The sequence below is a fragment of the Leucopleurus acutus genome, assembly GCF_964270905.1.
Source record: "Leucopleurus acutus genome assembly, chromosome: 4".
Taxonomy (NCBI): Eukaryota; Metazoa; Chordata; class Mammalia; order Artiodactyla; family Delphinidae; genus Leucopleurus; species Leucopleurus acutus.
Genome location: NC_139146.1, coordinates 126872090 through 127319575, shown reverse-complemented (window position 1 = coordinate 127319575; position 447486 = coordinate 126872090). Strand labels below are relative to the sequence as shown.

The 447486-nt window shown below is 42.0% G+C and overlaps 2 protein-coding genes across 3 annotated transcripts; one reads left to right on the top strand and one right to left on the bottom strand.

Annotated features, from left to right (window-relative positions):
* The first annotated feature begins 86075 nt into the window (after positions 1–86075).
* On the top strand, positions 86076–356294 carry FHIP1A (FHF complex subunit HOOK interacting protein 1A). Its single transcript, XM_082838676.1, has 13 exons — positions 86076–86371; positions 164496–164622; positions 252387–252618; positions 263448–264074; positions 275369–275527; positions 277675–277761; positions 319983–320150; positions 325606–325685; positions 336200–336390; positions 340007–341149; positions 347845–348023; positions 348280–348418; positions 354191–356294. The coding sequence occupies exons 3-13, from the start codon at positions 252514–252516 to the stop codon at positions 354448–354450; spliced, it is 3138 nt and encodes a 1045-aa protein (XP_082694802.1). The 5' UTR covers positions 86076–86371; positions 164496–164622; positions 252387–252513; the 3' UTR covers positions 354451–356294.
* A 5457-nt stretch (positions 356295–361751) lies between these two features.
* Positions 361752–437396, bottom strand: GATB (glutamyl-tRNA amidotransferase subunit B). Of its 2 annotated transcripts, XM_082838673.1 has the most exons (13): positions 437217–437396; positions 435121–435271; positions 406239–406352; positions 403677–403875; positions 403143–403265; positions 394451–394564; positions 392111–392195; positions 391359–391403; positions 389188–389377; positions 377460–377593; positions 370306–370384; positions 363674–363808; positions 361752–362318 (listed from the first exon to the last, which is right to left on the bottom strand). In XM_082838673.1, exons 1-13 carry the CDS (start codon positions 437390–437392, stop codon positions 362190–362192), a joined length of 1674 nt encoding a protein of 557 aa, XP_082694799.1. In that variant the 5' UTR covers positions 437393–437396; the 3' UTR covers positions 361752–362189. The 2 variants fall into 2 exon arrangements, with proteins under 2 accessions (XP_082694799.1, XP_082694800.1); XM_082838674.1 differs by lacking the exon at positions 391359–391403.
* Between the last annotated feature and the right edge of the window lie 10090 nt (positions 437397–447486).

Here is a 447486-nt window from a genome sequence, read left to right as displayed (position 1 = left end):
TACGCATTTGTCCATTCCCACAGAATGTACAACAGGGAGGGTGAACCCTAATGTAAACCAAAGACTTTGGGTGATTATGATGTGTCCGTGTAAATTCATCAGTTGTAACAAATGTATCACTCTGTGGGGGGGGGGTGTTGATAATGGGGAAGGCTGTGTAGGGGTGGGGACAGGAAGACATGGAAAATCTCAATCTTCAGCTCAGTTTGGCTGTGAACTGGAAGTGCTCCAAAATATAAAGTCTAATTTAAAAAAAGTACATCTTCTTCCTTAAGAGCCCGGGACCTGATTATTTACAGAAAGGCAATTTGGTGAAGTGACAGAGCAGTGGCTCTGGAGTCAGAAGCTGTCACTTGAAGCACTTCCCTAAAGCCGAAAAGATTGGGGTAAGAAAGTTATTCTGTGTCTCTGTATAGTACACATCTTCGGTTCGCACTCGCACGTACACATTTTCGCACAGAGAGGGGCAGATTCTCACATCTCGGAAAAAGATATCCAAGATGCAGGCAGAGACGTTGCCCGGACATGACTCCGTAGGACACTCCCCGATGGAATGAACAGGCCTTTATCTTCAGCCTCTTGCTCTATTTTTGAAAGCTTGTGAGAGCTCCTAATGTTCAGCATGTAAGAGAGAAAAAGAGAGGGAGAAACGGGTCACTGAAAATAGAATCGCCAGCCACGCCTGAGCGCTGTCTCTTTACCTTTTTAATAGTGCTTGTTGCTGCCAGAGAAAATCTTTCTGCTTTTAGGCAGAAAAGAACCACGATCGATTTTGTGGAATTGTAGTCAAATTCACAAGTGAAACTTTACTGCATAAGCAGTTAAATAAGTAGACATCCGGACCACTTGAAGTTAAACTAGAAAGAAAAAAAGGTTCTGGACCTTTAGGGTTGTTTTCAGTGTTTGGGTATTTGTCACTTACCTTAGAGGATAAGTCATTTGGAAGCCCCTACCCTGACAGCAGCCCAATTTCACAAAGCTGTCATTCTCCACTATTCAGTTTCTCAGTTTGAAAAGGGCCGAAAGTGTTCTGAATGTCCATCCAATCAGAGCTTTAGGAACCCATGCCCTTTCGAGGTGTAGGCTCAAGCTGACTTTCCATTCAACAAACACTTATGTAACTATTGTATGACAAATACCACAATAAGTGCTGTGGGGAGATTCAAAAGAAGGAAAGAAATATTTACTCTGGGGCCCTATGGTAAGTGCTTTTCACATAGGTTTTCTCATTTTCAATGAACAAAACATATTTCCTGTCCTCCCCTGACAGAGGGGGGCCGATCCAGTTTACCACAAAACAAGACAAAATTTGGTAAATTCTACAATAAATGTATAACCTTAGACAAGAGTGCCAAGATAATTCAATAGAGAAAGAACTATCTTTGCAAAAGAGAAAATCTGAACCCCACTTTATACTGTATAAAAGAATTAACTCGGGCTTCCCTGGTGGCGCAGTGGTTGAGAGTCCGCCTGCCGATGCAGGGGACACGGGTTCATGCCCCGGTCCAGGAAGATCCCACATGCCGCGGAGCGGCTGGGCCCGTGGGCCATGGCCGCTGAGCCTGTGCATCTGGAGCCTGTGCACCGCAACGGGAGAGGCCACAACAGTGAGAGGCCCGCGTACCGCAAAAATAAATAAATAAATAAAAGAATTAACTCAAAATGGATCATAGATCTAAATGTAAGCGCTAGAATTATAAAGCTCTTCAAAGAAAACTTCAAAGTAAATTAAATTTAAAAGGTTTAATCCTTAAATAGGACTAAACTCTTATGACCTTGTGTTAGGCAATAGTTTCTTAGAGTGTCGCTTATACCAAAATTTATAAGTGACAAAAGAAAAAATAAATTGGGCCTCACCAAAATCAAGAACTTTTGTGCTTCACAGGACATCATCAAGAAAGTAAAAAGACGACTCTCAGAATGTGAAAAAATATTCGTAAATCATATATCTGGTAAGGGACTTGTATGCTGAATATATAAAGAACTTAAAACTCAAAAAAAAAATTAGCCTAATTTTTAAAAGAACATTCCCCAAAGAAGATATACAAATGGCCGATATGAACAAGAAAACATGTTCAACCTTATTAGTCATTAGGGACATGTAGATTAAAACCTCAGTGTGATACCACTTAACACATACCAGGATGACTAAGGTAAAAAAGATAGACGATAATGTGTTACAAGGATATGGAGAAATTTCAGCCCTCATACACGGCTGGTGAGAATGTAACATGACACAGGCACTTTGGGAAACAGTTTGGCAGTCCTCAGAAGGTTAACCGTAGAGCTACCCTATAACACAACACTTCTACTCATAGGTATATACTCAGGAGAAATGAAAACATGTCCACACAAAAACTTGTACCTGAATGCTCACAGTGGCATTATTTATAATAGGCAAAAAGTAGATATAACCAAATACTCACCAATTGGTGAATGGATAATCAAAATGTGGCATTATCCATACAATGGAATATTATTTAGTCATAAAAATGAAGTACTGATATATGCTGCAACATGGATGAACCTTGAAAGCATTATACAAAGCTTAAAAAACCAGAGATATATGGCCCTGTTTATATGAAATGTTCAGAATGGGTTAATCCATGGAGAAAGGAAGTCATGTAGGGGTTTCCAGGGACAGAGGAGAATGGGGAGTCACAGTTAATAGGTATATTATTTCTCTTTGATGTGTTGAAAATATTATAAAATCAGATAGTGGTGATGGTTGCACAACTCTAAATATACTAAAGGATGAATTTTATGGTATGTAATTATATTCCAATAAAGCTTTTTTTTTTTAACATCTCTATTGGAGTATAATGCTTTGCAATGGTGTGTTAGTTTCTGCTGTATAACAAAGTGAATCAGCTATATGTTTACACATATCCCCATACCTCCTCCCTTTTGCATCTCCCTCCCACCCTCCCTATCCCACCCCTCTAGGTGGTCACAAAGCACCGATCTGATCTCCCTGTGTTATGCGGCTGCTTCCCACTAGCTATCGATTTTACATTTGGTAGTGTATATATGTCCATGCCACTCTCACTTCATCCCAAAGCTGTTATTTTTTAAGAAAGGTATAACCCACTCACCGTGAAAGCAAGAAAACAAGGACCAGGGAGTGGACTGCACTCCGAAGTCATCATATTGAACTAGAGAAACCAGATAGGAGTTACAGGCAATAACTGCTTAAACATATGAAAGAAAAGGAAAGGTGTGGCCAACTGGCAACTCAATAAATCTGTCAAAACACCCCACCCACCCCAGTGACACAGCAAGAGCCAAACCCATAGAAGGAAAATATTAATGAAAATCCACAGCTAAGAGTAGAACAAGATTTGCCCTCAAAGCTTTAAGGTATTAAGAAAAAATTTTGTAAGAGATATTGAAAAACAGCCCGCATTACAGAGGAAAATGTTCTTTGCTTCTCACTTTGGATATACAGCCTGAAACAAAATGGTGTGAGAATAGAACACTACAAAAAATGAGAATATACTATATAAATACATATGTAGTACAATACTTGGCAAATAGAAGGCACAATAAATATTTGTTTAATGACTGAGTGAATATAATTCCTTTTTGTTGTTTTTTTCCTGCCGAATGATCAGAAGACATGGGTCTCAAGGCCTTCAACTTAAATAAAAAGTAAGTACCTGAAATTAAAAATTCACAGTTGAAGACCTCAAAAAAGAAAAAGCAAGGATGGGCAGGAGTATACAGTGGATATTAAAAGTATAATATCTTCATAGTTTTGTTTCTTAAAATATCTGTACCAAATATGACAGAATTTTAAGATTTGTTAAAGTAGGATGGTGGGTTCATGAGTGTTTCTTATGTTACATTATTCTCCATATTGCCTGTGTACCTTTAAAGTTTCATTATTTTTTAGAAAAAAAATGGAAAAGATCAATGAAACTAAAAGCTGGTTCTATGAAAAGATAAACAAAATTGATAAACCTTTAGCCAGACTCATCAAGAAAAACAGGGAGAAGACTCAAATCAATAAAATCAGAAATGAAAAAGGAGAAGTTACAACCAACACCACAGAAACACAAAGGACCATATGAGACTATGAGCAACTACATGCCAACAAAATGGACAACCTAAAAGAAATGGACAAATTCTTAGAAAGGTACAATCTCCTAAGACTGAACCAGGAAGAAATAGAAAAGATGAACAGACCACTTACAAGTACTGAATTTGAATCTGTAATTTTAAAAACTCCAACAAAGAAAAGTCCAGGATCACATGGCTTCACAGGTGAATTCTACCAAACATTCAGAGAAGAGTTAACAGCTATCCTGAAACTATTCCAAAATAATACAGAGGAACACTTCTGAACTCATTCTATGAGGCCAGCATCACCCTGATACCAAAACCAGACAAAGAGATCACAAAAAAAGAAAACTACGGGCCAATATCACTGATGAACATAGATGCAAAAATCCTTAACAAAATATTAGTAAACTGAATCCAAGAGTACTTTAAAACAGCAGTCCCCAACCTTTTTGGCACCAGGGATTTTTTTCTTGGAAGACAATTTTTCCACAGACCCAGGGGGGTTGGTTTCAGGATGATTCAGGCGCATTACATTTATTGTGAATTTTATTTCTATTATTATTATATTGTAATATATAATGAAATAATTCTACAACTCACCATAATGCAGAATCAGTGGGAGCCCTGAGCTTGTTTTCCTGCAACTAGGTGGTCCCATCTGGGGGTCACGGGAGACAGTGACACCCGAAGTGTGTTGCTATATTCAGTCTACTCTGTAATCTCGTTTTGGTGGCTGTCACGCAGAAAACCCTGCTTCACAAAGATAGGATGTTGGAAATGGAAGCAGGCTTTTCAAAGCTTTTGTGGCAGTCTCAGGATATTCCACCTCGACTTTAATCCAGAATATATGGAGATTTGAAGCGGTCTCAAACATACTTTTAAGGCCACCATCATTTGTGATCTCAAGTAGTTGATCCTCTTCTAGCACGGACAAAGTCGATTCACCTGGCTTATTCACAAATGGGTCGCGGATCCATTCCTTCCCAGTTCGGGGGTCTTTTGTGGTTGGGAAGTAATGCTCAAACTCTTTTGAAAGTTGATATAGGTGGTGATGCACCAGCTGGGAGAAAGAAGGCCCTGGCTCAGTCTCTTTCAAAATCTCTGCTAATGTTTGAAACATGTCAAAAATCCCAATGTTCACTCGTTGGCCCATAATTCCAGTTTGGCTTTGAATGCAGCCACTTTATCTGCCGACTTGAACACAGTTGTTGTTCTCCCCTGAAGTGACACACTGAGTTCGTTGAGCAGGTTGAATATGTCACACAAGTAAGCAAGTTTTGCGACCCATTCTGTGTCACTGAAATGTGCTGCCAGTGGTGACTGTTTTTCTAAAAGAAATCTCTGGAGTGTCTCTCTTAACTCAAAAACTCTGGCCAGTGATCTACCTTTAGAAAGCCATCTCACTCTGTGTGTAAGAGAAGACGTGTGTGCTCTGTGTCCATCTCCTCACAGAGCTGCATGAACAGACATGAGTTAAGGGCACGTACTTTAATATGGTTGATAATTTTAATTACATCCTGCAAAATGTTGTTAAGTTCAGGTGACATTTTTCGGCTAGCCAGCATTTCTCTATGGATGACACAGTGTGTAGACTCCCATTCAGAAGCGACCTCTTTGACCCAAGTAGTGAGACCAGAAAGCCGTCCAGTCATGGCAGCTGCTCCGTCCATATATACACTGACACAAAATGACCAATTCAGTTTTCCTGATATGTAATCATTCAAAGACTTGAATAGTTCTGCAGCTGTGGTGTTGGCTGGCAACAAAAGTGCACATAACATATCCTCATGCACATCCTCCTGAAAAATATATGGCACAAAAACAAGCATTGTTGCCTTGTTGTCAACATCGGTAGACTCATCAACCTGGATTGTGTACCACAGTGACTCATTAATCCTCTAACAATTGTGCCTCAATATCCCCTGCTATTTCATCAATTCGTCTAGTTATGGTGCTAGCCGAAAGAGCAACACCTGCCACCTTTTGAACTGCAGCAACTCCTAAAAGTTCATGACAGGGCTTCCCTGGTGGCGCAGTGGTTGAGAGTCCGCCTGTCGATGCAGGGGACACAGGTTCGTGCCCTGGTCCAGGAAGATCTCACATGCCGCGGAGCAGCTGAGCCCATGAGCCATGGCTGCTGAGCCTGCGCGTCCGGAGCCTGTGCTCCGCAAGGGGAGAGGCCACAACAGTGAGAGGCCCGCGTACAGAAAAAAAACAAAAACAACAACAACAACAACAAAAGAAACATTACTGTAACAAATTCAATAAAGACTTAAAAAATGGTCCCCATCAAAAAAATATAAATAAATCAATAAAATAGGAATAATAATAATATCTCACAAGGGAGCTGTGAATATTAAAATGAGTTAATATATTATGTTGATTTGTTGGGGCTGCTGTAACAAAGTACGATAAACTGAGTGGCTTAAACAACAGAAATCTATTGTCTCACAGTTCTGGAGGCTGGAAGTCCAAAATCAATGTGTTGGGAGAGCCAGGCTCCCTCTGAAAGCTCTAGGGACGGATCTGTTCCAGGCCTCTCTCCTTGTTTCAGGTAGTTCCTTGGCTTGTGCAGAATAACTCCAATCTTCACATGGAGTTCTTCCTGTGTGCCTATCTCTGTGTCCAAATTTCCCTCCCCCTCTTTTTTTTTTTGTGGCAAGCGAGCCTCTCACTGTCGTGGCCTCTCCCGTTGCAGAGCACAGGCTCCGGACGCGCAGGCTCAGCGGCCATGGCTCACGGGCCCAGCCACTCTGCGGCACGCGAGATCCTCCCGGACCGGGGCACGAACCCGTGTCCCCTGCATCAGCAGGCAGACTCTCAACCACTGCGCCACCAGGGAAGCCCCAAATTTCCCCTTTTTATAAGAACACCAGTCATATTGGATTAGAGGCTCATCCTACTCCAGTTGACCTGATCTTAACTAAATACATCTGCAGCTACTCTATTTCCAAATAAGGTCACATTCTTAGGTACTGGGACTTTAACATAGGAAGTGGGGGCAGAGGCCATAATTCAACTCATAACATATATGTAAAGCACTTAGCACAGTTCCTGACACATAAAAAGCACTATGTAAGTATTTGCTATTATTGATTGCCTACCATGTGTGGAGCACTGTGATAGGTACTGAGAATGTAACTGTGAATCGGGTGCAGGTCTGTCCCTCAGGGAGCTCATAGTGTGATAAGATGCATGGTAGAGGTGACGTAGAGTGACTATTGTCCCAGTGTGCTTGCCCATGCCTGGGGGCTGAGGGGTGGGAGGATGTCCCTGGGACATAGGGACTTTCAGCGCAAACACCAGGCAAGTTTGGGGCAAACCAGGCCAAATCAGTCACCCTAGAGGTAAGCAAGATGGGAAGATACAGGAGCCAAGAGGGAGCATAGGAGAAATAGAAACTACCTGTTTCCCCCAATATCTGTTATCTCCTTGGTATTTGGTGGTCAAGAATAAAGACTACTTTCTCCAGTGTCCCACGGCACTAGGCATGGCCACGTGACCAGATTCTGGCCAATGGGAAACGGTGTGTACAACTTTAAAGAAATGTATTAAAGGGAAGGGACATGCCCTTCTTCACCCCTTGCCTCTGTTGACTAGAATTTGGATGTAATGGCTGGAACTGCAGTAGCCATCTTTAACCACAGATATTAAGGAACTAGAAACATGTCCCTGTAGTGATCATGGAGAAGGCATACCTATCAGACGTCATACATCTAGACTTCATTTATGTCAGAAATAAACTTCTACTTTTTAAAGCTATGATCATTTTGGGTTTTCTGTCACACAGTTAGTGTGGTTCCAACTGTTACAGATATTAAACTCTGTCTTAAACGGTCATGAAAGGAGGTAAGAGGGAAGGAAAGTGCTCTGAACAGAAGAAAGATTATATATAAAGGTTTGCAAGCAAAAGAGAGTCTAAAATAACTTCTCTTTTCACAATGGAGTGAACTAAATAATCAGGAAAAGACCTTTCTATTACAAAATATCGCTACAATTCTGCTCCCAATTCCAACGTGTGAGGGTTTTTCCCACATCGCCAAGCAATTCTCAGACACCACCATGTGTCTTACAGTTCAACTCAATTCTGACACTGTCCACCTGGAGACAGCAGCAGATTGGAAATGCTAACCTCCCCCCACTTCCTCCGACCACCCCCTGAGTTTGCTAGAGTGGCCCATAGAACTCAGAGAAATATTATACTTAGTAGATTACCGGTTTATTATAAAAGGATACAACTCAGGAACAGTCAGATGGAAGAGATGCATAGAGCAGGATATAGGGAAAGGACGTGGAGCTTCCAGGCCCTCTCTGATTTTGCCACTCTCCCCAAATGTCCATGTGTTCACCAATCTGGAAGATGTCTGAAGCCAGTCTTTCTGGGTTTTCATGGAGGCTTCATTGCAAAGGCATGGTTGATTAAATCACCAGCCATTGGTGATTGAACTCAATCTCCAGGTCCTCTTTCCTCCCTGGAGGTCAGAGGTGGGACTGAAAGTTCCAGCCCTCTGACCACATGGTTGGCTCCACTGACAACGAGACCCCATCTTTTGATGGGGTCCAAAAGATACCTCACTAACATAACAAAAGACACTTTTTATCACTTTCATCACAGGAAATTCTAAGGATTTTAGGAGCTCCTGATAGAAGTTGGACAAAGACCAAATATATATTTCTTATTATAAATCACAGTATCACTCCCCGAATAAATTAAGGGAAATCTACAAGGGCTAAAAATGAATAAGGAGCTATAACCAGGGTGTTATAATAGCTGTCACACATATGGTACTATTTAAAGTGTTTTAAATATCTTAACTTATTTAATTCTAACAACAACCCTATGAGGTAGATACTATTTGTATTCTTATTTAATTAGTAAGGAAGCTAAGTCACATAAAGGTTATAGAAGATATAATGACAAGGTTCGATGGGTGTCCAACTAGAATTCTAGAAAGGAAAAGCGAAAAGAATTAAGGAAGGACAACATTTGAAAATGACTGAAAATTATCCAGAATTAATAAAAATCATGACTCTTCAGATTAATAAATTACACCAAATTCCAAGTAGGTCTCTAAAACAATACTAATGCAAAAAATAATAGCTAACATTTATTGAGAACTCAAGAGTTTGGCACTATTCTAAGTGCATTATATAAATTATATCATTTAACCTTCACAACAACCTTAGGAGATAGTTCCTACTATTATCCCCAATTTACAGATAGGGAAACTGAGACACAGAGAGGTCAGGTAGCCCTCTTAGGAGGGAAAAGCCTGCAAATGGTGGAGCCAGGATTGAAACTCAGACAATTTGTTTCCGAAGAATGCATTTTTTACATCACTCCTTTGTGAAATCTCTGGGGAAAGCAATGAGTCTAGGATATTTAAGTGGAGTGGACCAGATGGCAGTGAAAGGGGTTGGTCTTTTCCATGTCCAGAAGAACTTGCTCTGATGATAGCAATGCTCTATGTTGTCCAAGGTGGTAGTCATGGGTAACACTGGCTATTGGACACTTGAAATGTGTGCCACCGAGGAACTAAAATCTAAATGTTATGTAATTTTTTAAAGTTAATTAATTAATTAATTAATTTTTGGCTGCATTGGGTCTTCGTTGCTGTGTGCGGGCTTTTTCTAGTGCGGCGAGTGGGGGTTACTTTTTGTTGCAGTGCGCAGGCTTCTCATTGTGGTGGCTTCTCTTGTTCCGGAGCACGGGCTCTAGGCGCACAGGCTTCAGTAGTTGTGGCTTGCGGGCTCAGTAGTTATGGCTTGCGGGCTCTAGAGCACAGGCTCAGTAGTTGTGGTGCATAGGCTTAGTTGCTCCATGGCATGTGTGATCTTCCTGGACCAGGGCTTGAAACTGTGTCCCCTGCATTGGCAGGTGGATTCTTAACCACTGTGCCACCAGAGAAGTCCCTAAATGTTATGTAATTTTAACTAATTAAAATTTAAATTTAAATCCCCACTCGTGGCTAATGGCTTCTATATAGGACAGCAGAGGTTCAGAGCTAAAGAAGAGATCCGATGTGAAGACAGGGTAATTCACTAATCCTCTTGACCTCATACCAAAATGTCTGGGTGACTCTCAATTTTAGATGAGAAAAACGGATAGAGTGAAGTTGTTTCTTGAGCAGGGGATAGTCAAAATTACCCTTGAATACCTTTTAACTGCCTATGAAGGACTATTGCATTTTGTTTAAACCACCCTGCAGGGTAGGGTAATATGTATGTGTAACGTATTTAGGAAAATCTACAGTTAAGGAAGAAGAAGAGAAACCCGAAAAAGACTGAAAAGAAGTGTCTAGTAAACTGGGAGGTGAACCTAAAAGGAGGTTGTTCAGTAGGCTACATGAAAAATGTGTTGCAAGAAGAGAGTGCAACTCTGTCAGATGTTGCTAATGGCTTTTTGAGGGCAATAACCAAGAGGGGTTGTTGCCCACACTATTTAAATTATTTTTTTCTCTTTTTTCCTCCAGTACATACAGTAGACTACATGCAAGCTAAATGCACATATTATGTGGATACATTATAAATATATGTGTGTATGGGTACATATATATTGCAAACTTCTTTGACATATAAAATGTCATATTAGTTTTCCACTGCTGCACAACACATTACAACAAATTTAGAAGCTTAATACAACAGCCGTTTAATAGCTCACAGTTCTGTATGCCAGAAGTCAATGCAGGCTCAACTGGGTTTTATGGTTGGGGTCTTCCAGAGCCCAAATCGAGGTGTGGGGCTAGGAAGGGCTCTTATCTGAAGGCTCTGGAGAGGAATCTGCTTCTAAGATGATTCAAGTTGTTGACAGAATTCATTTCCTTGTGGTTGTAGGACTGAAGTCACCACTTTCTTGCTGGCTCTCAGCTCCTGGAAGTCACTCTCAGGTCCCCTCTATCTTCAAGCCACTAATGGGACATCAAATCCTAGCTTCTTCTTTTGCAACCAGCCAAAGAAAACTCTGCTTTTAAAGGATTCATGCAATAATGTTAGATCCTTGAAAATCTCCTTTTTGCCATATAACATAGCATGACCATAGAAGTGATATCTCATTATAGTCACAGTTCCCACCCACACTCAAAGGGGTAAGGGTCATTGGGGGTCATCTTAGAATTCTGTCTACCATAAATACTATCTCATCTACCTTTAAAATGATATAAGATAGAAAATACTTATGGGTTGAGAAACCTAAAAAGTTCCCTAAATAGAGTACTTTTAAAATCCACAATGTCTTGAAAATTAGTGAAATAAGATTATACAAAATCTGTATTTACAATTAAGTCAACATGTGTTGATCCTCTATTATGGCTTAGGAGCTCTCTTGGGCAGTGGGAATACAGAAGTAATCGAGGCAGACACAGCTCCTCGTGTATGGCTCCTCTTCACTACTCTATCTCTGTCTTTATCCCCCCTCCTTTGCCTTTGTCCCCCATATTCAATCAGACTGCAGCCTCAGATTCCTCCCAAGGATCAAGTAGGTGATATAAATGAGGAAGACAACATAGACTGGGAAGATAGAGGTGAATGGGAGACTTCATGTCCATCTAACAGGGGACAACAGGAACTCAGCTCCAGCAGGAATATGGGAACAGTCTTGCCATGTGTTCTGGTTATGAGAGCAGAACCCAACTGAGTACCCAAAACAACAGTTCACAAAAAGGGATCTTAGGGCCAATGCAGAGAAGTCTATTACCAGATATCCTGTCAAACGCATAGCCATGCCAGTTCAGTTTCCACTTCATAGGGCCAAGGGAGGTATAGTCAGTGGCCAGAGGAGCTGAAAAACAGCGATACCTGAACTAGACAACAGACAAAGCCCTGAGCAGTAAGTCCAAGTATTGTGTGCTATGCATGCAGAGAAAACAAGTAAAAAGAAAGGTCAGAGTCTTTGGGTCCAGTCTTAGGAATGCTGGGGCTGGCCTTGATGGGGGTGGTTTTCATCAGGCAAGGCTTCCTCTGGACCTCCTTACCAGCCTTATCCTTCCTGCTTCCCTGCACGGAAGAGCTACTGAAGAGAACAAGTAGCTGGTCTCTGGACGAGCCCTGAGCTGACCCTTGAAAACACCAATGCCAGTGCTCAACCTGGAGCACCATCCTGCCCTCTCCAGCAGCAGACATCCTCCACATCTTCCTGGCTCAATTAGAGACACTACCTCCCTTGGGAAGCACCTCTTGAACCCCCTCCCCTCCCCAGTCTTCATGATGTTTCTTCTCTATATGGCTCCCAGACCACTTTCTACTTCCTCTTGGGAACATTTTATATTTATAAATGCATCTCATTCACCCATTTATTCTTACCATGTGCTCTATACCCCAAAGAGAAAATTTTAATATTACTCTATGCCTTATATTTTAATATTACGTCTTACATCTTAATAGTCTACGTCCTTGCTACGAATTATGGTCCACGGACTGGCGGCATCAGCATGACAGCACATTTAAATACAGAATATCAGCTCCACCCTAGATCTACTGTATCAGAACCTGTATTTTAATAAACTCCCCAGGTGATTCACATGTGAAGTTTAAGAAGCACTGTTCTATGCACTCACAAGCCCAATCTTCTTGCAATATAGTAATAAAAATGTCTAACTTAACCCTTTGATGCAATTGTTTATAAATTTTGGTATTATTAATTAGACTATAAATTCCATCAGGGTGGGGATTGTGTCTGTCTGGATTATGACTATATTCTTAGTACCTGACACCAAGCTGGGCAATAGCAGATCCTCAATAACCAGTTTGGTTAAATAAGTAAACAAGTATTGGCAGAAAACAGATTTTTTTTTATGGGAACAAGAAAATATGGTTAAAATGACCTCCATTGGTTTGCTTTCATTTAAGTCATACTTTAAAAATATATCAGATTAGTAGGTATTGGTAATGTTCTTCAATTGTTCTGAATTGAAAGTCAATGCTAATATTTTTTCTATTATATTAAAATCAATGCCAAATACATTAAAAATAGCTAGGCAGAAATTAATTTTCATTTTCTCCCCAGAAGAGAAAAATTCAGCTCTGATGCTTTCAAGCGTATAATAGTGATCAAAGGTAAATTTTCTACTTATTTCTATTCCTCAAATAAAGAAGCCGTTGGATGATAAAAGGAAATGCCCCCACAAGTTAGCATTCTTGTCACCTAGGGGGGAAAGCAGATGGGTCTTCTGTAAAGACTTGGACTCAGTCAATTTAAATTCCATTTCCTGAAGCTTCTCTTCAAATTGGTGTTTATTTGCAAAACTTGTTACGTATGGAATCTTGATTTACTGTGCTTCCCTCTAATTTTGCTTTCGGAAGTCAAACGTTTTTGCTTATCTTTGCTTATGTAGTGTCTCAATAGCAATTGTCAGAACTCTCCCTCAGCAACAAACCCACCACACTGACCTCAGCAAGACCAAAAATGTCTTACACAGAGCTTGTCTTATTCCGTGCACTCCAAACGGAATGTTCAGCTTCAGCAGTTCTCAGAGCTAAATAGCATGAGCAAATGAGCGGGTTGGGAGCATTTTACGAACTTCAGTACTTGGGAGTCCTTCATAGCCTGACTGACCAGCCCCACTGCTCACTGCTCCTGTCCTCACCCTCTGTGCTCCAGTCACTCTCAACTTGGCACTGTCCCCAACACACCCTTCTCTTTAATGTCTCTACCTTGGGACATGATGTCACTTCTGCCAGGATCACCGAGACAAGAAGAATATAGAGGGCACATGGACTTGGGGCAAGCCCACACTCACTTCCTTCTTCTGTGATTTTGAGCAAGTTAATTAATTACTTTGAACTATTTATTGATCAGAAAAACAAGAGATAGCAATATACAGGGGTTAGGGCTGTTGTAAGGACTAAGTGAAATAATAATAGTCAGCATTTTATGAGCACTTATTATGTGGCATTATTGTGACAAGTGCCTACATTATCTGAATTACTACTTATATCAGCAGGATACCTACCCTTTTAGTAACCCTTTTCATACTGTGAAGTGATGAATTTTTTTAATATACCTGTCATACACTGAACTCTTAGTTCCTCGAGGACTAGGAAATTATCTTCTTATTGCTCTCGGAATCAAACACTGTGCCCGACACAAAGCAGGGACCAATGAATGTTTATTTAATGGACAGATAGTAGGCATTGTTGATACTTTGACTACTTCTGCACTGTCACCTTCCCTCTCCAAGTCTCAGGTGTTCATCTACCAAAATAATACTTAGCTTGCAGAGTTGTTTTGAAGATTAAAAATAATAATGTGCCACAAAAAGACAGAGAGGAAACTTAAATGCATATTGCTAAGTGAAAGAAGCCAGTGTGAAAAGCCTATCTCCTGTATGATTCCAACTCTATGACATTCTGGAAAAGAAAAAATTATGGAGACAGTAAAAAGATCAGTGGTTTCTAGGGGTTTGAGGGAGGGAGGGAGGATGAGTAGGTGGAACACAGTGGATTTTTAGGGGAGTGAAACCATAATGTATGATACAAATGTAACTACTTGTCACAACCCTTAGACTATACAATATTTTACATTTGTCAAAACCTATAGGCTGTACAACATGCAATGTGAGCCCTAATGTAAACTGTAGATTTTAGCTAATGATAATGTGTCAATATTGGCTCATCAAGTGTAACAAATATACCTCATTACTGCAAGATGTTAATTACAGGAGAAACTGGGTGGGGCAAGAGGGGGAATATAGGAACTCTGTACTTTCTGCTCGATTTTCCTGCAAACCTAAAACAGCTCTAAAAAATTAAGCATGTTAATTATTTTTATTTTTATTTATTTATTTATTTTTGCGGTATGCGGGCCTCTCGCTGTTGTGGCCTCTCCCATTGCGGAGCACAGGCTCCGGATGCGCAGGCTCAGCGGCCATGGCTCACGGGCCCAGCCGCTCCGCGGCATGTGGGATCTTCCCGTACCAGGACACGAACCCGTGTCCCCTGCATCGGCAGGCGGACTCTCAACCACTGCGCCACCAGGGAAGCCCTGTTAATTATTTTTAAAAGAAAAAAATAATGTGAACATAATTTCAATATGATAGGCTTTATAAGAATTACATTCATCAAATATTTATTTGACTGCTTACTCTATACTAGACCCAGGGCTAGGTACTGGAGTTGCAGAGATGGAAGACCTTGGCCCTATCTTCAAGGGATTTAATGTAATGAAAGGCACAGAGAGATAAATACAGAATTTTCAGTACAGTGTGACATGCACAGAGGAAGCACATCTAACCCAGTCCAGGGAAGAGCGGTTGCTAGGGTAGTGGAGCTTTACTGGAGGAAGTTATGTCTGAACTGGGTCTTGAAAATACCTAGGTATTAACCAGGCAAAGAAGAAGGGAGGGTGTAAGAAGAGACTTCTAAGCTTGACCAAAGTATTGGGTTGTCCAAAAAATTTGTTTGGGTTTTTTGTAAGATGTTATGAAAAACCCGAATGAACTTTTTGGCCAACCCGATAGTTGTGAACACAGTAGCCAGGGAATTAGATGAATATTGCTGTGGACAAGAGAAAAATGCTATAAGGGACCATCACAGGTGAAGCTGGCAAGGTAGGGAAAAGTGAAATGAAAACCCTTTGTGTGCCATCCATTGATGGGGTGATAGGGATCATGGGAGGAATTTAAGCAGCAGAGTGACCTGGTAACCAGGAGCAAGGTTGAGAGGGCCCGGTATTTTGGACTCAGCTCTGTCTCCTTATCACACCCTTAGTCTCTCTGCAACATTGCTGCTACCACTTAGGTATTTTCTTTTGTTTTGTTTTGCTTTGTTTTTTCCTCGAAAGGGTCTAGTACTGGCAGCAGGGGAAGATTTGGAATTGGAGATTTTAGCAGCCAAATGGAGATGATGTGGGACATGAAATGGAAGCAGAGAAGATGGATGCTTTCTCAGCTATTCAGGTCCTTTGAGGCTGCTTTTCTGCAACACAAACTCTTTCCACTTCTATCCACTACTCATTGGCTCAATCCTCAGGATTTCATTTCCAAAGTCCCAGGTGAGGGAAGTCATCAAAATAAATAAGGAATACCACTATCAAACATCTGTTTTTCCTCAAATATTTTATCAACCACCATATGTGGTTAATATAAAACTGAGCAGCAAGCAGAAACCCAGGTGTGTAAGAAAAAGCACAGGAAGGCTCTGTTAGATGATCTCCAAGAAGATAAGCTAAAGAGAATTTCTAGCCCATAATCTGGCTTCAGCATCTATGAAAATGTATAACAGCCATTTCTGGAGAAATCAGTGGATAAGGTCATGAGTGAGACTTGGGAAACATAGGACTTATTACAGTCGGGACCATTGGCAGGTGGTTTGGGTGCAGGACATCTGGCAAGACTATGGTGGAGGAGAGGATTGCTCTGCATTTTCTAAATTCACCAAAACCCATCTCCAGTTCTGGAGTAGGTCCATGCAGAAAACTTCTGTGAGGTTTAATGAGCTTTCTCAGTTTACGCAGGCAGTAGGTCATAGTGTGGAGGAGGGGGAGGGCAGGCGGGCAGGAGAACAGAAACTCTGTGAAAACATGGGTAAGGAAATACCAAAAACAACCTGGATTATGCTTATTCAGGCATTCCATCTTCAGATTTTAAAAAGTAATAGCAGTTGACATCTTAGTGATAACCTGCCTCGATGTGTCTTCTCTCCTGAGTCACATCACCCCTATGTGTACTTGTTGCCCTCTAAACCTGGTACACACCTCTTACACCACCATCATCCTGAGGACTCACTTCACCTATTTCCTTACGTGGATTTTCTGTTTCTCTAGAATCCACACCTTCACACCTTCTTCTTCCTTGGTTTACTCCCTTTCTCTCTCTCTCTCTTTCTGATTTAACACGTCTTGAGAAAGGGTGCATGGAAAGTAAGCTTTTTGGGAATTTATGTATATTCTACTTTTATTTTTGATGGACAGTTTGTCTGGGTATAGAATTTTAGGTAGGAAATCATTTTCTTTCAGAATTTTGGAGGCATTGCTCTACTGTCCTCAGAGTTCAGGGCTCAGGGTGGTTGTTGACAAGTCTGATGCCATTCTGATTCCTACTCATTTGTATATGTGCTTTTTCTCTTTAGAAGTATAGAGAATGTTGTCTCTGTGTCTGGTGTTCTAGAATTTCATGATAATATGCTTGATATGTTTCCATTCATTGAGTTGGGTAATTGTGGGCTTTTTAATCTGGCAATTTAGGTCCTTTGGTTATCTTTCCTATTAAGATTTCCTCTGATGTTTGGTAATCCTAGTTGCCTGCTTATATTTAAAGGGTGGGATAGCAAAAAGCTGATGAGAAGCTCTATGCTTTCGGGAAGACTTATTGACCATAAATTTTACTGAAGGATGATATGAGTAAGCTCTTTGTTAGGGAATTCCACCCCTCACCCCATCCCACTCCGTATCACTATCTTTAGGGATTTTTTTTTCACTTGGGCTAGTCATATTCCTTAGAGAAGTCTTCTCCAATCTTCTGTCTGGAGGGTAAGGGTTGATTTCTAACCCATCAGGAATTGGGAGAAGATCTGAGCATTTGGTGTGCTTATATTAATTAATCCCTGTTTTCTTGCTAGAGTCCCTAAGCCCCTTCAGCTTTGGGGAAAAAAAAGTGAATAAACCTCCACTTCTGTTAGAGTAGGAGAGGGGAGTCACCCAGTGGAAAAAAGTGGGGGAGAAGGTAGGGTATAAAAGTAGCTACCTCTCAAGTAACTTCCAACCTCCAACCAGTTCTCTTATTTCAGCCCTCCTGCATCTTCACTCCACATCCAGAGGGTTTTGCAATGCCACTAACTTAGCATTTGGTTTTCTCAGGTCTGCCAGGTCCTTTATCATTGCTTTCTAGCCTCCAAAATTATGTTGTTATTGCTTCTTCTCCCTCTCCCCCATCCTTATGAGTTTTAGTGGGGGTTCTGGAGGGAGTCAGATTAGAAACATTTGCTTAATCCTTCATTTCTACCTGGAACCAACTGTCAAACATTCTAAAAAGCTGAGATTCATTTGTCTAATAAGTATTGAGTATCTATGATATTTTGGGCACTTTAATAAATGCTGGAGATGAACTATGATTTATCTGCCATCATGATGATTGATGCTCTAGGTAATGGTTTGAAAGGAAAAAGTTCCTTTCCTTGCTACCACCCCGATGTCAGAAATTTATTTTCTAGGGATTGCTCTACGCTGGGGTTTACTTGGGCAGCTTCATAACTGATCCTGATTTGAAACTACATGTTGAAGCCTTGGATCATTTTGAATGTCACTCACCCACTCCCTTAACCTGGCTGTGTTTCTGAGTCTGTAGGTTAATTGGCCTAATACCTAATTCCAAGACTGTATGCGGTGTCAGGGCTGATTTGCCTTAAATACTGTCCATTCTAAATATTGCAGAAGCAAAGATCAGATGCCTCAGGCACTGACTGAAGGAGGGATGTGTGGTCATCTTAACAGAGTCCTGACATGCCCCTCATATGTCTCTGTTCCCAGAGACCCTTTATTCTATATCTTGTCTTCAATGTTTGGCAATAAGACTTCAATGATTACAATGGTAGAAAGAGGCTTGGAGGGAGGTATGACATTCATTCATTCATTCTTATTTTATGGGATTATAGTTGACGTACAATATTATATCAGTTTCAGCTGTATTACATAGTGATTTGACATTTTCATACATTATAAAATGGTCACCATGGTAAGTCTAGTAAACATATTCCACTGTACGTATATACCATGCCTTCTTTATCCATTCATCTGTTGATGGACACTTAGGTTGTTTCCATGTCTTAGCTATTGTAAATAATGCTGCAATGAACATGAGGGTGCAGATGTCTTTTTGAATTAGTGCTTTTATAGTCTTTGGATAAATACCCAGAAGTGGGATACCTGGATCATGTGGTAGTTCTATTCTTATTTTCTTGAGGAACCTCCATACTGTTTTCCATAGTGGCTGCACCAGTTTACATTCCCACCAACAGTGCACGAGAGGTCCTTTTTCTCCACACCCTTCCCAATACTTGCTATTTGTTGCCTTTTTGATGATTGCCATTCTGAGAGGTGTGAGGTGGTATCTCATGGTGCTTTTGATTTGCATTTCTCTGATGACTAGTAATGTTGAACATTTTTTTTTATGTGCTTGTTGGCCATCTGTATGACTTTGGAAAAATATCTGTTCAGATCCTCTCCCAATTTTTTAATCAGATTTTTTTTGATGTTGAGTTGCAGGAGTTCTTTGCATATTTTGGATATTAGCCCCTTATTAGATAGATCATTTGCAAATATCTTCTCCTATTCAGTAGGCTAACTTTTTGTGTTGTTCATAGTTTCCTTGCTGTGTAAAAGCTTTTTTAGTTTGATGTTGTCCCATATGGTTATGTTTGTTTTTCCTTCCCTTGCCTGAGGAGATATACGCAAAAAAAAAAAAAAAAAAATTGCTAAGACTAATGTCTAAGAGCATACTGCTTATATTTTCTTCCAGAAGTTTTATGGTTTCAGGTCTTACACTTAAGTCTTTAATCCATTTTAAATTTATTTTTTTGCACAGCATGAGAAAGCTGTCCAGTTTGATTCTTTTGCATGTAGCTGTCCAGTTTCCCAGCACCACTTATTGAAGAGACTATCTTTTCCCCATTGTGTATTCTTACCCCTTTTATCATAGATTAACTGCTCATATAGGTGTAGGTTTATTTCTGGGGTCTCTATTCTGTTCCATTGATCTATGTACCTGTTTTTGTGCCAGTACCATATTGTTTTGATTACTGCAGCTTTGTAGTGTAGTTTGAAATCAGGGGGCACGATCCTTCCAGCTTTGCTCCTCTTTCTGGAGATTGCTTGGGCTATTTGGGATCTTCTGCATTTCCATACCAATTTTATAATTATTTGTTCTAGTTCTGTGAAAAATGCCTTCAGTATTTTGATAGCGATTACATTGAATATGTAGATTACCTTGGGTTGTATGGTCATTTTAACAATAGTAGTGCTTCCAATTCATAAGCATGGAATATGTTTCCATTTGTTTGTGTCATCTTCAATTTCCTTCATCAGTGTCTTATAGTTTTCAGAATACACATCTTTTACCCCTTTGGTTAGGTTTATTCTTAGATAGTTTATTCTTTGTGATGCACTTGTAAATGAGATCATTTTCTTAATTTCTCTTTTATTAGTGTATAGAAATGGAACAGATTTCTGCATATATTAATTTTGTATCCTTCAACTTTACTGAATTCATTTATTAGTTCTAACAGTTTTTTAATGTCATCTTTAGGATTTCTATACATAGTACCATGTCATCTGCAAACAATGACAGTTTTATTGTTTTCTTTTGAATGTGGATGCCTTTTATTTCCTTTTCTTGTTTGATTGCTGTGGCTAGGACATTCAATACTATGTTGAATAAAAGCAAGAGTATGCATCCTTGTTTTTGTTCTTTATCTTTTATACAGCAGGTTCTTATTAGTTATCTATTTTATACATATTAGTATATATATATATGTCAATCCCAATCTCCCAGTTCATGCCACCCCCCCTCCCCACTTTCCCCCTTCGTAGCCATATGTTTTTTCTCTACATCTGTGTCTTTATTTCTGCCTTGCAAACAGGTTCATCTGTACCATTTTTCTAGATTCCACATATATGTGTTAATATACGATATTTGTTTTTCTCTTTCTGAATTACTTCACGCTGTATGACAGTCTCTAGCTCCATCCACAGCTCTACAAATGACCCAATTTCATTCCTTTTTATGGCTGAGTAATATTCCATTGTATATATGTACCACATCTTCTTTATCCATTCATATGTTGATGGACACTTAGGTTGCTTCCATGTCCTGACTATTGTAAATAGTGCTGCAGTGAACACTGTTGACTGACTCTTTTTGACTTATGACTCTTTTTGAATTATTCTGAATTATTTTGAATTATTCTCTGGGTATATGCCTAGTAGTGGAATTGCTGGGTCATATGGTAATTCTATTTTTAGTTTTTTAAGGAACCTCCATACTGTTCTCCACAGTGGCTGTATCAATTTACATTCCCACCAACAGTGCAACAGGGCTCCCTTTTCTCCACACCCTCTCCAACATTTGTTGTTTGTAGATTTTCTGATGACGCCCATTTAACCAGTGTGAGGTGATAACTCATTGTACTTTTGATTTTCATTTCTCTAATAACTAGTGATGTTGAGCACCTTTTAATGGGCCTCTTGGCCATCTGTATGTCTTCTTTGGAGAAATGTCTATTTAGGTCTTCTGCCCATTTTTTGATTGGGTTGTTTGTTTTATTAATATTGAGACGCATGAGCTGTTCATATATTCGGGAGACTAATCCTTTGTCTGTTGATTCATTTGTAAATATCTTCTCCCATTCTGAGGGTTGTATTTTTGTCTTGTTTATAGTTTCCTTTGCTGTGCAAAAGCTTTTAATTTCATTAGGTGCCATTTGTTTATTTTTGTTTTTATTTCCATTACTCTAGGAGGTGGGTCAAAAAAGATCTTTCTGTGATTTATGTCAAAGAGTGTCCTTCCTATGTTTTCCTCTAAGAGTTTTATAGTGTCTGGCCTTACATTTAGGTCTTTTTGTTTTTTTGCGGTACGTGGGCCTCTCACTGTTGTGACCTCTCCCATTGCGGAGCACAGGCTATGGATGCACAGGCTCAGCGGCCATGGCTCACAGTCCCAGCTGCTCTGCGGCATGTGGGATCCTCCAGGACGAGGGCACAAATCCATGTCCCCTGCATCGGCAGGCAGACTCTCAACCACTGTGCCACCAGGGAAGCCCCACATTTAGGTCTTTAATCCATTTTGAGTTTATTGTTGTATATGGTGTTAGGGAGTGTTATAATTTCCTTCTTTTATATGTAGCTGTCCAGTCTTCCCAGCATCATTTACTGAAGAGACTGTCTTTTGTCCACTGTATATCTTGCCTCCTTTGTCATAGATTAGTTGACCATACGTGCGTGGGTTTATCTCTGGGCTTTCTATCCTGTTCCATTGATCTATATTTCTGTTTTTGTGCCAGTACCATATTGTCTTGATTACTGTAGCTTTGTAGTGTAGTCTGAAGTCAAGGAGCCTGATTCCTCCAACTCCGTTTTTTTCCCTTAAGACTGCTGTGGCTATTCAGAGTCTTTTGTGTCTCCAAACAAATTTTAAGATTTTTTGTTCTAGTTCTGTAAAAAAGGCCCCTGGTAATTTGATAGGGATTGCATTGACTCTGTAGATTGCTTTGGGTAGTATAGTCATTTTCACAATATTGATTCTTCCAATCCAAGAACATGGTATATCTCTCCCTCTGTTTGTATCATCTTTGATTCCTTTTTTCAGTGGCTTACAGTTTTCTTAGTACAGGTCTTTTACCTTCTTAGGTAGGTTTATTCCTAGGTATTTTATTCTTTTTGTTGCAATGGTGAATGGGATTGTTTCCTTAATTTCTCCTTCTGATCTTTCATTGTTAGTGTATAGGAATGCAAGAGATTTCTGTGCATTAATTTTGTATCCTGCAATTTCACCAAATTCATTGATTAGCTCTAGTAGTTTTCCGGTGGCATCTTTAGGATTCTCTATGTATAGCATCATGTCAGCTGCAAATAGTGACAGCTTTACTTCTTCTTTTCCAATTTGTTTTCCTTTTATTTCTTTTTCTTCTCTGATTGCTGTGTCTAGGACTTCCAACACTGTGTTGAATAATAGCGGCGAGAGTGGGCATCCTTGTCTTGTTCCTGATCTTAGAGGAAATGCTTTCAGTTTTTCACCATTGAGAATGACGTTTGCTGTGGGTTTGTCATATATGGCCTTTATGATGTTGAGGTAGGTTCCCTCTATGGTCACTTTCTGGAGAGTTTTTATCATAAATGGGTGTTGAATTTTGTCAAAAGCTTTTTTTGCATCTATTGAGATGATCATATAGTTTTTATTTTTCAATTTGTTAATATGGTGCATCACATTGATTTGTGTATACTGAAGCATACTTGCATCCCTGGTTTAAATCCCACTTGATCATGGTGTATGATCCTTTTAATGTGTTTTTCGATTCTGTTTGCTAGTATTTTGTTGAGGATTTTTGCATCTATATTCATCAGTGATATTGGTCTGTAATTTTCTTTTTTTTGTAGTATCTCTGTCTGGTTTTGGTATCAGGTGGCCTTGTAGAATGTGTTTGGGAGTGTTCCTTCTTCTGCAATATTTTGGAAGAGTTTGAGAAGGATGGGTGTTAGCTCTTCTCTGAATGTTTGATAGAATTCACCTGTGAAGCCATCTGGTCCTAGACTTTTGTTTGTTGGAAGATTTTTAATCACAGTTTCAATGTCATTACTTGTGATTGGTCTGTTCATATTTTCTATTTCTTCCTGGTTCAGCCTTCAAAGGTTATATATACCTTTCTAAGAATTTGTCCACGTCTTCCAGGTTGTCCATTTGATTGACATGGATTTGTTTGTAGTAGTCTCTCATGATGCTTTGTATTTCTGTGGTGCCCATTGTGACTTCTCCTTTTTCATTTCTAATTTTATTGATTTGAGTCCTCTCCCTCTTTTTCTTGATGAGTCTGGCTAAAGTTTTATCAATTTTGTTTATCTTCTCAAAGAACCAGCTTTTAGTTTTATTGATCTTTGTTATTATTTTCTTTGTTTCTATTTCATTTATTTCTGCTCTGATCTTTATGATTTCTTTCCTTCTGCTAACTTTGGGTTTTGTTTGTTCTTCTTTCTCTAGTTCCTTTAGGTGTAAGGTTAGATTGTTTACTTGAGATTTTTCTTGTTTCTTGAGGTAGGATTGTATTGCTATAAACTTCCCTCTTAAAACTGCTTTTGTTGCATCCCATAGGTTTTGGATCATCATGTTTTCATGTTATTTGTGTCTAGAAAAATCTTGAGATTTTTCTTGTTTCTTGAGGTAGGATTGTATTGCTTTAAACTTCCCTCTTAAAACTGCTTTTGGGCTTCCCTGGTGGCGCAGTGGTTGGGAGTCCGCCTACTGATGCAGGGGACATGTGTTTGTGCCCCAGTCCGGGAGGATCCCACATGCTGCAGAGCGGCTGGGCCCGTGAGCCATGGCCGCTGAGCCTGCGCGTCCAGAGCCTGTGCTCCGCAATGGGAGAGGCCACAAGAGTGAGAGGCCCATGTACTGCAAAAAAAAACAAACAAAAAAAACTGCTTTTGTTGCATTCCATAGGTTTTTTTTTTTTTAACATCTTTATTGGGGTATAATTGCTTTACAATGGTGTGTTAGTTTCTGCTTTATAACAAAGTGAATCAGTCATACATAAACATATGTTCCCATATGTCTTCCCTGTCATTCCATAGGTTTTTGATCGTCGTGTTTTCATTGTCATTTGTGTCTAGGTATTTTTTGATTTCCTCTTTGAGTTCTTCAGTGATCTCTTGGTTATTTAGTAGTGTATTGTTTAGCCTCCACGTGTTTGTGTTTTTTATGTTTTTTTCCCTGTAATTGATTTCTAATCTTATAGCATTGTGGTCGGAAAAGAGGTTTGATATGATTTCAATTTTCTTAAATTTACCAAGTCTTGATTTGCGGCCCAAGATGTGATCTATTCTGGTGAGCGTTCCGTGTGCACTTGGGAAGAAAATGTTCTCTGCTGTTTTTGGATGGAATGTCCTATAAATATCAATTAACTCTATCTGGTCTATTGTGTCATTTAAAGCTTGTGTTTCCTTATTAATTTTCTGTTTGGATGACCTGTCCATTGGTGTAAGTGAGGTGTTAAAAGTCCCCCACTATTGTTGTGTTACTGCCAATTTCCTCTTTTATAGCTGTTAACAGTTGCCTTATGTATAGAAGCGCTCCTCTGTTTGGTGCATATATATTTATAATTGTTATATCTTCTTCTTAGATTGATCCCTTGATCATTAGGCAGTGTCTTTCCTTGTCTCTTGTAACATTCTTTATTTTAAAGTCTATTTTATCTGATATGAGTATTGCTATTCCCCTTTCTTTTGATTTCCATTTGTGTGGAATATCTTTTTCCATCCCCTCACTTTCAGTCTGTATGTGTCCCTATGTTGGAAGTGGGTTTCTTGTAGACAGCATATATGAGGGTCTTGTTTTTGTATCCATTCAGTGAGCCTGTGTCTTTTGTTTGGAGCATTTAATCCATTCACATTTAAGGTAATTATCAATATGTATGTTCCTATGACCATTTTCTTAATTGTTATGTGTTTGTTTTTGTAGGTCTTTTTCTTCTCTTGTGTTTCCCACTTAGAGAAGATCCTTTAGCATTTGTTGTAGAGCTGGTTTGGTGGTGCTGAATTCTCTTAGCTTTTTTTTTTTTTTTTTAATATGCGGGCCTCTCACTCTTGTGGTCTCTCCCGTTGAGGAGTGCAGGCTCCGGATGCACAGGCTCAGTGGCCATGGCTCACGGGCCCAGCCGCTCCGTGGCATGTGGGATCTTCCTGGACCAGGGCACAAACCTGTGTCCCCTGCATCGGCAGGCGGACTCTCAACCACTGCGCCACCAGGGAAGCCCTCTCTTAGCTTTTGCTAGTCTGTAAAGCTTTTGATTTCTCCATCGAATCTGAATGAGATCCTTGCCGGGTAAAGTAATCTTTGTTGTGGGTTCTTCCGTTTCATCACTTTAAATATATCATGCTACTCCTTTCTGGCTTGTAGAGTTTTTGCTGAGAAATCAGCCGTTAACCTTATGGGAGTTCCCTTATATGTTATTTGTCATTTTTCCCTTGTTGCTTTCAATAACTTTTCTTTGTCTTTAATTTTTGTCAATTTTATTGCTATGTGTCTCGGCATGTTTCTCCTTGGGTTTATCCTGCCTGGGACTCTCTGTGCCTCCTGGACTTGGGTGGTTATTTCCTTTCCCACGTTAGGGAAGTTTTTGATTATAATCTCTTCAAATATCTTCTCATGTCCTTTCTCTCTCTCTTCTTCTGGGACCCCTATAATGAGAATGTTGCTGCATTTAATGTTGTCTCAGAGGTCTCTTAGGCTGTCTTCATTTCTTTTCATTCTTTTTTCTTTATTCTGTTCCATGGCAGTGAATTCCACCATTCTGTCTTCCAGGTCACTTCTCCATTTTTGTGCCTCAGTTAGTGTGCTATTGATTCCTTCTAAGGTATTTTTCATTTCAGTTATTGTATTGTTCATCTCTGTTTGTTTGTTCTTTAATTCTTCTAGGTCTTCGTTAAACATTTCTTGCATCTCCTCGATCTTTGCCTCCATTCTTTTTCTGAGCTCCTGGATGATCTTCACTATCATTATTTTGAATCCTTTCCTGGAAAGTTGATTATCTCCACTTCATTTAATTGTTTCTGTGGGGTTTTATCTTGTTCCTTCATCTGGTACATAGTCCTCTGCCTTTTCATTTTGTCTATCTTTCTGTGAATGTGGTTTTCGTTCCACAGTGCAACTCATTTAATTTAATGTAATTCCATAAGAAATTCATAAGCATGGCAAAATTCTTTTGGAACAATGCAAATAATTCAAGAATTTGTCATTCCATCTTCAATCTCCTGCTCATTCAGACTTTGTACTCCTGTTCTACATTTCCGTATTCTATTGTACAAAATCTCTTGAAGTCAAACAGACATATTTACACAAATCACATGCATATGAGGGTGTGTTCTCAGATGCACTGATTACCTTAGTCCACCTTGTCTTTATATTTCCAAGAGATGAACTTCATACATCTAGTAGCACAACCCAGCTGCTGTGATTTTTGGTTTGGGGTGCCTGTGGAACAGGATGAGTCTAGGCAGGCTCCCATCAGGACTAGCCTCCATTTTTGTCTGAAATGCCAGTGTCCACTGATGATAGGATTTTTCTTTGGGAAAACTTTCTTTTGGACTCCAAATTTTGTTCAGACATTAAAAGCATGCACAGCCTTGTTTGAATGAATTGTGTCATTTGAAATTTCTGGGCTGGCTATTGATCAAGTCTAGGATGAATTGGAAAAAAGAGAAAATTATCTCTGCTTGTTACTGGTATCTTACACTGATAAGGAACAGAAAGACCTCTGGAGTTTTTTATCTTGTACATTGAGTCAGGAAAATCACATGTTTAGGACAGCTACAAGTAATAATTGTGTCAAAAATAACATCTTACTTTTGCATAGTACTCAGAGGTTACAAAGCATAGTTACACACACTAATGCCTCTAAATAGCCTTGAACTTGGTTTTCTTTGATTTACTACTGTGTGATTCAAAGATTGCTTAACAATTTATTAATAACATACAATAAACATGCTTTATCAGCTAGCAATATCCTAACCTCAGTTTAAAGGTATGGTTTATATTGAAAATTCCCCCTCCTACCCCGCACTTTGCACTAATAGCACCTGAAAAAAATCAGTAGCACAAGGAAGTGTGGGAACCAGCTGCTTGAAGTTTGAAGCAGTAACTTAAGACAGAATCATAAAATCTCAGTGAGGGAAGAATGTTAAAGGTCAGCTAGTTCAAACCTCTGTCTAATCCTGTTCTACATTCAGATATCCTCCCCAAGGGGAAGGCTCTGCACTCTCCTGAAAACATTTTGCGTTTCCTAGATAGCAGATTGCTCCACATCGTCAGATGGCAAATTACCACAGGAGGTAGGGGAATAGGGTCAGTGGATAAGAAGTTGGAGGAGGAGAGGAATGGAGAGAAATGGGAACTGCCCATGAGAGAATAGAGTTCATTTTTTCAAGAGACACTGACCCCTCATCATGGGCCTAGTACAGTTGGTGCTATGCTAGGGGAGAAAACGCACCTTCGTGGAGTTTACAGCCTAGTGAAGGAGGAGAAGTTTTCATATAAAGCAGTTAAATGTGGAGTGTGCCAGTGAATCACCCCTTGAACTCTAGAATTTGATTAATAAAATAAAGGCACAGGGACTTTAAAGAAACTGAACTGGTCACAGGCCAGGTGTGTGATTTGTTTAGAGAAGAACTGGAGATTTCACTTATCTAAACAAATACTATATTAAGCAATTGGGAGGGGTTGCAAATTAAGACCAAAAAAAGTATGTCTGAGCGGGCCTTGGACTCGTAATCCCATTCTGAGGAAAGACCCAAATTCAGCCTCCAGAGTTCTTAGTTAGGGACAGAGCGTCACAGGGGCCTAGAAGAGCCATACCCAGGATGGCCTACCACATTTTACTGTGAGTCCACTCTTTTTTTTTTTAATTAATTTTTATTGGAGTATGGTTGCTTTACATTGTTGTGTTAGCCTGCACTGCACAACAAAATGACTCAGCCATACACATACAGACATCCCCTCCCTTTTGGACTTCCCTCCCATTTAGGACACCACAGTGTATTAGGTAGAGTTCCCTGTGCTATACAGTATGTTCCCATCAGTTGTCTATTTTATATATAGTATCAATAATGTATATGTGTCAATCCCAGTTTCCTAATTCCTCCCACCCCACCTATTTCCCCCTTGGTATCCATACATTTGTTCTCTATGTCTGTGTCTCTATTTCTGCCTTGCAAATAACATCATCTATACCATTTTTCTAGATTCCACATATATGAGTTATTACGATATTTGCTTTTCTCTTTCTGACTTACTTCACTCTGTATGACACTCTCTAGATCCATCAACGTCTCTACAAGTGACCCAATTTCATTCCTTTTTATGGCGGAGTAATGTGAGTCCACTCTTAACAACAACCTTCTAGATGATACTTGGTTTTGAAGGTACATTTCCTCTGTGAAATTTTCCTGAACATGGTCTCCCACCTCCCAGGGAGAGTTACCCACTCCCTCTTCTGTCTCCACATTTACTGTGTACTTACCTCTTCTATGTACCAAATATACCACACAGTATTTGTAGTGCTCAGTTTACACATCTGTCTCTCCTATTATATTGGACATTTGGTGTTCTTGGTGCCTCTGCACAGCAGCGAGCAACCAACAGATGCTCAGTGAATATTTGAGTGACAGGATGAATGAGTGAATAAGTGAATGAATGGATACATGACTGAATAAATGAAAAGGTACATGAAGAGTTAATATGAGAAAAAACTTCATGTCAACTGCGTATACCCAGGGAACGATGGCAAGAACCACCCGCATGAAGCATATTTAGAAAGAGCCAAAAGAAAATGGATTAATAGAGTTAGGCTAGATAATGGAGAGCCTTGAGTGCCAAGAAACTTTCCTTTGTTTATTCATTCAGTCAACAAAAAATTTATTGTAAATTCCTTTAGGTTGTGTAGATAATATAAAGCTATAGTCTCTAGCCTGAGAGCACACAGTCAAGGAGGAGAGGGTGCACTCACAAGAGCTACACGAAAAGCAGGGGTCACCAGAGAGGCACAATCAAGGAGCCCTAGGAGTTCAAGGATCAATAAGTCACATTTCTGGTTGTACCAGTAGAAAAAGCATCTGAGCTGGCCTTTAAGGGTAAGAGGACCAGCAGAAGGCATGTCAGCAAGGAAGCAGAGATGGGACCACGCAAGGCATGGATGGGACGCTGAGAGTAGTTCCCCAAGGCTGAAGCAAATCAGGAAACAGGGGGGGTGAGGTAGAAGTTAAGATATAAGAAGAGGCTGGGTGAGGTTGCAAAGGGTATTTCTCAGGTTAAGGCGTTTACACTCTATTCCAGGGGAGTTAGGGAACTTGGTGACTTGCTGCATGTTAGTGTAGGGATAATAACCATAAGCCCAGAGAACTGTCAGCCCAGGCTTGGTTAAAAAGTGAGGAAAATATTTCTGACAGGCCCACCTGAGGTTTTGAAATTTTTTTACTCTATAATTAAGCTTCAAATGCTGAGATAGTTTCTGAGGTTTCTACATGGTAACTCATTCTTCATGTGCTGCTCTTTCATTGCACCAGGTCCTGTCATTATCATTGCTAAGTGTCCTAAGGCAGACCTCAGCTGAGACAGACTGGGACCATGGGAGGTTATCCCCCGCCTAGTTATTATATACTTGTTCACGGGTTCAGCAAAGTGCTAGCAAAAGTACCACGGAAACTTCCAGTTTGAGTTAACAGTGCCCGGCACTTATTAAACCCTCAGTTACTGTTAGCCATGTATAGCTATATTCAATTATGGTAAAAATATTTCATTTTCTATAGTCTTAGAACAGAATCCAAGTGTATTTTTCAGGATTCTATTGGTTGTAAGTAACAGAATGCCAAACCCAGCTTAGTTTCAACGTTAGATTTATTGGATAGGTACTGAGGTAGCTCACAGAGCTGAGAGGAAAGCCAGAACCAACAGAGGATTCTGGGAAGATGACAGAGTGGGGAGAACCAGGAATCCACCTCTCCACCTGGACAATAATTACACTGGTAGGATCTATCTGATGTAGATATTTCGGAACTCTGGAGTCTACTGCAGGCTTGCAACTTTCAGGGGAAGTTTGGATGGTAAAACTGTGGTCAATTTCAGCTCTTAGCTACCCATCCCCCACTTCCAGTCCCATGGCAAGCAGCTGCACACGTGTTCTTGGAACTGCTTGCACACAGCTTTGGGAGCCAGGGTGGGCAAGAAGGACCTTGTCCTCCAAATCTCAAGGATCTGTGCTCTAATTGCATATGCTCCTTCTCATCACAAAGTGGTCAGTGGCCATTGTTGTTGCATCTCCCCCCATTGTTGCAAGTCTCTCTCCCTCCAACTGGAGACTTCTAGGGAACTTACAGCGCCCCTTCATTTTTCTCTTTTTTCCTTTTTAGGCTCCAGATATTAAAGGTTAGGGCATTCAGAATCAATTGCTTATATTAGGGAAATTAGAGTCACCACACATGACCAGGGAAAGGTGTAGGCTCACAAAAGACCTGAGAAGACCTTATGTTTTCACCTCAGGCTGCTCCAGGGCACAGAGATAGCCTACACTAATTTAAAAACAGAAATAAAAGCAAAAACCCCAGCAAACCCGGGGGAAGGAGGATAATCTAATTTCCAGATTTAGCACATTATTAGATTCAAATGTCCAATTTCCAACAACAATAACAAAATCATGAGACCTACAAAGAAACAGGAAAGTATGGCCTATTTATTTTTTAATTTTTATTATTATTTTTTAACATCTTTATTGGAGTATAATTGCTTTACAATGGTGTGTTAGTTTATGCTTTATAACAAAGTGAATCAACTATACATATACATATATCCCCATATCTCCTCCCTCTTGAGTCTCCCTCCCACCCTCCCTGTCCCACCCCTCTAGGTAGTCACATAGCACTGAGCTGATCTCCCTGTGCTATGCAGCTGATTCCCATTAGCTATCTGTTTTACATATGGTAGTGTATATATGTCCATGCCACTCTCCCACTTCGTCCCAGCTTACCCTTCCCACTCCCTGTGTCCTGAAGTCCTTTCTCTATGTCTGAGTTTTTATTCCTGTCCTGCCCCTTAGGTTCTTCAGAACCACTTTTTTTTTTTTAGATTCCATATATATGTGTTAGCATACAGTATTTGTTTTTCTCTTTCTGACTTACTTCACTCTGTATGACTTCACTCTAGGTCCATCCACCTCACTACAAATGACTCAATTTCATTTCTTTTTATGGCTGAGTAATATTCCATTGTATATATGTGCCACATCTTCTTTATCCATTCATCTGTTGATGGACACTAAGGTTGCTTCCAAGTCCTGGCTATTGTAAATACAGCTGCAATGAACATTGTGGTACATAAGCCTTTTTGAATTATGGTTTTCTCAGGGTATATGCCCAGCAGTGGGATTGCTGGGTTGTATGGTAGTTCTATTCTTAGTTTTTTAAGGAACCTCCATACTGTACTCCATAGTGGCTGCATCAATTTACATTCCCACCAACCATGCAAGAGAGCTACCCCCTCTCCACACCCTCTTCAGCATTCATTGTTTGCAGACTTCTTGATGATGGCCATTCTGACTGGTGTGAGGTAGTATGGCCTATTTAAAGTAAAAAAATAAATCAACAGAAACTGTCCTAGAAAAAGACCTTATGATGGATCTCTTAGACAAAGACTTTAAAACAACTGTCTTAAAGGTGTGGAGAAAGTCAGGAAAAAGATGTATGAACAAAATGGAAATAAAATAAAGAGATAGAAGATCTAAAAAGAAACCAAAAGTAAGTTTTGCAATGGAAAAATACAAGAATCGAAATTAAAAAATTCACTAGAAGGATTCAAAGGCATATTGGACCAGCCAGAAGAAAGAATCAGTGAACTTGAGGAGAGTACAATGGAAGTTATTGAATCTGAGGAACAGAAAGAAAAAAGATTGAAGAAAAGTGAGTAGAGCATAAGGGACCTATGAGTCACCATTAAGTAGACCAACACACACATTGAGAGAATCTTAGAAGGAGAAGGGAAAGAGAAAGGAGCAGAGATAATATTGGAAGAAATAATGACTGAAAACTTCCCAAATTTGATGAATACAGACATCCAAGAAGTTCAATGAACTCCAAGACAAACTCAAAGAGATTCACACCGAGACACATTAGAATCGAACTTTCCAAACACAGAGACAGAATCTTGAAAGCAGCAAGAGAGAACCTACTCCCATACAAGAGATCTTCAATAAGACCATCAGCAGATTTCTCTTCAGAAATTTTGGAGGCCAGAAGGCAATGAGCTGATATAGTCAAAGTGCTAAAAGAAAAAGAGCTGTCAACCAAGAATCCTACATCTGGCAAAACTGTCGTTCAAAAATGATAGAGAAATTAAGACATTCCCTGATAAACAAAAACCTAGGGAATTAATTGACATTAATTTGCCTTGAAACAGATGCTAAATGGAGTCCTGTAGGTTGAAATGAAAGGACGTTAGACAGCAACTTGAAACCATATGAAGATATATAGATGTCAGTAAAGGTAAATACATGGGCAATTATAAAAGCTAGTATTACTGTAACATCAGTTTGTAATTTCACTTTTTATTTTCTATATGATGTAAGAGACTAACACATTAACAAAAATAATGGTTAGTCTAAAAGCTAGTATTATTGTAATTTTGGTTTGTAACACCACATTTTGTTTTCCACATAATTTGATACTAATGCACTTAAAAGAATTATTAATTTATGTTTTGCATATACAATAGATAAAGACACAGTTTTATGACATCAGTAACTAAAAGGGGTGGGGATGGAGCTGTAGAAGAGCAGAGTATTATATGTTGCTGAAAGTAAGCTAGTATAAATTCAAGTTAGAGTGTTACAAGTTTAGTATGTTCAGTATAATCTCCATGGTTACCACAAAGATAATAGATATAGAATATACACAAAAGGAAATAAAAAGTGTAAATGTTTCATTATAAAAAAATAAACTAAGCATAAAAGAAGACAGTAATGTAGGAAATGAGGGACAAAAGATAAATGACATATGGAAAACAAATAGCAAGATGACATAAGTAAGTCTCTCCTTGCCAGTAATTAATTTAAATGTAAATAGATTAAATTCTCCAGTTAAAAAAGAGAAATGGGCAGAATGGATTTAAAAATTGACACAACTTTATGCTGTCTACAAGATATTTGCTTTAGGAGAAAATATTTTCAAATCATGTTGCTGATAAAGGATTAATATCCAGAATATATAAAGAACTCCTACAACTCAAGAAACAAAAAAATAATCTGATTCAAAAATGAGCAAAGGACTTGAATAGACATTTCTCCAAAGAAGATATAAAAGTGGCCAATAAGCACATGAAAAGACGCTCAACATCACTAATCATTCGGGAAATGAAAATCAAACTACAGTGAGATTCTACCTCACACCTTTTAGGATGCCTACTATTAAAACAACAACAACAACACCAAAACAGAAACAAGTGTTTAGAAGGATGTGGGAAAATCGGAGCCCTTGTGCTCGGGAATGTAGGAATGAAAAATGGTGTAACCACTATGGAAAACAGTATGGTGGTTCCTCCAAAAATCAAAAATAGAATTACCATATGACCTGACAATTCCACTTCTGAATATATGCTCAAAAGTATTGAAAGCAGGGTCTCAGAGAAATATTTGTACCCCATGGTCATAGTGGCGTTATTCACAACAGCCAAAAAGCGGAAGCAACCTAAATGTTCATTGGTGCATGAATGGATAAGCAAAATGTGGAATATACATGTAATGGAATATTATTAAGCTTTTAAAAGGAGGGAAATTCTGACATATGCTACAACATGGATGAACCTTGAGGACATTATATTAAGTGAAATAAACCAGTCACAAAAAGATAAATACTGTATATTTCCACTTATAGAGTATATGCAGTTGTCATATAGTCTATAGAGAGTACATAGATTAGTCCAAATCATAGAGACAGAAGGCAGAATGGTGGTTTCCACTGTCTGGGAGGAAAGAATGAATGGGGAGTGATTGTTTAATGGGTATAGAATTTCAGTTTTACAAGATGAAAAGTGTTCTGGAAGTGGATGGTGGTGATGGTAGCAGAACATTATGAATGTATTTAATAATAGTGAACTGTACACTTAAAAATAGTTAAGATGATAACATTTATGTTATATGTACTTTATCACAATAGAAAAAGTTTGGGGAAAAAAGGAATGAAGTACTGACACATGCTACAACACAGTGGAACCTTCAAAACATTATGCTAAGTGAAATAAGCCTGTCACAAAAGGACAAATATTGTAGGATTCCACTTGTTTGAGGTCCCTAGAGTCGTCACATTCATAGAGACAGAAAGTAGAAAAGAGACTGCCAAGAGGAGCAGGGGAACAGGGCGGGGGAGAAGGGGAGTTACTGTTTAATGTGTACAGAGTTTCAGTAGGAAGATGAAAATGTTCTGGAGATGGAAAGTAGTTAAGGTTGCACAAAAATGTGAATGTACTTAATATCACTCAACTGTATACTTTATTATTCATTTATTCATTTATTTATTTTTGGCTGTGTTGGGTCTTCGTTTCTGTGCGAGGGCTTTCTCTAGTTGCGGTGTGCGGGGGCCACTCTTCATCACCGTGCGCGTGCCTCTCATCACCGCGACCTCTGCTGTTGTGGAGCACAGGCTCCAAATGCGCAGGCTCAGCAGTTGTGGCTCACAGGGCCCAGTTGCTCCGCAGCACGTGGGATCCTCCCAGACCAGGGCTCGAACCCGTGTCCCCTGAACTGGCAGGCAGACTCTCAACCACTGCGCCACCAGGGAAGCCTCCTCAACTGTATACTTTGAAATGGCTAAAATTGGAACATTTTTGTTGTGTCTATTTCACTACACACACCAAAAAAGTTCATCACCCTCTAGGTATGAGTCCACTAGAAGCTCCGAGCTAAGAGACAAACTTAGGTCATCTGCCCAAATTATGGGACAGAGGGGAGGGCCCCCCACTAGGGTATCTTCTTTCCCTGAGTGCCTGTCAGGTATCCCTAGCTCCCTCCACAGTCCCTGCCTTGGCTGGGGAGGCAGACCCCAAAACAATTTTAAACCAGTGTGAGAGTAGAGTGAAACTGTCCAGAAAAGGAAAAATTCACAGAGCCAGTAGCAGACTGGTGGTTGCCGGGGACTGGGGGAGGGGTAATGCGAAGTGAGTGCTAACAGGCAGGAGGTTTCTTTTTGTGGTGATGAAAGTGTTCTAACGTTAAATGGTGAAAGTTGCACAACCTTGGGAATATACTAAAAACCATTGAACTGTACACTTTAAATGAGCAAAATTAATGGTGTGTGAATTATATCTCAGTAAAGCTATTATTAAAAAAAATTTTTTTTAATTAAAAAAAGGAAAGCCAGAGCAAGACAACTCTGGATTCTTGGAGATTATAACTGGGCACTCTATTTTTTTGGCCACGCAACGTGGCTTGTGGGATCTTAGTTACCTACCAGGGACTGAACCCGGGCCTGGCAGTGAAAGTGCATAGTCATAACCACTGGACCACCAGGGAATTCCCTGGGCTCTCTGTTGAGCCTTCACTTCATTGCCCGTGCTGGTGGTGACAGCACCAGATTCACGTCCTCCTCAAATTGCTACCCAGCAGGCAAGAGTGAGCTTCCTTCCCACAGCTCCACTGGAAAATTCTGGATAAGGGCTTGAAACGATTTGGTTTGATTCGTGTGTGCATCCGGGCTGAATACTGCAACGGGTTGGGTGGTGGGGATGGAGCTAGACTAACTCAGTGTGGGTTACACGGACTCCCCTGTGGGCAGGGGGCTGAGGCTGTCACCGGAAGGATTGAGGGAGGACACTGAACAAAGACAACAGTTGCTTTGCAAAAGCAAAATGTCTCCTGTAGATGCTCAGGTGACTTTGGCTAGAACTCCTCTTCTGATTCAAGATCCAAGGGCTCCAATTTTTGATTGGGTTCCACTCTTCTGAGTGTGAATTAACCCTGTCCCTTCAGTGTGCCTTAATTATGTCTTAATTACTTCTGAGTCACTGACACATAGTCCTTCAAACAGTTTGATTTCTAAGGTGTCCCTTTGTACCTCTAATATCTGTTTTATCTTGAAAGACATCTATTTTTTTTAACTTCCATAGCTCAGAATAGAAATTTTAATATATAAGAGCTAAGCTTATGCTTTAAAAGACACCCACAGTAGCTTTTGTGAGGTTTTTCCCTGGAGATGACGCAGTAGCGTAATGGCAACTCCCTGGCTGCCGCTCGGTAGCAGCCCCTCCAGTGTCTGAACCTGGAGTGGGAGCGTTGGTGTCACTCCTGCTGGGTCAGAGATGAAGAGGGAACAGAGGTGGAGGGTTTTATTACTCATTCTTAAGCATCCAGTGTTCCTTGGCTCCTTTTATGGGTTAAGTTGTCTCTCTCCAAAATTCATATGTTGAAGTCCTAACACCCGATATCTCAGAATATGATCTCTCTCGGAGAGAGGGTTTTTTTTAGTGGTAGTTAAGTCAAAATGAAATCTTAGGGTGGACCCTAATCCAATATGATTGGTGTCCTTGTAAAGAGGAAATTTGGAGACAGACATACACACAGGCAGAACATCACACGAAGATGAAGTAGGAGTTCGGGGTGATGGTTCTACAAGCCAGGAAATCCCAAAGATTGGCAACAAACCACCAGAAGCTGAGGGACAGGCGCAGAACAGATTCTTCCTTGTGGTCCCGAGGAGGAACCAACTCTGCCGACACCTTGATCTTGGACTTCGTGTCTCCAAAATTGTGAGAAAATAAATTTCCATTGTTTAAGCCACCCAGTCTGTGGTACTTTGTTATGGCAGCCCTAGCAAACTAATACAGATGTTTGAGACAATAGTACAAACTTAACTAACATCCCCAGTTGGAGGCACACTTTTTCCCTTGCCTCTTGCCCTATTAGCATGTCTCTCTCTGCCCAGTTTGGGCCACACATCTTTACCTCCCCCCAGCCTTATTCTCCTCCTACCTCACCTTCCAACCCTTACCTCCCTTTGCCTACCCTGTGATCACATCATTCCCAACCTCTCTGACATCTGTTCTGGATCCTCCCCTATCACCTATCTCCATAGCAGCTCATCCTGTATCACCTCCTCATGGATCAAAATCTGACTTGGAAGTTATCCTGTTCCTGGTGTGGGCTGAACCCAGGTGTCTGAATGCACTTTCAGTAGGCACTTAGAAGAAGAGCTCCTCAAAGGAGCAGTGATGGGGTGACATTCCCATGGCCACAGTGGGCAAGAGTCAACCGTGAGTGAGAGACGATTTTATGTCACAGCCATCATCACTCCTTTGCATCAACCACAGTGAGGCCACCAAAGCAATCTCTCTGGGATTTTGGATAATTTATTTCTTCTCCTGGCTTTGGTTCCCTTAATATGGCAGTAAACAAATGGTTAAAACAGGATTTAAGGCCAGAAATATCTGGGTTCTAGACATAGCTTGGACATGCTGTGGTTGTGTGACCTTGTGGAAGCTCCTCCACTTCTCTGACCTCATCTGCAAAATAAGGATAATAACTTATAACTTAAAGAGTTGTTATGAGGATTAAATAAGATGATAGTAACTATTCAGTTATTAAAAGCTAACATTTATGTACCAGATACTATGTTGCATGAACCGCTTCATTAAAAAATGTTTTTCAAGCACTTAGGACAGGATCTGTGTATACAGTAAAAACTTGCAGTGGGGCAGAAGAGGAGAGATGCGCAATCTACAGAAACATTTTTCTCACTTATTCAGATGTTTTGAATAAAAGCCTAGTATGTCAAATATACTTGATTAAGAACAACAAATTGCAACAAAATTTAAGGGCCCATTCAATTTTTTAATACTCTAACTATGCTGTATTTTATATTTCTTGAGATAAAAATGACTCTCGGGGAGGAGATATGGGGATATATGTATACGTATAGCTGATTCACTTTGTTATAAAAACAGAAACTAACACAACATTGTAAAGCAGTTATACTCCAATAAAGGTGTTTAAGAAAAATGACTCTCAGTTAGAAATATTTCAGTTCTAGTGAATTTTTTTTTTTTTTTTTTTTTTTTTTGCGTGGTACACGGACCTCTCACTGCTGTGGGCTCTCCTGTTGCAGAGCACAGGCTCCGGACGTGCAAGCTCAGCGGTCGTGGCTCACGGGCCCAGCCGCTCTGCGGCACGTGGGACCTTCCCGGACCGGGGCACGAACCCGCGTCCCCTGCATCGGCAGGCGGACTCTCAACCACTGCGCCACCAGGGAAGCCCAGTTTTAGTGAATTTTATATGGCTGTACTTTGTCGTGGATGTGTGTATGCATGTATAGCCCATCAAGACCTTAATTCAAGTAATTCACTCAACATTACTCTATACCAGTGCTTCTTAGACAGGGACAGTTTTCCCCGCCAGGGAAACATTTGGCAATGTCTGGAGACATTTTGGTTGTCATGACAGGACAGTCCCCAAAACAAAGAATTATCCAGCCCAAAATGTTAACAGTGCTGAGGCTGAGAAGCCCTTCTCTCTGTTTCTCTGTCTCTGCCTCTCTTTGTATATATATATGTATTTGTTATATATATATATATATATACATATTTTTATACATATTTATATAAATATACATATATTTGTTTTATATATAAAACAAAATTTAAAATCTTTATATATAATATATGACATATATATTATATATAAATATATATGACATGCAAAGGTACAATCATCATAGAAACAGAATGAAAGCGAGCTACCTAGTAAAAAAAAACCTTTCTAAGGAAAATTACTGATGCGGAGAGGAGGTGGTAAGATTCAGATTCAACTGGGTGTCAGGAGAGTCTGCCCATGGGGGCTGGAGATGACCAGGATGTCAGGTTTCTGAGCAAGTCGGCCAACTTTCCAGTCCATCTGCCAAGAGTGCAGTCCAGTTCGGCCGCAGCCGAGTGACCCATCTGTGAGCCTTGGCTGGTGGAGAGAACAGTGTTGCTATCTCCTCGTAGAACTGGGCACAATTGCAGAGCAATGCACACTAGCATTTTTGTTTGCAGTTGGCAAGTTCACAACTAGCGCGATTGTTTCAGAAAGTGTGCGAGTGCACGATTGCTTCATGTCGTTAATGTCTGCAGTGTGCTGAGCATAAAGGGATGGCTGGGGGAGGGGGCTCAGAAGTTTGAATTATTCAAATACATGCAGAATTACACAGCCTTAAAGACTCCATTTCTGAGGCTCCTTCCTGCATCGACACAATGTGTTAGATTCTGCCGAGGACTCAAAATAACTCCCTTGCTTCAAGTTAGGAATTGAAAAGAGGTCCATTAATTGTTTCAGGCTACCAGGTGATCATTTTTGTTGTGGGCAAAAGAAAAAAAAAAGTCAGAAACAACACAAGACTGGATTGGCTAAAAGTCCCTCAGGCACCCCGCTACCTCTTTTTTTAACATTGCAGCAGCTCAGAGGTCGTCAGTCTTTCATTGTAAGTCCTACAGTTTATACAGTCATGTTTATCAATGGTTGTTATCATTGCTTTTCCTTCTAATATTTTTAAGTAAAATAAATATTTGGAGTCCTATCATTCCAGTATCAAAAGACTCACTCTATGGGCTTCCCTGGTGGCGCAGTGGTTAAGAATCCGCCTGCCAAGGCAAGGGACACGGGTTTGAGGCCTGGTCCGGGAAGATCCCACATGCCGCGGAGCCACAACTGAGAGCCACAACTACGGAGCCTGCGCTCTAGAGCCAGCCAGCCACAACTACTGAACCCATATGCCTAGAGCCCGTGCTCTGCAACAAGAGAAGCCAATGCAATGAGAAGCCCGTGCACCGCAACGAAGAGTAGCCCCCGCTCGCCGCAACTAGAGAAAGCCCGCAGGCAGCAAAGACCCAACACAGCCAAAAAAAAAAAGACTCACTCTGTGACAAATTAAATCCTTATATTTCCAGAGAATGGTATCAAGGTCAGGCCACCAAGATGCTGTTTTGTGTTGGGCTTCCAGGTCGAGGAGTGGATCAGAGTAGACTGCTGCTCGGTCCACGTGATCAATCAACAAACATTTGAAGTGACCCCGGGACTCACCATGGAGCTAGGTGTTTTGAGATATACAAACCTATATTAAAGATCTATAAATAAAAAAGTAAGTATAAATATACAAAGGAAAATATCAGATAGTTTTACTTTAGTGGGTTCAGAGGCAGTATCTGTGGTGTAAGGGCATTTGGTAGGGAGTGGATCAAAAGACTGTAGCGGCCAATAAACAGAATTTCAGGCTTTCAGGGTATCATAATCTAGTTAGGGAGACAAATTACACTGATAGGAGAGAAACAATGATTGCTAAGTAGTTTGATCTAAATTATTAGTGAAATGTAAATTTATAAAAGGAGAAACCAGATTGGCTTGAGTAAAGGGTTTACTTTGTGAAGCAGCTGAAAATAACATGGGATAAATAATTCATATTATGAAGAACTAGTCCAGCTAAGAAGTCTGGAACTGATCTCTCTCTCTCTCTCTCTCTCTCTCACACACACACACACACACACACACACACACACACACAAACACTGAGGCAACTCCCCTGAGCAAGGGAAGGACCATCAGTCAATAGCCATAACTGTGCCAGACACGGTGCCAGGTGCTGGGAGCACCAAGATGCCCAGTGTGCAGTACTTGCTCTGATGGAGCTCACAAAGAGGCGTTTTAGGAGCCTGATTCAGCTGCCATCCACAGGACAGACAGGAGTGAGGAAGGTCCAGAGCTAAAGAGACCAGCCGTGAGGATGGGCAGAGGGACGATGAGGGCCTGGGCTGGTGTGTGGGTATCAGGAGAGCAGAGAAAAAGTGTCTGAAAGGCACTGAAGTATTTGAAGCCTGGAAAAAGGGATTGAAAGAGAGGGAAGCAAGAAGGGCAGGAACATGGGGACAATGGCATGGCCACCAATTGCACTGGGGCACTTGTAAAGGCAGCCAATTGGAATGCAGGAGACTATGACGTTTTTGGAGATATTGAAAGTGAGTTAGTGGCAGGACATATGTGTTGAAATAAATATGCAATAAAGATGGAATTATGGACTGATGCAAGGTAGATGAGAATGGGTGACTTGTACAGGAACTTGGGGTGCGGGGAAGAGAAGGAACTAGAGATCATAGGAGTTGGGAGGGGAGAGGGGAATCAAAAGTCGTTGAACAGGTCAAGAAGAAGTAGGGAAATGTAGTGTCGCTGGATCTAAGAGAGGAAAGAATTTGAAGGAGTGGATTGTCAGGGTGGTTAAATGCCACAGAGAGGCCAAAGAGAATGAAAACCAAGATAAAGCCATTCGCTGTGTAAGACTGTGCTCTATAAAACAGCATGTGGTTTTTTTGTTTTAAAATTAAAAGTATCAGATATTAATAAACTCTGAAATCAAACATTTATGCAAATGAGCAATGTCAAAGTTTTAGTGACCTGCAGGGCTGAGATAACAGTATCTTATAATCACATGGCATTTTTGTTTTCAAAGCCTTTTCAAATGTATGATTTCAACTGGTCATTTACAACATTCCCGGGATGATTGTAGCCTAAAAGGAATCAAATTTCCTTTTTTTTCATCTTTTACTTGCTCGGTTACAGTTTGCATTTGTACAGCTATCAGTACTACTAACAATAAGTAACTTTCCAGCAACGTTTTAATCTTATTTTATTTTAAAATTTTTCTCAGCTGTGCCGCATGGCTTGCGGGATCTTAATTCCCAGACCAGGGATTCAACCGAGCCCCCTGCAGTGGAAGCTCAGAGTCCTAACCACTGCATCGCTGGAGAATTCCCTCTCCAGCAACTTTGCTGACAGAAAATGAAATATGATGATAATGAGGATGAAACCTGTAAGAATAATACCCAACATTTATACAGCATAAGGTGATTTCACATGTTATTTCGTTTTACCTTCAACAGTTCTGCGAGGTAAGTTTCATTATCTCCATTTTGTTCATGTGGGCAGCTTTTAAAAGCCCATGCCAAAACCAAATACATTGAACAGGGCTAAACTAGGCCAAGTAAATGGGCTTTTTCATGTTTAATAAACTTAAGCTCTGCTAAAAACAGTGAAGGAAATCTTATCAAAAAACAAGGAAAAAACCCCAAAACCTCAGCATATCAGGACACGTCAATTAACGTACCCCTTTCCTATAAGCAGACAGAATATAAAGTTGCTTATCTCATTTGAAAGTCTCATAAATTTCTGTTAGAAATTTCGTGCTTGCAAATGACAAAATCCACCTCAAACTCATTTAGGGAAAAATGTGGCAGGGGATTAATTTGCTCAGTAATTGGGAAGTTTAAGGGTAGACGTTCAGTCTAAAGGTTCAGATGTGGCTGAATCCATGTGCAATTCAAGTTGAAAAAGAAGCAAATTCAGAGCTTGGATGGGCTGTGTGTGCAAGTACCACCTACGAGCGCCCATGTATGTGTGTGCTGGGAATCAGTGGGGGTGGGGGCAAGGATGAGAATCAGCCCTACCTCAACTGCAGGGACTTAGAGCAGGGAAGGGGTGGTTCTCCAGAGGAAAATCGAGGGGCTCCTAGCAGCAGCAGAAGAATGGATACTGGGTAGGCAAAACCAACAGATTTTCCAAATTACTCCTGTCTTCAAATAGTGTTCCACCAGCTTACTTGAAATTCTCACTGTTTTTGCTCACTGTTGAAGACTGGGACTCAGGAGTTTCTTACAATGATACAGATACTCCGGGGCATTAAAATCACGGGGTGGCCAAAAAATGTTTTTAGAAATGCATGCCTGGGCTTCCCTGGTGATGCAGTGGTTGAGAGTCCGCCTGCCGATGCAGGGAACACGGGTTCGTGCCCCGGTCCGGGAAGATCCCACATGCCGCGAAGCGGCTGGGCCCGTTGAGCCTGCGCGTCCGGAGACTGTGCTCCGCAACGGGAGAGGCCGCGGCGGTGAGAGGCCCGCGTACCGCAAAAAAAAAAAAAAAAAAAAAAAAAAAAAAAAAATGCATGCCTGAGCCTAACCTCTCAAGTGAGGTGCAAACATTGGACCTCAACACCTCAAGCTTTGTCCACGCCGTAGGCGTTTGAAAGGAATAACAAATTGTGCAGTTAATAGCAGGAGGTATCAGTTTGTCATCTCAGAGCTTTTCTCGCCTCCCTGCTCCCCTCCCATGCTGTCCGAGAGGACTCTTGGACAGGGTAGGTGTCCCATCAAGATTGGCAGAACTGAATCCAGTGGAAATGAATGGAGAGAATATACTATGTTGTCCATGTTCATGTGCTTTCCTCCTTTGAACATACTAGATTCCTACTCTCTGTGATTTACCGTCTCCAAGGCGAGAAAAGTGGTGGACAAAAGGAGGAAGAGTCACGTGTGTGCTCAAGGACCCTCCAGTCCAATAGGGGAGAGAGAGGTGAGTTTACAGGGAGCCCCGAACACCAATCAACCATCAACCTCATCTGATGGAATCAGAAGGAGCCTAAGTCTTAAGGAGATTTAGAAGTCAGGCGGGGGTAGGGGTGTGAGGTTGCTTAGCTCGTGTAAATTCCAGTAAAAGCAAAACGAAGCCTGGACCATTAGGAAACTTGTAAGTAGTTCTTTAGAGCTAGGGGATAGTGCCTAAGGGCAGAGTGACCCGACTGAAGCTGGAGAAACAAGCAGGGGACAGAAGGGCTAAGTTTATTCTCATTCAAGAGCTCTAAAGAAATGTTCTAAAGAACAATTACAGGGCTCTTAAAAAATGTTTATTACAGACCAAAATCCCACGCATTCTATCATTTTGAGCTTGTGCGTTTTCTGTTGCTTAGCTGAAAAAAAAATTACAGTTTTAAATTGGATTTTAAAAATCAGTCCAAAAAATAACCCAAATGCCTCCCGAAAACCGCTAGGCTCTGGTGCTCCTGTGCTGCAGTGTCGCAGCTGGGCCACAGGGGTGCAGTGCAGCTCAGCGGACGGCGGAAACCGGCGCTGCCCGACGAAGGGTCTGGGGGCGGGGTCCCAGGAAATCCCTCCCCAGAGCAGCAAAGGCGGTTCTTCCTGAACTAGGTGGGAGTGCCCCAACTTCTACCCCTCCACCCTTTCTTCCTCTACCATCCATCGACCTTCCCCGCCCAAAACAAAACCCAAACTCTATCATAAATAGTGTGTGTGGAGTACAGAAATGTTTGTAAATTGATGTTCCCTACAGGACTTACTTGTACGTCCCCATGTCCCAGTAAACAGTGGACTTGCCTTGTAAAAAAATTGGAAGTAACCGAAGTGTTCAATCATCAGGGGCTGACTAAACGACTTCTGGTATGTTCATACAAAGAAATAGAATGCACCCTTTTAAAGGTAGGATACATGATAACGAAAAAATGTTATGTGAAAAAAAAAAGCAAAATCCAAACAATATATAGTGATATCTTAGTTTTATTAAAGTGTTTATAATATATATATTTACATAGAATTAAAATCTTGGAAGTTACCAGTGATAATCTTTGATGATAGAATTACTGTTGATTTTTGTTTTCTTCTTTATATTGTTTTATATTTATAAAATAATGAATATGATACTTTTATGCTTAGAAGAAAATTAATAAGGGAAATCCCAAAACAAATAAGCAAATATTCATCCCCAAAGAAGAACAATTTTATGATTTTATCACGGTTACATGAGGCTATGTTGGCTCATGGGACTGACTCCATGTGTGCTTATTAACATTAATGGATCTTGTGCTGATACAGGCCAGGGATTGAGAAACACACTCACAAGTCCTTGAAAGGATAATGAGACTTGAGAACATATTAGTAGTGATTATAGATAATTGTTTATTTTCTTCTGAATACATTTCTGTGTTTTTCAAATTTTTCTAGAGAAAGCATGTACAGATTTTATTTTAAAATACAAAAAATAATAACAGGTACAGACTGACTTCCAGATGAAAAACATAGTTAAATGAGTAGGAAGGGAGAAACATATCTTCCAGTCACTGAGAGAGAGATCTTCCTTCTCCAGTTTGAAACAGGATCTTAAATTGTCAGGTGTCATTTGAGATAGCCATCATTTTTTTAATGCTAAAAATGACTATTTTGATAAATATATCTTTCCAATCATAAAACTTCAAAAAGTCTAAACTTTAAAAGCTTTTTCAAAATCACAAAAGCATTATGCAGTTTTTGTGAAAAATAACTGGTAATTTCTTCACTTAGAACTGTAAATATTTTGTTATATACTCTTCCAGATATATAAACAAACTTTTTTTTAACAAAGTAGGAACTATTGTTTTGTGACCTGCTAAATTCATATAACTGTATATACTGGGCTTTTCCCCATGTCATTTAATACATGATTTTTGATGTCTGGGCTGCATATTTATTTTAACATAAGTGTATATCATAATTTATTTAACCGGTTTCCTTTTGTTAAACATCTGTTTATTTTCTTTTTAGCCACTAAGAATAATGATGATTTTAATATTTTTGTTCTTGTGTGTGTTTGACTATTTTTCAGTAAAAGTTGCTAGAACTGAACTACTGAGTCAAAGACTTTTCAGGTCTTTGCCAATTGACACATAGAAAGGGTGCTCCAATCTACACTTCGCTTGGTAGTATCTATTTTGAATATTATAGCGTTATAAGTCTTAAAATCAGATAGCGTTAGTCATTCAGCTTTGTTCTTCTTTTTCAAAGCTCTTTTGCATTTTAGGTCCTTTGCATTTCCATATAGATTTTAGAAACATTTGTTAATTTCCACCAAAATAAAAAAATCTGCCGGGATTTTGATTGGGATGCCATTGAATCTAGAAATCAATTCAGGAAGAATTGACATAATTTACTTAATTGTAAATTTATATGTTAGTTTTTAAAAATTAATAGTTTTTTTTTAGAACTCTGTTAGTTTTGTAGGAAAATTGATCAGAAAGTACAGAGAATTCCCACATACTCTCCCCACTCCCCAGTTTCCCATATTATTTACATTGTGAATTATTGTGGTATATTTGTTGTAATTGATGAACCAATATTGATACATTATTATTAACTGAAGTTTGTAGCTTATGTTACATAGGATTCACTCTTTGTGTTGTACATTCTGTAAGTTTTAACAAATATATAATGACGTCTATCCGCTATTACAGTATCATAGAGATTAGTTTCACACTATTGATTTTTGTATATTGATCTTGTATCCTACAACCTTGCTAAAATCACTTGTTAGTTCTAGTGACTCTTTTGTAGATTCTATTGGATTTTCTGCATAGATGATCATATTGTCTGATAATAAGAGTAGTTTCACATCTTCCTTTCCAGAACCTGTAGTACAATGTTGAAAAGGCGTGTTGGTTCATCCCTGGCTCCTGATCTTAGGGAGTAATGCATTCAGTCTGTCACAGTTAAGTAAGATGTTAGCTATAGATTTTTCATGGATGCCCTTTATGAGGCCGAGGAAGTTTCCTAGTTTGCTGAGAAAATGGATGTTGGATTTTGTCAAATGCCTTTCTGCATCTGCTCAGATGATCTTATGATTTTTCTTTTTCAGTTTAAGATGGTGAATTACACTGATTAATTTTCTGATGTTAAGCTAATTATGCATTCCTGGGGTAAATGCCACTTGGTCATGATGATGTATTATCATTTTTAATGTTCAATTTTGTTTAGATTTTTTTTCTTGCATCTATATTAAAGGGTGATATTGATCTACAGTTTTCTTGTAACATGTTTGTCTTGTTTTGGTGTTAAGGGAATGCTGGCCTCAGAAATTAAATTTAAAATTTCTGGAAAGTTTGTTTACAATCGGTATTATTTCTTCCTTAAACATAGTATTCACCAGTAAAGCCACCTGAACCTGGAGTTTTCTCTTTTGGGAAGGCTCTTAACTACATATTCAGTTTTGGAAATAGATATATAAGGCTTTTTTTTTTTTTTTTTGGCTGTACTGTGTCTTCGTTGCCGCACGCGGGCTTTCTCTAGTTGAGGCGAGCGGGGGCTACTCTTCGTTGCGGTGCGCGGGCTTCTCACTGCGGTGGCTTCTCTTGTTGCTGAGCACGGGCTCTAGGTGCACGGGCTTTAGTAGTTGTGGCTCACAGGCTCAGTAGTTGTGGCACACAGGCTTAGTTGCCCCGCGGCATGTGGGATCTTCCTGGACCAGGGCTCGAACCCATGTTCCCTGCATTGGCAGGTGGATCTTAACCCCGGGACCACCAGGAAAGTCCATAAGGATTTTTAAGTTGCCTAATTCTTCTTGAGTGAGCTTTGGTAGTTTGTGCCTTTCAAATAATTTTTTCCTCTCAGTGTTGTGTTTTCCTCACATGCATGCACTAATCAATACTCTGCTGGAAACTTAAGTGGGCCCTCTGTATATCTCCAGAGTTCTCTCTTCGTGCAGGTCTTTGTTCTCTGGTACTCTGGCCCGTGAACGCTAACCATCTTGATTTTCTTGGACCCTCAGCTCCATCTCAACTCTGGGAATCTGTTGGGCTGTGCCCGATCTCCCCACACAGCAGCCTGGAACCTATCCCGAAGCTGTACACTGCAGCGAGAGTGGGCTTCCCCTTCCTTGTTTTCCACGTTCCAGGTATCATTTTACTTCATTGCCTGATGTCCATTGCCTTGGAAACTCTTGTTAAATTTTGTCTCTTTCTTTCTTTTGGGAGCTTTCAGGCAGGAGAATAAATCTGGTCCATGTTGCTCCATGTTGTATGTTGACAGAAGTCCCTTATGTGTTTTTATATCTTCATAGCAAAGTTTGCCCTTTTAATAGCCCAAAATTCTTAGTTTACATTTGACAGAGGCTATGTACCTTTGAACAACAATGAATTCTTCAAGAACTGTTGTTTTTTTAAAACTCTGTGAGAATTCCTCATAAGTCCTTATTACTTACTCTGTGAAAGACCTATAAACTGTAAAGCTCTATACAGTTATTAAGTATTATCACTGTTACGTATTCCATGGTGTACAAAGCTTATATATATTTTAGGCTTATATTGTTCTGCTTTCACACAAGATTTAGAGGCAACTGAATAATGAAATTCAGGAAAATAATATTATGAAATGCTTAATTTTGGTAACTTAACCAATTATATTTAATAAGTTAAAATTTCTAGCTTAATGATGAGTCATTACACCTGAGGATCCTGGATAGGACTATTTTAAAAGTTTATACTGGGGAAAGCTTTCTCTTAATATCTTGCCTTTACAAGTTCTAGAACTTTAGGGAATGTTTAAATGAAAGGAAAGGTAGCAAAAATTATAGTAATTAATGAATATTAAGGACAAAAATTAAAATACCCATTCAGAGCTGCAAATGTAAAGCTGTATCTCTTATCATGGTTTGAATTGAATATGCTCTAGTGAACACTGAAACCTATCAAGTTCAATTATTTTAGAAATGATAAAATAATTAGAAGTTTCCAAAAATGATGGCAGGAATCTCAGTAAGTGCTTTTGGAGCATTAACCTCAGTTGTTTTTTTTTTTTTTTTGGTAACTGGTAATAGCTTAGTGAATAGTTTAGCAAACTCTTAAAACTTTTTTTCACCCATGGTGGCTATTTTAAATGTATCATATGATTGGAAAGAAGAATAAACCTAAGAGAGCCTTAAGATAAGGTTAAGCCAGTGAGAAGAATTTCCCTTTCCAAAGAAATGCATTTGCCCATTCTGCCACTGTTCGGCAGACTAATAACAACAGCCAACCAATCAGCCAACAAAATTAACAACCAACTCTTATAAGACCACCTCATTAGTATTCACAGGTAACCGTTTCCAAGGCTTTAGAGATACATGAATTAACTCTGAATCCTTACTTGAGAAAAATTCTATTCTCTTCATGATGAAAGAGGAAATGAAACTAGCCCTTTGATGGGTGAGCATTAATACAATGCATGTTTTAAAAGTGTAACTTGCAAGTTGTCATAAAGTCAGTCTGAGGAACTGAGATTCTAAATCAAACCCTATTCTGTATTTTGAGTCATCCAGTTTTGATTCCTACAGATACCACGTCCTATCAAATACAGAAACCAGTGAGCAGGATAAGTTGGACACGGACAGCTTTCTAGTTAAGTAGCTGCGGACTCTTACACCGCAACTATCAGGAAATTTCTACTTGACTTGACTAGAACCACAAGACTGAAGTTTCTTGTATGAAAAAATGATTACTGACTATTCTATCAATTTGAGACTTCTGGGTTCACTAGGAACAAGCACGGTATCTTTCCTCCATGGGAAATGCATCACATCAGGCATAGAGTTTATTCTAATCTTCTGCTTCTTCCAGATAAATATGTCCTGCCGCAACTACGAGATGCTGGCCAATGTGAATTAGTTGGGTCTTTGTTGCTGCGTGCAGGCTTTTCTCTAGTTGCGGTGAGTGGGGGCTACTCTTCATTGCAGTGTGGGTGCTTCTCATTCTGGTGGCTTCTCTTGTTGCGGAGCACAGGCTCTAGGCATGTGGACTCAGTAGTTGTGGCATGTGGACTCAGTAGTTGTGGCTCGCGGGCTCTAGAGTGCAGGCTCAGTAGTTGTGGCCCACGGGCTTAGTTGCTCCGTGGCATGTGGGATCTTCCCAGACCAGGGATTGAACCCATATCCCCTGCATTGGCAGGCGGATTCTTAACCACTGTGCCACCAGGGAAGTCCTAGGAGGGAAACTTTAATCCTTTCCTTTAAAAAAATCAGTCCTGGTAGCTCTGTCATATCCTACAGCATGGATGAATCTGGAAGACATTATCCTGAGTGAAATAAGCCAGACGCTAAAGGACAGATATTGTGGGATTGCACTTATATGAGGTCCTTAGAGAAGTAAAATTCATAGAGACTGAAAGTAGAAGAGAGGTTGCCAGGGACTGGCAGCAGGTGGGAATGTTTTATTTTTAAACTAATATAGAGTTTAATTTTGCAAGATGAGAAGAGTTCTGGTGATTGGTTGCACAACAGTGTGAATAGATTTAACCCTATTGAGCTGTACGTGTAGAAATAGTTAAGATGGAAAATTTTATGTCATGTGTACTTTACCACAATTTAAAATTAAACAAGCAAACCTCCAGTTGCTTCCCATTGCTGATAACAATAATTCCCAGTATTTTTTTTTCATCAAGGCACACATAGAAATGATGACTAAGCACACTTGGGTGAACAAGCCAAGTCGTTCATGGTCAGAGGTGACCAGCTGGGGTTTCTGGCCATCTCGGGCTCCGTTTGTTTGCCCAAAAGTCTGAAAGGATCAACCGCTTGGCACTTCAGTGACCCATTCACAGACCCCTGGTTAGGAATATTTTTAAACAAAAAAAGCAGTGTATTGATTTATATATCCAGGTATTGACTTACATATCCCATAGGCAAGGATGTTTTGAGGGGTGCAAACAATTTTGTTGGACTTGTGCTCATCTCCCCTTTGACTCTGCATCTCACTAGATGTCAGCTCCATTTTTTCAGAAATGCTCTCTCAAAGCTACTGATTTTCAGTCAGAAGTAGAGCTGCTTTGCAAACTATTTAGCATCTCTAGTCTAAACATGTGTGTACCTGCCTCCTGATATACGTAGGAAGAGTTTCTCTAGGGAAATGGTTCTCAGCTGGTGGTCCTACTCTGTTTCTCAAGCTTTGATGTGTTTACAAAGCACCGGAGAGCCTGTCCAAATGCAGTTTCAGATTCCCTAGGTTTGGAGTGGGCCCCACCTTTTGCCCTTTTTCATCTCTAACAATATCTGTAACATTGAAGCTGCTGGTCCAAGGGCCACACTTTGAGTATCAAGGCATTAGAGGATGTTCAGGCATGTGCAGGAACATTTTTGGTTGTCACGTGACTGGGAACACTCCTGGCTACACTCTCTGGTGGGGAGCAGAGATGTTAAACTTCTTGCAATGTGCAGGAGAGTTCTACATAATGAAGAATTATCCCACTCAAGATACCAATAGCTCGCCCTTTAAAGGGGGGAAGCCGTGCTCACAGGCCTGATAGGATGCAAGCCTAAATAGTTTAGGATAAAAGTCACAAAAGTTTTCATAACACATCAGAATAGAATATGACACTCAAAAAAAGTTAAAAACCACAGAAACAGTTTAAAAGTCATTATTTAAGTTTTTTTCTTTTGGGGGGGGTTAAAAAATACCATTAAGGTTTTAGCATCTACTTTTCACGTGCTTAGATCAGAATTCAACCTGATTTCAAATCCTGGTTTTAATCTAAAAAAAGTGTTGAGAAGCCAGACACTTCCTCCATATTTTATGTGGTGGTTCACACTTTAGTGCTATAAGTATAAATGCCTGTATATATGACTGGAGCAGGTGCTGTGAGGTATTTTAGTTAAGATGTGAAGTCTCTGCTTGGTGGAAGCATGCCAAGTAGGTTAGATTTCATCTTCACTGCATCCTTTTCTCTCATTCTCACATCGATTTTTGTTAGATGTTTGGCTACATCAGCCATTATACTGGGTTCTGAACATTAAGCCAAAATGATATGGTCTATGTTTCTGAGAGTATATGTAATGTTAAGGAAACAGGCTCTGGTCCTAGACAGACTGGATTCAAATCCTGGCTCATTGTGTGACCAGGAAATGCTTCGTTGTATGACCTTAAACAAATTACTTAACTACTTAGATTCTCAGCTGTGAAATTGGATAATACTGGCACCTACTTCCTGGGTTTTTATGAGTAATTAATAGATGAAAAACATTTAGAATAATGCCACGCACATGGTCAGCATTCAATAGATGTTTATTACTACTAAATTATCCATTTGAGTTTGTAAAAGGGTATATTTTATGGTATAGTGTGGGAAGACAAAGGAGCCTCATAGTACAGAGAATGTTGTGTTTCATAATAAATGTGAAAGGGCTCCAAGATAAATTAATTGGGGTGTTTCTATACAACTGAATACTATTCAGTAGTTTAGACCAGCGGTTCTCACTTTGCTGTGCATCAGAATCACCTGGAGTATTTGTTAAGCCATAGGTGCTGGGCTCTCCCCTCTAAGTTTTTGATTCACTGGGTGAGGGGCAGAGTCCTAGAATTTGCAAATTCGAGCAAATTCCCACGTGATGTTCATGCTGCTCATCAAGGACCACACTTTGAGAATCACTGGTTTAGATTAGGGTTTCTCAACCTTGGCCCTACTGACATGCCAGACCAGGTAATTTTTTGCTGTGGGCCTGTCCTGTGTACTGCAGGATGTCTAGCAGCATCCCTGGCTTCTACCCACGTGATGCCAGCAACCCCTCCTCCTCCCCCATTGTGACAACCAAAAACACGTCCCCAGATGTCCCTCGGGGAGGCAAAATTGCCTCCTGTTGAGAACCACTGGTTAGGAAGAATGAACTAGTAAAAATTTGTCTATAGTAGGCTGCAAAAAAAGACTTCCAGATGGTATGCATCCATTCATGTAAAATTTAGAAACACACAAAACATTTTCATAAATACAAAAGTATGCATTAAAAGTATCAAAACTATGGAATTGAAGGAGACACAGCAAAATCATAAAAACAGTCTCTGCAGGGAGAGAGGAAAGAAAATAGGCCTGGGGCTGGGTGTTCTGTCTGTAGTGGTTGAGTGTTTTTTTGTTTGTTTGATTTTTGTTTTTGCGGTACGTGGGCCTCTCACTGTTGTGGCCTCTCCCGTTGTGGAGCACGGGCTACAGACGCACAGGCTCAGCGGTCATGGTTCACTGGCCCAGCCGCTCCGCGGCATGTGGGATCTTCCCGGACCGGAGCACGAACCCGTGTCCCCTGCATTGGCAGGCGGACTCTCAACAACTGCGCCACCAGGGAAGCCAGTGGTTGAGTGTTTTATGACTTAAATGTTTTTAAAAATCAGGAACTCATTTGAGACCTGACCATTTCCGTTAATTGTGAGCCATAGGTATGTGCATATTTATGATACTATTCTCTGTATTTTCCTATATTTAGAACATTATTTCCAAATAAACACACACACACACATATTTAGTAAGGAAAGGAGGGCTTCCCTGGTGGCGTAGTGGTTGGAAGTCCGCCTGCCGATGCAGCGGACACGGGTTCGTGCCCTGGTCCGGGAAGATCCCACATGCTGCGGAGCGGCTGGGCCCATGAGCCATGGCCGCTGAGCCTGCGCGTCCGGAGCCTATGCTCCGCAACGGGAGAGGCCACAACAGTGAGAGGCCCGCGTACCGCAAAAACAAACAACAACAACAACAAAAAACCCAAAACAAAAAATAAAAATTGTAAATCAACTGTATTTCAATAAAAAATAAATTAATAATAACAAAAGACAGCACCAGTTCATATCAGGAGGGGCTAAGAGCAGGGAACCTTTAAAAAATATTCATGGACTCACCAGTCATCTTCCCTCAATGAGAGAGGACAGGACAGGACTTTCTGGCTGTCACATAAGAATTGTGACCGTAAAACAATGAGATATTTCACAAATCGCACATAAAAACCAATCTTAAGACTCCTCCTTGTGAGAACACCAGAATCACAACTAGCTGCTGGACAGTCATCCACAGGAAGACACTGGAGCTCACCAAAAAAGACACCCCACATCCAAAGACAAAGGAGATGGTAGGAGGGGTGCAATCACAATAAAATCAAATCCCATAACTGCTGTGTGGGTGACTCACAAACTGGAGAACACTTATACCACAGAAGTCCACTCATTGGAGTGAAGGTTCTGAGCCCCACGACAGGTTTCCCAACCTGGGGGTCCGGCAACGGGAGGAGGAATTCCTAGAGAATCAGACTTTGAAGCCTAGTGGGATTTGATTGCAGGACTTCGACAGGACTGGGGGAAAAAGAGACTCCACTCCTGGAGGGCATACACAAAGTAGTGTGTGCATCAGGACCCAGGGGAAGGAGCAGTGACCCCAGGGGAGACTGAATGAAACCTACCTGCTAGTGTTGGAGGGTCTCCTGCAGAGGCAGGGGGTGGGGGGCTGTGGCTCACCATGGGGACAAGGACACTGGCAGCAGAAGTTCTGGGAAGTACTACTTGGCATGAGCCCTCCCAGAGTCTGTCATCAGCCCCACCAAAGAGCCCAGGTAGGCTCCAGTGTTGGGTTGCCTCAGGCCAAACAAGCAACAGGGAGGGAACCCAGCCCCACCCATCAGCATCAAGTTTTATTGATTAAAGTTTTACTGAGCTCTGCCCACCAGAGCAACACCCAGCTCTACCCACCACCAGTCCCTCCCATCAGGAAACTTACACAAGCCTCTTAGATAACCTCATACACCAGAGGGCAGATAGCAGAAGCAAGAACTACAATCCTGCAGCCTGTGGAACAAAAACCACATTCACAGAAAGATAGACAAGATGAAAAGGCAGAGAGCTATGTACCAGATGAAGGAACAAGATAAAACCCCAGAAAAACAACTAAATGAAGTGGAGATAGGCAACCTTCCAGAAAAAGAATTCAGAATAATGATAGTGAAGATGATCCAGGACCTCGGAAAACGAATGGAGGCAAAGATGGAGAAGATGCAAGAAAAGTTTAACAAAGACCTAGAAGAATTAAAGAACAAACAAACAGAGATGAACAATATAATAACTGAAATGAAAACTACACTAGAAGGAATCAATAGCAGAATAACTGAGGCAGAAGAACGGATAAGTGACCTGGAAGACAGAATGGTGGAATTCACTGCTGCAGAAGAGAATAAAGAAAAAAGAATGAAAAGAAGTGTAGACAGCCTAACAGATGTCTGGGACAACATTAAATGCAACAACATTCTCATTATGGGGGTCCCAGAAGGAGAAGAGAGAGAGAAAGGACCAGAGAAAATATTTGAAGAGATTAGAATCAAAGCTTCTTTAACATGGGAAAGGAAATAGCCAGCCAAGTCCAGGAAGTGCAGCGAGTCCCATACAGGATAAACCGAAGGAGAAACACACTGAGACACATAATAATCAAATTGGGAAAAATTAAAGACAAAGAAAAATTATTGAAAGCAGCAAGGGATAAACGAAAAATAACATACAAGGGAACTCCCATAATGGTAACAGCTGATTTCTCAGCAGAAACTCTACAAACCTGAGCCTGCGCGTCTGGAGCCTGTGCTCCACAACGGGAGAGGCCACCGCAGTAAGAGGCCAAAAAAAAAAAAAAAAAAAAAATCTTCCAGCAAACAAAAGTCCAGGACCAGATGGCTTCACAGGTGAATTCTATCAAACATTTAAAGGAGAGCTAACACCCATCCTCCTCAGCTCTTCCAAAAAATTGCAGAAGGAATACTCCCAAACTCATTCTTCAACGCCACCATCACCCTGATAACAAAACCAGGCAAAGATACTAGAAACAAAGAAAATTACAGACCAATATCACTGATGAATATAGATGCAAAAATTCTCAACAAAATACTAGCAAACAGAATGCAACAACACATTAAAAGGATCATACACCATGATCAAGTGGGATTTATCCCAGGGATGCAAGGATTCTTCAATATACACATATCAATCAATGTGATACACCATATTAACAAACTGAAGAATAAAAACCATATGATCATCTCAATAGATGCAGAAAAAGCTTTAGACAAAATTCAACACCGATTTATGATAGAAACTCTCCAGAAAGTGGGCATAGAGGGAACCTACCTCAACATCATAAAGACCATATATGACAAACCCACAGCAAACATCATTCTCAATGGTGAAAAACTGAAAGCATTTCCTCTAAGATCAGGAGCGAGACAAGGATGTCCACTCTCACCACTATTATTCAACATACTTTTGGAAGTCCTAGCCACTTCAATCAGAGAAGAAAAAGAAATAAAAGGAATACAAATTGGAAAAGAAGAAGTAAAACTGTCACTGTTTGCAGATGACATGATACTATACAGAGAATCCTAAAAATGCCACCAGAAAACTACTAGAGCTAATCAATGAATTTGGTAAAGTTGCAGGATACAAAATTAATGCACAGAAATCTCTTGCTTGCCTATACACTAATGATGAAAAATCTGAAAGAGAAATTAAGGAAACACTCCCATTTACCATTGCAACAAAAGAATAAAATACCCAGGAATAAACCTACCTAGGGCGAAAACTATAAGACACTGATGAAAGAAATTAAAGGTGATACCAACAGATGGATAGATATACCATGTTCTTGGATTGGAAGAATCAATATTGTGAAAATGACTATACTACCCAAAGCAATCTACAGATTCAATGCAATCCCTATCAAATAACCAATGCCATTTTTTACGGAACCAGAACAAAAAATCTTAAAATTTGTGTGGAGACACAGAAGACCCCGAATAGCTTAAGCAGTGTTGAGGGAAAAAAATGGAGCTGAAGGAATCAGACTCCCTGACTTCAGACTATACTACAAAGCTACAGTAATCAAGACAATATGGTACTGGCACAAAAACAGAAACATAGATCAATGGAACAAGATACAAAGCCCAGAGATAAACCAACGAACCTATGGTCAACTAATCTATGACAAAGGAGGCAAGGATATACAATGGAGAAAAGACAGTCTCTTCAATAACTGGTGCTGGGAAAACTGCACAGCTACATGTAAAAGAATGAAATTAGAACACTCCCTAACACCATACACTAAAAGAAACTCAAGATTGATTAGAGACCTAAATGTAAGACTGGACACTATAAAACTCTTAGAGGAAAACAAGGCAGAACACTCTCTGACATAAATCACAGCAAGATCTTTTTTGATACACCTCCAAGAGTAATGGAAATAAAAAGAAAAATAAACAAATGGGACCTAATGAACTTCAAAGCTTTTGCACAGCAAAGAAAACCATAAAAAAGACAAAAAGACAACCCTCAGAATGAGAGAAATATTTGCAAATGAATCAATGGACAAAGGATTAATCTCCATAATATATAAATAGCTCATGCAGCTCAATATTAAAGAAACAAACAACCCTATCCAAAAATGGGCAGAAGACCTAAATAGACATTTCTCCAAAGAAGACATACAGATGGCCAGGAAGCACACGAAAAGCTGATCAATTTTACTAATTATTAGAGAAATGCAAATCAAAACTACAATGAGGTATCACCTCACACCAGTTAGAATGGGCATCATCAGAAAATCTACAAACAATAAATGCTGGAGAGGGTGTGGAGAAAAGGGAACTGTCTTGCACTGTTGCTGGGAATGTAAATTGATATAGCCACTATGGAGAACAGTTTGGACGTTCCTTAAAAAACTAAAAATAGAATTACCATATGATCCAGCAATCCCACTGCTGGGTGTATACCCAGAGAAAACCATAATTCAAAAAGACACATGCACCCCAATGTTCATTGCAGCACTATTTACAATAGCCCGGTCATGGAAGCAACCTAAATGCCCATCAACAGATGGATGGATAAAGAAGTTGTGGATCATATATACAATGGAATATTACTCAGCCATAAAAAGGAATGAAATTAGGTCATTAGTAGAGACGTGGATGGGTCTAGAGACTGTCATACCGAGTGAAGTAAGTTAGAAAGAGAAAAGCAAATATCGTATATTAACGCATGTATGTGGAACCTAGAAAAGTGGTACAGATGAACTGGTTTGCAGGGCACAAGTTGAGACACAGATGTAGAGAACAAATGTATGGACACCAAGGGGGGAAAGCCTCGGGGGTGGTGGGGGTGGTGGGGATGGGGGCGTGGTGAATTGAGCGATTGGGATTGACAATGTATACACTGATGTGTATAAAATTGATGACTAATATGAACCTGCTGTTTAAAAAATAAATAAAATAAAATTCAAAAAAAAGAAAAAAAACAACCTTAAGAGTTTAGAGATTTACATATATCCAGACCAGAGCATTGAGATAATACCACATATGTAGCTGGCCATTCCTAGTCTACATGAATTCTTACAAAGCTGTTTGGTTTTACTCATTTTTCATCCAGCTGGGCTATCTCACATCCCTTGAATATAGATATATAACTCCATATCATAGTTGAAATCTTTTTAAATTTAATTTTATTTTTTAAACATCTTTATTCGAGTATAATTGCTTTACAATGATGTGTTAGTTTCTGCTGTATAACAAAGTGAATCAGCTATATATATATATATATATATATATATATATATATATATATATCCCCATATCTCCTCCATCTTGAGTTTCCCTCCCACCCTTCTTCTCCCACCCCTCTAGGTGGACACAAAGCACCGAGCTGATCTCCCTGTGCTATGCGGCTGCTTCCCACTAGCTATCTATTTTACCTTTGGTGGTGTGTATATGTACATGCCAATCTCTCACTTCGTCCCAGCTTACCCTTTCCCCTCTGCGTGTCCTCAAGTCCATTCTCTATGTCTGCATCTTTATTCCTGTCCTGCCCCTAGTTTCTTCAGAACCTCTTTTTTCTTTTTTAGATTCCATATACATGTGTTAGTATATGGTATTTTTTTTTCACTTTCTGACTTACTTCACTCTGTATGACAGACTCTAGGTCCATTCAACTCACTACAAATAACTCAATTTCGTTTCTTTTTATGGCTGAGGAATATTCCATTGAATATATGTGCCACATCTTCTTTATCCATACATCTGTCGATGGACACTTAGGTTGCTTCCATGTCCTGGCTATTGTCAATAGAGCTGCAATGAACATTGTGGTACATGACTCTTTTTCAATTATGGTTTTCTCAGGGTATATGCCCAGTAGTAAGATTGCTGGGTCATATGGTAGTTCTATTTTTAGATTTTTAAGGAACCTCCATACTGTTCTCCATAGTGGCTGTATTAATTTATATTCCCACAAACAGTGCAAGAGAGTTCCCTTTTCTCCACATCCTCTCCAACATTTATTGTTTGTAGATTTCTTGATGATGGCCATTCTGACTGGTGTGAGGTGATGCTTCATGGTAGTTTTGATTTGCATTTCTCTGATAATTAGTGATGTTGAGCATCCTTTCATGTGTTTGCTGGCTATCTGTATGTCTTCTCTGGAGTAATGTCTATTTAGGTCTTCTGCCCATTTTTGGATTGGGTTGTTTGTTTTCTTGATAATGAGCTACATGAGCTGCTGCTTGTATATTTTGGAGAGTATTCCTTTGTCAGTTGCTTTGTTTGCAAATATATTCTCCCATTCTAAGGTTGTCTTTTTGTCTTGTTTATGGTTTCCTTAGCTCTTCAAAAGCTTTTAAGTTTCATTAGGTCCCATTTGTTTACTTTTATTTCCATTTCTCTAGGAGGTGTCAAAAAGAATCTTGCTGTGATTTATGTCATGGAGTGTTCTGCCTATGTTTTCCTCTAAGAGTTTTATAGCGTCTGGCCTTACATTTAGGTCTTTAATTCATTTTGAGTTTATTTTTGTGTATGGTGTTAGGGAGTGTTCTAATTTCATACTTTTACATGTACCTGTCCAGTTTTCCCTGCACCACTTACTGAAAAGGCTGTCGTTTCTCCACTGTATATTCTTGCCTCCTTTATCAAAGATAAGGTGACCATATGTGTGTGGGATTATCTCTGGGCTTTCTATCCTGTTCCATTGATCTATATTTCTGTTTTTGTGCCAGTATCATACTGTCTTGATTACTGTAGCTTTGTAGTATAGTTTGAAGTCAGGGAGCCTGATTCCTCCAGCTCCACTTTTAGTTCTCAAGATTGCTTTGGCTCTTCGGGGTCTTTTGTGTTTCCATACAAATTGTGAAATTTTTTGTTCTAGTTCTGTGAAAAATGCCAGTTTTAGTTTGATAGGGATTGCATTGAATCTGTGGATTGCTTTGGGTAGTAGACCCATTTTCACAATGTTGATTCTTCCAATGCAAGAATATGGTATATCTATTTGTATCATCTTTAATTTCTTTCATCAGTGTCTTATAATTTTCTGCATACAGGTCTTTTGTCTCCTTAGGTAGGTTTCTTCCTAGGTAGTTTATTCTTTTTGTTACAGTGGTAAATGGGAGTGTTTCCTTAATTTCTCTTTCAGATTTTTCATCATTACTGTATAGGAATGCAAGAGATTTCTGTGCATTAACTTTGTATCCTGCTACTTTACCAAATTCATTGATTAGCTCTAGTGGTTTTTCTGCTAGTGTCTTTAGGATTCCCCATGTATAATATCATGTCATCTGCAAACAGTGACAACTTTACTTCTTCTTTTCTGATTTGTATTCCTTTTATTTCTTTTTCTTCTCTGATTGCTGTGGCTAAAACTTCCAAAACTATGTCAAATAATAGTGGTGAAAGTGGGCAACCTTGTCTTGTTCCTGATCTTAGTGGAAATGCTTTCAGTTTTTCACCATTGAGAAAGATGTTTGCTGTGGGTTTGTCATATATGGCCTTTAATATGTTGAGGTAAGTTCCCTCTATGCCTACTTTCTGGAGAGTTTTTATCATAAATGGGTGTTGAATTTTGTCAAAAGCTTTTTCTGCATCTATTGAGATGATCATAAGGTTTTCTCCTTCAATGTGTTAATATGGTGTGTCACATTGATTGATTTGCATATATTGAAGAATCCATGCATTCCTGGAATAAACCTCACTAGATCATGGTGTATGATTCTTTTAATGTGTTGTTGGATTCTGTTTGCTAGTATTTTGTTGAGGAGTTTTGCATCTATGTTCACCAGTGATATTGGCGTGTATTTTTCTTTCTTTGTGACATCTTTGTCTGGTTTTGGTATCAGCGTGATGGTGGCCTTGTAGAATGAGTTTAAGTGTGTTCCACCCTTTGCTATATTTTGGAAGAGTTTGAGAAGGATGGGTGTTATCTCCTCTCTAAAGTTTGATAGAATTCACCTGTGAAGCCGTCTGGTCCTGGGCTTTTGTTTGTTGGAAGATTTTTAATCACAGTTTCAATTTCAGTGCTTGTGATTGGTCTGTTTATATTTTCTATTTCTTCCTGGTTCAGTCTCAGAAGGTTGTGCTTTTCTAAGAATTTGTCCATTATTTCCGGGTGTCCATTTTACTGGCATATAGTTCCTTGTTGTAATCTCTCATGATCCTTTGTATTTCTGCAGTGTCAGTCGTTACTTCTCCTTTTTCATTTCTAATTCTATTGATGTGAGTCTTCTCCCTTTTTTTCTTGATGAGTCTGGCTACTGTTTTATCAATTTTGTTTATCTTCTCAAAGAACCAGTTGTACTGATCTTTGCTATTGTTTCCTTCATTTCTTTTTCATTTATTTCTGATCTGATCTTTATGATTTCTTTCCTTCTGCTAACTTTGGGGTTTTTTTTGTTCTTGTTTCTCTAAATGCTTTAGGTGTAAGGTTAGGTTGTTTATTTGAGATGTTTCTTGTTTCTTAAGGTAGGATTGTATTGCTATAAACTTCCCTCTTAGAATTGCTTTTGCTGCATCCCATAGGTTTTGGGTCTTCGTGTTTTCATTTGTTTCTAGGTATTTTTTGATTTCCTCTTTGATTTCTTCGGTGATCTCTGGTTATTAAGTAGTATATTGTTTAGGCTCTGTGTGTTTGTATTTTTTACAGATTTTTTCCTGTAATTGGTATCTAGTCTCATAGCACTGTGGTTGGAAAAGATACTTAATATGATTTCAATTTTCTTAAATTTACAAAGGCTTGATTTGTGACCCAAGATATGATCTATCCTACAGAATGTACCATGAGCACTTGAGAAGAAAGTGTATTCTGTTGTTTTTGGATGGAATTTCCTACAAGTAATAATTAAGTGTATCTTGTTTAATGTATCATGTAAAGCTTGTGTTTCCTTAATAATTTTCATTTTGGATGATCTGTCCATTGGTGAAAGTGTGGTGTTTAAGTCCCCTACTATGATTGTGTTACTGTCGATTTCCTGTTTTATGGCTGTTAACATTTGCCTTATATATTGAGGTGCTCCTATGTTGGGTGCATAAATATTTACAATTGTTATATCTTCTTTTTGGATTGGTCCCTTGACCATTATGTAGTGTCCTTCTTTGTCCCTTGTAATAGCCTTTGTTTTAAAGTCTATTTTGTCTGATATGAGAATTGCTACTCCAGCTTTCTTTTGATTTCCCTTTGCATGGAATATCTTTTTCCATCCCCTCACTTTCAGTCTGTATGTGTCCCTCGGTCTGAAGTGGGTCTCTTGTAGACAGCATATATCCAGGACTTGTTTTTGTATCTATTCAGCCAGTCTGTGTCTTGGTTGGAGCATTTAATCCATTTACATTTAAGGTAGTTACCGATATGTATGTTCCTATTACCATTTTCTTAATTGTTTTGGGTTTGTTATTGTAAGTGTTTTCCTCCTCTTGTGTATCCTACCTAGAGACGTTCCTTTATTATTTGTTGTAAAGCTGGTTTGGTGGTGCTGAATTCTCTTAGCATTTGCTTGTCTGTAAATGTTTTAATTCCTTTGTCGAATCTGAATGAGATCCTTGTTGGGTAGAGTAACCTTGGTTGTAGGTTTTTCCCTTTCATCACTTTAAATATGTCCTGCCACTCCCTTCTGGCTTGCAGAGTTTCTGCTGAAAGATCAGCTGTTAACATTATGGAGATTCCCTTGTATGTTACTTGTTGCTTTTCCCTTGCTGCTTTTAATATTTTTTCTTTGTATTTAATTTTTGATAGTTTGATTAGTATGTGTCTTGGCGTGTTTCTCCTTCGATTTATCCTGTATGGGACTCTCTATGCTTCCTGGACTTGACTATTTCCTTACCCATATATAGGAAGTTTTTGACTATAATCTCTGCAAATATTTTCTCAGTCCCTTTTTTTTTCCTATTCTTCTTCTGGGACCCCTATAATTCAAATGTTGGTGCATTTAATGTTGTCCTAGAGGTCTCTGAGATTGTCCTCAATTGTTTTCATTCTTTTTTCTTTATTTGCTCTGTGGTGGTTATTTCCACTCTTTTATCTTCCCGGTCATTTATCTGTTCTTCTGCCTCAGTTATTCTGCTGTTGATTCCTTCTAGACAATTTTTAATTTCATTTTTTGTGCTGTTCATCATTGTCTGTTTGCTCTTTAGTTCTTCTAGGTCCTCGTTAATGTTTCTTGTATTTTCTCCATTCTATTTCCAAGAATTGGGATCATCTTTACTATCATTAGTCTGAATTCTTTTTCAGGTAGACTGCCTATTTCCTCTTCATTTGTTTGACCTGGTGGGTTTTTTCCTTGCCCCTTCATCTGCTGAGTGTTTCTCTGTCTTCTCATTTTGCTTAACTTACTGCGTTTGGGGTCTCCTTTTCGCAAGCTGCAGGTTCATAGTTCCCATTGTTTTTGGTGTCTGCTCCCAGTGGCTAAGATTGGTTTAGTGGGTTGTGTAGGCTTCCTGGTTGAGGGGACTAGTGCCTGTGTTCTGGTGGATGAGGCTGGATCTTGTCTTTCTGGTGGGCAGGACCATGTCCTGTGGTGTGTTTTGGGGTGTCTGTGACCTTATTCTGATTTTAGGCAGGCTCTCTGCTAATGGATGGGGTTGTGTTCCTGTCTTGGTAGTTGTTTGGCATAGGGTGTCCAGCACTGTAGCTTGCTGGTCGTTGAGTGAAGCTGGGTCTTAGCCTTGAGATGGAGATCTCTGGGAGAGCTTTTGCTGTTTGATATTATGTGGGACCAGGAGGTCTCTGGTGGATCAATGTCCTTAACTTGGCTCTCCCACCTCAGAGGCTCAGACCTGACACCAGGCCTGAGCACCAAACCCTGCCAGCCACATGGCTAGGTATGTGGGGAGTTTCTTGCCTTTTGCGAAGCCTGAGGTCTTCTGCCAGCGTTCCGTAGGTGTTCTGTAGGAGCTGTTCCACCTCTGGATGTAGTTTTGTTTTGTTTTGTTTTTTGCGGTACGCAGGCCTCTCACTGTTGTGGCCTCTCCCGTTGCGGAGCACAGGCTCCGGACGCGCAGGCTCAGCGGCCATGGCTCACGGGCCCAGCCGCTCCGCGGCATGTGGGATCTTCCTGGACTGGGGCACGAACCCGTGTCCCCTGCATCAGCAGGCGGAGTCTCAACCACTGCGCCACCAGTGAAGCCCTGGATGTAGTTTTGATGTATTTGTGAGGAGGAAGGTAATCTCCACGTCTTACTCCTCCACCATCTTGAAGGTGCTTCGCTATCCTTTTTCATAGGAAATATTTTCTTTACCAATCTTGACCTATTGAAAATTTAAAAACTCCATCAAAGCTTTGGTCAAATACCATTCTTTTATTTTTTTATAAAAGTTGACGTATAATTGACGTAACATCATATTAGTTTCAGATATGCAGCATAATGATTCAGTATTTGTATTTTTCATGAAACAATCACAAATGTATATTTAACATTCACCACCATATGCAGTAACAAAACTTTTCTTGTGATGAGAACTTTAAAGACCTACTCTCTTAGCAACTTTCAAATATGCAATACAGTATTGTTGAATATAGTCACCATGCTGTGAATTATATTCCCAGGACTTATTTATTTTATAAGTGGGAGTTTGTACCTTTTGACCCCTTTGACCCATTTCTCCCACCCACAGCCCTTGCCTCTTGGCAATTACCGATTTGTTCACTTATCTATGAGCTCAGGATTTTTTTGTTTTTGCTTTATATATTCCTCATATAAGTGAAAATCATACAGTATGTATCTTTCTTTGACTTATTTCCCTTAGCATAATGCCCTCAAGGTAACTTCATATTGTTGCAAATAGCAAAATTTGATTTTTTATAGCTGAATATTATTCCACTGTGTATATATACACACCAGATTTTCTGTATTCATTCATCCATTGATGGACACTAAGGGTGTTTCTATGTCTTGGCTATTGTAAATAATGCTGCAGTGAACTTGGGAGTGCATATATCTTTGAGTTACTGTTTTAATTTCCTTTAGATAAATACCTAGAAGTGGAATTGCTAGATCACATGGTAGTTCTATTATTAATTATTTTGAGGACCCTACATACTCTTTTCTATATTGGTTCAACCAATTTACATTTCAACTGACAGTGCTCAAGGGTTCCCTTTTCTCCACATCCTCTTCGACACTTATTATTTCTTGTCGGTTGATAGCCGTTCTAACAGGTGTGAAGTGGTGCCTCATTGAGGTTTTAATTTGCATTTCTCTGATGATAAGTGATGTTGAGCATCTTTTCTTGTACATGTTGGCCATTTGTAGGTCTTCATTGGAAAACTGTCTGTTCAGATCCTTTGCCCATTTTAAAAATCAGGTTGTTTTCTTTTTTTGCTATTGAGTTGTGTGAGTTCTTTATATATTTTGGATATTAACCTCTTATTAGATATTTGATGTACAGGTATTTTCTCATATTTGGTAAGTTGCCTTTTCATTCTGTTGAAGCTTTCCTTTGCTACGCAGAAGCCTTTTAGTTTGATGTAGTCCTACTTGTTTCTTTTTGCTTTTGTAGCCTTTGATTTTGGTGTCAAATCTACAAAATCATTGACAAGACTGATGCCTATATTTACTTCTAGGAGTTTCATGGTTTCAGGTTTTACATTCAAGTCTTTGATCCATTTTAATTTGCTCAATATTTGTGTATGGTGTAAGATAGTTCTTTTGCACGTGGCTGTCCAGTTTTCCCAGCACCATTTATTGAAGAGACTGTCCTTTACCCATTGTATATTCTTGGCTTCTTTGTCATAAATTAATTGAAGATATTTGTATGGGTTTTTCTCTGGGCTCTCTGTTCCATTGATCTATGTGGTCTGTTTTTATGCTAATGCCATATTGTTTTGATTGCTATAGTTTTGTAATATATTTTGAAAACAGGAAGCATGATGCCTCCAGTTTTGTTCTTCTTCAAGGTTGTGTTGACTGTTCAGGATCTTTTGTGATTTCATTTGAATTTTCAGCTTATTTGTTCTATTTCTCTAAAAAAATGCCATTGGAATTTTGATAGGGATTGCATTGAACCTATATTAGATTGCTTTGGTAGTATGGACATTTTAATATTAATACTTCTAATCCAGGAGCACAGAATATCTTTCTATTCATTCATTTGTATCATCTTGGATTTCTTTCATCTATGTCTTATACTTTTCCATGTACAGGTCTTTCACCTTCTTAAATTTATTCTTAAGTATTTTATTCTTTTTGATGCAATTGAAAATGGGATTGTTTTCTTTTTCTTCTTTTTTTAAAATTTTATTTTTTTTACAGCAGGTCCTTATTAGTCATCAATTTTATACACATCAGTGTATACATGTCAATCCCAATTGCCCAATTCATCCCACCACCACCCCAACCTCCACCACTTTTCCCCCTTGAGGTCCATATGTTTGTTCTCTACATCTGTGTCTCAATTTCTGCCCTTCATACTGGTTCATCTGTACCATTTTTCTAGGTTCCACATACATGCGTTAATATACGATATTTGTTTTTCTTTCTGACTTACTTCACTCTGTATGACAGTCTGTAGATCCATCCACGTCTCAACAAATGACCCAATTTCGTTCCTTTTTATGGCTGAGTAATATTCCATTGTATATATGTACCACATCTTCTTTATCCATTCATCTGTTGATGGGCATTTAGGTTGCTTCCATGACCTGGCTATTGTATATAGCGCTGCAGTGAACACTGGGGTGCGTGTGTCTTTTTGAATTATGGTTTTCTCTGGGTATATGCCCAGTAGTGGGATTGCTGGATCATATGGTAATTCTATTTTTAGTTTTTTAAAGAACCTCCATACTGTTCTATGTAGTGGCTCTATCAATTTACATTCCCACCCACAGTGCAAGAGGGTTCCCTTCTCTCCACACCCTCTCCAGCATTTGTTGTTTGTAGATTTTCTGATGATGCACATTCTAACTGGTGTGAGATGATACCTCATTGTAATTTTTTTTTTTTTTTTTTTTTGCAGTACGCAGGCCTCTCACTGTTGTGGCCTCTCCCGTTGCAGAGCACAGGCTCGGGACACGCAGGCTCAGCAGCCATGATTCACGGGCCCAGCTGCTCCGCGGCATGTGTGATCCACCCAGACCGGGGCACGAACCCATGTCCCCTGCATCGGCAGGTGGACTCTCAACCACTGCACCACCAGGGAAGCCCCCTCATTGTAGTTTTGATTTTCATTTCTCTAATAATTAGTAATGCTGAACAGCTTTTCATGTGCTTCTTGGCCATCTGTATGTCTTCTTTGGAAAAATGTCTATTTAAGTCTTCTGCCCATTTTATGATTGGGTTGTTTGCTTTTTTAATATTGAGCTGCATGAGCTGTTTATATATTTTAGAGATTAATCCTTTGTCTGTTGATTTGTTTGCAAATTTTTTTTTCCCATTCTGAGGGCTGTCTTTTCATCTTGTTTGTAGTTTCTTTGCTTTGCAAAAGCTTTTAAGTTTTATTAGGTCCCATTTGTTTATTTTTGTTTTTATTTCTATTACTCTAGGAGGTGGATCAAGAAAGATCTTGCTGTGATTTGTCAAAGAGTGTTCTTCCTATGTTTTCGTCTAAGAGTTTTATAGTGTCTGGTCTTACATTTAGGTCTCGAATCCATTTTGAGTTTATTTTTGTGTATGGTGTTAAGGAGTGTTCTAATTTCATTCTTTTACATGTAGCTGTCCAGTTTTCCCAGGACCACTTATTGAAGAGACTCTCTTTTCTCTGTTGTATACCCTTGCCTCCTTTGTCATAGATTAGTTGACCATAGGTGCGTGGGTTTATCTCTGGGCTTTGTATCTTGTTCCATTGATCTATGTTTCTGTTTTTGTGCCAGTACCATATTGTCTTGATTACTGTAGCTTTGTAGTATAGTCTGAAGTCAGGGAGTCTGATTCCTCCAGCTCCGTTTGTTTTCCTGGTCTTGAGATTTTTTTTTTTTCTTTTGATTTGTTGACCCATTTGTGGTTTGGCACCATGTTGTTGAATCTCCACATATTTGTGAATCTTCTACTTTTCTTCCTGTAATCGATTTCTTTATAACTTTTTTTTTAAGTTAAAAAAATTTTATTTATTTATTTTTGGCTACATTGGATCTTCATTGCTGCACGTGGGCTTTCTGTAGTGGCAGTGAGCAGGGGCTACACTTTGTTGTGGTGCACAGGCTTCTCATTGCAGTGGCTTGTCTTGCTGCAGAGCACAGGCTCTAGGTGCGCGGGCTTTAGTATTTGTTGCTCGCGTCCTCTAGAGCTCAGGCTCGGTAGTTGTGGTGCATGGGCTTAGCTCCTCCGCGACATGTGGGGTCTTCCTGGACTGGGGCACGAACCTGTGTCCCCTGCATCGGCAGGTGGACTCTCAACCACTGCACCACCAGGGAAGCCATTGTAATTGATTTCTAGTTTCATAACATTGTGGTTGGAAAAGATGCTTGATATGATTTCAGTCTTCTTACATTTATTAAGTCTTGTTTTGTGGCCTAACTTATGATGTATTCTGGAGAATGTTCCATGTGGATTTGAAAAGTATGTGTACTCAATTAGGTAAATAAACAAGGACCTACTATATAGCACAGGGAACTATATTCAATATCTTGTAATAGTCTATAATGGAAAAGAAAAAGAATCTGAAAAACTATATAAATATATATACATTTATAAATAAATATAAATGTATATAAAAAGAAAAGTATATGTATTCTGTTGCTTTTGTATGGAATGTTTTATGCATCTGTTAAGTCCATCTGTCTAATGTGTTGTTTAAGGTTGATGTTTCTTTCTTTATTTTATTTTTAAAAGTTTTCATTGAAGTATAGTTGATTTAATTTTTAAAATATTTATTTATTTGGTTGTTTCAGGTGCTAGTTGTGGCTCACGGGCTCCTTAGTTGTGGCTCACGGGCTCCTTAGTTGTGGCAGGAGAGCTCCTTAGTTGCGGCACGCATGTGGGATCTAGTTCCAAGATGTGGGGTTGAAACTGGGCCCCCTGCATTGGGAGCATGGAGTCTTAACCACTGCGCCACCAGGGAACTCCCAGTTGATTTACAGTATTGTGTTAGTTTTAGGTATACAGCAAAGTGATTCAGTTATCCATATATAACTTTTTCAGACTCTTTTCCATTATAGATTATTAGAAGATACTGAATACAGTTCCCTGTGCCATACAGTAGGTCCTTGTTGTTTATCTATTTTATATATAGTGATGTGTATCAGTTAATCCCAAGCTCCTAATTTATCCCCACTGACATCCCTTGCTTAACCCTTTGGTAACCGTTTCTTTCCTATGTCTGTGAGTCTATTTCTGTTTTGTAAATAAGGTCATTTGCACCATTTTTTAAGATTCCACATACAATGATATCATATGATATTTGTCTTTCTCTGTCTGACTTACTTCACTTAGTATGATAACCTGTAGGTCCATCCATGTTGCAGCAAATGGCATTATTTCATTCTTATTTATGACTAGTATTCTATTGTATATATATACCACATCTTCTTTATCAATTCATCTGTCAATGGACATTTAGGTTGCTCCTATGTATTCTGTATTGTAAATAGTACTGCTATGAACATTGGGGTGCATGTATCTTTTTGAATTATAGTTTTTCCTGGATATATGCACAGGTGTAGGATTGCTGGATCATATGGCAACTCTATTTTTACATTATTAAGGAACCTCCATACTGTTCTCCATAGTGGCTGAACCAATTTACATTCTCACCAACAACGTAGGAGGGTTCCCTTTCCTCTATAACCTCCCCAGCATTTATTATTTGTAGACTTTTTAATTTTTTTTTGCGGTACACAGGCCTCTAACTGTCGCGGCCTCTCCCATTGTGGAGCACAGGCTCCGGATGCGCAGGCCCAGCGGCCATGGTTCACGGACCCAGCCACTCCGCGGCATGCGGGATCCTCCCGGACCGGGGCACGAACCTGTGTCCCCTGCATCGGCAGGCAGATTCTCAACCACTGTGCCACCAGGGAAGCCCATTGAGTTTATATTTGTATATGGTGGTAGATAATGTTCTAATTTCATTCTTTTGCATGTATCTGTCCAGTTTTTCCAGCACTACTTATTGAAGAGACTGTCTCTTCTCCATTGTATATTCTTGCCACCTTTGTCATAGATTAATTGACAGTAAGTGCATGGATATATTTCTGGGCTTTCTATCTTGTTTCATTGATTTATGTGTCTGTTTTTGTGCTAGTATCATATTTTGATTACTGTAGCTTTGCAGTATAGTCTGAAGTCAGGAAGCGTGATTCCAGCTTTGTTTTCCTTTCTCAAGTTTGCTTTGCTTACTGTGGTCTTTTGTGTTTCCATACAAACTAAAAAATTTTTTGTTTTATTTCTGTGAAAAATGCCATTGGTAATTTGATAGGGATTGCATTTAATCTGTTGCCTTGGGAAGTATGGTGATTTTAACAATATTGATTCTTCCAATCCAAGAACATGGTATATCTTTCCATGTGATTGTGTTGTCTTCAGTTTCTTTCATCAGCATCTTATAGTTTTTGGAGTACAGGCCTTTTGCCTGCTTAAGTAGGTTTATTCCTAGATATTTTATTCCTTTTGATGCAACAGTAAATGGAATTGTTTCCTTAATTACTCTTTCTGGTATTTTGTTGTTAGTGTACAGATTTCTGTATATTAATTTTGTATCCTGCAATGTTATGTATTCATTGATGAGCTCTAGCGCTTTTCTGGCAGTGTCTTTAGGATTTTCTGTGTATAGTATCATATCATCTGCAAACAGTGACAGTTTTATTTCTTTTCAAGTTTGGATCCCTTTTGTTTCTTTTTCCTCTATGATTGCTCTGGCTAGGACTTCCAAAACTATGCTGAATAAAAGTGGTGAGAGTGGGTATCTTTGTCTTGTTACTGATCTCAGAGGGAATGCTTTCAGATTTTCAACACTAAGTATAATGTTAGCTGTGGGTTTGTCATATACAGCCTTCATTATGTTGAGGATGTTCCCTCTATGCCTACTTTCTGGAGAGTTTTCTTAATCATAACTAGATATTGAATTTTATCAAAAGCTTTTTCAGCATCTATTGAGATGATCATATGATTTTTATTCTTCAATTTGTTAATGTAGTGTATTATATTGATTGATTTACAGATTTTGAAAATCCTTGCATACCTGGGATAAATCCCACTTGATCATAGTGTATCATCCTTTTAATGTACTGTTGGATTAGGTTTGCAAGTATTTTGTTGAGGATTTTTGCGGCTATGTTCATCAGTGATATTGGCCTGTTATTATATATTTTTTTGGTAATCTCTTTGTCCGATTTTGGTATCAGGGTGATGCTGGCCTCATAGAATGAGTTCATAAGTGTTTCTTTCTCTGCAAGGTTTTGGAATAGTTTCAGAAGGATAGGTGTAGTGGGGCTTGGTCATGAGGTGGCTGGTTGCAGAGCCCTAGTGGGTCCCGGGGCTAGTTCTGGCTCACTGTGTGTAGAGTCAGGGTCCCAAAGACTCTTGAACTTTTGCCCACCCACTGGCAGGTGAAGACCAATTCTGGGGTTAGTGCCAGACTACTGGCAGGCAGAGCTGGTTCCTGTAGTCTGGCTGCAGGGCCCGGGGATCCCAGAGTTCATTTCAGATCATTGGTTGGGGTGGGGGCTGACACAGTTGGGTATGGGATTTACAGTGTTCCAAAGGTTGTGTTGGCCTGCTAATGGGCAGGGCCAGGGCCCAGCTGGTTCCAGGGAAGGGTCTGGCCTCCTGCATTGTTGGACTTGTTCTGCAGGCTGTGGGATGGTAGTTTTCTTGCTTCTGGTGTGTGCCTCCTGGTGAGTGAAGCTGGTCTAGAGGCTTGTGCAGGCTTGCTGGTGGGAGGGGCAGGTGCCTGCCCACTGGTAGGTGTAGCTGGGTCTTGGCCCTCTGGTGGGCAGATCTGTGTCTAGGGGGGTGTCTAGAGGTGGTTGTAGGCTCAGGAAATCTTTAGGTAGCCTTTCTGCTGATGGGTGGGGCTGTGTCATTCCCAGTTAGTTGTTTGCCCTGAGGAGTCCCAGCACTGGCACCTGGAGGCTGTTGGGTAGTGCCAGGTCTTGGCACTAATGATCCAAGATGTCAGCTGCCAGCAGCAGCAATGTATTGAATACATGTGGTTGAATGTTCCCAATTATGTCTGCCACCAGTGAGCTGCAGCTGCCCCCCTGCCTCTCCAGGAGATTCTCCAAGACCAGCAGGTAGGTCTGGCCCATGCTCCTATCAAATTACTGCTTTTGCCCATGTCCCAGTAGGTGTGAGATTTTGTGTGTGCCCTTTAAGAGTGAAATCTCTATTTCTCCTAGTCCTATGGAGCTCCTGCAATGAAGCCCCACTGGCCTTTAAAGCCAGATGCTCTGGGGGCTCATCTTCCTGGTGCCAGAATCCCTGGCTCTGGGAAGCCTGACATTTGTCTTAGAACTCTTACTCCTGTGGGAGAACCTTTGCAATATAATTATTCTTCAGTCTGTGGGTTGCCCAGCTGGGGGTTATGGGATTTTATTATATCACGAGTCCGCCCCTCCTACCCATCTCATTGTGGTTTCTTCTTTATGTCTTTAGTTGTAGAAAACCTTTTCTACTAGGTTTCAGTCTTTTTCACTGATGGTTGTTCTGTAGATACTTGTGGTTTTGGTGCGCTCATGAGAGGAGGTGAGCTCAGGGTCTTGCTACTCCATCATCTTGACCCACTCGTCCTTATTTATTTTCTATTGGATGATCTATCCATTGATGAAAGTGGGGTATTAAAGTCCCCTACTATTATTGTATTGCTGTCTATTTCTCCCTTTAGGGCTGTTTATATTTACTTTATATATTTAGGTGCTCCTAGCTTGGGTACATAAACATTTACAAATTGAACATTCTCTTTTGGATTGATCCCTTTATCATGATGTAATGCCCTTCTTTGTTTCTTATTACTGTTTTTGTTTTAAGGTCTATTTATCTGATATAAATATATTTGCTCCACTTTCTTTTGGTTTTCATTTGCATGGAATATCTTTTTACATCCCTTTTCTTTCAGTCTGTGTGTGCTTACATCTGAAGTGAATCTCCTGTAGGCAATGTGTAGGTGAGTCTTGTTTTATCCATCCATTCAGCCACCCTATGTCTTCTGATTGGAGAACTTAGTCCATTTACCTTTGAAGTAATTTTTGATAGGTATATACTTACTCCCATTTTGATAATTATTTTCTGGCTCTTTTGTTGTTCCTCTGTCCTTTTTCTCTTGCTCTCGTTTGTGATTTGATGGTTTTCTGTAGTGGTATACTTAGATTCCTTTCTCTTTTCTTTCTTTTTTTTTAAAAATAAATTTATTTATTTATTTTTGGCTGCATTGGGTCTTTGTTGCTGTGCATGGGCTTTCTCTAGTTGTGGCAAGCAGGGGCTACTCTTTATTGCGGTGTGCAGGCTTCTCTTTGAGGTGGCCCCTCTTGTTGTGGAGCACAGGCTCTAGGCACATGGGCTTCAGTAGTTGCAGCACGCAGGCTCAGTAGTTGTGGCTCACGGGCTTAGTTGTTCTGCAGCATGTGGGATCTTCCCGGACCAGGGATCGAACCCATGTCCTCTGCATTGGCAAGCAAATTCTTAACCACTGCACCACCAGAGAAGTCCCCCTTTCTCTTTTCTTTTGTGTATCTACTATAGTTTTTTGCTTTGTGGTTAACGTGAGGCTTACAAATGATGACTTATATTTATAACAGTCTATTTTAAATTGATAACAACTTAAGTTTGAATTCATTCTAATACTCTGCACTTTTACTCCCCACCCTGCCCACATTTTATGTATTTAATGTCACATTTATCTTGTTTATCCCTTAACTAATTATTGTAGTTACAATTATTTTGACTACTTTTGTCTTTTAACTTTCATACTGGCTTATAAGTGATTGGTCCACCACCTTTTCAACACTAGATTATTCTGAATTATACTATATATTCACCTTTACCAGTGAGATTTACACTTTCATGTGTTTTTTTGTCAAACATTTAAGTGCTCTGTCATTTCAGCTTGAAGAAGTACTTTTATCATTTCTTATAAGGCTGGTCTAGTGGTGATGAATTCCTTTAACATTTTCTGTCTGGAAAACTTTATCTCTACTTCAATTCTTTTTTTTTTTTTTTGTGGTACGCGGGCCGCTCACTGTTGTGGCCTCTCCCGTTGTGGAGCACAGGCTCCAGATGTGCAGGCTCAGCAGCCATGGCTCACGGGCCTAGCCGCTCCACGACATGTGGGATCTTCCCGGACCGGGGCACGAACCTGTGTCCCCTGCATCGGCAGACGGACTCTCAACCACTGCGCCACCAGGGAAGTCCCCTCTACTTCAATTCTGAATGATAACTTGGCTGGGTAGAGTATTCTTCATTGGAAGTTTTTTCCTTTCAGCACTTGAATATGTTGTACTACTCCTTCTGGCTTACAAAGTTTCTGTTGAAAAATCTAATAGACGTATGGGGGTTCCCTTGAATGTGATAAGTTGTTTTTCTATTGCTGCTTTTAAGACATTTTTTGACATTTTAATTATCATATATCTTGTTGTAGGTCTCTTTGGGTTCATCTTTTTTGGAACTCTATGGGCTTCCTGGATCTGGATGTCTGTTTTATTCCCCAGGTTAGGGAAGGTTTTAGTCATTATTTACTCAAATAAGTTTTCTGCCTCTTTCTCTCTCTCCTCCTTCTGGGACCCCTATAATATGAATGTTGGTCTGCTTGATGTTGTCCCACAAGTACATTAAGCTATCTTCATTTTTTTTTTCATTCTTTTTTCTTTTTGCTGCTCTGATTGGGTGAGTTACACCGCTCTGTGGATCTCTTTCTTTCCTCCATCGGGTTGGCTGTTTAATGCGTTCAGTGTATTTTTCAGTTCAGTTACTGTGGTCTTCAGCTCTTTGACTTCTATTTGGTGCTTTACTACATTTCCCATCTCTTCTTTGTTTTAGTGCTCACTGTGTTCATCCACTCTTTTCCCAAGTTCAGTGAACATCTTTATGATCATTAAAAAAACCCTCTTTATCAGGTAAATCACTTATCTCCATTTCATTAAGGACTTTTTCTGAGATTATATCTTGTTCTTTCATTTGGAACATATACCTCTGCTTTCTTTATTTTTCTTGACTCACTGTGTTGGTTTCTATGTATTAGATAAAACAGACACCTCTTTAGTCTTGAAGGAGTGACCTTATGTGGGACATGAACCTTACTGTTCAACACTGCCCTAACTCTTGGTTGTCTCTCAAACATTTGTGATTGTCCATGCAGCCTATTTTAGGGCTCCCAGTAGTTGAGGATGTGCCAAGACCTGTCAGTGTCCCAAAGGAGACCTTCTCGGTCAACACCTAGGTTCAAGCTGATTGGAAGCCAGACTCTCAGGTAGCAGCTTTTAAAGTATGCAAATATATACATTCCTGTGGGACCACAAGTGTAAGTCCTGCTGACCACCAGAGCCAGGTGATATGGAGGTGTCCCCTGGTGGCAGCTACAAAATTTGGGGCACCAGAGGAGGGTACAGTCTCATTTCTGGGAGATACTGGTGAGCTGGAGTGTGGCAGAGGGAGAGCAACAAAGATGGCACTAACCAGCCTCTGTCTCTGGAGAGTACCCCAGTAGGTCCCTAGATGAATGTTAAATTAGATGCCTGCCCCTTGGTCCAGTGCTCTGTGTTTTAAACAAACCTCTTTTAAAAAAACTTTTATTTGTTTATTTGGCTGCATCAGGTCTTAGTTGTGGCATGTGGGATCTTTTGTTGCAGTGCCCGGGCTTCTCTTTAGCTGTGATGTGGGCTCCAGGGTGCACAGCTCAGTAGTTGTGGTGTGCAGGCTCTCTAGTTGTGCCACGCAGGCTCCAGAGCACATGGGCTCAGTAGTTGTGACATGCAGGCTCTCTAGGTGTGGTGCTCAGGCTCTAGAGGGCACAGGCTCAGTTGCCCCATGACATGTGGAATCTTAGTTCCCCAACCAGGGATCGAACCCAGGTCCCCTGCATTGGAAGGTGGATTCTTAACCACTGGACCACCAGGGAAGTCCCCCAGTGCTTTAATATAATCAAATGAGCTTCTTTCATGTAAAATCTGGACACCTTACAATTGGCTGCCTCTCTGCTCCCTGAGGTGGGTGATCTGAATGCACTAGGCCTTTAAGAGTTGTTTCTCATTTCACTGTACCTTGGCAGGTCCCATGGGTGTGAGCCCCCTTGGTTTTCAAAGCTCATCTGTGTCTCAGATACAGGTGTTAAAATTTGGGGTGCCTGATGTGGGGTTAAAACCCTTTGCTCCTCAGGGAGAAGCTCTGAAGTTTGAGTCCCCTCCTGATTGTAGGTTACCACACCAGGGTTGGTTTTAAGCCTCTCCTACCCACTTTTTTCTAATTTTCCTGATGTGTAGGAGTTGCTTGCTAGTTCCCCCCAAACCCCAGGAAGTTGTTCATATGTAGCTGCAGATTTAGTGTGTCTGAGGTAGGAGGTGAGTTAATTTTCAAATACCTGTCTTTAAGACCTTCCCAGAGCCCCATCTAAAATTACTACCCTCTAAAAAAATATCCTGTAACTCTAATCATGTTATACTTGTTTACAGGGATTAGGACAGACAGTTTATTTTCCTTTCTGGATTACAGTGGTGAAGATGGTATCGTGTTCATTTTTATGGCTCCTTCAAGCACTAGTGGAATGTTTGGAATTTGGTGGGTTCTTGAAATGTGTGTAAAATACTGAAAGGAAGGAAAAAAATAAATGTATCTGTACACACACACATATGGTATCTTCCTTATCCCTAAGGTATGTATTTATACTTAGTGAAATATATTTGCATCAATGTTTGATGCATTAAACCGGGGACTTCTGGTGCTAGATAAGATGGTGAGCTAAGAATGGCTGCTGGATCTTTCTCATGCACACCAATTCTGGAGATGCCAGAAGGGAGATCTCCACCTCTGGAATAGAAGGGAAAAATTTCAACCTAATGAAGGACATCAACCAAAAATCTACAGCAAATATCACATTTAACAGGAACTTTAGATGCGATATTATCTAGGCATGTGTTGGCTGTATGTAAATGAAACCTAAACAACAGTGGTATAAACATACAGGGATTGGCTTTTCCTTATAACAGACAGGAAGTCCAGAGGTGGGCAGTACAGCCTTGTACACGGCTTCACCAAGCTTCAGTATCCTAGGCCCCTTCTAGCTCTCTGTTCCTTCATCCCGCACATTCAGCTTTTGTTCTCATCTTCTCAAGGTTGTTTCTGCCTCTCCAGGTGATCATGATCCAGGCAGGAAGAAGAGGATGGAGAGAAGGGTAAAGAGATGTGGACCAAGCCAGCTGGGGTTTCTGAAAGCTCATGCAGGCACGTCCTTCTAACATACCATGGGCTTGGACTGTGTTACACAACCACCTTCAGTTGCAAAGGCAGCTGCATTTTGCTTTGTGTATACAAAATTGGTTCCTGGTAGAAAGGAAAAAATAGAGACTTGAAATTGGTTTGACAACTGGTAGTGTCTGCTTTGTATTCACTTTAACTTGAGAAAAGCACAGTGATCCCCACCATGACCACTACCTTTCAAATTAGTACTTGATGTCTTGGCCATTGCAAAAGGACAAACATAAATGTGACATATAACTCTGTCAGAGTTCTGCCACAAACTTCAGCGACTCTATCTAGTTGGTTTAAAAGAAAATAACTTATTAAGCAATGCTAGGTAGCTTACTGAGTTTATAAAGTTGACCACAGATACAAATTTGGAGCCTATGTAACTAGAAACTATACCCAAATCATACTGCAGGTCTGTTCCACTAGACATACCACTGTTACCATTATTTGGCAAAGACACTGCAGTGGATACCGACAATTCCACCAATCTGGGCACGGGGTATTACTGCAAGAATCTCTGCCACAACCCAATTGCTCTCTCAGAATGACTCCTCATAGTGCTTTATTCTTTCCTTCATCAATTTCTCTTTCAAAATCAGTGTTCTAGCTGTACAGGAGTCTGAAAAAAGCAAGTTTCTGTCTTTCATCATAGGAGCTGGGGACTTACAAGTAGAGAAACCTCTTTGAATATCTAGGAAGGATATTCAAACATGCTAGGTGGCTGGAAAGAGTGATAAGCATCTGTTATTACACAGAAGGATGGGAAAGAAAGGGGTAAAATTCTCATTTTCAGATGTTGATCATTTATATAAATACGTCTTCAAATTCAACCTATCTTTAGAACTAAAAAGAGAGTTCAATAAGACAGCCAGACATGTGATCAATATATAAAAATTAACTCCTCCTTACCAATAATAACCAGTTAGAAATTTTAATAGAAAATATTTTAATAGCAACAAAACCATATAATATACAGAAATTAAACTAAAAAAGAATATAAAAATAATTATGGAAAAATTGTATGACTCTATTAAAGGATATTAAAAACACCTGAATAAATGAAGCAAAATACCATGCTAAAAGGTGAGATGATTTAACATTTTAAAGATTTAATTCCTGCAAAATTAATCTACAAATGCAGTGTAATTCGAAAAACAATTCCAGAAGGATTTTTGGAGGTAAATCAATAAAATGATTCTCAAGTGTATTTGGTGAATATTTAAAGGCAATTTTGAAAAATAAGCCAAAGCAATTGAAACAGTATCACAGGATCAAATCTTTAAGCCAAGAGGGCAGGGTAGAAAGTCAAGAAACAGACCTGTGTATATATGAGAATTTGTTATATGATAGAGAAATAAAATCAGAGAAGAAACGATGGAGTATTTAGTAAATGGTGCCGAGGAAATTTTCTCACTGCAAGGAGAAAAATACATTCAGATCCCTATATTATGTAAAAGTAAACTCCAAATGTATTTTTAAAAGTCTAGAGATCAAATATAAAATGAAAGAAGAAAATATAAGAGAGTATCAGGAAAGGAAAGGATTTCTTTAATAAGAGTTGCAGGTTGGTTCCTCTGGGAAACAGACTCTAAGATAGAGATTTGGGTACTTCCCTGGCAGTCCAGTGGTTAGGACTCCTGCTTGCCAAGGGGTGCGTTCAAAAAAAAAAAAAAGATTTGCATGCAGGAAGTTTATTGGGGTGTGCTCTCAGGCTCAATACAAGATGGAGGAGTGAAGGAAGCAGAATCCCATTGATGGAGAAGTTGAACAGGGGCAGTCTCAGCCTGATTGCATGAGGAACTCTGGAGCTGGGGGAGCCCTTCTGATTTGGACTGAGTAGCCCCAACCTTTACTCTTTGCATAGGCCAGCTGTTGGATGCAGGCTGTCCGCAAGAAGCGGGCATGGCCCTGGGGGAGGCAGCTAGTCAAGGGCAATGCCCAAGTTTCCCACCTCCTCCTCTTGGCTTTTGGATATAATGTTGCTAAGAACATGGGTGTGCAAATATCTCTTCCAGATCCTGCTTTCAATTCTTTTAGATATACACTCAGAAGTGGAATTGCTGAATCGTATGGTCATTCTATTTTTAATATTTTGAGGAACTGCCTTACTATTTTCCATGGTGGCTACACCATTTTATATCCCTTTATAGCACAAAGGTTCTAATTTCTCCACATCCTCTCCAACACTTGTTATATTCTATTTTTTTTACTAGTAGTGTCCTAATGGATATGAGGTGGTATCTTAGTTTTGATTTGCCTTTTAAAATCCAACTTGTTTTTTAAAAGAAAAATTTTTGTCTTATAAAAGCAATGCATATTCATTATAGAAAATTTGGAAGGGACTTCCCTGGTGGCGCAGTGGTTAAGAATCCACTTGCCAATGCAGGGGACACGGGTTTGAGCCCTGGTCTGGGAAGATCCCACATGCCACCGAGCAGCTAAGCCCATGGGCCACAACTACCAAGCCTGCACTCTAGAGCTTGCGAGCCACAACTACTGAACCCGCATGCCACAGCTACTGAAGCCCACGCACCTAGAGCCTGTGCTCCACAGCAAGAGAAGTCACCGCAATGAGAAGCCCATGTACCGCAATGAAGAGTAACCCCTGCTCGCTGCAACTAGAGAAAGCCCGCACGCAGCAACAAAGACCCAATGCAGCCAAAAATAAATAAACTTATTTATTTATTTATTGAAAAAAAAAGAAAAATTGGAAAACATAGAAAATCATAGTGAAAAAAAAAATCTCAGAATCCTATTACTTTAAAATAATCAGTGTTAATACCTTGGTTTGTGTCTTTCCAGTCTTTTTTCTGTCCATATTTCCAGATGGCTGGTGCTAATCCATAATGCCCCTTTGAGCAATTCAAAAAAAGGCATCCTGTTCTCTAGGTAAATGCAACCCTAGAGATGGTTGCATGGTTTTTGACAAGCAGAGCACAGCTAGATTTCAGATCTCACTTGCCCCTAGGGCAGGTACCTTGTGCAGTGAAGAACTTCTACAACTATATGTTGTAGTTCTGAATGTACCAAGGGATTTATTTTATAGTTTTATATACAGTTTTATTTATTTTATTTATTTAGTTTTGGCTGCTTTGGTTCTTCATTGCTGTGTGCGGCTTTCTCTAGTAGTGCAGGGGCTACTCTTTGGTGTGGTGTGTGGGCTTCTCATTGCGGTGGCTTCTCTTGTTGCAGAGCATGGGCTCTAGGCACGTGGGCTTCAGTAGTTGTGACACGCGGGCTAGTAGTTGTGGCTCACCGGCTCTAGAGCGCAGGCTCAGTAGTTGTGGTGCATGGGCTTAGTTGCTTCACGGCATGTGGGATCTTGGGATCTTCCTGGGTCAGGGCTCAAACCTGTGTCGCCTGCATTGAGAGGCGGATTCTTAACCACTGCGCCACCAGGGAAGCCCTATTTTATAGTATTTATAAAACTGAGATCATACTATTTGGTAAACTATGTTTGGATAGAATATAATTTATTTTAGTTCATCCCTATTTGTCAGTTAAATTGTTTCCAAAGTTTTGATATTATAACATCTTGCTGGTATGACAATACTTGTACATAAATCTTCATGTTTAGAATTATTTCTTTATGATAAAGTTCCTAGAAATTGCCTTGAAAACTAAATTAATGAGTGTTTATTATGTGCCGTAGACTGTGCTTAGAAAAATATAAAGAGATAGAGATATACAATCCTCATTACAAACGAATGATGTAGGTACCATGATGGTTATTTTTAGAGAGAAAGCTGAGGCACAACAAGAAATGAGTAAGAATACTTAGTTATTTGATCCAGGTCACATAGCTGGAAAGCAGTAGAGCTGGATTTTGAACACGTCTGTCAGGTGCATCTGCTCCAGAGCCTGGGCCCTTAACATGCTATGGTGATTCACTTTAAAAGAGAAGACAGATGGATTTGAGAAGAGTTTTAATAATAAATAAGCCTCACATCATCAGTGCAGTAGACCCTGACCACTTGACAATTTCTATAGGAGACAAGACCATTCAAAAGCAACGGGTTTTTGTTAAGGTATTTGCTAGAAAAAAGAATTTGATGGGATAATTAATATTCTAATAGGATATACATTGTTCATTTCTGAGCTCTTTCTAAGAAAAGAAACTTTAGAAGCTAATTTAAATTTAATTTGATTACAAATGATAATGTCTTCATGCTATTTTTAGTTTAGATTCCAAGGTATCTGGGTCAATGAAGGGATCGTTTTGATGTCCTCATCTCAGACTGCTCTCTTCCCTATGCTACACCTTAACTTCTGTTTTTTGTTAAACAGAGGGTGATACCCTTTGTCCGTTTCCTCAAAGAGATATGGACTATGGTCTTATGAGCTCTGTGAAAGAAGAAGTGTGTGTAAGTATGCGTGTGTTAGTAAGATATTGCTCTCCTTTTTCATATAAGCATGGATTTTTGGTATCTTAAATATTTAATAGTTTGAGAAATGTATAGTACAATTTAAGACATAATTACATTTTTAAGTGGGACTAAAGGAGGTAAGAAAAAGAAGGAAATCTTGTCTGGCTTCTGCACTAAAGAAATCTAATTTTAGTTCTTTAACGTAGGGTATATAACACACTTAAAGAGGGTAAAAATAAAATGAGATAAATTAATGAAAAGTACAAGTTAGAAATGGTTGATATTGTTACTAACATAGGCATTCACAACTGATGTGCTTGTTTCTAACTTCTTAATTAATTATTGTAACTTCTAAAGCAGTAGGGTTCAAATCAATGGCTGTTTACTGGACGCATGCTGTTAAAAATGCATCTTCAAAAAAAAAATGCATCTTCAAACCAGAACTCATACATTGCCAGTGGGAGTGTAAATTGGTATAACTAGTTTGGAAAACTGTTTGACAGTATTAACTAAATCTGACTGATATATACAGCCTGTCATCCAGCAATTCCACTCCTAAGAGAACAGGATACCTGCTTATGCCAGAACACTTAGAAATAGAGAAAAGCACAAAGAGAATAAAAATAAACTGTCATCCTAGTATGGAGATAACAGTTATTAACATTTTAAAGGAGAACCATATTTTACATACTGTTTTGTGGCAAGCTTATTTTATACATTAATGTATTGTGAACATATTCCATTTAATAGGTATTCAACAATGTTTTAAAAAATCTGCCTATAATATTCTAACATGGCTAAACCATAACATATTGTGCTTACGCTTACCACAATTTTGTCTTGTTAGATACTTGGGATATTTCTAATTTTTTCACTACATTTAAATAACATTGTAATGGACATTCTTACATGTAAATTTTTAGCAAATATTTGAATATTAGCATAAATTCTTAGAAGTTAAATTTCTGGTTCAAAAAGTATATACATTTTAATGATTTAGACATCAATTGCTAAAAATTATTGTAATTTATACTCCATTCAGCATGGTATGATATTGTCCAATATTCACAATAGGCATAATTATTTTTTCTAATCTTTGTCAAATTTATAAATAAAAAAGAATTGCCTCTCATTCTAGCTTTACTTAATATGGTTGGACTTTTTATAGAATATTGGCTTTTTTTTAGAATTCTCTGTTCATCTCCCTTGACTATTTTTCTGTTCTTCTGTCTTTCTTATTTGTTTGTAAGAATGCTTTATAAGGAGTAGCAACTGAAATTCTTTGTTTATGTTGTGGGCATTTTTTTCTGCTTTATTACCAACTTTTCATATTTCAAACTCCTTTCCCAAACTAGCAAACTCTAATACTTTAGTGCGTCCCCTTGAGGAAGCAGAATTTAGGAGAAACTATCATGAGACAATTTGCATTAGGCACCTTTGTTGGACTTTATTTCTTCTGCTTTCATTTCCTGTCCTTTCTCTCCTGTTTTCTTTCCCTTTCCTTTACTTCTGGGGCATAATGGATGTATATGAATTCATATTTGCAGAGAGGGAACATTCTTAAGTGGCTGCCAGGTGTCAGGTACTGTGCTGGGCGCTTCACTACATTAATTCATGTCATCCTTAAAACAATCCTAAGAAAGTAGGTATTCTTTCATTCATTTTATAAGCTGAGGAAATCGAAGGTCATTCAAATCACGTGGGCTTTCTTTCTGGTCTTCCCTTTGGCCTTCTTGATTGTACCCCCAACCTTCTCCTATTGAAGCCTTCTCCATCTTTGTTATGGCAGGTCCAACCTTCCAAGCTGCTCAGGCCAAAACCCTCAGAGTCCTCCTTGCTTTCTTTCCTTCACATCCAGTCTGTGAGGAATCCCTGACAGCTCATCACCGCTACCCCTATCTCCCTGGTCTCCCTGGTCCAATCACTCTCCTCTTGCTCCTGGATTATTTCTTTTTTATTTTTTATAAATTTATTTATTTTTGGGTGTGTTGGGTCTTCGTTTCTGTGCCAGGGCTTTCTCTAGTTGTGGCAAGCGGGGGCCACTGTTCATTGCGGTGCGCAGGCCTCTCACTGTCGCGGCCTCTCTTGTTGCGGAGCACAGGCTCTAGACGTGCAGGCTCAGTAGTTGTGGCCCACGGGGCTAGTTGCTCCGCGGCATGTGGGATCCTCCCAGACCAGGCCTCAAACCCGTGTCCCCTGCATTGGCAGGCAGACTCTCAACCACTGCGCCACCAGGGAAGCCCGCTCCTGGATTATTTCAATAGCCTTCTCATTGGTCTCTGCTTCAGCCCTTACCCCTTATTGTCTATTGTCAACCCAGCAGTCAAAGTGGTCCTATCACAGTGTGTCAGAAGATGACACTTTTCTACACAAAACCCTCCAGTGGCTTCCAACTCACGCAGAGTAAGGGCCTCATTTGGCCTGTCACCCCTACTTCTTCTCTGACTTCCCCATTCTGCCACTCTGGCTTCTTGGTTGCTCCCAGAGCACTCAGGCATATTCCTGCCTCAGGGCTTTTGTACTTGCTGTGCGTTCTGCTTCAAAAGTTGTCTGCCCAGATATCTTGTTTCCCAACTTCCTTCAGACCTTTGCTTAAATACCTCCAGAGGTTTTCTTTGATCACCTACTTAAAAGAACACCCCTCAAACTCCTTATGTCCCACCCCTGCCTAATATTTCTCCATAGCATTACTTTTTTTTTTTTAACATTTTTACTGGAGTATAAGTGCTTTACAACGTTGTTTTAGTTTCTGCTGTATAACAAAGTGAGTCAGCTGTACGAATACATATATCCCCACATCCCCTCCCTCTTGCGTCTCCCTCCCACCCTCCCATCCCACCCCTCTAGATGGTCACAAAGCATGGAGCTGATCTCCCTGTGCTACTCCATAGCATTTCTAATCATATTGCAGGCACATATTTTCTTTATCATCTGTCTCTCCCACCTGGAAGGTAAGGTCCATGATGGCTAGGATTTTTATGTTTTTGTTCTCTGCTGTGTCCCCAACCCCTAGAAGAATGTCTAGCATGCAAAAAGCACTCAATCGATATTGGTTGAATAAATGATTGCCCCACATCCCAGTTGTTAGAACAGGCCCAGGTGACCTGCTGGGCAGAACTTCCCCGCTCCTTCTCATCTATCTCCCTGTCCTTCCCCAGTTTTTACTTAGGAGCCACCTGTCTTGCATTTGTTATAGGTGGAAGGCTGGTGAATGCTGAGAGTTATTCGCAGCAGGTGCATTCCTGCTGCCGTCATCAAGTATAGCAGTGGTGGTAGAGCAGGAAGTGTGAAGTTTGCATCCTCTGATTGCCATGGTTGCAAAAGAGAACCTGAAACTAGGTAAATTTGATTTCGGTTGTTTTCGGATGCCATTCATCGAGAATGGAGGGAGGAAGATACTTCCTCCAAAGGAGAATTTGGTGAGGCCCCAGAAGGAGGCTGCTGCGGTAGGAAAAGCTCCACACCCGCCACACCCGCTCAGACTGCGGCTCACCTCAAGTTTCAGCCACACCAACCACAGGGCTCTGAAACTGCCAAGAGAGCCTCTAACCAAGAATTTGATTCCCCCTCCTGGATTTAAAGTTCAGAAAGCAGATCCTTGACTTTACCACCCAAGCACGCAAGAGGTGTGGAAGGCGGAGAAATGCGGACATTGAGATGGTAATACCAGCTTGGCAATGTGCGAGGTCTCTGATGGAGGGCAGCCGGCAAACGCGGGGCCGGACCGGCCGGGGTCCGAGGTCTGGGCTCTGGGAAGGACGGCGAAACACGAGGCAGAGCCAAGGGCCACCGCCATACTCGGGGTGGTAGGGAAACGGATTCCCAACCTGCTCTCCCATTTCCCGGGGAGAGTTGGGGAAATTTCTTTTGGCTGTATAACTGTCCAATTAAAGAGTCCTCATTTTCAGGGGGAAAGTTACCAGTGAATTGTGACATGTACACCTATTCTCGCAAGGTGCGTGCCGCGTGGAGATGTCTGACTTTCTCCACTCAGCAGAACTCAAGAAATGAGCCTTTTGGCAGGACCAACGTGGGGTGTGTGTGTGTGTGTGTGTGTGTGTGTGTGTGTGTGTGTGTGTGTGTGTGTGTGTGTGTGTGTGTGTGTTCGTGAAGGGGTGTAGTTCCAGCGACAGGCGAGTCCCCAGGGGCGAGGTGTCCTCCATTCCGCGGGGTTTAAGTTTCGGTGGAAAATTTTCCTCAGAGGCCCCGCCTCCTTCACCTTGGCAACGGGCGCCGGGGCGGCCTCGCAGCTGAGCCCGACCCCCGCGCACCTGACGGCCGCCCCTCCGGGGGAGGGGCGAGGCTAGCGGCGAGGGCAGGGGCGGGGCCGGACGCGAGCTCCCCTGGGCCGGCCAGGCAGGTCGGGCCCCGCCTCGGGCCCCGCCCGCGCTCCCCCGAGGGCGCGGGTTGGGGGGCGGGGGAGCCCAGGAGCGGCGCGGCTCCGCCACCGGCTGACGCACCGTCGGAAAGTTGCGCTCCGACCTTCTGCCACCTCGTACTTTCTTCCCGGGGCGCCGCTGTAGACTTGGAGCTGGGTGGGGAGGACCCGGGCCGAGGCGTGAGAGCGGCCGCCGGCCGGGGCGCAGAGCGGACTGTCCCGGTCCCGGCGAGGAGCCCGCTCCCCCTTCCTCGCGGTGCCCACCGCGGTGGTGGCACAAACTTTCTGGACTGTCCTCGGACAGTCGTGGCGAGTCCCGCACCGGGCCGGGAGGAGGAGCCGCGGCCGCTGACAGGTACGTGGCGTGCGGATCTGAGATTTGCGCTTGAGGGATTATTTTATTTTAGGGGTTATGGGAAGGCGGAAAGCAGAAGTATCCCTTGCCTGCGTTCTCCGACTTGGCGGGAGGAGCAGGAATTGTGAGGGGGGGCCCCCGCTGGGACTATCCCAAACAAGATTGCTGTGTCGGGCCGAGGCACGGCGGGGAGGAGGGGGCTCCCAGAGGTGCTGGACCGGGCGTGACTCGGTGACTGATCCCGGGGGAGAAGGAGCCAGCTTGTTTTGACGGAGGAGGATGGCACCTGGGCTCTCCACCCTTTTTTTGGTTCTTGGGGCCGGAGAGCCGGATCCTACCGGAGGAACAGGCGAAGGCGAAGAGATCTGGGGCTCAGTTTTCCTCTCCCGACCTCCTCGCTTTCACAGAAGAGGCAGAGGCGGTGCCACTCTGAGGATTGCAGCGCTTTCCTGGTGTTAGGACTCACTTGTTGGGTGGCTCTTGCTCGGTTTCGTCAAATTCTCTAATGAAACTGCGTTCAAGTCGTGGTTGTTATTGATGATGATGATGGTATGTGTGTGCGTGCGTGCGTGTGTGTGTGTGTGTGTGTCCTACTCCGACCTTAACAAAGGTCCCTTGTTAATTCCACTTCTGGTAGGGAGTGGAACTAACTGCTGTCCTATCTCAAGTCCAGCCAGAGAGAGGTGTTGGTGGCAGCGGTAGCCTTGTTTGCTTGGGACTTTGGGAATCACGTGGGCAGTTCTGATGAATTAACCCAGGTCTGTCCCACCCACTTGGATCCATCCATTCTTAATAGACCCGGTTTATGTTAATCCCAGACTCCTAATTTATTCGGGTTTATTAAGAATGGGTGGATCCAAGTGGGTGGGACAGAGCTGGACTAATACACACTGCTATCTGTAAAATAGATATTCAACAAGGACTGTATAGCACAGGGAACTCGACTCAATATTCTGTAATAACCGAAATGGGAAAAGAATCTGAAAAAGAATGGATGTATGTATTTGTATAACTGAATCACACTGCTGCACACCTGAAACTAACATTGTAAATCAACTATACTCCAATATAAAATAAAAATTAAAAAAAAAAAATAGACCCGGCTTCCACCATTCAGCAGGTGCTGCAGCCTTAGGCATCCCAGGGTGGGGAGTATTCCCCGTGGAAGGAAGGAGCCCAAAACAGAGGAGAGACAGCCCTGGGGAGGAGTAGTAAACAGTGCGCACCATTTGTTGCTTCCCTGTGGATTGGGCCCACTCCCTGCCTTCTCTGGCAGGGCCCTGCTATCAAATTCATCTCATTAGAAAGTCAGCTGCTCTCTGCTAATAGCCACAGCAGCCCTGATGAAATTATGTAGGTCATTGAAAAAATAATTCCTGCTTAATCACCTTTATCCTGTTGATTAGCGAGAGAAAAGATTTCCTCTCCTTAATGTACCATGCCTGGTCAGCAGGGTCACCTGCCTGACCTCAAGTTCACTTGCACACCTGGCACTAGACAGGATGTTTTCCCTGAAACTGCCCAAATGTAGCGTGCCACAGCCCAAGACCACATCTGGAGAAGTTTAGTGGTCTTCTCTGGGCAGAAATGGAGCAGGAGATTCAGTCCATAAATTTACTTTTTAGTGCAGCATATTTGTTGGCTTTAGATAACTTTTCAGATAATTAAAGGCTGGTTTCTTTTAGTTCCAGTTAACCCCTTTCCGCACAGCTCATAGAATTGTTTCCATGCTTGTCTTGAAATAAGTTAAGTTTGGGGTCCCATTTGTCATTTGACCTGTAGCTTTAGGAACAGGATTAAACTATGTGGGGCATGTGGAAAAGACAAGAGAAACTGAGTATCACTGAACTAGATTCAGAGAGAGATTTAGAGTGGTCTCATAATCTAGATCTATCTGCCCAGCTAGCTTCCTACTTGCCTCTAAATAGAGACACTATGGTTGTATCACTTTCAATGTAGGCCTCTGAAGACCAGAAATGAGAGGACTGTTTTACTGTAGTGTCGGTAATGCATTGCTGGACAGTTCTTCATGATAACTTCCCAAATTTGGTCCAAAACACTTTCTCTGCAAAGTTCTTTCTGTTGTAATAGGAAGCCAATAGATTATGTCTGCAAATCAAAAAGCAGATGTACAAATTATTTTGAAATATAGAGGTACATACTAGAAGAAGCCTGAGGAGTGACTTTTGAAATTATGTTCTTGTATTTTATTTTTATTTATTTAAAAAAATATTTACTTATTTGGCGGCATCAGGTCTTGGTTGCAGCATGTGAGATTTTTCATTGCGGCATGCGGGCTTCTCTCTAGTTGTGGTGCATGGGCTCTAGAGCGCGTGGGCTCAGTAGTTGTGGTGCATGGGCTTAGTTGCTCCGCAGCATGTGGGATCTCAAACTCCGGTCCCCTGCGTTGGAAGGTGGATTCTAAACTACTGGACCACCAGGGAAGTCCCCTTGTATTACTTTTATAAAGAAAATTTGGTAAGGAAGCTCTCTCTCTCTGCAAATATAAAACAATTGCTTTCTCTGATCCCTGCTGAGATGCTCAATCTTTGTTCTGTGTGCATTTGTCTCATAGGGCAATACATAGACCCTTTGAAGAGCTGGACCCTCAGATTCTGGCCTTGGAACATGATTTACATCTATTTCACTCTTATTCTCAGTGACTTCTGACTCTTAGTTTTTAGCCTACATAGGAGAACAGTGACCAGTAACTTCAGGTACTTCGTTTATAGGGATCTCTTAGTGAAGACAGTAACGGAAAGTAACATTTTTATAGTGCTTTATGAGTAACAAAGTGCTTTCACAGGTATACCGTATTTGTGCTTCGTGATTTAACCATTTTGTAGTTGGTGTATTATATTCAGCTTACACAGGAGGAAAATAGATGAGATTCAGAGAAAATAAGGAATTTTCAGGTGCATACTTTGTTCCTGTATGTGGTGGACTCAGGCCCGAATGCAGGGCTTTTCTGATTTAGAGGCCAGGCTTTTAATTTTTTCTCTGCTACATTTTGTGCAGTGTTTAGATGTGCAGTGTTTAGAATGGGACCTTATTTCTCATTGATCAAAATGAGTGCTCACTGGGGACAGGACTATATAGAAACACGTTCTTATACATGTGTGTACATGCGTATAATCTTTATATCCTTTGCATCTCAACAGTGTAGCTGCACCCCAGGAGGTGGGACAGGTGATAAATGCCCCAATAGTTGCCATAAGGAACTTTTGGTAGGGTCTAAAGTTGAGAAAAATCAGAAAATAGTCATCTAAATGTGTGATTTACAAATATGGAAGTAATTACTAGAAGAAACATCTAAAAGAATTGAAGGGGCTTCTTTTGGAGAGTGGAACTCAAGGTTGGGGAGGAGCCAGGCAGGCATCTGCTGTTTTTGGCCGTGTACCTTATAACCTTATACCTTACATTTTATGCTATGTACATGTGTGTGTGTATATATATATGTATATGTATATATATATATATATTTAAGATATCCTTTGGCAAGGAAAGAGTAAAGCTTTGTTTTCAGAATTTTAGAGCCGAAAGGGACCACAGAGATTGTTTATTCTCCGTCCTTTGATTTTGCAGGTGAGGAAATTGTGGTAGAGGAGTTTAATTGTTTTGCCAAGGTCACATGAGTGTGGAGACACCCCTCTCCAAGCACAGGTTCACACCCTTCCCCAGGCAGGTGGAAATTTCCCCCATGCTTGTGATTCCTCAGTTACCTTTCCAGGCACTGTTCTCTTGTCCTTTCCATCTAGTTTTTACAATGTTTGAATAGGTTACAGGGCTGTGGATTCAAAAGTAGGTAGCTATCTCTAATTCCTCGTATTTCCATCATGAAAATGCTTCAAATAGTTTCAGAGTCTGCAGAATCCTTTTTTTTCTTCTTTTTTTTTTGGTTAATTCTGAAATAACTTAGAGACACCTTTGCAGTTTGTTTGCAACTGTTCAGGAACTGACAGTGTTGAATTTGATAAATACTGGAGTTTGGCCTAAACTTTTATCCCTATAAGCTATTACTAACGGGAGATGGTAAGGGGCCCTTCCAATGTCTATGTATGTTGTTCAGTTTTGAAATTCTGAGAATAAGGAAACAGCTGTCTTCCAAAAGAGAGGTAGAGGCAGATAATATTGTAGAGAATATTGTAGAGCTAAAATAGAAAAGTTTTTAACACCCTAAGATTTCCCTTTTCTTTTTTTTTTTTTGCGGTATGCAGGCCTCTCACTGTTGTGGCCTCTCCCGTTGCGGAGCACAGGCTCCGGACGCGCGGGCTCAGCGGCCATGGCTCACGGGCCCAGCCGCTCCGCGGCACGTGGGATCTTCCCGGACCGGGGCACGAACCCGTGTCCCCTGCATCGGCAGGCGGACTCTCAACCACTGTGCCACCAGGGAAGCCCCTTCCCTTTTCTTTATACATAAAATTTTTTCCTACTTCCCCTCCAATTATATCACTAACTTAAAATAAAACTTTATTTTTTCTGATTATACACACAATGCATATTATTCAACATTCAAACATCACAGAAATATGTAATGTTGAAAGATAAAGTGCACTGTGATCTTGTATTCTAGAGAAACTTCCCCAAAATTTCCCTGTATTAAAATATATTTATTATTGTGATTGTTAATAACAAGCGGGGTAATATAAAACAACTTTCAACTTCGTTTTTATTTTTAACTTAATTGGTGTTGAAAATGTTCCCATGAACATACATACAGATCATACTGTATAGTATTGCATGACAGGTTATTTTAACAGTTTCCTGTTGTTGGAAATTTGGGTTGTTTCCCGTTTTTCTATAGTAAGACTAGTGCTTTAGAGAACATCCTTTAAAGTCTATCTTTGTACACTTGTGTAGGAAAGGTTTGTGAAAGAGTCAGAGGTATGAAAATGCTAAATTCCTCTAATTTACACTTCCTCTAATAGTGTCCCTACATTTTAAATTATATTAATAGCTTTCTTTTTTGAATGTATTGGACTGAAGATAGAAATTATTATTACATGACCCGACTGTGAAACAAAAGGTCGTAGTAGCAGAAGGCGCTGAGCTTTTAGGTAAGGCTTACCTCATTTCTTCACATGTCAGGTTCTTTTTGGTTTTAATGTTTTCCCCAAGAGAACATAGTAATCGATAACAGCTATAAAAATACTCTGCAGTTGTCGGATGAGCTGCTAATTATTTTTTATGGAGCATAGTTAAAAAAAAATTTTTTTTAAGAACATTATTCTAGGACATGCTACTAAGGAGTTCAGAGAATCCACCAGGTTTTGCAGAATGCAGAGTGAGTGTATTTTAGCTCCTCTTCTTGTATGAAAATTTACCTCTGTTGAAATATTGGTCATGGGTCAATTTTAAGATCTTTAGGCCTATAGAAAGTCCCAGGAACTGATTTCACTCGTCTGTGTGTGGCAAATGTGAAATATGATACTTTGGCTAAATTTCATGACCCAGGCTCATTGAAGGAGGAACATTTCAGAAATTCCTGTGGCGAAGTTTTTATTGACCATCTTAGAGAGTCGATTAATATTTTCATCGAGTCCAAGCTTTGTTCATAAGCATTCAATTAGATTATGTTGCATTCCTCAAGATGAGTATCTTCTGCTTTGTGTGTGTTCATGGGACTTGTACTTGGAGTTCATTCATGATTTTCTTTGTAATGTATCAGAATGAGTATAAAAGTTATCTTAACAAATATAAGTATCTGTACAATATAAACATATACACACCTTATGTGTATATATATATGACATATATATACATGTGTGTATTTATGCATAAGTGATATAAGCTATACTGTAAAAATATGATCATCAGGACTTCCCTGGTGGTTGAGTGGTTAGGACTCTGCACTTCCACTGCAGGGGGCACGGGTTCAGTCCCTGGTCGGGGAACTAAGATCCTGCATGCAGCATGGCGCAGCCAAAAAAAAGATCGTCAGTAGGTCATTTAGCATGAAACTTTGTGCATCCTCAAAATGAAGATGCTGCTGCCCATATTTATTGTATTAGGAAAAATGTTTCTTGATATTTTTTTTTCTTGATATTTTTTGTATGAAAAATTCATAAAAAAAGAATTTCTTAGAATACAAGAGAAACTTCATCGTTTGTATATAGTTCTTTTGATTTTTTTTTCGTGGGAAGATGCAACATACCTTATGTATTAGTCTTGGTTACTGCCTGTTCTCTAACATTTTTTGGTAAGTTGAATATTTAAAATCTCTCCTGTTTGTGTATATTGCAGACTGTTTACACTTTGGCTTATTTTTATTTATTTATTTATTTTTCACTTTGGCTTATTTTAAGCAAGATGCAGTAATTTAAATGCTTATGAAAAATGTGACAGTAGGACTTCCATTGACCTTGATTTGCTTCAGGAAATACCAGATAGCCTGCAATTTACCTGAGTTGTGTTAGAAACTTAATGGTTAATGCTAATCTCTTATCAGCTTGATGAAGTTTGACCTTCTCTCAATTTCCTCCTTGTTCTTCTCCACTGGGTTCCTGTTGAAGACTTTGTGTGTCTGATTTGGAAAGTGGACCCTGCAGTTGCTCTTGATGAATCAGCTTGTAAGTTGTGTTTAGGTGTTGCAGTCTGGTTGTGTTGCCTCCTGCCTTTTTTTCCTCTAAAGTAATCCCACCTCTTGATCATGTTTTAGGATTAGTTTGCCACCTAGGAGTGGTCATTCCTCCCCAGTGAATCACAAAAACGAGTTGGTCTGATGAGGCTTCCTGACTCAAGACTGACTGATTCAACCTGCTGTCCTGCGGGCTTCTGTCAGGATGGGCACGCCAGAAGCAAACTGTCAATTCGGCTCCCTTCCCTATATGGGTAATCCCTAAATCCGCATCCTCATTGCTGACCTTTGGAATCCTAGGCTTGCTTCTCCAGTCCTGCTGCATAGGTCTCCATTTCGATCCTGACATCAAATTAAACTGTAGGGTGACACGAGTAGCTCATCTTAATCACCTAGCAGAGTACCTCATCTTGAATAGAATCCTGTACGTGTTTGTCGTTGATGGTCTGCCTCTTATTATCACATGGGCAATTATAATATTTTTTTATCTTGTTTTTGCTTCCAGTTTTTCTTTCTGTAATCCATTTTCATGCCACAGTCAGTTTGATTTTATAAAGTATAGCTTTGCTCATGTCTCTGATCACGGTCCTTGTTGCCTACTGGATAATGACTCAGTTCAAGCTGTGATGGTTAAATTTAGGTACCAACGTGACTGGGCTACAGGGTGCCCAGAGATTTGGTTAAACATTATTGTGGGTGTGTCTGTGAGGGTGTTTCTGGATGATATTAACACTGGAATTGGTAGACTGAGTAAAGCAGATGGCCTTTCCATTGTCGGTGGGCGTCATTCAATCCATTGAAGACCTGAATTGAACAGAAAGGCTGAGTAAGGGAGAATTTGCTCACTCTGCCTGTTTTTGAGCTAGGGCATCCATCTTCTGTGCCTTTGGCCTCAAACTTGGACTTGAACTATATTATCAGCTGTCCTACTTCTCTGGCTTGCCGAGTGCAGACCTTGGGACTTCTCAGCCTTCATAATTGCATGAGCCAATTCCTTATAATAAACCTTTCTATCTGTCTCTATATATACACACACACATCTCCTTTATATATACGTCTCCTGTTGGTTCTCTTGTCTCTGGAGATCCCTGACTAATACTCAAGGCATCTATGATCTGGTGCCCTGTTTAGATCCTCTGCTCTGGCTGCCGTGCTGATCTGTTCCTCATTCCTGAGCACACCTGCCTATTCCTTACTTGCCATCTTGCTGGGACCAGTCCTTCCTCTTTCCAGTTATTTCAGTGATGTGAATTCTTCAAAGCCCAGTTCAGAGCCTGTGTCCTCCTTTAAGCCTTTCTTGGCTATCTTTTCCTGTAGCAATTTCCTGGCATCTGAATCTCTGTACTGAAATTTTAGGAATTTAGTCATTTGATGCTTTCTAGTGTTATCTTTTGTGTAATTATTCTTCTTCCAAATTATATTATAAACTCCATTAGGACTTGGATCAAGCTCTACACTCCAAATCCTCCACTGTTCTTGGTTTTGCTTCACATTGTACGTGGCCAGTGAGTGTTTACTGCTTTTTTTTTTAAAAAGCGCTAAGCTCTACCAAGGAAGGAAAGGCAAGTGTAGGGCATGTGTGCGCAGTCCCCCATCCTGAGCTCTTGGAAGAAATGTTCATTGCCCACAGGACCCAGAACTCTTTATCAATGCAGGGATCCAGAAGGACTTTGCCAGCTGTTTGGGGTTGTTACTAGAAATGAAACTTATATATCATCCTTGACCTAGAGCCAACTATTCCTAAGAAAAAATTGTCATATTTAAAGTCCTGTTGAATTAGCCCTTTCCTGAGGTACTGCTTTGCACCTGTTTTTGCTCTCATCTGCTTTGCCCTTGTCTCTTTTAATTCCCTTTGCTCTGCCTCTGGCTAAGTTGTTTCATATCTTCCTCTGTAAATATGTTATGTAGCCTGTTGGTGTCAATAATTTTGAACAAGGGTGAAGAAGATGAAATATGGAAAATGAGCTGTATGTTCCTAGGCAATTTGGATTTGTCAACTTTTATGCACGTTTCATTCAAGCTCTGTTTGATTTTCCTCATTTCTCCTGCAATTGAATGTAGTTTTTTAAAAAAAGTTATTTATTTATCTTTGGTTGCGTTGGGTCTTCATTGCTGCGTGTGGGCTTTCTCTAGTTGCGGTGAGCGGGGGCCACTGTTCGTTGTGGTGTGCGGGCTTCTCAGTGTGGTGGCTTCTCTTGTTGCGGAGCATGGGCTCTAGGCGCACAGGTTTCAGTAGTTGTGGCTTGAGGGCTCAGTTGTTGTGGCTTGCGGGCTCCAAAGCACAGGCTCAGTAGTTGTGGTGCCTGGGCTTAGTTGCTCCATGGCATGTGGGATCTTCCTGGACCGGGGATCAAACCCATGTCCCCTGGATTGGCAGGCAGATTCTTAACCACTGCGTCACCAGGGAAGTCCCTTGAATGTAGTTTTTGAGGAACATCATTGGAAATCTGACTCATTATGCTCTTTGGCATGCCTTTTAATCTGAGAGTATTGCAAACCCTCTGCACTTTCCATCCCCCTTCCCCTGCTCTCCTGCACTTATCTTCTAACATACTACAATTTACTTATTTATTATGTGTATTGTTTATCAGCTGTCTCCCCGAATAAGAACATAAAGCGCCACGAAGGGCAGGGATCTTGGCTGAATTAGTTTTGACTGTCTTTGGCTCTGTGTCCCAAGACGTAGACCAGTGCCTGCCATCCAGTAAGTGTTTGTTGAACTGAGTGGGCGTTTGCTAACTTGAAACTTTCCACCACCACATCCCCTTTGTTGTCTAGGCTTTCTGTTGAATCCTCTGGGCTCTTTCTTTTTTCCTCCTTCTATTCGGACCTAGTTAGTTCTTTCAAACCATACGCCTACCTATTCCCCAGGTCTTTGCCTTTGTAACAGCCACATCACTAGCAGGGGTAATTTAGAGTCACAAAGCACTATCATACATACGATCTCATCTGAAGTATTTTTGAGTCTGTGATGGCAATGAATTCTTTAGGGCCTGTCTTTGACCAGAGTATGCAAGTTAGCAAAGTCTCGTCCCATCAGGGGATGCAGCCATTCTTCAGTGAGTGCTAGGCATACCCTCCCCTTGGCTGTGCTGTTGCCAAATTATAAATAAGGAGCATGCCTCTTTGATAGCAGCTTCTGGCCTTCTAGGAACAATCATTATATTTCCCAGAAGAGTGTGTATATGGTATAAGGCCCTCAAGTAAAGTGGTAAAAATGAGAAAGGAAAAAAGAGAAACAGATAACCACCAACAAGTTTATGGGACACTTTTCAATGGAAAGTACTTGGCTAGATGCTGAAAAACTATTATTGCCCCAAAGTTAATTTGATAGCGGGAGTTCCATGTTGATGTGTCAGCAGGAATTGGAGACACAAGCATGGAATTGAAAACGTTGGCCTGAAGGATGCAGCTCATGTAGAGATGAGAGCCGGTGGCTTTTAGGTTCTCTACCAGTAAATTGCTGTTCCTGTCCTCCTGGCCCCTGTCATTGCTGAGCTAAGAAGACGGAGCCATGTTCTTCCTGAAGGGCTTCTGTTCTTGCCTCCGAGCCATGGGAGTGCTCAATAACATTAGTGTCTAATGATGACATAGGAATATTCCTGTGAGCAGTTGCAGAGCTGAAGGCATGTTACACATTGACAGGTGCTCACAAATCTCCTTTTGCTGTTTTGAAATATCACTGCCAGGGGAGTTGTATACATCTTGTTCTGGCAGAGTGGTCTTAAATAAATATTCATTCCTTTTGCCTGTTACTCTAAGAGAAATGCTGGGATTTCATCATCAGGCTGCCAGAAGCAATTTTGGAGAAATTGTATTATAACTTTTTCAAGATACTTATTTTCATATAGCGTATTTATTTATACATTCATATATTAATGTTATTCTTAATGATGAAGGGACCTGCACTTTGAGGTTAGTGGAAAATCAGGGGTTAAATGGAGGTCTTTGATCAATTACCGTCTCTGGTAAATTAATTAGCAAGTTTCTATCATTGTTGGAGGCAACATGGGTGAGGTGGGAAGAGGATGCAATTCAGATGCAAATCTGGTTCAAATCCCTGCTTTACTATTTAGTAAATGTGTGTCTTTGCACCAGTTACTTTCCTATGATGAACCTCAGCTTCTTTGTCTCTAAGTGGAAATAATAACGCCCAACCCAGGAGGTTTCCGTGAGGGTTAAATAGGATAACTCCTGTGAAGTGCTTACCATGGAAGTAATATTCAATACATGATAATTGTTATTTATTACTGAAGCTCTATTAGCACTGTTCTAGGGATTGTTTGGGGGTCTTTCAAAAGGTATGTAAGATATATGTCTGCAAGGCCACAAAAGATAGTGACAGATATGTATTTGACACACAAAAAAATCAGGACAGCATGTGATGAAGTGTTATTTGTATAGAAAGTAAGTGCAAGAAACCAGGAAGGTAGAGGTCATGGTGGTCATAGGCTTCAAGAGTCATGGTGGGGGTCATATTAGGATTCCTTTGGTTGTAAATTTTAGAAATTTAAACTGTACAGAAAGGGAATTTATTGGTTCATATGGTCAAAGGTATGGGAGAAGTGAAGGTGGTCTTGGAAACCAAAACTGAAAACTCGTGTACCACCAAGACTCTCTGTGTCTTATCCCTACTTCTCTCTGAGTCAGTTTCCTCCACGTGGCTGGGGGCATGACTGCCAGAAAGGCAAGGATCACCCAGAAAGAGGGCCTGACTTTCTTTTAGTCTACATCTCAGAATCCCAGGAATGCCTCTGGTCGACTTCACTTGGGTGACACCCTTTTCCCTGTGGCCAGGGGCCCAAATTATTTGGTAATTGGCAGCCCCATCTAGAAATACATATCCATAGTTAGGACGCAGAGAAAGAACAGTCTCCTGAAAGGATTGTGCCATTCATAAAAGAAAGGAGGGTGCTGGATGGAGGAGCAGGAGGCGTGTTTACTTTCATTGTTGTGGGCTCTCTCATTGTTGTGGCCTCTCCCGTTGCGGAGCACAGGCTCCGGACGCGCAGGCTCAGCGGCCATGGTTCACGGGCCCAGCTGCTCCGCGGCATGTGGGATCTTCCCGGACCGGGGCACGAATCCGCGTCCGCTGCATCGGCAGGCGGACTCTCAACCACTGCGCCACCAGGGAAGCCCCGCGTGTTTACTTTTGAGGGGGATGAGGACAGCTTGAGCTGGTTGCAGGGTTAGAGGCAGGTGTGCAGAGCACTGAACCAAAGGCACAGAGTCCAGAATGAGAAGATGGGTTGTATTAGTGAAACAGGATCAGGTAGACTCAGGGTGAGTGGTTTGAAGGGGTTGGTTGAGGAGTTTGGGCTGATCTGATGGGCATAAATCCTAAGAATCGACATCAAATTGACATAGACATGTTGGATCCTGGCTTTTATTCTTTAAAAATAGGTTTCATATTCTTTTGTTTCACTTTCATCTATGTATGCATATTACATATGTGTGTGTGTTTGTTGGACTGTGATGTAAAATGTACTTTTTAGATCAGAAAAGTTTTCAGGCCATTGTAGTTAAATTATACTGGCAAATAAAAGCACAAATAAATCTCAAAAAAAAACAGGTTTCATATTGTAGGCTGAGTATTTGAATTGGTAACTTGAGGACTAAGTTGCGTACACTGGAGAAGTTACATTCATTGAGTGCAGACAAGGTAGTCTTTGTAGTCAAGAGGCGGATGTCCGTCCTGGCACTACCTTAAAAATTAGATGTTGTCAAGCATTTATCTTACTTTTCCTGTTTTAAAAAAAACAAACAAAAACCCTGTATTTCAGAGTAACCAAATAGATTGTTTGAACAAAAATCTTATTTTTAGAAGAATTCCAGCTAGTAAATGCAGAAGGAATGATATAAAGAAAATAGTATCATTTCATTACCCCTAATGAAATAACAGATCTAGGGAGTGGTCATCTGTGACTGTGAAAACTATTAGGTCAAAGGCTGATTGGGAACTTTATAATTGATGGATCAGGCTGATAATCCCAGGACCCACTGATCAATCTTAATATTACAAAAAGAGAAAGACGTGAATACGTGCCCCCTAATTTGATGCAATAGGGAATATATAGAACCATCTCTGAAGTTTCTTGCCAAAAAGCTGAATGTGATTCTGATCAAGACTTTAGATCTGACTACTAGTTTATAAGAAGCATAGGAAAAAGAGGACCTTGTCAAAAAGTACCATGGAGATGTGACCAGCCAAATCCAGAATGCAGAAATTTCTGTAGGACAGGTTATTCAGTTTGTTCAGGAAATAAGTGGCAAGAAAAACAAGGAAGAGGAACTATTATTTTTTCTCCCAAAGTCAGTGTCAGATAAGTGTTTTTATTTATTATTTTTTAAAAAGTGGCATTGAGACTTAAGAGACATAACCATGTTTGGATCTTGGTTTGGCTAAATCAACGTAAAGTTATAAATTATAAATATAAAATTATGAGACAATTTGGGAAATTTAAACTCTGGATATTAGACAAATTAAAGGACTCTTAAAAAGGGAATGATATATTATTATTAAAAAAGAGTCTATTTCTTAAAGATACATACTGAAATGTTTTTCAGATTACGTGATATTGTATTAGTTTCCTATGACTGCGGTAACAAATTAACACAGACTGGGTGGATTAAACAACAGAACTTTATTCTCTCTTAGTTCTGGAGGCTAGAAGTCTAAAATCAAGGTGTAGGCAAGCCCATGCTCCCTCTGAGATTCTAGGGGAGAATTCTTACCTCTTCCAGGTTTGGAAGCTGTCCTTGGCTTGTGGCTGCATCTCTCTGCACCGTCTCATGGCCTTCTCCTCTTGGTATGTCTGTGTCTCATCTCCCTCTGCCTGTCTCCTATAAAGATTCATGTGATTGCATTTAGGGCTTACTTGGATAATCCAAGATAAATTCCTCCTTAAGATCCAAAGTTACAGTCACAGTTTTTTGCCATGTAAAGTAATATTCACAGCTTCTGGGGATTAGGAAGTGATACGTTTTTGCAGACCACTTTTTCTGCTTATTTCAGATACGATATATGAAGTTTGCGTTAAAACAGTCCAGCAGAGGAAAGGAGTGGGAATGGGGGATTATAAACAGCTATACATTGTTAATTCTTGAGCTGAGTGATGGCAGTTCATCATACTACTCTCTCAACTTTGTATGTACTGAAAATTTCCATAATAAAAAGTGAAAACCAGAAAAGGTAAACCAAAATGCCTCAGTAATCAGGTCCTCTCAGATTCTGGAACATACCATATTAAGCCCTGATAAATACAAACCTCCATTTTTTTCTGTTCATAAAAATTAGATATGAGACATCTAACATCCTCGTTAATCCTTCAAGCTTTTGCTGCCTTTGCAGACATACTTCTTGGTGCTTCTCAAGAAAAGTAAAGGGTGAATGACTATCCCTTCACTTGGAATTCAGAAATTGTAAGACCTGAGACTTAGATAAGAACCCCTTTTGCTGTTCCTCACTGAAATACTGGTGAGTGTGTGAAGGGGCATGGTCCACTTAGGAACCTCACGTGCCAAGTGACATCATGACATCTTTGTCAAGCGGATGAAATCATGAAAGGGTCAACATCTTTACTATAGGGCCCATCTTTCAACTGTGTGTGTGTGGTTTTGTTTGTTTTTGTTTTTTTAAAAAATATTATTTATTTATTTTTGGCCACGTTGGGTCTTCGTTGCTGCGCACGGGCTTTCTCTAGTTGCGGCGAGCGGGGGCTACTCTTCATAGCGGTGCACGGGTTTCTCGTGTGGTGGCTACTCTTGCTGCAGAGCCCGGGCTCTAGGCGCACAGGCTTCAGTAGTTGTGGCTTGTGTGCTCTAGAATGCAGGCTCAGTAGTTGTGGTGCACAGGCTTAGTTGCTTCGCGGCATGTGGGACCTTCCCGGACCAGGGCTCGAACCGGTGTCGCCTGCATTGGCAGGTGGATTCTTAACCACTGCGCCACCGGGGAAGTCCCCAGAATTTTTATTTCTTAAAATACCACTATATGCCCAATTCAGGCTTAAATGTATGTGTTACAGAGGATAATGACTGTCAAGACAGTGTTTTAGGCAATTCAAGTTACTTCACATATACTTTAGTTGCTTAATGATTTTTTTTTTTTTTTTTTGCGGTACTTGGGCCTCTCACTGTTGTGGCCTCTCCCGTTGCGGAGCACAGGCTCTGGACGCGCAGGCTCAGCGGCCATGGCTCACGGGCCCAGCTGCTCCGCGGCATGTGGGATCTTCCCGGACCGGGGCACGAAGCTGTGTCCCCTGCATTGGCAGGCGGACTCTCAACCGCTGCGCCACCAGGGAACCCGCTTAATGATTTTTTTAAAGGAAAGAAAACAAATTCATATGCAGAGTCTCCGATCAAGTAATGCCTGGGTTGTGACTTAAGTCGCCAAAAGCAGCATGTTTAAATATGCATTTATCCTTTAGAAGTCAGTTTATTAACATGCCGTGGTTTTCTTTCCTCAATGGTTTTCATACTGAATTTGTTTCTTTCCAAGTTAAAACCTGCATTTTGAAGGGGTGGTATAGACTCTAGTTGCAGTCTCAAAATTAGACTTTTCTTAGCTCATGGAATTAGAATTTAGCTGGTACATTTGTTGTTGATATGAGACTGCTGAAACCCAGTTTCCTCCTTTATGTTTGTTCTGAGTGTGGTGCAAATTGGCCTGTATACATCAGACACAAGAACATGTGGCCAATTCAGTACAAAATTCAACTTTTTGTGGTATATGTGTATTCATAGCGTTTACAAGGCTGACTACCTTTTGAACTTCTTACTACATTGCTATGACATGGTAACCCAGGCCTACTGGAGAGCTGTGTCTTTTGGAGGGTGTGGACTACAAGTGCATATCATAGTAATATAGGTATAAAAATGACCTTTCCATGTGGGTGAAGTCATTGGTGGAAGAATAGTTTTAAATCCTTGCAGGTCTCTTGGGCATTCTAGTTGCTTACTAAATGGTTTATTATAAAACTTGATGGTGATTATTAAATCTCTCAGCCATTCCCTCCTTTTAGAGTTGTAAAATCACCTGATTTATGTACCTTATAATAAAGGAGAAATGATGTATGGAAATAATTGAGATAATGGTTTACGTTTCACTTGATATAGTATCAGGATAATCTGTTCTGCATTTTTTAGTGTGTTTTTGTGCAAGGAAGAAATATTTACTCAGTAATAAGATATAGGTTCTTTTATTACCCAGGTGTAGCTCAGTTTTTCAGGAACACACAGTTTTACATAAAATGAGGTACTTACTAAGTTTTGTTTTTCTCTTTGTTACTTTTTCTTCTTTATCTAAAAGAAGATAAAATTGATGCAGAACTCTGAAAAGGAACTCTGACATTTGCATGACGTTTTTTTGTTTGCAAATAATTAACAAATAAGGAATTCTTAGGCAAAACCAAAGCATTTTCTTTGAGTAAATAACAAATATAGAATACCATCCAAACCTTTAGTGCTCTTACATCCTTAGTGTCTCAAATCCATTCATTTCTCTCATCTGTGATAGCTCCACCCTCTCTTCTAGATTTTTACAATAGATTCTTTTTTAAAAAAAATAAATTTATTTATTTATTTTTGGTTGCGTTGGGTCTTTGTTGCTGTGTGCGGGCTCTCTCTAGTTGCGGCGAGCGGGGGGCTACTCTTCGTTGTGGTGTGCAGGCTTCTCATTGCAGTGGCTTCTCTTGTTGTGGAGCATGGGCTCTAGGCATGGGCTTCAGTAATTGTGGCACACAGGCTTCAGTAGTTGTGGCTCATGGGCTCAGTAGTTGTGGCTTGAGGGTTCTAGAGTGCAGCCTCAGTAGTTGTGGCACACGGGATTAATTGCTCCGTAGCATGTGGGATATTCTCGGACCAGAGCTCGAACCTGTGTCCCCTGCATTGTCAGGAGATTCTTAACCACTGTGCCACCAGGGAAGTCCCCTCTTTCATTTCTTTTTCTTTTTGGCCACATGATGCAGCATGTGGGATCCTAGCTCCCTGACCAGGGATTGAACCCATGCCTCCTGCATTGGGAGCACGAAGTCTTAACCACTGGACTGCCAGGGAAGTCCCTCTTTCACCTCTTAATGTACCCACAGTCTTTTAAAAAGCCACAGAGCCTTTGCACATGCTGTTCACAATACTTGGAACATCATTCTCCTCCACCCCCACTGTCTCCATACCTCTCCCCACATAGTCCCCTTTGCTTTTATTAGCTAACTCCTATTTATCTTCAGCTCAAACTAATACATCTCCTCAGGGAAGCCTCTTTACACTAGCTGGATCTCACTATTATATGCTTGTTGAAATAACTTTCTAGGCCCCAGATGCAGCCGCTTCTGCCCAGGTGCCACCTCAGCAAACTGACACTTAGATGATTCTGGTGTCCCTGAAACCGCTCTGCTTGACCAGGAACGCACTGAGCATAGCTAGTCAGCCATTCTGCAAGGGCCAAGCCAGCTCTGGGCCTTCTCACTCCAGACAAGGGTGACTGTGCGGCCCTAGTTGATCACCGATGTTTTCTATTTTTCTTTTCCTTGTTCTATTAATTAATTAATTTATGCATGCTGCATTGGGTCTTAGTGCGGCGTGTGGGATCAGTTGCGGCATGTGGGATCTAGTTCCCTGACCAGGGATTGAACCCAGTTCCCCTACGTTGGGACCTTGGAGTCCTAGCCACTGGACCACCAGGGAAGTCCCTCTCTTCCTTGCTTTTTATTCTTTATCCTATGAAGGCTTCCAGCTGTCCACCCCATTTTGCAGTTCTCCGCAAGGAGGTTGTCCGCTTCATAAAGTGTTAAATAAAGTTTGTTTGTATCACCTCATTGTCTTCTTTAATCATTTCTTAATAGGTTTTTGCATCACCATATGTCTTTACAACTGGACTGACTTATGGGTTATAATTTGTGTGCTTATGTAAATCGTCTTCACGAGGACAGGTAGTGGGCCTGCTCACCATCATCTTGCTAGGATTTAACACAGTACTTGGCACGTATTAGGTGCACCATAAATATTTGTTGAATGAATGAATAATGTGGAAAAGTGGAATCAGATTTAGCTGGTCCCTAATTAAGTGCACGTGCAATGCCAATACCAAAGACATCCTAAAAAGCAAAAGGTGCCCTTCAAAGAGGTCATCTAGGGAGGCTGCCTGCTTATTCCATAGCTGCTGCTCTTAGAAAGGGAGTTTGGAATAGTTTTAAAGAATTGTCTTTGGAAGTATTAGTTTACAAGCCGCATAAGGAAAGTACTTGTCCTTTTGATTAAAAATAAAATCCAGCCTGATGATTCCCTTTATTTTCTCAATGTATTTCCAACTTACAGATATCAAATTCCACTTTCAAAGACCCAAATTTGTCACAGTTGAAGATTTCAAAAGAATGTTATATACGTGAAGGCAGCCTTAAAAGATTTGTTCCTAAGATGTCTTGAGCATTGGCGGGCATTTTTGTAACGAGTGTGTAGTCTTTGAAGGGGCTCATACTCCTGTGGATGTGTGGGCTCTGCTGTTTCTGTGAAAATCTTTGATGAAGTCGCTCTTCATGCCATAGGATGTCTCACTTTTGCTTCTGGCCATGAGGCAGAGGGATGCATTTTACTCTCAAGTCATTCATTTCATCTTGGTGCTTCCCATCCTCCATGGGCAAAATACATTTTGCAAAATTTGTGGGTTTTTTTTTTTTTAACCAGGAAGGAATGTAATAGGGAATTGAATTAACTATTATCAAGTGTTTTAAATTCCTTAGATGTTGAGTTCTGTGTTTAGGAAAAGTCCCTGTTAGTGTGAAAGATCACAGAACTGGGACCACATTCTTACACTGAAAAGTATTAGGGATTCTTGCCAAGTTCTGCTATTCAAGATTATTTATTCAATATTTTTGTTGATTTTTTTTGTAGCCACTGTCACTTAACCTCTTTTGTGGTAGGTATTGCTCCTTTACCTCCTGATTTTGGAAGTAAGTTGCTTTGCCTACTCCCTCTCTCCAACACCTTAAATCAGCATGGATTTTAAGTGGGAGTAACTGAATTTAAAATAACACATCTGGGCTTCCCTGGTGGCACAGTGGTTAAGAATCTGCCTACCAATGCAGGGGATGGGTTCAAGCCCTGGGCTGGGAAGATCCCACATGCCGCGGAACAACTAAGCCCGTTCGCCACAGCTACTGAGCCTGTGCTCTAGAGCCCGTGAGCCACAACTACTGAAGCCCGCGTGCCACAACTACTGAAGCCCGCGCGTCTAGAGCCTGTGCTCCATTAACAAGAGAAGCCACCACAATGAGAAGCCTGCGCACCATAACAAAGAGTAGCCCCTGCTCACCACAACTAGAGAAAGCCTGCGTGCAGCAATGAAGACCCAATGCAGCCAAAAATAAATAAATAAATTTAAAAAATAAAATAAAATAAAATAGCACAGCTACGCCTGTGCCTTTTAATCTCTGGGAACGCTTTTGGTGGTACTGAACCAATAACTGCCGCTATTGAAGATTATCTTCAAGCAGGACATTTGTCACAGCTTCATTCAGGTCACCATTAGCACTGTGCTTTTCGCTTGTTGACTTTTGAGAAAATGCATTCAGACACTCAACATGGTGTAGACGCTCTCAGAATAGTGGACAGCTCTGTCAGCTCACAAGGTGGCCAGCCTTAGCTATTTGGCCAACAAAAGTTCTATTGACCTTTTATTCTCAAGTGTTCTTCTTTTCACATGAGCAACAGAGATTTGGCTTTCAGTTGCTTTTTGTTTGGTTTACTACTTGACAGTAAAGTCTTACATTTTCATATTGCTTCCATGCTGACAGTATTTACTTATGCAAAAAATATTTTTGTGCCTCCTTATGCAAATATTTTCTGTGCCAGGCAGTAATATCAAGATTTGTGAGAGAATGATCTTTTGAATTCTGTCTTTTAAAGATTGGTTCTATGCTATTATCTTCCTTGGCAGGTCGCTGCTTTTTGTTAAATAAGGCTTTTAGAAAAAGACCTCTTAATGTTTGTGCAGAAGACTCACTGTGTTCTCCGCCCATCTGCGTGAACCTCAGTGAATCCTGCCTGTGACTGAGTCATAACCTCATACCTGATCAGTGACATTCGTCTGTGTGAGTCCTGGCTAAGCACTCCCTACGTCCTAACGGAATTGTCCTCCAGAGGGATTTGAATGCATTTTGATCGAGATGCACTTACATTAGCATTAAGCCCTTTATTATTATTTAAAAAAATAAATCGTCCCATCCTAAGCCAGGGTCATGTCACTGTGTAATGTATTTGATGGGTCTAGTTCTTGTACCCATCACTTATCGATTGTTGTGCTGTTTCCTGTGTGGGAAAGAGAATTGCCCTTCTGTGTGAGGTAGTGCCACCTTGGGCCACTATGTTGCTGTGACTCCAGAAAGTCTTAGGAATGATGGCAGTCATGTGCTCAAGTCACCTGTGCATTCTGGATGAGTGCTGAAGGGCTGTAAGGTCATGAAAAGTTAATGGAGAATTAATGCCTTGTAAACATAATCCACTACTATTTTAAATAATGACCCACTCAGGTTCAGGCAACATATATTAAAATAGTCTAACATGAGTTAGAACGATTTAAGGCTGGTAAAGAAGGGGTAATAAAGGATTTAGGACTGGCTGTTCATTTAGCTGTGAAGTAAATAGACTGCTCTGCCTGGGAGATCCTCCTAATCTTCTTCTAAGGAGGAAGCTGAAGGGAGGTTAAATAGTGTGCTCAAAGTCACACACCTGAGCAGTGCCAGAGCTGGGACCCGAACCCAGACCTCTCTGACAGCACCGCTGGTAATCTTCACTCTGCAGTGCTGCCTTCCCCCTGGGAGGGAGGCATCCTGTGTCATAAGAAGTAATACAGATTCCTCTTTATTGACGAGATGAGACAAATTCAGATTTAGAAGATAAAAGCTCGAGTAAGGTATTAATTTATTGAACTACCTGTTCAATTTAATAGAAATCAATCAAGGACCTCCTATGGATAAAGCACTACGCTAGGTACCAGAGTAGGATATCAAGATCACTAACTGTTAGAGCTTGTAAAATGTGTATAAAAATAACTTTTACACAAGACAAGATTCATTCAGCAGACTTTTTATTTTTTTGGCACTATGGCGTGCCAGGACTGGGCTAGACAGTGAGAATCATGCATCAATTTATCAATTCATCCTATGCTTTTGATCACCTAGTATGTGTCAGGCACTGTTTTAGATGCTGGGAAAATAGTGGAGATCAAAGCAAGCAAAGTCTGTGTTCTCACTGAGTGGACATTCTCGTGGGAGAGACACAAGAAATAAGCAAGAAAAGACCCGTTCTGCAGGGAATTAAACTCGGATGGTGTGCGGAGAGCTGACTACGTTAGATTGCAGAGATAAATAAGATTTGATCCTTGCCCTGGAGGAGGTAGACGTGTAAACAGCGAACTACAGTAGAATCAATGTGTGCAGTGATTCACGTATGAACAAAGTGCTGTGGAGGGAACCTGAGGGGTGACGGTGAGCTGTGTGCTGCCAGGACCGAGTGTGTATTTAGGATGGCGATTGTGGAGCGGTCTCAAGCATAGGCTAGACAGCAAGAGGCTGACGGTAGGATATGGTCATTCCTCTGGGATTACAGCCCTAGACAAGTGCAGGGGGGAGACGGCAGGAGGAAGTGGTACTTCTTACAGAGAGAATTATGGAAGGCTTCCTGAATGAGGTGGCATTTAAACTTGGTCTTTAAATATGTAGAGGTGAAGGGGAGGGCATCTCAGGGCCATACTACTGTGAACAAGAGGAAAGATCGAGCTTACTTTGGGAGTGCCTAGACTTATGAGTTTATGGACTGGCTGGAGCATAGGGTGTGTAAGAGAGAAAGCCACTGGGGGCTTAGGTAGACTGGTTTGCTTCAGGTAAGCAGAGGGAACCTGCTACAGGTTTTTTTTTAGTAGACTGACATAGTCACAACCTTAGAAATATTATTCTTGCAGTAGTGTATATGAGAAATTGGAGTGGGGAGAGAGAATACAGTAATTCAGGAGGCTATTGTGATGGCCCTGAGGTACTGGGGATCTGATCCAGGAAGGTGGCCCTGGGGCTGGAGTAGAGAATGTGGGCCAGTCGTACAGGGAGAACAGTAAGGCAGACTGTTGATCAGAAGGGGGCAGTTTTGGAGAGGAAGGAAAAAAAATGATTCCAAGGATGTTAGCCCAGGTGACTGAGAGGATAGGATTTCTATGACAAACTGAGGATGGCAGAAGGAAAAATGTGTTTGAGAGGACAGATAACTTAGATTAGTTTGGGACTTGTGGAGTTAATGGTGCTGGTAGGACCTTGAGGTATAAGTGTCAGATACGTACATGAAAAGGAGACTTTAGCTCTGGGTTAGAAGACGTAGATTGGGGAGATAGTTAAGTGGTTTCAGTTGTGGAATAGATGACACTGGTCAGGGACTTACTCGTTCCAAGAGAGAAAGGCGGTAAGGATGGAAACTTAGAAGCATCATAATTTTGGCTGTTTATTTTAACTTTTGTTCTTGCACTTTAGTGCTAATAATCTCTTAAACTACACTGTTGGACTTCCAGCTCTTTATTCTCAGCTCAGTCCACCATGTTGCTTGAAAAATTGGGCGCCTTGGCCATATTATCTTGACTCCATTGTAGAATTCAGTTTTAATCTGGGACAACATAAAAAAACCAGCTTTGTGACCTTATTTGCCATTGAAATGCTATTGGGAAATTTTTCCATCACATCTTTCAGAGTCTCCTAGAGCAGCTCTTTCACAGTAAGTGATAAGAAACAGCTTTGCTTCCTGAAGGAGTGTAGATGTTTGTTCCTCATAGAAAATCATATAACTAATCACATTGACATTTTCACCTTGGCTGTTAGGAAAGACAGACTCGAATTCTCTGCTTAACTGTAGTAACTGTGTAGGACTCAAATAGGTCTCCAAATTTGAGTTCTATTCCAATATCTCTTATACCAGCCACAGTCTTCATTTTCTTCTCTAATTTATGATTTTTTTCCTTGGTCATGATTTTTTAAAAATATGCAGTGGTTCACGAATTTGCATGGCATCCCTGTGCAGGGGCCAGGCTAATCTTCTCTCTATCATTCCAGTTTTAGTGTGTGTGTAGCCCAAGTGAGCACTCCTTGGTCATGATTATTAATTTCCTTCCTTAATACATGCATTTCTCATAAGCTATCTCAGATTCCTTGTAGAATGAGATGAGGGCTAAATAAATAATGCCACTATGGTGTTCACTATATGAATGAGATGTATTGAATACTTAGAATGTTACAGATCAGTACATAAATAGGACTCATCACATTTAAAATTTATGTTCTTTGTTTTCTATGAACTATGAGTTTTTAGGCAAATGGTACATATAATCACAGACTGTAAAACTAAATGAAAAATGATGCAATGTAGGAGCCAAGTTCATGAGTAAATATTTGCACACTGACCCCACCCACTCTGCCTCTTGATGAGTTATTCATTTCCAGGTGTATGAATCTTTGCAAAAGAATTGGAATTTTTTTGTCAGTCATTCATAAATTTTAATAGTTGGTCCATTTGGAAACCTGGAGTTGATGTCATTAATGGCCTGGGACTAATCACTGGAATTTGAGCTGATATGATCGAGTAATGCTTTTATTTCCAATCAATGTATGCAAACCCTGCCTCAGAAGACTGTGTAGTGTTCACTGTTGAGCAATGAGCAGGTCACTGGTTAGGGAAAAAGAATTGACCTCTTTCCACCAATCATTCTTAGATTCTGTCGTCTAAAGAAATTTCTTTTTTAGGAGGAAACTTTTGCTTTCAGTGATTGGATGAAGAACTAGATTCCTTTATAACAAAAGTCTTTTAAATTAAGATCGCCAAATAATTAAGGGGATATCTGTGATTATCTTATTTGCCCTGTGTAGCCTCCAGCAGAAATTCTACCCCAATTTTAAACTTGACAAAGTGTCATCCTTCCCTCAAACGATCCTGTCAGTTCTTATAAAGTGGGAAAACTGTGAACCTATGCTGGTATAAATTTTTAAAAAATTTATTTATTTATTTTTGGTTACGTTGGATCTTTGTTGCCTCATGCGGGCTTTCTCTGGTTGCGGTGAGCGGGGGCTACTCTTCATCGCGGTGTGTAGGCTTCTCATTGCGGTGGCTTCTCTTGTTGCGGAGCACGCGCTCTAGGTGCGCAGGCTTCAGTAGTTGTGGCACACGGGCTCAGTAGTTGTGGCTCGCGGGCTCTAGAGTGCAGGCTTAGTAGCTGTGGCACACAGGCTTAGTTGCTCCTTGGCATGTGGGATCTTCCCGGCCCAGGGCTTGAACCCATGTCCCCTGCATTGGCAGGTGGATTCTTAACCAGTGCGCCCCCAGGGAAGCCCGCTGATATAAATTTAAGTGGTACAAAAAACTTTGTAGAATCAAGTGCATATTAGATGAGATATTTTTAGGAACTTTGTTTTAAAAATAGTAATTCTGGGCTTCCCTGGTGGCGCAGTGGTTGAGAGTCCGCCTGCCGATGCAGGAGACACGGGTTCGTGTCCCGGTCCGGGAGGATCCCACATGCTGCGGAGCGGCTGGGCCTGTGAGCCATGGCCGCTGAGCCTGCGCGTCTGGAGCCTGTGCTCCGCAACGGGAGAGGCCACAACAGTGAGAGGCCCAAATACTGCAAAAAAAAAAAAAAAAAAAAAGTAATTCTTAGATATGTCACTTTTGTCTGTTTCAACTGATGACCTACTTTCTATTTACATGAAATGTCAAATGTTGAAATCAAAATGTCTTTGTGATTCTGTTTGTATAAGGATAAATGAATTCAGTTAAATAACACAGTGGTTTTTACTATTTAGACCCCATCTCATTCCACCCAGAGAAATGCAGTTATTCTCAATGTCAGTCATGCTTCACGATCTTCTGCACGTGTGGAGTTTGCAGTCATGGTAGAGCTGAGGCCTGCTCTTCTGCCTCTTGTCATTGTTAGATTTCTTGGTTTTCATTAGAGCTTCTCAGCCCTCTTCAAACTTACCCTTGTTTATTGTAAAAAAAATATCCTTAGGATTTTTATTACATTTAACAGAACCTTCTCTTAGAAACCATCGGTTGAATTGCTTTCTGATCTCAGTAGCAAAAATAGTTGTTCTTTCTCTGAGCAACCGGTTTATTTTTACCCCAGGGACACTGAATCTTATAACAGATCATGTTTCCCTCTACATGTTGGCTGCAGCAAAGCTCAGAGTCCCTCCTCCCCCTTAAACGTCTACAACACCTCAATTCTGGCTCTCATTCTACCTTGTGGCTACAGTGACTGGTACAGTTATCTAATCCTACTAGTTTTAAAAGCTGTTTGAAGACAAGGATTCTACTACTTTTGTTTATATTCTTTACAGTGCCGTCACAGTGTCTTGCACCCATTTGGCACTCAGGTAATAGCTGTGACTAGGCCATTCAAAAATAGCTTCATGTTGGGCCCTCTGTGGTGGTAAGGATAAGGAGAAAGAAATATGTAGTATGCCAGTGGAGGTTTTGAAATATGCTGAGGGTCAGAGGAATTGTATGTTTAAAAATATGGCACAATGAAGTGGGATGCTCCTAAGGATGAGAAAAGAATGTTGAATATAGGAGCCAACATATGCTGTTTTCCTCTTTGTGTCTTAGCTGAATATATGATGCATGAAAGTTGGGAGCCTGGCCTCTCCAACCTTGCTCCAGTAAGGAAGATTAATTCTCTTCTCTCACAGAAAAAAGACAAGGAGTTTGTTAGGAGAGGGACAATTTTACCAGTGAAGGTTTAGAAGTTGCTTTGAGATCCATGCATACAAACAGTATAGACATACCTACTGTGTAATGCAGATTACATCATCTCTAAAATGGTTGTGAGCTGTAGCCAACGATCCATGTATTCAACTGTTATTCTATATGATGAAATTCCAGTACCACTAAAGAATGTGGACAGATCCGTGGAGTGAATTGTAATTGTATGTGACATATAGTCAAAACTCTTTAATAGGAAAGTCCATTGAAATGAAAATGAACCTAGTGAACTGAAGGCAAAAAGATCATCAACTTTAGATACATAGTAACACTTTATTTTATAATTGAATTTACACAATCTATATTTGGTGTGTTGAGAAAGGGAAACTTTTTAAAAAATTTATTGTATTTTATTATGTTATCATATGTTACTGGTAAGCCTCATGATTCTGATTTTTCTAAAATCTAATCTAAAATTTTAAATGCTTAGACAAATACTAGGGGAAAGAACTTTTTTTCATTGTATTTCTCTCTCCCTTTCCCTTCTGTGAAAATCAAAGCATAAGGTTTGTTCAAGTGAAACATAAAAAAAGATCTGCCTTACTAGAATTTCATTTTTTAAAAACTTTACTTAGGGTCTTGAAATAGTGTCTTTCTCTGAAGACTGTTTAGTTGAAAACATACCTTTGAGGACCCTTTATTGAATTACCGAAATACCATTTTTTTTTAGCATAATACTGATTATATAGTTTCAAATTTCCTTTACTTCTAAAACATGTTTACTTCAAATGAAGCTTAAATGGTTGCATTTTTGATATACAAATATCTAATTCTGCCAAGTCCAGATGAAGAATCTAGACCTCAGTTTCCTAATTAGTGATAAGGATTATGCTCTGTGAAGGTATGCATAAATAATTGAAGGGGTGGCGTGGCATTAAAACCACTCACTCTGAAGTCTTACTGCCTCACAGGGTTGTTGTGAGGATTAAGTGAGTTTCTTACTCATGACAAGGATTTAGAAGAGTGCCTGGCACAAGTAAGTTCTCTATTAAGTGTTTGCTCTTTTTATTATTGCCATTATATGGCTAAACTATTTATGTAATAAAAACATTTTTCATTGCCTCCAAGAGGGTTTGAAGTACTTTTGAAGTGACTGAAAGGGCTTCTGCTCTTAAAAGTTACAAGAAGCTAGAGAGTTCTGGAACTCCCATCTGCCCCTAGTTCTCTTGTGCTCTAAGGTGATCTTACTTAAATTCTGTGGTCCTCCATTTTCTCATCTGTAAGAGGACAGTTCCCTGGTGATGGGTCTCTGTTATTTCTTTAAGTCACAACAATAATGTGATGCTTTGATAGTACCTTCTGCTTAAACAAGAAGGTTGAGGTTATATGTGTCAAATTCCTTGATTTGGAGTGGTAGAGTTTTAGAAGTGGAAAGGGCATTAATCAGGTAGTCTACTCCCTGGGGAACTCATCTCTTCTCTTAGCTTCAATTAGTATTTGAGTTCTTTTCTTTTTTAGATTTTTCTTTTTCTTTTTATCTTACTTCTTTTTTTCCAAAGCACTTTTTACATACTTGTAGATATTGTATTTATTGTTTCTTGTTTGTATTGTATCCCTACTTGAATGTAAGCTTCACAAGGGCAGGGATCTTTTTTTTTTTTTTTTTGCGGTACGTGGCCCTCTCACTGTTGTGGCCTCTCCCATTGCGGAGCACAGGCTCCGGACGCGCAGGCTCAGCGGCCATGGCTCACGGGCCCAGCCGCTCCGCGGCATGTGGGATCTTCCCAGACCGGGGCACGAACCTGTGTCCCCTGCATCAGTAGGCGGACTCTCAACCACTGCGCCACCAGGGAAGCCCTAGGGGCAGGGATCTTTATCTTTTTTTGTTCAAGTGTCTGGCACACAGTAGGTAGCCAGATATGGGCTCAATAAATATTGTCAGATAATGAATGAATCTTCAGTTGCCTAGTGGACATTTCTATTAATTGATCACTTCTGAAACAGCACTCTTTCATGATTTTCTTATTTCCACCAATGAATACTTTCATATTACCAAGAGCAAAATCCTAGAGGAGTTGGCAGCCGTACCCAAGACAGAGCAAATTACATGATTTTCAGGGGTATTAAGGCAGTCACTGCCCACAAGGGTCTAGGTGCAGAAACAGTGACAGTGCATTTTCACACAAGATAGGTGGGCCTGAATCTTCTCAAATGGAACCTTTTGAGCCAGAACTAGAGGTAACTGCTTAACTGCCCAGGAAATTACTAAAGTTACCAAAACTTACTGCTAAAATCATAGCTTCTGTTGGGTTAATGTTGCCATATGCTTCCTTTGTCATCTAGTTCCATTGGAGATTCCTTGTTGCTTCTAAACAAAGTCCCGGGTCTGCAGCCTGCAGTCCAGTGAGCTCCCCAAGAACTTTCTAGTTCTAGATCACACAGGTGCCCCTTGTCTGTTCTCCCCTCTGCTGAGCCTCTTCCTTAGCATCCCCTAAAGCATTCCCGTTCCTGCTTTAATGTCCCTCTGTTCATACCATACTGTGTTCATCACGCGCTTGGTTTTCCTCTTTCTTTATCTATCCAAATCTGTCTTCCTTTAATCAACAGGGGACGCTTTTCAGCCCTTACATATGTGAAGCCATCTGTATCATGTTTGGGGCTCCTAAATGTTGCATTTTTTTTGCTGAATGCGGGCCTCTCACTGTTGTGGCCTCTCCCGTTGCGGAGCACAGGCTCCGGACGCGCAGGCTCAGCGGCCATGGCTCATGGGCCCAGCCGCTCCGCGGCATGTGGGATCCTCCCGGACCGGGACACGAACCCGTGTCCCCTGCATCGTCAGGCGGACTCTTAACCACTGTGCCACCAGGGAAGCCCAATTCTTAAATGTTCCATTTGCCTATTTATTGCTTTTGAGGAAAGGGACTAACGGAATAATGGAGTTGGGGGTTAGGGAATGAATCACAAATCACAGCTAAAGCAACACCTGCTAAGCTGCAACAAAATTGACTTAGTTTAAGTGAATTTTCTAGCCTGTTCTGTTTTCAAAGGCTTTAGAAAATGCTAAGATCAAGTCCTTCCTACTTTTTTGGCATTAAAATATCTTTTTAAAAAATTAAATGATGTAATTACTTCTAGTAATAGCAATGAACTCAAGTGAATTATCTTTATTTGGAAATATAGAAAATTGGCAGTTGAATTGGCTCTGCTTGTGTGTGTGTGTATGTGTATGTAATTTTACTGGTTTGTGAAACCAGAAACTAGGAAAGACAAGTCTGGCTGGTAGTCATACATACTCCATCCCTTGACCCTTCACCTGGTGGCCATTTTCTTCCCTGCTCAGTTGCGCAGTACAGATCTTCCTCAACTTACGATGGAGTTACATCCCTATAAACCCATTGTATTGTTCAATACAGTAAGTTCAAAATATTGTAAGTTGAAAACACGTTTAATACGCCTCACCTGCTGAACATCATAGCTTAGCCCAGCCTTCCTTAAATGTGTTCAGAACACTTATATTATCTTACAGTTGGGAAAAATCATCTAACACAAAACACTATTTTATAATAAGGTGTTGACTATCTCATGTAAGGTATTGAATGCTGTACTGATAATGAAAAACAGAATGATTGTATGGGAGTGAATGGTAGTAAGTGTATTGATTGTTTATCCTTTTGATCGTGTGCCTCACTGGGAGCTGCCCAGCATCACTATGAGAGAGTATGTACTGCCTAGCACTAGCATGGGACAAGATCAAAATTCAAAATTCCACATACAGTTTCTACTGAATGTGTATGGCTCCTATACCATCGTAAAGTAGAAAAATCGTAAGTCTAACTATTGTAAGTTGGGGGACCATCTGTATCCATTTTTCAAGGTCTCAGACATCGGCTTAAGATTCTCATGCTGTGGTTTGACTCTGGTTATTCAGCCAGGGAATGCATGAAAGTTACCTTCCAAATATGCAAAAGAGTTTCCTTCTATTGCTTGAACTTCAAAGAATATTTTTTTTCTTGTTCAGCTCAGATTAGTCTAGAGAATGGCATTTTGTGCCCTAAGTAAATCAGCTTTATTCATGTCATTGAAAGAGAATTTTTGCTTGGCTTTCTAATTTTTCAGGCTGATTGAAAAACTCAGTGGGCATACAAAAGACATTAATTTGTTCTTTTTCTTCCAAATCTTGCACGATTTGTTCTCTTGTTCCATATTGTAAGTCAAGTTAACATTCTCCTCCTTTTCCAGTTGTTCCACAGTTTCAAGTTTTCATTGAATACACTGTATGTTTACTTCTGGATTCTGACATTTTAATTATCAGGCGTATTTGATCACATGTAACTGTAATGATGTTCAACAGTCCCGCCTGGCTCCCATTTGTGCGTAGTGCTGACAGGATGACAGGCCGTGGGAGCCCATGTTGTGTTCTGATTCGATACAGGGAGAGGCAGGGTGCCCCGCGGTACAGCAGACAGGGTGGTGTCTCCTGGTTACTGTGCAGCTCCAGACAGCAGATGCCTGCTGTTTTAGTCGGAGTTTATTGGTTGGAAAGAACAGAGGCCCTCTCGAATTAACTTAAATAAAATAGAAAAAAACTTAAAGATGTAGGACTTAACAGCCCATCTTGATGACACCAGTGGACCCATCAAGGACTGTGGAACAGGCTAAAAAGTCAGGAGTCGTGATCATATAGCCTCTTCTCTCGTTCTGCCTTTCCTGCACCTATTTCCTTCTGTTTTGCGTGGGCCAACATATTGATACCTGCCAGCATTGACGTGAGATTTTGGTTTTAGGCCATGTTAGAGCCTATATTTTTCCAAAGTCAGAGTCTCAAAAGAGACAATTTTTTTTTTTTTTTTTTGGTGGTACGCGGGCCTCTCACTGCTGCGGCCTCTCCCGTTGTGGAGCACAGGCCCCGGACACGCAGGCCCAGTGGCCATGGCTCACAGGCCCAGCCGCTCCGCGGCATGTGGGATCCTCCCGGACTGGGGCACAAACCCGTGTCCCCTGCATCGGCAGGCGGACTCTCAACCACTGCGCCACCAGGGAAGCCCTCAGTGTCAGTTTTTTACCCCTAAGCTTACTGATTTTCCTTGTAGGACTGGTTGCCTCTTCATAATTAAGGATGAAGGACTGGGGAAAGTTTACTACCTTGAAAACATCTATATGTAGAGCCCGCCCGCCCACCCGCCCCCCAGCCCCCCAGCCCCCCAGCCCCTCCCTCCCTTGAGCAGGAATTCTAAGCAGAGCTCAGTGTGTATGTGTGTGTGGGAGTGGGGGGCAGGGCTACTGAGCGGTCCACTGACCAGCTTTGCTTCACCCCGAAAATGCCCCGATGAGGAGGATTTACTCTGAGGAACCAAGATTCACATCGGAAACCTCCACAAGCTATCTCTCATGCCCTGCTGCCACGATTGGTTCTATTCCTTTAGAGATGAACCCCCAGATGTTTGTCTTTATACTTGGCCATGCTGCCTGAAGGCTCTGTTAGAGGGTGGGGAGGCGGGGGGGGGGCGTGCTAACCGTCATCACTTTATCCCCCTGTTTGCTGCCCGGTGTCATCCTCCCCGCTCTGTGATACCTGTTGACTGAGCCTGAAGCCTCCCTGGGCTTCTCTTGAGCAGATTGTCTCCTTGGTGGCCCATGGGTGGCAGCTCTCCCCTCACTGTTTCATCTGTCACCACATTCCCATCTCCTGTTTCGTTTTCCAGAATTTTGTTGCAATCTCTTGTGCATTTAAAATTCTCTTCCAGCAAACTCTTTTTCTTTTCTTTTCTTTTTTTTTTTTTATGTTTATTGGAGTAGAGTTGATTTACAATCTTGGGTTAGTTTCAGGTGTACAGCAAAGTATCGGTTATACATATACATATATCCACTCTCTTTTTAGATTCTTTTCCCATATAGGCTATTACGGAGTATTGAGTAGAGTTTCCTGTGCTATACAGTAGGTTCTTACTAATTATCTATTTTATATACAGTAGTGTGTATATGTCACACCCTTCTGCTTTTTAAACTCATGACTTTGTTGATCAGAAACCTCTTGGTGGCTTTGTAAAATTTTGTGTGTGTATATATATATATATATATATATAGTGCATTAATAAGAAATGTTTTGGGGTATAGTTGTTTTACAATATTGTGTTAGTTTCTACTGTACAGCAAACTGAATCAGCCATATGTATACATATATCCCCTCTGTTTTGGATTTCCTTCCCATTTAGGTCACCACAGAGCATTGAGTAGAGTTCCCTGTGCTATACAGCAGGTTCTCATTAGTTATTTATTTTATACATATTAGTGTGTATAAGTCAATCCCAATCCCAATCTCCCAATTCATCCCTCCCACCTTCCCTTTCCCCCCTTGGTGTCCGTACGTTTGTTCTCTAGGTCCGTGTCCAGTCAACTCTTTTTAATCTTACAGAATTCTTCTATTTTATTTTTTGGTGCTTTCACTTCATTAGGGATTCAGGTGGGAGAACCAGGCTATCAACCATCTTGAAACTGAAACCTCAAAGTTGTTCTTTTAAAAAATAGCATTTGGCTTTTATTTTGCTTTTTTAAATGAGAGATACATCATACCCATAGAATGTATGTATAATTTAAAGAAAAGTGATAAAATGAACACTGGTACCTACTACATAGCTTAAGAAGTGGCATGTCACGTTTTCGGTACCCTTAGAAAACCCTGGGTACCCTTCCTTGATTGCATCTTCTTCACCCTCTCTGCCTCCTGTGGTTACCATCATCCTTCATTTTCAAAGTCATTCCCTTGTCTTATGTATGTTTATCTCCAAACAATAAATTGTTTAATTTTAGCTGCTTTGGCTCTTTGAATAAATAGAATCATATAACTTGTATTCTTCTGTACCTTGCTGTTTTACTCAAGATTGTTTTTGAGATTCATCCATGTTTATTCATGAAGCTATATTTTATTTACTTTACCGCTGTATAGCATTGCATTGTAAGAATATGCCACATTTAATTATCTTTTCTGCTGCTGATGGACACTTGTGTTGTTTGTCTAACTTCTCACAATCGTGAGGAAGACTGGTATGAACGTAGTTCCTGTTGTATGTATGCTAGAGTTTCTCTAAATGTATAAACCTAGGAGTGGAATAGCTGGGTCATAGAGTATATGCATATTTAATTTTACTAGGTGATGACACGTCTTTGCCAGAGTGGCTGTACCAGGATAGACTACACTGGTGTGTGCAGTTGCCCTTGGCTTGATGACCTTAGTGTGATCAGATTTCAAATATTTTTGCCTATTTGGTGGGTGTGCAATCGTATCTTACTGTGTGTTTTTAAAATTGAGATGTAATTTATGTTTAGTATAATTTACCTTACTGTGATTTTAATTTTCATTTTCCTGATTATTAATGAGGTTAAAGATATATTATCATATGGCTATTAACCTTTCATGCTTTCTCTTCTATGAAAGTTTGCCATGTTTTCCCCGTTTTCTCTTATTGACTGGTGGGTGTTCCTTGTATATCCTGAATATATAAGAGTGTGTGTGTATGTGTATCTATAGTATGTGATGGAATTTATTTTTTTGTGGGCAGGATCCATTGCATCAGGAGGAAAAGGCAGTATTCATGTCCAGCAGTCAGTTTTCCTGCAGCCATGATTATAACATTCTCTCTTTTTCTCTATTTATTTGTGGTTAATCTTTGACAAATTGAAAAGTAAGTTTTGGCACTTAAAAACTTTTAGAGTCTTTTTTCCATCCCTCCTCTTAATCTCCCTCTATTGTGAAACAATTCTGGTTGAAAATATATCCTTGACATTCAGTAACTCAGAATGTTTTCTTTGGAAGTGTGTACTATTTAAGTTGGAGTACAGTGCTCATGATGCTTGATGCTAAGAGATCTAAGTGCTTCAATGGTGTCAGACCACAGGGTGGCCAGTACTTGGGGAACAGAGGAGTTGGGAGGTGGATGCTGACCCAGATCGCTAATGTATTTTTAACCCAGATCTCTAAAGGTATTTTTCTTGACTCCCCGGTTTACACATTTCTGAAATTTAATGGAAAAGTAAGTTGGCTTTATAAAAAGAGAGCATTAATTACTAGCCATTCTCTTCTCCATTTAACAATGTATCCTGACTTAAGGGACATTTTCTTTTAAGTGGTGATATTTCTATAAATAAAAACTGTAGAAATGGTTAAAATGGTAAATTTTATGTTATGTATATTTCACTACAATAATATTGTTTAAAAAACCCAAGGCTGAAAAAAAAACTTTTTGGAACATTTAGGGCTCTAACGAAGTGCAAAGATGGACACTGAAGTAGTGTATATTTTTCAGTACAGAGAAGTCTTTCAGAGGTAAATAGCAATACCTCTTTTTTTTTTTTTTTTTTTTTTTTTTGCGGTACGCGGGCCTCTCACTGTTGTGGCCTCTTCCATTGTGGAGCACAGGCTCCGGACGCGCAGGCTCAGCGGTCATGGCTCACGGGCCCAGCCGCTCCGCGGCATGTGGGATCTTCCCGGACCGGGGCATGAACCCGTGTCCCCTGCATCGGCAGGCGGACTCTCAACCACTGCGCCACCAGGGAAGCCCAATACCTCTTTTACATAAGTTGCTTATTCTTTGTTGTGACTGTTCTTTTAAGAAGGTTTACTTTTTTTGAGTTTTTGTAAATTTCGGAATGAATTTTCAAGGATTGTGTTTTCATTTACCTTCTGTTTGTAATCCTAGCGATCACTGCCCCCTTTGCTGCAGCCTCAGGGCCTTCTTTCATTTCCTCTAATCGCATCCTTTTCCTTCCTCAGGGCCCTCCCTCGGATTGTTCTTTTCCCTTTGCCTGCTCTCATTTATTTCATTGTATTATTATTTTAAAAGGGTGGTAAAATATACACCTTACGGGCTGAATCGCTTCCCGCTGCTGCTAAGTTCATATGTTGAAACCCGAACTTCCAGTACCCCAGAATGTGACTGTATTTGAAGATAGGGTCTTTAATGATGTAAGTTAAAATGAGGTCATTTTAGGATGGGCCCTAATCCAGTACGATTGGTGTCCTGATAAGAAGAGGAAATCAAGGCACAGACAGTTACAGCGCGGAGACCATGTGGAGGCACAGCTAGAAGACAGTATTGATAACCAAAGAGAAAGTTCTCAGAAGAAACCAATCCTGCTCACACCTTGATCTCACACTTCTAGCTTCCGGAATTATCAGAAAATAAATTTCTGTTGTTTAAGACACCCAATCTATGAAACTTTGTTATGATAGCCCTAACAAACTATAATAATACATAACATAAAATTTACCATGTAACCATTTTTAAGTGTAAAGTTCAGTGGCATTCAGTATATTCACATTGTTGTGCAATCATCCTTACCACCCATCTCTAGAACTTTTGTCTTCTTGCGAAACTGAAACTCTGTACCCTATTCTCCCTCCCTCCCCAGCCCCTGGCAACCAACTTTTTGCTTTCTGTCTCTATGAATTTGAATACTGTAGGTCCCTCATATATGTGAAATCATACAATATTTATTCTGTTTGTGATGGGCTTATTTCACTTGGCATAATGTCTCAAGACTCATTCATGTGGTAGCATGTGTCAGAATTTCCTTTGTATGACTAATATTCCATTGTGTGTATCACATTTATTTATACCACATTTTATTTATTGAATGGTCATTTGGGTTGCCTTCACCTTTTGGCTATGGTGAATAATGGTGTTATGAACACGGGTATACAAATATCTCTTTGAGATTCTGCTTTCTTTTGGGTATATGTCTATAAGTGGAATTGCTGTATCACGTGGTATTTCTAAAAATTAATTTTTAAAAATATTTATTTATTTTTGGCTGCACTGGGTCTTCGTTGCTGCGCGTAGGCTTTCTCTAGCTGCGGTGAGCTACCTAGCTGCGGTGAAGCTACCCTTCGTTGTGGTGCGCGGGATTCTCATTGCGGTGGCTTCTCTCGTTGCGGAGCACGGGCTCTTGGTGAGTGGGCTCCGTAGTTGTGGCTTGCGGGCTCCGTAGTTGTGGCTCGCGGGCTCCGTAGTTGTGGCTTGCGGGCTCCGTAGTTGTGGCTCGCGGGCTCTAGAGCGTAGGCTCAGTAGTTGTGGTGCACTGGTATAGTTGCTCCACGGCGTGTGGGATCTTCCCAGACCAGGACTCGAACCCGTGTCCTCTGCATTGGCAGGCAGATTCTTAACCACTGCACCACCAGGGAAGTCCCCTTAATTTTTTGAGGAACTACCACATTGTTTTCCATAGCAACCGCGCCATTTTACATTCCTATCATTAGTGCACAGGGTTCCAGTTTATCCACATCCTTATCAAAATTTGTTATTTTCTGTTTTTTTGTTGTGGGAAGGAGGTGATAAAATATGGCTTTTTAAATATCACTGGGTTAAGTCAAAGAGAGTTGATTCTTAAAGGGTTGTGATGTTGCATTCATCTGCCTCTTGATTCAGGTGTAACACCTTGGCGGCTCACCAGGAAGCATTGGAGTTATTAGTGTGAGAGACTGGCAGCCATTTTTTTTCCCATTTGGTCCAGGAACTTTGTTTCTGTAATAACTTTGGGTCTGCTTGTGTGACATGGGACAAGCTGTTACAAAATACAGGCATTTCTTATGACAAAGACTCTGTGAAATAGCTCTTTTGCAGAACTAAAGAGGCTAGCAAGTTTGTTACGTTTCTCCCCAGGGCAAATTTTCATTTTCCTGTGTTTACAGCTGTGTTTGTTTAAAACACTCAGTGTACCTAACAATTACAGTCCTGTGAAGAAAACAGCAAGTTAGGCAAATTAGGCTTAAAAAAATCTCAAGCAGAGGTTGTAGTAAAACACAGGAAGCCTAAGAGATGCACAGGGGCTTCCTCGGGGCATTTTTGAAATCACGGAAGCGTTACATGTTTGACTGTAAATGTTGCATTACAACCACCTGAAAGATTATACTCAAAGAGGTAATGAATATTTATAAATACATCCCTTAAGTTTGTTTGTGTAAATGAAAGTTTTTTGTGGGTTTATTTTTTTCGTTCCTTGTCCACTTTTGTGGACATCACTTAACTCCAACAGCCATTCTTGGCTTCCAGAGGTAAAACAAAAATCATTCTTTACTGTGGTTTGGGACAGACAGAGCGACCCAGCCTCTTTGGGAGATCAAATCCCAGTCTCCACCCGCCCCTGCACTTGGCCATTCTAAATGGCAGTTTGTATAGATGATAATTTGACTCAGAAGCAGCTCAGTTTAATAATCACAAGCACTAGATTAACAGTAGCATCACAGTACCCAATACAATTAATTTTACACATACAACTTACATTTTTCTCTGTCCAGTTTGTACACCCACTGGTTTGAGAATTCACAGTAAATATAATTAAAGCTATTGAAGCTAAAGAATGTAATGGTGTTTCCTCTATTATTCGACAGTCCTCAGCGTCACTGTAATAATAGCACTTTGTCTAAGAACCCTGAAAACTCTGCCAGTGCTTCATAGGCTGTGTAAACTGAGATAAGCACTGCTGTCATTAAAGGCGGCAGGTCATGACCCAGCAGGGATCAGCTACTCCTGCCTCCCACTGTTTGCTGATTTAGTTCTCTTTGGAATAGTAAAGCTGGATTAGGAGCCCACAGCTAACCTCACATGCCCTTGCATGGGAATGATACAAGCAGTAGGAGTTGACTGCATTGCTTTCTTGAGATGTGCCCCCCGCCCCCGCCCCCGAGGTCTGTTCCCCTTACTTTGGAAGTTCAGAGCTGACTCAGAGAGAAACAGCTTCTTCCCTTGGTGCTTTGGGTGTTTCCTGAAAGCCTTCCCATCAGTAGTTCTGATCTGGGTCAGTGGGACCGCTCCTCAGTCTTCCTTACGACACATAATAGCACGCTGTCTTTAAAGGCCAAGAAGCAGAGCACTGGATTTACTTTACTGTTAATTAATTGGTTAACGAGTTATTTCATTTATGTTTAACAAATAGATAGCCAGAGCCTGCTGTGTGTTGAGAGAGCTGTGCTAAGCTCTGTCGAGGTCCATAGAACAAATGTAAAACAGTTTCCATTGCAAGGAGTCCAGGGTGTAAGGTAGAGCATTGAGCCCTGGAGAACATGCCCAGGGCGGCCGAGAGGTCAGCGCTGTGCGGCCAGAGCGTCAGTGCTCAGGAACTCTGGGCAGTAGAAGCTGGTCATTAAGCCTCCCAGGAGATCAGGTGAAGACAGAACAAATGAGGAACACCTTGGACAGAGCTACTTTTGACTCCCGACTCCTTCAGGAACTGGGTCCTTTAGAAAATATACCCTGATCCTCTAATTGTAGTTAGGTACAGGATTATTAAAATATATAAATAACATTTTTCATCTGATACTGAAAGTAATAACCTTTTTTGTAGAGCAAAAGACTTGGAAAACACGCATATAATACCACACAGAAGGAAAATAAATCGCCTGTAATCTGGCTACCTAGAAATAGTCACTGTTAACAGTGTGGAATATGACCTGTTTTTTCTATGTAATTGACTATATATTTATTTGGATTCTCACACCAGAGGGTGTACGGATTCCATAAAGAATAACTATGAGTTGGATCACCTGATACTATCACAACATTGTTAATCAACTATACTACAATGTAAAATAAAAAGTTTAAAAAAAACCCCTTAAAATCTGAAGAAAAAAAAAAGAATTTACCTGTCAAGCTTTTCAGGAATCCAGCTGACCTTTTGGTCTGATGAATAAGTAAACACTATAGCCTTTTTAAAAAACATGGTATTTTTAACAACTACCTTATTGCTACAAAAACATATATATACATATAGAAGCTATAGGAAAACAAAAATAAGAGAAAACATATTTTCACTACCCAGAGTTTACCTCATTATACATATATCTCTCTGTTATTACCTCGTATATGCTTCTAGATCTTTTTGTCTTTGTGTCTTCATGCATGTATTATCAAAGTGAAGTTGTCCGGTACATAGGATTTGTAACCAGCTTTTTTTTTTTTTTCAGTTATGATGTCTACCTTTCCTGGTTAATAAATTTTCATTTCATTAAAAAAAAGAATAAATATGAGTTGGGTTTATACAAGATCATTGTGTTGGTTATTGCAATGATAATTTTGACCTTGCCTACCTTTTATTTTATAGTTGTTTTGAAATTTTTTTGTAAACCTTGAAAAAAGCCCACTTGATTTCATTTTAGAGTATTTTAAAGGAAATGACCTTATTTTAAAGAGAATGTTTTCAGTGGACCCACTTTTGGGAATGATAGAAGGAAATGGAGATTTTTCTAATAAAGAGAATTATGGTTGTTTAATTTTATGATAGTAATAAATCTCTGTAATAGGTAAATATCTTTGTATTCTTATAGTGTTTAGTTTTTTTTGTCCTTTTTATAGTGGTATTCTTTTCCAGAAATGATGTATGCTATTAAGAAGGTGTGTGTTTCTTAATTATTAGTTATATCTTTTCATCAGTCACGGAAAATTTATGTGGGTTTAGGAAGAAAAGAAAAATACTAAGTGTCAGACAACTTAATTTTTTAATATGTGCAAAGCTACTGACAGCCGACAGGAACATTTGGAACAAGAAATTGCCTGGGCAGTGTGGCCTTCACACTTAGGGAAGAGCCGGGCTTTGGGGGTATGTTTTCCGATCTGCCCTTATTATATTTGCTCTGTCCATTTTGTGCCACACCTGGAAAGCTAACAGTGGGATTCTGTGTATTATAAGAACCTCACAAATTCTCCATGTTTTGGAAGTTGTTACTGACTATAATACTACAGAGTAGAGTTTATTCCTTTTTCTCCCTACCTGTCACATATGTGCCTTTTGACTGGTTGAAACGTCTTAATCTTCTTGGAAATTGGTGTGTCTTTGCTGTGGTTTTTAAAAAGACATTGCTTTTAGTATAATGTCTGGCTGTCCTATTCCTCTAATGTCTTTATTAAAAAATTCCTTGTAGTTCTGAGACCTTTTGCTTGAGGGGAAAGGGTGTCACAAACTTAGGGGCCAGACAGCTGTATAATGAGCACGTAAGAGTCGAAAGAATACTACTCAGCCATAAAAAAGAATGAAATAATGCCATTTGCAGCAACAAGGATGCAACTAGAAATTATCATCCTAAGTGAAATAAGTCAGGAAGAGAAAGACAAATACCACATGATATCACTTATATGTGGAATCTAAAATATGACACAAATGAACCTATCTACAAAAACAGAAACAGACTCATAGCCTTAGAGTCTGTGGTTGCCAAGGGGGAGGTGGGGAGGGAGAGGGATGGACTGGGAGTTTGGGGTTACATTTAGGATGGATAACAAGGTCCTACTGTATAACACAGGGAACTATATCCAAGCTCCTGGGATAAACCATAATGGAAGAGAATATTAAGAATATATTTATGTGTATAACTGAGTCACTTTGCTGTACAGCAGAAATTAGCACAACATTGTAAATCAACTAGACTTCAGTAAAGACAAAAAGATTCTAAGGAGGAGTGTGGGGACTGTGACTGGTGGGAGGATGCTCACCTCTCCAAAGGCGTTAACGTAAAAAGAAAACACAGACTACACTGTGGTGGCCAAACAGAAAGTCCAAATTTGGCTAGAAGCCTGCTTATGCCAGTTACTGCTGTAGTAACAGCATAGTGGAGTAGAGTATAATGGTAATAAAAATAGCTAACATTTTTTGAGAGCTTACTCTGCGGGGTACATGCATTATCTTGTCCTGTCTTCATAATAAAGGTAAATACTATTACTATCCTCATCTCAGAGATAAAACTGAGGCTTTTTGCCTGTGTCACAGAGGTAGTAAGTAGTAGAGAACCAAGACAGGTTTGTCTGCCTCTGGGTCTTGAGCTCTGTGATGTGTTTTGATTTTAGGCCGCAGAACTTTGAATTGCATTCATTGGATAGGAAAAAAGTTGTCAGTCAGTGGCCAGGCTATTCACAGTGTTGGCAGTGGCCAGCTCTGAGGCCTTGGAGGAAGCAGCCGGGCATTGGAGAACGGGCAGTGTCCTTGGCCCTGAAAGAGAAGGAGACAGCAGGATCAGGTGTGCTGTGGTGTGGACAGGCTCTAGACATCTTCCTCAGGTGCCCAGGGAGGTGAGGCCTTGGTAGGGGGTAAAGAAAGTACTAGTTCCTGTGAGGTGCAGAAGATGCGTGTGGTGTGTGGGCAACATGTAGGAGGGGAAAATCTGACTGCATGAGGCTTGGTCCGAGCTTTGGCAGATGTGAGTAAACTCTACTGGATATTTCGTACCTTTGGCTTCCTAACTGTGAATGAGGGAATAGCTAGAGCTGTGGAATAAAGAACTAAAACGTATGGCTTGAGATTTAATCCAGGGCTTCCTGTCACAATGCACTTTAAAACCAAGTGAGGTTTTCCACGGGTGGAGGGCACTGACTTCTCTCTCTGTCTTTTGTCTGACTATCTCAAAAGCTCTACTCACGCTGTTGAGTAGCTTTTCTGGAGCCAAGTGGATCTCTATTGGGACCACTGGCATTTCCCGTGGTATTTAGTGGAAAGAAAGTATCCTCACAAACCTTTGGTTGTTGAGTCAACCAAAAAGTAAAGGTGTGTTAACACAGCACATTTTAAGAGACATGTCACTGACTTATTGCACACTGTAGCTGTCAAAGCCTGTCTGTCTAAGTGCCTTTAACTCAAGGAAGTGAAAAGTAGAGCCCAGCTATTCCTACCTGGCTGCCCGTGACCATGAACCCTGGGAAACACAGTGGCCTCTGTGAAAGGTCTGTCTGCATAAACCTCACAGAGCCCTAAAGAGAAATTTTTAAGAGTACACACACACACACACACACCACACACACACACACACACACACACACACACACACACACACACACGGAAAAATTAAAGGGCTGCATCTTGACGTTTTTTCCTGAACGATGTGAATATACTACAAAAATACATGAGAAGGTAAGACTGATTAATAGAGCATGCGTTCTGTAGCCTAAAGACTTTTTAAAATAGATACTGAAGGAGAAGGAAGCAAACTCAGTGGCAGGAAACCTAATACTGTTCAGAGAAGGGGGGCAGGGGTGGGGCGAAAAATGGAGCATGAACAGGTCTTAGGGAAGCCCTTCTGTTGAATTGCTTGATGGCCTTAAAATGATCGCTTTCCTAGAAGCAACAAGAAAAACTGGTCCAGTTTGTTTTCAGGGATGGAAGAAAAGACTTATGTAAGCAACTCCTGGCTTTGCAGTGTTTCCATTTGGAACATCATTTACGAATCTGGCCAGATCTCAAGTGATTTATGTTTAGTAAATAAGATTATCTTCAGCTTTCTGTGGTTGAAGAGCAAATGGTTTGGGGTTTAGTTGCTGCTTTTCAGCCCCTTTTAATTGCTTGTTCAAGGTAATACTGCATTAATCTCTGTTATTTACCTCTAGAGTCGGGTTTTGTATACACTTGAAATTCAGCTTTTTACGTTTTTCTGTATTACTGGACACATGCTCTTAATTTTATGGAACAATTGAAACAAAGGGAATCTTGTGTCAGCTGTTTTGAATGCTTATGGTTTTTCATATTTTAAGAGTTCTCTCCCCTGCCCACCCCCCCGCCCCACCATGGGAGGACATTTCTTATTGAAATTGTGGATATCTATTGAAAGATGACATTTCTTTTTGGTGTTAGAGAATACATTATTATGAAAATGTGAATGCTGACATACTGTTTTTCAAATGTGGAAACAATTTTAATGTTTTAAATTAGGTTGTTTCTATAGGTCCCATGTTAAATTCTCCTAATTTATTAGGTTTATATATTTGCGTGAGAGGTAAGCATTTTAGCAAAGAAATGGTCATTTTATTCTGCAAAACAAAAAATTTTTGAAGTGTTTCTGAGCATAAAATTTAGGAAAACGGTACATTATATATTTCATGTTCGCTGTGGATAAAAATAGTTGCATCTAGTTAGTAAGTATTCTGCTCTAGTAACCTCCCCCAGCACCTCTTCCTAAATCTCGAATTGAAGGTCTCTTCTTCAACTGGTACCTTAATATTTTGAGTTTTGTATCTTGCACACAGTGCAAACCAAGCAAAAGATATCATGTATGGAGGTCACTCTGCCTTTCAGATTCTATCAGCTATTTTGAATCTAATTCTTAAACTGTTCATGGTACTCTGGCAACAAGCTATGTGCTTGTCATTTTATCTCATTACTGTTAAGTCTAGTCCTGTCAAGAATAGGTTTAGTCTTTTTTAATTGCCTGCTTAAAATTTTTCCATGCCAAAATCAGCTGAAGAATTTAAGACGGTGGTTAAGTGTGGACTAAGGGTCATGTAAAAGTTCTGAGCGGATCAGGAACTCACGGAAGGAGGGAAATGCACACATGAACAGTTTAAGGCTGGTGCGGAGCATTTGTATCCCGAAGAATGGAATGGGGCTTAAATGTATGTGATGTTGACTAGTATAAATAGTTTTCTTTTGTGCGTTTTTGCAATTAAACGTGCCACCTATTCTTCCGGGGAACTGGAGGCTAAGAATTAGACTATTAGAAGGTTGAGGAAGAACAGATGAAGATGAGCTGTAATCTGGAGGGGACAAAAGAGAGAGGGATGTCCACCCTAAAAGCTAAAAATAATAACATGAAGGAGGGGAAACCATGGGCCCTGCTCAGGGGCAACACCCGGAGAATCTACAGCGACAAAGAGGAAAGAAGGCTAAAAAAAACCCAGGTGAAGTGGAGAGAGGTTGAGGAAGAGGTAGGAAGAGAGTTCTTTGTTTCCTGAGAAAACATTGTTGTTGACTGGAATAATGTATACATGCCCCTGTGGGAGTAGGAGAGGGCCAGGTTTCCCAGCAAACGTTCAGGCTTACTTTGTTGACGCTGCTCAGCAGAGTCTGAGGTGTGGTGGTGGGACACTCGTTTTAATGACCATGTGGGAACAGAAATGTAGGGACTGTGTTTGTCTCCAGGGAAGTGTTTGGAGCCAGAGTGGTGTGTGTGACCTTGAAGGGAATGGAAGACAGTGGCAGTTGAGACTCATGTAATCCATTGGGTGGGCAGTCTAGTTGAGTCAAATCAGAGTAGCCTAGCAGGGATGGCCATCTCTTTTCCTTGCATCATCCCTTACCTGGCAGACCTTGGGGATGGGGGTTACTTCGTAGTGTATTGAGGGCAGGACTGACTTTGTGTCATTAGACTCCCCCTCCTGCTCCCCCAGTCTTCTTCCTGGGGTGCAGCATGGTATCACATTGTTCCCTGACAGGGCCCAATTTGCTGGGAATGCATTTCATATTCTGGATCTTTCCTGATTTTCTTTCCGTCTACCAAACTTTATGTTCATTCTCTCATGTCTCTTGTCTCCCCAGATAACTGGAGCTAATTTAATAAAAACATTCATTCTCCTGTGTAGGGTTAATATATAACCCATTCCCTGTTACATGTTTGAATTCAAAAGAAGGATTCTCAGTATGTTGACTCAAAGAAATGGTGGCATTTTGGGCAAGTCTTTGGGTAAATATTAAGGTGGTAATATTATAGTGGTGTCATATTATATGCATCTTTTACTCATGGGAAGTAAACTTGAACAAAAGGAAAAAAAAGGGGAAGAAATGACAATTGAAATATGATGAGCAGGGCTTCCCCGGTGGCGCAGTGGTTGAGAATCCAACTGCCAACGCAGGGGACACGGGTTCGAGCCCTGGTCCAGGAAGATCCCACATACCTTGGAGCAACTAAGCCCGTGCACCACAACTACTGAGCCTGTGCTCTAGAGCCCGTGAGCCACAGCTGCTGAGCCCACGCACCACAACTACTGAAGCCCGTGTGCCTCAGCCTGTGCTCTGCAACAAGAGAAGCCACCACAATGAGAAGCCTACGCTCCGCAACGAAGAGTAGCCCCTGCTCGCCGCAACTAGAGAAAGCCTGCACACAGCAACAAAGACCCAACGCAGCCAAAAAAAAAAAAAACATATATATATATATATGATGAGCATGGTCCTAGACCGAACATGAGATGGGAGATATGAGCCTGCAGTTTGTAGGGAGATTTCATTTCCTCGAAGATTGTGAGTATTTGGGTTTAACTGACTCACAAAATCCAAGCCAAACATGTCATCTGGTGTTGACCTGAAGAGATAATAGTCTTTCCTAAAGGTCAGGAAAAAACTGGTCATCTTGGACTTAGTGAGGAACAGCATAGTGTTGTGTTTTATGAGGAGTTTCAGGGGATTTTCAAGGGTGGTTTTGACTATTTGTAATTGCTGCCTTGAGTTTGACTTTGGATTCTAACCCAGTTCCCTGTGCCAATGGGTATGACTTAACAGTATTGTTTGCTGAGGGTAGGTCTTTCAGGGCCCCTGTGAGCGTCTTGAGATTTGGGACTGTATGTCATTCATCACTGGCAAAGAAGCTCAGAAAACACTTTCTGTTAAATGAAATAGTGAATACAGAACACCCTCTGCCTGATGCCTTCCCCCCACTGCCCGCCCCCCCCATCCCTAGAACAATGGGGATTTGTTGAAAGTAGGAAGATGATGTGTGTACGAAGATCCTCTTACTACCTTTTTTAAAAAAATACTGAACCCGTATCTTCCAGTCCCCGACAGGGCACGAATGGATGGCCCCCCCACTTAGAAGCTTCCATTTCCTCATTTGCCCCTCAAAGCTAGTTTTGAAACACTGGAATTGTGGGTGACTTACAAGTGAAAGCATAATAGAAGATATCTCCTCCCCCAAACCCCCTTTCCCACCTCTCCCCCCATGCTTCATTCTGTCTTTCCAGCTGTGGTCCAGTCGTGGACTGCGGCAGTGATCCTAGTACTTTATGAGCAGCTTGCCTGGAAGATTACAAATATGTGTCATAGGTTTAGCCAGTTGAGTAGGTGGCCTTGTTGATGACAATTCTGAGCACGTGGCTTCTTGCTCTCTGACAGCAGCGCCCCAGCACTTACTGAAAAGACCCTGGTTTCAGCAAGGTGTCTGCTTGACCGGGGAAGTTTAAGTTGAGATAATCACCACTGGAGTTTGCGTGTTTTTTATATTCCATTTACAGAGGTTTAGTTGCTGCCCTCAGTGCGTTTGGAAGCTCCTCTGTGTGAATCTCGATCTTCACACCGGACTTAAATGTGATCTGACTGCTGAGCACTCATTTGGATGCTATTTTTAGCTTTGTGTCAGCCTCCTGGGCTGGTTTGGTATTTTTATTTTTGTAATGTGCCACTCAGTCTTTGTTGTGTTATAATAGAACCACAGAAATGGAGGGACTCTCAGAGGTAATTAAATCTAGTGTACTTTAAACTTTTCCTTCCTTCAAATGGACGGTAAAACCACTAATTTATGCCTATATATAAATGAGAGAAAGGCTGAATTTCTAGTTCAGAGAGGGATGGAAATGGGAGGCCGAAAGCCTCTATCGTTTCTCTGCGCCCTTCCCAACCCCAGTCCTGGAGGTACTGGGATATAACATCTGGGCCTCTGTGGAGCTCAATTTGAAAACCACAACTCTGGAGTAATGGGTGTTTTGCTAAGTCTTAAATGAATCTTCCTGGCACCAATTTGCTGTTTATTGCTTCCTGAGGGCAAAATTCAAAAACAGAGCAGCTCAGAGTTCCTCTGCATGTATCTTACTGAGAATTACCTGTAGACACTCAGCAGTCATAAAGAAGATTATTGTGTGTTGTGAACCTTCAACCCAGCCGGTGTGCACCATTAGGTAACACAGGTAAGAAGCTGACCTGAAGGATGGCTGGCACTTTTTTTTTTTTTAAGTTGATGGCGAGTATGGCATCTGGATGAGACTATGAATATGCTTACGAAGTTGGGATGTCCTTCACGGGAAGGGCTCTGATGGTGTAGATCGGTGATTCTCAAATCGTGGTCCCCTGAGCAGCAGCCCCTAGACCTTGTTAGAATGCAGATTCTTGGCCTCTACCCAGACCTGCTGAATCCGGAACTTTGAGGGTGGAGCCCAGAGACTTGTGTTTAACAAGGCACGTTAGCGTTTGAGAACCACTGGCGTCGAAGGGCACAGCAGTGGTGCCAGGGTTGGCTTGGGGGGGTTGTGGTGCTGCTTCCCCCCCTGCCCTCCCCTTCCTATAAGCACTCTTCCTGCTTTGCTATGGAAATTTGATGTTTTCTCAATCTTACGTGAAGTCCTAAACAACTTCATCTTAAAGCAAACACCCTAGCTCTGACTTCTCACTAGGTTACCACTCCTTGGTCCCTTTTACGTGGAAGTTCTGAAGCAGCCATTGGATGTACGTGAACACGATATTTTAGGTGTTAGTTGGAAGCTTGCTTGTTTGGGAAAGGAAGTGATTTTCTGCTTGACCAGCCAGGGCCTCATTTGTCTGAATACTGCTGAGGTGACTCCGAATCGCAGCCCTTTCAACTTCTTGTCTTCAGTGAGGGTCTGATGGAGGATTTCCTAAGTGCAGCACTTGGGTAGCCATGATCATCTTATGTGCGCTGGCTGTAGAAACCTCTTCCTTTTCTCTTGTGCCTCACTGATTCACTAGGCAGTCAACAGCCTGAGGCTGGGGATTCCTCATCTGAGATCCAAGAACCGACCCTCATATCAGACCAATAAGCTTTGCTTGTGTGTATGGATCTGACTTTTTGTGGGTCCCTTGTTTCCATCAGATTCTGGAAAGGATCTGTGTGCCCTCCCCCCTCCCCAGAAACTGATTAACTATTATTTTAGCTGTTTTTGGATAAAAGTTGTAAGAACTCATAAGATTTGCAGCCATTTGGAAGACCTTTTGTGGGACTGGCAGTCATACTTCAGCCTGCCATGTGGGCTCCTCAGGTATACTGTATACATATAAGTACAGTAAGACTGGTTCTGCTTATCCAGTACTTTCAGGTATAGTTTCTTTAAAAAATTCAACCCTGTGAGATATACAGAGTGGGAGGGATATTATCCCTGTTTACACTGATGACGGTGAGGCTGAGACAAAAGCACGAGACAATATCACTAGGTTTACCATCATGTGAAAGCATTGGACACCCCCGCTAGGCTCATACTCTGGTAACTTCTAAATATACTTGGACGATGCCTGGAGACGTGTCAGAAATTCATTGTGGATAAAGGGCTGATCATCATCATTTCCTTTCCAGAGGGAATGGATCATGTTAAAGCTGTGGATTTCTTTTTGGCTGTTCCTCATTTTAGCAATTTTGAAACATAATTTTATGGATATAATCTTCCCACTTCACAGTCAAATAAAAGCTGGCCCCAGCCCCTCTTCTGTTCTCCTCCACGAGGATCATAGAAAATCCTACCCGATCATATTTTTTCAGCATGCTGGGTCAGGAGGGGGTAAATCATTGGCGGCTGGTAGCATCACCTCAGTTTTTTCATTAGATTGTTCTTTGGGTTTCAAAGACTAGTGCCCTTGTAGCTTACATTATTCAGCCTTAAAATTACACATAAAAATTTGCTGTGGAAGAGTAGCAATGTAAGATAAATTGAGAAGGTTAAGGGAAAAACGGTGCTAAGAGCTTCTCATAAATGAATTCTCATCATAAAAGCACACCGATTTCTCCAAGTGACAAATTAACTTGAGACCGTGCTTTGCATTTTTAAGTAATGTGTGGTAGGGTAATTCCATTTATGTTCAAGCCAGAGGTCAGTGCCTCCTCACTTATTCCACTTGTGCTTTTTGTCTAATAGTGTAGAAAAGAGAGCTATGTGGGTATTTAATTTACTTTGATATTGCAAATGCATTGTGTCATGATTCAGGCAGTACCGAGATTCTAGGGGTTAAGGCAGGCTGGCTTATAAAAGGTGTCTGTGCTGAGGGCTTGGGGCCAGTACATTTTCCGAAAGGAATATTTGTGCTTAGAACAATTCTTATAAAGATTGTTGTTCTGATTTGAATTATGTTTTCATTTCAGTGGGGTCACTGAAAAGGACATCAAGATGTCAGTCATTTATTTCACTTCCCGGGCATTAGGTAGGTAGACAAGGCATTCGTGAGTGGGATGGTGGTTCTTTCTGTCAACAAGTCAGAGGTTGGATTATGAAAATTAACTTTGAGCAAGTGACTCTGTGTTTCTATCAAGAATATGCATATTGGGACTTCCCTGGTGGCACAGTGGTTAAGAATCTGCCTGCCAATGCAGGGGACATGGGTTTGAGCCCTGGTCCAGGAAGATCCCACATGCTGAGGAGCAGCTAAGCCTGTGTGCCACAACTACTGAGCCCGCGAGCCACAACTACTGAGCCCGCGTGCCACAGCTACTGAAGCCTGCGCTCCTAGAGCCTATGCTCTGCAACAAGAGAAGCCACAGCAATGAGAAGCCCGTGCACCACAATGAAGAGTAGCCCCTACTTGCCGCAACTAGAGAAAGCCCGCGCACAACCATGGAGACCCAACACAGCCAAAACTAAATTTAAAACAAAACAAAACAAAACAAACAAAAAAAGAATATGTATATTAATGTCATTTAGACTCTTTTGGGGGAAATATTAAATATCTCTATTAATTTTAGCATTTGTACATCTGTGATTTCTTGAACAGTAATGGTAATAAAGAGAAAAGGGTTCCTCCCCTGCCTTCTTACAATCTATTTAGTGAAACCTGATGAATCATGTGAAAGCTCTTAATTCTTCAAGCCATTGGTGTCTGAATTAGGAGTTTATTTTATTTTTTTTACAAGAGTCCTTGTATGTTATTTATTCTTTTCTTTTTTGCTTTATTGAAGGATAGTTGACTTATTGTATTAGTTTCAGGTGTACAACATACTGATTCAGTATTCTTATAAATTATACACCATACAAAAAGGCTTAATTTCTAACCCAAATAAGAAATAATGCACTCCTAATTTATCCCTCACCCGTCTTTCCCCTTTGGTAACCATAAGTTTGTTTTCTGTGTCTGTGAGTCTATTTCTATTTTGTAAATAAGTTCATTCGTATCATTTTTTAGATTCCACATAAAAGTGATATCATATGATATTTGTGTTTCTCTGTCTGACTTACTGCACTTAGTATGATAATCTCTAGGTACATCCATGTTGCTGCAAATGGCATTATTTCATTCTTTTTGATGGCTAATATTCCATTGTATATGTATACTACATCTTCTTTATCCATTTATCTGTCCATGGACATTTAGGTTGTTTCCATGTCTTGGCTATTGTAAATAGTGCTGCTATGAACATTGGGGTGCATGTATCTTTTTGAATTGGAGTTTTCTCCTGATATATGCCCAGGAATGGTATTGCTGGTTCATATGGTAGCTCTATTTTTGTTTTTTAAAGAACCTCTATACTGTTCTCCATAGTGGCTGCACCAATTTACATTCCTACCAACAGTGTAGGAGGGTTCCCTTTTCTCCACACTCTCTCCAACATTTATTATTTGTAGACTTCTTGATGACAGGCATTCTGACCCATGTGAGGTGATACCTCATTGTGGTTTTGATTTGCATTTCTCTGATAATTAGTGATGTTGAGCATCTTTTCACGTGCCTGTTGGTCATCTGCATGGCTTCTTTGGAGAAATGTCTATTTAAGTCTTCTGCCCATTTTTTGATTGGGTTGTATTTTTGTTGTTGTTGTCGAGTTGTATGAGCTATAGTTTGGAAATTAAGCCCTTGTCCATGACATTGTTTGCAAATATTTTCTCCCATTCTGTAGGTTGTCTTTTCATTTTGTTTATGGTTTCCTTTGCTGTGCAAAAGCTTTTAAGTTTAATTAGGTCCCATTTGTTTATTTTTGGTTTTGTTCCCATTACTCTAGGAGTTGGATCCAAAAACATATTGCTGTGATTTATGTCAAAGAGTGTTCTGCCTGTTTCCCTCTAGCAGTTTTATAGTATCTGGTCTTACATTTAGGTCTTTTATCTTTTTTTTTTTTTAGATTTTTTTTGATGTGGACCATTTTAAAAGTCTTTATTGAATGTGTTACAATATTGCTTCTGTTTTATGTTTTGGTTTTCTCGGCCGCGGGGCAGGTGGGATCTTAGCTCAGCCAGGGATCAAACTTAGCTCAGCCAGGGATCAAACCCACACCCTCTGCATTGGAAGGTGAAGTCTTAACCACTGGACCACCAGGGAAGTCCCTTTAGTCCATTTTGAGTTTAGTTTTGTATATGGTGTTAGAGAATGTTCTAATTTCATTCTTTTACGTGTGCATGTCCAGTTTTCCCAGCACCACTTTTTTTCTCAATTGTATATTCTTACCTCCTTTGTCATAGATTAATCGACCATAAGTGGGTGGGTTTATTTCTGGGCTTTCTATCCTGTTCCATTGAACTATGTGCTTTTTTTTTTGGTACCAGTACCTTACTGTTTTGATAACCGTAGATTTGTAGTATAGTCTTAAGTCAAGGAGTGTGGTTCCTCCAGCTCTGTTCTTCTTTCTCAAGATTGTTTTGGCTATTTGGAGTCTTTGTGTTTCCATACAAATTAAAAAAAATTTTGTTTCCATCTGTGAAAAATGCCACTGGTAATTTGATAAGGGATTGCATTGAATCTGTAGATTGCCTTGGGTAGTATAGTCATTTTAACAATATTGATTCTTCCAGTCCAAGAATACAGTGTATCTTTCCATCTGTTTGTGTGGCCTTCTTTCATCAGTGTCTTCTAGTTTTCAGAGTACGTACAGGTCTTTTACCTCCTTAGGTAGGCTTATTCCTGGGTATTTTATTCTTTATGATGTGATGGTAAATGAGATTGTTTCCTGAACTTCTCTTTCTGATATTAATTGTTAGTTTATAGAAATGCAACAGATTTCTGTGTCTTAATTTTGTAGCCTGCAACTTTACCAGATTCATTGGTGAGCTCTAGTAGTTTTCTGGTAGCATCTTTAGGATTTTCTGTGTATAGTATCATGTCATCTGCAAACAGTGACAGTTTAACTTTTTCTTTTCCAATTTGGATTCCTTTATTTCTTTTTCTTCTCTGATTGCTGTAGCTACGAATTCCAAAACTATGTTGAATAATAGTGGTGAGAGTGGACATCCTTGTCTTGTTCCTGATCTTAGAGGAAATGCTCTTAGCTTTTCACCACTGAGTATGATGCTAGCTGTAGGTTTTTGTATATGGCCTTTATTATGTTGAGGTAGCTTCCCTCTCTGCCCACTTTCTGGAGAGTTTTTATCATAAGTGGGTGTTGAATTTTGTCAAAAGCTTTTTCTGCATCTATTGGGATGATCATATGGTTTTTATTCTTCAGTTTGTTGATGTGGTGTATCACACTGATTGATTCGTGGATATTGAAAAATCCTTGCATCCCTGGGGTAAATCCCACTTGATCATGGTGTATGATCCTTTTAATGTACTGTTGGGTTCAAATTGCTAGTATTTTGTTGAGGATTTTTGTGTCTCTGTTCATCAGTGATATTGGCCTGTAATTTTCTTTTTTAGTGGTTATCTTTGTCTGATTTTGGTATCAGGGTGATGGTGGCCTCATAGAATGAGTTTGGGAGTTTTCCTTCCTCTGCAATTGTTTGGAACAGTTTCAGAAGGATAGGTGTTAGCTCTTCTCTAAATGTTTGGTAGAATTTGCCTGTGAAGCCATCAGTTCCTAGACTTTTGTTTGTTGGGAGTTTTAAAATTAGTTTCAATTTCAGTGCTTGTGATTGGTCTGTTCATCTTTTCTAATTCTTCCTGGTTCAGTCTTGGGAGACTACCTTTCTAAGAATTTGCCCATTTCTTCCAGGTTGTCCATTTTATTGGCATACAGTTGCATATAGTAGTCTCTTATGATCCTTTGTATTTCTGTAGTGTCAACTGTAACTTTTCCTTTTTCATTTCTAATTTTATTGATTTGTGTCCTCTCCCCTTTTTTCTTGATGAGTCTGGCTAAAGGTTTATCAATTTTGTTTATCTTCTCAAAGAACCAGCTTTTAGTTTCATTGATCTTTTCTATTGTTTTTTTAGTCTCTATTTCTTTTCTTTCTGCTCTGATCTTTATGCTTTCTTTCCTTCTACTAACTTTGGGTTTTGTCGTCTTCTTTCTCTAGTTGCTTTAGGTGTAAAGTTAGGTTGTTTATTTGAGATTTTTCTTGTTTCCTAGGGTGAGCTTGTATCACTGTAAACTTCCCTCTTAGAACTGCTTTTGCTGGATAAAATTAGGAGTTTTGACTGGGTAATTAATGATAATATCTTTGTCCCCTGCACTGTTGTATTGAAGTTTTCATTTTCTTCTTAGGTCTGTGGCCACATTGCTTTGCTCCAGGATTTAAATTTGTGGGGCAAAGACAGTGGGCATGATGTTAGCTAATTGCCTCAAATGCTGGCTGGTGTGTACTTGACCTTTCAAAGTCAGAGTGCAAGGCCAAAGATCACAATTTTGCTTGTTGTTTTTGTTGTTTTCATTTCAGGGGAATCAGTGGGTGCAGGTGCAGAGGAGATTTAGGGAGATTAGGGGCAGGTGCTTGGTCAGGAGCTCTAGGGCCATGTACCAGTCAGTCCTCCAACTCATGGTGGTGGTCTTTACATTTCCTGTAAGAAGCACAATAGATTCAAATACCTGAGGCTAAGATGGAGCCTGAGGCAAAGCAGGCCTCCACATATTTCCCCGAAGTTCAAGTTTCTTTTAACTCTGAATATCTCTCCGTATTGTTTTTTTAAAAAACACTGTAGCGTATTTTTTCCCATAAGGAATAAAACCCCAGCACTCTGAATCCATGCTTCCTATGAAGGAACCTAGTATTATAGAATCTGTTTGCTTTTAAAGAAAGAAGGTAAATAAGTTTCAACAGCATGTCAATCAGCTGTCCCAGAAACCACACATAAGTTAATGGGTGTTTTGAGGTTGTGTATTCACCTGTCTGGACAGTTGAGGACTCTGGACATATTTCAGGTTAGGAAATACCTGTGTGATTACACAGCTTATTGTTTATCGTAAAACATATTACCCTTATGTTAGAGTCCAGTGACTCATGATCTGACTTTAAAATACTTTTGTCTTAGTAATTTTAAAAAGCCCTTTTCCTGCCATTTGGCTTTTAACATGTGTTCAGGCCATGGTTTTCTTTTGGTACCTTTTTAATTGAGATGAAATTTACATAACACAAATGCTGTGAATATTTTTTGTCAAGAGAATTTACGAAAGGTTAATTGACTCAACACTTGGTTCATTTATTTGAATTCAGTGGCTGACAGGCCATAATGATATAAAGCCAGGTCCTTGCCTTGAAGGAGATCACGGTCTCCTAGGGGGATAACAGATATTAATAGAGACATGTACAAGGTGCCCTGTGACTGCAAAGGACGTTGACTGCACTTTCCTTTTTGAGTCCACCACTGAAAATGGTGGATTTTTTCCTCTTGCTCTATGTTTTTGTAGCAACATGTCTTACTTCCTTGTCTTAGTGTTTTCTGTTAGAGATTTCATATGAAAGTTAGAATTTTGTCAGCTACTTCATGCTTCTCAATATTTCTTGTTTCTAAGATTCAAAGATGGAAATGTAAGTGGTGATGCCTGATGTTAGTCTATTTGTTAGAATTATAAATCATGCACTTGATATAAAAAGGTATTTTCGAATGTTGGATTTTAAACTGGGATTCTTGCCTGCATCTCTGTGGCAAGACTGTTGGCCAATAAATTCCAGGTCTGTTTGCTTACTTAAGCCTGAACTATACGGCATACGTTTTCATGTTTATTGTATGTTTCACCCCATGTCTTAATAAAAAACCCAAGCCAAAAAAAATGTACTTCCTGTATTCTTCACTTTGAAGTATCCTGAAACTTCATATCTCTTCTTCTTTTTTTTTTTGTTTCTTAAATCTCTTGCATGTTTGCAAATGATAATAGCTATGCCTTTTCCTTTTATACTGGTAAACGAAGGATTAAATGGACAATATTTACAGAGATCTCTAGGATTCTTAGAGAAAGGACTAAATAAAATGAAACAGTATTATGTAAAATGAATAAATTATTTTCTTATGTTAAGCTGAGTTTTATTAAGGTGAATTTTTCTCAATACTAATCTTTTTATTAAATTTAAAGACTTTAGTCTCCTTTTTATTTTTTAAATTTAATTTATTTATTTTTATTATATATATATATTTATACATCTTTATACATCTTTATTTATACATCTTATTGGAGAATAATTGCTTCATAATGCTGTGTTAGTTTCTGTGATTCACAACAAAGTGAATCAGCCATATGCGTACACATATCCCCATACCCCTTCCCTCTTGGTCTTCCTCTCCCCATTCCTATCCCACCCCTCTAGGTGGTCACAAAGCACCGAGCTGATCTCCCTGAGCTATGCGGCTGCTTCCAGCTAGCTATCTATTTCACATTTGGTAGTATATATATATATATATATATCGATGCTTCTCTTACTTCGCCCCAGCGTCCTCCTTCCCCCACCGCCCCACCCTGTGTCCTCAAGTCCATTCTCTATGTCTGCATATTTATTCCTGCCCTCCCTCTAGGTTCATCAGTACCATTTTTTTTTTTTTTTTAGATTCCATATATATGCATTAGCATACGGCATTAGTCTCCTTTTTAAATAGTTATGCTGTTTAGACTCACTTACTTCCCTATTTTAAGGCATTACTGAACTGGTACAATTGTCATTTTCTTCTTAATTTTATAACGTATGGTATCTCTGAAATGTTACTTAAAAAAAAATCCTTCTTTAAAGTCTCTTGCTTGGCCCATGAAATTTAAGAATTGACTTCAGTTGACTTCACTTTAATAATCTTATTTTATTAAAATCTTGCAACATGTTGGTCAAGTGCTACAATATTTTTAAAAAATTTTTTTAAATTTATTTTTTCACACACACACACTGTATTTTATTTTTACAAGAGATAAATAAACTGACACCAAGCATTGTAAATGGATGACCACAACAAAAGCAACAATGATAGCAATTACCAAACACGAAACACACTCATACTATGTCATAATATTGACATTCAGTCCAGTAATCCTCCACTGTAACAGCTCCTTCACTTTGCAGTGAAAATTGATTTGTATATTTTTAGCCTCTGAGTGCTTTTGGGATTTTTTTTTTTTATTCAAACAGAAAGTCAGAAAAATTATAATCATCCTCATCAGTTCACTCAGTCCGGTGTAATTAATTTTTATTTCATCTTGATCTTTTGTTAGCACTTTTATGAATTCATCAGTTTTCCATTGGAGTTCTGAAAATGCTTATTCATTCAGTTGAGCAGTATAGTCAGTTACCAGAAACCTGTACTTGTCAGAGTCTTTTCCATGAATTCCTTGAAGATAAAACTCTTCTATAGGAACATTTTTGCAAAAGCAAAATGTTCAGAGTACACCCAGAACTGTCTGTAAATGACAAAAGACTTAAAAATAACCATGGGTAAAGATTTGATGAAAGTTCATAATAATGCAATTGACAAGGAAATTTAGTTATTTCTGAGATATACATTTTAAAGTAATAACTAGAATTATGACTTATAACATTATACCAGAACATATAAGATTTTTAGAAATCTCATGTCATGTTGAAACATTTATATTAACATATTTCCATACAAATAACCCAAAGAAAGTTTAGTATTAGTTGTTTTGTTTGTTTGTTTCTTTATATTGTCGGTTCCTATTAGTCATCAATTTTATACACATCAGTGTATACATGTCAATCCCAATCGCCCAGTTCAGCACACCACCATCCCCACCATGGTTTTCCCCCCATGGTGTCCATACTTTTGTTCTCTACATCTGTGTCTCAGCTTCTGCCCTGCAAACCCGTTCATCTATACAATTTTTCTAGGTTCCACATACATGCGTTAATATATGATATTTGCTTTTCTCTTTCTGACTTACTTCACTCTGTATGACAGTCACTAGATCCATCCACGTCTCAACAAATGACTCAATTTCGTTCCTTCTTATGGCTGAGTAATATTCCATTGTATATATGTACCACATCTTCTTTATCCATTCGTCTGTCGATGGGCATTTAGGTTGCTTCCATGACCTGGCTATTGAAATAGTGCTGCAATGAACATTGGGTGCATGTGTCTTTTTTTTTTTTTTTTTTTTTGTGGTACGCGGGCCTCTCACTGCTGTGGCCCCTCCCGCCGCGGAGCACAGGCGCCGGACGCGCAGGCTCAGCGGCCACGGCCCACGAGCCCAGCCGCTCCGCGGCACACGGCACCCCCCCAGACCGGGGCACCAACCCGCGCCCCCCGCATCTGCAGGCGGACTCCCAACCACTGCGCCACCAGGGAAGCCCCATGTGTCTTTTTGAATTATGTTTTTCTCTGGGTATATTCCCAGTAGTGGGATTGCTGGATCATATGGTAACTCTATTTTTAGTTTTTTAAGGAACCTCCATACTGTTCTCCATAGTGGCTCTATCAATTTACATTCCCACCAATAGTGCAAGAGGGTTCCCTTTTCTCCACACCCACTCCAGCATTTGTTGTTTGTAGATTTTCTGATGATGCCCATTGTAATTGGTATGGGGTGATACCTCATTGTAGTTTTGATTTGCATTTCTCTAATAATTAGTGATGTTGAGCAGCTTTTCGTGTGCTTCTTGGCCACCTGTATGTCTTTTTTGGGGAAATGTCTATTTCAGTCTTCTGCCCATTTTTGGATTGGGTTGTTTGTTTCTTTTTTTTTCCCGGTACGCGGGCCTCTCACTGTTGTGGCCTCTCCCGTTGCGGAGCACAGGCTCCAGACGAGCAGGCTCAGCGGCCATGGCTCACGGGCCCAGCTGCTCCGTGGCATGTGGGATCTTCCCGGACTGGGGCACGAACCCATGTCCCCTGCATGGGCAGGGGGACTCTCAACCACTGCACCACGAGGGAAGCCCCTGTTTCTAATATTGAGCTGCATGAGCTGTTTATATATTTTGGAGACTAATCCTTTGTCTGTTAATTCGTTTGCAAGTATTTTCTCGCATTCTGAGGGTTGTCTTTTCGCCTTGTTTATGGTTTCCTTTGCTGTGCAAAAGCTTTGAAGTTTCATTAGGTCCCATTTGTTTATTTTTGTTTTTATTTCCATTACTGTAGGAGGTGGATCAAAAAAGATCTTGCTGTGATTTATGTCAAAGAGTGTTCTTCCTATATTTTCCTCTAAGAGTTGTATAGTGTCTGGTCTTACGTTTAGGTCTCTAATCCATTTTGAGTTTATTTTTGTATATGGTGTTAGGGAGTGTTCTAATTTCATTCTTTTACATTTAACTGTGCAGTTTTCCCAGCACCACTTATTGAAGAGACTGTCTTTTCTCCATTGTATATCTTTGCCTCCTTTGTCATAGATTAGTTAACCATAGGTGTGTGGGTTTATCTCTGGGCTTTCTATCTTGTTCTGTTGATCTGTGTTTCTGTTTTTGTTGCAGTACCATGTTGTCTTGATTACTGTAGCTTTGTAGTATAGTCTGAAGTCAGAGAGTCTGATTCCTCCAGCTCCGTTTTTTTCCCTCAACACTGCTTTGGCTATTTGGGGTCTTTTGTGTCTCCATACAAATTTTAAGATTTTTTTTGTTCTAGTTCCGTAAAAAAATGGCATTGGTAATTTGATAGAGATTGCACTGAATCTGTAGATTGCTTTGGGTAGTACAGTCATTTTCACAATATTGATTCTTCCAATCCAAGAACATGGTATATCTCTCCATCTGTTGGTATCATCTTTAATTTCTTTCATCAGTGTCTTATAGTTTTCTGCATACAGGTCTTTTGTCTCCCTAGGTAGGTTTATTCCTAGGTATTTTATTCTTTTTGTTGCAATGGTAAATGGGAGTGTTTCCTTAATTTCCCTTTCAGATTTTTCATCATTAGTGTATAGGAATGCAAGAGATTTCTGTGCATTAATTTTGTATCCTGCTACTTTACCAAATTCATTGATTAGCTCTAGTAGTTTTCTGGTGGCATTTTTAGGATTCTCTATGTATAGTATCATGTCATCTGCAAACAGTGACAATTTTACTTCTTCTGTTACAATTTGTATTCCTTTTATTTCTTTTTCTTCTCTAATTGCCGTGGCTAGGACTTCCAAAAATATGTTGAATAATAGTGGTGAGAGTGGACATCCTTGTCTCATTCCTGATCTTAGAGGAAAAGCTTTCAGTTTTTCACCATTGAGAATGATGTTTGCTGTGGGTTTGTCGTATATGGCCTTTATGATGTTGAGGTAGGTTCCCTCTAAGCCCACTTTCTGGAGAGTTTTTATCATAAATGGGTGTTGAATTTCGTCAAAAGCTTTTTCTGCATCTATTGAGATGATCATATGGTTTTTATTCTTCAATTTGTTAATATGTTGTATCACATTGATTGATTTGCGTATATTGAAGAATCCTTGCATCCCTTGGATAAATCCCACTTGATCGTGGTGTATGATCCTTTAAATATGTTGTTGGGTTCTATTTGCTAGTATTTTGTTGAGGATTTTTGCATCTATATTCATCAGTGATATTGGCCCGTAATTTTCTTCTTTGTAGTATCTTTGGCTTTGGTATCAGGGTGATGGTGTCTTCATAGAATGAGTTTGGGAGTGTTCCTTCCTCTGCAATTTTTTGGAAGAGTTTGAGAAGGATGGGTCTTAGCTCTTCTCTACATGTTTGATAGAATTCACTTGTGAAGCCATCTGGTCCTGGACTTTTGTTTGTTGGAAAATTTTTAATCACAGTTTCAATGTCATTACTTGTGATTGGTCTGTTCATATTTTCTATTTCTTCCTTGTTCTGTCTTGGGAGGTTATGTCTTTCTAAGAATTTGTCCATTTCTTCCAGGTTGTTCATTTTATTGGCATAGAGTTGCTTGTAGTAGTCTCTTAGGATGCTTTGTATTTCTGTGGTGTCTGTTGTAACTTATCCTTCTTCATTTCTAATGTTATTGATTGAGTCCTCTCACTGTTTTTCTTGATGAGTCTGGCTAATGGTTTATCAATTTTGTTTATCTTCTCAAAGAACCAGCTTTTAGTTTTATTGATCTTTGCTATTGTTTTCTTTGTTTCTATTTCATTTATTTCCTCTCTGATCTTTATGTTTCCTTCCTTCTGCTAACTTTGGGTTTTGTTTGTTCTTCTTTCTCTAGTTCCTTTAGGTGTAAGGTTAGATTGTTTACTTGATTTTTCTTGTTTCCTGAGGTAGGTTTGTATAGCTATAAACTTCCCTCTCAGAACTGCTTTTGCTGCATCCCATAGGTTTTGGATCATCGTGTTTTCATTGTCATTTGTCTCTAGGTATTTCTTGATTTCCTCTTTGATTTCTTCAGTGATCTCTTGGTTACTTAGTAACGTATTGTTTAGCCTCCATGTGTTTGTGTTTTTTACGCTTTTTTCCCTGCGATTCATTTCTAATCTCATAGCGTTGTGGCTCAAAAAGATGCTTGATATGATTTCAATTTTCTTAAATTTAATGAGGCTTGATTGTGACCGAAGATGTGATCTGTCCTGGAGAATGTTCTGTGCACACTTGAGAAGAAAGTGTAATCTGCTCTTTTAGGATGGAACGTCCTGTAAATAACAATGAAATCTATCTGGTCTATTGTGTCATTTAAATCTTCTACTTCCTTATTTATTTTCATTTTGGATGATCTGTCCATTGGTGTAAGTGAGGTGTTAAAGTCCCCCACTATTGTTGTGTTACTGTCGATTTCCCCTTTTATTGCTGTTAGCACATTGCCTTATGTATTGAAGTGCTGCTATGTTGGGTGCATATATATTTCTAATTGTTATGTATTCTTCTTGGATTGATCCCTTGATCATCATGTAGTGTCTTTCCTTTTATCTTGTAACCTTTATTTTAACATCTATTTTATCTAATATGAGTATTGGTACTCCAGCATTCTTTTGATTTCCATTTACATGGGATACATTTTTCCATCCCCTCACTCTCAGTCTGTAGGTGTTCTAGGTTTGAAGTGGGTCTCTTGTAGACAGCATATATATTGGTCTTGTTTTTGTATCCATTCAGCAAGCCTGTGTCTTTTGGCTGGAGCATTTTATCCATTCACATTTAAGGTAATTATCGATATGTATGCTCCTGTGACCATTTTCTTAATTGTTTTGCGTTTGTTTTTGTAGGTCCTTTTTTTCACTTGTGTTTCCCACTTAGAGAAGTTCCTTTAGCATTTGTTGTAAAGCTGTTTGGTGGTGCTGAATTCTCTTAGCTTTTGCTTGTCTGTAAAGGTTTTCATTTCTCCATAGAATCTGAATGAGATCCCTGCCAGGTAGAGTAATCTTTGTTGTAGGTTCTTCCCTTTCATCACTTTAAGTATATCATGCCACTCCCTTCTGGCTTGTAGAGTTTCTGCTGAGAAATCAGCTGTTAACCTTATGGGAGTTCCCTTGTATGTTATTTGTCATTTTTCCCTTGCTGCTTTCAGTAATTTTTCTTTGCCTTTAATTTTTGCCAATTTGATTACTGTGAGTCTCGGCGTGTTTCTCCTTGCGTTTATCCTGTATGGGACTCGCTGCGCTTCCTGAACTTGGGTGGCTATTTCCTTTCCCATGTTAGGGAAGTTTTTGACTATAATCTCTTCAAATATTTTCTAGGGTCCTTTCTCTCTCTCTTCTCCTTCTGGAACCCCTATAGTATGAATATTGTTGCGGTTAATGTTGTCCCAGAGGTCTCTTAGGCTGTCTTCATTTCTTTTCATTCTTTTTTCTTCAGTCTGTTCTGCAGCAGTGAATTCCACCATTCTATCTTCCAAGGTCACTTATCCATTATTCTGCCTCAGTTATTCTGCTATTGGTTCCTTATCGTGTAGTTTTCATTTCAGTTGTTGTATTGTTGTTTATCTCTGTTTGTTTGTTCTTTAATTCTTCTAGGTCTTTGTTAAACATTTCTTGCATCTTCTCGATCTTTGCCTCCATTCTTTTTCCGAGGTCCTGGATCATCTTCACTATCATTATTCTGAATTCTTTTTCCGGAAGGTTGCCTATCTCCACTTCATTTAGTTGTTTTTCTGGGGTTTTATCTTGTTCCTTCATCTGGTACATTGTCCTCTGCCTTTTCATCTTGTCTATCTTTCTGTGAATGTGGTTTTTGTTCCACAGGCTGCAGGATTGTAGTTATTCCTGCTTCTGCTGTCTGCACTCTGGTGGATGAGGCTATCTAAGAGGTTTGATGGGAGGGACTGGTGGTGGGTAGAGCTGGCTGTTGCTGTGGTGGGCAGAGCTCAGTAAAACATTAATCCACTTGACTGTTGATGGGTGGGGCTGGGTTCCCTCCCTGTTGGTTGTTTGGCCTGAGGTAACCCAACACTGGAGCCTACCTGGACTCTTTGGTGGGGCTAATGACAGACTCTGGGAGGGCTCAGGCCAAGGAGTACTTCCCAGAACTTCTACTGCCAGTGTCCTTGTCCCCATGGTGAAACAGAGCCACCCCCCGCCTCTGCAGGAGACCCTCCAACACTAGCAGGTAGGTCTGGTTCAGTCTACCCTGGGGTCACTCCTCCTTCCCCTGGGTCCCGATGGGCACACTAGTTTGCGTGTGCCCTCCAAGAGTGGAGTCTGTTTCCTCCAGTCCTGTCGAAGTCCTGCAATCAACTCTCACTAGCCTTCAAAATCTGATTCTCTAGGAATTCCTCCTCCTGTTGCCGGACCCCCAGGTTGCGAAGCCTGACGTGGGGCTAAGAACCTCCACTCCAGAGGGTACACTTCTGTGGTATAAGTGTTCGCCAGTCTGTGAGTCACCCACCCACCAGTTATGGGATTTAATTTTACTGTGATTGCACCCCTCCTACTGTCTCATTGTGGCTTCTCCTTTGTCTTTGGATGTGGGTTATCTTTTTTGGTGAGTTCCAGTGTCTTCCTGTTGATGGTTGTCCAGCAGCTAGTTGTGATTCTGGTGTCCCTGCAAGAGGGAGTGAGAGCACGTCCTTCTCAGCCACCTTGTTCTCGACCTATAATATAATTTTTATAGCTAAATTTTAAACCTTCACTGGAGTTTTATTTTACCTTTCTATGTGTGAATTGCTTAGGGCACACTTATATGGTTACACTTTACAGTTATACAGAAAGGTCCTTTTCCTCCCTTCACTATCTTGACAGCTGAGAAAGTCAAGGGAACTGTCAACAGATGTTTTAAGAGTGGGAATTTGTTCCGTGCACTGGAATTTGCTTCCTGCCTGGTGTGAGAGCTTGTATTTGTGGCATACAAAGTCAGGTTGTGTAAAAATGTGAAGGACAGGTGTTTACCCTGGCCTTGACCAAGGTGAGAGTTTGAGATGGGAGGGTTGGGCTCTGTATAGGAGGGGACTGGGAACTTGACTGGTTTGTCAGTTTTGTTACCTGTCAATTGAAATCAGAGACTAAGCAAAGGAGATATAATTTCACAACTCATAATACAGCCTTAAAATCTTTTTTCTTTTGGTTGATGTATTTTAAGCAGTTGAATACATTTTCCATAAATTTTACTGCCTTCCATTTACCTTTGAATAGAAGCCAGCTGAGAAATATTTAGAAGGTATGAGCAGCAATAAAATGAACTGTTAGAAAGGTCCTTTTGTGGCATTCCTCAAGTGTGTGCTGGTAGAAAAATTACTGTAATTTGATAGTGAAATGTTGGAAAGTGATTTTATTTACTATTTAGAAATAATATAAATGAGCCTTGCTTTTTCAGTTCACAGGTTCAGAACATTTAGTTATGCCTCACTAGCTCAGATCTTTGCTCATTACATTTTATACTGATGGAATTAAATGTGCCACATTGCAAAGCTGGATCAGCCCCACAGTTTTAAAATACAGGGTTTGATTGAATTTTGAAGAAAAGTTAAAGGTACTGTTTAATGTTAGAAATGATTTGTGAAATTTTGTTTTTAGCCTATAGTTGGTTCAGGAAAGTATCTCAATGATAGAAGAGGGAAAGGCTGTGAAGAATATGTAATTGTAAATGGCCCTTTTGAAACCAGAAAAGAGGCTTAGGCATTGAAGAAGCAAATAATTTTTCAAAACCAGGTCCCTGGTGGCCATACTGGCCATAATATGGCTAGTCCCTGGGGGAGTTTGCTTCTAGTACTCGTGTCTGCCAGAACTGGTAGTAAATACATGTTTAATGGCCATTTGTTCTTGAAGCATCCAGTTTTTGTTTTGTTTTGTTTTGTTTTGTTTTGCCGTACGTGGGCCTCTCACTGTTGTGGCCTCTCCCATTGCGGAGCACAGGCTCCAGATGCGCAGGCTCAGTGGCCATGGCTCACGGACCCAGGTGCTCCGTGGCATGTGGGATCTTCCCAGACCGGGGCACGAACCCGTGTCCCCTGCATCGGCAGGCAGACTCTCAACCACTGCGCCACCAGGGAAGCCCGAAGCATCCAGTTTTATCTTCTGGATACCCAAGGACACATGTGGATGAAGGTTAGAGCTTCATGATGCTTGCTGTAGGCTAATGGGTATTGAGAGAGGAGACCTGCCTTAATATAATGCCTATATTTTCCAGGGAATTCTTTGGAGGCCATCTTCTTTTTTAAAAAAAATTTTAATAATGTATTTTATTTAACTGAGTCTATCCAAAATGTTCAATATGAACATACTGTTAATGAGATCTTTTACATTCTCTTTTTGTACTCAGTCTTCGAACTCTGGTGAGGATTTTATGTTTGCAGCACCTCTCCATGTGGATGCCCACTTTTCACCAGAAATGCTTGATCTCTGTTGAGGTTGCATAAAATGTACAGTTGAAAAGGTAGAGAGAATGGTTCAAGATGGCGGAGTAGAAGGACGTGCTGTCACTCCCTCTTGCGAGAGCACCGGGGTCATGGCTAACTGCTGAACAGTCATCGACAGGAGGACACTGGAACACACCAAAAAGGACACCCCACATCCAAAGACAATGGAGAAGCCACAGTGTGACGGTAGGAGGGGCGCAATCACAATAAAATCAAATCCCATAAATGCTGGGTGGGTGACTCACAAACTGGAGAACAGTTATACCACAGAAGTCCACCCACTGGAGTGAAGGTTCTGAGCCCCACATCAGGCTTCCCAACCTGGGGGTCTGACAATGGGAGGAGGAATTCCTAGAGTATCAGACTTTGAAGGCTAGCAGGAATTGATTGCAGGACTTTGACAGGACTGGGGGAAACAGAGAACTCCACTCTTGGAGGGCACGCACAGAGTAGTGTGTGCACTGGGGCCCAGGGGAAGGAGCAGTGACCTGCTAGTGTTGGAGGGTCTCCTGCGGAGGCAGGGGTGGCTGTGTCTCACTGTGAGGAAGAGGAAACTGGCAGAGGAAGTTCTGGGAAGTACTCCTTTGCGTGAGCCCTCCGAGAGTCCACCATTAGCCCCACCAAAGAGCCCAGGTAGGCTCCAGTGTTGGGTTGACTCAGGCCAAACAACCAACAGGGAGGGAAGCCAGCCCCACCCATCAGCAGGCAAGCGGATTAAAGTTTTACTGAGCTCTTCCCACCAGAGCAACAGTCAGCTCTACTCACCACCAGTCCCTCCCATCAGGAAAATTGCTCAAGCCTCTTAGACAGCCTCATTCACCAGAGGGCAGACAGCAGTAACAAGAAGAACTACAATCCTGCAGCCTGTGGAACAAAAACCACATTCACAGAAAGATAGACAAGATGAAAAGGCAGAGGTCTATGTCCCAGATGAAGGAACAAGATAAAACCCTAGAAAAACAACTAAATGTAGCAGGGACAGGCAACCATCCAGAAAAAGAATTCAGAATAATGATAGTGAAGATGATCCAGGACCTCGGAAAAAGAATGGAGGCAAAGATCGAGAAGATGCAAGAAATGTTTAACAAAGACCTAGAAGAATTAAAGAACAAAGAAACAGAGATAAACAACAATACAACAACTGAAATGAAAACTACACTAGACGGAACCAATAGCAGAATAACTGAGGCAGAAGAACGGATAAGTGACCTGGAAGACAGAATGGTGAAATTCACTGCTGTGGAGCAGAAGAAAGAAAAAAGAATGAAAAGAAATGAAGGCAGCCTAAGAGACCTCTGGGACAGCATTAAATGTAACAACATTCACATGATAGTGGTCCCAGAAGGAGAAGAGAGAGCGGAAGGACCCGAGAAAATATTTGAAGAGATTATAGTCGAAAACTTCCTTAACATGGGAAAGGAAATAGCTACCCAAGTCCAGGAAGTGCAGAGAGTCCCATGCAGGTTAAACCCAAGGAGAAACACGCTGAGACACATAGTAATCAACTTGGCAAAAATTAAGGACAAAGAAATATTATTGAAAGCAGCAAGGGAAAAACTTTTGTCAGACAGCGTACAAGGGAACTCCCATAAGGTTAACAGCTGATTTCTCAGCAGAAACTCTATATGCCAGAAGGGAGTGGCATGACATATTTAAAATGATGAAAGGGAGGAACCTACAACCAAGATTACTCGGCAAGGATCTCATTCAGATTCTATGGAGAAATGAAAACCTTTACAGACAAGCAAAAGCTAAGAGAATTCAGCACCACCCAACCAGCTTTACAACAAATGCTAAAGGAACTTCTCTAAGTGGGAAACACAAGAGAAGAAAAGGACCTACAAAAGAAACCCAAAACAATTAAGAAATGGAAATAGGAACATACATATTGATAATTACCTTAAATGTTAATGGATTAAATGCTCTAGCCAAAAGACACAGGCTTGCTGAATGGATACAAAAACAAGACCCATATATATGCTGTCTACAAGAGACCCACTTCAGACCTAGGAACACATACATACTGAGAGTGAGGGGATGGAAAAAGATATTCCATGCAAATGGAAATCAAAAGAAAGCTGGAGTAGCAATACTCATATCAGATGAAGTAGACTTTAAAATAATGAATGTCACAATAGACAAGGAAGAAAACTACATAATGATCAAGGGATCAATCCAAGAAGAAGATATAACAATTAGAAAAATATATGCACCCAACATAGGAGCACCTGAATACATAAGGCAACTGCTAACAGCTGTAAAAGAGGAAATCGACAGTAACACAGTAATAGCGGGGGAATTTAACACCTCACTTACACCAATGGACAGATCATCCAAATAGAAAATTAATAAGGAAACACAAGCTTTAAATGACACAATACACTAGATGGATTTAATTGATATCTATAGGACATTCCATGCGAAAACAGCAGATTACACTTTTCTTCTCAAGTGTGCACAGAGCATTCTCCAGGATAGATCACATCTTCGGTCACAAATCAAGCCTCAGTAAATTTAAGAAATTTGAAATCATATCAAGTATCTTTTCTGACCACAATGCTATGAGAATAGAAATCAGTTACAGGGAAAAAGACATAAAAAACACAAACAAATGGAGGCTAAACAATACGTTACTACGTAACCAAGAGATCACTGAAGAAATCAAAGATGAAATCAAGAAATACCTAGAGACAAATGACAATGAAAACACGACGATCCAAAACCTATGGGATGCAGCAAAAGCAGTTCTAAGAGGGAAGTTTATAGCAATACAAGCCTACCTTATGAAACAAGAAAAATTTTAAATAAACAATCTAACCTTACACCTAAAGGAACTAGAGGAAGAAGAACAAACAAAACCCAAAGTTAGCAGAAGGAAAGAAATCATAAAGATCAGAGCAGAAATAAATGAAATAGAAACAAAGAAAACAATAGCAAAGATCAATAGAACTAAAAGCTCATTCTCTGAGAAGATAAACAAAATTGATAAACCATTAGCCAGATTCATGAAGAAAAAAAGGGAGAGGACTCAATCAATAACATTAGAAATGAAGAAGGATAAGTTACAACAGACACCACAGAAATACAAAGCATCCTAAGAGACTACTACAAGCAACTCTATGCCAATAAAATGAACAACCTGGAAGAAATGGACAAATTCTTAGAAAGACATACCTCCCAAGACAGAACAAGGAAGAAATAGAAAATATGAACAGACCAATCACAAGTAATGACATTGAAACTGTGATTAAAAATTTTCCAACAAACAAAAGTCCAGGACCAGATGGCTTCACAAGTGAATTCTATCAAACATGTAGAGAAGAGCTAAGACCCATCCTTCTCAAACTCTTCCAAAAAATTGCAGAGGAAGGAACACTCCCAAACTCATTCTATGAAGACATCATCACCCTGATACCAAAGCCAAAGATACTACAAAGAAGAAAATTACGGGCCAATATCACTGATGAATATAGATGCAAAAATCCTCAACAAAATACTAGCAAATAGAACCCAACAACATATTTAAAGGATCATACACCACGATCAAGTGGGATTTATCCAAGGGATGCAAGGATTCTTCAATATACGCAAATCAATCAATGTGATACAACATATTAACAAATTGAAGAATAAAAACCATATGATCATCTCAATAGATGCAGAAAAAGCTTTTGACGAAATTCAACACCCATTTATGATAAAAACTCTCCAGAAAGTGGGCTTAGAGGGAACCTACCTCAACATCATAAAAGCCACATACGACAAACCGACCACAAACATCATTCTCAATGGTGAAAAACTGAAAGCATTTCCTCTAAGATCAGGAAGAAGATAAGGATGTCAACTCTCACCGCTATTATTCAACATATTTTCGGAAGTCCTAGCCACGGCAATTAGAGAAGAAAAAGAAATAAAAGGAATACAAATTGTAACAGAAGAAGTAAAACTGTCACTGTTTGCAGATGATGTGATACTATACATAGAGAATCCTAAAGATGCCACCAGAAAACTACGAGAGGTAATCAATGAATTTGGTAAAGTAGCAGGATACAAAATTAATGCGCAGAAATCTCTTGCATTCCTATACACTAATGATGAAAATCTGAAAGGGAAATTAAGGAAACACTCCCATTTACCACTGTAACAGAAAGAATAAAATACCTAGGAATAAACCTACCTAGGGAAACAAAAGACCTGTATGCAGAAAATTATAAGACACTGATGAAAGAAATTAAAGATGATACCAAGAGATGGAAATATATACCATGTTCTTGGATTGGAAGAATCAATATTGTGAAAATGACTGTACTACCCAAAGCAATCTATAGATTCAATGCAATCCCTATCTAATTACCAATGCCATTTTTTATGGAACTAGAACAAAAAATCTTAAAATTTGTATGGAGACACAAAAGACTCCGAATAGCCAAAGCAGTGTTGAGGGCAAAAAGTGGAGCTGGAGGAATCAGACTCCCTGACTTAAGACTATACTACAAAACTACAGTAATCAAGACAATATGGTACTGGCACAAAATCTGAAATGTAGATCAATGGAACAAGATAGGAAGTCCAGAGATAAACCCACACACCTATGGTCAACTGATCTATGACAAAGGGGGCAAGGATATACAGTGGAGAGAAGACAGTCTCTTCAATAAGTGGTGCTGGGAAAACTGGACAGCTATATGTAAAAGAATGAAATTAGAATTCTCCTTCACAGCATACATAAAAATAATCTCCAAATGGATTTGAAACCTAAATGTAATACCGGACACTATACAACTCTTAGAAGAAAATATAGGAAGAACACTCTTTGACATAAATCACAGAAAGATCTTTTTGACCCACCTCCTAGAGTAATGGAAATAAAAACAAAAATAAACAAATGAGACCTAATGAAACTTAAAAGCCTTTGCAAAGCAAAGGAAACTACAAAGAAGAAAAAATTCAACCCTCAGTTTGAGAGAAAATATTTGCAAACGAATTAACGGACAAAGATTAATCTCCAAAATATATAAATAGCTCATGCAGCTCAATATTAAAAATCCAAACAATCCAGTCCAAAAATGGGCAGAAGGCATAAATAGACATTTCTCCAAAGAAGACATACAGATGGCCAAGAAGCACTTGAAAAGCTGCTCAACATCACTAATTATTAGCGAAATGCAAATCAAAACTACAATGAGGTATCACCTCACACCAGTTCGAATGGGCATCATCAGAAAATCTACAAACAGCAAATGCTGGAGAGGGTGTGGAGAAAGGGAACCCTCTTGCACTGTTGGTGGGAATGTAAATTGATACAGCCACTATGGAGAACAGTATCTCAGTTCCTTACAAAACTAAGAATAGAATTACCATATGACCCAGCAATCCCTACTGGGCATATAGCCAGAGAAGACCGTAATTCAAAAAGACACTTGCACTCCAATGTTCACTGCAGCACTATTTACAATAGCCAGGTCATGAAGGCAACCTAAATGCTCATCTACAGACGAATGGATAAAGAAGATGTGGCACATATATATAATGGAATATTACTCAGCCATAAAAAGTAATGAAATTGGGTCATTTGTAGACATGGATGAATCTAGAGACTTCCTACAGACTGAAATAAGTCAGAAAGAGAAAAACAAATAGTTTATATTAATGCATGTATGTGGAACTGAGAAAAATGGTACGGATGAACTGGTTTGCCGGGCAGAAATTGAGACACAGATGTAGAGAACAAATGTATGGACACCAAGGGGGGAAGCGGCGGGGGTTGGGGATGGTGGTGTGATGAATTGGGAGATTGGGATTGACATGTATACACTGATGTGTATAAAATGGATGACTAATAAGGACCTGCTGTATAAAAATATAAAATAAAATTCAAAAATTAAAAAAAATTAGATTCACCATAATCTTTTATGGCTTTTTCCCCCCCACATTATGTTAGTGAGAATCAAAGGAATTGTTGAATGTAGTTGTAGGTCATTCATCTTCATTGCTGTAGGGTATTCCATTGTATAAATATACCATTATTTATCCATTCTACCGCTGATGGATATTTGGGTTGTTTTGTATTTTGTACTATTAAAAATATTACCGCCATGAAAAAAAAAAGAAAGAAAAAGTGGGTTCCCACTAGTATCAGTTTGTAGATTTAAAATAATTAAAATGAAATAAAATTAAACTTTCAGTTCCGTAGTCGCTGACACCACATCCCAAGTTCCAGTAACCATGCATGGCTAGTGGTGACTGTGTTGGACAAGTGTAGGGCTGGAGATTATCTCTTTAGGCTCCAAAGCCAGTCTATGGGCGCCATCTTCTGATTCTTTTGCTTACCTTGTAAAGGGACATCTACTTTCAATGAAGTCACTAACTTGCACTTTCGTATTCATAAGATATATGAGCATTTTCTGTGGCCTAAAATCACCTGTCATTTGTTTTAAGGGTTAGGGGTAGGGAATTGGAAGTTTGACTTGGGTTTCAGTCCCAGCTCTGCCAGTGAATGATTTTACTTCATCTCTTTAAGCTTCAGCTTTCTTGTCTATAAAATGGGTGTTCATTCATTTATTCATTTGTTCATTCCCTCATTCAACAAATATTAAGTAGTTTCTGTGTGCCAGGCCTAGCAGATGAAACTCCTGCTCTTAATGGAGATGAAACTCCTTCTCTTAATGGAGCTTACATTCTACTGGGGGAGATGGAATGTAAATTAATAGAAGTGAAATATAATATATGCTAGATGGTGACAGTTGCTACAAACAGAAATAGAACAGGGTCAGGGAATGAGTGACAAGATCGGAAGGTGTTTCCTGTCTGTTTTACATGGGGTAGACAGTAGACAGGGAGGGCCTTTGTGTGGAGGTGCTGTGTCGGCAGAGGCGTACATGGAGAGAGGAAGGATAGAGGAGGCTATCTGGGGATGGAGGATCTCCGGGAACAGCAGGTCTGGCAGGAGCGGCACAGTCCTGGAGGGGGAGCAGTGAGGAGAGCGGGAGTACAGTGGGTGAGGGCCCGTGCAGCCATGGTGCCAAAACATACCTTGCGGGGCTGCTTAGAGGATGGAGTGAATTGACGTTTGTGTGCTTTGTACACATTAAAAGAATAATACGCCATAACAAGTGAGGATTGTTTTAGGAATGCAGGAGGGTTCAGTAGTATGAAATTTATTAAAGATATTCATCATCTTGTTAAATGTAAATAGAAAAAATCATGTGATCATTTTTATAGAAAAGACATCTGATAAAATTCAGTATCATTATTGATTTTTTAAAAAAACCGTCAAAATATAGTAGGAAAGTATTCTTAGTAAAATATGTCTTTCTCAATCTAAAAACCATCTCAGGCTTAATAGGAAATTTGAGACCATTAAAGCCAGAAACAAAATAAGGATGTCCACTATTTTCACTCTTTATTAATGGTGTTTTGGAATCACAAGTTAATGTAGGTGGACAACAGAAAGAAAATAAAGTTATAAAGGTATAAACGCTAGTCATATATTCCTATCATTTCCAAATAAATGATAGGAATATATGACTAGAATACCCAAGAGAATCAAGTGAAAAACTAATTATAAAGAATAAGACAATTTATAAGATAATTTATAAATGTGCCTGGATACCAAAGTAATATGTCGGCATTCATAGCTTTCATATATACTAACAACTAGTTTGAATGTAGTGGAAGAAAAAAGTTACCATAAAAAGGATAAAATACCTAAGAATAAACTTTAAAAATATGTATGATGTGTGTGAAGGAGTTTAAAAATGCTCCTTAGGGATACAAAATGATATGAAAAGGCCTGTCGTATTCTTGGATATAAAGATGCCAGTTCTCCTTAAATTAATGTGTATGTTTAATGTAATTCCAATAAAAATAACAACAGGACTTTGGGGGAGCTAAACAACCTTATTCTATGCTCACATGGAAAAATAAGTAAGCATGAATAGGTAGGCCAATTCTGAAAAAGAGATTAAAACATACTATAAGGCTACAATAATTGAAACATTTGTGTTACCAAATATCAAGTTAATTGGGGAAAGATGCTGTGTTTAGTAAACAGTGGTGGGATAAGCCATCTGGACGGGGGAAAGAAAAAGCTATTTAGAGCAATATCTTAAGTGTTAAGCCAAAATTGATCTATATTAAACAGAAATTTTAAAAATAAAGTATATTGTAGAAGAAAACATGGGAAAGTTATTTTATAATCTTGGAGTGTATATGGCCTTTCTAAGTAAGACAGAAAAGAGAGAAGCCGTAAGAGATTGATAAACTTGATTACATTAAAAAACTAACAGAAAAAATCCTGCATAAGGGAAGACAAAGAACAAGAAAATGGGGAAAAAATTTTGCTTCTCATATCACAAAGGGACTGATTTCCCTAATAAAGAGCTTCTACAAATCTATAAGAAAAAGTCCAACAACCCAGTAGAAAAGTGGACAAAGGATATAGTCTACAGAAAGAGAGATAAGTGTCTTTTAAACATATGAAGAAGATGCTTAACTCTGCTCATTATAAGAGATAGTCACATTAGAACTAAACCGAGGTACCGTTCATCACTATTAGATGGGCAAAGATTAAGAAGTTCTGTAACCTACTCTGTAGAGATAATGAGTGCAAAACAATAGTCTCTTTAGTGGGCAGTTTGGCAAAATCTGTAGTATGAAAAATCTCATACCTTTGACTAGGAGCTCCAGTTCTAGAAATTTATCCTAGGTACAAATATTGAGTACATTCCTCTAGATATACATACATTCATATATACTATGAATGTGTCCTACATATACGTACATATTACATTCATGAGAAAATGATTTATGTACAGAGATACTTACGTAGTAATGTTTATAAAATGACTAAAGATTGGAAACAACCAAAATGTTCATCCATGGGAGACTGAATTAGTACATTGTGTTACTGTACTGCTGTACATTAGAAAACTGTGCAGTCATATAAAGATACCAGTGAATCTCTTTATGTGTCATTTTGGAAACATTGCCAATATATGTTGTTTGGTGAAAAATGCAAGGTACAGAACAGTGTATATGATATGTTTATTTGTTAAAAAATGTTTTCTTGTTTATGAATAGATACAGGCTCTGGGGAGTATAATTTGAATTTGAATACATCCTACCCCTTCTCAAAAAAAAATTGTAGTTAGCACAGTGCCTTGCACTTAGCACTTATTACTTGGTGGTGGTGGTTGTTATTTTCATTGTAATCACAGGGGTCCTTTACCTCAAGAGTTGATTTTTTTTTTTTAATTTATTATTTATTTATTTTTTAGGCTGTGTCGGGTCTTAGTTGCAGTACGCGGGATCTTTGTTGCGGTGCGGGATCTTTCGTTGTGGTGAGCGGGTTTCTCTCTAGTTGTGGCGTGTGGGTTTTCTCTTCTCTATTTGTGGGATACAGGCTCCAGGGCGTGTGGGCTCTCTAGTTTACAGCACGCAGGCTCTAGTTGAGGCGCATGAGCTCAGGAGTTGTGGTGAACGGGTTTAGTTGCCCTGTGGCATGTGGGATCTTAGTTCCCTGACCAGGGATCTAACCCTGTGTCCCCCGCATTGCAAGGCAGATCCTTTACAACTGGACCACCAGGGAAGTCCCAAGAGTTGATTTTAACAGTTGGGTCTGGAAGAGGAAGCCAATCTCACTATAAATGCTGCTGAATGGATGCCATGTTATTCATCAAAAATGCTATATGTGCTTCCTGAAGGATGCTTCTTGGAGGATGTCAGTACAGGTTCTGCAAACAAAAGATGTCAAATAAGATTGGGAAACGTTGTATATATTAAAACTAAGTGGGCTTCTTTCCTGTAGGCCTTCTTCGAGCCTTTATACACATGATGCGCTTTGTGAATGTTCAAGAGGGATATTTTAGAATGTTGCATTTTCCAAATCTGCTTGATTACACAACCTTAAACAACAATGACCACTACATTTTTTTCTTTAAGAAATATCTTAGGAATAGTTGTTACATTGGGAAATATCACTTAATACTTAGATTTTGTTAATCTTCGTTATTCTTTTTTTTTTTTTTTTTTAAACGCGGGCCTCTCACTGTTGTGGCCTCTCCCGTTGCAGAGCACAGGCTCCGGACGCGCAGGCTCAGCGGCCATGGCTCACGGGCCCAGCCGCTCCGGAGCATGTGGGATCTTCCCAGACGGGGGGCACGAACCCGCGTCCCCTGCATTGGCAGGCGGACTCTCAACCACTGTGCCACCAGGGAAGCCCCGTTATTTATTTTGATCAGTCAGTATCCTTGATTCATTTCTGAGATGCCTGTAGTCTGTCTCTGTCTACTCTTCCTCCTCGGTGATGTGCTGTAGCTCACTCATTTGTTTCATGGTTGGGACCTTCCCAAGGTCATCCAAATTACACTGTGTTTCTTGGGTGAAGAAGAGAATCTATATAATTAATGTAAAATCTCAGGGATTGATTGGATGGAAACTGGAGATTGAAGCTTCATTTGGTTCCACTTTTCCCAAAGCTTTAAAAGCTTTGCTGTTTGAGGGAAATGAAATAGGCTTAATGGGTAGATAGTTGAGGAATTGTGAGTTTAATGTGGAGAAGATCGCATCACTGTGGGTTGGAAGATACGGGTTCTACCTCTGTCTTCCCTAAAGTCACTTAGCTTCCCTGTGCTTTATTTATATCATCTATAAAATTCAGGGACTGAGTTTAGATCCAACCATTTTAAGACTCTTGAGTTATTATTAATATTCTTTTTTAAAAATTAATTATTTTTTATATTATTTATTTTTGGCTGTGTTGGGTCTTTGTTGCCACACGCAGGCTTGGGCTTTCTCTAGTTGCAGTGAGAGGGGGCTATTCTTCATTTGCAGTGTGTGGGCTTCTCATTGTTGTGTAGCACGCACTCTAGGCACGTGGGCTTTAGTAGTTGTGGCACGTGGGCTCAGTAGTTGTGGCTCATGTGCTTAGTTGCTCTGTGGCATGTGGGATCTTCCCGGACCAGGGCTCAAACCTGTGTCCCCTGCATCGGCAGGCGGATTCTTAACCACTGCGCCACCAGGGAAGTCCCTTATTAATATTAAGTGGAATAGTGAAGACTGTGGGCCTTGGTAGAACATTTTATTCTTCTCTGCAAGCTTCCACATAACCTGTCACAGTTCGGCTCTTTTGGAGAATGAAATTATTCAATAATTAACTCATCGTCAACTCCACGTATTTGAAAACTTGTAGTTGATTGATTGATTTGTTAATTACTCTCCAGGAAAGCACTTGATTATAACACGGGTCAGTTAATCCAGTGCTATGGAAAAATCCACACCTCCTGTAAAAACGCCCCTCTGCATTCATTTCGTCGATACAGAGAGAAATCTGTGATGTGGGTATTAATTCTCTCTGCCCACAACACACAGTGTTCATTTGGCGGTTTGCTGTGCTTTTTGTGCACTCTTTGCCTGTTAACAGATTTATGCACTCAGCACAGTAAAGGTCTGAATTCACTGAATTTATGCCATCTGGAAATGAGGTTTAAATTTTGTTCCTCTGTTGAATTTAGGGATGTGACATAGCCACTGCCCAGAAGGATTCTGAGGCTGGATTTGGTTTTGCTGTGTGGAGATAGCACGTTTTGTTAGAAGGAAAGCACTTACCTGGGCAGAGATTTGGGTGTGACTGAATTGTTAACTGCCAACTTCCCCACATTTTAGCAGGAGACATATTTTGTTTTTAAATGAGGTGATAATGAGAGAATTACCAAGACCCAGTGAATTTTAAGAGAGTCCTTTCCGTTTACTTGAGTTTTGTTTAACCTTGCTTTTGATGTCATTCTGTGCATTACTGTCAGGGGACTCAGCCTCCTTTGAAGTCTCAAAGTGTGGCTGCTAGTGGAATCACGATGGTAAAATATGAGTGGTTCTCAGTAAAGCCCTGACTGATACACAGGGAGGCATTATTACCTAACTAAAAGCATACGTGTGTGAGTGCCTACAATGTAGTGGAAGGGGAGAATGTATGTTAATGGACACTGAAGTGGGAGCAGTATTTCTCATGAATTAGAGATGCCCTTTCGTAATTCAAGAGTCACAGAATGAGAAAAGGCTTGAAATCACCTGAAAAGCATCTGGAAGCAATCTGTAATTCTTAAGAGGCGGTAGGAGAGCCTGTCTCTCTCCAGGACACGATGATAAAACAGTTCATATGGTATTATGGAAGAAGTAGAATTCTCTTGCTTGTAAGCCATTGTAAAACGGCTTGCAAATAAATGCCCGGAGATTTGATTATGAATTATACTGCAAGGTCCCAGGTGCTTTATAATTTTTTTTTTTTTTTTTTTTTTTTGTGGTACGCGGGACTCTCACTGTTGTGGCCTCTCCCATTGCGGAGCACAGGCTCTGGACGCGCAGGCTCAGTGGCTATGGCTCACAGGCCCAGCCGCTCCGCAGCATGTGGGATCTTCCCAGACCGGGGCACAAACCCGTGTCCCCTGCATCGGCAGGCAGACTTTCAACCACTGCACCACCAGGGAAGCCCCCAGGTGCTTTATAATTGAGTAGAGTGAAGAGGGTGGATTTGAAGGTATTGACAAAATTTTAATAAGAAGAATTTGTTTATTTGCTTGTCAAATGTTATCCTTTGCTTCTCATGCCCCATACGCACTCTTTGGTGCCCAGGCATTACAACTGTGCCTAGTTTTGAAGCTTTAGGTCAAGTTGAGGTCCCTTCCTCCATTTTTTTCCCTTTCACAAAACATTTGTTATAAGAAAAGGTATTGCATTCCAAGTCTTTGAGACATCTATAGGTCAAACACACACACACACACAAAACCTCTTACAGTGACTTATAGGGAACCATCCTTTAATATACAGGGCTGTTCCAGAAAAATTATTATGTTAGTGAGTGGTGCATCCTTGCTACGCAGAGATTTTGAAAAGACCTATTTGTTGTACTAGACTCTGACTTGAATTGCTCACCTTAACCCATCTAAAGTCGGGGAAATTTCACTTATAAATACTTCTAACTATATCAGAACAAGTTGCCTCTTGTTTCTTGCTTTGTGTAAGTGATTGTGATCATATGTAATTACAACATTGTACTCTGTTTTTTCTTTCTTCTTTATGTGATAAATGGCGTTTTCTCACTTTATTAAAACTCAAAATTTTCTGACAGCTAACAAAATCGTGGTTAACTAAATTATGTCTTTTTGTCACATTTACCTAACTCTTCTTCCCCAGTTATTGGGCATTTAAATGGTTCCCATGCTTTAACTAAGTATAGTCTTTATTGTTTTCTTAAAAATTGTTTTTTCTTGGTCATTGTCTCTAGCTTGCACCTGTTCTGATCTAGAATAGCGGCTTCTCATGGGGTCTGTTCAGCATTTGCATTAGCTTCTGCCTTTCATGCTCTAACCGCTTGGGGTTAGTCTCAGTGCTGTCCTTTCCGGGACACCTCTTCTCTGCACTGTTTATCTTAGGTGGGATAATTTCCCAGCCTTCTTTAAGCTTATGTTTTTCTGCCTGTACAGTAGGGATTAAGCCATGCATTTGTATTGTGAAACTTATCTTCCCAGTTAGGCCTGATGATATGAAATGTGTGTCTAAGACCAAAGTAAACTTTACCCATGGGATGGCAGAAACTAAACTTTCAACTCTCAGTGTTTGGATAGGTCAGAGGTACCAGGGAATATTTGGGGAGTATCACACTTTTAAAAAAGCAGGTTACGAAAGTTATTTGTGATCCTCTCCTTGCTATTTTATATTTTGTTGTCCTTATACTATGATGCTGCTGATGCATGGATATGGATTTATTTAGTTTCACATTTTTTTCTCTTCTAAAAGAAGTATATAATTATTTACCATCTCTTGGAGGACAGAAGAATCCTTCTCTACTTTCTGCTACCCAGTGGGAGTCTTTCATTTCTGGCTAGCATTCAGAATTCTAAGTAAAGATTTGATTTTTGCATATAACTTAAAAAATATAAAAAATATATATTTATTTATTTATTGGTCTGGCTGTGCTGGGTCTCAGCTGTGGCACGCAGGATCTTCGTTGCCCCTTGCGGGATCCTCATTGTAGCATGCGGGATCTTTAGTTGCGGCATGCAGGCTCCTAGCTGGGGCACCCGGGATCCAGCTCCCCGACCAGGGGTCAAACCCTGCCACCTCCCCACTCCCCCACGCCCCCTGCCACTGGGAGTGCAGACCCTCAACCGCTGGACTACCAGGGAGGTCCCTTGTTTATAACTTTTTTTTAATAATAAGTGCAATCTGAGGAGAACGCACTCAGTGCACAACAAATGGTGGTAAATATGGGGGAGAAAAACTGGAGAAATTTAGATTGGGTTTTTTTTGTGGTGTATCAATGATTCTGGGGCTTTTTTTAAAAATTCCTTTCTGTAGATTTTGGAAGTCTTCTTCTGGGAGTTGCCAGCAGTGCCAAGTGTTGGAGAAATCTTTTCTGCCCCTCTGATAGAGTGAAGTGAGCCAACGCAACCTAGCAGAAGGCTCGTGAAGAGAGCAGTCACAGGTAATGTCGTCTTTTCTTATTACTATTGAGATGTGTTCAGTAATGTTCAGTAATAAACTTTAAAAAAAGTAAGCCTACTTGAATTTACACATCCAAGTGTTGACAGAAGAAAAATGCACAACCTGGAAGTTTCGAGTTAAGTTTTATTCGGGGACCTTACTGAGGACTATAGGCCAGGAGACAGCCTCTCAGATACCTCTGAGGAGCTGCTCCAGAGAGTTTAGGGAGGAGCCAGGATGCATAGGCATATTGGGCTGGAACAAAAATGTAGTTGAACATCAAAAGATAACTGCTAATCACAAAAACAGACATTGCAAGTTAATGATTTTAATGCTTTTCTATGTATGGGGAGATGTAAGAATCTGGGCTGAATGAAATTATTCCTTAGATATGCATCTTAACTATCTAGGGCCAGTATCCAAAGCACAAAATGTTTTTCTAATGCTTCCTGTTTTTCTCTATCCTGAATTCCCCTCAGGGCGTACCATCAGTGGTGGTGGGGTGGGATGCTGCAGCAGCTGATGGCTTGGTCCTTGTTTACTAGAATGGCAGCAACATTCTTTGTTTACTGGAATGGCAGGCAACAGTTGCCTGTCCACAGAGGTGAACATTATCTTGTTCAAAGCAGTGTTTCTGAGAGGCTACACTCTCTCCTCTTCTCAAAACATTTAAACATTTTTTCTTTGGGAACTGCATCTTGATCCTCTGGTAGCATTCTTTTAAACATCCTATTATCTTTCTTTTTTTTTTAAAAAAATTAATTTTTGGCTGTGTTGGGTCTTCGTTGCTGCACACGGGCTTTCTCTAGTTGCGGTGAGTGGGGACTACTCTTCATTGTGGTGCACGGGCTTCTCATTGCGGTGGCTTCTCTTGTTGTGGAGCAGGGGCTCTAGGCACGCGGGCTCAGTAGTTGTGGCTCGCGGGCTCTAGAGCGCAGGATCAGTAGTTGTGGCGCATGGGCTTAGTTGCCCCGCGGCATGTGGGATCTTCCCGGACCAGGGCTCGAACCCGTGTCTGCTGCATTGGCAGGCGGATTCTTAACCACTGTGCCACCAGGGAAGCCCCTATTTTCTTTCTTTTTAAACTACATTGGAGTATAGCCGATTAACAATGTTGTGATAGTTTCAGGTGCACAGCAAAGCGACTTGGCCATACATAAACATGTATCTAAACATCCTATTTTCTGTGGTGGCAAATCTCAACCCTGTGAGGGTGTATTTGGGAAGTAATCTAAATGTCTTCAGAGCTACGGAATCTGGGGGGTTCTAATTTTGATCAGGAGCAATAACGTAATGAAACCAGGTTTCTCTTTTTATAATTGTATATGTGTTTGAAGGCTTATACACTGTATTGAAAGTTAATTCTCGAAAGAGGTGACTCTAAGTTTCAAGCAATGGTAGTCTTGTTAAAATAAGTGATTAGACTTGTATTTTACAGAGAAGCATATGCTATTTATTTGTATGTAAATGTTGGTATGCTTTCTTATTAAAATTGATCAATCAGTCTATCTGTCAGTATTGTAGAAAGGATTCCTGTGTTTATCAGGTTGAATAAGATGAGATTTAACTTCCTCGTAAGGTATACCTCTAAGGCACTGTAATTAGCATCTTATTAGAGGTGTGTTTTGCATTGTTTCTCAAAGCCTTGTTAGAGTGCTTGTTAAAAAGCACATTGAAAATACAAATTAGTAGGCCACCATCTAGTGTATCAGAATCTGAATCAGAGTGCTAGGGGGAAGGGTTTGGGAATCTGCGTTTTACAAGTAAATACCACCCAAGATTGACACCCCCAATGCAATAAAAGCATACTTGTACCTAATCTTTGTATTTTTGGTTTTAAAGGTGTTGTAATCACCTTAATTTTTGCTTTGAATAAAACAGTGCCAGTACTTTTAGTATACTATTGTGACACAGGGTTATGTTCTCAAATAGCTTATTATTAGATCAAATTAAGAATGTACCCAATCCAAAAATGGGCAGAAGACCTAAATAGACATTTCTCCAAAGAAGATATACAGAGTGCCAACAAACACATGAAAGAATGCTCAACATCACTAATCATGAGAGAAATGCAAATCAAAACTACAATGAGATATCATCTCACACCAGTCAGAATGGCCATCATCAAAAAATCTAGAAACAATAAATGCTGGAGAGGGTGTGGAGAAAAGGGAACCCTCTTACACTGTTGGTGGGAATGTAAATTGATACAGTCACTGTGGAGAACAGTATGGAGGTTCCTTAAAAAGCTACAAATAGAACTACCATATGACCCAGCAATCCCACTACTGGGCATATACCCTGAGAAAACCATAATTCAAAAAGAGTCATGTACCAAAATGTTCATTGCAGCTCTATTTACAATAGCCCAGAGATGGAAACAACCTAAGTGTCCATCATCGGATGAATGGATAAAGAAGATGTGGCACATATATACAATGGAATATTACTCAGCCATAAAAAGAGACGAAATTGAGCTATTTGTAATGAGGTGGATAGACCTAGAGTCTGTCATACAGAGTGAAGTAAGTCAGAAAGAGAGAGACAAATACCGTATGCTAACACATATATATGGAATTTAAAAAAAAAATGTCATGAAAAACCTAGGGGTGAAACAGGAATAAAGACATAGACTTACTAGAGAATGGACTTGAGGCTATGGGGAGGGGGAAGGGTAAATGGTGACAAAGCGATAAAGAGGCATGGACATATATACACTACCAAACGTAAGGTAGATAGCTAGTGGGAAGCAGCCGCATAGCACAGGGAGATCAGCTCGGTGCTTTGTGACCGCCTGGAGGGGTGGGATGGGGAGGGTGGGAGGGAGGGAGACGCAGGCGGGAGGAGATATGGGAATATATGTATATGTATAACTGATTCATTTTGTTGTGAAGCTGAAACTAACATACCATTGTAAAGCAATTATACTCCAATAAAGATGTTAAAAAAAAAAAAGAATGTAACTGAATAAAGCTATACTTTGAACTTTATGTCTAAATTCAAAATGGATATATTTTTCATTGGATGCAAATAGATAAATCTGTTTTTTAACCTCTAGATGCTGAATACTAAGTTTTTTGAAATATCTTTATGAAATATCTTCTTAATTTGCCAGTAAGTCGTACGTCAGATATCTTATTCAGATGGAGGGTAAAGAGTAACAGGGTAGTGTCGTGGTCCGAACGCGGGTTGGAAAAGAATTTGCAGACACAAGGCAGAATGTAAAGAAGATAGAATTTATTAGAGAGAAGGGTCACTGCCAGAACAGCGGGCTGACTTCCTAGTAGTCTGGGAGAGTCGAGCCCAAACATGTGCTATTGATCAGTTTTTATAGGCAGAAAATAAAAGAACGGTCCAAGGTGAAAATTTCGTTTACTGATTGGTTGAGGCACATATACCTTCCTTCTATAGGGTGGGAGTGGGACAGGGCAGATGCCTTTCCTTATTTGGGACAAGTCCCGTCGCCCAGGTGGGCTCAGGAATTTCGTAACCACCGCAACTTGGTGGGGAGGGCGATTAAGAGTCCGGTAGTGGGTGTGACGTTGAAACTTTTTCAGGCAGAGTCGTCCTTTGTCCTTGAAGCACCATTGTCCTTGGAGCACCAAAGGTAGGTATTAGAGGCCCCTGGAGTCTGTACTATGCTACTCTAGCATCCAGTCAAGCATTTTTCAGTAAACATTGTGATGAAAGCTTTGCTGTGCAATTTATGGTTCAGACAGGTGAAATCCTTTCTTTATAGTGCTCTGAGATTTTATGAAGCTCTTTGAATACCCTACATGAAATGGAGTATTAACATCAAGTACTAGACTTTGATGCCATGTTATTTTCATTATCATGTGCATTCTTTAGTAACCCTTCCTATAAAGTTATTAATTTTACAGAATGTAAGCTTTGTGTATAAAATGTGTTTTTTTAGATATTTTCAATTCTACAGATTATACCTTTACTTTCAAAGACATATATAATATTATAGTATTCTGTGCATGTTACTATTAAGAGATAATATACTTTATGTAAGATAAAAATGTGACTATAGATTTATAAGTTAAGTCTATTACAAGAAAATATTTCATTAAGTTTATACTTAAAAAATTGTGTTAAAATACACAACACAAAATTTACCATTTTAACCATTTTTAAGTGTATAGTTCCAGTATTGTTAAGTATATTCACATTATTGTGCAACCAATTTCCAGAATGTTTTCATCTTGCAAAACTGAAATTCTCTACCTATTAAACAACTCCCCATTCTTCCCTCCCCCAGCGCCTGGCAACCACCATTCTACTTTCTGTCTCTATGAATTTAACTCTTCTAGATACCTCATGGAAGTGGATTCATACAGTGTTTGTCTTCCTGTGACAGGCTTATTTCACTTAGAGTAATGTCCTCAGGGTTCATCCATGTTGTAGAATGTGTTAGGATTTCCTTCCTTTTTAAGGCTGAATAATATTCCATTATACCCACATGCATGCACACACATACATACACATAAATACACATACACACTACATTTTGTGCATCCATTCATTCATTGATGGACATTTGGGTTGCTTTAACCTTTTGGCTATTATGAATAATGCTGCTTGTACATGGGTATATAAATATTTGTTTGAATTCCTGCTTTCAGCTATTTTGGGTATATATCTAGAACTGGAATAGCTGGATCATATGGTAATTCTATTTTTAATTTTTTGAAGAACCACCATAATGTTTTCCACAGCAGCTACACCATTTTGTATTCCTACCAATACTACACAAGCATTCCAGTTTCTCCATATCCTCACCAACACTGTTTTTTGTTTTGTTTTGTTTTTTGATAGTAGCCATCCTGATATCTCATGGTTTTGATTTGCATTTCCATAATGATTAGTAATGTTAAACATCTTTTCATATGCTTGTTAGCATATCTTCTTTGGAAAAATGTTTAGTCAGTGTCCTTTGCCCATGTTCTAATCGGGTCATTTGTCTTTTTGAGTTGTAGGAGTTCTTTACATATTCTGGATATTAACCCTTTATCAGATATATGGTTTACAAATATTTCCTCCCATTCTGTAGGCTGCCCTTTTACTCTGTTAATTATGTCCTTTGATGCACAGAAGTTTTAAATTTTGATGTAGTCCAATTTGTCTGTTTTCACTTTTGTTGTCTCTGCTTTTGGTGTCTTATGCAGGAAATCATTACCAAGTCTAGTATCATGAAGCATTTCCCCTATGTTTTCTTCTAAGAGTTTCATAGTTTTAAGTCTTATTTTAGGTCTTTGATTCATTTTGAGTTACTTTTTGTATATGGTGTAGAGTAAAGGTCCAAATTCATTCCTTTGCATGTGCATATCTGGTTTTCCCAACACTACTTATGGCAGTGAAGTTTGTATTTTTAAAGACAGTTTAGGATAAGGAAAGGACAAACAGACAGTCATAATGTCACTGTTGGATCTATGTAGCAATTCCCATTAAGTCTCTTGCTTCTAATTAAGAATATATTTCAGAAACAAAACAGTATTGCATAGATTTGAAGCTCACCTTAGACTGAGATTTAATAATTGTAGGTAAGCATAGAGCCTGTGTTTAAGTTTTATGTTAGTTATTTGGTGGGCAATGACTTATTAATATTTGGAATTTGATGATGGTAAACTCTGAGTTTTGGTCTTCAGGTAGGGGTGTGTGTGTGTGTGTGTGTGTGTGTGTCTTTCTGTTTGTGTCTGTGTCCTTTTATAGGGCTTGGCCAATGAGAGATCCCCTAATGTCTTAGGAAGCTTTAGTTTCAAGGCCAGAAGCAGAATCGACATTCTTATAATGAAGAATAGCCTGTAATGAATCCTGGGAAAAACCTAAGCCAGCTTGAACCATTCACCTGTCTGGGTAGCGGAAGTTACTTAGATCCTGTTTTTGCCTCTTAGCTCTAAATAGCAGTATATGTGTTGACAGAATGATATTTACACTGACTTTGAAAAGGTCAAAACCCAGATATTGTGCCTTTGGAAGTCAGGTTATTTTGGGGAAGACAGGAGGGTGTTGGGAGTTGGGTGGGGAGAGTACAAAAGCAAATATATGTAACAAAGAGGAAAGCCTGGGCAAGGATACTTAGAAGGTAGAGGGAGAGCTTAGCTGGATGTAGGAGTAAAATGGATAACGAAAGGATCTAACACTTAGGTGTATTTCTTTGGAGGAAATGACAGCGGATACTAGAGGTAGCACAGTAAGAACCACAAGTGGAAAATGGGTTTGAAAAGAGGTGAAGACAATATGATGTAATATGTGCATGACAGTCCTGAGGAGATGCTGTCAGTGGAATTCATCGTTACGGATTTTGGATGTGTTCTCAGAACAGTGAGACAAATAGCAGGTAGACAGAGGCAATTACAGATATTCTGAGCTGTTGAGAGAATTCTGTATTTGAATGTAGTGTTTCAGGGCTAAGGGCTGTCTATATGAGAAAAGAGGAGCAGTTAGAGTAGCCTTGGAATGCTGTTCTTTCTAATGTAATACCAGAATGTCTGAGTCATGCAGAATTGAGGTGGTGAGTGAGGAATGTTTCTCCGTGGCTTCCCTGGCTTTGTGTGGGACCAGTGGGAAACCATTTTCAAAAGTTGTTTTGAGTTAAAATTTAGCCTCAAGACTGTTTTGGGATGTTCTGAGTAAATAACACAAAAAAGAGACTTAAAAACGACTTCTCACAGTCAAATAATCAAACCAGCTGCCTAATGCTGTCATTCTGAAATTTGTTCATTCTGCACATACCTTTTCATAATTTTACGGATTTTAAAATCATGACCTGTCTCTACCTTGTTTTGTGAATTTAGTCTTTTTATTTATTCAGTCATTTTGGTCTCTTCTCATGTTCCCTGACCCTTATAATTTCACTCTAGCTTAGTCTGGGTCTTTTCCAGCTTTCTATGACTCTTCCAATTGACCAGAAGGGCTTAGAATACATGTATGAAATTTATATTTTGTCATGTTTTTCTATTTCACTTTCAGCCTCATTCCTGAAATACCCTGCCTTTTCTTTAAGGGTACAGGCTGCATTGAGTTGATGTACTCAGAGAAGAGTCTCTAATGACTGGTCCAGACCAGAGGTTTGCAAAGTGTGGTCCCCAGGTGAGCAGCAGCAGCCTCACCTGGACACTTGTTAGAAATGTGAATTCTTGGGCTGAATCAGAAACGCTGAGAGTAGAGCTCAAAAATTTGTATTAAACAAGCTCTCTGGATGATTCTGATGCGTTTTAGAGTTTGAGAACTGCTCTAGATGCTCTCGTTAGCTGTGTGCTGTTGTCCAAGCCATTCATTTTCTTTAGCCCTTGGTCTCCTGCTCAGGCAGATCAGGGCTTCCCAAATGTTGGTGTGCACGTGAATTGTCTGGTAAGCTTGTTTAAAAATTGTCAGAAAGTGGTACATTTTTCCTAACCTCGTACCCTGAGATTCTGACTCAGTGGTCTTGGATGACTCAGTTATCTGCTTTTCAGCAAGATTTCCAGAATAGTTCCCATATCTACGATCTGGACCAATGACTATCTCTGTTTCCTCCAAGCCCCAAAGTGATGTGATTTAAAGTGGCTTTTTTGTGTTCAGTAACTGAAGGCTTCGGGGCCAGAACTTTATTTTCAAAATGCAGTTTGCATTATTTTTCAGTGAAGCCATTATGTTCTGCTTTCTTTCCTCGAAAACTGTGATTCTCTCTTGGCTACTCAGATTACTGTAGGAGATTTTTCGCAGGCTTATCCTCATTGGTAAGGCAGTCCGCTCACTAAAAGAGCTCTCTGCGTCTTATAAACTTGGAGATTTCACTATGTGGTTCTTCTAGGTAATTTATAAAAAAAAAATTAGTAAACTGTAAATGCTGGTTCTTAGGGAATACTATTTTTTATTGAGATCTTTTTGTCCCTACCCTTGATTTCCAATCTCTAAGCTGATTCCCTGTGCACTGTGGTATGTCGCCCTTATCTCAATGTCATTCATGTTTTTGTTTCTTTAGTTTTTACGGTACAGCTTTATTAGAATTATTTTTTGTGAGTCTTCCTCTTGTCTCTGTGACTGCTCCTTCCCAGTCTGTTTCCCTCTGTCTATCCTTTGAATGTCGGTGTTCCCTAGGGACTGCCCGAGTTCTTTTCTCCACATCTCACTAGGTGCTGTCCCCTTGGGGCCTGCTTCTTCGTGTCTGCCAGGTCCTTGCTCAGATGTCTCCTTAGCACCACCCTTTATAAAGTAGCATCTGACACTCACAACTCTCCTCGGAGCTGTAGCCCCATGTCATCGGCTGCCTCCTGGATGTCCTGCAGGCAGATTAGGTTAACATTATCCGAGCTTGAACTCATCATTCTTCTCCCCTGGAATCTGCACTTCCTCTCGTGTTCTCCATCTTGGCGAATGGCATCACCATCACCCTTTACATGACTAATACTTATCCAGCATCTTCTACATGCCAGGTCCTGTTCTGAGAACTTCCATGTAACTCCTCACAAAATCCTTTGAGATAGACTTTACTGTTATTCCCACTATACGGATGCAGAAACTGAAGCAAATGGAGTTGAAGTAACTTTCCCAAGGTCACAAAACCATTATCTGGTAGAGATGGAATCCCAGAGCGAGGAATCTTTTTTTTTTTTTTTTTTTTTTGCGGTACACGGGCCTCTCACTGTTGTGGCCTCTCCCGTTGCGGAGCACAGGCTCCGGACACGCAGGCTCAGCGGCCATGGCTCACGGGCCCAGCCGCTCCGCGGCATGTGGGATCCTCCCGGACCGGGGCACGAACCCGTGTCCCCTGCATCGGCAGGCGGACTCTCAACCACTGCACCACCAGGGAAGCCGCAGAGCGAGGAATCTTAATCATTATGCTCTGCTGCCTTCCTTTCTCAGTAGCCCAAGCTAGACATCTAGGATTACCCTTCCCCTTTACCTGGATGTCTGCTCAGTCCTCTCCAGTCCACCTACTTAGTCTCTCTTCAAAGCACACTTCCATTTCTCTGCATTCCATCGTAGGTATTCTCGACCGGACCTCCTTCATTGGTTGCCCCCGCTGTTATAACGGTGTCCTCTTTCCATCCATTTCTTTATATTACTGCCAGAGTGTTATTCTTCCTAGCAGTAAATCTCATCATGACACTTGCCTGCATCTGCCAGACTCACCCTCCTCGACCGGTCCTCCAGTGTTGGGCAAACCCCCTATTATCTACTTCATTGTTGAGCAAGCCCCACCAATTTGGAGGAACAGGACAATTCCACCATTTGAAGAATCTCGCCACAAGGAAGAGAGCTGGGAAGAGTCTCTGCCTCTTTTGGTCCTTAGTTTCTATTTATTTTAATAAAAGAACAATACAAAAAAGTCCAGAGTCTAGTCTGGCCAGAGAGGGAGGACTTCTGTAATTTTGGAGCCCCTAAGAAGAGTGCTCTCCCACTCCAGTTCTGTGCTCCAGCCATAGTAAACGACTTGCACTCCCTGTAATATGTCACGTTCTCTGTACTTCCTCTGGGCCTTTGCATACGCTCTTCCCTCTTCCTGGGGTACTCTTCCCTCACTGCCCCGTTTGCCTGGCTAACACCTTCATCTCCATGTTCAGGACTCAGCTTAGATTTCATTTCACCTGGAAAGGCTTGTCTGATCCATTTGCCTTCCAACCAACAGGTTGGGTTAAATGCTTCTTCTTATATGATGTCATAGCGTGCCATTCTTTCCCTACCGTATGACTCACCAAACTTTGTTTTAATTGTCTGTTTCGGTTGCTTCTTTTTGAGTGGTAACTAGAAGCTGCTACACAGCTTAGGATGATTTCCTCTGGTCACAGACAGTTTTAGTAAGTAATTTGCAGAACAGTATGTCAGCACTTAAAGAAATGTATATATATAAAATGTGGATTTGAAAGGAGTCTTACCGCTTTTTGTTTCTAGCCACTTTACATAAAATTAGCAACTTTTTTGGGTGTTTTAGGAGATTTAATTACAAGCATCTAAAAAACCTAAATAATTACTTTCATGAATCATTATTGAAATACATTTTCAAGGTATTTGCACTTGTTGATTTAAGAGTATACCTTCTTAAAGGCTCATTGAGATGTACCCTAGAATCTGCTGGTGCGAGTGTAAATTGCTGGAACATTGGCAATGATATTAAGAAATCTAAAATCTAAGTTTTATAAATTAGATTATTTTTAGAATTTAATGACTGGGGAAAATGCTCAGGATGTAAAATTAAATGGAAGGAGACGGAATCAAGATTTACTTTCAAGTCATTAAATTCTTAAAAAAAATCCAATTTTAATAGTTGTCCTTCATTCCATTATAGGGATGTCCCGTTATGTATTTAATCCTTCTCTTATTATTGAACACTTTGCTTGTACCCGTTTTTCACGCTTAGAAATAATCTTCAATGAAAGACTCAGTACATTTTTACATAACTTTGTTTAGATTTCTGTTTTTATTTTATTTTACTTCTATTTATTTATTTTCTGGCCATGCCACGTAGCATGTGGGATCTTAGTTCCCCTACCAGGGATCGAACCCACGCCGCCTGTAATGGAAGTGCGGATTCTTAACCACTGGACCACCAGGGAAGTCCCTAGATTTCTGGGTTTTTATGATAGATTTATAAAAGAATGAGCGAAAGACATTAAAAATATAGATCTCTTATTTGTTGAAACCTTTTGCCAAGTGTGTGTATAAACACACATATATTATGCTTCCGACTTAGTAAGATTTATGAAATTATTAGAAAGTATAGAAAATAGACTAGGAAGAAATATATTAAAGCTTTAAAAATAGTTTATCTCGTGGTGGTGCTTTGAGTGATTTTTACTATCTTTATATTTTCTCTCTCTATATATATTGTTGGTTATATATTGCAATGGCTCTATATACCGCAATGGCTATATATTGTTTTTATGATTTGAAAATAAATTAATTCAAAAATAAAGAATATGCCTTCTGGGAATTCCCCTGTGGTCCAGTGGTCAGGATTCCACGCTTTCACTGCTGATGGCACGGATTCGATCCCTGGTCGGGGAACTAAGATCCTGAAAACTGTGCAGTGCGGCCAAAAAAAAAAAAGAATATGGTAAGCTTCTGCTTTGCTAGTTACAGTGTCAGCATCAAAGGAGAATTAAAAAAAAATTTTTTTTGGCCACACCACTCAGCTTGTTGGATGTTAGTTCCCCGCCAGGGATTGAACCCATGCCCCCTGCAGTGAAAGCACCAAGTTCTAACCATTGGACTGCCAGGGAGCTCCCAAAGGAGACTTTTTTTTTTTTTTTTTTTTTGCGGTACGCGGGACTCTCACTGTTGTGGCCTCTCCTCTCCGGTTGCGGAGCACAGGCTCTGGACGCGCAGGCTCAGCGGCCGTGGCTCACGGGCCCGGCTGCTCCACGGCATGTGGGACCTACCCGGACCGGGGCATGAACCCGTGTCCCCTGCATCGGCAGGCGGACTCTCAACCACTGCGCCACCAGGGAAGCCCCCAAAGGAGACATTTTAATGTTGATGTTTTATCAAAGACGAATAAGCACATGGCAGATATATCCTATGAGGTTAGACATGTTTTACTGCATTTGTTCAGAGATATTTTCTCCATTTTTCCTAGTAATTTAGACCTTGCCTAATGGAATCTAGTGAATTGAAATATATAAGGTTCTGGGTCTTTTTTTTCTTCTCAGTTGTATTTGTTGTAACTGTTAAAAACAAGAGTACCACATAGCTTAAATTCTCACATTCAGTAGCTGGATTGTAGTATAACCTTTAGATAGTCCTAGGGTCATTTTTAGCATGTCATCATTTCCAGGGTAATCCTGTTAATATATGAGGACATATTTGTTTCTAGAGGCAAAAGCTGAGAGGATTGTGGCACATGGGGGTTAATGTAACTGACCCTTAAGCAAGATAAGGTGTTCCAGTGACCTACTTCATATTCATAGACTCTGTAGCCTGGGATAGATTAATTTTAGAGATGCATTCCAGAATGTTAGATGAAGAGAGAGAGTATGAAAAAACATGTTAAACAGAAACCAAAGTAGTGTCAGTTAAAAAACACCAACAAAAACAAACTCCTAAATCAATGCTATGTAGTTGGGGATCTGAAGACCAAGGGATGGAAATGCAAGGTTTGGTCTGTGTTTAGAGCGGAAAGGGCAGATTTGCGGGAGCATTTTGAGCAGTTTTCCCCAGGCTATTGTGAATTCGCTTACTTTTCTAATGTAAAAACGTACGTGGGGCTTCCCTGGTGGCGCAGCGGTTGAGAGTCCGCCTGCCGATGCAGGAGACACGGGTTCGTGCCCTGGTCCGGGAGGATCCCACATGCCGCGGAGCGGCTGGGCCCGTGAGCCATGGCCGCTGAGCCTGCGCGTCCGGAGCCTGTGCTCCACGACGGGAGAGGCCACAACAGTGAGAGGCCCGCATACCGCAAAAAAAAAAAAAAAAAAAATGTGGACTGCCGCAAGATTTTGCCTCTAATTCTGTTCTTTCTCCTTTGAGAAAATAATATTGATAGAAAGTTACCAAGACCCAAATCATAGTTTAAGTAAATCTGTATTTTGTTGAATATAATAGTATATGTATACTGTCTATATCTACTTGGAAAGTGGTAGTCTGAGGTAGAGCTTGGCAACCAATGACCAAATCTGGCCTGCTGCATTTTTTTATGATCTACCAGCTAAGAATAGTTTATATATTTTTAAATGGTTGAAAAAAGACAAAGAAGAATATGTATATGTATTCTTCGAAGCCGAAAACATTTACTGTCTGGCCCTTTACAGAAAAAGTTTGCTAATCCTTGGTCTAAAGCAGTGGTTTCAATGTCTCAAGACATTTTTGATTGTCACAACCTGGGGGCGGGAGGGGGTGGAGGGGGTTGGAGGTGCTACTGGCAATCAGTAGGTAGAGGCCAGAGATGCTGCTAAAACATCCTCAGATGCACAGAATGGCCTCTCAAGACAAAGATTTAACTGATCCAAGATGTTGCCAAAGACTCTTTCCTTCCCAAACTTTAGTTGGGCGCCTCCAAACCTTCTTGTTTAGGCCTCACTCAGCCTTGGCCCCCCATCCTGTCTTTGGCCTGCCTAGCCCAGTTTTAGCAAGAATTCTGCTGAGTCAGTTTAGTGAGCCCCAGCACCGCTAGCTTTCCATACCAGCTCACCCTTGTTATCTGATCAAATTCCTTATCCCCCACCCTTGATGTCTGATCACCCTGGCCTGTGTTCAGCAAGACTCCTGTTAGGTCAGTTTGGTAAGAATCCCCCTACCCTTGATGTCTTGTCTTAGTAATTTTCCATCTCTTGACCCCCTCACTCTGATTGTTAGTATAAGTTCCCAGCTGTCTTTGCAGTGTTTAGAGTTGAACCTGATCGCTCTCCCCTATTGCAACAGTCGACAGCCATTGCGATAATCCTGAATAAATTCTTCCTTACTGGTTTAGCGAGTGTCAGAATATTTTTTCTTTAACAATATCAGTAGTGTAGAGGTTGAGAAACCCTGAGCTAAAATAGTATTTGGTAACATTTGGTACGTGTATGAATTCAGGGACCACCTCTGCAAATGACTCTGCAGCAGTCCCCTTCCCTTGTGTTTGGTACTGGCTCTGTTCCCTGGGTATCCTTAAGAGTGAAATAAGATTGACTCTGTATAGGGGGATTTCATTATCAACCTCCCTTCCTCCCTAATATTTTTTAAATTGAATTATAATTGACATGCAATGTTAGTTTCAGGTGTACAACATAGTGGTTTGATATTTTTATATATTATGGAATGGTCACCAGGATAAGTCTAGTTACCATCTGTCACATACAGAGTTATTACAATATTATTGACTATATTCCCTGTGCTGTACCTTACATTCCTGTGACTCCCCAATGTTTTTCTATCTGTTAGAATCTTCATTAAAATATGAAACCTTGCAATCTTCAAAGTAAGAAGCTAAAAGGCAAATGTATGAATTTGTTAAAATAGTTCAGGCCACACTGTAACTGCTCTCCAAGCCATAGCTATTAATAATAGTGTTTATTTTTCTTGGAGTTAATGACCTAATCTAGCCAAATATATTTTTAGGGAATTCAAGGAAATATGTTCAGACATTTCCAGAAAGAAAAGTGTAATTCTTTGAAATACCTTAAATCACAGAAGGATAAATGAAATAGCCGGCAGTGTTAAATTATATATTTTTCAAATACGTTACCCACCATAGCCACACTAGCATATCCCTTTATGTTTAAGGTATTTTTAGCTGACAAAAGTTGCCGAGGCACTGAAAAGGACTGCTGTTGCCCGGGTACCTATCAGGGATGTTGGATAAATGGCACTTGGTTAAATACGTTTCACTGTGAAAATAATTTGCTGAGGAGCATGAGGACGAAGCTCCCTATGGGGTTTGGTTTTGGAGAGGACAGCAGAATACATGGAGTTTGAATTTTGGTGATACTAGCAGTACTAAAGGCAATACAAACACCCAAATTTAGGTTAGTTGGCAGAATAATTTGGCCATTTATTTGGCCTATAAATAAGGGGCAGTTTTCCTTCATTTTGTTCAATAGATATGAGTTCGGGAGATTAGACATTTTTATAAGTATAGTTATGCTATTTAGATGCACAGAAACATTTCCAAATGAAATTTGCTTTACTAAAATGTCAAAGGAAATTTCTAAAGCCTTATCTTCCTATTTTATTGGCACTAACCTAAATTTTTTATATGTGCGTTTCTGATCAAGTCACCTGTGTTAATGTGTGTGTACACATATATAAAAGAATGTAATTATGGCATAGAAAACACATTGAGGAAAGAGATTATGGATTTCTTTTTCCAAATAAAAGTATAGCTCCTTTGTCTGAAAATAGTTTTCTTTAGGCATACCAGAAAATCTGAGCAGCATTCTGCCAGTAGCTTTTTTAAGGGATGAAACAGATGCTCCATTGATCCCTGATATGGTTATTTATGTGGCTGGTTTTCTACATGAAGGGAAAAAAGTTTGATTAATTACCATTAACTGTGACATATCCTGGGGGTAATGAATTTTGTTTGTGTGTGTCTATTTTCTCCCCTTTTCGAATAAATTGGTGGCTGTGTAATAGGTTCCGGTAAAGCAGTCTGCCAGAACACTTAGTGGAAAATAAATGCAGCCTCTACAGAAACATAGGATGGCAGTGTTGTCATGTACTTAGGTGGTGCCTGAGAGATGTGGTGTCCTGCCACTGTCTGCAGGATCTGCATCTTCAAGTCATTTTCTTGGGAGCGTGTGTTGGTCCTGGTGGTTGTCTGTGCATCCTGGAGGTGGCTACTTAGACTTGGAGCTACAGTCTGTTGCCATGAATACCAGTGGGAATTTGAAGCCCATCCAAGATTAAACCTGTGGCTTTGATTTCAGTAACTCCCACTCTTGACTCTTGTCGCTCAGGGTATCATTGCTGTGATTCATTAAATTAGTGCTTCCTAGTTTGGAGTAACGATGTAATTTGATGTGCTTCTGCACATTTTTTTCTTATTTGATTTCTTCAGTACTATACAGTAGGTAGGCAGGTGTCAGTTATGATAAAGTAAGTTTTAGTGACTTGTCCAAGGCCACTAAATAGTATGTGACAACCTGAAGCTCAAACCCAGGCCTTCTGTACCACATGCTTTTTTATACATTGTTGGATTTGATTTCCTAATATTTTGTTTAGGATTTTTGTGTCTATGTTCATGAGAGATATTGGGCTATAGCTTTCCTTTCTTACAATGTCTTTGTCTGGTTTTAATATTAGGGTAATGCTGGCCTCATAGAACAAGTTAGGAAATATTCTCTCTGCTTCTGTCTTCTGGAAGAGAGTATAGAGAGTTGGTATAATTTCCTCCTTAAATGTTTGGTAGAATCTACCAGTGAACCCATCTGGGCCTGGTGTTTGTGTTTTGGAAGGTACTTAATTATTGATTCAATTTCTTTAATGGATATAGGCCATTGATCTATTTTTCCTTGTATGAGTTTTGGTAGATTGTGTCTTTCAAGATATTGGTCCCTTTTACCTAGGTTATCAAATCTGTGGGCCTAGGGTTCTCCGTAATATTCCTTTATTATCCTTTTAATGTCCATGGGATCAGTAGTGATGACCGCTTTTTCATTTCTGATATTAATAATTTGTGTCTTCTGTCTTTTTTTCTTAATCTGGCTAAGAGTTCCTCAATTTTAGAGATATTTTCAAAGACAGCTTTTGGTTTCATTGATTTTGTCTATTGATTTTTTGTTTTCAATTTCATTGATTTTTACTCTAATTTTTATTATTTTTTTCCTTCTACTTACTTTGGATTTAAGTTGCTCTTCTTTTTCTAGTTTCCTAAGGTGCAAGCTTGTATTACTGATTTTAGATCTTTCTTCTTTTCTAATATGTGCATTCAATGCTGTAAATTTTTCTCTAAGCACTGCTTTCTCTGCATCTCACAAATTTTGTTAAGTTCTATTTTTATTTTCATTTAGTATTTTAAGTTTTCTCTTGAGATTTCTTCTTTGACTCATGTGTTACTTAGAAGTGTTTAATCTATCATATTCTTTTTTGTTCATAAGCACTGTTGTACAGTTTTCAAGGTACTAGTAGAGAGGATTGTGCCCACTGATAAAAACTGTATACATTGGGCTTCTAATGGTGAAGGAAGGTGGAAGGGGAGAAAGGAAGGAAGCACTGACTATTGAGTTATTCTTTCATTTTCATTCTTTGGTTAACTTTGCTTATTTTCAAAATGGATTTGAAACTGACAATAAAACATACACACACACACACACACACACACACACACACATATATGTATATATATATATATATTTGAACCATTATTACAAGGATAAAAATATATGATAAAATGAAGGAAACAGTTGCACCAGAGACTAGTCCTCTCAAGTATTAGTAATTTTCCCTGGTCTAAGAAAGGGACTGGACAGTAGATAACTTTAAATTAAGGTTTTTTACAAGTGCCATAATTTCAAATCATTGATTGAAAACTGAGCTGATAATTCTGTAATGAAAGGTAAAGAATTTATCTTAAATATTAGTACCTGAATGGTGGGTCACCTCATCACTGCACAGGTGGATGGCAGTTATATTTGTAGGCAGGTTGTTTATTTTCCATACAGATTGGTAACGTGACACATACTTTTATTTTCCTGTTATTTATATTCCATCTTGTCCTAAAAAAAGATTGAGTGGTTAATAGAAATACAGGTAAAAAAAGAAAGATAAAATTGTGAAGGTGAAAATAAAGGCATGCAATAAGTTAAAGGCTGCAGAAATGTGTTAACAAGGTTTGCCTGCCCCTGTTATTGAATGTGGACCATAAATTTGCATCTGAGCTTCAGCCTCAAATTAAGGGGAGCCACAAGTTGAAACATCACGCTGATCTAAGAGCAGGTCTCCTGGGGGAGGCTGAGCCTCCATGAAGCTGGAGTTGGGGTCTGGGTTCATGGTGTTTGCAGACCTCAGCTGCAGGGGTTTTAAGACCTTTACTGAGGTCTTCTGCCATCAGTGTGACTTAGTTTTGTTTACTTTTTCTTATTTCTCTCTTCTTCTCCCAGCTCAAGTACTTGAGAAGGTCTACAGACTTGCTGCCCACTCTGGAGATTTGGGAAAAGGTGGTGTGAGTGGAACAGGTTCCCCTAAACAACTCAGTGCAATCATTTCAAGTTACGCAGCGTCTTTAAGGTTTAAAAAGATACTGTTTATCCAGGAACATTTTTAGGAAGTGAGGCCTGAGAGGAATTACTCCTATGGGTCCTTGTGAAGTGGGCACTGGGTGACAGGGAAATCAGCCTGCTTTCAACAACAGCCGTGTGATAGCTACAGTAATAGTTTTCATTTGGCTGATACTTGTAATGCCTCTCAGTTCAAGCCAAGTACAGGATGCCAAGTACATGATGCCAAGTACTAAGAATACAATTTAGTAGAAGTGATTCTTCCAGGAGATAAAGCAGTGAAGTTGAAGCTCTGAGACTTAGGGTTGATTTAGAGGCATAATTTAAGCCACAGAAGTTATTTTCTTTTTTAAATTGAGGTGAAATTCACACAACATGCAGTTAACCATTTTAAAATGTACAATTCAGTGGCATTTAGAATATTCACAATGTGGGCAATTACCATCTCTTTATAGTTTCAAAAAATTTTTTATCACTCCAGAAAACCTCATACCCATTAAGTAATCACTCCCCATTCCCCTCTTCTCCCCTTCCGCTGGCAACCATAAATCTGCTTTCTGTTGTGGATTTGCCTCTTCTGCCTATTTCACATAAAAACCATACAATAAGTAACTTTTTGTGTCTTGCTTCTTTTACTTAGCAAAATGTTTTTGAAGTGCATTCAAATTATCAGTACTTCATTCCTTCTCATGGTTGAATAATCATCCATTGTATGTACGTAGCACAATTTGTTCATCCTTTGATCTGTTGATAGTCATTTAGATTGTTAGCTTTTGGCTATTGGGAATCATGCTGCTATAAAGATTTGTGAACAAGTATTTATTTGTTTTCAGTTCTTTTGGGTATGTACCTAATAGTGAAATTGCTGGGTTATATGGTAATTCCATGTATAACTTTTTGAGGAACCACAAGGTTTTTTCACAGTGGCTATATCATTTAACATTTCCAGTGGAATATATGAGGATTCCTATTTCTCCAGATGTTATTTTCCTTCTTTTTTGTAATTTATTTATTTATTTTTATTATAACCATCCTAGTGGGTAGAGAGTGGTATCTCACTGTGGTTTCCATTTGTATTTCCTTGATAACCAATGATGCTGGACATGTTTTCCACATGCTTGTTAGCCAGTTGAATACCTACTTTGAAGAATGTCTATTCAACATTCTTTGCCCATTTTACAAAATTGGGTTGTTTATTTTGTTGTTGAAGTGTAAGGCTTCTTTATATTTTCTGAATATGAAACCCTTATCAGAATGTTCAGTTCTCAAAAAAAAAAAGTTACAAAACGTACAAAGAAACAGGAAAGTCTGACCCATTGATAAAGAAGAAATTGGTAGGAGCCATCCGTGAGGAAGCCCAGACATTAGACTTAGTAGACAAAGACTGTACATTAACTCCCTTAAATATGCTGAAAGAGCTAAAGGAAACCATGAATAAACAACAAAAGGTAATCAGGAGAATAGTGTATGATCAAGTAGGGGGTATCAATATAGAGATAGGAATTGTAAAAAGGAACCAAATAGAAATTCTGGAGCTGAAAGTTACAATAGCTGAAATTAAAAACAAGCAAACAAGTGAAAAACTAAGGGGCTTCAACAGGAGATTTGAGCAGGCAGAAGAAAGAATCAACAAATGGGAAGATAGGAAAATTGAAATTACCCAGTCTGAGGAGAAGAAAGCAAAAAGAATGAAGAAAAAGGAGCAGAGCCTAAGAGACCTATAGGATCCATCAAGCTTAGCAATATATGCAATATGGGAGTCCCAGAAGGATAAGAGAGAAAGAAAGGGGCAGAAAAATTATTTGAAGAAATAAGTCTGTAATTTTCCAAATTTTATGGAAAACATTAATATACACATCCAAGAAGTCTAAGAGCGTCAAAGTAAGATAAACCCAAAGACATCCACACCTAGATGCATTATAATAAAACTGTTGACAGCCAAAGAGAGAACTTTGTAAGTAGCAAGAGAGAATCAACTTGTCATATACAAGGGCTTCTCAGTAAGATGAACTGCCCATTTCTCATCAAGACCATGGAGGCCAGAAGGCAGTGGGATGATATATTTAAAGTGCTGAAAGAAAAGAATTGTCAACCAAGACTTCTGTGTTGGCAAAACTGTCCTTCAAAAATGAACGGGAATGGGCTTCCCTGGTGGCGCAGTGGTTGGGAGTCCGCCTGCCGATGCAGGGGATGCGGGTTCGTGCCCCGGTCCAGGAAGATCCCACATGCCGCGGAGCGGCTGGACCCGTGAGCCATGGCCGCTAAGCCTGCGCATCCGGAGCCTGTGCTCCACAATGGGAGAGGCCACAACAGTGAGAGGCCCGCATACCGCAAAAAAAAAAAAAAAAAAAAAAAAAGAACGGGAAATTAAGACATTCTCAGATAAATGAAAGCTAAAAGAGTTCATTGCTAAGACCTGCCTTGCAACAAATGCTAAAGAGAGTCCTTCAGGCTGAAACAAAAGGACACTAGACGGTAACTCAAAGCCATATGAAGAAATAAAGATCACTGAAATAAATTATCACTAAATAGATAAATATATCTATTTATATAGATAAATATAAAACCAGTATCATTGTAATTTTGGTTTGTAATTCCTCTGTCTTTCCTGTATGATTTAAAAGACAAATGTCTAAAACAATAATTATAAATCTATGTTAATGGGCACATGATGTATAAAATGTAATGTGTGACAAAAACAACATAAAATGGGGATACAGAGCTAGATAGGAACAGATTTAATGCATGCTGTTGAAGCTAAGTTGGTATCATTTCAAACTAGTTTGTTATAAACTTTGGATATTAACTGTAATCTCTATGGTAACCACTAAGAAAATCAATTTAATATACCACATTAATAGAACAAAGGGTCAAAAATCCACATGATCATCTCAATAGATGCTGAAAGAACATTTGATAAAATTCAACACCCTTCATAGCAAAAAGACTCAGAAGACGAGGAGTAGAAGGGAGCTTCCTTAACATGACAAAAGGCATTTATAACATAACTAACATACATACTCAGTGGTAAAAGACTGCAAGCTTTCTCTCCAAGATCAGGAACAAAACAAGGATGTCCGCTTCCACCATCACTATACAACATTATACTGAAAGTCCTATCCAGAGCAATTAGGCTAGGAAGAGAAATGAAAGGCATCTAAATTGGAAAGGAAGAAGTAAAACTATATCTATTTGCAGATGACATAATTCTGTATGTTAAAAATCCCAAAGAATGCATACACACAAAAACTACTAGAGCTAATTAAACAAATTCAGCAAAGTTGCAGGGTACAAGATCAAAGCACAAAAAATCAGCTGTGTTTCTATAAACTAGTAATGGACAATCCTAAAAGAAAATTAAGAAAGCATCCAGAGAAATAAAATATCTAGGAATACATTTAAGGATGTGAAAGACTTATACACTGAAAACGACAAAATACTGCTGAATGAAATTAAACAAGACCTAAGTAAATGGATAGACATCTGTGTTCATTGATTGGAAGACTTAATATTGTTAAAATGGTTATTTCCCAAAGTGATTTACAGATTCAATGCAATACCTATTCAATTTCTAGTGGCTTCCCCAACCCCCACCCCAGAAATGGAAAAACCAATCCTCAATTTCATGTAGAATTGCAAGAGGCCCTGATTAGTTAAAACAATTTTGGAAAAGAAGAACAAAGTTTGAGGACTTATACGTTCTGATTTTAAAAGTTACTGCAAAGCCACAGTAATCAAAACAGTGTGGTACTGACATAAGGATAGGAGTATAGACTGATGGAATAGAGTTGAAGAACCAGAAATAAACCCAAACATCTCTGGCCAACTGATTTTCAACAAGGGTCAAAAGACCATTTAAGGGGAAAGAAAAGTCTCTTCAACAAGTGATGCTGAGACAACTGGATAACCACATGCAAAGAATAAATATTGAGCTTAGTCTACAAAAATTAACTCAAAAGGGATAGGACCTAAAGATAAGAGTTAAAACTATAAACTTACTAGAAAAAGCCATAGGGGTAAATCTTCATGATCTTGGGTTTTGCAATGGCTTTTTAGATTTGACACAAAAAAGCATGAGCAACAAAAGGAGAAAATAAATTAGACTTCATAAAAATTAAAAAAAAATTGTCTCAAAGGACATTATTGAGAAAGTGAAAATACAACTTACAGAATGGGAGAAAATATTTGCAAGTTATATGCCTGATAAGATACACATTTACAAGTTTTCTTAATTGACCTTCATTTCACGAAATTTCTTGATTAATCCAGCTTCCATTTTCTCTGCAAAGCATTGTGACTACTGTTCACAGTGTGCTGAGTTGTAGTAGCAGCTAGTGGCTACTTAAATAGCCTGTGCACGTGTGCTTCTTCCAGTTGAATTTTATGTTTATCTTCTGTCAGATATGTGTATGTTTGTGCAAATTTTACTTAATATTGTAGTTAAATATGAGCAAAATGATATTTCTAAGAAAATAAATTTTAGTGCTTTGGAAAAACTTGAGAATGAATCAACAGATTGCTTTTAAATTTGGTGTAGGTGAGACTACTGTAAACTATTGTGAAAAAAATTATAAAAACTCTAAGGATTCTGCATTCAGATTGCTTAGCAAGTATCTTTATTCACCTACATTAAAGAAACCAAAACTAGAAAAGTATGACAATGCATTATGGAGGTGGTTTATATATGAAACAAGGTTTGTAATACCAGTCAGCAGAGTCCCATACACAAAGAAAATGCCTTGGTCTTACATCAAAAGATTGGTGAATGGATGTATATTTATATGTTTGCTTAAAAATAAAATAATGTTTATATGGTTTTAATGAGTCCATTTGTTAGCCAACTCTTTCATAATTAACTGTCCAATTTGGGTATTCTGGGTAAAGAGAAAGGTTTTTTTAAATAAATTTATTTATTTTATTTATTTATTTTCGGCTGCGTTGGGTCTTTGTTGCTGCGCGTGGACTTCCTCTAGTTGCGGAGAGCGGGGGCTACTCTTTGTTGAGGTATGCGGGCTTCTCATTGTGGTGGCTTCTCTTGTTGCAGAGCACGGGCTCTAGGCACACGGGCTTCAGTAGTTGTGCTATGCGGGCTCTAGAGCACAGGCTTAGTAGTTGTGGCGCACAGGCTTAGGTGCTGTGTGGTGTGTGGGATCTTCCCGGACCAGGACTCGAACCTGTGTACCCTGCATTGGCAGGCAGATTCTTAACCACTGCACTGCCAGGGAAGCCTGGAAAAGAGAAGTTTTTGCTCTGTCTTTTACTCTGAAGACAGAACACTCCAACACTAAATCAGTTTAACTGCAAGGCATTTTGTTGTATTTCTGTGATAGACTCTTTTTTATCATAATAGATATTTCTATGATAGATTTCAGGACTAGCTGACTTTGGTAGCTCTACAGTGTCATCAGTAAGCCCTCTCGCTTTTCCACCATCTTCAGTGTGTTTGTCTTTAGACTTGCCCCTCTCCACATTTCAGGGTGGCTGCAGTATTGTCCAGAAGTAGAAAGAGTTCCAGCCATTCTTCTTTCTTCTTTATAGTGGCAGGGAAGCTGAACCTCCAAACCAGAACCTCCAAAGCAGACTCCGCACATGTCTCACTGGCTAGAGATGGGTCACCTGTCTGCCCTTAAACCAGCGTTAGCAACGAGCATGGGATCATCATCACTGGCTTAGAATTTAACTCATCAGACCTTGACCCTGAGGGAGTGTTAGCCCTGAGACACATAGAGCCAGGGGAGATACCCAAACAAAATAAAGTTCTGCCAACACAAAACACGATGGGCAAAGTGGCTGTTGGAAAGGTAACCAGTAGTTATAGAGGACAGCGAATCCTTCATGTAATCTTCCTTGAATATTATTTCCTAAAACTAAGCTTTTGATAAGAACCAAGCAGCAGAGAATTCAAGGTTATTCTCTTTGTGATTATCCAGAGTTCAGCTGTTCAAAATTATTGATCGAGAATATATCCAACATGTCATCTGAGTGGGTGGCAGATTGCTCTCCCTTTCTCAAAATTTGTAAAAAGTCTGGGAATCACACCTGAATAGATGACAACCGCATCTTTGCATGAAAGAGGTCAGTGGTAGACTCTACTAGCTAACGATATGGCTGCCCTGGATGTTTTTCTTTCATTTTGGTAATAACAGTCCCTTCCATTTGGACACTTCTGTCCCATTTCATGTGATTTTGGTAAGGACAATAATCATGTTGATCTATAACCTCCCTATTCCCTACTTCCTGTTCCTAGCCACAGAAGTAAGCATGTGATTGAGGCCTAGTTAGAGATCCCTGTCTCCTAGGCTGCCCCATCTTCTAGGCTATGGTGATGTGTTCAGGGGAAGGCATAGATATAACCAGACAAATGAGGACTTTTACGATACAGCTGATGGGCAAGACATTCACGTTTTTGAGATATAAGTGCAGGACAGATGATAGCCTGGAGTTTGTTTCCTGGGTCACCTGGAAGACTCACATGTAGTAGAGAGAGGGAAGCAAAGAGACACAGATAAGCAGAGACTTAGGAAGGTGGGTGGTGGGCGAGAGCAAATGAGTTTCCTGACAGTGTTGAGTCTTGACTCCAGTTTTCTTCTTAGTGCTATCTATCTAAATGAGCTAATATATTTTTTGTTTTGCCTAAGCAGTTTTGAGTTGGGTTTCTGTCACCTATAACTTCAAACATACTGATTAATAATACACTGTTTGAGGAAGTATCTAAGGATAGAGCCATGCTTTTTAACAAATGTTCACTTTAATACCTTGCTCAATGAACCACTGAGGCCCCAGTGTTCCACGCTGAAGGACACACTCACGTTAAATCTAACCCAGCTTTGGAAAAGATTACTAATTGCCAATCATGACCATAGTGGGGGAAAAAAAAATCTCACTTTGGAAGTGGTCACTGGCCAATTTTATTTTATTTTATTTTTTTTAACATCTTTATTGGAGTATAATTGCTTTACAATGGTGTTTTAGTTTCTGCTTTATAACAAAGTGAATCAGTTATACATATACATATATCCCCATATCTCTTCCCTCTTGCGTTTCCCTCCCTCACACCCTCCCTATCCCACCCCTCTAGGTGGTCATAAAGCACTGAGCTGATCCCCCTGTGCTATGCAGCTGCTTCCCACTAGCTATCTATTTTACGTTTGGTAGTGTATATATGTCTATGCCACTCTCTCAGTTTGTCCCAGCTTCCCCTTCCCCCTCCCCATATCCTCAAGTCCATTCTCTAGTAGGTCTGCGTCTTTATTCCCGTCTTGTGGCCAATATTAAATAACTGTAGCTCGTTCCTTATAAGTGTTTTAGAATAAGTGAGTTGCAAAGATTTTCCCTAAGAGATCTTTTTCCGATTAAATGTGGGAAGATATATACTTCAAAAATATTGCGGGAGAAGCACTGAGCTAAACAGAATAGTCTTAGAATAGTTGATCTTGAGTTGCTTTTGGTGAGGCTAATTTGATATCAGAAGTTGTGTCTTTCATTTGTTCATAGTTTGTAAAAACATAACCGTATGACCAGTATGGGGAGTCCTTACCTTTAGGTTCTCTAGAGTTGGGATTCATGCACCCAGGGGACATTCTTATTGTTTTGCCTTCAAAGCAAACCTGAATAGAATTCTAATTAGTAAGGATAGGGGATGGGAACTGAATTGATTGGAAATCTGAGGACAAAGGGTATGAGGTTAGGATCTGCCCAAAGGTAGTCCATGTTGTGGGGAAAGTCAGGTGTTGTCACAATAAGACAGTTAGGCCTTTGGAACATAGTGTGTCCTGATACACTTGGGGAGAAGCACTGAACTAAATGGAGCCTGGAAACATTAATGATGGTAGTAGAATCTAGCATTTTTCTATCTGTGGGATTGCAGTAGGGTTCTTACTTTTATTTCCTCAAAGACAAATAAGGGACATGTATAGAGAAACAAAATGGGCACAGTCCAATTTCAGAACAAGGAATTGAAGGTAATGGAGTAAAACAAATATTTCAGTGTAGCAGTCATTTAAATTCTTTAACTGCATTGAACACATGGGCTGATTCCATCCTTGTAATAACTGCAGGAGACAGGGAAATGACACAACTCCAGCACTGCCCATTATGCACCCAGTACAGTGTTTTTTTAGTTGTCCTAGTGTGCTGTGACTGACAACAAAACTGTTTGTTGTTCAAGACCATTAACAATAAACTGAGTGGCCACAAAAAAATCTTCTTTTGTACTTAATGGTTACCTAGCACTGAATAATTTGGGGTTTCTAAAAATGTAAAACAGTTTAATAAACTTCTGAGCTCTGGACCATCTGCAAACCACTTTCATTTACCAAGAGCTAGATATTGAGAGCATCAGTAGTCAAACTTGAAGAAGCTTTCATAATAAAGTAGGGCAGATTAAGCTATACCCAAGCGACGGATAGTCTGCCAATATTTGGTCAGTGACTTTTATTTAAAGGTGTTTTGCCATATGGCTTTCTCAGAAAGTCAATGATCAGGTCTCAGATTCTAGCACTTTTGCATTAATAAATCATGTTCTTGAACTAGGGAAGGTACAACCTATATTTTTGGGGTAGAATTCGAATGGGGTTATGGGAAATGGGGGAAAAGGACTGACCTGGGCAGTGAATAGGTAGAGAGGGGTGATTTTTTTGGACAGGATAGTTAATAAAATATTTACTGTGACTGCAGGGCTCTTCTGAGTTTTCTATGACCTTTGCCAAGGAAGTATTTCCACTAAATTAAAAAAAGACAACCTTAAAAGAGTGCTGAATTTCAGAACATAAAAATATGAAGCCAGTTATGCAATATGGAAGAGATTTAGAACTGTGATAGTTATTTCTTAAATTTATTTACAAACCAACTTTGTTACCTGGGACAGAGGACATATCCCTCCATTTCTCTAAAAGAGAAACCAAATATGACATTTCATGGCAAAAATGAGACTTTCATAATCTCCAAAAGGAAGTACTTGTTTCTAGCTGAGACTTCCTATACCGAGAGGAGCACTGCTTAATTCAGTGCCTTGTACCACTGTCTCTGTTTATGCTGTGATAGCTGTATCTCATTTTTAAAAGGAAGGCAGTAAGGAGTGAGATAGAAACCAGAAGATGAGAAGCAAGAAGTTTTTTAAAAGAAGCTAAAACATGTTAAATATTATTTTTAACCCAAATTCTCCACTTATTGCTCCCTTCTAGTCAATATCTGTATTCTTTAATATTCGATAATTAAGGGGTTATCTAATGTATTTTTATTTTCATATCATTATACATTGTTAAATGGCATGGCAGATGATCTTTGATCCATGTTATATTTTGTAGGAAATGTTTTCTTGGACTTAAATGAACAGGGGGCATCTGTGATCTTTTTATTATTTATTTTCAAAGCTATAAAGACCTAGAGAAAAGGCCCCCTTGCTCTCTCCATCCCTCCCCCACCCCGCATGAATTTAAACACCTTGAGAGCCACAGTTTAATCTGAGAGAGGGATAGAGGTGATCAGGAAAAGGACGGTGTATAGTGCTTACCAGAGAGATCGTGTTATATATTATTTAAACAGTGAAGGCAAATGTTGCTTCTGGAAGCAGAAGCAGTACTGAAATTAGAGTCTCTTTCCTGAGGCATTTCGAGTCTGAAAGATTCAGGAGGAGAAGACAGAGAATATAGAATGAAAGCCGAAGGGGCCGTTTCAGGGAGAAGACAAGAGGAGGTACCAGAGGAAGGCTGAGCAGTCAGGCAGGCCTTAACAGGCAGGTTTATGAACAGGTTTGGAAGAGGCACAGAGAGGCAACTAGGAAGAGAGAGTAGGGATTATATAACAGGACTGCATAATTTTACGTGGCTCTGTGCTTTTGAGTAACTCAGTGTTTATTTAATCTTTGTCGCAGAAGGTGCAACATTTACAGTGAAAAACATCCTCTTGGGAACTTAAGATCTAGGAAAGACCAAGGCAGGCATAGTAATTTAGGGGAGAAAGACTCTGGGGACCTGCCTTCCTGCACAGTATGGTAACATTAAGTGTGCTGAGGTCTAATCACTGGCCAGCATTGTCTCCTTAGGTTGCTGGCTTGGGAATTGTTAGCCTTTTGCCTTGGGTGGGATCTGGCCCATCTGAAGGCTCCTCATCAGAGCACAGGAACCGAAAATAAAGTGAATGACTGTGGCCCCAGCTGGAGCTACGGGTGGAAGGATGAGGGGTGAGATAGAGAGGGCCGTCTTCTACTTGCCCTCTAGGTTAACAGCAGCACGCCACTGATCCACGGTCATTGGTTGAACCAAAACATCAGCTGTGTACTTGCATAAAAAGACTCTCAGGATCAAGGTTTGACTTTATTATTCTTGCAAATCTTAGAATTTGGGGGCTAGGGAGTTCCCTGATAGCCTAGTGGTTAGGATTCTGGGCTTTCACTGCCATGGCCTGAGTTCAGTCTCTGGTCAGGGAACTGAGAAACTGAGAGCCCACAAGCTGCATGGTGTGGCCAAAAAAAAAAAAAAAGAAAGAATTTGGGGGCTAAACAAAAGTTGGGTCATTTGGAATTGGAAACCTACTTTGAGTCTTGAAACCATGGGGCACTGCCCTGTCGGGCTTGTCTGGACCTTGGCAGAGACAGAGCAGAATAAACAGGTAGCTCCAAAGTTGGAAAAACCCATTTCCCCACCAGTCAGTTCTTATATACTTTTCCCTTTCCCAGCCAGCCTTCCTTAAAAACTACTTGTAACTTTGAAGGAACACTTGTTCCAAAACTTCTGCCCCAAGATAAACCAAGGAAACCCTTCAAGCAACAGATTTTCCTCCTTTTGGATTTAGATGAAATTCCTCCCTGCAGAATTTAGGCATTCTTTGGGAGAAGATACAAATAGCACCTAACATGGGGCTACCCTTGTACAAATAAATATTTAATAAGTATTCCTTGAGAGAGTAAATGAGATGGGAAGCAAATTCTCTCAGCCGTTGGCACCACTGAAAGCATTTATTAAGCGCTTTACCTGCGTGGGGCGCTGAGCCAGGGATAGTACAAAATATATTGGGAGATGTGACTTCTGCCCTTGGAGACCGAGAGCACCGTGTGTGAGCTTATTCTTTTTGAAATTTACCTCTGTTGTCATTCTCAGCTGACAAACAAGTAAACAGTGGTTGGGGCAAGGAATAAATAAGGGTGGCCAATAGAAGGCCAGCACCGAGACTGCACCCAGGGCTCCGCCTTTGTTCACTCCACACTTCTTTACCATTGAGCTGTTGGAAGTGCTTTTTAAATACTGTACTCGGTACAGTTACTCCTAATGTTTTGTGTAGGTATAAATACATTTAAAGAGATATTTTCCTACCTATTTTACCTCTCTGTCTTGACATGTTGTGATCTGGATTGGACCTCAGTTTGGTCAAGGATTGATTTATCTTTCTTTTTTGGGCAGGTACCTTTTGGGAGGCCCAAATATTTCTCTTACTACTGAAAGTTTGAAAGCGTGGCTGGTCCTCGACAAGGTTGGGAACCAGAAGGAGGGTTTCCTTTTCTGTGCCCTGCATGCTTCCTGCTTCCTTAGCTGCCCCACTCAACGTGTTGCAATCCACCCCCCCAGCCCCCGTCAATATTTTATTTATTTTGAAATAAGTTTAGATTTACAGAAACGCTGCAGAAATAATATGGAGTGTTCCCCTATGCCCTTCATCCAGCCTCCCCTAATGTTAATGTCTTACTTAACTGATCAGCCAATTGAGTCATGATTTCTACTGAGCACATTTTTTGAACCTCTCCTGTCCTAGGGACCTTGCTATCCTCAGGATCCAGTCATGGCCTAATCCCTTTCTCTTACCTTCAAGGAGTTGGCAATCTATGAATGGGTTTTAGTGACTTAAAATTTTATCTTCTTGTAAGAATTTTTACATTCTAAGACATTTTCCTGTTAACAGTAGTAGTGAATCCAAAGGTAACAGTTTCTGGTGATCACATTTCAGAGATAGTAGAATCTGGGTGAAGGAGGTTTTTTTTTGAATTGAGGCACTCTTGAAATTGCTGTTTGCTCATTTATTGATTCTTCCGTTCACTTAGCATTTATTGACTGTCCCATATGTGCTAAATATTGTACTGATCTCTGGAGATACTTGAACTTCAAGATGTAGCTCTTGCCTTTAAGGAATTAATGGTCTAGTGGAAAAATATGCAGTTGCAAAACAGTATGAAGATGCTCTGGTAGAGATACATACAGGGTGCCTGGAAACACATGGAAAGAGACCCCAAAACTCACCCTGATCTGACAAATTCTCATTAGTCTGCCCCAACTAGAAAGAGCACTCCCTGGAGACTATGAAATACATACGTGCTATTCAGTTCAAAATTATAAATAAGATGGCCTAGGTAAATCTGGGGAACTTGTCAATGCTTTGTTTTTTTGCAAATGGGTAATACATTGACCCTCTGTGAAGTAGAGTTAAAATGTAGTTATTCAATGCACTGATATGTTAATTGTGGTTATCTTCCCAGCCCTTTTTCTGTGCATATGTTTACCTTTTAAAAAACTAGAATGCAATCATTTTATAGATGCTATTTTATATCTTGCTATTTATAATTAACTATATGTATATATATTTGTGTGTGTTTATAGGTATGTATTGGGTTGGCCAAAAAGTTCGTTTGGGTTTTTCCATAACATCTTATGGAAAAACTGGAACGAATTTTTTGGCCAACCCAATATATACACACGTAATCTTTCCATGTTAATAAATATACTTTTCACACCACGTTTTTCAACATTTTATTGTGAAAAATTTTATCACGAAAAATTGCAAACATAGCATAGCTGAAGGAATTTAACAGTTAGAACCTATACATATCACCCAGGTTCTACTGTTAACATTATTCTATACTTCCTTAATCACATATCGATCTCTTTACCATTCTCTCTGTTCATTAATCCATCTTAACTATTTGATACATTTCAAAGTAAATTGCTCATATCAGTATATTTACTCTACATATTTCAGAATGCTTATCATTAACTGGAATTCAATACTTTTTTACAGGTTTCCTTTTGATGAGAATTTGTACTCAGTGAGATGCATACATCTTCAATGTATATTTTCTGAGTTTTGACAAACACATATACCTGTATAACTCAAATTCTATCATGACATGGATTATACAACATCATTATCACCCTAGAAATTTCCGTCATGACCCTTCCAGTTATTCCCCACCCCCTACCCTTCCAGAGGCAATCAATGTGTTTTCACCACATATTAGTTCTGCCTGTTCTGTGATTTCATATAAATTGAATTATACAATATACATTTGACCCTTGAACGATATGGGGGTTAGGTGTGTTGACCCTTTATGTAGTCTAAAATCCAGGTATAACTTTTGACTTCTCCAAAACTTGACTACTAATAGCCGACTGGAAGCCTTACCGATAACATAGTCAATTAACACATATTCTGTATGTGTATTATACACTGTATTCTTACAATGAAGTAAGCTGGAGAAAAAAAACGTTACGAAGAGAAAATACATTTACAATACACATACGTATTTATTGAAAAAAATCCTCATAAAAGTGGACCTGTGCAGTTCAAACCTGCGTTGTTCAAGGGTCAGCTGTAGACTTTTTTTTGGTGTGGTCTTTCTTTCACTCAGCATAATGTTTTTGAGATTTATCCAGGTTCCTGTATGTTTCAGTAGTTTCATTCCTTTCTACTGCTGAGCAGTATTCCACTGTATTAGTATACCATAGTTTCCGCATTCTCCTATTTATTGGTGGACACCTGGAGTATTTCTGTTTTTTAGCTATTATGAAAAAGCTGCTGTGAACATTCTTCTACAAGTCTTTTTGTGGATATATGTATGTGTATATTTACATATAGGTATAGGTATATACGTGTGTGTATTCATGTGCATCTGTATATATATATATACATATATATATATGTGTGTATATATATATATATATATATATATATATATTCCTGTTTCTTTTGGGTAAATGCCTAGAGTAGGATGGCTTGATCATAGGGTAGGTATGTGTTTCCCTTATAAGAAACTGACAAACCTGTTTCCAAAGTGGTTGTACTCTTTGACATTTTCACCAATAATATATGAAAGTTCCTGTTGCTCAACATCCTTGAGTCTTTTTAATTTTGGTCATTCTGGTTGATGTGTAGTAGTATAATGCTATTGAGCACCTTTCATGTGCTTATTGGCCAATTACTTCTTTTGTGAAGTGTCTGTTTAAGTATTTTGTCCATTTAAGAAATTGGATTGTCTGTCTTTTTATTATTGAGTTTTTGGAGTTTTTTATATATCTGAGTCCTAGTCCTTTGTTACATATGTTTTGTGGATTTTTACTCCCAGTGTGTGACTTGCCTGTTCATTTTCTTAACTGTGTTTTTGATGAGAATTTCTGTTTCAACAGTTGTATTTATTACTATTTAAAAAATATTATTGCTTTCTGTGACCTGAGTGTTCCCACCCCCAAATTATGATGATAGTCTATATTTCCCTCTAACAGCTTTATAATTTTAGCTTTTATGCGTATATCTATATTATATCTCAAGTCAGTTTGTGTGAGTGATGTAAGGGTCACAGTTAATTTTTTTCCATATAGATACCCAGTTATTCCAGCACCATTTGTTGAAAAGATTTTTCTTCACTTATTGGATTGTTTTGATGCATTTGTTGAAAATCATGACTGTATATGTGGGGGACTATTTCTGGGGCCCTCGATTCTGTTCCATTAATCTACTTGATTACTCTTGTCTTGAACCATTTTTTAAAAAATAAATTTTATTTATTTATTTATTTATTTATTTATTTATTTATGGCTGTGTTGGGTCTTCGTTGCTGCACACGGGCTTCCTCTAGTTGCAGCGAGCAGGGGCTACTCTTCGTTGTGGTATGTGGGCTTCTCATTGCGGGGGCTTCTCTTGTTGCAGAGCACAGGCTCTAGGCGTGCGGGCTTCAGTAGTTGTGGCACGTGGGCTCAGTAGTTGTGGCTTGCAGGCTCTAGAGCACAGGCTCAGTAGTTGTGGCACACAGGCTTCGTTGCTTCGTGGTATGTGGGATCTTCCCGGACCAGGGATTGAACGCGTGTCCCTGCATTGGCAGGTGGATTCTTAACCACTGTGCCACCAGGGAAGTCCCTCTTGCACCATTTTTAATAGTTGTATATTGTATGGATGTCCATAATCATATAGAATTACTCGGCCATTGTTGGGCATTTTGAAGTTTATAATTTTTTTCTATTAAAAACAATATTGTTGCTAAGTGAAATAAGTCAGACAAAGACAAATACTATATGACACCCCTTATATGTGGAATCTAAAAAATACAACAAACTAGTAAATATAACAAAAAGGAAACGGACTCACAGATATGGAGAACAAACTAGTGGTTACCAGTGGGGAAAGGGAAGAGGGGCAGAACAATATAGGAGTAGGGGATTAAGAGGTTCAAACTATTTGGGACTTCCCTGATGGTGCAGTGGTTAAGACTCCATGCTCCCAATGCAGGGGGCCCGTGTTCCATCCCTGGTCAGGGAACTAGATCCCATGTGCATGCCGCAACTAAGAGTTCTCATGCCACAACTAAGGAGCCCGTGAGCCGCAACTGAGGAGCTGGTGAGCCGCAACTAAGGAGACTGTGTGCCGCAACTAAGACCTGGTGCAACCTTAAAAAAAAAAAAAAGAGGTACAAACTATTACATATAAAATAAGCTACAAGGATATATTGTACAACACAGGGAGTATAGCCAATATTTTATAACTATAACTGGAGTATAACCTTTAAAAATGATGAATCATTATATTGTACACATCAACTACACTTCAGTTAAAACAATATGATGCATATTACTTCTGTTGTTTAATCTTTGATTATTTAGATTATAAGTGGCAGAAATAATTTATAAACAAAACTCAAGGCAAATATGTACGAGTGTAATGTTATTGTTTAACTTTACATAGTATATTCTGATTTTTAGTTCTGGGACAAGCGAGAGTGTCTGCTCTTGGCCAGAAGGTAGAGTGAATACCGTGACCAACAGCTATGAAGTCCTCATTAGCTGGCAGAAGAGAATTCACTTTGCTTCTAAATGTCATTTACAGGTCGCTTCTATTATATTGTCAACCCAAATTATTAGAGTAGAAAAGTAGAAAGACTAAAAACTTTAAAAGGACTTTCTTAGAACATACTGTTCTCAATGGGTCCCATAACATGTTGTAAGCATGTATTTGTATGCATGTCACGTTATTGAAAATGAGGCGCAGATATTTGACCAGTTGTCGAAAGGCATTCACTCAATTATGGAAACAGAACAGCAGTCATAATTCATGTGTACTGTCGGATGTGAGAGGTTATCTGTCTTAAGCTATTTTGTATGGTAATCAGCAAAGCATTTAGTTGTGTAAATGATCCCTGAGGCACATGTTCTTATCTTATGTGGGTATATAAATAAAATTGTACCACTGCGTGAAGTGTTTCTAAATTCTTTGCTTCTTTACTTGATAATTTATCTCCTTACAGGAGCAATTTGTGGTGAATAGGCCACCCTAGACATCATTTTAGGTATTTGTGATGCTTTTCTTGGGAAGATAGATTTTTAAGGGAAAAACAGTTATTTGGGGTGAATATTTGTTTTTTTTCCATGTTTTCAAAGTTTTGGTTTTTTCCCCAAATGGACAGAGAAATAATTGTGCATCACAATCTTTTAAGAGGTTTTCTTGTGTTTACGACAATAAAAATTAATATCTGTGGTGGAAAGACCACTGTACTGGAAAACTACAGTTTTCACAAATTATTAAGTCATCTCTGCAGTCTGTAATCAAAGTTTGATAGCTGCAGTGTGTGGCAAGCTAGATTTTGGCAAAGCAGACAGAGGACTATATCTAGAAGAGTAGTACAGGAATTCTGTATACAAATGGGTTCTTCAAACTTTGATATAGGCTTTTACATATGTCAGTTATTAGAGATTCCCTTCCTGGATCATGTCAGTTATTTTTAGCCAAATATAAACTCTTGTCTGTGTGAAGTTTTCATTATCAGACTATGGTCTAATATAAATAAGTTAGAATCTTTTAGAGGGCTGTCCCCTTTTTCTGTCTTTCCTCCTCTTTCCGAGGGGGTGACAGGAAAGAGCGCAACAAAGTGAGTCAAAGAGCCATTTATCCTCTTTTCCAGCCTCAAAGCTGATTCCAGCTCTCAATGGCGATCCTGTTACTAGGTCATTGTGGATGCAAGGCACAGGGGCCACCCTAACCCAGCCCCTATCTGGATTAAACCCACCAGATGGTTTAAGATAGAATTGTTGGGTGTGGTTGTATTGACCTTAAGGTTTCGCCCTGTGTCCCAGTATGAATTGTAGGGGTCCTGCATGAACTCAATCTCGTATTATTCTTGATGACTCTCTCCTTTCCCAGAGAACCAGATGGATGTCCTCAGTTTTCTATTCAGGAATCTCCCCGGGGGAAGTCGGTGGAGATTTCACCAGGTTGAGTGAGAGGATGGTCACAGCTGGCTGTCAGCTGCTGTACACTCCCTTCAGCGTCCAATTTTCCAGTCTCCTGCCTGTTCTCCTAATGAGAAATAAGCCAGAAACTGGGACAGAACAAAAACCAAAACCAGAACCATAAAACAAGTTTAAGATGAATTTCATCCTTTGCCTTTCTGATCTTCTGATCTAATCATCTTGCTTTCAGCAACTTTTGATAATGTGTGTTATAGGTATAAAGTCATTTTTTGTGTTTCCCTTCTTTAAAAAAATAAGAACTGGGAGATTTGTGTGCTCATATCATTCTAAACTGGAAGCTGAAATTTAAGAACATTTAGTTCTCCCTCCTTCCCTTTGCACTGTGATCTCTGACACCATCGTCCAGCTGTGTGTGTATGTGTGTTTCGTTTGTGTGCATGTCTGGTATTTATGGTTTTCCCAGAGCTGACTCTTGCTGCTAATGAGCATGATCATTTATATAGTGTCACTGTAGTGTAGCCATGTTAAATAGATCGGGCCATGGCAGGTAGAGAACGGCAAGGGTAATCCCTTTGTTGCTATGGTAATACATTTGGTTTAAGGGAACTGTTTGTCGTTTGGATGCACGGATCTGGTGCATGTGACATAATTGCCCGTGGTTGAGGCATTTGGAGGGGAAAACCAACTTAAGAGGAAGTGGCATTTTGAAACAAATTAATATATACAGTTGTCCCTTTGTATCCACGGGGGACTGGTTCCAGGACTCATGCGGATACCAAAACCTGCAGATGCTTCAGTCCCTTTTATAAAATGGCCATAGTACAGTCCACCTTCCAAACCAGGGGTCCGGCATCCACAGATTCGACCAACTGTGAACTGATGATGCAGAGAGCTACCTGTGTATCAGAGAGAGTTGGGCTTACCACTGTGGAGGGACTTACTCTTTTTTTATTAAAAGGATCATTCTTGGCTAATACATCAGCATAGAGAATGAGGCTAGTGACAGATTTGTTTACTTGCTAACGTGGTGGGATTTGATCATTTATTGTATAAAATGGTTGTTGTGTGAGGTTTGCCTTCTTCTCTCTATTATCCCTAGGAGGGCTCCCTTTAAGTGAAGTTGATGCCATAGTTATTAGGGATCCTGAAGGGAAAGGACAACGTATTCTCTCTCTCTTTTAGTCTCCATTAAAAAAATCTGAAGTTCTTAAAAGTAGGGGCTATATTTATGTATTCTTTCAACAGAAATTTATTGAGTGTTCAGCTAGGTGCTCTTAGGGTTTGGGAGTGCACTATGAGCAAAGCAGCTGTGGTCCTGGACCTTAGATATTAGACGCAGTGGACCACGTCCACTTACCGTTGGGTTCCGCCTTTAGCACTATCCTTTGCCTTACAGACACCTTTCTCAATAAGTGTTTGATAGATTTTTAGAGTAGTTCCTTTCTTCCTCCTTCCCAGTACAATCTCTTAATATGTGTTTTTTCCTAAAAGTTTGTTAATACCATTTGCCACTAACGGTCACAAAAGGAGGTGAAAAATTAAGTGACATAAGCGCGTGTCCTTCCTTTGATCCCTGTCCTTCTTCTTCTTCATGGCTTAGCTCAGGTTCTACCTCTGCCAGGATGCTAGCCAAGCCAATTGCAATCTCCTGGGTATTCTATGCAGTTAATATGACATAGTTTATCCTGTTTTCATATGTTATTATGTAACTTTTCTTGTGTTCTTGTCACATCTCTTAGATGTGTTGAGGCAGAAAAAAAGCTAAAAGCCAGTGGTCAAGTCCCAGCATCTTTATTTTATAGGGAAGGAATCCGGCCTACAGAAATTAAAAGACGATGGTTAATAGAAGAATCATGACCGGTATCCAGGTGTCCAGACTCTGGGATCCCTTCTCTTTACTCATTTCCAAGAGGAAGCACCAGCAAGTGCTGTGCTCTCAACTTGGAGTGGGCGTCTTGTGACCATGGGATGACAAACACAGGAGCCGACTCTAGGACTGGCTGTGAGTTTAGGCATAATGGGTTATGACAGTGGTTAGGTAATGCAGAACTAATAGATGCAACACTTTATCGGGTATTTTAATTTGACATGTCAGGCAGTTGGAAGCCACTGTAGGCTTTTGAGAGGAAGCTTAACGTGAGCAAATTAACACTAAGGGAAGATGCAAGAGATCCTGGCTGCTGCTGTGTGTCAGTACGGTCGGGGACAGGGAGGACAGCAAGAAATGACCTTGGAAGGGAAGTGTTACCCATTTGACACATAGAAACTTGAGGCTCTTTGATTTTGAACTGAGATGCTATAATAAATACATGACAGAAGTAGGAATCAGATTCTCAAATGGCATGTCAGCACCATCTTTTTTGATCAAAGTCGGTTTTCTGATTCAGAATTTTGATGATTATCTTAATTTTATTTTCACTTGCTGAAGGATCATTCTAGTATTACTTAACCTTCATACCATGCTTATGCTGCTCTAGCCCTAGCCCTGATTGAACTAGGTTGAAATTAAGAGAAACCTCTACTAGATTAAATAAAAAGGGAAATTTATCAATAGGATTCTGGTATCTGTAAGGGACTTAGGCTCAGCCTGCCCTCAGACCAGGAACTGGAACGCCAGCTCGGCACTCATTTTCTTTCCTTCTATCACTGAACTAGTTTTCATTCCGCGTAGCCAAACTGGGCTGCTTTTTACCTCGTGGGTTTGTGTCCCAGTGATTGAAGCAACTGGAGAAACTCATTTAGCGTTTTCCAATCCTGATTTAAATTTCTAGGGGAGAAAATTTGATGGGCTCAGTCTAGTCAGCAAAGGTGGGAGACAGGGCAGCCGGCTCATGTAACACCAGAATGGCTGCAGTTCCCACCCTTGAACTGTAGGTGTTGGGGGCAGAGAAGAGGGCCTAGGCAGATACTCCCAACAAATTGAAAATCCCCACTTAAAGTTACCCAAATTCCTAAAAAGTTATGTGCCATTTGTTGCATAAGTGTTTTGAAATTTCTTTGTGGCATAATGAGGCATTAGATCTATTCAGCCCATTTTATCAACTTCATCATATAAAAATAATTCAGAACCTCAGCTTTTCCTTGCAGCTGGTGTTTCGCTGCTCACCTCTATTACTTTCCAAACCCTGTTGGAAAATGAGCTTTTTGGGGGTAACACAGGGAGTGAGAAGTTAAAGGTCTGCAATACTTTAGCATAACGTCCCTGACAATTAAAATGGGAATTTTCACACATTAAGAAATTTTGTTCATCATAAACCACGTTTCTTTTGATTGTGTTTTTATCCTTCCCAGAGAAGTTTAGAAATGAATAACCTTGGGATGTTCAGACCTCAGAAGGTTTGCTAGCTTCACAGATTCTGATTTTATTTATAGGCTTCAAGAAGACACTCGGTGAAGTTTGTTGTGATTCACTGCTCATCACCTTGAGCTATTGCCACTCAGTGCCAGGAAGGCATTGAATCTTGTGCACTGAGAGAACAGAATAAAAACCGTGTAGCTCGAAACAGAAGCCTAAGTGTTATCTCAGGGATTTCTTATAACATATCAGATGGACGCAGGCCAGTGGCTTCAGAGCTGAATTTTTCTGTTCACTCCCACCCGTGAGAAGTCAATACTTTGTCAAAACAGCAGCTGCTTTGAGCCTTTTTCGTTTGGCGGCTGAAAGAAAAGCTAACAGGAACAACAATTTTCAAGCTCAGCTGAGTAGTGGTCTGAGGAAAAGTAAATCTAGGTAAATTACACCTTGGCCTGTTAGTATACCCCTGTCTCCCTCCCCAGGTTAGATTTGTGCAGAAGTGCTTGTCTGCTGCCTCTTTTAAATATATAGCAAACAAATTTGCTATGTTACATGCAGATTGGAGAGAGGCACTGAAGCAGGTAGCTGTGAAATGTACATCAAGCGTGTCCCCGAAGCCCGTTGTTCATTCTGTTGAAATATACAACTCACATATTTAAACCAGAAACAGGAAGTGGAACAAGTTGTCTTGCAAGCCAGATAATAAAATAAATGATAAATGGAATGGGGCCCCACAGCTGCTCCAGAAGGGCTGGCATGGGATTGGAGGCCAGGCTGGAGGAGGTGGGTGTTGGGAAAGGCTTTGTGTAGTGGCTCCTGCGTGATTGATGCGGCTGGTTATTTTGACTGTCATTTTCTAAATTATGTATTTGTGTGGGGAGAGGAGGGAGGCTTTGCCTTAAGGTTTTTTTATTTTGTTTTGTTTTTTGTTTTGAGGGGGCTTGGGCTTGGATAGACTACTTTGGTTTTGTTTTTTTTTTTCATTCCTTAATGAAAATTTACCCCAAAGAGAAAACCAGCAACATTGGTCTTCATTTCAATCTCAAGAAGGGTTAGAGTATTATTTTCCCCCTCAGAGGAGGCTCTCAGTGGTGGCAAAGGTACTAGGGCTTTGGAACGTGACTTGGTGTTTGTTTCCCTTCAAGGAACTTCTTGAAGAGATCAAATACCTATCATAACGGGGATCCCCTCCCCTGGGTTGTTTTCTTGGCTAGCCTGGATCTCTGAAAGGCATCTTGAGCCTTTCTTTGCCAGATGGATCGTGTCCTGTCTCCCAGTCTGTTCAGCGAGGTCCTACAAAAAAGTCTGGTGAATGATTCTCTGCCCTCTGCCTCTCTCACAGATGGGTGGAGGCTCCTTACCTGTTACCTCTGCTTCCAAGGGACCTCAGGTCATAGGAAGTTTATTGTTAGATCCTAGGAAAAGAGAACAGCCCGGCTTCAGGAAGGGCAGGGAATTGGAAACCTGGAGGCTGGAATTAGAAGGTGTTTGGATCCCAGCTGGTTCTGGGAGCCTCAGCTGAGGGGCTGTGAAGTGTCGTTCTGGGCATCGACCTCACTGTTAACCCTGCTACTCTCCAAGTTGCTGTTCTGTTTTGGGGCCTATCTGCTTCACTCTGTGCTGACCACTAGCTTTACTTCCTAATTCAACCCTCCAGTAGATTTTGAGTGGCTGAACTAATTAGCCATCACTTCTGAGATTAAACCATGGTTGATGGACAGCCTAGGGATTAGTTGCTTTTAGATCAGGTTCCCACCCCTGTCAGATTCTCAGATTCTGTCAGATTCTCAGATTCTGTTCTATATGATTAGCGGGTTGACGGTATGTGTGTGTGTGCGTGTGTGTGTGTGTGTGTGTGTGTGCGTGCGCGTGCGTGTACAGAAAATCATTGCCAAGTGCTGCCCTCAAACATTGATTGGCAATATTACCAATTTCCTTTAGAAGGGGCTATGGGCAGGGCAGGCACCCCATTGGGGTGAAAAGTCCACCCTCACGTAATGCCCACAAGATACCAGTAAGATGGAGGTTATTATCCCTGTTTTGAAACTGAGGAAATTGGGGCCAAAAGAGGTTAAGTACTGTGCTTAAAGTTAACGACTTAGTTGGCGGCCGCGCTGGGATCTGAAGCTAGATTAATTTGACTCCACTAGGCCGTGACATGTTTTTTACTTTTGAGTTCTTCAAAAATAAGGCAAGGCCGTGTTGAAACTTGGTGAATAGTGCTGGCCCTTTCTTATTCTCGGAGGGGCTGGGGCCGTGAGTTTTTTCCTAGTGCCTGATAACCAGGATACCTTCTCATTTTCCCCTCGCAAGGAAAAGAGCTTCTAAGAAAGATTGTGAGTTTTCTGTTATTGAAAGGAAATAGTTCAAACTCAGTCTTTTGACAGTGGTACTGTTCTCGCTATAATACAGCTGAGCTAGGGGCTGTGTTGGAAGGGCTCTCACACTGAGCAGTCTTCATCTGAGTTAGCAACCCTGGAGGCAAATGTTCCAGGAGAAGATCCCATCAGTCCTGCTCGATTCCCCTTCACAGGGTCTGTGTACAGGTTCTCATCCTCATTTAGGGATTTGTCATTTCTCTCTAGCACATGGAGCCTAGAGACCATAACCAGGGCAGTAGCTTGGCGACTGGCGCACAGTAGGCATATGGTCCTGGACAACTTGTCTCCACTGCCTGTCCTCAGGGAGCGACCCTCTTTTTTTTTTTTAAATAAATGCAGTGCTAATTTTTTTTAAAAAATATTTATTTATTTTTGGCTGTGCCGGCTCTTAGTTGCATTATGCCGACTCTTAGTTGTGGCATGCGGGCTTCTTAGCTGTGGCATGTGGGATCTAATTCTCCAACCAGGGATCGAACCCAGGCCCCCTGCATTGGGAGCGCAGTGTCTTATCCACTGGACCACCAAACAAGTTCCAGGGAGGGACTCTCTTGATGAATCACTTTTTCCTCATGCCACGGCCTCACCATTTCTCTTTGTTCAAATTTTACTAGCCTTGGGCAAGAAGGTGGGTTTTCTGTTACCTGTTTGGGGAATTCTTTGGAATTCTGTTTGGGCTTCTCTAGTGGTTCAGCATTCAACTTCTATGGCTCTAATGATTTTTAATCTTGTAAACTGTGCTTTGCCAGCTCCTTCTCTTTCCCCCTCCCTTCCTTTGATGCTACCTCTTTGGTGGCAGCATAGTGATGAACGGTATGAATTTTGGAGCCAGGCAGATCTGGGTTCAGTTCCCTAGTCTGACACGTCCTGGCTGGGTGACCTTTGGCAAGTTACTCAGTCTCTCTGAGCTCGGGGCATGTAACAAAGCACCTAGTACAGGCGTGGCACACAGTAATGACTCAAGAAAATTTAGGTGCTGCTAATATTATTATAATGATAATCATGATAATCATGCGTTTTCTTCTGGGGACTGTTAATGCTCGTTTTTCCCAAAGGGGGGAGCTCTTAACTTTGAGCTGCAGCAACACAGTCATGGACAGAAGCCTTATTAATCTGCCGTCTTTTTGTTTATATTCCGTTGTCATGCTAGGATTTGAAGCATTTCAAGTGTTGTAAAGCAAATTTCGTATGAAGATAATTATCATGTTTCTAATGTAGTTGGGAACTGAGGTGTTTTAATTACTGATGTGCCAGAAACCCTTCCAATAAGGTGAAGTGTGATTTTTTTAAGGCCTTCACCTACTTGGTCATAATTAGGGACATTTGGAACGCTCAGGCATAATATCTGCTGATTTGTACACTTTCATTAAGCAATCAGGATTGAATAACCCAGTGACCAGACTTTCAGGGGGTCAGGTTCCATTTTCTGAGGAGGAGCCAGTTATGCTTTCTCTGCTTCTCTTGCTGCTTGTTTTCCCCCTGTTACCTTTACTCACATTCTGTGTTCATCTAAAACAGAGCTAGCTGCTCTACATTTTTTTGAGGCCTTGATTTTTATAGAATCCCTCTTCTCCATTTTCCTCCTTCTTGCCTTGTGAACCAATCTGGCTAAATCCCCGTGTTAGAGCATAAAATTTTTGTGTGGCACTGTTATGGAAGCATTAAAGGTGATTAATAGTGGAATGAAAAAGTTGAAGTTAGTTCCTTGAGAATCAGAAGAAAGAGGGAAAAGAGTAAGGACAAAACCGTGAGAACTTAAACGGATTGTTGATTTCATAGCTTAAGCCTCGTCTTTAAAGACTCTGAGCTCCTTAAGAACAGGACCAGTGTTTGACTTTGTTCCGTGTTGTATGCCTCGTACTTCGCACTGAACCTGGTGCAGAGTAGAATTTGTTGAATACATTAATGGAAAAACAGAGGCCCACTGATACTTATATAAATTACATTGATATCTACAGGGACAGAGCTTGGGCCAGAATCTGGATCACCAGGGCCCAGTGAGAGATGTATCAAAAAGGGAATGAAAAAAAAAAAAAAAAAGGGAGTGAAGTAAAAAAGGCAAGAATTAAAAAATAAAGTAAAATATAACAGCATAGGAATATATTTAGGAATGTATAAGAAAGTTACAAAATAGAAAACGTAAATTTCACTTGGTGGTAATTCACATGGAAAGAACATAGAGTATTGTGGATGTGTGACATTGCGTAATTCCCTGCTGGTATTTGATTGTTTTTCAAAAAGCAGAGGTTGAGCAGCTGCATAATAATTTTGGTATTGTTTGGTCTGTGTCTTTTTTTGGCTTTTGTCCTTTTATTGCTTAAACTAGGATGACTTTGCAAGCTCAGAGTCTCATTATTGATTCCCTTTTCCACCTTGGGTTTATGGTTGCTGTGTTGAATTTCCATTAATTTCAAGACTTGTTCTTGCTATTAATGCAGATTATGTAATTTAAAACCCATTTTCATTTTTCTGATTCTTTATACATCAAGCGGATCAAAAGCTAGTACGACAGATATCTTCATTCAACAGGATTTTGAGTTTTAAGCCAGTTCTCCAAACATGCCCTCTGTTGTGCACGTTGCATGGGCCAGGTACTGTTCCTTTCCCTACTCCCCTGGCTGCCCCCGCTGCAGGCACACAGAGGGGCCACAGGCGTCTCCTGGAGGAAGATGGGTAAATGCTCCTTCAACACTCGGGCGCAGGGATTTCCCTGGCGGTCCAGGGGTTAAGACTCCATGCTTCCAATGGGGGGCGTGGGTTCCATCCCTGGTCAGGGAACTAAGATCCCACACGCTGTGCCATGCAGCAGGGCTGAAAACAAAACAAAAGAAAACAAACAAACCAAAAATAAACACTTGGGCGCGTTCAGGCAGCATAATGGGTAGATTCTCCCATCGTCACATCCTGAAGCTAGGTAAGGATTCTAAGTCCTGAATCAGGTCAGAGAGGAGGCTGGTGGTGGTGGCTTTCCTGGATAGGGGCGGAGTGTGTGTGTGTGTTGGGGTTGAGGAGTAGGAGAGCGCAGGTTGACTGTCAGCCTCCTCCCATCCTTCCCTTTTCAGCTCAGCAGCATGTGCTGACGATTGTGATGTGTGGTGGGTGGAGGTTCCTTAGAAGACAGAGGCCAGAACCACCCCTCTTGCCTTGTTATTAGAAAGCACCTGTCTGTGTTTTACCTGGTGATGTTTTCCTGGGTGAATGCGACACTGCTGACTGTCAGGTAATAATTGTGGCCCCGAAGGGGTAGGGAGAGATCAGTACAAGCCCCTCACTGTAGGGCAGGAGTGCCTATAAGAGGGAACCAGAGTCTGGAGTGCATATAAGGGCTGTTTTTGGTGGCATGTAGGATGTAGTTCCTTTAGCTCACTGGAACACACACCACGACTTCCAATTATGTAGGCGTCTAGAAAAATTAGTTTTGAAAATCCCTAAAGTATGCCCACAGACCTATTTACCAATCGATCTGTAATTATTTATTGATCATGTGCCATGTGACCAGACCTGGCCAGCCCCTGCTCAGACAGAATAGTAAAATTTGGTCCAGGGTTTTTGGACTGTCATTCTGTTTGTGATTTAGGTTTTTAGGCAAAACCCACTTACCCTGAAATCAAGACAGATAGCCTCTGGGAGTTCTGAGTAGAAATTCATCTGTTTCCTCTGTCATTTTAGAGAAGGTGCTGCACTTGTACTTTCAGCGGTGGGATTTGCGCAATCAGCGGTGATGAGTGTATGAGCATTTTTAATTAGTCTTCATGCCCTCTGTCTAATGTAATCAGAAACCCTCCATCAGCATAGAGATTTATCATCAATCATTCATCATCTTCTGAGGTGGGTATAAACCCATTTGCTTTTAGCCTGCAACTTAAAATACCTGCTTTAGAGAATTATTATTTAACCAGGCAGATATCTATAAGCCAAGTATATTCTGAACATGTAGACTTAAATCTCAAATTGCAGATTGCTCTGATTAAGTGTAAGTGTGTGAATTAAGGTGTTTGTAGCCTTCACTAGAGAAAACCTACCAACAGACAAAATAGTTTTAGAGAAAGAGTATCAGACTGGCGTCAAGGAGGCCTGAGTGCTACACCTAGCCTTGCGAACCCCAGTTTCTTCATCTGTAAAAATAAAAGAGGATCGAAATAGCTGGAATCTAAGTCCTCATTATGTCATGCTGAAGGTGAGTTACTTATAATAGAACACTAATAGTAAACATTTTTGAACCATTTAATATGTGATGGGCAGTAATAGCATTGTGCCTTAAGCAGGTGCATGAACCTGCATGATCTCATTTATTCCCACGTTGCCCCATGAGGTAGTTACTATGAAATGGCCACCTCTGTCTTAGCTTGGGAGTTCTTGGTGGGGAGGCTGATCTCTGTAGGGTAAAGGTTTGGGGATGTCAGATAAGAATTCACAGTGATTATCTAAATAAAGATCATTGAATTGAATACAGAGTTCTACAGAGATGATCTTTGGTTTGCCTTAGTGGGTCTGACAAAATTCTGCAATTAAAGTGAAGTTGACAGAGTAAAATTTCTAATTTAACTGGCAGCCAGGTAATCCCTCTGTTTTGATCTGCTATTAAAATGATTTTTTTTTTCCCCAAAAGTGAAATTCTAGAGAATCCAAGAACAAGTTAATTCTCATGTTGGTCAGCAGCATTAGTGAGCATGTATTGATAGAAACCGGATCACTTTCCTTCCCGTACTGATTGTTGTAAGTTGGTACAGCTCTTTGGGAGCCCACTTACATCAATAGCTTTCAGGTGTGCATACCCTGCCTCTCATACCCTTTGAGCCAGAATGTCCTCTTCTGGGATTTCAGCTGGAGGACAAAATCAAGGAAATGCTCAAATGTTCAGTTAAAAGAATGTTCATTGTCAACTGTTTGTAACTCTGAAACCTGGAAGCAAACTAAATATCCAACCATTAGCAGATTGGTTAAATAAACATATTTAATGTTAAAATATATCATTAAAACGGCATATGTTGCTAAGCAAAAAAAAACCCTACCCAGTTTAAACAGCAGTATGTGCTGTGTGAGACCATTTTAGTGTAACTACATGAACTAGCAAATATGCACACATAGATATTAGTTTAAAGTAGTATATCTGGAGCTTAAAATAGTTGTTTTTTTCTGGTTGAGTGATACTACATTTTATTGGACATCTGTATTTAAAATATTTTTCTGTAAAGAATCTGCATTGTTTTAAGAAATTAGCAAAAGCAAACAGTACAAACTTCCTGAAATAGAAACCCCAGCTCAATCCAAGGGCTAGAAATTGCTTACAAACCTGAATTTGTAAGGAAATGCAACTTTTACAAATAGGCCCAATTCTTATCCTGAGGTAATCCAGTTTGGTTAATTTGCCTTTATTCACATTGATAATTGAAGAGGTCTTTGAGTTCTTTGAATCAGGATTTAGAAAAATTTAGAAAAATTGATTGTGCCTTATTAGAAATCAAAAGAAACTAAAAAGAGAAAAAAAAAGGCACTCTCTGGGGACCCGCCTTTTTCCTCCCAGTAATAAAATTAATATCAGTGAAACTTGTTAATTGTAGAAATTTAGAATACATAGATGTGCAAAACAAATAAAATTAAATAAAACACATACACACAATCCTACTTGCCGGAAATCACCACTATTGACATTTTGGCTATATCCTTCCAGAATTTATATTATATATTTATATTATATATAGATAAAAATGTGCATATGTAAAATATGTGCATATGTATGTGCGTGTGTATTTGTAATCACCTACAGAGATACGTGTATAGCGTTTTGTCAACTGTTTACTTACCAGTAGAGGACAGTCCATCAGACTGTATAGTTGAGCTCAGGGACCATGCCTTGTTGGTTGTGTGAGAGTTCCCAGTCAACAGCAGTGCCTGGCACATAGCAGGAATTGAGTAAATATCCGTAGAACATCTGCATCTATCTTGCCTATCTTTCCAGGTCAGCTGTTTTACTCCCAAAGATTATTTTGCTGACTTGATAGAATCTCCTGTTGTGGACGTACCACGTTCAGTTGTCTCTAGTCTTTAACTATTAAAAAAGCACTGCTGAAATTAAGTACTCTCGTAACTAAATGTTTGACACATCATAAATTATTCATTACAATTAATAGCCTAAAAACGGAATTGTTGGATCAAAGGATATATATGTTTTTCACTTTTGATGGCGTTGCCAGATGTTCCCCAGAAAGGTAGTGCCATTTTATATTCCTAGTGAAAGAACACAGTGCCTGATTTCACCTGCACACTTGGGAGCATGGAGTTTTTCTTTTTAATTGAAATTTTATTGAGATCATTGTAAGAAATAATAGAGACATTCCTTGTACGCCTTACCCATTTTCCCCCAAAGGAAGCATTTTTGCAGAAGTATAGTATCATAACCAGGATGTTGACATTGATACAGTCCTCAGATCCCCGGTTTTACTTGTACTCATTTGTGTGTACCTGTATTACTATATTAAGTTCTATTCAGGTTTACCACTGGAGTGGGTTTGTGGGTCTACCACCACAGCCAAGACACTGAGCAGTTCCAACACCACAAGGGTCCCTCCTATTGCCCTTTTATAATCATGCCACTTCTCTCCTGTGCTCCCAGCCCCCATCTTCCCATACCTAACCCCTGGCAACTAATTTGTCTTCCATTCATAAAATTTTGTCCTTTCAGTGTGACCAAGAAGGGCTTAATTTCCAAAATATACAAACAACTCATACAACTCAATAATGAAAAAAACCCAAACAATCCAATCAAAAAATGGGCAGGAGGCCTAAATAGACATTTTTCCAAAGAAGACATGCAGATGGCCAACAGGCACATGAAAAGATGCTCAACATCGCTAATTATTAGAGAAACACAAATCAAAACTACAATGAGGTATCACCTCACACCGGTCAGAATGACCATCATCAAAAAGTCTACAAATAATAAATGTTGGAGGGAATGTGGAGAAAAGGGAATGCTTGTACACTGTTGGTGGGAATGTAAATTGGTGCAGCCACTATGGAGAACAGTATGGAGGTTCCTCAAAAAACTAAAAATAGAGCTGTCATATGAACCAGCAATCGCACTCCTAGGCATATATCCGGAGGAAACTTTAACCCGAAAAGATACATGCACCCCAGTGTTCATAGCAGCACTATTTACAATAGCCAGACATGGAAGCAACCTGACTATCCATTGACAGAGGAATGGATAAAGAAGACGTGGTATATATATATATATATATATATATATATATATATATATATATATATATATATATATATACACAATGGAATATTAGTCATAAAAAAGAACGAAATAATGTCATTTGCAGCAACATGGATGGACTAGAGACTATCATACTAGGTGAAGTAAGTCAAAAAGAGAAAGACAGATACCATATGATATTACCTATATGTGGAATCTAAAATATGACACAAATGAACCTATGTACGAAACAGAAACAGACTCACAGACATAGAGAACAGACTTGTGGTTGCCAAGGGGTGGGAGGGATGGGGGAGAGATGGATTGGGAGTTTGGGATTAGCACATGCAAACTATTATATATAGAACGGATAAACAGCAGGGTCCTACTATATAGCACAGGGAACTATGACCAACATCCTGTGATTAAACCATAATGGAAAAGAATATGAAAACTAATGTCTATATATGTATAACTGAATCACTTTGCTGTACAGCAATTAGCACAACATTGTAAATCAACTATATTTCCATAAAATAAATTAATAAATAAATAAAATTTTATCATTTCAAAAATGTTATGTAGAAGAAATCATGCAGTATATAACCATTTGGAACTGGCTTTTTTCACTCAGTGTAATTCCCTGGTCATTTATCCGAGTTGTTGTTGGTATCGGTAGTTTGTTCCTTTTTATTGCCAAGTGATACTTCATGGTATGGATGGGCCACAACTTGTTTACCCATTTGCGTATTGAAGGAAATCTGGGCTGATTTCAGTTTTTGGCTGTTACAGGTAAAGCTGCTGTGAGCATTTGTGTACAAGTTTTTGTGTGAACGGGAGTTTCATTTCTCTGAGACGAATCCCCAGTAGGTCGGTTGCTGGGTTGTATGGTAATTGCATGTGTAGTTTTCAAAGAAACTGCCAAACCGTTTTCCAGAGTGGCAGCACCGTTTCACATTCTCACCAGCAGTGTATGGATGATCCAGTTTCTCTGCGTCCTCATCAACATTTAGCATTGTTACTGTTTAGCTTATTCTGATAGGTGTGTAGTGATGCATCCTTGTGGTTTTAATTTGTCTTTCCCTAATAACTAATGATGTTGAACATCTTTTCGTGTGCTTATTTGCCTTTCGTATATTCTCTTTGGTGAAATGTCTGCTCATGTCTTTTGCCCATTTTCTAATTGAATTATTTGGGTTTTTTTACTGTTGAGTTTTTGAGAGTTCTTTACTATTCTAGACACTGGTCCTTTGTCAGATATGTGGTTTGTGGATATTTTTTGCCAGTCTTTAGTTTGTCTTTTAATCTTCTTCATGTAGCCTTCTATAGAGCAAAAGTTTTCTTAATTTTGATGAGGTTCAGTTTGTCAATTTTTCCTTTTATGGTTTGTGCCTTTGGTGTCAAGTCTCAGAACTGTTGGCCTATAGCCAGCATGGACTTTAGACTTGTTCCTCAGAGACCCTCTCATCCTGGCTCTTCCCCTTACTAGCTGAGTAAGCAGAGGCATGTTTGTTAATCTCTCTCTTCTTCAGTTTTCTCATTCATAAAATGGGGATAAGAATACTATTTACCTCATAGGGTTGTTCCAAGGGTTAAGCCATTATGTGTAAAGTGCTTGGAGCAGGGCCTGGTAAGCACTTACGATTGTTGCTAATGTTTTTATTATTACACCTCTCACATCAGTATCACCTTGGGTGCTTGTTGAAATGCAGATTCCTGGATCTCCACTCCTAGACCTACTGAATCAGAATCTGAAGGGTTAGGGCTCCAGGAATCTGCAGTTCAGCAAGGTTCCCACATGGTTCTTACAAAGGCTACGGTTTTTGAACAGTTGCTTAAGCTGACAATCATTTCTGTTTCTCCGTGGGAAGAGAACCCCCTGGTGTCTGTTTATTGGCGTGGCTGGGTGCCTCTGCCGAGGCGAATGCCTTCTTGCTGCGAGCCCGCCTAGTGTTGCCAGAGACTAACCAAAGTTTCTGTAGGGTCGAGTTTTGGTGGGACTCTGTTGCACCACTGGGGTGAGGCAGATGTGAGACCATAGGGAGTGCTGGAGTCTGTGGTAAACTGGAGCATAAATACCTAAAGGCGTCCAAATGAAAACAGTAGTAATAAAAAAAAACCAGTCTGTGGACTGGATTCAGCATTCTGGCTGCCAGCTTTAATGGTCTTGCACAGGTATGGAGTCCTGTCTTTTGTGGAGGTGGGGGGCAGTGTGGGAGACTGTTTGCTAATCTGTGTGTCAGATTTCTTGTAAACGGGCTGCTCAAGGCCAGCAGTTTTTCTACCGGCTTGTCTATTACAGATTATCATCCAGTGTAAATAATGGAAATTAAAGACCAGAGATAACCTCAGGCTATATAGATAGCAGTACATACTTCCTTTCTCACAAAGAATGACTCTGTAGGACTTTTCCCACGAGGGATGTCGCAGAAGTACATAGCAGTTCTTCCCAGGGAGACTTCACTGACATCTCCCCTGAACAAGTCATAACATTAGTTGCCTGGAGATACTGTTTTAAGCTAGAAGAAGCTAGCTCTTGAAAGCGCAACTGGCTTCTTTTTATAATACAACAGGAGTTCTCTTCACCAGTCTAAGTGGGCCCCTGGATTGCCAGTTCTTTCTCTTCTCTCTGGAGAGCACACTGGTTTCTGTCCACACCCTGCTGAGTGCTCTGTCTGGTTGGCTAATTCCTGGGCGCTCTGGAGGGCCAGACTTTTCCTCCCACTGCTGAGTTGTGTGCATTGTTACAGTAATTATATACTTTCATCAAGTAACATACAATCTGATGAAATGTGTGTGTGTGAAAAGAAGGGTTTGTTTCTCTGAAGTTGAATTCTTTGCAAAGACTAAATAAAGGCAAATTGCTGTAAGACATTGCTGTCAAATTGGATGTGGAAGAGATAGCTAAAAGATTGGGAAGATGTTTAAAATATAGAATGATTCTGCACTTAGATTGATTCACATTGAGATTTTTCTCAGCTTCAAGTAGACAAACTGGAAATCGTATATTATACATTATGAGGATGGTTTGTGCAAGAAGGACAGCTTTGAACTTCAATCAGTAGACCTGTACTTGAAGAAATAGCTTTGGCCTGTGTGAAAATATTGGCAAATAAATTTGCCTTTTTACGGTTCATGATGAAATAAGGTATTTAAAATGTGTGTATATGTCATTTTTAGTGATTCCCTGCCATAAATGACATTGTCTATTAATCTACCAACCACCACCTTGTTGCAGCAGGATTTCTGCCGTCGTCGGTCCTGCAGGGCTACATGCTGACGACTGAGTAGCTGACAATTGACTGAGACTAGTCTGTAGTCAAGGGGTTGGGGAGGTTCTCTTTTCAGAGAAAACAATGCTCCCAAAGCAGAGTAATTATAAATACCTTTAAAAAAATTCTTACTGAAATTTAAAGTTTGACTCTTTTATACCATAGCTCTATCTAGTTTCAGCTTGTCAAATACTTAATTATCAGTAATTATACATTTGATAAAATCAACATTTTTGTTTTCTCTTCCTGTGAAAAACTTTTCATATAAATGATGCTCATGATTTGATATAAGGTGATACAAAGTGATTCATTTTTCAAGTTCAGGGGTACTCAGATTACTCTGTGGCAGTGAAATCGGGTATAATAAATCATCTTTACTTCAGAAGTGAACTGATACATTGTTTTATATAGGATCTTAGGGATAAAAATAAGAGGTCTAGAAAATACCAAATATCAACCATCTGCTTGTAAGCCCGACTCTGTTCTACTCCCCCTGTGCCCTCCGGGTGTGTCCTGCTTTCCCACGCCGGGCAAGGCTGCTCAGATGCTCAGGTCAGCTCACCTGACCCATGGCTCTAGGAGTGTCAGCTTCTGTGGCTCTCTGGACCAGGGATCCTTCTAAGCGGTGATGTTGAAGGTAGAAGAGGCAAGGCAATTTGAATAAACAGTTACTCACGTTTTTCCTTACAGTGACTTGGGTCTGAGTCCATGAGAGAGACGCTGTTGAACGACACCCCGCCGAAGAAGAAAGTTTGCCTTTTGGATACATATGTACCCCCTAATGGGAACCAATGAGGCAGCTGCCCTTGTGATCTGCAGACTATTAGATGAAGCTAGTGTTGTCCCTTTTCTATTCTCTAGGCTGTTCGTCTCTAACCTTTAAGGGTTTTTCGTGCACCAAACTGGTATTTAGAATCTCTCTTGCCTTAGCAGCAAAAGACTAGACAGAGATAATCACTTATTACCTGTGCATGGTAAGGGCCCAAGAATATTTGTTGAATAAATGGATGACTTTGCCAGTCTCAACAGACATGGCTTGTAGTTGCTGATAACCCCAAGTGAAGACAGGCATTGTCAATGAGGCTATTAAAGCATTAAGCTGAGAGTGGGAATGTTAATGCAGGTGTAACGTGGTCCAATTGCCTGGCCTGAGCGGGTAATTGGACTTTTGCCACAGCACATACATTTGTGCAGTCCTTTGTGATCCTTCCTCTTTTCCACCATGAGAGCTGATTCTTTTGAGGCTCATGTCTGTGTCATCACCATCCAGTAATATTCATTAAGCTCCTACAAGCTGAGTACTGCTGGCTTCATCCCTTTTAATGAGCGTGAACATTTAAGTTGAAGGATAGGCTTTTATGTGACACTGCTTTGTCCTGGAAGGGCCAATCTGTGAGTACATATGATTTTGGCACGTTGTTTCCTCAGTTCAGTAAGCTAATTAGATTAATCACATATTTTTGTTGGCAAGCTCCGGCTGCCACTTTAAAACAAGGGATAAATCAGCCTGTCTTTGTGCTGGGAGATGTTATCAGACTTGGGCTCTTTGTCAGTATTAGCCATTAGTGGGCTCTTTATCTTGATTTTCTAAATAGCCACTTCCTTTACACAAAAGATGTTATGCTCTATGATTTCTTGCTAATCACTTTTGTCACTTACTGCAATACACCTTTTCAGTCAGCGTTGCTTGCATAGAGTACAGTGTTGTGTGATGCTTTTTATCGTGCTACTTAGTTTTTTTTTTTAATGCTTTACAAATATGTAAGTAAATGCACTAAACATTTTACAAAACTTATAGAAATCAAAATAAAAGGAAACATTTCTTGTCCAGCCCTCAGTGGCTTGTGAGATATGATGTTTCTCTCTTTTTTTGCTCCCAGTATTGTGTTTCTGAGTTCTCTTAATTTTCCCTTCAAAGCGTTGTTTTGATTCGCCAGCTCTGTCTCTCTGTGCTGTCACCTGGCCCAGTCCCTCACCAGCGCACCACTGCTTTGTCTATAACTGCTCTCTCTCTGTCAACAGCCTCCTTGTGCTTCATTCCCTGTTTATCTGCCGCACTTATTTCCTTACATCCCTCTTTTGTCCTGTAACCACTTTGCTCAGAAATCTTTCTCTCAGTTGCCCAATGCAATGGAGCTTGGCTCCCTGTCTGGCTTCATTTTCCGGTTGCACGCCCTCTGTTGATGGTAGTTCCTGTGATCTTTCGAAGTAGTCATCTGTCTGCCCGAGGTAAGCTTGTTTACTGCTCCCTACAGGACGGTGCCATGGTTAAGAGCATGGGCACTGGGGTCAGATTAGCTTGGGATCAGGTACTGGTTCAGCCACTTGCCTTGGGCCATGAACCTCTCTGTGCCTCAGATTTCTTATCTATAAATTGGGCATAGTGATGGTCCTTCCTACCTAGAAGTGCAAAGTGTGAGTTGTGTGTGTGTCTGACACATAGTTAGAATTCAGCAAAAGGGTGAACTACTAATGTATTATGCTCATGTAGTCTAAAATGCCCTTTTGATAATTATGCTAGTACTTATATAATGCTTACTATGTGTCAGGCACTGTCCTAAAGCCCTTACTTATGTGAATTTGTTTAATCCTCACAAGAACTCTTTGAAGTAAGAACTGATACCAGTCCCATCTTATAGATGAGAAAACTGAGGCTGAGAGAGTTTGAGTGACTTGCTTAAACTCGCACAATTGGTAAGTGGCAGGGCTAGGATTTGAACCTGGGAAATCTAGCTCTAGAATCAGTGCTCTTAAGCACTATTCTATAAACCTAAATTCTACTTGTGAACCCCCTCCAGGAATCTCTTCTGCTGCACAGCTTGTAGTGACGCCTCTCTCTCTGAATTCCTAATGCATGTATCCAGCAGAATAAACTCATAATTGCTTAAATCCTCATTGTTTTATATTTTTCAGTCCTGTATATGTACGAAAAATTCCTTTGATTACAAAGTTATTACATGCTAAAATGGAGAATCTGGACTATGGAAACATCAAAGAAGGAAATAAAATACACCTGGAGATAACTACTATTCACATGTTATCTGTCCTTATAAATAGTGTTATTTATAAATATTATACACATGACAATATTGGACATAAATACATATTATATATAATTATGGTTATGCCATGTATATAATTTTTGTATCCCACTTTTCTTGCTTCACATTATAGTGTAAGCATTTGCCTGTGTCATTAAATTTTATTCTAAGTCAACATTTTAATGAGTTCAAATAACTTAATTGTTGAGTTAACTTGTCTATGGTGGACATATTGTTTACTTCCAATTTTCATTATTTATTTATTTTTTATCTTTTGTTAGCACTTTTATGAATTCATCAGTTTTCCATTAGAGTTCTGAAAATGCTTATTCATTCAGTTGAGCAGTATAGTCAGTTACCAGAAACATGTACTTGTCAGAGTCTTTTCCATGAATTCCTTGAAGATTAAACCCTTTTATAGGAACATTTTTGCAAAAGCATCAGAGTACACCCAGAATTGTCTGTAAATGACAAAAGACTTAAAAATGACCACGGGTAAAGATTTGATGAAAGTTCATAATAATGCAATTGACAAGGAAATTTAGTTATTTATGAGATATACATTTTAAAGATATACATTTTAATAACTAGAATTATGAGTTATAACATTATGCCAGAACATGTAAGATTTTTAGAAATTTCATGTCATGTTGAAACATTTATATTAACATATTTCCATACAAATAACCCAAAGAAAGTTTAGTATTAGTTGTTTCTTTGTTTGTTTGTTTGTTTTTATATACTGCCAGTTCTTACTAGTCATCAGTTTTATACACATCAGTGTATAAATGTCAATCCCAATCGCCCAATTCATCACACCACCATCCCCACCCCACCGTGGTTTTCCCCCCTTGGTGTCCATACGTTTGTTCTCTACATCTGTGTCTCAACTTCTGCCCTGCAAACCAGTTCATCTGTACCATTTTTCTAGGTTCCACATACATGTGTTAATATACGATATTTGTTTTTCTCTTTCTGACTTACTTCACTCTGTATGACAGTCTTTAGATCCATCCACGTCTCAAGAAATGACTCAATTTCGTTCCTTTTTACAGCTGAGTCATATTCCATTGTATATATGTACCACAACTTCTTTATCCATTCATCTGTTGATGTGCACTTAGGTTGCTTCCTGACCTGGCTATCGTAAATAGTGCTGCAATGAACATTGAGGTACATATGTCTTTTTGAATTATGTTTTTTTCTGGGTATATGCCCAGTAGTGGGCTTGCTGGATCATATGGTAATTCTGTTTTTAGTTTTTGTTTTTTGTTTGTTTGTTTGTTTTGTGGTATGTATGTGGGCCTCTCACTGCTGTGGCCTCCCGCAGAGCACAGGCTCCAGACACGCAGGCCCAGTGGCCAGGGCTCACGGGCCCAGCTGCTCCACGGCATGTGGGATCCTCCCTGACCGGGGCACGAACCCGCGTCCCCTGCATCGGCAGGCGGACCGTCAACCACTGCGCCACCAGGGAAGCCCCTATTTTTAGTTTTTTAAGGAACCTCCATACTGTTCTCCATAGTGGCTGTATCAATTTACGTTCCTACCAACAGTATAAGAGGGTTCACTTTTCTCCACACCCTCTCCAGCATTTGTTGTTTGTAGATTTTCTGATGATGCCCATTCTAAATGGTGTGAGGTGATACCTCACTCTTATTTTTGATTTGCATTTCTCTAATAGTGATGTTGAGCAGCTTTTCATGTGCTTCTTGGCCATCTGTATGTCTTCTTTGTACTTCCAATTTTTAAATGACTAAAACATTTCTACAATTAGATGGGTCATAGGTCATGGCTTTTTTTAAAAATTAATTTATTTACTTTTGGCTGCATTGGGTTTTCATTAGGTTGTGTGGGCTTCTCATTGCAGTGGCTTCTCTTGTTTCAGAGCACGGGCTCTAGGCTCGAGGGCTTTAGTAGTTGTGGCTCTCAGGCTCTAGAGCACAGGCTCAGTTGTAGCACACGGGCTTAGTTGCTCCCCGGAATGTGGGATCTTCCCGGATCAGGACTCGAATCCGTGTTGCCCGCATTGGCAGGTGGATTCTTAACCACTGTGCCACCTGGGAAGCCTGGTCATGGCTTTAAACAAAAGATTTCTGGTCTGTATGCAAAATTGCCTTTCCAAGATTGCACCCATTTATTACTTCCACTGTAATAAAACAGTGTTTTATTGAAACTCCACGTGTTTCACTGTCCTTGTTGACTGCTTGTTCACTGTTCTTATTACCAATAATGTTTTGATTAGTTATTGCTCATGTGATAGATGCTCTAGGGCAAGGGTTATGGTTCAAGTTGCAGTGAACACTTTTAGTAACTTTTAGTAACAATCACACTTTTAGTAACAAGTAGCACTTTTAGTAACAATCACATGGTGTTCCATGAATATCTACTTGGTTTTTCAGTGGGGATGTGATGGGCTTTGTAGAACTCTAGGATTTAGGAACTGGAGGACACTGTCCATTTAATATAGCCCCGTGTTTTGAAGATAAAGAAGGTGAGACACAGAGAGGTCAAGTAACCTGTCTAAGTTCTTACAACTGGTTAGGAGCAGAACGAGTATTAGATTTCTGGTTTTCAAACTCATTGATTTTTCACTGTGTCACACAGTTTTTCATTTACCTTAATTATTCATCGAACATCCCTCCATCTGGCTTCCCTGACATGGCTGACCAAATCAGGGGGTAGTGCTTGTGACCACAGAACAAAGTAATCAATACTTGCCACTCTTTGGGAGTAAGGTAAAGGATTCTGATTAACCTCTCAGGCGGTCCAGCTTTGTCACCATTTAATTCCTCCTTTCCCCACTTAGAGCTTCTTAGGTGCTGATGTTTAACTCAGATAAAATGGGAGGGATGTGAAGATAGGGACCTGAAATGTGGCCTCTCCCTGACAGACAGAGGCCTCAGACTCCATGAGGTTGTTTAGAGTGCTTTGTGCCTGGAAACAGGTTTCCTTAAGGGTTATGGGCTGTGTGGTAGTTGCAATGTCTGGCTGCGAGGCCTTTCTTTTCTTCCATGGTGTGGAGAAAAGCTACGGTGCAGAGCTAACCCACAGAAGCTGGCTCAGCCTGACCGCACCTTGCCTTGGAAAACGGTCCTGGGAGCCTTCATCTTAATGCAGCTTTTGTCCTCACTCTTTTTGCATTTATCTTAAGAGCACTTAGTTTCCCAGGAAGGTCTGGATAGTGTGTATTACTCTCTTTGTATATCGATATAGCGGGATGAAAAGTAAATGCAATGAAGTTTTGCAGTTCAAATCCTTTTTTTTATTTGATATTGTGATGATTAAGCTATAAAAAGGTTAGCAGCTTCAAGGCTGGAAACACATGTTAAATACTTTATTGCCAATAAGATTGACTAAAATTACCAAGGCAAAATGTTTTCTTTCTTAGAAATTCTCAGAATAACCTCCCTTTATCACCCTGTCCTTAACAAAGAACAAAGGATGTTATCAACACATTACAAGAATTATCTTGACAGATTCTAATTTTCCCATAAAAGTAATCAAAAAAGAAACCTGCTTTGAAAGCCTCTCGCCTCTGGGGAAAGGTCTTAATGCTATTTGATGTGCTTTTGGATGAGAAGCTCAGAAAAGGAACTTTTAAAAGATGACCATGTCCTGTTTATGTTTTAGAGATATGTTGTGTTTTTTTTAAACATCATGGAAGTGACAGTAAAAGTGGGCTTAAATTTTTGGCACAATCCACCTTCCTCCGTTTTACTTGTTAATTCACTTACTCATTAGTTAATTCACTCAACAAAGATTTCTTACAGGCCTGCTGTGTGACATGTACAGTGTAAGGCATTGGGGATATAGCAATGAACAAAATGTAGACTTTGCTTTCACGGAATTTATAAGCGCCTTGTGGGCAAAAAGTCAAGTCTTTCTGAGAAGACTTACTGGTAGTGAAGCCATGTAAGCCGAGACCCGAGGAGTGAGAGGAAATCTGAAGATGGTGCCTACTATGGATAGATCTGGAGGTGCCTTGGGAAGGTGAAGCTATGTGTACAATATGTTGAAGAAGGGGGCCGTGGAAATATTCAGGTTTAATTACAGAGTCTTCATCTCAGAAGCAAAAACCGTTTGCTGTTATTTTTAGAACTTAAACATTGTTTCTCCACTGTGACCAGGCCTCATTAGTGGGGGTGGGGGGGTGGCGGGGGGGAGATTCGAAGGTTTGGGTTACAATCGCAAAGACATTCTTTTTGGTTCCCTCTGCATCCGCTCTGGCAGCTCCAGCTCCTCTGTGCCTTGCCAGTTGTTCCTGTAGTTTGAAAACTGCGTGGAGATTCTTTCCCCTAGGTTGGCAGTTCTGATTAGATGGATTCTTCTGACTCAGAAACCAGGCGAAAATAATCATGACATGCTTTTGTGCAGTGGTGCCATAGGTTGTCTATATCTTGTCCCCTGGAGTGTTGTCATAAGGGCCTGAAGGCCATTGGATGCATCGTACATTGTGTGAGAAGTGGCAGAAGTACCTGCAGACCCAGTGCTGGAAACGTATTAGAAAGAAGGGCTGCTGAAACAGGATGCACTTCTCTACTTTTGTGTTAAAATAGCCCGTTGGAGAAAAGCCGCCCGTTGGAGCAGAGCATGGACTCACAGAAAGAAAAGCTAAAGTTCAAGGTCACCTAGTCAATGTTCTTTGAACTTTCTTAGACACTTTTTTTTTTCTCCCAACAAAATCTTCTATGGAAATCTAGAATATAAATCTGATAAAAGCAATGAATTGACACCTTAGAGAGTTTTAATATTCATTATTTTTAAATGCCTGAAGCAATGCTTTTCTCTAAAGCTCTTGGGTTCTGACAGGCACAGCCTGAAAAAGAGCTAATAGTAATAGCTCACTTTTATTAGTGTTTGCAATGAGAGACACTGTGCTGAGCCCTGCTTGCAGCTTCGCATCTAATCTCTCCCACAGCCCTGTGAGGCAGGCACGGTGTTGATCATCTCTGTATTACAGATGAGGCTTTAGGTTTAGAGAGGCTTAATCTCCTGCCAAAGGTCACATGGCTAGTAAGCGATGGGAGTTGGATTTGAACCCAGGTGTCCGTGACTGAGCAGCCAAAGCCCTGAATCATTGATCTAGTGGGACATTGGCACTGAACGGCACAATATGTGGTCATGATCTTACTGAAATCACATTTGTGGTCAGTGCCAGCACTGGGATTGGGACCCAGGAATTCTGACCCCTGGTCCAGTGGTCTTTGTGTATATCATAGTGACAACTGCTCTGGAAACATCAGAGTGATAGTTAATAGATGAGCTAGTTTCTTGGAAACACAGTTCCCTTAAAACAAAATATAGTTAACAGGACACACGTCCTTCTTTTCATGTAGCTTGAGAATAGTTTTTTTTTAAAAGGGAGATGAACATGTGTTAAAGTAGAAGGGGAAGAAATCTCTCCTCTCTCCTCCCTTGCTCTTTTTACTTTAATTAGACAACTTGAAAAATCTTTCAAAAGGGTTTATTTTTGAAATGAAAAAGTTAGTAGCTAGGTTAATTTCTTTTTCTTATTCAGGCTGTTGGTATGTGTGTATGTGTGTATGTATGTATGTCTTTAAAATTACCTAGATTACCTACCACCTAACATAAGGGATAAATGTTTTTAAAATGGTAATCTAAGCACTTAGAGTAAAAGCCACTTTTTGTGTTAATTCTTTTTTTTTTTTTTTTTGCGGTATGTGGGCCTCTCACTGTTGTGGCCTCTCCCATTGCGGAGCATAGGCTCCGGACGCGCAGGCTCAGCGGCCATGGCTCACGGGCCTTAGCCGCTCCGCGGCATGTGGGATCTTCCCGGACCGGGGCACGAACCTGTGTCCCCTGCATCGGCAGGCGGACTCTCAACCACTGCGCCACCAGGGAAGCCCTGTGTTAATTCTTAATATTGGTTTGGGAATCATTTAGAACTATAAAAGGCTGAATATTGGAAAATGTTGATTTAAATAACCGAAGCAGACTTGGTATTGTTTTTGCTAGTTTACCTATCAAAAGTGATGTCCGTTCTCTGTTTGAAGCCTTGTAACATTTTAAAGAATCTTTATTTTGTAAAAATCTTTTTGTCCAAGTGTCTTTGTTGTAGTTGACTGATGGTGGTGGTGTGCGCTGCAGGTCCTCCTGGGATGCAGTCTCGGAGATGGAGGAGTGTGTTGGGGTGTGCTCTTTGAATCTACACCCTGGGGAGAGAAGGAGGCAGCTCTGGGCAGAGAGAGGGGTGGCAGAAGGGAGGGTGTTGTGAAGTCTCCACAAAGGCCTGGGCTCACCCTACAGAGCTGTCCTGATTTGGGAGCAAGGGAGTTGCACCCTCTCTTAGTCCAGGCATGGATGTGGGCTGCCTTCAAGGGGAGGGTTTAATCTTGGCAAAGTGGCTGTCTTCAGCAGAGGACGATTTCTGGAGAGGCCTGACAGCCAGCGGCCCTCCTAGCAGCTGGGAGAACACATCTCTCCATCCTGGAGAGACTGGTGGATGTCACAGCATCCAGTACAGTGCCGTTAACTCTTCAAATTCAGTAAAAGGGTAGGGGAAGCTGGAGAGAAGCTCATCAGATCATCTTTGTGTGATGAATATGGTTTTAAGGTAGATGGGTAGTTGTACAAGATGTAATCTGTTAGCAAATCCAGTTTTCCCTTCTCTGTGTGTGTGTGTGTAAGAAAGTTTGATACATAAGCCTGTAAAAATAGAACCACTTTAAAAATACAATTTACCTTATTCATGATGTGATTTATTCTAGTATTAAATCCCCAATCTGGCTAAGTCACAGATCCTTAAAGTGCTCACAGAGGAATGTGCTTTGTGTTATGATTGTCGGAGGGAAAGGCTGGGACCATGCTGCATGGGGAAGGTGAGCACAGTCTACAGAAGTTTTATAAAACCAGGAGCCAAATTGAAGAGTCTGATTCACAGGGGGGATTTCATGTAAGGATTAATGAGCAGAATTTTCATTGAAAATATTGCATGGTTTTATATTTCATAAACAATTATGGAAAAACACATGCAGTTACATTTTAATTTGCTAATTTAAATTGTATACAAAAAGTTACCATAGATATCCAACTGAATTTATGAGCTGTTCCTTGCAATATTGATCAATATATACCATGTGAAAAGGAAAACACAAAACGTATTTGGAATCAGCATTTTGGGTAATGCATCTTTCAATAGCTGTTAACATATCCTCTCTCTTAGAACTAAAGTGATGAATCTGGATATATTAAATGGCTCACGTTTAGTGGTTTTTCTTTCTTTTTACTGGTAGGATAATCAGTTTTTCTAACAGGCATTAGAATTACTAACCAGTGGGACTTTGTTTGCATAGCTAGACCTTGTGTAAGCAGGGAAATGTCACAGCATCTCCAGTGACTGAAACCCCAAGTTTTCTGGACTCTTAGATACACTGCAGTGGTAGCCATGACTAGCTGACTAGTGGTTTCAGCTTCTTCAAGCCATCGTTTTGCCTCGTCCCAAACTTTTAACCTCCCTAAAGGTTGGATTTGTGATAGGTACAAGTTCCATGACACTGTTCTGTGGACGTTATGGTAAAACAAATAAGCAAATGGCGATATTTCATTAGGGGCTGGAATGCAGGGAATCACATCATATTTTTAAAATCCACACCACACTTTCTTATTTGCTTAGGTGACTTCCTTCCTCGTGTCACCTCAGATATATTCCTATACTATCATGATATCAGCGAAGGAGCCCATCCTTGGTGAAGCCCTTCCTCATTCCCTCTCCTGAGCACCGCTGCAAGTGGACTCTTCCTCTCTCCCATCCAGTCTCCCCAACCCTCCTGACTCTGCCTCTCATTAACGTCACTATTCACTTTTCTCTAAGCTTCAGTTTCTTCATCTGTAAGAAATGAGTATGACAGTCCCTACCTCATGGGGTGGTGGTGAGAATTAAATAGTTTAATGTGGTGCCCGGCACAGAGTAAGTGCCCAATAGATGGCACCCCTTGCCACTGGCTATTGCCGTTACTTGCCAAGACAAACATCACCCCACAGTGAGCTTATTCCCTGAGGCCTGGGACTGGATTGTATTCACATGCTCTACACTGCACATCTTGAGCAGTGGATGAATACTTCTTGAATCACCCGTGAATGACATCAGATGCCATCTCTACCCTCAAGGAGACCAGAGTCTGGTTCTGAAATAACTGCAACACAAAGCAGAAACGACATCACCATAGGGAGATATAATTAAACTAAGAGGTTTAGAGAGGTAAGATGTGAATAGGCCAGGTTTAAGGCAGGTGCTTAGTAGGTGTTCAGCATAATGTTTTTGATCCTGGCAACCAAAGGTTTTGGGATGCTGAAAGTTTTTGCTAGATTATACTGGGCATGTTATATTTCTGCTCTGAATTCTACCCCTCAATTTTTAATGACAGCTTGTTCTTTGAACTGTACATGTGACAGGGATGGACAGAGTGCTTTTTTTTTTAAGCCCAAGCAGGTGGAATTAGATCTGAGGGCATCTGTTCAATGCATCCAGGTCTTTTTGACACTTTTGCAACCATTTACTCTATGTATCTGTCATTGTTTACGCTGGGTGTGCTGTTATGCTGAGCATATGCTAATTTCATATGCTTGGTTGTAGTTAGTGTGTAGGTAATTTGAACATGTTGCTTTTTTTAAAAAATTTTCATTATGTAGTTATTCTATTTAATGGCTTTGAAAGGATTCTTTCTCCAGAGAGAGAGCCAAACTAGAATTAATTATTTTTAATCACATTTTTTGGCGCCGGCATGTTCTGTCTTCCCCCACCTTAGTCATATCAGCTAGATTTAGGAGAGAAATCACAGGGGGGCTCTGTTCAGACAGTTACTTGTTTGATTCTCCCAGCGGTTCTGGTTCTTTGATCTTCTACCAGCACAGCTCCTCTGATCTTTTATTCTGTGAGGTGTTTGTTTCTGTATGATGGATGTTTCACTGACCCACGTAAATGGAAGAAAATTTTCTCCAGCCTTTAAATGTATTGCTTTCCTTGTTCTTTCAAAAAACACACTTTTCTTAAGTGGAAGAACATTTTAGAGGTGTTTGGCATCAAATCAACGGAACTGTGGCCTTTAATGGAATCTGAAGCACTGACAGGTGGTTTGATTGGTGAGAATCCATTTTTCTTTCTTTCCCCTTGACCTTACTCCTGTCACACAAGAAGGAAACACCCTCCTCCTTCTCCTCTTATTTCTTTGAAACAAGAGTATCTGATTTCATTGAATTTTGGACTTTGGTTCTTATTGTCACTTTCCTTTTTCCCTTGAAGGAGAGGAAAAACTCTGAACTTTGTACAGAGTAAATTAAATTATGAGGAAAATAGTCTGGAGTTAAACAAGATGAACTGAGCTTTTGGAACTGAATCTAAGTATTGCCATGATGTCGTAGATAGTCTAACCATGACTCACAAGCACATTAGTCATTTTGATACACCGTTGATTTGACTAATTACCCTGAAGGCTGGCTGGCAGGCAGACTGAATTGCTCAAGTCAGCTAGTAATTTTGATCAAATCAACGAGTAATTATAGTTTTGTGCCGGCAACAAATATAGAATCCTGATTGTGTTAGACCGAAGAAGATGTTATTGTGATATAATCATATACAGTGTATTTAATTCTAGCATTAGAGCGGTCCTTTACCATTTTTCTGGCGTCAGGGCTTAAGTTCTCAGAACACTTGATAGAAAAATGTTGTGGAAACTTTTTAGAGAGACTGATTTTATTCTCTCAATAATCACTACATAAACATGGGGAAGATTCTCTGGTGCTAAGGTAAATACATATATTCTAAATGTGCTTTAATTTTTATAAGCCCTCAGAACTAAATATGGTCAGATTTAAACCTCAAAATTCTCACAGAAAGAACCTAGACATGAGCAATTCGTATGGCAGAGCCAGAAGTTAGTGCTACTAATTTCCCTATCAGTTCATTAGAGGAATACTAATATTTACATGACCAGGTCCACCTGAAACCGAAATCCTCATATCTGTCTGGTTTCCATTGGATCATCATCCTTTGCCTCGCTTTTGAGAAATCTTTCTCCAGAGTATGATGTTGATTACCGAATGGCCAATTGGCAATGTTTGTATGCTATATTTATGGGTGTAAATCTAAAATATTTTAGAAACCTATGTTTCTTAATGGAAAAAAAAATCTGTCTTTAATTTACTTGAGTTGTCTCCTGGATGGTTTACCTGTATTAGATTCCTTTTCTATGAAAACAGGAAATACAATTTACCTGGAAGTTAGTGCAGATTTGCTGTGTAATTAATGTTTGTGAAGCTCCTCCAGGGTAGTTATTCTGAAGAAGGCGCCAGTGTTGTGTGGTAACTTCATCTACTGTATATATCCTTGACCCTCCCTCCCCCCAAAAAAGTCAGAAATAGAAAGAGAGGACAGTAATTTAAAAGGTTTGGATACTTCTGAGTTTATTCTTGGGGAACTGTAGCTGTGTATACCTGCTGGTTCCTTGCTTGGTCCCAGTTTCTACCTGCCTCTCATGGTGTGAGTTATCACACTGTGCCAAAAGTAATTCTTACAATCGAAGGTACACATTATTGTTTGTACAACCTGGCCCCAAATGCCTGCTGCTTTGTTGGATATTCAACTATTTCTCCAATTTAATGAGAAAAAGTATGTTGATGTCCAACAAGCACCTTGCTAAGGGGTGTTCAGGAGTAATTTTGAGTATTTTTATGTCTTGCTTTATATACTGACATTAGAACCTAATCTCCAGATAGGTTCTATTCCAATAGTATAGAGTCAGATTATCAAGTTTTGGTAATCCTGCAGGGCATAGAATGGGAGTGAATTATTATGCATATATATTAATAATATATAACATTATTCTTGCCAAAAAAAGGAACTGACAAAATTTCCTCTTTTGCTTTCATACCCTCTTCACAACTCCTTTGATTTTAAGTGGTTAATTAGCTCTAAAGTGCAGGATGCTTTTCAGGGGAAAGTAGGAACCCTTGTCTACTCTCCTTGCTCCAGGTTTTCTACCGGAAGCACCAACTCTAGGGAGAAATAGTGCCAAATGCAGAATTTACCTGAAGGAAAACTCATTTTAAAATACTGCCTTCAATTTTCTTTTCTTGCTTTTGCTTTCTCTTTCTTTCCTCTCCATACAAAATACATGGATACCCCCATGTTAATTTAGTGGAGAAGAGTTTTAATTAAAGAAGTATAGATAGCCTGAAACCATTCAAGTCTGTGCCAGTCACTCTAGAGGCAAGTGTATGTAAATTGAAGCAGAGTGTGGCAGAGTTGCGATCTACTCAGTTACTTCTGGAGGCCTATAGATAAATTAATGCCTCCCTCTCCATGAAGACAGCCTCTCTGCAAGTCTGCTCACGAGACTGGCAGCCATCCAGTCAATAAGCCACCCTTGTTGCAACAGAGGAACTGCTTAATATAAGGTGTTGCGGTTTTTACTTGTATTTCTTGGAAAGGCATCCCAGTAAGCCGAAATGCTGGACCTCCAAGCAGAAATTAGAGCCTTCGTTACCCTCTGTTAATTGCAAATGACACATGGCTTTTCTATTGTGGAGTCTCTCAAAAGGTAGCAACTAATGATTAGCATTTACATCTGTGTGCAGAGCTAGATGTGTGTGTGCGTGCACGCGCACATTGCCCACACATGGACATGTGCGAAACTCCGTGCATGAGAGGGAGAGAGAGGTGAAGCAGTGCTTCATTCAGGGGTAACCGGTCTCTTACCAGGTTCTATTTCAGTATTCCACAAAATGATGCTTGTGGCAAAATGAGGCTTCAGAACAGTGAGATCTGCTGTTAATGAGTACAGCATTTTTAAAGAGAAAGAGAAAGTTTAAGCAACTTATTTACAGGTGCATAATGATCTTTGATTTTTAGGGCAAATGATAGTTTGAAAGGCTTTGTATAAGTAGAAAGAAATCCTATAAAAAAGCCAAATAATTTTAAAAGTTTGTAGTGAATAGTGGTGACACTGCTCAAGTGTAACTACAGCAAATTGCAGTGCTGAAGGTTTCTTGGGTATGAGAAATCTTCATAGTGAGCTATATTTACTTTGACTGATTTTGTTTTTCTTAAAAAGAGGTTCTGAAAAATTATTGAGAAACTTGCAGACCCCTGGAAAGGGCCTCGTGGAACCCTAGGGTTCCTCTGACTACTTTTGGAGTATTATTGCACACTAATAATTAAAATAAGCATTTAAAAAAATAGTGGTCCTTAAAAATAAGAATTCTTACACTGAGTTCTTTACGCTTCCGTAACATGTCATTTTCATCCGTGTTTATTCCGCTGGAAGTTAACAGTTTATATGCTACAAATCGAGTTGGGTTTCCTTTGTGTGTTTTCTGTTTAATACTTTTCAGATATTTTGTGGTCATTGTAATTGATTCAAATAGCATAGTACATTAATGTACTCTTTTATCCCTACTCATATCCACTAGGCTATATAATCATTGTGCAGGCTTCTTTCTTTCCCAGAGAGTTGGAGACTTCAAGTTCACTGTAATTGCTACACTTAAGCTGGACTTAGGTACTTTCCTTTTGTTCGGATGTTCTTTTGCTTTTATTTTGTTAATTAGAAAATGTTTTCACTAAGTAGTACATAATCATGGTACCAAATTAAAAAAGTGAAGAAGGGCACACAGTGAAAAGCAAGTCTCCCTCCCTCCCTGTCCCAGCCATCCAGTGTCCCTGTGCTGAGGCAGCCACCTCAGAGTCCTTGGGTATCTTCACAGAGAAGGGATATGCATTTACCAGCATATACAGTAACACATGCCTTTTTTTTTTTCTTACACACATGATGGCATAATATACTTGCTGTTCTGTACATATCCTGGTAGCCTTTCCATATCAGTACATTCAGAGCTGCAACCTTTTTAAAAAAAATTAAAACAATTTTAAAATTGAACTATACTTGATGTTCAACATTATATAAGTTACAGGTGTACAATATAGTGATCCACAATTTTAAAAGGTTATATTCCATTTATAGTTACTATAAAATATTGGCTATATTCCCCATGTTGTACAATGTATCTTTGTAGCTTATTTTATACTTAATAGTTTATACCTCTTAATCCTCTGCCCCATATTGCGCCCTCCTACCCCCTGCCCTGATTCTCTCTCCCTACTGGCAATGAAATTAGGCCAGTTTGTTCTCTATATCTGTGAGTCTGCTTCCTTTTTGTTACATTCATTAGTTTGCTGTATTTTTTTTAGATTCCACATGTAAGTGATATAATACAGTATTAGGCTTTCTCTATCTGACTTATTTCATTCAGCATAATACTTTCCAAGTCCATCCATGTTGCTGCAAATGGCAAAATTTCATTCTTTTTAATGGCTGAGTAGTATTCCATTGTATATACATACCACATCTTCTTTATCCATTCACATGTTGATGGACACTTAGGTTCCTTCCCTACTTTGGCAGTTTTGTAGTTGTTGAGTTATATGAACTGTTTATATATTTTGGATGTTAACCCCTTATCAGTCATAACATTTCCATATGTTTTCTCTCATTCAGTAGGTTGTCTTTTCGTTTTGTTGCTGGTTTTCTTTGCTGTGCAAAAGCTTTTAAGCTTAATTAGGTCCCATTTGTTTATTTTTGCTTTTATTTCCTTTGCTTTAGGAGACAGATCCCCAAAAATATTGCTATGGTTTATGTCAAAGAGTGTTCTGCCTCTGTTTTCCTCTAGGAGTTTTATGGTTTACAGTCTTACATTTAGGTCTCTAATCCACTTTGAGTTTATTTTTGTATATGGTATTAGAGAATGTTCTAATTTCATCCTTTTACATGTAGCTGTCCAGTGTTCCCGGCACCACTTGTTGAAGAGACTGTATTCTTGCCTACTGTGTCATAGATTAATTGACCATAAGTGCGTGGGTTTATTTCTGGGCTTTCTATCCTGTTTCATTGATCTATGTGTCGGTTTTTGTGCCAGTACACATACTGTTTTGATTATTGTAGTTTTGTAGTATAGTTTTGAATTCAGGGATCAGGGAGTGTGATTCCTCCAGCTCCATTCTTCTTTCTCAAGATTGTTTTGGCTATTTGGGATCTTTTGTATTTACACAAAAATTGTAAAATTATTTGTTCTAGTTCTGTGAAAAATGCTGCCGGTATTTTAATAGGGATTGCATTGAATTTGTAGATTGCCTTAAGTACTCTGGTCAATTTTTTTGAATTTTTTAAAATTAATTTTTTTATACAACAGATTCTTATTAGTTATCCATTGTATACATATTAGTGTATATATGTCAATCCCAATATCCCAACTCATCACACCACCACCACCTCCCAGCCCCCCACCACATTCCCCCCTTGGTGTCCATACATTTGCTCTCTACATCTGTGTCTCAATTTCTGCCCTGCAAACCAGTTCATCTGTACCATTTTTCTAGGTTCCACATATATGCGTTAATATACAATATTTGTTTTTCTCTTTCTGACTTACTTCACTCTGTATGACAGTCTCTAGATTCATCCACGTCTCTGCAAATGACCAAATTTCTTTCCTTTTTATGGCTGAGTAATATTCCACTGCATATAGGTACCACATCTTCTTTATCCATTCGTCTGTTGATGGGCATTTAGGTTGCTTCCATGACCTGGCTTTTGTAACTAGTGCTGCAGTGAACATTGGGGTGCATATGTCTTTTTGAATTATGTTTTTTTCTGGGTATATGCCCAGTAGTGGGATTGCTGGGTCATATGGTAATTTTATTTTTAGTTTTTTTAAGGAACCTCCATACTGTTCTCCATAGTGGCTGTATCAATTTACATTCCCACCAACAGTGCAAGAGGGTTCGCTTTTCTCCGCACCCTCTCCAGCATTTGTTGTTTGCAGATTTTCTGATGATGCCCATTCGAACTGGTGTGAGGTGATACCTCATTGTAGTTTTGATTTGCATTTCTCTAATAATTAGTGATGTTGAGCAGCTTTTCATGTTCTTCTTGGCCATCTGTATGTCTTCTTTGGAGAAATATCTATTTCGGTCTTCTGCCCATTTTTTAATTGGGTTGTTTGTTCTTTTAATATTGAGCTGCATAAGCTGTTTATATATTTTGGAGACTAATCCTTTGTCCGTTGATTCATTTGCAAATATTTTCTCCCATTCTGAGGGATATCTTTCTGTCTTGTTTGTAGTTTCCTTTGCTTTGCAAAAGCTTTTAAGTTTCAGTAGGTCCCATTTGTTTATTTTTGTTTTTATTTCTTTTACTCTAGGAGGTGGGTCAAAAAAGATCTTGCTGTGATTTATGTCAAAGAGTGTTCTTCCTATGTTTTACTCTAAGAGTTTTATAGTGTCTGGTCTTACATTTAGGTTTCGAATTCATTTTGAGTTTATTTTTGTGTACGGTGTTAGGGAGTATTCTAATTTCATTCTTTTACATGTAGGTGTCCAGTTTCCCAGCAGCACTTATTGAAGAGGCTGTCTTTTCTCCATTGTATATCCTTGCCTCCTTTGTCATAGATAAGTTGACCATAGGTGCGTGGGTTTATCTCTGGGCTTTCTATCCTGTTCCATTGATCTATATCTCTGTTTTTGTGCCAGTACCATATTGTGTTGATTACTGTAGCTTTGTAGTATAGTCTGAAGTCAAGGAGTCTGTTTCCTCCAGCTTCATTTTTTTCCCTCAACACTGCTTTGGCTATTTGGGGTCTTTTGTTCTCCATACAAATTTTAAGATATTTTGTTCTAGTTCTGTAAAGAAATGCCATTGGTAATTTGGTAGGGATTGCATTGAATCTGTAGATTGCTTTGGGTAGTAGAGTCATTTTCACAATATTGATTCTTCCAATCCAAGAATATGGTATATCTCTCCATCTGTTTGTATCATCTTTAATTTCTTTCCTCAGTGTCTTATTGTTTTCTGCATACAGGTCTTTTGTCTCCCTAAGTAGGTTTATTCCTAGGTATTTTATTCTTTTTGTTGCAATGGTAAACGGGAGTGTTTCCTTAATTTCTCTTTCAGATTTTTCATCATTAGTGTATAGGAATGCAAGAGATTTCTGTGAATTAATTCTGTATTCTGTAACTTTACCAAATTCATTGATTAGCTCTAGTAGTTTCTGGTGGCATCCTTAGGATTCTCTATGTATAGTGTCATGTCATCTGCAAACAGTGACAGTTTTACTTCTTCTTTTCCAATTTGTATTCCTTTTATTCCTTTTTCTTCTCTGATTGCCGTGGCTAGGACTTCCAAAACTGTGTTGAATAACAGTGGTGAGAGTGGACATCCTTGTCTTGTTCCTGATCTGAGAGGAAAGGCTTTCAGTTTTTCACCATTGAGAATGACGTTTGCTGTGGGTTTGTCATATGTGGCCTTCATTATGTTGAGGTAGGTTCCCTCTATGCCCACTTTCCAGAGAGTTTTTATCATAAATGGGTGTTGAATTTTGTCAGAAGCATCTATTAAGATGATCATATGGATCATATGGTTCTTCTTCTTCAATTTGTTAATATGGTGTATCACATTGATTGATTTGCATATATTGAGGAATCCTGGGATCCCTGGGATAAATCCCACTTGATCATGGTGTATGATCCTTTTAATGTGCTGTTGGATTCTGTTTGCTAGTATTTTGTGGAGGATTTTTGCATCTATATTCATCAGTGATATTAGTCTGTAATTTTATTTTTTTGTAGTATCTTTGTCTGGTTTTGGTACCTGGGTGATGGTGGCCTCATAGAATGAGTTTGTGGGAGTGTTCCTTCCTCTGCAATTTTTGGAAGAGTTTGAGAAGGATGAGTGTTAGCTCTTCTCTAAATGTTTGATAGAATTCACCTGTGAAGCCATCTGGTCCTGGACTTTTGTTTGTTGGAAGATTTTTAATCACAGTTTCAATGTCGTTACTTGTGATTGTTCTGTTCATATTTTCTGTTTCTTCCTTGTTCCGTCTTGGGAGGTTATGTCTTTCTAAGAATTTGTCCATTTCTTCCAGGTTGTTTATTTTATTGGCATAGAGTTGCTTGTAGTAGTCTCTTAGGATGCTTTGTCTGTTGTAACTTCTCCTTTTTCATTTCTAATTTTATTGATTTGAGTCCTCTCCCTCTTTTTCTTGATGAGTCTGGCTAATGGTTTATCAATTTTGTTTATCTTCTCAAAGAACCAGCTTTTAGTTTTATTGATCTTTGCTATTGTTTTCTTTGTTTCTATTTAATTTATTTCTGCTCTGATCTTTATGATTTTTTTCCTTCTGCTAACTTTAGGTTTTGTTTTTTCTTCTTTCTCTAGTTCCTTTAGGTGTAAGGCTAGATTGTTTATTTGAGGTTTTTCTTGTTTTTTGAGGTAGGCTTGTATTGCTATAAACTTCCCTCTTAGAATGCTTTTGCTGCATCCCGTAGGTTTTGGATTGTCGTGTTTTCATTGTCATTTGTTTCTAGGTATTATTTGATTTCCTCTTTGATTTCTTCACTGATCTCTTGGTTATTTAGTAACGTATTGTTTAGCCTCCATATGTTTGTGTTTTTTACCTTATTTTCCCTGTAATTGATTTCTAATCTCATAGCGTTGTGGTCCGAAAAGATGCTTGATATGCTTTCAATTTTCTTAAATTTACTGAGGCTTGATTTGTGACCCACGATGTGATCTATGCTGGAGAATGTTCCGTGTGCACTTGAGAAGAAAGTGTAATCTGCTCTTTTTGGATGGAATGTCCTATAGATATCAATTAATGTATCTGGTCTATTGTGTCAGTTAAAGCTTCTGATTCCTTATTTGTTTTCATTTTGGATGATCTGTCCATTGATATAAGTGAGGTGTTAAAGTCCCCCACTATTATCGTGTTACTGTCAATTTCCTCTTTTAGAGCTGTTAGCAGTTGCCTTACGTACTGAGGTGCTCCTATGTTGGGTGCATTTATAGTTATAATTATTATATATTCTTCTTGGATTGATTCCTTGATCATTATGTAGTGTCCTTCCTTGTCTCTTGTAACATTGTTTATTTTAAAGTCTAGTTTACCTCATATGAGTATTGCTACTCCAGCTTTCTTTTGATTTCCGTTTGCATGGAATATCTTTTTCCATCCCCTCACTTTCAGTCTGTATGTGTCCCTAGGTCTGAAGTGGGTCTCTTGTAGACAGCATATACATGGGTCTTGTTTTTGCATCCATTCAGCGAGCCTGTGTCTTTTGGTTGGGGCATTTGATCCATTCACGTTTAAGGTAATTATAGATATGTATGTTCCTATGACCATTTTCTTAAGTGTTTTGGGTTTGTTTTTGTAGGTCCTTTTCTTCTCTTGTGTTTCCCACTTAGAGAAGTTCCTCTAGCATTTGTTGTAGAGCTGGTTTGGTGTTGCTGAATTCTTTTAGCTTTTGCTTGTTTGTAAAGCTTTTGATTTCTCCATCGAATCTGAATGAGATCCTTGCTGGGTAGAGTAATCTTGGTTGTAGGTTCTTCCCTTTCATCACTTTAAATATGTAATGCCACTCCCTTCTGGCTTATAGAGTTTCTGCTGAGAAATCAGCTGTTAACCTTATGGGAGTTCCCTTGTACGTTGTCTGTCATTTTCCCCTTGCTGCTTTCAATAATATTTCTTTGTCCTTAATTTTTGCCAAGTTGATTACTATGTGTCTCAGTGTGTTTCTCCTTGGGTTTATCCTGTATGGGACTCTCCACACTTCCTGGACTTGGGTGGCTATTTCCTTTCCCATGTTAAGGAAGTTTTCCACTATAATCTGTTCAAATACTTTCTTGGGTCCTTTCTCTCTCTCTTCTCCTTCTGGGACCCCTTTCGTGTGAATGTTGTTACGTTTAATGTTGTCCCAGAGATCTCTTAGGCTGTCTTCATTTTTTTTTCATTCTTTTTTCTTTATTCTCTTCCACAGCAGTGAATTCCACCCTTCTGTCCTGCAAGTCACTTATCCGTTCTTCTGCCTCGGTTATTCTGGTATTGGTTCCTTCTAGTGTAGTTTTCATTTCAGTTATTGTATTCTCCATCTCTGTTTGTTTGTTCTTTAATTCTTCTAGGTCTTTGTTAAACATTTCTTGCATCTTCTCGATCTTTGCCTCCATTCTTCTTCCGAGGTCCTGGATCATCCTCACTATCATTATTTTGAATTCTTTTTCTGGAAGGTTGCCTATCTCCACTTTATTTAGTTGTTTTTCTGGGGTTTTATCTTGTTCCTTCATCTGGTACATAGTCATCTGCCTTTTCATCTTGTCTGTCTTTCTGTGAATGTGGTTTTTGTTCCACAGGCTGCAGGATTCTAGTTCTTCTTGCTTCTGCTCTCTGCCCTCTGGTGGATGAGGCTATCTAAGAGGCTTGTGTAAGTTTCCTGATGGGAGGGACTAGTGGTGGGTAGAGCTGGCTGTTGCTCTGGTGGGCAGAGCTCAGTAAAATTTTAATCCGCTTGCCTGCTGATGGGTGGGGCTGGGTTCCCTCCCTGTTGGTTGTTTGGCCTGAGGCGATTCAACACTGGAGCCTACCCAGGCTCTTTGATGGCACTAATGGTGGACCCTCGGAGGGCTTACGCCAGGGAGTACTTTGCAGAATTATGCTGCCAGTGTCCTATTCCTCACGGTGAGACACAGCCAGCCCCCGCCTCCACAGGAGACCCTCCAACACTAGCAGGTCACTGCTCCTTTCCCTGGGTCCCGATGCACACACTACTTTGTACTGCCCTCTAAGAGTGGAGCCTCTGTTTCCCCCAGTCCTGTCGAAGTCCTCCCATCAAATCTCGCTAGCCTTCAAAGTCTGATTCTCTAGGAATTCCTCCTCCCATTGCTGGGCCCCCAGGTTAGGAAGCCTGACGTGGGGCTCAGAACGTTCACTCCAGTGGTTGGACTTCTGTGGTATAAGTGTTCTCCGGTTTGTGAGTCACTCACCCAGCAGTTATGGGATTTGATTTTATTGTGATTGAGCCCCTCCTACCGTCTCACTGTGGCTTCTCCTTTGCTTTTGGATGTGGGGTATCTTTTTGGTGAGTTCCAGTGTCTTCCTATAGATGATGGTTCAGCAGTTAGTTGTGATTCTGGTGCTCTCGCAAGAAGGAGTGAACACACATCCTTGTACTCCGCCATCTTTTTTTTTTTTTTTTTGCGGTACGCAGGCCTCTCACTGCTGTGGCCTCTCCCGTTGCGGAGCACAGGCTCCGGATGCGCAGGCTCAGCGGTCATGGCTCACAGGCCCAGCCGCTCCGCAGCATGTGAGATCTTCCCGGACCAGGGCACGAACCCGTGTCCCCTGCAGCGGCCTGCAGACTCTCAACCACTGCGCCACCAGGGAAGCCCTACTCTGCCATCTTGAACCGATCTGACTATGGTCATTTTAACACTATTAATTCTTCCAATCCAAGAACATGATATATCTTTCCATCTGTTAGTGTTGTCTTCAGCTTCTTTCATCAGTGTCTTATAGTTTTCTGAATACAGGTCTTATACCTCCTTAGGTAGGTTTATTACTAGGTATTTTACTCTTTTTGATGCAATGGTAAATGGGATTGTTTCCTTAATTTTTCTCTTTCTGATATTTCATTGTTATTATATAGAAATGCAACAGAATTCTGTATATTAATTTTGTATTCTGAAATTTTACCAAATTGATGAGCTCTAATAGTTTTCTGGTGGCATCTTTAGGATTTTCTGGTTATAGTATCATGTCATATGCAAACAGGGACAGTTTGCATATGACATGTTTCCTTTCCAATTTGGATTCCTTTTATTTCTTTTTCTTCCCTGATTGCTATGGCTAGGACTTCCAAAACTGTGTTGTGTAAAAATGGTGAGTTTGGGCATCCTTGTCTTACTCCTGATCTTAGAGGAAATGCTTTCATCTTTCATCATTGAGTAAGATGTTACCTATGGGTTTGTCATATATGGCTTTTATTATGTTGAGGAATGTTCCCTCTAAGCCCACTTTCTGGAGAGTTTTTATCATAAATGGATTTTAAATTTTGTCAAAAGCTTTTTTTGAATCTGTTTAGATGATTGTATGGTTTTTATTCTTTAGTTTGTTAATGTATCATGTTAATTGATTTGCAGATATTGAAAAATCCTTGCATCCCTAGGATAAATCTCACTTAGTCATGGTGTATGATCCTCTTACTGTATTGTTGTATTTGGTGTGGTAATATTTTGCTGAGGACTTTTGCATCTGTGTTCATCAGTGATATTAACCTGTAATCCTTTTTGTGTATGTGATTCTTTGCCTGTTTTTGGTATCAGGGTGATACCGCATAGAATGAGTTCAGAAGTGTTCCTCTGCAATTTTTTGGATGAGTTTCAGAAGGATAGGTGTTAACTCTTCTCTAAATGTTTGGTGGAATTCACCTGTAAAGCCATCTGGTCCTGGACTTTTGTTTGTTGGGAGTTTTTAAATGACTGATTCAGTTTCATTACTGTAAATTAGTCTGTTCATATTTTTCTTCCTTCCTGTTTCAGTCTTAGGAGATTGTACATTTCTAAGAATTTGGCCGTTTGTTCTAGGTTATCCATTTCATTGGCCTATAGTTGCTTGTAGTAGTCTCTTATGAACCTTTGTATTTCTGTGGTGTCAGTTGTAATTTCTCCTTTTTCATTTCTAATTTTATTGATTTGAGTTCTCTCCCTTTTTTTCTTGATGATTCTAGCTAAAGGTTTATCAATTTTGTTTATCTTCTCAAAGAACCAACTTTTAGTTTTATCGATCTTTGCTATGTTTTCTTTGTTTCTATTTCATTTATTTTTGCTCTGATCTTTATGATTTCTTTCATTCTACTAACTTTGGAATTTGTTTGTTCTTTTTTATCAAGTCCTGTTAGGTGTAAGGTTAGGTTGTTTGAGATTTTTCTTGTTTCCTGAAGTAAGCTTGTATCACTGTAAACTTGCCTCTTAGAACTGCTTTTGCTATGTCCCAAAGCTTTTAGATTGTTGTGTTTTCATTTTAATTTGCCTCTAGGTATTTTTTGATTTCCTCTTTGATTTCTTCAGTGATTTATTCGTTGTTTTGTAGCATATTGTTTAGCCTTCATGTGTTTATGTTTTCTGCAGTATTTTTCTTGTAGTTAATTTCTAGTCTCTTAGTGTTCTGGTCAGAAAAGATGCTTGATATGATTTCAGTTTTAAATTTATTGAGACTTGTTTTGTGCCTAGCATGTGATGTATCCTGGAGAGTTTTTCGTGTGCACTTGAAAAGAATGTGTATTCTGCTGCTTTCAGAGAGAATAATTTATATATATATATATATATATATATGTCAATTAATGTGTCATTTAAGGCCAGTGTTTCCTTACTGATTTCCTGTCTGGATGATCTTTCCATTGATGTAAGTGGCGTGTTAAAGTCCCCTACTATTATTGTGTTACTGACAATTTCTCCTTTTATGTCTGTTAATATTTGCCTTATATTATTGAGGTTGGTTGTGTGTATATTTACATTTTTATATCTTCTTCTTGGATTGATCCCTTGAGCATTATGTAGTGTCTTTCTTTGTCTCTTATTACAGTCTTTATGTTAAAGTCTATTTTGTCTGATGTAAGTATTGCTACTTGGCTTTCTTTTGATTTTCATTTGTATGGAATATCTTTTTTCTATCCTCTCACTTTCAGTCTGTGTGTGTCTTTAGATCTGAAGTGAGTCTCCTGTAGGCAGCATATATAGGGGTCTTGTTTTATTAGCCATTCAGCCACTCTCTTTTGATTGGAGCATTTAGTTCATTTACATTTATGGTAATTTTCAATATGTCTGTTCTTGTTGCCATTTTGTTAATTGTTTTGGTGGTGTTTTGTACATCTTCCTCCACCCCCCCCTTTCTTCTTCTTTTGTTCTCTTCTCTTGTGATTTGATGACTGTCTTTAGTGTCATGTTGGATTCCTTTTTGTATTCTGTGTGTATATCTATTAGAGATTTTTGGTTTGTTGTTACCATGTGGTTTTTATATAGAAATCTCTCTATATATGTGACTGTTTTAAATTTTAATTAAATTGAAATCTTAATTTCAAATGCATTTTAAAAAGCCTGCATTTGTATTCTCCTCCCATCATGATTACTATTTCTGATATCATGTTTTACATCTAATTGTTTTGAGTATCTCTTAACTGCTTATTGTGGATATGGATTATTTTACTGCTTTTGTCCCTTAACCTTCCTACTAGCTATGTTTGCCTTTACTGATGAGCTTTTTCATTTGTAATTTTCTTGTTTCTAGTTGTAGCCTTTTCTTTTTCACCTAGAGAAGTTTCGTTAACATTTGTTGTAAAGCTAGTTTGGTGGTGCTGAACTCTTTTAACTTTTGCTTGTCTGTAAAGCTTTTGATTTCTCCCTCAGTTCTGAATGAGAGCCTTGCTGGGTAGAGTATTCTTGGTTGTAGATTTTCCGCTTTCATCCCTATAAATAGATCGTGCCATCCCTTCTGGCCTGCAGAGTTTCTGTTGAAAAATCAGCTATAACCTTTGTATGTTATTTGTTGCTTTTTGCTTTGCTGCTTTTACTATTCTCCCTTATCATTTTCTTGTTTAAATTACTAGGTGTCTTGATGTGTTCCTCTTTGGGTTAATCCCATATGGGACTCTGTGCTTCCTGGACTTGGGTGATTACTTCCTTTCCATTGTTACAGAAATTTTCAGCTATTATGTCTTCAAATGTGTTCTCAACCCTTTTCTCTCTGTTTTCTCCTTCTGGGACCCCTATAATTGAATATTATTACACTTGATGTTGTTCCAGAGTTCTCTTAAATTGTCCTCACTTCTTTTCATTCTTTATTCATTTTTCTGTTCAGCAGCAGTGATTTCCAACTGCTTTGTCTTCCAGCTCACTGACTTGTTCCTCTGCATCATTTGGTCTACTGTTGTTGAATCCTTCTAGTGTATTTTTCATTTCAGTTATTGTATTTTTTGTCTCTGTTTGGTTATTCTTTATATTTTCTAACTCTTTATTAAAAACTTCTGCCTTCTCACTCTGTGCATCCATTCTTCTCCTGAGTTGTTTGACCATCTTTATGATCATTACTCTGAACTCTTTCTTGGGAAGATTGCCTATTTTGGCTTCACTTAGTTCTTCTTCTGGGGTTTTATCTTGTTTCTTCATCTGGAACATATTTCTCTGTCTCCTCATTTTGTCTAAGTTACTTTTTGTATTTTTATGTATGTGGTAGGTTAGTTACATTTCTCGACCTTGGAGAAGTAGCCCTCTGTAGGAGACGCCCTGTGCATCCCAGCAGTGCATGCCCCTCTCATCACCCAAGCTATATGCTCTAAGGGTTCCCCCCATGAGGGCTGCATGGGTCCTTCTCTTGTGGCAGGTTGACTTTGTGGGTGGTCTGGTGGGCTTGCTTGGCCCCTGTCCCAGTTGGTTGCCAGGCCCTGCCTTTTCTACTTGGTGAGCTCTGGTTAAGAGGTGGCTGACTACAGAACCCCAGGGGGCCCCAGGGCTAGTGCTGGCTCACTGGTGAGCAGAGTCAGGGTCCAGACGACTTCAGGGCTGTTTCCTACCCACTGGTGGGTGAAGCCAGGTCCTGGGGTTAGTGCCGGACTACTGGCAGGCAGAGCCAGGTCCTGGAGTTTGGTTACAGGGCCCAGGAATCCCAGAGCTGGTGTCAGGTTGCTGGTGGTGAGGGTGTGGTTCCTGACAAAGTTGGGTATAGGGTCTGTGGTGTCGGGAAGCTTGTGTTGTTCTGCAGGTGGGCAGGGCCGGGGCCCAGATGGTCCTGGGTGGGTGTGGCCTGCTGTGGGCTGGCTGGGTCTGCAGGCTGCAGGATTGTGGTTTTCTTGTGTCTGGTGTCTGCCACCTGGTGGGTGGAATTGGGTCTTGGCCCTCTACTGTTGTTTCTAGAGGGCTGTTTCTAGAGGAGTGTCTAGAGGTGGCTGTGGGCTCAGGGAATCTTTAGGCAGCCTGTCTGCCAGTGGGTAGGGCTGTGTCTCCCTGCACTTAGTTGCTTGGCCTGAGGCCTCCCAGCGCTCGTGCCTGTAGGCTGTTGATTGGGGCCAGGTCTTGGTGCTAATGTGCTATAGAGAGGACATTACAATGGTGCCCACCAAAACCAGTGTCCACGTGGTAGAAGGGGCTCCCAAGAATGGCTGCCACCAGTGTCTGTGTCCCCAGGGTGAGCTGCAGTTGCCCCTTGCCACTCTTGGGAGACTGTTCAAGACCAGTAGGTAGGTCTGGCTCAGCCTCTTATCAAATTACTGCTTTTACCCTGGGTCCCATTGCTTGTGAGATTTTGTGTACTCCCTTTATGAGTGAAATGTCTCTTTCCCTGTCCTTTGGGACTCCCGAAATGAAGCCCTGCTGGCCTTCAAAGCTGAACGCTGTGGGGCTCATATTCCTGGTGCAGGACCCCTGGGCAGGAGAGCTCAATGTGGGGCTTGTAACTCTCACTCCTGTGGGAGAATTTCTGTAATAAAATTATTCTCCAGTTTGTGGGTATTGATTAGATTGCAACTCTGCCCCTCCTACCCATCTCCTTGTGGTTCCTTCCTTATGTCTTTAATTTCCTGATAGGTTTCGGTCTTTTTCTGCAAACAGTTGTGATTTTAATGTGATTGTGGAAGGAGGCGCGCTCAGGGCCTTTCTCCTCTGCCATCTTGGCTGATCTGCTGCATCCTTTTAAAAATTGTGACATAGTTAGTTCATTATACAGAAGTGCCGTATTTATTTAACCAGACCGTTGCTAATGGATATTTGGGGTCTTTCCAATTGTTTACCGTCTAAACAATGCTACAAAGGACATCTCTGCAGTTAGAGAGGTGCTAGTGTATAAGAGAATGTGCCTGGGTTAGACCCCAGAATATCTGTGTGACCTTGATTAGACCAGCTCCTTTGCCTCTCTGTGCCTCAGTTTCCTAATCTGTAGAAGAGGGAAATGTAGTTCACAGGATTGCTGAGAAAATTTCATGAGTTAATGGTGTAATGTCTTCAGAATAGTATCTGGCACAGAGAAGTGCCCAGTAAGTGTCAACTCTTTGCTACTGTTCAGTATGTCATTTTGTAAGGTAAAAGTATATTTATAGGATAAATGCACACAAGTGGTTTTGCTGATCAAATTCAGTTTTTGAAGACCGTTGCCAAATTGCCCTTTGCAGATAGAACACCAGTTTATGTTCTCACCTGAGGTGTATGAGATGGACCCATTTTTACTTCTCCTAAGTCACCTCTTGAAATGTGTAAATCTGGACACTGATAGTATATAACTGAGGCCCATGTAGCTGTTACTGAGGAGGGAGAGATTTCAAGATAAAATCTTCTTCCCCCTGAAAGTTTTCAGTGATTCTAGATTTGGCTTTTTATTTTTATCAATAGGACATCTTGATGATAAACTGATCATAGCAATGATATATATGTGAGTGGTTAACTACTTTAAACCAGTACGTTTTTACTATGAACTCCTAGAATCTTTTGTCTACTCTTCGATGAGAAAATATAGTCTTTTAAATTATGGTACAGCAGTGATACCATTTGTTAGATTATTATATTTACATGTGAGGAAGTCTTTCATTATTTTTATGTTCATAAAAAGTAAAGAAATGTGAAATTAGAACTTTGCGGTCTTAGGTTACCACATAAGTGCTAATATTATTCCACCTATAATTTCAAGATACCTGTATTGGCTATTTCAAGTACCAGTGATTTACTCCACTTCTGTCATGTCCGTAGTGCACGAAAGGCCCCCAAACTCCTTGTGGCCCATTTCATAGACTGGTGAAGAAAGGTGCTTTTTCCTAATTGGCATAGGACCATATTCTTTGAGCCTGTTGCTGACATTATAATAAATGCTAATCACTTTGTACCTCTGATGCCACACCTTGCAGTGTTTTGAGTTGGAGTGGAAGTATCTAACCAGCCATGAAATTTGTAAGGCACTGAAGCCTGCCCTGATTGTTACTCAAGATCATGGTTACTCACAGGCTAGAACAACCCCCAAGCTGCCGAAGTGGAACTTTCTGTATCACTGAAGTCACAAAAGCTCCATGGCTGTCTCTTCAGTAACACCTTTAGAATTTGAACTGGCTGTTAGTCTCTGTTTTGGGACTCTTCATGGTTTTCCAATGAATGCATCTTTAAAGAGGCTTTTAAACATTTTTGAAGGGAAGAAATTCCTTTACCCTTTTTAGAATTGGCTGAAAACTATAGCCACCTCTCTCCAGAAAAATATGCCCACAATTTGTGAGATTCATGGACATATATGGAATTTTATTGTTACTACACTCATTGCACTTAGTATGTCTTAAACCATGCATGGATGAAGGACATTTTCGAAAAGGAGATCTTTTCATGTTGCTATTCCAAAAGAGAATCATCACATCATCTTAATTACAGTGCAGGTTGCATATTTGAAATTTTTCACATAAAGGCACATTTGAAAGGCTGCTGGTAGGGAACTAATTCTGATTAATAGAGCTGCAAAGACAAGTATTAGACTAAACAGCATAACTTTCCAAAGGCACCAAGACATGTTGGTCAAAAACTTACATATTTTTTATCCAGGAACATTTCTTGAGAAGAGCTTCATTAGTATGAGAGAGTTCTTCTTAGAGAGAGATTCCAAGCATCTACCTCAAATCTCTGCTTTAAAATGCTACCCCACAGAATTTGTCAGATAAGTTTATCTCTGAATTTACCTTAGCTAAATTTTAGGGTTTCATGGCAGATATTGTAACTGAGTTGTCCCTTAATAGCTTTCATCAAGATAGTGATGTGATAGGACGGTGCATACTACCAAGACGATAGTGATTGATTGGGTTGTTGGGGAGACTTTGCCCAAGAGTGGTCCAGTTTTCACGTTTTGACAAATTACTCCATGTGTGTAAGAGACTTTCCTGTTCAGGCACCATTCACTTGCTACAATTTTCAAAAGCTGTAATTTTTACATTCCAAATCCTTGCCACTAGGGGTTTAGTTTCTTAAGCAGCCTTAAAAATTAAGTCCCATAACACATTTTAGGTATGTTTTGAATATTAATTTTAATTTTTCTTCTCCATTTATTCTGTTTACCAGTCACTTGCATGGCACTCGGGTATGACCTAGTTGGCTGGCAGCTTATTTTAGTGAAATTAAGATGTAAAACATGGTGAATTATTTCATGGCATTAATAACAGTTTTCTGCAGTCTGGTTACTATTTTGAGGCATGCATTTATCAAAGCCTGAAACCATTTGGAATGCACAGGTTGCAAGAATTTTCTTTGTGTACACCCTCTGTGTTAACTGGTGACCTACAACTTGAGGGAACAAAACAAGGTGTACTTTACTGAGATGATGGATAGTGAACAATGAATGAGCCAACAAGTTGAGGGAGTCTTAGGACAAGGTCCAGGAGAGTCGGGGCTATTAGATGCTGGCTTTATTTCCAACAGCCCAGCATTGCCATGTGATACGACAGCAAGAGAGAAAAGGAAACTGGGCCAGAGGATTAGAGAACAGGGAGGATATAGTCTTAATAGGATTTTATTAGGCTCTAAGTAGAGGTTGTCTGAGGTAGTCTGACCCAAAATGAATTCCCCCCACTGCTATTAGTTATAGTTGAGGGCACACGGTTCCCGCCTCTTCAGGTTTTCCCAATATTTGAAGAGTCTTCACCCTTAGATGGAATTTTACTTGATAAGCACATTTATTTACAGTAATAGACTCTTTATGTATTTAATAGCAGCCAATTCAGAGCCTTCCGAAGTGCATTCTAAAACAATGAGTTTTTCTACTGGCAGTTGCTCAGGAAAAAAACAAACCAAACACAAATTATATTTGAGATGGTTGATTTCTGTGCTTTAGGTTCCTTAAGTGAAATGTGCATTAATCATGAAAGAATACAGGTAGAATCCTGTTTACAACTAGAATTCTTTCAAAGATTTTTGTACCATGGCCATTATCCTCCTTTAATGATTATCTGATTACCCCTCCCCAATTAGTATAACAGTTGCTAAAGAGTATGTAAAATGATGACTTTTGAGCTGGGAGAGACCTAAGAAATAATCATTTAGTCCTAAGTACTCCCCCAAGCGAGGTTCCAAACCAAGAGTCTCCTGCTGGTTAGAGCTGGAGCTAGAGTCCTGGGCCCTGTCTCCCAGTCAAAGCTTACGTCCCTGAGTAGGGACCTAAGTTTTCTGACTTCCATGCTTGGAGAACTGAGCTCAAAACTCTTAGCCCTGGTGCTTTGTTCCCCACTTTAAATCTACCTATCCTCTCTGACTGTCTCCAGAAACCAACCAGAGGAATATCAGGAGGGAAGGAGAAGGAGAGGTAGGAAGGGAGCCTTTCCATCCAGTTCAAGATTTGGTGACTCACTATGAAAAGACTCGGCCGTGCTTCTCTTTTTTCTCTAGGCCTCTCCTAACTGTGCTCTTGACCTCGCCTTTCTCCTCCTCTTGCCCCATCAAAATCCCCCCCTTTTTTTTTTTCTTCGGTATCTTCAAATTCTCCATGTTCGTTGATTCCTTCTCATTAGACCTACAAAGATGATCACCTTTCCCTTAATAAAAATGTTCCCTTGGCTGTGTCTCTCTTAAGGTGGCCATCCACTTCTTTCCCTTCAGGATTTTTTTATAGTCTATTATTAGAGGATATTATATTTAAATATGTAAAAGAATTGAAGGATGGTATGAAATAATATATAATTAAATGCCAAAACGTATACATTATAAGTCTGGTCTGATAGTGAAAGAGCGCTATATTAAAATATAGTCATTGGTAGTTCAGGAAAATATGTGATTTTGACCCATTTATAGCTCTCCTAAGTATTGTAGTTTTTGAGAGGGTCTGAAATTAGATAAGATGTCTGTCTGGGAGGGAGGTAGAAGGAATTTTTACATTGGAAAGGGGTATGATCTAGATGACTAGAATCTAGGCTTTTATGATTATATGGTACATTTTATAATCCTGCGATATGGAAGCATATGCTTGTGCTTTTTTCATAGTCAAATAAAAGATATCATATACTTTCAAAAAAGGGCAAATAAAAATATAGGTAATTCTTATGTCAGTTATCTCTGTCTTCAACAATATTTAATAGAATTTTTCTCTCCTTATTGATGGAAAATATTTTTATATATAATATTAATGAGATATATAAATGTGACCACTCAGTAATGTCTTTGGAAATAACATAGTCGGTTCTGTCTTTGAAGTATAGAAACTGTGCTAATATCTCAGCATACGTTCATACGTACATACATAATACATACATGTATTTTGATAGCTCATCTCTTCCCCCCAAGACCAAAAACCTCAACAACCATACCACAATACCACATGCAACCACTGCGGGAAGAGTCCTTTGGGTATTTTTTGTTGGTGGTGGTTTGTTTGAAGAAAGGAAAAAAATCACTTGTTAGGGGCTAAACAATTTCTAGAGCTTTCTCTCAGGCATGAAATTCGAGTTGATGTGCATGTGTGTATTTATGGCAAGGACAGGCTGCATGTGTGCCAAGAGCAGCAAGCCTTACCCTAGCCATTCCCGACTTCAGATGCCTTAGGCTGAAGAGAGCAGAGGGCAAGAAGCGGTGACATCCAGCGATGCCACATGCCACAAGCACACGATCTAGCACCTGCAGCCTCTCCTACCTGCTCACGGCCTTTTGCTTAGTGTTGTCCTTCTGTTTTCTTCATTTGGGATTTTTAGCTGTTGTCTGAGAGTTAAGTAAAAGGCTTGGAATTGGAAAAAGGAAAGGCTGATAACAGGAAAATGCAGAAATATGTTGAAAGCCTTGGTGCTTGAGGAAATGGGTCCTTAAACATCGCTCATGACTATGGACCATCTCTTTCATTTTCACACTGCCCTGGGGACATGCCAGTGCTTTACCACTTTAACCTGGGAACGAGAGAGAGTGGCTTCTGGGTGCTGAGGTGGTGTTTTCTTTGACAGGGTCTCCTGCAATAGCTTTTCGCTTCCCAAACGTGGCTTGCTGGACTTGCCTCCCCCTCTGCTTTCTCTCCCAGGTTCTCTCGATGTTGTGGTTTCTACATTCATGGCATATTTAGATTTTTCAGGCATCTGCCTCAAGAGTATGATTGGATAAGCATCAACGGAGATGTACTTTTCTCAGAGAAGATACAGATTCCTTAAGGGGACTAGGGCTAGGGATTATAGCCAGGAGCGAGGAGAATACAGTTTCTAGAAAGAACACTGGACTAGGAGTCCAGAGACATTTCTGTCTCCATCAAAACTGACTTGTAAGTTTTTGGCCTCGGCTAAGAAATTTATCCTGTCTGTACTGCGGTCTCACTGTCTGAAAAGACTGCATGTGAAGTCCCTTTGAGAACTAATGTGAAGGATCTTAGAGAGCATCTGTCTATTTTTGATTTAGAGGCAATTGACATGATTTATGTTCCCTTCATACCTTCGAAGAAGAATCTGAGAATCCCAGAGCTGGAAGGCATCTCAGAGAGTCTTCTACTTTTTCAACCTCTGGGATAAACCCAAACACTCTGATTTTCTTCGTTATTATCATTACACCATCTGAATAAGAGACCTTGACATTTTCAAAGAAATATAGTGTTTAGGACAACAAGGAAGTTGAATCAGAACTTGTTTTATCTCTTATCACTTAAAACAGGGTTGCACAATGAGATACTGTCTAGAAGGGCTAGCCTGCGAACCAAAGTGAGGTCAAGAGAGTGGCGGGAGGATCACAGGGAGTATGTGTGTGTGTGTGTGTCTGTGTGTGTGTGTGTGTGTGTGTGTGTGTGTGTGTATCTGTGTGTGTGACTGGGAACACATACTCTGCGTGCATGGGCAGACCCTCCTGATTTTTAAAACACCAGTTCAGCACAGTGTAACGTGCGTCTCAGTGGCAAAGGGCCATGTTGGTAATGGACAATGTCTTATTGAAAACAACACATTTGGGCTTCCCTGGTGGCACAGTGGTTAAGAATCTGCCTGCCAATGCAGGGGACATGGGTTCGAGCCCTGGTTCAGAAATATCCCACATGCCGCAGAGCAACGAAGCCCATGTGCCACAACTACTGAGCCTGTGCTCTAGAGCCCGTGCTCCACAACGAGAGGAACCACCGCAATGAGAAGCCCATGCACCGCAAAGAAGAGTAGCCCCTGCTCGCCGCAACTAGAGAAAGCCTGTGTGTAGCAACAAAGACCCAACACAGCCATAAATAAATAAATAAATTTATTTAAAAAAAAAAGAAAACAACACATTTGTATTATTAAGAATTATATGTTGGGGAATTCACCAATTTACATAATAAAACATAGTCATGAAAGATACATGTAAACTGTTTCACTTACAATATCTATGCAGTCCTCATTCTAACAGGCTTCCCTCTTTCCACACACCTTAATCCCCCATCATTCTCCTTAAGAAATGTTTCTTTCCCCAAAATTATTAATTCTTACATGTTTTCTTTTCTTATGTACTAAAATTTATTATAAAGATCTTTTAATGTTGATTGGTAAGTCTTCTACGCCAACAGAAGTACTTGTTTTGAATATTCCTTTAACTATTTTCCAGTGTTTAATTCCTCTTCCCACAAAGAACTTGATCAATAAATCTAACCTGAATCATCACCTGAAGTCCCCTCTCTCACATTTTATTGTTTATAGAAGGAATAGTTGATCAGTGTTCTCCTTGTAATACCCTTCATGTTAGTTACTCAGTTGAAAATATAGCCTCTTTTTTTTTTTTTTTAATCTTTTGGTACTACAAGTCTGGAAATTTTATCATGGACTTTGTTTTCCAGTGCTCTGGTAATTATAATGTAATTACTTTTCTCTGAACTTTCTCTAGTCTGTACACGAAACAAATAACGTTTTGAACTGTCCCCAGTCCTTTTTTGGGCTGATGAATCTAAGAAAATAATACCAGTATCTTAGTGCTTTTGTCAGAGAGTTAGCACCACACAACTGGATCACATTGCCTGTATACTCTGTGACCTCAGTATCTTTTTTTCTCCCCACTGGCCCCGTTGGGTCAGGCTTTCTTCATATTTTGTCCACATAACTCATTTTTCATCGGTAAGTGCGCTGCTGCCTTGTCCTCACACCAAGTAAGCACTCTCTTGTTTCTGATGGATCATTTCTGTATGATTTGTCAAGGTTACTTGGAATTCTCTTATTTTTCAGGAAAGCTGGAAACCTTAACTTAGGTTGTAGCCACGAAATGACTGAGAATGCTTTCAATTCCATTATGACAGTCATTGATTAAAATAATTGGTATTATCGGACCCAGGAGTCTGGGTGCTGTGTTATAACTCCCCTAAGTTACATCAAGCCATTTATTTCAGTCACTATTAACGAACGATTTTCCTGTTTCTGGGTGTTTCTACACACCACTAACATTGCTATCATAGTTTATTGCTTCTGGAAACTAAATTTGAGTGATATAGAATAATAATCTAGGAGGTTGTGGTTGGTGATAGTGGACAGAATAAATCCAATAATTGTTTAATTTATTCATGTAGCTTTGGTAGCATCATTATTTTGTATATTTAGTAGCAAAGTGAGAGAAAACAGAAGAAAGGCTTCAGGTTGAGTATAAATGTCTATTTTGTTGATATTTTGCTCCGTGTTGGACTTTGAGAATGTCTGTGTTTTGATTTTAACTTAAGTCAGTGTCCTATTTAATATATGAATGTAATGGGATGCCTTTTTTGTTATTGTCATTACAGGTTCCGAAGGTGACAATGAAATGTGAAGAAGTTACATTTCTACTGTGATACTTGAAAGTTAGTGACTGCTTACCAAATTTTCATGAAAATTAAATATGACTTAGAAGCATTTGGTTTTTGAAGGCTTATGATGTCATCGGTTGCGACAGAAGGCAAACTCCGGCAGGCTGTGAGCTTGCAGGGAGTTGACCCAGAAACATGCATGATTGTATTTAAAAACCACTGGGCGCAGGTAATGTATGAGTTCCACCTTCTCTGCTGGTTAGGTAGCCCTAGAAGCCTCTATTGCACTGAACCAGGGTTCCCAACCTGTGTGACAGGTGGGCTTCCAGAAAAAATAGGGAGGAAACCCTTTCAGGTAGGAAGAAAAGCAAATTTCTCTGCTTGCATTCCTAGAATGGTTAAAAACCTTGGTTTTCATGAAAGCAATTAGGGGACATGCATGTTCCTCAGATATTTTTATAAGAGTAGCAGTTGGCCTTCAAGTGACTTGTCCTTCACTTTGCAAAACACTTGACCATGAGTACATCCTCTTTCTTTCCCTCCTCCCTGCTGATTTCCATTCAGTCCTTAAATGCTACCAATACTAAAATACAAATTTATTAAATATTTACCAAGTGTTGTGCCGAATACATCAAATACCTTACATTTAATCTTCTCCGCAAACCAGTAAGACAGTTGGTTTTAGCTTCCTCATTTTACAGATGAGGGAATGGAAAATTATAGAGGTTAAATAGCTTGCTTGAGATTATACGACTAGTGAGTTTCCAATCAAGTACTGAAACCTTGGTCCCATGACTCCGAGACCAGCGTATTTGACCTCTGTGCTCTAGCATTTTTCAGGCTGGTGGTCCCTATTCATTTAAAGAAAGAAGGTGCCTGGAAGTATCTGAATTCATTACAAAGCTGATTATAAAAGTGTTTTTGATTATTCATTTTGACTTCTCTGTGACTCTTCTCTGATCTGCTTGTATGGATAATTAAGGGTTGAATGGTCAGGAAACTTACCAGCTCACCCCTTTCCTCAGGGAGTTTACAAGTAGTAAAATAAATAAAATTGGCAGTTCTTTACTACTTGTACAGCATTACACTCCCCAGGTGAGCTGGTAAGTGGCTATTTATGTGACAGTTTTTTAATGACTACCCAGTTCCTTCCTGTGGCCGGAAACAGCCCATGAGCCTGTAAATCACAGCAATTATAAGGGGACACAGTTTAGATCAAAAACAAAATCAGTTCTGCTTCTGGGTCATTTACACTGTGTGGCTTCTTGTCAGTATCCAGTGTAAAGCTTCCAAGATTTTCTTATACATTTCCCCTTCTCTGACTTTTTACTGTTATAGTCTTCATGGGTTTGCTCTGGATATTAAGGGCACATCTGCTTTAGCAATGGGAAGAAAGTAATTCAGGAATTTTCCAGATAATTAGAGTAATTACCTTTTAGTGCTGACGCATACCACCCTCTGTTTAATGCAGAAAAATATTGAGTTGAGGGTAAGGATTACTTTGTCAGAGGGATTGGGGTTTAGTTTATTAAACACTTCCTTTCCTAAAGTGGGTACACTCTTGGTCTCATTATCGTTTCAGCCATTTCTTTTAACTTTGGCCAAGTTTCTTACCCCTTTAGTCTTAATTTTTCCTTTTAAATAAATCTGGAAAATGCCCTCAGTCTCTCTCTAGTTCCAAAGGCTCTTGAGGGCCTTACTGTTACCTTTATGAATAAAAATACTGGTTGAAGAAATTCATGTCGATGTCAACGTGATTACAGTCGTCCCTTGGTATCTGTGAGGGATGGGTTCCAGGACACCAGCAGATACCAGAATCTGTGGATGTTCAAGTCCCTTATATAAAATGATATTTCCATATAACCTACGCACATCTGCACATCCTCCAAATCATCTCTAGATTACTTATAATATCTAATGCAGTGTAAATACTATGTGAATAGTGTAAATACGATGTAAGTGCTATGTAAATAGTTGCCAGTGTGCAGCAAATTCAAGTTGTGCTCTTTGGAACTTTTTGAAATTTTTTTCCAAATATTTTCGATCCATGATTGGTTGAATCTGCAGGTGCAGAACCCGCGGATACGCAGGACCGACTGTATTGTTAAATGGAGATTTACTGAGCCCAAACTTCAACTACCTCACTGTGGGCGTCACAGGTGGGACGTAGAAATGTATAAGCCTTCCTCTGGGCTTTTAAGGAATGTATAAGCTAGTTTGGATGACAACGTGAGATACATTATTATAAAATGAATAATATTGATCACAGGAATTAAGTCAAGGGAAGGGACTATTACGGATGGAAATGGCCTGTGAAATCCAGGAAGTGAGATTTTGTTAGCTTGACTGTGGGAAGAGAAGGTTTTGATGACAGAAAGGAAAAGAACATTTTAGAGAAGGGGTGTTAGGAACAAATGCTCAGCTTTGCCTTTTTTGGATGGTTAGAAATAAAAAAGGTGAGGAAGTCAGGGCAAGGCAGAGCTGTGGGGCTAAGTTTGAGGTAAGGAATGAGACTTTCAGCTGATAGAAATAAGGGCTACTTATTGTTTTTGGAGTTTCATGCATTAGCGCTTTGCTGTGAGTTGTTCAGGCTGGGGGCGAATGAAGAGCAGTTGCAGAGGACTGGGAAATGAGCTACAATCTGACACAAACTTCTGTGACTAGTGTGACGTAGCCCCCGGGTTCCCCTGAGGCAACCCAAGAAAACTGTAAGGCTGGTAGGAAATGTGTAGACAGAACTGGGTGACAACATTCTGTTTACCAAAGTGTTCCATTAGCTGGCAAGTACCATGCTTTTTCAGATGTGAAGTTAGGGAAAATGAAGGCAACAAAAGTCAGTGGTGTCCAAAGTGCTTCTGTTTGTTAGGATACTTCAGTACAAATTCAGCATAATTAACATATATTCGGCAGGTTCTGTTCTACTGTTCACTAGGAGCTTCTACTTCAGACCTTGAGTGGTGGTCAAGCATACCCGCTTACCCACCTACACTTGGCAGTCTGTCAGGGACAGCTGGTTATACAGCCATCCATCATCTGAGGCACCATCTGAGGCAGTCCGAGATTCAGGGGGGGTCGCCAGGGGAGAGACCTTGAGTGGCCCAGTGGTGCACTTGAGTTTCCAAACTGGTCCCTGGGTCCAGTGCTCTCACGTTATCCTCAGAATAGTTCTATAGTGGACCTCCAGGAATAGTTAACATTGGAGAATCCAGGCTCTAGGAAGTAGCCTCTGGCTTGTACGTCCTCTTGTCTTCTGAGGTACCATCTTGTGCTGCAGTAGACAGAGCAGCGAACCTAAAACCCAGATTCTGTCTGGGGCATTCCTGTAGTCGGACATTTCAGTGGCATCTGGCCACCTACAGGCCAGGATGGCAGATAGGGCTCTTTATGTTGTGGCCTCTTTCACTCCTTGTCTCTCATTTAGTCTCCAGAAATGCAAAATTACTTGGAGTTCCTAGCCATCCCCTCTCCTGGCAGCGCACCTCGTGCTGTTTCATGCCTCTCTGCCTTAGGCACTTCCTCTTCTTTCTGCCTAGAACATCCCTCCGCCTGGTTAATGCAACTTTAGAAGAGCTAGGAAACTTGGAAAACATATACTAATATTAAAACATTTGCTATAAATTGCTACCAGTAAGAACCTTAGACTTGCATTTAGTGATCAGTGATCTTCAGAGGAGGGGGTCGGGGAGAGAAAGAGAATGTTTAATTTTTTATTTATTTATTTTTTTTCGGTACGCGGGCCTCTCACTGTTGTGGCCTCTCCTGTTGCAGAGCACAGGCTCTGGACGCGCAGGCTCAGCAGCCATGGCTCACGGGCCCAGCCGCTCCGCGGCATGTGGGATCTTCCCGGACCGGGGCACGAACCCGTGTCCCCTGCATCGGCAGGCGGACTCTCAACCACTGCGCCACCAGGGAAGCCCTGAGAATGTTTAATTTTTATAGTAGTCTATAAGAACGGTTTATAGTCTAGTAGACTGTTGTTTTTATCTCTTGCCTTTGCTTCTTCTGAATGGAAGAGAGAGCAAGAAGTAAGAAGCATTGGTCCATCAGATAACAAACTGCCCAAGTATATTGCCATGTGAACTAACCCGCCACCACACACACACTAGGTATTCTTTTGTTGTTGTTGCTTTTTGTTTGTTTGTTTGTTTTCGCTGTGTTGGGTCTTCATTGCTGCGCGTGGGCTTTCACTGCTGCGTTGTGGTGAGCGGGGGCTACTCTTCATTGCGGTGTGCAGGCTTCTCATTGCGGTGGCTTCTCTTGTTGTGGAGCACGGGCTCTAGGCGCACGGGCTTCAGTAGCTGCAGCACACTCGGTAGTTGTGACACACGGGCTCTAGAGCACAGGCTCAGTTGTGGCGCATAGGCTTAGTTGCTCCGCGGCATGTGGGATCCTCCTGGACCAGGGACCAAACCCGTGTCCCCTGAATTGGCAGGTGGATTCTTAACCACTGTGCCACCAGGGAAGTCCCACACTAGGTATCCTTAATGGCACATTTTTACTTTGTGAAACTTCATGGCCCTTGCTCTATTCATTCTCTATCCTCTCCTTTCACATACCGAATCAGTATTAGTTATGTACTAAATGGTGTCTGCTCTTAAAGCCAGGAGAACAGAGGTGAAAAAAAATCAATTGGAAATGCACATTTCTGTGTGCTTGTTAATGGCGCAAAGCTTCTCCTTACCACCCTCAGCCTCCAAATACAAGCTATTATACAATTTTTTGAGCTAAGAACATTTCAGAGTTCAGATAGAATAATGGTGATGGATAAAGAAAAGCTAGTGGATTTAGTAGCCTTTTTCTTCTTGGAAGGGGACGGGGATGAGAAAAAACTGAATCATCTGGATTAAGTAAGTCAAATGTCCTCCTACAATAATAAAAAATAGACAATATGTCCTATGTATGGTAACCTGTTAGAGGTCCAAGTAGCCTGACTCCATTAAAAAAGCAAAGGGCACTTATACATGGCTTTGAGATCTGCATTCCAGTCTGTTCCCTGTGACACTCATTCCCTCACTCTCTTCATCTTCACTCTTTTGGTCTGTGCCTTGTCATGGACTAAATGACAGAGAGAAATTACATGAAGTCTTTGAGAGATGAAAAGTTAGAAAATATTACGGAACTCTGATTAACCTTCTCAGTATCTTAGTAAAGTGATGTTTGTTAACATTTAAAAAATGTGTGTCTCTCTTCTCAGCTTTTCAAGTAGCTCTAAACTTCACAGTAGAAAGTAAAGCAGAACAAAAGCTATGCTTCCTTAGAGGGCCAGGGCATGGAGTTGTGCCTCTATCATACTCTAAAGTGGTTGAATATGAGAAGTCAGAAGCTCTCCCACTGCAGGCTCGGTGATAAGTCTGTTTTCACTGTGGTTGGAATTACAGGGTTCTCTGAAATATTACTACATATATCATTACTCTTCAGTCCCTCCCCTGATACTGAAATTAAAAAAAAATTTATATATACCTAACTTCAGGGTTAGGTTACTATGTTATTTTATTGATTGATGCTCCTACCATGTTTCTGTGTTAGAGTAATTACTAGACTACTTTGGTCCCAAGGAAGTATGGCATGTATAGTTTCTGCTTTATCAGGTTTAATTCCAGATGTAGACACATCTCTGTAGTTCAGGATTGGAGCTGACATTAACCAAGTTCTGCAAGTACACATATATTATTAGGCCGTTATCTTAATATGAGAAGAAATGACTCCGTAAAGGTCTCCCATGGGAATAGGTGTATAGGAAATAACCCTAAATCGAAAGACACAGCTGCTAAGTAATAAACAGGAACTGGATGGAAATGTACTTTTGTTGTAGTTAATTTGGTACATTAAGTGGAATTTGGCTTGATCACTAAATCCTGTCCTTCTTCTGTGTGATGGAAAATGTTGCTTAGGAACTTGGTTTTTTCCACAATGCCACTTTAAATTAGCATTCCAAAGGATTTGGAAGTATGGGTTGTACTCACGTGACTTCCTTGAAGTAACTAGGCTCTAACCAAAGTAGCATAAACGGTCATCTACTGATATATGCATGTGTATAAGAAATAGAACGATAGTCAGATGGAGTCAAAGCTCCATCAGAGAAACACTTGTGTTTATCATGAAGAAGAATAATTTGTTAGCTTGAGGTGTGATTATGTGATTTATGTATATCTTTCATTCTGAAAGCATTTGAACTTCCTATTTAGAATTTGTGAATATTTGAAATTCAGGCCCATTATCACTGAGTGGTGGGGGGCCATCGTTGGAGCTAAGGATAGCAGTAGCTGATATTCCTTAATGAAAGAAATATGCTATTTGTTCATCTTATTGATCTCCAATGATCCTCATATTTATAGGTCAAATGACTTTGAAGTTAGGTTAAAATTTAGCTGTATTGGTCAGATGATAATTTGTATACCATTGTTCACACTATTGATTTTTTGTGTATTTTTTTCTTTTTCTTTTTTCTTTATTTTTTTTGTGTTTTTTTCTTTTTAGAGTCACAATATGTGATCTAGGCTCATGATCCATATATATATATATATATATATATACATACACACACACCAGCTTATATATGTTAAAGTTTGTAGATCAACAAATGCCTAGCTATGATTGGTAAACCATTTACAGTGCTGTATCTGATCTCAGCTGGCTTACATACTTAATGAGCGACTTAATGAGCGTGGGGTTTATCGGGGGTTGATCAGTTTGTTAAATGCTATTTAGCCTAACGAAGGAAATTGTTTAGTAAAGGAAATATTTGCAAACTGTATTTTCCTACTTGTATCTCTCCAGCCACCATAATTGTGTTTTTTCCCCTTAACTGAATCCCTGAGCCTGAGAGTATATAGCTGAGAAGCAGCCAGAGCTGGGGAATCGGAGGGAAGGTTTAGAGTGTAAGATAGAGGGTAATCAGAGGAGTGGGCCAGGCCTGGGGAAGCAGCGTGAGATCATGGATCCATAGTAGATCCCAGCAAGCAGAAATCAGGGGCCCAGGAATATTGGACTTCGGTGGGAGCGATGTGAGACGAGGACCCAAGGGAAAGAATAAGGAAAAATCGAGGTCACATCAGGAATCAGCTTACAGAAACTGAAAGAACGATGACACCACCTGGGCAGCTAACTTGGGACATCATAACAGAAGATCTTTGGCACTTTAATGCCAGTTGTGCTCTAGCCAAGAAGTTTCCTAGGCATTCCCTGTCAAGATGGGAACCAGGCCCAGGGTGTGGGCCCGGAGAGCCCACTTGTAAAAGCAGGTCATGGGTGTGCCTGCCTGGAAGGGAGAGGGAGGTGGCCTGGGAGGGTCCTGACACCTAAGGAGGGAGGTTAAGGACAAGTGGCAACACAGGCATAATCAGCACTTTGCTGAGCGTTGTGTTTTCCATGACTCACAGGCCCTGGTTGTAACACACCCATCTTCTAGGCAGGAAAACCTCCAGGCCAGGGATGGGAATGAGTAAAGGGCTGTGTTCCAAATGATCAACAAACCTTCTATCTTGGTGGGTTATTACAGCTCTGTTTTCATGTTTCTCTGCCCATGAACCCGGAAGGCGGAGTAGAAGAGCTTCTATAAAGGGGGGTAGAGAGAGATGCTTCATTTTAAAAGCTGCTGAATAGTTTACATTCTGTATAAAAATCTCAGAATGAAATCTTTTTTAAGTTTTTCATAGCCACCGCCCTCCCCACCCCCACCAAAAGTAGGTCTTTTTGCAGAGGACTGCATTTGAATAAATAAGTGAAGATTAATTCATGAGAAAAATGTAGCTTGCGATCATGTAAATAGTTTTGGTCTACATTACATATATATATTTAGATATTTTATAAATATTTACAGGCATGCATATAGTATAAATACCTATGCATATGTAAAAATTTATATTGCTTAGGAATTTCTGAGGATTATTGTTTTTAACTCCGTGTTTTGATCCTTTTCTTAGACATTAGTACAAAATTACTTTGTTTTTATTTATTAGATCAATTTACAGGAAAGAAGGACTAATTAACCTTAAAATCTCATTTGTATCTTTTCAGACTCACTTCTAATCATACATCTATTTATCAATATATTTAGTTTTTAACTTAAATTATTTCTTGTATATATTGGCGTGTAATGATACGATTCACTTAGTGTTTATTTTTAATAGCTTTAGTGTATAGTGATGTAACATCGTGATTATAATTCTCTTATTCTTGACCATTTGGGTCAATAATATTTTTATTTTTCATTACTGAAAATGTCATTGGCATGAACATTTTAAAACAAATTATTTTGTGTTGTTTCCTTTGGCATTTTCCCCAAAGTGAGATTAACAAGTCAAAGGGCAGGAACGACTTTATAGCTTCTGTTACATGTTGCCAGATTGTTTTCCAGAAAGATTGAGCTAATTTGCTGTGCCACTATCAATGTATAATGCACAGTCCCAATTTTAGATAGTTTAGACAGTCTGAGCACACATGACAAGTATAATTACATTTCTACCCCGAGGCCTAGCTGTATAGATAGCTCTCATAAGTAAACTCAATATGTGGACTTTGAAATTATAGAACTGGTAAAATGTAGAGCTAATCTGTTCTTCAGAATGTGGAGCCTTGAAGTTGGGGCTTCGGGGCTGGAGAGCATGCTGTGTTGAGGTGGAGTCCCCTTTTGGACAAATGTGGTACTGCAGCCCCACGCTGTGAGATGTCAAGGCCAGAGCCAAGGGAAAGGAGCACAGTAGGTCCCAGCATTTCTACCATAGAGGTACTCAGGCCTGCGAGGAGTCGTGGAGGGCTTCTTGGAGGTTGGGGGATGGTGGGGGCACTCTGCAGTCCGCGCGCAGCCAAGGAGAGGGGATGGCCAGTGGGGAGACCCAGACCACCAGTCACTGAGCCGTGTACCTCCTGGGTAGTGGCTAACCGAGGGCTTCCTCGTTGACATTGTCAACTCAGGGGTGTTGGGGTGATGTTTTTCCTGACAGTATTTTTAATTTTATAATGGAAGTTGATGGAGATTACAGATTCTGTGGAAATCTACTTATTCATAAGGATATACTAGCCTAGTCTATAAAGGTTCCTTTTTTCTCCTTCTGCCAGGGGAAAAACTTAGACTTTTCCCTGAGAAATAAATTTCCCTCATTGCTCATGAATGCTGACAGAGCCTTGTACCTTTGCCAGCTTCCACAGTGACTTGCAAAAATTCTATAACCTAAATACCAGAACACGTAACAGCATGTCCTAGAACTGGGCTGGGAGGGTATGGCAGAAATTAAACATATTCCACAGAACATGCAGTTCAGAAAGGCAAAAAGGAACAAGTTAAAAATGTTGATAAAATGTTTGATTTTTAAAAAATTAGCCTGTATATACACTTTAAAGGAAGTAAATTGAATGGATATTATCGTAGAAATTCCAAGTCATAAAGTTAAATGGAGGTTGAGATATAAAATTGTTTTAATTTTCAGGTCCCAAAGTAGAAATTAAGTATTGATGGGCAGAGAGAGTTAGGAAGTGTTCAAATGCCAGCGGTGGTAAGGGAGAGAAACACCTGGGCTGTCACATGAGATTTATTTACTTTTTACAGTTAATAGATTTTTTCTTTTTTGGTGGTACAATATATATATATATATATATATATATATATGTATATATATAAAACAAAGTTTGCCATCTTCATCATTTTTAGGTGTATAATTCAGTGGCATTAACTACATTCACAATGTCGTGCAACCATCACCACTATTTCCAAAACTTTTTCATTACCTCAAATAGAAACCCTGTGCTTTAGGCCTTTATTTTGTAATTGGTTATCTCAAAATTTTTTTCTGGCTTAAAAAAATGCACAATTCAAACTCTTTGTGCTTAAAATTTCAACATATGCTGTATGTTCGGGGATTCTGCTAGGTACGTGTCACTTGTTCATCAGTTCATCTGTTTCCTTTCATCCTTCCTAATGATGCATGCTTGGTTGAAGAGGGTGCCAATCCAGGTAGAGGAGAGAGGGCTATTATTCTGTCAAGGGCATTGAGGAGCTGTGTCCCGCTGCTGAAATCTCCAAATCAACTCTATTTGTAGGAGAACACGGGTAGTCTTACTTATTTAGTGTATTTTAAAATTTAAAAGCACTATTATTATTATTTTTAAAATTAATTTATTTAATCTATTTATTTTTGGCTGCATTGGGTCTTTGTTGCTGCGCGTGGGCTTCTCTAGTTGTGGCGAGTGGGGGCTACTGTTCATTGTGTTGCGTGGGCTTCTCATTGCGGTGGCTTCTCTTGTTGCGGAGCATGGGCTCTAGGTGCGTGGGCTTCAGTAGTTGTGGCACACGGGCTCAGTAGTTGTGGCATGCGGGCTGTAGAGCACAGGCTGAGTAGTTGTGGCGCACGGGCTTTGTTGCTCTACGGCATGTGAGATCTTCCCGGACCAGGCCTCGAACCCGTGTCCCCTGCATTGGCAGGTGGATTCTTAACCACTGCACCACCAGGGAAGTCCCTAAAAGCACTATTATATTCTTTTTTTTTTTAACATCTTTATTGTAGTATAATTGCTTTACAATGGTGTCTTAGTTTCTGCTTTATAACAAAGTGAATTATATTCTTGACAGTTTAGAAAAAAATTTAAGAACTTGTCATTACTTTGAACACAAAAGCGATTACTGTTTTTCCATGTTTCTTTTCAGTCTTTTTTCACTTGCGTGTTTTTGACATAGTTGATAATGATGGATCTAACTATATACAAGTGACTTATTTTTTCATCTGGCATATCACTTACAGGTTTTTTATTTTTCATTTTGCTTAATAGTCTTCATAATAATAGGCCCAGGAATGCATGTAGCTTAATTTACATGACCAAATTTCTTTGACATTTAGGTTGCCAACATTTGTCACTATGACAAATGAACAACTTCAGACATCTTCTTTCTGTAGTTTAACCCCTTCATTTTGTTCTCATGAGAGGGAGACACAGAATGCTCACATGCGTCTTGTTGGGGGTCATGGCTCTTACATTTTCCATGAAGATTTGGTACGATTAGCAGTGGTGTGTTTTTGTAGTTATGATAAACATCAGATGGATGACACATGTTTGGTTTGGTTTCAGGTTGTGAAAATCTTAGAGAAGCATGACCCCTTGAAGAACACCCAGGCAAAATATGGGTTCATCCCTCCAGATGAGGCCAGTGCTGTACAGAACTATGTAGAACACATGCTCTTTTTGCTGATTGAAGAGCAAGCCAGGGATGCTGCCATGGGGCCAATCCTGGAATTTGTGGTCTCTGAGAACATCATGGAAAAACTCTTCCTTTGGAGTCTGAGACGGGAATTTACTGATGAGACTAAAATGGAGCAGCTAAAGATGTATGAGATGTTGATCACCCAGTCCCACCAGCCTCTGCTGCATCACAAGCCCATCCTGAAGCCCCTGATGATGTTGCTGAGCTCTTGTTCAGGAACAACCACCCCCACTGTGGAGGGGAAGCTGGTTGTCCTGCTCAATCAGCTCTGTTCCATTCTTGCCAAAGATCCATCCATCCTGGAACTCTTCTTCCACACTAGCGAGGACCAAGGGGCTGCCAACTTCCTCATCTTCTCTCTTCTGATTCCCTTCATTCACCGGGAGGGGACTGTAGGCCAGCAGGCCCGGGATGCTTTGCTCTTCATCATGTCTCTCTCTGCTGAGAACAGCATGGTGGCCCATCACATCGTGGAGAACACCTACTTTTGTCCAGTAAGTCCTTCTTGTTGGCCCATTTTCCACCCGCTTCTCTTCTCCTCTCCTGGGCTAATGACAAATACTTTTTTATTCCTTTCTTTTCAGCAGACTGTCCTTGGCACCTTCTATGGAAAGATATTTAGAGGAAATCTTTTGGAGGGAGCAGAGGAATTTAAGTTGAGATGCCATTCGGCTGAGCAGTGTCAGCTGGAAATAAGCCAACAGAGGAAACTATACGTGTTACTGTTTCTTGGTTCATTTCTGTTGGGTTACGAGCTGTTTTAGTTTTTTCTAAGAGCATATCCTGAGCAGTTGGTAAAACCTGCTCTTCTTATAGTCTTAGCTTTTCAGGTTGATTCTGTGCCAATGAGTCATGGCATATGGTCAGACCCCTCACAGCTGGCTTCACAAATTAATTTGTTTCCCAGCAAGATAATGACCAAAATTGTAGATCCAAAGCACTGATTTTATTTTTTAAAAAAGGAATACATATTTACACTTTGAAGGAGCAAGAAGTGCTCTGTATAGTTTCTTTCTCTTTTCCTTTTAATGTTTATTTATTTAGGCTGTACCAGGTCTTCATTGCGGCACGCGGGATCTTTAGTTGTGGCATGCGGACTTCTTAGTTGCTGCATGCATGTGGGATCTAGTTCCCTGGCCAGGGATGGAGCCCGGGCCCCCTGCAATGGGAGCGAGGAGTCTTACCACTGGACCACCAGGGAAGTCCCTGCATAGTTTCTTAATAGTTGGCTGGTGAGAAATAAAGGGTAAAGTCTTCCGGAGATGCCCGAGTAGCCAGGCCCAGTCATAGTCCTAGAAAATACTGGGAGCTGTCTGAGATTCTTAAGAAGCCTTAGGACTCTGATTATTTTTTGGTGTTATTTAAATGACAGATTTATAGATTTATATCTTCTCTTGGTTTGTCAAATGTTGGGCCACAGCTATTTTTATTTTCCTAAATCAGTGAACATTTCCGGTTTATTTCCATTATCTGTTCTTTGTACCAGTCATCTCATTATGTTACTTTACATCTCATTATGTTACTGTATTGCCTTAAATATTCCTGATTCTGCTGGAATCGTGTGTTAAGACCATTAGTGAGTTTTATTAGAACAGGCCAGGCAAGTTGCCATAAGTAGATCAGATTCATTGTTAATTAACACTCCGTGGGTAGTTCTGGACCCGGGTGAGGGCATTTAGAAGTGTACGTGGGGTGTGTTTGGTTGTCAAGGGACACGGGGTCGCCTGGGAGGGAGGTCACCTGGCATTTAGTGTGCAGGGGCCAGGGATGCTTAATGTCCAGTAGCTTGTGGAACGGTCACGCACAGGAAAGAGCTGACCTGCCCCAGATGCTAATAGCAATCCTAGTGAGTAACATACTGTATTTTGCTTTGAGGTTCAAAAGCAGTAATCTTCTTTATACTGCTGAGTCCTATTTTCACTAATAGACCAGAGTCCCCTAGTGTGTGGTGAATATTTATTTCAGGGGAAACAAATGAGTAAAAATTTTGAAAAATAGAATTTCAATTAAGTTCAGGGTGCCATGTATCTCTTCTCTTCTGGCTTCTGACCAATGGAATAAGAAATTGCACAAAGATTGAGAATCAGATGGGAAGTGAAGAACTGATTCCATTCATCTGTGCCAACATATTAAATCTCCCTTCCTTATCTCCTTCAACAGAATTATAAACTAGATTATAAACTCTTTTTTTTTTTTTTTTTTTTTTTGCGGTACGCGGGCCTCTCACTGTTGTGGCCTCTCCCGTTGCGGAGCACAGGCTCCGGACGCACAGGCCCAGTGGCCATGGCTCACGGGCCTAGCCGCTCTTCGGCATGTGGGATCTTCCTGGACTGGGGCACGAACCCGTGTCCCCTGCATCGGCAGGTGGACTCTCAACCACTGCGCCTCCAGGGAAGCCCTATAAACTCTTTTTAAAGAATATATCTTAAGGCAAAAATGTAACGTCTCACCCTGAATCTAAGCCTCTTTGGAATACATTGCTGTATTAGTTTTCTACTGCGCCTGTAACAAATTACCAAAAACTCTAGCGGCTTTAAACAACACAAATTATTATCTTACAGTAGTAGTGTCTTGCCGTAGGTTAGAAGTCCAGAAGGTCTCACTGGGCTAAAATCAGGATGTCGGCAGGGCTGTGCTCCTTTCTGGAGGCTCTTGTGGTGAGTCCGTTTCCTTGCCTTCTCCAGCTTCTAGAGGCTGCCCACACCCCTTAGCTCATGGCCCCCTCCCCCATGTTCACAGTCAGCAGTACTGCGTCTCTCTGACCCTCCTTCTGTAGTCACGTCTCCCTCTGACTCTGCTCTTCTGCCTGCCTCTCCCACTTCCACAAGGACATTGTGTTTACCTGGATCATCCAGGATTCAAAGATTTTTAAGATCATCTCTATTTAAAGGTCAGCTGATTAGCACCCTTAATTCCATCTGCCACATTAATTTTCCTTTGCCATGGAGCCTCATTTGTTCACAGGCTCAGGAACCAGCATATAGACAGGTCTGGGGGGACCATTATTCTGCCTACCACAGTTGCCATATTCAGTTTGGAGGGCTCTTGAAGAGATTTGATCAAGAACACAGCATGATCAACATTCTTGTAGGAGTTTAATCTGACTGTGTAAGTTTGGGAGTTGTGGAGGAAGCAGGGACACACATTAGGGTCGAGAAACAAGAGTGGCAGGAATGAGAATGTAAGAGAGGAGCTGGATCTGAGCAGTGATGTGGAGGCAGCAGCTCATGAAACAATGAGGCTTTTTTGTGCAGGGGCTCTGCAAAGGTTTGAGTTTGGGCTTACTTGAATTGTTTTGGGTAGTTCTGCTATTAAAGAAGGAGTGCAGGTATTAAAACAAATCATCAAAACATTTGCGTGGTTCACCTGTTCAGTATCTACATGTCAATTTTAAAAAGGTGCCATTGGACTTCCCTGGTAGCGCAGTGGTTAAGAATCCCCCTGCCGATGCAGGGGACACGGGTTGAGCCCTGATCTGGGAAGATCCCACATGCCGTGGAGCAGCTAAGCCTTGTGCCACAACTACTGAGCCTGCGTTCTAGAGCCCGCGAGCCACAACTACTGAGCCTGAGTGCCACAACAACTGAAGCCCGTGCACCTAGAGCCTGTGCTCCTCAACAAGAGAAGCCACTGCAATGAGAAGCCCGTGCACCACAACAAAGAATAGCCCCCGCTCGCCACAACTAGAGAAAGCCCGAGCGCAGCAACAAAGACCCAACGCAGCCAAAAATTAAAAAAATAAATAAATAAATTTATTAAAAAAATATAAAAAGGTACCATTCACAAAAGCATCATGATTTATCTTGAACAAATCTAACAAATATGTAAAAGGCCTTCACAAGAAAAATTATACAACTTTATCGAAGGGCATAAAATAAGATAGAAGTAAATGGAAAGCCCTGCAGTTTGTAGATATTGTGTAGAGGACACTTTTCTGCAAGTCAGTCCATAAAGTTAATGCAATTTATGTTTTACAACTTTTTATTATGGAAAAAAGCAAAATACAGAAAACTTGGAAGAATACTAAAATGAACACCATGTACACACCGTTTAAATTCAAAATTGTTAATATTTGTCATACTTCTGTATATTTATTACCTATGCCCTTTATTTGTTTTGCTGTGCCATTTGAAATTAAATTATAGGTATCAAGTATTTTAACATGTATCTCCTACAAATAAGGACATGCTCCTGCATAATCACAATACCATTATTACACTAAGAAAACTATACAATAATTCCATAATATGATCTAATATCCAGTTTCCCAATTAGGCCCCAAGTGACTCTTTTTTTCATTGTGGCTGCATGGCACGGCATGTGGGATCTTAGTTCCCTGACCAGGGATGGAACCCCTGCTCCCTGCATTGGAAGTGTGGATTCTTAACCACACCCGGGTTCGACCCCTGGTCTGGGAACCAGATTCCGCATGCTGCAATTAAAGATCCTACACGCGGCAACAGAGATCCCGTGTGCCTCAACTAAGACCCGGAGCAGCCAAATAAATAAATAAATAAATTTTAAAAAAGCAAAAACACAGATTGGGAGGAGATATTTGCAACACACATAACTACAAGTGGTTGGTACGCAAAATATACAAAAATATTTGTAATACTACAAATTAATAAGAAAATGAGGAAACATGGGTGAAGGATACGAGCAGACATTTCCCAAAAGACCCCAAACCTGATAAATATATGAAGATATGCTCATCTTCTCTAGCGTCAGGGAAATACAAATGAACCCACAATGAAACACCAGGTCATGGCATCAGAGTCGCTAACCATTAGACATCTGATAACACCAAGTGCTGTCAAGGGGGTGGAAAAACAGGAACTCTTGGGAATATAAATTGGTACAATAACGCAGGAAAGCCATATGGCAATATTTAATGAAATTGAATATTTGCATACCATGTGATCCTGCATCTTCACTTCTAGATATCTGCCCTAGGGAAATCTGGCACATGTTTACAAGGGTACATGCACAAAGATATTGTATAGCACTGGGGTGCGCGTATTTTTTCGAAATAGTTTTGTTTTCTTTGTATAAAAATGGAATGAAATTTTGCCATTTTTTCGAAATAGTTTTGTTTTCTTTGTATAAAAATGGAATGAAATTTTGCCATTTGAACCTGCATGGATGGACCTGGAGGGTATTATGCTTAGGAAATAAATAAGAGAAAGACAAATATGTCTTCACTTATATGTGGAATCTAAAAAATAAAACAAATGAAGAAATATGACAAAACAGGAAAAGACTCACAGGTACAGAGAACAAACTCGTGGTTATCAGTGGGGAGAGGGCTTGGGGTCAGGGCAAAATAGGTGAAGGGTACAAACTACTAGGTATAACGTAAATAAGTTACAAGGATGTAATGTACAGCACAGGGAATATAGTCAATATTTTATAATAATTTTGAATGGAGTGTAATCTATAAAAATATCAAATTACTATGTTATGTTGAAACTAATAATATTGTAAGTCAGCTGTACTTCAATAAAAAAAGAATGAATCACATTTATTAGCATGTAACTGCATCTACATGTGTGAACACCAATAAACCTCAAAACAAGAAGCATAAAATCTAGCAACATAAAAAAGTAAGTAGCAAAAGGTTACATATAGTATGTTAATATTTACATAAAATTTACATGAAGTTTTAAGACGAAATCTTAGTGTATACTGGTTTTTGGATACCTATGAATACAGTAGAAGTACAAAAACAAGCACAGGAGTAATAGGTACTAAGTTCAGGACTGTGGTTACTTTTGGGGGCAAAGGAAGGAGGAGGGATGGTAATGGGATTGGAGTAGGGTTTAGCTCTATTTGTAATGTTTTATTTTTAAAATAATAAAGAGCACTCTGAAGAAATTATGGCAAAATATTAAAATCTTAAATCTTGTGGATGGTTTTCTATTCTATTATGTTTTACATTTTGGTAATATTTCATATTTTACACATTTAAACATATTAGGACTAGAATGGAGCATGCTTTTAACGTTTAGATTTCCACTTACTAAGTTATAGGCAGATTTCACTGAGTAGTTGTTGCTTTCATAAAAAAAGTGTTTTAAAACACTGTACAGTTCATTAAAATTAGAGGAAAAACATCTCCAGCTGACCTTATTTGCCAGAATGGAACACAGAGCTTCCTTGTGCTAAGTTGCCCCTCAGGATAGATCCCATAATGTCGTTTGTACCCAGATTTCTATAATTACAACTGACAACATAATTAAAAAAAAAAGACCTCTTTATGTTGAAGATAAAAGCATACACTATTAACCATCCAGCTAAGGACCACAATTGACAAAAAGCTTTCTCTAATTAGTATGATTGTCAAAGTGTGTTAGCATCAGGCTTTGGGAAAAGTAATGACTCTTTCAGAAAACTGGACCACTTTTGGAAACTTTTGTTCTGTGGTTGATAGGAAGAGCTTGCTGGTTCTGCTGCCTCTTGTCTCAAGCTGTATTTTCCCAAGAAAAGAAAGAGAATGAGGATACTCTAGGGAACTATTTAGTGCCAATGAATGGTTGAGGAGTATATGACCGTAGCTTCTTTTGATTTTTTTAAACGGAGTATTGATGATTAAGCCCTGTCACTTGTTACATATTGGCAAAAGTCGAAAACAGCCTACACATACATTAGGAAATGCAAATTGAAATAAGCCACCTTTCGGTACACAGCCGCAGGTAGAAAGTTATTTATCCCATATCTAAAATTTATGAGGCTCTTTATTTCGGCAAGTTGTCACATATGGTCCCCACCAGGTGTTTTGCTGCTAGCTTCAGACTAAAGCCATCTGCTTACGATCTTTTTGTTTTTGCTGAAATTAACTGGGTACTATTAGACGTTTAAAGTTAAAGGGGGACGGACCTTTCCAGATGGCTCACTGCTCTGTGCACATCATCTCTCTTCCCTCCATCGGAAGCATTGCTGTGTGTAAACCATCGTGCCTTCATCTTTATGTGCACGATTTCCTTCAGTCCTTGCAGCAGCTCAGTGAAGAAACTGAACTTTCAGGGACTTTCTGCCTGTGAATGGCAGAGACAGGTTCAAAACCACGTTAGTCTGATACTGAAATCCATGGTCTCAACAATTACCATGCTATACTGCCGTCAGGGAAGTGGTTTGCTTTTTTAAATTGTCATCCTTGTGGTTTTATATGATGATTTGTTTTTTTAAGACTCTTGAGAAAAGATAAATTAAAAATACTGGGTTATGGGACTTCCCTGGCGGTCCAGTGGTTAAGATTCCACACTCCCAACGCAGGGGGGCATGGGTTCGATCCCTGGTTGGGGAACTAAGACCCACATGCCTCACGGCGCGGCTAAAAAAAAAAAAAAAAGTTAATACTTAATCTGTTGGGAATAAATACAATGTTTTACAGTTACTTTTTTTGTGGTCAGGATCAGTAAAAGGCTAAAAGAGTGGACGAGCATTTTAAAAAAATTCGCTGTTGAATGTCTATATATTCTTACATTTTTAAGGTAAAAATTAAACTTGAAAGGAAATAGATTGTGCCATCAAACTCTCGGAAGAATTACCTGCAGACCTGTTGCTGCCCCTCCCTTCCCCTCTTCCTGTTCCCACAGCACCACCTGCATCTCTTCCTGGAGTAATTGCCTTTCTTGCATTTGTTGGTTGATTGGTGGTCTTCTCCATCTCACCCAGTCTGACTCGCTCAATGCTCTTTCCCCAGCACCGGCCTGACACGGTGCCTGGCCTGTCGTTGGTCTTCTAGAATTATATGTGGATTGGATGAAGGAATCTGAACTCTGAGCAAAGTCTTGGAAAGGATAAATATTTAGCAGTAAAGATTTGGAATCTTGCTCTTAAGCCCGTGTAGTCCTCTTTATCGTGCAGACTGTTTTCTTCTGTGTTTCTTCGTTACGCTGGAGACCATTGCAGAAACATTCTCTGGCTCTGCTTCCAGGGGCGAGCACATGGCAGGAGTGCGTGTCCAGCGGGCACACCGCACTGTCCTCCGGCACAGGTGGGCCGTGTTCGCATCTCAGCCATGCCCTTTTCAGAACACTCTTTTAAAAACAAGTGAATATTAGGTATGTGTTCTTTTTAATTACCGCCACTGATGTATGTAATTTGAAAATTAATGTTGCTGTAATTATACCGATAGACTGAATAGTTATTCCCAGCTTCTTAGTCAGACAAATTAAGCTGTCTTTATGAATTCTTTTTCAAAGCCTCAAAGTGGTTAAGGAATTGGGAGGTTGCAGAATTAAAGCCTTTGTTCTCTGGTTAATTTAGTATGAGTTAGCAAATGTAATCGATTTTTAAAATGTGGCATCAAGATTAGATTTCCCTTCAAGGAGAACTTTTGGTCTCTGTTCTCTCTTGCCAGCGGTTTCTAATTTATAACAAACAGCTCACTTGGGGTCACATTCAAAACTGGAAATTAAGTGATTTGTTTGGGTTTGCTGACAAGGAGCTAAATGCTTTTAAATCTGGGACATTCTCCTCTGGGACCACAGATGCCCTGATTTTGAAAGAGATACGTGCATTATCTTGTCTACTATCGTATGTCCCCGTACTTAACATAGTACCTGGCCTGACGGTGCTCACTGATTTTTTTTTTTTTTAGATGAGTGAGTGAATGAATGAACGAGTAAATCTAGGTCACTAGGAAATAGAACAGAGAAATGTATGTAACCTTTCTGTTTCTCCACTGTTGAGACTGTTCGTGTCTTTCTCTTGCTGCCCTCACACTCCACTGTGGGCTCATAGCCCCTATCCCCACCCCTCCCCCATCCCGCCCCTCCCCCATTTGCCCCCTGGCGGCGTCTGGTTTCTCTGCACTGAGACCTCCAGGTGACCAATCCTCAGGCCCATCCTCTGTTGTTGACGGATGTGTTACTCAGGGGAAGTACTGCTAGCGTCTGACTGGGCAAGTCACCCACATCTGCCGTGTGGGTGAGAATGAACATGTCAGGCCAGGTGAGATGGAGAAGAGGGCTGATAAATTAATAAATGCACGGAGGACAGTTGCTACACAGGGAGCTCCAGAGGGTGCTCTAGGATCAAGATGGGGGAGGAGAGGCAACAGTTTGTAGGTAATTTTTCCAAGTTTGGCACGCCGGGATCCACACCTCCTTTTTTCAAAATAACTGTATTTATATTTTATTTTTGGCTGTGTTGGGTCTTCGTTGCTGGGTGCGGGCTTTCTCTAGCTGCAGAGAGCAGGGGCTACTCTTCATTGTGGTGTGCAGCCTTCTCATTGCGGTGGCTTCTCTTGTGTGGAGCTCGGGCTCTAGGCATGTGGGCCTCAGTAGCTGTGGCACTCGGGCTCAGTAGTTGTGGCTCATGGGCTCTAGAGTGCAGGCTCAGTAGTTGTGGCACACGGGTTTAGTTGCTCCGCAGCATGTGGGACCTTCCCGGACCAGGGCTCGAACCCGTGTCCCCCGCACTGGCTGGCGGATTCTTAACCACTGTGCCACCAGGGAAGTCCCTAAGGAGTATTTTTGATGTGGACCATTTTTAAAGTCTTTATTGAGTTTGTTACAATATTGCTTCTGTTTTATGTTTTGGTTTTCTTGGCCCCGAGGCGTGTGGGATCCTAGCTCCCCGCCCAGGGATCGAACCCGCACCCCCTGCACTGGAAGAAGTCTTAACCACTGGACTGCCAGGGAGGTCCTTATACCTCCTTTTGACTTTCTGTGTCTGACACCAGGCACTATGGATTATTTTGTTACAGCTCATGGTCTAAACCTCCCTTCCCTTCTCTCTCTGGTCTGTATAGCTTGGGGTCTCATCGCCATGTGGACAGCTCCAGGGCTCCATCTCTAGTCCAGATGCCTCTCGTAGGCATCAGACCCACACACTGTCTGCTGGACTCTCCACGGGGCTCTAGCTCTGTATTCTGTCCTACAGAACCCTGCAGGATCTGGCTCCAGCGTACCCGCCAGGCTCCTCCCATCTCTAACTATATGCTCCAGTAATACTGCACTTCTCTTAGTTCCAGAAGGTGCCATGTTTTCTTGCTCCTTTGAGCTTTTGTACATCCTCTGCTTGGAATATTCTTCTTTCCAACATTCTTTTTCTGGCTAACTCTTATTCATTCTTCAGCAGCTTAGACATCACTTCTTTTTTAAAAAAATTTATTTATTTAATTTATTTATTTTTGGCTGCATTGGGTCTTCGTTGCTGGGCGTGGGCTTTCTCTAGTTGCGGCGAGCGGGGACGGCTCTTCGTGGCGGTGCATGGGCTTCTCATTGCGGTGGCTTCTCTTGTTGCAGAGCATGGGCTCTAGGTGCACGGGCTTCAGTAGTTGTGGTGCGCGGGCTTAGTTGCTCTGCAGCATGTGGTATCTTCCCGGACCAGGGCTCGAACCCGTGTTCCCCACATTGGCAGGCGGATTCTTAACCACTGCGCCACCAGGGGAGCCCGACATCATTTCTTCTGAGAACATTTCCTGCTCCCAACACTCCAAGTCTGGGTTTGTATATCCCCGGTGACATATTTTCTATTATGTAGTTTGAGCATTTATTACACTGTTATAATTGCCTGTTCATCTCTTATTAGACTGTGAGATCAGTGAATACTTTGCTGTTTCTTTTCCGGGCCTAACTCAGAATGGAGTGTTTTCTTGAATGTTTCTATCCCATTTGAGTTCCTTATAACCTCAGGGTTTACCCTAGAGCAACCCCTTTTATAAATCACTTCTGTGTTTCTTTCTGGGCACTTCCTGTCCATCCTTTGCACATCTACCGGATCAGGAGCCCTAAGGTGCTGTTTGGCTAGCATCACTTCCCCGTACTGTGAAATTCATTGTTTTCCTTGGTCCTGTTCTCCACAAGGTAAAACCACTAGGCAGTCAACATGTGTGTTCCTTTTCTATATTTCTGTCTCAATTGAATGCATCTGCATTTTCTTAATGACCAAGCTGGATAAAGTGACAGTTTGGAGTTCTCACTCACCGTCACTAACTGAGCCCAAACACTGTCAGTGTCATTTAGAAACCGAGCAGGGGAAGAAAGTAAACCTTGTGCGCTTTGGATTAATACTGGATAGGTCGGTATGATAGTTAGCTCACCCTCATGTCCACCTTACATGTGATCCTCCCCTTTCTTTACTCCTCTTTTTCCCACTGCCCATGCTTCAGTGTAGACCCATTTTACCTCTGTTTGAAGTTTCGTCGTCCCATCTAACTGACCCGTGACCCCCAGTTCTTTCTTCTTGCTATCATTTGTGGAGATGAGATGAAAGCACTCTCTAAACTGGAAGCACGCACGTGTCAGTCATGAGCTTTAACATGCCAGCAGGACTCTTTCTCATAAAGCTACTCATGCTGCCCGTGTGAGATCTTCTGTCCCGGGCCGCCTCAGTCCAGGGGGTGTCCCCGTGGAACGGGGGGTGTGGGTCATCTCTGTGTGTGCACTCAGCGTCGTGTAATAGAACGCACTGTTTATGAGTTCGCTCCTCTCCTGCATACCTTGGGTGCTGGAACCATGTTTTCTTCATCTTGCATGTGTCTCCCTCGCTCTCCCCCTACCACTGCCCAGCGTAGGCCTGGCACATAGGAGATAAACAACCTGTAGCATCGTGTAGGTATTAGCCGAAGACCTCTGGTGCTTCTGTTCCCTCTGCTGGAGTTGTCCTTCCCTCCCGCCTCCAGCTGTGGAATCCTTCCTAGCTGACAGCCTCTGATGCTGGAATACCTCGCTACCTAAAGTACAGTCTGGACCAGTGGCAGTGGCATCACCTGGGAGCTGTTTGTTGCAGGTTAAGAACCTGGGGAAAGTGTTTATTACGTTTTTATTTCTGAATACAGGTGCTTGCGACCGGGCTCAGTGGTCTGTACTCTTCCCTGCCTGCCAAGCTGGAAGAGAAAGACGAGGAATGGCACTGCCTTCTGAAGGACGACTGGGTCCTGCTCCCTCCTCTGGTCCAGTTCATGAACTCCCTTGAGTTCTGCAACGCCGTCATTCAGGTGGGAGCAGGCAAGGAACCCTCTGTCGTGGTCCATTCAGGATACAAGCATTGTGAAGGATCAGTTGATAAACGTTCCTTTTCTTATTTCAATAAACGTTTATGGAATACTGATGCTTTACTTTAAGCCTACTGAATGTTCTCGAATGAGTAAAAGTGTTAGTTTAGAGGTTTCTGGGTAGTTTCAATTGAGAAAAAAAGAGTAGATTTTCTTTACCTTCGTTATAAAAAGTGTTAATTCTGTTTTGATTATCCACTTAACTATCAAAAATAAGTTCAATGCCTGACTCAGTAAATAGATATTTTTAGGCTTCTAAGTACTCCAAATTATACCACTTTCACTTCAAGGTCTTCTTGGGAGTCTACAAAGGAAAACACTTTATTTTGCTTAATGGTGCTTACTGCATAAAGAATATTGTTATTCCAATTGAATTTAGAAGAAGTTAAGCATCTTCTTAGCAACACAAATTAAATTTGATTTGAAATAGGCCTGCTTCGGGGAACAAACAACCACTGAACTCTAGTATATTGGCTTTTTGATTAGATTTTTACCTTCAGATTTCTTGTTACTGTTTTCAGTAAAAAAAAAAAACAAAACAGATTTTATAAATACACAAGGGTGTAGTAGGTTTTCATCAAAAAATGTTTTATTTCTATATAGCACAAATATTACCTTAATCTTGGATTTATTAAGAAATCAAATTTTCTTTATGGTGATTGTAAGGTGAAAAATGTTAGTTATAATCTGTTTATCTACCAAATAAAGAAATGGCTTCTGGAAGAAAATGCAAGTAAATTACTTTAGTTCCCATCTCATTTTTATTGCTAAGGCAAAGGAAATTTTATTTATGTATGAGATAAATGGATTGCATCTTAAGTTATTTTTTCCTTTAACATTACAGTCTGTCAATATTTTCTTGCAGAAGAACGTGGAAATAAAAAAGATGGAACTATTAGTTTCTCCCCAAATATACACAGAGAGAGAGATTGTTAGTAATTTAAAGATCTAGCCTCACTTCCCTAGAAATTGCTTTTTACTTTATTGTTTGATGCTATTTTTATTTTTTTAGAGAAGGAGAAAGCTAACGGGCATGGTTAAGAACAGAGAAATGATACATTTTGTATCATATTTTGAGATTGAAGCCATATACTTTTAAGATTTTTTGTTTGGGGGTATAAGTGAAGAGATTACAGTTGACCCCTGTATCTGCAGGTTCCACAGCTGTGGATTCAACCAACAGAGGATCTGAAAATATTTCGAAAAAAATCCAGAAAGTTCCAAAGGGCGCAAAACTTGAATTTGCTGTGTACCAGCAACTATTTACACAGCGTTTACATTGTATTTACAACTATGTATATTGTATTAGGTATTATACAGTAATTTAGAGATGATTTCCAGTGTATGGGAAGACGTGTGTAGATTATATGCAAATACTGTGCCACTTTATATAAGGGACTTAAACATCTGCCGACTTTGGTATCCTGGTGGGGGTGGGCATCCAGGAACCAGTTCCCTACAGACACCCAGGGATGGTTGTAATTATAAAAGATATTAGTAAGGCTTATCCATGCTAAATATATTTTGAAAATTAAATATAGGAAGTGTTGTACCTCTGATAATGTTTTCTGCTTTTTAACAGTATCTTTTTTATGAAAAAATTTTCTAAATGCTTTCTTCCCCAATATAAATGATTATCAGAAAATGCATTTTCAAAATGAGAATTTTTTTTCTGCTACCAAAATGAATGTTTTTAATTGTCTATTTTGACAGTTCTTATTATTTTTTTAATTAGTCACAGGTTGAGATAGGACATAGAGGAAGTTATGGAGCAAAAATTATACTTTCCAGTTTGTCGACTTTAATTTATGAGTCCCTATACATAATCAGTCTATTTATTATTGTTTTTTCAGATAGAAACTTAAAATAACCCGTTTTAAAATTTGAAAGTCCAGGCTGTTTATAATGGGATAAACCATCTGGAAAAATTACATGTTGGTTTGAAGTCTGGGTTTTTCCTTAACCGTGGAATAAATGGCCAAAATTTGGATTTCCTTCTTGAATTCAGGATGTACACAGAAATGGTTGATTTTAAGAAGACCTAAAGATTGTGCTCCTTATCTTTTTCATGACTGCCGTTTCTCTCTTAGGTGGCTCACCCCTTGATTCGTAATCAGCTCGTCAATTATATTTACAATGGATTCTTGGTACCAGTCTTGGCTCCAGCTCTCCATAAGGTCAGTGATTGGCTGATGTAATCTTCTACCTGTTTCTAGTACAACTGATGGAAACTGAGGAAGGTGAACACAGTGTAATTGACTTGATGGCGACTTTAGCCTTATTTTCCTTCTCATTCCATCCATATTCCTTACCAGTGTCAATTACAGGTCTTAATGCCGGCAACAGCTTAAGTCTGATGGGATACATTTGATGTCATAGAACAGGACATTGTGAATGTCCAGTAAGGGAGTCTAAACAAGCATTGGCAACTGGACTGGCTCTTGTGTCTACTTGAGTTCATAGGTAGTGGCTACTTGGAACTCTCTGTGAAGCTGTCCTCTGAGCTTAAGAGGTCTGTCATAGAGAGTGTGAGGCTTCCTGTGGACATGGAGAGGGGCACTGGTGGCACAAGTGCCCTGGAGCTGCCATCTACTTAACAGAACATAGTTTTTTATTATAACAGCTTTGTGACAGCAAAAATTAAAGCGAAGCCAAGTGAAGGTCCCATCAAAGGTTGGCTGTCTCATTAGCATCACTCTGAATTCCTTATGACGCTCTCATTTCATGGAATAAATCAACTGATATCTTTTCTTTTGTGAGCTATCAGGAGACATCGTGGACCTAGCATTCTAATTTTAAGGAGTTTTCTTTTTTCACTAAGTAAAGACACATATATAGTACTTAGTTCAGAGGATCCTTGTCAAGTTATTGGCATTGGCAGCCCTGGCAGGGAGAGAAGCAAGGAACAACGTATCACGTGCCTTCTGATGGAATGCCCACCTTTGTATATCTGGACGTTCCACTTCCATGGGCTCACGTTTTATAGAAGCTAAGAACACCTGATCATGGCAACTTGGAAGCCTGGCTGTGGTGATGATGGGAGTTCTCGTTTAGAGCAGCAGGTCTTGGTGGAAGATGTTCACCTCTTATCATTTAGTGCCTTTTGAGCACAGTAGCAATATTTTGCCAAACAAACAGGGTACTTGGTCTGACTAGGATTTTTGTGTTACTTCTGGGTTCAGGAGGTAATCTCGGTTGTGATTTCAACATATGGAGGGTTCCAGGTTATTTCACTGGTTTATGGGAACCAAGGAACCAAGTCTTTGAAATTAAATTTGTCTTGGGAAATATGGGACACATCTCTGGAAAATACAAACCTTGTATTTGTTTCTACCTTGTCCTTCTGTTAGTACCTTGCTGTTCTGGAGGAGGGGAGGGTGTCTGAAGGTCTCTAAGCCACTACATGGAGGAATTTTCCTTTATGGGGGAATAGAATGGTGCCCTGGAAATTCTTTGACAGTAATTATCCACATACTCTCTCGCGCATTCAGACTTTCTTCCTCATTTATTCCCATCCTTTTTCTCATTGACCAGCTGATATAAAATTATTTCCCAAGTCAGTATTATAATAGTGATAATTGTAATTATTATTTGTCCAGGACATTTTATGTTACTATAATTAGCATACCTTAATGTTACAAATATTAATGATAACTCTTTATCTACAATCGAGGATGAGATCCACCTCAGAGAGCTGTTAGGAGGCTCTGACTGGTCTCTGAGTACTTCTCCTTCATAGCACTCACCACTAGTGGAATTAAATCATTCAATGTGCGGGACCTTGTGTAATGTCTCCACAGTGCTCTGCCTGCTTCTTGAGGGTAAGCCGCACACCCGTTTTGCCGCCTGGGGAATCTCCAGCGCTGAGCACAGTCCCTTAGACCTGGGGGTTGAATAAACAGCACAAGGATGGAATGATGCTTGTTAAAGTGCTGGGCAGAGTGTTGGCACTCAGTACATTCCCAGACAGTGGTTCCTAGAGAAAAATAACAGCACCTACATGTGTTAACTAACATTGTTCTCAGTTATGCCCACAATTAAAATATGAGATTGAAAAATCATGAAGTTGTTAATACATGCTTATTGGGGGAAAAAACAGTCAATACTGAATATATAAAATACTAATGCTAAGCTAGATTTGAATTTCCCATCCCTAATAATATTCCTTAACTTTCACCCATTGCAGACCATTTCTCCCAGGGCTATTTAGCGACTAGGGAGAATATTTCCTTCCTAATTTATTTCGCTCCCTGCTTTTCATCTTCCATTGTTTGTGTTTTTATCACTTAGAATGAGGAGGTTTAGGACGAAGCAGGGCAGAGGAGGAAGGTGAACGGCCTCTCCGCTGACTCTCAGCTCCCTATGTGGCTGATGAAGAGAAGAGCCTCTTGTGAGCGGCACGACAGGGGCTCAGGGCGGAGGAGGGAAGTGCAGGGCTAGGTGTTTCTGAGGAGCTCCCAGGGGGAGCAGACACACTGTGTGTCCTCGCCTTTGACCCGGGAAGGGGCATCTGGAAGTCTCAGGGCTACTGGAGCGGCTCCGGTCCACATTTCTCATATTCAGTGTCCCTTGCCTTGAGGCTTATTTAATACCCTCCATAAATTTCCTTTGTGGACTATCTCAGCTCCCAATTTACGTCTAACATTTTAGTTGCCTGCAATCAATGGAGGCAGTTTGCAGGGGTGTCTCATAAATAGTATAGATAAATTCAGGTTTAAAATTTTTCCCACATCACAGTCAATACTCATAAACAATATTTCCACAGAATTTCTTAACCAGAGCTGAAGTCGTAACAAAGGGTTGAGGGCAGTAAAAGGTGGGTGTGGGGCTTTGACAAGTGAAGATCATCTCCACCTTTCTTCTCCCCTCTCTGGAGTCGCGTAACGTCACCCTGCCTCCGCACGGGTCCTGCTCGGTGCCGTCTTCATCCCGCGCTGGGGGATGGCCGTTTATTCTTCTGTGTTGGTGCAAAGGAGTATCTGGTTGGTTTGTTTTTTTTAAACGGCTGCATAGTTTAGCGTGGCTATATAGGCCCACAATCCCTTATTCACACTCAGACATTCAAAAAGCTCTGAAAGCTGAATGTTTTCAATAATTCTTATGGCAGTGCAGTCTAACCTTTGCTGAACTCCTTTGGTGGCAAACCCATACCTGCACTGTCTCTAGGCTATTTATTTTTATACCACTTGTTTTAATATTTGTATGTTTCGTGGAGGACATAGTACAGTAAGTCCCCTACATACGAACCTGCAAGTTGCGAATTTTCAAAGATGCACATGTGCGTTCGCGGGTCCAATCACATAAGTTGGTTCACGCGTCTGGCATACTTTTCAAGGTACTGTACTGTAAAATTAAAAATGTTTTATTTTTTGTGTTTGTTTTTTATGTATTATTCGTGTGAGAAGTATTATAAACCTATTGTAGTACAGTACTAATTAGCCGATTGTGTTAGTTGGGTACCTAGGCTAACTTTGTTGGACTTACGGACAAATTGGACTCATGAATGTGCTCTCGGAACAGAACTTGTTCATATGTAGGGGACTTGCTGTATTAATGTATTTGATTGTAGAGCTTTGCACCAGACCTGCTGGGTTTGTTATGTCAACTATGGCAGATGTACATATTACTTCCTGAAAAGTTTTGAATTCCAAAATGCACATGGTCTCCAGGTTTTGGACAAGGGATTGAGAACCTATTTTGGACATCTGGGGAAGGATACATTTCTGGAGATAGGTGAAAATCATACTTTGTAAAAGTCTTATTAAAGAAAATGATACCGTGTTAATATAGATCATTTAGGAATTAGATCCAGCCATACATACAGACATCCCATTGCATTGGGTTGGACAAAAAGTTCATTTCGGGTTTTCCTGTAAGATGTTATGGAAAAACCCAAATGAACTTTTTGGCCAACCCAATATAAGACTGGTTATTTATGACCTTAGATTCATGGGACCGCCCTTATTCAGCAAAAGCTAGTTCTACTGTCTTTATATGTTTAATATCAAAGCTCAGTTTTCAAGGCTGAATATTTATTGGGATGGTTGTATTAGTCTGGGTCCTCAGAGGAGAGGATGCCAAGGTAGGATTAAATGTGCAAGGATTTTATTAGGGGAAGTGCTTGTGAGAGAGAAAATAGGAAGCAAGGTGGGGAAGGCTGGGGGAGCTGTCAGACTGCAATGCAAACCTGACCCCGGGTGAAGGGAGGGGGGAGAGGTTGGCCAGAGTGTCCGAGACTTCTGTGCAGTGTGAGAAAGGCCTTCAGAGGAGGCCTGCGTCTCCCAGAACAGTTCTGCCTTAGCATCCCTAGGTAGAAGCTGCCAGTCTGTGCACTGAAACAGTGTCACTTCTGCCATGTTTTATTGTTCCTGGTAGTCGCAGAGCCCACCCACTTTCAAGGGGAGAGGACATAGACCCCACATCTTGATGATAGGAATGTCAAAGAATTTGTGGCCATATTCTGGGCAGGTTTACCACGGTCACCACCCTGAGACCGAATTTGTGCGTAAAGGGTCCGAGAGCTATATGCAGAGACCCCCCCTGATAAGAACCAGGAACCTCAGACGTGGGTCACAGCCAATCTGGGAGGGAGTCAGGGGAATAAATAGCCAAACTTCACTCTCCTCCCTGCCTCCGATCTCCTGCTGGACTCCACTGGGTGAACCAGATGGAATCCAGGTGGCAAGGGAATCGTGGAGAAAATTGGTGCATACAGGTGAATTGGGGCTCAGAGCAGGTGGAAAAGATGAAGAGTGGGTATGCATGGGCAAATGGAAGCCATCAGCACATGTGTGTACTCGCTTCAGCATTGTAGAGTGTTCATCAGCAGTGAGAGATGGCAACTGTAAGAGCGTGTTTGGGTTTAGTGCTTAAGTAAATTGCGGCTTAAAATTTTCTAGAAACACATAAGAAAGTACAGTTTAGAGTTACCGCCTAAGACTGTATACTGATCCTTATCCTCTGGAACCTAAAACATAGTTAGACTTTAGTGTGACAGGCAGATATGCCAACAACATATGAGACATGAATAAACAGCAGAGCAATATCTCAAGCACAGGTAACCATCACCAAGTCAAGCTTATCATTACACGGATTCACACAGAGGCAGGGTGTGTGGTGGAAGAGTTCTAGACCATGAGTCAGAAGATCTGGGTTCTAATCCTGGCTCTTGTATTTACTGCTGTGTGACCTTGTGCAAAGCTTTTAACCTCTCTGAGTCTCATTTTCCTCTGTTGCACAGTGGAGATAGTAACACTCCTCTTGCCTCAAACATGAGAGCATTCTTTTTTTTTAACATCTTTATTGGAGTATAATTGCTTTACAATATTGTGTTAGTTTCTGCTGTATAACAAAGTGAATCAGCCATATGTATACATATATCCCCATATCTCTTCCCTCTTGCGTCTCCCTCCCACCCTCCCTATCCCCCCCCCCCAGGTGATCACAAAGCACCGAGCTGATCTCCCTGTGCTATGTGGCTGCTTCCCACTAGCTATCTGTTTTACATTTGGTAGTGTATATATGTCCATGCCACTCTCTCACTTCGTCCCAGTTTACCCTTCCCCCTCCCCGTGTCCTCAAGTCCATTCCATGAGAGCATTCTGAAAGCAGTATACTGTCACACGCAAAGGTATTATGGTACTCACTCCAGGACAGAGTCTGCCATCTCATATGCAGGCAGAGGGTAATATCGTGTGTTCAAAGACCACTTGGTGAGTGTGCGCTGGGTGCAAAACATGTGATCAGACCCTGTGGGGAGATGGAGGTGACTGAAAACCCCTCTCATCTCCGTGGAGCTTGTGATCTGGGACCCAGGAGACGGACAGGCCAACCACAAACTCCAAACAAGATGGACTAAGATAAGTGCCGTGACAGAGAAAGCAGCAGGGGTGGGTGGGTGAGGGGTGCGCTGTGACACGGAGTGGGTGATGAGGGAGAGTGACTGGGTGCTGACCCATGAAGGTGAGCATCTGGGGAAGGACATCTGGGGACAGAGCGCTGGCAGGACCCAAGGCTCGGAGGCTGTGTTTGGATACACTACACCCGGAGTGTGGCTGTGCAGGGGAGGCCCAGGAGGATGGGGGCTGGGCAAAGGCCCTACCCTGACTCCCAGGGCAGGTGAGCTCTTACGTCCATAGCAAGGAGTTTTCAGTGCAGGGGGCTTCCGATGGTGAGGCGCTCAGGGACAGTCCGGTGGGGACAAAGTTAGGTCGGCGGGTGCACTGGCATTTTGGGAAGCATGGTGGGGAACTGAAAAATCAGAAAGGAAGGACTTTGAAGAGAAGTGAAGGGTTGAGGGGAAGGGGCTGGAGAAAGTAGGGATGCAGGGAGTAAAGGCTCCAAGGAGAAGAGGTGGTCCCGGCCCCCAAGCATCAGATCCTCCGAAGAACCTGAGACAGCAGACTGCCGCTCCCCGGGCACCACCGCCAGCGTTCCTCTCGCCACATCATTAAATGCACTTTAAACATTTGTTTAAAATATTGGGATTTTAAAGAATCGCTTTATTTACAAACCTGAGGCTTCTGACTCCTGGACCAGAGTTGCCTGCTTTCCCTCTGACCTCCACCCTCCAGACTCTGCTGTTCTCCTTCAGAGTCTGTCTGACCTCTCTCCTTTCCTGCCCTACATGTGGGTGTGCCCAGGGCTTGGGCTCTGCTGATCAGCCACCAGCTGGATCCCTTTGCCTGAGTTACCTGCCATGCCCTCAGACGTAGAATATCAAAAGCAACACTCATATTCTCTTTCCGGGCCACCTGAGCGCAGCCTCTGCACAATTCCTTTGTGTGAATGACATCATTTCCCCTAGTTACCTGGTCTAGAAACCTTGATTATTCTTGAATCTCTTCTCATGCTCCCCCCTGCTACAAGGCCAGCCTTTTCCCATAAGGTTCTTTAGTCTGATCCTTTTTGTTTCTTCTCCCAACAGTGTCCATGTAGGTCACCCTCTGTACATACCTCGACCACACCTTGACATGGGTCTCATTGCTACGACTTCTTTCTTCAGGTTCTTGCACCCATAGCTACTGGATTAAGTTTTCTAAACACATCTTTAAATGCACCACCTTCCCCTGAAACCTTGAGTGGCTCATTTCCTACGTCTCCTCAGTGTGCACGCTGCTCCAGGGCCCCCCTCCTACCCGCCTCGTTCTTATGTCGGGGCCTCTCCTGTACTTAGTCTGTTCCGTTTGCTTGTTCTTCTCCTGTCGGGTCTTACTGTCTCTTCAAGGGGCAGCCTAAATCCCACTCCTGCCTGCAGCTGTCCCTGACTTTGGGGCTCTAGGCTGTCTCTTGTCTAGAATCTGTAGCTCAGTGTCTGTCAGTGGTCATTGGACACTGAGCATGTGCTACTGTCTCTTGTTCAGCATATTCTTGGCATTTGACTCTGTTTCCCCACCTCTATCTGAACCCCCTGGAATAGTCTCTATCTGCATTTCCCAAACAGTGTGCCAAGGAACCCTGGGCTTCTTGGTGGGAGAACTCAGTGAAAAGTGCCTACATTTATGAGGGAAATACAGTGACACCTGTTGGACACCACGTGAATTAACCAACTTGAAATAAGCCAGTTTCTGCATTAAATATACATTCCTTTCAGTATGGGCATACTTTCTGCAAAACCGAGTTTTTGTTGGGTGCTGTGCTTAAAAGCAAGTATCCCATGAAAATCCACGTGGAACAGGGTGGGAGGCTGGCAGTGTCCAGTCTGATTCTGAGGTTCGAGTGCCCAACAGGAGTTAAGTTGTTAGGACCTAACCACATAGTAAGTTGTTTGGACTTAAATCCATAATAGATGGGATGGTTGGGTATTTCTTCTGGCTTAGGGGTGCTGTGAAAAATTACTGATACACTGAAGGTGCCAGAGACTGAGAAAATTTCAGAACCTCTGGTTTGTGTTGTATGTTTTTTGGTGCCTCTATAGCAGGGTTTGGCAACTACGACCTGTGGGCCAGGTCTGGCCTGTGGCCTGTTCTTCTATATCCTGAATGTTAAGAATGGTTTTTACATCCACCTACAGATGAATGATTAGACAAAAACATGGTATATACATACAATGGAATATTATTCAGCTTTAAAAAGGAAGGAAATTGTGGTACATGCTACATCATGGATGAACCTTGAGGACATTATGCTAAGTGAAATAAGCCAGTCATAAAAGACAGATACTGTATGATTCCACTTCCATGAGGTATCTAGAACACTTAAATTCATAGACACAGATTAGAGTGGTGGTTGCCAGGGGCTGGGGGAGGGGAGGATGGGGAGTTGTCTAATGGGTAGAGAGTTTCAGCTTCGTTAGACGGAAGGAGTTCTGGAGGTGGATGGTGTTGTTGGTTTCACAACAATATGAATGTACTTAATACCACTGAACTGTACACTTTAAAAAGGTTAGAATGGCAAATTTTATATTATGTGTACTTCACCACAATTTTTAAAAAGAATTTGTTTACGCTTTTCCAAGATTTTTTTAAAGGAGTATATGACAGAGACTGTATGTAAATTGTGAAATCTAAAATATTTCCTTTCTGGCCCTTTACAGAAAAAGTTTGCTGATCCTGGCAATAGGGGGTAGCGTGGTGTCCTGGACATTTTAGGTGATCAATAAATGTTTGAGGATGATGATAATAGTAGAAGAAAGTCTCCAGGTAGAGAGAGATGCCGCCCCCCACCCCCCTTTCTTTTTTTTTTTTTTTGAACGTAGTGGTCAGGCTGAGGAGCCACAGACAAGCCCAGAAGTGGAGCAGGCTGATTGGCTTTGTCTCCAGCTTAGAGGAATCCTTGTCCAGACTGTCGATTAGGGGCCCTGGGCTGGCGGGAGACCGGTGCATGGTTGGCAGTAGCAGCCAAAGATGGCTTCAGTGCTGCCCTGGCCCCAGCAAGGTTACAGGAGGGGGCGGAGTTGCATACAGAGCGTGCTGGGCCCTGTCATATTATTTCTGTCAAGTTTCTTGTAAACTAGGATGTTCTGTTTTGTGGGTTATTTTGGCTCCTTTATTTGGAAACTGTGAGGGAATTAGGGCAGAAGTTTGGGGCTCTCTGTGATGGTTGGAGGTGGAGACCTTGAGGGGAGTGTGCTGAAATAAAGGATGGAGGGAAGGAAAATTAATGACACACCATTCTTTTCCGATGGCAGCTCACAGGCGCTAGGTGCAATACCCATGACCTCAAAGAAAGCCCGTACCTTTGGATTTTGCGGAGAGCAGCCAGCAGTGTTTCATTCAGCAAATTATTCCATACACATGCACTTGGAAAAACAGAAGCAAAAAACCCACCAGAAACACTGATTTTTCCACCATCTCTTGTGTGCTAAAACCATGTTTGAACAATATATACGGGTAGACTAGTTGCAGCCATTTCCTTAAAGGCATGCATGTGTGCTGGCTTCTTATAAGCCACTGTGGAGCCCATTTGTTTTATTTTTTTTAATTTTTATTTTCTTTTTCTTTTTCCTTCCCCCTCCCCATATCCTCAAGTTCATTCTCTAGTAGGTCTGTGTCTTTATTCCCGTCTTACTCCTAGGTTCTTCATGACATTTTTTTTTTCTTAGATTCCATATATATGCGTTAGCATATGGTATTTGTCTTTCTCTTTCTGACTTACTTCACTCTGTATGACAGACTGTAGGTCCATCCACCTCATTACAAATAACTCAATTTCGTTTCTTTTTATGGCTAATATTCCGTTGTATATATGTGGCCCATTTGTTTTAGAATCTCATCTTCCAAACACACACATACATATTCATGATCTATATCCTGTGAGCTCAATAATTCATGGCTTATTGACTTAGGCTGATGGATGGAAGTTTTCTGGGGACTAGAGAAGATGGAAATTTTGAGAGGCTGGGAGCAGCCACACCTGTGAGTCTCCCACTTGCTCTTTGTGTGTCTGTGGGTGCAGTGGGCGGGGACCCCTTTAGAACCCAGTGGGGCTCCCACTAGCCAGGGATGTTTTTGACTTTCATGCCCAGTGAAACTAGTGACTGAAGATTTTAAGAGCAATTGCGTACCGTCTTCAAATTATCACCGTTAATGAGTGTTAATGAGCTATAATTGGGTGCTGAGTGTAGAGGAGGTTTACACTGGTCCCTTCTGCCGGTGTTTCAGTCTCCAGCGAGGAGTGGACGGAGCAGCCTGTCACTTAACTGTCACTTATATCCGTCCTTCTCCACGCATCTCTTGTCTGGGAGATGGTGGGGGGGCTCAGGATGGCAAGAGCATAGAGACAAGTCCCCTCCTTGCTCTTCTGGCAGACTTCCTGTTGCTTTTTGGGTGCCTAGCAGGTTGGTGCCCTTCATCACTCTGCTATCATCTATGTCACCTCCAGAAGACAAATACCGTGACGTTTTATGTCTGGTTTCCAATAATGCTGTAAAATTTCTTCGATCAGGTCATTCCCCTTACAGTGGGAAATTGGAAGAAGGAGGAAATTAGGATGTCATCTTGGCCCTGGAAATTTGAGATTTTATTTTTCAAATCTGGTGGTTCTTTGCTAAATCTTTTATAGTTTTCCGTTGAGTCATGGAGCTCTATGCTAGACTCCAGCTCTGGGGTGAACCGTACTGAAAACTGTAGAGGGATCATATTTTGTTCTCTCCCTTTCCTATCTCTATTTATGCATTTCAACAATTTGCTTTTTTTTTTTTTTTTTTTTTTTCGGTACGTGGGCCTCTCACTGCTGTGGGCTCGCCCATTGTGGAGGACAGGCTCCGGACGCGCAGGCTCAGTGGCCGTGGCTCACGGGCCTAGCCGCTCCGCAGCATGTGGGATCCTCCCGGACCGGGGCACGAACCCGCGTCCCCTGCATCGGCAGGCGGACTCTCAACCACTGTGCCACCAGGGAAGCCCAACAATTTGCTTTTTAAAATGCATTCTCTACATTATTGACCCAACCTCTGCAATCACTGAAGGCTCCCAAATGCTGTCCTGCTCTTTTTTCTGCTAGCTCCTTATCTTCTTCCTGCAGTGATGTTGAACTGTCCTTGTTCATATGGAACTTTGTTTCTCACCATGCCTGGAGTAAACGAGTTACTTGGAATGATTCTCTTCTCCACTGTGCTGAAAGCATAGCTGTGTGCCCACCTGGGCCCACAGATGCTGGTCTGTGTGAGGGGAAGGGCTCTCAAGCGTGTCCTGGTGAAATGAGGTTATTCCTCTTGGAAGCTGCTGCCGTGGCCTCACAGCCTCTGAGGCGGCTCCAGCGGGCTCCAGGGCACGGAGGGGTCCCTCCAGGGCCAGCTGGCAGCGGGGGCAGCCGTGCGCTGTGATGTGTGAGCTCAGCAGGAAGGCTTGGGGCACCTGGTGCCACCTCAAGCTCATATATAGCATTGTGGTTCCTGTCCGATGCTGGGGATCCAGGGGTGACTGAGGATCTGGGATGGCGGGGACAGAGCCCAAGCAATCATTCTGTCTCCTGTTACCCTGGACTCCACAGGAGAGTTCTGTGGAAACAGAGGGGCCAGATGTGATTATCGCTGTCGTCCATCAGAAAGGGCAGTCGAATGAGATAATTAAAAGGCCCAGTCCTGTCGTGGGCCTGCAGCTATGTGACACTGTTAAACTTGGATTGAAAAAAATCATATTAAGCGGGCCAGGTTGAGACAGCCTAAATTAATAATTGCTATTTCCAACGAGACCCAGCTATTAAACAGACCTAGAAGATTTCAGTGACAGTTATAAGAGGCTTTGACTTGGAAATACTTGATTTATTAATTGAAAACTGAAAGTATGTGCAATCTAATACATTCTATTAATGCATTATATTTGGTTAATACAATTCGGGGAAGCAATCTAGCTTAACGTTGCGAGAAATGGCTTTTGAGATTGACCTTAGTTGGAATTCTGGCTCTTGGCTATTTAACTAGCAGTGCCTTGTGGCAAGTGCCGTCATCTGTGTATATGTGTCACCTGCGGGTAATAACACCTACCTTATTGGGTTCTTGTGAGGAGTAAACGAGATGCCGCATTGAGCGAGCTTATTGTCTCTGGCACTCAGTACTAAATACATATTACCTATTAACTTAACCAGCTGGGTCTCTAAATGAGACATCCCTCCCATGGTACTGTATGTTCCTGGACAGTGAGTTGTGGTTTGTTTTTTTTTTTTTACCATCTTTAGTACTATCGTGTTTTGATTTTAGATAATATGCTTATTGTTCCTTAGCAGATTTTTACATTATTTCGTAGACAGCATGACTTTGGATTTACTCTTCCCTTATTTCCCTCAGAATGTGATGTCAATTCAGTTGTTCATAGAGTTATTTCCCACTTTGTTCTAATTCTCAGGGTCAGAGGTTCTCAAACGTAAATGTGCGAAAACAGTTCCCTGGGAACTTCGTACATGTAAACTCCCGAGGGCTGGGTGTTTGGATTTCATGGGTGAGGCTGAGGCCCAGGAGTTCACACTTTAGCCAACACCCAGGTGCTCCAAGGGCCACACTCGGGTGACCACACTGATCTGTGACCTTCTGCTGGCCCTTTGGCTGTTCATGCTTTTTTATTGAAGTAGGATTTGGAAGACATGGCTTCTAGTTTGTTTTTTTTTTTTTTTGCGGTACTTGGGCCTCTCACTGTTGTGGCCTCTCCCGTCGCGGAGCACAGGCTCCGGACGCGCAGGCTCAGCGGCCATGGCTCACGGGCCCAGCCGCTCTGCGGCATGTGGGATCTTCCCAGACCGGGGCACGAACCCGTGTCCCCTGCATCGGCAGGCGGACTCTCAACCACTGCGCCACCAGGGAAGCCTGGGTTCTAGTTTTATGTGTGATTGCAAGGATCTTAACTCACTTAAGGATTCAGTTTTTTCATGTGTAGTAATCCCACCCTGTCAGCTTCCCAGGACTGTGGGGAACATCAGACAAGAAGGTAGATAACAACAGTCTGGGAAGCCGTGAAGCCTCTTCCAAGTGAGCAAGGTGTTAAAATGGGGATGAGGTTCTGCTCTGCCCAGTCTGGAGCTGTTTTAGCCAGCAAGGCAGATGTGAAAATAGTTTGCATAATTTAAAGACTTAGTAATCATAATATCTAAAGGTTGAGTAGTGAAAGAAGATTGTTGGGTTCTAGGAATGTGTTTCTGCCCCTGATGTGTGCATGGTGTTTGATTGAGGGAAGTACCTCTCTGTTCAGGATGCTGGGCAAGTGCTACTACTCATCACCCTGAAATCAGCTCCGCACTCCTGTGTAATGCTGTTAAGATATGCAAGCAGTGACGTCAATACCATAAAAACTCCTTTCAAATGGAAATGCTGTCAGCTTGGCAGTGGGAATACTGGCCACTCACTGATGTCATGTGTATCCCAGAATATTACAGGGCATTGCCTTTCCACTGCCGACCTGGTCTTACCAGGTGCTTTGGTGCTGTGGGCAGAAGGGAAAAGGAGGTTGTACCTGGAGGTTACACAATAAAGAGGAGATGGGCAGATTTTCTCGGGTTGACTGTAACCATTATTACTTTTTCACTTCTCATACTGTATGTTAAGTGGAAAGATGACATGTACAGATATTTAGATCCATACACAAGTATTCTTTTCTCTTTATCAATATATAGAAAACCTAGGAGAGTCCATTGTTTATCCCAGAGCTATCACTTGTGGACCAACTGTGGCACAAGATGATATGTCTAGTATTTATTGTGGAAAGCATCTGAGAATGTGGCAGTAGATTATCATAGAAGCTATTGAAACATTCACCTCTTTTTTTTTTATCCTAAACAAAATCTTGTAATGAATATCTAAGGTCTTGCACTAAGTTTCCAGCCCGCTTTAAACGCTGTATCTTTGGATATTTTGTAGACATGGAGGTTCCAGGTAAGGCACGTGGTGTGTGTGCAGCCAAGGCCTGGGCATATTGTTATATGAATGAAAATCTAAATACTTCCCTCCATTTTGCATGTTCACAGAACAAATAGTGAACTGACCGGCCATAGGATTCATGATGTCATCACCTTGGTGTTGACAGCTTCATGGTGTCTTGGGGGCATCCTTGTCTCTACACTGCCGTATCTAATGCTGTGCCAAAACAAATAAAAACAAAAACCAAACAATACTGGCCTGAGTAAACAGACTGAAAATAGAGAGCAAAGAGGAGGGCAGATTTATTCATTCATTGACACAAACCTAGACGTAGTGGTATCCAGTGAATAAGGTCTTTGCAAAGGGTTTAATACGATGTGGACTTGAGAGTCAGGCCACCAGGGTCGATACCTCAGCTCTGCCGCTTGCTGGCTGTGTGCCCTTGGGCAGAACCTTTAACCTCTCTGAGCCATTTTCCTCATTTCCATTTGTAAAATGGGGGTGATAATAATAGTGCCTACCTTATGGGATTTGTGAGGATTGAATGGCTTTAGAATGATGCCCGGCACAGAGTGCTTTGTATGCGTTAACTCTGTTATAACGATTTCTATATTTATTATGTACTTGTTGGAAAATCATAATTTTAGATGACCCAGCAGTGCTTTCATTGATCTGTAATACTATACTGTAATACTACTATTATTATTATCTGTATCGACATGGCATTTGGCACACTGCCAGGAGGAAATGGGCAGAGAACTGTAGACATCAAGGTACTGGAGAAATAACTTGGACGTAGACTTGGTAGAGCCCGACTCTGAATCTTCCCCTGGCCAATCCCAGTGTCTTCCTCGTGCTCTCTCCATAGACCCTCTTCTCCAGCTCCCCTGGGCCATTTGCTATACACTGAGTGCGAATTAGCCTTCTAGTTAAAAGCCTGTGCTTATGCTTCCCTCTACTTGAGCGGCCTTTCTCCTGAGACTATACTTACCCCAATCCTTCTCCTCCTCCAGGATCCTGACCATATGCCACCTTCTGGAAGTCTTCGTGATCAAGCCAGAAGTAGGCAATCACTCCTCACTTCTTAGAGTTTGGCTGGTATCACTCACGTGGCACTTCAAGATCCCCTCGTACGATCATTATGGGTTTAATGTCTTACCTGTGCTCTCAGGAGGTAGATGCCATGAGCGTAGAGACCATACATGTGTATTTATTCATCTCTTCATTGAGCAAGTATTGTGGCAGCATACCTAGCACACTGCGTTGTGCATAATAGGTATTGTACTGTTTTCTGAATAAGAGTGAATGTGTGAACATGGATGTGGTGAGCAGGTGCGGCGGGGGTGTGTGTGGAGCAAATATGAGGGAGTGAGGAGAAAGCTGAAGAGAGATGGGATGGTTTAGAGCTGTCTTGGTCGCGTCAGGTTGATGAACTGGTGTTTCGCTGACAGCGGGCGGCGTGGAGTGGAAGACAAGTGAGGAACTTGAGGGAAGGGGCGTTGAGGATTGGCTAGAGGTGACTTTTGCTGAAAGAGAGACAATGCTTATTTGTTGTGGAGGTCCAGAAGGGAAATGACCAGATTTGAGACAGATATTGCTGGGAAAATGTAAAGGAAGACATAGATATTTTACAGAAAGAAGCAGAAGGAAAATGAACAAAAAATATATTGAAGAATCAGTGATGGCTCTAAGATTCATGTCTGAAACATGCTCTCCACATCTTCGTATAATGAAATTATACGAAGCGGGCAAACTTTTCCGTATTGTTTTTGGCTTTAGTTGCCTATGAGATATCAAGTTTAAAATAATTGACAGTATATGGTTGCCATGGTTAGTTATCAAGACATCAAACTATCTGGGTAAGATGTGTGATACTTATATTTGTGTTAAACGCTTTAATAGAACTAGTAGATTTAGCTGTGCAGTTTTTCCTAGAACTTGAAGTTTAGAACTTTAAAGTCCACGGGATTTCAGTTTCGTTGGGGAGCTACGTGTGGACCGGGGTGTGTGTGTTTCTCATCTGTGTCCATGTCCTTATTCCCTGACAGTGGTGGCCCGATGCTTGGCACCCAGTAGGCACTCATCTAATAGATATTTTTCAGTAAAGGAATTAATAACATCTCAGTTTTTCAGTAAGTGAATTAATATCTAATTTATACAAATTTCAGATTGGATGGATTTCATGAAACATATCCTTTGTGTTTAAAGTTCTTGCCACATCTAAAATGCAGAGATTGGATTGGAGATAAAAACGTAACGCGCTATGCACACTCATCGAATTTTAGCGCTAGACCTAATTCCAGAGTTGGTCTAGTCCCAGCTCCTCGTTTTTCAGATGCCAACATTGAGGACTGGAGAGGTTAGGTGACTTGCTCAGGCTCACAGATCTGCTTACGGCCGAGCTTGGACTCAACCGAGATCTCCACGTCTTGAGGCTTTGGTATCATCTCTTCCCATTACTCCCTTCGAAGTAAATCTTAGTTCCAGTGAGTCTTTCCATGGCGTTAAGTTAAATCCTGAGCTCCTAATGCAGAATTTAGAAAAATTCTCCTTATGCTTTTTTTAAAAATAATTTTTTTAAATTAATTAATTAATTTATTTTTGGCTGTGTTGGGTCTTCATTGCTGCGCACGGGCTTTCTCTAGTTGCGGCGAGTGGGGACTACTCTTCGTTGTGGTGCGCGGGCTTCTCAGTGCAGTGGCTTCTCTTGTTGTGGAGCACGGGCTCTAGGCACGTGGGCTTCAGTAGTTGTGGCACTTGGGCTCAGTAGTTGTGCCTCGCAGGCTCTAGAGCGCAGGCTCAGTAGTTGTGACACATGGGCTTAGTTGCTCCGTGGCATGTGGGATCTTCCTGGACCAGGGCTCGAACCCGTGTCCCCTGCATTGGCAGGTGGATTCTTAACCACTGCATCACCAGGGAAGCCCCTCCTTATGCTTTTTTTAGTTGCAAAATAGAAAGATTCTCAGACAGCAAGTACCCTTCCCATGCAGCCTCCTGTGCAGTGCAGGGGCTGCTTGGGTGCGCCCATAGTAAATTTTTAATGTCCTGCTTGAGTTTGTCCTCCTGGTAAGTCTGTTCCAAAAGGAGAGCTTGCACCATCTAGTGGATCTAAGAAGAGGCTCTTGGGTTTAATTTTTTGGTGGCCCTGTTTTAAAAAGAAGAAAGGAGCTATTTTTTACTTAATTAATCTGCAGATTCTCACATGGAACCCTTTGTTCGTATCATGAGAGTGAGGGTGGAAGCCCAGAATGACGGTAGGGTCCCTTTGTACCTCACCGTGCTCACAACATGGCATGTTCATGACCAGGCTCTTTTAATGATGAAAGGAAGGTAAGGAAGTGGGTAGTATATCAACCTATTTTTGCAACCAGGGCTTGGATTCTTTTACTCATTAATTCAGAACAGTAACTCTTCTGTAATGGGTCTTCCCGTAATAGTTGGGAATTGGTCAAATCCTGCTGTTATTCCTGGGAAATCCACTAGTACTCATTTGGGCAATTACCTTTTTCAATAATGCACAGTATTCTTCTACCCAGTTGGATAAATGAAGTTTTGGGAAGCTTCCAAATTATTCTTTTGTTTCCTTCAGTAGAGATTTAAATCTTTTCTCAAGCTCTGCAAAATACTTATCTCATGTGATCGGTGGCAGAAGATGGTGTCTGTCAAGCAGGGTAACTTGATGACTGAGTGGGCAACACAGGGCGGGGTCTCATCACTGACTTTGCCCTGAGATCCGAAATGCTCATTACCTTCTAGGCCTGAGTTTTCTTTGGAAAGAATATGATTGGTCATCTTTATATTTACAGACTACTGTTCCGTGAAAACCAGGCTTCTTTCTTTCTTTTTTTTACTTTTGTTACTCCAGCAGCTGAAATACAATATCTTAAATACTTCTTTATCACCTGTGCAGTGTAGGCATCCTTTGTGATAGTGGTTCTCACCTTGGTGCACATCGGAATCAACAAAGGAAGCCTGGCCCCACCCCTGGAGAGTCTGATTTACCTGGATCCAGGTGGGATGTGAGCATGGGTAAGTTTGAAAAGCTCCCCAGGTGATTCTAACATGGAGCCAGGGTTCAGAACCACTGCTGTATGATATCCTTGAAGGCGTGTTGTGAATCATGGGATTCCAAATCCAGTTTGAATACTGGAGATCCATATTTGAAAACCAGTATTCTCTTTGGGACCAGAAGTGGTACTGTATTGTGACTGGAGTAATGAAGTCATCATTGTGTGACTCACATCTCTAGCTGGTGCTCATGGACTCAGTCCTGGTGTACGATCTGGGTCCGAGGAACCGGAGTACTTGCAGGGTAGGCAGGAGCAGGCCAGAAGGGAACGCTTTTGTGAGTGGCAGTTTGACGTATTCTCATACTTGTCCTTTGCTGAGGGCATTGACTCTATTGTTGGCATTTTGTCCCAGTGACAGTAGGAAAATTGGTGTCTCACATTCAATCTATTTTTTTCTCTTGTTGGCTTCATGATGAATTTCCCCTCTTTCTGTGGTGTCCGGGAATAAGGTGCTCAGAGAGCTCTTTGGAGAAACTGTTTTCTGGAATAGAGTCCTGCTCTGTCACTGGGCAGCTTGCTTCTGAGAAATGGAGCTGAATTGGTTGGAGGAGGGGTGTGGTGGCAAAAGGACAGGGATGGGTATAAATCCTCCAAAATGCCATCAATTGAACTCTTACAATGGGAAGCGGTGTCTTTGATCTTAATCAGTCCACATAGTTTATACAATTCAATTTCAAAGTATTTCTGCTGTGTTTCCAGAGGGCAGAGGATGAGAATGTCAAGGAATTGTTAGAATCCTTGTCTTGGCTTTTCCAAGACAATAGTATTGTGTAAAGAACATGAAATTTGGTATCGGGCAGACCTGGTCTCTCATGAATCTGATCTCTGCCACTTACTGTGTACTTTGGGGGGCAAGTTCGTGAGCCTCAATTTTCGTATCTGTAAGATGAGAACCCCATCAACCTACCCTACAGGTGAATTAACTTAGGCAATGTATTTATGTGAAGCACCTAACACATTGCTTGGCACAGAACTGGGACTCCATAAATGGCAGCTGTTTCTGGAACTACTATTAATAATAGTAATAATTAATGATAATGATGGTAATAAACAACGTTTTTCATCTCCTTTGGAAATGGTACCTGAGATAAGCAGCTTCGTGGTCCATGTGTCCAGTTGTCCTCCTGGTGGGCTGAGAATGGGGATGGTAAAGCAGTGTTGTTCACAGGGGTCCCAGCTGGGAAAGGTGTATTCAGAATTTTCATCCTCACATAACCAACATGTTATAATTTAGCCTCATCACATATTAATCCCTTAAAATGTAGTTGCTCCCTAGAAGAGTCAATTTCACTGATCACTCATCTTGTGTATATTCTGCTTGTTTACCTCAGAGGGAATAGAACGTAGATTTTTATCTGAACAATGTAGAACGGGGGTTTAGCAGGGAAGAAGGGAAAATGTGACTCGTGGGGATTAATATAAGCCATACCTGGTGCCATGGTATTGCAGGAAGCGGGGGGACCCCTTCCAGGGCCTGAGAGTGGGCTCTTGTCTAACACTTGGAAATGAATTGTGTGAGGAGACACACGTACTGACAAAGCAAAAGACTTCATTGGGAAGGGGCGCCGGGGTGGAGAGCAGTAGGGTAAGGGAACCCAGGAGAACTGCTCTGCCACGTGGCTCACAGCCTCGGGTTTTATGATGATGGGGTGAGTTTCTGGGTTGTCTCTGGCCAATCATCTTGCTTGGCCCATACTTAGTCTGACTCAGGGTCCTTTCTGGCGGCACGTACATCTCTCTCAGCCAAGATGGATTCTAGCTCGAAGGATTCTGGGAGGTTGGCAGGACGTATTATGGGCTGGCGTCTCCTGCCTCCTTCTGGCCCCTCCTGAATTCTCCCGGTTAGTTTCGGCGACAGCACTGTGTTCCTTATCGGGACCTCCTGTTGTGAGACAGCTTGTACAAGTGGTTACCATCCTGCTTGGCCAAGGTGGGCAGTTTCGGTCAGCGGTTCCCTAACAATGGGGTGGTGTGGGCCTTGGACAGACAGAAAGGGTTTGACCATCGGGAAGCCGAGAAGAGGAGATGCCAGGATGGGGGACTGGTGAGGGCCCAAACACAGTGGCTATTTTGAATGGCTGTACCGAGTTCCCTGTTAGGACTGCCTGTGTGTTGCCGTGAGTTTGTCTTGGTACCACCTTGGTGATTTGCTGTAAGTTGGCAGTGTCTGGAGGACAGTGCTGTTTCATTGAAGCACTGGGCTTAGAGTCAAAAGCATTTCTATGAATCAGTATAAACTGGATCTGTGTAGCTGAGCGACCTGTGATGCAGTTTCAGAAAAGTCAGTATAGTCTAATTTGGTATAGAGGGCTTTCTTTCCCATCTGGGTTCTGACAAGTTGAGAAAAAAGGAATGAGGCAGATAGAGGACCAAAATAGCACCTTTATTATCAGTAAAACTGATGCTGGAGAATAGGGTTTATATCTGTGGGTAAGATTTCCTGATACTGAGCCCCAGAATTAGACAGACTCTCCCAGACACAGAAAAGAATGAGTACTTCCTGCTGGTGGCCTGGCTCCCAGAAGAAAAGAGAGAGGAAGGGAGAGGCTCAGCAAAGTGACAAGTTACCTGCCACCCCCCCACCCCCCCCAGGTGAAGAGTAATTGAGGGAGGCAGAGCGAGTCCCGGAGCACCCTGCTAGGAGATCCTGTGTCGGGGAGGAAACTTTAGCGTTGGAGACATCAGTTTCCTCTTTTGGGCCGATAAAAATCCAACCTTTCTAAATGCTAACAAATTTGCAAGTAGTAAATCATATTAAAAAAACAAATAGGGGTGGTTTAAATGTCCTTCCCATGCTCCAGAACCTATAATGGGTCCCTGTTACCTGCAGAAGATAATCCAGATTCCTTCACTTGTGTTTAGAAACCCCTCCTAATCTGACCCCTACCTACTGACCTAACTGTCCCCATGATTTTCTTTTTTTTTTTAACATCTTTATTGGAGTATAATTGCTTTACAATGTTGTATTAGTTTCTGCTGTATAACAAAGTGAGTCAGCTATACATAGACATATATCCCCATATCCCCTCCCTCTTGCGTCTCCCTCCCACCTTCCCTATCCCACCCCTCTAGGTGGATACAAAGCACCGAGCTGATCTCCCCGTGCTATGTGGCTGCTGCGCACTAGCTATCTGTTTTACATTTGGTAGTGTATATATGTCTGTGCCACACTCTCACTTTGTCCCACCTTACCCTTCCCCCTCCCTGTGTCCTCAAGTCCATTCTCTATGTCTGCATCTTTATTCCTGTCCTGCCGCTAGGTTCTTCAGAACTTTTTTTTTTTTTTAGATTCCATATATATGTGTGAGCATATGGTGTTTGTTTTTCTCTTTCTGACTTACTTCACTCTGTATTACAGACTCTAAGTCCATCCCCCTCACTACAAATAACTCAATTTTGTTTCCTTCTATGGCTGAGTAATATTCCACTGTATATATGTGCCACATCTTCTTTATCCATTCATCTGTCGATGGACACTTAGGTTGCTTCCATGTCCTGGCTATTGTAAATAGAGCTGCAGTGAACATTGTGGTGTATGACTCTTTTTGAATTATGATTTTCTCAGGGTATATGCCCAGTAGTGGGATCGCTGGGTTGTATGGTAGTTCTATTTTTAGTTTTTTCAGAAACCTCCATACTGTTCTCCATAGTGGCTGTATCAGTTGACATTCCCACCAACAGTGCAGGAGGGTTCCCTTTTCTCTACACCCTCTCCAGCATTTATTGTTTGTAGACGTTTTGATGATGGCCATTCTGACTGGTGTGAGGTGATACCTCATTGTAGTTTTGATTTGCATTTCTCTAATGATTAGTGATATTGAGCATCCTTTCATGTGTTTGTTGGCAATCTGTATATGTTCTTTGGAGAAATGTCTGTTTAGGTCGTCTGCCCATTTTTGGATTGGGTTGTTTGTTTTTTTGATATTGAGCTGCATGAGCTGCTTGTAAATTTTGGAGATTAATCCTTTGTCAGTTGCTTCATTTGCAAATATTTTCTCCCATTCTGAGGGTTGTCTTTTCATCTTGTTTATGGTTTCCTTTGCTGTGCAAAAGCTTTGAAGTTTCATTAGGTCCCATTTGTTTACTTTTGCTTTTATTTCCATTTCTCTAGGAGGTGGGTCAAAAAAGGATCTTGCTGTGATTTATGTCATAGAGTATTCTGCCTATGTTTTCCTCTAAGAGTTCAGTAGTGTCTGGCCTTACATTTAGGTCTTTAATCCATTTTGAGTTTATTTTTGTGTATGGTGTTGGGGAGTGTGCTAATTTCATTCTTTTACATGTAGCTGTCCAGTTTTCCCAGCATCACTTATTGAAGAGGCTGTCTTCTCTCCATTGTATATTCTTGCCTCCGTTATCAAAAATAAAGTGACCATAGGTGTGTGGGTGTATCTCTGGGCTTTCTATCCTGTTCCATTGATGTATATTTCTGTTTTTGTGCCAGTACCATAGTGTCTTGATTACTGTAGCTTTGTAGTATAGTCTGAAGTCAGGGAGCCTGATTCTTCCAGCTCCATTTTTCTTTGACAAGATTGCTTTGGCCATTCGGAGTGTTTTGTGTTTCCATACAAATTGTGAAATTTTTTGTTCTAGTTCTGTGAAAAATGCCATTGGTAGTTTGATAGGGATTGCATTGAATCTGTAGATTGCTTTGGGTAGTAGAGTCATTTTCACAATGTTGATTCTTCCAATCCAAGAAATTGGTATATCTCTCCATCTGTTTGTGTATCTTTAATTTCTTTCATCAGTGTCTTACAGTTTTCTGCATACAGGTCTTTTGTCTCCTTAGGTAGGTTTATTCCTAGGTATTTTATTCTTTTTGTTGCAATGTAACTGGGAGCATTTCCTTAGTTTCTCTTTCAGATTTTTCATCATTAGTGTATAGGAATGAAAGAGATTTCTGTGGATTAATTTTGTATCCTGCTACTTTAGCAAATTCATTGATTAGCTCTAGTAGTTTTCTGGTAGTGTCTTCAGGATTCTCTGTGTATAGGATCATGTCATCTGCAAACAGTGACAGCTTTGCTGCTTCTTTTCTGATTTGCATTCCTTTGATTTCTTTTTCTTCTTTGATTGCTGTGGCTAAAACTTCCAAAACGATGTTGAATAATACTGGTGAGTGTGGACAACCTTTTCTCATTCCTAATCTTAGAGGAAATGGTTTCAGTTTTTCACCATTGAGAACGATCTTGGCTGTGGGCTTGTCATATATGGCCTGTATTATGTTGAGGTAAGTTCCCCCTATGCCTACTTCCTGAGGGTTTTTATCATAAATGGGTGTTGAATTTTGTCAAAAGCTTTTTCTGCATCTATTGAGATGATCATATGGTTTTTCTCCTTCAGTTCGTTAATATGCTCTGTCACATTGCTTGATTTGCATATATTGAAGAATCCTTGCATTCCTGGGATAAACCCCACTTGATCATGGTGTGTGATCCTTTTAATGCATTGTTGGATTCTGTTTGCTAGTATTTTGTTGAGGATTTTTGCATCTATGTTCATCAGTGATATTGGCCTGTAGTTTTCTTTCTTTGTGACATCTTTGTCTGGCATAAAGATCAGATCAGAAATAAATGAAAAAGAAATGAAGAAAACAATAGCAAAGATCAATAAATTAAAAGCTGGTTCTTTGGGAAGATAAACAGAATGATAAACCATTAGCCAGACTCATGAAGAACAAACAGGGGAAGACTCAAATCAATAGAATTAGAAATGAGAAAGGAGACGTAACAACTGACCCTGCAGAAATACAAACGATCATTAGCGATTACCACAAGCAGCTATATGCCAATAAAATGGGCAACCTGGAAGAAGTGGACAAATTCTTAGAAAAGCACAACTTTCTGAGACTGAACCAGGAAGAAATAGAAAATATAAACAGACCAATCACAGGCACTGAAATTGAGACTGTGATTAAAAATCTTCCAATAGGGCTTCCCTGGTGGCGCAGTGGTTGAGAGTCCGCCTGCCAATGCAGGGGACGTGGGTTCGTGCCCTGGTCCGGGAAGATCCCACATGCCACGGAGCGGCTGGGCCCGTGAGCCATGGCTGCTGAGCCTGTGCGTCCGGAGCCTGTGCTCCGCAACGAGAGAGGCCACAACAGTGAGAGGCCTGCGTACCGAAAAAAAAAAAAAAAAAAAATCTTCCAACAAACAAAAGCCCAGGATCAGATGGCTTCACAGGCGAATTCTATCAAACATTTAGAGAAGAGCTAACACCTATCCTTCTCAAACTCTTCCAAAATATAACAGAGGGAGGAACACTCCAAACTCATTCTATGAGACCACCATCCCCATGATTTTCAAGTGCAAATCTGAAGTCAGAGCAGTGCCCTCATGGTCCTCTATGCTTATTACCGTGTTCCTGCTAGATTATTCTTTCTACCACCTGTCTGTTTGTCCAGAATATGTTCATCTGTTAAATCCCAGTACAGTCCCCATATTGGTTACCACCTTGCACTTAAACACACACTGCTTTCTCTCATCCCTAAACTGCTGCTGCGCTTTTGACCACGGACCAGGCAGTCTAGCACTTGTCTCATCACGTGAATTTCACCAGCCAGCTGCTCTAAGTACCATGAGGGACAGGCTGTTTCTTATACTTCTTTTATGTACCCTCAGCTGCTAGTATATTGTACACATGAACAGCACTCAATAAATATGTAGTTGGTTAAAAAAATGTATCAAAAAACAGTGGCTAGCACCCTTAGCACTGCACTAGAATAGAGTTAGGTGTTTGTTATGCTAGAAGATAAAATTACCAAGACAAAGAACTGAAATTAGCTCTTGTTTCATGCCACTCACATGGAATCAAAGAATCTCAGATTTTGGGAACTGAGAGGAGAGATCATCTAATTCAAACCATCATTTTCCAGCTGAGAACACTAAGGCTTCTGCTTGGAAAAGTTCAGTCCAGAGTCTGTGAGGAATAGAGCTTATTCCTCTATTTGTGAGAGGAATAGAGGATACGGAATAGATGTTTCCGTTCCTTAACATTATCTTATCCACAGAAGGTTGATGTGGCAGCTTTACATTTACATTATGCTGTCCTCTAAGTGTTCCAAAGTGCTTTTCTATTATGTTGTAGAGGCTCATGTCTTTATGTTCTCACCAAAATCTGGGGAGAAAAGCGCTTTTCACAGAAGCTGTCACCACATCTCATTGTTGACCTTCTTCGTTAACATATGGTAAACTTCCTACGTGAGATGACGCAGCAGGTCAGAGGCTCCATGCTTGGTGTACAGCCACAGCAGTTGATACGCCGAAGATTACTTGACTTGCCCAAGGTCCCCAGCTCCTAAAGGTTAAGATGCAAGCGTTTTGTATTCCCACTGCAGTCCATGTCAACTACCTTTTGAAAATGCCCTTTTTCTTTCTTAAATTATTATCTCTAGATTCTGACAATTCCAGCTTAGAAAGGAAGTACACTTTTGAATTCCTGCTTGGGAAAGAAAGAGCAGCTAACACAAGTATTTACCCACCCAGGGTAGAAAGTTAGGAACCAAGCTTGGAGCAAGGACAGCCTGGCTTTGCTGGGTGCAGAGAGAGGATGCTGCCCATTGTCAGGGAAGAGCAGAAAGCAGGAGTAGAGACCAGAGGAGGCTGGGTCACCTCACCAGCTCTCTGCTCCTCCTAAGTTCCCAGCAGGTTTTCCCCGTGCAGATTCAATATTTGTTTTATGTTGTAGGGGCCCCAGGACTTCAGTGATCATATTTAAATATCGTATAAAAATGTCAAACAAAATAAGCACAATGTTTTGGTTATTTCTACCACTGTTTCTTTCCATTACATTTTAAATTAAAAACTTATACTTCAGTGTTGGTTCTTTTTCATTTAGTAGTTGACAGAAAATTTAACAGGTAAGTAAATATATATATATATATATATATATATATATATGAAACAGTTTTAAACACTGAGTCTTGTCACATTAATGAGTCACAAAGTCAGTTGAGTAGGTCACAGTTAGCACTTCAAAACAGAATAAAATAGAAAATATCAGAGTGCATTGTGTTTAGTAATGGTAAATATCATATATTATTGTAAAATATAATTCTTTTTTTGTTAATATCTTTATTGGAGTATAATTGCTTTACAATGGTGTGCTAGTTTCTGCTTTATAACAAAGTGAATCAGCTATACATAAACATATGATCCCATATCTCTTCCCTCTTGCGTCTCCCTCCCTCCCACCCTCCCTATCCCACCCCTCTAGGTGGTCACAAAGCACTGAGCTGATCTCCCTGTGCTATGCGGCTGCTTCCCACTAGCTATCTATTTTACATAAAATATAATTCTTATGATGGGTCATGGTTTGAAAAAGTTTGAAAAAGACAGTTATCATTTTTTGAAGGATTATTTGGAAATGGGTTATGAAATTAGTCTTGATGCTACGTTTCTGCTTTATCATGTGCTGCAAACGTTAGTTGGTCTTCTCTTGGTATAGAACATTCTTTTCTATTTTGAGTACCCAGTATATGGGAGTCACTGTTCTAAATGCAGGGGATGAGATCTCTTTAGCAGTTTACTTACAAAGCAAATCATCTTATTTTCAGAGAAGACACTGTATCAGTTTGCATAGGGTTTAACTGTAGATAACAGAAAACTCCCTTTAATAATCTCTTCCTGTTATATCCACCAATTCTGTTTACATCTCTCTGGCCAAGACGTATGCCGCCCCACCTAGATGCAAAGGAAGAAGGGAAATGTAGTTTTTTAGCTCTAAAGTTAGGGTTTATTCCCAAGGAAGAAAGGGAGACTGAGTATCGGGGGACATTTAGAAGTGCCTACCCCAAACCTCAACATTTCTCACATGTTAACAAAATCTTGTTTCTATTGATGGGCAGCTGGAAGTTTCTGTTATTGTAATGACTGAAAAAGCGCCGGCTGGCCGGGCATAGGCTTGTGCAGATTGTCCACTGCACAGGGATGCCCAGCTAAGCAGGCAGAGGGGGAAACGAAGTGCACCTCCTGCTTGATTGTGGCCTCGCATGGGGACGTGTCCACCTGCAGCACGGGCACCTTGATCTAATGGGCAGCAGGCACTTCTGCTCTGCCAGAGCCGTCTACTTCCAAACTGGCCCTGGTGGTGACTCTGCCGGGTGGCGGGGGCCAGTGGGGGGGGCGTGGCTTTTACTGCTTCACAGACTTGCACTATACGGGCTGGTTTTGACTCAGAGGCAGGGTCCCAGGTAGTCTACAGGTGACCTTAAACACGTGACCCTAGATATACCTGGTTGTGCCCCTTTTTCTGGGACAGCTCTTCTCCCCTAGATTTGCTACTTTAAAAATTATGGAAGTTAGTAAGCAGCAAGGATATACTGTAGAGCACAGGAAATTATACCCATTATCTTGTAACAACCTATAATGGAATATATAATCTGCAAAAATACTGAATCAGTATACTGTACACCTGAAACTAACACAATATTGTAAATCAACTATACTTGAAAAAAAAACTGTAGAAGTTAGGAGACAAACCTGTATTCCTTGTCTTAAACACACACACACACACACACACACACACACACACACACACACACAGTAAACGTTTTAGCATTTGAGCAGGTCCCAGGTACTGTGAAGCCTCCGCATCTTTGACCTCGCTGTAGTTCTTCACGTCACTTTTCTTCTGTTGCAGGAGAGGAAAATTAGGGCTATAAATTAAGCTTACACTTACTTTTTGATTTGAAATGGAAAATCACACTTCTTCTTTTCGTTTTCAACAAGTGCATGAGGGAGATAATGCAGTACCAAAGGATTCAGTTCTTAAGCATCAGGCTTATGAAAAGATAGGAAGGGTCCCACCTACTCTACACAGAGAAACACAAAAAATAACTCACACAAAACTCCACCTTATCTAAGGCAGCCAGTCGGTATTTGTCTTGGAAACAGATGTGGAGAGGCGAGGGAGAATCTGGTCTGGAAGTTGGTGTAAATCTTTTCTTCTTTCCCTGCACTCTCCTAAGAGACCATTAAAAGTGTATCAGCAACAAATGCCCCGCAAGTTTTTCTTCAAGTAGTTGTAAGAAAACCAAAAAGCAAGGAGAACAGAAAGGAAGCTTACAGTCTGCTTATTTTACCTTCTTGGTATAATTTTCTTTTGCCCCACACTAACTCGGTTAAAAAATTGTGTATTTTATTTTATTTATTCATTTCCTTATTCTGAAAGTGATTTAGTTACATGGCTGGGGAGGTTGACTCAATGGACTTTTCCAGTAAACAGAAGATTACATAATAGCATAGAAAGTTGTCATATTTACACTAACTTCTTTTAAGGGCCTGCTCTCCCATCATTTTTATGTCTGACTTGCATTTTAGGTGAGAGAGAGAAAGAATAATTCTGACAGGATGCCCCTCTGTGTGCCTTACCCTGTGATCGTCCAGTGCCTGACGATGAGCAGGTTTGGGATAACAGAGAAAAACAACTAGAAAGACTAGAATTATTGAATTTGTTGGGGCAGACACCTGTGTGTTTTCTCAGTCTTCCCTGTGTTGAGGTCTTTCCGTCTCTCATGGAAAATAAGCCGGGAGTGAAATCCGTCCTTCATCGTCAGAACTTGCTTTTGTTATAGTTTTGGTGTCTAGGAGAATTGTCTGTGTATAAAATGCCATCCCCAAATAATACATGGAATGCAGCAGGCAGATTGACTGGGGGGTGGGAGCGGCAGGCATTAGAGGCCGCCACCTTATAACTGTTCTCAAATACTTCATTCTAAAGAAGCTGCTTGTTGAGACTGGCCCACGAGCCATTTCCCCTCCACCCCTGGGTTTAGTGTCAGTCTTATCAGAATTCAATAGTATTGTCTTGTTAATCAAGGAGAGAAATGAGGGGGAAGCCCGAGGAAGCATTTCCTTTTTCCCAATGGGTCACTTTTCTCGGTAGCCGTAATCAAGAGCTTGGCATGAGTTTGGCTCCTTATTTTCAGTGAAATGTTATTCACTATAAAAGGAAGATTTCCTTTGCTGTTCACGTATCTTCAAATTAATCTAACTACCTTGCTAATGAAGACATCCTTAACATGGGCTGTGAAGACCACATTTGTTCTTTTATTAGTAACAGGGCAGCTGATTTCCATCTTAACACATTTATTGATTATCCTTTGGGTCCCTGCTGCTCTACCAAGTGTTTTTGAGAATTCACACTGTAGGTCAGACACAGTAAGTTTGCAATCTTAAAGGATGGATGAATGCATTAAGAAAATTGAGAAAGGGAATGGACTTAGTCTAGAAAAGAGGAAGCTGAGAGGTTTAATAAGAATCCTAGAATAGGATGGGAAGTTGAGTTTTGGGAGACAGCATTTCCCCATCACCACTTCTTAACATGATGGCAGAGTAAGGCACACTTTAAGTTATAGCAGCTGGAATCTTCCTGTACACTGAGGCGTGCTTTCTTGATTGCAGAGACCTCCTGAGCTGCGTTGCCAAAGGAAGCTGTGTAATTCCCCTGTCTGATTGCCTTTGGTCGGCAACCATCAGACCTCCCTTCTTCTCTAAGCTTGCTTTCCAGGCTTCTGGAGATTCTGTTAGCCTACCCCAGGCTCCTTCCAATAAGTCTTCTTTTCTGTATAGGCCAACTCAGTTCCCCTGAGATGGTGTGGACTCAAAGGGCTGAAACAATATGATGAGAATAGTCCTTAATTACACATTGGTGCTCAAAAACTGATCAGTGATATTGTTGTAGTATTTTTTTAAAACATCTTTATTGGAGTATAATTGCTTTATGATGGTGTGTTGGTTTCTGCTTTATAACAAAGTGAATCAGCTATACATATATCGCCATATCTCCTCCCTCTTGCATCTCCCTCTCACCCTCCCTGTGGAACCCCTCTAGGTGGTCACAAAGCACTGAGCTGATCTCCCTGTGCTATGCAGCTGCTTCTCACTAGCTATCTGTTTTACATTTGGTAGTATATATAAGTCCATGCCACTCTCTCACTTCGTCCCAGCTTACCCTTCCCCCTCCCTGTGTCCTCAAGTCCATTCTCTATGTCTGCGTCTTTATTCCTGTCCTGCCCCTAGGTTCTTCAGAACAATTTTTTTTTTTTTTAGATTCCACATATATGTTTTAGCATACAATATTTGTTTTTCTCTTTCTGACTTACTTCACTCTGTATGACAGACTCTAGGTCCATCCACCTCACTACAAAAAACTCAGTTTCATTTCCTTTTATGGCTGAGTAATATTCCACTGTATATATGTGCCACATCTTCTTCATCCATTCATCTGTCTATGAACACACAGGATGCTTCCATGTCCTGGCTATTGTAAATAGAGCTGCAGTGAACATTGTGGTACATGACTCTTTTTGAATTATGGTTTTCTCAGGGTATATGCCCAGTAGTGGGATTGCTGGGTCGTATGGTAGTTCTATTTTTAGTTTTTCAGGAACCTCCATACTGTTCTCCGTAGTGGCTGTATCAGTTGACATTCCCACCAGCAGTGCAAGAGGGTTCCCTTTTCTCCACACCCTCTCCAATATTTATTGTTTGTAGACTTTCTGATGATGGCCATTCTGACTGGTGTGAGGTGATACCTCATTGTAGTTTTGATTTGCATTTCTCTAATTAGTGATATTGAGCATCCTTTCATGTGTTTGTTGGCAATCTGTATATCTTCTCTGGAGAAATGTTGTCTGCCCATTTTTGGATTGGGTTGTTTGTTTTTTTGATATTGAGCTGCATGAGCTGCTTGTAAATTTTGGAGATTAATCCTTTGTCAGTTGCTTCATTTGCAAATATTTTCTCCCATTCTGAGGGTTGTTTTTTCATCTTGTTTATGGTTTCCTTTGCTGTGCAAAAGTTTTTAAGTTTCACTAGGTCCCATTTGTTTATTTTTGTTTTTATTTCCATTTCTCTAGGAGGTGGGTCAAAAAAGATCTTGCTGTGATTTATGTCATAGAGTGTTCTGCCTATGTTTTCCTCCAAGAGTTCAATAGTGTCTGGCCTTAAATTTAGGTCTTTAATCCTTTTTTTTTTGCCGTATGCGGGCCTCTCACTGTTGTGGTCTCTCCCGTTGCGGAGCACAGGCTCCAGATGCGCAGGCCCAGCGGCCATGGCTCACGGGCCTAGCCACTCCGCGGCATGTGGGATCCTCCCGGACCGGGACACGAACCTGTGTCCCCTGCATCGGCAGGCGGACTCTCAACCACTGCGCCACCAGGGAAGCCCTTCTTTAAGCCATTTTGTGTTTATTTTCGTGTATGGTGTTAGGGAGTGTTCTAATTTCATTCTTTTACATGTAGCTGTCCAGTTTTCCCAGCACCACTTATTGAAGAGGCTGTCTTTTCTCCGTTGTATATTCTTGCCTCCTTTATCAAAAGTAAGGTGACCATAGGTGTGTGGGTTTATCTCTGGGCTTTCTATCCTATTTATTGATGTATATTTCTGTTTTTGTGCCAGTACCATACTGTCTTGATTACTGTAGCTTTGTAGTATAGTCTGAAGTCAGGTAGCCTGATTCCTCCAGTTCGTTTTTCTTTCTTAAGATTGCTTTGTCTATTCGGGATCTTTTGTGTTACCATACAAATTGTGAAATTTTTTGTTCTAGTTCTGTGAAAAATGCCATTGGTAGTTTGATGGGGATTGCAATCTGTAGATTGCTTTGGGTATTTTAGTCATTTTCACAATGTTGATTCTTCCAATCCAAAAACATGGTGTATATCTCCATCTGTTGGTATCATCTTTAATTTCTTTCATCAGTGTCTTATAGTTTTCTGCATACAGGTCTTTTGTCTCCTTAGGTAGGTTTATTCCTAGGCATTTTATTCTTTTTGTTGCAGTGGTAAATGGGAGCGTTTCCTTAATTTCTCTGTCATATTTTTCATCATTAATATATAGGAATGCAAGATATTTCTGTGCATTAATTTTGTATCCTGCTGCTTTACCAAATTCATTGTTTACCTCTAGTAGTTTTCTGGTAGCGTCTTTAGGATTCTCTGGGTTTAGTATCATGTCATCTGCAAACAGTGACAGCTTTACTTCTTCTTTTCCAATTTGGATTCCTTTTCTTTCTTTTTCTTCTTCTGATTGCTGTGTGTAAAACTTCCAAAACGATGTTGAATAATAGTGGTGAGGGTGGGCAACCTTGTCTTGTTCCTGATCTTAGTGAAAATGGTTTCAGTTTTTCCCCATTGAGAACGATGTGGGTTGTGGGTTTGTCATATATGGCCTTTATTATGTTGAGGTAAGTTCTCTCTATGCCTACTTTCTGGAGGGTTTTTATCATAATTGGGTGTTGAATTTTGTCAAAAGCTTTTTCTGCATCTATTGAGATGATCATATGGGTTTTCTCCTTCAGTTTGTTAATATGGTGTATCACATTGATTTATTTGTGTATATTGAAGAATCCTTGCATTCCTGGGATAAACCCCATTTGATCATGGTGTATGATCCTTTTAATGTGCTGTTGGATTCTGTTTGCTAGTATTTTGTTGAGCATTTTTGCATCTATGTTTATCAGTGATATTGGCCTGTAGTTTTCTTTCTTTGTGACATCTTTGTCTGGTTTTGGTATCAGGGTGATGGTGGTCTCATAGAATGAATTTGGAAGTGTTCCTCCCTCTACTATATTTTGGAAGAGTTTGAGAAAGATAGGTGTAAGCTCTTCTCTAAATGTTTGATATAATTCGCCTGTGAAGCCGTCTGGTCCTGGGCTTTTGTTTGTTGGATGATTTTTAATCACAGTCTCAATTTCAGTGCTTGTGCTTGGTCTGTTTATATTTTCTGTTTCTTCCTGGTTCAGTCTTGGAAGGTTGTGCTTTTCTAAGAATTGTCTGTTTCTTCCAGGTTCTCCATTTTATTGCCACAGAGTTGCTTATAGCAATCTCTCATGATCCTTTGTATTTCTGCACTGTCAGTTCTTACTTCTCCTTTTTCATTTCTAATTATATTGATTTGAGACTTCTCCCTTTTTCTCTTGATGCGTCTGGCTAATGGTTTATCAATTTTCTTTATCTTCTCAAAGAACCAGCTTTTAGTTTTACTGATTTGCTATTGTTTCCTTCATTTCTTTTTCATTTATTTCTGATCTGATCTTTATGATTTCTTTCCTTCTGCTAACTTTGGGTTTTTTTTGTTCTTCTTTCTCTAATTGCTTTACGTGTAAGGTTAGGTTGTCTGTTTGAGATGTTTCTTGTTTCTTGAGGTAGGATTGTATTGCTATAAACTTCCCTCTTAGAACTGCTTTTCCTCCATCCCATAGGTTTTAGGTCGTTGTGTTTTCATTGTCATGTGTTTCTAGGTAGTTTTTGATTTCCTCTGTGATTTCTTCAGTGATCTCTTGGTTATTAAGTAGTGTATTGTTTAGCCTCCATGTGTTTGTAGTTTTTACAGATGTTTTTCCTGTAATTGATATCTAGTCTCATAGCGTTGTGGTTGGAAAAGATACTTGATGCGATTTCAATTTTCTTTAATTAACCAAGGCTTGATATGTGACCCAAGGTATGATCTATCCTGGAGAATGTTCCATGAGCACTTGAAAAGAAAGTGTATTCTGTTGTTTTTGGATGGGATGTCCTATAAATATCAATTAAGTACATCTTCTTTAGTGTATCATTTAAAGCTTGTGTTTCCTTATTTATTTTCATTTTGGATGGTCTGTCCATTGGTGAAAGAGGGGTGTTAAGGTCTCCTACTATGATTGTGTTACTCTTGATTTCCTCTTTTATGGCTGTTAGATTTTGCCTTATGTATTGAGGTGCTCCTATGTTGGGTGCATAAATATTTACAATTGTTATATCTTCTTCTTGGATTGATCCCTTGACCATTATGTAGTGTCCTTCTTTGTCTCTTGTAATAGTCTTTGTTTTAAAGTGTATTTTGTCTGATATGAGAACTGCTACTCCAGCTTTCTTTTGATTTCCATTTGCATGGAATATCTTTTTCCATCCCCTCACTTTCAGTCTGTATGTGTCCCTAGGTCTGAAGTGGGTCTCTTGTGAACAGCATATATATGGGTCTTGTTTTTGTATCCATTCAGCCAGTCTGTGTCTTTTGGTTGGAGCATTTAATCCATTTAGATTTAAGGTAATTATCGATATGTATGTTCCTATTACCATTTTCTTAATTGTTTTGGGTTTGTTATTGCAGGTCTTTTCCTTCTCTTGTGTTTCCTGCCTAGAGAAGTTCCTTTAGCATTTAAGGCTGGTTTGGTGATGCTGGATTCTCTTAGCTTTTGCTTGTCTGTAAAGGTTTTAATTTCTCTGTTTAATCTGAATGAGATCCTTGCTGGGTAGAGCAATCTTGGTTGTAGGTTTTTCCCTTTCATCTCTTTAAAGATGTCCTGCCACTCCCTTCTGGCTTGGAGAGTTTCTGCTGAAAGATCAGCTATTAACCTTATGGGGATTCCCTTGTATTTTATTTGTTGTTTTTCCCTTGCTGCTTTTAATATTTTTTCTTTGTATTTAATTTTTGATAGTTTCATTAATATGTGTCTTGGCGTGTTTCTCCTTGGATTTATCCTGTATGGAACTCTCTGTGCTTCCTGGACTTGATTAACTATTTCCTTTCCCATATTAGGAAAGTTTTCAACTACAATCTCTTCAAATATTTTCTCAGTCCCTTTCTTTTTCTCTTCTTCTTCTGGGACCCCTATAATTCGAATGTTGGTGTGTTTACTATTATCCCAGAGGTCTCTGAGACTGTCCTCAATTCTTCTCATTCTTTTTTCTTTATTCTGTTCTGCAGTCGTTATTTCCACTCTTTTATCTTCCAGGTCACTTATCCGTTCTTCTGCCTCAGTTATTCTGCTATTGATTCCTTCTAGAGAATTTTTAATTTCATTTATTGTGTTGTTCATCATTGTTTGTTTCCTCTTTAGTTCTTCTAGGCCCTTGTTAAATGTTTTTTGTATTTTCTCCATTTCCAAGATTTTGCATCATCTTTACTGTCATTACTTGGAATTCTTTTTCAGGCAGACTGCCTATTTCCTCTTCATTTGTTTGGTCTGGTGGGTTTTTACCTTGCTCCTTCATCTGCTGTGTGTTTCTCTGTCTTCTCATTTTTTAACTTACTGTGTTGGTGGTTTCCTTTTCGCAGCCTGCAGGTTCGTAGTTCCCTTTGTTTTTGGAAGTCCGCCCCCAGTGGGTAAGATTGGTTCAGTGGGTTGTGTAGGCTTCCTGGTGGAGGGGACTAGTGCATGTGTTCTGGTGGATGATGCTGGATCTTGTCTTTCTCTTGGGCAGAACTGCATCTGGTGGTGTGTTTTGGGGTGTGTGTGACCTTATTATGTTTTTAGGCAGCCTGTCTGCTAATGGGTGGGGTTGTGTTCCTGTTTTGCTAGTTGTTTGGCATGGGGTGTCCAGCACTGTAGCTGCTGGTCGTTGAGTGGAGCTGGGTCTTAGTGTTGAGATGGAAATCTCTGGGAGAGCTTTTGCTGTTTGATATTACGTGGAGCTGGGAGGTGTCTGGTGGACCAATGTCCTGAACTCGGCTCTCCCACCTGAGAAGTTCAGGCCTGACACCTGGCGGGAGCACCAAGACCCTGTCAGCCACATGGCTCACAAGAAAAGGGAGAGGAAAAAGAAAGAAAAATAAAATAAAATAAAGTTATTAAAATAAAAATAAAAAATAATTATTAAAAATAAAAAAATTAAAAAAATAATAAAAAAAGAAAGAAGAGCAAGCAAACCAAAAAACAAATCCACCAATGACAACAAGCGCTAAAAACTATACTAAAAAACCCCCCAAAAACGGACAGACAGAACCATAGGACAAATAGTAAAAACAAAGCTATACAGACAAAACCACACAAAGAAGCATACACATACACACTCACAAAAAGAGCAAAAGGAAAAAAATATATGTCGTAGCTCCTGAAGTCCACCACCTCAATTTTGGACTGATTTGTTGTCTATTCAGGTATTCCACAGATGCAGGGTACATCAAGGTGATTGTGGAGATTTAATCCGCTGCTCCTGAGGCTGCTGGGAGAGATTTCCCTTTCTCTTCTTTGTTCGCCCAGCTCCTGGGGTTCAGCTTTGGATTGGCCCCACCTCTGCGTGTAGGTCACCAGAGGGCGTCTGTTCTTTGCTCAGACAGGACGGAGTTAAAGGAGCAGCTGATTCGGGGGCTCTGGCTCACTCAGGCTGGCGGGAGGGAGGGGTACGGATGCAGGACGAGCCTGCGGCGGCAGAGGCCGGCGTGACATTGCAACAGCCTGAGGCGCACCATGTGTTCTCTCCGGGGAGTTGTCCCTGGATCACGGGACCCTGGCAGTGGCGGGCTGCACAGGCTCCCGGGAGGGGAGGTGTGGAGAGTGACCTGTGCTTGCACACAGGCTTCTTGGTAGCTGCAGCAGCAGCCTTAGCATCTCACGCCCGTCTCTGGAGCTCAGTTAGGCGGTGCTCTTAATCCCCTCTCCTTGCACCCCCTCTCATTGCCCCCGAAACAATGCTCTCCTGCCTCTTCGGCAGCTCCAGACTTTTTCCCGGACTCCCTCGCAGCTAGGCGTGGCGCACTAGCCCCTTCAGGCTGTGTTCACGCCGCCAGCCCCAGTCCTCTCCCTGGGATCTGACCTCCCAAGCCGGAGCCTCAGCTCCCAGCCCTGCCCGCCCCGGCTGGTGAGCAGACAAGCCTCTCGGGCTGGTGAGTGCCGGTCGGCAGCGATCCTCTGCGCGGGAATCGCTCCGCTTTGCCCCCCACACCCCTGTTGCGCTCTCCTCCGCGGCTCCCGAAGCTCCCCACTCCGCCACCCGTAGTCTCCGCCCGCGAAGGGGCTTCCTAGTGTGTGGAAACCTTTCCTCCTTCACAGCTCCCTCCCACTGGTGCGGTCCCATCCCTATTCTTTTGTCTCTGTTTTTTCTTTTGCCCTACCCAGGTATGTGGGGAGTTTCTTGCCTTTTGGGAGGTCTGAGGTCTTCTGCCAGTGTTCAGTAGGTGTTCTGTAGGAGTTGTTCCACGTGTAGATGTATTTCTGATGTATTTGTGGGGAGGAGGGTGATCTCCACGTCTTACTCTTCCACCTTGTTGTCTTTGTAGTTCTTTGTATTGCAACTAAGAAGAATCTTTCTGGAACAATTAGTAACAGGAACAATTAGTAACAGGAAAGGGATGGATCAAATGATCATTGGAATACTCTTCAGATCTCTGCTTCTAAGCTAAAATATATTTTTAAATTTTATTTTAAAATATATTTGGTTTGTTATTTCTGACCTGAAAGCCATGCTATGAAATACCTTTCTTAGTGATATTTGGAATATTTCAATAACAAAATTCTATTGGATGTGGTTCAAATATAACGGATCATATATTGAATTATACTCTGATAGGTTACATTATAATGAAGTAGTAGGATACAGATTATACACACATAGAATAGGAAAAGAAAGGCTCTAGAAATAATGTGTTGACTTCTCCAGGGAGAGGTTTATCATACGTAAGAGCTCCCAACCTCCACCCGCCCCGGTGGAGATTAGTCCCTATCATAGGTAATTAGTCAATTAATATTTAATTGATTTAATTAATGATTATGTTTAATGTATTACAGATACATTGAGGAAATGCTGGGGAAAAGAGGCAGAGACTGGCTTTATTTTTAACATCTTTTCCTAAAGCTATGTTGCTGAAGTCATTGTAGCCATCACTGTAATCTCCTCCTTCCTCAGGTGTTTTAGGAATGAATAGCCACACGTATGGATTTTGGATGTTATGTCCACTCACGGCCCCCTGCCTGCCTCTGGCAGTGGGGTCAATGCAGTGAGTGCCTGCAGGTCGAGAAGCAGAAGGAGCCAGGCAGGAGGGAGCCTCAGTCATCAACTGCAGACTCTTTTCAGACTTGCAGTCATTGAATGTTTTCTGTCCTGAATTTGACTGAAACAGTGGGGCCGCTCCCTGAGAACCAGGGTGACTGTCTTCCCTCTGTTCCTGAATGTTCCTTGTGCTCTGTATCCTTGGAGGGAAGGAGATGCATGGGAAGAGCCCATCCAGCTGCCGCCCTTGACAGCACTTGGGTGGACATGCCTCCTGCCTGTCTGTTAGCTTGTCTTTCTCTGGCAGCAGCAGGAAGGGTCTTAGCCTGTGTTCCCCTGTTTCATGCAATCCAGCCTCATCTTTCCTTCCCCGCTGCTGCTTTCAGTGGGCAGAGGACCCCTGGTCTCCTTGTTTCCTGCTCTCTGGGTGGAGCCGCTGGGGCTGAGGGCTCACAGAGGACCCAGAGGAACCCTAGCTTGTCTAGTTTTCTCCTCTACACCAAAGGACTAGCCAAGGAAGGGTGGCTTCTAACTTGGAGAGGGTGCTACAGTCACCTGATCCCACTGGCTGACACCTCCCTGGGCGACAGAAGGTAGGACCCATCTGTTTGTCCCAGTGTGACTAGATATCACACACACACACACACACACACACACACACACACACACACACATCCCCAATTAGCAGGTGGGAAATATATTTTTCAGGACAGACAATAAACCTGCCATTACAGCGAGGATTCTGGTGCTAATTTAGATGCAAATGGAATTGCCCAACTGGAGCTGATTACAGAAAGGTCAAGAGGTCTATATGCTCAGTTTCCCTCCTGCGCTGTGCATTAAGTGGGCATGATGGCTGGGCTTGGTTCTAGCCTTCACTTTTGAGAGAGTTTTGACTTTGTAGAAGTGGAATGTGACGCACAGTGTCAACTCCTCCCTTCCCACTCACCCCCTTTTTTCAAAGAAAACAAAACCTCTATTTTGTCCATTTCTGGCAAACTTGAAATTTTCATTAAAAAATAAAAATGCACTGTTGGAGCTCTTAGGCTCGAATAAAAAGGAGTAGACTGACTGTAAATTCTGTTCAGAGAACCGATCTCAACTGTACATGCACTTCACCCAGATTCAGGCCATGCTGGGTGATGGCCTGGAGTAGAAGGAACTGGTGGGGAAAGGATGGCAGAAAGGACTGTGAATTTGTTGGGTTACTGCAGTACTACTTCAGTGGTTTTCAGATAGTTTTGACTGTAACTCATGGCCAGAAATTTATTTTATACATTTGCGTGTGTGTGTATCTTTTTATTGAACATGTAAGAAGTCACATACGTAATATATTGTATTACATATAGTTTGAAGAAAATATGTATACCAAAGTTTCACAAAACAGTAGTTACTCATGCTACGTGCAGTGTACTCTAATATTTTCCATTTGAATCTGGTCTAAACCATGAGTGGACCAATACATTGATTTTACTACCCACTTTTGGGTCTCAAACTGTTGTTTGAAAAACACCAGTTTAAGGGATTGGTAAAGGGCACTTGGCATGAAGGAGGACTCAGGTAAGGGCTGGTGGAGGTGGAGAAGGTGGCCAGGAAAGAGATTTCAAAGAATAGAGTAAACTGGACTGGATAGCAGTAAAATTAAGTACCTGAGTCAGAGCTCCATTCTAGAACTTGGGCTGACAAGGAAGCATGTGAAAGTGCCTAAACAGATATCCTGTTTGGGTTCATGGTTGTACGTCTCTTGTCAAGGATAATTATTTGTTTGTGGGAACCGAGTTTTCCTTAGGTCATTGCCGCCATTGCGGTCTACCTTTAAGAAGAAAGAACGTTCCTAAGCTTTAGCATTCTTAAGCTTTATTATTGCATATTATGTGGTAGAACCTCATTTACCGTTTCTAGTAGAATTTCTATGTAAATTCATAGCTACCTGCAGTTCTTTATAGAACAGGTCAATAAATACTGACAGTCAGCCATAAGCAGAAGGTCCTCCTTACATCAGCAGCCGATTGTCCTTCCTAATTGGACCACGAGGAGGAGGTTGCTCTCCCGTTTTGCTGGTACTTGCTCTTTGGGGCGTCAGGGGAACCTGAGTTTTACAGTCTTCCCAGCAGAGCCGCCTTCCCATGGTGGTTCATCGTTAGCTTTCAAGTGGTCACACTTAGGCTCTAGTCTCTTTCTCACTAAGGAGGTGACCTATTTGGAGGATTAGAGGAAGTTTCTGAGAAGTAAGGTAATGGGGCAGGAGAAGATTTTCTGGGGTAAAAGGCTTCTAAGGGCTCTGAGAATATGGAGGAGGGAAGAGATGGATAGAGAATGGAACCAGATTTTCTTGGTTGGGGTATTAGTTTAAGATGAGTGTGACCTCAATTTATAAAGACTTTGCAACTTGATGCTTAATAGAATTGGGCTTTTAATATTTATAGCATGTTATGTAAATGCCGCCCCCCCCCAAGTGCTTTCTTAAATCCTCTTAGCTTATAAATGACAGCTTGGATTTCTTAAAAAAAAAAAAATCTTTTCATTTTCCAGCTTAAGAGTAGTAAACAATAGATGCTTAATTCCCTTCTTTCATGCCAGGCCCTGAAGACTGAGATTTAGATTCTAAAGAGTTTATTGCTGTGCTTTTGAGCTTATTACGGTCATGCGTAACTTAAGGGGGGAAAAACTCATGCTGCATTACTGATGCAGAGGCAGCTCCTGGAATTCTGTGTGACGTGTCAGCTTAGCAGCACTCCATAGGTAAGTTGAAAAAACGGTATTGCAGGAACTACATGCAAGGCCCCTTTGGAATGATTAGTGCTAGTTTTTTTCTAGTGATCAGGATTGTTAGGGAATTAGATTTTTGCCTAAAGGCTTTCCCCCTTAGCTATACTGGTGACATCAGTTATTCTATAGGTCTTTATAAAGAAATATCCCCACTCACTGGGGCCTTCAGATCTCATGCAGAGAAGAGGGAGGAATTAAAAACTTAAGCTCAACTCTGACAGATGTCAATTGCTAGGTCCTTGGGGATTGTCATTTGTTCAGGAAACGCTTATTAAGTACCTTCTATGCGCTAGGCTCTTTGCATTGCGCTGGAGTAATAAAGAAAAAGTCACAGCACGTGTCCCAGGACAGTATTATAAGTGCCGTGAGCCTGGGACTAGCGAACATGGGAGAACACAGGATAGGAGCAGTTTGTTTCAGAAGCAGGGCAGCCCACGTGAAGCAGTCTTCTCGACGTAATTTATCTGCCATGCGGTGGATGCTTACCTATTTCCTTTGCTATATTTGGGCCACGGAGAGCCCTTTACCGTTGGCCAGATGACACAGGGGTGTGTTGAGTGTTTGAGGGCTCACAGGATTGGCTCTGGGCTGGGGAGCGAAGGGCTCGACGCGGTGCTCGGGCCGCTCACGGTACTGCCGGGTGAGCTGTCCATAGATTCTGAGAGTGGATTCAGATGTCCTATAGGGGCCGTGCTTAGAATAAAGAAAACAGACAGAACTGGTTTGGTATTATCTTATTATCTATTTGAACGCATCTATCTAGAACATCCCTAAGAACCAAGAAATTCGTAAAAGTAATTTAAGCCTTTTTGCACAGATGCATCCACACAAGGCCTATCTACGCTTATATAGCAGGTCTGGAGATGTGGTTTCTAAACCGATTTGTGGATTTTGAAGGCAGAAAAGGAGAAGAGGAATGGATTTTTAAAGGAATGGCCCAGTAACAGTATGATAAAGTGACAGTTAATGCTTTTAAAGGGAGGAAGAAAGAAGATGGAATACTGGAAAAGAAAAGATGTAATCACTCAAAAATTATCACCATCTGTTTCATTTATCAGGTGCATTAGACTCATGGCAGGGGAGATTTCTAAGCTTTCTAGGGTGTAAGGTTGGAATCTGAAATTTTGAACTGTTTCCCTCGTGATTTTCACGTACCCCTGTTTGAGTCTTTCTATATTACAGATGGCAAGGCAATTGATGACCCCTATGCTGCTTTTAGGAGGACGAAGAAACGTATATTAGCTCTTAAAATATTCCCAATAAACATGTGTAAAATTAAAATTTTGATGCTTTAAGGATCAAATCCTCAGCTCTTTGAAAAACTTGACTGTTCAGAGGGTTCTATTTCCTGAAAGATCAACGTTTTACTACGTGGGAAAATCACACCACATAGAAAATAGTAATCTGTATTATTAAAAAAAGTCACAGTTACTTCATAAGCAGTAAACTCTTATAGCACTTTATAAATAATACTTATATATATATATTATTCAGTTATAAAAATTTGGCTTACAACTTTCCAGAAACATATCTGAACATCTTGTGTTCAACAGCATTTTGTGTCTGGACCTCTCATTTGCTATTTATTATATTATTATTTTGTTTGCTACAGCATATATATAACCCAACTTCCTAGACAGAAAATATGTTCTTATGTTCCTAGCTCCTGTACATAGCAGGTCCCAATAAAGGTTTACTGAATGACTAATAATGAAACAAGTTGTACTGAGCTTTATAATTAATCCCTTACTGACCATGGAAATACTTTCTGTTATCTTTTTTTCTCCTTTGTGATTACACGCTAAAATCTTGATGGTGTTCGAACTGCATCTGGTAATTAGAGTCGCTGGAACACTTGAATTGCTTCTTTCTGCCTTTGCTTTTCCCTTGCTGAATTAAAGGGCAGAAGCAGCATGAGGTTTTATGGAATGTGAATAGGTTATGGGCTTCAGATGAAGCTCTGAAGTGTGTTCTTGTGGCAGGCGTGTTCTTGCCTTGATGGGTTCACTGCGGTGAGGCTGGGGGCCATTGAGGAGGCATGTATCAGAGCATTGAAGGGATGCTCACCTGTGCTCACTCTGTCATTGGTCCCAGGTGACTGTGGAGGAGGTCATGACCACAACTGCATATCTGGACCTTTTTCTGCGTAGCATCTCTGAGCCAGCACTACTTGAGATCTTCCTCCGTTTTATCCTGTTGCACCAGCATGAGAACGTCCACATCCTAGATACTCTCACGAGCCGAATCAACACCCCATTTCGGGTAAGGAAGGCCCCAGAGGAAGGGAATTTATAGCTCAAGAGAGATTTCAGGAGAGTTTGTTTTTGGAATAAAATTATGAATATTCTGTTTTCTTGTAGCCATTACTTTTCTATTTGGGAAGAGATGAACTAGATAATTTGTTTTGCTATCAGGAGCCCTTCTGTCAGGGAGGTGGGAGTTACTGCCTTTCATAGGACAATTTTTCTCAATTTGTCTGGGTTGGCACTTTCTTCTGTAGAACCAGCAGAATGTGCTTCTGAGGAGACAAGGTACAGGGGAACATATGGGCTTAATTAAGTTCAGGTAAAGCCAGGGAACCAAAGTGTATCAAGTCTGGGTATTTAGAGATCATATTTCTGTCATAAGTGTTTTGAAATGCACGTCTGGGCAGTTGTGAATTTAGGTAGTTATTCTTTAGTTTGGTGCTCTGATTAACTTTGAAAATCCTCTTATACCATTAGTATAATCCTTTGCAACCCTCTCTCCAAAGGCTGTCTATTTAAGTGCAGTTATTGTTTTAAAAGCAAAGGTATATTTGAAGAAAATGAAAACACTAATTTGTAAAGATACATGCATTCTAATGTTCATAGCAGCATTATTTACAATAGCGAGGATATGGAAGCAACCTAAGTGTCCATCAACAGATGAATGGCTAAAGGTGTGGTATAAATATACAATGGAATATTACTCAGCCATAGAAAAAATGAAATTCTGCTATTTGCAACAGCATGGGTGGAACTAGAGGGCATTATACTGAGTGAAATAAGTCAGAGAAGGACAAATATTGTGTGTTATCACTTACATGTGGAATCTAAGAAGTAAAACAAATGAATGAATTTAACAAAACAGAAACAGATGTAGAGGACAAGCTGGTGGTTACCAGTAGGGAGAGGAAAAGGGGAGGGGCAAGATAGGGGTAGGAGATTAAGAGGTACAAACTACTATTTATGAAATAAATAAGCTACAAGGATACATTGTACAGCACAGGGAATATAGCCAATATTTTATAATAACTTTAAATGGAGTATAATCTATAAAAATGTTGAATCACTATGTTGTACACTTGAAACTAATATAATATTGTAAATCAACTATACTTCAGAAAAAAGACCCATTAAAAATGCAAAAAAAGGTAAAGGAATAATTAACAGTGTTATTGTTTGTAACATATGTAGATGTAATGTGTATAACAGTAATAGCACAAAGGGGGGAAGAAGGAATAGAGCTATATAAGAGTAACATTTCTGTATTTCACTAAAATTAATTTAGTATAAATCTGAAGTAGAGTCTGATAAATTAAGGTGTATATGGTAAGTTCTAGAGCAACCACTAGTAACTCAAAAAAATAGTAAAAAAAAAATCATTAAAGGAATTAAAATGTTACTATGGGGGAAACATTCACTTAATGTAAAAGAAGACAGTAAAATAGGAATAGAGGAACAAAAAGACATCAGACATATAGAAAACAAAACGTAAAAGGGCAGATATAAATCCAACTATAATGATAATATTAAATGTAAATAGATTAAAAATTCAATCAAAAGGCAGAGATTGTCAGACTAGATAAAAAACAAGATCCAACTATTAGCTGCCAACTGGAGATACACTTTAGATTCAAAGATAACAGTAGATTGAAAGTTAACAGATAGAAAAAATAGGTTACACAAACAGCAACCAAAACAAAGCTGGAGTGGCTATACTGATAAGCCACAGATTAGACTTTGAAACAAGAAATGTTACTAGAGAGAAAGAGGGACATTTTATAATGATAAAGGGTCAATCCCTTGGAAAGATACAACAATTATAAATATATATGCATCTAAAAACAGAGTCCCAAAATTTATGAAGCAAAAACTGGTGGAATTTAAGGGAGAAATAGAAGATACAGCAATAGTTGTGGGATAGTTCAACACCTTACTTTTTTATAATAGATAGAACAAGTAGGCAGAAGATGAATAAGGAAATAGGAGACTCGAACAATGCTATAAACCAGCTAGACCTAGCGCAGTCATCTATAGAACACTCCACCCAACAGCAGCAGAATGTACATTCTCTTCAAGTGCACATGGAATGAACACTGTCCAAGATGGACCATGTGATAATCACTTTCAATGAATTTAAAGCGATTGAAATTATACCAGGTATGTTCCCTGGCCACAATGGATTGAAATTAAAATTTATTGACAGAAAGAAAATTCACAAATATGTGGAAATTAAACAGTACTCCTAAGTAACCAGTGGGTCAAAGAAGAAATCACAAGGGAAATGAGAGTGTACTTTGAGATAAATGAGAATGAAGATACAACATACCAAAACTTACGGGATGCAGTATAACACTGCCAAGAGGGAAATATATAGCTATAAACACCTACGTTAAAAAAGAAGAAAAATCTCAAATCAGTAACCTAACCTTCTACTTTAAGACACTGGAAAAAGAAGAGCAAACTCAAACCAAGCAGGAGGAAGGAAATAATAAGGATTAGAGCAGAATTAAGGAAATGAAGACTAGAAAAACAACAAAATCAATAGAAAATCACCAAAAGCAAAAGTTGGTTCTTTGACCCTCTTACACTGTTGATGGGAATGTAAATTGGTGCAGCCACTGTGGAAAATACTATGGAGGTTTCTCAAGAAAACTAAAGATAGAACTATCATATGACCCAGCAATTCTACTCCTGAGTATATATTCGAAAAAAACAGAAACACTAATTCGAAAAGATACATGCACTCCAATGTTCATAGCAGCGTTATTTACATTTGCCAAGCTATGGAAGCAACCAAAGTATCCACCAACAGATGAATGTTTAAAGAAGATGTGGTATATATATATTCAATGGAATACTAGTCAGCCATAAAAAGGGATGAAATTTTGCCATTTGCAAAATTTGGATGGACTTAGAGGGCATTATGCTAAGTGAAATAAGTCAGACAGAGAAAGACAAATACTGTCTTAATATTACTTATATGGGGAATCTAGAAAATACAACAAACTAGTGAATAAAACAAAAAAGAAGCAGACTCACAGATATAGAGAACAAATGTGGTTGCCAGTGGGGAGAGGGAAGGAAGGAAGGGCAATATAGGGGTAGGGGGGGAAAGGGATATTATGGGATTATATGGAATCAATGTGTGTGAAATTTTTGAAAATTATGAAGTACTGTAGAATTTAAAGAATCTTTCATTCAATAAAAACAAACTAAAAAACCTCATAAAAAAGTTGGTTCTTTGAAAAAGTTGACAAAATTGACAAACTTTTAGACCACTAAGAAAAAAAGTGAGAAGAGTCAAATTAGCAAAATCTAGAATGAAAGAGGGGGTATTACTGTTTGTTGACCTTATAGAACTAAAAAGGATTATCTCCATTGTACCCATGGGAAGACTTGGACCAGACATTGAGAACTACTGTTGCAGCCTCTGCCCAGTGGAATGATGCCTTGTCAGAGTTTATAATGAGATACAATATTCATACAGAGCAAAACTGTATAAAGCCTAAATATACAGTTTAATTGTAAAGAAAACACCATGTCATCATCATTCAGGGGAGAATGAAACATTGCCAACACCTCATAAGCCCCTTGGTAGCCCTCTCTGATTACAACCCTCTCCCTCACCTGCAGAAATAACCATGATTCTGATTTTTGTAATAAATATGCCTTCTCTTTTCTTCATAGTTAATGACATCTGTATGCATTGATAAAAAATGTAGTTAATAAATAAATAAATAGGATTATAAGGGAATACTGTGAACAGCTGCATGCCAAAATATTGGATAAATTAGGTGAAACAGGCAAATTCTAGAAAGACACAAACTTCTTTTTTTTTTTCATAGTTACTAAAATTTTACTCTTTTTTTTACATCTTTATTGGAGTATAATTGCTTTACTATGGTGTGTTAGTTTCTGCTTTATAACAAAGTGAATCAGTTACACATATACATATGTTCCCGTATCTCTTCCCTCTTGTGTCTCCCTCCCTCCCACCCTCCCCATCCCACCCCTCCAGGCGGTCACAAAGCACCGAGCTGATCTCCCTGTGCTATGCGGCTGCTTCCCACTAGCTATCTACCTTACGTTTGGTAGTGTATATATGTCCATGCCTCTCTCTCGCTTTGTCACAGCTTACCCTTCCCCCTCCCCATATCCTCAAGTCCATTGTCTAGTAGGTCTGTGTCTTTATTCCTGTGAAAGACACAAACTTCTGAAACTGATTCAAGAAGAAATCTAAAATCTGTAAAAAAGTAAAAACTTTTGTGTTTCAAAGGACACCATTAAGAAATTGAAAAAACAGCTGACAAAATAAGAAGAAATCTTTGCAAATCATGTGTCTGAAAAGATACTTGTATGTAGAATAATGAACTCCCTGGACTCAGTAATAAAAAGACAGATACACGGTGCTGAGCACCCTTGATAGTGATTTGCCCAGGTTACTATGGCAACATATAGAGAGGACTCGGACTGGGGAAAGCGGGTGTTGAGTGGTAATCCTGGGAGAAAGAGAAGAAAGATTTCCTAGGAGAGGTGATGCCTACAGTCCGTCTTTGAGAATAAGTAGGGTTATCCTGCAGAGGAGACAGAGGAAGACATTCCAGGCAGAGAAACAGCATGTGCAAAGGCGTGGAAGGAACAGAATGAAGTATTTGCTTCTTCCTAACTGTAAGGTGTGACCTGTCCTGAGCACAAGAGATGTTTTGGGGCACACCAAGTACAGCTCTTTCTCTACAACACCGTTACGGATTTCATTGACCAGCTTGTAAACCTGTCCTGCCTGGCACACAGGCTCGCCCTTATTCTCCTGTACAAAGAATGAGAGCCTAAATGACTTAAGTGGCCTGATGGAGCAGCAAAAGCTTACTCCCAAAAGGCACGGTGATTTTATAATGCACCTTTGGGAACCTTCTCTGTTGGACAGTTTATCTTTCCTTTTTGGAAATCAGAGACTGCAAGAAATCTTGTTTTTTAATGAACATCCTAGGAAAGTATATCATCGTCCCTCAGCACTATGGGAAATGGAACCCGCGAGAATGTTTACCCCAAAGCCAAGAGATAAGGCAAGAAGAGCTGAGGCTTAGGGCTGAGGACTCTGGAGAGAGAGAGATGGCTGGGGTATATGCAATGTTCTGTTAGCCCTGTCTTGCAAATAACCAGTGTCGTATTTGAAAATAACTAGGAAAACAAATGACATAAGTAGGAGATGGGGTGTGTGTGTGTGTGTGTGTGTGTGTGTGTGTGTGTGTGTGTGTGTATTGGGGAGTTGTAGGGAACATATTTATCTGGATCTTTACAAGTTGGAAATATGAGACAGGCATTTTATTAGGAGGGTAATTCTACATTTTTCTTAATCAAAACTGCTAAAAAAAAAAAGGTCATTTTATTTTGTAATTCTGATTTATTTACCATCTGTGTGAAGTAGAGCTGTCCTTCCAATATCTGAAAGAGATATTTTTCTTGCTTCCCAGCTTTGTGTGGTGTCCCTGGCATTATTTAGAACTCTCATCGGTTTACATTGTGAAGATGTGATGTTACAACTAATTCTAAGGTGAGTTGCCATCTTTTGTTCCCTTTAAAGGAAAGCTCTACACTATCGCTATTACATTTTTCTTTGGTAATGTAAGTGAAGTAAGGGCCATGCTTCTAAGAAAGAAAATCATCGAGCAAATCAATTTAATTTCTGCATTATTTCCCAAGGTTAATTTTCGTTTTACTGTTAACAGTTTTTAGGGGGCCAAATGCGTTATATTATACATGTGCTCCTGGAAAGAATACGTAGAATGTTTGGAAACTTTCAGAAGTATTATGAATGCTCTTCTGGTCCGTAGCTGCATGTCTTTCTCCTGAAGTACATTTTTAGGGGACTCGTTTTTGAAAACAACTTTTCTAAATATTAAATGCTGTTGATGTATAATTTCTATGACTCTTGCTTTAGAAATGGTACAGTGCTCACTGTCTGACCTGTGAGTATGTTTCAATTAAATTCAGTAAATATTTAATGAGTATTTTCTGTGCACAATTCAGAAGGGAATAAGGCATGGAGGGGATGAACTGAAAAGGACATACATGTATACAAGGCAGAAAAGGTATGTCCTTCAGACGTCCAGGTGGGAAAGGTTTCATGAAGGGACTGGTATCTGAAGACAGGCGTCAGAGTCTAAGTGCTGTTAAGACGACATTAGTTTGGTCGTTTGGCAGGAAACTCAGGAACACCCAGTCCTGCCTTGCCCCTGCCTCTGCTTCTCAGGGTCCGAGAGAAGCATCTCCTTTTGTGAAGGAAAAGAGTTGGTGAGGGCTTGTGCTCCCTCATTCCCCTCTGGTGGTGTGGAAGCAAAAAGGAAAGAGCCAACCAGGTCCTTGGGCACGCCCTCCACCTCCTCATTCCTTAGACCCTGTTTTTGACCCCTCCTCGGGCAGAAGAAGGGCAGAAGGAGCTGAGAGCAGCGCAAGAGGGAGGAGACCTGGGCTGCCCCTGGTCCCCACTGGGGTTTAGACATGACGTGAGCAGAATTACTGAGGAGTTGGCATCCCAAGAGGATGTCCAGCATTCCCACAGAAGTGACTGTGGAAAAGTAAGGGGGTGGTGACATGCGATCTTGGGAACAGCGGCAGAGACATCCCCCAGGATCTCGTGAGAAACACACATTCTTGGCCATCTTCCAGATGTGCTGAATCAGAAACTGTGGTGGTGGGTGGGGCCCGGCAGGCTGTGCTTTAAACAAACTCTCCAGCGGATTCTGACGCGAGGCTAAGTTTGAGAACCACTGGAAGGCTGCAGTGTAGACGTGGTGTCCTGCAAAAGGGAGCGATGCAGATACCACAGGGGGCTGGTGGGTGGAACGATGGTGGCCTTACGGAGTCACTCTTTTATGGGAGAGTATCACCTATTAATTTTTTTAGTTTAAAGAGAGCTTTTGGACTTTTTAGGGGTTTAGATCAGGTCATCAGTAACTAATCTTAGGGCATTAGCAAAGAATAAATCCGCTCATAAAGAAACACCCTGGGGAGACCGGGAGAGCATTAGTTATCTGTCCTAAAAGGATTACATTTGCTTCCCATCAAGTCTCTACTGATGTGACAGTGCATTAGCAGGCCTGAATGAAATCCATCAGAGCAACTCATTATAGCCTTTTTTACTGCCCAAAACCAGACTTTGCCTCCAACAAGGGTAAATCCTGATTATATTTGAATGTTAGACTCTTGAATGCTGCTTCTTTGATGGCATGGAAAGCAGCTGTCTTTTGCAGTGGACCTGGAAGCCTGGCCCAGCGTCCCAGCTCTGGGTCACCAGGGGAGACTGAGCCCAGGGGGCGGACACTTCTGTTCAGTGGCCTTTGTCTACTCGTAGGGCAGTTCCTGTTGTAAAAACTGTCCTCAGAAGTTGTACTGGTCAAAGCATCTTTTGAGACCCAGACCTGTGCCTTATGGAGGTGAAGAAATCAGCTCGTGATTGAAATACTTAGGCATCCAAGTCAGGGCTATGACTTCCAGGGCGAGTAAGGACCCATCATTTCCCAGGAAAGCACCTGAAGGGCACGTGGTCGCAGGTTCTGAACGGAGTCATGGAAAGACTGCTGGGCGTAACCATGGGTCCAGCGCTCTGAGCCTGAGTTTCTTCTCTGTTTCCTTAATGAGAATGATGGTGAGACCATAATAATAGTAATTGTCCTTTATTTAATACTTTATGTATTTCTAATTCTGTCGCGCTGCCTGGGGGAATCTGAGAAGAGCAAGTGGGGGGGGGGCGGATGCAGAGGTCAAAGGTCAGCACGCGGTAGACACGCGGGAAGCCTCTGCTTCCTGGTCTCTGTCCTCTGAACTGCTGATTGCCCCGCACATTTAACAAGTGTTTTCAATTGTAGTAAAATACGCAGAACCTACAATTTACCATCTTAACCTTACAGTTCAGTGGTATTAAATGCGTTCACAATATTGTACAACCGTTGCCACCATCCATCTCCAGAACTGCTCTCACCTTGTAAAACAAACCCTCTGCATGCCTTAAACCCTAACTCCCCGTTTCTCCCCTCCCCCAGCCCCTGGCAGCCACCATCCTACTTTCTGTCTGTGAATTTGACTGTTCTAGGTATCTCATGTAAGTTGCCTCATACAGTATTTGTCTTTTTGTGCCTGACGTATTTCACTTAGCACAGTGCCTGCAAGGTTCATTCATATTGCAGCAGGTCTCAGAATCCCCTTCCTTTTTAAGGCTGAATAATGATACATTATTTATACTCCATTTTGTTTACCCATTTATCTGCCGATGGACACTTTGAAATATTTATTTATTTATTTGGCTGTGCCGGATTTTAGTTGTGGCATGTGGAATCTTCCTTGTGGCATGCGGGATCTTTAGTTGCAGCATATGTGATCTAGTTCCCTGACCAGGGATCGAACCTAGGCCCCCTGCATTGGGAGCATGGAATCTTAGCCACTGGACACTTGGATTGCTTACCATTTTGGCTGTTGTGAATAACACTGCTATGAACATAGGGGTACAAATATCTCTCTTCAAGACCCTGCTTTCACTTCTTTTGTGTATATATCCAGAAGTGGAATCGCTGGATCATATGGTTATTCTGTTTAAATTTTTTTTTTTCCATAACAACTGCACATTTTACATGCCCACCAACAGTGCACAGGGTTCCAGTTTCTCCACATCCTCTCCAGTACTTGTTACTTTCTGTTAAAATAAAAATGGCATTTTGATAATCAAGCAAAAATGACAGGCAGATCTGAAGATCAGTTTTTAGAAGTAAAAACTGGAATTATTAAAATGAAAAACTGAGTGTTTGGTATAAATAGCATTTAAGATACAGATTAAGAGAGAATTAATGAACTAGAAGAAAGATTGAAGAAGTTACTACTAAATTTGCAGCAGAAAGACATAATGAGATTTAAAAATATGAGAACAAGGCTATGAACAATGGTGGCTGGAGTAATGGGGTGTAATGAATCCAGTTAGGACCCCTTGACCTATTCTGGTTTTGGAATTTGCTATCCCATAACGTTTTGGGGAGGATCAACTGTGGTGATATCTGTGAAAATATTTTGAAACACTGTAAAGCACTACACAAATTTAAGGGAGGGGAATTTTCTAGAAAATACATTTTAAACTACAGTAGAACCCCTTTACCCGCGGTTTCACTTTCTGAGGTTTCAGTTACCCAAGGTCAACTGTGGTCCAAAAATATTAAATGGAAAATTCCAGAAATAAACAGTTCACAGGTTCTAAATTGTGCGCTGTTCTGAGTATTGTGATGGAATCTCACGCCGTCCCACCCAGGATCCCTAGCCATTGACATCGTCTGCCCCTGATATCCAGCCATCAACATCCTCATGGCTCAGTGATCCAGGATCACCTTAAGTAGATGGTCCTCCTTTATATGTTAGAAGGTCGATAGCAGCCTGCGTCACCAGGCCTACATTGTTCACCTCACTTCATCTCATCCCATAGGCACTTTATCATCTCACATCATCACAAGAAGAAGGGTGAGTACAGCACACTAAGGTATTTTGAGAGACAGAGAGACCACATTCACATAACTTTTATTACAGTGTATTATTATAGTTGTTCTATTTTATTACTAGCTATTGTTGTTAATCTCTTACTGAGCCTAATCTATAAATTAAACTTTATCATAGGTATGTATGTATAGGAAAAAAACATAGTGTATATATAGGGTTCAGTACTACCCGTGGTTTCAGGCATCACTGGGGGTCTTGGAATGTATCCTCCACAGATAAGGGCGGGGGGTGGTTACTGTAATGAAAACAATGTCTTTTCTTATTTAGAATCTGTACCAAAAGCAAGGTCAATGAAAAATCCTTATTTTTCTAGTCATTTAAACTTTAAGGGACCTAAAAAATAGATTTATAACTTGTTCTTTTTGTTGTTGCCACTGTAGTCATTCGAATATGCATGATAAACTTGTAGATCTGAGAGGCAATAGAGCAGTGAAGATTATGTGAATCCTTTTAATGAAGTTATTTGCTCCATGGTAAATAAATGCATCAATTTTTGTTGCAACCCAGATACTCTTAATTATTGACATTTCAAAGTGATAATCCATTTGTAACTGATCTGTTTATTTCCTTTAGCAAAATATTAGAAAAGTAAGTTGAAATAAGGTCCCCCCAAAGAGAGGCTATTTAAGGGAGCAGAAAACCAAGGAGAAATTGCCCACCTCCAGGGATGTGACCTATGATAGGCCTAAGGCAGGCAGGAGATGCTGACAAGCAGTGAAGTGACAGATCAACTGCATGTTCTTGGCACTTCCCAGTTTAGGCAACATTTAATTGCTTAATACCCTGAATGCCATTTCTGAATATTCTGGTTGGGGTGTTTCTTTCAGAAGTGCTGGTCATTTGTCAGTTTTATGAACTGCTTCGCCTGTTGTATTCGGATAGAGGCTGTTTTGCTCGAAGAGAAGCTGCCTGTTCTCTTCAGGAGCATTTCCATCTTACGTGGGCATTGGGTGTCTGGAGGAGACGGGAGAAAAAATGCCAGTCTAGGGTAAGATGAATAGGAGAAACACAGCCAGAGTGTCTCTGAAAAACAAACCAGCTTTTTGAAATTCACTAATGTTGCTTTTAAGATTTTTGCCTGTTGGTACATTACTGAGGTTATCATCATCTCTTAAGAAGCACCTTGCTTCTTCATCATACTTCACTGCTTTGTTTTGTTTGTCTTTATTGTCAGTGTAGCAGTAGGCAACGTGTGTCCTTTGTTATTGATTGGTTATCACTGAATTGTTTCAGAAGTGATGGTGATTTATTTTAATGAGTAATATCCAATAAAATAGAAAATGGACCCAGGGTTCCAGAGGGTTGGGGAAATAATGAAAAAAAGGAGGACAATGTGGGGAATATATTTTTCCTGCTGTATTGGGATGACTTTGAGTAATCTGAGCCTCTAAAGCCATTTATTAGCCTCTGATTATATTTACTGCTTCCTGAATTTAAATAAAATCCCACCCCAGGCAAATATAGTTGAAATGAAAAGATAGTTTGATGACAGACATCTGTACTAAATTCCTAAGTGATTTTTCGGCTATCGACAGCCACTTTATTATTTTTTTATTGGAATATAATTGCTTTACAATGTTGTGTTAGTTTCTGCTGTACAATGAAGTGAATCAGCTATATGTATACATATATCCCCTCTCTCTTGGACGACCTCCCCCTGCCTCCCATCCCACCCATCTAGCTCATCACAGAGCACCGAGCTGAGCTCCCTGTGCTAACCACAGGTTCCCACTAGCTATCTGGTTTTTTTTTTTTTTTTTTTTTTTTTGCAGTACGCAGGCCTCTCACTGCTGTGGCCTCTCCCGTTGCGGAGCACAGGCTCCGGACGCGCAGGCTCAGCGGCCATGGCTCACGGGCCCAGCCGCTCCGCGGCATGTGGGATCTTCCTGGACCGGGGCACATACCAGTGTCCCCTGCATCGGCAGGCGGACTCTCAAGCACTGCGCCACCAGGGAAGCCCTAGCTATCTGTTTTATACATGATGGTGTATTTGATGTTTGACGTTTGGGGAGCTTGACTTTATTCTGTTTCTAATCTTTCTGTGTAAATGATGGAGAGACAGTGGGTCAGTGTACGGTTTTCCCACTCTTCCCTCTGGGATAATCCTTCGTTTTAAAGGCACAGTAGTAGAAGTACTGCTTTGAATACAGGGGTGTTATTCATTTGAACTGACTCTCCAATTTCCAATTTTATAGAAGCCCCTCCCTCCTTCAATCTGTGGGGGATCTCCCTTTACTTGATTTACTCAGAAGAAAGTGCTTAGTTTCTACTGAAAGCGTGTGTTTGCAGAGTTGCAAATTCCCAGTAACTCTTTATTCTAATATAATTTCAAGCTACCCGCTGGTGATATTTGATAAATAGCTTTATTAGGTTTGATCCACTGTTCCATTTTGTTTTAGTACTTCAAACAAAGAATAGAAATCTACATACATCAACTTAAATCATGAAATACGCTTTGTTTGAGCTGTAAGCAGTCATTGAGTTCCTGCAGTATATAAAAGCATTGACGCAGTTTATTTCTTGAATAATTAATGATGAAAATAAGGGTACAATAAATCCTGTGTAGTTGCACATTGGGCTTTCTGTGTTGTTTTTCAACTTGCTGTAATAGCAGTTACCCTGATTGTAATTTATATAACTTGAAAGAGGATCACACTGTTCCCGTCTTACTTAGTTGCTTAGCAGAACACAGAACAGAGGCAATATAAAATTCTGTGTTTACGCACAAGCTGGGACAAGAAGGGGAATGAGCCATATATCGTGGAAAATTATTTCCCTCAAAGTATTTTTCTAGCCTTGAATTCATTTTATCTTCGTTATCCCTGTGAAGTAGGTAGGCAAGTATGAGGGGAGGTGGGGTGCTGAATTTTTAGGCCAAAGACTGATATGAATACAAATCATTTACTATAGAACCTTGGGCACATCAGTTAATTGCTCTGAGATTCACTTTCCTCATCTGTTAAATGGGAATAATATCTGTGCTGCCCACCTCACAGCGATGTTGTGAGGGTCAAATGGAATGTATGTGAAAGATCTGTAAATGGTAAAGCACTGTATTCTTGTTTGTTAGTCCTTTTTCCTTTCTTGGAAGACCTACAGTCAGACGTTTTGTGTTACTGATCACTTATTTTCCTTACTGATTGACTAGCGTTATTAAGAAGTAGTCCTATTTCATGTATTCTGTCAAAAAAATCAATGAAAACGTCTAGCTTTTATATACTGGTTGCCCCCTTTTAAAAATAACTTTTTATTTTGGAATAATTTTAGATTTACAGAAAATTTGCAAAGGTGGTATAGGGAGTTCCCTTTATCCAGCTTCCCCTTAACATCTTATATAACCATGGCACATTTACTAGGAAATTACCATTAATACAATAATATTGACTATAGTACAGACTTTATTCAGATTTCAACAGTTTTTCTACTAATGTATTTTTTTTTTTTTTTTTTTTTTGTCTCAGGGACCTGTTCTTGGGTACCTCATTGCATTTAGGCCCCTTTTAATTTTATTATGTTCCAGTTTTTTATTATGAAATATTTTAATACGTAGAAAATTTGAATAAATAGTATAATGAACGCCCATGTATTGTGTATCTAGATTCAGTAATTGTTAACATTCTGCCCCTTTTTAACTTATATGTATGCTGTATAAATAAAATTTTTTTCTCAACCATGAAAAAAAAAAAAAATCCTGTGTAATCTGAGTTTCCCTGAGCCTCACTCGCCTGTGAGAGCAGAAGCGTTCACATCAACAACCACAGGATGGGTTTTCCTGGCTCTCACCCTAGCTCCTCATGAGCTTGGCCCCTGCAAAGCGTCAGCCGTCACTTCTGGGGGGTCCCAAGGGAGGGGCCTTATGTGTGTTCATGATCATGACGGTTGCCGCAGCATCATCTCTGCTGAGCCCCTTTGGTTGGTGCTGCCTCCCCTCTGTCCCTGCCGTGTCCCCGCCCCTCCTGAGAGTGCTGGGGACGGGGATGGCGCTCAGGTGCTGGAGCGGCACTGCCCCCTTGAGTGTTCTAGGGGCCAGAGCTGCGCTGGCTTCAGACAGGTGGGAGAAGGCCTCTCTCCTCTGCCTCACTCTTGGTCAACGAAGCATCTCTGCTCACAGAGATCCTCATGAAAAGAGGTCCTTCATTTTCTACCTACAGGATCTGTTTCTTCTGCGGTAGGGCTCAGGTACAAGTCCCCAGAGCTGGGTTAAGGATTAGAACAGATCTGGCCTCTTTTCCCCCACCCCGCTCCAATCTTTGCTTTTTGTTTTTAGAACCTTTGACTCCCATGCAGGTGAACTTATGCAAATAGATGCCACCACATCAGACATGCGGGGTGTGTCTGGATCTTAGGGAGAGGGATTTAGGCTCGTGTGTGTGTGTGTGTGTGTGTGTGTGTGTGTGTGTGTGTGTGTGTGCGCGCGCGCGCATGCGCGCGCATGTGTGTGTGTTGTATGCCCATGAGTGCAGGGAGGGGAGACCGGGACCCCCTTACCTGGCCACCTAGCTAAGGTTTGGGTTGAATGAGTCATGGTTTGATTTATTTTTTGAGAACAGAAGGTTCAGTGGCAAGTTTGTCATTTTATACCATGGACATTATTAAGACCTTAAGTGTAAACTGCTCTGAAGAGAATTAAATCTCTTTTCCTCCTTGACTCAGGTGCTTGCAGTGGCTCAGTCATTAATGCAAACATAGGTTTTCCTCTTTGGGACCAACAGGAGCTGCGGCTTAATGTTTACTGGCCTCAAGACATGCCCTGGAAGTTGTACTTTTATCTTTTTCACTGAATCCGTCATCACAGCTTGTTTTCCTCTGTACTGCCTCTCTCTCAAAAGCTAAATACAGAAACAAAAACACTCTGGTTTATTGACGATTGTGGTTGTTCGCCTACGGGCTTGGGGTCTCTGGCGTTGGCTCCTGCACAGACGTGGGACACTCGGCTCTGGCCGTGAGGCCTCCATCCCATTTGTGCCATCTTTGTTTAAATAAACAGTATGGTCTATCTCCCTGTTAGGAAAGGAAGCCATTTAAACGCTTTATTGTACCCACACAGCCCGCTAGTGTGCTCCAAGTGTGTCGGAAACGATTGCCTAGGCTTTCTTCTCTCCAGCTTCATAACGATCCTGAGATGCCTTGCTCACCACCCAAAAGGGTTTTGTGTGAAACCGGGCCCAGTGTTCCCCAGTGAGTCCTTGGCCCCTGTAATGTTGTGATTTATAAGGAGAAATATATATTTGGTGTTTGCCCTTTTTCTTTTGAGTCCCACCCCCGTGATATCCAGAGAGGGGAGAGGGTTGAATTAAGCGCTAATGGCCAGTGATTCAGTCAACCATGACTATATAATGAAACCTCCATAAAGCCCCGCCACGGTCGGTCGGGTTTGGAGAGCCTCTGGGTTGGTGAACGCTGGGAGAGAGACAGCCTGGAGAGAGCAAGGAAGCTCCACGCCCTTTCCCCACCCTTGCCCCGTGCATCTCTGCATCTGGCTGTTCCTGAGTTATAGCCTTTCGTAATAAACCAGCGACCTGGTAAGTAAAATGTCTCTGAGTTCCGTGAGCCGCTCTAGTAAATTAATCGAACCCGAGGAGGGAGGTCGTTGGCACCTCTGATGTATAGCCGGTTAGTCGGAAGCACAGGTGACAGCTGGACTTGTGAGTGGCGTCTGAAGTGTGTGTGTGTGTTGGGGGTGTCGGGGGAAGCCTTGTAGGACCGAACCCTTAACCTGTGGGGTGCGCTGCCATCTCCGGCTAGACAGCGTCAGGCCTGAGCAGAACTGAAGGACACCTTCATGTCTGGACCATGGATTGCTTGGTGGGGTGGGGACATCCTGCCCCTGCCTTACACACACCCACCCTTTGGAACTGGTGATGGAACACCTGTAGCACAATATGTTCTCGTGATCACCTGCGAGAATATGAGAGGAGGTTCGCACCATGACGGGTCCCTTTGCCTTTTTGTGCAACTGCTGTCATTCAGTACCGACTCTGAGCCAGTTTCCGGGATCATGAGACAAAACTCTTGAAGGAGGTCTTGCTCTGATAGCACATTATGTTGAGAAGGCAGACACCGAAATGATTGTGATTCTAGTAATAGTGCCTTAGTAGAAGGCTGTGAGCATAGTGGAGGGAGAGGGTAGTTCCATCTTGGAGTAGGAAGCCCAGAAGCCTTCCCGGAGAAGAGGACACTGAAGCCAGACTTTGCAGGATGACAAGGCATTTGTCAGGCAGGGGGAGGGGAAAGCACATTGCAGGGGACGGTTAGGGTAGGTGCAAAGGCCCGGAGGCACAGAGGGATAGCAGATCCATTAAAAGATGGGGAAGTTTGTGGAGGTTAAATTGTGAAGGCCCTTAAATCTGCGCCAGAAGAAAGAAGCCCTTGAGAAGTTTTAAGCACGCGAGTGAGCCCTGGGGGGTGGTGGGATGGCTGGAGTGAGAGTGGGGAGAGGATGAGCCACCCCGGCTGTGACGATCGTGGCTTAGGCGGTGGCGGACTGGGAACGGACCTGCAGACACTGAACGCTGGCCCTTTTTGGCTTTCCAGGTATCTGATCCCTTGCAATCACATGATGCTGAGTCAGAGGTGGGCTGTGAAGGAGAGAGACTGTTACTCTGTTTCTGCGGCCAGGCTGCTTGCCCTGACCCCCGTCTGCTGCTCCAGCGGGATCACCCTGACGCTTGGGAACCAAGAGAGGGATTATATTCTCTGGTCAAAGTGCACGCATGAGAGTCCAGGTAGGAGTGTTACCGACCTGGGTCCTTGATCCTTTAATCAATAGAAATCGAAGACAGGCCAGGTGAGAAATTCAGGCAAGGCCTTACTGGGACTCGTGTTACAGCCCAAGGGCGGGAGAACAAGAACAGCTTCCCCTGCTTGCTTCCCAAGGTGGAGCGAGCTGGTCCCTTAAGTGGTGTGAGGGGGGTGCGAATTGGTGGGTCAGGCCAAGTATCCTTTGCAGGGCCCTGCTTTTGCCCCTGACGCCTCAGAAGTGGCAGTTGGGTTTTGGCCTTTTTGTATCTTGTTGTTCATAGGTTGCCCCAACTGTGAATGCACACAATTATTTTGAGTCCTTTATAGTTTCTTTATATTCTGCTGCTGGAGGAGCCGAAGAGATGTTTGTCCAGGTCCAGGCACTGCAGCGAAGGGTCCCAGGTCCCAGCCTGTCAGGGGAGGGACCTCTCGAGGGATAATCTTTAAACAAAAGGATGCCCAATTCCATCTCTCCTTGGATGTGTCTGTCTCTAGGTAGACAGGGAATGATGCAGTGAGTCCCATTTCTTTTCTGACTGACCACCTGGGGGTCCTTTTCTGCTTTGTAAAGCGTTCTGGACGTTTGGTAATCAGTGTTCCTTGACATACTCAGCTCTTACCTACTCAGTGTTCCCAGACCTTTATTTTAACTAGGCTTCCTAGCGCCATCCTCAGAGTCCAGTATGAACAGTGTACCCGTGTGTCTTTTTAAACAAAATGGGGCTGAGGGTGTGGAGGGTGGCTATAGCTAAGACAGAATTAGCCCTTATTTCAATTTCCAAAGGGACCCGTTTGTGGATGCTTTTGCCTGCCAATGATATATCATTCTAAAATGTGAAATGTGTGATATGGCAAGAGTATATGATTCATTTGATTGACATCACGAGGGGTTTTTCATAAATACTTATTGTCCCAGAAGCCACAGTGCCCTGTGGTGTTTGCCAGCCACAGCTGATCTTGTCCAAGTAAAATTTAAATGGCCCCCGTGTCAACCGCGGCCCTCCCTCTGGCAGGCAGCAAAGGGGCGTTTGTGTGTCTTTGGTGGTCAGAAGGCTGCTTCAGCTCAGGAGGGGTCTGCCTGTCCTGTGACCACTAGGAAATGGTCCCTGCCTCGTGCTGACTTCCATGTTTCCAATCTATATTCTGATATCCCCCCAAACAGTGTCATTCTGTCCACCCAGCTCTAGTCCTCTTCGATAAAAAGCATTTTGTCTAAGAGCTGAGCTACTTGACTAAGAAAATATCAGCATATTTGGTATAAACGCAATTCTTAGAAATTAAGGTTGTCTTACTGATTCTTAGTTTGTAAATAAAGATACAGTGTATCGTGGAAATTAATACTTTATGTGGCAGTGTAACAAGCTGTACTTTCAGTATATTTTCCTGTTAGGTAAACTAGTATGCGTATCTTATATTTTCCTACCCAACTGTCATTTTTAAAAGCGTAGTTAAAAATTGATGTCTTTTTTGTTTACTAAAAAAGTTGTTTTAAGAATGAGTCTGTGACTGACCTTTCTGCAGAATTCAAATTTCAGGTTAAACATATGATGGTTGAGTGCCTGCAACTCGCCACGTTCTTTCCCTGTGTTATCACATTTAATCCTTTGAAGACAGTATTCCCATTTTATAGATGAAGAAATAGACTCAGAGTGAGGGATTGACTTATTTAAGGTTACACAGAGGACACAGGTCCTCTGATTCCAAATTCCATTTCTTTCCGCTCTCCTCTCTCTGAGGTTGCCTTACGGTGGCTAAGTGCCCTGATGGATAGGTGGTTACACAGGTAGGTAGGTGGGTAGATAGATAATGTGATTTTTGTGCGGTAGGTAAGAGCTAGGATTCTGAATCTCAGCTCTGCTCCTTCCTTGGGCAAACTACTTGATCTTTCTAAGATTTTTTCCTCTTCTGCTTTCCTCAAAGGGTTGTTTCAAGAATAAGTGATGCAGGACATACAAAGCTGTTAGAAAACTACCTAGTATGTAGTAAGTGCTAAATAAATATTATCAGTAGTCAAAGTGGATAAGAGGTAAACTTTTAAAAGTAGAGCTGTAAAAAATGGATTATGTCCACCCTAACGACGTGAAAATGTGTATTCTTAAAGGTTCACTTGTGGCCCAGTCAGGTAGAGATTTAGACAATGAATAGGGTTGAAAGGTGTGGCATCGAACGAAAAAAGGAGAGAGGTTGACGTAAGGCAACTTTTGCTTGATTGCTGGCTCTGCCCCTGACTCGTTGGGTGATCATTGTCTCTGAGCCTAAATTTCTTCATCTGTAAATGGAGAAAATAGTATCGCCATGTAGGGTTGTTGTGAGGATTAAATTAGATAGCACTGACTGAGAAAGCACCTGCCATGTAGTAGATGTTTAAGAAATGGTAGAGTTTGTGTTTTCCCTTGTCTGAGTTCTTTTTTTTTTTCCCTAAAGGAAAATGTAAACTTAAATGCAGATGTCTTCATACCTATTTCAGTTACACGGTTGAGAGCTTTTAACATCAAAGGTAGTCAGGGTAGCATTCTTAGGTTAAAAGGGCTATTTTGGGAGTGAATATGACTTTATCTTAAGTCACTGTTCGGTACATATAATTCCCAATAATTCCCAGGAAGGCAGAATGAATGAACAGCCTTTTCGAAAAACCCAGGGTTTTCTAGAGAAAATCTGTTTCCCAAATTCATGGATTATGTAGGCTTTCCACTTTAGAGTTAAAGTAAAAATCTTCTTAATTGCCTACTCAGTGGCAGGTACTATATTGGATATATTACCTAACTTAATCCTCCTGTTACCGACCAGGGATCTTGGCCTTCCCCAATCAATAGAAGTTGACTAGAGGCCAGACGAGAAATTCAGGCGAGGCTTTATTGGGGCGCCTGCTGGAGCACGGGCGGGAGCGAGAGCAAACAACAGATTCCCTTGCTGGCTGGCTCCCTGAGTGGAGGCCCAGGTTGCTCCTTATACGGGGTGAGGGTAAGTGCAGGTCCAGGGGTCAGGCAGGAGGGCTGGCTTAGGTGTTTCGCCCACCCCTTAGGTGGTGGTGTGTGCAGGGGGCATGCGCAGTACCCTGATGTTGCTCCCGACACCCTGTTTCTGCTCCAGGCTCTTCAAAAGTGGCAGTTGGGTTTTTTGCTCTCTTTGTATCTTTTGGGTCCAGAATTTGCCCCAACTGCGTATGCACGCAGTTAGTTTTCGTCCCATACAGTTTCTTTGTATTTTGTTGCTTGAGGAGAGGTGTGTCCAGGTGCAAGCATTGCAGCACTGCAGCAAAGGGTCCCAGGTCCCAGCCTGTCTCACTCCCAACAACTTGAGAGGTTGCCTTCATTAGCTCACGTTTCTCTGAAGACTGATACCAAGTAACAGCCTTCTGTTGGTGATGGCCGGTATCTGACCAGCCAGATTGGTTTTGTATGTTCTATGAGGATAGAGTTTCTATTCTTATTTTTCCCTATTAAAATCTAACTTTTTTTTATTGTTTGGAAATCATTTAATCAGAAATTATTAGAACCAAAGTAGCTGGTGGGACAAAGCCTTGGCAGCCGGATGAGTCGCATTCCCATCCATTGCCTGTGTCCCCCTGCCCGGTTCTGACTTGTGTGTCTCCCGGGGCAGGGCCCTCGGAGCAGCTGCCCCCCGAGGCGTTCTCGCCATCGGCCTGCATCGTGGAGTACGGCAAAGCCTTGGACATCAGCTACCTGCAGTACCTCTGGGAGGCCCACACCAACATCCTCCGCTGCATAAGGGATTGCCACGTGTGGTCCGCCCTATACGATGGAGACTCCCCGGACCCCGAGGCGCTTTGCCCGGCTCTGCTGGGCCCGCCCGAGGAGAGGGCTCCCAGCGCCACCTACCCTGTGCTCAGCCTCCCGCAGCAGGTCCCCGGGATGACGGGGCCCCAGCTGGCTCCCGGAAAGGAGAAGAGCCACACGGAGCTGGAGTGGGACGACAGCTACGACACCGGGATCTCCTCGGGGGTGGGTGGGGGCTGCCCTGGGCCGTATGAGGATGCAGAGAACTCGGGCCCCCCGGCCCCCGTGGATCCTCCCAGACACATCCAGGAGATGAAGAAGAACGCCATCCTGCTCTTCAAAGGGGCCTACATCGAAGAGTCCGACTTCCAGGATGACGTGATGGTGTACAGGTTGTGTGCTGAGAAGGACGCTGAGGACACCAGCGGTTCACGGGAGGATGCCGCGAGGCCCCCAGCCCAAGCCCAGACCCAGGTCCAGGGTCCCCCCGTGAGCAACGGCCCCCTGCCCGGCCCTCAGCCAGAGACAGATTCAGAGGAGGAACATGGTAGGGACGATTCGGACGTGTTTCACGGTGTGTCCAAGGAACCAGAAGGAGAGAACGAGCCCGAAGTCGCCCTGGAGTCAAGCCCCGAGTTAGCGGCCCCCAGCCCCGAGGCAGAGCACGGTGCACGCCTGACAGTGACTAACCCCGAGGGTGAAGATTTCATTGCCCAGTATGACCAAATCATTAAGGAACTGGATTCCAGCACCGAGGGCTTGATGCAGCAGAATTTCTCCTCTCCTGACCCGTTGCTTCTTACAAAGGAGCCCGAAGAGGAGGAAAATGAGAGCAAAGGAGAAGAAGAAGAGGGGAAGAAGGAACCAGAAGGGGAGGGGGATGACTTTGACTCTTTCATAGCTGAGGCTCCTGCCGCAGAGACCCCGCCGTCCCCGTTTGGAGCGAGAGATGAGGCTGCCTTTGCCGGTCACCGTCCCGCGAGGACTCAGAGCACCCCATTCACAGGTGACGCTAATTGCTTTGTGGTTTCTGCTTTTGAAAGCGCTTGTACGTATTGCACCCGGAGAGTGAGGAAGGTGCAGGTAAGGAGCGCTATCGGTTTACCTACCGGAGGGGTGGAAGGTTTTTGTAAGCAGCAGGGAGGGGTGGTTTTATTTTTATCTTATTCTGTCGTTTGTTTTTTTTCCCCCCAGCAAATTAGAGGTTACATTTTGCCGTTGGGTAACTTCCCTTGATATGCCTTTGATAAAGTAGTAGGACTGACTAAACCACACAAGAAATCCAGTCTCATCATTTAATAGCCTCATTTCCTCTAGCCTAATTTATTTTTCTCCTTAGCATTTGCTTTTATGTATATTTAAAAAAAATTACAGTTTCCCTCACTGGCCTGTGTGCTTCCTGAGGGCACAGGTGTTGGCTTGTTCTCTGCTCTATCCCTGGTGCTGAACAGTGGAGAGAGCACATAGTAGGTACTCAGAATACCCCTTGACTCAATGTGGCTGTGTACACACAGCAGAGGCCATTGGGGTTAGTCGTGCCTTTGCCTGGGCCTGGGAGCTCATTTCAGTTAATCACAAAATCTTCATCCAAAAATAAGTAGAGTAGACCCCCATACACTCATCACTGTGCTAAAGAGTGGCTGTGTTCCAGTGATAAACCCCTAACAGCAGGTAGAAATCGCGGACGAGGCAAAGGGGTAGGATGGGGTATCAGGTAAGTGGAGTGAGGTTAGGAATTATGATAGAATTATTATCATTAAATTATTACCCAAGTAAAATTGTCACTGAACTCAGGTTTGGCTGCTCTCTGCTTCAAAGCCAGTACTTGTCGGTAGGAAAAAAAAGATTGCTGTATTCAGGAGGCCGGCAACCTGGGAAGAAGGTGGACTCATGTCCAAAAGCCGATTCCCCACTGCCGATCAGGGGCAAGAGCTTTTAAAGGGGAGCTTCAGGGGTGTATAGGCGGAGGGAGGGGGCTCCCTGCAGAAACAGCACCGTCAGCTCTGACAGTCGTCTTGAAATGAGTCACGCAGTGGTCTGGTCAGCATCGTCATCTCGATTGTTTTAAGTACAGTTAGTCTTCAGTTCCAGGGTCGGTTTGTTCCCATTTCTCTGAGGCCAGTTCTTAGAACTGCAGCAGCTTATGTCAGGGATACAGTCAGGTCATCGTGTAGTTCACTTCTTCCACCTGGTGAGGGTTTCAGTATCTACAAAACAGCTCAAAGGATATGGCTCAGAATATTCTCTACAGCCCTTGAGGAGGAACTAAAGGGCCTTGACTTGGTTTCATGGCTAGACTGTTATTATTTTGTCTTGCTTGACTATTTTCCTTTGCTTTTTTAGTTTCTCATTTCTCTGATTAAATTTATTCTTTGGCTAAAGTTTTTCTGCAGGCAAGAGGCAGGTGGAGGACATGGCGGGGGTGGGGGGAGGGGGTCTGTCCTGGGAAGGCCCCACAGGGTCCTGCTCTGTTACAAAATCTGAAATCTGCAAATCGTGGTACAGAGGGACCTGGCACAGAGGAGGGGTCCTCAGGCTCAGGGACAGCTGGGGTGGGACCCCTGAATGGTGTTCAGTTAGAGGAGAGGGTCCTAAGGAGCCAACATCTCAGCGGGACAGACTGGCCTTGCAGTCACGCCTGTGGGGACTCCTGGCTCTGGTGCTTCCAGCCATGTGGCCTTGGTGCCCTAACTCGGGGAGGACCAAATGTGATCCTGAGCTGGGGTGGTGGGCCGTGTCATGACTGTTACCACAGGCAGCCTCCAGCAGCCTCAGCTGAGGCTTGTCCTTCCCTGCCCAGCAGGGGGCAGCTCGGTGGGCGGAGATCATGCTCCCGCCTCCTTGGATTACCCAAAATACACGAAGTCACAGCATCTTTGGGTCCAGCCAGGCAGGCTTAACGTGATCTCAAGGAGCTCTTCCGCCCTCCTCCAACTTTTATTCATCTGTTTACGGATGCCTGAAAATTTATTTGAACAGGGAGAAAGCTTTTAATTCCACAATTAAAAGGCTTGAGGTCTAGCTGAGATAACATTTCAGTGTGAATGGATTTTAATTAAAATTCAATCAGTCAATCATAAGTAAAAAGGATTAGGTAATCTGGCTCTTCCCAGTTGATAAGGGGAGGGTGGGGAGAGCTTGGTGGGAGGAAGAGGGCAGAGTAGCCTAGCTCAGTCCCAACTCTGCCCTACGGCTGCCCCATTTACTCTCCCCCAGCAGGAATCCTACTTTGTCTGCAGTGTTCTCCAAGACATCAGGACTACCCACGGCTAATGAAGATTGTTCTTTAGAATGCCAGCCTATACAAGGAGCTTCATCCCTGGGCAATATGCAAATTGAGGAAATAAAGTATAGCTTAGGGCAAAAAAAAAAAAAAAAGCTAATACACCACCTATAAAATAACATCAATATTTTGAATATGATACACCTGAACACCGCCAAAACATAACCTGAGATTTGGGTACGTATAGGTAATTTTAACTAAAATGTTGCCTGTTTCCTCCTTTGAAGCTTGTACACAGCTTCAGGAAACGTCTTTTCTCTTTCCACGTTTGTGAACTTTGTTGTGTCTAAACTTCTGAGTTTGTTCTGCAGCATTTGCTTAACTTCCCTCTCTCCATGGAATCCTGATTTCCACTGAAATGAATTTGCTTCTCAGCAAAATCAAATCATTGCATTTCATTTATCTAATTAATTTTATTTATTCATGAAGTCAGCAATCTTTTATTGATCCCCTAATAGTTGGCAGGTTATGTGCTAGGTACTAAGGACACAAAAATGAAGGGATTTGTAGACTTTCAGAAGAGACGTCAATAAAGAACTATACTCTCTTAGTGAGAAATGTGTTAGTCATTGTATCCAAATCCTATGGGAGTCCTGTGTGGGGAGTGGGAAAGGCTTCACAGAGGAGGGGCACAGTGAACAGAAGCTTCTGGGTAAAAGGAGCTGAGAATGACAGTCCAGGCAGAGGAAACAACAGGCAAGGAAAAGGAGCCTGACAGCACATGGGGGTGACAAGGCATGGGTCTTGGGGGGTAGAGAGGAAGCCACAAAATTGGTTGATGCCGGCCCAGGAGGGCCTTTGGGCCACGCTGAGGAATGGGGGCCTTGTGCTCCTGGCACTGAAGATGCCCTGGAATTATCAGAGTTGGCGAATGATGTGACCAGATCCGTGTTTGGAAAGGCCAGCCTTGGAGAGTGGGGAGAGAGCACTGGAGTGAGGAGAGGTTGGTGCCAGGAAGGTCAAAGTAAGAGACTTGTCATCATATCAGGATTTGAAATACATCAGTAATAATGTTTCTAGGAACATTTTCACAGCTGTGCTCACACGGATGTGCTGAGATGTGTACACAAAGATGTTCATTGCAGTGTTGTTTATAATAGAAAGAGACTAGAAATAACCTATATGTCCACCAGTAGGGGACTGTTTTGCTAATGCAACACCCATGGCAACCAAATATCTTGTGAATGAATGAGACAGTTCTGTGTGTGCTGATGTGGGACGGTCTCTGGGAGCTGTTGTGCAGTGGAAAAGCAAGGGGCTGAACGGTGTGTAGACAGTGTTGTCATTTTATCATTTGTTTAAAAAAAATACCAGGAGATACACACACACACACACACACCCTGGGAGGCAAGATAGTGTGTCAGTTAAGAGTCCTGGCACTGGAAACAGATGGTCTGAATTAAAATTGTGACTCCATTTACTAACTGTGCACTTGGCATTCTGGTCATCTTTAAATGTGGAGAAATAATAAGCACACTTTGTAGGGTTGTTGTGAATATTTAAGTAAGTTGATACTTTAAGAGTGCTTAGAACACTGCCTGGCACATAATAAGTGATTAATAAATGTTCTGAATGATAATTCAGTTATTAGTACTTATTACGTATGTGAAACATTTCTGGAAGTATACACTTGGATCTGTTAACATGGGTTACCTCCAGGGAGGAGGCCTGTTCTTTATATTCTTATACTGCTTGAAGCAGAGAAATTTTAAATCATTTTAGTCTTTATTAAAATAGAAAAACCGTTGCTGAAGTCCAGACAAGAAATGAGGCGTCTCTGGCGTCAGGCAGTTCTGGCAGGGGAGGTGGCGGTCCACGTTTGGGAGATGTTCCAGGGTGGACTCTGCAGAGCTGAGGTGCAGGGTGATGGCAGCTCCCCTCGGAGTCTGGGAGCTGGGGTGGGGGGCCACTGAGGCAGGGAAAAGAGGGCTTGAGGGGAGAGAAGGAAACGCCATAGTATTAGTTGTTCTGAAAATTCAGTATTTTATAGGTGCGGAAGTTATCTGTCTTCCTGGAAGAAAAGGGGAAAAAATACACCCGGCATCACCCCCCCACACCTGTAGCTTTCTGAATTGTAGCTGACTTTTCTGTTTTCAGCTGCTTGCCAGTTTCCCCTAGCAACTGCATTTTGCTAAGGAGGTTTTTTTAAGTGCTAGAAAGCAACTAAGAATAAAACAGGAACTTGAAAGTGTTTAATATATGTTTCTTACTGCACACGCCTAAGAAGCTGTAATTAATGTTGTTAGTGGATTATAATGACAATCTGCTGACCTTGACCTAATATTCTGTCATTCAAGCGAGACAGCGATGACCCTGACTCTCACAGGGCGCGGGGGCAGGCTGGGTTTTTTCCTCCCTCTCAGTAGTGATGGACTGTAGACTTTGTCCCCTGCCGCTGCACCGTGCAGCTTTCGTTTTTGTAGGATGGCCAGGTGAGGCCAGTTCTAGTCTGGGCCTATGGCAGAGAAGCTGAGGGCTCCACTAAGGAGACAGGTTTTATAGGAGACTCTTTCCATCCAAGTTATCACCTGATTCACCTGTCTCTACTCCTCTGGAAGGAAATAGATGCTGAGCCCCAGGGACTGCGGGGAAAGCCCGGGTCTGGGGTGGAGGAGTGAGGACAGCAGCAGCCTTCCCCTGTCTGCCTGGAAGACTAGAATTAAGAAGAGCTACCGGTGACATTTTCGGGGTTCTTGATGGAACCCCATCAAGTTGCTTTCAAAATGGGGTTCCAGTCCAGAGTTTCCGAATGTGTTCGGCAAACTCTCCCAGTTTTGTAAGCAAGGGCTCTCTATTCAAAGAATTCATTGACCTCCTGTGTCATGGAAACTGACTCAGGAGCTCTGTCCCCGACCCCCAAGGATGGGGACAGACCTCCTGTGTCATGGAAAGTGACTCAGGAGCTCTGTCCCCGACCCCCAAGGATGGGGAAGTTGGGGCTAATCTCAACACACAAAGGGAAAGTGTCTCTTCTGAGTTCCCAGGCCCCTAAGAAGACATCCTCTGTGCTTGTGGCACCGGGAATATTGCCATTATCCTGTTACTTGCAGGTGTGGTTTGCTGTTCCCATTTCTCACAGACAGCTTCTGCTTTCTTACAAAAAGGGTTTAACTCTTCCGCTAACCAAGGTTTCTGAATGAAGCATCTTGTGATGAAGTATGTTTTTGCTAAACTCATATTAATGTTGGTGAAATCTTCATAAGACATGCTTATTTATCAAGGGTCATGTGCTTTTGTCATAAATATGCCATGGTTTAGTGACATCATCAATAGCTCCACTGGGGGAAATAGAAAATTCTCATTGATTTTGTTTAATGGACCACTTTTATGGTGAAAATGGAAAACATCTTCAAGTAGTTTTAGTAATGCCAGATTTATTGCCTGGATGTTCCCTGTCTTCAGTGAACACAAACAGAAAGCATATTATTTTTCTAGTGGCCCAGATTAGTCACAGCTTCTTTTTGCCTATTGTTTTTTTACAAACTGCTTTTATAGTGATAGGGATTTTCTTGTTTAAGGAGCCTAGGACACACCAAACTCCAGCTCTCCAAACTGAGTCCCTTCCCTCTCTCTCATCCCCACCTCCCCCTGAAAATTAAAGCATGGCTCTAAAATTACAGCCAAGCCCACCTTTACCTCTCATCTTCTCTTCTTCTGGTTCTTCCACATTGTGACACTGACAAGACAGAGTCTTTCTCAGGTGCTTTTCGGGGACAGACAGTCCCCCGTTCACAGTGCTGCTGTTTGGTAAACATAGTTGTATGTGTTTGCTATTCTTTAACAACATGAAGATTTTTTTGTTACTAAAACTTTTTTTTTTTTTTTGCGGTACACGGGCCTCTCACTGTTGTGGCCACTCCCGTTGTGGAGCACAGGCTCCGGACGCGCAGGCTCAGCGGCCATGGCTCACGGGCCCAGCCGCTCCGCGGCATGTGGGATCTTCCCGGACCGGGGCACGAACCCGAGTCCCCTGCATCGGCAGGCAGACTCTCAACCACTGCACCACCAGGGAAGCCCTAAAACTTTTAATGGCGTCTAATGTTTGCATGACGCCCTACAGCACACGGCATCACGGGATGATGAATGCCATGTTTTTGAGCACTGACAGCCCCAGGAGATACAGAAATAGTATGAAAAGTATATTTTGATTTTAAAAATTAAATTATTGGTCATCTGGTTTTTTTAAAGGTCTAGGATAATTTTCAAAGTATTAAAACTGCTCTGGGAGTCAAAATACTAGCTACCACGCCCGTGTTTCTGCTTTCTTTTCGTGGCGGTGGTGTGTCTTGTGGTTTGGTTTTGAGGCCGGAGGCGACCTGGCCGCGTCGGCTGCACCCGGTGGCCCCGGCGGCTCCTCGGTGTTCGGGACAGATGGCCCGTGTCTGCAGCCGGCCCTGAAGCCTCGTGTCCTTCCACAGGCCCGTTCATCAGCGTGGTCCTGTCCAAGCTGGAGAACATGCTGGAGAACTCTCTGCACGTGAATTTGCTGCTCATCGGCATCATCACGCAGCTGGCCAGCTACCCGCAGCCCCTCCTGCGCTCCTTCCTGCTCAACACCAACATGGTCTTCCAGCCCAGCGTGCGCTCCCTCTACCAGGTACCGCCCCGCCCCGCCCCGCTCTCATCCATTTGCTCTCCTGCCCCTTCTGGTACCTGTTATGCCGGCTGTGTTGATTTGTCTAGACAAACTGCGAAGCTTTAGAAGCTTTGTTTGGTTTGACGTTTCGAGAGGGCCCTCCCCAGAACACCCAGGCAGTTGAAACCCTGCGGCGGGGCCTCTGCCTGACAGATGTCCTGATGCAGGGTGGAAGTCTGTGCTGAGGCGGTAGCGTCATTAGTGCTGCTTTTGACAGGTCCTCGCATCTGTGAAGAACAAGATCGAGCAGTTCGCCTCTGGGGAGAGAGACTTCCCGGGCCTCCTCATCCAAGCCCAGCAGTACCTGCTCTTCCGCGTGGACCTGTCCGACCCGAGCCCTGAGGCACCCACCAAAGGTCAGCCGCTCTTCCCTTTCCCCAGCTTCCCGACGTGGAGTCACAGGTGCTGCCTCAGCTCCTGGACCCTAAAAGCATCTAAATAGATTTCCATTTTTAAGCAGCAGGGAAGAGCCTCCCCTGAGCCTCCTTAAACCCAAAGGAAAGTCTACCCTGCCCGCACCCGGCCTGGTCCCAGTTTGGAGGGTCTAGCGGGGCACTTGCTTTCCTAACCGAGTAGTGCAGGGCAGGAGTGATGTGGGGACTGCCGCTAGAATAAATAACTTAGCACATGTGGGCCAGAAGGGAGCGTTCGGTGCACACCCTGAGCCGTTTTTTGGCCGGTCCTACCCTAAGGAGGGCATCCATTCTCTTTATTATGTTTTCAGATACTCTCGGGCCCCAAGTGAATGTGCTTTAGGCTCTGGAAGGTAAAAACCACTCCCTTGGAGCAGTAAGAAGCAGTAAAGTTTATGCACCCCTTAGCCCTCCTGAGAGCGCCTTCCATCGGCTCAGGAGGCCTGGCCAAGTGGGCGGGGGGCGGGGGGTGGCCGCCGACCGGAGCCTGAGGACCCTGCCGGCGGCCAGGCCTGGGGACGGGGCTGCCTGGCCTCGGGTGGGCTCTGCTGGAGCAGGTTTGACGCCAGTTGTCTCCTGAGCTGTGGCCTCAGCCTTGGTGAGAGGGCAAGCCGGGGAACGGCCCACATTGCGCTGGCTTTCGCTCATCTCCCCTGGACAAGCCAGGCTTCTTTGCGGCAGGTGAACAGTGGAGAGAGCAGGGCTCTTGGTCCGGGGCTAAAGCATGTGATCGGAAACAGGATTTGGAGTGAGAGGCAGAAGTGTAACTCGGGGCAGTGTTAAACGTTTGAGGGAAGCTGAAAAAACCCCAGCCCTGTGAAGGCATGACCTTGCCTCTCTGTAGCTGTTTGATCTCGGTCACTTGGCCTCACTGGGCCTCGTGCTCCTCGACTTTTTTTTTTTTGCGGTACACGGGCCTCTCACTGTTGTGGCCTCTCCCGTTGCGGAGCACAGGCTCCGGACGCGCAGGTTCAGAGGCCATGGCTCACGGGCCCAGCCGCTCCACGGCATGTGGGATCTTCCCAGACCGGGGCACGAACCCGCGTCCCCTGCATCGGCAGGCGGACTCTCAACCACTGCACCACCCGGGAAGCCCTTTTTTTAAAAAATTTTAATTTTATTTATTTATTTTTGGCTGCATTGGGTCTTCACTGCTGTGCGCAGACTTTCTCTAATTGCATCGAGCGGGGGCTACCCTTCGTTGCGGTGCGCGGGCTTCTCATTCGGTGGCTTCTCTTGTCGCAGAGCACGGGCTCTAGGTGCGTGGGCTTCAGTAGCTATGGCACACGAGCTCAGTAGTTGTGGTGCACAGGCTTAGTTGCTCCGTGGCATGTGGGATCTTCCCGGACCAGGGCTTGAACCCGTGTCCCCTGCATTGGCAGGCGGATTCTTAACCACTGTGCCACCAGGGAAGTCTCTCCTCGACTCTTAAGTGAAGGGTTTGTCTTCCATCTCTCGAGTCCTTTCTGGCTGTAGGACTCAGGGTGTGAAGGGCATTAGGACACCGCAAGGCACACTTTGAAAGAAAGGGGGGCCCTGTGCCACTGGTGAAATGAGGGGCAGCTTCTAGCCTTGGCCCTGGATGAGAGCAGGTGGGCCATCTCTGGAGGGGAGGAGCGCCCACGTCTGTGGGAAGGTGGCCTGCGGGCCCCACGTGGCCTCTCCTAGCCCCGTGGACAGTCGGCCTGTTGGCTTGTCCCTTCTGAGCAGGGGGCACGCTGTGTGACTCACCCTGAGAGAGACGGTGCCTCAGCTAGCTTTTGCGCGTAACAGACCACCGCAAAAGCTCAGGCGCTCAAGACAAAGCCATCATGTGTGCTCATGAGTCTGTGTGGTTGCCTGGGTGATCTGCTGGCCCGGGCGGGCATGGCTGATGCTGGCAGGACTCGCTCGGGGGCTGCCGTCAGCGGGCGGCTGGGCATCTGGGATGGCCCGGCTCACAGGGGTGGCTGCTGGCCGTGGTGATGGGGGTCCGCGTTTCTCGTCCTCCAGCAGGTTAGCCCTGGCTTGGCAGCTTCATGGCTGTAGGGTTGCAAGAGTGAGAGCGTGAGCACATGCAGTCTCTTGAGGCACCAGCTCGGGACTCCACCGGGTCGATTCTGCTGTATTCTGTTGGCCAAGCCACTGGTCAGCCCAGGTGCAGGAGTGAAGCAGACCCCCCACCTCTTGATGGGAAGAGCTGCAAGGGATTATGGCGGTTCTTGCAGTCTTCCAGACAGAAGGTGACTTGCGTCTCCCCACACTGCACTCTGGGCTTGGTCTTCACTTGTATCTTGCAGTTTGTAAAGTGCTTTCCCCGACAGTTTTACTTTTCAAACAGCACTGTGCAATGGGCAAGAAAGGTACTGTTAGCTTCATTTTCATAGAAGGAAGCTGAAGTTAGAGGCCCGGGTGGTCAGCCAGGATCACTAAGCTCGGGTGTCTACACACCCTGACCAGCCTCCTTGACCTGCACGCTCCAGGTGAGCATGCCTTGTGCTCTGTCCTGGCCTCAGACTGATGGTGGCGGCTGCCGGATACGTGCCCAGGGGGGTCTTGTTCCCACTGCATAAGGTGGTCAATTAGGCAGCTGTGGGGGGTGATTTCCAAGGTCTGTGACTCGCAGGGGACATTGACTTGTAGGAAGCTACTCTCAGGATCGAAGACTTCTGTTTGATGGAATTTTTCAGATTAACCTCCTAACTTCGTTCAGGTTAGCAAAGTGACACCTTCCCCTCAACTTCAAAAATCTCTCAACTCACAGAATGACGAAGGTCTCCGTCCCCTGGTACGAAGCTGAAGCCTTGCGTGTGATGTGATTGCCTGTAAATGAGATGAATCTGGGAGCCCTGTTCTCACCGGGACACAGAGCAATGAGTGACTAGAATCCCGTAAGAGGCCACATACTGGGGTGTCCATGTCCGTGTGCTATGCACCTTGTCTGATGCCGCTGACAGGGAGGTGAGGGGGAACGGATTTCTCTCCTAACTTCTCAAGTCTTCCCAGTAGTATCTTGAAAACCCTTTGTTGTGGCTTTTCAGACCCAGGGCAACGTTTCAGGAAACCACTCCCGGTTCTGATGTTTACTTATACTTCCCTCCTCCCTGCCTCTGCTCCGGGCGCTGCAGCCGTGCCCTGGGCCCTTTTACGATGGACACCCGCAGCCCGAGCTGCTCCGTCACGCAGGTCCTGGTGAAACCAGCCTAATGCTTCCAAAAGAAGGAGAAGTCCGGGTGGACTTTCTGTGCTCCTGTCACATTGTCACTTTTGAGACTCTTGGTCTCTGAGGCTCAGCTACTTGCCAGTCTTTTCATTTTCCCCTCAAACCAGCTGGTATTTTCTAGTATTTAGCTGTATTCAGAGTCCTTTCACTGATCTCTAATTCTAGAAGGGGACCAGGTAGGTATTATCTCCATCTTGTGGAAAAGGAAACTGAGACGTTATATGATTAGCTAGTTGCCGGGTAGGGACCATAACTCGGGTCTCCTTGTTTTTGAGTTGAGTCTGACTCAAGGAAGGGCCAGCCCCATGCTGACGGGACAGAACCACCGCCAGGACTTCCCTGCTGGCCCTCCGTCTCCCTCCCTGGGCGCCCGCCTGCCTTCATTAGCGAAGACAGTGTTGATTCTTAGATTCAAGCTAGGTAAATGAGCCTAAGCGATGACGCTTTTTAAATTCATGGATCGCGCTGGATAAATGATCCACAAAAGCCCTTCTGGGGGAAAAGAGGAGTGAATTTGAAAGAGGAAGACGGAGATGAGGAAATGAACCAGCTCCAGTAAGATCAGGTATAGGGCGGACCTGACGTTGGTCGGTCCCTTCCCTCGTTCATTCAGCAAATGTTTATTAGCTTCTTCTGTGGATGAGGAAGCGTGTTAGGGGCCATGAGGGACACGTCGTTTAGGGGCTCAGCTCTCAGAAACCTGGAAGTCTGGTAGAGGAGAAAGAGCATAAACAGCGACGCAAGTCTGAAGGGCACTGCAAGCCCCAGTTGGTAAATAAAATGAGTGGGAGGCTAGAGCAGGGGATCACTTCCAGGGCAGGAAGCGGGAGTGGTCTGTAAAGTCAGTGACGGCTGAATTGACGGTGGTGTGATGGCTGACACTTACCAAGAGGTCCTGTGTACATCATACCTATTGACTCACTTAATCCTTACAGCCATGAGATTTTGACAGATGAGGACATTAAGTACAGAGAGGTAAAGCAATTTGCCTGGTGTCGCTCAGCCAGTAAGTGGCAGAGTCTAAGCCTGGTGAGGTTTAGGTGTGCAGACACGGGCAAGGGAATGCCAGGTGGGGGAACCAGCACGAGCAGTGTGGCTCTGGGGCTGGTGCCCGGAGTGTCCCATCCCCCGCGGCATCAGCCCGGCTTCCTCGGTGAGCCTCGCCGGGCCCTTTGGAGAGCCGGGTGCCGCAGTGCTGGAGGGCTGGGGTGGAGGTACTCAGGCGTGGTCCCCCAAGGGTGGCAGTGTGCTCAGGGAGGTCAACACTTTCGTCCTCACTCTGTTGTCAAGACATATTGTGAGTTTCTGCTGAAAGGTAGCAGCAGATTCTCAACAACTTCTCCAGTTCTTTATGGCATGAACTGTGATAAGCTTTAATCTAAAAGGATATTTGAAGCAGTAAAGCGGAAGTTTTTTTTTTTAACACTAACGACGATAGTAGTGAGATGTGGAAAGTACTATAAATGTCAAGAATTTTTAGTACCACAGTTAAGCGACACTCTGAGAAGAGTGTTGAAAAATGGGACTGAATTCTAAAAAGCAGCCAAAATAATGAAGAGCTTGAATATAATGATTTATAAGGAGTAATGAGTCTGTTGGAGTCGGGGGCAGAAGAAGGCATAAATAATTCCTGTCAATGTGAAGGCCGGAGAGCTTCAGGAATTAAATAGTTGGGAAAGTTGAACCATTTTAATTGGTAAAACTGATTTGATATGAAAATGCAAATCACTTGGGTATGTTGAAGTTTGGTTCATATCATCTTAGACCTACATTTTTGAAACTGAAATCGAAACTCCTGGAAACCTTCCTTGAATGGAAGGTCCAAGCCACTTGCTGCCACGAGCCGCCCACGGTGGCGGGAAGTTCCCAGTCTGGTCTTATCAGCACCCAGCTTCCTCTCCGTTATTTCCAGCCTTTAAAAGCCTTCTTCCATTCTATTCTCCACAAAGGCTGGAAGTCCTGGCCAGAAGGGGCTGGGGATCAGCAGGGAGCCCAGGAGGCTGGAGCCCGGGCTGCGGACGGCAGGGCGTGGTGTGTGTAACCCAGGTGGCCTCCGGCAGCTCTGCCGGGTGGTCAGGGCTCAGCTGGCAAAGGGCGGACGGTCACCCCGACCCTGGGAGGCCCCTAAATAACCGTCGCAGTGACCTGTGTCCTCACTTGGTTGACGCGGCCGCAGGACGTGCCTTTTTCCTTCTCCCCCCTCGCCAGGCCCTGGGCGGGGAGGGTTCTTGATAAACCCATACTCTTGCCACAGTTTCTACATGAAGGCCCTCCTACAGGATTTGGGATCAAACTCTCATGTCCCATGCCCAGTGCTGGAGCTGATCTGGGCAGATCCGTGTGTCTCAGAGTGGTGTGAGGGGGGGACTGGGGGCCGTGCCTTGAGACTCCAGTCAGAGCGGGAGCTGAACCCGCACGAGACACTCCACTCCACACCTCCACAACACACACACTTCATTTAAGGGGTGGGTGGAAAGGGCTCTGGGGGATCACCATGGCTGTCTTCCTTCTAGTTTCAGATCCCGTTCAGGACGCCTCCAGGACAGGGAGCGGCCGGAGTTTTCTGGATGGCCCCCCACGAGTGCTTCAGCCCTTCCTGACAAACAGAGCCAAGGTGGCCGGGGTGCCCCCCAGCCTGCCCCCGCCCGTGCGGGACACCATGCTGGCGGCCGCCCTCTTCCCCGAGTTCCTGAAGGAGCTGGCTGCCTTGGCCCAGGAACACTCCATTCTCTGCTGCAAGATCCTGGGCGACTCGGATGACAGCTACTGTTAGCTTTTTCTTTTCAAATAGAGGTTCTTGTTTTTTTAAGGTTTTAGTGCCGTGACTGAACGTTAAATGCAAAGCTGCTTATATACACCTCTACTTTGAGACTTCCTGACGATACTTGATACGTGGGGAGGGGGGTTTTCTGTGCGCCTCCTCTCCCCAGCCGGATCTTCCCACCTTGTACCCCCTAGAATCTAAGTCTTGGCTCAGTTTTTCCTCCTCAGAGTTCTTGGTCCTTATTCTCCCATCCCTCGGAGTCACTCAGCTTGCAGCTTAGATCATGCCCAGCGAACACCGGGAGGCAGTGATTTCTGGAGGTGCCCACCTCAGAAGGCCCTTTAACAGCACGTAAGAACGCACACCTGCCCCTGTGGCCTTCTGCGTCGTGGCTTCCGTCTTCTTATTAAGAGAAGAATAAAGATGGAGCCCTTCTTGCATCCGTCACACAAGCACACAGCATCCGTCCCTTTGCATTTTACTTCCAAGACTTGTATTCCGCCCAACACGTGTTGCCTTACAGCGCAGGCAAATCCACTGGTCTCAGCTCTCTGCCTGGGAAGTCAGATGTAGTTGGAGAGAATTTGGGATGCAGGGAAACGTTCTTGTTGCTCGAGAGCTTTCTTTGCTCGGTATATCACTACCTAAACACTGAAAATAGCCTTATTTTAGTAAGATTTGCACAAGATGAACTATGCCTATGCAAAATGTTACTTTGGCTTTTAGGACTTTGATCGGTGTGAACAAAGCGTGGTATATGCTTATGTAAGAAGACAGCCATCATTATTTTTTTAAGTGTTTTATGAAAAACAAACTGGTTCATCTGTGACACTGTCTCATAGTGGGTTTTTTTGGAGGGGTATGGTGTGGGGGAAAGGATAAAAGTAAACTAAATACAATCTGTACAAACCTTGGTAATTATTTTAAAATCTGTTTGCTTTTTCTAATATGTTGCACTTTGTAGAGAAACAGGAACTGTACAGCCACTTAGGGAACCAGGATGTAAAGGCAAACAGGTCACGGGGAGCCCCGCCAAGCCAAGTGCCTGCTGGGGCCTCACTCCACACAGAAACGCTGCCTTCTGAGTAATGGGGTTCATCACGAGGCCCCACCGTGATGTATTAGTGCCTCTCTGCTCTGCAGCCTGCTCTGCCAGGTGTAATTATACCTAGAGCCATGGTCTTCCTACCACAGAGAGAGGGGCAAACACACAAAATAATTAATTGTGGGCTAAAAAAGAACGAGACAATAAACGACTGATATTCATGCATATTAGATTCCACTCTCCTGTACTGTGGGCAGGTGAGAAGCACATAAGCAGGGTGACCCCCCCCCCCCCCCGCCCACACACACACCTGGTTTGGAAGGAAATTGGAAGCCCCGGGTCTCTGTTCTTTCTGTGGGCATCTTGCTGAGCCCCGGGGGTGGTCACAGGGCTGGTGGTGGTGCCTCAGGAGCACTGGTTTGGTTTTAATCCATCAGGCCCTAGTACAGGAAGGGCGTGGAGGAGAGAAGCACATCTGAGACGCTGCAGAGCCGAGGCTGCCTTTTGTGTTTCAGGGATCTTGAAGCGAGTGAGCCAGTGCTGGAATGAAGCCTCAGGAGCTCTGGCTGGGGCTGGGTGTCTCTCAGGAGTCCCGCTTCGCGGTGCTTGCAAGTCTAGGCAAGGAACCAAAGATAGTGATTCGTTGTACATTTCTGACTTCAAACTTGTCTGTCTTGAAAGATGGTTTGCCCGGCTGCGGTGCAGCAGCCAGAATGTGCGAGGCCCAGCGGACTGGCCTGCTCCTGGCTTCCCGACATCCACTTGCGCTTGCATAAGTGTCTCTACTGGAAAAGTCAGTGGCTCAGAGATGGAGAGAGAGGAACAGAAGATGAGTTTCAGCTGTAACGTATTATCCTCCAACTTTGCTTTGCACAAGTATGTATCTTCCAGTTTGGACTCACCAGGTATATAGGAAGCTAAAGTCACGTCTGAGAGCCGTATTCTTCAGCTTTCTGGTCTGATTTCCACGTCTCTCCATTATCTGGTGATGGTGTCGATTCTTCTCCTTGAGTCCATATTGCTCTATTATAGAAAACCACAGTCCCCTTTGTGGAAGGCATCATCTGGGAAAGAGTATTTTTTTAAGTAGGTACTTATAAAAAAAGTAGATTTGCTTTAAAGGAGGACAGAGATGACCGGTGTGGGGTGAGAGGCAGGAAAATTAACTAACTCCCATGGTGGGGTGCTGGTAGCAAACCCACATGACAGCCCAACCTATTTGGAGGTGGATGCTGGTTCCGGTTTCTGAAACCACTGCAGCCCTCCACCAGAGTACTGAGTCCAGCGTTTCTCAAAATGAAGTCAGAAAATGGGCCTGGAAATATATTCTAGGGAACTGGTGAACCCATGCAGTTGAGGGGAACAGCCAGGTGGGTTAGGTTAAGGATGGTTTGGGGGTGGTGTGGACATGCGAGAGGGAACACAGCAGAAACCGGAAGCTAAAATAGGAGAAGAACAAATCCTGGGGGGTTTGGAGGAATGAACATTGATCTAGGCAGATAGGAAGATACTGAACAGCAGGGGATGGCGATGGGAATTCCTTGATGGGAAAAGTCTCGGTAATGAAGTAGAATGTTCTAGTCATAAAGTAATAGGTGACACCCTTAGAAATCTCTTTTGCGATGAGTTTGGGGAAGGATTTTGAACGATACTTGGCATGCTTTAAAATGTGCCAGTGTGTGGATGCCTTTGTATGCGACAGGCCCCCAGGACTCAGTGGACACGGGCTTTGGTGCAGCCCCTGAGGTTGGCGTCGCTGTGTCGAGCCTGGTGGCCCCGGGCAGCAGAGGTGAGTCACGGGTTCCTGGAGCACATCCTTCACCTTGATTCATAACTCAGAGTCTGACGTAAAGTTCTAGGTAGAGTGGATTTTGTGCTTCAAAATATAGGAGAGCACTGGGATACTTAAAACTGATTTTTGGAAGTGGCCAAATGTTTAAAAATGTTTGTTTTTAAAATTTTAAAGCGATTCCAGGTCGAGTTTAGCCTAAAATACAGTTTTATGGAGTGAATTAGATTCCCAGACATGAAATGGAGTAACCATTCAGAGATGTGGTTTTATCAGTAGGTACTTCCTTTCCTTCCCTGGTATTTAGAGGAACTGTGAAATGGTCCCCACTTGACTTAGTAAAATACTTTGACGAGCTGGGGTTGGAATCGATGCCTCTGTCACATGTAGGGAGGACGCATTCACTTCTTCCGCGGGTCCTCAGGGGTACCTTTTCCTCATCAAGTGGCTTTTACTTAGGTCTGATGCAGTCGTTGATTTTCAGTCCATTGAGACATCCTGGCTCCAGGGTGTTGTCAGGAGAGCATCCTCTTATGAGTAGAATCTAGAGACAGGATACGTGACTGTTCAGGTTACCTGTTCATTTTGGGCAGCCCATGGTACTTGGGGTTGAAAGTCATTTTTGATGTCTCGGAATCAGCCTGGCTGCCAGGGTCAGTGTGGGTGGGTTTCCAGCTGTGTTCAGAGGTTTGGGGTTGTGGGTAGGCTGCCCGTTCTGAACGTGGGTCAGTGTGCCTGGGCTGCTCTCCTTGGGAAGTGCGGCCCCGGCAGGGGTGGGACGTGGCACCGGTGTGACGGTGAATGTCTGCAGCGCACACCCAGCTCTCACGCAGGGATGGGTCAGTGTAATTGCTAACTACCAGCCGTGTATTTACTGAGATGGCTGGCACCCTTGGCCATTTTTTTGAAACACTTTATTGCGGGACAGCTATTACTGCATGTGCTACTTCGAGTCACTGGCCAGGCCGGGGTAATTCGTGGCTCACCTCGCGTCCCAGCCAGCTTTGGGGTATTAGCTCTTCCTGAACAGCAGCCCTCTGTAGCTGAGGCCACAACGCTCTCAGTCGTTAAGAAGATATTCTCGGCCCCTTCTCGCTTCAGCCATCAGACTGTAAATCACACAACACTCATTCTCCATCAGATAACAGCTGAAGACAGAACTCTGTCAAACCGGTTTGTACTCCATTTCTTAAATCACATCACGGAGGAAACATTTTAAGAAAATGGAGTGGACTTTTTTTTTCCTTTTTGAATGATCGTCATAAACCTAACGCTTTAGAAAGAGCTCTCGAAAGACTGAGCATTGTTTTCGGATAATTCTGCCTCAGTAAATCCTCTCTATGTTCAGGCGTTTATTAGGCCATTACTTGTTTTGGAGGACAGATCATCCTGGCAGCTCATTAACTGGATAAACAGGGGCTTCAGTGAGAGATTTTCATTGAGGCTTTGTAGGGACCAGAGGGACAGGGGCGAAGTTCTTTGGCCTCTGCACTTGGAATCCTAAGACAGGGGCCGATTTTAGCTGGGAACGCCCCTCCCTGTCCTGTCATCACGGTGAATTTTGTTCCTGTCGCCCCCACAAGGGACAAGGTCGCCAGCAGGGTCTGCCCGCATGCGTCCCATACATATCTCGAGCCTCGGATTTACCGTGTGCTTTCCGAACCTGACAAGGCTCATGGCAGCTCCTAGGCCGGACTGTGCATTTCATGGAGCTGAGGCTGCGGAGGTCTGTGCTTCTTACGGCAGCAGCTGGCTTTTTACTGGGACAAGTCTAGAATAAGGCCCACCTGTAACAAGGCACCATTTTGCCCTGCAGATATTTTAAAAGAGATTATTTGGTGTTGACAATATTACTTAAATGATTTTTGCTAAGACGTCTGACGAAGGGAGACAACAAGAGAGGATTTCAATCAGCGGTTTCCATCTCACCATCGAGGGTCCGCTCTGTTCACAAATAATCCACAAATGCAATTTGTCTAAAATCTACTGAAGAGGCGTGACAGCCATTTCCATGCTGCTTTTGGTGGTGGGTAAAATAGCATGGCCTTTCATATAGATCTAGTCGTTTTTTTCAAATAGTCCTATGTGGAATCCTTGAAATTAGGTGGCTAAATTCAATAGACATGAAAAATACAATATGGATTGTGGGTCCTGGCCGTAAGCTATATATTGAACTAACCAACCAACGCAAAGCTCTAAGAGAGTGTTTACTTGAAAACAATTCATAGCCTTCTTCCAGATTAGCCGTAATTACCAAAAAGAAGGGATGGAGGGAGCTCAGCTAAAAACACCCTTAACTTGGTATAAAATAATGACACGTTTTTTCCCCTGGGTTGTCTACATCTTAAAAGATGGGAACAGAAGTTCACCTTGATGCATAAGCCTGGACAGAGTCAAGAAGCTCCTTCCTAGACCCAGAGTTTAAAAGCCTAGTGGATGGCAGCACCCACCCCTCATACAGAGGGACTCCCACAAAAGGTTGTCCATTAATTTTGCTTTATAAACTTAATGAACTTTTGCTAAAAACGGATCCCGTGCCAGGTAGCATGCCGAGTGCTGCGGCTGCCACCCCTCCCCTCCCCCCAGAACCAGCCGATCAACCAACCTCCTCCTCAAGCCACAGGGCACCCCGGGGAGCCAGTCTTCCAGCACGTTGCCCTCCCAGCCTCCAGGTGTGCGGGCTCCAGTGACAGATGGCACTGGCTTCACCTGTGGTGCCAACTCATACATTTCAATGAGATTTCCCCCTGAATAGCAAACAGAGAACCAGACTAAACTCACAATCATGCAAAAATGTATTTAAAATTGTATTTCACTGAAGCCCAGTTACAAGTAGAGCCATACTTTGTGAATTTCTTAGGGTGTTAGATAAACATATATTTTGAATATCTAGTCAGGTTCCAGGGAAGATATCTGAGCTGTGCTTTGATATGTTTTTTTCTTTCTATGAGCAGTTACAACACCACAATCTCATTTTTGGGATTTCAGAAGTGGGCCTTCAAGACAACAGGCAATTGTCAGAGCTGGATGAGTTAGCATTGTAAAGAGCCAGTGCTTTTTTGTGTGTTGAGGTAACTGGTTTATAACATTGTATGTTTCACGTGTATAACATTACATTTTGACTTCTCCATACTCTACAGTGTATTCACCATCAAAGGCTGAGTTTCTGTCTGCCACCACATAGTTGACCCCCTTTACCCATTTCGCCCTCCCTCTACCCCCAACCCCAGCAATGGCATTTTTCTCCTGAAATGATCAGTCCATAAGACGGTTTACATATGACGTGATATTGTTGGTAAATGGCCTTCATCTGGCTGTCCCTGCCCCTCCCAGACCCCACTTAAGTAAGCCCTTGATTTAAAATGGTCTGGAAAGATCGTCCAGTGCTTTCTGTAAGGGTTGATGACGAAGAAGCCAGACCTCTGGTGAAAATGGAGTTTGTAAAACAAAACTGAATCTTATCATTTCTTACAAAATCATGATCCCGCCAGATTCCAGACTCAGGAGCCACGGGGTGGGGTGTGGGAACTGGCTCTGCCTTTCTCTCTCGAAAAGAGGTTTGATGAAACTGTTTTACTGGCAGGCCCAGGAGTTTTCAGTACTGCAGCGGGATGCGCGAGGGGCACGCGGCTTCCTGGGTGATGTAACGTACCGTATTCTCTTAACACTTCTAAGTCACTCATTTTTAAAAAAGTTAGTTTTTTCAAAAACCTTACCTCTTCGTGCTTGTCTGAAATAAGCCAGATGACTGGTCCCTGCTTTTCTGGCTGGGAAGAGGGGCAGTCCTCTCTTTACTCCTAGTTAGGGAAGTCCTGAGCGATCGTCTGCAACCAGGAACCATGAGCTGCTAAGTTGGTGACTCTTCTCCGGGTCCCCAGCTACCACTGGAGCACCGTTCATGACGGAAGTGTTTGTGCTCTTCTTAGTACAAGAGAGAATTCAGTGTAAAATCAGAGCCTCCAATGATTTTCTTTTATGTCACAGTTTATTTGACATGTGCTTTTATAAAACAGCATTTGCAAAACTGGTCTTTAGTGTTGTGAGTCAGAGGTAACAGAGGCGTGCAGTGAACAAAGGGGTGCCCCGGTGAGACAGAGAAATAGTATTATTGCCACGAGAACAGGGGTTAACTGTACCACAGTTACCATTAAAGGTCAAGATTTTGATTTACTAGCTTACCATCTTATTCTTTCCAGGCAAAACAAATCAGTTTAATGTTACAGCTTCTTTTTCGCCTTTTAAAACTTTTCGGTCTGAGGGTGGGGAGGGGGGTTTGTCCACTGCACAATCTTCGACGTGTAAGTTAATTTTTTATGTGATGTTTCAGTATAAATTTTATTCATTAAATTTATTTGAAAACTTCTGTTGTCTTTTTTTACCAAAAAAATAAATAAATCATTTATTCTCAGACCTCTGCCTTCTGGGATCCCTGGGCATTAAATGGGCAACATCACTTTTTTTTTTTTTTTTGGCAACATCACTTTTACTCAGTGGATGGGAGAATACATTCCTGGTACTAAGACTAATGAGAGCGCGGCAAACAAAATACTGCATCCAGATCACGGCCTCTCTTCATCATTGCTAATCCCCAGCACCTGGAACAACGCCCGGCCCTTAGCACGTGCTTAAAAATATTTGTTGAGGGACCTGCGGAATGAAACGTTTTCCTAGGGTGGTGACAGTATCTGAAACAGCATGTGGCACTGAGCTCGGCGTCACTGCGCACTAGGACGTGCTGTTTCTCACCACTGCTGCACCTCCCCCGGAAGCATGTGATGTCGATGAAGCAACGGCGCCAGGCCTGGTCTGCGTGGAGGTTGCACCTCAAGGCGCAGGTCAGGCGGGGCGTCTGGCTGGGGCCTAGGACGTCAGCGCACAGGCTCCAGCTGGCCGTGGCAGGGGGACCCGAACCCGTCACGACGACAGCTGCCTCTCCAGCACCTCCTTTATCACCGTCGGATCTGCTCGGCCGAGAGTCGCTCTTCGGACCAACCCGATCAGTTTGTTTAAGGCCCTGGGGTTTCCCTTCTTTACATCCGTGACCTTTAAAGACAAGTTATTTTAGAGGAGAAAATAGAGGCTCTCGCCTAAAAACCTTAAATCAACTTTACGTTTATGGAAACTTAAATTCAGTTTCTTTTTTCTGTATTATAGAATGAGAAAAGGAAAAAGGGGAGGCGGTGACCTTCGGAGGAGGTTTCTGGGCTCCTGGCAAAGGAGGTGTCTGCTACCTCGCCTCCTGATTCGAAGGGAGTGAGGAGGACTGGGACGCGTCACAGCTGAGAAGCCGGTGCACAGGACCCGGGTGCCGGATCGTGAAGCCCCCGACCCTCCGGGGGCTCAGCGGGCTCTCCTCCCCCGACTCCCTGCCAAGAAGCTCGTTCGCTAGAAGACAAAGCCACGAGATGGCAACGCTCCCCGAGCATCTGGGTGGGGGAGTGCCTGGCTGGCAGGCTGGAAGGGCCGGGGCAGGGGGCGCTGAGTGCCTGTCAAACAGCCACCGCGTCAGGGCCACCCGCCTGACCTCCCGCTTCTGATCGGCAACAGCGTCTGCGAGCATCTGCGCAGTGCTGCATTCTGAGTCTGAAACTAAAAGTGTGTCTTTATCAGTCACTCCAGATGAGGCTGGGAGATGGAGATTGCCGAGACCCTGCACAAGCTCATTTTCCTTATCGAGAGCTCTTTACAGAGCTGTTAGTGTCCCCGCAAGCTGATGGGCAGGTGGTGTCATTCTGAAAGGGATGCTAGCCATTTTGTTCCCCACTGAAAAATCTCTCTGGACAATATGATTAGACTTGGGGAGGGAGGGATGCGCCTCATTTTAGCTCTTCTATTGTGTTCTACGCTCAGAACACAGAATGACTTGATTTCCAGCTATGTTCCTGTCAAGGATTTTCTCCGCAATTTACAAATAATTTTCCCTTCTGCCTTTCTTCCCAGCTCTCAAAGGCACGGAACTGAAGTGTTTCCCTGTCTCTGCCCCTGTGCAGTGCTGCCTGCTGCTTCCTGATAGAGAGGTCCTCTTACAAAGCAGAGCTCGGCAACCTTGGGAGAGGGCCGCAGGCCTGGGAGGTCGAAACTTGCTAACACCCCCTTCAACCGAAACTCCATGAGATCAAGCTCCAGGGGGGGATTTTCCTTCTAGGAAAAGCTGTATTTTTCCAATAGTCACCTAATTTCATCTCTTGATTCTAGCTTAAAACTGACAAAAATAACTGGAGGATTATTGATGAAACCGGGCCAACCATTATTAGGAAGCACCGCTGGGCTGCAAGGGGGAGAAGCAGAGGGGCTCCTGGCTGAGTCCTCAGGCGGCCCTGGCCCTGGGCCTCTGCCGGCGACCCCCTGCCCACCTGCCGCTGCGCGTGAAGACCCCCTTCCCCCGAGGGGCTAAGTACCACTTGAGGATGTGCCTCCAGCGTGGAGCGGCAGAGCTGCTCTAGCGCCTCTGCATCCTGCATCAGTTCAAGCTGCTTTTCTGCAACGATCTGTGCTGGGGTCTTGCCCTTACTCCTCCACAGTTCCTGAAACACCTGCGGGCAGAGAGGGGCGGGGTCAGCTCTTCTGCCAGCTCCACTTGCTGGGGTGGAAGAGCAGTCAGTGGATTCCCAGCTGCATGCAGACACACCCGGGGCCTCCCCGCGCCGAGCTGTGCCCTCAGAACAGAGCCCGAGACCCTGCCGGTGGAGACGCTGGCGGAGACGGGTCGTCCCCACTCGCCGACTCCAAGGGCACAGCAGGGAGGGCGGGGAGTGTGAGAAGATGATCACTCACAGGGCCCCTGCTGACGGGAGTGCCACTGAATTAATTAATTGCGGTGACATGTTGGTGAAGGATGGGGCCACACGGGCTGCAAAAGGGAACCACTGCACTTAGAGGGGGTCATGAAAACTTGGCCTCTGCTGGGAAACGGGAGTTTTTTCAGGGAGGGGGCGAGAGAGGAGCCCATAATGAAGATACAGAATGGAAAATAACGAAAAACATAAATCACAATCCTTGGGGCCCAAGGCTTACCACATCCATCCCCACAGGTGGATGTGGCTCGGAACCTGGCTAGGATAATGAGCAGTTGACGGTGTGGGTATTTTTCTACTTAAAGAGATAACCAATTCCCAAACTTAATAAAGTTGGAAAAAAAGGAAGACATTTGTAAAGAAGGGGTGTCCCAGGGCAGTTTTCCACAGTGCCTGTTTCTCTAGTGTGAGCTGGAAGGGGAGGGGATCCCGTCAGCCTCCGTCTCAGCCAGCAGTCAGCACTGAGCACTTTCCAGCCAGAAGCCCCTCTGCCCAGAGCAGTGTGCCTTCAGCTTGGCTGTCGGGCGCCCACGGTGACTGTGGCCCAGAGGCGTCTGGGGCATCCTTCCGAAAGCGCACCTACAGGGCACACTCTGGCGATCACCACACAGCCCTGGCCGCGTACGCAGACCTGTCCCCGCTCTTAGAAAAATACTGAACATAAGTGCCTCCAACTCAATTCTTCAAATGTGTATTCAGCCGACAATGAGAAAGGCATTGAGGAGAAAGGGGCACACAGCGGGTAAGAACCTCCCCTGCTCTCAGCGGACGTACTGATGGCGTGCCCACAGCACAGGAACCGGAGAACAGACAATCTGTGATGCGGATAAGACTCAGCGTCTGGAGAGCTTCTCTGTCCCCTTTCCCTGATAGATTTACTTCTCTTGAATAAGACTTACAATTTTAAAACATTGCTCCTAATTATAAAATTTAATATGTGTTCACTGTAGAAAATAAGGAAGGAAATACAGAAAAGACAAAGAGAAATCTTACCCAATTCCCATCCCCTCAAGGTGACCAATGTTAGTATTCTAGTATTTTCCCTTCCATGGTTTTCTTTCTGTTTTGTAACATAATTGTGATCACAGCACATATACAATTTGTAACCTGCTTCTGTTTCACTGATTACAGAAGTACTTTCTTGTATTAACAAAAAAATCCAATATTCATCATGATTTACTTAAATGACCCCCTACTGGTAGATTCTGACCAGTGTTTATTTTGTTCATCTGCAGAGTCTCCTAAAAAAGTTTCTAGTTGAAAATGTCCAACATTCAGGAAGAGAGAATGGAGATCCCGAGAGAGATCAGATCCCTAGCTTATAACAGAAATCACCTGCAAGAGTGATTGATGAGAAGCTACACAGCAACTCTTTACAGGAAAGCCCGGCAGGTGTGGATGCTGCTGGCAGCCCAGGCCTGGGAGGAGCTGAACGCCTGGCGGTCACAGGCCCCTGCAGCCACTGTGGCTGAAAGTGCAGAGCTGACCTGAGCTGGCCGCCCAGGGGTCAGCCTTTGCCTGGCACCCAGTACACCTGGGACCCGACAGGCCCAAACACTGGTTGGATCTGCTTGGGCCAAAATAACAAGAATAAATGCAATTGAGGCAGTCAGGGACCAAGGCCAAACCACACCTTTCAGAAGGAAAAGCAGGACAATGCTGGGAGGATGCTTTTACATGCAGAGAGGCTGGCTGCTCCCTGAGAGAGTGGGGAGGGGTACCAAGGAGTGACCTAGGGAAGCACACCTCAGCAGCCTCCAGGAGCAAATGCCCGGTGGCTGCAGGGTTCTCCCACTCCCAGAGTTAGAACACATCAGCTTACTCACTTCCCAAGTTAGCACCCCTGGGCTGACACAGTGGATTCCAGAATCCAATCCTCTGCTTGTTCCTATTTAAGGCACAGATTGTGCCCTCCTGGCTGTAGCCCAGCAGGGCGGGAGCCACTATACAGGGCCCGGCCGCCTCCAGGCCAGACTCTGCGGCCTCCCCCGGCCTCCTGGCTGCAAACATCGTGGCTCTGTGCTTGCCAACCTCGTGCTGCAGCATAAATCCTCAGCTTTTGTCTGTGTTTAATCACCACCCTGGGAAGTGCTATCGAAGTGCAATTGTTTCTGGCCAGGAGTGCACCTCCCAGGCCTGCAGCTGCTCACCCAAGACAGACCACATCACAAGGGGGTCCTGGTGCAGGGCCGGTCATCTGGGTTAGTAACTGGCCACCGGGGTAGGGAGTGCTGCAAGCTGGGGACCCCCGATCACACCCCGACCACCGAAGCCAGCTCTGACGCATGGGGTGGAAACTCAGGCTTCAGTTCCTGGTGACTGAGCGCACACCCTCCTAACTACTACCCAACCATTTCTCTAGCTAAAGCTATTTTTAAAGAATCTGGAGGGAAGGACAAAAGGAGAGCACACAGGCTGCTGGCCTGTCCCTGCCTGTTTGGGGCTTCCAGGGTCAGAGGGTGGCGGAAAGACCTGTTCCAGGGAGAGGGCAGGGAGGGAGCGGTGACAGACAGAGAGGGGGCCCCTCTGGGCAAAGGCAAGTATCGTGAAAGGTCATTCTTCTAGAAAGGCACAGACGTCAATCTAGGCCCTTAAGAGAAGCAGGGCACAGGAAAATGTGCAAAGAACTGACGCACTAAAACGGAGAAAAAGACATCAAATCATTCGTAAGTTTTACTGCACGACGTAACATTTTCTATATTAAAAGGTTTTTGGTGATTTCTGTTTAAAGTAGACCCCAAAGTAGACAGGAGGAAATTGCTTAAATGGCACACTCGCATGTTAAAATTCGACTTCCATCTCTGTGGAATCCCTGTGCAGCCTGGTCCCACAGGAAGCACTAGAGGGACAATCCCTGGGAGACGGTGGACCGTCTGCACTTACTCCAGGCTCGCACAGAGGAGACACGTAGGCATCTGGGGTGATTCCCCCCGGGGCCTGGCTGGCCAGCAGTCTGGACGACGCCCGGGGCCTCCGAGTCCCCAGAGGCTCAGGACCTTGGCATGCTAGCCGCAGGGGTGTTGTGATTCTGCAGGTGGGAGTCTGGTGTGCCCTGTCCTTGGTGAGGGGAGGAGACGGGGGCTACTTCATTAGACAGAACCGGATCCTGTGAGAGGAGCCCGGGTGCTTTTGTCTACAGTTACCAGGAGTTTGCTCATGGTGATAATCTTTGAGTTTCTGTTTCTGAAAGACAGGGCTGCCTCACGGCAGCAACCTCTTAACTCCCCTGGGGCCCAGGGAGCTGAGGGGATGAGGTTTGTAAACCTCAGAAGCACTGTTGGGGCACCTGGGGGCAAGGTGCAGTGAAATGTGTCAGGGATGAAAATAATGGACAGTCATGGAAAGGAGAGCTGGATGGCAAGAGGTGGATTAATAATAAATTAGACGTAAAGTGGGAGAGTCTTTGGAGTTCAGAACGTTCTCAGGGCAGGATGACTCTTTCTGCGTATCTGTCATCCTTAGGAGTCATTTTCTCAGTCAACTTTCTTTCTCATCTCCTGGTTATTCAGTTACTAGTAGGACCTCTTCCAGTTCTGTCAGAGGAAACACCAGTAACCAATGGAACCAGAGTCGTTCTGCCTCACAGGGTTTCTAAAACCTAAGGCCTACTTGGATTCCTCTGTCAAATTCAGTAAAAAATAATTATAACACATTTATGTGTTACATTTTACAGTAGACTCTAAAAATAAAAAAGACGCTCAATGTAATTAGTCATCAGGGAAATGCAAATCAATCCACCACGAGCTACTACTTTACACCTACTAGGAGATGACTATAACCAAAAAGCAGGACAATTACAAGGGCTGGCGGGGATGTGGAGAAACTGGAACCGTCACACACTGCTGACGGGACTGTAAAATGGTGCAGCCCATTTGGAAAACAGTCCGGCAGGTCCTCAAAATGTTAAACATACAACTACCACATGACCCAGAGATTCCATTCCTATAGGTACAGCCCCAAGAAATTTGAAAACATATGCGCCAACAAAACCCTGTACATATATGTTCACAGCAGCATTATTCATAAGAGCCAAAAACAGGAAACAACACAAGTGTCCACTTACTGATGAATGGTAGACAAAATGCGGTTCTACCCACACGATGGGATACTCTTTAGCCATAAAAAGGCATGAAGTACTGACACAACATAGATGGACTTTGAAAACATGACACTAGGTGAAAGAAGCCAGACACAAAAGGCCACATATCGTATGAGTCCATTTATCTTAAATGTCCAGACGAGGCCAACCCATAGAGACAGACAGTAGATTAGCAGTTGCCTAGGGTAAAAGGGGTTAATGGGGCGAAACTGCTAATTGGATGCAGGGTTATGTTTTTGCGGTGATGAAAACATTCTGGAATTAGATAGTGGTGATGGTTATAACCTTGTGACTATACTAAAAACCAATGAACTGTAGGCTTCTTAAAAAATAAAACTGAAAAACAGTACACTAAAACCTCTAATTTTCAAAAGCCTTATTCTTCTAGCCTCCTGTCTGCCCAGCCCACAATCCACCCTGCTAACTGCATGTGTGCATAGGAAGCTGCCTGGGATGCTGCTCACCCAATATTTTTTTTTTGAATTTTTTGCCACGCCGTGCAGCATGTGGAATCTTAGTTCCCCGAGCAGGGGCTGAACCTGCACCCCCTGCAATGGAAGCGTGGAGTCTTAACCACTGGACGGCCAGGGAAGTCCCGTTCACCCAGTATTAATGGTAGTTATTTCAAGGTGGTAGAACTGGAAAATCTTTATATTTTTCAGCATTACGTAAGTTGTTACAATGAACAAATACCATTTTTTTCCCACCAGAAAATCAGTGATTTTTTAAAAAAACAGAACAAGGTAGAAAAATTAAAAAGCAAATCCCCTAAGGCAATGGTGTATAAGGGAGATGCCCTCATGGGACACACAATCAGACTTTTAGTTTGGTTCTGTGATTGCCTTACAGAAGCCAGGATTCATCCCACCTCCTTTAAACACGCTAGAAGCCAACAGAATCCAAAAATGTCTCTATCTCTACCTGAACCCAGCTGTCAGCATCCCCCGGCAGTTCTAGTTTCTCCCCTCTGAACCTAACATATTATCTGCACTAGGTTTTCTTTGCTGGGGCAGGAGGAGTAGGAAGGGGAAGGTTTTTTTCCTCTTTGGTTTGAAATGCAACAATTCATTTGCTCTTATGTGTATATACAGTTTCTTTCTGCCCTCCGGCCATCTAATCATTCTGCTACTGCTGAGCGCTCTCATAAACATTTGTATTCCTCTGACATCCAGGCAACCAAAACCCTTTCCTAAATGTGGCGCAGTCCCTATACTTGACAGCCTCACTTGGTGGTGGGTAAACAGAACCTTTATTAGGTCCTATCCCCAGTTTCACAGCACAGAGCTGGGTGTATGCTCCATGGTGCCTTGTAATTAGCCAAAAGCAGCCGCTTTTCCAAAGCCTCACTATGTAACCTGCCACTACTGAGGACATGTATAAATATTAAACGCCAAAGGCACCATTAAAATAACATTAAGTTACTGGCTGAAGAACTGACAGCTGTGATATCTCAAGTCGAGATCAGGCGGCCGCCTTGGTGTTCTTTATCTTTCTGGGTGCTTAGTTGTAAGAGTTTTCTGAGTTCCAGGGGGCTTGCGCCCACCTGAAGCTGTCAGGTGGGGCTGGAGATGAGGCGGAAGGCCGCCTTTGATGACGATGCTATTTGTCTGGGTTTTCACACACTGGGCCTGTGTGTTAAATTTGATCTACTAAGTGGGAGGCAGTCTGTCTGGCCTCACCCTTCTTGCTGGAAGACTGACTTTCAGGGGCAACCACGTGACAAGACAAACGAGCCCCTGGTACTGGGTGGGAGGCTGCAGAGGACGGGAGAGGGAGGACAAGGGCCAGGGAGCAGTGTTGGCCACACAGGGCACGGGGGAAGCGCACAGGCCGAGGCCCCCAGGAGCTTCAGGGCCCACCTTTCACATAAACAAATGTGTGGGAAACATTCCGGGCAAAGCCAAACAACTACGCCGTCTGGTTAGCGAAGATGAGAAGCAAATTACCTGCGCCATACATAGTACTGGCTTTATTTCATTTGCTAAATCAAATGTTTCTACCTCTCAGTATAAAAATAGCCCTTAGAAGCATTAAATACTTCAAAGATGAAATGCACTTAGTGATGGCATTTGAGTTTCACATAAAACATGTACGGGGCTGGCAGGGTGGTCGGGCCCTTTGGGAGGTGGGGACATACCTGTTTAGCTGCGGATGAAGAGATGGCTTTCCTGTCCAGCAGGTCAAGCAGCTCAGCCAGGGCAGAGGGTGTGACAGGACTAGCAGCCCCAAAAAGGAGAGAAGAAACATGTACATTTCACTCTGTCGGTGTATGCGTTTATGGTTATTTAAAATCAAAGCACGTGATTTTGTAGGTTTGAATAATTCAATCCACACCCAGGAACAGAAGTAACAGGCCAGTTAGGCTCTATGTTATTTAGTTATCTTGTACTTTAGGACAGAACACATTTTTGTGACCAGTGTTGTTTTTCTTTATTTTACTACCCAACAATAACCGCAGTTTGGCAGAAGTTGTAGTGACAGACAACTGCTCAGTTTAATTAGTCAAAAAAAGGAGGTGGCTGCAAAATTCATGAACCACGACGAGAAGAGAAAAAAACCAAAACCCAGTAATTAAATATTTTCGACTGAAAGATCAGCCTAAAAAGTACTTCAAACAAAACAGCTAACAAGGTCAGTTTTCGAGTGTTTTTGTGCAAATATAAATTCTTTTTAATCGTAAGAACTTGTCTTTTAGGGACGCAGTGACTACCAGCCATGTCGTCAGCCATCCTCATGGGCATCCACAAACTGCTCTCTCCCGCAGGCTCTCAACAGCTTCTCACAGAAGGGCCTGGAATTCATTATGCCTACACTTCTAGGAAGGGATTTATTTGCCAAGATCCCATGATATAAAAGGACGAGAGGCAACCAAAGGCGTAAAGTGTCATTAATTGACATTCTGGGGTGAGGGGGGCGGTGAGTGCCTAGGATTAGTGGAAAAGACTGAATTACAGACTATTTCTTTTAAAATACACAGTTTTGCTACTTTTAAACACATGCAGCAACTAGGCTAATGAAACGCTGTCTGTCTGAGGTCATGAGGGGACCAGTTTTAAATAGACTGGAACGACTTATAAATAGCATGTTAGTGTGTCTGTGTAAATGAAAGCTTCTGGAACGTTTAACACTACTTGAAAACACCTTCTGTTTAAGTCTCAGTTCCCATTACTCACTATTAATTTCTTTGTTAAGCTCTTAGATAGTAAAAAGGAAACTACCGCTTAGCCCCTACTCCAATTTCCCGGAATTCCAGGCCAAGCGAGTGCAAGTGCACCAGGTCTGACTCAGGTGCAGTGAAACCTCACAGGGCTGTTCACGTGAGGCAGCTGACACACAGAGGCAGCCCACTGTCCTGCAAGTGTCTGCTTATCCCGAAGTATGGATAAAAGATCATTCCAAGAGGATATTAGGTTTGCAGAGTGTCTGGACCACCCTGATTAAATCTCAGCAGGACGAGGGGCAGAGGGCTAGGAAATCAAGACACCCTTTCTCTAACTTCCCACCCTATTGACAAGTAATAAAGAATTCACGTTGTTTTAAAAATTCGGGTTTCCTGGATGTTCTACGATCCTAGTAAACATAAAGGCCAATTAGAGTGTAGACTGTGTGTAGAACCTGTAATAAGCACTGAGGTTGAACTAGATTTCTCAAGCCTGCAAACAAAAGGGTCCCCACTCCCACATGAGCTGATGATAAAGGGATGTGAAGACAGAGAAGGACAGAAATAGAGTACAGCATGACTAAAAATACTTTGCCTTTCATCCAATGACCTTCATTCACTATGAAATACCTCCACTGACTTGGGATTTCTCAATCGCCCTTTTGTACCCACTGTGCTCGACACATAGTAGGTCAGCAGTATCTGTGTCACAGACTCCTTCCCCCCAGCTGGGACACTGTGTCTACTAATTCCAGCTGTGCCAGGGCTCACCTCCAGTAAGACGAAGACAAAGATCAGAACCTGTCACCCTGGCCTTGAAAGGCCCCCCTCATCAGGTTAAATAAATAAATCGGCCGATTTGGAACAGAACAGCAGCAGAAGCACAACTGGCTGCTGTCAGATCACGCTGGTTTCTGGGCCATGGGTGTGTCTCCACTAAAGAAGAGCCCGACGTGGAAGGCTAGTCTCCCATCCCCAGCCCGGCGCATCTGCAGACGAGAGGAAATGGCATCTCTCAAGCCTTCCAACTTCACCCAATCCCCTAGAGCTCTTATGGGATCACGACTCTATCTCCAGCCTGGATTCTGGAAGCAGACACCCTGACACCTCCACAGCCACCCCCGTTCCCGTGAAATGTGCCGCCTGTCGCAACCCCTGAGCTCATTTTAGGCCCAAGCTCATGGGACACAAAGGCTCGCGGAGAAAGACAGGGAGACACGGACACCTAGGCGGCTGCTCAGCAATCCTTCTGTTCATCCCGCTAACGTCCCAGCGCCCCTGCCTGGCACTCCCACCCAAGCTGCTGTTCTAGAGCGTCTCCTTCCCATGCCCCTTCTCAGCACGGACCCTCACCTCCCGCGTCATAAGGTCACCCACTGATGGAAGGCTCAGAATTTTCTGGGGTGCCCGCCTCCTCCTCTTCCATCAGACAGCCCCCTGGACCCATGCTCTTGCCTGCATCACCTGCCACTGCCACGCATCCTACTCGGACGCCAGGTTCCTCCCTCCTGCGGCTTTAACCCCACACCTTCACGAGCGCTCAGATCTGCCCTGTCTTGACAGTCCTCCAAGTGGTCTTGCAGTCACTTGCTTCTGCCTGACCTTATTATTTTTTACCAATGAAGAGCATCAGTGGCTACTGTCTGCCCTTGTTGTTTGGATCCCAACCCTATCCCTCTGCAGATGCTGTTCTTTTAAAATCACCTCCCCTCACTAATTACCAAACATAATAGCTTCCCACCCTGCTGCACCCCCTGAGAAAACCCCTTCTCCCTGGGCCTCCAGTCTCTTTCCCCTCCTTGACTGCCCTCCTCCACCTCTTCCCGCTGGCGAGGAGTGGCCCAGGCTCCTGTCTCCCCACACATGTTCTAAGCCAGGGGTCGGCAAAGTTCTGGAAAGCGCCAGAGAGCAAATATTTAAGGCTCCATGGGACACACCTGGTCTCGGTCATGTAGTCGTCTTTGTTTTGGTTTCTAAATATACGAGGCAATAATCATCCTTAGCTCACAGGCTGTATACAAACAGGCCTGCGGCTGTGACCTCTAACAGGCTCCCACCTCCTACATCCCATTCTTGGACGCTGCCCCGCATATCACGCTGCCGGACTAATCCTCCTGTGAGCCTCAGCCCCTTCTCAGCTCAAAGGCCTTCCCTGGTTTCCTAGTGCCTCAGGAGCTGCTGCCCGCAGCTGACGCGCAAGTTCAGGCCCTCGGCTGGAGTGAACAACTGGACAGCTGCACCTGCCTGATACTACCAGGAAATATTTGGTCAGGGAATCAGTAACTTCCACTTTCCTAACTAAATCAAACCTGGTATGAATAGCTATGAGTTATTAACCAAAAAAGCAATATGCTCAAAATAATGAAAAAGCCAAGTTCAACAAGCACTTTTCTGGCCAGACCCTTTAAACACCAGTCTTCTGAGAGGTCTTTAAAGATGAACGCTCACTTGCAAAATCACTTCCTGCCAACGTGATCTCTGGAGTGTCCCTTGCCTGCTGTCATCATGAGACTACTGCTAGCTTTGCAGCTACTGCCCTTCTAGGCTTTGGAAATGTTAGCCCAGCTGCCGAGGTTGCTCACTGGTTAATGTTTGCTCCAAGGTGAGGCTGGTATATGCAGCCCAGGCAGTGGTTGTCTGAACTGTGTAGACTGTGAGAGCTGCTACACAGAGCTTGCTTCCTGTTCAGTTCCTGTTCTACATAAACTCTAGCACAGAACTGTTGCTTAGCTTCCTCCTTACTTGACTTTGGAACAACCAAGCACACTTTTATTTAGAGTTTGGTGCCCTTGGAGTTCTTTTTTCTTTTTTTGATAAAGTTATTCATTTTACTTATTTATTTTTGGCTGTGTTGGGTCTTAGTTGCTGCGCACGGGCTTTCTCTAGTTGCGGCGAGCAGGGGCTACTCTTTGTTGTGGTGCACGGGCTTCTCATTGCAGTGGCTTCTCTTGTTGCGGAGCACAGGCTCTAGGCACACGGGCTTCAGTAGTTGTGGCTCGTGGGCTCTAGAGCGCAGGCTCAGTAGTTGTGACGCACGGGCTTAGTTGCTCTGCGGCATGTGGGATCTTCCCGGACCTGGGCTCGAACCCGTGTCCCTTGCATTGGCAGGCGGATTCTTAACCACTGCGCTACCAGGTGAAGCCCCCCCTTGGAGCTCTTAAGACTCTAGTGCTTACGAATTGTTTGGCTAAATACCAGAGGCTCCAAGTTCCCTTGACAGTCTAATTTATCAATCTCAGCTCCTGAAGCTCCTAAAATGGTTGTTAGCAAACCCCTCATGTCACAGATCAACATATAGAGAAACTGGCCTGGAAGTCAGGGGGCCGGCTTCCGGTTTGAGCAGTTGTGCACCTTACCTCTAGGGGCCTGGATTTCCTCCTCTGCTAAATGAAAGAGCTGAACCAGAGGTAGCTCAGGTCTCTGCTGAGACTGAAATTCAGTGACTCTAGCAACCAGTCAGCAACATGGAAAATGCTTTTTAAAGCTAAGAGTTAGATCTCCTCCCAAAGCTCCAACCACTCCTTCCCGGAGCCTTTCAGGTGAACGTGGTCTCGTCCCTCTCTGCTTGCACCGCACTGTGCCTAGTTCTAAACAAGAAGCACTCCATTCTGCCTTGAGGTAAAAGCATTAGTGCACAAGTCCAGTCCTCCCCAGGACACAGAGCTTCTTAAGGGCCAGGCCAGCGTCCTGCTTGGCTCTCCACGAGCTCCGCACAGAGGATGCTCTACAGCCAGTGCTGGATTCACGGCTCAACTCCCGCGACTTTCCACACCTTCCATGTTCCGGCTCGACCCCAATCATATGGTCAACTGTACTTTTCTGCCATTTTCCACCCTCTGCTCCTCCCAGCTATGCTCCCCCTACTCCCCAAACCTGCTGCTTCTTCGCCATCCCCACGCCCTGGCTCCTTACAGATGTCGCCTGGCCCCTCCTTCACCAAGACCTCTCCAGAGCCATTCAGGCTCTGGTACAGCTATACCTCCTCCATCAACTCTGCCTGAATGGGCCCGGGCTTTTCAGTGTGAAGACTGAAGTTTCTGAGTAGAGAGGTCAAACCGGAGAGGACAAGAAGGAAAGAAACAGGCAACAGATGCCATGGGAGTTTGGGGATCGGGGGGGGGGGAAGGGGGGGACATCGTTTTGGTACCTCACATACCATCATGGAATAGAGAAGGAAATGGACACTAAGGGCCCACGGGCGCCGTGTGTTTTCCTCTCAAAAACCCTTGGAGGCAGGCACTATCACTGTCATTTACAGTGACGGCACTGAGGGTGACTCATCCAAGGTCACGGCTGTAAGAATTCATGTGAGGAGGTGAAACAGAGCCACATGGCCACACTGGTACCTGTGCAAACACACTGCAAGCAAGAGGCCGAACATGAAGCCAGCATCGCACAGGGGTAACTTCTCCAAACAGACGACTCTTTGGACTCACGTATCAGTCAGCACACGCCTGTCTCCCCGGCTCTGCTTCCCCATATGGCCGTGGGCGCTGCTGCAGCAACGACGCTCCCCAAGAACAGCTCGGCCTCCCGCGGGGCGCCACCTGCCTGTGTGTCCCTGATGAACACCCACATTTAAACCTGCTGCCCGTTCTCTCCTTCCTCACACTCTCCTTTTCTCTGGCTCCTGTGACACCCATGGTCCTGGTTCTGTCCCTCCTTCCCTGTCCATGCTCCTTGGGTAGTCCAGGGAGTCTCAGGCCCGGTCACACGGTATCCTCCCCACAGCTCTCACCTGCTCCAACGGCTTCCAGTACCATCTACACATTGCTGAGTCCACGACCCGCTTATACTGGGCCGTGCCCTGCCTTCCCCGAGATGCCACGCTCGGGCTCCCCTCGAGCCACGTGCACACGCTGCTCTCCACGCCTGGAGCATGTGCTGGACTTGGCCTGCTGGGCCCCATTCACCCTTCACTCAGCAGGGAGCTCAGCTCTTCTCTCCCCCTTCTCAGGGCACCCAACTCGCTGCTTTGTAAGGACCACGGGGACCGCATCTGCCTCGTGGACCGGCTTTCCCCACGCTCAGCACAGAACTTAGCATAGGGCAGAGTCTCAATTAACAGGTGCTGAGCTTTGAACAGGTGAGAACTCTCGGATTTACACTCCCAGATGCCTCCCAGCAGATGTAGGCCCATGTATCTGACTGCCTATCAGTCACCCCACGAGGGGGACATCTGTCCCACAGGCAACTCAAACCCTGCATGTCCAAAAGGAACATGGCATCCTCCCCACCTGTCCCTCTTCCTTTACCTCCCACCAGGTTGAAAGGCTCCACTCCATCTCGCCCCAAGCCCGCGTGAGGCAGGTGGAGTCATGTGGAGTTGAGAACACTGTCCGCACCTTGGTCCACCGCACTCGGGCCCAGGCACAGGGCGTTTCACACGGGCACTCCTGTAAGAGGTACCCAACTGGGCTTCCCACCTCGGCTCCATCTTCCATCCCATCCCCCCAGAGGGGACCTGGAGTGAGCGTGTGCTCTCAGGCCTTTGACAGCTGCCGACAAAGGCGTGTGAAGCCTCCCGGGTGGCCTTGCCCATCCCTGCAGCTCCCCTGCTCCCTCCCAAGCACCCTGGAGCTTCTGGGCCTCCTGAGCCCACCACGCCTCTTGTCTCTGAGTGTCGCACAATTGCATCTACGGTCCAGAATGCTCGGAACCCTCCCTCCACTTGGCAACTCCTCAGGGCTTGGTCTCTGAGGGAAACTCACTCTCCCTCCTGAGGGAAAGCTTGGTGGACGCCCCAGCCTCGGTGCAGGTCCCCTTCCTGTGCATTCATGGTGGCCTGAACACACCTGCGGTGTAACGGGATCGTACTGAGCCGACTGTCTGCTTTCTTACAGCCTGGATGCCCTGCAGGTAGGACACTCCTCATTTACCCATCTGTAGGTCCCCAGCCCAGCACAGTACAAAGGACAGCGTGGACGGTCAGAGATCGGAATAAATGAGCTTTCAGATGTGAAGGGGATGGCGGACAGCTTTAGACTCTGACATTCACAGGGGATGTCTGTGTCTCGTCAGGAGATCCTGAGGGGGAAGAAGGAGGGCAGAACACCAGCCCTGCCCTGTGTCAACTGCTTCTGGACACAGAGTTCACCAGAAAGGAAAATGCGCCCCCAGACCCCACTCACCTCTCACTGACGGCAAGGTTCTGTTGCTTTAAAAAGCCCAGAAAAGTGTTGAGGACCCAACTAGTCACTTTTTTTGGCTCTGCCCTAGTTTCTTTTATCACATTTTGGAAGAACTCCAGTAGGCCAACTTCATTCTGTAAAGAAAAAGAAAATGATATAAAGCCTCCAAAAAATGAAAGATCAGTATTCTGAAACTGTCACCCTCTGCATCCCTGAGACATCTACTGGTACTTCCCCAAACAAGGATGTCACCAGAAAATTCTGATCCCTTTCAGTAAACAGCAAGTATTCTACTACTTCTACTACTGTCACCATGCATTTATACAGCAGTCTGTCAAAGGAAGGAACATACTGCAGACAGCCTGGACTTTGTGGACCAGAGGACGATGAAACCTGACATCCCCTAAACTCATTCGCCCTCTCAGTGTCAGCCATGGGTACCCTACCCTACAACGTTTATCCCTGAGCAGCATGTCTAGCCTGAGTTTACCGTCCTGTCTCTTTCCAGGCCTGTCTTCTCCTGTAAGTCCTAGCGATGGCTAGAAAAACAAGGTAGGAAAAGCAGCAGACCAAGAAGGAACAAACAGAATATTCTACCTCTGAAAAATCAAACGTGGATTGTAACTGTACTCATCTTCACATCATCCCCAGAGCGGACAGAAGTGGTTTTCACATGTTTTCAAAATGAGTAAGAACACAGGCACGTGACCCACTTAGACCACGTGATGGGTGGAGGGTAGTGCCAGGCCTCTGAGCCTAGCGAGGCCCAGCTGATCCTGGCTCTCATTGCGCTCTGTGAAAACAATCACCTGGGTTGGCTCATCAAGGAGACGTGCTTGAAGAAGCCCCTACTCTTCCTCCCCCTCCGGACTGCCAACTCTGTGAGTCAGGGGCCGCGCTGCCCGTTCTCTCTGGGACTAGAGCTATGTCAGTGCTGGGTCACGGCAGCTGCCTGGTTAGCATCGACGGGTGAATCAACGTCTCCCATCGCCTTGTGTTTTCTTAAAAAAAATCACATGTGAATGCTCACCCTTTATCATACCATGTTCACCTTTAAATATTGGAATTGCCACAATTATGCCTAAGAGTAATCCCCAAGGCACTCATTGAATTATACAGTGCATTGCCTGCTCAGACGGATTTGGCAAAACCAAGAAATGTGGCTAAGCCCACCCCTTGTTTTTCAATGAAGAAAATAAAAACATGTTCCACCCACATCTGAGAGGCTGAAGTTTCCAAATGCATTTTAAATAGTAGGTTTCCCCTACCTGCTGAAATTCAAATCAAACCACACTCTCCTTAAAATATTCCTTTTTAACTTTATACTGCAGGTAAGGCTCTCACCCTCGCCCCTTTCAGAGAAACTTCATTAACCAAAAGAACATTCTGGAAAAATACGATACTGGGAAGAAGCGAGACACACTAACAAAAGTGCTCTCAATGTTTCGTTATTGTAGATGCTGTAATAAACACACAGGCACACAGCTGCTAAAATAGAAATTCCGTAAAAAAACGAAAACAAAAACAAACTACGTGCCCTTTATAACAGTTGCATTCTCTGGTGACAAGCCTACTGAATCATCCCATAATCATCTCCTGAATCTCTTTTCAAGCTGATGGTATTATTCTGCTCATGCTAAACCTGGGCAAAGGCCACCTCAGCAGCCAAAGCTTGACTACAGATAAAGGCAAATTCAGGCAGCATGAAGAGAAAGTTCTGTTTAACTTATGGAAAAGTATTCAAATTTCCACAATGGCACACAAACCACTGGAGAGGGAGAAAACCGGCTACCGGCCCAAATCACATAAGTGGGATTCCCTTTGTTCTAACCCAGAGAGGCTGGCCTGCTGGTGAAAAGAGCTGTCAGGAGGACTCTGCTTTGCCGAGGAAAGGTTTTCTAAATCCACCTAGAAATACTGAACTCACAGGCCTGGCTGAGTTGCTGGGACGTGATGAATATCTATTCCTCTACCCTTGGGTGGTTTTTTTGTTGGATGGATAACATGGCAAGTCAGATTTCTGTTTGTCTTCTCGTGTCAGTGCTGTGAGGCAGCCTCTCTGAGCTGGAGCTGTGCTTCACTGGGGGATATGTGGGTTCAGTACACAATCTGCAGTGGATGGGAAAGTCTGCGATCGTGACAGGGCGAGTTGTAGGCAGCAGGGCTGCAGGAGGCCGAGCTGTCCCCACCCGGAGAATGACAGATGGATGCAAAGTCACACATGGGCTGCCCGCTCGGGCTCTTTACATCAGAAGCCCGCTTACCAAGAAAAAAACACAGCATTCTAGGTAAGGCCTTCTTCGTTTTTCTGTGAGATTGGCAAATGCTTGGCCCAGATCTCAGGAGTCCCTGTGAACATGGCCGCGCAGCCATCTGGTTTTCTCGGGAAAACAATGGACCAGTTAATTCCCTTACATGAAAACCATATTATGAGCAATGCAGGGGAATTCCCAGGCAGTCCAGTGGTTAGGACTCTGCACTTTCACTGACAAGGGCACGGGTTCAATCCCTAGTGGAGGAACTAAGATCCCACAAGCCGCGTGGTGCAGCCAAAAAAAAAAAAAAGAGCAACACAGAAAGGCCACTGCATTAGGGAACCCTTAATGTCCTTCTCAGAGGCAACAAGCCAGCACTAATCTATCCCACATCAGACAGAGCTGAACCTTCAGCTGCACAGGGCGTCAAGTCTCCCGGCCGACTATGTCTCAAACTGTTCCTTCAAGAGATAGCCCGGGGCTTCCCTGGTGGCGCAGTGGTTGGGAGTCCACCTGCCGATGCAGGGGACACGGGTTTGTGCCCCGGTCCGGGAAGATCCCACATGCCGCGGAGTGGCTGGGCCTGTGAGCCATGGCCGCTGAGCCTGCGCATCCGGAGCCTGTGCTCCGCAACGGGAGAGGCCACAACAGTGAGAGGCCTGCGTACCGCAAAAAAAAAAAGAGAGATAGCCCAAGTGGCATGGACAATTGGTCCTGGCTTTTGTGTAACACCAGACACTCTTTACAGCTCTGCGACTAACTGGGAAGCATCCTTTTCACGTTTTAATCAAATTTCCCAAAGCATCCCATGACACCCAAAGCCAAAGCCAGGCCAGCCTCTTGGATGGAGACACGAACCCTCCACTGCCAGTGGGTCTGTCCGCTGGTCACTACTGGGGTGAGGCAAGGCAGAGGGGTCACCTTCCCTTCCCTGCTGCTCTGGGAAGGAACCTTACCCACACTTGCATCGGGCCCTAAAGCCAGGTGCCCCGCAGCCGACTTTTCCAGCCTACCTTCAGAGATGACCAAATGCCAGAAGACTATCTTGCTGCCAGAGGAGGAAGGCTGATTTCTCAACTGCCATTCCTGTCCTAAGTCACACACCCTGGGAATCTGATGATAGGCAGGATGAGGCTGGACTATATTTAGAAGGCGAATGAAACCCGATAGAGACAGCTGCCCGGTGGCAGACTCGGAGAAGAAAAAGGCCACAGAGCACACATTATGGGACAGCTGGTTATGTGGCAGGGAGTGACCCGTCAGCTACGGGGACCCTGGCTTTATTGCCTGAATACCTGCTACACAGGGATCAGCGGGCAGCCCTGCGGGGGGGAAGGGTGGGGACGGCACGTGGCTACTGCTGCTGCTAATGATGTTAATAGTAGTTTCAACAGCAACAATAATGGGTGCTTTCTCTACATTAACTCATCCAGTGCCAACGACGACTCTGTGGGCGAGGTACTAGTGGAATTCTCTTTTACAGGTGGGGATGCTCTGAGCACCGACTTGCTTGAGGTCCCACGGTGAGAAAACAGTACAGCTGGGACTCTGCAGCCTGTGCTCTCACCCTCTGGGTTCCGCTGCCGCTGATAAAGGACAGTCATATCCCCGCCTTCCTGGGGACTGAAACTGAGCACCCGCCAGGGCTGGGCACAACACGAGGCAACTTGCCCATCCAAAGAATGCACTTCCCCACCACTTGCATTATTTTGAGAGCTGCCAGCTGTTGAAAGGTTCTTAACATATTAAAAATGTAGCAAAGGCCCTCAGCAATTAGCTTAGAAATTAGGAGGAGAAAATGGTGAGTTCAGGTGCTGCCATTGTCAAGTTACACCTGGACCACGTGGTGCTCTCCGCCGCGGCTGACACACACCAGTTCCCAGGTCGGGGGGGTAGGGAGAGGAACGGTGGCACCCCCCATACAGGGCTTCCGGGGGGACAGGAGGGTGGCTGGAACACCCCCGGAGCCTCTCTCCTGCGTCCCTCCACACCCCTCCCCAGAGAAGTCAGGGAGCGCGCCTGCATGGGTGCTGCCTGATTCTGCAGCATCCCTGACGCTGCAAAACAAACCCTGTTGTCACTCACATAGTTTCGGCGTCAAGCACATGGTATTTCATCGCACTCTGGCTCCTCCGATGCGGGTGACTCATGCACGAGGTTATACCTAACTGGGCAGGTCGTGCTGTGGGGGGGAGTGGCTGACAGCTCGGGGGACCCCGTACCCGCAACTGAGTGACAACAGCTCCGCCTGGGCTGCACTCACAGGAGCCAGGAGGAGTCGCCCTAAGAAGGGAGGTACCCACAGGGGCCGCGCCATGGGAAGAGGGCCCGGCATCTGCAGGTCGACGGGAGCTCTGTGCTTCCACATCACTCCTGTGAGTCTAATCCTTCTTACAAGGTGAGAGAAAAAAAGAACTCGGACCCAACAACTTTGTGAAACACGGCCCTGAAGATAACATCACTGCTAGTGTTGGGGTGGAAATGGAAATTAGGTGATAGGAGGCCCCTACGAGGGATGGCCACGGGAGGAACTGGGACTTGCAGCGGGGCGGGAGCGGGGGTCTATGCTGTGAACAGCCTCCCTCTGCTTTTCACGGAGACAAGGAGGGGCTGTGGAAATCCTTCAGTGAGAGAGAAGGGAAAAGAAAAAGACTCATCCAGAGGATTCATCAGTGGGGAAAACAAAAGGTAGTTAATTGGTGGTGTGAGGCTGGCACAGAAAACATTGCTCTCCACCGAGTGTGTGGAGGAAGCTGGAATCCTGAACCATCACTGCCACTTTCAAGCAGCTCTGAAACTGACTCAAAACACCAAGGGTATGCTCTTTAGCCTGACTCAAGGAATACATGGTTAGATGGGTCTACCGTCCTATTCTGGTCCCCACAATTTCCACCTCTGGGTCATGTTCCCAGAGAGCTTGGGAGCCCCTAAAATCTGAGCGAAACTCCGGTTCCATCAATTTCACTTGTGCTCCGTTCCCAGCAAAGCCGGGAAGCACACACCTCTGAGCTGGACTCCGGGAGCGTTCTCACTGACCCTTGGCTTAGACGCATGGAGATGAGTCTACATTCTCCATGATGCATTCACTCCAGGAGAGACGTTGAGAGAAACCAATTTGAGAGGAGGACTTTCCCTTGGACAATCAAAATCCAAATAATTCAGGTAATAAAAGTTGACAGCAGACAGGCATAATCAAAGACTGCGAGAATCGGAACAAAGAGGATGTTGTCAAGAAATCAATTCTGATGGTAATCACACTTCAGTGAGCCTAAAACCACTGCTGTCAAAATGGTCCCGACACGGACGAAACCTGTGTTACTCAGCTGAAGCTTTCTGTTAACTGTCCCCAAAAGGAAACCTGTCTACTGTATAGACAGGAAATGAGGCTTCGGGATGGGCTGGGGACAGAGTCCCTGAGAGTCCCCAAGGCTGGCGCTCAGGACTGCACCCCCCAGTGGGCAGGTGCCTGGGCCCAGAGGGGACTCACCTCAGAAAGCCCCTTGCCACTTGCACCTGAAGTGAATGAACTGTGGGTTTTGCAGGAGTCAAGTTAGAAGACGCACCTTTTGATTCCACTTGACCAGAATAAAAACATGGGTTATTTTTTCGGTGCACAGACTAACTGTGAAAGCACCCTTAAGCTGACGAGCACTGGGGGCAATTTTATAAAACGAACAGTAAAATCGATTTTGTAAAGTGCATGAAGCTGAAGTATGGTGAGCGGTGGTGTTGACCAAATGGATTTTCCTTCAGCTATGGTTACACGGTGAGTCCTCTGCTACTCAATAAGTCTGGGCAGTTAAAAGCAGTCCATAAGGTTCAGTTGCTTTTCTAACTATTAGCTTTAAAGTAGTGTTACCTATGGGATACACAGATATCTACCATGGGAAATTATTTTATAGGCAATTCATCCAGACAGAAAACCAGGCCATTTCAAGGTAACGAGAGACCCAGAGCAAAACTCTTGGAAAACAATCCATTCGACAGCCAACCATCATCATGATATCCTTTCTGTTTCTTTGTTCCTCGGAGACATCTTACTCTTTCCATGATGTCAGAAACAAAAGATTATGACTTTAAATGGGGAATAACCAGCTGGGCAAATGAATTTGTTCGAATAAGACCACATATCTTGAGGCTGCACACAAAGACGGACAGACACGTAGCAGCACAAGTCACTGACTCGGAGGGTAATCACATCTCCCTCCAGTCTCGCAGAAGCCATGCTGGATTTCCCCTAAAATTCTGCCCTGCGTGGCTCCTGATGTGCTAGCAGCTGTCTGGTGCTCTTGCACCCTGGCAGCATGTTCTTGGGAGTCTGGTCAGCTGTATGTAGATTTTTTAGATTCTGTGAAGACGCTGCTGTGCCTGTCACCTTTTGGGGAAGTGACTCGTTCCCCTCCTCTTTCCTCTGGGCAGGGAACAGCTTCAGGTACCTTCTCAGAGTCCTCCCAGCTCCTCAATGCCAGAGGTGAGATCTGGACTCAAGAGTGTCTGTCTCAGGACTTCCTAGCGGTCCAGTGGTTAGGACTTTGCCTTCCAATGCAGGGGGTGCAGGTTGAATCCCTGGTCAGGGAGCTAAGATCCCACGTGCCTCGGGGCCAAAAATCCAAAACGTAAAGCAGAGGCAATATTGTAACAAATTCAATAAAGACTTTAAAGGTGGTCCATATCAAAAAAAAAAAAATCTTGAAAAAAAAAGAAAGAGTGTCTGTCTCGACTTGTGTTGCCAAGGGGGGGGGAGTGGGGGAGGGACGGAATTGGAGTTTGGGACTAGCAGATGCCAACTATTACATACAGACTGGATGGATAACAAGGGCCTACTGTATAGCACAGGGAGCTATATTCAATGTCCTGGGATGAACCATAATGGAAAAGAATATAAAGAAGAATGTACATACGTGTATAACTGAGTCAGTTTGCTGTACAGCAGAAATTAACACAACATTGTAAATCAACTATGTGTCAGGAAAAAAAAAAAAAAGAGTGTCTGTCTCTTAGTGTGTTAACCCACTGGCCTGCGGGGCTCCTCAGGAGAATTAAACACAACACAGAAAAGATAAAGCTCTTAATCTGACAACAGCATAGGGCACTGTGGTGAGTACAGTGGGCTCTCAAGAAACACTGAGTTGAGGCTGCTATGTCATTCCTCCACTAAACCTCCCACGACAGATGACACTGAAATCTGTCCACTGAATTCATACACGGCCAGCCACCCTGTGAGCTCAGATGCATTCTTACCAAGTGCATGACACAAGGAACTGGGCAAAATCATCCCACAAAACCTACAAACCCCATGCACTATGTGGAGGCCCTTCTCAATGATTCTGTCAGAAGGGGCCAAGTACCTAAGGCAGAAAGTCTAAGAAACAAAATAAATAAAACTGCAGAGAAGAGCTTACATTTCTTTCCTCTGACTTAAATTTTCTACTTGGAAAATGAATAAAATCTCTGCTTTTCATTGGAGTTGACTGATTTTCACTAAATTCAGTAGACAGCACTTTTTATGTTTATTTATAGGCAGGCTGGTATCTTAAAAACCTAGAGGGGTGGGCAGAAGTTTTAAATAGACTGATTTCTATGGCTCCGTTTCATGGAGCATCAGTAGGGTTGGATAAAGCATTAATATCCACAAAAGTAAACGTTCTGTTTTCTCTGTTAGGTGAGTGAAAACAGCAATGAACTTGAAACATTATTTCCACTTGGCCTTGTGGCACATTGTATGTGCCAGCAGGCAGAAGCGCTTGCAAGTAAAGAGTCTGGGCCCTGCAGTCAGCTCCCTCACAGGCCTGATGAAGTCACTCAGTGTCTTACACTCAACCACTCAACCACAGAGGTGATGTTTCCTCACCGGGAAAATGGGGCGATGGATGGTACCGGCAGCAGGGGGTGCTGGGAGGATGGATTAGAAAGTGGTCTGCTGTGAACCGCACAACCTGCTGTTAGCCAACAGCCTCGACTCTGCGCTGCCTATCAAGCCAATGACAACAATTCGTTTGCGTTCCAAGTCCAGCAAAGCAAGGTTTAGGAGGAGATGTCCCCAAAGAAAACACCTGGGATTATCTACCAGAAAAACGTACCTGCATATAACCTTGACTGTTCTCATAATTAATCCTGGATACACTGACTCAGAGAAGAACTTGCTGTGCTTCCGCTACTAGAATCTCTCAGTTTTCAAAATCCTAATGCTGTGATCTCAGCTTCCATTATGTCCATTCCATGGTCCTTACAAATGAGGTCAGGAATCAAGGGAGTCTGACACAAGATAGGGAGGAAAGGTTAGCTCACTAGGCTGAAGTTTCAGGTGGGACATGATACTTTTCATGAGGCCAGAGGAAGAAACAGTCATACAGGTTACCTGTTGGGAGGGGATTATCAGACGGGTTTAAGAGATGAAACCAGAATGCAGATATTTAATGTCCTAAAGAAACCAGTTCAGAAAACGAGAGTCAGAGAGACCAAGTGACCTGAGGCCGGTCACGGCACGTGGTGAGCTTAAGGTGGAAACCCCAGGCTTCTCCCCCCGGAGCTCAAGGACACAGATACCACCCTGTGATTTGCTGGGCTGTCAAAAGGGTGGTTTATGTATCTGACCTTTGGAAACAGGGATGCTTTATCAGGAACACTGCTTCTCCCAGGACTTTCATGAGTATTCTGACAGTACCCTATTCATCCACTTACCTGTCCATCTGTTCACTGATGCCTACTGTGTGCCAGACTTTGTGGTGAATGCTAAGACAGACCTATATTAGAGTTTTGTAAATGCCAAGGAGAAATGATCAATAGGCAATTCAGCGCTCACCACACAGTAGGACGACAAGATAAATTAAAGACTAGAGTTGTACAACACAGGAAAGATAGCCAATATTTTACAGCAACTATAAATGGAGTACAACCTTGAAAAATTGTGAATCACTGTATTGTACACACCTGTAACTTATATAATATTGTGTATCAACTATACTTCAATTAAAAAAAATTAAAGACTAGAGTTAAGTTCTGAAGTTTTTTTTAATCATTTGTGGGTAAGGCCTGTGCGGGGTGGGTATGTGCTTAATGTTTAATTTAATAAGTGACCCAAAGGCAGGAGTGTGGACTCGGAGCTCTGCAGAGCAGACCTCCACCACGGCTACTGATTTAATGAATACTCCTGGGCACTCTTTAAATTGAAAGAGAGTTCATCAGATTTGTGCATCTGCCCTTCTCAGCAATCCGTTGTGTTTCTGAGGAAGGGAGAAAAAACGTGAACAGACCATTTTCGGGTATGTTACGAGTAACTCAGCTTCCAGTGATTATCAAGTCATCAAGGGCTCAGGATGCCTAATTTCAGGGAAAAAAAATTTGTCTGAATCATCCTCTTTCCATTCCTACTAAGTTCTCTTCTCAACTGTCTTGAAAATTTCAAGTACTAGCCATTGAAAGAAAAAGAAAAAACCGAAATGAGTCACCTACTACATTATCTGCAAGCTATAAAAATAAGCATATTTTTAGTATATCAAACAAAATAAGTCCCTATAAAACTGGCTCAAAAACCACCTCCTTATTGAGAGTTTTCCCCTCTGTTCCATCAAGGTAATCACTACCTCCTCTGGGCTCCCAGCCTACATCACACATCTATCTAGTGCAGTCTGCCCTGGGGACTGGTTAGTTGTAGTGTCATCTGTACATATTCCTGGAGAGCAAACAAACAAAAAGGAGAGTGTCTGTCCCTGTCTCAGTACCTGCTACACAGGAGATGCCAGTAAAAGTGCTGTACTGAAGAGATCAAAAATACGTTTCCCTAAACAGGGCCTTTAAACTATGAAAACAGAGACTCACTCACTTGCCACCCTCAGCAACCATCTATCCAAGACCTCCTAGGCTGTGGCACTTGAAGGTCACGGGAGCAGAGCCTGGGACACAGACACAAGTGCGAATGTGCCTCTGCCTCAGAGAACTTGCTGGTGGTGAGGGTACTATCCCTGGGGCTGAGAAGCCTCAGTCTGTGTCCTCCCATCCCTTATTTAATTTGGCAAATCCATTATGAAATGCAGGACTGGAATTTAGCATTTAGTATTGAGTCTGAAGTTTATTTCAAGTGGGCTGGAAAGTCAAGATGGTGGGGAAGATGTGTAAGACTAAAACTCAGGTTTGTTAAATCAACTGAGGAACAGGCCGTGACTTGCCAGAGGTTTCAGGTTAAGAGGTGCTCTGAACAAGCAGCTCACTAACTGATTCCTACAAAGAGTTGGCAGTCAGCACTGCTGATGTGCTTGCTAATCTGCGCCGAGTAATGGTGGAGCGGAGGGAGAGGATGAAACCGTCCTCGCCCTCAAGGCACTGAACGAAATACACTAACAAAGAATTAAAATACAGTGACATAATCACCTCAGAGGTGTGAATAAGATACAACAGCAGCCCATGGGAGGTGGCAACTCTGCCTAAAGCAAGAGAAAATAACCCATCATGTCTAATCCCTGGTGGTGAAAGAGGGTTCATGTGCATCTCGCACAGAACACCTATTAGCCGGAAAGCCTGTTAGGATTCGCGTGTTTTTCCAAGGTCGACCTAACAGAACTGAGTTTTGTATACTCTGGATACTTTTCAAATGAGCTGATCAATGGATGATAAAGAGAGACTCATTCATTCAACAAGCATTCGCTCGCCTACCTTGTACCAGAAATGGCCAAGTTTTGTTATTGAAGTATATACATATGTATACGAATATGAATATTCTAACATCCCTACACAGTTATTATCAGTCAATTACAATGCAAAGCCCAGAGTTTCCAGGGATTCTGCGCTCCACACGATGAGTGTGGCAGACACCTCATCCCCGAGAGATGCAGCAGAGAAACTTTCCTCATCCTCCCTGACAGACAAGCTGTGACGAAATGCCACTCTCACAGACGCTGTGTCACTTTAATGTTGCCGTGACAAAGGAAACTGCAAAGCCCAACAGCCCTGGAAAGGATGGAAAATCCCTGAGCACATCTCCATGGTGTCAGATTCTTAACAGCCCCTTCAGATGCATCCTCTAAGGACCAATACTTTTAGTCAGAGTTTTCAGCATTTCATGTGGAATAAATGTTTCTTCTACAACTGGTAAAACAACTGGCTGGCTTTCTGAGAACCCCACTTCCTGCCAGACTCTGTCATGTCCAATTGCCAGACATCTAGAAAGCCTATATATTGATTTCCTTTTGTCCTGCAGACGCAAGGGAGAACACTCATCCATAACATTTGGACTGTCTTCAAGAAGCCTCCACGGCCGCTGTGAGCAGCTCTTCGTGTCTACACACAAGGAATGACTGACACGAGATCCTGCCTCATCTTCTGGTTTTCGGAGGAGCATTTACCAAAAAGGCTGGTGAGGAAGGTTAGCACGCCTGGTTCTACGGTACAGCTGAAGGCATGGGCCACTGCACCTAGAGCCCCCTGAGGAGCATCCCACGCCCCTGCTGGGCTGATCGCAGCCTCTGATCAGTACCCACCAGCAAGGCAAAGCTGTGCTCTGGCAGCATCCCATACTGTTGCACGAGCTTCTCCCGGGTCACGCGGGGCAGCTCGGGAAGCTGCTCCCGGAGCTGGTCGATGTTGATCACCTGCTGCGGGTCTGTGCCAGGGGGCAGGGACCCCGAGTCGTAGAGCAGCAGCGGGGGCAGGTTGGGCTCCGGCATTAACCTGGCACACAGAGGAGATGGCATGACTGAGTATTCGGTTTAGCGGGAAGAAACAAACCTATCGTCAGTATGAAAGTGTGTGTCTGGATGCCATGTTACTTGCAAATATTTTCCAACATCCCATAATATCAAGTCTCCTAGTTTTCCAGGAACTAGTCCTTGTACAAGTGTAAGGTCAAAATGACCAAATCCACCACTCTCTATGCTTAAACGAGCATTAAGTGAAAAAGGCACAGCACCATGTTGATGCCACACTGTGGTTTGTAATTGTGGATAAAGTATATATTCATAAAGACATAGGCTGGAAAACATAGGACCAAATGAGAACAATTTACTTTTTAGGAAGAAAGACTATAAATTTTAAAATATTTTTAGCAGTATTTGTGTAACAAATGAAAAGTCAAAGAAAAAGAAAACTTTGTTTCTTGAGAAGTGCAAGAAATAAATGGATTTTGCCTAAATAAAATGTAGAAGCTAGGGGAGAAGGAGGAATGAATAAAGGGAGTATAAGGGATTTTTAGGGCAGTGAAACTATTCTGTATGACACTGTAATGGTGGCTACATGTCATTATACATCTGTCAAAACCCACAGAATGGACAACATAAAGCACAAACCCTTATGTAAACTATGGACTTTACTTAATAATAAGGTATCAATATTGGTTCATTAATTTTAACCAAGGTACCACACTACACACTAATGCAAGATGTTATCAGAGGAACCTGTGTGTGTGTGGGGGCAGGGGGCGGGGGGATACGACACATACCAAGGAGTATATGGGAACTCTGTAATCTCCACTGAGTTCTGCTGTAAACCTAAAACTGCTCTAAAAAAGTCAACTAATTTTTTAAAAAATGTGGAAGCCGCACCACTGCATATACTCTTGTGAAATAAAGATGTCCTTCCCTCTGTTCTATTCTAACGTTTTCTCTCTGCCCATATTTGTCAAAGGGCTTATGAAAAGCAGGGTAATGCAGAATGGTGGCTCCAAGGTAATAGCTCAGAAGGGCAAGCAACCCATCACCTCAATGCCAAATCTGTGCTATGAATTAGTCTGACTTCTGAAGGCAAGAGGAAACCAAAGGGAGGCTTCCTGAATCCCATCTGTTAACCTGAGAGACAGAGCTGAAGCCACTGGCTGTGCTAAAAGCCAACTCCACGCTCAGTGAGAAAGCAGCATAAACAGAGTAGGGGCGACAATGGAAAACAAAGAAGTTCTTAGGAAGAACAGACTGAACCTAGAGGGATCACTATAATTAGAACAATGGTGACTTTGACAGACACACAAGAGGAGTCCTTGAGGTGACATGCATTCTAAGGGTTTGTGAGCTTTGTCTTTCCTAAATCTCGATGCTACATCTGTTCCTCATTGACAGCAATGGCTACTCTTACCTCTTCCCGCACTTCGCAAAGGAAAGTGCCAACCCCCACCACTTTGTTGCTTACATCTTTAATTTTTGCAGTCTGCTAAACTGGGAAGAAACAAAAGTCTCAATTTATTGGAAGCTATTCTTATTATTTGCTTTATTTCTGGATCTCAAATGAGGCCTAACGTGTTAAACAGCATCACCTGAGGTTTGAAGGGAACTGCCATTAACATATACATCTCTTTTTTCTACCTTCTCACAGAACTTCAGTGTTACTGCATTAATTACCGAACATGAGAATAAGAACAGCCTAGGCCCCACCCCACAACTGCCATCCTCTTAGCTCAATTATGAAAACTCTGACACAGAGGTGAGTGAACAAGTGTTTTCCAGCTGTTGAATCCTGTCAAATAAGGTACTCCAAGGCTACCAAATCAAGAAAATACTCTTCCTCTCAGTGTACACGTAAAACAGGAAGCCTAGATTTTCCATTATGCGACAACAACAAGGAAAAGTGGTTCCTAAAAGCAATCTAGGATCATTATGTTGGTCTGTAAGTGGATCTGGAATATGACCCAAATACAGAATGGTGTTTTGACAAGAGGAGTAACCACCTGTAGTCTTGTTTTCCTTCTTTGTCTCTCATCGGCACGGTGCACCTGTGACAGTTAAATGAGAAAACATTTTAAAAATGCTGCATGCAGCGTCAGCTAGTGTAGATGCAGACAGGGGTTCCCCTACCAATAGGGAACCCAGGGGATTCAAGCTCCTCAGCCTTCCTTGGGAGACACTTTCATGAATACATTGCAGAAGTAATATTAAAGAAAAACAAATGTTTAGCATGATAATTAAAGAAAAAGAACAGAAAAGAAATTGCTTCAACGTTTCCAACATTTAACCAGCTCAAACTCTAGGCTCTTGAGCTTTTTTCCCCAGTCTTCTGTTAAGTGTATAAAATCCTCAAAATTCAGAGTCAGAAAGTTAGACTCAAAGACATCTAAACAGAAAAAGACACCGCTACAACCAGTTCTAAGCTTTCTTCCACTTCTAGCTTAAATTGGCAGAACTTAGGTCTGATAGAATTTAAGGAAGTAAAAATTCTTGGAACAAAGGAGGTAAGCTGGATGCCAGGGAAGTGCCAGGACTTAAGACTCAGCAAGTCTGATGGCAGTCAGGTGAAACCTCTTACCAGCCCTAGAGGGCATATCACAACCCTGTAGGGTACTGTATTTTCCTAATTTTACTAATGAGGAAACCAAAGTGCAGAGAAGCTAAGTACCTTCTCCAAGGTGACATGGCTGGTCTGTGGTGAGCCCAGACTGGAGCCCCACCTACCTGTATTCAAGATGCTGTCATGCAAACTCACCCCAGCTTGTAATCGAACGAGCGAGTTTCATTCAGGATTTTACCTCCATTCTCGAGTTCATTGATTTGCCTCTGAATTTCATAGTCTAAAAATAATAGTTTAGTATCATATTTTGATCCCTTTCATCCAGTTTAGCAATAATTAGACATCTTTTTCAATCTTTATGTCAAAAACTAATCAAGGGAGTTGTTTATAATTCTTCCCACAGATGCTATATTTTATTCTTGCTGCCGTCATAGAATAATCATGCTAGAAAGGGCCTTTTAGGAAACTCTGCTTCTTCACTTTTTGAGAAAACCCAGACTCAGAGAGATTGCGTAACCCAGTACAGGCTACAAAACATGGCAGAAGCAGGGCTAGGACCAATATCTAGGCAGAATGACCCCAGATCTAAGATCGCTGCTTATCAAGAGTTTTTATCCCAGGATCCATGGGTGGCCTTCAAGGGGTTCTAGTACCTCCTGAGATTATATGCAAACGTGCATGTGTGCACAGGCACATATTTTGGAGAGAGGGTCCAGAATAAAAACTCTGGACCCTCTCTCCAAAATATGGAGAGGGATCTATGACCCCAAATGATGAACAGCCACTGCTCTATGCCACACTCCCTCACCACCCAACAAGGCAGAAGTGGTAAGCAAAGCACAGCCACAGTTGCTAAGCTTCCTTATGAAAACAGCTTTAGCCTCCCCTCCCCCCTCAACTCCCTGCCCAACATGTACCACCTGCCCTTGCCCAAATCCAAACTCTTATCATAGCTGATAAAAAGCAGCAACACGAAGAGGATGGCTAAAAGGCGTGATGTAGGGAGAAACATGGGGTAGAAAAATTACAGGCTTGAAGAATTAAGCCCATAACAGTAAAGCTTCGGTTCTTCCAGCCTGAGTTAGACCACAGGTAGAATTCTGTCTCAGACTACTCCAAAGGGTCCTTCATAAGATAACAGGTTAGGGACAGCCAAAATCAGGCAGGGGTCTCCATCATAAGTCATCAGGGATGAATCTACCTAAAATCTTGTTTTTTAGGTTCCCATCACCACCTCTTAGAATAATGAGTTCCAGAACACTTATCACCTACAAGGTGAAGTAGAACTTTCTTTCTGTTCATTCCAAGCTTCCCCTTCACAAACCTGAGCTGGAGGGTTTTCCCTAACCCAAACCTATCATGGCCTCAGAAATGTGGACTGTGTCTCCTTTTACAGGCAGAAGAGTCCACCATCGTTAGTCTGTCTTCACGCGGGGACCTTCCCCAACACCTTCCTCTCCTGTAAGTCATCCCCTTGACCATTTTAATGCTTTTTTCCTGAAAACTTATAGACTCAAAGTGTTTTCACTGAGGCTAGTTGATCATTTCAGGTTCAGGATAATAAAATTTTATACAAGATTAGAAAATCTTTTTTGTGTTCCTTCTAATACCCAGGATGCTACTAAACCTTTTGGCTGTGACTCCACATTCATCCGTCCCGTTCTCTGTGTACCCTGAAGGGTGCACCTTAACCTCCACCTCCTCCCTCCTCTCTTCCTCTCTAGATACCTTTGGTTTTAAAGAATATTTTCATTCCTCTGAGATGTCTTCCCCTCACATTCACAGATATCAACTTCTATGGACCACCCTAGATGTTGACCTTGCTCAACTGTTCGATTTTAACTACTAGTATACATTTGTCCACACTGAAAGATCCACAATGTGAACAAACAAGACCAATACCTGATTACACAGGCCCAAGCAATCTATTAGTTAAAACGGTAAAAAGCAGAAAAACATACTGACCAATTAGGTCAAATCGTGGCCATCTATAATGAACAAATACGACTTTATACAGTTTGGTCTGGTCAGAAGGAATGTGGTACATGGAAAAACAGAGTTACAGGATTTTGCAGATCCTCCCATAGAGGTGAAGTCTATTTCCCCTCCCCTTGAACCTGCTTTGAATGGAATGTGCTGGAAGAGATGCTGTGCAAGTTCTAGAGCTAATGACTCAAGAGGCCTTGAGGCATCTGCCTTCATCCTCCTGGGGTGCCCCCTCCGCCAAATAAGAAGGGCTGGGCTAGGCAAGTGAATGAAGCAAGCCCACGTGGGTAGAGCAGCCCAGCAGACATCCAGCACCAAGGCTGCAACACGTGAGTGAGGTATCTTGGACCGTGTATCTCAGCGGAGCTGCCGGCTCCCCACAGCCACATGAATGAACCAAGGCAGGACAAGCAGAAAAACCACCCAAGCCACAAAACTCTGAAGTTGAGATGTTATTATGTAAGCCATTAAGTTGGGGGGGGATGCTTGTTACACAGCAACAGATAACTGATACAAAGAAGTATATGAGGAGTAACAGCTGACATTCACCTATAGCTTTGGCCAAAAACCTGGCACTATTGAGATTCTTTACTTCGGTTCGAATGCCCAAAGGCTCCCCAGGGTTATGCACAGATATGTTGGCGTCCACTCTCAACTGGCCCTCTGTAAGGAAAGAAAAAAGACAACACTTTAGAAATTCTCTGAGGCAATCGTGGCTTTTTCAAGGCAAGAGAGTACAAGCAACGTCTAACTCTAGCTGCTGTTTAGTTACAGCAGCCTAACCTCAGAGGAAGTAAGGTTGGTCCTGAAGTACTAACTTCTGCCCACTTGCGAAAATGATGGTCCTAAGGCATCTGAGGGGTGTGTGTGTATATATTTCTGTGCACTTGTGCACATGCAGAATGCAGGAGAAATTCTGGATATACTGGCTTGGGAAATCTAATTTCTTTCATGCCAAATAAGAAAAACAACACTGTTAAAAATGGAGATTTACCCTGCAGTTTTATTCCGAAGTGTTTTTCAAAGTGTCAGAGCTGGGTTGTGGGGGAAGGCTTCAGAAATGATCATGTGATAGCCCTACACTGCTCTCCAATGGAATGTGGATTTCCAACAGTGATTCCGGGAGATTTATAAGAGGGTCCTTGAGAATTTACAGCTCAAGGGCAAGAGCCAGAAACCTGGGCTTTTCCCCTCGTCCTTCCTCCAGGTACTGTAATGATCTCTTCCTTCCGTAAACAGGACTCGGAATCGTTCCTGACTGCTGTAAGGGTTTGCCGCAGCAGACAGACAGTGCTGTTATGAAGGGGACGGTCTGTGGGGGAGGGACTCAGAGGGGGCCATCCCCATCCTGGGAGGACCTTCTCTGACCCTGCAAGCCCCCCCCCCATTTTGGGAACAGTAATCCCTAAGGAAGCAGGTGGTTTATGGAGAGGGCCAAGAGGCTCTTGAGGAGGCTAGGGAGGCAAAATCTCAAGCCAAAGAGAGATAAAGATAAGAAATCATCACATTTTATACCCTGCAAGGTAAGGTCTCAATTCTCTGTTCTCCAATTCCACTTACAATATTTAAAACAGAACAAAAGGGGAAGACAAAATGCTGGATTTTTCTTAGGCAAGTCTTTGAACTAAAAAAGAATCTGCCAAGGAGGAATGTGTCGACGGGCTGAAGAAAGCAATTTCTTTCCCAAGGTTTCATAGCAAAAGCATATTAAAATAATAAAATAGCTCAAATATATTCTATGCCAAGAAAAAGAGACCCTTGCAACAGGTCTCTGTCATTCCCACTCTGCCGCTCCAATGGCCACCCACGTTGACAGGCAGGGAAAAGGTGCCTTTCAGCCCAGAAATTACTCTATGTCTCCAGAATGGACCTCTCACATTTCTACAAAATCCCATAGCCCCTTTAGGACAACATGTGCTTCCTTGAATCTCAAGAAGTCTCAACGACTCCTGATATCATCAGACTCTTGGTCTAGGAACCCTGCGGCATCCTTTGCTGCTCTGTTTTCTTGGCCCTTTGTAGTCTAACTGACTAGATCCTGTCAGTTCCTTCCCCCAAACATCCCTCAGAGCTGTCACTTCCTCTCCATTCCCGCGGCTGCCATCCTTGCCTGAGCACCCGCATCCCATCCTGACCTTCAACTCAGTGACCCCTCCTGCTCCAGCCCCGCCCCGCTCCAGCTCAGTTCCGGCCACATCCTGCTACAGGACGGTTGCATCACTCCCAGCACTTGTCCAAGTGCACAGCTGGCTCCCACCGGGTCATCCCACCTCCTCTGCTTGGTATGCAAGAGCCCTCGTCTGGTCTTGACTGATGCACCCCACATTTCCCGCTGCTCATTCCCTGAGAAAGCCTCCTCCCATCAGGGAAGCTTCTGTCTGCTCGCTGGTGCCCACAGGCCCTCGTCATCCCTGTTACTGTCCCTCCTTCAACCTCAGCTCATCCTTCAAGGTCCCACAGAAGTGGTACCACCTTCTCCTTCTGGAAACCCTCAGCAGTAGGCCGGCCTCCACTGGTGGCTCCTCGGAGTTATCAGAATACATGCAACCAGTAGAGCACACGATTGTAGTCTATTCTGAATTAGTCTTTTCTCTGAGACCAGATGGAAGGCCCTTGGGAATGGAGCCCAGATTTAAAACTCCCACCCCTCTTGCCTTCCCAAAGACATCACTCCTTCAGTTCTCTCCTCTCTCCCACAGCACTCCTTAACTCTCTTCCTCAGCATTCCCTCTATGCATGTGTTTCCATAATCAGCAGTATTTCTCACTAGAAACAAACCCCAGAGACCCACTCCCTTGAACCCAGTTCTCTCTTCATCATTCTGCTGTTATTGCTCTGCTTTCCTCTTCAGCAAATCCTCTCAAACAAGTACTGCTTGTTTGTTGGCGTCTCATCTCCGTGAGCTCACCTCCCATTTACTCCTACACCCATGTCAGCCTGGCTTCTGTCCCTACCTCTCTGCAAAACGCCTTGTCAAAGTCACCATCAACCCCTGGCTGCCAAATCCCACGGACGCAGGACACGCTGTGTCTTCCCCTCACTGGATACGCCGGCCCTCGGCGGCATGTGACCTACCAACCAACGCTTCCTCCCTGAAACATCTTCCTCCCTCGGCTGCTGTGACCTTACTCACCCTTAGCTGGCCCCTACCTCCTGGACACTTTTCATGTCCGTGTCATTTGTTCCCATCCAGACTCAGGACTGTCTTCTTTACCTGCACTCTCTCTGTAAATGTATATGGTCTTAAACACCATCCAAGATCTGATAACTCCCTGAATTTCTCTCTTCAGCCAAAACCCTACTCTGAACTCCATCCACACTGACCTCTGCGCCTACTTCATCTCCACGTGGAGGTGGCCCAGGCATTTCAATTTCCGAAACTAAAGGATCTGCCCCTGCAACACATGCACCTTTGTCCTCATCTTCCCCGTGTCAGCAAATGGCACCGCCACCTCGTTCCTCAAGCCTCCTTGACTTCTTCCGGCCTCTTTGCCTTCTACACTATCCTGTTAACAAAAATCCTGTTATTTCTAAAAACCACCTCGAATCCACCATCTTGCTCTCTCCATCCTCACCGACACCAGCCCTGTCCAGAAGAGCACCATCCTCCACCTGAACTACTGCCAAAGCTTCGGAACTGGGCTCAGCTTCTACTCATACCCTTCTGAAACCCACGTTCCATGGAGCAGCCGCGGTGGTTTTCCAAAACGGTAATCCGACTATGTTGTTCCTTGGCTTAAAAGCCCTTCCCTGACCTCCCACTGCCCTTGGAACGAAATCCAAACTTCTTATCATTGTTGGTGATCTAGCCCTCGCAGACCTTTTCAGTCTTACCTGAGGCCACACTGCCTTGCTCCTCGCGCCTTCCCTACCGTGGTCTTCTGCCACCTGTGTTACCTCCAAGCATATACTGTACGTTTTCCTCACCTCAGGGACTTTGCCTGGGCCCTTTCCTGGACGCTCATCCTCTAGCTCCCTGGGGCTGGGGCCTTGGGTTATTCTCCAGAGGCCCTCACCATCCAATGTATTCTTTATCACGGCACCCTCTTTATTTCCTTAAAGCACTTATCACTGTAACTACTTTGTTCTATTTGTTAATGTATTTGTCTCCCTCATGAATACAATATTTCCTCTAGGTAGCAGGAACAATGTCCTTTTCACTGCTCTGTTCAGAACCTAGAGCTGCCTCTGGCACATGGTAATTGTTCGATAAATTCATACCTTGGTATTTTCCTGAGCCACGAGTAAGCAGACTGGTCTCACAGTAGGTTCCCGACAAGTTCTAAAGTTCTGTCTGAATAGGACTAATCTACTGAATCCTGTGAAAGGCCCATTCAGCTCAAAGGAAAACTTCCCAAGTATGCTGAGCTCTGCCCAGCCAAACCTCGATACTTGGGAGAGAACTTTTTTTGAGCCCTGAGAACCCTGAATTGGACCTCTCCTGCTTTTAAAAATAAAACCACCTTTCACAATTTAGACTTTTAATTTGGAAAAGGAATAAAGCATGAGTTTCAGTCTCTCCCAGAGAAGACCACACTCCATAGATGTCTGAGGGGACTCATTTAGTGTCCTGCAGTGTTGAAAGGCAGTTCCCTTGCCTGGATTCCAATACAGTATCCAACACTCACAAAAGGCATTTACCCAGTGAAGACAAAATACCTTTTAAACAAATTAAGGTAAATTGCCTCAAGTCCACAAAAGCCTCACAGTCACATTTGCTTCAATGCATTCTGCAACACTGGGGGAGGGCCTTCACAGAACGTTATCAAGCTCAATTTCCACCCTCTAGAAGTAGAGAGATTTGTAACAGCAAAACAAAAAAACTGTGCTACTGAGCACAGTGATACGGTGCAGTCACATTTTTTTTTTTTTTAAAACACATTCACACACCAGAAATATAACATCAGGGCAGAAAACTATTTCTGTCAACAGCAGGGGCCTGATGATTTAGTGAGAAAGTCTATTAAGCTGTCTCATTCTGATCACTGAATACTCTCCAGAACTTAAACAACAGGGTGTGACAAAAAATAAGGTAAAATAAATAATGTGGCTCAATTTCATCCAACATATTTCACAAAGTTTATTCATCCACAATGAGTGGTGATTCTACTTACTACTGTCAATAGAAGCACCTGACCTTTCATGAGCACAGGCTATTTGTCAGGACCTGTGATACGTTTTATGCACATTACCACGTTCTTTCCCTACAGCAGAGCTTTAATGACACATCCACTTAGACGTCCTTTAGGCAATTCACACTTGACACGTCCAAGACGGTATTCCAGGTTTTCTTCCACAAGGCCAGTCCTCGCCTGCTCTTCCCACCCTGCTGCCTCAACTGTTTGATGACTTGGATGACTTCCTCTCCTCTTTGGTTTCTTCCTTTTTCCATATACAATTATTTAGGGACTCGTTTCACAGTGTGGAAAGGGAGGCTCACAGAAGTCAAATACCTCGCCCAGTTTCTATAGCTAGAGGCGGTAGGATAGGATTCCAACCCAGGTCTGGGCCTGCGGTGTCCTCAGCACTCATACTCTGCTAACCCAGCTCCCAAGGTTGTTTGTTTTTAATTAATTAATTTATTTTTGGCTGCGTTGGGTCTTCCTTGCTGCACACGTGCTATCTCTGGTTGCGGCGAGCAAGGGTACTCTTCGTTGCAGTGCGTGGGCTTCTCATTGTGGTGGCTTCTCTTGTCGCGGAGCACAGGCTCTAGGCACTCGGGCTTCCGTAGTTGTGACACGCTGGCTCCAGAGCGCAGGCTCAGTAGTTGTGGCACACGGGCTTCGTTGCTCCGCGGCATGTGGGAACTTCCCGGACCAGGGCTTGAACCTTTGTCCCCTGCATTGGCAGGCAGGTTCTTAACCACTGCGCCACCAGGGAAGCCCTCAAGGTTGTTATCTACAGCAGCGGAGACACTGTCATGGCTGGCACTAGGAAGCAGGGTGACAGTGCTTACAAAGGAAGGCGTCCAGAAGTCAGACACACCCGGGCTCGGGCACTTCCTGTGCACCTTGGCCAAATAACCCAACCTCTGGAAGCCTCAACTCCTCACCTGTACAGTAGGCACAGTAATACCCATCTCTCAGGAATGTCATAAAGTTTAAATGAGACAATAAATTAATTTTAAAAATGCTTAGTGAACTGATGAGCACATACTCGATGTTCAAACCGGCAGATATTACAACCTTGGAAACATTTAGCGTATCTATATACTTTGGTACACATTCAACTCAGCAGACTGCTTTGAGGATCTCAACAGTGGCAAACATCCTGAGAAGGAAGTGACTTCTGGAACCCAAGCTGAGCTAGTCTACGCTCATTAGCAAAACTATCAGGAACTCACTGAAGCACAGCCCGGAGCACTTTAAGTTTCATTCCAAAAGCACACTGGGGGTCCACTGGTGCTCTCCAGGGCAGCCTTCCGTTGGTTCCCAGGCTGCATTCTCCAATGGCGACACAGTGGCCTATGGTGGTGGGACAGAAGGATGGGAAAGGGGCCTGGGCTGATAAAGTGCTGAGAGCACCAAAAGCCGGACACCTGCAGACTCCAGGCAGACCTTCACTACCCAGAGCACTTCAGGACAACATCAGCCACTCTGCTGCTGTGCTGGGGGCAAAGCTGTCTGATTTGTATTTAAAAGCAACCAAAAGTGTCACAACAAATGAGATTTAATGAACCCTCTCAGCTGTCACTGCCTGATGAGTTCTCACTGTTATGGTTTATCTCTTGGCAAGGACCCGATGGGACTATTTCTCAGCTAACAGGTGGCCTGTTTATTATTCCATAGGTTTGGTAGGAATCACAGTTATTTTGAAGAAGAATGGAATAATAAAACTTTTTTAAAGCAACAGTGCATAAATGGATAACTACCCAATCTGCCCATATTTCGTTTCTATTCTGTGGGTAAAAAGACAGCATGAGCCAATTCTCCATTCTACAATGGAGAATTCTCTTGCTCTAACAGAGCACTCCACTCAAACTCATGTGGCTGGCTGTGTTTTTCCTGACTTTAGCTTAAAGAAGAGAGCAAATTGGCAAGTTCCATCTCTAGATTCAACTTGTACCAGGGCTTTGATGTTACAATTTGTTGCCCATTAGATGTCCTATGTGACAAATGTGGCATTACAAATTCTCAAGTCCCTCTGTAACATGTGAATAAACGTGTGACAAAATGGTCGGTAAATGGTATGATAAACCGACAGGGAGATGAATCATCCCCACCAATGGTACTCAGTGGCACCCTCTGTGACATGTTAAGTGGTTAATTTTTTGTGTCAACTTGACGGGGCCAAGGGATGCTCTGATATTTGGTTAAGTGTTATTTTGGGTTTGTCTGTAAGGGTGTTCCTGAATGAGATGAAGCTTCAAATTGATATACTGAGTAAAGCAGATTGCCTGCTCACCGTGGGTGAGCCTCCTTCAATCCGCTGAAAACCAGAATAGAACAAAAGGCAGAGTGGGGGTGAAGCCAAGCAGGACCCTGCGGGGCTCCTGGACATGGAAGCCTTTCTGTGTCCCTGTTTCTTGTTTGTAGAGAACAGATTCCAGCCTCCATGACCTTCCCTGAGTTCCAAAGGGCAGGTTCATACAGTTGCTAATCAGGGAAGGGAGGGGAGACAAGGGAGATGCAGTCAAGAAACAACAGTGCAGCCTTGGGGCAGGGTCCTGGTTCCCCCTCAAGGGATACACATAACACTATCTTTGAGCTCTTTACAGAACTAAAACCTCCAACAAATGGAAGATGTTAACTACCTGATGAAGCATTCTTCATTCCAGAGAGAAGGTCATGATGTGATAGCCTCAAGAACCACAGAAGCGCATCAGGAGACCAGATTAAAGGAATGCAGGCCCTGTACACACCCTGATCCTTATCAGCAACCCAGCCCTTGAACCACTGCTGTAAAACTCCTCACCAAATGCCCCTGGGTTGGGACACACAGTTTTGAGGGCATGAGTCCACTGTGTTCCCCTCCGCCTGGCAAAGGAGTAAAGCTATTCTTTTCTACTTCACCCCAAACTCTGTCTCTGAGATTCGATCTGGCCCCAGCGCACAGAGGTCGAGTTTTTGGCATCGGGGGAATTTGCTGTCTCTGCCTGACTGCCTTGGATCGGGGATACTGGTCTTGTCTTGGACTCTGGCTCAGACTGGAACTTACATCCTTGGCTCTCCTGATTCTCAGGCCTTCAGTCCTGGGCTGGAACTATACTATTGACTCTCCTGCTCCTTGATGACTACAGATCTCAGGGACGCCTCAGCCTCCACAGTCACATGAGCCAATTCCTTATAATAAATCTCTTTACATGTCACACGCACGTGCACACACACACATTCTATTTGTTCTTTCTCTGGAAAACCCTGACTAGTACACCACTGGACTGAGAGATGGATTAACCACTGGAGATGCAGAACCTGCACCCTTTTTCCACGCTGTCAGGGAGTGCTCTGCGAGTGGCAGACGTTTTTTAAAAGACCCTGGGAACAGAAAATAGGGGAAAACCACAGGAGAGACGGGCATTCAGGGATGTAAGAGTGGGCAAAGCAGCGCTAGGAAAGGCTCATGAAGAAACTGGGTTTGACCAAAACTTGTGATCTTTGTATCCAATTTGCAAACACTTACAATGTATAATTTCCTTGATCCCAAGTTTTCACATTGTTTCTTCTGTTTAATTCCCTATTATATTTCTATTGAATTTCAGACTTTATCTCAAAGTTAAAGTTTTGTGAAATCATAACCTTGGTTTGTAGTCGATACAATCTGGCTTCAGCTTTCCTGGATGGAAATTCTATAAAAGGCGGAAAGAGACCCAGAGGAAAAGCATCCAGTAGCAGTGAAGCGCTGCCCACACAGAACTCACAAACTAAGAGCTACTGTGCATAAACACAGGGTCTTCTGAGGACGATGAAGCTGTTCAAACACATTATTTTATTAATTCTCACAACGTCCTAATGCAAGAGGCCAGGAGGACACCTCCAGTCCCTGGACTCCTAATCTCATACTCTTGGGCTCAGCACCTCTGCAGGGCCGCTGTTTGTGTGTTTATTTTTGGTCAGGGGCTCAGAAAAAAATTCAAGGAAAATTCTAAAGAAAAAACCCCAAAACCCTGAGGTAGAAAAGGCTGAGAAAAGGATGCAAACAACCCCACTGTAGCTGCTGCAGAGAATAAGACTCCAGTGAGGAGAGAGCCCGGGAGTGGAAAGGGAGATGGGAAAGAGGCGGGCACTGCTTCTGTGGCTGCTACCTGCCATGTTCGCCTGGCTGGTCCCCAGGGCCTGAAGAATCAGCTGTAGCTCCCTGACGGCTGCAGCCGCCTCTTCTCCACAGGACATGTCAGGCTCCAGGACCACTTCCAGAAGGCCGACCCCTACCAAAGAGAGGCAGAGTCAGTCTGATTGGAGCTCTCCAGTCTGATCCGCAGATACATCAGGCTGAAACTTAGGAAAACCCTGCAGCACTGACAGGCCCTGAATCGTTTCACTTTCCCCTCACTCTTGGATTTTTAACTTTGGTTCTTTTCTTTTAATGTCTGCTTCAGATGTCAAGCTGCTGGGTCTGTGACTAGGCGGCGACGCTGTCTCGTTTTAGGGGTGGGTTAGTTGCAAGCGCATAGAAACCACAGTCCTAGCCCGGCTCTCTAAGCAGCTCTGCCAACACCAACAATGATATTCCGATCGCCATTAGTCAGGCCCCGGGGCCTGTCTCCTCAGTTGGTTTGGGCAAACTCTGGAGGGGAAGGGAAGTGGCAGGAAGGAAAATGGGGACTCTCCAAGCCTACCCGCTCTATTCAAATCAATGAGCGTCTGGGACCGCAGGCTGTCATGGAGGCTTTTGCCGCTGTCCTGTTCCAGCTGGATCTGCTTGACCCCCGCTGTCCTGGTGACCATCTGACTCCGCCTCTTCCCCACACAGACGCTGTACGCCAAGCTCCCATTCACGGCAATCGGCAGCCTCTGCTGGGTAATCTGGTAGCCGGCCTGCACGCAAATGTGGGCCAGAGTCACTCATCTGTAGGTCAAAGCTGAGAACTAGTTGATCATTCCTTTTAATGTCATAAAACTACAGACTTACTTAAAACCACAACAGAACAGAAAAGGAAAAAAGGAAAAGGAGACACAAATCAGTTTATGTGCTGCGGCCGTAATTTAGCCTGGCCTCTTCTGGCTTCTCTGGACGCCCCTTTCCCCATCCCTGAACCCACACCCCCGATAATGAAGCAGTGAACAACGTGGATCCTATCTTCCCTAGGGAGCACCATTCTGGGGAATAACAATAATCTCTCTGTCTGAAGCCTCTAAGAAAAGAACCTATTGTTTCCACTAAGCTCGTTAGCTCAGCCCTGCAACTGATTACTGGGCTCCTGACAGACCCTCTTACTGGAAGTGCTGGCTAAGCATCCTGCCATCTACTCTCAGCACAGCTAACACCAGTTGCTAGTGCGGTGAAGCTGGATTCATTCCTGCTTTTCGAGCTCACCAGTCATGTCAGCTGCCCTCCCTGACCCGACTTCCCTTGTTCCTCGAGCCAGAAAATGCTGTGATACTCACGCCCGGCTAATGCAAAGCACAGAGTACTAAAATACTGATGGATGTTGCCAGAGCTCCGTCACCACCTTCTAAGTGGGGAGGAAGAATTACTTTCAAATGCACATGTGCATGAACACACACTAAAGAGAAGGCAGGTCAGGACAGAGAACTGGGGAAGAACAGAGAATGACACTGACACAGTTAGTGTCCCCTGACACGGTTCTCGGTACTTCACACCATTTAATCCTCAAGACAACCCTAGGAAGGAGCTACAGGGCATGGAGGGGTGAAGGGCCTTGCCCAAAGCCACAGAGCTAGTAAGTATCAATGTCAGGATCTGAACTCAGATGATCTGACTCAGAGTCTGCGCCCCTAGCTACCCGGCCAGCATTGTTCAAACTTCAGCTGCGTTGGAATCATCCGGTAGAGTGGTCAAAACAAAGATCTTCTGGCTCCATCTGAAGCGTTGCTGACTGCACATCTGGGGTGGCGCCTGGGAACTTATATGTCTGACATGTTCCTAGGAGATGCTGATGCTAGTGGCCTAGAGAACACACTTTGAGAACCACTGCATTAGGTCAATTTGCTCTCTGTGCTGAGACAGGAAGTCTCAATCTGTGAAAATTAAACTCTGGGTAGGGCTGCCAAATAAAATACAGATGCTTGGTGAAATGGGAATAATTTGAATACGTTATTTAGATAAAAACGAATCTTCTTTTAGTATAAGTGTGTCTGTCTCATGTAATGTTTGGCAACATGACCTCCAGATTATCTGAGCTACCTGGGCAAGAAAATCCAGAAAGCCAGAGTTAATAAAACATCTCATTTTAGTCATATTGCTAAGTCTCCCACCTGAACCAAACTCGTTATCACTCTTAAAAGATGAAAAAAATGCAGTTTAATTCTCTCCACCCTACCAAGCAGTAGAATTTACTACAAGGCTGGCAGCCAGAGGAAAAAAGCAGCAGCAATTGGAGAATTCAGGTTCCAGCTGTATTTTTTATTTAATTCTACTCCTGCCCTCACCTGCTGAAAACAGCTCACCCCTGCCTTCAGTTCAGAGAGAATAACGTGAAGCAATATCATCACTACTGATTTCCTAAGCCTCAAGAAGGGCCACACTTACTATCAGAGGCTCAGAGCAAATCAAACATTATTTTGGGAAACACACTTGACATTACAGTTTTGGTTCAGTTCAGTATTATGAAAAATTGGCTCTAGTTCACACTGGCTTTCCTCTTAAAGAAAAAACCTTTCTAATTTTAAGGAAAAAGCAGGTTAATATTGGGTTTACTGCTCGGCCAATTACTGCCGTTCGTCCAGGCTTCCGGTTCACGATTCTGCTTGCTCTTGCCCACTTACTCAGTACTTGGGGACGACATGAATGTCTGCAGAGGAGCCGGTCCTGGGACCTCCAACTTAACAGAGGGACGCTCTCGCTCTGTCTCCGGAGCCACAGGATGCACTGACTGCTGCATCAGCCACGGAAGTAGCTTCTGTCCTAACGACAATTAGCACCAAACCCCACAGCCGGGCTGAGCCTGAGAGCACGGGCTGCTTCCCCTCCGCAGTCAGTTAGGAGCGAGCCGCCAGAAGCACGAGGCTCCGCCAGAGCCGGCGATCAGGACCCTGGCATCCAGTCTAGTAAACTGGCTTCATCAGGCCGGGCACTGGCTTCATCAGGCCGGGCAGGGCCTCCCGCTGGGATGGATGGAGCTCTGGCTGAAGAGGCGCTCAGCCCCCTCCCGCGGCTAAGCCCCAGCTCTGGGTGGGTGGACAGACGGATGGATGGACGGAGGGCAGAGCATACTCACAGGGAGGTCTGCGTAGAAGTAGTGCTTCCGGTCAAACAAGGACCTCCTGTTGATGTGGCAGTCCAGGGCCAGGCCGGTCATCACGGCTGCTTCCACACACCGCCTGTTGAGGACCTGGGGGGACAGAACACGCGGCTCCTCTCAGACCCACCTTCTGAACAAACGCTCCTCCGCCTGCAGACATCCTCCCCGAATCTGGCCATCTGGCCCTTCGATGGGCATCAGCTCTGGTTCTGTGTAGGCAGCTCGGCTTACAAGCCGACTCAGTGTATCTGGAGTCAGGGCTAGTTTATATAAAAAAGAAGATGCGTGCGGTGATGGGACCCACTGGGCACCTAGTAACTGCCACATCGGGGGTCCTTCCCCCCTACCCATACCTGACATAACATCAAAGTTAACAGGGAAGGTCCCAGAAAAGCTCAGCAGAGTGGTTACTACAGGAAATAAACTTACTGTCACTGCCTCTGCTAGAAGAACAAGGAGCCGCTCAGAACACACAGGAGGCACTGATTCCTGAGAGGAGGGTTTGAGAAGCAACTCTCCAAACAACCTCGGTGAGGTTGGGAGACACTGTGACACAGAAAGAATGAAGTCCTGGAAATGACGGGACTGCAGCCATCTCCTCAAGGGCTGGGAAGTGCCGCACTCCTGCCTCCTACTCTCGGTCCAGGCCTGGCTGATTCCCTAGAAGTGGAGGCTGAGCGTGCCCCGCCCCCTCACCTCCCCAAGCTGCTCGTCCCTCCAGGGCTCCTGGGGCTCCTGAGCTCCTTCTGGATCCCACCCTGTCCCGCTTTTAGGAGCAAAAGACCAAGAAAGGGCTGGCCAACTTTCTGGTCCCAAGGGACATAAACAGCTCTTAGCACTTTGGGGGGTGGGTAGGTGGCTGGAATGAGGTAGACAACTAGAGATGAGAAGGAAGAGCATTCAGCTCTGGAGTCAGGTCCAGACCCCACTGCCGCTGTGTAGATGTACAGCTGTGGGGCTGGAAGCCTCAGTTTCCTCACCTCTGACAGAGGGGTTCAATGTCTACCTTGCAGAGGGGACAAAGTCACAGCTGGCAAACCTCCTCCACAGCAGGAATTCAATACATGGTTCATTTTCCCCACACCGCTTCGGGGCACGTTTTGAGGACATTATGCTTGCTGATGAAACATATTTCTACTTTTTATTAGACTATTTATGGTGTTCTTTAGTGTATTTACTATGTTATTATCTATGTAGGACTTTCCAGTTATGCTTTTTCACATCCGCCGTTTTATTTCAGCCCCACAGCAACCCTATAAAGAGGGAATTTGTATTATTCCAATATGTCAGAAAAAGAAAAAACTAAGACCCAGAGAGACCAAGAGACTCACTGGAATCTCAGAGCAGAAAATGTTAAAGCCGGCTCGAGAGTCCGCAAGTGCCCTTGCCTAGAGGGTGACAAATAGAATAGAATCCCTGTGGTGCGGGGACCAGGCACCCAGACACAGGCAGGACTTGTTGATCAAACACGCAGATTTTAAAAACAAATCTGTACAAGAAAATGTAAGAGGTGTCTCTACTCACTGCAACATACAACCCCCAAAGAAAAAGCCAACAGCAAACCTCCCTCCTAATAACATCATCACGTGCCTGGTTTTGGAAACCGGGTTACAAAATGGAGCCATCTCACAGCTTCCATTTGGAGCTCTTCATTCTGGGCCAAATAATATCGTCAGCTCTGCAGTTATAATGGTTTTCACGGTAAGATGTGTGTGCGGCGTGAACAGGATGCTCTAATTATTGACGTTTTCACTTGCTAATGTTTGGCATTTTACTGAACAGTTGTTACTGCAATACAAACAGAGCTGTTGGAAGAGCCTGGCAAATCCAAGCCCAAAAATCTGACCCGGGTCACGGCACACGAGAACCTGAGGCTGGGGTCCCGGCCCCGAACCCCACTCCTCCGGGTCTGGGCCGCGGCATGGGTGTGCTTGGAAACTGCCCGACTGGCTGTCTGTCCAGTTCTTGCTTCATCACTCCCACTGTTTTCTAACCACTGCTTCCTCTCTCATCTCTGTCCAGTCTGCCCCTTTGGGGCCAACCTTCTTCCTTCCAGGCATGAAGAGAGCCCAGGTCTGTTTTGCTTGCTAATTTCTGAGTGTGCATTGCTAATAAACACCCCTCGCCTGGTGCTGTGCGGGAGTGAAGAGTCGTGGGTGATCACAGACTCTCACTGCCCCTGCATGCACATGAGTACACGAGCACTTGATAAACCATCAATTTCCAAAGAATAAGAATTCAGTAAAACACACAAACATTACAGCAATATTGAATATACTTTCATCTTTTATGGATGATTTAGGCGGCTTGGAGCACTTCAGGGTCAGAATTATAAGCATCAATCATCACCACACTACAGTTGCACAGAAGGGCTAGTAAACAGAGAGTGCCAGTTAAAAGAATGCCAAGAAAAAAGAATTTATTGCGATCCTAGTCAAGCTGCTTGTGACAGATGGAGGTCCAGGTCAGCATGTTCTGAGGAGAGGATGCAGAATTGGAAACTTCAACTGGGGCTGTCTTTATTCCAAAAAATGTCTTCAGTGTCTACACAATACTAGGCTTTAGGAATGCAGAGGGACATAGGACTCCGTTGCTGGCCTCAATGAATGTGCACTGAGGACAGGAACCTGCCGGCACATCCTACAGCCTTTGCAAGTTCATCTTCCACGTGAGGATGATCCTGCTAAAAATGCAAATCTTATGGCATTCTGTTGCCTAAAATCATTCAGCGGCCCCCATGTCCACATGATAAAGGCCAAGCTTTTACACGGTCTAGCTCCAGCCTCCATTTTCAATTTTATCTCCTATCACATATCCCCCCACCCAACCCCACCCCATGGTCCAGTTCTCCTGTAAACCATGCTGATTGCTGACTTGCCCTATTCCTACTCACAGTCTACTGAGATGTCACCAAGTCTGTGCAACGTTCCTTACGCTTCTTCCTATGTACCTCTCTGACCTTCTACATGCTTCCATTTGTGCTTGTATCACAGTGGATTAGATGTGTTTACATATATTTCCACTAAACTAAGTTTCATGAGAACGGGACTTGTCTGTTCAGCCTTGGACCCCTGGAGCCTCATACAGAACTGAAAGGCAGTGGTGCTCAATGTGTGTTGAACTCAAATGAGGAGGGAGGTGATGGGTATCCACGGAGGGTCTCAGAGAGGCAGTGATGCCTCACTCTCCTCCAAGGTGTTACCTGCCACCTGCTGGCCTTCAGACTTATTTCTGGAAGTGCCCTGAAGTGATGACCAATCACGTATGATATGATCAAAGAGGTAACTCAAAAACTCCAAAGACTAACTTGTCCTGAAGAAGCCTGTTACAGAATTTTCTTTGCAATTAACATAAAGTGACTACAAAGGAGCTCACGGCTAACCCCAGCAGCTTTCGTGTGGAAGGAAAGCAATGCTTCTTGGAACTCACAAAGCACAACTCTCTCAGGTGAGCCTTAGGACACCTCACTCTGAATTTGGGAACCATGAACAGCAAGTGCTGACTGCACTCAGCTTGTGTCAGGAGGTGTGCTCTGCACACCACACGCACGTGCCATTTAATCCCCTCAGTGGTCCTAGGGCAGATACTCTTACAATCCTCATCTTACACATAATGAAGGGAAACACAAGAGATTAAGTAACTCGGCCCAAGGCGGCACACACAGTAAGTGGCAGAGCCAGGATGTCAGACCCCCAGAACCCAGGCTCTGGGCTACACTCATCGTAAGCCTTCAAAGAATGCAGTGCATTAGTGTTAGCTCTCAAGACCCTAACTTCAGGCCAAAACTCTGCAGCAGCGTCTCAGACCAAACCCTTCTGTTTCCAGTATTTTCTTCCTGCCAGTTTCTACCTGCATAGTCTTGTTTTCAGATGTCAAGCTCTTAGAGGGTGAGCCTCGTGTTCTTTGACCTTTGTAGAACACTCTGTACACAGGCTCTGGCATGTGGGAGCTGGAGAGTGAGTGGACCTACAGTTTTTCTCAATCAGCAGGGGATGTTGTATCGCTCGACTTCTGAAACCTTTAGACAAAAGTACCTGTGAAACGATTTATTGAATAAGCGAAGAGCTAATTCCTTAATCGGAAGTTAAGAAAGGTATGAAAGGTGGAGGCAGGAGATGAGACAGCCAATAAATGTCATGACCAGCAGAGAGACTGGGCAGATCACGGTCAGAAAAAGGATACAGGGTGAGGGGGTAGTGAATGGTTTTTAAAAAGAATCATCACTTGTTCGGCTTGTTTGAAAAATAAGCAGTCCTGAAACCGTAACTTGTGTGGAACCTAAAATACATCCAGCGCATAAGGCAGCATAAACAGCCCAGAAACATCATGAGACCTCCAAGGACACGTTGTGACCACAATATGAGAAGCAGTCTTCGAGTTTTAAGACTTACTTAGCCTAACCAAAGAAACATTTCCTGATCTCTGAGCACAACAATCGTTTAATCATTTAATGACAACTCCCAACACATACAAGATAAATAATCAAGTAATTCATATTCTACTTTCTTAGTCTGTCTTGATTTTTTCCCCTCCTCCCAAATCCTCTAATTCAGGCCTCCATTCAAACAATCCCCCGTCCAATCAAGAATTCTGCACCTGCCACCTGGCCAGGTGTCTCTGCCTCCACCCTCAGCCCTATAATGTCTCCTCCACACCCATTCAAGAGTGATCTTTCTAAAGGATAAATCTGTTCATGTAATTCCCCTGCTTAAAATCCTTCTTCCCTCCTCCCCACCACCGAAAGGATAACCTCAAGTGCTTGGCGGAGTCTTCAGTGCTTTTTGTGACTCGGCCCATCATCACCTTGCTGGCTTCCTCTCCCTCCACTACCCCTAGCCCGACAGATGCTTATGCAGCTCGGCACGTGACATGCTTTCATACAAACTGCTGCTTCTGCTGGGAACGCCCTTCCTCCTCAACCACTTGAGCAAGATCTTAGTACCTGGCAAGACTCCCGGTTGACCCAGCAGTACCTCAGCGTAGGTATCCCTCCTTCTCAGCTCCTGTGCGCTCTGGAAAAGCACTGGCTCCCCAGCCAGGCTGAGCTCCCTGAGGGCAGTCAACTCATTTTATCTTCTTTGAGCCATTACCAAATGCAAACCAGCTGATTAAACATTAACTGAGGTAATGAATAATTTAGCATTCCCTTTATCAACATCCCAAGCTCCATAAGCTATGAAATAAAAGCAAAACTGTTCTATAAAACGTGTCAGGAAAAAGCAACCACTCTTAGCATGTAAAATAGAACAGATTTCATGCAGAGACCTTATTACACAGATGACAGACGAGCCAGGATGTCAAAAAGGCAACTTAGAAGATTCTCAGCAGCAGGAAGACACTCATACCCCAGGGATGGAGGGGCTGGGTGGGGAGAAGCAGAAGCAGTGGACATGACTTCTCCACTACCTGTGATGCTTCCTCTAAGAGGGAAGGAGAAATTCCCTGTTGCTTCTTTCCTCCCAGCTCCAGTCTTTCATCAGAGCCTCCCGCCCAACCAGTCGGAAGCCAGCTGATGGGGGCGGGTTGGGGGAACACTAGGACCGTCAGCCTGCGGGAGCACATGCCCACCCCCCCCTCCCCGATCCCCGCCCGCCCTCCTGCCCCCCTGCAGTGATACTCAAAAGAGCGGGCGAATGGTGAGGCGAGGAACTGAGGAACGCAGGCCACGACCACACAGCAAATCCCATCCATTTTTATACTCACTTCTATGACTCCTTCTTTTGTTAAATATCTAATTGATCAAACGATGCCACTCTCAAGTCTATCCAATCAACATACAAATGAAAATCTTGTGGACTCCTTTTTCACATACTGGTATCCAAGAATTATGAAATGTTACTAATTTATAAGGAGGATTTGTGATAACTCAACTTGGGTTGGACCGAACTCTAAGGTGACATTGACTATTAGGAAACGATTTGCTAAGTAAGTTCACGGAATGAAGAAGACTCCATAACTTATTCAGTCAATAAAACATTCCCTAGGATTTTAGCACATTTACGTGAAATTCTACAAATTACAAATAAATCAATTCACAGAAGTCAGTCTTGGGGACCTATGCCAGGAAATATTTTGTGATATACTTCAAAGGAGTAAAACTGCATAGACTTCAAAATAGTTTGTAGTTCACACCATTTCTCTCCCCTTCCTCCTTTACCCTCAACTGGTGACCCAACAGTAACATGATACCCAAAGTAAGTCCAGTGGGTACCAGTACCTCCTTAAAAAAATTGAGGCAACATGACAAGACTAGTGTAACTCACTGAAAACCCAGTTAGCAACTCCTCTGGATCATTCAAACAAAGACTCTAAGGTGATGTTTTACAAAAATCCCAAGTGGCAATTACTCTATGAAATTAATGCTATACATGACAAACCTGATGATTAAGATATAGCATGGTAAATGCTTTAATTTATGGAGAGAAAGTAATTAAGATTTATTAAGTAAAAATAAGGCACTAAAACGTGCTTTTATCTTACCGCTAACCATAAATTTGTCTCAAAGCACGAACTCCCTCTGATTCATATTCAAAGCGAAAGTTCCCACACAGATAAATTTTCATTATGGTAAAGAAAGTTGCTCCCCATCCCATCGCCTCCCCACACCACATTCCTTCTCATCCTTGAGCTCTTTTATCATCCCCGGATACAAATACAAACACTTTGAGCACTGATGACTAAGCTTGCTAAAACTGCTCAGTTAAGACAATTTTTTTAAAAGTGGACTTCTATCATCAAAAGTTACCAGGTTTCTGTAGATACTAAATATTTATCTAGATATGCCCACACAAATATATATGTTCTCTACATCTAAACACGGGCATTGCCTCGGGAAAAGGAGAACGTGAATGCAACAATTTTTCTTTTGTTTAAATCCCTCTTTCACAAAAGGGAAAAAAACATCAAATATCCATCACAGGAAACAATTCTTGTTCAAAGAGGAGGGGTGTGGTCTGGCAGTTTCAGGGGTCCCTCAGCTCCACGATCCTCTCTGTTCTCAGCCCTCTTGTACCAATTCCGCTCCCCAGGACGGGTCAGGATCAAGGGCAAGGATATTTCCTTGGTCCAAAGTGCCAGAAGGCCCACTCTCCTCACTTGGGATTCCATTCCCCTCCTGCCCCCGCCTCCCTGGCAAGGTCAGGTGGCCTAGGGCTGGTACCCACACTCCCTCCACAAGGAAGGGCTGGAGAGGGCAGCCTAGACCAGCTTGGCCTTTGACACTGGAGCAATCCCTCTTGCTTTTCCATGGACCATTGGGATACTAGGACCTGACATTCACCTCTGGGCTTGTAGGAGAAAGAAGGGAAAGATCCAGGCGTCCCTCTAGCCCGGGGAAAAAGAGCTCTCACGTGACACAGCCTGGTTTGTTCGGCCTTCACTTTGGGGTCGGAGGCCAAGCCAACTACTACAGTGTTCACTTGTGGAGCCTCAGACCTGGCCAGGGAGCCAGGTTAGAGAGGAAGGTTTGAGAATGGTTGGCAGCCAGTGAAAAGCAAGACTGGGAGTGCAGGTTGGCTGGTCTCCATTTCTTGTTCCCAGAGCACTCCGGGCAGTTACTAGCACGGCACTTATTCTGATCTTGAGAAGACAAACTGGGTCGAGACTGAGTCGGAAAGACCTGAGCCTGTCTTCTCTCTACTCATCAGCTGTGTGACCCTGCACAAATCACCTAACCTCTCTCAGCCTCAGTTTTCTTATCTGCGAGGGGAAAAACATAACTATTTTGCAGGATTGTTTGGTGAATTCCATAAAATTACTCAACATATGGTAGATATTTAGTACACACTAGTTTCAGAATGGAAGTGTTATTAAATGCAAAACGCCCAAATCAACTGAATCTTTCATATGCAAGCTTTTCTAAGAGGCAAGGGAATCTAATAAGAAAGGGTCTAAACAGTTCCACAGACCCATTAGTCTGGATTTACAATCCAAAGTACGGCACAACAGATGCTGAAATTATGTATTATGTCAAACATCATACTTCCCGCTTAAATGATAACCAACACTTTTGTGATAATTAGTTTGTTATCTGCAGAGGAATAGAGACCATATTTCTTAACGTCTCAGGAAGCTTATATGACTTCATTTTCTCTGTTTTATCGTGAAGCAAAATAAATCTGTGGCTGGAAAAAGCTCCCATTCTTAAGTGAGAGAAACTACCTTCTGACAAGCTGAACAGTTAGACACCAGATAACTGAGTCGATTTTTACTGCCGTCTCATTGTTGCCCACCACATATCTGTGACTTCCTGTCTTCTAAGATAGCAGCTACTTTTGAAATTCAAAGAGAGTCTGCGGAGAAGAGATGTAGGAAGGCATGAAGGAGACATGGGAATCACGTTTTAAAAAATCACTATCCTGCAGCAACATGGATAGACCTAAAGATTATCATACTAAGTGACCTAAGTCAGAAAGAGAAAGACAAAGACAAATGCCATATGATATCACTTATACGTGGAATCTAAAATACGACACAAATGAACCTATCTACAAAACAGAAACAGGCCCAGGGACATAGAGAACAGACTTGTGGTTGCCAAGGGGGGAGGGGGTGGGGGAGGGATGGAGTGGGAGTTTAGGGTTAGCAGATGCAAACTACTATATACAGAATGGATATAATAAACAAGGTCCTACTGTATAGCACAGAGGTCTATACTCGATATCCTATGATAAACCATAATGGAAAAGAATATTAAAAAAGAGTGTAGGGCTTCCCTGGTGGCGCAGTGGTTGAGTGTCCACCTGCCGATGCAGGGGACGCGGGTTCGTGCCCCGGTCCGGGAAGATCCCACATGCCGCGGAGCGGCTAGGCCCGTGAGCCATGGCAGCTAAGCCTGCGTGTCCGGAGCCTGTGCTCCGCAATAGGAGAGGCCACAACAGTGAGAGGCCCACGTACCGCAAAAAATAAAAAAAAAAGAAATGTATATATAACTGAATCACTTTGCTGTATGGCAGAAATTAACACAACATTGTAAATCAACTACACTTCAATTAAAAAAATAAAGAGTTTGTTCAGGGGAAAAAAATAACTGTCCCTTTTTTAAAAAAATTTATTTATTTTTGGCTGTGTTGGGTCTTCGTTGCTGCGCACGGGCTTTCTCTAGTTGCAGCGAGCGGGGGCTACTCTTCGTCATGGTACGCGGGCTTCTCATTGTGGTGGCTTCTCTTGTTGCAGAGCAAGGCTCTAGGCACACAGGCTTCAGTAGTTGTGGCTCATGGGCTCCGTAGTTGTGGCTCACAGGCTCTAGAGTGCTGGCTCAGTAGTTGTGGCGCACGGGCTTAGTTGCTCTGCGGCATGTGGGATCTTCCTGGACCAGGGCTCGAACCCGTGTCTCCTGCATTGGCAGGCGGATTCATAACCACTGCGCCACCAGGGAAGTCCCAATAACTGTCCTTTTTGAATAAAACTTTGGGATTGGGCCAGGATCTTTAATGGAGAAAGATTTCCCCCAACTTTAACTCTGAATATTTGTCTTTCTCTTGTTTATAGCTTTTAAGAAGAGTATATTACTATTAAAAAGGCTAAAGCATACAAATCCATTCATTTTAGATCACTGCCCCCACACTGAAACTGCCACATCTTTTCTAACCTACCCTAAAATTTACTCCCAAGACCTAGAGATTCAATGGAATGACAAACTTTTTCATATTAAGAGTAATCAGTGATAGTGATAAGAAACATTAATTTCATGAATGAAAAGCTCTAATGACCTAGAAAGAGATCTACTTTTATCTTTACATAAAAGGTTAGTACTTAGTTGAAAGCTCTGACTATTGCTGAGAAACAAAGCAACTGCTTGAACCAACTGAACTCTAAGAAATGCTAGCTAGGTATTCACTACTGGTATGGACAGGGAAGTTGGATAGGGAACAAGGCCTGTCAATATCGAAAGCAATTCCTAGAGACACTTGCCATTCTATTGAAAGTGCACTAGCTCTGTTCCTTAGTCCCAGGAATGCCCTGAGGAGTGAGCCTTTGGAAGAGTCTATCAGGACACAAGTTATCAGGAAGAAAAAACCATCCTGTATTTTATGCATCCAGTAGGTATACGGCATCTCGTTAGAGGCTTCACGGCAAGCCATAAAATCATGGAGGCTAAAAGGAAAAAAAAAGAAAAAAGCCAAACCTTTATAAGGCAGACCCCCTATTTCCTTAGTTATGTTTCCTTCAAGAGTAGGTAATTAAAGAACTGGCCTGGATTCTAAACAGATGTCAATGTCATGAAAGGAAAAAAAGGGAAAGCAGGAGGAAGAGAGTGGGGAGAGAGAGAAAGAAAGGGAAAGGACAAAGAAAAAGAAAAAATGAGACTAAAGAGTCATGACAACTAAATGTGGTGTGTGATCTCTGACTGGATCCTGGGTTGGGAAGAAGTAAATAAAGGATAATACTAAGATGACCACGAACCGTGTCTTGGATAACAGTAGTGTAAACAGGTTAAGCTTTTTTGAGTCTGATAATTATACAGCCATCAATAAGAGCATGTTTTTGTTCCTAGGAGACAGATGCTGAAATATTTGGGGGTGAAGGGCCATGATGTCTGCAACTTACTCTCAAATGGCTAATCCAAAGGGAAAAAAAAAATCTAGGTGCAGGATGGACGTTCAATGTACTATTCTTTCAACTTTTCTGTAAGTTTGAATTCTTTGGAAATAAAAAGTCTGGGGGAGGAAGAAAGGAGTAGATAATTCTCCTACCTAAGAGGATGGGGAGATGTTACAAGCCTTAAAGTCAGGAGGAGAGCCTAGAGGAGGCTGGAGTTATTTAAACTGATGCTAACTTGTAAACCATACATGTGTACTGGAAGCTCCCATTCAGCATTGCTGAAAATCAGTTGTAGAAAAGAAAATATTCTACTTACTATAATCTGTCTAAACTTTCCTATGCTGTCAACACATTAAGTTCCTTGTGTAGATAATGAAGTATATAGTACAACACTCGTAGGACTATTAAGTGTTTCATTTTACATGTGAAAAATCTGTTAACGGAGAATTCTGTACCATCTATATGTAAGTATAGACAACGTATATATAAACAAGAATATGAAGGGAAGACATGTTCTTTTACCTGGTAGGAAAATAATTTTCTCCAGTTATATCTTTTCTAGCTGAAAAATACTTTTAGCATCTCCCAAATTTGTATAGCTATCTTATTTTCTGTTAATGCTTCCATTCTGTTGTCTCACTATGTAAATACACAGGCAATTTCTCAATTTGTGCTTCTCTGAAATACATCTGTGATGAAGAACTTCATGTTAATTGTCATTCATGCTGTTGTAAGCTGTCCCATTTTAAGTGCTGAAACCTACTGGCCACTATAAAATAGAAGTACTATCTGTATTAATATTTTAATGGTGCAAAGTTAAGAATATGAGTACCATAATAATAACAAGTAACATTTACATGCCACTTGAGAGTTATGAAGTGCTTTCATATACAGTAACTTCTCTGCATAGAAGTAAAAACGGAAAAGAACAAGAAATACGTAAATAAGAGAGCTAGCTAGCTGTGATAAGTAAACAAAGGTTATGAGTGATGACAGGCATCTTAAATGTTTACAAACAGCTACAAAGGAAAAATTCCCTGTTGTGTTGTCAGAAATGAACAATTAGCAAATTCTGCAGAAGGGAATGAAGTCTGGTGCTTTATGCTAAGAATGGGAACCAGGCAAGTCTCGCTTCTATTTTTAACTGGGTTCCCGACCTCTTTGTGACCTTGCATAAGTCCAGAAGGCCCTCAATTTCTTCTCCTACCAACTGGGGTTGGAGCCCCAACCTTGCTCACTTGGGTGGCCTATGAGTTGGCAAGCATCACGGAAAATTCAAGATGCTGTTGACAATCACATATTACTGCCTGTCTGCATCTCCTAAGAAAGCTGCAGAGCATGACAAAGACTCTTGATTGACTATGCTTCCTGCTTTTATACTTGAGAAAAGAGATTCATGCATCAAAATTTGGAATAGAGTAATTTTAAGGCTCCTGGGAACACTAACGTTTTCTGATTCCCACTTATTCTCCCTGCCCCAGCACCCAGGCCTTATTATAAGGATGCAACCAGTGGTGGAAGGCTGGGAAACATGAAGGCTCGCTAGCAAGAACCCTCTGCCATGAGTAACAAAACTCTCTTTAGAGGAGTCCAGCCTGACTACACTAACTATGCCAGAATCACCATGCCTATGCTTGTCATATTTGTGATGCCAATGGCAAATGACTTAACTTGGCCAAGGTTTTTAAAAGAGCTAAGGAGAAAAATTCCCCAAGATGCTGCAGTGTAGAGAATAGCCAACTTCTTCCCCCAAACTAAATATGAAGCTGAAAATACATCTGGAAATGGTCAAGTAAGAAAGGTCTATCCCAATGGCCTCAGAAGACAGGTGTATATACCTGTGGTGTGGAGAAAGAATTCCACAGAACCTACCCCAAAAGAGTATCTCACACCTACTCCCAGATGAAAGGCAGACACAGTAAAACTGGCTCGGGCTAATGAAGGCAGAACTGGGCATCCTCCATTCTCCTGCCCCCATGTTTCCATGTGGCTGGATTCTGCTATTCCATATTCTTTTGTCCTCAAAGAGGAGTGACTTTTCTGACAAATGACTTTGGGAAAAGGAATCGACCACAAGTGGTTGGCTCCTTATGGCCCAGCATTTTTATTACAGGCTCTAGTAGAAATCACCAGAACACAGCCCGTCTCAGCTCTTTCTGATCAGTATGCCCACCGAGATGGTATATTCTGGTTTACTCTGGCCATGTGATAAGCCTTCTGCAAGTGAAAGGCCTATGGTTTGGGGGGAGCTGAGTTCAACTGAGGCAGAAAGTACTAGAAGCCATTTGGATATATCATGTTACATTTTTCAATCAAGCTGTTATCAGTAATGAAGCTGGTAGGTTCATCTCCATTTGTCTTAATTCTATGCTGATTTCTCAATTGGTTCTGACTCAAGAGGGGAAGGGAGTATTATTTTTATTGATGCCCTAAAACCGCACAATATCTTCCTGGAAACTCTTTTCTAGTACTCATTAAACCAATCCGGAAACCCCAACAGCATCACCAATGACTCCACAGAGCAGAAGAAACCTGAGAGAGCCAGCTGCCATGGCTGAGGATGCATGTCCTGTGGGCGCAGAGCTTTTACAGGTCTGCTGCAATTTTTTAAGCTCTGGAACTGTCCGTGGAAGAAAAATGAATGGTACCCAGCTGCATGATTTCAGGCTGCATTTTTATTACAGGCTTCTAGCGTAAATCACCAGAACAAAGCCAGTATGAGCTGCTTGAATGGCAGAGACAAAAACTATGTCACAGAACAGTGTTAGGTAATTTTTTAAACTACTATATATTTATATCAACAAAAGACCTCTAAGCTTTTGTACTCCTGGGCACCTTTGGTAGTGTGTTTTTAGTTTATTTTCTACACATTCCCACCTCGTTTTTTAGCATTACAGACTTGTGGGTGCAGTGGTGTACCAAATTCATTTTAAACACTTAGGAGTTCTAAGTAGAGCACTATCTTCTCTAACAAGGGCTTGGTGTTATTGTACTCAATGTCTCATCCAAGGGCATTTTCTGAGGGGAAAATAAACCTGCCTAGTGGGATGTGGAAATGGGAGAAAAGCCCTAAGCCCAATACTGAAGGTTTCTTGCTCAGGAATGAATCTCTAGGGAGATGAGTGTGCTGCCTGGAGACATTCCTTTCCCAGAAAGGAGCATGTGGCCGCGTCAGAGAGTCACCTGGGGAGAAGGCCAGACAAGGTCCCTCAGGTTCCCTGAGGCTGGGGTGGAGGGGAAAACAGCCCCTTGGCTTCCTCATGGGTTCCCTCCACCAAAATCCACTGTCCCTCTTAATTCTACTGTCTTACTTTTTGTTGTCCCTTGAGAGGAACAAGATGGCATCACCATTTCCAAACAAAGGTGAAGGGAACAATTAATTTAGGTTGAATTGCTTTTGGAAAGTGATAACCTTTAAAGGCAATGGGTGAGAGCGTGCATCCTTGCACAACCAGAGGGAATTTGGAAAGAGCTCAATCACTTGATCTGTGTCTGTGATAAGAGGACAGATAGGATGAGCTGGGAGGTGTACAGATCTCAGCCTCAGCTGCAATCAGAAGGGAAGGATATCTCGGTGGCAGAGGAAAGGAAGCCCGAGAGAAACACAAAGATGCCTTTCCTGTCCCATTCGGAGTCTAAGTCGCTCACCTTCACAGCCTGGGCTGCAGACCCAGCTACATGGTCACACCCTCTGTTCCCTCCTGTAAAGTTTCAATTGTAGTAAAGTCTCAGCCCAGACTTAGGTTAAAACAAAACAAAAAAGTCTGCCCTAAGAACTGATTGCCACAACCTGCTCTCAGGCGAACCTGGGGTTCTAATTTACTAACTCTGTGGTCAAGGAACCCCCAGGCTAAAAGATAAACGTGAAAAATGGCCTGGCTTAGACCTGGGGTATCTGGCAAAAGCCAAAGTAAAAGCTCTTTGGAGAGATTCGCTCTTTCCCCAGCCAGAAGATTCCCACTAATAAAGGCCTGTCAAACATGACTTCATAATCCAAAATACAACAAGAAGATCATCTACCATTTGCCAGAATCAGCAGACACACCAAAAAGCAGAACAAGACAGCCCAAGAACTTCAGGTAACAGAATTTCTGAACACAGGCTATAAAATATTTAGATTTAAAGTTACCAAAGAAACGAAGAACGGAATACATGAAAAAGGAACAAGATATTTTCAAAAAGACAGGAGAGATTTAAAAGAGAAAAACAGAATTTCTGTAAATAAAAGATACTCTCAGTGAAAAAACAAAACACAACTCAGTGGGTATGTTAAAGCGTAGAGCATATATAACAAAGACAGAATTAGTGAACTGGAAGAAGATGTAGAGAAAATTTCCCAGAATGAAACAATGATGAAAGATTCTAAAAGAATATTTCATTATGGCTACTATTTGCATGGTAAAATGTATAGCTGGGAGCTGCCCAGAGTCAGGGCTGCTCTCTTAGTGGGGGGTCTGGAGAAATCCAGTGTCCAGGGCACTGAACTGGTAGCTTATTAGGTCAGATCTCCTTTCACCCATTCTTCTTTGGAAGCAGCACTCTTTTCCACTTTTCTCTCACCCCCAGATTTAGATCTCTCACCTACTGGACACTAATAAATAGCACATATGATCAGCGTCAATGCTGAACAGTCAATGCCTGTGTGTGTGTATAGTATGTGGACATACATCTATTAACATTACCACATATACACCAGTTGATGGTATCCATGTTTTGTAATATACACATACCTGCAAAATAATAGCACCTACATAAATCAGACTTCCAATAGTTATGGTAGAAAAGAGATTGGAGGCTGAGCGTTAAACGGAGGTCAGAAACATGAGTTCTAATCTGACTAGGACATGAAGGAACTGAGTGACGGCGGGCAAGTCACAACAGCAGTTCTCTCATCTAAGTTAAAAGTACTAAATTGAATGACTTTCAGGATCTCCTCCTACTCTATCCTCACACTGTTTACAATGTCGAGAAGCTAACTACCCTCATACCATTCGTGTACTTTATTTTGTAGGACAGGTCTCTACTCAGAGCCTGTCCTTACTTACATTAAGAAATGCAATCATCTGGCTTTCTGGGCTGGAGCAGACCAGAAGTAATAATTGAGAAGTGAAAAATGAGCAAGAAGTGGTTCCTAGAATCAAATATACTGACAGGAGCTTAACGAAGGAGCTGAGGGGCAGATGACTGCAATAACAAAGACTGTAATATGAAACCTAAAAAGAATGGCTATCCTTAGCCATTTCCTGTAGGATCAGATAACTTTACACACCTCAGTAGACCCTGAAGGCACCATTATATTACAACAGCATATTGCTGACAACCTTGAGCAATCAAGAAAAGGCTAGCTTATGTTCAACACACCCTATTTAAAAGGAGAAAAGTAGAAAATACATTTTAGAAAGATTCCTATAAAGAAGTTAAAACATATCAAAAGGGTTTTAGATATCTGGAAAATTCTTTCATGTGGACTCATGTATGTGCTCATTAAGTATCTGCAATTATATAGAGAAATATTTATTATGGGTGTTATATATACATGTTCTGTGCAAGGTACTGTCAAGTGGCCCAAGTATGATCTATGAACTGCTTTTTAGAACCTTATAATCAAACACAGAAATCCCCATAAACAACATACATAAAGGATGGTCAGTCAACTGCGAAATATATATCGATACAATGTAGAAGCACTAGTATTAGATTTCACCGTGGGGAATACTGCATGTGGGAATGGCAGAAGGGTGGGGGAAGGGAGAATGGTCGTGAAGAGGGAGGCTTTCAAGAACCCACCGAACGCTGGAAAAAGATCCAAGGCAGGAAGGAGTTAAATGCTTCCCCGAAGGGAGGGGAGGTCATGCTGCCTACTGGACATGAAGGTCCATGATGGTCAAGCGTCAGCCGAGTCCACAGGGGAAATCCAGTTAATGACGTCAGAGGACAAGTCTGGACCATCAGAGAGTTTAAGAGCTGAAAGGGAGCCTCTCCACGTTTGTGTGCGTGGGCTCGCAGACACACCTCTTCTGCAGAACCAAGGGTCATGGGGCAGAACACTGCAACCCCTAGAACACCCCACTCTACAGAGAGATGAGGAAAAAGTGTAACAGTGGCTCAGACAACAGCAAGATTAGAGTCTGAGAATACAATGTAATTATAAGTTCTACAGGTTACATTAAAGCAAATCACTGAAATGGAAAAACATTTTAATAGAAAACTGTCCCATTTTGTCTTCTTAGTCAAATAACTAACCATCATTTAAGTGTGAATGGACAGAGAGGCAAATACAGATCTGATTATAAATGCATGCATTTAAACACTTTTCCCAAATGCTGTTTTCTTGAATTTCTATTTTGTTTAGAAGTCTTGAGTTTAAAAATGTTTATAATTACATTTAGAATTAAGGGTCAGAAGAGCGCTTCAGCCTAATGCTCTCTAGAACTATTAATTCTAAATCCATTAGGTCCTTCAAAACAAAAGTTATTACCAATATCTGCTATGTTCAGAGAGCTAGAATATTGCAGATTTACCCAGCATTAAATAAATCTGCTGTAAGAAATTTTAAAAATAAATTAATCTCAGGCTTCCCTGGTGGCGCAGTGGTTGGGAGTCCGCCTGCCGATGCAGGGGACATGGGTTCGTGCCCCAGTCCCGGAGGATCCCACATGCCGCGGAGCGGCTGGGCCCGTGAGCCATGGCTGCTGAGCCTGCGCGTCCGGAGCCTGTGCTCCGCAACAGGAGAGGCCACAGCAGTGAGAGGCCCGCGTACCGCAAAAAAAAAAAAAAAAAAAAAAAAAATTAATTAATTAATCTCAAAGTACTTTACATTAAGCATTCACATTATCTTTTCTTAAAGGGGCAGGATCCCTTTCAGAGCGATTTGCATACACATTCAAGAAGAAATCTCCAACATAAAGCATGGTAACTGCATTGTTTGTTAGTTCCCAGAGGGCAGGCATCACTTTAGATTTATTCACATCAGATTTTCCTCCCTCTTCATTCCCCTTCTGCTTGCTAACAGTAGTAACACTCTTGTGAATAAAAGAAAAGTTTTGTAAAATGGGTAAACAATATCTCAGTTCCACTTTTCATGCCATAGCTGCCAGGGCAAATCTAAAATATCTTTGACATGGAAAACTCCCAATGCTTTTTCAGACAGGCTGATCCTGAGAAAAGCGGAGAACATTCTTGCATACGCGTGGGGAAGAGAGCTTCTATCGCCCTTTCCCCAGTTCTAGGAGTAAGAGGCAGTCACAGTTACTAGGCAGTCCCGTGTTATGTACAGATAAACGCTTTCAAACAAGTAAAACAAGAGCAGAATTACTACTTTAATATTTTTTTTGAAATGAAATCGAGCAGTATTGTTTATTAACATGTTAGAGGTACCAGTTTGTCATTAATGGAATGTGGCACAGCCTGATCATCAGCAGCAGGTATCCCCTGGCCACAGACCGACGAGCCACCCATCAGCCGGCATCAGCAAAGCAACAACGTTCTCTTCGCTTTGCTTTCTCCTACACAGGGATCAACACCAGGAGGGAGCAAAGCACTAGAGAGAGAGAGAGAGAGAGACAGAGAGAGAGAGAGAGAGAGACAGAGAGACAGAGAGAGAGAGACAGAGAGAGAGAGAGAGAGAGAGTGTGAGTGTGTGTGAGTGTGTGTGTGTGTGTGTGTGGTCTGCACAGGCATAAATTTCAAACAGACTTGATGCCTTGCTGAAATCTTGCCATTACTGGAAACATCTGTAAATTATGAACAAATAGACTTGTATATCTCAAGACGTTTTATCAAACAAATATATTTCCTTTCCTATTTTTCTTCCCATTTCGCATCTCACATACAAAATATTACAAGTAGAGAGTTGGAATGACATTGATAAATAGGAAATAATTGACTCGAAGCAAATAACCTAAAATTCTGTCTATAATTCTACAGACAAATAATGATTTAATAAATTAAGGGAGATTCTGTATCAGAGTAAGGGGTCTTATTAGGTCAAAGCAATGAGCGAAGCTGAATGCCTGCTAATAAAAATAAAGAATGTTGTCCTTGGTTTAGCTGTAATCCTGCCTACCAGCAGGAAAATAGGCTGAGTAACCTTTTCAGTCTGAAGATTTATGATGGGATTCCACATAATTCTAAAACTAAAGGTAAAATAAGAAGATAAAGTGCCTGTAGTCCTAAGAAACATTCAGAAGAAGGGTCACTAATCAGAATGGAGAGGGGAGGTTGTAATCTCCGGTAAAGACAGCAGCCTGAGTGATACAGAGCTGGTGGTGCAGACATGCTGGGGTGGGGGGGACATGGGGGATAAGGACAAGTATTATGTCTTCACACACAGACATTCACATACACATATAAATGTATAAATACACACAGCCAAGCTCAAAAGAAAGGAAATCTCCTGGGGCCCACATCACCCAGGGGTATAACTGCAGGAGACAGAACAGCAAAGGGGTTAAGAGCATGAACTTGGAAGCCAGACCACAGGGTTTGAATCTAGCTTGTCCACTTACTTTCTAACTGGGATGATGACAGGCGCTGCCTCATAAAGTTTATGAGGTTAAAATAACCACACGCACATAAAGCACTCAGTAAATGTTAGTTGACTCTACTACCACCAGCATTGTTAACCACACTGAAGAGACACCAGTTGACAGCTCCTGATTTCTCAGGAACCTGATTCTATCTTGACCTGTGGCACAGAAGTCAAGGCTGGCATTCCACTGGGGGCAGGGAGCCGGGAGTCACAAAATCCTGGTCCAGCCAGAAAATCTTGTGCCAGTAACTGAGGAGCTGATGTGGAAGAAGCCACCCACCTAGAGTCCCTGGCCCTGCTCCTGGCGTGGGTGTGGGCTTGAAGGGCGGCACCATCCAAGCAGTGTGACAGCTGGGGGCCAATAAATGGACAGAGAAACTGTCTGTTCAGTAAAGCCCAACGGGCCCTCACACAGTCACCATGAATTCCTTCCAGAGGTGCCACCACAGTCCAGGGGCGAGTCTTTACGTGGAGATATCCCACTGAGTACTGAGCAGGATAAATAGAAACAAATCCATACCTGGACATATCCTGGCCAAAGTTATCAGAGAGGAAACGCAGATTTCCTACAAAGGATACAGACTTCTCGTCGGCAGTAACAGACGTCTGAGGACAACGGAATCATGTCTTCCAAGTGCTGAGGGGACAGAACTGTCAGCTTGGGATTCTATATTGTCATTCAAGAGCCAGGGAGAAACAGAAGGGACTACAGGCCAGAAAAGCTGAGAGAGTGGATCACCCAGACCCAGAACTCAAAACACACTAACAGAGGCAGGAAAGAGCACCCAGGAGGAGAAGAGTGAGATGCAAGAAACAGTGTTTGCTAGAGAAGGAAAAATCAGATGGGGGCCTCCTCAACCTTCCACAGCCCAACCCCAAAAGTTGCCTTTAGCTGTGGGTGGAGGGGCACCCCTTCCCTGAGGTTCCAGTGGGAGAGCTGTCTTTCTCCCTGTGCTCCAGGGACAGCTCCTGATTTCTCAGGAACCTGATTCTATCAATAATTTCCTCTCCCCTATATGTCACTCCTTTAAACCTAACTTTTGATTGTTTAAGGCACGTATTGTTAGAGGCACGTATTTAGAAATAATTTACAACAAAAAGCAGCAGTTCCCGCCACCCTCCGCCGCTAGTCCTGAACCACCTTCAGATCTTTGAGCTGTCATGTCTGGTATTTACCTTCCTATTTTTAAACAATATGCTGTGCCAGTGGACCTTTGGAAAATCCATCACTTTCTGGCCAAGGCTACTGGCCATTTGCCACATAACAATCCTTCCTTAATCTGGGGAAAAGACAGACTTGACAAACTGTCCCAAAGACCCAATGTTCTTGTTTTTGGAATATGGAGCCACCAGACTAGGCCCATGCCATTCCCAAGAGATAATGTATATCAGTTACAAGGTGAGATATTTTGCAATACTTTTATGTTTTATTCTGTCCCATAGAATTTACCCGTGCTTGTTACTTTATCACATTTCTATTCAAGAACAACGTAAGCCGCCCCTAAGTGCAAGCCCATGATGCCCTGAATGACATCAAAGTGGAAAAGTCAGGTTGGTAGGTAGGTAAGTCATTCCACCCATGGGGAAGCAGGGACTCCTGCCACATGCCTGAACTTGGCTATGAAGGATCTAGAATGTGGATGAGCCTTTCCTCCTAAGGGTAGGGTAAGGGTGGGAGTTACAGGTGGGGGAAGAGGTGGGATGCTGTCACTTTTCGAACTTTGGGAACAAAAAAGAGACAAATTTCACCAACAGATGGCTGAGAAACCAGCAGAGGTGATATCTGACTATTACTTAATATTATCTTTATATAAAAACTTTTTTAAAAGTTTTGTTGAAAAACCGTTTGCCTAATAATTTGTCTCTTGGGAGCTCTAAATCTTTCACTTATTATCTTATTTAAAAAAATAAAATGCTAAAAGAAATAATAACAGCCAATTAAAAAAACAAAACCAATCAATCAACTTAGGGCCTGAAAAGGAAAAAGAGGCTCCCCTTAATCTGTGGCCAAAAGTATTCCTAACGCATATTCCTACATTACTTTTTTCTTACTTTATCAATTTAGGACATGATTTCTGATTATGGTAGATAAGAATTTAGTTCTTTTACTTGCCAATATCCCAATTATATCACAGTTTTTTTTTTACATGAGTGGTTGGTGTTTCTATTATTATGTAAATATGTCTCTCCGCTGAGCTGTAAAGTACACACCGATTACATGTCCTTTCTTGAACGTTTTGTTTCTTCCTGAAGTCAACAGGTCTTTCATTTTATAATTTGCTTTATTTTCTTACTGCCTATTCCTCATTATTCTCAAAGACGCTGGTTTCTCAGACTCACAGACACAGAGAACAGACTTGTGGTTGCCAAGGAGGGGCGTGGTGGGGGAGGGATGGACTGGGAGTTTGGGGTTAGCAGAGGCAAACTAATATATATAGAATGGATAAACAAGGTCCTATGGGACAGCACAGGGAACTATATTCAATATCTTGCGACAAACCATAATGAAAAAGAATATGAAAAAGAATGCACATATATGTATAACTGAGTCACTTTGCTGTACAGTAGAAACTAACACAACATTGTAAATCAACTATACTTCAATAAGATAAATAAAGACTCCAGTTTCTATGTAAAATCTCTTATTTACACAAGCATTAGATACCTGCTCTTCCCTCCCCACCTCCCGTTTTTTCTCGAAACCTCTCCGTTCTGGAGCCATCTCCTCCTCTCCCACTGCTACACAGCCAGCAGTCTGAAGCCCCTCCATGACTTCAGCAGGTTCCCGTTTAATGGAAGGACAATTTTTTGAGAACCTGCCTGTCTGAAATACCATTATTCTACTGCTACACTTGATTTAGAGTGCTGGATACAGAATTCTAGGTTAGGATGATTTTTTTTTCCTACGATTTTTTGTTTGTTTTTTTTGTTTTGCGTTACGCGGGCCTCTCACTGTTGTGGCCTCTCCCGTTGCCGGACGCACAGGCTCAGCAGCCGTGGCTCACCGGCCCAGCCGCTCCGCGGCATGCGGGATCCTCCCGGACCGCGGCACGAACCCATGTCCCCTGCATCGGCAGGCGGACTCTCAACCACTGCGCTACCAGGGAAGCCCTTTCCTACGATTTTTAAAGGCACTATTCCATTATCTTCTAGCTTTAAGTGCTGCTTTGAGAAGTCTGATGCCTTTCTGATTCCCAGTCCTTTGCGTGTGACTTTCCTTCTCTGTAACTTCTAGTATCTTATCTTTATCCCTGGTGTTCCAATTCTACACTTCATGATGACAGCTCTGCATGGGAGGCTATTTTTATTCCTTGCACTGGGTCACTGGCAGGCCATTCTGACTTGAAGACACATGTCTTTCAGTTCTGGGAAATTAATCTGTGTCATTCGTTTGATAGTTTCCTCTTGTCTACTTCCTATCTTCTCTCTTCTGGAACTCCTATTAATCAGAGGTTGGACATCCTGGATTGATTCTCTAATTTTCTTATTTTTTCCCCGATTGTCTGATTGCGTGTGTGTTACACTTTCTGGAAGATTTTCTTGATTTTATCTTCTGACTCTTCTGGATTTTTTTTTCCATCCTAATTTAATTTCTAAGAGCTTTTGTTCTGATTGTTTATTTTTTATTTTTTTTAAAACGATTTATTTATCATTTATTTATTTATTTATTTCTGTCTGCGTCGGGTCAGGTCTTAAGTTGTGGCACATGGGATCTTTGTTTTCTTTTTTAATTTGTGAAACAAGTTTAGCAAAAATATATTGAGAATAAAAGCCATAAACTGGTAAAGAAAAGCCAACTGAAAAAATATACAAACTCTTCCCCCAAGTGATGAGACCCTCTGGGGAGGTCCCACACGAGCCTGTGCTTTAAAGGCCGATGTGGCAGAAGTGCTTGGTTCAAGTCCACGGAGAGAAAAACTACAGGGGAAATCTCACAACAACACTACACTATTCACTGTTCTGGGGCTGGCTTCTCTCCAGGATGGAAAAGAATTTTGAGGAAAACCTTCATATTAGTACAAAAAAAAATCATATAGCTGTTTCATAAGAGCAAAATAATCAAAGTCATGGTTCCCAAGGCATTCAGGGTCTGAGTCCTTGCCCAGGCCCCACCCTGGTCTCCTCTCCTGAGTGATGGCAACCAGAAAGTAGGCCGGGTAACGCCGTCAAGATTAAAAGAGGTAAGAGTGATCCTCAGAAAAAATACTACTCTATACATCTCAGGTGAGATAAAAACATTTCATATGCCAATTACTTTTCAATCATAACTTTAACCTAGAAAAATAGAGTGGGAGGGCACCCTGACGTTCTGAGATTCAAGTGTAGCTGTAATGATGTGTAGTCAGGCTCGTCTTTGTTGAGGCAAGTGGGATCTTTTGTTGCGGCGGGCAGGCTCTTCATTGTGGCGTGTGGGTTTTCTCTTCTCTAGTTGTGTGCAGGCTCCAGGGCACGTAGGTGCTGTAGTTTGTGGCATGTGGGCTCTAGTTGAGGCTCACGAGCTCAGTAGTTGAGGCATGCGCACTTAGTTGCCCCGCGGCATGTGGGATCTTAGTTCCCTGACCAGGGATCAAACCCGCGTCCCCTGCACTGCAAGGCAGTCTTTACCACTGGACCACCAGGGAAGTCCCTGATTGTTTATTTTTATTTTTATTTATTTATTTATTTTGCAGTACGCGGGCCTCTCACTGTTGTGGCCTCTCCTGTTGCGGAGCACAGGCTCCGGACGTGCAGTCTCAGTGGCCATGGCTCATGGGCCCAGCCGCTCCACGGCATGTGGGATCTTCCCGGACCGGGGCACGAACCCATGTCCCCTGCATCGGCAGGCGGACTCTCAACCACTGCGCCACCAGGGAAGCCCTGATTGTTTATTTTTAAATGGTGGTATCCTGTTCTTGTTTCAAGGATGCAGCTACCTTCTCTTATCTTTCTAAGGATATTTATGAAAGCTTTTAATGTTTAAAGAATTCTACCCTGTGCATTATCTGTTGCCTCTTATTTTTTTGTTTTCTTTTTATTTTGGGCTCTGTCCACTACATTGGAGAATTTCTTCAAATGTCTGGTGATATTTGGCTGTCAATTTACGTACATACACACACACACACACACATATATAAACACACACATACATACACACACACACATATATATTTTTTTAAAATTTACCTCTTGAAATGATCTCTTTTTTTTTTAAGAAATTTATTTACTTTTTATTTATTTATTTTTCGTTGCATTGGGCCTTCATTGCTGCACGCCGGCTTTCTCTAGTTGCAGCGAGCATGAGCTACTCTTCGTTGCGGTGTGTGGGCTTCTCATTGTGGTGGCTTCTCTTGTTGCGGAGCATGGGCTCTATGTGCATGGGCTTCAGTATCTGCGGCTCACGGGCTCTAGAACGCACGCTCAGCAGTTGTGGCACACAGGTTTAGTTGCTTATCAGGGATCAAACCCGTGTCCCCTGCATTGGCAGGTGGATTCTCAACCACTGCGCCACCAGGGAACTCCCAGTCTATTTATATTTTAAAGTAAGGTACTAAAATGCTGATTAAGCATTCTATGTAAATATCCAGGGCTTGCTGATTGGTGGCCTTCATTCTAGGACAATCAATGAGGTGGCCAGGTAGCTTTTTTAATTGAGATCCCCCTAAATGTCAAGTTCTGTCAGGTTCCTATGGGTTCCTGCTTGGGGGAGGTGGGAAAGAGAAGAGATGGCCATACCAGTTCACTTGAGCTCCTCAAACGGGGCAGGGAAAGGATCGGGCAGGCCCTGGGGTTCAGAATACAGGTGCTGTCTGACACCAGTACCTCCTGCTCTGCCTGGGGTCTCTAGGGGGAGTGTGTCACAAGCTGAATTTCTCCCCAAACTATAGATTCCTATGAAGGTAGGGCAGCTACCAAGGGGCAGGAGAGGACCTCGGGTCTAACTGCTCTGTATCCAGACTCCGAATTAATCCCTTTGTCTTCACCTCCCTCTGGCCCTCCACAATACCTGCTGATCTCACATCCGGACCCTTTCCGGGGTTGCATAGGGCACACCATCTCATTTCTGACTAGTGTCTCTTTCTGAAGGCTTTCTGTCCCTTTCCTCGGTTACAGTTAACTTCGTTCTGCCAAGTCAGGCCCTCCTCCATGTACCGTCTCATGCACGTTGGTCTACTCTCCCATTCTCTCATAGGTTTATAACTTTGAATTCTTTCACTGTCATTTCAGTGGGGTTTCTTTGGGGTAGGAGGAGAAGGACAGATTGACATGTATACGTTCAATTCGCCACATTAATCAAAAGCCTCTTTAACTGCCCCCTCATTGGCTCCTTCTCATCAGCATTAAAATTATTTTAAATCTTATTTTTATTTTATTATTATTATTTTTTTTGCGGTACGCAGGCCTCTCACTGTCGTGGCCTCTCCCGTTGCGGAGCACAGGCTCCAGACGCACAGGCTCAGCGGCCATGGCCCATGGGTCCAGCCGCTCTGCGGCATGTGGGATCCTCCCGGACCGGGGCATGAACCCGTGTCCCCTGCATCGGCAGGCGGACTCTCAACCACAGCACCACCAGGAAAGCCCTTAACATATTTTTAAGTGGACGATACCTTACTGTTGACTATAACTCATCAGCATTGAAACAATCTCAAGTTTCTCCAACATTAAGGAAAATTAGGCTTTTTTTTTTTTAAACCGACTCTCTTTATTTACTTATTTTTTGGCCACACCCTGCAGCATGCAGGAATCTTAGTTCCCTCACCAGGGATTGAACCCAGGCCTTTGGCAGTGAGAGAGCAGAGTCCTAATCACTGGACTGTCAGGGAATCCTCTACTGCATTCTCTTTTCCTTCCAAGCCAAACTCCTTGAAATAGTTGCCCACACTCTCTCATCTCTACCTCAACATCCCCAAGTTCTTCGACCTTCTGCCACCTCCCTTCTAACCCCATCGTGGAAACGCTTCCTGTAAATATCCCCCTTAACAGATCCAATGACCACTGCCTGGTCCTCACCTTACTTGAATCTCAGTAATACTGTGTACTCACCCCTCAAAATATGCCATCCCTTCGAGTCTCTGACCTGGTACTCTCCTTACATCTTCTTACCTCTCTGCAATGGGATGCACACTCCTTAGCAGGGCTTGTATGGTACAGACTATGCTTTCCACGCCGGTCTCACCTCTTGCCACACCATATTCCAGTTCTGTGCTACAATGCACAGAACTTCTTTCAGTTCCTAGAGCAAGCCATGCCCTGTTTTTCTTCTGGTCTTTGTGCATCCTATTCACTTTTATTTGGCCAAATTTTGCAAATTCCCTATATCTGTGTTGAACGCCCCTCCTAGAGCACACTGTATTTCCACTACCAGCATGTTCATTGAAAAGTACTGCAATTGCCCACTTAATTGTCCAAGCTCCATGAAGACAAGACCCACAGCGATCTTTACCTTCTTCAAACCTGTATCATTAGAACTTCTACGATGGCTAGTGCATGGGAGGCATCCAATAAATGTCAGTTAAGCGAATGAATAAAGACACAATCAAGAAAGGGGGAGAATCAAATACTTACAGAAAGACAGCAGAGCAAATGAATCTGGTCTACAGAAAAAGACTTGACACTATAACCTAAGTTCTTTTGGTTGCCTATTTCTATCTTCTTAACAGTGTATCTAACAAATGGTCACCATTTTTTGCATAAAAATAACCAAATGCGTAGTCAGAATATCAGAGCATCAATACACCATCTCCACAGGCTTAGAGAAGGCCAACTGTCTAAATGTTTCAGTATATTTAAAATCTCTATCTAGGTACATCACTGGGTTTTGAAGGGCTGTGGGAATGACAACGTTTTATTCTGGTAGTTACGGTATAATTTAGGTCACACACTAACATAGGTCTTTTAAAGACAGAAACATTTCTGAAAAAGAGGCAGATTAGCTCGGTTGCGAGAATAACCCATTAGGCTGCTCAAACAGAGGAAAAACAAAACCCAGCTCGAGCAAAACTGGATTTCTAGCTTTTGATTGTCATTTAGTGAATGTAAGCCAAGCTCTCAATGCGCCAATGTCCCAAACGACTTCACCGTCATGTTGATATGCCTATCACTGGGCAAGTATCTTCTTTGGGGGCATAACAAGATGTCTTCAAAGCATGTTGACATTTAGTTATTTTGAATTGTCTCTAATATTTGACCACAGTTAGCCACAAGTAAAGAGCCTATCTATAGAAAACATGTCTATCTGCAAATAGATGTTTTCAATGTGAACTATAATAAATACCTTGCTAGATACTATATTCCCAGCTGGAGAAACCTAGAAAGAACTCAGCAGTTGTGTCTAGTCTCTTGATAATGAACCAACCACCATGTGGAAAAAGAATGTTTTGAGCTCAGAAGGAAGAAAGAAGAGGTGTTGTGATGAATTGCTTTCCATTCACTTGTCTAAATAGATATTACTTTATTTCTACTATAGCTGAGTCTCTGCCCCAAAAAGAATTCATACATTTATAACTGGAAAATTGTCTCTTCTCAAATAAAAACAATCTCTCCATCAATAGATACTCTAGGGCAGAGGGAGGGAGGAGGGAAGGGACAGACACTCTTATACTTGTCTTCTCCCAGAAAGACCCAACAGCAAGTCAAAGGTGACCCTAGGCATGGTTTACAGGAATAGGAGTCCTCCATGACAAAAAGCACAAGTAAGGAAAAAGTTCCAAGACAGAGACACTGCCCTAGTATAACCGAAACGTTGGGTACAGCAGGTACTTTGGAGGCACTGCCCATGACCTTCCACGGCAGTGACTCTGGGAAAAGAAAACCTCTGCCTCTGCACACCCGCCAGTGTGCAGTTCAACCAGTTTTCACTTGTATTTAAATGTTAGAAAGTGTGGAACTCACCCAGGAAACCTCTCCCTGCCCGCATCACCACCACTTACACATTCCCTGCAAGGAGGGCAGGAAACCCCACACCCAGTTGATACTATGTGTCCCGGACAGACTATGAGCCATGTATTAGCCCAAATATTCACATTGTTCCTTCCATCCTTTCCTTCAAAACTTCATCCACCTATGTGAAAATATATGTGAAAAATCTTGCTGATGAGTTAGTACACTAGACCCAGTCACTGCCAGTTTCAGTGAGAATGAATAGATAAATGAGTACTTCACTCATACTGTGGTTGACTTTCTTCTCCATTACTGACCAGTTCTTAATTTTCTAAAACCACAATCATTATTGACCTTATACCGTAATATCACGTGACATATACTGCTTCCTTTGACGAGACTCCCCCGCCTCTCCCTCCTCCATGCATCTGCCTGACTCCCGCCTGCCTTCTCAGCTAGCTCAGAAGGTTGTTGCTCTTCCAACAACCCCTCCTTAGCCAACCCTATCTCTTCCCCAATTTCTCACAACAGTCTTTCTCTTACTGAGTTCAGTAAGTCCCTGAGTGGGGTTCCAAAACCATACTCCGCATATGACCTCCACAGGAGCAGTGACACAGTACTCTGTGCGTAAGACACATCTCCCCAGCTAGTCTCTGAACTCCTCAAAGGCACGGTTTGTCACTCATCTTTCTGTTTCAGTTCATAGCACAGACCGGACAGCCTGATACTGAGTAAACAATCTAAACTGTGTGTGAGATGAATACACGGATGACGTTTAGACTTAGAAACAGAACTACAGAGATGAGTCTTTGGAAAACATTTAGTCCAACCCACTTCATGCAAAGCTCCCTAAACAAGTATTTCCTAAGAGTTATGTTCGATAAAACATGAACATCGTGTAACGAAAACAGAATACAATAAAAACCTTACCGGCAAAGTTCCAGGCAGAGATGCATCAAAAAAAGATACCAAAGAATTGGGAGGTGCTGCAAAGTCAACTTGAGATCCAGAGAAGAGTTTGGAGTTGGAGGCAATCTGGGCATGAATCTCCAAACCTACCACAGCTGCCCATTCACGTTCACTAAATAGGAAGACAAAATGGTTAAGAAGTTCTTAGATCCGTCACCATGCATGAATTTCTAAGAGCTGAAACCACAAATGTTAATTTTCTATTTGTGTTTTTAACTTATTAAAATTTTATATCCTACTTTAAAAAAGGTGTCATACTGTATTGGTGACTAAATCAAAAGCAATACAACATGAACACCTACAAGGCCGGCAAAGCAAAATTCATTTACAACATGGCATAAGGAGAGTTCATTGTGCAAACAAGAAGGTAACAGAAAAGAACAATTTGGCATCTGAAAACAATTTAGAAATGGGTATCAGGTGGTGACTGCTTGGCTGACTAATGAAAAGCAGCATTTTCTAAATTAACTGTGCTTTGTCAATTAGTCGGTCAGCAAATGAAGAAAGCTGATCTTGTGAACGTTTTAAGAATTAACATAAACATCAGGATTTTACTAGAGAAATAATGGTAAATAGTTGCACATCTCATTATGAAAAAGGAAGGGAAATTCTCAGTCATGTTTGGAATTCATTTTCTAACAATGGTTTGCAAGTAAAGTAACCAGAGTGACAGATATAATAGATCACCACTAAATGACACCCTTCCTGGGAATTTTGTGCAAAGGGAAACATTAAACCATTGCAAGTGGCTTTTTTTTTTTTTTTCCTGGTTCCCCAGATCACTTTAAATTCCAAAGATCTAGTGTCAGGTTCCTTTGCTTGTTTTATACTTGACTGCTACCAAACCTAAGAAGCTGCAATAATGCAACCTAAATGCTACAATAATCTCTTATCTGGCCACTCCTACTCTATTGGGTCTGTATGAACATTCCATAGAGGTCTCTCCAGGTTCTTATAAGTGTGCTTATTCCATGGGTTATTATTAAACCCATGTATCCTGGGCAAACTAAAGATCACCTGGTGTTCACCTACTCTCTCCATAGTCTGCCTGTTCCTATCCTGCTCTTCCCCCAAGCAATTTTCTGTATTATCGAAATTTTTGTTTACATGTATTTGGTTTTGTTTCAGTCATTTCAACACATGAAGTTCTACATCTGTAGTACTGATGAATTCCTTCTTTTTAAAGTTGGGAAGCACAACCTGTAATTGAGAGGAATTAAACGAAGAACTTATCAGAAATTTGCATTCACTAAAACCTTATTCAATGTATTTTTGCAGTTTCATTACATGAGAGAAAAAAATACTTTACATTCACAGTGAGACAACCTAATTTATGAAAGGAACAGAAACAGTGTTTCTGGACATTTTCCCTCTGTTCCTCCAACAGAAAAGCAAAAATAATGGCAACCTGACTATCTCAAAAGAAAAACTGAATATTAGACACATGCCTTATGTTTCTGTACTTAAAAATAAACTATTTAGGTCTCATATAGTGAAATATAAACAGCTGTTCAGTGGATATTAAGCAAAATAAACAACACTTTCTACATAACCAGAGGGAAGATCTCTTGTCATTGACTGCATTCTCCTAGGTCTAGACACACATGTTCAAAATGAAACGCCTCCACAGATAGGTGGTGTTTTCTGACTAATAATTTACAACACTGCTGACTCGTAATAGCTCTAAATAAATGTAAGGTAAATAAGATTCGTCTTCTACTGTCACCGACCCCACTACTGGTGCTATTAGTTAAGGTAACTGAATCCACTCTTCTGTCTGTGCAGCTTTCGAGTCAGGAAAACACGTGCTATTTTACACTCGCAAACTACCCAAATATGCCTGTCTACCTGAAGACAGCGGTTTACGTGTGGGGACGGGGCTGATAGAGGGCCAGTTTCGTGCTTTCATTTAGGTTCCAGAGCTGCAACTTATAGCCCAGCACCTCCCGCCCACCAAAACGTCTAGATTGAAGGCTGGGCTGTAGTGGCCATTCTCTCTCCAGTCCCCCAATTCCACCTCACGCTTAAGCGGGGAGTAATGGTACGAAATAATATACCCTTTCCTCGGTTTCTGGGCCGTGATGAGGGGCTGCTGAGCCACTGAGCTCTGTCCCCTCTTCCCGCTGGACGTGGACCCAGTTGGAACCCCTCTTCCGTGGCGAGAAACGCCGCCAATCCCGGTGAAAACCCAACGCCTTCCAGGACAGCACCAGCGCAGGACGGGCGTCGCCATTGCCTCTCCAGAGTCCTGGTCAGGTGATACAGCATCCCTCTGCCGCAAGGCTCTCTGGGAAGCGTAGTTCTGGAAAGAGATAAACTGTTCTAGGCTCGGACCGGAAGACTACTGTTCCCAGGGGGCACTGCGACTCGAAGACTTCCGGAACCGGGAAGGGAGGGGAGAGGAGGGAATGAGAAATAGGGGAGAGGGTGGGAGGGCTTCTGTGTCGGAAGGTGTGACTCCTCCTAGCGGGGAGCTGGAGAGCTTTGTAGGCGTGAGCACGTGTGTGAGTTTGAGAGAGAGCAGGTGGTGCCAGAGATCCAAAGCGGAGAAACCTGGCCAGGATTTTATAGCCCAGTTAACCTTTCGAGCTGAAGTAAATGACCTTGACATCTCCGCGAAGGCTTCGTGAACCCCAAACCCACTCAGTAAATTTTTTGTTTCCTTTTCCACTTCACACACCAATTTGTGCATTAATGCAACAAATACCTATTTGCATGCCAACTATATACCAGACACAGTTCTTAGGCACTGGGGATTCAGCAATGAGCAAGGCAGTTATGGCCGTTCTGCTCATGGAGCTTACGTTAGTGGTAGACGAGACGTACCGAAAAGTTAACGAAAATGGGATGCTTTCACATAGATAATAAGGACTATATTTCAGCAGAGGTGCTTGGAGACAAACAGACCTAGATTGAAACTTCAGGAACATTTTAACTGATTCTTTTTGATCCTGGCCAGTATTTGAAACACTTTCCTTACCTACGAGGAATTGATAGCAGCTACCATCATCCCAGTGGACTTCTGTTTTCCTGCTTCAAAACTCATCCCCTCTTGAAACTCCCACTGATTTCTTGTATTTGAACACACAATTTAGAATAGCCATTCAACCATTCTCTATTAGATCACCCTATTTTACAACTCCGCATAGTGCTTATGACTATCTAATGTCTATATCCTGTCTCCACTAGCTCCTTGAGAATGGGGAATTGGTCTGCCTTATTCAACACAGTACTACCAGAATACAGAGTAGGCCCCTCAAAAATATTTGTTGAATGAAGTAGCGCAGTGTGAAGAATGCATTTGACAAGGGATGGAGTGGATGCCCTTTGGAGTACTAGTTGTGTAGGAAGGAGATGATGAAATAGTGTGGTGGTTGAGGCAGAGAGAAATCGACCTCTGTGAGATAGATTAAGGGAGATAGATTAAGGAGGTGAGATTGAAGGACTTAGTGATGGATTGGATATGATGGTGGAAGACTAGGTGGGGGTCAAGTAACTCCTGAATTTCTGGCTTGTACAACTGAATAGCCGATGAAGTTATTCACTGAGATAAGGAAACTAGAAAAGAAACTGGTTTGCAGGAAAATATGACTTTGGTTGCCTTGGAGACATACAAGAGGAGAAGTCAAATAAGCATCATTGATGCCTAACTGCGTATGGTATGGAGCAGGGGGAAAAGCTGCATACTTTATATATTTCACACTGATAGATTTGCAGTTATTGATCAATAACCTGTTGATCGGGACTACAGGGGAGAGGAGCATCCTGTATCTTGGAAGTGAGCATGGGCATTCTTTAACCAAAAGGACAAGGAGATCCTTGCTACCTTCCCACTGATAACCAGCCTACTTAGGAGGCAATTCACTCCCTAGCATGAAGGGTTTGAAGGTGTTTGGAAATCACTGTAAGAGAGAGCAGCACACCTCATGAAAATCCTTATTTATGGGCAAAATGTGCTATAATGGAAACTCATCTTTGTTTATGAGGTAGTATCATGTAGTAATAGCATATCCCACCCCACCACTAGAGGGAGAGAAAATCCTATGCATGGAAGTGTATTTGATTTCTTTAACAAATGGACACCTTCCAGCTCGACGCATATGACGTAGTCCTTTAAAAATCCTGCAGGACCTAATGTCTCCCTTCTCCCCCAAGATTATCTGTCATTTCCGGAAATGCCCGTTGGTCTCCTCGTGCTTGGTCTAGTGTCTAGGGGTGCATTGTTTTCCCTTCTGCCTAGTCAGGGGCTCCCACCAAACCCCCTACCACGGAACCGTTTCTCTTGCCTTCCTCCTGCATGCCAACTCTGATATCTATCAGAATTCTTACTGACAGCTCTCTAGCTGAGAGAGTTATTTTGGTTTCACCGAAAAGGTGGCTGTCATCTGGAAGACACAGAGATTTTCATTTTCAAGAAGCTCAGGAAGTGGCAGGACAGGGTTCCTAACAAAAACATTTTCTTAGGGAGAGTCTCTCAGCTCTTATTTTATTCACATAATTGACATAGGACAAATAAATTTAGAACAGGTTCCTAAAAAGATACGGAAGCCAGGACAGAATTTCGAGTTGTTACTTATAAACGGCAGTAGTTAGGAAGTATACCTAAAACAACATGCTTGGTTTTGTTTAGTATTCTTCAGAGAGTCTTTGAATATCAGAGTTGGAACAGACTGGCTTACCTCTGTATTTGACTCTAAATCCCCAGGTATCTGTATAAACATATTGATTTCTTAATACAAATAATTTTCCCCCCAAATCTAAGTGGTGTTTAATTGTAGTCACTTTCTTTCTCATCCTTTCACGGCTTTGAGATGGGCAAAATGATGTGTGGAAACACGGTATTCTAGGATTTATAACTTCTTCAGTATCACGAGTACAGTGTGAGGGAATGACACAAGTGGCTCTAAGTTTCCAGCTTTTAAAATGAAATAAACAGTTTTAATGGAAACATTAAAATTTCAAGTAAAACTAAAAGGAGATAGTTTCCACTCCTCATTTTAATAATGTATCCTGACAGTATATCTCAAAATCGATTTGTATACAATTTTGAATCTGAAAATTGTGTTAACTAACCTATTCTTTGATTAATGACTTTTGCTTTCTGGAAACAAAGGCAGCACTTTAACAACATCTAGCAGACTAATAAACATAATGTCCCTTGCAGTCTAACAGAGCTGGATGTAGAGGGCTATCTTAGTATTTTTTAACACAGTTGTGAGTTTAGTTCCTCTGTGCAACTGTTAGTTTCTATCTGTTCTATGGCTACAGCAGCTAGCCTGCTGCCTTGAATGTTACATCATGTGGGGAGGGAGGAAGGAAGGTCAGGATAAATTCTCTAAAAAAAAAGAAAAAAGTCCACTTCAGATGATGTACAGATGACAAAAACTGACAGCATCATTTTCAGGTAGGAAGAACATTGGCACTAGAGGAGAGCCTGTTTTTGAAAAAGCATTCTGAAAGCATAAAGTTCCTTTTTAGAAAAACCACCTTGTAGGACCCAGTTGAGTCTCATTAGGGGAAGAAAAAGGGCTTGGACCACATGCATACTGGGCAATCAGGAGAACAAGATTCATTTTCTTTTATTTTACAATTAAGTCTTTATTCTGGTAAAATACTGATGTGGAGGGAACAATTACTTTTTATGGAAGATTGCTCTGAGGCAAAGAAATCTATTAACTTTTTCTTCCTTCCAAAGCAGGGAAATAGAACACCCTGTCCAATGTCTTTGTAGAGATGAAGTGCTGTCTGGGGAAGATGGGGCCAGTGTATCGCTGCCGTGAGGCTTGCATGGTCCATGAACTGTCATCTCTCCACACCCTTTCTTCTTCTATATGGTTTCAAGGGATGGCTTGCTGTTTTCCCAGGCTTTTGCTTTTCTAGAAATCTGACTAATCCTGGAAGCAGTCAGGAATTATGTGTGGAAGCTCCACCTTTCCACATCCTCCTGACTCAGCTTCCTTGAAAGAAAATGCTCCTGAGTTGCAAGTATTGGCAGTAGAACATGTTCAACTCTGTGTGCCTGGAAGCTATGTGGTCAGATCTCTGCTATGCACTAAGAAGCTCTTTCTTTTGTGTTTTGGAATCGGGTATTTGGCCTTTAAAGTTACAGAGTTTGTACACACACACACAGCTAAGCGGTGTCTTTTTTCGGGATCTTGCACAGATAATGATCAGAGGCTTTTAGGTTTCAAAACATGATGTTTTTGGATGTCAGATGGTTCTCTTGATTTTAAGTCCAAAGATTATGAGGAGTACAATGGTACAGAACTATGCCACCAAGACGCATAAGCTTTGTTTTTTTTTTTTTTTTTTTGCGGTACACGGGCCTCTCACTGTTGTGGCCTCTCCCGTTGCGGAGCGCAGGCTCAGCAGCCATGGCTCACGGGCCCAGCCACTCCGCGGCATGTGGGATCTTCCCGGACCGGGGCACGAACCCGCGTCCCCTGCATCGGCAGGCGGACTCTCAACCACTGTGCCACCAGGGAAGCCCAAGACGCATAAGCTTTGATGACACTTTTCCCTCATTGGGTGAACCCCTACTTGATAATTGAAGGGAAGATATATCAGAGTCCACCAGGGTGCTACAGAAGAGAACAGATAGGATCATCTTGCACATCCTGCCAGGTAATCGGTGTCATTACCTGTGAGTATCTGAACTGGGATCTCTGTATCTAGGCTGCCCTTGAACCAAGAATGGATGGGCTGCACAAAGCAATAAAGGCTGAAATCTTGTTGGCGGCAGAGCCTTAAGGGCTCCCCACAGTTCAACGTATGGCTGTTGAGGGGAAATTTAGTACTCCACGAAGAGGTGCCAGATTGAATTAAAATCAAGCAGCTTAATTCAAATACATTAGCACCCAAATGATACAACTACTGAGATAAATGCAAAGAGAGAGACAGCAAAAAAATTCCCAGCGATTCATGAATACTAATTAGGAAGGGAAAGACCAGCACGGACATTATTCATGTCTCCTTGGAGTCCGACTCTAGATTCTATTCTTATCAAAGAATAAGATTTGATAGCTTGACTCGAAAATGATTTCAAGTTGATGTTGATTCTACACTTAGACCAGCTTTCCTGCTAAAAGGCATTTTCACCCCTTTCTCATGTAGTAGTAATGAAAAGAAATGATGTTAAGAATAGGACTGGTTACTGTGTTTTTCAAAAGACAAGGGAAAGTAAGATTATGTAAAATGCCACCCTAGCAAATAACAAGGGCCCATCTAGCCTAATATTCTCTCTGTGTTCATTCTCTAGAGCTGTTATCTTTATTTTGGCTGCCATAATATGTTGGTAACGTTTCTCTGGGAAACATTTTGCCGTGATTCGGAGCCCATGATTTTTAAAATTTTATATAGATTTATTAATTAAATTCATTACCTTCTACTTGCCACACTGAAACTCACACAATCTTATGAAATCTTCTCACAATTTATGAGGGTTGGTTTGACACTGCACAATCTCTCAGAGTTTAGTGTCCAGAGCAGATGTCAAAATGAAGAATCTTGAGTTTAGGAAAGAAAATAATTCGTCTTGCTTAGTTCTCTAGACCAGCAACCATTTTAGGTGCCCGGGACCTTTCTCTTGGGATCTATGGCAAGAGGACATTAGTGACCGTATAACAACCTCTCTTATAGCAATTCTGTTTACTGGAATAGTAGCTCACTTCCCCAAGGAAGACCAACAATATTTTGCTGTTGGCCTACATTGTTTATTATCTCTTTCTGGAAACTCCAACTAGACTTATCCTTACGCCCTTCTGTTCTCTTTGCCCAACGGAGATCTAAGGTGTTACTTATTTCTTTTCTTTTTTTTTTTTTTTGAGGCAAGGAATACGACTTTATTGGGAAAGCCGGCAGACCGAGAAGATGGCAGACTAGTGTCTCTGAAAAATCATCTTCTGTGTCACTTATTTCAAAGTGATAATATCCCTTTGCATCGGTTCTATTGTGTAATAGAGCACATGAACTGTGCTTCTCACTGTGTAAGTTAGTAGCTGTTGTCCATGGAGTTGAAAAGTCAAACTGAGTACGTATTTTTTGTTGGATTTCTATGGCATCATTGAATCAAATGTTGTGTTTGTGCTTTCTTCTTTCAAAAAATGCTGCCATTTATTTTCCATTGGCAAGAAACGAGATTGGAAGTAGTAATCTTCCCTCTGTCTGAAATGTAATGTGTCAAGACAGGCCAAATTATGGGAAATCGATTTGTTTCTCTTACAGGAGTCACATATCCGAGGTCCTGTCCTGTCTCTGGTGACTATGGCTAAAGTCTGCTCCTCTCCAAAGGACTTCTTAGGAGAAAATCCTCAAAGATTGTTCTTCTAGAGCAAAACCCAGACAAGACTTAGGCATTTACTCTTTGTTAATTAAGATAGTGGCAGAAATAATCACCTCGCTTTCTATACTTTTAAATCCCATACTCTTGAAAGAGCAGTTAACATTTACTTTCTGAGGCCTAAAATTTCCAAATACTACAACTTCTATATCATACTATCTATGCCTTTTGACATAAGAAAAAGGCTATAATATTTCCCAGGCATGTGGTTTCACCTAACTCTCCTCTATGTCAAGAACTCTTCTCTGTTATCCCTGATATAGAGTCAACTACAAGTTCAATTGGAAAAATATATTTAGGTCAAAAGTTTTCATTATTTCATAATGTTATTTTTTTCACAGAATTGCAGTTGAACATGCCTTTCTGCCAAGATGAACACTGCCTCAAAATTTTCCTTGCTTTTCTCTTGTATGTTTTTAAGGCAAGGGCTTCTGTTTCAAAGATTCATTTTGGTGTCAGACAGCTTCTTATATTACACCTAGGGAAACCAAAGAGATCTAAAAACAGGATCACCAAATATATATATTTAAAGGTAAACAATATTAGTTGCTGATTTCAGAATATTAGTGATCCCATTTTTCCTGCTGTAGAACAGGGCAGCCACACTCAATGGAGTCTTCAAGTTAACATTGCTGTGCACTTAAAGCACAGGTGTAAGAATTGTTTTAAAGACTTGTTAAGCAACATAAAACTTGTAGTAAGCCAAGTTATAACCGCTGTGTTATCTAGGGCCTATAATTAATTTTTAAAAATCAAAATGCTTTAAAAAGTAGCCTTGTGTACTGAATTCCAGCGTGGGACTGCTTTTTGTAGAGCCATTCCTGTAAAATGCAAATTTATTTATAGATTGTAAGTGACTCAAAGATGTTACAATATAAAAGGAAGCAACACTCTAGAGCTTTCATTCAGGGCTGTTTGGGGCTCTCTTAGAATGCTCAATTCACTCAGTGGATTGCTTTTAATTTTCAGAAGCAAAAGGAATTTCATAAATTAAAATTGTTGGCCAGATGGAATTTTCTGATTAATTTTTTAGTGTTTGCTGTTAAACAGAATAATGAAAGGAAGAGTTCTGAGAGTTAACCCCATTAACATTTCATAAAATTTATTGCTCTAGTTATGGCTTACCCTTCATTTTTATGGTTTCCACCCACCATCTTCCTGGACAACTTGCTTACCTTGAAAAACAGAGCATGGCCAAATTACCTCCGCCCTTCCTTCGTTCCTTTCTTTTCTTCTTCACTCAACTTCTTTCTCCTGTTTGTAGTCCATCTATGCATTGAGTCCTTACTAGGCTACAGGCACCATTCCAGGGCTTACTTTGTCCTATTCTTCATGGATCTTGGTAGAAAGAATTTTTTTTTCAGATTCTTTTCCATTATAGTTTATTATAAGATACTGAATATAGTTCCCTGTGCTATACAGTAGGTTCTTGTTGCCAAGAACTGGTAATTTGTTTTCTATGTCTGTGAGTCTGTTTCTATTTTGTAAATAAGTGTGTACTTGATTTTATTTGTGTCTTTTTTTAGGTTGCATATGTAAGTGATATCATATGGTATCTGTCTTTCTCTGTCTGACTTACTTCACTTAGCATGATAATCTCTAGGTCCATCCATGTTGTTGCCACTGGCATTATTTCATTCTTTTTTATGGCTGAGTAATATTCCATTGTGTGTGTGTGTGTGTGTGTGTGTGTGTGTGTGTGTGTGTGTACTCACACATATAGCACGTATGTATATATATATATATCACGTCTTCTTTATCCATTCATCTGTCGATGGACATTTAGGTTGCTTCCATGTCTTGGCTATTGTAAATAGTGCTGCTGTGAACATTGAGGTGCATGTATCTTTGGAAGAAAGAATATTTTTTTAACAGTTTGTAATAGTAAGGGACTGCTGCTAGTACAGTGTCACTCTTGTACAAGGGACTCTTACTTCCATCTGTAGTCATAGACTAGCTTACAGTTTTATAAAAACCAGTCTTTGTGATATTGAAAGCAAAGATGGACATTCTCCATATATTTTCTTTACTTACATTTTTTTCCAGCTTTATTGAGGTATAATTGACAAATAAACTGATAAGATATTTAAAGTGTACAACATGATGATTTGGTATACAGATACATTGTCAAGGGATTCTCACAATTGAGTTGATTAACACATGTATCACCTCACATATTTATCTTTTTTTGGAGGGGTGAGAACATTTAAGTTTTACACTCTTAGCAAATTTGAATTATATAATACAGTGTTATCAACTACAGTTTCCAGGCTATACATTAAATCCTCAAATTTTATTCATCTTACAGCTGAAAGTTTATACCCTTTTTCCAACTTCTATTTCCTCCACCCCACAGCCCCTGGTAACCACTACTCTACTCTCCGTTTCTATGAGTTCAACAATTTTTTTTTTTTTTTTTTTTTTTTAGATTTCACATATAAGTGATACCACGCAGTATTTGTCTTTCTCTGTCTGGCTTATTTCACTTAGCATAGTGCCCTTCAGTTTCATCCATATTGTCACAAATGACAGGATTTCCTTCTTTTTAAAGGCTGAATAATATTCCATCTATTATTATTCATATATTAAACATCTCTCTCTCCATATATATACAGTCAGGTTGCTTCTGTGCCTTCGCTACTGTGTGCTACAATAAACATAGTACAGATATCTTTTCAAGCAATTTGTTTTCCTTTGGATGTATACCCAGAAGTGGAATTACTGGATCATATGGTAGTTCTATTTTTTCCTTGAGGAGCCTCTGCTTTCCTACAGCAGTTGGATGTTCCCATTAGCACCCAAGATAAATATATTCATTTGGATATGTGTGTACTGCAGAAACAAATTTTCAAAAAGAGAATCTGTCTCACTAGACTGAGATTTTTGAGTACAAGGACCATATCTTTCATGTTTCATGTCCTTTTAGTTCTCAGAACTATGCTAGCTGGCCACGATCTACCCACTGATCCTGGAAATCATTTCCCCTTCCCCACCTACACCATCCATGTGACTATGTTCAGGACTGCCAAGCTGAGCTAGGACTCCACGCCATGGTTGGCTGCATAATTGATGGAGTCCAGTGCAAAATTAAAATGCAGAATCCATTGTTCAGACATTACTAAAAATTTCTAGGTGGCAACATCAGAGCCTTGAGCCAAGCATGAGATCCTTCTAAGCACAGGTCCCTATACCACTGTACAGGTTGCATGCCCACGAAGCCAGTCCTATTGTGTGCGCATGTACACACAGAGCATGGTTTCTTGGGTCCTGGAGCAAGGGAATATCTGATTCAAGTAAGACCAATCAGAGCCCTTTCCTGGTTTATGTTTTTGGACCAGAATTAAGAAAACAATTTGTCCCACTTGTGTAAAACCAAAGACCTATCAGCAGTCTAGTTTCCAGCCATGAAAAGAAAGCCATCAACATGCTGAACACACATCCCTCCACTCTGCCTCAGACGTGTGCGGGGGAACTTAGTTTGTACACGCCCAAACATCAGCTAAGGTCCTGATAGCCTGCTAGCGGTCCCTGCACCCCTGCGACGTACTATCCACTAGCCTTGAGCACTAGGAGGCTGGATCAGATGACCTCTTGAGCCATTTCAAGATCTGTAATTCTCTGGATCTATCATCAGATTCTATAAGACTGACTTCATGTATAACCATGATGAGTAGGAATACAGAAAAGTTCGTGATCACTCGTTTTTCTCAGCCAAGGTTCATAGAACAGTCATTTGCTTAGATCTTGATAGTGTAGTGACCACTGAGATTAAAAAAACAAACAAACAAACAAAACCAACCCATCCTTTTTAGGCTGGCCATCAGCCAAGGCAGTTTTTTAGCAAGGTGACTCTGAGTGCTTCCGTGGGGGCAAACCACGAAGCAAAGAAGACCTCATACCTCAGAGAACATCTGTCTCTCCACAGTTTCATTCTCTTTCTCCTGTTGCCAGTAGTACAACTCCAAAAAGTTTTCTCAGAGGGGATTCAC

What these genes read in the sequence shown, in the direction of transcription:
- GATB (XM_082838673.1), bottom strand. Translation starts at nt 437,392, where the DNA reads ATGGCGACGCCCGTCCTGCGCTGGTGCTGTCCTGGAAGGCGTTGGGTT. An exon ending in GCCCAGAAACCGAGGAAAGG is followed by an intron (nt 435,272 to 437,216) that starts GTATATTATTTC and finishes CTTCCTATTTAG; the next exon opens with TGAACGTGAATGGGCAGCTG. An exon ending in CAGCCAGGCGAACATGGCAG is followed by an intron (nt 394,565 to 403,142) that starts GTAGCAGCCACA and finishes CTTTCCTTACAG; the next exon opens with AGGGCCAGTTGAGAGTGGAC.
- FHIP1A (XM_082838676.1), top strand. Translation starts at nt 252,514, where the DNA reads ATGATGTCATCGGTTGCGACAGAAGGCAAACTCCGGCAGGCTGTGAGC. An exon ending in TTAAAAACCACTGGGCGCAG is followed by an intron (nt 252,619 to 263,447) that starts GTAATGTATGAG and finishes GTTTGGTTTCAG; the next exon opens with GTTGTGAAAATCTTAGAGAA. An exon ending in AGAACACCTACTTTTGTCCA is followed by an intron (nt 264,075 to 275,368) that starts GTAAGTCCTTCT and finishes TTCTGAATACAG; the next exon opens with GTGCTTGCGACCGGGCTCAG.